This window comes from Mustela lutreola, chromosome 1, assembly GCF_030435805.1.
Source record: "Mustela lutreola isolate mMusLut2 chromosome 1, mMusLut2.pri, whole genome shotgun sequence".
In the NCBI taxonomy this organism is placed as follows: domain Eukaryota; kingdom Metazoa; phylum Chordata; class Mammalia; order Carnivora; family Mustelidae; genus Mustela; species Mustela lutreola.
The window spans coordinates 282,016,597-282,563,198 of record NC_081290.1 but is presented as its reverse complement, the minus strand read 5'-3'; the positions used below and the strand labels follow the sequence as shown (position 1 = coordinate 282,563,198).

The 546,602-nt window shown below is 56.3% G+C and overlaps 26 protein-coding genes, 6 long non-coding RNA genes and 1 pseudogene across 73 annotated transcripts in view; 10 read left to right on the top strand and 23 right to left on the bottom strand.

The window, feature by feature from the left end:
* Window positions 1-2,489: 2,489 nt before the first annotated feature.
* Window positions 2,490-75,360, bottom strand: LOC131814731 (uncharacterized). The gene is made up of 3 exons (XR_009347427.1): window positions 73,975-75,360; window positions 26,487-26,624; window positions 2,490-3,063 (listed from the first exon to the last, which is right to left on the bottom strand). It is a non-coding gene; the product is annotated as an uncharacterized LOC131814731 (long non-coding RNA).
* Window positions 75,361-92,845: 17,485 nt separating this feature from the next.
* Window positions 92,846-103,522, bottom strand: RPS6KA4 (ribosomal protein S6 kinase A4). 2 transcript variants are annotated; one of them, XM_059145953.1, is made up of 17 exons: window positions 103,371-103,522; window positions 103,192-103,263; window positions 102,245-102,463; window positions 102,032-102,147; window positions 101,343-101,450; window positions 101,038-101,118; window positions 100,847-100,950; window positions 100,601-100,751; window positions 98,202-98,366; window positions 96,232-96,363; window positions 95,919-96,052; window positions 95,730-95,823; window positions 95,136-95,309; window positions 94,861-95,055; window positions 94,380-94,539; window positions 93,996-94,159; window positions 92,846-93,725 (listed from the first exon to the last, which is right to left on the bottom strand). In XM_059145953.1, exons 1-17 carry the CDS (start codon window positions 103,423-103,425, stop codon window positions 93,531-93,533), a joined length of 2,319 nt encoding a protein of 772 aa, XP_059001936.1. In that variant the 5' UTR covers window positions 103,426-103,522; the 3' UTR covers window positions 92,846-93,530. The 2 variants fall into 2 exon arrangements, with proteins under 2 accessions (XP_059001936.1, XP_059001944.1); XM_059145961.1 differs by having other exon boundaries at window positions 103,238-103,263; window positions 103,371-103,456.
* Window positions 103,523-105,768: 2,246 nt separating this feature from the next.
* On the bottom strand, window positions 105,769-120,238 carry CCDC88B (coiled-coil domain containing 88B). Of its 2 annotated transcripts, XM_059145824.1 has the most exons (27): window positions 120,095-120,237; window positions 119,644-119,786; window positions 119,362-119,473; window positions 119,208-119,277; window positions 119,073-119,131; window positions 118,901-118,984; window positions 118,660-118,803; window positions 118,312-118,457; window positions 118,106-118,187; window positions 117,794-117,952; window positions 117,086-117,232; window positions 116,795-116,903; window positions 116,492-116,628; window positions 115,278-116,408; window positions 111,900-112,027; window positions 111,706-111,823; window positions 110,856-110,951; window positions 110,630-110,770; window positions 109,850-110,106; window positions 109,365-109,508; window positions 108,975-109,161; window positions 108,686-108,831; window positions 108,373-108,471; window positions 108,036-108,202; window positions 107,365-107,571; window positions 107,142-107,210; window positions 105,769-105,966 (listed from the first exon to the last, which is right to left on the bottom strand). In XM_059145824.1, the coding sequence occupies exons 1-27, from the start codon at window positions 120,152-120,154 to the stop codon at window positions 105,911-105,913; spliced, it is 4,398 nt and encodes a 1,465-aa protein (XP_059001807.1). In that variant the 5' UTR covers window positions 120,155-120,237; the 3' UTR covers window positions 105,769-105,910. The 2 variants fall into 2 exon arrangements, with proteins under 2 accessions (XP_059001807.1, XP_059001812.1); XM_059145829.1 differs by lacking the exons at window positions 105,769-105,966; window positions 107,142-107,210; window positions 108,036-108,202 and having other exon boundaries at window positions 107,371-107,571; window positions 120,095-120,238.
* Window positions 113,758-113,826, bottom strand: LOC131822816 (U4 spliceosomal RNA; annotated as a pseudogene).
* On the top strand, window positions 118,402-122,662 carry LOC131814717 (uncharacterized). The gene is made up of 2 exons (XR_009347424.1): window positions 118,402-118,487; window positions 120,521-122,662. It is a non-coding gene; the product is annotated as an uncharacterized LOC131814717 (long non-coding RNA).
* Window positions 122,663-132,590: 9,928 nt separating this feature from the next.
* Window positions 132,591-136,217, bottom strand: PRDX5 (peroxiredoxin 5). Of its 3 annotated transcripts, none has more exons than XM_059145915.1 (7): window positions 135,981-136,217; window positions 134,556-134,690; window positions 133,734-133,865; window positions 133,625-133,663; window positions 133,418-133,479; window positions 132,793-132,867; window positions 132,591-132,758 (listed from the first exon to the last, which is right to left on the bottom strand). In XM_059145915.1, exons 1-7 carry the CDS (start codon window positions 136,170-136,172, stop codon window positions 132,728-132,730), a joined length of 666 nt encoding a protein of 221 aa, XP_059001898.1. In that variant the 5' UTR covers window positions 136,173-136,217; the 3' UTR covers window positions 132,591-132,727. The 3 variants fall into 3 exon arrangements, with proteins under 3 accessions (XP_059001898.1, XP_059001889.1, XP_059001881.1); XM_059145906.1 differs by having other exon boundaries at window positions 132,591-132,726; window positions 132,761-132,867; window positions 135,981-136,216; XM_059145898.1 differs by having other exon boundaries at window positions 132,591-132,867.
* A 581-nt stretch (window positions 136,218-136,798) lies between these two features.
* TRMT112 (tRNA methyltransferase activator subunit 11-2) lies at window positions 136,799-137,733 on the top strand. Its single transcript, XM_059145925.1, has 4 exons — window positions 136,799-136,956; window positions 137,046-137,147; window positions 137,260-137,349; window positions 137,459-137,733. Exons 1-4 carry the CDS (start codon window positions 136,879-136,881, stop codon window positions 137,564-137,566), a joined length of 378 nt encoding a protein of 125 aa, XP_059001908.1. The 5' UTR covers window positions 136,799-136,878; the 3' UTR covers window positions 137,567-137,733.
* On the bottom strand, window positions 137,682-145,912 carry ESRRA (estrogen related receptor alpha). 3 transcript variants are annotated; one of them, XM_059145837.1, is made up of 7 exons: window positions 145,703-145,912; window positions 143,872-144,208; window positions 140,627-140,743; window positions 140,340-140,468; window positions 139,738-139,905; window positions 139,374-139,643; window positions 137,682-138,721 (listed from the first exon to the last, which is right to left on the bottom strand). In XM_059145837.1, exons 2-7 carry the CDS (start codon window positions 144,194-144,196, stop codon window positions 138,462-138,464), a joined length of 1,269 nt encoding a protein of 422 aa, XP_059001820.1. In that variant the 5' UTR covers window positions 144,197-144,208; window positions 145,703-145,912; the 3' UTR covers window positions 137,682-138,461. The 3 variants fall into 3 exon arrangements, with proteins under 3 accessions (XP_059001820.1, XP_059001829.1, XP_059001837.1); XM_059145846.1 differs by lacking the exon at window positions 145,703-145,912 and adding an exon at window positions 145,135-145,474; XM_059145854.1 differs by lacking the exon at window positions 145,703-145,912 and adding an exon at window positions 144,567-144,789.
* A 378-nt stretch (window positions 145,913-146,290) lies between these two features.
* Window positions 146,291-148,601, top strand: LOC131814719 (uncharacterized). The gene is made up of 3 exons (XR_009347425.1): window positions 146,291-146,539; window positions 147,078-148,004; window positions 148,148-148,601. It is a non-coding gene; the product is annotated as an uncharacterized LOC131814719 (long non-coding RNA).
* CATSPERZ (catsper channel auxiliary subunit zeta) lies at window positions 146,626-150,354 on the bottom strand. The gene is made up of 5 exons (XM_059145888.1): window positions 150,264-150,354; window positions 149,680-150,073; window positions 147,903-147,982; window positions 147,626-147,692; window positions 146,626-146,876 (listed from the first exon to the last, which is right to left on the bottom strand). Exons 1-5 carry the CDS (start codon window positions 150,282-150,284, stop codon window positions 146,767-146,769), a joined length of 672 nt encoding a protein of 223 aa, XP_059001871.1. The 5' UTR covers window positions 150,285-150,354; the 3' UTR covers window positions 146,626-146,766.
* Window positions 150,355-150,998: 644 nt separating this feature from the next.
* Window positions 150,999-159,361, bottom strand: KCNK4 (potassium two pore domain channel subfamily K member 4). Of its 2 annotated transcripts, none has more exons than XM_059145874.1 (7): window positions 158,727-159,361; window positions 156,968-157,233; window positions 153,470-153,593; window positions 153,190-153,350; window positions 152,801-152,987; window positions 152,151-152,290; window positions 150,999-151,400 (listed from the first exon to the last, which is right to left on the bottom strand). In XM_059145874.1, the coding sequence occupies exons 2-7, from the start codon at window positions 157,154-157,156 to the stop codon at window positions 150,999-151,001; spliced, it is 1,203 nt and encodes a 400-aa protein (XP_059001857.1). In that variant the 5' UTR covers window positions 157,157-157,233; window positions 158,727-159,361. The 2 variants fall into 2 exon arrangements, with proteins under 2 accessions (XP_059001857.1, XP_059001846.1); XM_059145863.1 differs by lacking the exon at window positions 158,727-159,361 and adding an exon at window positions 158,473-158,574.
* A 1,022-nt stretch (window positions 159,362-160,383) lies between these two features.
* Window positions 160,384-164,847, bottom strand: GPR137 (G protein-coupled receptor 137). Of its 4 annotated transcripts, none has more exons than XM_059145797.1 (8): window positions 164,710-164,847; window positions 163,207-163,578; window positions 163,075-163,124; window positions 161,911-162,136; window positions 161,657-161,806; window positions 161,393-161,521; window positions 161,159-161,277; window positions 160,384-160,845 (listed from the first exon to the last, which is right to left on the bottom strand). In XM_059145797.1, the coding sequence occupies exons 2-8, from the start codon at window positions 163,561-163,563 to the stop codon at window positions 160,686-160,688; spliced, it is 1,191 nt and encodes a 396-aa protein (XP_059001780.1). In that variant the 5' UTR covers window positions 163,564-163,578; window positions 164,710-164,847; the 3' UTR covers window positions 160,384-160,685. The 4 variants fall into 4 exon arrangements, with proteins under 4 accessions (XP_059001780.1, XP_059001764.1, XP_059001788.1 ...); XM_059145781.1 differs by lacking the exon at window positions 164,710-164,847 and adding an exon at window positions 163,763-164,506; XM_059145805.1 differs by lacking the exons at window positions 163,207-163,578; window positions 164,710-164,847 and adding an exon at window positions 163,763-164,506.
* Window positions 164,848-165,373: 526 nt separating this feature from the next.
* Window positions 165,374-177,423, top strand: BAD (BCL2 associated agonist of cell death). Its single transcript, XM_059145821.1, has 4 exons — window positions 165,374-165,477; window positions 165,761-165,955; window positions 176,167-176,360; window positions 176,902-177,423. The coding sequence occupies exons 2-4, from the start codon at window positions 165,769-165,771 to the stop codon at window positions 177,025-177,027; spliced, it is 507 nt and encodes a 168-aa protein (XP_059001804.1). The 5' UTR covers window positions 165,374-165,477; window positions 165,761-165,768; the 3' UTR covers window positions 177,028-177,423.
* A 2,143-nt stretch (window positions 177,424-179,566) lies between these two features.
* On the bottom strand, window positions 179,567-195,157 carry PLCB3 (phospholipase C beta 3). Its single transcript, XM_059145768.1, has 31 exons — window positions 194,927-195,157; window positions 192,394-192,471; window positions 192,063-192,131; window positions 191,834-191,974; window positions 191,530-191,609; window positions 191,393-191,446; window positions 191,228-191,303; window positions 191,011-191,111; window positions 190,328-190,494; window positions 190,089-190,235; window positions 188,887-189,127; window positions 188,601-188,685; window positions 188,328-188,517; window positions 187,357-187,562; window positions 186,431-186,527; window positions 186,265-186,349; window positions 185,848-185,972; window positions 185,374-185,528; window positions 185,123-185,284; window positions 184,410-184,509; window positions 184,214-184,318; window positions 183,906-183,997; window positions 182,453-182,606; window positions 182,330-182,365; window positions 182,048-182,240; window positions 181,472-181,613; window positions 181,304-181,380; window positions 181,099-181,188; window positions 180,934-180,991; window positions 180,267-180,353; window positions 179,567-180,181 (listed from the first exon to the last, which is right to left on the bottom strand). The coding sequence occupies exons 1-31, from the start codon at window positions 195,023-195,025 to the stop codon at window positions 179,978-179,980; spliced, it is 3,696 nt and encodes a 1,231-aa protein (XP_059001751.1). The 5' UTR covers window positions 195,026-195,157; the 3' UTR covers window positions 179,567-179,977.
* A 4,557-nt stretch (window positions 195,158-199,714) lies between these two features.
* On the top strand, window positions 199,715-202,215 carry PPP1R14B (protein phosphatase 1 regulatory inhibitor subunit 14B). Its single transcript, XM_059145755.1, is given in 6 exon segments — window positions 199,715-199,919; window positions 199,922-200,028; window positions 200,030-200,311; window positions 201,406-201,489; window positions 201,814-201,846; window positions 201,940-202,215. Coding segments are annotated over 6 exon segments (609 nt in total). The 5' UTR covers window positions 199,715-199,885; the 3' UTR covers window positions 202,009-202,215.
* Window positions 202,216-202,670: 455 nt separating this feature from the next.
* FKBP2 (FKBP prolyl isomerase 2) lies at window positions 202,671-205,513 on the bottom strand. Of its 7 annotated transcripts, none has more exons than XM_059145683.1 (6): window positions 205,356-205,513; window positions 203,931-204,099; window positions 203,479-203,591; window positions 203,311-203,357; window positions 202,914-202,949; window positions 202,671-202,823 (listed from the first exon to the last, which is right to left on the bottom strand). In XM_059145683.1, the coding sequence occupies exons 1-6, from the start codon at window positions 205,415-205,417 to the stop codon at window positions 202,762-202,764; spliced, it is 489 nt and encodes a 162-aa protein (XP_059001666.1). In that variant the 5' UTR covers window positions 205,418-205,513; the 3' UTR covers window positions 202,671-202,761. The 7 variants fall into 7 exon arrangements, with proteins under 7 accessions (XP_059001666.1, XP_059001681.1, XP_059001672.1 ...); XM_059145698.1 differs by lacking the exon at window positions 205,356-205,513 and adding an exon at window positions 204,953-205,060; XM_059145689.1 differs by lacking the exon at window positions 205,356-205,513 and adding an exon at window positions 204,826-204,940.
* Window positions 205,514-207,346: 1,833 nt separating this feature from the next.
* Window positions 207,347-211,348, bottom strand: VEGFB (vascular endothelial growth factor B). Of its 2 annotated transcripts, none has more exons than XM_059145662.1 (7): window positions 210,755-211,348; window positions 210,141-210,183; window positions 209,413-209,609; window positions 209,105-209,178; window positions 208,859-208,894; window positions 208,386-208,621; window positions 207,347-207,783 (listed from the first exon to the last, which is right to left on the bottom strand). In XM_059145662.1, the coding sequence occupies exons 1-6, from the start codon at window positions 210,812-210,814 to the stop codon at window positions 208,408-208,410; spliced, it is 624 nt and encodes a 207-aa protein (XP_059001645.1). In that variant the 5' UTR covers window positions 210,815-211,348; the 3' UTR covers window positions 207,347-207,783; window positions 208,386-208,407. The 2 variants fall into 2 exon arrangements, with proteins under 2 accessions (XP_059001645.1, XP_059001655.1); XM_059145672.1 differs by having other exon boundaries at window positions 208,386-208,520.
* A 20-nt stretch (window positions 211,349-211,368) lies between these two features.
* Window positions 211,369-215,405, bottom strand: DNAJC4 (DnaJ heat shock protein family (Hsp40) member C4). Of its 4 annotated transcripts, XM_059145648.1 has the most exons (7): window positions 215,179-215,405; window positions 214,634-214,726; window positions 213,631-213,724; window positions 212,942-213,141; window positions 212,690-212,854; window positions 211,667-211,753; window positions 211,369-211,571 (listed from the first exon to the last, which is right to left on the bottom strand). In XM_059145648.1, the coding sequence occupies exons 2-7, from the start codon at window positions 214,708-214,710 to the stop codon at window positions 211,469-211,471; spliced, it is 726 nt and encodes a 241-aa protein (XP_059001631.1). In that variant the 5' UTR covers window positions 214,711-214,726; window positions 215,179-215,405; the 3' UTR covers window positions 211,369-211,468. The 4 variants fall into 4 exon arrangements, with proteins under 4 accessions (XP_059001631.1, XP_059001609.1, XP_059001614.1 ...); XM_059145626.1 differs by lacking the exon at window positions 215,179-215,405 and having other exon boundaries at window positions 214,634-215,062; XM_059145631.1 differs by lacking the exons at window positions 214,634-214,726; window positions 215,179-215,405 and adding an exon at window positions 214,079-214,251.
* A 181-nt stretch (window positions 215,406-215,586) lies between these two features.
* On the bottom strand, window positions 215,587-218,538 carry NUDT22 (nudix hydrolase 22). Of its 4 annotated transcripts, none has more exons than XM_059145583.1 (6): window positions 218,393-218,538; window positions 217,555-218,052; window positions 217,149-217,247; window positions 216,345-216,442; window positions 216,127-216,220; window positions 215,587-215,750 (listed from the first exon to the last, which is right to left on the bottom strand). In XM_059145583.1, exons 2-6 carry the CDS (start codon window positions 218,032-218,034, stop codon window positions 215,649-215,651), a joined length of 873 nt encoding a protein of 290 aa, XP_059001566.1. In that variant the 5' UTR covers window positions 218,035-218,052; window positions 218,393-218,538; the 3' UTR covers window positions 215,587-215,648. The 4 variants fall into 4 exon arrangements, with proteins under 4 accessions (XP_059001566.1, XP_059001560.1, XP_059001575.1 ...); XM_059145577.1 differs by having other exon boundaries at window positions 218,335-218,404; XM_059145592.1 differs by lacking the exon at window positions 218,393-218,538 and adding an exon at window positions 218,351-218,391.
* Window positions 218,412-220,758, top strand: TRPT1 (tRNA phosphotransferase 1). Of its 2 annotated transcripts, none has more exons than XM_059145616.1 (8): window positions 218,412-218,520; window positions 218,870-218,953; window positions 219,082-219,163; window positions 219,607-219,776; window positions 219,870-220,044; window positions 220,245-220,301; window positions 220,378-220,488; window positions 220,610-220,758. In XM_059145616.1, exons 2-8 carry the CDS (start codon window positions 218,879-218,881, stop codon window positions 220,699-220,701), a joined length of 762 nt encoding a protein of 253 aa, XP_059001599.1. In that variant the 5' UTR covers window positions 218,412-218,520; window positions 218,870-218,878; the 3' UTR covers window positions 220,702-220,758. The 2 variants fall into 2 exon arrangements, with proteins under 2 accessions (XP_059001599.1, XP_059001589.1); XM_059145606.1 differs by having other exon boundaries at window positions 220,378-220,511.
* Window positions 220,688-238,160, bottom strand: FERMT3 (FERM domain containing kindlin 3). Of its 2 annotated transcripts, none has more exons than XM_059145556.1 (15): window positions 238,015-238,160; window positions 237,285-237,536; window positions 234,176-234,409; window positions 233,877-233,996; window positions 233,607-233,775; window positions 233,258-233,360; window positions 223,503-223,610; window positions 223,212-223,346; window positions 223,072-223,121; window positions 222,841-222,965; window positions 222,491-222,597; window positions 222,181-222,414; window positions 221,711-221,835; window positions 221,355-221,496; window positions 220,688-221,236 (listed from the first exon to the last, which is right to left on the bottom strand). In XM_059145556.1, exons 2-15 carry the CDS (start codon window positions 237,442-237,444, stop codon window positions 221,057-221,059), a joined length of 1,992 nt encoding a protein of 663 aa, XP_059001539.1. In that variant the 5' UTR covers window positions 237,445-237,536; window positions 238,015-238,160; the 3' UTR covers window positions 220,688-221,056. The 2 variants fall into 2 exon arrangements, with proteins under 2 accessions (XP_059001539.1, XP_059001547.1); XM_059145564.1 differs by having other exon boundaries at window positions 237,285-237,457; window positions 238,015-238,151.
* Window positions 238,161-240,670: 2,510 nt separating this feature from the next.
* On the bottom strand, window positions 240,671-254,444 carry STIP1 (stress induced phosphoprotein 1). 3 transcript variants are annotated; one of them, XM_059145532.1, is made up of 15 exons: window positions 254,304-254,400; window positions 252,707-252,781; window positions 250,425-250,634; window positions 249,821-249,962; window positions 249,338-249,479; window positions 248,267-248,435; window positions 246,879-247,005; window positions 246,687-246,789; window positions 246,284-246,404; window positions 244,978-245,074; window positions 244,725-244,825; window positions 242,122-242,137; window positions 241,838-241,941; window positions 241,530-241,702; window positions 240,671-241,158 (listed from the first exon to the last, which is right to left on the bottom strand). In XM_059145532.1, the coding sequence occupies exons 1-15, from the start codon at window positions 254,310-254,312 to the stop codon at window positions 241,086-241,088; spliced, it is 1,662 nt and encodes a 553-aa protein (XP_059001515.1). In that variant the 5' UTR covers window positions 254,313-254,400; the 3' UTR covers window positions 240,671-241,085. The 3 variants fall into 3 exon arrangements, with proteins under 3 accessions (XP_059001515.1, XP_059001504.1, XP_059001525.1); XM_059145521.1 differs by having other exon boundaries at window positions 242,122-242,158; window positions 244,701-244,825; window positions 254,304-254,398; XM_059145542.1 differs by lacking the exon at window positions 252,707-252,781 and having other exon boundaries at window positions 242,122-242,158; window positions 244,701-244,825; window positions 254,304-254,444.
* Window positions 254,445-263,107: 8,663 nt separating this feature from the next.
* Window positions 263,108-269,408, bottom strand: LOC131814538 (uncharacterized). Its single transcript, XR_009347321.1, has 4 exons — window positions 269,043-269,408; window positions 266,181-266,262; window positions 264,133-264,886; window positions 263,108-263,856 (listed from the first exon to the last, which is right to left on the bottom strand). It is a non-coding gene; the product is annotated as an uncharacterized LOC131814538 (long non-coding RNA).
* A 16-nt stretch (window positions 269,409-269,424) lies between these two features.
* Window positions 269,425-411,301, top strand: MACROD1 (mono-ADP ribosylhydrolase 1). Its single transcript, XM_059145489.1, is given in 12 exon segments — window positions 269,425-269,709; window positions 269,711-269,794; window positions 269,797-269,884; window positions 280,487-280,588; window positions 281,138-281,254; window positions 397,425-397,454; window positions 409,286-409,402; window positions 409,890-410,011; window positions 410,167-410,197; window positions 410,388-410,461; window positions 410,756-410,837; window positions 411,140-411,301. Coding segments are annotated over 12 exon segments (1,014 nt in total). The 5' UTR covers window positions 269,425-269,580; the 3' UTR covers window positions 411,178-411,301.
* Window positions 300,377-318,800, bottom strand: FLRT1 (fibronectin leucine rich transmembrane protein 1). 2 transcript variants are annotated; one of them, XM_059145476.1, is made up of 3 exons: window positions 318,284-318,800; window positions 315,297-315,375; window positions 300,377-310,666 (listed from the first exon to the last, which is right to left on the bottom strand). In XM_059145476.1, exon 3 carries the CDS (start codon window positions 310,618-310,620, stop codon window positions 308,596-308,598), a length of 2,025 nt encoding a protein of 674 aa, XP_059001459.1. In that variant the 5' UTR covers window positions 310,621-310,666; window positions 315,297-315,375; window positions 318,284-318,800; the 3' UTR covers window positions 300,377-308,595. The 2 variants fall into 2 exon arrangements, with proteins under 2 accessions (XP_059001459.1, XP_059001451.1); XM_059145468.1 differs by lacking the exon at window positions 315,297-315,375.
* A 134-nt stretch (window positions 411,302-411,435) lies between the features above and the next one.
* OTUB1 (OTU deubiquitinase, ubiquitin aldehyde binding 1) lies at window positions 411,436-419,058 on the bottom strand. Its single transcript, XM_059145503.1, has 7 exons — window positions 418,905-419,058; window positions 417,207-417,268; window positions 416,852-416,950; window positions 413,212-413,330; window positions 412,880-412,964; window positions 412,575-412,769; window positions 411,436-412,456 (listed from the first exon to the last, which is right to left on the bottom strand). The coding sequence occupies exons 1-7, from the start codon at window positions 418,960-418,962 to the stop codon at window positions 412,259-412,261; spliced, it is 816 nt and encodes a 271-aa protein (XP_059001486.1). The 5' UTR covers window positions 418,963-419,058; the 3' UTR covers window positions 411,436-412,258.
* A 6,623-nt stretch (window positions 419,059-425,681) lies between these two features.
* On the bottom strand, window positions 425,682-427,709 carry LOC131814508 (cytochrome c oxidase subunit 8A, mitochondrial). The gene is made up of 2 exons (XM_059145452.1): window positions 427,513-427,709; window positions 425,682-425,998 (listed from the first exon to the last, which is right to left on the bottom strand). Exons 1-2 carry the CDS (start codon window positions 427,624-427,626, stop codon window positions 425,903-425,905), a joined length of 210 nt encoding a protein of 69 aa, XP_059001435.1. The 5' UTR covers window positions 427,627-427,709; the 3' UTR covers window positions 425,682-425,902.
* An 8,291-nt stretch (window positions 427,710-436,000) lies between these two features.
* On the bottom strand, window positions 436,001-451,581 carry NAA40 (N-alpha-acetyltransferase 40, NatD catalytic subunit). Of its 2 annotated transcripts, XM_059145442.1 has the most exons (8): window positions 451,427-451,580; window positions 445,620-445,715; window positions 443,862-443,914; window positions 439,965-440,060; window positions 439,727-439,885; window positions 439,471-439,554; window positions 438,937-439,014; window positions 436,001-438,655 (listed from the first exon to the last, which is right to left on the bottom strand). In XM_059145442.1, the coding sequence occupies exons 1-8, from the start codon at window positions 451,430-451,432 to the stop codon at window positions 438,514-438,516; spliced, it is 714 nt and encodes a 237-aa protein (XP_059001425.1). In that variant the 5' UTR covers window positions 451,433-451,580; the 3' UTR covers window positions 436,001-438,513. The 2 variants fall into 2 exon arrangements, with proteins under 2 accessions (XP_059001425.1, XP_059001418.1); XM_059145435.1 differs by lacking the exon at window positions 443,862-443,914 and having other exon boundaries at window positions 451,427-451,581.
* Window positions 451,582-454,590: 3,009 nt separating this feature from the next.
* LOC131822730 (uncharacterized) lies at window positions 454,591-456,635 on the top strand. Its single transcript, XR_009350300.1, has 3 exons — window positions 454,591-454,923; window positions 455,270-455,360; window positions 456,283-456,635. It is a non-coding gene; the product is annotated as an uncharacterized LOC131822730 (long non-coding RNA).
* Window positions 456,636-468,972: 12,337 nt separating this feature from the next.
* RCOR2 (REST corepressor 2) lies at window positions 468,973-473,391 on the top strand. 3 transcript variants are annotated; one of them, XM_059145397.1, is made up of 12 exons: window positions 468,973-469,106; window positions 469,888-469,944; window positions 470,254-470,334; window positions 470,559-470,611; window positions 470,698-470,859; window positions 471,013-471,137; window positions 471,236-471,305; window positions 471,382-471,597; window positions 471,940-472,017; window positions 472,153-472,210; window positions 472,362-472,591; window positions 472,686-473,135. In XM_059145397.1, the coding sequence occupies exons 1-12, from the start codon at window positions 468,980-468,982 to the stop codon at window positions 472,998-473,000; spliced, it is 1,572 nt and encodes a 523-aa protein (XP_059001380.1). In that variant the 5' UTR covers window positions 468,973-468,979; the 3' UTR covers window positions 473,001-473,135. The 3 variants fall into 3 exon arrangements, with proteins under 3 accessions (XP_059001380.1, XP_059001391.1, XP_059001386.1); XM_059145403.1 differs by lacking the exon at window positions 468,973-469,106 and adding an exon at window positions 469,401-469,443; XM_059145408.1 differs by lacking the exon at window positions 472,362-472,591 and having other exon boundaries at window positions 472,686-473,391.
* A 761-nt stretch (window positions 473,392-474,152) lies between these two features.
* Window positions 474,153-531,854, bottom strand: MARK2 (microtubule affinity regulating kinase 2). 8 transcript variants are annotated; one of them, XM_059145353.1, is made up of 20 exons: window positions 531,253-531,851; window positions 506,776-506,872; window positions 490,361-490,540; window positions 490,144-490,197; window positions 487,302-487,350; window positions 486,934-486,999; window positions 486,753-486,823; window positions 486,471-486,527; window positions 485,594-485,830; window positions 484,803-484,922; window positions 484,594-484,693; window positions 484,406-484,518; window positions 483,012-483,144; window positions 482,559-482,737; window positions 482,178-482,275; window positions 480,961-481,122; window positions 480,054-480,311; window positions 479,017-479,043; window positions 476,868-476,912; window positions 474,153-476,170 (listed from the first exon to the last, which is right to left on the bottom strand). In XM_059145353.1, exons 2-20 carry the CDS (start codon window positions 506,809-506,811, stop codon window positions 475,810-475,812), a joined length of 2,346 nt encoding a protein of 781 aa, XP_059001336.1. In that variant the 5' UTR covers window positions 506,812-506,872; window positions 531,253-531,851; the 3' UTR covers window positions 474,153-475,809. The 8 variants fall into 8 exon arrangements, with proteins under 8 accessions (XP_059001336.1, XP_059001327.1, XP_059001354.1 ...); XM_059145396.1 differs by lacking the exon at window positions 506,776-506,872 and adding an exon at window positions 477,615-477,709 and having other exon boundaries at window positions 476,066-476,170; window positions 531,253-531,854; XM_059145344.1 differs by lacking the exon at window positions 506,776-506,872 and having other exon boundaries at window positions 531,253-531,850.
* On the top strand, window positions 497,206-500,587 carry LOC131814487 (uncharacterized). 4 transcript variants are annotated; one of them, XR_009347304.1, is made up of 5 exons: window positions 497,206-498,198; window positions 498,316-498,993; window positions 499,087-499,290; window positions 499,670-499,801; window positions 499,891-500,587. It is a non-coding gene; the product is annotated as an uncharacterized LOC131814487 (long non-coding RNA). The 4 variants fall into 4 exon arrangements; XR_009347305.1 differs by having other exon boundaries at window positions 497,206-498,429; window positions 498,756-498,993; window positions 499,891-500,585; XR_009347303.1 differs by having other exon boundaries at window positions 497,206-498,993; window positions 499,087-499,468; window positions 499,891-500,586.
* Window positions 531,855-543,158: 11,304 nt separating the features above from the next.
* Window positions 543,159-546,602, bottom strand: part of SPINDOC (spindlin interactor and repressor of chromatin binding) — an 11,769-nt gene continuing 8,325 nt past the window's right edge. The window contains exon 6 of the mRNA XM_059145321.1: window positions 543,159-543,943. Coding sequence (XP_059001304.1) covers window positions 543,732-543,943 — 212 coding nt within the window. The 3' untranslated portion in view covers window positions 543,159-543,731. The remainder of the gene's footprint in view (window positions 543,944-546,602) is intronic.

Sequence of the window (546,602 nt, the reverse complement as noted above, 5' to 3'; positions counted from 1 at the left end):
GCTTGTGAATCCCTTCGTTAAGTTGATGCAAGAGAAAATTCTATGTCACAGGCAATAACAATAAAATGAACCATAGCTGGAACTGGGTTTTGGAAATTTCAAAACAAATACACGCATCATTGTTGGCAGAGCTGAATTTAACCTCAGACTGCAGTGACGATCAACAAAATGGGGTCAGTGGGAGTAATCGTGACCATGTCAGCGGGGGGAAGGTGTCTCTGTCCAGACCCTGTGACTGTGGCGTTTCTGCAGAGTACATTTGTTCTTATCACAGAGTCACAGGACTCAGCTGTTAAGAAACTTGTGTAAGGCCTCAGAAATAGGGCAAGAGTTTGACCACCATTACCATTTGTCTCTCTCCAGATCAATGTCCTTTTATTTTATTTTTGATTTTCTTTAAATATTTTATATATTTTTCAAAGTCATCTCTACACCCAACGTGGGGCTCAAACTCACTATCCCGAGATCAAGAGTTAGATGCTCCACTGATTGAGCCAGCCAGTGCTGGGCCAAGAGCAATGTTTCATCTTTTTTTTTTTTTTAAAGATTTTATTTATTTATCTGACAGAAAGAGATCACAAGTAGGCAGAGAGGCAGGCAGAGAGAGAGGGGGAGGCAGGCTCCCCGCTGAGCAGAGAGCCGATGCGGGACTCACTCCCAGGACCCCGGGACCATGACCTTAGCCAAAGGCAGAGGCTTTAACCCGCTGAGCCACCCAGGCGCCCCACCTTCGGTCTTTTGGAACACACCTTTTTAAACACACGCTATTGTCTTTTCACTAATACACCAAGTTGTCTGACTATACGGTAGAAAGATCTCAAAAGTCTGCATAGAGAAAAGATAGAGCATCGATAAAAGAATGACAGGCTGAAAACAGACTTACCACCAACAACGCTGAGAGCCAGGAGGCCAAGTAAAAGCATCTTCAGAGTTCATGATTGTGTAATTAACTCACTACGGACATACAAAAATTTAGGGTTCACCAGCAATAGATCCCAAATAAAGGAGGTCCAAGAGAATGTGCTCCAAGAAGAGGGAAAACAATCCCCTAAGAAAAGTTCTGAGATGGGAGAAGGAATGACAGGCAAATAAATCAACAAACGTGCAATGTGGGTAGACCTAGTCCAGCATCAACTTTACACAATTGTAATGACACCATCTATTTTGAGGGACTAAAAAAACGAATTAAAGCTAAGATGCTGGGCGCCTGGGTGGCTCAGTGGGTTAGGCCGCTGCCTTCGGCTCAGGTCATGATCTCAGGGTCCTGGGATCGAGTCCCGCATCGGGCTCTCTGCTCAGCGGGGAGCCTGCTTCCTCCTCTCTCTCTCTGCCTGCCTCTCTGCCTACTTGTGATTTCTCTCTGTCAAATAAATAAATAAAATCTTTAAAAAAAAAAAAAATAAAGCTAAGATGCTTTTAGGTGGCTACTGTAATTGGCCAGTCCGGTGGAAGAGGGAAGAAGATGGCCAGAAGTGTGTACAAGTCACTGAAGCAAATGGATCAGTTGTTAAATTATCTGCTCGGCTCCAAACCGCCCTTCTCTATTTGGCATTTCTGTGTGGGCGGCAAGGTCCCTGTTAGGTTCCGCCAATAGGGGGCACTAAAGAGACCAACTGCAAAGCTAGAGAAGGAAGAAGGGATTTGCGCCTCCCTGTTTGCTTCCTGTGCAGTGAACAGTATGGCAGCAAAGCCTGGTCACCATGCTGGAATCCAGTTGCTTTTTCCAAAACTCGCAAAGCAACTTCACCGAGCCTTCACACGACTCCTCTGAGACACTCGCACAGCCAGCTGTGGCTCCTCAGAGCCTGCGTATGTCCCAGGCGCAGAAGCACAGAAGAGGGGACCCTTCCTCTAACTTTCTACTTGGTCATTCCAGCCTCTTCCATTTGATCCCGCAGCCCTGAGCCTGGCAGCTGCTTCCTGGGGTTGCCAGCCCCCTGAATATAGAGTTCTCTTTTTACCTTTTCTGTTCCTTAGTTAACAACTGAGTTCTTTATAGTAAATCCTCTCCATTCAAATACCCATGTTGTCTGTCTCCTGACTGCTCCAATGCGGCTTTAGAAATTAATACATTTCTAAGAATTTCTAAAAGTTGGTGTCATACAGACTATGTTGGAAATGTAAAAAACACACATCTTAAGTAAAAGCACTTGAGTAAACCATGCGAGAATTATTTTATAATATTGGAGGGAAAGAGATTTTCTAATTGTAATATAAAGTTAAAAGCCACAAAAGAAAAAAAATGAAAATTTGACTAAATTAAAACATTTCCGAATGGGAAAAAAAGTAAGTAAAATCAAAAGACAAATTCAAACTGGGGGAAATATGCATAATTCATATTATAATCAATGCCTAATATATAAAGAGCTTCTACAGATAAACAAGAGACTAACAACCAAAAAAACCTTGGCAAAAGAAATGACCAAACTATACATTTAAAAAAGAAGAAATACAAGTAACTTTTTAAAAATGAAACTTTTATTGAGGAATAATTTTAGATTTACAGAAAGTTGCAAAGATCATACAAAGTTGCCCTACATGCTTTTCCCAGTTTCCCTAATGTTAACACTCACATAACTTGTGGTATATTAATCAAAACCATGATAATAACAATAGTACATTACTATTAACTAAACTACAGGCTCTGTTCAGATTTTACCAGTTTTTCCACTAATGTCCTTTTTCTGTTCCAGGGTCCAAATCCAGGCCCCCACATTACATTTACATACCTCCTAGGCCATCTTTCCTTGTTTATCATAACCTCAACAGTTTGGAAGAGTCATGGTCAGGTATTTTGTAGAATGTCCTGAGTCTGAGATCATCTCACGTTTTGTTTGTTTGTTTGTTTGTTTGTTTCAGGATTCCACTGGAGTTACGAGTTTGGGGGAAGAGTACCACAGAAGTGAGTGCCCTTCTCCTCCTGTCAGATCAGAGAGTGCACCAGAGCCAAGCGACATCATGCACAATAGAAGCCTGGATCATTGGTTAAGGTGGTGTTGGCCAGGTTCCTCCAGACAGACTTCTATTTTCTCTTTCCATTCTCTATTCATAGGAAGCCATTCCCTAAGTCCAAGAGAAAGGGAATTAAACTTAACCTTTTGAAGAGGAGAGTGCCTACATAATGACTCAGAATTCCTTTATGAGAAAAATTTGTCTGTTTTCCCCTATTTATTTATTTATACAATCATTTATTTGTCAATGTGGGCACATGTATATTTAATTTATATTCTTGCCTATAGTGTGGTACTACATTATTTATTTTGCTGTTCGAATTGTTCCAGTTTGGGGCATTGGGAGCTTTTCCAGTTGGCTCCTACCACCCTTTAATGTACCCCTGCCACGGTGGTGGCTGGGTTGTTTTCATTTACTAGCACTTCCTTACTTCTTACACTACAAGATGCTCCAGGTCTATCTTGCATTTTCCCTGCCCCAGGGAATCAGCCATCTCTCCAAGAAGTCTTGGTTCCTTTTATGAGAAGAATGGCATTTAGAAACCGAGATCTACTTGAATGGCTTTAAAATATATGACAGATGCTCTACTTCATAATAAGGGAAATGCAAATTAAAGTTAAAATGATACCATCATCATTAGTAGAGCAACAGAGGACCAAAATTTTATAAGACACTCTGTTGGCAAAGCTGAGGGGTAAACAGAACCTTATACTATGCCTGGAAATGTAAAATGGCAGCATTGGAAGGCGTGGAAGGGATCTGTACAAGGCTTTCAGCAACAGCTATCAAAATCCAAATGCACATACACTTGACCTAGCAATTCCACATCTATGAAATGACATATTTCGAAATAAGTGTTTTTTTAACATTTTATTTACTTATTTTTTTGAGAGAGAGCACAAGCAGGGGGAGCAGGAGGCAGAGGGAGAGGGAGAAGCAGGCCCCCCTGAGCAGGGGACCCAATTCGGGACTCGATCCAAGGACCTGAGCTGAAGACAGTCGCTTGAGCCACCCAGGTGCCCTAAAAAAGGTTTTTATGACAACATTGTTTATAAACTTGAAAAACCATAGTCCACAGAAATGTTCTTCAATAGAAAACTTGGTATTTAGATTTGGTACATACATTTGATGGAACACTATGCAGTTATAAAAAAAAATGAAGCAGCCTTTTCCATATGGATGTAAAGGAATAGGATTTGTCTAAGGGGGAAAGGGATATATGCATATTTACATATGCGCATAATAACTGTTTATATGCTCATCTATATACATTTTGCCTTGTGCACATAAACAATGGGTGGGAGCACACTCAGTTAATGACCAGTATTTACTGCCTACAAATGGGTTCTTGGTGGATGGGGTAGAAGGATTAGTTTTCTGTGTTGACCCTTTAGGCATTTTGGATTTTGAAGCCTTTAAATGTATCCCTCACCGCCACTATCAAACTGTTTTAACCCTATGCCTCTAAATCATTCTTAAGTCAATTAAGAAATGATCTTGGATCCACAATAGCTAAACTATGGAAAGAACCTAGATGTCCATCAACAGATGAATGGATAAAGAAGATGTGGTATATATACACAATGGAATACTATGCAGCCATCAAAAGAAATGAAATCTTGCCATTTGCGACAACATGGATGGAACTAGAGCGTATCGTGCTTAGCGAAATAAGTCAAGCAGAGAAAGACAACTATCATATGATCTCCCTGATATGAGGAAGTGGTGATGCAACATGGGGGCTTAAGTGGGTAGGAGAAGAATCAATGAAACAAGATGGGATTGGGAGGGAGACAAACCATAAGTGACTCTTAATCTTACAAAACAAACTGAGGGTTGCTGGGGGGAGGGGGTTGGGAGAAGGGGGGGTGGGGTTATGGACATTGGGGAGGGTATGTGCTTTGGTGAGTGCTGTGAAGTGTGTAAACCTGGCGATTCACAGACCTGTACCCCTGGGGATAAAAATACATGTTTATAAAAAAAAATTTAAAAATAAATTAATTAATTAAAAAAAAAGAAATGATCTTGGAAATTTAAAAATAAATAGAACTGAATGGTAGTGAAAATACTATCAATATATGTAGGATACAGATAAAGCTGTCCGTACAGGGAAATTCATAGCCATATACAGATATATTAGCAAAGAACTAAGGCAGAAAATGGATGAACATTTCAAATGAGGTCACCAAAGAAAAAGATGTCTTGGATGTTTGCTAAATCTGTATAGAAACCACTGTTTTAAAAAATATACAAACAAACAAATCAAATTTTGATTCTATCCCCAAGTAGTTGGAAGAGCTTAAGGAATACAACTAGTACAAACCACTCATTTCCTGGTTGGAGAATTAAAGCCCAGAGATGTTTGGAGACTATCAGTTCTCATGGCGCTGCCTTCTCCTGACCATGTGTTGGATCTCCGAAGTCTCCCTTCCCCTTCTCTGATTGTCCCACTATCCCCCCCCCCCCAGTAGCTTGTGCTCAGCTGTGCCAATCAAGAAGTAACATCAGAATGATGTCCCAGGGAAGGGACTGGGATAATCAACATTTAGAAATACAGTTAACCAGGCGACAAGCTTTGCCAGACTCAAGGAAACTTTGTAGTCCAAGTATGGTGAACTGAAGCAAGCTAGAATGGAGAGGTTTCTGGCAAATGGTGAGGCTGCCCCAGAAGTCCGTTTCCTTGAGGAACAGGGAGTAGAAGCAGGTGACCAAGAATGATCCATCAACAAGAGGGGCACCACAGAAGCCCCAGATCACAGCCAGGGGTCTACCCTTCAGCCTGTCCCCTGCCCAGTCAGGGGCACATCTGGCTTCTAGAGACAAAGATCTCTTCTTGAGATCTGGGCACAGAGGGCTCAATCCCTACTTCCTTCTGCAGACTGGGCAGGGGGCCTTCTTCCCCACCTGCCCCCTGGAGCACTGGGAGGGCAGAAGCCAGGAGGCTGGGCTGAGGGAAGGGACAACCTGGCCCGGCAGAAGCAGGCACCTATGGGCTAAGCATCAGTGGTGCTGGTGCCTGGCAGATACCAGCTGGTAGCTAGTTGCCTGGGCTTGAGCACTGGGATGCCCAGGAATATTTTGGAGGAGGATTAGCAGAGCTTACAAGGGAGCTGAGACCCCTAAGAAAAATGGGACAAGAACTCGCCATAGTTGGTTTTTTTTTTTTAAGATTTATTTATTTGAGAGAGACAGAGATCATACATGTGAGTGGGGGAGGGGCACAGGGAGAGAATCTTCAAGCAGACTCCCAGGGGAGTTGGAAGCCTGACTCAGGGCTCTGTCCCACCACCCATCAGATCATGACTTGAGCCGAAACCAAGAATCAGATGCACAGCTCACTGCGGCCCCCCAGGTACCCCTCTCACCACAGGTTTTACCAGACTTGTGACCCCTGCCACCCCTACCTAGGCACCCACAGCTGTGGAGGTTTGGGGTAGGGCCAGCAGCAAATGCTCTGAACTTACAAGGTACAGGGAACAGCTTTTGAGCCGATCTCAACCCGGGTAAACAGCAATTCCAGTCTTGGGAAAACACAGGGCAATTGAGACACACTCGAAGAATAGAGAATAAAACACTTGATGATTTACGGGACAGACAAGATCGCACATAAACGGTTACTTTAATCCTGAATTTAAAATTTACACTGGTTCTAAAAAGTACACATTTGCAAGTATCTTCACTTTAGGATATTACAGAAACAATTTCCCGAGGACTTAAAGATCCCGATTTTGAATTACAGAAGTTAAAGTGGAAGGAGCCGCTACTTGAAAATTGGAATAAATGTCAGCTGAATGGCATCAACAGCAGAACCATGGTTTTATGGGCAAAACAGATTTCTTAAAGCAGTATCAAAAGGCCCGAGTTGAGTAGTTACTTTGAATATCCTAATTTCAAAGAAATTTGCCTCCTCTTTGCCAAAACACTTTGCATTGTCAGAGCACAAGAGCACAAAGACCCTTCACAACAAGTACATTATTAAGCAAATATTTTCTTTGGTTCGATGCCTGTAGATCTGCCAAGCCAACTGCTGGCGAATTGCCGGGGCAATTCTGGCCGGGGATCGGCCCAGGCACCGCAATTCTGGGGCGGAGCAGGGCTGGAGCAAGGCTCAGGGGGTCTCCTTCCCCAGGTCAGGTTCAAGTGCACATCCACGGACGGCCAACTGGACATCAGGGACTGAGTGGGTACAATTTGCTGGTCAGCCAATCTCCCGCTGCTGCTTTTATGCACAACTGAGACCCCCTACAGCAAAAACAAGGGGCTCCCCTCCAGAAACATCCTGGCTAAAAGACACTGACTCCATGGTGGAAAGAAGTGCTAGGAAACCACTGTCCCCCTCAAGCCAAAACCACACTCAGGACAGCAATCACTCCTGAGAGAAGGGTCGTGACCAAGCGGTGTCTGGTGTAGAAGTGAATTTGGGGGTTTCGAGTCAGTCCCCACAGGAATCCCTTCACCAGCTGCTTGGGGCGCAAATTGGCATCTCTGTTTGGAGAAGAGTCTGGGTGCCCCTGATACCTGAAGATGTACATACGCTTAGGTCCCTGCCTGGGTCCGTCCCCTGGAGATGGCCACACACAGCGCACATACACCACACACACACATTCATGTTTGAGTGAAAAGCATCTGGAAGGCCCAGTTCTAGGGGAATGGATGCATAAATCGTGGTATATTCGAACAATGGAATAGTAACCAGTCTGGTAAAATGAATGAACAAAATCTACAAGCTTTAAGCATCATGTTGAATGAGAAAAGACTATGATGCTGTTTCTCTAAATTGAAAAATGTGCAAGATAATACTATCAACTAGTTACAAGGACATTCGTATGGAATTAAAAGGTGCATTCCTGCCTGAGATGGAGAACACCGATGGAGCAGACAGAATCCCCCTGGGAAAGGGGAGACACAGGTAAGGCACATGGAGGATCCAGGGAAAGTCAGGGCAGGAGGTCATAGGTGGACATTCATTACTCTTGTTACTTCTTTTTGCATGCTTGACATATCTCGTGTTGAGAAAGAAAGAAACAAAGAAACAAAGAAACAAACAAAACCACCATAGCTGGGGTACCTGGGTGGCTCAGTCGGTTAAGTGTCTGCTTTGAGCTCAGGTCATGATCCTGGGGTCCTGGGATCAAGCCCTGCATCCGGCTTCCTGCTCAGTGGCAAGTCTGTTTCTCCCTCTCCTTTTGTGATCTCTCTCGCTTTCATTCTCTCTCAAATAATTAAAACCAAACTCAAAATGAAGAAAAACCAACAACTGCCAAAATATGGAAATCATCCAAATGTCCCCAAATGGTCCACTGACAGATGAATGGATGCCTACAACATGGTTGTGTTAAAATGTACCAAAGACACGCGAATTCGAAACCCATTGTCATGAAGGAGGAAGTTCACACTCACAGATCTCTGGGAACAGGAGGCAAGGCCATGCGGGGAAGTACAGTGTTGGTCAGGAAGCAGAGAGGCAGGAGCATGGCCCAGTGCCTTTACTGGGATTTTTTGTGGCAAGAAATGGAACAAGAGGGTAAGTCCCCAGGTAAGGTTAAGATTCGATGGTTTGAGTAATTTCGGTGGGCTCTGGGCCATAGCGGTGACCCCTAGTGGGCCGGAACCTGGCCCTGGGATGGTTTAAGTGAGGGGGAATATTGGCGTGGCGTGTGAGTTTGATAAAGAGGATGGTTGGAGCATGAGCTCTGGGTTGCTGGTTTGTGTATGAAAGGTGCAATTATGGGAAAGTCCTTTGCTCCCTCTATGCATTAGCTACCCCTGGGGGAGGCAGTCTCTCCAGGATCAAGGTCCCGAGTTTCAGAAAGACAGAAAATAAGAAAATATAGTCCAAAAGGGGACGATATATACAATGGAAAATGATTCTCCCCTAAAAAGGAAGGAAATTCTGCTGTGTTACAATATAGATAAAGCTTGAAGGCATCATACCAAGTGAAATAATCCTGTCACAGAAGGACAAAGACTGTATGATTCTACTCACATGCGACCCTTACAATCGTTAAGTTCAGAGACAGAAAATAGAATGGTAGTTGCCAGGGGCTGGGGGAGGAGAGAATGGAGAGTTAGTGTTTCATGAGACGGTTTCTGCTGGAGATGATGGGGATATGCTAGAGACAGATGGTGATGATGGCTGCACAAATACACGAATGGATTTAATGCCCCTCAATGGTTAAAGTGGTAAATTTCACTTTATGTATGTTTCACCGCACTGAATAGAACCACTACATGTTTAAAGACTCCTTTCATACACATAAGTGTACGTGATTCTTTTGGGTTATGCTCAGCTGACTCTCTTAAACATAACTGGGGTATTTTCTGAGATCACTGAAACTTTCGACACCTGCTAGATAAAACACACTGATAAAACAAAACAGAACAAAACACCCTAGTGATCTGTAGGATTTATTCCTGAGAGGGGGTGATCCATCTGGTCCAGGATCCTGGGAGCAGAGGCTGGGGTTTTTATACGGTTTTCTTATCAGAGAGACTGCTGGACACCAGGTGATGATGGGCTGTCTCTTTTCAAGGTCCGGGAACACACACACACACACACACACACACACACACAGAAGAGCCCAGCATCAGCTTGAGTCCATTCCACCCACACTGATCAGTGGACATCAGGGCTGGGCTCTGTTCCAGGATCCAAGCCTGCCTGGTTGCTGCCCTCAGAGAACAAAAAAGGCGAAGGTAGATTTGCCAAGTGTTCCAGAAGGGCTGAATGTGTTACGGACTTTATGGGCAGGTATACAGAGCAAGAAGAAAAGAAATACAGTCCTTGCAGGCAGGAGGGCTGGGGAGACCCACAGGGGCAGGCATGTGGAAGGACTCCTGAGATATGAATGCTGCCAGCGGTTAGCAATGGGGACAGGGAGGCCCGCTAACTGGGTCACACAGCATCTGGCAGAAAGGGAGGGTGAACCATTAAATCTGCATGAGGCAGAGAATATCTCCACCAGGGATACAGCTGGACAAATAGGTGGGTTCCGGGCAGCGGATCCAATCTCTAGCTAAGGCACATGGGCTTTGCTAGGGGAGCCATGGGGACCCAATGAACGAGCTTCAGTGTCAGGAAAGAATGAATCACAGCAGTGCCTTCAGGAGCTCCTTCCACTGCCAGGCAGGGAGGAAAGGGGCTGAGGGCCCACTGGTGGACCAAACCCACAAAATCACACAAATAGATAGAACCTGACAGCTGCGGTCATTGTTCCCAAGGAGAAGTACAAGTTCACAGGCAGGGTATACAGGGGGCTTCCGTGTGGCCATGAAGCTCAGAGACACCTCCCCGAGGAAGCCATGGGAGAGTCAAAGACTTCAATATAAATAGAAATCAACCAAGTGGGGAGGAGAAGCAAGAGATTCCCAGCAGAAGACGCAGCATATGCCAAGGCCCTGTGACAGCACAGAACACAGGGCATCCTGGGAGTCAAAGAAGGGGAGTAGAATGAGGGACAGGGTGGAGAGGGAAATGGGGTCCTTAAATAAAAGAGGCACCATCATCTATCTGACCAGTCACCTCCACGTGGGCCCATGGCTTCAGACACTAGCCATGCGCCCAGCCGATGGGATGACTCCCAGGTATGTCTCTAGGGCAGACCCCAAACCCACACCAACAGTCTGCCTGACGTAGCCACTGCTGACGGGCCTCTCCCACCCAGCAAGCCCCCTCCTTGATGCTCGGCCAGTCTTCCTCCATCTCGACGATGGCGGCATCACCCACCTGACTGCAGGCAGCTTAGGTGCTTTCCTTGCTTCCTGCTTTTCCTGTCCTACCAGCAGTGCTGTTGGCGCTCACCCAGATGCCCCCAGATCCTCTTTACTCGTCGTGTGTCTCTCTCTCGACTCTGTGCTCTCCCTTCCCAGGCTGGCACCTGCTACTATTTCCAGCTCCCAGAGCCAGAGCTGCCTGAACTGCATACCCTGAAACTATACCTTTGTTTAGCTTCATCACCCTGATCCTGCTTCCTCACTCTCCTTCCTGCTTCCCACTTCCTGCCTCTCGTGGGGGCACTTCCTTAATGAAGCTTTGCATTTAAGTCCCCATCTTACTGTCAGCATCTGCGAGAACCCCATCTAACCCTTCTCCCCATCTCCAGGGCCACCCTCTCATGCAGAGAACCATCAGCTCTCAGGTGAACAAGTGTAACAGCCTCCTAGCTGGCTTCTCTCTTGCCTGCCCTTCCCTTTCCATATTTTCCACCCAAACCCTGCCGCTGCCCGAGGAAAACCATCCTCTCCTCCTAGGTCAGCCAGGAGCATCTGCTTGGGTTGCTCTGGTACCCACAGGGCAGAGCCTGGCCTGTCATGGTCACTGCCCAGCGCCTGGCAAGAATGCTTTCACCCGGCACTGACATGTACTAGCTGTGTGATCTTTGACAAGTTCCTTAACCTCTCTGTGCCTACGGTGGCTTATTTGTAAAATGGGTTTATTAAAAACTTCCTTCAAGAGGTGTTGGAAGAACATAAAGTCCTTAGAACAGGGCCCATTCAATGAATATTGGCTACTCTTCATTCATTTAATTCATCAGACAAAACTGCATTGAGTGTCTGCCATGTGAGAGGCTCTTTTTTAAATGCTAGAGGCACTCCCATGAAGAAACAGTGAAAACCCCTCCCATGGGGCTGACAGTCTAGCAGGGGAGGCGGGTAATAAGAAATGAGTTTAACAAATAAAGAAGTTACTTAGAATGCTAGAAGGCAATGAGCAGCACAGAAAAAAGACAAAGCAGAGCAGAGCGAGGGAACCAGGGATGGGCAGCAACACAATTTAATTAAGGTGTTCAAGGTCAGCACCACCAAAAAGCTGGCATATGAGCAAAGACTTAGAAATGAGAGAATGAGGCATGCAGATGTCTGGAAAAAGGCATTCCAGGCAGAGGGGAGAGCCAGTACAAAGGTCCTGAGGTAGGAAAGGTGGTGACTGAGGAGTAAAAAGACAGGTAAGAGGTGGTGAATTCGTGGGGAGTGGTAGGAGATACACTCCAGTTCAAGAAGCATGATAAAATGGTGGGGGGGGGGGATAAGTGTCTGACTTATCCTAGCCAGGATAAGTGTCTGACTCTTGGTTTCAGCTCAAGTCATGATCTCAAGATCATGAGACTGAGCCCCGTGTTAGGCTCAAAGTTCAGTGTGGAGTCTGCTTGAAGACTCTCTCTCTCTCCCTCCGCCCCTCCCTGCTGTGTTCTCTCTCTCTCTAAAATAAATAAGTAAATCTTAAAAAAAAAAAAAAAGAAAAAGAAAGAAAGAAGAAGAAGAAGAAGCCCTAACTATAAAAAAAGAAACATGATACAGTGGAAACAAATATATAATCAGCTTTCCGCCTTTTTTTAGATTTTCAAAATTTCCTTAATGGGCTTCTCTAACCGGTTTTTAAAATCACACATTTCAAAACTTGCTAAAGCTTGGAAAAGGAAATCCTTTTACAGTAAAGAAAGCTCTGGGGTTGTGAGGAAGGAAGGAACAAACCTCGCAGCATCTCCAGACTTCCTGCAGGCTTTTAAGAATCTACTATTGGGGGAAAAAAAAAAAAATGTATCCTTGGGAGCTTGGGCCATTATGGCAGTGTGGTGGGGCCCCCCTACTGAACGGGCTCCTCTTCTCCCTCCCCCATTCACAAGCAGGTCCAGGCACCCCCTAGGGGCCATTTGGGGGCCTCACAATCCACAGGATCTGTCATTAAGGACCTGGTTGGGGGCAGTGAACCCAACTCCACCAGAGCGCTGGCCCCCAGGGGCCATTCTGAGCAGCTGATTCATCCCTTAACCATGGCAAGGCTGGGCTTGGTGGTCACAGTTTGGTGGGGTCAAGTGTTCATTTGAATGAGGTCATTGCATCTTGGGTCTAACTCAAAAGTTGGGAATTTCTTTACATTCTTCTTCTTTGGTTTGTCTTCATAATGATATCATCTGTCGCCAAACGGGAAGCCATCTGGGGGATTCCTTCCCCAAAAATGCTGTGTTTCGCTGGGATTTCAAAATACCTTTGGTAATTAACCAACTCACATTTCCCTTGCTCTGCGTTCTGGACCCCTCCGGCCTGGATCTCCCTCTTCTCATTCTGGTCCCAACCCTTTCCTCTTTGTGAAAAGGCTTTTAGGACCTTGGGCTCCAAGTAAATATTCCATCACCGTTAGTGTTGGCAGGACCCCAGCCACCTCGGGGCCCCAAGCCCCTGGTCCCTCCCTGCCCCTGAGAAGTGACAATGAGGAGGGACAGAGACCTCCCTATGTGGCAGCCCCCAACCTTCCCTTCGCAGCTTTCAGTGGCCACTGGATTCTTCTGCAGCGTTCCCTCACTGCCCAGCACCTGCTCTTCCCTTCCCTGTCAGTGTGCACATGCGTGTTTCGCTGTGGGCGGTCTGCCTACCCCACCCCCGGCCCAGTCAGCAGGTTTGCTCTGGGAGGACAGGACTCTGCCGGTCGCCCTACTGTGTGGCACAGTGTGGATCGTGGGAGGCACCTGCGAGGGATATTTTTATGAACAAATGGTCAAAGGGCGTCTTCTCTCCCAGGGGAACAGTGAGGAAGCAACTATTCCTCCCTTCACCAGCTCCTTCCCAGCCTTTCTTTCTTTCTTTTTATTAAAATTTAATTTAATTTTTTAAAGGATTGTATTTATTTATTTAACATAGAGAGAGCACAAGCAGGAGGAGCGGCAGGCAGAGGGAGAGGGAGACGCAGGCTTCCCACTAAGCAGGGAGCCCCATGCAGGGCTCGATCCCATGACCCTGGGATCATGACCCAAGCCCAAGGCAGACCCTTACCCGACTGAGACCCCCTTCCCAGGCGACCCTGGATTTCTTTTTTCTAACTCTAGCTTTTTCAGAACTGCGACTGTCATGAGAAATGAGAGAAAATTGCACTTTGCCATGTTCCGATGTTCAGTGAGAATGAGTCACCTTTCGGAAGGCCACGCAGAGGGGCCACAGCAGCACTTTTGGCATTTGAGTGGAACACTGTGCCCCCTGTGAGACTGAGTGTGAGCAGCCTCACAGGGCTCTGGCGACTTGTGGCAGCTCGATGGCAGACTGGGTACCTGGAAGAGATGGATGGAGCCAGGAAAAGAGCGAGGATACTGGAAAGCCCACTTCCTACTGCCGGAGAAGGGGGTTACAAATCCGGGAAAGGGAGAGAACAGGTGCACCACCCTGTGGGCTCCATGATCATTAGAGAGATGGATGGATGGTTTTCAATATTCATGGACACATACAGAAATGAGTAGAACTAAATGTGTGGGGACGCCTGGCTGGCTCAGTGGGTGAAGCAAATGCCCTGGGTTCAGGTCACGGTCCCAGGGTCCTGGGATTAAAAATGACATCGGGCTCCTTCCTCAGCGCGGAGCCTGCTTTCGCCTCTGTCTGCTGCTCCCCCTGCTTGTGCTTTCTCTCTCTCGAATAAATAAATAAATAAAATCTTATAAAAAAAAAAAAAAGATTCTCTCTCTCCCTCTCCCTCTGCCCCACTCATGGGTGTGTGCTCTCTCTCAAAAATAAAAATAAAACTCTCATATGAGTCTGAAGTAAAGCCAAGACTAAGGGGGGGGGGGAATGCTTTATTAAAAAAAAAAAATGAAATGTGTGTATACAAACCCTTACTTCTAGCTCCCCTCGACCCACCACCCCCCGGGAAGGCGTGGGAGCAACAGCAACCAGCACACCTCACAGAGGGACCCAGTTTCTCCCCTAAAACAAACCAGGAATTTGGGGGGAAATGGCCAGTTCCAGGTTGTAACATCCTTTGTGCCAGAAAGTAAGGATGCACTCAGAAACTGATGGGGACAAAACTGTAGGACAGAGGAGCCAGCTCTACAGGGCTCCCACTGACTCTGAGACAATTTGAACACCAAAATAAGTAACAACAATAACAGGTTACAGCCCAGTGAATGAAGAAAGAGAAACATTTACGTATAAATGAGTGGATACGCTGATGAGGGAAAGAAGAAACCTTTAAAAAAAAAAAAAAGATTTATTGGGCGCCTGGGTGGCTCAGTGGGTTAAGCCTCTGCCTTCGGCTCAGGTCATGATCTTGGGGTCCTGGGATCGAGCCCCACATCGGGCTCTCTGCTCAGTGGGGAGCCTGCTTCTCCCTCTCTCTGCCTGCCTCTCTGCCTGCTTGTGATCTCTTTCTGTCAAATAAATAAATAAAATCTTTAAAAAAATACTTATGTTGGGGGGAGGGGGGAGACAGAGGCCAAGGAAGAGAATCTCAAGCAGACTTGCTACTGAGAACGGGGCACAACACAGGGCTCGATCCCTCCACCTGGAGATCATGATCTGAGCCGAAATGAAGAATTGGATGCTTAACCCAGTGAGTCTCCCAGGCTCCCCAGAGAAGAATGTTTCTTACACTAAATGCCAACTCATAAATGTAGAAGGAGAGGGAATTAGGAAATTTATCATTTGATGACCACCGTGGTTACCAGCCACTTAGCCGAGAAACATACTGGCTACTAAATTAGGTCAGTGGAAGTGGAAGAGGTGGGATATTTATGTAATGTCAAAGTACTTCCCCATAGAACACCTTATCAATTGCAAAGGGAAAAACAATAACTTTGCAGTGGGGAGCCAGGCAGACATCACCTCAATCAAGTAGTCGAAGTCATGACGTCACAACCCCATGTGGACGGCATGGGACAAATTCAAATCCTGTTCTCTCTGATAGGGTATAATGAGACAGACCCGACATGTTCTGTGGGATTCCTGCCAAAAAGGCATCCTCTGAAGTGAATGAAAAGGAGACCTCCAACACACCCTAGCAAAGGACATTCTAGAAAACAGCTGACCTGTACTTTTCCAAAGTGTTAAGGTCATGAATGTCAGGGAGAGACTGAGAAATGGTCAGAGCTTGCAGGAGACTAGAGACATGACAGCTAAAGACAGCTTGTGACCCTGGATGGGTTCCTATGGCTGTTGATTAGGAGGTAATAATGCATGAGGGTTAATGCCCCGATTTTCATGTTGTGTTGTGGTTATGCAAAAGAATGTCTTTCTGTGTAGGAAACACACACTGAAGTACTTGAGATAATGGGGCATCAGATTGGCAATGTGTTCTCAAATGGTTCAGGGAGGGGGGAAAACCCACAAACTATTTGCAGCTTTCTTACAGTTTTGGATAAGTATGAAATCATCCCAAATTAAAATTATAGGGATGTCTGGCTGGCTCAGTCGGTAGAGCATGTGACTCTTAATCTCAGGGTTGTAAATTCAAGCCCCACGTTGGTTGTAGAAAGTACTCAAAAATAAAATCTTTGGAGTGCCTGGGTGACTCAGTCGGTTGGGCATCTGACTTTTGATCTCAGCTCAGGTCTTGATCTCAGAGTCATGAGTTCAAGCCCCGAGTTGGGCTCCTCTCTGGCCAAGGAGTCTACTTAAAATAAAATAGGGGCACCTGGGTGGCTCAGTCAGTTAAGCGTCTGCCTTAAGCTCTGGTCATGATCTTGGGTCCTAGGATGGAGCCCCGTGTTGGGGGGGGGGGGGTCCCTGCTCAGTGGCGTGTCTGCTTCTCCCTCTACCTCTCCACCCCCTCATTCATGTACATGAATTCATGTACACTCTTTCTCTCTCTCTCAAATAAATAAATACAATTTTTTAAAAATAAAATCTTTTAAAAAAGAAGAAATGATCGGGACGCCTGGGTTAAGGTTAAGCCGCTGCCTTAGGCTCAGGTCATGATCCCAGGGTCCTGAGATCAAGTCCCACATCGGGCTCCTTGCTTGGCAGGGAGGCTGCTTCTCTCTGCCTGCCTCTCTGCCTACTTGTGCTCTCTCTCTCTCTTTGACAAATAAATAAATAAAATCTTAAAAAAAAAAAAGAAGGAATGATGAGCAAGGAAATTGGGAAGTATATGGGCAAATCTAAATACTATAAAACAATAATAATAATGTCTAATTTTAGCAATTAAAAAATAAAAGCCCAGACAACAACAGCATACAAGTTGGATGAGTTATGATAGGAATGAAAGCATTCCAAGGCCCCTGATTACTAAGAAGCGTGGGAATATTTTTTAAATTTAGACTTTGTTAATTTCAGGATACACATGAAAAAAAATCTAGGGTTACCACAAAAAGAACAAACAAGAAATTAGTAAAAGAAAAAAGTAAAAATTAATCCAAAAGAAAGCAAGCAAAAGGAAGGATGAGAAGAGTAAAATCATGGAAAACCCAAAATAAGACTTACACAATCAACCCAGACAGAAATGAATGCAGACATGCATGGTCCTGTGAATAAATAGAAGGTGAACTTCAAGGCTAAAGCTACTGTTGTTGGGGGCCCCTGGGTGACTCAGTTGGTTAAGTGTCAGACTCTTGATCTCAGCTCAGGTCATGATCTCCGGGTCGTGAGGTCAAGCCCCTCATTGTGCTGGACATGGCACCTGCTTAAGATTCTCTTCTTTTCCCTCTTCCCCTCCTCCCTGTCTAAAAAAATAATAATAAATAAATTAAATGAATAAAAATGGCTCTGGCTGTTGGGCGAAGGCAGGTCTGTAGGGGGTGAGGCATGGACAGGGTACAAGAGGTTGCTCAGTGGCCCTGATCACGTGGATGGTGGCAGAGAGGCGGTGTCCGTGGGCAGCTGATGGACTGTGCCACCATTCTGAAGGGAGGTTCCCAGAGGATCAGATTCAAGTGGAGCCAGGTGGGATCCAGAGTTTGTAACTGTCAGCAAAATCCCCCAGATGATTCTCTCAAACAAGGCCTGTGGGTGCACCCACAAGCCCCCCAGGGGCTAACCTTAGGGAACCCCCGCTGGACTGTCCAGTGCCTCGGCTGAGACTGTGTCGGGCCATTCTTCCCCCCTTGATATCCTGCGGCTCTTGCCAAGACTGTGTTTCAGAGAAGTCTCTCAAAAGGCCGAAGGCGAGTTGATGGCCCCAAACCAGCACAGCCTCGGCCCTGACCCCCTGCTCGCGGCTGATAGCCACGAGTGTCCATAGTAACCACGGCTGACCACAGAAGAGGATGCGGACCTCCCTGGAACCAAGACCACATCAGAGTAAAACCAAGGGGATGTGGGTCCAGCTTGTGTGGGGCGCCCCCAAGTGGTCAATTATGGCAGAGGGGCCTGGGCATCCCAGAGGGTGTCCCAGAGATCAAGACTGAGGACTCCAGCCGAGGGGCCAAAGCAGGACTTTTCCTGTGCATGTGGCCTGGGGAAGTGAGTTTCCAGGCTGTGGGTCGCTCCCCCACCCACCTTGGCATCCCGGCATGAGCCACGCTAACCACGTGTTGCTTCATCCTTGCTTCCCCTGAGCTCATCTACTCATTGGGCCCACAAGACCCAGAGATGAGCCAGGCTCGTCAAGCCCCTTCCCTTGACAAAAGCGGGTGTGTCTACTTCACTGGGGTGAAACCATTGGGCGCATGATTTCAGATATATTTTTTTAAGATTTTATTTATTTATTTGACAGACAGAGATCACAAGTAGGCAGAGAGAAAGGAGGAAGCAGGCTCCCTGCCGAGCAGAGAGCCCGACACGGGGCTCGATCCCAGGACCCTGGGATCATGACCTGAGCCGAAGGCAGAGGCTTTAACCCACTGAGCCACCCAGGCGCCCCTAAGATAATATTTTTATAGCAACACCAAAACAGAGTTTATGGAGTAACATGAACAATGTCCAAGAATTTTGAAGGTAAAACAGGAGACTTTCAAGAAATTTTATACTTGGGTGGGTCATTTCCAGCCCCTCCTCTCTATTCCTGCGGACACATGTTACTCTTCTATGTGGAGGATGCTTCAGTGGAAACATCTGGTCAGTATAGCAAGAATTATGGAATCAAAAAAATCTGGGTTCAAGTTTCAGCTCAGCCTGTCATCAGAAATGGAACAGTCATGACGAGTTGCTTCATCTGAGCCGATTTCCGTATCTATAAAACGGAGACTGCTTCCCACAAGATAAAGGAATCTTGGACACATCCCTAACCCTCTAGGAATCTCAGATTACAGTCGATTCTCAGCATTTGAGCCAATATGTTCTACAAAGTCGCCTTGAACACTGGACTATCACTCTTAGGGGAAGTATAGGGTTGGGGTCCCGCCAGCCTCTAGTCCCAGCATTTTGTCCACACATCAGTTTTATGTGTGCTTCTGTTAAAAAAACACCTGATTTCACATATATTGTTGCTTTGTTAATATTGCTCTCACAGCGAACAGCTCATGACCGAGGCTTATTGAACGCAAATATTTTCTCCGTAAGGGACAGCCTTCTCATGCCTAGGAATGCTAGAGCACCTCAGCCTTACCAACCGAGACCATTTAACAATTAAATCACCAAGTAAAAGCACAAAAATGCAAAAACAAATAAACAAACAAAAAACGACAGTGACACCAAATAGACTTGAAGAGGACCCTTGTTTACAAGAGTGGAAAGAGATTAGAAGCTTCTTTGCAGCTGTTGGCTATCGGGTGGAGGCTGCCGGGGCTGGGAGCTGCTCACAGGGCTCACTTAGAAGCAGGCCTGCCCGAGGCTCAACCCAGCCCCACCAAAGCCGCACTGGAACACTGAAAACTTGATTTTTCTTTTCTCTGAAAGGAAGTTTCTACACGTGGATGATCTTCGATCCCGGGTCTTCACTGTTTGATTTTCTCTCTAACAAGAAAAGCAATAAAAGAGACCAAAGCTCACCTCCAGGGCCTGCGTTATCCACCTTCAAGAGAGAGACCAGTTGCGGGGCAGGGGGGTAGGGGGCCTGGGTGGCTCAGTTGATTAGTGTCTCCCTTTGGCTCAGATCATGGCCCCGGGGCCTGGGATTCAGCACTCATTGAGCTTCCTGCTCAGCAGGGAGTCAGCTTCTCCTTCTTCCCATCCCCCTGCTTGTGCTCTCTCTCTGCCTCTGTCTGTCTGTGTCTCTCTCTGACAAATAAATAAAATCTTTAAAAAGAGAGAGAGACAGGGGACACTGGGATCTCTCCCATCCAAGGCCCACGCACCCTTTCTCACTTGCTCATGGATGACTCGCCAGCCACCCTTCTCTTCCTCTCTTTAATTACCATTGGTTCCATCTCCCGTCAAGACCAGCAGTGATGTTCTCACGACTACACACCCAGAGGTTAGCCCTGGGATCCCAATCACCTGACTTTTCTGCAGCGCCTGGCAAGGTGGCAAACATTCCTTCCTGTTATCTCCTCTGGGCTCCCCTGATTGCACTGACGGGGGGCTCCCCCCGTCTCCCTGTTGGTCTTCCCTGGGCTGGGGGCCCAGCACCAAGGCTCTGCTCTTTCCACAGCCACCAGGTGTGTGTATCTGGGGGAGAGGGGTCTTGCCAGTCTCGCAGGTTTGCCAGACTCGCAATCCAGCCTTTCACTCCCTTATGTCCAGCTTGGAACATCTCCCCTTGAATGTCTAGCGGCCAACTCAACTCAACAGACCCAAAAACGAATCCTATCTTCTCCCCCAGGTCCTCTCCCACGTGAACGGTAACAGTAGCTGACTCAGACCAGAATCCCTTGGACTCATCCTTGGTTCTTCCCTTTCTCTCACATTCCACGTCCAGCCACCAGCAGATCCCGTCGGCTTCACCTTGAGCTAAATCCAGACTCCAGCCTTAAGTCCCGCTCTCCCTGTGTAGCTACCATTCTGGACCAGGTCCCCGGCACACAGTGCCATTCTACCGCCCCCGTCTCCACCCAGTAGTCCACTGGCCCCTTTAAAGTAGCTTTTCTCCACAAACGTCTGAGGCTGCATTTGGAAATCAGTAGGAGCCGCTGCTGGGCACATCATGGTGGGGCCGGAGCAGCCCCCAGGGCCTGGAATGGCGGCCACCGAGAAAACACGCCTACTTCCGGCCGCACTTCCGGTGTTCTGGCTGTCGTTAGTGCCAGTGCAAAATCTACTGGCCAATTCCGTGTACCTAAAACTCATCTCTATTTTACATTTAAAACCGAAATTTCTTTTGCTTGTGCCTCAAAGACGCTGGCTGGGCTGCAGCTACCACACAGTGCGAGTGGAGGGCGAGCTCTGCTGGCAGGAGACTTCTCCGAGAACCGCTCACCATGGGAGAGCCCCAGACACCGGGGGCCACATTGTGGGTGAGGGCAGCCTCTGTGGTGTCCCCTCAGACACGGGCCACAGGCTTGGCGACAGATTCTGGGAACAAGCATTATCAGATACCCAGGCGAGGGAAACGCAAAGACTTCACTGAATTTCATTACACAAGTTCATTCAATTTTTTACTCTCTCATAGCGCTGTGAAAACAAATCTATGTTGTGGGAAGTGACAAAATGAGATTATTTATCTGTTTTAGTTTGCCTGGTGGTTCCCCACCACCCGATGACTGTCTTCCCCACCACCTGATGACTGCCAACCCCCAGAAGCTCAGAGGGCACTGCTTCTCTCTCCAACCACCCACTCCCTGTGGTCACCAGCCAAAGTATTGTCCCCACCCTCCATGGTTTTCCTTGTTGTTGTTGTTAAGATTTCATTTATTTATTTGAGAGATAGTGAGCAAGAGAGAGAACATGAGTGGGGACAGAAGGAAAGGGAGAAGCAGACACCCTCCTAAGCAGGGAGCCTGACATGGGGCTCAGTCCCAGGACCCTGGGATCACGACCTCAGCAGAAGGCAGATACTTAATAGACTGAGCCACCCAGGAGCCCCCTGTTCATAGGTGGTGGTCGTTGTTGTTGTTGTTGTTATTGTTTAAATAAACCTCTTTTTTTTTTTAAGATTTTATTTATTTATTTGAGAGACAGAGCGTAAGAGGGAAGAGGTCAGAGGGAGAAACAGACTCCCCATTAAGCAAGGAACCCAATGTGGGACTCAGTACTAGGACTCCAAGATCATGACCTGAGCCAAAGGCAGTCACCCAACCAACTGAGCCACTCCGGTGTCCCATGGTTTTAAGTACAGATGTGGAAGTCTGCCTCACCAGCAGTGACATTCTGGGGCGTGGCAGGGTACAGGTTATGCTTCTGGGCTATTCCTCTAGGATCCCATCTCCATGGTGAGTAGAAGACCCAGCTCCTTTGCAAGAATGACAGGTTTCCTCATTTTCTGACCTCTGAGAATCTGTCATTGTCACAGCATCTTATCCTCTCATCCATTCCTTCCCAAACTACTATTCCACTGCACCCCAGCTCTCTCTCCCTCTTCTCCCCACTATGAGCATGTGGGTGGCTTCCAACTTCTTGTCTGAAATTCAGATTTATTTATTGTAAGTAGGAGCAAGCCACATGAAATGGCTCAAAGAGGGACTGAGCACTCGACTTCTTGGGTCATTGTGAGGCGCAGTTACATTTTGATAATTATGGTTTTATTGTAATTCACATTTCTTTCTTTTTAATATTATGTGCTTTAAAAAACTATTCATACAGGTAGAGTATATTATCTCTAAATTTCATTTCCAGGTAGCATAGAGGGTGTCACAAAACATCTATTGGGAAGGGAGCCTCTAGGTCTAAGATTGTCGAGGGCCTCTGTGACGGGAAGGGTCAGGTGACACCTCCTCAGCTCAGAGGACTTCCCGTTACCTCCCCATGCTGCTTCTTAGCTCTTCCTTCTTCTTATGCCCCGTCCCATGGGCTGGTTGCTGCTCCTCCAATGTGCCAGGCACACTCCTGCCTCAGGGCCTTTGCACCACTCTTCCTTCTTTCTGGATATTTCCTGCCCAGATATCCCAATATCTGGGCACACTCTCACTTTCTTGGATCTTTGCTCAGATACTTGCACAACCTTCCCCGACCCGGACCAGCCCAACACTGTCTGCTCCTCAGCCCTCCCTGCTCGTTCACCAGCATGTACTCCCAGCTGAGGAGCTATTCATGTCATTGCTGTGCCTTGCTTGTCCTCTGTCCTGCGTGGGGCACCCCACCACCCCCAGAACATAAGCTCTAAGTCAGCAGGGAGTTCTATGTGCTCTTTTTCACTGCTGAATCCCCGGTACTTAGATCCATAAACAAATCCCAAATGAACAAATGAATATTTGCTTCACAGAGTTGTTTTGAGGGTTGAATGAAAGTGTCCAGTCTGGTGCTGGACACAGGGCAACGATGAGATACCAGACCCATCCCTCTCCTCTGGAGTTCCTGACAGAATAAAGCCCGTAGTGGATCAGAAGGAGCTGGGGAACTATTTCCTTTGCCCCAAAATGGTAGATGTGGATCCAAAATGGGGAGTTTAGTGTACTGGACACCAGGGCCTCCAGGAGAAAGTGGGGGATAGGGTGGGGGTGAAGAGCAGGTCAGAAATGCCCAGGTCCCTCAGCTGAGCCCAGTGGTGGAGCTGCCACCTAGGTCACTGGGAGTCTGGGCAGCAAGTATCCCTCTGACTCTGCAGGATCTGGAATGGCCATGAGTGCCATGCTGGTGTCTGCCACTTACACCTGGGCACACCAGACACTGAGAAATAAAAGAACTACTTGCCCTTGAAGAGTTCTGTTTGTTTGCTTTCTGCAAATTTATTTCAACCTTCTAAGTAAGTATATGGAAGAAGGAGTTTTTAGAAAGTTGAATTCCATTTGGATTCCATAACAATAACCTGGGAGTGGGGAGCCTGTGGCACAGTCTTTAAGGAAACACTCATTCCTTTGCAAAGCCCACCTTGCATTTGTACTGGTGGGGGGCTCCCTTGAGTTTTAGAGGCCTTGGGGATCTCACATGCCTCACTCTTCTTTCTTGGAAGTTTGTCTTTGTTGAGTGAAATGGGATGGAATGGCTCTCTGGATGAATCTGGGATTATATTTACACCCACAACCCACCTAGGGGGCTATGTGCATTCAGTGTGCCCCAGGCTCGTCCTCTTTCGCTAAGAAGTTAGTTTAACAAAGTTGCAAGATACGAGGTCAATACGCAAAATCCATTGCCTCTCTTGATTCTAGCAATAATCCATTAGAAAATGAAATGTTTGGGGGCACCTGGGTGGCTCAGTGGGTTAAGCCACTGCCTTTGGCTCAGGTCATGATCTCAGGGCCCTGGGATCGAGTCCCACATCGGGCTCTCTGCTCAGCAGGGAGCCTGCTTCCCTCTCTCTCTCTCTCTCTGCCAGCCTCTCTACCTACCTGTGATCTCTCTCTGTCAAATAAATAAATAAAATCTTAAAAAAAAAAGAAAGAAAGAAAATGAAATGTTTGAAAACGCAATTTACAATGTATAACTTGTTAACCAATACCAACGCCTCCCTTCAACATGTCTTAGGACAATTTATTCATCAAAAATTTGAAGTACTTGGGGTTCCTGGATGGCTCAGCCTGTTAAGTGTCTATCTTTGACTGAAGCCATGATCCCAGGATCCTGGGATTGAGCCCCACATTGGGCTCCCTGCCTAGTGGGGAACCTGCTTCTCCCTCTCCCTCTGCTGCTCTCCCTGCTTGGGCTCTCTCGCTCTCTCTCAAGTAAATAAATGGAATCTTCAAACATATGATGTACTTTGGGATAAAGTTAACAAAATATATGTCAGGCCCGCACCCTAAAAACTGCACAGCATTGCAGAGGACAAAAATACATGGAAAGATCACCTGTGCTGCTGGATTGCAAGACTCAATATTGTTAAAATGCCAATTCAACTCAGATTGAGCTTAGGGTTAATGCAATCCCAATCAAAAGCCCAAGAGGCTTTCTGTAGAAACGTATAAGGTGATTCTGAAATTTACATGGAAATATAAATGTCCTAGAATAGCAAAAACAATTTTGAAAAAGAAGAAGAAGTTGGGAAAATGTATACTCCTGGATAATAGGACTTACTATAAAGCTATGGTAATCAAGGCAGGGTGATACTTGGCATAAGGGTAGACCAATCTCAGTGGGACAGAATAAGAAATCCAGAAAACAATTCAATAGGGAAAGGACAATCTACTGAGTAAAGTGCCAGAACAATTGGATATCTGTATGGAAATGACTCATCCTTACACTGCACACAAAACTGAACTTGAAATGACTCATAGATCTAAACATAAAAGCTAACACGATAAAGCTTCTAGAGGGAAACAGGAAAAAAATCTTCACAACCTTTGGGTAGCAAAGATTTCTTAGGGAGCCCAAAGCATGAGCCAATAAAAAAATTGATGAATCGAACTTCAAGGAAATTTTCAATTTCTGCTTTTCAGAGAACTTTGTTAAGAAAATAAAAAGGCAAACCACAGGCTAGGAAAAAATATTTGCAATACGTGTATGTGTCAAGAGACTCGTATCCACAATATACAAGGGACCCTTAAAATTCAATATGAAGACTACATGATTTTTCAGAATGAAGCAAAAGAGTCCAACAGACTTTTCTCAAAAAAGAGATGCAAATGGTCAATAAGTGCAAGAACAGAGGCTCAGTGTTAGTAGTTTTGGGGCAGATTCAGATTAAAAGCCCAATGAGACTCCAGGTCACACCGTTAGGATGGTTAAAATGGAAAAGACCGACAATCTCAAGTGTCGACAAGGAGGAGATGCAGAAGGAACAGCCACTGTGGAAGACCGCCCGGCAGTTTCTGACAAGGTCAAACACACACTCACTGGTAATCCCACCCCTAGGCATTTTTTACCCAAGAGAAATGGAAACATATGTCCACACAAGAATGTGTACGTTAAGTAGCAATCGTCTTCTTCATAGCCAAAACATGGATCAGTCTCACAGATACGACGCTGAGCAAAATGAACCAGACGTGAATGACTGCATAAAGTATGATTACATTTACACGAAATTCCAGGAAGAGTAAAAACCAGACTGTAGTGACAGAAAGTATGAACGGTCCCATGGGTCTGGATGCTGAGGGGGAAGGAAGGGCATTGCCTATAAAGCTTGGGGAGTGCTAAAAGTGATTGCAGCGGTGGTTACACGGACATACATGCTTGTCAAAACCCACACACTTAAGATAGATGCACGTCACGGGGGCGCCCAGTCGGTTAAGCGTCTGCCTTCTGCTCAGGTCATGCTCCTGGAGTCCCCTGATCGAGCCCCACACCGGGCTTCCCCATCGGGCTTCCTGCTCAGTGAGGAGTTTGCTGCTCCCTCTACCTGGCACCCCACTCGTGCTCTCTCTCTCTCACTCTCACTCTCTCAAATCAATCAATAAATAAATTTTAAAAAGGGACGCCTGGGTGGTGGCTCAATCTGTTAAGCGTCTGGTTTCAGGTCAGGTCATGATCTTGGGGTCCTGGGATCAAGAGCCCCTCGTGGGCTCCCTGCTCTGCGGAGAGCCTTCTTCTCCCTCCCCCTCTGCCCCTCCGCCTCTACTTGTGCTCTTTCTCTCTGTCTCTCTCAAATAGATAAATAAAATCTTAAAAAAAAAATAAGATGCACATCATCATAACAAATTGTACCTCCTGAAGTTTATTCTATAAAATCCTATATTCCTCATGTTCCTTGCTAAGAAGCCCAGACACCGTGCCTATCTGACGCTCACATTCCACAACTCTGAAGTGAGAATTTGGAAAAAAAAAAAAAAAAAGATAAAAACAAAACTCACTTGACTGGGTTGTAAAATGAGAAGAAGATAAAATGTGTGGAAAGGCCTTGAAAACCGTAACACAAAATGCAAATGTTAATTACAGTTCCTTTTTATAAATGAGAAACCGTATGAAAGAGTGTAGCCCGCCATCAGGAATGGCCTTACCTGGAAGATTCGGTGAGTGAAACAAGCAGGACATGTTAAAAGGAGGAGCCGGTGTCATGAACTGAACGAGCCTTCTGGAGAAGGTGGGATTGGAGAGTCAGCAAGTCGGAGACCGTGGAGGGGCTGGAGGTGGCTGGCCTGGGGGAAAGGAGCACCAGGGAGAAGGAGAGTGTGTGCCCCCCACCAGGAAGGCATCAGGGCGTGGAAGCAGCTGGTGCCTCCCCAGACCCTTGACCTGGAAAGACGTGCTCCGCCAAGGGCAGCCACCTCCCTGGAAGAGCCTGGGAGGTCACACCCCCCGCCAGGGTCACCGGGCCCCAGGGATGCTCTGCTTCTTCACCCAACTATAGGACAGCTCCGTGGTGCCCCCCATGCTCCAGGCTCCCGGGATCAGGCTGAGGCTGGGGGACCAGGGCAAACACATGGTCTCCTCCCTGCTCCCTGTGCCCCCGGCTCCCGAGAGCCCTCCCTCAGTGAGCCACCTGCTCAGGAAGCCCCATCTGAGGGATTCCACTTCTGGGGAGTCTGACCTAAGACACCAGGAAATAATGCGTGGAAGGGTAGGGAAAGATCCAAGAGAAAGCAGAAGTCTATGAGAAAGCAAGGGATGGGGCCACTCTTGGTCTCAGGGTCTGGGGCGGCTCCTCGGGAGAAGCTCTGAATCCACCGTGTCCGTCCTCGGCTCTCACACCATCCATACCCTTGTTCCTATGGGATAAGGCCTATCACCCTTGGCTCGGCCTTCAGGGCTCCTACTCACTCCTTCCCGACACAGGCTGCCCGATCTTCACGTGCCTGAATGTCACAGTCACCTCCCCTGCTCAAGCCTGAGCAGATCATTAGGAAGATCATTAGGTCTCTGAGTGTTCCCGGGCCCTCCCTGATGACCCCATGGGGTCCACACTGCCTCCTCCCCCTCCATCAAAGCCGCACCCCCAGGCAGGCCATGAGCCCTATGAGGGCGGGGTGGCCGAGAAGGGGTTTCACAACTCATCAATCCCAGAATCCAAAAAAGCTCTGAGTGGGGAGGTATTTATAAAAAGGATTTCTTTGGAGAAAACTGGAAGTCCCACCTTCCACCAAGTGTAATGAGGGAAGGGAAGAAAAAGGGGTGTCTGCCTCCCCCCTCAAGACTAGAGAGTCTGGGGCTTCCACAGAGCTTGATAGGGATGGACCCCACTGTTGGGGACACACAGTGAGGACGAGACCATGGTGCTCCCCTGGCCCACTGACAAGCGGGGTCCAGCCTGCCTCCCAGAGTTGGTCCAGGCAGAGGAGGACAAAGGTTACACTTGTGGGCATGCTGGCGTCCCACCGGTCAGTGGGGACAGCACATAGCCCTCTCAGAGGTGGGTTTCAGTCCAAGGACCTGAGAAGGGAAGTCAGCGTACAGGGCACTAGAAGATACCACCTCCCCCAGAGCACACAGACCTCTGCCCCGAGAGTCTCTGTCACTCACATCAGCCCAGGAGACAAAGTGGCTTTTCAATCCCAGCAGATCCCAGAGCACACACAAAGCTCTTGGGACCTGACAGTCGTGCCAGGCCTTTCCTGCCTCCTGGTCACTCCCTGGCCCACCGCCAGCTGCAGAGGGGAGAGGGCAAGGACACAGCTGAGACCTCCTCGCTGCTGCCCGCCATCAGCCTGCCGTCATGACATGTCGTGGCTGGGAGCAAAATAGGACAGATATGGGGACTAGAAACCTTGAATTTCCAAACTGAGACCTTGCTTTAGACTTTCAGAGACTATAGGACATTCCTTCTCTGTGAGTGATTGCCAAAGTCAGGGGATGACCCAAATTTTCATCTCCCACTGCACTGGGCTGAACAGGATCCCCCCAGAATCCACATCCACCCAGAACCTCAGAATGTGACTTTATTTGGAAATAGGGTCTTTACAGCTGAAAGCAAGTTAAGAGGAGTTAAAAAGGTTGGGACCTAAATCCACTGAGTGCTGCCCTTATACGGAGGTGGGGGGAGGAACTGGGTCACAGACACACACAGAGGGAAGGCAGGTGAGGACACAGAGATGCGGGGAAGAAGGCTCGTGCTGACGGAGGCAGAAATGGCAGAAACGGGAGAGATGGGTCTACAAGCCAAGTGATGCGGAGACCTCCTGCAGTCTGGAAGCTGGAAGGGACTGGGGAGATGCCTCCCTAGAGCCTTGGGAGGGAGTGCGGTCCTGCCGGCCCCCTGCTTTCAAATGTCAGCCTCCAGACCTGCAAGGGTAGAAATGACTGTCATTATGAGCCCCCAGTTTGGGGCACTGTTACAGCAGCCCTTGGGAACCAACATGCTCACCATCTAAAGTTAGTGTCCCGCTGGCTCCTTCCACAGCCCAGCCAATGGCAGGTGCCCTACGGCACCCTCTGAGGACTCGCTGGGCCCCCTCGACAGAGGAGAGCCCGAGTGCGGCTGCCCTTCCCGCGGTTAGGTGGCTGCTGGCCACACTGTCACGGAATCAGATGTGCCAACCCCATCCCTCCTGGGTGCCCCCGGTGAGGATTCGGAGACCATGTTGCCAAGCCCCGTTCCTCTCCGAGGGCCTCGCCCCAGATGCCCCATTCAGATCCAGTTTGTGGAGGGTATAAATCTACCATGTGGGGGCTTAAACAAGAGCCCTTGAATCTAATTAAAATCCCACAAACCCCATAGCTGCTCCCAGGAAGCGGCGTCCTCCACGGTGTTTCTAAGAGCACATTCCCCTTCTCATCTCGGTGGTAAGCATGTCTCTGGTTTCTCTTTGCTCATTCATTTGTGCTGGGCTCCCAGGTGCTTTGAACCCAGATCTAGTTTGCTTGAGGGAATCAGCCCACGGGGAGACTCTTCCAAATACCCAGGTGGACCTGGATTTTCCCAGGTGACACTTCATCGGCTCAAGGATGCCAATGATCACCAGATAACACCCAGAGCAGGAAAGCATCGCGGGCAGCCCGGCTCATCAGGGGCCTGGACATGGCCTCTTGTCAGCTCTGGGTACCAATTGCCTCCAAGGCAGAGGTGTGTCTTCTAATCAAATTAGTGCCTGGAGCAGGTGAAAATGAACTTGAATTTCACAACTAAGGGAGAAGGTCATACTTTTTCTATTTCAGAATGTACAGACTCTATTTCCCTTACGGATATCAATGACTCAGATTCTGTGTCTTTTTCTTTCTTGTCTATTTTATTTTTATTCTTAATGTTAATAACGCCTTTCGTGCAACTTACAAAGAGCTTTCCAAGAGTACAGGGCCATCCTGGTTTTGTAGGTGAGATCTGTGCTGCTAATGGTTGGGAAATTTCCCAAAACCCCTGGGCTCTCTTCTCCAAGTCAAAGCTACCCCCCCCCCCCGCTTTATTGCTTCCTCCTGAAGCTAATGAATGGAAATTTGGAGTGAAGGAAACTCAAGAGCCCATTTAATGGAATCACTTGGGAAACCAGTCAGAATCTACGAACTAGAAGATTCCTTGCACGGAAGGCTAGTAAAAAATCCAAGGAGAATTTCTCTGCCTCCCGAAAGAGTGGGACGCTGGGAGAGATTCCCTTGGTGACGTCGGTCCCTTCTCTGGAACTGAATTAACAGAAATACAGCCTGTGTTCATGGCTTGCCCACTCCTGGAAGATTCCTGGTGTGGACTACAGAGGAAGGCTGTGTCTACATCTAATCCCCCTCCCCAGCCCCACCCCACCGACAGAGTCCTGACTCCCTGGAGAGGTAGAGACTGGAGAAATCTGGAGACCCCAGTTCTACTGTTCACTCACTGTCACAGGCCGAATTGTGTCCCCCAAAGTCAGATGTTGAAGCCCTAACCCCCATCCCTCAGGATGTGACTGACTGCATTTGGACACCTTTGAGGAGATGACAAAGTTAAAATGAAACCATCAGAGTGGTCCCCAATCCAGTTTGAACTCTTGATTTCGGCTCAGGTCAAGGTCTCAGGGTCATGGGATGGAGCCCATGTCCTGGGCATGGAGCCTGCTTAGGATTCTCTTTCTCCCTCTCCCTCTGCCCCTCCCCACCCTACTTGTACACTCTCACTCAAACACACAGAAGATTTATTTAATGTATGTTAGAAGCAGTTTTGACTGCATATAAAAACTCAAAAAAAAAAAAAAAACAGTGGCTTAAATAAAATAATAGTACGTTTGTCTCACACACAAAAAGATGCAGATGAAGGTCAGCCAGAAATGGTACAACAGTTCCATTGTCAATAAGGACCCCACACTTTTCCTTCTTTCTGTTCCACGATTCCAGTACTTGGTGTCATTTTCAAGTCAACCTCACGTTCCAAAAGGGCTGCCAGAGTTCCAACCATCCAATCAGCATTCCAGGCAACAGAAAGGGGGGAGAGGGACAGAACAAAAGTGCATCCTCCCTACTGGATTGACACCCTGCAAGCAGCCCTTCTGTCCTGCCAACATCTCACATGCCACCCCATGCTGCGAGAGAGGCTCTTTAATGTAGTTTTAGCCAGGTGCATTTTCACCACAAATACCGTTTGGCTCTTTTACTTGGAAGGAATGGGAAAGTTAGTACTGGATGACAACTAGTAACTTCTGCCACAGTAGACAAATACTAACACAAAAGCTGGCCTGACAATACTAAAATAAGAATTTATGACAGAAAGCATTATTAGGCATACACAAATAAATATACAACATAATGATAAAGTATACTTTCATCCAAATCATGAATTTGCATGCACCTAACAATGTAACTTCATATGCACAAAGCTAAAACGGACTCATTTACAATGAGAAATCGCATGGAGGAAGGACTTTGATACTCATCTATCAGAAACTATAGATCAGGCAGATAAAAAATGTAATAATTTATAATGTCTGAACAACATAATTCACAAGCCTGATCTACCTTACATATTTGGTTGCAACACATAGACAATATTCATTATTTTCAAGCACACACTGAACATATGTAAAAATTGACCATTTGAGAGGTCACAGAGGAAGTCTTAAGAAATACCGAAAAATCTGTATCTTATAGGCTGCAATCTGTCAGCACAATGCAACTGAAAAATAACACTTTAAAAAACTTTTTCTTTAACCTCACTCATTTAGAAATAAGAAATAAGCCTTGGGTAAATCAAGATAATAAAGGAACCTACAGGGGTGCCTGGGTGGCTCAGTGGGTTAAGCCTCTGCCTTTGATAGGTCATGATTTCAGGGTCCTGGGATCAAGCCCTGTGTCGGGCTCTCTGCTCAGTGGGGAGCCTGCTTCCCCCTCTCTCTCTGCCTGCCTCTCTGCCTCCTTATGATGGCTGTCTGTCAAATAAATAAAATCTTTTAAAAAAAGGAACTTACAAATACATGACAAAGTATTGAGAATTGGGTGTTGAGAGAGGTACTGCTTTTCCAAAATTTGTGGGACACAGAAAAAGTGCACAGCTACTTAGTTCTAAATGTACACCCTTAACGGTGATACTTTTTTTAAAGATTTTATTTATTTATTTGACAGAGATCACAAGTAGGCAGAGAGGCAGGCAGAGAGAGCAGGAAGCAGCCCGATGCAGGGCTCGATCCCAGGACCCTGGGATCATAACCTGAGCTGAAGGCAGAGGCTTTACCCACTGAGCCACCCAGCCATCCCACGGTGATATATATTTTTAAAACAATCAAGATTGAAAACAATGACTGAAGCAGTCAACTAAGGAAGCTAGAGAAATATTAAAGAGAAAACCAAAGAAAGTAGAAGGAATGAAATAAAAATGGTAAAATAAAACCTAATGAAATAGGAACTTTTAAATACTGGAGATAATTAGTGTCAGGTGAGAGTGTGCATTCCCTGCCTCTGAGGCTTCCTTCCAAGGGGAAGGAGGAACCGGTCAGGCCTCTGTGCTCTTGCTCCCCCACCTTACACCTCCTAGGGGACAGGAGTGACTCCCCGGTTGGACGCAGAAGCTAAGCCTATATGAACCCACCTCTTCTCCTCTCTCAATCTCTCTTTGCCCTCTGTCCCCACTCGGGCCAAGAATGTGTTCACTGTAGTTCTTGGCCACAGACTAAGTGGAGCATAAAAGCCTGTCTCCATGGGACAAAGTGTGGGTGCCCGTTTCTCAACCCTGTGAATAGGTAGGCACATGAGTCCGTCTCACTCCAGGTTTCGGTCCTGGAAGGGCCTTTGCCCTCATCTATAAATTTCATTCCCCTGTACTGATGTTATCAATAATAAGGATGATAATTTGGTGCTTCCATTTCTGTCTTATTCTCAAATGATCTATAAATTCCATAGGAGAGATAATAGATATTAGATTTCCTAAAGCCTCACACTATCAATGGCACCAAAAACTGATTCCTTTAAAAGGCCAATAAAATAAACTCTGTGCAAATCCAATTAACTCAAAGGGTCAAGTCATAAGCATGAAGAAGAAAACAGAGATCATAACAATTATTATAATAGGGATGTTTTAAAATAGTATAAAGACAGTTCCCCCCTTATTTAGGAAGATATTATAGCTGACATGCCAGGTGGACAAAGATTGCACAAGAAAGGAAATTTATAAACTGATTTCACTGTTTGACATATATGTAAAAATCCTAAGTAAAATACAAGCAAAACAAATTCATAATGCGTTTTTTTGAAGTTGGGTTTAATTAATTAATAATTAACCTAGGCCTGTAATGGTCAATTTTTGAAAAATTCTTAGATAGAATTTCCCACACTAACAGAGTAAAGAAGAGATGACATCACCATCTCAGGAGATGCAGAAAAACATGTAATAAACTTCAACAGTTATTCATGATGCAAACTAAAAATAGAAAGAAATGCCTTCAGTATGATCAAAGAAATCTAAAAACTCAAAGCAGATAGCAGATTATTATACTTTAATGTGAAAACCTTAAAGTCATGGCCATTAAAATTCAGGAATAAAATAAGTATACCAGCAAGTTAGCGCATTGTGCTAGAGATCCTAGCCAATTCAGTAGGATAAGAAAAAGAAATAAGCAGTACAATAATAGGGAAAAAGAGCCAAAACATTGTAATTCTTTTTTTTTTAAAGATTTTATTTATTTATTTGACAGAGAGAAATCACAAGTAGATGGAGAGGCAGGCAGAGAGAGAGAGAGAGAGGGAAGCAGGCTCCCCGCTGAGCAGAGATCCTAATGCGGGGCTCGATCCCAGGACCCTGGGATCATGACCTGAGCCGAAGGCAGCGGCTTAACCCACTGAGCCACCCAGGTGCCCCCAAAACATTGTAATTCTTTACTGATAATATGATTGTCTACATAGAAAACTCAAGAGCTTCTACAATCGTTGAAAAGTAATTGAAGGGTTGCTAGATCACAAGAGCAACATAAGGGATCAATATTACTCTTTGACTGGCAATAACCAGTCAGAAAATATAATGTCAGAAGGCATTGCTTACAAAAGCAGTAAAAAGCACTAGGAATTGAGATTAGAAGAGAGAAAGTGATGCATAAGTTCTTTACAGAGGAAATTGCAAATTATTACTGCAGAACACAGGAGACATGAACAGATAAAAATATATAGCATGTTCATGAATTGAAGGCTCAGAATCATAAACATAACAATTCTCTCCCAGATTAATCTAAAAAGTGAATACAATTCCAATCAAATTCTGAATGGTCCTTTTCGGGGAACCTGACAATATAATCCTAAGATGTATTTGGGATAGTAAAGGGTCGAGGATAACCAAAACTAGGAGGAGAACAATAAACGAAGGTAAGGGGAGGGATTTGTCCCTACCAGGCAAGACTTAAAAGACTATGATAATTAAAGGGTCCTTGGGTGGCTCAGTTGGTTAGACGTCCGACTCTTGATTTCTATTCAGGTGGTGAAATCAAGCCCCATGTCAGGCTCTGTATTTGGTGCGAAGACTGCTTGAGATTCTCTCTCTCCATTTCCCTCTCCCCCTCCCCCACTCCCAAGCACTCTTTCTAGCTTCTAAATAAAAAAACCAACATGATCGTAATACAGAGATAGACAAATACACCCAGAATGTGAACCCAGAAATTTGATATAATAAAGTCAATAAGAAAATGGAAGGACTATTTAATAAATTGTACTAGACCAACTGGTTGGCCATGAAACAAACGTGGGTCCCAGCCTCACACTATAGTGAACACGGGTGCCGTGCCCCATTCCCTGCAGACTCTTTTTTTTTTTTTTTTAAGATTTTATTTATTTATTTGTCAGAGAAAGTGGGAGAGAAAGCACAAGCAGGGGGAGCAGCAAGCAAAGGGAGAAGCAGGCTCCCCGCTGAGCAAGGAACCTCACGTGGGACTCGATCCCAGAACCCTGGGATCATGACCTGAGCCGAAGGCAGAGGCTTTAACCCACTGAGCCACCCAGGCGCCCCTCCCCTGCACATTCCTGACGCAGACCTAGAAAGGGGTCCACCTGGAAGCACCTCTGAGACCCACAGGCTCCTACTCATCCTGCAAGAACAGCAGGCTGGAAGGGGAAGCTGAGTTTAGTCCAGGAATGGCGCTCAGGAGGTGCTCGGCAGAGTGGAAGAATGAACGCCACCACTTCCTTGCTCCTGAAGCAAGATAATTGTCAAGTGTGTTCTACACTGTCTCCCTGAGGTCCCCAGTAGGACTGAGTCTCAGTTGTCCTCCATGGTACATGGTCAGTAACACTCACTTCCTTGCCCTTCCCCCTCTCCCCATTGGCACCCAAGTCTTAGTCTCAAGTCAGCTCCTCAAGGAACCAAACCTAAGATAACAGCTTACAAAAAAAAAAAAAAAAACAAAAAAAAAAACAGATAGGGTCCACAGGAGTCTCAACTATGAAAAGATGAAAAGCAAAGTTTTAAAACATTTATTTTAAAACATTTACAAGAAGAAAATGTAGGAGAATCTGTTTATGATCTCTGCATAGAGGAAGCATTTCTTAAACAAGATGCGAAAAGCACATCCTAACAGAAAAGATTGATAAATGGGATGACAGCAGAATGCAGTGTTTCCGTTCAACAAAAGAAAACAAAGTGGAAAACCAACTAGAGATTAGGAAAAGATATTTGAACAGCACCAAAAGATCATGACCAGCATACGCATAAACGTCCTGGAATAAAATGAGACAAAATGAGAAAATGAACTAAGGACAGAAATTGGAAATCTACAAAATAAAAAATGCAAATGGCCAAGAAACATAAAAATATGTCTTACTGCAATAATGCTTAAGGAAATCCAAGGGAAAGCAATGAGATCATCATATTTAATCTACCAGATCAGTACCATTGCAGAAGACAGGCTCACACACCCGCAGCAAGCGGGCATCAGAACCTTTTGGGAGAACAATTTGGTGACATCCAAAAACAGACGAAATGCTTATACCCTATGACCCAGCCATCTCACCTTTAGAAATGTATCCTACGGAAGTAATAGCCAAGAGTGTATCAAAAATATGTTAAGAGGTACGTTTTTCTGCATTGCTAGTAAATAGAAAAATCACAAAGGAAACCTAAATGTCTCTCCATAAGGAATTTCAAAATAAACGAAACTCTTCAGTTCAGGCATTACACGTTAAGGGGCGAAGCGTGCTGTATCCATACAATGCAATATTATTCAGCCTTAAAGAGCAGAAAGGACAGTCTGACACATTGGTGATCCTGAAAGATGTTATGCCCAACGAAATAGTCCCATCATGGCAGGACAAATACGGTCTGGGTCCTTGTGCAAGGGGTCCCTAGAGTCTCCAGGTGCATAGAGACACGAAGTAGGATGCTGGCTGCCAGGGTCAGAGGGGAAGGGGGAATGGGAGTTCATGCTTCACAGGGACAGAGTCTCAGTACGAGACAATGAGAATGTTCTGGAGATGGATTGTGATGACGGTTGCATAAGAACGTGACGTACAGGGTACACTCAAGGGTACACTTAAAATGTTAGGACAGTGCATATATGTTCCATATGTAAGCTACGTATGTTGTTGTGTGGAGAAGAAGGGACGCTCTGAGCCACTCTGGCCACTGCCGAGGTCCATACCTCGCTGGCCAGAAGGTGACCTGGACGGGCTACACTGGGGTCCGCCACAGGCCACCCCTCGAGACACTCAGGCTCCCGTTTCCTGCATCAGGTCGCCTCCCCAGGACTCTGTCTCTCCTGTACGGTTGTCACAACTCCTGGGGAAACTCCAAGGGGTGGGTGAGTGGAGAAAACCAAGGCCTTGCCCTTGCACTTGACCGGGAGGCCCTCGCTGACTCTCACTGCTGCCTCCCCACTCCCTCATCTGAGGGCGCCCCAGACTTCCATCACCCTGGCCATGGTTGCTATCTGTGTCATTTCGGGCTGAAACTGGACACTCCGCAGACCACCTGAGTGCCACACATATTCCCTTCCTTGTCCCAGTATCCTGTCCCCACCTCTCGTCCCCATGACACAGCAGCACCCCTGCCCCTCATAGTGGCTGGGCTCTCCCCGCTGCTCATGTGGGGGCTCCTTTCTGCACCTGGGGCGCTACTGGCATGGGGCCCAGACAGACAGGTTACAGCAGCGCGAAGTTTAGTGGGACCGTTACCGCGTCCCCCGTGGAAACATGCGTACACACACACTCAGGCACACACGCCTACACGTGCTCACGCACACTCACATGTGGAACCAGGTCCTCTGGACATTCACATGAGGACCCAAGACACAAATTCCCTAAGTGCATCACAGGGGTCGGCGTCCCTGGAGCCACTCCCTTGGCCACCCTGAGCCCTCTAGAGTGGACACAGCTTCGTGGGGTGGCACAGACCACAGAGCCATTGAACCCTGAAAGATCCTAACAGGGCCGTTCCCCTGCTCTACCCAGGGGCGGGCCGGAGTAGGAGCACCCCTTCTTTTCCCATACGGTGAACCTGTTGGTCATGGGTGATGTTACTCAGGCTCCCAGGACAGTGAGGCAGCCAGTCTGTGAGCTGGTGGACCTCGGTGCTGGCCCTGGCCCTGAAAAGAAGGAAGGCAAGCCCCCCGCCGCAGAACCCAGCGCGTGGATCTGGGTCAATCACCGCCCTTTGCGGGATGAAATCAACCAGCCACCAAGTGGCCTGCTCACCACCTTGAGGGGATGGCTCCATCCTGGGAGCTCAGAGCCCGCCCCACTTGCTGATAGGACAGACACTGGGAGGTGGCAGTAACTGGAAGCTTCGGTGAGTAGCGACACGCTGTCCTGGGCCCGGGCCTGGCCTCCAGCTCTGCCACCATCACTGCTCCTCTTCACGAGCCCATGGCCCACGCACTGTGCCCGCCAAGGACCATGGCTGTCTGGGCCATATCATCCACTCACTTGTTCATTGTCTCTGCGGCACCAGATGCCCTCTGATTCTAATGTGAGACGAAGAGCGTCCCACTTTGTACCCTCCTCCAGGTCTCCTTGTTCCCAGCCTTCCCATCCTGCACTTTGCTGCCTCGACCAAGCGGTCTAGCCACTGTCCACGAGGGCATGCGCCTCCCCTGCAATCCTCCCTCCTTCCTTTCTCCCTCATCTCCTTTCCCAGGTACCCGCTGGCTTTTCCAAGGCACTCCTCCTCCTTCCCTGGGCCATTCACATGCGATGGCCCTACCGATCTCTTGCACCTCTAACTCCATCTGTTCATTCCCAGAGGATTGGAACCGGCACACACCCTTGCGTCAAGCATGGTTACTAGAATGAATGGCTAGAGCTTTCTGTTGTGGGTTGAACTGCATGGCCCCTCAAACTATGGTGAAGCTCTAGCCCCCCATCCCAGTACCTGTGAATATGACCTCATTTGCAAAGAGGGTCTTGATAGATGATCAAGCTAAGTTGAGGTCATTAGGGTGGGCCCTAGTCCCATAGGACTGTGTCCTTAAAAAAAAAGGAGAAACTGGGGCGCAGACACACGCACACAGGGAGAAGACCACATGACTGCTGACAGAGATCAGTGTGCTGCTTTCGCAAGATGAGGATGGCCATACATTGGCCAGCCACCCCCCAGCAGCAGGGGGAGAGGGGTGGCCAAGAGTCTTTCTCATGTCCTTCAAGAGAAATCAGCCCTGCCAACCCCTTGATTTCTGACTTCTGGCCTCAGAACTACGAGACAATGAGTTTCTGTTGTTGAAGCCTCCCTGTGTGTGGTATTTCGTTATAGCAGCCCTCGAAAACTCATATACAGCACCTTTGGGAAAAGGCTGGAAAAATCACTCTCTATATGCTGGCTGTGATATTTCAGGGTCCTTTCTTATGGGACCTTCCCTTCCTTTAATTGATGGATTCTGAGCTTGAGAACTTGTTCAAGTTTGGATGAAGGATCATTACCTTCCATTGAGGCAACCAACTTCCGCCCCCTGCTAATTCATTCTCGGTCTCTTTTTCTTTTATTTTTTTTAGAGAGAGAGAGAAAAAGAGTGCACATGAGGGTTTGGGGGAGGGACAGAGGGAGAGGGAGAGAGAGGATCCCAAACAGCCTCCATACCCAGTGTAGAGCCCAGCGCGGGGCTTGATCTCACCACCCTGAGATCATGGCCTGAGCTGAAATCAAGAGTCGGACACTTAACCCACCAAGCCATGCAGGCACCCCAGCATTTTTTTAAGATTCTATTTTTTTATGTTTTCTCTACACCCAACATGGGGCTCAAACTTACAAACCCGAAATCAAGAGTCCCATGCTCTACCCGCTGAGTCAGCCCGACACCCCACTCTTGACCACTTTTGATTAGATACATTAAAAAATGGCCTTGCTGGCTGTGTGTATAGCTTGACCCTGGAAATGTCATGTACTATTAGTCATCTCCATGGTCCTTGTAGGTCGGGCCCCTGGCTGCCATCTCAACCTTGTCGTCCTTTCTGGTAATTATATCCACCTTACTTGTGACAGTTAAGTGCTGGCGTTATGGGATCCTCCCATCCCCATCGCTACTAGGGAGCTCGGTTCCTTAGCAGCATGTCCGCTGTCAGCCCCAAGCTATAGAGGACAGCCCCCCTGGGCTTTTCAGTGATTCTGGTGTCTCGTCCCCAGTTCATTCCTTATCACCTTCATAAAGAAGTGAGTTCACCCAAAAAACTTAGTCAGCTAGTGGGTTTTTCAGTCTACCCTAGAAGGCCCAATCTAGCTTGCCCACTTCTCTGAACCTTTGCATACCTTCTTCTGTGGTCTGCCACCACTGTTCAGCACCTGCTTCCTTCAGTGGGGACTATCACGACTCCCGGTGTTCAGAGAACCATCTCTACAGAGCCTTTCCAAGGGTCCCATCTGAGTGTCTTTCCATGCAGCTAAATTCTTTGCTATTCTGCTATGTTCAACTTCCCTTGAGAAGACACCTTCAGAGTCCACTCCTGGGAATTTCTCCCAGTCTCTGCCTGTCCCTGTAGGCTTACTCCTGCAGCTCCTTTGGCGATTCATTCCTCTTGTCCCTTAATAGGCAAAACACTCCCCTGGTAGGTCATGTTGAGACGTGATTGCACTTTGGGGTCTGGTGGCCTAGAGAGGAGATGGGAGCAGATCCCAAAGAGGGTAAGCCTTGTCTTGAAGGAGCACTTAGGTAAGATTTCTGTATGGTCTTTAAGCAAGGCGGGGGGGGGGGGAATCTATCTTCCAAGGGGATGAGTGGGCTACTTCAGCAGGCCTGAGAGTACAGGAGGGTTTAACATTGTCAAGTACATCTCCCTGAGAGCTCCATCTCAGGACTCAGGTCCCCACCCTACCTCTCTAGGGCCCTGACTTTGGAGGAGAGATGTCCCCAGGCTGGGAACTCAGCCTTCTCTGAAATTCTATTACAGTTAAGTCCTGAGCCTGTCTCCAGCTGCCTGCCCTCTGGCTATAGGAAAGCTGCCTTAAAAACTGCCAAGGAATCCTCCTGACCTTGCTTTAAATTTGTGATCAATGCCCTGAGCTTGTCATTTTCCTTCTTCAGATCATCAGTGCTACCCAGCCACAGCCTCCCTGTTCCAAAGTCCTTAGGATTATTATTTCCCCAAGTCTCTCAAGTCCCAAGGATATTGCACAAGCCACAATATCCCCTGCCACCTGAGTCTTGTCCCAGGTGACCAAGGTAGAAGGGGGGGGTGTCTGGTCACCAGGGCTCTAGTCCCCACCAGGGGAGGGGAGGGGCCCTCATTACAACTGAAAAGGAAGGCATCCAGCGGCAAAACCCCATCCTTGGTGTTTGCTTCCTAGGACCACTTTCGACACTACCTGCCTTCGGTTGTCTAGAAGCAGAGCCTGAGACATGGTTTTTTGGGTTTTTGGAAGCAGGGATTTGCCAAGAGGAGCTTCTCAATACAAGCCCCGCAAGGAATGAAGGAAACAGGATAAGGAAGAGAGGAGGATGAGTAACAACACCATTTCAGACAAAACCCAGCCTTGACCTGACGCGCGGATTGTACCACGAACTTATCCTGGTCTGAGGTGAGGGAACAGCCTCTTACATCCTGAACCATGGGCTACGGGCTGTCCCGTGAACCTTCCAGGCACTGTGGCTCTGTCAGCCCAGAGCACTTCTTCAGAGAAGGCACATCAGCTGGAAAAGGGATCTGGTAGGATGCCACCGGGGGCTGCTGGAACTGCCCTCTCTTCTGCTACCTCAGGCCAAATCCTGGTCAATCACCATTTCATTGCGTCCCATAAGAGGATCAGTCCCCTGTCCAATGTGTCCCCCGAGCTGCAGGGAACACAGACCAAGCTCCAAATTCCCACGCCACTCGTGCCCTCTCTGACCTCTTTGACAGGTTGGAGGGGGTCATCTAGGAGTTCCAGAGTCGGTTCTCCATGACCAACCTTGCAAGGATGAGGGATTTGCATGTTCTTGTTTGCTTAAAGCCTCCATCAAAGAAAGCCAGAAAGTCTCAAGTTAACCCTCGGTTATCTTAACGTGTGAGCTGCATCTGATTCCAGCTTTCCACGCCCCACCCCGGATCCTCCAGCCCTGGGCGTACCCACCCTTACCACCCCTGCCCCAAATCAGCGGAAACCGGGGCCAGAATTCCATCCCCCCCCCCACCCCCTCTCCCCCCGCACACCCAAAGCCAAGCCGGGAGAAACACAGGGGGAGGGTGCGCCACCTAGTGGACGCCAAGGGCAGTGGAATCTGCCGGGGGTTGACGGGGGACCGCGACTCAGGGTGGGGTGGGGCCAAGAGGCTGCGTGGCCAAGGACACAAAGGAAGGAGACTCTTGGGAAAGTGGAGGGACCAAAGCACTCCCAAGGGACTTTCATGAACCCCACCCGAGCCTGCCCCTGCCCTACCGTAAGGGAGCATGTTGGCTCAACAGAGACACAACGTCCTCTCTGCCCCTCCCCTGACTCTTGGGAGAAATTCCTGAACATTCCAAAAAGTCACTTAAAATCCATATGGGTCTGATATTTGCTTTATCCCAAGAAAATGGGTAAGAGAAAATTCAGATAGTAGCTTGGGGGGGGGGTCATGGACCCACTCCCTCAACATGGTCTCTCAGGCAGCGAAGAGGATAAGCGAGCTGCCTGGCCTCCAGAGGCATACAAGGAAGGTCCATATTCCAACCTCCTCCTCTCCAGCCACCCCTTGCGGGGCAGAGAGGAGGGAGCCTCCACACGGGTAACACGCCTCTGCTATGTGTAGATACATGCCCTCGCCAGTGCATTAGAAGTCTGGAAAAAGCTGTACCCAAGTCAGTAGCTGCTCTCCTGGGGGGGTGGGGAGAGCTGTTGAGGGGGCAGAAGACAGAGCTTTCACTTCTTAATTTACACGCTTCCCCAAAAATGTGGTGGGATCATGGGTGGATTCTACTTCTAGTTTTGACCTCTTTTTGTATTTTTCAAGTTAAATAGCGTGTGTATCCTAAAGACGGAAGGTGTGGTGGTTGTCCGGGGCTGGGGGAGGGGAGGACCGGAGGTTAGTGTTTCATGGGGACAGAGTTTCTGTTTTACCAGCTGGACAGTCATGGTGGACTGTATAGCACCATGCATGAATTTAATACCCCTGGACACCTCACAGGGGTTAAAAAGGTAAATTTTGTTGCATTTTACCACCACCAAAAAAAGAAAAGAAAAGGAATTGACAATGATGGGACACGAGGTGTCTCCACACACAGGCAACACCACCAGTGAGACACCCAATCAGAGCTGAACCTTACCCAGCTCTAAATCTGGGGTCTGCAAACTACCACCCCAATTCCAATTCGACCAAAACACGCCCCTGCTCTTGTTTTCATACTGTCTACGACTGTTTCCACTCTACCTTTTACAAGAGCAGAGGAATTATGACAGAAACCATATGGCCCACAAAGCTGAAAATATTTACTATCCGGCTTTTGACAGAAAAACTTGACCAACGCCCGCCCTAGATCCAACCACGAAATTACAAGAAATACGGGAAGCAGAGGAACTTGTCCAGCAACACCAAGGTCATGAAACCAGCGAAGTTGCAAAACCAGAATACTATAGGAGAAAGCACCCCTGTGTTCAATATGTAATTTACAACAATAAAAATGGAGCACAGCTAAGATTCTAAAAGATTTTAAAAGGGCTGGGCAGGTCATACAAGTGTGGATGGTCAGAAAAGAAAAGCTCAAAATAAAAACTTGGAAAAAAAAAAAAGTTCATTTTCCACAGTAGCAAGTGGAGAGATGTAGCTAAAACTGAAAACTGAGAATTAAGGTATAAACAGTTTCATTTAGACATGGAAATTTAAAAGAAAGGAAGAAAGAAAGAAAGAAAGAAAGAAAGAAAGAAAGAAAGAAAGAAAGAAAGAAAGAAAGAAAGAAAGAAAGAAAGAAAGAAAGAAAGAGGAAACATCTATTAAAAGCTAAATGTGGTTGTCTCTGCAGAGGGGGTTTCAAGAATCCGGGAAATGGAGTAGAGTACTAATTTCTTTAAACCTAGTGGTAGTATTTGGCTTTTTAAGCTCTGTATATGTTTAAGCATAAAATATTTAAACGTAAATATTTGAGTGAAATAACTTAAAATTTTAAAAATTTAATACATGGGTGAATGGTTTTGTAATCTTTATAACATGACCTGAAAATCTGGAACAACTAAGGAAAGGGTCAACCTATCTGGTGGCCTAAGAATCCAAAACTTCTAGGGATCCTGACTGGCTCAGTCAGTAAGAGCATACGGCTCTCAGTGTCAGGGTCATATGCTCAAGCCCCTTATTGGGTGTGGAGACTGCTTTAAAAAAAAAAAAAAAAAAAATCCAGGAGCACCAGGGTGGCTCAGTGGTTAAGCATCTGTCCCTGGTTCAGGTCATGATCCCAGGGTCCTGGAATCGAGCCCTACATCGGGCTCTCTGCTCAGCGGGAAGCCTGCTTCTCCCTCTTCCACTCCCCCTGCTTGTGTTCCCTCTCTTGCTATGTCTCTGTCTATCAAATAAACAAATAAAATCTTTTTTAAAAATCTAAAACTTCTTTTTGCTTTTAAGATTTTATTTATTTATTTGAGAGAGAGAGAAAGAGAGAGAAAACATGCAGAGCAGGAAGGAGGATCAGAAGGAGAGGGAGAAGCAGACTCCCCACTGAGCAGGGAGTCCAATATGGGGCTCGATCCCAGGACCCTGAGATCATGACCTGAGCTGACTTAATGGACCAACTCACCCAGGTGCTCCGATCCAAAGCTTCTTTACAGGAAAAGCTATTGTACATACAAGGTTGCAGACAAATAACAACCGGACAAAGGATGTGTAACAAACAATGCAGACAAAGGTTACTATCACAGTTCTGTTCTTGCTCCAAGCAACTGAAACTGACCTTAGCTGATTTAAGCAGCAAAGGGATGGACACTGAGCTCCCAGCAGGCTCGGGGAGGGCTGGAGAAGTTGTCTTGAAGGCCTCCTAGACAGAAATGGCCATGGTGTTCTAGCTGTTCGGATAGAGACCTTGATGCTGTCCTCATGCTGGTCATCAATGCTGCCACTGGTTCCTCTCTCTCCAGAATAAAGTCCGTGCAGCACTCGCTACCTTTGATCATTAGCTTCCAGGAGCTTCTGAGGCAAGAGCATCTGCATGGCAGAGCCTTGGTCACAGGCCTGCACGCTTGCTGCAAGGGGGGGTTGGAAAGTGAGCCTGGCTTCCGTAGCAGAAATCAGGGGATACCTCCAAGGGAGGAAGGGAATTCAGATGCTGGGTGGGCAAAAATAACCACAGATGCACATTACAAGGCCTAACACAACAAAAGACCTTACCATCCATTAATAAAAGATGAAAACCTTGTTAGAAAAATAGGCAAAGGACCTAAAGGGACAATTGACAAAACAAGTGGAATGAGCCAGCAAGGATATAAAAAGCTGTTCAGCCGCACCAATATGGCGGCCATTGGTGGTAGCCTACTGCAACCAATTCCCAACTTCCTCCTTGCTGGTGAAACCCTGATGTTGTTTGGATCTCAAGGCCACCAGCAAACAAGTCGGGGGATGGCATGCAGTCTAGCTCTGGTCAATGAGCTGTGCCAACAAGTCTGCTAGGAGGTCTTCCAGGAAAAATTTCTGTATTAGTCATGAGCTGCTAGCTGCGTAACAAACACCCTCCAGATCCTTATACCTAACACAACAAAAGTTTCTCTCTTGCTCATGCAAAGCCTCACATAGGTATTCTTGGTTGGGAGCTCCTTCCTAGCCGTTCTCCTCCAGGCAATGACTCAGAAACCAAAGACCCTTCCACTGTGTTCTCCATCTCAAGATATGACCCCTCAACCCACCTCCCGCAGATCACTGCGCTTGGTGCCTTCTGCTCACGCTCCACTGGGCAGAACAGATCACATGGTCATATAGACAGATCTAGCCACCTGGGAAGCTGGAAACTCTAGTCTAGCTATGTGCCCAGAAGAAAATGAGCCAAATTTAGCAATCACCAAACACTGTCCTTGCCTCAGTTCCCCCTGGGGTCACCACACATCCATTCATCTCTTCCCCCAACAAAGAAGGCTCCCCTCATTTGGGCTCTGAATTTCCTCTCATAGCAAAACCCCCTTCTCATTGCTCTCCATGGCCTGAAGGCCCTTTTGCATTAACCTCCCTGTCCACATCTGGAGACCTACTGAGTACACGGTGGCCTCCCGTGGCATATCAGAGTGACAGCTCCCAGTTTGACCAGGATGGGGGCCACCAGCCCTCACTCTACCCACAGACTCTCTGCTGGGCCTGCGCAGCTCAAAGGAGCTGATGCTTTGGGCAAGCAGGGAAAAGTGCCAACCCCAGGGGGACCGAGGCTTCAACCACTATCAGATGCTGAAGGGACGAGTCCTCCGTGATTTGATGAGCACCCTTGGGGGCAGGGGTGGCGGTGCACACAGTGTATACAGACAAGGCTTTCCAGAACTCAAAACACAAACATACGCAGGACTTTCAGAATTAAAATTTAATAGAGGAAGCGAGAAAAAAGGAAAGGTCCTCTGAGAACAAAAGCCTCATTCCAGAAGATCGACGGAGGGGCTCACTCTCCCCATAAAGCCAAAATGCAAAGAAATGAAAGCATGAATAAAAAGATAAGAGGCTGTGAAATCAGACTGAGGACCCCAAATGGTGGCTAATAGCGTTTCTAGAAGGTAGAAAATGAACAGAAGAGATGTGGTGATTTAAGAAGTGAGTGGAAGAGAGAAAGAACTTTGAGATTTGAAAGGGCCGCGGGCAGAAGTGATAAATAAAGAACACCCACCTCCTAGCAGCCCAGCGAGGAGTCTGAGCTCCACAGATGAGAGAGGAGCTCTTCGGAGCTTCCAGAAAGAAAGGCCCCTGACAGGCAGAGAAGCAGACTTCTCATTTGCATCCCTGGAAGTGAGCAGGGAGGGAACCCATTTATAAACCCAAAAGGGATGGCAGCTCAGGACAGGAAAGGCTCCTTTGGAGTAACGAGGAAAACAGACCAGAGCTCTGACTGGTTGAAAATCAAATGGACAAAAGTCTTGCAAGAGCAGAAGACAGAGACAGAGTGGAGAGTCGTAAAGCCTGGCTAGTTGTATTTCTGGGGCTGCTAAGGTGCCTGAGAAATAGGGTATAGTTCTTTCAAAGGGATCGTTGGAAACGAGGAAACATCCTCTAAGAGAAAAGTTAATCACAAATAGCCTAAAAATGTAATTTAAATGTCTAAATGACATCAGCAAAACTCAAGACTTGAGATGGGGGCAGCGGCAAGGGAGCGAGAGAGGGGAAGTGTTCTAGAGTTCTCTGTTTGCCGGGGCGGGGGCAGGCTGGGCAAGAAAAATGTCGGGGGTTGGGTATTTATAACACTTAACTTGGATATGGTAAGAGGGAATTAGAGGTTTAAATAAGGTTATTTAGGGCTAGAAATTAGCCACTGGGAGAATCCAGGAGCCTGGTGGAACTTCTAAATTGGGAGCAGACCGGCTGGCCGAGGCCAGAAATAAAAATGAAGTTGTTCAAGCCAGTGAAAGTGAAGAAAGGCAAAAACAACAAAGGGAAATAATTGGAAAAGCCGTAGCATCCCACCTCCTTCTGAGCACCTTACTGTTTGTGGGAAGGTGGAAAACAAAATGCATTTCCCAGACATAGCCTATGACCTTGCAGCCACACCTGAGGGATATTCAAAGGCAAAAGGGAGGCCAGTCCTGCTTCTGCTTTCAGGGAAAAGTGGTGGTGAGGGGTGGGGCTGAGTTCTCTGGCGCAGAGACTCTGCTGGGGTGAATCATGGTCAGGTCATGCCGTCCTGGAACCCACAGTCATGGCAGCCATGTCCTAAGCCCTGTGTCTAGTGGAGACAGTGTGCCCCGGGACCAGCATCAAGGCAGTAGCAAACTGAGTCCCCAGCTTCCTGGTCATGCTGGGAATAGCAGCTGCCTGTCAGCTTCTCAGGCAGTCACTCCTGAAAGTTCTGCCAGCTATCCCAACCATTTTGTACGCACCTGATTCCTTGTATAAAACCTCCTCTGCTTAAACTAGATGATTTCTGTCACTTGCAACTGAACTGTGACAAATACAAAGAGTAAACATGAAATAAACATGAAATAAGATGATGGACCAAAAAGAAATGGTATCGATTATCACAATAAATGTGAATGGGCTAAATCCCCTAATTAAATTAAGTTCAAATTGGGGAAGAAAGAAGGAAAGAGGTAGAAAAAGGAGGAGAAGAGAGGATAAAGGCAGGGAGAGAGGAGGAAGGGGGGAGAGAGGAAAGAAGAAAGGGAGAGAGAAAATCCCATTAGACAACCACTTTGGAAAACCATTTGACACTCCCTACCTACTAAAGCTAAATGTAAAGCTGCCTATGCTGTGGGCCAGCAATTCCTCTCTTAGGTCAATACCCAAAAGAAAAGGGTGCATATTTCCACCGAAAGGCATGTACAAACATGTTCATCATAGATTCACTCAATATGGTCCCCAAACTAGCAACCACACAAATGTCTGTCAACAGCAGTATAGATAAATAATGGCATATTCATGCAGTGGATAACGCCAGAACAAAGGAGAAAGAACATGCCACTGACACACCCAATAACATGGATGAATCTTGCAACCATAATATTCGGAGGTGAAAAGCCAGACAGAGAAGAGTGCAGACCATAGAACACACACCAATAGTGGAAGTCAGAATAGCGGTGACTAATCTCTGGGAGGGGAAAGAGAGAGCCTGGGGAGGGGGGTGGCAGGGAACAAGAAATGTCCTGTCTCGATATGGGTGCTGGTTGCATGGGTATAGAACCACCTAAAATGTTAGCCAGTCAGCTATTTAAGATTAGTGCATTTTGCTCACTATATTAGATGTTTATTACACGTGAATAAATGTTTTAATCCCATCAGGCTACTGAAAAGAAGATAAATCTAAAACAAAGTGAAAAGAAACTAACTTGCTTGAGAAAAAAGGAAAATTCTAAAGAAATACATTTCAAGGGGTGCCTGGGTGGCTTAGTGGGTTGGGCCTCTAGGCCTTCAGCTCAGGTCATGATCCCAGGGTCCTAGGATTGAGCTCCACATCGGGCTCTCTGCTCAGCAGGGAGACTGCTTCCTCCTCCTCTCTCTGCCTGCCTCTCTGCCTACTTGCGATCTCTCTGTCAAATAAATAAATAAAATCTTTTAAAAAAGAAAGAAAGAAAGAAAGAGAAAGAAAATAAATACATTCTGCAGACTCCCATCATTGCCTGATGTTTTGAACAGTGCCTCTGCACTCTGGGGGGGGGGGGTGATCTGGAAGTCAGTAAGAAGGGGTGTTGCAGCCCCCCAAGTTCCCCTTCCATTCTGGTCTCCTTCCTGCCTCCACCCAAGGAAAATGTGCTTCCCTCGCTCCTGGACACCAAACACTGAGTAGTCACCTACTGCATGCACTTTGCCACCCAGGTATGTCTGTGTCCTTCCCTCCCCTGCCCATGGCTCAGCACAGAAAAGCTAGATCTAACTTTTTGCTAATACATTTCGCTTGAGCTGCTTGAGCCCCTCCCTCAGGCTCCCAGTGGGTCCCAGGGCCACCAAGAAAAGGTCCTGCCCCAAGGCGTCTGCCACACAAAGAGCATTGACCCAAAATAGACTGTGCCCATTCCACATGGCAGACTAAAGCATCAGCCCCAGTTCTACCTCCTATGTGTCCATACCCCTGGTGTGGTCTGGCCATGAGTGGGGGACCCTTTCCTGCTCCTTGACTTTGAGGGTGTCCTTGTGATTTCCTTTGACCAGTGCCAGCTGGTCAGGTCCCAAGAGGCTTAATATGTTCTGCTTGCCCTCTTGTGTTTCTGTAGTGAGGCACGTGCCTCAGCTAGTCCACTGGCCCAAGGAGGACGAGAGACACGTGGGACTGAGCTGCCTGGGCAACGGCAGCCTGGCTAGATCAGCAAGCCCCAACCAATCCACAAAGTCCTACGAAGAAATCATTATCATTCCAAGCCACTGGCTTTGGGGATGATTTGTTACCTGACATTTTGGTGGCAGTCACTAACATCCTGTCACTCAAGAACTGTGTGACGAGGACCAAGTGGGGGCATAATGAAGAGGCGAGATCATTGCAGAAGAAGGATCCAGAAGCTTCCCAGGGGTGCCTGGGTGGTTCAGTGGGTTAAAAGCCTCTGCCTTCGGCTCGGGTCAGTGATCCTGGGGTCCTGGGATCAAGCCCCGCATCGGGCTCTCTGCTCAGCAGGGAGCCTCCTTCCCCCTCTTTCTCTGCCTGCCTCTCTGCCTACTTGTGATCTCTGTCAAATAAATAAATAAAATCTTAAAAAAAAAAAAAAAAAAAAAAAAAGCTTCCCAGAGAGGGTGGCTCCATCAATGGGTTGCCGGTTGGCTGTCAGGTAGTGTGTATCTGGACCTCAGCAATATCCCTGCAAGGGAGAGTCTCCTATCCAATGACACCGAGCCTCTTCATTCCCCGAGGACAAGAGTCAGTGGAGCTGAGCTGTCCCTCGACCTCTCCATGGGGCACCCTCCATGCAGATCCCCACACCCCACTCCGGCTCCCGGTCACCTCACGCCTGGCCCAGACCACTCGTCTGCATTACCTGCCTGGCCCTTTCAGGCACTGGAGCTGGAGACACCCAGGAGAGAGACAGAATGTCCTCAAGGCTGAGAGAAGCCTTGTCTCCTGAGGGAGGGATGCCTGCAGGTGCTGTGGGACAACTAAGGAAGAAAACCAGGAAAGACCGGTCACCCCGCACCCCTGCACAGGCAGCAGGGGGCCATGCCTCCTGCAGCACAATAAGGCAGAAGCCAAGATGCAAAGGGATTTTTTTTCTTTTTTTTAAAGACAAGAAGGAGCTCCTGAGGGCTCAGAGCCAGGGGCCTGGAGTCGGTGTGGACGAGCTTCCAACGCCCACGGCGTTATTTGTGTAATGCCCAGAGATACAGGACAAAGCACAGGTTCTGCACCCCTCCCCAGAACTCTTCCTAAACTGGGTTGTTGCCTCCATTTTTCTCCAGGCCACTACATTCTGCTTTGCTCCACATTTTTTTGGTACAAAAGATACTGAAGTCCATGAATAGGGTTGGGAGATTTCCCAGAAAGAAAGAAAAAAAAAAAACCTACTTTGGTTTCCATAGCTGTGGAATCACTGTTCCCTAAATACCTGGTCCATCATTTCTTTTCTGGGCACATCCCAGGAGAATGAGCCAAAATGCTGCTCAGACTCCTCCAATCCCACCTCTGCCCCAGATCTCTGAGCGCCTCTGGAGGCAGGGACATCAGGGGAGGTAAGACAAGACTCTCCCCTCCCTTGACTGTCCAGGCCAGCCTACCCCAAATCCCTCAAGTGAAGTGAGGCTGCTCCCAGGCAGCTCCCACTCTCTCCTTGGCTCTCTTGTTCCCTCCCAGCTCTGCATCGAGGAGCCCAAGAACTGACCTTGCAAAAACAAAGTTCGTCTCAAAGGACAGGAAAGTTGGTCCACCCAGGGCAGAAGTCCCCTCAAGAGGCAAGAGAAGGAGGAATAACCAGCCAGCAACCACCGACCGAGGAATTTTGCCCTTGACTGAGAAATGAGCCCTACTTGCTCCACAGAAACCAGGGGGCTGAAGGTCCCGACCTGGGAATATCGCACCCCAGCTCCCAAGCTATATCATTTGGGGTACTCTCAAGAAAATGGGGGAAATATCACCTAAAAGTCTGGAGATGAGGCATGATGAGACAATGTCACCAGAAACTATGCTCTTTCTATGTCTCTGCCCTGTCTTCTGAAGCATTAGCTCCGTCCTGCCATCAGCCCCTCCCACGGTCATAGGATGGCAGCTGGGCTGCCTGGTTCCTTGATCACAATTAGTCTTTTTTTTTTTTTTTTTTTAAGATTTTATTTATTTGTCAGAGGGAGAGAGCACAAGCAAAGGAAGCCCAATGCGGGACTCAATCCCAGGACCCCCGGATCACGACCTGAGCCAAAGGCAGAGGCTCAACCGACTCAGCCACCCAAGCATTCCCCCTTGATCACAATTAGTGGGAGAGGGTCACTGGTGTGCTGGTAAGCTAGCTTGGGGTCGGAGGGACCCTTATTTGTAGGCTTTGCCAATTTCTGTGGTGCAAAGACCCCACATGCTGACTTCAAGCTACCAGCTTGACAACACGGTTGGAAAGCAATGGGCATGGTAGGTTCTCACGGGCCAGTTCTAACCGGCTCCAGCACCCTGCTGGGAGTAGGGTAGCATCCTTCTCCAGAGCAGGTGAAATCCCCACGGAGGGGAAGATGGGATCACATGGATGGGTTTAGACCTATCGGAGCTCCCCTCCCCTCCCCCTGGGAGCCGGGGCAAGGTCAGCTACATCCAAACCATCTGTCAGCTGCGTGGCAGGTGCAGGGAGCAGGGAGGCGCCCGTGCTGGGAGAGGCAGCCTTGACGGATACCTCCCATCTTGCCAGTGTTCTCTTTCCAACATTCCAGCCCAGCTGGCATCTCGAAGCTTCCAGAGGCGGCTGGGGTGGTGATGGGCAGTCTGAGGGACAGTGAAGTCATGACAGAAGGACCTTTGGGGGAACTGGAGGCAGCCAAAGCCGACATCCCTTACAAGGACCCGGTCATCAGGCCTTTGTGCCCGGCAGCCTGGCTGCCCGGGGGTCCTCAGCAGCCACCACGGCCCATTGCAAATACAGCTGGGACCCTTCCAGGCAAAAGGGGAGCAGCCAGGGTCCCTCACTCCCAGCCTGCAAGCTCTGGGTCTCGTAGTCCCTCTCTGAAGCCCCCTGAGAGTGGGAAGCAGGGGCAAAGCCAGTATCCCTGACCTTCCTCTCTGTCGCGGTTCACGACCCTGTGGTCGGGTGGCCCATTTTTCTGACAAGCTACAGCCAGGGCTTTGGGAAGCCAGACAGACAACTATGTAAGATGCTGACCTGGTCCCCGAAGTTGGAGGTTTCAGCACCTGCTCCTGGCCGAGACGGAGGGTCTGAAAGGCTTCCCTTTGCCGCGGGCTTCCTGGCCCAGAGCCATGTCTGGAGCTCAGAGCGAAGCTTCCCGCATCACCTGCGCAGAAACCTGCCTCTCCGGCTGCCAGCGAGCTAATTGGTGAGTTAATTGGCAATGCATTGTGAGGTGAAAAAGAGCGAGTTATAAAACTGTATTTGTAGAGTGACGTTATTCTTGAGGGAAAGGGAAGGTGTGTGTGCCTGTGTGCGTGTGTGACAGGGCGTCTCTCTGAGCGAACGTAAATGGACCCAGGAAATAAGGATAGAGCAGGGGTCCTCACCAGGGGCAGTGCTGCCCCCCCAGGGGTCATTCAGCAATGTCTGGAGACCTAGACCTGGAAGGTTCCACGGGCATCAAGTGGGAAGAGCGCAGAGGTGCTGCTAGCCACCCTATAGGGCACAGGGCGGGCCCCGCAACAGAGAACGACCTCCCTATGTCAACAGCTCGGAGGTCAAAAGACCATTCTCCAGAGCAGTGTCCCAGAGTGGGGTCCCCGGCTGAGCAGCACCAGCGTCTCCTGGGAACTCATTAGAAATAGAAATGCCTGCCTCCCTCCATCTACTGAGTCAGACACTCTGGGGGAGGGCCCAGGAGATCTCGGCTTTTCACAAGGCTTCCAGGGGATGCTAATGCGCCGTCCAGTTGGCGAACCACCAGCCTAAGGGCATACGGGGGCCCTTGGCAACACAGGTCTGAACAAGGCGGGTCCACCAACACTGACATATTTTCAATAAATACAGCACAGTACTGAAGATGTATTTTCTCTTCCTTATGATTTTCTCTTTTTTTTTTTTAAAGATTTTTATTTATTTATTTGAGAGAGAGAGCAGCAGCCGCAGAGGCAGAGGGAGAAGCAGATTCCCCCGCTGAGCAAGGAGTCCAACGCAGGGTTTGAGCCTCGTGTTCCAGGATCAGGACCTGAGCTGAAGGCAGACGTCCAATGGACTGAGCCACCTAGGGGCCCCTGTAAATTTAAGGTCTAAATCAGCAAGGCTGTGGTTTCCTTGTCGGTCAGAGGAAGGGGAGAGAAGAGGTTCCAGGACCGGAATGTAGACTGTGGCTCAACTGAACAAACAAGATGTGTGACCTTGAACGGACAAGGTTCCCTGAGCCTCAGCTTTCTCACCTGGGAAATGGGTGTGAGAATGGTCCCTCTGTCAGTTTATTGGGGGGCATGAGATGAAATATCTCAGCCCAGAGCCCCCAGAGCTGTTCTGGTTCGTGCCCTGGTGGTGGTGTGACCCGCAAGGGGCTGGGGACAGGGAGAGCCCAGGAAGAAGAGGGTAGCTCCCACAGCACCCCTCGAGGGCAGGGCTGCCAGTTGAAGATCTGCTGCGGTTTGTTCTCCTGTATTTCTGCTCCAAGTCCTGGAGGGAAACCAGGCATTAGCTCTTCTTACCTCTGGGAGGCCACAGTGATAGAGTCGAAGCTGAAGTCCCCCCAGATGGTCTCTTTCTGTCAAAACCCAGACATGCGGGGAGATGATGCTGCACGTCTCGGAGGGCCCACGCCTCCCAGTGATCTGGGGATTGAGCTCCCAGAGCCCCTGATTCGGAGAGCCCAAAGAAGGGGACAGTGTGTGTCCTCGAGAGAATGGATCCTGGTCCTAAGGGGCCACAGAAACCCCAGGACTCCAGGAGACCACGGGGCATGGCAAAGGGCACATCCATGGTAACTGTGTAGACCAGAGACTATCCCCAAAGCTGTGAACTGTACAGAATTTTTGTGGGAGGTTTGACGAGGAGCCACGGATGGCTGGTCCTGGCTTCAAGCTCCTCCCGGAGTCAGACTTCCCTAAATGTGAATAAAACCCTGTCAGGATTGACACCCACGTAAGTTTGTGAGATACGATCCTTCCCCATTACCGCACACACCCCATCCTCTGAGGGAGGGATCACTGTGCCCATTTTACAGGTGACAAAGTGAGACTCATAGAGGCAGCTCGCCCAAAGTCGGACACAGAGCCTGCCCTTGCCTGAGCCCATAATTCCCAGGCTGCGCTGTCTCCAGCCTCAAGAAGTCCATACCTGGGGTACTGCATCACACCTCGGGTCTCCTCACCCCACCTTCAGAAGCCCCTCGCCCACCCAGGGCCGCCCCCACCAGCAACACCCATGGAGCTCCCAGGCCCCCAGCCCCTCCCGAGAAGGGCCAATTTGCAGAGGTATAAAGACAAGTGAAAATGTCTCCTAAGCACGCCGTGCCCACATCACCAGGCCACTCTCAGGGTCATGCTTCCCAGAAGAGGAACATCTATGAAGGGGCAGATTTCCAGACACCAGAAGACATTTGTCTTTGGTTTGTAATGGGGGATAGGATCGGGAAGATGGTGGAAGCAGCAAGACTCTCCAAGTGGGGCGCCTGGGTGGCTCAGTGGGTTAAAGCCTCTGCCTTTGGCTCAGGTCTTGATCTCAGGGTCCTGGGATCAAACCCCGCATTGGACTCTCTGCTCAGCAGGGAGCCTGCTTCCTCCTCTCTCTCCACCTGCTTCTCTGCCTACTTGTGATCTCCATCTGTCAAATATATAAATAAAATATTTTTTAAAAAGACCCTCCAAGAAGCCAGCATAGTCAATCCAAGGGAAGACAGCCCTCAGCAGGCCCAGGATCCCCGTGTCCACAGTGGGTGGAGATGCCCCAGCCCCTAGGAACCTCCCTGGGCCACACAGGACCGCTGCCCCCATAATCGAAGAGCTAGGATGGCATAGTTGGTATGGACGGTGATGTTCCCTCCCTCATCCACCGGAGCCTGGTCTGCTCAAGCAGCACCACTTAAATGCTTGTGTGTTCTGCCATTCTTTTCGGGGGGGGGGGGAGGGACGTTGTGTTTAGGGGTGTTTCCTCCATGGATCCATTGCACCTAATGCTGTTGGATACTATTCTAGAACAAATGAAGTCTCTCTTGCACCAAGAAAAATGTCAAAGATTCAGGCCTGGCTCCACCACCAGACGTTATTTATGTGAACACACGGTCAGGACACGTGCCCAGCAGTCGGAACCCAGTGCCCTCACCCCACCAGCCTCCACACGCTTAGGATCATCAGAGCCACGGCAAGAACTCGGGCTCCGCCCTGGGGCACAACACGAGTGGATCCTTTCTACACATGATGGGTCACATGAGACAGTCAGAGATGCACACAGAGGTGAAGAATGAACCTGTCACCAGAACATCTCCCCTAGGAGGGGACCTTGGCTGGGACAGACCATCTGGGGCCATTTCTACAGGTAGACAGCAGGGGGGGCCCTTTGGGCGACGTGGGGCCAGTGACCCAGCTTTGCAGTGGGTGAAGACAACACCCACTCGCGAGTTCTTGTCAGGATCTGTGAGATTCTGTGCCTGCGGCTCTAAGCCCACCCCGGGTTGTGTCTGGCACGTGTGTGCTCGATAGAGGGTGGCTCCTGACAGCCCAGGGAAGCACCTGCCGAAGGCCTCCTCAGATCACTGCATCTGAGCCCTGGATGTAGGGTCATTGCTCATTTTCATTCCGGAGGATTCAAAGCTCAGGTCTGCCATCCCTCCCCCTGTTCCTTCCCCCCCCACCCCACTCCCCCCAGGGCCAAGCAGAGCCCTCAGTCTCAAATCCTCACAGATGAAGACCAGGGCAGACTCTGAGCAAAGACACCCTGTCCCTTGGGACTCCAGGAAAGGCAGCTTTCTGTGTATCCCCAAACTAGACTCTACTCGTGACCTAAGGAGATTGGAGGGTAAGGGTACATGTCTGAGAGTGAGGGAAGTCCTCTTGAAAAGAAGCCGGGACCCAGGGGAGGGAGCACCCACTCCTGTAAGCTTTCTAAGCCACTGTCTCCTCCCCCGGGGAACCATTTTGGTGCCTGCTCAAGCATCTGAGCTGGCTTAGAAGGTGACAGCATCTGGCTTTTAGCAGGACAAAGAAAAAATGATCCTCAGAGGACCTGATGATTACCTTGTGGTTTCCTTGGAAACCAAGTCCCCAGCTCACCTTCCTCAAGCTTCTTGTCTCTCCTGCCTTGATCTGGGCCTCACAACCAAGAAGGGCCAGGTCACTGCTGCAGGAGGGGGCCACCAATGGACAGGAAAGAACCCCACGACTTCCCTGTCTTTTATGTAGGGTCCGTACGTCAGGATCACCAAGGATGCCTAGCTGCTGATGGAAAGAATTCCCGCAAACAAATGTGGGAAGAGGGATAGAATTAGGTCAGCGCCATTCTGTAACTTTTAATCAAATAATTGGTTCCAGCAACGATCCCCATCAGTTGAAACATTTAGAGGGAAAGCCGATGGATGTTTGATCAATAGCAAGCCACGCCAAAGCATCATGGCCAACACTGTCACAGGATGTCCCCTTGTCAGTGAGCTTGTCTCACGGGGGCCTCTCAGACAGCTGAGGTCAAGCAGAGGCTGGGGCTGCAGCCATCCGAGCCTTATCTCCTCCATCATTCCTGTGTCCCATGCCTCAGGATGTCTAGAAGAGTGGGGACAGCCAGGGCCTCTCTCTGGCCATGTGGCCTCTCCACAAGGCTGGCACGGGCTTCCTCACAGCATGGCAGCTGGCTTTCCCCAGAGTGACTCTTCTGAAAGACAAACAGGGAAGCTACAGGTTTCTTGGGGCTCGGCCTCTGAAATCACAGAGTTCTTGTGCCACATTCTAGGGCAGAAAGCGAGCCCTAGAGCCGGCCAGATTCAAGGGGCCATGGGCGGCATGAGAGAGCAAATACGGGAAAGCATGGTTCATTGGAAGAACATCTGTGGAGACTAGCTACCAAATGAGGAACTGTACCAGGGAGGGGGCAGTCTGTCACCATTGGAACCCACAGATCATTTTTAGTGCCACCAAAAGTTCAGCAAACTGACTGTGTGCCTCCTGATATGGTGCAGTGGGAAGCCCAGGGCCATCGTCATCCATGGAGTGTTCTTGTTAAAAAAAAAAAAAAAAAATTAGGGGCACCCGGGTGGCTCAGTGGGTTAAGCCTCTACCTTCGGGGCTTGGGTCATGATCTCAGGGTCCTGGGATCGAGTCCCACATTGGGCTCTCTGCTCAGCGGGGTGCCTGCTTCCCCCCCCATCTCTGCCTGCCTGTCTACTTGTGATCTCTCTGTCAAATAAATAAATAAAATCGTTTTAAAAAAATTAACATCACTCTAATTGAGCCTCTGATGCTAAATTTCATTTCCGGGAAGCATGGGGGAAAGAGGTCGGCAATACTATGAGGGGGCAAACAGAGGAGTCCAGAATGTGCAGCAATCCTGGGGGAAAAGGACTCGGGGTCTACAAGAGGTCAAGAGAATTAAATCAAGAAAGAGAAGGAAGGGGATCAGCTCTAGTTAGGGAGCTCTTTAGGAGACCAACCTAAAGACAAAACCCCATGTGGACACCTTTTCTGGATCCAGGTTCCAGCAAACCAACCACAAAATAAAAAGACATTTTTGAGGCAAACAGGGACATTTGATTATGGACTGGATATTAGGTCCCAGTGGGGACCTAATATAATAATAATAACCCAATGTTATATACCCAACATTTTATATATATAACGCAATAATATAGTAATAACCCAATGGGTTATTATTTATTTTGTTAGGTGCGATCACGGCTTTGTGCTTATATAAGAAAATGGGGAGTGTGGAGTGTGTGCCCGTGTGTGTGTGTTCAGAGAAATACTTAGAAGCGAAGCATATTATGATCAAGATTTTATTTTATTTTATTTTAAATACTTCAATAGAAAAAGAAAAAAGCGCAGAATAGATGAAGCAAATGTGTCAAAGCTTCACTAATTATCAAAACTAGGTGGGTGAGGGGCATCTGGGCCTTTCTGATACTATTCTTTCCACTTGTGTTTATGTTGGAAATAGTTCATAATAAAAAGGAAAATTTTTTGAGGGGAGCCATTGAGAAGGAGCCTTTATCCCCCACCGCTCCTGGCTGGGCAGCCTCGCGCTGGAACCATCCATCACAGCAGAGCTCCACTGCCCAGAGCTCGTCAAGAACAAATGCAGCCTTTCAAAGTCACCTTTCACAGAGCCAGAGGCCGAGTTTCTACACAGCCGCCTCCCACCCCTCCTGTTGTTAAGTGGGGGCTCTGCTCAGCGAGACAGCAGGTTTTCGCTCCTGAAGAACAGCGGGCCCCCACCTCAGGATGGCCCATCCCCAGCATCGCGGCCCTTTTGATTGGGGGGGGGGGTGACATCGGCACCAAACAGATCCCAAAGACCACTCACTGCATCAGGGAAGGTTTGAAGCAGACAGAGAAAAGAAGGTCAGATACATGGCACGTACAAGCCCACGTGTGCACATCGCCCGCAACATGCAAGGGAGAGAGAGAGACAAAGAGACTCAGTGAGGACTCATTGGCCAGAGCCAGACCTTCTTCAGGCAGGATGATGTGATGCTGCTTCTCTGGAAAAAGAGAGGCTTAAATCAGCACTGGTCCCTCCTGACCCATTCTCCCCCCAAAGAGATGTCTCTTCCCTAGGTTTGGAACCTGCCTGTTTTTGAAATTCCATGCTAATTTCAAGGCCATGGTTCTCCAATCAATATCTGGGAGCCCCAAGGCCTGAATAGATGGTCCCGTGGGGTTTGGGTGGGCTGACCCAGCTCTCCTGGGAGGGAAAGGAGGGAAGATTGCTGGCCTGGGGGTCAGAAGCCCCGGTCTCAGCCCCAGACAGGCACCGCTGGGATAGTCCCTGCTTCTCTGGACCTCATTGGTGAGCCAGAGTGGGGCTTGATGCTGGACACCAACCTCCGAGATCCTGCAAAGTGCCAAAGGGCAGGGAGTAAAATACTGAGCTCACCTGCTCCTGCTCACCTGCTCACCTGCTCACCGGGTCAAGGCTGATGGGCTGTTTGACATACAGCAATGAACAGCAGTGGCCCATGGGGCTGATGTTTCACAGGCAGGCCTGAATTTCAGCATCCCACCTTTTCAGGGACAACCCAGGCCATCCCAGAATCTCCCTGGGGAGCTGTCCTCTGAACCCCTGGTCTCACCTGAGCACATGAGACATGGAGCTTTGTCAAGGAGACATGTGGTTCAAGGTGTGACAGCACCGAGGGGATGAGTGATATGTATTGGCCCCGAGTAAAGTCACATGTCCAGGCAAGGAAGCCGTCTGCCCCAGGAAAACCCTTTGGAACCATTACATAACCCAAGAATTCAACCCAAAGGAATATACTGAAGTTCACTCAAGTTTTGTTCTTTCCCATAATGAGCGAGGTCGTAACGTCTACCTTCTGGCCGAATGATGACATGAGAACATACTTGTGGGAACCCACTGGCACACACACACACACACTCAGACACACACGAAGTCAATTGAAAGACATCAGGCCACCCAGAGAATGAGTTTTTTGTAAGTACCACCTGCAGAGAAACATTCTTCCCTACCTTCACCCTCCAAGGACCACCCATGGATACTGGCCGTTTCCCTGCCCCTCTTACCAGGAAGGATGGGAGGGCACATCCCCAGGCTGGCCAGGTGGCACTAAACACATTATGTCACATAATTTAGGTAGACAGTGTAACTGGGAAAAATTCAAAAGAGTCAGAATATTTTTCTCCTACCAACGTTCTTATTTTTTAAAAAATATATATATTCTTTCCTAATGGAAGTTCTTTCAATGTGGCAGAATTATAGGGGAATTATTCTTTTGGGGTTGTGGTGGGGTATTTTTTTTTTTTTTTTTGGCTTATCTGTATTTTCAACTCTTTTTGCAATAATCGTGGAGAGCTGTTTCCATAGAAACCTCAGCACTATTGGCATTATTTGGGGCCAGATAATTCTGTGCTGCTGGGTGCTGTCCTGTGCAGTAAAGGACACTTAACAGCATCCCTGCTCTCTGCCCAGCAGCTGCCAGTAATATCCCCCCAGGTATAACAATCAAAAACGTCTCTAGATATGGCCAACTCTCCCCTGGTGGGCAAAACCACCCCCAGTGGAGAACCACTGCTGAAAAGTATGCCTGCTAAGACTGAGAATGGGTGGTCAGAGAATGGAAAGAAGACAAGGAAAGAGGAAGGAGAAAAATCACCAGGTATTCATGCTTCCCACGTGCCATCTTATCTATCCTCACAGGAACTCAGTGGGGGAGGCCCTATGATCATCCTCATTCTAGTGAGGCTGAATGGCTTGTCCCAACTCACATGGCTATTAAGAGAGTGGGTCATGAAAACCAAAAGGAAAGAGTTTCAAGAAGAAGCCATCAGCAGTCAGAGACCATAGATCACTCTTAAAAATGAGTACAAGTGAGGGCACCTAGCTGGCTCAGTCAGTGGAGCTTGCAACTCTTGATCACAGGGTCATGAGTTCAAGCCCCAAGTTGGTGTAGATCCTATGTAATAAAAAAATAAAATAACTAAAGTAGGGAAATTATTTTTTAAAAATAAATATATATGGTACACCAACAAACTATATAACTCAGGTGGCATGAAAAAAATTCCTAGAGAGATACAAACTACAAAACCAACTCTAGAAGTAGAAAATCTAAATACACCTATAACAAGTAAAGAGATTGAGTTAGCGTCAAAAAACTATCCTCCAAGAAAAGTCCAAGTCCAGTTGGCTCCATTGGTGAATTTCACCAAACATTTAAAGAATTAAAGCCAATTCTTCCAAAACATAGGAGAGGGGGAAACACTTACAAATTCTTTCTGGCCTGTATTACCTTGATACCAAAACCATACAAAAACATCACAAGAAAACAACAGACCAATGTCTCCTATAAATACAAACACAAAAACCCTTGACAAAATACTAACAAACCAAATCCAGCAACACATAAAAAGGGTTTTGCACCATGATCATGTGTATCTCATATGAATCTCACAGCCCAGGAATGCAAAGTTGTTTTAACATCTGAAAATCAATTAATGTAATGCACCTTATCAGTAGAATGGAGGGTAAAAACCATATGATCACTTACAGAGATGCAGAACGAGTCACTGACAAAATTCAATATCCCCTCATAACAAAAACATCCAACACACAAAGAATAAAAGGAGGTTCTCTCCACTTAACAAAGGCTATCGATGAAAACCCCACAGCTAACACCAATGTCAGTTGAAAAAGAATAGTTGCTTCCCCCTCTAAGATCAGGAACAAGATGATGATGTCTGCTCTTACCACTCCCAGGACCCTGAGATCATGACCTGAGCCCAAGGCAGCGGCTTAACCCACTGAGCCACCCAGGCGCCCAAACTCTTAAACTTAATCATAAAAAGACAAATAACCCAATTGAAAAATGGGCAAAGGGTCTCAATATACATTTCTCCAAAGAAGAAATACAAATGGCCAACAAATGTATAAAAAGATACTCAACACCTTTGTCCATTATGTAAAATCTACAGCTACTTCAAGAAAGAGTCTGGCAGTTCCTCAAAAGGTTAAACATAGAGTTACCATAAAAGCCAGCAATTTCACTACTAGATATAAACAGAAATGGAAACATATATCTACACTAATTGGCTTCTCTTCCAGCCGGCGGGGTACCCAGATTCTGAGATACCACCTCACGCTACCCAAACCCCTCAAAGGCAGAGATCCAGCAGGACTGATTTAAGGCTGCAACTGGGGAGTGATTGCCAATTCCAAGAACACAGCAGGTCCTTTCTCCTTGGTTTCCAGAGGAGAACATCGGTTCATGGAGGTACAGCTCCTCCCTTCCGGAGCCAGTCACCTTGCAGACCCTCCCCGAGACGGACCATGTTTCCTCTGTCAGTGCTCAGCCTCGACAGCTCCCGGTGCAGTGTTTCCCAAGTGCAGTGTCTGCACTTGGCACTTGGTATCTGTTTCCTGCTGTGCTCCTGCAGGAACCCTGGGAGATCAATGCTTTTGTAGACCCACCGGTCTTTCTCCAAAAGCCCTGAGGCCAGATGTGCTGCAGAAATCAGACTTCTTCAAACCGTAGAAAGGTAATGTGATGCATTCAACGGTATTACATAACACCCCCAATAGGCCTGGGGCAGCACCCTTTAATCAAACATATTAATATTTCCACAGTGAGGTATATGAATATTCACCCTGAGTGAAATAAACCTAAACTATAAATAGCTTCTCATCAGCTCAGGGCACGTTTTACAGAGTTGAGCTCTAACTAGCTCCGTCTGCTTTGACGCCTCCTGCCCTCACCCTTCCACTACCACACTCTCCTTCTTTCTGTACAAAAGCCTATTCTCACCACATTCTTTGGCCCCCAGCTTCTGTGTCCACCCCCAGTTTGGTGCTTGTCATCCATCCTAACCTTCTGGCAAACGCTCAGAGTTCTTTGTGTATATAAACACTTTTTAGGCTGAACTGTGGACACAAGGGCACCAATGGGTTATATTGAAAAAGGAAATACGCTCTTGCCCCCGACCGCACGGAAAAGGCTCAGATCCCCTGACCCGCACAGGGTTTCACCTTCTCTGGGAAAATAAAAAGCAAGATCTGGCAGAGCAGGCTGTGTTTTGAGTCTGAGACCTGCCCTCACATCCCTGCTCTAGAGCCCGCTATGCTTTCTGGTAGCCTGTTACTTTCAATGACCCTTTTCCTTGGACTGGCCTTAAGAGTTCTGGCTTCTGGCCCTAGTATGAACCTCATCTACCGAGATGCTAGGTGCCTCTGCAGAGGCCACTTCATTCATTCACTCAACCATTTTTGCCAGGGGCCATTCCAGATGCTAGGGTTTTAACAGTGAATAAAACAGACAAGTTCCCTTTCCACTTGAGCTTGTGCTCTAATGGGGTGACTGCTGATAAACAAATGACATGTAATATAACATCAGGCAGCAAAAAGGCACTGTGAAGAAAAAGAAAGCAGGATAAGGTTATAAAGAAAGAATGAGGGGCACCTGGGTGGCTCAGTGGGTTAAGCCTCTGCCTTCAGCTCAGGTCATCATCTCAGGGTCCTCGGATCGAGCCCCACATCGGGCTCTCTGCTTGGTGGGGAGCCTGCTTCCTCCTCTCTCTCTGCCTGCCTCTCTGTCTACTTGTGGTCTCTGTCTGTCAAATAAATAAATAAAATCTTTTAAAAAAGAAAGAAAGAGGGACGCCTGGGTGGCTCAGTTGGTTAAGCAGCTGCCTTCGGCTCAGGTCATGATCCCAGCATCCTGGGATCGAGTCCCATATCGGGCTCCTTGCTCGGCGGGGAGCCTGCTTCTCCCTCTGCCTCTGCCTGCCACGCTGTCTGCCTGTGCTTGCTCTCTCCACCTCTCTCTCTCTGATAAATAAATAAAAATAAAATCTTTAAAAAAAAAAAAAGAAAGAAAAAGAATGAGGATGCTATTTTTTTTTAAGTTTTTTTTAATTCATTTGAGAGAGAGAGCACAAGCAGGGGAAGAGGCAGAGGGAGAAGGAGAAGCAGACTCCCCACTGAGCTGGGAGCCCCATGTGAGGCTCAATCCCAGGGCCTGGAGATGATGACCTGAGCTGAAGGCAGACCCTTAACTGACTGAGCCACGCAGGCATCCCGGGGACGCTATTTTAGATGGAGTAGCACGCACAACCTCTCTAAAGAGGCAGCATTTCAGTGGTAATCTGAATTAAGCAAGAGAACGAGCCATGAGGCTATCTGGAAGAAGTACAGTATAGACTGAAAAGACAAATTCAAATGCTCTGTGTAGGAAATGGGTTGGCACTGAGGAAGGTGGGAAAATTGGGGGCACAAAGGAGTCATGACCCATAGCAACTCTGATATTCAGTCGGGAGCTTCAGCAGTTTGTTGGAGCCTGATGGCCTTGGAGGACTTAAAGGTCAGTACTTAAAGGACTTAAAGAAAAAGTAGAAAGATGTGATTGGAAACTGGATGAAAGGAGATTCTTGTTACATGATGTCCAAAAGTTTAGCAGCATTGTCACCTGTGGGAATTTGGAAAGTAGAAAATGTACTTAATGTGCTAGGTGATCGGGCCCACGAGATTTCCAAGCAGAGTTTTGGAGTTTTCACCTAGTTTCTTCTTGCCTGTTCTAGTAAGATGAGACAGAAGAGAAATGAGCCAGAAAGAGTAGCTGTGAAATGTAAAGGAATGAGAACTTTCTGGTTTTGAAAATCCCTGGCTTCTCTCTAGATGGCAAATGATGGTAAAATTAAGAGACCGTTTCTGGGAAAAGAGCCAATCCAGAGAAATAGCCAGAAAATGTGGGCTAAAGATGAAGCTGAGGAAGGGACTGTAAAATCTGTCATTGAGTATCAGAAAATGTAAGGGGTCAGTCGCTTTGGAGGACCGTTCACTTAATAAGGCTTCTAAGCAAGCTTAGAGGGGTCACTCCTCCGTAGTCTTAGCAGCATCCCAAAGTGGAAAAGGGTTTATCTCGAAGAGATTTGTCTGATGGAGCCAATCCCAATAAGATTCACAGGACATCCATAAAGGCTTTAGGAGAACTGTATTGGTAAAACCACTGCTCCCTTGAGCTGATAGAGACAAAGACAGTTCAAAATTAAAGAATGTCTTTGGGCTTCCAAACCTCTACAGGCAGGAAGAAGGCTGAGAAAATCGATCAACTGTAACATAAGCTGCCTTTCATGGAAAAGGAAATATGGCTCTGAAGGAAAAACCAAGATTCCATAGGGCAGAGCCAAGAGCCATGGAGAATTATTCCTAGCCATTAAGTTCCAAGAAAAGAACTCCCAACATTGAAGATTCTGATATATTTCACTATTGCTATTGGCCAGGGACTTCCCAATGTCTCCTTTTTTTGAATGGGGAGTGTCTCTGATGGTTAAGCCTCTCACAATATTGTACGCTGTGTGGGCGGGTGGGTGAGAAGAACAGATAACTGTCTTTTCAGTTCATGCATCTTCAGACCACGGGGAACTGTACCCAGAGAGAAATACTTGGGGAATCTCACCCAGGAAATGTCATAGGTTCCTGATTTAGATAATGATATTCTAAATTATGAGCTGTGATATGAGACTTTAGGGGACCCTGGAGGAGGTAAGAATATTTCCATGTAGGAGGGACATGACTGACTAGGGACCAGAGGGCAGGTTATGGTAAACGGCCCCATGGGATCCCCTCTCTTGGTGTTCACATTTCCTCCCATGGTGCACAGGAAGTCCTGTGTAACCGGTTAATAGGCTATTGTAGAAACGATGGTATATCACTTCTACTACTAAGTCATTAGAGGCTTTGTGGCTTCTGCCTTGCTCCCTCTTGCATCGCTCACTCTGGAGGAATCTAGCCACCATGTAAGGACATGCAAGCAGCCCTCTGGGTGAGTTTACATGGTGGGGAACTGAGGCCACCTACCAAAGTCAGCCCTAGTTCCCCAGCGACTGTTAATGACCCATCCTGGGAGCAGAGCCTCTAGCCAGTCAAGCCTACAGAGGACCTCAGCCCTCGCCAACAGCTTGGCTACAACATAATGAGAAACTTCATTTCTAAACCATTCAGGGAAGTCACTCCTGAATTCTTGAGCCACAGAAACTACGTGAGATAATAAATATTTATTGTTGCATGGAGCCCCTAACTTTGCGAACAATTTGTAATGCAGCAGTAGATAACAAATACGAATGGGCATCCATGCTTTGCTTAAATCCTTCCGGGATCAGAGAATCATTTATTCATTCATTCAGTGGTTATTGAGCATCTCCTCTGTGTCGCCAGCCCTCCGTGTGGGAGCGCCCCATCTCCCCACCCCCACAAGTGACGGACGTGGTCATGTGACTTGCTTTGACCAATGATGGTTGAGCAGAAGTGATTACACGTCACTCTAAGTAGAGGTTTCAGAGCCTTTACATGGTTCTACCACCACACTACCCCCCCAACCCCTGCCCCCCACCCAATACAGCACTTTCCTAGCTGATGCTCCAGCCTAACCCTGGAGTAAAGAGGATGTGGAGCACAGAACCGCAGCAACTTGTACCATTATCACGAATATACCTTTGTTATTACAACCACTAAGTTTTGGTGGCTGTTATGCAGCAGAACCCAGCAACAGCTGACTGATACAGTCCTCCTATGCCAGTGCCTCATGGGATGCTGTATTCTGGGATCTCTTCATCTTGGCTGTCCTCCTCAGAATGCTTCCTGGCTCATCACTACTCCTCCCAGGGCTCAGCATGGTGGAGTCTGAGCAGTCCAGAGAATAGTGAGCCTTGTCCCTCTCAGAATCGGTGTCACACAATCACTCCACAGCTGCCCAAAACATGGGAGATCTTGCTGTCTGGCAACCTCACAGTCTGGAGCACAGAAACCTCCCACATAGCTACAGAAGAATGTCTCTGGGGACCAAAAAGATGTCATGAGTCCACATTCTGAGGCTTGAGGACCTGACCCCTAGGACAGGCTTCTAACTTCCTCTGAGCCTAATTAAACTTCTTAACCTAAGCCTAACAAGTTTGGTGATATGGTGACCAAGCCCACAGCAGATTCAAAGGTGCAAACTTGAGGTAAACTGACATGTTAGATGCAATGGGGTGGGATCCAGGAAAGAAACAGGAGGATGGGTGCCCCTGACCCAACTCACAACTACTCTGCAGGATCGGTATTAAGATGCCCATTTTACAGGAGAGCAAACTGAGGCTCAGATAGGTTAATAAATTGCCAAGTCACAAGCTTGTTGTCAGAATTCAAGCAGGCATAAGTGGGTACTCCGTAACAGCTCCTGGTGCTGATTTTGACCTGAGGAGGGGCAGAAAATACCCCCAAGTGTTCCCTCATCCCATTCCCTTCAGGGAGGTACAGTGGATTCACAGGCGCCCTCAGAAGAGGTGATGCAAGGCTGAGCACTGCCAGTGGGCACAAACAGAGCCCAGAGGAGGAGCCTGGGGTCAGGCAGCATGCTCTCTTAGGAAACTCTGGCTAAGACCAGAACCACCCCAGAGTTTTGGAAGACCTGATGAACTCCTTCCTAGGGTTTTTAAATTTGTTTTTTATTTTATTGTGGTAAAATATACCTAACATAAAATTCACCATTTTAGCTACTTTGAAGTGTACATTTCCACGGCATGAAGTATGTTCCCGTCCCCACCACCCATCTCCAGAACTTTTTCATCTTCCCAAATGGAAACTTTGTACCCATGAAACGGTATCCCCCACTCTCCCTCCCCCAGCCCCTGGTGACCACCATTCCACATTCTGTCTTCCTTGACTTCTCTGGGGACTCCCTGTATGTGGAATTATATAGATTTGTCTTATCGTGATGGGCTATTTCACTTAGTAAAATACCTTCAAGCTTCATCCGCATTATAGCAGGTATCAGAATCTCCTTCTTTTGAAAACTGAAATTAATATTCCTTTGGATGTATATGCCACATTTTGTTTATCTGCTGATGGACACTTGGGCTGTTCTTACGTTTCGGCTGTTGTGAATAGCCAAACATGGGTGTACACATATCTCTTCGAGACACCTGCTTTCAGTTCTTTTGGGTCTATAAACAGAAGTGGAATTCCAAGCCTATATGGTAATTCTATGTTTAGTTTTTTGAGGAGCTATAAAACCATTTTCCACAGCTGTGGCACCATTTCACATCCCCACCAGCAGTGCACAAGGGGTCCAGTTTCTCCATGTCCTCGCCAACAGGTATTATTATTTTTTTAATAATAGACATCCTAATGAGTATGAACTCATATCTAATTGTGGTTTTGCTTTACATTTTCCTAATGATCAGTGACATTGGGCATCTTCTCATGCACCTAATAGCTATTTGTAAATCTTCTTCAGAGAAATGTCTGGTCAAGTTCATGCTCACACGGTGAGCATGAAACTACCCGGCAATGTGCACGCGTGGTCATCTCAGTGGCGCAGAATGGAGTGATTCAGTTGTTATTGACATGTTATTGACATTAAACCCCTAAATTTAAGAATTCTTCTTTTTTTTTTTTTATAAACATATATTTTTATCCCCAGGGGTACAGGTCTGTGAATCACCAGGTTTACACACTTCACAGCACTCACCAAAGCACATACCCTCCCCAATGTCCATAATCCCACCCCCTTCTCCCTAACCCCCTCCCCCCAGCAACCCTCAGTTTGTTTTGTGAGATTAAGAGTCACTTATGGTTTGTCTCCCTCCCTATCCCATCTTGTTTCATTTATTCTTCTCCTACCCACTTAAGCCCCCATGTTGCATCACCACTTCCTCATATCAGGGAGATCATATGATAGTTGTCTTTCTCTGCTTGACTTATTTCGCTAAGCATGATACGCTCTAGTTCCATCCATGTTGTCGCAAATGGCAAGATTTCATTTCTTTTGATGGCTGCATAGTATTCCATTGTGTATATATACCACATCTTCTTGATCCATTCATCTGTTGATGGACATCTAGGTTCTTTCCATAGTTTGGCTATTGTAGACATTGCTGCTATAAACATTCGGGTGCATGTGCCCCTTTGGATCACTACATTTGTATCTTTAGGGTAAATACCCAATAGTGCAATTGCTGGGTCATAGGGCAGTTCTATTTTCAACATTTTGAGGAACCTCCATGCTGTTTTCCAGAGAGGTTGCACCAGCTTGCATTCCCACCAACAGTGTAGGAGGGTTCCCCTTTCTCCGCATCCTCGCCAGCATCTGTCATTTCCTGACTTGTTGATTTTAGCCATTCTGACTGGTGTGAGGTGATATCTCATTGTGGTTTTGATTTGTATTTCCCTGATGCCAAGTGATATGGAGCACTTTTTCATGTGTCTGTTGGCCATCTGGATGTCTTCTTTGCAGAAATGTCTGTTCATGTCCTCTGCCCATTTCTTGATTGGATTATTTATTCTTTGGGTGTTGAGTTTGCTAAGTTCTTTATAGATTCTGGACACTAGTCCTTTATCTGATATGTCGTTTGCAAATATCTTCTCCCATTCTGTCAGTTGTCTTTTGATTTTGTTAACTGTTTCCTTTGCTGTGCAAAAGCTTTTGATCTTGATGAAATCCCAATAGTTCATTTTTTCCTTTGCTTCCCTTGCCTTTTGTGTTGTTCCTAGGAAGATGTTGCTGCGGCAGAGGTCGAAGAGGTTGCTGCCCGTGTTCTCCTTTCTAATTGGGTTGTTTGGGGTTTTTGTTGTTGCTGCTGCATTTTAGGAATTCTTGATACATTATGGATATTAACCCCTTATTAGATCTGTGGTTGACAAACATTATCTCCCATCCAATGAGTTCCCTTTTTGCTCTATGGATAATATCCTTTGACAGCAAAAGTTTTTTATTTCAAAGAAGACCCAATTTATCTATTTTTCCTTTTGTTGTCTATGCTTTTGGGGTCATATCCAAGAAATCTTTGCCAAGCCCAACAATGTGAAACTTTTCCCCCATGTTTCATCCTAAGGATTTCATAGTTCCAGCTCCTACATTTAGGTCTTGGATCCATTTTGAGTTAACATCGTGTGCGTTTCATGGTAAGGGTCAAACCTCGCCCTTTTGCATGGGGAGATCCCGTTTTCCTAGCACCACTTGTCAGACAAATTATTTTTTGCATGGACAAACACCAAAGCTATGTTCCTAGTTCTTACAGAACTAGAAGCCAAAATGAATACACAGATTAAACACAAACAAAACAAATGAGCAGTGAAAGTCAAGCAGCACTAAATGAACATAAAAATGATGTTATTTTGTTAAAATTAAATCACCCGCTGCTCAGTGGTAGCAAAGCGGGTTCTGCGGGTTGTCTCGCCACAGTTTTCCCCTGGAACCGCTGCCTGGATGCACCAGCCCCTTATTAATCTGCCTCTGTTCTGTTCCCATCAGCCAAGACATTGAATACTCCATCACGCTGTCTCTCTCTCTCTCACGCACACACACGCGCACACACCACACACGCATGCGCGCGCGTGCACGCACACACACGGTGAGCATGAAACTACCCGGAAATGTGCACGCGTGGTCATCTCAGTGGCGCAGAATGGAGTGATTCAGTTGTTATTGACATGTTATTGACATGAAACCCCTAAATTTAAGAATTCTTGTAAAGCACTCATGAATCTTGACAATATGTCTGAGGACTCCAGGGAGTCATGGACACCAAGTCAGAAACCCTGAGCTTTGCAATGCCATGGATGGAGCTAGAGAGCCGTAATAACAAATACGGTATGACCTCATTCATGTGCGGAATTTAAGAAACGAAACAAACAAGCCAAGGGAGTGGGAAGAGAGAGGGAGAAAGACAAGACAAGAAACAGACTCTTAGGGGTGCCTGAGTGGCTCAGTGCATTAAAGCCTCTGCCTTCGGCTCAGGTCATGGTCTCAGAGTCCTTGGATCAAGCCCCACATCCAGCTCTCTGCTCAGCAGGGAGCCTGCTTCTTCCTCTGCCTGCCCTCCACCTGCTTGTGTTTGTGCGCTCTCTCTCTGTCTCTCTGTCTCTCTCTCTCTCTCTCTCTCTGTCAAATAAATAAAATAAAAAGAAAGAAATAGACTTAACTCCAGAGAACAAACTGACAGTTACAGTGAGGGGGGGTGGGGCAGGTGCAACAGGAGATGAGGCCTGAGGAGGACCCTTGCGGTGATGAGCCCCTGGTGACGTATAGACCAGGTGAATTACTATACGGCACACCCAAAACTAATACAACACTGTGTGTTAGCGCTACTGGAAGTAAAATAAAAACTTAAAAAAAGAAAGAAAGGAAGTCTGAGTTTGGTAGCCATAGCACAAAAGCCGAGACTAGACTATATGGGTTAACAGGGCTTTAACAAGGAATTAAAATGCTCCGTTTGTAAATGTGAACAATGGGCTTCCCGGGGGCAAGGCCACATGCGTGCAGACGATGCTTGCTTACGGCATGTGTGCCTTTTACAGCTCTGGATCCCTCGGCCAACCTCAAGCAGGCCTCACACACCCCCACCCCACCCCACCCTCACCACCCCCAGGGAATACCCTCCCCTCCGCCCAACCCCTCTCCCCAGCGGCTACAGCATCACACACACCCCTTCCTCCTCCCTCTCGGCTGTTGTCCTCCCAGCGTTTTGCTCTGAGAACTTCCTCACCACCACCCCCAGCACACCTGCCCTGCTCCTTCTTTCCTGATCCCAGAGGCTCTGTCCTGGTTGCTTCCAGAGCCACCCCTCCAGGCCACACAGAGCAGAGCCTCTCAGGGTCAAGGACACATGTCCTTCCAGTAAATCTCCCCTCCTCCCGCATCTGAGCTCAGACATTCCTATCAGCTCTACATTCTCCTACCTGGGACTTCAGAAACTCACTCTTGGATCTCTCTCCCCCTTCAAATGCCGTCTTATTTCTCTCTTTCCCTTTGGAGCAAAACCCATAGCAGCCCCCTAGGTAGGGTGGCCTCCACCCTCTCCGATTTCACTCCCTTTGGCTCAGAAACCCTCGCCAGGCAGGCTTGCAAGCGAAACTGCTCTCATCCAAGGTCGCCTGGATCCCAGAGGCGCGTTAGCAAGTCCACTGTCAATGCCTCACAGCCAAATGCCAGGTCCATGGCTGTACCTGGCGGAGGGGACCAAAACTGTGTCAGACTGAGTGCCTTTCCCACCACCTTCCCCCTCGCATCCATAGACAGCTCCAGCCTCTTGTTGCCCTGGGTGAGCCCAGGGCAACCCAGCACGTGAAAAGATGCTCAAACACCATTACTCATCAGGGAAATGCAGATCAAGACCACGATGAGATACCACTCTACACCCAGGCGGGTGGCTGTCATTTAAAAAACAAAAAACAGACAATAACCAGGGTGGGAAATGTTGTGGAGAAGTTGGATCCTTCTTCCCACATTGCTGCTGGGAACTCAGGATATAGCCACCGTGAAAAACCATGTTGGAAATTCCTCAAAAAGGTGAACGTAGAGCTAGCCTAGGACCCAGCAATCCCACTCCTGGGCATACACCCCAAAGAACAGAAGATATCAAAAAAAAAAAAAAAAAAAAGAACCGAAGACATGTACATGTATGTCCAAAGACCTGTACATGTATGTTCACAGCAACCCTATTTACAAGAGTCGAAACAGCCCCCGTGCATCAGCAGATGAATGGATACACAACACGTGGTCTGTCCAGCAGAACCCCAAAAAACCAACATTTGGTTCCATTTACATAAAACATCCAGAACAGGTCAATGCACAGACACAGAAAGTAGGTCAGCCGTTGCTGGGGTCTGAGGGAGGGGGGCTTGGTCAGTGAAAGCTTACTGCATACGGGGCTCTCCTTTGGGGTGATGGAAATGTCTCAGACCTATAGAGATCTGGGTGACAGTTGCCCATCAATGTGAATGTACTAAAGTCCACTGGTTTGTACGCTTTAAAGTGGTTAATTTCACAGTATATGAATTCTACTCTAATAAATAAACCCACCAACCTCCACCAGCTCTACCATCAAAATCTGTCACTGACTACCCCTCGCTGCCGCTGCCCTGGTCCTAGCCACAGTCACCTCTATCCAGAGCCTCCTTAAGGGTCTCCAGGCTTCTATCCTTGCCTAGCTAAGCCAAGGCAGATCACATCTGCCTCTGCTCTAAAGCCTCCCATGACCTGCATGGTGTTCAGAGTCAAAGTCAAAGTCCTTCCCAGGACCCACCTGGCCAGGGTAGCATCCTGCTCCTTTCCTGCCTCAACCCTGCTACTCCTCAGCCACAGCTTGCCTCCGCCCCCACCCCAGGCCCCAGCCAGCCAGTTGCCTCCCTACCCAGCTCTCCGCTCTCCTGGCCTGGAAAGCTCCTCCTGCTATCCGCCCCACTCACACCTCCCTTCCCTCGGGTCTTCAGGCTCTCCTTGGTAGTCCCTTCCTAAAAATCTCAGCCCTCGCCCAGCACCCCAGACCACCTTCCCCAATGTCGTTTTACCTCTGTCACTCACTGGGGTTCACCTACTAGACAGTCCATCTCTTCACTTTCCTCCAGTGAAATTAAAGCTCCACGAGGGCAGGATTTTCCCCTTTTCCATTCCCCGCTAGACTCTCAACACGAGGGACCATGCTCGGCACAGAGGACACAATAAATATTTATCAAATGAATGGCTGGATTGGCTTGGAGTGGCACGTATGAGGTGGTGCTCAGAAGCAAAGAACTCAGACGCACGGAACATTCCACACCAGTCCCGTTCGCTTCCAGCATCCGCCTAGAAGGAAGGAGACATTCTCACAGCCGTCAGAGGCAGAGCCTGAGCAAGGAGGTGAGGGCCTCCATGAAGGGGGAAGCCCCTTGGAGGGGAGGGACACCTCGCTTGCCTCACCCCAGCCCCACCCCTATGAGATCAAAGCTCCCTTTTGACCAGTCCCCAGCGTGCCAGGCCTGTGAACCAAGCTCAGATGACAATCTTGCCTCAGAACCACAGCATGAGTCCCTGTAAAAGACGTCTTTGGGGAGACATACACCAAGGCAGCAGCTGGAGAAGGCTCAGCTGGTCCCCTTCTCTCACGGGAGCCTGCAGAGGTCAGGGTGTGAGTGGAGCCCAGACAGCTAACCGTGACCCGCACCAGTCTGAGGACAGGCACAACGGATTTCTTCCATCAAACCCCATGGTCAGAGAACGGCGTGTCTGGCGCCAGCCCACCTCACTCTGGATGGGATTTGAGTGGCTTAATAAGGATAGTAAAAACACAAGGGGTGCCTGGGTGGCTCAGTGGGTTAAAGCCTCAGCCTTTGGCTCAGGTCATGATCTCAGGGTCCGGGGATCGATCCCCGCATCGGGTTGTCTGCTTATCGGGGAGCCTGCTTCCTCCTTTCTCTCCCTGCCTGCCTCTCTGCCTACTTGTGATCTCTGTCTGTCAAGTAAATAAATAAGAGCTTTAAAAAACACACACACACAACAAGAGGACATTAGTTGCACAAGGGTGGGAAAAAAAAGATAAATGGGAACTGCACGGAATGATTGAGAGAAGAGGGGAGGCTGTGAGGGCAGAGAGAGGGATTTCAAACCAGCCCAGAAGGGGGGAAGGCTTCCCAGAGGATGTGACCAATGACCTATTGGGTCTTACCAATGAGCAGATGAAAAGGAACGGAAGGCTGTGTCAGGGGTCTGCAGGGCTCCCCTTGGGTTCGATGATTTGACGAAAGGACTCAGAGGATTCAGAAAAGCTGCCGTACTCACAATCATGGCAGATTCCAGAAAAAAAAAAAAAAAAAAGATACAGATTAAAATCAGCAAAGGGAAAGGTGCAGCAGATGGGGTTCAAGGTGAGACCCGCCGAGTCTCCAGCTGTCCTCTCACCCTGGAGTCCTGTGGACGATGTTTGCTCTCTCGGGGATAACGCGCATGGCCCCCGAGCCTGGGGGTCCAGGGTTGTACTGGGAGTCAGGCTTGAAGGCCAGGGGCGCTCGCATAACTGATCTTAACTGCTCTGTCTCTAGCCTCCCCAGAAGCTCAGACAGGCTGAAGCAGAGGCCAGAGGCCCAGGTGAACAGAAACAGGCATTCACCGTAAGTCCCACTTCGAGAGCACACCAGACTCCGGGGTCACCAAGACTCCCTATCGGGCAGGATATTTCGAGGGCCCAGAGGTTAGCTCCCAGGAGCCGGCCAAGGCCTCTGCAGGACTGGAGCAGCCTGGCTAACCCTCTCCTACTGAGTCCACCCCAGACCGCACAGGTCCCCCCAATGTGAGGCTAAATCATGTGTCATTGGTTACCCTTGGAAATCCTTCTGGAAGATGCTATTTTGGAGCTCTCTTCCCAGGGAGTCCAGAACAGCCAGCTTCTGTCCAGGGTTGTAGTGGGTTTACACTGAAGCCACACTGTGCGGAAATGCGGGTCTGAAGCCCTAGACTGGCTCTCAGCAGCTGCGTCCCCAGGGAGTGTGGAGGGTGCGGCAGGGGGACCACTCCCTCCCACCCAGGGCTCTTACTCCATGCCAGGCACACTTTGCCTTACACCTATTAGCCTGTTGGCTTCTCACACTACGCCTCAGAGCATTGGATAAGGTACTACCTGCATTTACAGAAGGGGAAACTGAGTCACGGAGCATGTCCATCGTACCCCAGATCACGCGGCTGGCTGTGGAAGGGGCAGTGGCTTTAACCTGGGCTGTCCAGCTTCAAGGTCTGCCTCCTACCACTGCCCTCCACCGCCTCTCACAAGGCAGACTGATGGAACCCTTCTAAGCCCCAAAGCCAAGCAGGCCGCGTCAGAGCCGCTCCCGCAGGATTCAGTTGCCAGCTACCCGCGGTGCATACTCACTAAAGGGGAAAGGGAACGGGCTCAGAAACCGATCTTACAGCCAGACCAGGATGGTGACAGAGAGACAGGAAGATAAAGAAATGCTACCCCAGCTGATTGGAGAAAGGGGTGTCCTCAGGAGAAAAGTAAAGACCCCTACAAACGGCGGCGTCAGTACTTTTCAGCCTCTGGAGGGCTCTGATAGGTGGGACAAGAAGAGGCGAGGCTCGCAGTGTCCCCGGATATGGGAGGGGACTTAGAGATTAGAAACAGACCAGGGCAAACTCCAAAGACAATGGGAGTGGCCTGCCTGCAGCCTGGGAGGGGGGTGGGGCAGATTTTCTCCCTTCCGGAAGCCGCTGTGAGGGATCCTCCCCCACGAGGAGCTGGAGGACCCACGGAGGGCTGACGGGTCTCAGAGGAAGCCAGGAAAATGGACACAGAAGGACGGGGCTGGGCTCTTGAGGGTTGTTTGTGGGTTTCATGGTGACCCTGTCACTGCAGGCGAGGAGATGGGTATGGCCTGAGCCCCAGGGCAATGCCCTTGGAGGTGGGGTCCGGAGGCTGGCAGGACCTCAGTGGGTGGATTCACCCCTGGCTCCCACGTTGGGCCGAGTCTGTTGAGGGCTTGTTGGGACAGCAGACCCTGGTGAATGCAGATGGCTCTCCATGGGGACCCCACGAGGCACAGTCTACAGGATCCTGGGTCTGTAACCAGCAGGGTTGCAGCAGGAGACAGAAACCACGTGTTACTTTAACAGGGGACCTGTCATATACAGAAGTATGAGCTAAGCATTGAAGAACTGGAAAGGCAGAAAGGAGAACTCTAAGGTGTCAGGGAGTCCGCGGTTTGGGGAACACACCCAGCCCTCAGCAAAGGGACAATACGAGACTGGAACAATTCAACCCAGAAGCTGGGCAGAGGGTTCCAGTGGGGCCTGGAAAGCAGACCTCAGAGGAACAGCCACTGCAGCTGGTGCTGGTGACACCCAGGGGGCCCAGGAGCTGCCGCCAGGATAATAGGGTTTTGTGGGCGGGATGCTCCCAGGGGCAGGAAGGGACAAGACCCCTCATGTTCCTCCAGCCTCGAACACCCCCTATTGTCAGACCCCACCCCCTATTGTCAGACCCCAGCAGGCAGACGGGGAACAAAGCAGAAATATCCCACTTCCAGCATCACAACATAAGAGAATTTGTGAGAACGGATTGCAAGCTGAAAGACAATAATTGGATAATGGTCCATTCTTCCCCTACTCGGCCACTGTCCACACCCTCTACAAAGGTTTGAATTTCTGCACAACAACAAAAAGAGCTCCGTTAACCTAACAAGGTGAAGGGCTCCTGGGTGGCTCAGTAGGTTAAGCCTCTGCCTTCGGCTCAGATCATGATCTCAGGGTCCTAGGATCGCGCCCTACATCTGGCTCTCTGCTCAGCAGGGAGCCTGCTCCCCCCACCCGCCTGCCTCTCTGCCTACTTGTGATTTCTGTCAAAAAAATAAAATCTTTAAAAAATAATAATAACAAAGTGAAACCATCCTCCATACACAGACTCTCACCTTCTCCCCAAAAGCAGCAGAAGCAAAGTCCCAAAGGTCATGGATGGCATCCATCCTAGGAGGCAAGCAGCCCACCCACCTCCGGGACATGGGAGCCATCCCCAAATTCAGTCCCATCCGAAACTTGCCGAAACTTGCGCTACCTAGGTAAGTTTCACCTCCAGCTTGCCTCAATAAAAGGAAAAGATCAGGGAAAGAGGAAGAGAGAAGACTGAAGAAAATGTGCATTACAGAGCAGGAAGTCCATTTCTCTTGATAACTAGGACCAGTAACTCCAACAATGAGTAACTTCCTTCTTTGCCTGTGGGCTCTGTGGCTGAACAACGGCGGCAGACTCAATTCAGTAAAAAAAAAAAAAAGTGTCCCCTGGAGAAACGGTCCCTCCTTGGGAACCAAAACCTCCAAACCAGCGGCGTCCAAAGCCGCTGGGAAGAGAAGCAGAAAATCTTCGAGTGGGGTATTAGGTGGAAGGAAAGAAGCCAGTCTTGTTCTGCCTCTTGGCTCCTGGACCCCCCCACCCCCCCCCCCGTATGTTCTGGTCATGGAGAAGCACACTATGAACAGGTCATGGGTTCAAAACATACACTGTATCCTACACAGAATGCCGTCCCTTCCAAGTGCTGCCTGCCCACGGGCATCCTAAGTAAGCCTTCAGTACATCATTCCACCATTCCGTTCAGCCAGCTGCTTGGGGCTAATAAGGTATTCATTAAGACCAGAAAATTGCAACAAGCAAAGGCCATCACCAAACTTCTTATGCTGTGAAATGAATTCCTTGATCAGAAGCGACGTGGAGCCGTGCCAGTGAATAAGGCCCCGAGAGCCCTCGGATAATGGTTCCTGGTCCCTCACGGGCCGCTGTCTTATTAGCATTATCCAACCAGCTCAGCCCTGATGGAAGGAAGAACACTCTGATCGCTTCACCCCCAGATGCCCTCCATCTGGGCCCCCACGACCACTTTAAACTTGAACTCATTGAGCAAGCACTGGGCTGGCTGGGCGGGCTGGGGAAAGCCAACCGACATCCACAGAGAAATTCTTTTCCTTCACGCCCTTGTCACTCTGTTCCCCTGACTCTGAAGAGCCCCCTCCGCCGGGGGGACACCCTTTGGGGAGCATTCCCATCAGAAACGAGCGTCTTGGCGGTGTACGTCCGTTCTGAGAATGCCCACCGATGTCTTCACCCACACCTCTTCACCCCCTCTGCCTCCCACCTCCCGATCCTGCTCTTTCCAAATCTCTGAGCCTTCAGCTAAAACTTGATTTATAAAATCAGGTTGTGGCGGGATCTGACCTGGGGCTCTCCTTTGCCAACCACCCCCCGCCCCAGCAAAACCGTGACCAGCTGCCCGTGAACTGTCGATGCCAGGTCTCTCGGCTGTCCAAACAAAGCAGAAAGCTCAGTGGTGTGTTTGAACCTTTGCCCACCAAAGGGTTTCCCTTCACCAGTGACCTCGCAGGCAGCCCTGGAAAGGGCCACCAGGCTGAAGTCATCACTTCCACTCAATGCCAGGAAACTGTGCCGAAGCACCTGTGACCCAGGCGCACGATGTCTTCTCCCCCATCAGGTGTGCTCAGGGCCGGGTGTCATCAGGGGAGGCTGCCCAGGGGTCAGGGTCAAAGCGACCCGAGCCGCCTGCTCATGTACCATCTCGGCCCAAGCCCATTCCCACGTGATGACAGATGCTACGTCCACTTCCGAGGATCTGGTAACACCCAATTTCTGATGGGATGCTCTCGAGGACCCGGAGGTGTTCAGTGAGGTAGTCACCTGCGGGAGCTGATACCCTCCTTCCCAGGTGCTGGGATGGTGCCTGTGATGGCTTATGGTAGTGGAGTGCCCCCCCCCAGGACTGGCCCTCAACAACTGGCCCCGGGCCCCGGGGTTTGAACCTCCGCTAGAGGACACCTGCAGCCGAGTGGGAGCTGTCCTGAGCTGCCTTGGCATTGGCAGAGCCCTCTCTGGCTGCATTTCCACATCTCCCTCCATCCAGTCCCATCTCCTTCACTCCTCTGCAGAAGGGATTCCCAGGGGCAGCCGGTCCAAGACACCTCCTGCCCGCAAATCCCCACCCCCAAGTCTGTTTCCGGACCACCTGACCAGAGACCAATGCGATGCACAGGCTGCAAGGTCATTGGCACCCAGGCTTCGGTGTCTACCAGGCTTGCCACCAACCAGGGGCTGCTTCTCAGAGATGCTCCGCGTAGCACTGGGTCTGTACATGCCCCGGGGAATCACTGGTTGGCTGAGTCTTAAGGCCCAAAGGCGGAGCACCTCGCTGTGCAGTCTGGGCTGGCTGGACCGGATCTGGTTCCCCTCCCCCACTCAAAAACTGGCACCTTCTGGAGGCGGGTGGGGGGGGGGGACCTGTGAGGTGCTTACAGGGAGCAGGTACCCCTATTGCTCTTTGCCCGTAGGTCATCATGAGTTTCTAGAAGATACCACATAAAGAAAGAGATGTAGGATAATCTCGCCACAAGAAGCCTATTTAGCTACCGCCTGGCTGGGGTAAAAACAGACTTCCTAGAGAATATCCACTCCTTTCTCCTCCTTGGGCTTCCCCAGTCAACTTCCAAGCCATTGCTGGCCTCCACATTTAATTCCCCGCTGGGAGGGACCGCCTCTGGCAAATTGCTGCCATCGATCGATTAGGCAGGCAGATATGGCTTTCCTGCAAATTAATGAATTGGTTCTCTAGCCCATAAATCACCTCCTGTAACAAGCCTGGCCTGCCTCCAAGAGAATGTCCAGCCCCAGAGCGGGCAGCATCCAGTGCAGTTTCCCAAACCACATTCAGGGAATCCTGGTACTTCACAGGTGTTCAAGGGCATGCAGCAGGAAACCCTGAGTCAGATAGGCTTTGTGCTGCAGGACTTCTCAGAGCCTTTAGAATACGGATGGGCTTTATGACCTTCCAAGAGGCAGCAAAGAAGAGAGCGGACCACAAAATCTTTTTACAAAGCACCTATCATACCTTACAAACACCTTGAGCTCCAAGGAACAGAGTTTACAAAATGCTCATTTAAGGCAGTTCCCTCCTATAGACACATAATTCCCACCTCCTATGGGGAGCTGCAGGGAGCTAACTAGCCTGTTCCCATCAACCTGGGCTCTCAGCAGTGGCATGGAATTTCTGAGTCCTCGGAGCAAAACTCAGACCTGCGCTGTGCGGTGGCTTAGTCTCTTGCCTCCTCCCCAGCGGGCCCTCTCCTTCATTCCTTTGCTACAAGGCACAGAACCCCAGGATCCATGGCCACCCACCAACATCCTTTCTCCTCCCAAGGAAGTCCACCCTCCTGTCCTTCCCCTGCCCCCTGCAGGCCACAGCAAGTCCCTCCGGCAGTGCCCACTGAAGGCAGAAAATGAAGATCCAGTCCCTCCCATGTCCCAGCACCCTCCCCCAGACCTGCCCCTCCCACCTAACAACGGCGGGGTGGTGGGGGGGCCCACAATGGAAGCACAGCCTGGCTCAAGCGGCCAGCTGCCTGCCAGAGCTGTGTCCAGGCCTCTAACCAGCTGGTGCCCGAATCTGATCCCGCAGCTGGGCCAGGCTTTCCCGGAAACTCGGCCATCACAGAGCACACTCCCTCTGCCCTCTAGCTCCATACCTGCCCGCACTGGGCTTGCTGTTAACTGACGTAACCCCAATCGTTGTAGACAACGGGAGGCTATCGGGAAGCAAGGAAGTGTGCACCCCACACCTTCCAGGGACTTTGGCCAAGGTTAAGCATCTGCCTCAGGTTCAGGTCATGATTTCCATGTCCTGGGATGGGGCGGGAATCTGCTTCTCCCTCTGCCCCTCCCCGAGCTCTTGCTCATGCGCTCTCTCTTGCTCTCGCTCAATAAATAAATCTTTTAAAAAAGAGAGAAAGCAAGAAAATCCAGCATTTTAAGAAGGTGTAAGTGGGAGAGAAGGATGCTCTGTTGTGCGTGTTGAGTGTAATCGCATAGGGAAGACACTTGGCTCCGGGCCAGACACAGAGTTGATGGTTGCCAGTCGGCTGGCACTTTTATTCTATTTAAACAAGTATTTTGGCTAATAAATGAGTCCATCTTCCTTCGATTCTAATAGCCTGGAAGGTGGTATGACCACATTCAAAGAATCTGGATCCTCCACCCATTAACCGTCCACATCACCGCAAGTAAGACCTTCCTTCTGATTCCCCATCTGCAAAAGGAAGGTTAAAATCTCTCTAAAAAAAAAAAAAATCTCTCTCCACCTAATCCTGAGGACAAGCTAAGCTTTATAGGCTGCAGACTCATTGGCCGTTATGCTTCTGATCCTTTCTACGTGTCTCTGATCTTTATTATGGGCACCGATTGGCAAAGGGATATTTCTCTTTTCTTTCTTTCTTTCTTTCCTTCTTTCTTTCTTTCTTTCTTTCTTTCTTTCTTTCTTTCTTTCCTTTTTTGGCAAAGGGATGTTTCTGAGGACGATGTCTTGGGCAGATGGTTGCAGACAGAGCTGTTTAGACAGAAGTGTTTTTGTTTTAAAAAAAAAATTGTGTATGCCTTTAAATCCATCTGGCTAAATTGCTGATTCAATAAACAAATACCGAACAGACAGAAAATTTGGGGTGAGCTCCAGGACAGCAAAGGGGACGGTGAACTTCAAGATTATTTATGGAGCAGTTGCTGAAACCAGGTTTGTGAAGGGGTGAGTCTCCCCGAGGTCAGGAGAAGGCTGCCGCCCTAGGAGCCCAGCAGGATTTATGATGTTAATTGAGTGCATCAGATTCCAACTCCCAGGATAACCAGCTCAGCTTCCTGGGGATACAGATGAGGTCTCTCCAGATCCACAAATTGCCAAGCCTCCCAGCGCCCAGCGGCCGCCCACAGGGCCAGCCCACCTCAGCCCCCTCGGGGTGTTGCACGCATGCTCAGGTAGGAGCCAAACCTGCCTTCCGCCCCAGCCTTATTTGCATCCCCTGCTTCCGCTGGCCCGCCCTGGGAAAGCAGCCCCCTGCCTCCCAACCCTTATCCCGTCCTCCCCCGCCCCTCCACCGCCAGTCCCCCCCCCACACCCCAGCTTTCAGAGCCGCCCCTGGTGTTCCTAGACTGCTGGTCCTACAGAGTCAGGATGGAGCTGGGATTGGGACAGAAATGCCAGGCTCTGTGCCCACCCCATAGTTGTGCTGTCCTGTGTCACCCAGGCCCCAAAGGGACACAGCCAGAGGCTCACCACCTCTCAGAGAAACAGCTCACAGGTCTCAGCCGCAGCCCTCTCTCCTGTCCAGCGTTCCTGCCTTCCCTTCCTCTCCCTGGGCACCGCCACACCAAACACTTCCATCCTCGTCCTCCAGTCCTAAGACGTGAAATTTCCACGTGTGTCCGCCCGTTCCTGCAAAGAGGGCCAGGCCAACTCAAGGTCCCTGGCTTGCAAACAGCAGGCTCCGCCTCCCGGTCTGGATACCCAGCAACAACCCGGGACATCCACACCAAACTCCGCTTTACTCACGAACAGAGCTGGGAAGGAAGCTTCCGCTGTGCTCGAAGCCTTTGGTGTCAGTTAAGAACTGCGCCTGACTACAAGTAACAGAGAACCAAAATCACAGAGGCTAGAATAAGATGGAGGTGAAATTTTCCTCTCTGGTAAAGAGAAGTCTCGCCCAGAGTGAAGACAGCAGCTCTGTAGCCATCAGTGACCCAGGTTCCTCTATCGTGCTGTCTGCCATGATTAACAGGAGGCTTCCGTCCTTAAGTCACCTCATGATCCCCAAATAGTTACTTCCGCTCCAGCTGTCATATCCACAACCCAGGCAGCAGAGAGGCAAAAGGGGCAAAGGTTAAAAGGACCTGCCTCCCTGCTGAGTCAGCCTCCTTTGAAGAGCTTTCCCAGAAACCCTGCCCAGTAACTTTTGCTTTCATATTACTGACCTCTTTCTGAAAGCCAATGAACGTGGGGTTGTAACCCCCAACCTCACAGGCCTTCTGTTGCTGTTGTCAAAGGAAGACAGGGGGGTGGCTATAGGGTAAGCAAATACAGCCTCTGATGCACTTTCTTGTGAGCTCAAGAAAGTAAGGGAATATAGCCTTAAACTAATTTCTCACCTGGTTTCTTGGGGGAGGGGAACCAGGGGCACAGATGAGAATGACACAAGTGCCTTAACAAGGATTATGGCAGAAAAAAAAAAAAAAAGAAGAAGCGGAGTGTCAGGTGTTCTCAGCCCATTCTACCCCTGAGATGTGATACTGTTTTGTGGTGTTCGCCTTAACAAGTCCACTATCATATGTCACGGTTAAGTGGTATTTAAAATAGCAGCCAGTTGACTAACGCTCAGCTGGTGGTCCACTGGGACCTCAGGATCCTTGTCTCCCAAGCTGCAGAGTTTGTTCCTCCTCATCCATCTTTTGTTTATGTAGTTTGCTTTTCTCCTTGGAAGAGTTTACTCTGTAACCCTTTCTTTGGTCTTTCTGATCAGAGTCTTCACGTTGTGGTGCTAAGCTGTTGATCAGAATGGAGAGCTGAACTGAGATGAGGGACACCGCAATGCCACCTGATGACTGACAGGACTTATTTCCAAAAAGGCCACTGGCATGTCTGCCTCCCATACAGAAAGCCCAGAGGCGGTATTCCCTGGCTCTGCAAGTTGAGGCGAGCCCGGGACCCTCAGTGCGAGGAAAGCTAACACTTACAGCAGAGGGAAGCAGATAACCCACAGCTGCTGGGGGGAAATGCCTTAAAGGTGGACGATAAAATGGTGATTAAGAGCCCAAGGTCTACAGGGGAGAGTCGTGGGGTCCAGGGCTGGCATCCCTGGAAGCCATCATGTGACCTTGGATGACTGCTGTCTAAGAGCCTTACTTCCCTCATCCATAAAATGGAACGACCATGGATAATAATAATAATAATGTAGAACCTGTTTGTGAAATGAAATAACCCCTAGACAGTGCTTGGCCCAGCACCTAGCTCCTGGCATGGGCCAAGTGCCCAACAGCACTAACAGTTACTAGTCTGATCTAGCGACAACAGTGGTGAGCACAGGGCCTCGTGCAGGTGATTGGATAGATGGGATCGACATCATTACTATTCTAGTTGCTGTTGAGGGAAATGTCCAGAAAGTCTTTCCTCTTTTCATAGGCAACTAGAGATCCTTGTTCTGGATCTGGCTCCCTCTTTTGAGAACCCTCCATTGTGAGTCTCCAAGCCTCAGCCAGGGGAGAAGCAGACTGGGGAGCCCTTGTATAGAGCTCTGAGCTGCAGGGTCAGCTTGGCGCCCTTGACCGCCTCTGGGAGAGAAATGTCTCCGCCCACGCTGACCCATCAGTGCCCACCTGGGTTCCCCGGGCTCAGAGACACTTTCTCCTCCCTCCTGTCTGGCTGTGTCCGGAGATTTCTCAGCAGTCGACCTTGTGACCGGTCTGCAGAGACATCTGTTGGCAAACGGGCCCTGCGGCACCTATTGGCCCCCGCTGGGCAGGAAAGGAATGTGCATAGGAGCTGGGTATGGGGGCGGGGGACACAGCAAACCCCCCTACTCCAAAGAATACCCTCCTTCCGGTAAAGCGGCGATGGCCTGAATTTCTGGCAGAAGACGCTGGTTTCTGAGATCTACCATAAAACTGGATCTGGGTCCCTATGGAAAATTCCACGCTACAAAAAACATGGCCCGATGAGGTAAACTCCAGCTGGAGCATCAGAAGGCCAGGCCTTGCCATTCCGCAGCCCTGCGACTGCTCCTTCCTCTCCATGTGCCTCAGCCTCCTCCCGCAGGAAAGTTCAGGAAGTTGATGAGATCCTTGGCTCTAAACGCCGAGCATGCAGCACAGAAGTTTGCAACAAGGCAGATTCCGAGCTCCACCCCCCAGAAATTCGGATTCAGCTGGACAGAGACAGCCCAGGGAGTCACCTAGTCCTCCTCCCCAAGGACATGGCACACCGGGCTGCCATTTGGCCAAGGTTTCAGGTGTCCCACAGCCTTACTCAAAGCATGACTGTCTCCCGCACCCCAGGGAAAGCCAGAGGGACGGGGGTCCAAGAAGGGAGCAAAAGAGAGGCGGGGGCTGCGAAGACACTGGCCTGGCGGCTGCACACCACCTCCACCCCCAGAACCCACCTGCCCCGGCTGGGTACCACCTGCCCATCAGCTAGCAAATGCAAGGCTGCTGGGACAGGCACCTTATGGAAGTTAACCTTCCATAAATCTGTTTTCCCTGCTGAAAAGTCCTTTTTTTAACCTTTAAGGTTTTCAGAAATCTGAAAGGAATTGCTGTCTGGACTCCATGCCTCTATCAGCAAGGAAGTGAGGGTTTCCTTTCTATAAAGATGTGGTGGGAGGCCAGTGCTCACGGTCATGGGGGAGCCAGCCCAGGTCCGCCAGTTTAGACGGCAGCAACCCCCTGCCTCACCCCAAGGGACACTTCCTCCCCCGCCACCTCCTCAACTGCCACTCTGCGCCATCACCAACATTTGGCGACACCTGGCCCGTGTTCCAAGTGCTCGGCATGTTTTAGTCCATCTATCCCTCACAAACCCCCAGGAGGTAGCAAGTATAATTCTCCCCATTTTACAGACAAGGTCACTGAGGCACAGAGAGGCTCGGTAACTTACCCGAGGTGACCCAGCTAAGAACTGGTGGAGGGAGCTTTGGACTCCGGCAGGAACGTTCCCAGAGGCTGAGCTCTGAGCCCCACGTCACCTTCTTACTCACCTTTGCAGCCCGAGGCATGCCTGGCCCCACTGGGCGGAGAGTCCCAATCTGATTCCCACAAATCCCCATGGTTAGTAAGGCGCAGCCAGCAGGGATAAAGTGAAAAAATAAAGCATTTGCTGCAAAGATTTTACCCCGGGCTCCATGCCTCCCACAGAGTGCCCAAGGAGAGTGTGCACACACACACGCGCGCACACACACATTCATGCACGCGTGCTCTCGTTCACATACACACACACTACACACATACTTTGCTCACACACACACACCCGCACACTCACACATCCATGATACACAACACACTCACGCACACACCCAGACATCTGCGCTGACACACTACACACATTCACAAGCTCAGTGCATACACACTCACACTCACACGGTTACACAATCATGTACTCACACACATCCTCACACATCTCACACGTGTACCTTCACATGCTCATGTGCTCTCACACATTCACACGCTCCCATGTTCACACGCATACGCACACCCGTCCACTTGCACACTCACTTGCTCACACATTTGTGTGCTCACACACACGAGAGTGTGTTCCCACCACCTCCCACTCCCAGCTGGTGGGTTCGTTCTCAAGCATCTGACACCACACCAGGTCAGGAGAGCTGAGAGATGACTCCCGTCCCGGCGCGGGGAGCAGCAGGGGAGGGTGCCCACGTGGGCCTCCTGCCACAGAGAGGGGACCACATCATCAGCTGAGGCACAAGCTGGAGGGGGCCCCTGCGGGCTCCCAGGCAAAGAGTCACGGATCACTAGAGGATGGGCGGATCATTCCGGATGTCTTGCCTGGACACGAGTCCCTGTCGATGGCATGCCTGAGCCGATTCTGAATTTTCCCTGGGTTCTCTTCATTTTCCTTTTTCGATTTAATCTGCATTTGTGGAGAGCTCATGGTATGCTGGGCATCTTGCCGCAGTCCTGCTGGACGCCCCCAGCTCTCCCAGGTGGGTCCTGCCCTATTCCCACTTCACTCAAGAGGCAACACTGACCCAGGCCCCCGCAGATTGTCAGAGTCGCAAGGCCACTTAGTGGCCAAGTGTTCCCACCGGCACCTCACCTGCCCTCACTGCATGCCAGCTCCCTGGTGGGGGCTCCCTCGGGCCCACCCTCCACCTTCTCTGTACAGACACCCCAACCCATGCAGGCATGAAAGGGAGAGAGGACGGGGCTTCCCATCACCCTGTTCATGGGTCACGTGCCCCCTCTTCCACCATCACAGCCCAGCCAGACTTTACGCAGGGGAAAACGGGCCCCCGGCAACTTCCAGGACCTCTGCCAACACAAACGTGGATGGCCAGGCAAGGACACACAGGGCTAGGAAGATGCGTCGTTTCATTTTCAAGGAGACAGCATATCTTGGATCTTGCCCATGCTGCTGCAAGTCATATAAAAGGATAAGATCTTTCTGAAGGGCAATACGGTCATATATACCAAAAGCCTTTAAAATGTGCATGCATGAGCAATCCTTTAGCCTATTAATTCACCTCTAGGAAATGTATCCTAAGGAAATACTTGGACAGGTGAGCAAAGATGTAGGCACAAGGATGTTCATTGCAGCACTGTTTAAAATAGCAAAAAATTGGAGCCTGGGGTGACTCAGTCCTTAAGCATCTGCCTTCAGCTCCCGTCATGATCCCAGGGTCCTGAGATCAAGCCCCAAACTGGGTTCCCTGCTCAGTGGGGAGCCTGCTTCTCCCTCTCTCTCTGCCTGCCTCTCTGCCTACTTGTGATCTCTCTCTGTGTCAAATAAATAAATAAAATATTTAAAAATAAATAAATAGGGCGCCTGGGTGGCTCAGTGGGTTATGTGTCTGCCTTCAGTTCAGGTCATGATCTCAGGGTGCTGTGATCGAGCCCTACATCGGGCTCTCGCTCTCTCTCCCCTTTCTCTCTGCCTGCTTCTCTGTCTACTTGTGATCTCTCTCTCTCTCTCTCTGTCAAATAAATAAATAAATATCTTTTTAAAAATAAATAATTAATTTCATCAAATCAAATAAATAAATAAAAATCTTTTAAAATAAATAAATAAAATAGCAAGAAATCAAAAACAGCCTGCTTCCTCCTCTCTCTGCCTGCTTCTCTGTCTATTTGTGATCTCTCTCTGTCAAATAAATAAAATCTTTATAAAAAAAAATAAGGTAAAGAAAAATCTGGTTGTGAATGCATTGAAATGTTAACAAGATTATCTATGAGTAATGCCACCAATGGTTTTTCCTTTTTGTATTTCCTGATTTTTTTCTTTCTTTTTTTTAAAGATTTCTTTTTAATTTATTATTTGACAGAGAGAGAGATCACAAGTAGGCAGAGAGGCAGGCAGAGAGAGACTGGAGGAAGCAGGTACCCCACCAAGCAAAGAGCCTGATGTGGGGTTCGATCCCAAGACCCTGAGACCACAACCCGAGCCGAAGGCAGAGGCTTAACCCACTGAGCCACCCAGAAGCCTTTTTCCCTAAAATTAACATTCAACAGGGGCACCTGGGTGGCTCAGTTGGGTAAGCCTCTGCCTTCGGCTCAGATCATCACGCCAGGGTCCTGGGATTGTGCCCTGTGTGGGGCTCCTTGATCAGGGGTATCCTGTTTCTCTCTCTGTCTCTGCCCCTTACCCCTGCCTGTGCTCTCTCTCTCAAATAAATAAATAAATTGGTTTTTTCTTTTAATAAATAAAAAGGGGCACCTGGCTGCTTCAGATGGTTGGGCATCTGCCTTCAGTTCAGGTCATTATCTCCAGGTCCTAGGATAGAGCCCCATGTCAGGCTCCCAGCTCATCGGGGAGCCTGCTGCTCCCTCTGCCTCTGCCTCTCCCCCTGCTTGTGCTCTCTCTGTCTCTCTCAAATGAATAAATGAAATATTTAAAGTTAAATAATTAATTAATTTAAAAAATTAACATTCAGGGGCACCTGGGTGGCTCAGTGAGTTAAGCGTCTGCCTTTGGCTCAGGTCATGGTCTCAGGGTCCTGGGATCGAGCCCTGCATCGGGCTCTCTGCTCAGCATGGAGACTGCTTCCCACCCCCCACAACCTCCTGCCTACTTGTGATCTTTCTGCCTATTTGTGATCTCTCAATCTTTGTCAAATAAATAAATAAAATCTTTAAAAAAAATTAACATTCAATGAAGGTGAACTTTTCTTGATCACCTATACATACTATGCTAGTCTGACTTGACATGAAATGTGTCCACACAGAAATACAGGAGAACTGGGAACATCAGTGCCCCCAGTAACACAGGACATGTGGAAGGGAATTTCGTTCACGATGTGCTCTATTGTATCCTTTGAATTTTGAATCATGGCTTTATATCTCATAACAAATATAAACTAAATTTAAATTTTGAAACAAACAAATTTTTTTTAAGGTCAAAGAGGTCCTTTGCCTCTTTGCCCTTTACAAGCCCCATTTTTGTGCAACAGTGAATGTGGAAGGACTTTGCAGAGTTGCAAACTCAAATACCTCGAAAGGCCAAGGAGATAAATGAGGGCCAGAGCTGGTGTGAGCAATAGGGAATGGTGGGGACTGTGGCAAACTAGAAAGCAGGGGCCCTCTCTGTGGTGGCAACACGATTCTGCACTGGCTGGTCCAGCAGAGCAGGAAGAGTGCCCCAGGGCTGCCAGCCCTTCCAGTTTTCAACAAAAGTCAAACATCCAGACTGTCACATGCATTTTCTCATTCAAACATGTGCTACAGGGGCACCTGGGTGGCTCAGTGGGTTAAAGACTCTGCCTTCGGCTCACGTCATGATCTCAGGGTCCTGGGATCGAGCCCCGCATCAGGCTCTCTGCTCAGCGGGAAGACTGCTTCCTCCTCTCTCTCTCTGCCTGCCTCTCTGCCTACTTGTGATCTCTCTCTCTCTCTCTCTCTCTCTCTGTCAAATAAATAAATAAAATCTTTTTAAAAAAATGTGCTACAGTCCCCACCCAAAAAAAAAAAAAAAAAAAAAAATCTCTACCTGTGCCTACAGGTAGCCAGTTTGCAATCCCTACTCCATTACTGTGAAATATTTGTTCTAAGCTCCCCACTGAGCAGAGAGCCCCACACAGGGCTTGATTCCAGGATGCTGGGATCATGACCTGAGCCAAAGGCAGATGCTTAACTGAATGAGCCACCCAGGTGCTCCTCTATGGAACATTCTTATTGAGAGACCCAGGGAATGTTAGGGAGGAGCAACTTGCCCAGAGTCAAACAGTGCTTGCACACAGCACGGACGAAAAGCTGGCGCCACAACTTCACTTCCAGCAGTAGTTAGTTAACAGTGACCTGTGGGGACGTGAATGTCTCAGGCCTTCTCCGGGACAACAGAGCCAGGGCCCCGAGTCTTCTCTCTGAGGCTACTTTTTTTTAAAAGATTTATTTATTTGAAAGAGAGAGAGAGCATGAGCGGGAGCAGCAGAGGGAGAAGGAGAGACTCTCTAGCAGACTCCGTGCTGAGCGTGAAGCCCAACGCAGGGCTCAATCTCACAACCCTGAGATCATAACCTGAACCAAAACCAAGAGTCAGGTGCTTAACCGACTGAGCCACTCAGATGGCCCCCCTCTGAGGCCATTTTCCGAGTGGGACAGAGGCCTGGTGTAGAAAGATGAGTCCCGGGGTGCCTGGGTGGCTCAGTGGGTTAAAGCCTCTGCCCCCGACTCAGGTCATGATCCCAGGGTCCTGGGATCGAGCTCCGCATAAGGCTCTATGCTCATCGGGGAGCCTGCTTCCTCCTCTCTCTCTCTCTCTGCCTGCCTCTCTGCCTACTTGTGATCTGTCAGATAAATAAATAAAATCTTTAAAAAAAAAAAAAAGATGAGTCCCCTCCACTCTCCTGATTCCACATCCACTAAGGCTGGCCTGCTCAGAGGCCAACGTCAAGGTGTAAAAGCAGGCTGCCAGATGGCAGGTTCTGATCACTTACCTCTGTCCTCCCCACCTCTCAGCCTGTGGCCAGCCTCTCCCCACCCATTCTGCTGGTTCACACCCTGCCCAGCCTATACCCAAGTCACAGCTGTCTCCCCTGATACGCAGTCAGGCCACACAGGGCAGAGGCGGGATTCAGATCAAGGCTGGCTCATTCCCCTGAACCCCAGCCCTTTCCACACACAACAGCCTTCCCCCCAAGAGGCCCAGTATCTTCACCCACAAAATGAGGCCAAGAAGACCTCTTTCTTGGGGTGAGTTACATAGGATAAAAGGGTAAGGAGACCAAAGACGAAAGACTTTCATCGATCATATTAGCAAAGTTTTGTTTTGTTTTGTTTTGTTTTTTAAAGATTCTATTTATTCATTTGACACACAGAGAGGCAGGAAGAGAGAGAGGAAGGGAAGCAGGCTCCCGCTGAGCAGAGAGCCCAACATGGGGCTCGATCCCAGGACCCTGGGGCCATGACCCGAGCCAAATGCAGAGGCTTTAACCCACTGAGCCACCCAGGTGCCCCAACAAATGTTTTTTAACAACAATGTTCAGTGCATAGAATGAAATGGGACATTTTCATATCCTGCTTCTGAGACTATATGCCCGTGCAGTATTTATGAAAGGTTATTTGAAAGTGTATTTCAAAATGTATATCAAAGTATGCTGGCAAACCTATAGAGACAGGACTCAGACAAGTGGTTGCCTTGGGCTGGAGAGTTGAGGGGCAATGGGGCGTGACTGCCAATGGGTAGTATTTCCCACGGAGGTGAAAAGTGTTCTAAAATTAGACCACGGTCATGGCTGCACAACTCTGAAAATACTAAAAATCACTCAACTGTAGTCTTAAATGGGCTCTTAAATAACACATTATATGAGTTATATCTCAATAAAGCTATTCTTAAATGCACAGATTTGTGTACAAACATGTTTGTCTCGGCATCATTCATGAGAGAAACCAAGTTCTGAACAATCGGAACATCCAGCATTGGGATAAAACTAAAGCCCATCTTTACAACGGAACTCCTGGGGTTGAAGGAATTCTGGAATCGGCCCACCGGGATCAAATGCACTTCTAGCTCCGTGACCTTGAGCAAGGTGCTGACCTTCCCTGAGGCTCACCTTTCTCATCTCTTAAATGAAGAAGATGCTTTTCTCATAAACTAGCGGCGAGGAGGCAGGGAGCTAATCCACGCGGAGTGCTTGGGTCCATCCCTGCGCATCGGAAGACCTGGTAAATCTCAGTAAATCCTTCATGACTGAATGACCACAGTGTCACATCTGTTCATTCACCAGTTGGTCTTAACAGTCATGTGACCCTCTTTTTTAAAAAATGGCGAAGCCTGAGGCTGTTTGGTGAGCTGCTCCTGCCACAGTCAGTAACGCAGGACTCTGAATTCTGGATGCTTTCCCCTTCTCCTCTTCTTCTAGCCCTTCCCTCCTCTCTCAGACCTTCAGGATGGGACACAGATGGATGTCACCACCCAACGACCCTCTATCCACAAGCACGGAACCCTCCCCACCAGCCCCAACCCCGAGCCTGTCTGCCTTTGCCCTGACTTCAGCATCTCTAAGCTCATGTCCTCTGGGGACCTCCTCCTGAATGAGGCAAACCTCAGGATGGGAAGGCAAGGTCCCCCGTGAGCTGCCCCCACAGGGTAATATGGGAAGAGAAGGCCTGGAGACAGACACGTAGCGTGTCACTATCCCGTCAACCCTGGGGTAGGGTTCTCTGCACTGTACAAATAGCTCTGACCCGGGGTGCCCACAAAGACGCTGGGGCAATGGCCCAGCTACCTAGCAGGGATCCCGGAGCGGAGGCCATCTCACTCTGCTGGGGCGGGCCACGCGGATGGGCGCCTCGAATGCAGGCGGCTCCCTTCTCACTCAAGCCCTCCGGGACCAGGACCAGAACCGAGTTCTGCGCAACTGACCTCTCTCAAGGGCCCACCCCTCCTCCTGCCCTTCACCCAATGAGCTTCCAAAGGGGAGGCCGTGATCCACATAGACAGCAAGCTACACCCCCATCCCTGAGCACAGTGATTGGTCCACCATGGACACATGACCCAAGTGTATCCAATCAGTGTACATCTTGGCATTTCCCTGGGGAATGCTGCCACGAAGACCGTCTTTCTCACCCTATTCCAGTCTGTAGCCCCTCGAGCACCCAGCACCCATCCTAGGGCCAAAAGGAAAATAAAGCAGAATAAAAAGTTCAGACTGAGAAACTGGGCCCTGATCATGTGTTTGTGTCCAGATCAGGCCTTGCCTGGGTCTCCCCAGGCACCGCATAGTTATGAGCCTAAAAATCCCGCCCCGCTAATGGAAATTTAGGATCTATTACTTAACCACTAAGAGAATTCTAAAGTATACTTGGCCAAGCTGTCTGAATATACAAGCCGAGATGACTGCTTGGACCTCCTGCCGCTCAGGCCAACGGTCAAGGACCAAGGGCTTGGTCTTGCCCAGAAGAAGGGTTTGCCCTATTCCTCTTCTCTGAGTCCCCAGGCCCGCTCGGCTGAACATGTATTTGCCCCAAGCCCTCTGCCCTGCACACCCTCCTCACACACACAGATGCCACACACGGCGCTGGATGGACTTTTATTTTAAAGTCAAAGGCACAGCCTGGATGGGCTGAGGCAGTGACTGCAGAGGCCCAGCCCAGACCCTCAAGGCCCTGCCCCAGCCAGAGGCAGCTGTGCCAAGGGGGAGCGGGGGAGTGGGGAGAAGGGGCCTCCTCTTTTAGGGGTTGCCTACCTCCTTCCTTAGCCCCAACAGGGGAGAAGCAGGTGACATAAAGTGAGGCAGAAATGCTTCAGGGGTCCCCCAGGGCCTCTCCTTGAACCCCCCCCAACACAGGTCTTTGGTGGACGTAATTGCACAGACAGTCCATAAAGTGACAGCTGGAGGGGAGCCCCCTCCCAAGAGCAGGGCCTGGGGGGGGAGGGCAGGGGAGCAGTCCCAGTTTCTCCCCCTGGCAACTCAGTGCGGAGAAATGGGGGAGGAGCCCTTCAGGGTGGAGCAGCCCCCTGGGGGAGAAGTGCCTTCGCGCCGGACTAGGGATGGTCTCAGCAGAGGCCCCTCCCTCCCTGCATCTCTAACTCTATCTGGTAAGACATAAAAAATTCTCTGCTTATAAAAATACTTCTGCTCTGTCTGGGATGGGGGGGGAGGGGAGGCAAGGGTAATCCCTGGGGATGGGGCGGAGCCGACACCTGAGGCTCCCAGGTCACAGACTCTATGGGGGAAGGAGGGGTCACTGTGGCAGGGGCTAGGAGGGCGGCAGAGGGCCGTTGGCTCGTCTGGGGGCTCCCTTGGCGGCGGGGGCCCTGCCCGCAGCGGCGGGTGCAGGGGAGACGCGGCGGGAGGTGGTGGCGCTCCGCAGCTTCTGTTTCCGCCTCTTCGCCAGCGGCGCGTTCTCCACACTCTTCAGGAAAAAGCCCTCGCGCTTGCCGCGGTTGAAGGCCTGGCAGTAAGGAGGGGGTGAGTGCGCCACCACCACCGGCCGGGCCTCAGACTTCCAGATCCTAGCTTTGACCGCATTCGGGACCCTCCCTCCCATTCCACCAGGTCAAGGCCAACAGGTCATTGGCCTCCAGCCTACCCAAAGGTCAGGGTGCCCACCAACCAGAGGCCGGGCCTTGGTTCACCTCACCTTTCTGGGCTTGGGGGCGTGGCCTCCCAGAGGCCCGCCCCCCGCCTCCCAGCCCCACCTCCCACAGACCCCGCCCCTCACCATGAAAGTGGCGTTGAGCCCGGAGCGCACAGCTGGCCCCGAGGACTCCAGCACGTCGGGTGTCCGGAGTGGGGGCGAGGAGCGCGCGCTGCCATCCTGTAGCCATGAGCTTCCCCGCAGCCCCTCAAGCTTCAGCCGCTTGGCAGGGTCCACCGTCAGGAGCCCTGGAGCAGGGCAGGGAAGGGTTGAGGAGGGGCCGTGTGTGGGGTCTGCACCCCAGAGAGATCCCAACAGCCCCACTCTTCTCCTTGACCAGTCCCCCAGATGAAACACCTAACCCACTGTCGATCCCTGCCCCAGCACGACCCCATGGCCGCCCCCTCCCCAAGGACACCTGTGTCTATGACACCTCCCACCCCCTCCTGCCCCTCCTCCCCTCCTCACCTCGGACCAGCTCCTTGGCTTCCTCAGACACGCCCTGCCAGGCCTCCCCATCAAGAGAGAAGCGCCCCTCACGAATCTTGCACATGATCTCGGCCGCCTGGCTCTGCCCACCCTGGCCCGAGGCCCCCTGGAAGGGGACCTGCCCCGACAGCATCATGTACTGGAGAGGTGGGGAGAGGGGGAGTTGAGAACCGCTCCTGGCTGCAAAGCCAAGAGGGGCCAGGGGGCTAACTTAGCCCATCCTCAGAACCATCCCCCCTCTCCAGGAGGGTGACTCCTGAGGCCCATGTGTGATGCTCAACCCTGACTTCTGATCCCTAAGACTCGGAGGCCCTGACCCCAGACTCTGAGCAACCCTGCCACCCCCACCAAGAGGACCCCTGTACTCTGCCTCGGGGGTGTCCCTGCTGGTCCACATCAGGAAGCCCTCTGACCTCAGGCTCCAGGCACCCTGAACCCTCCCAGGGACCCCGTCCCATACCAGAATGACGCCCAGGCTCCAGAGGTCGCAGGACTCGTCGTAGCCCTGCTGCGCCAGCAGCTCGGGAGCGGCGTACTGCAGCGTGAAGCACGGCGTCTGCATGGGCCCCGCGGGGCTCTGCGGGCGCAGCCGCGCAAACCCAAAGTCGATGATCTTCACGGGGGCTCCGGGCGTGTCATCGGCGTACAGAATGTTCTGGGAGGGCGGCAGGGCGGACGTCAGAGGCCAGGCCTCGGCGCCTCAGCCCTCCCCGGCGGCCCAGGCCCTGCGCCCACCTCGGGCTTGAGGTCCCGATGCACCACGCCTGCCTCCTCGTGCATGAAGCTCACGGCTGACACGAGGCTGCGCAAGATCTGGCTCGCCTCGGACTCGCTGAAGTGCCGCTTCTTGCGGATGTGCTCCAGCAGCTCCCCGCCCCGCAGCAGCTCCAGAACCAGGTACGTGTGCAGCTGCGGGCCGAGTGACAGGGCGAGGTCACCACCTGGGTCGAGGTCTGACCTACCAACCGACCTACCTACGGACCTCGCCACCCCATCCCCGCCGGGCCCACCCACTGGCCAGGCCTCCCCCGCAGCGTCAGTCCCTGCCCCCTATTCGAGCACAGAACTCAAGACCACCCCAAAACCACTGTTAGGCCCCAAATCCTAGCCCCTCCCCGTCTTCCTCAAATTCTGTTCCCTTGAGCATCCTCCGCTCCCCCTTCCTATCCTCAGCTCAAATCCCACCTCCCTGCCCTGCCACCTCGCTCAGCGCCCCCACCCACCCACCCAGTCCTCAGCCCTGGCCTCCTGCCTGCCTCCCCGCCCACCCGCCCTCCAAGAACAGCCCCGTGGGTCCCTGCGTTGTGCCCCAGCCCAAGAAAAGGTCACCTGGTCGTGATGCACGTCGTGCAACTTCACCACGTTTGGATGCAACTGGCAAAGCCGTAGGGCGGCCACTTCTCGCTGCGTGTTCCCCTCCAGTCTGGGGGTGAGGCAGGCGGGTTCAGTTGGGCCCACATCCCGCCCCGCCCCCTGGACGCGGCTTTGCCAGGCCCCGCCCTCCCCGGGCCAGCCCACCTGCGGCTGAGGATCTTGACCGCGAACTCTTGGCCGCTCTGGCGCTGGCGACAGCGGCGACACACGGAGAAGCTGCCCTGGCCCAGCGCCGGCTCCCGCAGGTCCAGCTCGTACTGCTGGAAGAAGGGCGAGTCCTGGCGGCGAAGGGGGCGCGTCAGAGACCCTACCTGGGAGCCCTGCGGCCACGCCACGCGCCACCCCAGAGAGGCCCCAAACCTCACCGAGGTGACACCGTGGGCTCCTGGGGAAGCCAGCTTTGGAATCCCCGAACCCAGACACCCCGAAATCAACTTCCCATCCTGGCCCCGCCCACCTGCATCATGGCACTCCTGGCCACTGCTGCCCGGCCAGGCCGGTCTCCAGCGCCAGATGCTTCCAGCACATCTGTCATCATCACCGCGTTGTTATGGTCAAACAGGATGGAGGGCGCCACGAAGGAGTATCCCTGTGGGGGTGGAGGGGGCTTATGGGCATAGGGGCTGGAGGTGCATATGCAGTCCCTGGAAGGCCCAGACCCAGAGAGGGGCAGGGCTCATGGGGAAGACCCTGGACAAGAGTGGGTGGTTGAGACCGTTGCTTTGGTATCCCGGTGCTCACAGGTGTGTGAACATTTCATTCCGCCTTGTTCTGTGATCACTTGGGTTCACATCCCCCACCAGTGTGTGACTCCACGGTTCCCATCACAGTAAACCCACCCCCCACCCCCGAGTGCCAAGGGCATTATTCAGCACAATGCAGTGACCCAGAAAATGATGGACCCGAGGCATGAAAGGGCCCCGGCCTGGCATCACACACACTTAGCTTATGAGAATTCAAATCCACCCACTGAATACAAAAAAGCTTTATGCCTTCCTCTCAAACCAAACATTGGCCTCCTCTGCAAGGGGGTGGGGGGGGGGGCTACTGAGGAAAGACAAAGAGGCAATTCAAGGAATTCTTAAGAGTAAGTTTAACAACGGATTGTTTTCTCCTAAAAACACAGCCCACTGTGCAGGAGAACGCAGGCTCCACACTTGTCCCTTAAGTTCACTGATCCATCCCCAGGGCCCAGATCAGTGCCTGCCACACTGTAGGCACTCAGTACATATTTCTGAATCATTGAATGAATGAATGAATGAATGAGGGGCGCCTGGGTAGCTCAGTCGGTTGGGAGTCCAATTCTTGGCTTTAGCTCAGGTCATGATCTCAGAGTGGTGGGATCGAGCTCCACATCCGGCTCCATGCTCAGTCGGCTGGAGACTCTCTCTCTCTCTCTGCGCCCCCCCCCCACCCACTCTCTCGCTCTCTAAAGTAAATACAGCTTAAAAAAAAAAACCTGCGAGACCATCGGTGGAGGCTTGTTCCAACACAGTCATCACTCAGGAGAGCCTCACAGGGGCGCTGACCCATCTACACTTGCTACTGGCCTGTTCTTATTTCATATTTAGGGGACCATGTCCTCCAGGCCAGGCCCCCACACCGGGCAAAGGGATACAGAAATTAAATGCAGTCGCTGCCTTCTGGGAGCTTCCAGACCAGGGGAGGCAGTCCCAGGAAGGCAGCTAGGATACAGCCTGACATGGTGCTCAGAAGGAGGTGCCGTCTCCAGAGGATGGGTGCACAAGGAGAGGGCAACACAGGACCAGAGCAGTAGGGAAAAATTCACACAGGAGCAGCGTCACACAAGGAAGCTTAAAAGGTGAATGGGAATGCCCGGGGGTAGGGGTGGTGCAGCCATGGAGAATTGCAAGTGCAAAGACAGGGACATGTGTTCTGTTCGTAGGTGCTAGTATACCAGGTGGGACCATAGTGAGCAGTGAGGCTAGGGCACTGAGCAAGGACTGCATCATGCAGGATCTTGAATGCCGAGCAAAGGAGTTTGACTTTGTACAAAAGGCCTAAGCTTCTAAAACTGAGTGGAGGAGGCCTGAGCTTCCACAAATGTGATGTGGTTTGCCAAGGAACATGCAAAGCCACAGTATAAACACAGCATGTCTTTCTAGTTGTCCACTTAAGCAACTGAACAGTTAAAACACTATCTTTACATAACAATAGATATATGGAGTAGAAGAGAAATTATCATGAAATTTAAAGATAACCATGTGACTCAAAGACGTGTCCTACCACGGCAGTGTGTATGACTGACAACTCCAGCTACCCCACCAGTGGACGGGGTCTGGGGAGGATGCTGAGTCCTGATCAGAACACAGGGCCTATGCAGGGCCAAGGGTCAGGCCCCATCCAGGGTGGAAAGAGTATCATCCTGTCTCTACAGCACCTGCGGTTCTGTGAGCTCTCACTCACCTGGAAGATGCGAGGGTCCCCAGGTGGGGGGCTGCCAGGGGGTGAGTAGACAGGTTCCAACCGAGTAAATTCTTCTGCAAAGTTGCCCACATCCAGCTCAGAGCGGATCTGGGGTTGGAAAGGGGCTGGAATTTTCCTGGCAGCTAGAGCAACCCAATCCAAACCCTGGGGAAGCAAAATGAGAGATTGGGGGTAAAGGGTAGGAAGTTAAAACCCCTGTCCCCTCAAGCCACCCTCCCTGGACTGCTCCTCAGTGAGGCAAGGGTCTCTGGGATTTGGGTGGAAAGCTGTTCTACCCACCACCCTGGCTTCTGTTTTTCTCGCTCTGATAAGAACACCCCTACTTCCCTTAGCAAATCATCCCTCCACCACACTCAGTCAATTTGGGGACTTTTGATAGTGTTGCCATGCAAAACAAATCTCTTTCTTCAACTGGACTTAAATCTGGGAAGACATGGGCCTGGAGCTTCTGAGGACCCCTCAGGGTCTAATGATGAAGTTCCCATGCAGAAAACTCAAAAGATAAAGAAAGAAATTCTTAATAACCATAAATCCAGCACCTGGATGCAGCCTTGCCTGAAGTCAAATCACTTTTCCTTAGACTTTTCAAATACAGGAGCTAAAACATGCCTTTTTATGTTTAAGCTAGGATGGCAGAGACTGTTCGTCGCCCACCCTACTTCCATATTCCCTGTCTTCCTTAGTACCATAGCCCTGATGTTATTATAGGAAGCAACGTACATAACTAAAACCCAGGATTTAACAAACTTTCTTGTACTCAGGGGTGACCCATAACCTGTAAGCAAAAAACGTAAGAATCCAGAGAAAGAACCTCAAGAGGAAGGTGAAAGTTGGCACATGCCCATTTTGCCCTTCTCCTTTTTCCCCCTGATTTCTGCCTAGATTAGAGCCTAAATGGCAAGTGCTCCAGCAGCCATTTTGGACCAAGAGGCAACCCTGGGGCTGGAGGCTGCATGCTAAGAATGGAGGAGCATTAAAAAAGGAAGAAAGGAGGTTGTATTTATGAAAACACCACAGCAGCCCTGGCCCGCCAACCTCTTACATGAGAACAGAAATAAATAAATAAACCTCTATTTTATTTAGACCACTGTCTCTTTTCTTGGCAGTCAAACTGTTCCAGGGATATCACCATTTTGAGTTGAACTTTTTATCACTTGCAGCCAAGAGGCCTGATTTGGTCTCGAAGGCCCCAGGTCTGGCACCAGGACCTCAGCATTGCTATCACCAAAGAGGCTATCTTGAGAGAAGGGGTACTGTGGGGAACACACCTTCTAAGCATCGGGCCTCAAAGACCTTAGTGCCTCTCCAGTCTGATTGCCAATCAACCCACTCCCAGAATCCAGGGGCTGGCATGTGCTCAGGGTGGGGCCTGAGGAGTCCACTTAAGGAAACTGACGCTGCTCAGCCCCTTCCCCCACGAAGGGACAACTTCACCACGAGGTCTGTCTCAGAAAGCATCTCCAATGGACCGTGGTGGGAAGACTGGAAACAGCATTCGTAGCAGGGATAACTGAGTGCCTGACCCGCAGTAAATCCCCAGAAAGGGACACTTCCATTAGGATGTCAGACAAGTGGCAAATCTGATGCCACAAGTAAACAGGACACAGCAAAGAAGCGTCTGGGCTTCAAATCACCCAGACCTGGGTTTGGATCTGAGCTCCATCACTTCCTGGCTGGGTGACCTTTGGGCAAATGACTTACCCTCTCTGAACTTCAGTTTCTCCATCTGGAAAGATGGGGATCATCAGAATGCTTCTGAAGGTTACATGAAATAATCAGCAAAGAGCCAACACACGGCAGGTGTTCACTGTTACAGGGCCCTGCTAGGCAAGGACACCAGCCACACACAGCGCCCGAGCCAGCAAGATCTCGCCAGGAAACAGAATTCATCTCACCCCACCCTCTAACCTGTGGGTGCTCTTAACAAGTAAACAAAACCCAAGTGGCTGACCAACTGCCCATCAGAATGACAGGCACACAGAGAGTAGAGGAACAAAGAACAGAATGCCTGGGTGGGTGCAGAGAACCCTAAGTGTGACTTGGACTGCTGATGACACCTGCAAGCTGTCCCCAGCTCTACACCATCTCCTGTGCCATCCGGAGCAGGTCGCCTCCCTTCTCTGAACCTGTCCGGTGGAAGGACCTGATGAAGCCATTCTCAAGCCCCTGCCAGCCCTGACGGTCAACAAACCTACAATCCTTTCCCCCAGAAACACGCCTTCCAAGTTGCACCAGAGATGGGAAAAACAAACCCACGTTATGGGGTGGTTTTTCTAAGTCAGGTGAAACCAGCTGGTCTCAGACCATCCCCCAACCCAGAGCAGTGGCCTGGCCTGGGTAGTGTGCAGAGAGGCGTGGGGGAGAGTCAGCAGCCTCACCTGGAAGAAGGGGTGGTTCTTGACTTCCTGGGCCCCCTGGGGCCCCGCACCCAGCCGCTTCTTGGGGTCCTTGCAAAGTAGCCTTCGCAGCAGGTCCTGTGCCACGGGCCCGATCCGGGGGGGGAAGGGAGGGGAGCACTTCAGGATCCGTCTGGGAGGATTGGGGGGGCGTCAGGGGCAGCGAGCCCCCTCCCCAACCGTGCCCAGGCCCCTCACCGCCTCCCCTTCTCGTCCAGCCCTGCTCACCGGGACACCTCTGCCTGCGTGTTCCTCTCACCCTCCAGGGTGAAGGGCGAGGCCCCGGTCAGCAGCTCGAAGAGCAGGATGCCCAGGCTCCACCAGTCCACAGCCTGCCGGGGGCAGAGCCAGGGTGAGGGCCTGTGGCCGCCCCTGCCTCCCCACCACCGCCGCTCCCACCCACTCCCACGCAAACCCACCTTGCCGTGCCCTGACTTGCTGCGGATGATTTCGGGAGCCATGTACTCGATGGTGCCACAGAAGGAGAAGGTTCGTTCTTTCTGGGAGGGCAAGAGGACCCATGTGGGCACCCAGCAGTGCTCAAGGCTCAGAGCAGGACTTGCTGGGCTTGGGAGGGTGAGAGCACAGGGAGCCTCCTGCAGGTGGGCCCCCCACCTGTTCACCTCGCCGCCATGACGCACGCAGAGCCAGGCACGGAGCAGGAGAAAGGAAGGCGAAGGCTTGAACAGAGGTGCGGGAGGCGGGAAGACTGCCCTTCGCTCACCTCCTCCGTCAGGAACTCCTTGCTAAGCCCGAAGTCCGTGAGGACGATGTGGCCCTCGGAGTCCAGCAGCACGTTCTCCAGCTTCAGATCCCGGTAGATGATACCCAGCTGGCAGGTGCAAGAGAAGCACTGACGTTTCTTCCTCCCCAACAGCCCCCCCTCCTATGGCTTGTGCCAGGGCACCAAAACCCAGCTCGGGATAAGGGGAGCCCCCCCTAGAGAAGGGATCTCCAGTGCAGGACTAGGCCCAGGCCTGGGCCATCAAATGGGAAAAGCCACTTCCCATCACATGGGAAAAGCAAGGAAGGAGGACCCCCTGGGAACAGGCCCGAAGGACCCAGAAGGAGGAGAGCTTGGGTGAAGAGACCCATTGCAAGGCCTTGGGAGCCAAGGCATGAGGTCTCCATTTGAGGAAGTTCTGTGGAGTGTGGCCCCGGGAGCAGCCCCAAGTTCCCTGTCAGAGGAAACCCCCTTTGAGGAGGTACTGGCTGGGGGGGGCGGGCAGAGAAGGGGAGAGGAAAGAGACCCCTCCCCAGGCAGCACTAAGGCCTTCCCTTCCAGAAGGCCTGGGGAAGCGACTCTGGCCCCCACCAAGACCACCCAAGAGAGAGCGCATCCAGGCTGCCCTGTGGGGCGGCCTGGCACCAGGCCCAGACCCAGAGCCACAGCGAGCCCAGGTCCTCACCCACCTTGTGCAGGTGCTCCAGGGCCAGCACGATCTCGCCCCCGTACACGCGCACCTCGGCCTCTTTGAAGTGCTGGCGCTGGTAGAGGTGGGTGAACATCTCGCCTCCACTCACGTAGTCTGGGGGTTGGAGTGGAGGGTGGGAAGCCGCCCTGATGGAGCGGAGCAGCCCCAGCTGCCGCTGTGGCCCCCAAGGTCAGCAGGGGCCCACCCTTACCCAGGATGAGGTGCAGCTTGGCGTCTGTCTGGAAGGCGTAGTGCAGCGTGACCAGGAAGGGCGCCTGGCGCACGAGTTCCAGCACCGAGCGCTCGGTGCGCGTGTGCTCCTGCGTCTTGGCGCGCTGCACCAGCGCGGCCTTGCGCAGCACCTTCATCGCGTACAGCTTCCCTGCATCGTGCCCGACGGCTTTCCGCACCAGGAACACCTTCCCGTAGGCTGTGGGAGCAGTGAGCCAGCGCAGGGCAGACCGTGAGCCGAAGGGTGGTGCGGACTGGTGGGGGCGGGGCGGGGGGGATGCCAACCCAGAGGGTGTGGAAACCGGGGGAAGGAGCTGGAGAGAGAGGCAAGGGTGCAAAAGGCTGATGGAGACTTGGGTGGGGGGAGCTGGGGTGCGGGAGGCGTATGCAGCCCCGGAGGGTCTGCAAAAGCGGGGAGGAGACTGTGCAAAACAGGCTAGAAGGCGTGCAACTCCGGGAGGCTTGCCGTGCAGGGTGGGGGCAGATCACAGGCAGAACTGGGCAGATGGGACAGATGCGGGGGGGATGCAAAGTGGACCAGGGAGGGATGTGCAAAAAACCCAGGCCGGGGACTGTGCAAAGCTGGGAGTGAGCAAAGCAGGAGACCAGGCTCCCATACCGCTCGGGGGAGGAGGTGTGCAAATCCCTCAGGAGGGCTGCAAAGCCTGGAGGGTGTTGGCAAATCCCCGAGGACCTCGCAGGGAGGAGCCACGAGAATGTGGAGCAGCGCTAGGAGTAGGCATGTCCCTGGGAGTGGGCATGCAAACCCTGGCAGGGCAGGGCGGGGCAGGCAAGGCGGGCCGAGCGGGAAAGGGTGGGGGGCATCGCTGGAGGCCTGGCCCAGGACCAGGCGCGGGTGTGCCGGTTGGGAGGCCCAGGGCACCAGTCCGGGGACACCTGCCCCCAGGGGGGTGTGGGGGTCCTCACCTCCCGTGCCCAGCACCTTGAGCAGCTCGAAGTTCTCCACGCTCACCTTCTCCTCGTGCCCGGTCAGGTTGGCTGTGGGCACAGGAGGCGAATGAGCCCGGCCGGTGCATGCCCCCTCCCCGGCCGGGTCCCTGCGGCCCTCACCCGGTCCCGCGCCCCCCGGCCACCCCACGGCCCACCTTCGGTGATCCGCAGCTCCACGGCGCAGCCCTCGTCCTCGTCCTCGTCCCCCATGGCGTGCGGGTCGCCGGGGGGGCCCCCGCGCGGCTCTGCTCCGGGCGGCGCCGGTTACATGGCGGCTCCGGCCGGGGCGGGCGCTTCCTGGTGCCGCCTCCGGGGGCCGAGGCGGGCGCCGGCACCGCCTCCCGCTCCCCGCCCCGCGCGGCCTGAGTCAGGCGGCTGGAACGTGACAGCGCCGGGCTGCCGGTGGGCGGGCGGGGGCGGCCCGGCTCCCTCGGGCGCGCGGGGCGGGCCGCAGGGCAGTGCGCTCCGGGACCGCGGGCGACCCTCCTGGGGTCCTGGGAACACCCTTTGCGAACCGCGTCTGCGGTCGGGGGAGATCCTGGAGCCTCTACTGGGTGGACGCTCCCGAGCCAGATGTCTGCCCCCGAGAGGGCCCGCTGAATCTGAGACACCCGGGCCGTGCCCGGTGGGGGGGGGGGGGGGGGCGGGTGGAGGTGGGGGGCACCCAGGCGCCTTTGAGCCGCCCCCTCCAGGGGACCGGACCTCCGGCAGTCAAGCGATTCTGTCCAGTTCTTAGCCACCAGGCCAGTGAGTTTTCATCAAGATCTCAGTTCACTCACTCGATTTTGATCACCCGACCAGCGCAAAGCGGGGAGGGGATGTGTATGTTCCCTTGACACCTGGAAGCCTCAGGTGTATCCTTGCCCAGGTGCTGCCCGAGGAACCTCGGTCCAGCGCCTCTCACTCTGTGTTGGACTTGCCTTTGCAGAGGAGGGCCTGGGCTCCTCCGGCTCCCTGAGGACCCCGTGTCCGGGCGGTGCCTGCCCAGGTGGCGCCTGCAGGGGGCGCTGACACGGTGGGGAGGGGGCGGTGCGGGCGAGTCTCCCGCTGTGGCAGGGAGGAGTGACTGATTTCCTGACCAAATCTCTTTAGAGTGGACAAGTGAAAGCACCTCAGGCCCTTGCCACCCTTCGCAGCCCAACCAGTGCCATGCGCCCCTCTTGTGCTTCTGTCTCCTGTGGTCCCCAAGCCCAGCACAGAGCCCAAAGTAACCTCAAAAAAGGTGTCAGAGGGGCACCTGGGTGGCTCAGTGGGTTAAAGCCTCTGTCTTCCGCTCAGGTCACGATCCCAGGGTCCTGGGATTGAGCCCCGTATGGGGCTCTCTGCTCAGCAGGGAGCCTGCTTCCTCCTCTCTCTCTCTGCCTGCCTCTCTGCCTACTTGTGATCTCTGTCAAATAAAATAAATAAAATCTTAAAAAAAAAAAAAAAAAAAAGGCGTCAGAGCCACACAGGCAGCCTCCTCTCATGGTCCCACCCAGGGCCCCCTGGCTGGCCTGTCCTCTGGAGCCTCCCTGACCACTGACAGGAACCACCAACAGAGCAGATGGCCACCAGAGCCCAGAGGCGGAGGGCTATGGGAAGGGCCTTTCAGCTCCTCAGCCCAGCTGGAGGCTGGGGTCCATTCCCACCTCACCAGACTCTGAAGCGTGGGCCACCCCTCCCAGCTCTACCCACCCCACCCCCACCCCCCCATTCAGGTTGCCTCACCTCAGCCCTGGCAGCCCCACCCTGCCCCGGGCGCCACCAGGTGCCTTGACTCACGTCCTGCCAGCTAGCCTAATTGCCCCTTTCCTGGGTGTCGTTCTGGAAGCCCAGGTCAGAGACCAATGTCTTTCTACCTCCTGTGTCCCTCCATGAAAGCCTGAGACACTAGGTGACATCCCACTGGGCTGAGAACCCACTGGGGAGGAGCTCAACCCTGGAGGGGTGGGGAAAGAGGATGAGGAGCCAGGAAGAAGTAAAAGTAGAGGAGGAGGAGGGGTTGGAGCATCTGGGGCTTCCCTGGAGCCCAGACCCCGCCTTCTCAGCAAAGACAGAGCCCAGACTTGGGCTGCCCCGAACCCTACCTCCCCAGCCCACTGGGACATCCAAGCAAGCCCGCCTAGCCCGTCTCTCGAAGAAAGCCCTTTGCCGCCCTGGGCAGGGTGAGGAAGCCCACGGGCACGGAGGAACCCAGCCCACACAGACTTCGGCTGTGTGCATCGCAGGTGCCCTGGGACTCCTGGATACGGCCAGCAGACACAGAACACAGATTCAGTTGGTCTTATCCCGGCTTTATTCTCATGACCCTTGCATCCCAGATACAGCTCAGAGAGGGGCCCAGGTCACCCTCCCCAGTGAACAGTCCTTGGCTCCCCGCCCAGACCAAGCAGCGGGCTCTCGTGCCCACCTCTGCCCATCTCCTTCAGCTGGGGGGTCACCCAGAGCCGGCCTCCTCAGCGAGGGCCGCAAGGCAGAGCCAGTACCCTGGCGAGGAGCTGCTCCTGGGGACCAGCTGTCCCCTCTGTCCACAGGCTTATCCCTGCTCCATCTCAGGGCCCCAGGGTAGGCATCGGAGGAGCTGGGGGCCCAGGCCTCCTTGTCCAAGGACTGGCTCCAGGTGGCCTGGATCCCTGAGTTCTTGGGCGACCAGAGGCCCGCACTGGGACTCCGGTAGTGAAAGGACCGCACTCCCAAGCCCCCAGTCCACAGGGCGTCACTGGCTGAGGGAAGGGGTGAGAGGGCGTTTCTCCGGTTCCTGCACCTCGAGGCCTGAAGGGGAAGGCTCAGCTCACACCCGCTCCCACAGGAGCTCCCAGCATTCCAGGCGGCCCCCCAGGACCCTCCACCTTCTGCCCCTCCCACTGCCCCTTGCAGCTCACCGCAGCTCCCCACCCCCCGCCCTCCCCACCCCCACTCCAGCTACACTGGCCACCTTGCCTGTCCTTGAACTTGCCAGACCTTTGCTTCAGCTGTTCCCTCTGCCTGAAATGCTTGTCCCTAGGCATGTTGACAGGAAAAACTCTCACCTCCTAGTCTTTGCTCCCACTTCACCTCCTCCCTCAGGACCACCCTGAGCACTATAGTCAAAACTGCCACCTGCCCCACCCAGCGCTCCTGACCTTCCCCCTGCTCTCCGTCCTTCCCAGAGCATGGCCATCTCCTAACATTCTGGGGCTGAGCTGCCCAGCGCGGGACCAAGCACGGGAGATGTGGCCCATCTGAACCTCCACGTGCCGGAGTGTAAAACGGCCACTGGGCTCAAGGTCGTAGCAAGAAAAAAATAATACAAACTCTCTCTTTAATAAAGGATAACTAATAATAATGAATTAATTAAAATAGCTCATTAATGAATTTCCACACTGATGACAGGTTGAAATGGTAACAGTTCAGGTATAATGGGATAAATAAAATATGTTATTCAAATTAATTTTACCTGAATAAATAAAGCCATTTAAAAAAAAAAGCCAGGGGAATGCCTGGGTGGCTCAGTCATTAAGTGTCTGCTTTCGGCTCAGGTCCCGATCCCAGGGTCCTGGGATGAAGTCCCACATCGGACGCCCTGCTGAGTGGGGAGCCGCTTCTCTCTCTCCTGCCTGCTCCCTCTCTCCTTGCTATCCCTGGCTTTTTCCCCATAAATAAATAAAATCTTTTTTAAAAATTAATTTTACCAGTCTTTTACTTTTCTGATGAGGCTACTAGAAAATTTTAAATTACACATGTAGCTCACGTCCTATTTCCACTGGACAGGGCCGTTGTAGATAATTATTATTTTTATGCACACTGTTTACTATCTCCCTCCTGCACCCGAATGCTCGCTGCTGTATCTCCAGCTGGATCCCCTGCTGTATCCCTAGCGTATATCACCTGGCACTCGGTAAAGGCTCACTGTCAAGTAGATGAGTGGATGCACCACGGGCCCCGGCAGGCCAGATACCCCCACTCACCCTCTCCGTCAGCATCGGCTTTGTGTTCCGACAGGGTCTCGATAGAGCCATCCCACCCCACGCTGGGTCCTGGGAGAGCACAAGGCAGCCAATGGGCCATGGGGACCAGAGCAGAGGTGGGCAGGGCTTGTGCGGAGACCCAAGGGACCGGAAGGAAAGCCAAGGGGCTGCTGGGTCCAAGGGAGCCAGAGAGCAAATGGGAGCAGGGACCCTGGTCTCTCACCTTTGCCATGGGAGGTGGGCGCGCCCAGGGGGCCCGGCCTGCGCTGTCGGAATCGCTGCCTGGGGGTGTCCCCGGGACTGAACGACTCAGAGCTTCGCCCCACCGGGAATCGCGAGCTGAGTTTCCGCCGCCGCCCCCCTGCCAGAGTCTCATCCCGAAGGCAGAGGGAGCTCTGGGCCCGGCGCATGGGTGCAGGGGAAAGGGATCCTGCAAAGGTATAGGGAGGCAGGGTGTAGAGCTGTGCAGGGAGGGGCTGGGCAGAGCGGAGGGGCGAGCGGGCTGATGCTGCTAAAGGGCAAGGAAAGGAGGCTGCAAGAGGCAGGGGTGAGGTCTGGGTGAAGGAGGGAGGTGACAGGAGGCTGGCCTGAGCTGGCTCTGACACTAACCCACTGTGTGACCTTGGGCAAGGCATGTCCCCTCCCTGGGCCTGGGATAAATGACCTCTTGCTAAAGTCCCCTGCTGCTCTGAGGTCCTAAACACCGCTGCGGGCCCGCAGGATGGGATGAGTGGCAGCGCTGGCAGGAGGGAGGCACGAGCTGAGGGGCTTGCAACAGGGAAGGCCAGCGGGGTACACAAGAGGAAGGGAGAGCCAAGGGCGTTGGCAAGCACCAGGGTGAGAATAGGAGACATGGGGTAGGGACCATCCTGGTCACCTGGCCCCCAGACCCACCTGTCCCATCTGCCTCCCTGCCCTCGGAGAGCTCCGTCTCTGGGGGGCCCCCCAGGCTCTCGGTGCTGCCAGCCCCATCGGCCCCCAGGCGTGGCCCCCCATGGGGGCCTCCCTCCCGCCGGGGCCGCATCAGCCTCTTCACCTTGTCTGCCAACCAGCTGCCCTTCCTGGGGGCAAGAGGGCACAAGAGGGGGTAAGGCCAGGGAGGAAGGAGGGACAAGAGGGCCACGTTGGGGATGGCAAAAGCCAGGCAAACCCTCATCGGGGCCTGGAGCGGGCAGGGCAGGGGCAGAGGTTGGGAGGATCCCCGGCTCCAGGGGGTGGACGGGCCCCTCACTTGATCCGGGGCAGAGGCCCGGGCTCCAGCACTCGGTACTGGTCCATGATCTTCTCCACCAGCTTCTGCTTCTCACGGCGCAACGCATTGAGCTGGTCCCTGTGAGCAGGAGGGAGGACACAGGCATGAGGCCAGGCAGGAGGGAGGCTCAGGACACTGGGGCTAATCCAGTGTTGGCGAACCGCTGCTGTCCTGAGTCCCAGGTGGTCAGCCCCAGCCCTTTCCCTGGGCATCACCCCACGAGCAGGCACGGGGTCTCCAGGACCCGCCCCCGCTCTGGGCAGCCAAGCTGGGCCCCCCATGGCCTGCTCACAGGTACTCGCGCTGCTCACGGTGCAGGTGGTCCCGGCTCTCCAGGCTGCGCTCCAGGAGCTCCCGGTTCTCCCGGCTCAGGGCCTGAACCTCGGCGAGCAGCTGCCGGTTCTCCTCTTCCTGCGCACTCCGAAGCTCTGTCAACAGCTGGGGGGGTGGGAGGCAGACAGTAGGGCAGGTGGGGGATTTAATGGGGCTCCAGGTGGCTACCTTCCATCCCCCCTCCCTGCCCAACCCTCCATGGACCACTCCCCAGCCCCCAGCAGGCCGCCGCCCACCCCTCTCCACACCTCGCACTGCGTGGTCAGCCGGCAGGCGCTGAGGTCTAGCTGCTGGTTGGACTCACGCAGACGCTGGCTCTGCACCTCCAGCTGGGCCCGCTCCAGCTCCAGCCGCGCCAGCCGGCCCCGCAGCTCCCCGCGTTCCCCCTGCAGCTCACCTCGCTCCCGTGACACCTCGGCCAGCAGCTTCTGAGCCCTGCAGAACCCGGTAGAGTTGCTCTCCCAGGGCACTCGGTCCCCATCCCAGGCCTCCCACGGGGGCCAGAAGAGCCCTGTTGGGGGAGAGGAACCAAAGCGGGATCCCACAGGGACAGTGTCTAACTCACCACCAACCCACTTCGCAGACAGGAACACAGAGACCTGGCCGGAGAGCAGCGGGGCCCGTGCCAGGGCTGGTACCTGTCATGCTCGCTCTGCAGCCTCCGCAGCTCCTCCTCCAGGCCGCGCTGCCGATGCCCGTCCTGCATCAGGCGTTCTCGCTCTGCCAGCAAGGCCATCTCCTGCGCCTCCACGCTAGCCCTCTGGGCCTGCAGCTGCTCGTGCCTGGGATGCACAGGGACCGAGAGGGCTGCAGAGACCTGGGGCCGGAGCAAGCGGGCGGCCAGACTCTCTGGGGTCTGCCCTCTCCTAAGCACCGGCCCCCAAACAAAGCCAAGGAGCAGAATGCTGGCGGGGTGCCCACCACTGCCCATGAAGAACGAGCCTTGGGGTGAGCTCAGCCCAGAGCCCAGCCACACGTGAGGCCATGGCAGCAGAGCTGGCTGTGTTGAGTGGTGGTGCTTCTGGGCAGGGGGAGCAGGGGGCGGTCAGACCCACCCAGGGAGTCTGCTCCACGCAGGTTGGGGGTGCTGGGGAGAGAAGCCGGGAGTCTGGGGGAGGCTCACCGGCCCTGCAGTTCCCGGTGGGCCAGCTCCAGGGCCCGCATGTTAGCCTTGAGGTCACGGTGCCGCACCAGCAGTCCCTCTAGCTCGGCCTCCTGCCGCCGCTGCAGCTGGGCCAGGGCCTCATGATCGCGAAGCAGAGCCTGCTGCTGCCCCCGGGTCTCCTCCTGGGACTGCCGCGCCACCCGCACCTCCTCCTCCAGCACCCCCAGCTTCCGGTGCAGCTCCTGCCCCTGCATCTCCAGCACAGACTTCTCAGCCTAGGCAGAGGAGTGGGTGTGATCCCAGTTCCGAAAGAGGTATGGGACTGGGCGCAAAAGGCGAGGGGCAGGGCAGAGGATCCAAGAGAGAACTACAGAGGCAGAGCACTGGAGCGGGGGCGACAGGGAACAGAAAGCAGAGGCAGGGTTAGAGGGCAAGGAGAGGGGAGCGGTATCACGGAGATGGGTGCTGGTGCCAGGCCGCGGAGGGGACAGGGCAGGGGTGGGGAAACCGGGGCGGGGTAAGGGCAGGGAAAGCAGTAGGGACTAAGGGCTGGCTGTTGAGAGGGATGGAGCTGAGCAAAACCACAGAGATGAGGGGAAGGGGGAAGACCGGGCCAGAGGGGGCAAGTACAAGGGAGCAGGAGCAGGGAAGAGGGGTGCCGATTAGCGTGTTCAGAGGTCAGGCACAAGGGAACGGGAAAGGCGGTAGGCTGGGAGCTAGGGCAGAGAAAACAGTGGGTGGCAGAGGAAAGGGGGCGTGAGCTAGGGCAGGGGACAGGGCACCCAGACCGCCACCCACCTGCAGGCGGCTGCTGTACTCCTGGGCGCGCTGGCTCTGCAGCAGGAGCTCCTGGGCGCGCCCCTGCAGACTCCCCAGCTGTCCCTCCAGGTGCTGCAGCTGCCCCTGCAGAGCCACCTTCTCGGCCACCAGCGTCGCATTCTGCCCAGAGAGGAGTGGGGGGTCAGCAGGGGCCAGGCCACTGGGCCAAACCCCTCTCCCCATGCCCGCCACGGGCGACACTCACGCTGCGCTCCACCTCGATGAGCCGCCCACTCTGGGCCCCCGGGGTCCTCGGCTCAGCGTATCTGTCCAACTGCAGCCCGTCGGGGCCCTGGCGCAGCTGCAAGGAGAGGCCCCGGGAGGTCACGCGGGAGCGTGGAGGAGGCCTGAGGATGGTGCAAGAACCTAACCCAGGGGACCCTCACCCCTTCGGCCGTGCCCCTCCCCCATCCATCATGGGTTCCCCCACCCCCACACTCCATCTGTCACTCTCCATCTGCCCTGCTCTGTGTCACTCAGTTCTACAGCATTTTCCAGCCTCTCTCCACCCTGCTTTTCCTCTGGGCCTCGGGTTTCAACGCCACTTCCCCCCCAGCCAAGCTACATGCACCCACCAGGGGCTCTGCTGGGGGCCCGCTGTCCCCTGACACCCCGTGTTATGGTGACCTGTGTCCTTGCCTGTTCTGGGGCCTCCCCACATCCCAGAGCTGAGCCCTGAGCTGGGAGCCTCAGAAACAATGGCCAGCCAAGAAAAAAGGGCCGTAACTGAGCTCACTCGGGAGCGGTGAGGCCCTGGAGAAACACAGCCGGCACCTCCAAGCTGAGCCACTGGGGTACGTCCGCCAGACGAATGAGGGAAACAAGGCTCCAGGACCCCGGAAGACTCCAGAGCCTGGGCAGGGTCCGCCTGACCCCCAAGCACGGGGCACTCTCCAAGATGCCCCCAAATGGGGCACAAGGCGAAAGACGGGCCAAAACTCAAGGGGCAAGACCAGCACGGGGCTAGAGGGACCGGAGCGTGCACAGCCCTGGATGTGCGCAGGCAGGATAGAGGGCGGGGTAGGACGAGGCTGCCAGCGCTCCGCGCGCCTCACCTGGACCAGCTCCTCTTCTAGCTGCAGAGCCCTGGTCTTGAGCTCCCTCAGGGCTTCCTCCTTGCTGGTGGCCGCCGCCTGCAGCTCAGCTTCCAGCCGCTGCTCCAGGCCCTGGTACCTGTCGGGAGAAGCCGTGGCACCGACCCCTCCCCCAGTCCCGGCTGCCCCCTCTCTGCCCTGGGGCCCCACCCCACCTCTGGTGCTGGAGCTCTTGCTCCCAGAGAAATTCCTGGCGCTCCAGGGCGGCTTGCTTCAGCTCACTCTGCAGATGCTCCAGCCGCGAGCCCAGCTCCCGGCCCCGCACCACGGCCTTCTCCAGCTCCTGAGGGCAGGCACAGCAGGCTCAGAGCGTTAGGGAAGACCACCACCCTCCCGCATCCTTCCCCAGGGAGGGCCAGATGGTATCTGGAGACCTAGCTTTCTGTCTTTCTTCCATCACCCTAGGAAAATATCTTTATAAGTAGGTTCTCATGACCCTGAGATCTAGAGTCGTGTATTCTACTGATGGAGCAAGCCAGGCGCCCCATCCTGGGCCAAGATCTTTAACCCTTTGGCCTTCTACTTCTCCATCTGTAAAATGGGAACAAAGCCTGGCCACCTCTCAGAGTGACTGCGGACGAGCTGGGAGGTAAGCTTGGCGGCGGAGGAAGGAGACCCATGGTCCAGGAGTCAGAGACGCTCGCCAGTCAAGTGTCTTTACCTCTCTGAGCCCACGGTTCCTCGTGCGCCCAGTGGCAGCGAGCCGTGTCCTCCGTGATGAGGCCATGCTGGCCACGTGAGGGAAAGAGGGATTTAGAAGAGGCAGACAGGAGGAGTGCCCTGGGCCACAGAGGGATGGGGACAGAGGACAGGAACTGGGTGAATGTCAGGCCCAACCTCAGAGGGGGCTGGTGGGTGGGGAGAGAGAAGCTGCGGGGGGGGGGGGGGGGGGGGGGGGCCGGAGTCCTATGGCGGTTGGGCTGCACCATTGCGGAAGGGGGCAGAGCGGGATGCAGAGATAGACCAAACCATTCTGAGATGCAGGGGCCCTGGCAGGATGAAACCACAAGCCAGGGCCAACTCGGACCAGCTGCCTACCAAAGCCTGTCTCTGGACACCAAGTCTACCGCTGCTGCTCTGACCTTCCTGGGTTTGCAACCCCACTGAGTCTCCCCTGGGGCGACTGTCCTTCTGGACACCCTTGGCCACTGCCTCTCACTGGAAAAACTACGAGTTCCATGAGGCCCTGCTGCCTGCTGGCCCACACCCAGGAGAACCCAAGGGCTAAGGGTAGAAAGAACAGTGGTACCCATGAAGAAACCTGAACCTCGGGCCAAACCCCAGAACTGGCCTCTTCCAGGTCCTCAGCACTCTGCCCCCACTGCACCTCCTGCCCTCCACCCAGCCCACAGGGACGGGCCGCCTGGCCTCAGGTTCCCTGACCTCCCCGGTCTAGCCACCTCCGCCTACACCACACCCAGTCATCACCAGAACCGCTCTGCCCAGGAAATCTCACAAAATTCCCCTTTGTCCTCAGGCTCTTCCAGCGCTCAGTCCTCAGTCCTCGGAGCACGCCTTACCCTCACCTGCCCTGCCCGCCTGCTGGCATCCCCACTCCCCAGCTGCCCCTAACTCTCCACGGTCACTGGGAAGGCAGGTCATCTGAATTCGAGCTTCCCAGGACACGAGACAGGTTAAGGACCATGCCCCTAACGGCACAGCCAGCTGGTCGGAGATCTGGGCCAGAAGCCGGGTGTGCCTGATGGTGTGGCTCAGTCACATCCTACAGAGTGAACCCCAGAGACCCCCTCTCCACCTACCTTCCCCCCGCACCCCCATTCCCCCACTCCCCTGCCCTGCTCTGCCTGACGCCTCACCCCGGGTCAACCCAACAGTGTGTTCCAGCTCCTCTCCGCCCGAGAGGGCTCTCAGCAAATGACCCCTTCTTTCTGAATCTCAGGGTCCTCATCTGGACAACAGGGATGAGACTGGAAATGGCTCAGCTGGAAGATTCGATTCCTAGTGTGCACACCCCACCCCTGCAGCATGGGGCCCCGGGCCTGAACACCCTTCCTTTTCAATTAGCAATAATCACGCCTCAGATAAACCTCATTGGCTACGATACTGCCACAGCACAAAGCTCTGAACACCCTTCCTATCGCCTCCTAGCCTCCTCCGCTTCCCCCGAGGGGCCTCGCAACTCGGGCCCCCCCTTCAACACCCTGCTGGGTTTAAAGGTCATGGCCCTCATGTAAAGGTCATTGAGATCATTTCCTTCCCAAGAACCACCACAACTCCTTCCTCGGCTTGAAAGGAAGATGAGGCCCTGCCCAGTACGAACCTGCTGGTGAACTGGTGAACCCCCCACCCATCAGGCACCTGAGCATCTGTAATGCCTTCAGGTCTCCGCACATGCTGTTCCCTCTAAAGTGCCCTTCCCACCTAGTGGGAGCCCGACCCTTCCTCACACCCTTCTCCGAAGCCTCCTTGCCTCCACCCCAGCACCAGCTCCCTCTCCCATGGCCTCCTGCATCCTTTGCAACAGGTCTTGGGGCACCTGAGTGGCTCAGCTGCTTGAGTGTCTGACTCTTGATTTCAGTCCAGGTCATAATCTTGGGGTCCTGGGATCGAGCCCCGGGTCAGGATCCCTGCTCAGTGGGTAGTCTGCTTGTCTCCCTCTTCCTCTGCCCCTCCCCCTGCACTCACACTCTCTCTCTCAAATAAATTTTAAAATCTTAAAAATAATATTAATAATAATCAACTTGTCTTGGGGCACCCGGATGGCTCAGTCAGTGAACAGTCCGACTCTTGATTTCGGCTCAGGTCATGATCTCAGGGTCGTGGGATCGAGCCCCATGTTGGAGTCTGCTTGACATTCACTCCTGCCCTCACCCTCACCCCCTGCCCCTTTCCCCCTTCTCTCAAAAATCAAAATAAATAAATAGGGCGCCTGGGTGTCTCAGTGGGTTGGGCCGCTGCCTTCGGCTCAGGTCATGATCTCGGGGTCCTGGGATCGAGTCCCACATCGGGCTCTCTGCTCAGCAGGGGCCTGCTTCCTTCCCTTCCCCTCTCTCTGCCTGCCTCTCTGCCTACTGTGATCTCTCTCTGTCAAATAAATAAATAAAATCTTTTTAAAAATAAATAAATAAATAAATAAATCTTTTTAAAATATAATTAACATGTCTTGAGCCTTTGTCTGGCATAAACTAGGCTCATCACACAGTTATCGCCCTTGGTTTCCCGAAAGACCCGAGACAGCGATGAAGAACGCCCCCGTTTTACAGAAGGAGAAATAGGGTGGAGGGGAGTCGGCTCCCACAGTCTGAGAGCCAGGACTGAACCTCCAGGCGGTCTGGCTCCGAACTCACACTCTTATCTCCTCCTACGGCCCGCCCCACCAGAGAGAGGGGACATCCATCAGTCCAGTGTCCTGGGCCCAGCACCTCTTGGAAGGCAGGGGTGGACTCTGCCTTTCTCTCTCCAGCCCCAGTAGGTGCCAAACACTCTGGGGCCACTGATGGAATTGATAACCCAAACCCCAGCAACCAGCCCAGAACCCTACTTCCTACCCCAGGCTGTGAGCCCGGACATACCTCCTGGAGGGCCTGCTTCTCCCTCTCAGCCTCCTGCAGGTGCCGGCGGCCATCGCTCTCCAGCATTTGCAGCCGCTCCTCCGCTGCCTCCGCCCGGGCCCTCAGTCTGGGCCCCTCGCGCTCCCACTGCCTCCGCTCTCGGCCTGCAGCTGCCAGGGCCTCCACCAGCGCCTCCCGTTCCCGCGACACGGCCTCCAGCTCCCGGCCAGCTGCCTCCACTGCCTCCCGCAGTCGAGCCTGCTCCCGGGCCTGGGCCTCCACCTCCCGATGGGCCTCCGTCTCTGCCCTCCGTGCCTGAGCCAGCTCCTCAGAGAGGCGGGCAGCCTCCATGCCTCGGGCCTCAAGCCTCCGGGCCTGAGCCTCTAGCTCCGCTCGAAGGGCCTCGGCCTCTCTCCTGAGTCTTGTCACCTCCTCCCTCATGGCCTCCTGCTCAGGGACATCACCAGCCAGGATCTCCCCTGGGATGGGCCCTTCCCAGGTCTGGGCCTCCAGGGCCCCTTCCGGCTTCTGCTGGGGATTTTGCTGGCCTGGGTCCCCAACCGTCCCCTCCAGTTTCTGTTCATGCTCTCTGGCCTCTCTCTGCCCTTGGGGTAGGTCCAGCCCTTGGCCTAGGGTCTCCTGCTCCTCCAGCTGCACACGGAGGCTGGGCTCTGAGGATCCAGGCTTGCTTGCAGGGCCCTCCTGTCTCAGCACCTGAGCTTTGGGCCCTGACTCTCCAGTCTCTCCTCCCAACAGCTCGGCCTGAGTTTCTACCCCTGGACCTTGAGGGTCCACCACAGTGCTGGGAGTCTGGAGAAGGGCTCCATGGCTGGCCTTCTCCAGGGGCTCCTGTATTGCTCCAACGTGGTCTGATTCCTGGAGGGTCAAGTCTGAAGTCTGGGGGGCCGTGGCAGCCATCGGGAGGGGCCTTTGTATCACCTGTGCGTCTGAGTCAGAAGCCTGGGGAAGCACAGCTACTCTCTCAAGGGCCGAGTCTGGTACTGGGGAAGCCAGGCCGGAGGCCTCAGAGCCTTCATCCCCGACCTGGCCAACCAAATCCCGGGGTCTCGCGTCTGAAGCCAGGCAAGCCTGGGGAGCCGCATGCAGCTCAGGAACCAAGGAGTCCTCGCTCTGCTCCTCCAGCAGGGGGTGCTGAGGGCACAGGAGAGGAAGGGTCAAGCCCCCAGGAGGAGGCAGGGAAGGACCAACTAAGATGGGTGGAGGAGGGGACTCACCCGGCCCTCAGGCTGCCCCCGGAGCCCCTGCAGCAGGGCCCGAAGCTCCTGATTCTCCCTCTCCAGGGTCTGCAACCGCCCAGCCTCTGCCTCTCTCACTTCATCATGAAGTGAGGGGACTGCTCCTGGCACAGGGGCTAGGACATGGGAGATGAGGTTAGGACCCCTCCACACCCTTTGCCAAGATCCCTGGTTCCCAACACCTTGGGATGAGAATGAAGTCAGAAGCCATCCCCACTGGAGTTGCAGGAAAACAGGCAGCCAGTCCCACAGTCTCAGCCCCTCCGCAGGGGCCCTACTCACCCTCCCCCGGAGACCCCAGAGGCGGCTCCAGGCTCCGCTGAAGCTCCAGCTCCAGCTCCACGTTCTCCTCTGCCAGCTGCTCCACCTGATGCCGCAGAGTGTCCAGCTCCTGGGGGCGGGTCAGGGTCAGACAAGCCTTGCCCACCACGGCCAGGCCAAACGTGTGGGCTAGATCACTAGGGGAAACAAGGAGTCAAGGGTCCTAGGGAGCACTAGAGAACTCTGGGGGAACCACTGGGGTCGCCAAGGGTCACAGATGACACTGACTGGGGGTCACTCGGGCCATCTCACCGCATGGGCCTCGCCCAAACGGGTCCGCAGCAGCAGATTCTCACGCTGAGCCTCGTGCAGCCTAGCGCAGCGCTCTTGAGAAACCTCCAGCTGCTCCTCCAGGAGCGCCTTGGAAGCTTCCAGAGTCCCGGAGAGAACCCGTTCCTCCTGGTGGGGGGAGCAGAAACAAGTGGCGATGTGATGCTAACCCCCCAAGCACTCCAGGGCCACAGACCCCGCCTTCCCTCCTTCATCCGACCCTGCGCCCGCTAGCTCTCCAGGCCCCGCCTCTCCCTCCCACGTGCTCTTCCCTCTCCAGGGTCCATCCAGGTACCACTTCCTTAGCATCTGGCCCCGCCCCCTCCGATGTAGGCCAGGCCCCTTCTTCCCCAAGAACCCCTCCCAAGGTGGCATCCCTCTAGGCTCCACTGCGAAGGGCGCTCTCCAGACAGTTCTTCGCCAGCACTCGGCCCCATCCTCCTCTCCAGGACCTACACTTACCTACCGCCCCCACCTCTCCTCTCCGTCTGCCCCATTCTGCAGACAGCCTCTCCCCAGACACCACCTCACCCCTTTCTCCTAGCCGCGACTGCTCTGCCCATTAGACCCCAACCTTTCTTCTCCCGGCCCCAAGTCGCTTCCCCTACTGGTCCACTGGGTCCCCAGCAAGCCCCGCCTCCAGGCCCCGCCCGGAGCCCCGCCCTCTTCAGGCCCCGCCTCCCGTCTCACCTCCAGCTGGCTTTTGCAAGCCTCGGCCACCTGCAGCCGCTCGCGACAGCGTCGCAGCTCCTCCTGCAGGCGGGGCAGGCGACCGGCCCGCTCCCGCAGCGCCTCTACCTCCTCGCGGTACAACTCGGCCCGCTTGGCCTGTCCTGACAGCGCCTGGGCCTGAGTCAGACGGTGCGGAGCTGGGGACGGCCAGCCGCGGGCCAGAGGGATTAGGGGAGGGGAAGGAGCCCGGGTGGGGGCAGGCGATGGGACAGAGGAGGCGTGAGGAGAGGGCTAGGGAATGCGGCAGCGGCAGGGAGCATCTGAGCGCACCTCCTGGCGGAGCCGTCGGATTTCGGCCTCCAGGCCCTGCACCTCTGCCTGGGAGTCTAAAAGCAGCTCCGCCTTCTCCTCCCTGGAGAAAAGGGACGCTGGAGGGTTCTGGGGACCCAGAACCCCCAGGCCTGATGCCACCACGTCTCTATCCACGTCTAATCGCCCCTCTCCCTCCAGGGCGCATCGGAGACTGGGGTACTCACAGCTCCTGCCTCAGGCGCCGCAGCTGGGCCTTGGCGTTGGCCAGCTGCAAAGCCAGGTGGTGGGAGGAGCCCTCTGGGGGAGCCCTGGCAGGAGCCTCTGGCAGCAAGGGGGCCGGCTCTCTCTCCAGCAGCAGTTCAGCCACCCGCTGTGGGAAGTCGAGGGTCAGAAGCCAGAGGTAACCCAACCCATGCCCCCCGGTCACCACAAGCCACATCTGGCACTTGCAGCTCTGCTCATTGAAGACCCTCAACTCCAACTCCATATCTGGGCCCCAACCCCCATCACCCTCCCCCCATATCTGGAGCGCCACAGTCCCATTCCTCCACCTGGGTCACAGTGCCTCCTACCTGGGCCCCCATGTCACGCTCCCGCGCCAGCCTTAACAAAGTCCCCAGCAGGCTCCTAGACAGCATCTCCAGTTCTGGAGGCTCCAGCTCCCCAGGCTCAGGCCCAGCCAGCGCCAGCACCACTCCTGCCCCAGGCTGGGTCACCTGGGCAGGTAGGGAGAGAAGTTCAGCAGAGGAAGGAGAGGGGCAGGGTGCCCCCAGGTGGCAGTACCAGTCCCAGGCTCTCGACCAGCCCAAGTACCTCCTGGATGGCAGCAGCCAGCTCACTCTGGATCTCAAGGCTGAGGCTCTGGATGTGTCGGATGAAGAGTTCCCGGTGCTCACACTGCGGGGAGACGCGATGGAAATGCTGGCACAGGAAGCCTCCACGTCTTCCTTCGGAGCTGGACCCTACCCTGCCCTGCCCTGCTCACCTGCACTGATGCCCCCAGCAACAGCCGAAGGATGCCTTCCAACTCCTCCACCGCCTCCTCTGCGGAGCACAAGCCACAGAAAGTTAGCGGTGGGGCCAGGGGATAGAAGCAGGCAGGGGTGGTAGGAGAGAGCACCTGAGAAGGGGTGAAACCCCAGCGTCTGGAGGTCTGGGGGTGGCGACAGGATCAGCAGCTGCAGCTCCTCCTGGGGTCAAAGGAGACAGGACCTAGGAGTGGGGCCTTCCCATGGGGGCCTCCCAGGCTCAGCCGCCCCTTCCCAGCCCCTCACCTGGTAGAAGTCCCGCAGCCTGCCCCATAGGTGGTTCAGGTTCCGCACCCGCCGGGGTGCAGGACCCTCTCGGCCACCGACTACTCGAGTTCCCCCTCGAGAACTCGGAGCGCTGTGGGCACAGGGAGCTAGGTGGGAGGGGGGACAATCAAGGCCCCACCTCCCCCAACCAGGCCCCTCCCACCAGTCCTCAGGCTCCTCCCACCAGTCCTCAGGCTCCTCCCAGCTGCTTGTTGTGGGAGGGGCCACCTCAGACTTCTAGGCTGGCCTGTGGTTTCTTACATGATGCCCAGCACCCGGAGGAGCAGGGCCCCATCGCTGAGATGCAAGAACTTCTTCTCCGGGCAGAGGGGCCCCTCTCCTTCCTCCTCTTCTTCCCCCTCCGGCTCCTCGGCCTCTCCTACCAGGCCAGCCAGTCCCAGCGCCTGTGGGGAACGAAGCCAGGTCAGCCGACTGGGTTAGGAACTCCCCTACCAGCAGAGTGACTCCCGAGCCCCTCTGACCAGCTCCTGAGCCTCCTCCTCACCTCTTCCCTGAATGCCCCTGGCCCCTGGGTCTGGACTCCTTTTCCAGCCCCACAGCTACCTCGACTTCTCCAGCCCCACCTCTGTGCCCACCGTTGCCCTCAGTCCCTACCCCCTCCCCACTCTGCTGGACCTTCCTCCAAACCCAGCACCAGCCCGTCCTGGCTGCTCACTTCTCTTTCCCGCTCGCCTCCCACCTGCCCCCTCACCCAGGTGGCCAGGCTCCCACTCAGGAAGTCTTTGAGTCTGGGCCCCTTGCCCCCATCCATGACACGGTCAGGGTGTGGGTCCCGCTGTGGCAGCTACACCTGCCCGGAGAGGAAGAGGAAGTTCCTCTGGTTGGGGATCCCGAGGCCCAGCCACAGACAGCCTTTGCAGCTTCCTCCTTCCGGGAGCAGGCGGGCCTCTGCACCCCCAGAGTCCTGCCTCAGCCCCCACCTCGCCACCCCACATCCTCTCAGCATCTCTGCAGGGCCACAGAACTGGCCCGGAGCTTAGCAGGGGAAGGTGGGCTCAGGGCCATCCCGGAGCGACTCCCGCAGCCCTCCTGGCACAGGGGACGATGGCGGGTGAGTCCCCCACCCCTCTGGAAACTTGAAACTAGAGGAGAGGGACCTCGGCCTCTTGTCTTCCAGGGCCTCTGCAAGGACGCTGGGCCTCCTGTGGTGAGTCGGGGCGTTCACACCTGCCTCTTCTGACATGGCCGGCTTCGCTTTCCCGTCGGTGTTTCTCAAGCTCACCCTAGCTCCGCTCCCAACCCAGAAGCCTGGGGAGGTCGGATGCTGCCACCCCGACAAACCTCCTCTGAACCCCAGCCAGGAGTGAGTCCCCCTCCTCCGCCCTACCCTCCCCCATCCTCTCTGCACACCAGATTGAGACAGGACATCTGACCTCACAGGCCTCCATTTCCCCTTCTGAACAAGAAGTGGCCTGGACTCTGGCCTCTGAAGGAAGGGGTATAGTGCAGAAGCCTTCAACATGTCTCCTCGTCACCCTCCCTACCCCACCCCTGCACTGCTGAGACTCCCAGCATGTCTTGTAGACAAACAGGCCAGGAGGACCTCCCAGTTCCCCGAGGGCGCCTCCATTCATTCTTTCATCTGCCGGCGCCTTGCCAGACACCGCTAGATACTGGGGTGTAATGAAAGCCCCCAAGTCCCTGCACCCACAAGGCTCAGTTCACTGGGGAGATGACCCCCCAAAATCACACCTGCGCTCAAATGTAATATTGCAGCTATACCATGTGCATGGACAGTGAAGGGACTGACTCCTGGGATGGTCGGGGAAGGCAGCCTGCAGGGGGCCACATGAGGAAGCTGAGACCGGGGATGATAGGGTGAAGCAGGCAAAGAGGGGAGGAAGAGAGAGAGCAGGAACAGCATATGCAAGGGCTCCTTCCGGAGGGATGGAAGCCCCCCACCCCCAGCACGAAGGTCAGAGATTATTCCTGTGTCATCAATTCCAAGACACTTCCTTGCTCCCACTGAAATCTCCCAAGTCAGGTTACACGGTAGAGTTGTCTCCCGGCTGGCCACAGTCCTAACAGAGTTGTCATTGCCTGCACACGCCCATGCGCTTCGAAGCAGCAAACCCTGCAGAAAGGGCATCAGCAGCTCCGAAGGAAGCCCTGGAGGCAAGAACCGAGCCGGCACTCCCTTAACCCCTAACCCCGGGACTCAAAGGGTGTGAGGCCCCAGGGAAGAGAACCAGACTTATCGGTACAGTTCCCCAAGCGGAAGTCCAGAGCGAAGCTGGCTTGCGACAGCTCTGGGGCTGCGGGCTTCAGAGTTGTCTGATGGATCGTTGGGGTGGGCTGCGCTGCAGGACTCACCAGGGCTCACAGGGGAGGTGGCGGCGAAACACAGAAACATCGCGCCTCCGTCTCTGTCGGAGTCTAAATGGGAAGGAGTTTTCCGAATACCGTAAACCAATTTATTTTGCTTCTATTTTCCCTTTTATGTATGCCTCTGAATTACATATGAGAATTTCTGTCTAAGTCATAAACAGCTCCTTCGGGAAGTATAAAATAAAAGTTCTAGTGATGAAAGAGACTTGAGACATAGTCAACCGGCAGCATTCTTTTTTTCCCTGAGTGGCATCTATTATTTTTCAATGGGTGACATCTTACATTTGATGAAATATGGGGTAACAACAACCGTGGCACACAGGCTTACTGGCAGCCAGTCATGGTTACAAGAACTTCACGCTGGGAACATCTGAGTGGCTCAGTCGATTAAACATCAGACTCTTGCTTTTGGCTCAAGTCATGATCTCAGGGTAGCGAGATCAAGCCTGGTGTCAGGCTCCGCTCTCAGCACAAAGTCTGCTTGAGATTCTCTCTCCCTCTCTTTCTAAAATAAATAAATAAAGGGGCATCTGGGTGGCTCAGTGGGTTAAGCATCTGCCTTCGGCTCGGGTCCTGATCCCAGAGTCCCGGGATCCAGCCCCACATCGAGCTCCCTGCTCTGCCGGGAGTCTGCTACTCCTTCTCCCATGCCTACTGCCCCCCTCCCTGCTTGTGCACCTTCTCTCTCTGCCCCTCTGTCAAATGAATAAAGTCTTTTTTTTAAAGATTTTATTTATTTATTCGACAGAAAGAGAGATCACAAGTAGGCAGAGAGGCAGGCAGAGAGACAGGGGGGAAGCAGGCTCCCTGCTGAGCAGAGAGCCCGATGTGGGGCTCGATCCCAGGACCCCGAGATCATGACCTGAGCCGAAGGCAGTGGCTTAACCCACTAAGCCACCCAGGTGCCCCTGAATAAAGTCTTTTTTAAAAATTGCGCTTACTGACTCATTTGTATTGGACTAACATGGGATGTAAGGACTCAGGGTCTCCAGTTTACAGAGGAGGAAACAGACCCAGAGAGTTCCGAACTTGCCCAAAGTCACACAGCTATTAAGTGGTAGAACCAACTAAAGGAAGGCAGTGGGGTCGGCATGTAAAGAGCAAGGAGTTCATGGCCACAGCGACCCAGGTCTTACCCGGCAATGGGAAGGTGTGCAGGCATGTTAGCAGAAGAGCTCAGCCACCGTTCCACCCTCCTGAGACACATCTAGAGACGCCGAGAATCCTCTAGGAGAGTTGTTAGGAGGATTCCATGAGCTGGGGCCCAGATGAAGCGCTCACTAAATGGTCCCCCGTGTGGTTGTTATCTTTAGTATTAATAAGATCAACGGTCCATCCAGATTTGACCCCCAGTGGATTTTAGCTTCTATTTGCAGCCCTGCCCGCCTAAGGACTCTGGCCCAGGAAGTCCTCCCAGAACGCCAGCTCACGGTTAGCCAAGCACGGTGACAGCGCCTAACCCCTCAGCGACCCAGGGCCCCTGCCTTGCTCAACACCTCCCCAGCACACCCTTCCTCAAGCCACAGGGTCCGGCGCTGTGTCACCCTATGGCTTTCATACCTGTCACTCCCCACACGCCCGGCTGCGCCTCAACCTTCTTCTCTGACTTGGTTCAGCCAAGTCAGGCCCGGGGAGGCTCTGGGGAGAGTGGAAGGGAGGGCCGGGCCTCCCCAGCAGATGACAAAGAGATACGGGGGTCAAGGCTCAGTTAGCCATTGAGGGATGTGTGTCGGGGTCTAACAGTGAGTGGCTCCTGGCCTGTGACGAGATTTTTCCCTTGAAAATTGTTCTCAGACACATGGTCGAAAGTGTCAAGAATGTGGAAGGAGGGGGTGGCTGCGTGGCTCAGTCAGTGGGGCACCCCTTGACTTTGGCTCAGGTCGTGGTCCCAGGGTCCTGAAATCGAGCCCTGCCTCAAGCTCCCTGCTCAGTGGGAAGTCTGCTTGAGGATTCTTTCTCTCCCTCCCCCTCTGCCCCCATCACCGCCCCCCAATAAATAAATAAATAAATAAAATCTTTTTTAAAAAAGAAAGAGTGGGGGTGCCTGGGTGACTCAGTGGGTTAAAGCCTCTGCCTTCGGCTCAGGTCATGATCTCAGGGTCCTGGGATCGAGTCCCGCATCAGGCTCTCTGCTCAGCAGGGAGCCTGCTTTCTTCTCTCTCTCTCTGCCTGCCTCTCTGCCTACTTGTGATCTCTGTCTGTCAAATAAATAAATAAAATCTTTAAAAATAAAAAAATAAAAGAAAGAGTGCATAAGGATAGAGAAGAAATCATTCTCTCCCTCATGACTCCCAACCCTTTTTTTTGCTCCCCGTGCTAGCATGTTCTGTGTCCTTTCGGAGATGCAGCTGCCCACGTCTGTCTCCACACACAGGGCTGTGCTCCTCCATCCTTCTCGAAATATTCTACAGGCTGCTTCTTTTCCGTTCAGAACCGCTGGCCTCAGCCTTTGTAATGGCTGTGTGGTACTCTACTGTGCTGCTAGCCCATCATCGTTTAAGCTGTGTCTCGCTGACGAATATTTTAAACGTTTGTGATGCTCTAGTGACTGCCTTTCTCAGGTATCCTTTTCTGACAGGTTTTTTTTTTTTTTAAAGGATTTTATCTATTTTTCTATTTTGAGAGAGAGAAAGAGAGTGCACACAAGTGTGTGAAGCGGGGGCAGAAGGGTTGGGAGAGGAACAAGCAGATCAGCACTGGGCGCTGGGCGCGGAGCGGGACACAGGGCTCGATCCCACAACCCTGATACCAGGACCTGAGCAGAAATCAAGAGTCTGACGCTTCACCAACTGAGCCCGCCCCCGCCCCCGGGCACTGTTCCGGTAGTTTTAAGGGAGTTCAGTTTCCACTATGGCCAGCATGGGGATCCAGGAGGCAGGCAAGAAGCGGAGAAAGACAGACAGACAAATGGACAACATAACCAACGGCAGTCTCCTCCCTTGGGGCTCAGTTTCCCCATCTGCACAGGTCAAGAGTGGGAGGGACACCATCTCCTAGTTCTCTTCTGGTTTTGAATTCTCTGGATAGCCCCAGTCTGACCTCAAAGGCCAGAAAGGTAGGAGGACCCTGGAGTCTGAGAAAGCAGAGCCCAGGGCGGCCAGGGCAAGGGGTGGCCAAATCCAGCCAGAGCCTGGGACCAACCAGGTCAGAGGGCAACTTCTGCCCTTTGCCTGCAGCAGGCCCAGACCCCCACAGGGCACCCCTGTAGTCTGGCCAGGGCCCAGTTCCCTAAACTTCTGGGCCCCAAGCTCAAGAATTAAAAACAGAAAGACAGCCTCCAAGAACTTCTGGGTACCTGGGCTTCTGGTGTCTTGTCTGGGGGACTCCTTCCTCCCCACCCAAGTGCTAAGAAGGGGTGGTTTGCTGCCCCACCATTTGGGGGTAGAAACAGCAGAGCCAGAGTTGGGCAGGAGCACAAATGCTCCGTGAGGTGGCTGGAACCAGCTGCCCAATGGAAGGAGGCAGCAGGAAGCCAGAGCCAGGGAGGGCAGGACCCAGGGCCACCTGCCCAGGGTTGAGCCAGGTCCCCAGGGACTCAGGGCACCACCTGCAAGACGTCCCAGCAGCTGAAGAGAGCATGACACCGCACAACCCCCCACATCTGACACCTGGCTTGCTCTCCCCAGGGCGCCCCCACACTCCCAGGGGGCACCCGCCCTCCCTCGCCCTGACACTCTTACCAAGGCCCAGTCCTCCAGGCAGCCTCCACCCACAGCCCAGAGTCTTTGCGAAATACTGACTCATGAACCCCTCCTGCTTAAAACCCTCCAAGGGCTTTCTCCCTGTGCTTTCAGTCAAGTTCCAACCTGGCCCTGCCGGGTGGGCCCAACTGCCCCCCCACCCCCAAGCTCAGCCCTGACTCCTCCTGGCCCTCCCTGCTTCCTCAGACTCCAACCCTGGACCCCTTCGAATTTGCTGTTCCTCCAACCTGGAACTCCCCCCCACACACACAACCTCTCTCTCCCCACTGTCTGGCTCCTTCTCACCCTGCTGGTCTTCCTGCATGGCCTGTTTTGGGGAAAAGATTTTCTCTTTTCTAAAGCAGACCCCAGGGGCACCTGGGTGGCTCAGTCGGTTAAGCGTCTGCCTTCAGCTCACGTCATGATCCAGAGGTCCTGGGATCGAGTCCCGCATCAGGCTCCCTGCCCGGCGGGGAGTCTGCTTCTCCCTCTCCTTCTGTCCCTTCCCCTGCTCGTTCTCGCTCTCAAATAAATAAATAAAATCTTTTTATAAAATAAAAAAATAAAGCAGACCCTCGTCGTAAAATCTTTTTATAAAATAAAATAATAAAGCAGACCCTCGTCGTAAAATCTTTTTATAAAATAAAAAACAAAGCAGACCCTCGTCGTAAAATCTTTTTATAAAATAAAAAATAAAGCAGACCCTCATCGTTTTCCCTCCTAGACTTACTCAGCTCTGCTCTGCATCTTCCCTCGTGCCCACAGTGCCGAGCCACGGAGACCACGACGATGAAGAAACTGACACACAGAGAGGTTACATCCCTTGCTTAAGGCCACACAGCCAGGAAGAGGCAGAGCCAAAAGACAGAAGTCAGCCAAAGTCCTGTTTTTAAGCAAATGAATCCCTATGTCAGACGTAAGGAGAGTGAGGCTCAGAGGGGTACAGGGGTCAGTAAAACGACGGGCAACCCCAAAAGCTGCATCACCTCCCCTGTTCCCCTGTGCTTTGTGGGGGGCCAGTGGGAGAGCGAGGCTGGAGCCCAGCACCCGGTTAGTGAGCGCAGGGAGAGCGGTGCCAAACCAGGCCGGTGCCAGCCTCCCTTGTAATTAAAGACACACGCATGAAAGACAGCGCCAAGATACCATTAAATGCCCATTAAGCTAGCAAAACTAAGTCCAGAGGGTGAAGCCCAGACTGGCACGTGGCGAGGAGACAAGCACACGTGTGCATCACTGACGGCTGTCACGATGGCCTCAGAGTCTCCAGAGACCAATAAAACCTCCGGAGCCCAGTGAGCCAACACTCCAGCATTGGGGAACACGCCCCGCGGAAGGTGCCCAGGAGGGAATGAAAATAGAAAGTCTCTGAAGCCGCCCCTGGCCAAATACCGGAGCCACCTGGATGTCTAACGAGAGAACCAGTTAAGACGGAGGCTTGTGGACAAAGTCCCCCAATCTCTGCCGCCAAGTGGGCCACTCAGCCCAGACCTGGCTCCCTCGCTCACCTTTAGTCTTTGGCAAGGCTGTTCCTGGCACGTAGAACACCCTTCCCACCTCTGTTCACCAAGCTGTCCTCTGGTCACCTTTCAGCCCGCACCTAGAAGCCATACCCCCTGCCGCACCCCACGGCAGGGCGGGCTAGTGGCCAGAGTCCTTCTGTCATTCCCCAAACACCCCAACCTGAGCTGCCCTGTCCCGGCTCCCCCTCACACACTGCAAGCGCTCATCGGGGGTCTGGCACCTGGAGTCCCGTCTAGTGGTGGTGTCCGCAGGGCCCGTGCCTGGCATGCTCATTGCTGGGCTTTGGGGACACCACTGGTTGCAAGACACTTGATGTGACCTCAGGGGCATGGGGGGTGGAGGGCAAGCAGAACCCTCCAGAAGTCCGAACACACCTTTCATAACTAGGATGAGCACATGTGTGTCACTCATCTCGAGAGAAGTCGCTGAGATTCAAGATCCGTCTTCGTGGCAGTGACAGTCGTACAACTCGGTGAGTAGACAAAACACCACTCAACTGTGCTTTTAAAGAGTGAATTTTATGATATGTGAATTACATGTCAAAAACCCCTCGGGGCGCCTGGGTGGCTCAGTGGGTTAAAGCCTCTGCCTTCGGCTCAGGTCATGATCCCAGGATCCTGGGCTCAAGCCCCACATCGGGCTCTCTGCTCAGCAGGGAGCCTGCTTCCTCCTCTCTCTCTGCCTGCCTCTCTGCCTACTTGTGATCTCTGTCAAATAAATAAATAAAATCTTAAAAAAAAAAAAAAAAAACCTCCATCCTTGATGAAGCTGAGGATGTGGCCCATGGGGACTCATTCAGGCAAGGGACAGGAATGGGGCAGTGGTCCTCAGCAAACAGGACTGACCTGCGACCTCAAAGGGTAGAGAGCTTTGGGCAGGGGCAGGAAAGGGAGGGGCATCCCAGGTGGTGAACATCGTTAGGAGATGCTGAAGAGGCCGGACAACCCACAAGCTGGGGAATCAGGGTGACTGTGGAGACCAAGGTTTGCAGGGAGCAAGAGAGAGGCTGGGCATTTCCCAGCCCCCTCTTTCAGCTGGTGTGACCATGCAACAAAGCTTTGGCCAGTTAGGTTTAAGTGGAAATGATACGTGAGAGCTTCCAGAAAACCTTCTTAAAAGACAGCTGGCATGGACTTTTTGCTGGCCGAACTACAGCTGTGGTAGCTGGAACTCAAGCAGCCACATTGGATTGTGAGGTAGAAGGCAGATATTTAAAATGGCAGAGCAGCAAGATAGGAGAAGCATGGGTCCCTTGTAATCACAGAGCTGCTGTACTAGCACTAGGCTATCAACCTTCCTACCGCATATTTGTGAGCCTCTGTTTCAAGTCACTGGAATTGTTATCACCCTCAAGCAAATCTAGTTCTCACTCAAATGTGCTATGGTCAAATTTATGCTGAAACAATGAGAACCAATATTCAGGAAACTGGAGAAAGGATAGCTTTCTCTCTCTCTTTCTCTCTCTCATCCTTCATTTCTTTACTGTTTCCCAAAACATGTCCTGAGCAGGGCACCTTACCTGTGTTCAATAAAAAACAAACAAGCAAACGAACAAACAAAAACCTTCCATCCCGGGGCGCCTGGGTGGCTCAGTGGGTTAAAGCCTCTGCCGTCAGCTCAGGTCGTGATCTCAGGGTCCTGGGATTGAGGCCCACATCAGGCTCTCTGCTCAGCAGGGAGCCTGCTTCCCCCCCCCTCTCTCTCTGCCTGCCTCCCCTCCAACATGTGATCTCTATCAAATAAATAAATAAAATCTTAAAAAAAAAAAAACCTTCCAGCTCAAGCGGGGAGAATCAACGCAAATATTAATAATATGACCAACTGGTGTGCATGTTTATTAGACCAAAAATCCATCCATCCACACAGATGTTATCCAAACTTCTGCCCAAGTTGTATAAACACGTGTGCACGTACACACACACCCACAACACACACACAATCTTCTCCCTGCACTGTTACTCCTCGACATTCGCGTGGCCAAACCCCAAGCATGGGTTCCCTCGGGGTCAATATCCTCGTGGTGGTGGGACCTGCATAACTACAGCCCAAGGTCTGGGCCAGGAATGATAGCACCTCTCCAACCCTCTCCTTCTCTCAAAAGCTCAGGTCTGACACCCTAGGGCCTGGCCAAGACTCCCCCCGGGGACACTTTCCCAGCTCCTTAACCTTCAAGGCCTCAGGTGCCAGACAATGTATGGAGAATCCTGGGGACCTACACACAGCGGATAAAAAGAGAGTCACTAGCCCATTATACTGATAAGGAAACTGAGGCCCAGGGAGGCATAGACATCGCAATCACAGAAAACAGGACTGAGGTTTGACTTCTCTCCTAACTCCTAGCTCTTTTTTTTTTCTTTCCTTCTCTTTTTTCAAGATTTTATGTATTTACTTACTTATGTGAGAGAAGGAGCACTCACAGAGAGGGGCAGAAGGAGAGGGAGAGAAAGGGAGAGAACCCCAGGTAGGCTCTGTGCCCAGTGGAGCTGGATGCCGGACTCGATCTAATGACCCCGAGATCACAACCTGAGCCAAAACCAAGAGTCAGACGCTCAACTGACTGAGTCATCCAGGCGCCCCTCTAGCTCTTTCTCTACCCACGCAGAGACTGCGTGGTGGAAAGCAAGGATTCTTTGTTTCTTTTTCTCTTTATAACCATGTTTTGGGTTCTTTCTGCGTGCTAGGCACTGTGCCCGGTGCTTTACATAAACTCTCATTGGTTCCCAGAAGCCCTATGAGGTGGGCTGGATTATTCCGACTTTAAAGATGAGGGAAGGGGCGCCTGGGTGGTTCAGTAGGTTAAAGCCTCTGCCTTTGTTCGGCTCAGGTCATGATCTCAGGGTCCTGGGATCGAGCCCCGCATCGGGCTCTCTGCTCAGCAGGGAGCCTGCTCCCCTTCTTCTCTCTCTGCCGGCCTCTCTGCCTACTTGTGATCTCTGCCTGCCAAATAAATAAATAAATAAAATAAAGATGAGGGAAGTCGGGGCAAGGGAAATGAAAGACTGCCCAAGGTCACCAGCTTCTTGGTAGCGGGTCAGGATTCACAGTCTAGTGGTCTGAGCCCAAAGCCTAGTGACCCCACTCTGATATGATGAGTGCCAGGCAGGAGTGGGGGGTTCACCTGGGATCTCTGGGAGGACTTCAGGGAACCCCCTGCAAACCCTTAAAAAGCATGGTATTCACATGTGCCACTGTGCATACGTATGTGCAAATGTGCGTTTCCTTTTTTAAGTGATTTTTTAAAAGATTTTTTCAATTTATTTATTTGATAGGGAGAGAGCAAGCAAGAACAAGCTGGGGGAGCGGCAGAGGGGGAAGCAGGCTCCTGCAGAGCGGGAGGCCGATGCAGGACTCCATCTCAGGACCCTGAGATCGTGACCTGAGCCCAAGGCAGCCGCTTCACTGACTGAGCCACCCAGGCGCCCAATGCATTTTCTAAGAAAATGGGCATGGCTCTCAGCTGCTCTTCAAAGGAACTCTGGACCCAGAAAAGGCCAGAACTGCTGATACTGAGTAAAACCCTTGGCCTTCCAGATCAGATCTGCTGTGCCCTTGGGAGGGTCAGGACAGGTGGGTGAGTTTTAGCTGGAGATGTGTTGCGTGACTGTCTCAGGGTCTGTTTTAACATCAGCGCACCAACAGCCCAGGAAGTTCATGCCCACGGCCCTGCCAGGTACAGCACCAGGCTTCCAGAACCCACTGCTCCAGGCCCCTTTGCCCTGCCCTTTCTCTACCAGCCTGAAACACAGTGTGTCCACCCAGGAGATGAAACTCTGCCAGATTCTTTTGCCACGTGATCATTGATCTCAGGCGATCGAGTATCCGGAGCAGCCCCAGACTAGTACTACCACTCACCCCACAGGCTGAGGTATATGGCCACCTCTGCTCACAGCTGACTCCCAATCGTGCTGACCCCGGGGGCCACCCAGGCCCTGGGAGCCCCCTCATGCCAAGAGGCCCAGTCAATGGCAACAGGACCCCGGAGGGGACACTTCCTCTCAGAGGCCTTCCTGGGCCTCAGTTGGAAGAGGCCAGGAGTAAAAGAAAGAGAGGCTGCTGGGTGGCAGCGTCCGGGACCCGGCTTGCGCTAGTTGCAAGGAGGTGCCGGGGGCACAGGTTCTGCAGGGAAGAAGAGGGCACACAGCCCATGGGGGAGCTGGCGGCCGCTGACTCCCGCACTCTCTCCCCCCAAGCCTCTCAGGCTCACACCCCACGGGATCATCATGAGGATTTTGACTGCACCTGAAGAGGCAGCTCCAAGCACCTGCCCTCCCTAAGACAGGGAGCTCCGTGGGGGGTCTGGGTGGCTTAGTTGGCTAAGCATCTGCCTTTGGCTCAGGTCATGGTCCCGGGGTCTTGGGATGGAGCCCCGCATTGGGCTCCCTGCTCAGCAGAGACCCTTCTTCTCCCTCTTCCTCTCCCCCTGCTTGTGCTCTCTGTCAAATAAAACTAAAAATTAAAAAAAGACTGTGAGCTCCTAAACACAGCAGGAGCCAGTAATCGCTGCCTGATGCCAAGTGCAAGGCTTCCCAGGGACAAAAGGCAGAGGCCAAGGGCAGGACCTGCAGATAGCAATGGCCTGCAGCCCGGACCATGCCGGCCGCTCTGACCCGCAGCCCTTACAGCACACCCAGCCCTGGTCAGGCCTCACCGGCATCTTCTCCCCCGACCCCCATCAACTCACCCTTCAGCCTGGCCCAGGTAGGGGGGCACCCAAAGCCAACAATCCTACCCTGAGGTTTATGGTCTATGTGAGGTCAGCCAGCACCCAGTGATCAATGCAGAAGTCCTAGCTGCAAGCCAAGCTCGCGTCTTCCTAGGGCCCACTCCCTCCGCACAGATGCTCCTTCCCTTGCTCCTCAGATCACTGGTCCTTCCCCAGCTTCTACGGGACGTTTCATTAACACTTCATTCAAAGGCCCTATGTCCTTAATGCAATCAGCATCCCCCATTAGTACCCCATCAGCCCCTGCCCACTACCCTCACAGTTCTGACTGTCCTAAGGCAACTCAAATCCAAGGAGGCTGGCTCAGTCAGTTAAGAGCCCGACTCTTGATTTTGACTCAGCTCATGACCTCAGGTTTATGAGATGGAGCCCTAGGTCCTGGCTCCAGCCTCGGCAGGGAGTCTGCTTCTTGTCCTCTGCCCCTACCCACCCCCAATGCATACACATGCTCTCTCTCTCTCAAATAAATCTTAAAAAATAAAAGAAAGAAAAATCAGGGGCGCCTGGGTGGCTCAGTGGGTTGAGCCTCTGCCTTCGGCTCTGGTCGTGGTCTCAGGGTCCTGGGATCGAGCCTCACATCTGACTCTCTGCTCGGCAGGGAGCCTGCTACCTCCTCTGTCTCTGTCTGCCTCTCTGCATACTTGTAATCTCTATCTGCCCAAAAAAAAAAAAAAAAAAAAGTCTAAAAAAAAAAAAGAAAGAAAAATCAGGGGCGCCTGGGTGGCTCAGTTGTTAAGTGTCTGCCTTTGGCTCAGGTTAGGGTCCTGGGACCCTAGGGTCCTGGGATTGAGGCCCACATCGGGCCCCCTGCTCAGCGGGGAGCCTGCTTCGCCCTCTCCCACTCCCCCTGCTTGTGTTCCCTCTTTCCATTCTCTGACAAATAAATAAATAAAATCTTTAAAAAAAAAAAAAAAAAAAAAAAGGCAACAACTAACTGTGATCCAGAAGTGTTTATTGCAGAAATTTGGTCACCATTCCTACTTGATAGCCCCCGCTGAGGCTGGACTGGGCCCTCTGTCCAGGGCTAGGCAGGTGAAATGGAAAAGGGTGGAAGGAGTTTGGGCCCAGGGCCTCAGAGCTGTGACAGGATGTTGGGGGCCAGGGCCTCAGAGCTGTGACAGGATGTTGGGGGCCAGGCTGCAGGTGAGGCCCGTACCATCTGGCTCCACATTCAAGGACTTCACTGTGCCATCCTCTATGACCATGGAGAACCTGCCAGAGAGACTGGGTCAAGGGCGCTGGGCGGTGCCCTTGGTTGGGGTTAAGTGTCCAGCTCTTGGTTTCCACTCAGATCGTGGTCTCAGGGTCATGAGATCAAGATCACGATCATGAGATCGGGCTCTGCACTCAGCGTGGGGTCTGCTTAGGACTCTCTCTCCCTCAGGGAACCTGGGTGGCTCAGTCGAGTAAACGTCTGCCTTCCACTCAGGTCATGATCCCAGGATCCTGGGACTGAGCCCCACTGCAGGGGGAGGCACTGGGGGGGGGGGCGGTCCCTGCTCAGCGGGGAGCCTGCTTGTCCCTCTGCCTCTGTCCCACCCCGTGCTTGTGCTCTATCAAATAAATAAATGGAATCTTTAAAAAAAAAAAAAAAAAAGGACTCTCTCCTCCCTCTGCACACTCACGCTCTCTCCAAAATAAATAGGAAAATCTTTAAAAGGAGAGCGAAACCAAGCCAATTACAATGGCCTGGGCCTGGAGACAAGGAATGGAGACTGAAGGGGTGGCAGGGGAACCCCACAGAGGACCCTCCTGCTTTTACCTCTTGAGCCGATGATTTCCAAAGAGAGACACCAATGAATCATCTAATAGCAAATCTGTCTCCTAAAAGGAAAACCAGAGACAAGGCTTAGAAACTTCCAGAACAGACCAAGCCCCGCCCCCACCAGCTGTTCCCTTCCAAGTTCCTGCATCCAAGGCCTGGCAAAGGGACCACCCTATAGGGTGGGGCTTGCAAGAGTGCACTCACCTTCCCAAAGGCCCCAGTGGGGTCAGCCAAGAGCCTAACCTAAGGAGAAAGTAAAGGTCAAAGAAAAATCCCAGGCTGGCCTGGATCCCCTGCAGGACCCATACCTCACCTTGCCTCTGGCGTTGTGAGCTCGTCCCCACTCTTCAGTCACGAAGACATCATTAACACTCAGACAGGCTACCACCTGGACCCCCCTGGCCTTCAGAGCCTCAGCCTGCTCCACAAATCCAGGCAGGTGGGTCTAGGAGGGGAAACAGAGGGTTAACAGAGAGATTAAATGCCTTGGCTCTGCAACGCCTTCCCTTTATCTCCAGGCCCTCCTCACTTCCCTCTCCAATATCTTTGATCAATTAGAAATGTCAGCCAGTTCCTTTTGGCCTTGGCGGCAAGGAAGCCCGGATCCAAATTTGAGCACTCTGTGGTCACCGTGAACTTCCCTTGGACGTGACTATACTTTATTTACCCAAGTATCTCCCACAGCGCCAATCAGCAACAGCAGCAATAACAGATGTTGGATTGAATGACAATACCCTTTTCTCCTACAGTCCTGGCCCCACGACCTTTTCACAGCCACCACATTTTTCTCAAAGCTCTTGTATGCTTTGTTTTGTTTTTTAAGATTTTATTTCCTTATTTGACAGAGAGCGGGGGAGCACAAGCAGGGGAAGCAGCCGGCAGAGGGAGAGGGAGAAGCAGGCTCCCCAACTGAGCAGGGAGCCTGATGCAGGACTCCATCCCAGCACCCTGGGATCATGACCTGAGCCAAAGGCAGCCACTTAATGGACCGAGCCACCCAGGCGTCCTGCTCTGATAGGCTTTGTAATTGTCACGAGAGCTACATGCTCTCATTGCAAGCCACCCTAGGATTCAGGAACAATACAGACACGCACACAAGATTCCAACTGCTGAGTCCCAGAAGGGCAGGTCTCACCTTGGAACAGCCGGGGGTAAAGGCCCCAGGGACTCCAAACAGCACCCCCTTCTTGCCCTTGAACAGCTCTGCCAGGTTCACCTTGTTCTTAGGCTCCCCTTCAAAGACCACCACGGAAGGGATGGTATCTCCCACCTAGAGAGAAGGACTTGGTAAGGAGTGACTTGGTTATTACTCTGGAACGAGCAAAGGGACTAGATAAGGAGATAAGGAGTAGAAGAATGAGGGAGTGGGTAAGGAGAAGCCAAGGTCAAGGTGTTAAACCAGACCAGGCACTTGCTCCTAGTGCAGCAGAGTGGACAGAGTTGTAATGTCCTAACCTGTCCAAGTTTCCAGAATTCCCTCCCGGCCGCCCTCCCCTCTCCTCGAACCACCTGGTTCCTCCACACCCTCAGGTTTTAAGGTGGCCCCAGTTCCTTTTACCAGTCTGTTGGTGACCACAGAAAATGGGAGAGGAGGCCTCTCTGGGTGTTACAAGAGGTTGCATAATCAAGGAGTCAACTTCTTACCAGAAAGAAGTGGGACAAATGGGCAGGGAAGGAGAGGCAGGGGATCGATCTATCTGGGGGCGAGGAGGAGACCCTGACAACAGGGAGGGAGAGAACCCTGGTCAAGTCTGGTGTCCAGCCCTCAGGAAGAGAAAAAGATAAGAGAGCAGAAGATGGAAAAGTTGGGGGGGAAGGGCATTAAATAAAAGGCAACTCTCAAAGGGATTGGATTAGTCTACCTGGGAGTGTGTGAGGGTTTCAGGGAGTCAGAGGACACACAAATCAGGGATTGGGAATTAGATTAAGCAGGAAGAGGAGCAGGTCTCAGAAGGGTGTGGAAGGGGAAGGGAGGTGGTTCCCAGAATCCGGGGGTCGTTCCAGATGAAGGGATGAAAGACTCAGCAGAAAAGTGGGAATTAGCCATGGGAGAAGTGGAACAGGGTAGACACAGTAGGGCTTTAGGAGAAAACACTTGCTTCAGACCATGGGGTGAAGAATGATGCCCAGGAATGTAACAAAAACGTACAGGACAGTATGGGGGGGTGGGGCGCAGGAGCTCGTATGGAGATTGAAAAGGGGTCCTGTGGTAAAGGAGATGGTTCCAGAAGGCAGAGGCCATGGTATTCAATCGCCTAAAAATGGTGGAGACGCATCACGCATAGCGGCAGTACAAAGGGTGAAGGCTCGAGAGCGCCTTGGGGGCTGTCCTGGAGATAAAATACGAGTCCCGAAGATTGGCGAAAACTAGGGAGGGAGCAGCCACGGGGGTGCGGGGGCTGCCGGGGGCATGAGGGACAACTGCGGGAAGAGTCCCTGGCAGGGTGAACAGAGGTCCGGAAGGGCAGGAAGGAGGATGATTCTCCCCAGACAAGTAGGACGGAGGGCACTGGGAAGACTGGCTGGATGGGAGCTCAGGCCGGTCCCGGCCAGCGGTCACCTTGATTGGGGCCATGGCTGAGGCGGCGCTTCTGAAACCGCAGGCCCCTCCAAGCGTCCACTCCCTGCCTGGTTGCCGGCACCCGCCTGCTCTCGACGCCGCCGCTGCTGCAGACTGGACGGGGGCTGCCGGGAAGGGCACCGAGCCTGCCCGACGACTCTGGACACGCAGCTGAAAAAGCCGCACGCCCATCCTGGACCGCGCAGCCGTTCCGCCCTAGCGGCGGGGCCGCGGCAGGGGGCGGGCCTGGTGGGAGGAACCCAAAGCGAGTCCCCTCTCCGAGAGGCGGAGCCACTGCCGGGCCCGCCCCCAGCGAGGCTCCTCTATTGCGCTGGCGTAGCGGTGCGTGCAGGGGCGGAACTTCTGGGGCGCTCGGCTTATTTGCATTTGGGGCTGGACCAAGGGCGCAGTTACGAATGGGCGGGGCATTCGGTAGCCGCACAACTTATTCACGTAGAAGGATGGGGTGTCGCTGTTGTGAAGCGGCTGGTTTACGGGTTCCTGCAATATTTCTTTTCCTTAGCCGGAAGCGAGGGGCGGGAGACGATAGTGTCGGGCGTCTGTGATGGAGAAAAACGTGTTTATTTTGCATACAGCGCAGGCCCCTGCACTGCGGCTGCTTTACGTATGATGTACAGTGTGCATGACTTGTAGCTAAAGGAAACCACTGGGCCTGCGCCGTAGCCATCTCCCGCCGGGACGCTTCCGGTAGGAGCGCGTGATCCGACCAAGCTCCTCAAATACCTCTACTCCGGCTAGCTCGAGAAGTTCCAGCATGTTCGCCAGTTCCGCTCCTCCGAGCCGTCCAATAGGACGAGAATGGAGCGGCCCCGGAAGTGACGCAGCGGGCTTTCTGCCTCCTTCCGGTTCCGGCTTGCGGCGAACGCGTTGCGGCGACATGAAGCTGCTCACCCACAACCTGCTGAGCTCGCATGTGCGGGGGGTGGGGCCCCGTGGCTTCCCACTGCGCCTCCAGGTATCGGCCGGGGGCAGTCTCGCGCCTGTCTCCTGGGCGGAATGGGGGAACCAGGCTCCTGTCCCTAACAAAACCCCTCCTCCCCGCAGGCCACCGAGGTCCGCATCAACCCGGTGGAGTTCAACCCCGACTTCGTGGCGCGTATGATACCCAAGGTGGAGTGGGCGGCGCTTCTGGAGGCGGCGGATACCGTGAGGACCCTCCCCCACGCCCGTGCTCCCCCGGGGCCTGGAGGGGGGTGGAGAACCTGGTTTCAGAGCAAGGGGCGGGGTGCCCAGAGCTGATTTAGGCCTTTGCCCACAGTTGCATCTGGTCGAGGTGCCCAAGGGGCCGATTGAAGGGTATGAGCATGATGAGAAATTCCTGAGGCAGATGCACCACGTGCTGCTGGAGGTGAGAACCAGCCCATCGCTTGCTTCTCTGGCCATCACAGCCACAGGCTGCCCGTGCTCAGCTCTGTTCCCCCTCTCCTTCCCCGCGCCCCCCCCCCCCCCCCCCGCAGGTGGATGTGCTGGAGGGCACTTTGCAGTGCCCAGAGTCCGGACGTCTGTTCCCCATCAGTCGCGGAATCCCTAACATGCTGCTGAGTGATGAGGAAACCGAGACTTAACCGCGCCAGGCATTAGTTTTTCAGTCTGTAACCAAATGGTTTTGTTTATGTATAATATGTTTGTTAGGTCTGTCTTGTATCCCCAAACCTTGACCCAGTGACACACGAAACACAGTGTTCTTGAGCTCGATATATTTCTTTTTCTCATTAAAGGTTCAAAACCAAAAGCGGTTTCTCTTTGCAGCAAATATACATTAAAATAGAGTCTCTGTACAGCCAAAGGCTCTGGGCCCTGGCTTGCCCTATGTCCCTGCACCTCCCTGGCCAAACCCAAAAATAAATATAGTGTTATTGCTCTGCAGGGCATAGAGGCAGTGCTCTCCCTAACCCCCCCAAGGAGGCTGGGTGGGAGCTGATGGGGGGCCCTGGCCACCCCAGGGGTCCAGGGGCTGGAGCCTGCTTGGAGTTATTGCTTCAAGGGGGGGCAGTAATGCCCAATGCAAATGATGAGGAGAGGAGCGAAGGGGGCAGGGGCCTTTGCTTTCCAAATCCCCCTCTGCTCTGGAGAGGGGGTTGGATTAAGCAGCAGCAAAAGCATCACCCACTGGGAGACTGTGGCCTCCACTCCCTTCCCTCCCTGAGATCAGGCTTCTGCCCCCCCACATGTCCCCTGCAGCCCCCTATGGCTTCCGCAAGGCCCCCTACACTCTGGGGGCACGTTATGGCTTGCAAGGGGCAGCACTGTGCCCAGAGCCTGGGCGCACACATTCCCAGCTTCTAAGACCCCCTGGGAGGGGGGAGGGGAGGGCGTAGGGCCTGCTCCCAGGGGCTGATGGTATTGCCCTGGCCCTGCCAGCAGGCTGTGGCACTGCCCGGACCCCAGTTCTGCCCCCTTGGGGCTGACCCCATACTGGGCGGGTCCTGCCAGCACCCCCACCCATGCCCACCCCTTGCCTCAGTCCATCATGGCCTCGAGCATCTCCAAGAACAGCTTGTGCATGGGCACCTTGCCCTCCAGCTTCACCCCATAGAAATGGGCCAGCACTTTGCCCGCTGTCTGGCGAAGGAGCGGTAGCGTGAGCAGCAGCCTGCCTGCCCGCCGCCGCTCAGCACCCCCTCCGGGGCCTGCCCGGCCTGCTTCGTACTCCAGCAGGGCCTCGTGTAGAGCTTCACGCAGCTGCTCCACAGCCTCGGCGTCCTCGATGTGCACAGAGTCTGCAAGGAGAGGAGAGAACGCTGTGGACACGGACGGTCTCCAGAAAAGGCAGAGCCCCCAGATGCTTGAGCTTTGCCGGATGTTGCTCGAGGAGGAGCCAGACGCAGACTGGAGGGGCTGACCGAGGCACCACTCCACTCTTGCGCATGAGCCAGGGCCCCCTGCTTTCTCCCTCAACGGTGGCCCCCGTGGCCCCCTTTGTTCTTCCCCCTCTTCCTTCCCACTGAGTGGTTCTCTTTTCCATGTAAGGATGGCCCTAGAGGGCGCCTGGGTGGCTCAGTGGGTTAAGCCGCTGCCTTCAGCTCGGGTCATGATCTCAGGGTCCTGGGATCGAGCCCCGCATCGGGCTCTCTGCTCAGCAGGGAGCCTTGCTTCCCTCTCTCTCTGCCTGCCTCTCTGTCTACTTATGATCTCTCTCTGTCAAATAAATAAATAAAATCTTGAAGAAAAAAAAAAAAAAGGATGGCCCTAGAGCTCAAAATCCTACTTTCGGTTCCCAGACCTGCCCTTGCCTTCTTTGAAACTTTGAACAAATCACTACTCTTCCCTAAGCCACAGTCTTCCTTGTCTGCCCAATGAGACTGGGCCATGGCCAGGGTGAGGACCTGGAGGGCCTCGAGGAGACTCCCGTCAGCGTCCACCCAGGCTCACCTGAATTGGCAAGGGCCAGGGCCTTCAGCAGGACGTACTCCTCACGTTCCAGCCTCAGGGCCTGCAGTCGCCGCACCAGCTGCAGCAGCGCGGCCCCCAGTTCCCCCAAGCCAGCGGCGCGTGCCCCCTCCTCATCCAGGACCAGGTCCTCCGCAAAGGCCAGCTCGTCCTGCAGTGGCAGTGAGCGCTGGGCGACACCCAACACCAAGACCTCCATCCATACGCTTTGCAGGACTGACATCTGGTCAGACAGTGACAGTGACGAGAAGCCTGGAGGGCAGTGGGAAGCAGACCTGGCTGAACAAGTTCACCAGAGCCGGGCCTGGCCTGCAGAGGGAAGCCCCAGATCACCTGGGCCCTTTACCTGGGATGCTCTTGGCCCAGCTGATGGTGACCACAATCTCTCGGTCAAAGAGGTCACAGAGGGTAGCCACAGCTGGGAGGTGTCCATCGGGGCCCGCCGGGTCGGGCATAGCATATAGCTTCTCAGGCTCAACCACCAGCAAGTGCGACACCAGTGCATTCACAGGGGCTGCCAGGACAGGTGGAGGATGCCCTTGAAGTCATCACCTTGAAGGCCCCTTCGGGGTCAAGCACCTTCCCTAAATTAGCCATCACCCCTGCCCCAACCCCATGGCCTTCTTAATAGCCACTGGGCAGCCAGGCTTGGACACTTCTCTCTGGAAAGGGCTCCTAAGATCTCCCCAGGAAAGCAAGTCCATGAACAGGTTCCGAGTGTGAGAAAAATCTTTCCCTGGTCCCAGGTGTACTACTCAGGGACTGGTTTAAAAAAAAAAAAAAAAAGGTATTTTCAAAAGTATGCTTTCAGGGAAATGTGTTGGGAACAGACGGGCAAACCGGGCTCCCGATGCCCACGCTATCCATTCGGGATGACTGACACCCAATGGACCTCTCGTGTCCCAGCCCCATCCCAACCCTAGAGCTCCCAGGGCCCACAGCACTCACCGGTTTTCCGAGGGCCTCCAGCTACTGCCAGGGGTCCAGCAGGGAAGGAGCCCGGGAAGGGCAGCGGGTCCACCTCTGGCCGCCGCTTGTACTTCTGTCGCCCGCCTCGCACGCGGTCCAGACGTACTCCTTGAATGGCAGGACAGGGCTGTGTCCCTGCAGCTGGGGGCTGCTTGCCCTGCGGAGCCCCACCCCCACCCCACCCAGTCCCCCATCGCTGCCTGCAGAAGGCCCCAGGCCTCGGCTACCCCCGCCCTGCGCTCCGTGAGCCCCTGCCCAGCGCTCACCCTCCTTGAGCATGCCCACCCGCAGGCACTTGGTGAAGCGACAGGCCTGGCAGGCCTTGCGTCTCCGCTTGGTGATCTCACACTCGTTGGAGGCCGGACAGCTGTACTCGATGCTCCCTGCCGACAAGAGACAGGGCTCCAGTGGCGGCCTCCCAGGGTCCAGAGGGGGCCCAGAGGACAGGAGGGCCCTCACTCGTCCCGGGCCAACACAGGTCTGGGAGAGTGGGAGTGCCCTGAGCCGGGCAGGAAAGCCCGAGACGGTGAAGAGAATGGCCTCTGGGCTGGAGGCTCCTGACTGCGCCCAGGGAGTCAGGCTGATCCTGGCCCCAAGCCCCTTGTCAAGCCACATCTCTGGGCTCTACTAACCCCATCTGCTCTCGTCAAGGCCACAGCAGCTTCCACAGCGGGAAGTACTTGGCCTGAAGGAGCATCTGATGCCGTGATCATGTCCTGCTCCCACACACACCTGGACACCTGTCATCCTTTGTCTCTAGGACACCACTCCTTCCACCTCACTGGCCACTCTCATTTCTGTGCATTCCCACCGACTCCTTCCATCGAAGGACCCACCCCAGGGCTGCCCGCGGACCTCGTCTCCTCCAGCTCACTTCCCCGGTGAGCTCATTGGGCGTGGGCCTTCCAGTTTCTCTCAGCAGGACTGCGTGAACTCGACTCACTTGCCACTGCCTCAGCATCGTGCGGGTCTAGAAGGCGTGGCAAACTTGACCTGTCCAAAATGGAGCCCACGACCTACCACTCCGAACCCTACGACTCCGTCTCTCCAGTGGCTCAAGCAGAAATCCAGAAAACATCTTGGATTCTTCTCTTATACCCAAATCCAGCCCATCAGCGTGGCCTGGCCAGCTTTACCTCTGCCCCTTGTCCAGATGCTGACCCACTGCGCCCCGAGTCACCATCACCCCACCTTCTCACTGACCTCCTCCTCTGTCCTTTTCTCCTTTGTTAATGACAACACAGGGGCCAAGACAACCCGTCCCGCCCAAGTCAGATCCCACCCGCCTCCCCTGCTCCAAATCTTCCAACGATGTCCCTTCTCAGAGTAAAAGCCCAGGCCTGGAAGGCCTGTGAGGCCTGTGAGGCCTCCAGCCCCCAGCTTTTCAACCTTTCTCCCCTCAGCCCCTCACACTCTGTTCCTCACACAGACGCCATGCTCAGGGCCCACTGCTCCCTTACCTCCCTCTGAACTCTGCTCCCCGTCACCTCAGGGAAACCCCCCTGGCCCCACTGTGAGAATGTCAGGGCTCCTCTGCAGACTTCTCCTGCCGCCTGCCCTGCCTGATCATTTCTCAGCACGCCTTGAGCCGCTACACACGTACTTACTTCTCTTACCATCTGTCTTCCCCCTTTAGCATCTGCTCCACGAGGGCCAGGACGGCCGAGTGCTAGGAACAGGGCCTGGTATGTAATGGCCGCTGAATGAACATGGGGTGGCCCTCCCAGCCTCACAGGGCTACCGCCAGAACCGAATGACACAACCAGCCAACATGCCCTTGACACACTCCTCCTATACCCTATGTATTCAGGGCTGTGCACGCAGCTCAAGACACCTCCTCCAAGAAGACCTCTCCAGAGCCTCCAACCCAGCCAGGTTCCTTGGCATGCATCCCACTCCTCCCTCTCCAGCACTTAAAACAGCTGTACTACAACAGAGTTCTGTACGAGTCATTGTTTCCTCTCTCCCCTCCGCTCGAGTATAAATGGCTTAGTCCCAGCTATGTCCACGGGCATAGTGGTCAGGACAGCAAAGCACAGGTCTGTAAAGAACAAGGGGTCTGGAGACTGCCTGGGGCCCACCCTGACACTACCTCTTAACCAACCGTGTGACCTTGGGCAAGTCCCATACCCAAGCCCCCCAACCCCTCAGTGTTCCCATCTATAAAAACAGGACTTCTGGGCACCTGGGTGGCTCAGATGGTTAAGCGTCTGCCTTCAGCTCTGGTCATGATCCTGGGGTCCTGGGATCAAGCCCCACATCAGGCTCCCGGCTCAGCGGGAAGTCAGCTTCTCCCTCTCCCTCTGCCTGCCACTCCCCCTGTTCATGCTCTCTCTCTCTCTCTCTGTATCTGTCTCAAATGAATAAATTCGATCTTTAAAAATATCAATAAATATAAACAAGCCTTCCTACAAAGATTCCTGGTAAGAATGAAAGGGAATGTCAAGGTAACATATTCCACATGGTTCACAGCCCCCAAAAGCTCAATAAATGATTACAATCTGTGGTTAGGGCTCAATAAAGATTTGTCAACAAAGCTGGCAGAGAAGGGGTCCAGGGCGGGTAGGAATGCCTGGGCCTGTTAGTTCCCTGGCCTTCGGAACCATTAGAGAGCACAAAGGGTTTTAGAGCAGTGGGTGTTGGTCAAATCAAAACCCACTGCAATGTCACAATCAGTTGGGAGCCATCTGTCCGAAGTTCAGTTGTAAGTAATAAGCAGAGGCAGCAATCAACCCAAGTTCAAGTCCGGCTTCTGCCACCTTCTGCCTGTGGGACTTGAACAAAGTTTTTAAAAACCTTCCTGGGCCTCAACTGTGGTCACAGCGCTGGCCACCTTATGGGCGGCTGGGGGAATAAGAGATCACGGACACAGGGGGCATCATGCCTGACACGGGATTAGCACTCAAGGAATGTTCTCCAAAAGTACACGTTATCGCCTCAAAGCAAGCAGTGTTTCCTATAAAAACACAAGTAATAGGAGCATCCCAAGTAATGCTGATTACATCTCCATCCTGCTTACTCAGGTTTTGGTATGTGTTCCTGAGAGAATTCAGTGAGTAATAGTCTTTTTAAAAGTCCGCTGCTGAAGTATGAGGCAGCCCCTCTCAGTTACCCATGAGAACCTGCCTTCTGCTGGAGTTGCTTTGGGGAAATCTACCCAAGGCGGGGTGGCAGGGGTTCCATGCTGCTAAGAGAGGTCAGGAACTACCAGAAGCAAGAACGAAGTTTAGAAGCAGACAGAGGCTGCCTCCAATTTTTCAGAGCCACTGTGGAAGGTGCTAGGCCTCCAGTACCCAGAAACCTAGGCTTCCCGAGCCCTCCCTCACATCCTACTCCCAAGCCATCAACACATCCTTTATTTAACTTTTCAGGGAAATGGCACTCCCATGTGGGAGGAGGAACTTGGGAACCCCAAGTGGTACCGCCACCGTCTACTTCCACCTGGCAGAGCACCCATTGGGTAGCAGTAGGCCCAGAGAGCAAAGGGTACAGGAGCGCGGTGGGGGCTCACCCTGGATGGTCCTCTTGAAGAAGGCTTTGCAGGCCTCACAGGATGCCACACCATAGTGGTAGCCGGAGGCCACATCCCCACAGACCAGGCAGAGGCGTTTGGGGAGGGAGCTGAGCACCAGCTTCCCACCACCCTGCTCGCCAGGCCCAGCCCCCTCCCCATCCTCCTCTTCCTTGTGGCCTGGGAGGCAGCGGGTGGGAGCTGGGCCAGGGGCCAGGGCCACGGGGGGCTCGGTCTCGGTCTCCGAGGAACCCTTTGGGCTGTCGGGGCTGGCTGGCTCTGCCTTGATGTAGAGAGGCTCAATGCCCACCACCTGGCTGGACATGGCGCTGGTCACCTGCAGGGAGAGACCTGTCGGGTCACAGGGAGACACTGGGATGGGGGATGGAGTCCCAGTGCCACCCTGGTTGCCCAACCCCGGGCCTAGGGCCAGGCTTCCAGGCTCATCAAGGGGGAGGGAAGGAGAGCAGAGTCCAAGGAAGGGCTGCCCATGAAGAAGGCTTCCCCCCAGCTGTTGCCATGGGAACAGAGTCTCCAAAGCCTCCAGGGCCAGTAACTGACGGCAAGGTCTTCCACTTGGGAACCTGGGGGAGGTCTGGAAACTTCCTACTCCCACCCGGGCCAAGGAAGATCATAGCCTTAGTCTCCAAGTGACCTTCAACCCCATCTGGAATGCCCAGCCCCTAGAGAGATACCTCTCAATTTTCTTCCAATGTTGGGGACCTCGATGATTGCCCCCTCACCTGGGCATCCTCCATTCAAAAGCCCAAAGCAGGCACACAAGGGCCGGTGGTGGCTTCACACACTCCCCCTCACCTGGGTCCTCAGGTGTCCTCACCGGCTCACACATGCTCACTCTCTACTGGGCGCTTGGCGGCTCTCACACAGGGCCTTCCCCAAGCCCAGGTTCTCCCTCATGCTCCCGTTCGTCTTCACACACTCCTGCCCAAGCGCACAGCCCATAAACAAAGTCACACTCGAGACTCACAATCACACACACTCACTCCCAAACACACCATGCCCCCACACTGACACACACACAGACACACACCGTTGTGGAAACACACTAAGAGCCTTTCACACCTGACACAGCGCCCCTCCTGCCCCACCATGCCAATCCCAGGCCCACCGGAGGACGCGGCCACCTCCTTACACCCCACCCCACCCCACCCCCGACCCCCGCCAGCACATTCACTCTTACACTCCAGCCGCCCGCAGAATCCTCCACCTCTGGGGCGCCCCGCCCCCCCAACCTGCGCACACCTACGGAAAGTTGCCTAAAGTTGCTGCGCCTCCCCTCCCCCTCCGCCCGCGGGGGACCTCTATCAGGTTATCAGGAAGTAAACGGGGAGCGCCAAGGAGGAGGAAGTTCTCCCCTGCCGGTGCGATGACCTTTGACCCAGAGAGGAGGGTGGCCCAAGGCCCCTTCGAGCGCCCCCACGTGGTCTTCAGAGCCCCTTCTCAGACAGGGAGCCCTCCCTATCTTCCACACAGGCCCGCCCCTGGGACTTCGACTTGCTCCAGGTGCCGGATTGAACCCTGCCCTGGGACTGGATCCGAGGCCCGAGCCTGACCCCGGCCGGGACCTGCAGCCCGAGCCAGAACCGGCCCCTGTCCCAGGCCGACGCACTGAGACCCCAACACGGGATCCCGCCCGGACCCTAGCCCCGTGTGGCCCTGGACCCAGCCCAACCGTGACCCGGGGTGGACCTGGAGCCGGACCCCGCCCGGAGCCCGCCCCACCCCCGCCCGCCTCCCAACCGCGCTCGCACATGGCCCCCGCGCCCCGCCCGTCCACCCCCCCCAGCGGCGCTCCCCTCCGCCCCCGGACCTGGGGCTCCGGCAGGGCTGGCGGGCAGGCATGGGGGCCGAGCGGCCCGGAGCGCCGGGGTGAGCCTGGGGCCGCAAACGGCCCCTCCTCCGCCGCCTCCTCGGGCCGCACCGCCCCGCCGCGCCGCGTCCCCTCACTCGGCGGCGCCGCCGGCGGCTTGTAGGACACAAAAGGACATCGCGGCCGCTTCCTACTCTGCTTCCTCCAGCTGACAGCGGGGGTGGGGCCGGCCGTGCGCATGCAAAGCAGGGGGCGGGTCTCGGCGCCCTATGCTAATCAGACAAGAGGGGCGGGGCAGCGCCTGCGTGCCCGGACCAGTCGGGGCGGAGCCGGCGATGCCAGGGGGCGGTCCTTCATGAAGGTCCCGCCCATCGCCGCCTAGTAGAAGCGGTGCACTAGCTGAGGGGGCGGGGCCAGAGGAGACTTGGAGAGGCTCCGAGAGGGTGTTGGAACCAGGAGCGCTCTTACGTAAAGAAGGAGGCGGGGAGCGCTGTGCGCGATCGAAGTGGGCGAGGTGGCTTGGTAGCCGCAGTTGCGGGACAGGGAGACGACTTACATATGTAAATGAGAGGGCGGGAGGAGCGGAGAGGTTAGTGTAACTGCATATGCATGAGGGGCGGGGCCCAGCATGCCCAAACTAGAGGGGAGGTGCTGCCCCTTTACCTTCTCACCCTTCCCCCAAGATTACACCACCGGGGCACTTGGACCGCAGATCCAGTATCCCCACACAGCTGCTGGACCCAGGGTGGGAGAAGCAGGCATAAAACATGCGAGAAGTCCTGGATTTCGAGTCCCGGGAAGGCGGAGCCAATAGAGCCAGGACGGAGAACGCTCAAGGTCACTGCGGTGACCGCGTGAAGGTCACGGGGAAAGGCGGAGCCATGTGCGTCCGCCTCACGCGGGCAGCCACGCACTGACTCACCGACCGTGCACAGAGTCTTTTATTTCTCTAGGACTCAAATTCCATGTGGACAGGGTCGGGCTTGTGTCTGGGCACGGGCCGGGGGCCCAGGGACTGGAGCCGGGCTGTCTTGTCACTCCAGCCCGAGCCCCAGGCGGTGTTCTCAGTGCATCAAGAGGCGCAGCCTCTTGTTCCGGCGCCTCCTGAGCCCCTCGATGTATCGCTGCAGCTGCTTGGTCAGGAAGTGGTCCCAGCCAATCCCTGACCGGTAGCCTGCAGAGCAGAGGGGCCGCTCAGGGCAGTGAGCAGGGGCATGGCGTCCCCAGCAGCAGTGCTGCACCTGAGATTTGAGGAACCGTGGGTGATCTGGGGTAGCAGGAGTGCTCGGCCCTCGGGTCTGTGTTAGTCTGGAAAACTGGATCTCCCAAGGTGCTGGGCCCTGACAGGTTTTTTTGTTTTGGTTTCTTTTTAAAGGTCAAGTCATACACTTGTACTCCAGATGGGGGACGTGGAGGAGGCTGAGAGTGTTGAGATGGATCATGGATGAGGGCAAGGTTAGAGTGCTGCAGGCCTGAACCAGGACAGTGGTAAAGGGCAGCTTCGTGGACACCCCTTGGACCACTCATCCTGACCCATTAGCTAGCATCCCTGTCTTATATTATAAGCAGGGCAAATGAGAGAACTTTGACCCAAATAATCCACTGTCCAGAGGTTCCTCACAGCACCAAGGGAGGGGACCAAAGCCACACAAAGACTGTCATCCCCACTGGGGAATGGAGAAAAGCCACATCAGCTAGAGAGAGGCTGCATGAAGGCCGGAGCCCAGGCCCCTGACTGTCACATCATGCTCTCCCCACTGGATATCCCTGTGTCCAGTCCAATTTTTTACTTTTGGTAGGGCTCCTGGAATATCGTGGGTGGTAAGGGAATCTGACAAGGCAAACACGGCCTGAATCCCCACTCCCAGAGGCCCAACCCCTGCAAAATCCCCCAGGGTCTGGGCGGTGGGGGTAGTAGCTCACTCCTGAGGGCTTTGGTGAGGATTTCCAGAGCTTCATTCTCCATGAGGTCCATCAGAGGCAGTGGCAGCTGGAGAGGCAGCAAGAGGCTCAGATGTCCCAGGGACCCCAGCCCTGCCCCAAGCTGAAATGCCCCACCTGCTCCCTCTAGCCTCAAGACCCCCAACCAAGCTGCCTGCCCCTCCCCTTTACAAACCACCCTTATCCCTTCACCTCTGCAACTCCCAACTTGCCCATCCCCACCCCACTAAAATCCCCAGTCTCCCTGGGTACTTCTAACCCTGTTCTGCTGCTCCATCCAGTAGGCTCGATGAGGTGTGTGCTTTGAGATATTGAGCGATGACTCTGAGGAAGTCATTTCTGGGAGAAGAGAAAAAGAGAGGTCAGTCATCTGTGGACTGCTGGGTCTTCCCTTGTAGGGGCAGGCTTGTGGTGGCAGGGGAGTGGCCTTCAGAGACCACCTTATTGGGAAACAGTATGGGATAGTAGCTTACTACCCTGGGTTTTATCGTCCCACCCACCCAGGTTCCAGTTCTGACTTCCCCATCAGACAAGGCTTAGGAGCAGTGACTGAAAATTCCTGACCCTCATGTTCTTCATGGTCAAATGGGGTAATAAGAATAACCCCTGGGGGGGGGGGCACCTGGGTGGCTCAGTGGGTTAAAGCCTCTGCCTTCGGCTCAAGTCATGATCCCAGAGTCCTGGGATCTAGCCCCGCATCAGGCTCTCTGGTCGGCGGGAAGCCTGCTTCCTCCTCTGTCTCTCTGCCTGCCTCTCTGCCTACTTGTGATATATGTCTGTCAAATAAATAATAAATTTAAAAAAAAAAAAAAGAATAACCCTTGGGGTGCCTGGGTGGCTCCGTGGGTTAAAGCCTCTGCCTTCAGCTCAGGTCATGATCCCGGGGTCCTTGGATCCAGCCCTGCATCAGGCTCTCTGCTCAGCCGGGAGCCTGCTTTCCCCTCTCCTTCTGCCTGGCTCTGCCTACTTGTGATCTCTGTCTGTCAAATAAATAAATTAAATTTTAAAAACAAAAACAAAAAAAAGTATGCGGTGACTGGGTGGCTCAGTACTCAATTGTCTGCCTTCAGCTAGATCATGATCCCTAGGTCCTGGGATCAAGCACTGTCCTTGATCAACAGGAAGCCTGCTTCTCCCTCTCCCAATCCCCCTGCTTGTGTTCCTTCTCTCGCTGTGTGTGTGTCAAATAAATAAATAAAATCTTAAAAAAAAAAAAAAAAAGAAAGAAAGAAAGAAAAGAAATAGACCCTTATGAAGGTTGTGAAGTTTAAGGTGATCATGCAAAGACAGCCCTGGCACACAGCAAGCACTCAAAATGCATTAAAATACTGTTATACATTCTTGAGGCGCCTGGGTGGCTCAGTGGGTTAAAGCCTCTGCCTTCCGCTCAGGTCATGATCCCAGGGTCCTGGGATCGAGCCCCATATCGGGCTCTCTGCTCAGCGGGGAGCCTGCTTCCTCCTCTCTGTCTGCCTCTCAGCCTACTTGTGATCTCTTGTCTATCAAATGAATAAAATCTTTAAAAAAAAATAAAATAAAATACTGTTATACGTTCTAATGCCCCTTGTAGGTAGGGGCCCGGGCGAGGGGGAGAGGGGAGTCCGAGACAGTGCTCAGCAAGAAGTAGGTACTTAAAAATTGTAGCCAATGACTGAGTGAATGAAAGACAGGCACCTCCTCAACGACAGCAAATCCATACACAAGGAAATAACTCCCTCCTCTCTACCGTCCCAGTGATTCCATGAGAAGCACGGGTCGTACCGCCCTGCCTTTGCGCATTTCCTCAGGTGTCTCCCGGACTTGGCGTGCTATGGCCACAGGACCCTGTACGACGCCTGTCCGGTAGGGGGCGCTCCAAGAATGTCTGGTTGATTTAAAGCGTAGAAGGCGAACACTGGCACCAGTCCCAGGAAGGGAATCCTGGAAAAGGATCCTACAGCTTCCCCCTCCACCCCCTATTTCACAGCAACAGATATTGAGGTCCTGGCCAGCCCCCTGCCCTGTGGATACCCACAGCCCTGTGAGGCCACACTGACCGGTGTCCGTCTTGGACTCCTTGGAATCGCCGTCCTGCTTCTCTAAATGGCTTCCCAGGGAGCGGGCCCGACTTAGCTCCAGCGCCAGCGCGGAGGGCTTGTCCAGATCCTCCTCTTTGAAACTGTCCTTGTCCTCTCTGATACCCCATTCTTCCCAAACACCGTCCGAGTCGCCTCTGGCCTGCTGGTTGTACCACGGGTGAGACTTGCTGCTGACGCTGCTGCCCTCCACGTCCGAGTCCTCGCAAACACTGGACCGCGGCATATTCAGCTTCGGCTGCGACAGCGTGGCCCTGGTCCACAGACTCCGGATGTCCTCTGGGCTCGACATGTCTGACAGATTCCGGATGTCCTCTGGGCTCGACATGTCTGAGGCTCGGCTGCCCAAAGACGCCTGTGGGCCACATACAACGAGGGAAGCCAAGGGCCTCCAGGAGTTGGGAAGGAGAGGAAGAGCCAGCTGGGACCGTGCCTGTCGAGTGGGCTCACAGCCGAGGCAGGGGGAGAGAAGAGCCAGGGACCCAGGACGGACCCTGGCTGGGGGCTCACAGGGGGGAGGAGGCCAGGGAAGGAAGGGTTCTTACTCCGAAAGGTTTTTCGTCCATGGTTCTGCCCCAACGGACCGGCTCGCCACAGGCCTCGGGGCGAGGAGCAAGGGGTCACGCTCCAGGAGCGGGGAGGGGCCGGATCGCGTTCCCGAATGGTGCTGCGGGTCTCGCGAGGGAGAGTTCAATCTGCAGCCCCCACCCCCACGCTAGATGCCATTCTCTCTTCCCCGTCCCCACCGCCCCGTATCTGCGCTGAGGTTGGAGACGCACAGAACACCATGGCAGATTCCTATTCCGGACCCTATACCCGGTAGCCTCCTGGCGGAGACACCGGCCCAAGCGTGGCCCTTTCGGGTGCAGGCGTGGGGAGGAGGGAGGAGGCCCCGGGAGGTGGGTAGAGGGTTGTCACAGGAGGCCTGGCTTGCCCGGGAGGTGGCCCGACGCAAGCACTCCCACACCCACTCGCGTCCCCGGAGCGCGCACGCCCGCAGCGGTGCAAACTGTTTTCATTTATTGATGCAGGCTTTTGAGGCACAGTCGTGAGGTGTGGTGAGGGACAGGCCCAGCCGAGACAGCGAGACAGAAAGCCTTGGGGGGGGTCTGCAAATGGATGAAGTGAGGAAAGGGCCAGGAGCGGAGTGTGGCAGCCCGTAGCCTCCTCCGCAGGCCTCGGTCCGGTCGAGAGAGGCCTCTTTGGTCAAACAAGCAGAGCATGCCGGGGAGAGCGCAAGAACGAAGCCCTTGGAGAGGCCCGGGCCGGGGGTCCTGCCCCTACGCCGGCACGCCTCTTTCCCGCGGGCGCACTGGGCCCCGCGGCCGCGCGGGCTTCCGGGGAGGGTTAGGGGGGCGGCGGCGACCCCGTGGCGCGCGGGGCAGCGCGCAGCCGCGCTCGCTCTGGGTGTCGGAGGACTCGTCGATGAAGGCCAGGTTCTCGCTGGGGTAATCCAGCGCCGAGGCCGTGGGCGGGGTGGACGGGGAGGACGGGGAGGGCGGCTCGGCCTTCACCGGGAGCGGGGACGGGGGCCTGCCGGCTGGCTGCGCCGGGCACGGCGGCGGAGGCAGGAAGGGCCGCTCCTTCTCCAGCGGCGGTGGTGCCGTGGGCCCGACTCGCTGGGTCACCCGCGCCGTCACCGTGCCGGTCCAGCTGGCGGCCTGCGCCGTGAGGCCGCCCATCTGCGCGAAAAGTAAAGGCAGTCCTCGACCGCGGGGTCCTCGACCGCCTCTGCGACCCCGGGAACCTACCCCATCAGGCGCGGCCACCCTTTTCCCCCGGTCCTCCTATCTCAGCGTGCCAGAGAGGGGGGGGGGGGGGGGAGGGGGGGGGAGGGACACTCATCACCCAGCGACACACTCTCCTCTCCTCCGTCCGAACCTAAGAGACCTTTCCTCCAGGGGCTTTTCTAGAAAGCCCTGGGTTGATTTCAGCTACCCTTCCCGTGCCCCTTAGAGACCTTTGCGCTTCTCTCGAGCTCCTTGGCCGGCGCGGCCAGCAGCGTGACATAACACACAGGTCGTCCAGTTAAATGTGAATTTCAGATAAACGACCAATAAAATTTTAATATATGCATGTCCCTCCCGTGCAACATTTGGGATATACTTGCACTAAAATGTTACTTGCTATTTATCTGAAAGTTACATTCAACTGGGCTTCCTGCTTTTTTTTGTTTTGGTTTTTTGTTTTTTCTCCCTAAATTTCTCAGCCCGGTTCTTGACAGCGGAGACAGAGTCCTCAGCAAACTAATCCAAGTTTAACCCTTTGCCCCCGGGCCGTGTGCACATGGCGGGGGCGGGGGGGGCGTGGCGGCGGCACTCAGTCCCTGCTTTGAGAAGCCCACACTGTGGAAGGGAGGCCGACTGATCAACCCGCTGCTAGGGTACCAGCGCATCAGCGGCACAGCGCAAGCGCCGACCCGGGGCGCCTACCTCTGCCCGAGTTCGTCGGGACACTACTCGCAGCCAGTTCCCGATGGTGGTGAGTACCGAGGCGAAGTAGGCCAGGCCGAGCAGGATCCAGAACCACACCAGCGGCTGGTAGGCTGCATTGCTCTGGTTGGGGCTGGCGCCTGGGATACCACCGGGGAGGCCAGAAAGATGTTGATTTGTGGGGCAGGCTTTAAGCCTGTGAGCTCCTGGTTTACCTCCCTTCTTCCCAGTTCAGTGAGAGCATCCGCCTCCCCCGGGGCAATCAATCGGTGTGTGTGAACGCATGCAAGACCAGTGTGCATTACTTGAAAGTGTGCCAGATAAAAATACGCGTGAGTGTGCTCGCGCGCCAAAATGTGGGCATATGGGAGGGGCGCACATATATAAGAATGTGACACATAGGAGGGGCGCACTTAATTTTATGTGTGAGCATGCATCGGGGTGCAGGCATGCCAGAATGTAAGGGCACATGAGCTGTTGCATCCGTGCAAAAACGTGAAGGTGCATTCCGCGAGGGCGCGTGGCGATTGGAGCAAGTGCCTGTGAGCGCCCACGCACCACAGGGAATTTGGAGGGAGACACAAGAGTGCAGGGTCCCTGGGCATGAATAAAGTGGATAGGGAAGTGCAGTGCAAGAAAGGTGGCCTCACCGGCCACATAGTCCCCGAAGCCCACCGTGGTGAGCGTCACCACGACGAAGTAGATGGCCTCCAGCTTGCTCCAGCCCTCCACGTAGCAGAACACGAACGTGGGCGTGAGGACAAAGAGCAGGCAGCCGATCAGCAGGAAGAGCACCGCCGATAGGATTCGCACCAACCCCGGTGGCACGTGCCACTTCTGCAGGGAGGGGCAACGGGTAGGAGGGACCCAAGACGTCGCCAAAACCTCCAGTCACACACACACCCCCACCGCCTCGTCGGGGCTCCAGTGCGCGAGGCTCCCGCGTCCTCGAGGCCCGCGCGTTCACGGGAAGGGCGGGGACATAGGCAAGGGTAACACGAGCTCAGCGCGAGGGCGCGCAGGGCAAGGAACAGCTCACCAGGAAGATGGCTTCGATGTGACCGATGCCACGGCGCAGAGAGGAGCCCAGCCGGTCCCCGACCCCTGCCAGCAGGATCCCGAATAGCGGGATCCCCACCAGCGCATAAAAGATGCAGAAGAGGCGACCCGCATCCGTGCGCAGGGCCGCGTTGCCGTAACCTGGGCAGAGGGGCCGTGCAGGAAGTCTAGGGGCTGCCTGGCCTCCACTTCCTCCCTCTGCACCTTCCCCCAGGAGAAAGCCCCTAGCCCCCCTCCACGTGCCCAGTCCCCTCCCCCACCGATGGTGGTGATGATGGTGCCCGAGAAAAAGAAGGCGCTGCCCAGGTCCCAGGCTGAGTGGTTGCTGTTACTGGAGGAGTTGATGTCAGGGTCCGCACCCCCTCCCAGAGCATCAGCCACATCCTGCAGGACAAGGCGCAGAAGGAGGAACCTCAGCCCTTCGTAACTGTCCTGGCCAAGCCCCTGACCCTCCAGTCTCCAGAGTGGCATCCTCCTTCCTCCCCCTCCCAGCTCTCCCCTTCCCTCCCGGCTTCCTGAGGATAGTCCCTTGGAGCAGACATTGCAAACTGGGGGGCCCAATTGTGTTTCAACTCCACATTGTTTTAGAAATATTTTAGCTGGGACGCCAGGGTGGGTCAGGCAGTTAAGCCAGTGGGTGGGACCCTTGATTTCAGCTCAGGTCTTGATCTCAGGGTCAGGATCTCAGAGTCCTGAGACTGAGCCCCCATTGAGCTCATGCTCAGCAGGGAGTCTGCTTGGGATTCTCTCCCTCTGCCCCTTCCCCCCACCCACTCCTCTTGCAAGAGTGTGTGTGTGCTAGAGCACTCTTTCTCTAAATAAATAACTAAATCTTAAAAAAAAAAAAAAAAAAGGGCGCCTGGGTGGCTCAGTGGGTTAAGCCGCTGCCTTCGGCTCGGGTCATGATCTCAGGGTCCTGGGGTCGAGTCCCGCGTCGGGCTCTCTGCTCAGCAGGGAGCCTGCTTCCCCTCTCTCTCTCTGTCTGCCTCTCCGTCTACTTGTGATTTCTCTCTATCAAATAAATAAAATCTTTAAGAAAAAAAAAAAAAAAAGACTTTCATTATCTGCCCCTTAATTTCACACAAAAGATTTCTAGTTTACAGAGATCAGGAGCAGACCTGGACCAGATTGCCTGGGTTCAAATCTCAGTGCTCTGTGACCCCAGAGGCAAGTTAACTCTCTGTGCCTCAGTTTCTGCCTCTGTCAGGAACAGACAATGCTGCTAGCGCCTACCTCAGGCAGTTGTGAAGAATTAAAATAACCCTTGTGCATTTAAGTTAGTCCCATGCCCAGTGATTTCCAACTTTCCACAGATTCCACCACTCCCATCGCCCCTAGGAAAGCTGAGTTTTAGTTCCTTGCCTTAGAAAAATCTGATGGAAGTTAGGGAACCTTTTTCCAGGAAGGCTCATATACCATCAAATTCTGTACCCAAGACCGGAAGGCTCATGGACACACAAACCCCCACCCAACCCAAACCCTGTGCTTACATAGTACGTGCTCAATAAACAGGAGTAAATTAATGAAATACCATGTGTCTGCCCCTCTTGCCACCTTGCAGGTCCCTTCAAGACAGAGTCTGTGTTGTCAGAGTGTCTGCCTTAAGTGACACAGATTTGAGAGCACAATGGGGGGTGGGGGGCAGAGGGGGCCATTCCCCAAGGGGCACAGAGCCAAGGCACAGAGACAGTGGGGAAGATCAAAACCACATTCTGACTGCAATCCTCATTAGCAAGACCCATTCCAAATTAATCTTCCTAAAGTGGCAGTCCCAAATCCTCCATAGCTCACCACTGTCTGCCCCAGAAGAGTGTCCAAATTCCCAGGCCAGCATCTCAGCTCCTTTTCATCTAGTCCCCACCTCCCCTTCCCCAGCCTTCTCTCCTGGGGCCCCATCTGAAACCCAAGCTGCAATGTGATCGTACCCCCAGATTTTCTGAGACATCCCACCTCCTGTAATAATAATTCTTAAATGAAGCCAAGAAGTGAAATGTATGATTAAGGTGATTTAAATTTTATTTTGCAAGACATTTCCAATAAATTTTCTGCTTGGGGGGAAAAAAATCTCTCGTCATCCTGTGTGTTCTAATTTTTGCTTCGAATGACTAGGCATCTGCTAAATCCGAGTTCTGCAAAACACTCTGTGCCTTTCCAACTTCCACGCCTTTGCCCAGGCTGTTTCTCTGCCTGCAGGTCTCTTGCAAACCAATCACACATCTCTAAATTCTACCTTTCTCTCTCACCTGCCTCATTTCAATTACCAGCTCCTCCCAAAACCCCCCACCCCCACCCCATCTCCCTCCTTGCCTCCAGCACCTAGCTCAGAGCCCAGCATACAACAGGTGTTTAACAAAGAAGGAAGCAAGGAATGCTTCCTTTCCACTGAATCCTACAGTGATCTGTCCGTGGAACTGTCCCCCTATCCCAAAGTGACATCCTCTAGTGTAGAGCCTGCCTCTGTTACACCCCATAGCAATTTCTCTGCTCATCCTCTGGTGTAGTAGCACAGCACCTAGCACACAGTAGGTGCATAATTGCTGCAGGACTGCCTAGCTGTGGGAGAGAAAGCAGCTGTCGCCCACACTTCTAATTTCTGCCCTTCCTTTTCTTCTTTTTTTATCCAGGAAAAAAGCCTTTACATCGTGAAGATAAAATAAGTCAGACTCCCTCCCTCCCCCACTCTGCCCTGTGGTCTGGCCAGACACATCCTCCTGCCCAGGCCTCTCTGGGCATTCTGGAAGTGTCAGAGTCAATGTCAAGCAGCCTAAGTCCCAGCCCCACCCCACACTCATCTCTGCTCCTGCTCCTACCCCCCACCTTGGGAATCAGCTGGAACACTGGGGCCTCCAGGCCCATGGTTCCTCCCTCCAAAAGAAGAGGCAGGGGAGAAGGGGTACTCTTCAATTACTCTTCAAAGTAATAAACATCCACTTATTAAAGTTAATCCTTGGGTTGTTTATATGAAAGTGACTCAGAAATCACAGAAGCAACAAAGGTGCTTACGTGCTAGCACCCCAGGAGGCTGAAGCCCAGAACTTTCTTTAGTTACTGAACCAAACCTGAACCCACCCCTTCCTCTAGCCTCATCATAAACATGTGTCCTGGGGGAAAAGGGGTGCCAAACCTGATATCCATGGTGGCAGGCTTAGGGCATCCTGGAACCCTCTGAAATGTGTTCTGACACCCTCTGAATCTAAGTGCATTTTTCCAGGGGGTAGGGGAGTATCCACAGTGTTCTTGGGCATCTCCAAGGCATCTGGGACTCCAAAGAAGTACAGAAACCAGTGTAAGGTGCCAGATTCAGTAAATAAAAATACTGCATGGGACACATGTATTTTTTAAAAGTATTCGTTGCTTACTGGCTAAAATTCACAATTACCCAGGCACCTTGGGTTTCATCTGGCAACCAGGAACCAGTGTGTTAGGCCTGTGACAAGGTAACATATTTGGTGTGTACCAGCCACGTTTTCATTTCTTCCTTCACTGGTTCCTTTGCTCAACCACCATCACACGGAAGGAACCAGTCCAGGAGCTCAGTGCAAGGCCAGGAAAAGCAAGGCAGCCAAATGTCCCCATGGACACCATATTGAAAACACAGAGACCTGGATGTCAGCCTCCGTCCAGGATCCCTTGGCTGCACTCTTCCCTCACTGGGTGCCCATTGGAGGCGGCAAGCCAGTGCAGGGCCCCACTGGCAGTCAGTTCCTTTTGGGGGGTCACGGATGACTCCTGAAGGGGGTTCCTGCCCACCCACGAACCTTGATGAGGATCCCCAGGTCCTGGTCGCTCACACACGGATGGGCCCTCAGGAACTTCTCTCGGACCTCCCCCAGCTCCCTCTGGGCCTGCTGCTCATGGGGCTGCTCCAGGGCCTGGAACACCAGGGCACCGGACACCAGGTAGAGCAGGACCAGTGCCAGCAGTGCCAGAAGCGTGGTGCTGCGCATGGCGCGCCCAGGGGCCCGTCCAATTCCGCTGCCCGCCTGGGGAGGCCGGGCAGGGGGCTCCTGGGGAGCTGCGGTCACTGTGGGTAGAACCAGGGATGCTGGGGTCAATCCCTCAGCCCGCCACCCCTCCGCCCTTTTCCTCCTCCAGCCCCCACACACCCAGAGGTCCTTGGAGCCCCCAGCCCTACTGCCCATAGATGACTTCTCTTCACGTCCCTCTGCCAGGACACTTGGTACCAGGGCACTCCCAGTCCCCACCTTTTCTGTCCGCCCCCCCCCCCCCTTACCTCCATTGCCCGGCCCTCAGCCCCTGTCCGGGAACTCCGGGACATGAGAAGAGAAGAGGGCGCCGGGAAGGGAAAGGAAGGAGAGTGGAAGGGGTAAGAGAGACTGAGCCTGCTGAGGGACCCCCGGGGAAGCAAAAAAATGCCAGGGGGCCTGGAGGGGGCGTGAGGAACCGGCTCCGGAGCTGGAGGCTGAGGGGGCGCGGAGGCGCGCACAGGGGGAGCGGGGGAGCGGGTGGAGAGGCCGGACCGCGCAGGGCGGGGACGGGGATGGCGGGTCCCGGCTCCTCCGCTGCGGCTGCTGCAGGATCTTCGCGCTTCTCTCCCTGCTCCCGCCTCTCCCCGCTGGGCCGCGAGCCGCGAGGGGCCCGGCAGGTAGCCTCCAGGGTCTCCCAGTGTCCTGCCGGGCTTTCGAGGAACCCAGGGGCGGGTCCCGGTCGCGGCGCAGAGGCGAGGCGGGACGGGGGTGGGGGCGCGGGGAGCGTGCCGGGTTCCGGGAAGGAACAGGGCGGGAGCGACCAGGGCCGGCCGCTGGGGTTAGCATCCTCCCGGACAGCACAGCACCCCCGGGAGAGCCGGCGGCGGCGCCCACGCGCACACCCGCAGGCACAAAGGCCCGCGCGCCCACGCTCCGCCCTGCCGCTCCCGCCCGCCCCGCCGCCCAGGCTGCACGCACACACTCCACCTGCACGCCCGGACCCCCCGGGGCCGTGCGCACCGGGCCGAGGCACCCGAGGTCCACGCGCACGTGTGCACACACTCCGGTCCACACACCCAAGCCGCCGGGCCACCGCGCAGCGCCCGACACCCAGACACACTGCACACCCGCCGTTGGCTCCCACCTCCTCCCGAGTCTTCAACGCTGACGCCCGGGAGCCTGCGGGCGGCGGGACGCGCTGCCGCACGACTCCCGGAGGCGCCCACGCGAGGGAGGTGCGCGCCCCGCCCGGCCGGTCGCCCCCCGCGCACCCCTCCCTGCCGGAGAGTCCCGCCCGCGCTCCGCACTCCCTCCCGCCTCAGCCCCGCACTCACTGTCGGCCCCGCTGCGGCTGCGGCTGCGGCTGCGGCTGCGGCTGCGGCTGCGGCCCGAGCTCCCGCGCGGCCTCGCCGGTGCCGGCTGGGCCGCGGAGGCGGCGGCGGCGGCAGGGGCGGAGCGGGCGGCCGCCGGGGCTGGGACCCCCCTCCCGCTGCCAGAAACCCCCTCCTTCCAAGCTTAACCCCTCCAGCGCCGCGCCTCCCTCCCTGCCGCGCCCTTGCCGCCAGCGCCGTGCCCCGCAGCCCCTTACCTGCGGCCGCCCAGCCCCCTAATTCCAGCGGGTCTCGGCAGGTGAGGGGCAGAGGAACCCGAGACGGGTCGCCGCTGGGTCCGGCCTGGAGTCTCAGACTGGAATCCTGGTATTGTCCCGCCGGCCATCCAGTGTGGCCCGCGGCACGGCCCCGGCCTGGACATCTGTCGGCTCACCTCTCCGGACAGGCGCCACGCTAATCTCCCAGCATCTCCCAGGCCCACTACGGATCGGAAGGGCCCTCAACTCCCCGCCCCTGGGGACACCCTGGCCCATGGGCTCAGCACTCCTGAGGGAGGCGGCCCTGCGGGACAAAGGGTTAGGGATCCACTGAAACAACCTGGAATTGGCCGAGGTAGGGCTGGGACCCAGTTCTGGAAAGTCATGCCGGGGCACCTCCTACCTCTACTCCTGCGCCATCCCTTGTCCTCACCTCCGTGGCCATCGCAGCATGGAACCATCCCTCCCCCACAGCCTGAACAGCCAGGGCCCAGGCAGGCCTTGGACCTGCTCCCCTCTGTGTTTCCACCCACTTCTTGAAACCCTGAACTCTCCTAAAATTCTCCGGCCTGGGGTCTTCAGCCCCCACGGTGGGTGGCTTTAAGCCTGGGCTCTAAGGCTGACCACCCCCTACCAGCAGAGGGCGCAGATGCGGTTCGCAAGCTCCCCAGAGTCTCCCTGTCCCTACTTACAGAAAAGGCATGATTAATTCTCGCCTCAGAGTGCTGTTCTGAGCATTAAGGAGGTCACTATTTGTAAATGCTCAAAACAGAGGCTGACACACACAATAAAGTGTCTTACAAAGATTAGCAATCTTCATTTCAACAGAGAGTGGCTGTTCAGCTTCAAGCTGATTGTCCGTGTCAGATGCCCCTGCTGGAAGGCCTGAAGGCCCAGTGCCCAGGAGCATCCCAAGCGGAGAGTTTCAAGACAGGATCTGTGCTGGGCCCAGAACTCCTATGAGCTGTGATGATCAGGCCCTCTGATAGGACAGGAGAGAGACCCTCTGATAAATGACTCCCAGCCACAGGACAGAGGTCAGCTTTGCCAATGCCATGGCAGTAGAAGGCAGTGACCGTGGTATTAGGGGGAGCCAGAGAAGGGGCCCTCGGGGCCATGAGGCAGGCACTGTGGGGGCAGCCCAACTCTTCGGCCAAATCCACACCTGGTGGAGGAGAGGGGAGGTGGAGGCTTCTCAGTCCCAGGCCAACTCCTCCATGGCCCTGGACCAATTCCTGGCCCAGAATGCCAGGTTAGGAGGATGACAGGGAAACAGGGTTTCCAGAAATCCCAACCCAGCAAGGGGAACAGGCCTAAGAGACCCATAATCACAGTGCCTCTGGACCCTGGAGTGGGGGCATAGCTCCCTGACCTGGAGACGAAAGGCTTCATAAAGGAAGTGACATCTGAAGCAGGATTTTGAGGCGAGAGTAGACATTTGTCAAGAGAAGAGGGCACTGGAGTGCGGACAGACTCTTCTGGCCTCCTTTCCCCTCTGACTGCAGGCTCCTCCCTCTCCCTGCCCACCAGCCTAGGTCAGGTAAGTGCCCCCGCCCCCCCCAGCCACACCCTGGGAGGGCCTGGGTCTGATCAGCCTTCAGCTGTACAGGCCACCGTGCGAAGAACACAAAGGCGACAATAGACAAGACAGCGAACGGACGAGGGGCACAGACACTGTTTATTGAGTGACAGGTGCAGGAGAGGTAGGTGGCTCCAGTGCAGAAGTGGAGACGGCAGGTCATGCCAAGGTGCTGTGGGCATCTGGCAGCCAGGCCACGCCCCCCCATCCTAGGGGACAGCACAAGCTCACTATGACAGGAGTAGCAAGGAGCCGGCCAGGGGCAGAGGCGGCCACAGCCTCTCATGATCCTGGGCAAGAAGCGGCAGATGAACTTGGCACAGGGACCTGGGACGGGAGAACTAGGGTCTGGGGGTTCTAGCGGGGACAGTGGGAGGGCATCACGTCTGTGGGGTGGAGTAGAGACTGTGGTGGTGGCCACCTGGTCCCAGCACCTGGGAGAAGAGCAGAGGAGTGGTCCGTGTCTGGCTGCCTCCGCACCAGCCCGGCTCCCGCCCGATGGCGCCGTACCAACTGCCGGAGCCCAGGCTGCCCGACATGCTGCAGGCAGAGAAACAAGGATCAGTCCCAAGGCAGGCACCGGGGCCACAATCCCAAGACTTGGCGGAGGGAGAGAGGCTTATGAGCACACGGCCCAGGGCCTCCGCCTTTGCAGTACCTAGGGCCTGAACCCTCTAGACTATGGCAAACTGCAACTTGGGGTGGGAAGCAGAAGAGACCTCACCCAGTACAGACAGGAAGCAGGGGCGGAGCAGGGGTGGGGCGAGGGGAGAAAGTGGCAGGACCAGGCTCTAGGTCCCCATGGCTCAATGGAGGGAGCTGGGAGGACCTGAAGCAGGGCCAGGGCTCCTACCTGGTGCTCTCGCTATGGCCGTGCTCCCAGGAGCAGCCCTCGTCCTCACAGTGCCCAGCCCGGTCAAAGAAGTAGGAACGGGAGCCAAAGACCTGCCCGTTGAGGATGCGGCTGGTGCTCTGGGGGAGGAAACCAGCATCGTGCTTTCTCCTGCCCCACCACTGGCTTCCCACGGCCCCGCCAAACCCTGGGCCAGGGATTCCCCGGCAACCACCCCTCTCTGCTGGCCCTTACCAGGTCCTGTGGGGGCCGGTGCACCCGGAAGAAGCCCACCAACAGGGTGGTGGGCAGCAGCTCCCACACAAAGAGGATGAGGCCAAACACCAGGTAGCCTTTGTTCCCCAGGTCATTCACCAGGTCCGCCTGTGGGAAGACAGTTTGTATCAATCCACAACTGTGCAGGGGGATGGGGGGGGGTGCGACCCAGACAGAGTCGAGGCCAACTGGGGGCCAAGAGCCATGGCCACTAGGGAGGCAGCTGCTGTGCTGAATGCCCACCTGGTCAGAGACGTTGTACCAGTCATAATCGAAGGCATCCAGCCGACTCCGGGGGGCCAAGGCCAAGGCCGCCAGGTTGTAGCAGGCCCGGCTAGCGTAGAGCAGGACCATGGCGCCACCCATCGCAGCTGCCTGGCACACACTGGTCCCCTGGCACAGATGAAAAAAGAGGACCCTCAGGGAGGGGAAGCTCCAGCTCCCTCTCTACCCAAAGTCCCCAAGGGACACCCGGGGATCAGGGCTTGTGGCCCTACCTTGGCCTCCAGGTAGATGCTGGTGGAGGGTGCCCGCCGGGCAACAAGGCAGAGGCAGGCAGCAAGAGAGAGTGCGCAGATAACAAAGAGGGAGTCGCTCACCAGGACTCGCACCAGCAGGAGGGCCCAGGGCTGTGCCCGGCGCCGGCGGGACAGCACAGCGCACAGCACGTTCACCAGCAGAAAGAGCAGCGAGGCCCCCACGAAGGCCCCTCGGACAGCCAGCCTGCAGCCCACAGCACAGTCAGCCCCAGGAAACCATCGCTCGCACTCACTGACACCCCCCCCAACTCCCTCAGAGTCAATCAGAATCAATCCAGACCAACCAATCTGAACCCTGGCTCTCCAGTTTCATAGATGGGGAAACCGAGGCCCACAGAGGTCAGACAGTGACTGACAGCTATGGTAGAGCAGAAAGAGCACAAGACTGAGAGTCAGAGACGTGGGGTCGGGGCTCTTGGGTGGTTCAGTCAGTTGAGGCTGAGTGTTTGCCTTTGGCTGCATTGTGATCCCAGGCTCCCTGCTCAGCGGGGAGTCTGTTTCTCCCTCTCTCTGCCCTTTTCCCCACTTGTGCACTCTCTCTCTCGATAATAAGTAAATAAAATCTTTAAAAAAAAAAAAAAAAAAAAAAGGAAAGGGAAGAAAAAAAAGAAAGAAACCTGTGTTTAAGCCCTGGTTCTGGCTTCCACCAGATCTATGACCTTGAACATGTGGCTTTACCTTACCAGGCCTCAGTTTCTTCATCTCTCAGATGGGGATAATAACAGCCTCCCAGGAAAGTTGTAATAGTGTTTGTGAAAGCTCTTAATAAACTGGAAGACGTTATACAAACGACAAGCTTATCACCGCCCAAGGTCAGCCGCAAATGCGGTCTGGGGCTTCTGAGGGCCGGAGCCTCCAGCTCTTCTTTCACTGGGGATGAGGCTGGGACCCTATCCCTTCACACTAGCATGGCTGTTTCCATCAATGCTGCCCTTCACAGGTGCAGTGCCTTTGCTGAGCTGTCTGTACCACGTGCCTAACTTTTCATGGCTCTATCACAAACATCTGCTAAATTGTCCCGGCCTTGGTACTGCACAGGGTCAGGGGGCAAGAAAGAAACAGACACCAGGCTGCTCCCTGCCCCTGGCCTGGGGGATTCGCCCATACATCCCATGTACTTACAAGCCTCGGCTCATCTCCGGCCGGCGCTTCGCCTTGGCCTTGAACACAACCTGGGAGCAGAGATGCCCATCATTCCTTTGGGCCCTTGGGCCTGCCACCCCACAGCCCACCCCCACCCGTTACCATGGTTACCTGGGCAAAGTAGAGATTCATAAGTGTCAGGGTGAAGAACTGCAGGCAGACAGGGCAGCAGTAGAGAAGCCAAAAGGGCAGGGGTCCCAGACGGTTGGCTCGGGGGGTATCTCGGAAGTAGAAGGAGAAGAGGGTGGTGCGCAAGGCAGCCCAGAGCAGACAGAGTGCCAGGAACACTGTCTGATAGCTCAGACGCTTGTGCCCATAGAGAAGTACCAGCCAGAGCTGGGCATATACCGAGAAGAAGAGCAGGGCATACAAAGTGGTGTAGGCCGCAGTCAGCCCCAGGGTCACGGCGGGAGGCAGCGCAGGAACCAGCCCAGCAGCAGGCACCAGGCCAGACAGGTTACTCTCCATGTCAGGACAGGAGGCCTGAATCCCAGAGAAAGAGATGGAGGGGCTGGCAGGGGGCCAGGGAAATAAATATGGAGGGGTGGGGGTTGCAGGGAGCAGCGACAGAGATGGGGAGCTCAGGAGAAAAGAAACTGGAGCTGGCCAGGCCCTTCCCCCTCAACAGAGAGACCCTGCCCTTGCAGCGCAGCCCCAGCCCCCTTACTCTGGGGCGTGGAAGGACAGATCCTCTGGAAGGTAGAGGCGGGAAGTGGGCAGGATATCCTCCCTGGGCCAGTCCCAGAGCCAGGATGAGGGGGTGCAGAGCCTGAAGGACAGGGGTCCCTGGCCTTGGTCGTCGGAGTCGTCCCGGCTGGAGGGGGAGAGCCGGCAGATATCCTTCGGCTGAAGGCAGCGGCCGCTGCGGGGGACGCTCAACGCCCAGCTCTCCCCCCACCCCACCAAACCGGGGGTCTCTCTCCCCTCCAATAATCCGGATTGGGGGTGGCCTCTGCCTTCCGTCCTCGGAATTCCGGACGACGCTGCCCCGCCCCCACCCCACCCCCCACAGCATCCACTCTCCAGCCTCGAGGGCCGGGAGGAGGCCAAAGCCGGGTGCTCAGGACGCCGCTGGGGGAGCCGGCTCTGGTCGCTGGGACCCGGGGCTCCGGCTCCCCAGCTCCCCGGCTCCCGCTGCTCCGCCCCCTCCTGCGCCTGCGCCTGCGCGGGCGCCGTTCGCTACGCTAAATGCGGAGGGTCTGGCCCCCACCAGCTCCGCAGGCCCGCGCCGCGCCCGGCGCGGAGCCGTTCGAGAATTGGCGCGAGGTGCGCCGGCGGCGGGCGCCAGGGGTTACTAGAAGCAGCGGGAGGCCGAGACGCTGGGGCGGAACCGCATCCGGCGGGCGCCCGGGTGGGCAGTGCCCGGAGCCACCTGCCCTCGTCTGTTTGGGGGGCCGCCAGTTCCCAGGTTTCTCCTCCCTATCCCCAAATCCAGATTGCGCCGCCCGGCCTGGGGGGCGGCAACAACTCCCCCTCACCCGCTCTCCGAAGGAAACTTCCGCCCACAGCCAAGATGGCCCCGGGGCCCCGCCCCCTGGGTTTAACCCGCAGGGCCCCGCAGTCCCGGGGAGGCACGCCCGCCCCACTCCCCGGCGGGCCGCCGTTCCCGCTCACCTGGCCGGCTGCCTGCTTCCGCGAGTCCTACGGCCGCCCTCAACGGGACCCCCTCTCCTGCGCCGGGGCAGTCATCCTGCCGGAGAGGAGGCTCCCTCGCTTATCTCGAGCTCTCCTGAGCTGGCGCGGAGTAGTGCCCCCGAGGCGGGCGGTGCGAGGTTTCCACCGTGGGGAAGAGGGAGCGGGACTTCCCGACCCGGCTACCCAGTCCACACGGAGCAGTGACAACAGCAACGACAATGTCATCCAGATGAAGCAGGGACAACAGCAACAACACCTGCATCGACGGCTGAGCTTCAACTGAAGCCTTTGCAAAGTGCTTTCACCCACAGTAATCACTCGGTTTACAAAGTTGTCTGGCTTCTAAGGGAGGTGTCATTATCTTCATTCTACAGGAGTGGAGACTAAGGCCCAGAGGGGCTGAAGGGCTTGTCAGCAGAAGCTGGTCTCCAGGTTCCAAATGGGGACCCAGAGAATCCCTCATCTGCTCCCACACATGGCTCGGGCACAAGGAAGTCGGGAACTGAGCGGCGGGAGGCGAGACAGGGACCTAGTGGAACGACGGTGGGCAGGGAGCCTGTCCGCCGGCGGGGGCGGAGGCTGGGCCGGGGCGGCCACGCCCCCTGGCCAGCCCTAGTGACATTTCAAGAGCTGATTGGGCCGGGTCGGTGACAGTTCCCGTTGCCCGGGCAACTAGGGCCGGGCTCCCTCGGTACTAGAGGGAGGCGGCAGGCCCGGGTCAGGGGCCTCCTCGAGATCGGGCTTGGGGTAAGACTCGTGTGCCGCCACCGAGGGCAGGTTGGGCCTGGGTCTGAGTAGGGGACTGGGACTGCTTCACAGCACCAGGGCTCCAAAAGAGGAGAGTTCGGTCCTGTTTGGACAGGCTGAACGACCTGCCCGGCTAGGCTCAGTGGACAGATCTGGGCCTGGGAAGCAGGGTGAACGTGGGGTTCTAAGGTGGGAGAGGGAACTACAGTCATCTGCTCCTCCCTTCACCAGTCACCATTTGCCCCAGCTTGTGCCCTAACTACCTGCCATCTTGCCCCCACAGCCCAGAGCATGTTCCAGATCCCAGAGTTTGAGCCCAGTGAGCAGGAAGACTCCAGCCCTGCAGATAGGGGCCTGGGCCCCAGCCCCACAGGGGATCAACCCCCAGGCCTTGGCAAGCACCTGCAGACGGCCCCAGGCCTCCTAGGGGAAGCTGGTCACCAGCAGGGGCAGCCGGCCAGCAGCAGCCACCATGGAGGTAGGTACCCACCCCCCAACCACCTGCCTGTCCACCTTGCCCAGCAGCTCCCCACATCCCAGCTGCATCCCCACTAACTGGCTGGCTTCGAGTAAGTGCCTAACCTGTCTGCTCCTCAGTTTCCTCTTCTGTAAAACAGAGCAATTAATCACCACTGTTGTAGGGCTGTTGGGATGATACCAGAAATATATAGGAAGCACTTAATTATAGTGCCAGTGCATAGTAAATGCTCAAAGAATGTAGCTGTTAGCCTAGGACCAGCACAGAAATCACCTGGAGACAGAGGCGCCTGGGTGGCTCAGTCCTGCCTTGGGCTCCGGTCACGATCCCAGGGTCCGGAGATGGAGCCCTGCATCAGGCTCCCTGCTCAGCGGGAAGCCTGCTTTTCCCTCTCCCACTCCCCCTGCTTGTGTTTCCACTCTCCCTGTGTCTCTGTCAAATAAGTAAATAAAATCTAAAATACGACAACACTACTTTTACATAACAAGAAAGACAGATGGAGGAGAAGGGGTCTGGACACACTCAGCGAGGGGACCCAGTGCTGAGCCGAAAGAAAGGATGTCCATCCAGTGTCCACTGGAGGAATGGCAGCCATTTCTCCCCAGTGTCCACCTCCCCAGTGCCCACCCCCGGTCTTGGCACCTAGAACAACCATAGAGATCTTCTGTAAACGAAACACCTATCCTTAACATCTTGAAGCCAGAAAGACCACTACCCCCAGGCTCAAGAACAAGAAGGCTTACGAAGTCCTCCTCCCCAGCCCGCGCGCACACACACTTTGTCAGACTGAACCCCAAAGACTTTCTTTAACTCCTTTAGCGTCCAGATCTTTGCACTTGGCTGCTCTCGGCTTTCTACCAGGCCTCGTGGTTCCTCTTCACCTTCAGTATCCAGGGCTTCACTTGGGCCACGTGCTGCCCCAGCCGCCAGGGGGTACATTAGTGAACAAAAGAGATAAAAGTCCTTGCTCTTTGTGGTGCCTCCAGGTTCTAGTTGAGTGGGAAGAGACAGGCCATCAACTAACAAACAAATGCTGCCGTGCGGTCCTGGCCGTGCCAGAAGCATTCTCTACTTTCTCTCTGGATCCCGAGTACCAGAAGGCTGGGGGAGTGACTCTGCCGGAGGTGGTCAGGGTCAGCCCAGCATGGTAGGAAGCAAGGTTAGAAGGGGGTGAGAGGTGAGCCCTGCCCCTGTCCCCAGAAAAACAGATCCTGACTGGAAGGAGGAGAAGGGGAAGGGCCCATGCAAACACCCTGAAGGCAGGACACAGTCTAGGTCACTGAGGTGGGGGGGAGAGGTCAAGATGCCTCAGGGAAGATGAATGGTGGGTGGAGCATGTGGGCGGGGCCTGGAAGGCCCGTGCCAGGACATTGGCTTTCACTTTGAGTGAAAACATGGGGGAGGACCGGGAGCAGAGGCAGGGCTGTCTGATACGGAATCAAGAACCTCACCAGGGCCTCTGTGTTGGGACTAGTATGCAGTGGGCAAAAGCAGCCCCGTGGGGGTGCTGCAGGGGAGGCTGCTGGGAGAGTCCCAGTGAGAGAGGATGATGACTTGTGCCTGTTGGAGGCAGAGGAAGTGGTACACATTTATTTTGTAGGTAGAACTGGCAGGATTTGCCAACAGACTGGGTGTGGGGGTGTGCAGGAGAGAGAGGAATCAGAGAGGGCCTCGAGGCGTCTGGGCTGGGCACCTGGAGGACCCTGCCCTTGACTCTGATGGAGCTACAGCCAAATCAGGAGCCTGGTGTGGGCCAAGTGAGGGTAGGGGGGCCTCCTGGGCAGCCGGTTGGATAGGCCCAAGAGGGATTTATACACCTGGGAGTTGTCAGTCCCAGAGGTAGTGTTCTCTGAGGCCTAGGCAGCCAGTGTAGAGGGGGGGGGGCGGCTGCTCTGAGCCTGGGGCCTTGACCTTCTGAGGGAGGCAGCAGGGAAGAAATTAGCAGGATAGGAGGGAAACCAGGAGCTGGCAGGGCCCACGCAGCAGGGGATTGCTTCTGGCTGGAGATCTGGGAGAGGGCCGTTGGAGTCGCCAACACACGCCGTTGCAGTTTGGGTGAGGAGATGGGGGGAAGGCTGACGTCAGTTCAGAAGGGAAGGATAATGGGAAGAGAGGTGGAGACAGGGGAGCCCCCTTTGGGCAGCGGTGCTCCAGGAAAGGGGTGCAGCGAAGACCCAAGGAGGGGGTGGTGTTTTTGTTGCCGTTGTTGTTTTGTGGTTTAAGGGGAAAGAAAATAGCTTGTCTAGAAGCTGAGGGGGGTAATCCAGGAGCCAAGGAACTACCATATGAGGTAGGAGAGAAGGGACACTAACTAGAGAGAAGTCCTCGAGTAGGACACTGGGGTCTGGCACCGGGGGAGGGCTGGCTCAGCTAAATGCGAGACAGTGGACAGGAGTGCGAGGTTGTGAGTAGATAGGAAGTAGAAGAAGTTTCTCTTTCTCTCTCTCTCCCTTTTTTAAAGATTTTATTTATTTGACAGATGTGAGAGAAGGAACACAAGCAGGGGGAGTGGGAGAGGGAGAAGCAGGCCTCCCACTCAGCTGGGGGCCTGATGCGGGGCTCCGTCCCAGGACCCTGGGATCAGGACTTGAGCCTCGAAGGCACACAGTTAACAACTGAGTCACTCAGGGGCCCCAGCAGAAGTTTCTCTTGGGGGTGCTGCCAGTTTCTCCAGGAAAGGGTGGGACGAGAGCGGATCAGTCTTGAAATGGCCATCCGTCCCCAAGCCCAGTATGCGGAGTGGGCGGGGCAATGTCAAGGGCGCCACGTGGCCAGTTTCTCTTTTTTTTAATTATAAACGTCTTTTTTTTAAGAATTATTTATTTATTTATTTGACAGAGAGAAATCACAAGTAGGCAGAGAGAGAGAGAGAGGGAAGCAGGCTCCCTGCTGAGCAGAGAGCCCGATGCGGGACTCGATCCCAGGACCCTGAGATCATGACCTGAGCCGAAGGCAGCGGCTTAACCCACTGAGCCACCCAGGCGCCCCTAATTATAAACTTTTTTTTCCCCCTAAAGATTTTGCTTGTTTATTCAAGAGTGAGTGAGGGAGAGAGAGAACATGAGTGGCCAGGAAGGGCAGAGGGACAGGGAGAAGAAGCAAGACTCCCTGCTGAACAAGGAGCCTGAGTGGTACGAGATCCCAGGACCTTGGGATCATGACCTGAGCCGAAGGCAGACGCTTTTTTTTTTTTTTTTTTTTAAGGTTTTATTTATTTATTTATTTTCTTATTTATTTGTCAGAGACAAAGAGAGACACAGCGAGAGAGGGAACACAAGCAGGCGGGGTGGGAGATGGAGAAGCAGGCTTCCCGCTGAACGGGGAGCCAGATGTGCAGCTGGATCCCAGGACCCTGGAATTATGACCTGAGATGCTTAACTGACTGAGCCACCCAGGCACCCATGCCATGAATTTCAGTGGAGGCAGCATGGCTATGCTTTTCTTCAGCCTGGGGGTCCAAGGAGCCAGCTGGGAGTTAGAGTTTAGCCAGAGCTGTGCCTGACTCAGCCCAGCTGCGGAGGGGTGCTGGAGGGTGTCTGCACAGAGAGGCAGTGGTCTCGGTGTGGGGTGTAGCCTGGCTCTGGGAGTTCTGGCATCATTAGAGTGGGCTTCTAGGGGAGGGAGCCAGCCAGGTAGAAGCTGTGAGGCTTAGGATGGAGTTCCTGAAGCTTCTCTCCCGGGGAAGGAGGGAGAGGCTGGAAAGCAGAAGGGCCACTTGGGTCCTGGGAGTGAACGGGGTTCGGGACTGGAGGAAGCTCCTGCACCAGTGAGTGTGTAGCCTGAGGGCGGGGGCGCCTCCCCAAGCTCCAGACCCTTCCTTGAGGAGGACAGCAAGGGAGAAAGTAGCCATTGATGGGAGTTCTTAAACTTTTGACTTAGTTTTATTTTTTTAATTTAAATTCAATTCATTAACATAGATTGTATTATAAGTTTCAGAGTTGGAGGTCAGTGACTCACCAGTTGCATATAACAGGGCTCATTCCCTCGCCCAGGTACCCACTCCCCCCACCCACCTCTGGACTTAGTTTTCCTTTTTCCTTAAAGATTTTATTTATTTATTTGACAGAGATCACAAGTAGGCAGAGAGGCAGGCAGAGGAGGGTGGGGGGGGGGAGCAGACTCCCTGCTGAGCAGAGAGCCAACACCGATGCCTGGCTGGATCCCTAGACCCTGAGATCATGACCTGAGCCGAAGGCAGAGGCTTTAACCCACTGAACCACCCAGGCGCCCCTGGACTTAGTTTTCAGTGCCTAAAAAGCAAATGATTTTCCCAGAAAAGATCAGCAAGGTTGGGGAGGGGGGGGATTGCTCTTTGGGAGCCACAGAGCCCCTGCCCCCTCCAGGCCCAATGAGTCCCGAGTCCCGTCACTCTGCACATTCCCTGACCCCTGGGCTCTGTGGGAATGGATGTGTGCATGTCCCCAGGGCAGAGACTGTGACACCTTTTGTGCTGTGACAGCCCCAGCGCATAGCCCAGGGCCCTGGACAGGTAGGTGCACTGGGAACAGGAACAACTGGGAGTGTGTATGGATGGTGGGGAGGGAGGCCAGACCACAGGGTTCAAACACCTCCTCACCCTCCCTTAGGGGGCTGAACTTGAGCAGGCGAGTTAACTGTGTGCCTCAGTTTTCTTACCTGTAAAGTGAGAATAGAAACTCATCTTCCCTTCTTATGGGGGGGATCTGATCAGTTAATATGGGAAACGCGCTGGGGCACCTGGGCGGTTCAGTCAGTTAAGTGTCTGCTTTCTGCTCAGGTCATGACCCTGGAGCCCCAGGATCTAGCCTCCGCATCCAGGCTCCCTGGTCAGGAGGGAGTCTGTTTCTCCCTCTACCCGTCACCCTGCTCGTGTTCTCTCTCACTCTCTCTGTCTCTCTCTCAAATAAATAAAATCTTCAAAAGAAAAAGAAAAAGCTTCGCAAAAAAAAAAAAAAGGAAAAGTGCTTAGAAACAGTGCCTGCGGGCGCCTGGGTGGCTCAGTGGGTTAAGCCTCTGCCTTTGGCTCGGGTCCTGATCCCGAGGTCCTAGGTTCCAGCCCCACATCGGCTCTCTGCTTAGCTGGGAGGCTCCTTCCCCCTCTCTGCTTGTAATCTCTCTCCTTCCTCTGTCAAATAAATAAATAAAAATCTTTGTTTTTAAAAAAAAAGAAAAAAGAAAAAAGAGACAGTGCCCGGCACAGAGGAGCCTTTGCTGTTCTTACGAGACTGCAACAGTTGTTGCCATTGTTGTTGTTAATTTTTATTTATTTGTTAGAGAGCATTCGGGCAGGGAGAGCCAGAGACAGGGAGAGAAGCAGGCTCTGCACTGAGCAAGGAGCCTGATATGGGACTTGACCCCAGGATGCTGGGATCATGACCTGAGCCGAAGGCAGTCACTTGACTGACTGAGCCGCCCAGGCGCCCCTGTTGCTCTTGTTGTTAATGTGAATTGTTGGCCCAAACCCTGAGCAGAGCTGAGGACTGCCATAGACATGGACAACCCATGCCTCCTGATAATGGACACAGAAAGGTTAAGTTAGAACCAGAATGTAAAGACCTTGAAAGCCACACTAAGGAGTTTGGACTTTATTTCCTTGGCAATGGGGAGCCGTTGAAGGTTTCAGGCAGAGGACAGACACAGTTGGATTTAGGGCAAGGGTTGGCAAACCACAGCCACAGGCTTTTAAATCCCTTTTTTTTTTTTTTTTTAAGATTTTATTTGTTTATTTATCGGAGAGAGAGCACAAGCAGAGGAAGAGGCAGGGTGGCAGGCAGAGGAAGAGAGAGAAGCAGGCTCTTTGCTGAGCAAGGAGCCCGATGCCGAACTCAATCCCAGGACCCTGGGATCATGACCTGAGTCGAAGGCAGCGGTTTAACTGACTGAGCCACCCAGGCGTCCCTAAATCCCAATTTTTTTTTGTCAGCCTGTGAGCTAAGAATGGTTTTGACATTATAAACATTTTAGTGGAATACAACAACGCAATTATATATTGTTCATGGCTTCTTTCAAGCAATGACCACAGAACTGAGTAGTTGTCACAGAGACCGTGTGGCGTGCAGTGGCCCAAAACATTTCCTCTCTGGCCCTTTACCGAAAACATTTGCCAGCTCCTGCTATAGAGTGTTTTTCTGATTCAGCAGCTCCGAGCAAGATGGGGTGTGTTCTTTGCAGGCCAGTAAGAGATTTCTGTACCCCAGATGGCTTTAGGGTAGACAAGGAGCCTGGGCTTCCTGCAGGTGCTGGAACCTGATGGGCGCCACGCACATGCTCAGCTTGGGCCACCAGCCTGGCTGCCTGCTGGGGGTGGGAGGCAAGCAGTGGGTGAGCCCCTGCAGGCAGGAGAGCAGGATTCAAACCCCGAGTTGCCCGATGACCAAGCTTCACTGCCTCCAGCTGCCTAGAACACCAGCATTTTGATCAAGTGTGTAAGGATGCTCTCGGAGTGTCAACTTAGGTGTGTTCGGCCCCCACCCACTTACCCAGAGGCCCCACGGTAAAGAATTTAAAATTTTGCTGGAGCTTGGGGCCCCTCCCACCGGAGGTCCCTCCCTCTCCCCACACCCCAGCCTCAGGCAACCTGAGAGGGTGGTGTGTGTAGGCAAGCCTGAGCACCCACCCTAGCTCTCGCCCAGGCAGGAGCTGCTCCCTCTCCCTCCCACCTCACTTCCCCAGAGTGGGGAGAGGCCCCTTCTGTCCAGCCCCGGGATGTGGGAATGTGCCAGGCGAGAGCTGATTGGAGAGTGAGATGGTTCAGAGTGAGCATGTCCACTGCCCCAGGGAGTTCACAGAAAATTCCTCAGGTTTTTTTTCCAGTACAAAGAAGGACACTTTTAAAAGCTCAGTTTACATGTATGGTTGTCATTCTGATGGTGGCTGGCTTGGCATCGCGAAATCCACCGCTTTGGCGGAAACAGCTTGCTCCAGAGGATAGGTTCCTGGTCGGGCTGACACTCACGGAGGGCCCAGAGATGCCTTCCCTGAGTGGCACCCCCAAGGTGGCCTGTGAGGAGGATGTTGGGAACTTGGGGCATGACCATTAAGGACACAGGCCCTGGAGCCAGACTGGTTGGGTTTGGATCCCAGCTCTGCCACCTACAAGCTGGGTGACATCAGGGAAGTGACTTAACCTCTCTGGGCCTTAGTCTTCTCCGTAAAATGGGGACAGTGAGGAACCTTCCTCTCAGGGTGTGGTGGGGACGTAATGAATTGATTCAGGTGAAGAACTGTGAGCCTGACTGACATGGCCAGTGCTCTTCTGATTTCCCGGCGGGGGGCATGGCATCCAGACCAAGTGGCCACCCACAAGTCACTTGCTTTCTGACTTTCTCGGACCTGGCGTCTGTCAAGTGTAGGGGTTGTGCGCTTTCTTAAAAGCTAGTGAAGGAGAATAGCTGACGTTCCTTGAGCCCTTAAATGGCCAGGAGGGTGTGCCCGCGACAGGACCTCTGGCAACTTCCTAACCTCTAGGTGCCTCCACTTCTTCCTCTGTAGCATGAGTAGGGGGGTGGGGGTTGGGACTTTGCCGCTGCCTCACTGGGAAGCTGGGAGGTTTCAGGATGTAAAAGGGGTCAGAACCTGGTTCTCTCCTTGTCTCATCTGTTATTGGGGTGGTCCTGGGAGACGGGGACTGCCCCCATTTATTTATTTTATTTTTTTATTCTTTAAGATTTATTTATTGGAGAAAGAGCATGAATGGGGGGAGGGGCAGAGGAAGAGGGAGCCTGGGATCATGACCTGAGCCAAAGGCAGACATTTAACCCCCTAACCGTGTGAGCCACCCAGGTGTCCCCCCCTTTTTTTTTTTTTATGTTTTTTTTTTTTAAGATTTTTTTTATTTATTTATCGGAGAGAGGGGGGGGGAGAGAGCAAGCACAGGCAGACAGAGAGGCAGGCAGAGGCAGAGGGAGATGCAGGCTCCCCGCTGAGCAAGGAGCCCGACGTGGGACTCGATCCCAGGACGCTGGGATCATGACCCGAGCCGAAGGCAGCTGCTTAACCAACTGAGCCACCCAGGCGTCCCCCCCCCTTTTTTTTTTTAAGATTTTATTTTATTAGAGTGTGAGCTGGTAAAGAGGCAGATGGAGAGGAAGAGGCAGACTCCACACTGAGCAGGGAGCCCCATGCAGGGCTAGAGCTGAAGGCAGAAGCCCAACTGACTGAGCCACCCCTGCCCCCATTTCATAGAGGAAGACACTGAGGCCCCAGTAGGAAGGGCCCAAGGTGGAGCATCTGGATGGCCCCCAGTGGGGCTCCTACTCAGCATGCCCCACCCCCTGCCCAAGAGCATGCACTCTCTTCCTCTTTCTCTCTCAAATAAATAAATAGAATCTTAAAATAAAGGAGTGGGGGCTAAAATCACAAAGCAGGAAATTAAAATGGTTGAGGTGGGGCCCTGCCTCTGCCCCGCCCCCACACCCCACAGAACTGGATAAGGGCTCAGTGGGTGGGCGTGTCCTTGTCAAGGGTGTTTCTGTTCCTGACTCTTCCAGCCTGTATCCCTAGTCCTGATTTCTGATTTAGCTTCCTGTTCCCCACTTCCACCTCACTCCTCAGAGGCCTCACGGTGTTCCTGCCCGACCTCGGGCCTGGACTTCCGTAAAGCTCAGAACAGCCAGGAACTCGGACCACCCTCTTAGCCTAGGCCTTTCTGGATCCCGTACCCTCTTTCCTTCTTAGCTTTCTTAGTCCCGTCTCTGGACATGGGCCCCTTGGAGGCCCTATGGCCCCTGAAAGTGACCCACAGGGCTTTGCATAAGGTCCTCTTGGGAGAGGCTGAGACACCGTTTTGCCATGGCTTCTGAGCCTAAATCTTACTTCCTCAATGCCTTTCCTAACAGATGGGCCTTGCTGGGGGCCCTGAGAACCTTCCCCTGCACCACTTCCCTGCTGGCTTTCACGGTACTAGGTAGCTCTGGGTTTTTGCTCCTGGGACTGGTTCTAGGTCTTTGTTGGTCTAGATTTGGGATGGGTGTTGATGGGAGCGGAGGAACGGCACACAGTACACAGGTCAGACTAAGAACACAGGAGAGGTGACCATGAAAGACAACTTGTCGTGTACTTCCAGTTTCCAGAGCACTTTCACGTTGTTTTATGTGACCTTTCCACTGCCACTGGTAGTCAGGGACAGGTCCACCCCTACACGGGTAAGCACACTGGCTCAGAGCTCAAGGGTGGTCTGATAAGGGAAGAGGTGTAGCTCATTTATTGATCACTGGGCTCCGGAAGTCTAGAGACTTCCAACCTGAGAACATCATACTGTGCGACTGTGGACAAGTCTCCACTCTCTAAGCCTCTGTCTTCTCGTCTGTAAAATGGAGGTCTTGTTAGGACTCCCTTCTTAGGCTGGTTGGGAGCATGAGGGAATTCCCAGGGCTGGCACATAGTAAGTGCTCCATAATCGTTACCTTAAAAAAAAGTCAACAGACCCTTCCAGACTCTTCAAAGCAGGTGTTTTGGGAGGTACAGACATGCTGCTGACAGGTCCTTGCTCTCCAGGGCCCAAGGTCTCCCTAGGCCACAACAGTGAAACAAATGGGTCCCAGCAGGTCACTTGAAGAGCTGGAGTTCAGCCCTGCCTAAGGCAGGAGATCTCATCCAAGTGATTGATTTCCTCCAAGGACTGCCCTGAGGCCCTGTGGCCTTGCGCTGATAGCTATGCGACTTATGCCCGTATTTTATGACTTACGCCCTTATTTTATGGCACGGACAGCAGCAGAGGTCATTTAATACACTAAGGGCCTGGCTCATTATTGGGGCTCAATTAAGATTTATGGGATTAGGGACGCCTGGGTGGCTCAGTTGGTTAAGCAGCTGCCTTCGGCTCAGGTCATGATCCCAGCATCCTGGGATCGAGTCCCACATCGGGCTCCTTGCTCCGCAGGGAGCCTGCTTCTCCTTCTGACTCTGTCTTCCACTCTGTCTGCTTGTGCTCCCTCTCGCTCTCTCTTTGACAAATAAATAAATAAAATCTTTAAAAAAAAAAAAAAAAAAAAAAAAAAAAAAAAGATTTATGGGATTAATGAGAAGTTAATGCGAATCTTCACAAAAGCCCCACGAGCTTCCCTCACTTTACGTATGAAGGAACTGAACTGGGTCTCAGAGGTACTTTGAGGCACCTGCCAAGCTACTGGGCACCCAGGGACATCAGCGGGCGGGGAGCTGGTGCCGAGGGCTTTGGCAAAGCTGGAGGCACAGAGGAGTGGGGACTCATGCCGCCTCCGTTCCCTGTGCAGGCGCTGGGGCTGTGGAGACGCGGAGTCGCCACAGCTCGTACCCCGCGGGGACCGAGGAAGATGAGGGGATGGAGGAAGAAGAGCTTAGCCCTTTCCGGGGGCGCTCGCGGTCAGCGCCCCCCAACCTCTGTGCGGCACTGCGTTATGGCCGCGAGCTCCGGAGGATGAGCGACGAGTTCCAGGGCTCCTTCAAGGTGAGCGCCGGCCCCAAAACATGTCGGGATCTGTAGTTCGGGGCACCCCACCCCACCCTGCCCCGGGCCACTCTTCCTGCGTCCTAGTGCCTGCCGGTATCTGTAGTCCGGACCGAGGGTCAGAAGGCCAAAGCGCCAGAGTTTCCGGGATGCTCGGGGCGCGAGGCATGCTGGTATTTGTGCTCGCGATCGGCCCCCTTCGGATATCTGGGTTCTTTGGTCTCAGGTTCAGAATTACTTAGTGCTTGAATTGCCGTTCGGGCTTCGAGGCTAGGTCTCGGGCTCTGATACTCGCAAGGTCCTAAGCGTTCTCCCCCAGCGCCCCTGGCAGGGTGCGTCTGGGATCTAACCAGTCCCATTTCTGAGGGCCCAAGCGACCCTTGGAGCTCCCGTAAGTGGTAAGGAGGCCACTCGTACAGGGCATGCGGGGAGCTATGGTTTAGGGCCCCGGGCATCTCAGCGGTGGATTTCAGAGGTGGAGGGCTCCGACTTGGGCTGCCACGACAGGCTAACTCATTTAACCCTCTCTTCCCACCCGAAGGGGCTTCCTCGCCCGAAGAGCGCAGGCACAGCCACGCAGATGCGACAGAGCCCCAGTTGGACGCGCGTCATCCAGTCCTGGTGGGATCGGAACTTGGGGAGAGGAGGCTCCGCCCCCTCCCAATGACCCGTCCCACAGCCCGAACCCCCCCCCCCTTTCCCGGCGCCGCCGGCGGCCATCTTGGGTGTGGGCGGAAGTCTTTTCCGCAGGCTTTATGCAAGAAAGAGGATCAGTCCTTTCCTTTTCGAAGGAGGTGATCTGACCCAAAGCCCGATTTCCTTCCGGTGTGTACGAAGAGCACGGAGGGGTTTGTCCTCGTCGGAAGTTTTGAAGTTTTATCGGCTCTTAGCCGCCGGAAGTGGCCCTGTGACCCCGCCCCCGGCGATGGGATACCCTCATCGTCTGCAAGTTGCAATTCGAAGAAGTCCTGACTTCTCACCAGAACCCTTTCCTCCGCGGTGTCGCTGGGGGCCATCGCTTGCAGCGACATGTGCTTAATAAAGCCCGCGTTTGTGCCGCCGAGTCTTCTCTTTCCGTCGCTTGGGGCTTCGCAGGCAGGGGCAGTGCTAGCACATGCAGTTTCAAAAGAAGTCTTCGCTTTACACATAAGAGAAAGTGAGGCTCTTTTTGAGCGACTTACCCTGGAACCGAGACCGGGAACGGGTCCAGGCGGCAACCAGAGAGCCAGGGCTTCTTGGCCTCCGGAAAGCAGAGCGCAGCGGGCCTTGGGACCTGCAGGTCCTTATCTCTAATATGGTAATTGGGAACTGCAGGCCGGCGGGCCGCCGGAATTCCGCGCTCTGCAAACCGTGCCGCCGGCCCCCAGGGAGGGTCATTTGTTCCTATTTGGGTCAGCCCTTTCAAACAGCTACTGTGTGGCCGGCCTGGGGCCAGCTCTGCTCAGGGAACTGGCAGGGACGCTCAGAGCGGGGGAGGGGGGCAACGGAAGGTTGGGCCCAGGGTTGTGACCGGACTGGTCACAGGAGAACTGGAGCTTCACCAGGGCTTGGGAGCGGAGCTCGGAGCTCAATTCCAGGAAGATTTACTGGCGCCCCCTATAGACCAGCTAGCGCTTGGTACAGGGTGTACAGAGCTGAATTACGCCACAGCTCCTCAAGCTTCCTGGCAGGGGGAGTACCAGGCTCTCAGAGTGGAGTTACCGCCAGCTGAGTGCTGTAATAGGAACTCAGAACCGGGGTGAGGGCGGCTCCCTCCCGCAAGGCAAAGTCCGGGAGGGCTTCAGGGAGGAGGTGAGTTAGCCCTGGGAATTGAAGAGCAATATGGAAGAGGGAACTGTCATTCCCTGTAAAGAGTGGACCCATGGAAGGATGGGAGGGGGGAGCAGCAGAGGCCAGGATTCTGAGGGGGCTGGAATGTCATCCCAGGAAGTTTGGAGTTGAGCTTGGACTTTGAGGACCCAGGGACTGACATGGAGTGTTTCTACAGGTGGCGGCCAGCCAAATTAGGAAGAGAAGCCTTGGTGGCTGAGTGGCCTGGCCACAGAATAGAGTAGGCCAGTTTGGAGACAAGACCAGGCCTGACCACAGAAGCAAGGAGGGTTTGGGCCGTGGTATTAACCCTGAGGGAACAGGGCAAAGGGGAGAGGCCCCCAGCCCAGAGCAGGGCTGGCCCTTTCTCTATCACCTCCCCACCCTGTCTGTTTGCCTGAAGCTGCAGCAAAAACAAAGAAAGAAAACACTCAATTGGCAGGAGATAAGCCCAGATAAGAGGCTGCCTTCCTCTGGAGGAGGGAGGCCGTGAGGCCGGGAAGCGAAGCGCCAGGAAGGCCAGGAAGCCGGGAGAGGCCTTGAAGAAGTGCCAGCCTGAGCTCCTGAGCCTGCAGCAGAACCTAGCCGCACCCTCACAGCAGGGTCTGTACCACTCCACGCAGGCTGTCCCAAGGCCAAGACAGTCTGCCACAGAGGGTCCAGGCCCGCCTTGCCTCTGGGTCAGGACATCCTGACTTAGCTGTGGCCTGGCACCTGTGACTTCTGCTCTGGGCCTCAGTTAACCTCATCTGTAAAACAGGCGTAACATCTACCTCACAGGGATGAGGGGGATGCTGGGTCTCCCAGTCCCTGTGAGCATCTGTGATGGCCAGCTCCCCTCCTCCCAAGGGTCACCACCAGGGCCCCCCATATGTATCACTGTGAGCCCGGGCAAGTTCTGAGCAGACCAGGTCCATCCCCAATTAGAGTCAACTGCCTGCGAGGGGCCCAGAGCAGCCTCGGCGGAAGATGCTGGGCGCTTGGGTCATTATCAGGCCACAGGAAGGGGGGGCAGGGAAGGCTTCCTGAAGCAGAGGCCTGAGCCTCTGTGAAGGGAGGACTAGAAGAGCCCAGGAGGGGAGAAAAGTAATGTAAGTGGAGGTTGGTGGGGGGGGCAAGAAGCAATGGGTCAGGGACAGAGGCCATAAAGGCAGGAAAGCCTGGGGGAGGCCACTGGATGTCAGGTCACTGGGAGAATCTGCAAGGACCCAAGCAAGGAGGTCTCAAGGTTGAAAGCTAGCAACCCTCCGCTGGGGGCCTAACCTCAACCCCACAATGCCCACCAGCCCATTTTATAGATGAGGAAACCAAAGCCCCCAGAAGAACAGCAGAGCCAGGCCCAGGGCCCAGGGTCCTCTCCAGAACTTCCCCCACCCCAAACCACATGGCACACAGGGTCCCTGAAATCCACTTTTATTCATGTAAAAAAAAAAAAAAAAAAAAAGATTCCCAAAGAATAGAGAAAGCATATGACCCCCTACTTCCCAGAGCTCAAAGTCTCTGCCAGTGTTCCCCGGGGAAGTGAGGGAGTCAGCTCCCACTCTGGGGCGTGGGTATCATGGGAGGGCAAAACCCGGGTGGCCCAGTGACCCAGCACCCTCCTTAGGACTGAAGGCAGGAAGGAGGGGCTGGGGACTAATGGGGCTCCAGGAGGGTGAAAGAAGGGAGTTAGTGTGGGGTGCTCGCCCCAGTTTAAAAAAATAAAATTTCTAAAGATAGAAAGTTAAAAAAAAAAAAAAAGGCATTAGTGTCTTAGCTTCCTGCCCTCCCAGCACCCCTCCTGCGGCCACCTCTCGAGCTCGTCCAGTTCAGAGCTTCGTATTCTCCTCTTGGCTCTCCGAGTCAGCGCCGGACAGGTGCCCGCTGCTTCCAGGTGCGTGACCGTTACTGGCACAGGCCACCAGATGCCCGTCCCCCAGCCCCTCCGGCGTCTCGCCCAGCAGGCTCCGGCGGATCTCCTGGGGCAGCCTTGCCCGCTGTTCCTGGCACTCCTGGGCCAGCTGGGCTAGCAGCTGAGGGAGGAGGGGTGTCACACAGGCGGGGCCCCGTCCCCCCGGCACTCTGGGTGCTCGCCACCCCGCCCCCCGCAGGCCTCACCTTGGGCTCCTCCTCTGCCAGCTGCTGTAGGACCTGCTGCTGCCCAGCCACAAGGCGCTCGTGCCGCTGCTTCTGGGCCTCCTCCAGCTGCAGGGGGAGTAGGGATGAGGGCTGGGCTCAACCAAGTGTCTCTAAGGGAGGGGCAAGGGTCAGGCAGGTACAGGATCCCAGGGCTGGGGGGCCGGGGTTCTGAGGTGACCCTTATAGCAAAGGTTCCAGACCCAAAGACTCCAAAGCCGTGGGACACCTTTGCAGACAGTTGGCTCTGGATGTATTGGGGCAAGACAGAGCCCGAGGAAAAGGTTCTAGAAGTCCCTCTAGGGCAATGTAGCCATAGGCCAGGCACTAAGGAGACAAGTTTGTTCTTTCCTTTTTTTTTTTTAAGATTTTTTTTAAGATTTTATTTTAAGATTTTTTAAGATTTTATTTATTTATTTGAGAGAGAGAGAGATAGCAAGCCCGTGTGCGAGACAGCACAAGCAGTAGAGGGAGAAGCTGGCTGCCCATCTAGCAGAGCCGGACGCAGGGCCCGATCCCAGGCCCTGGGGATCATGACCCAAGCGGAACGCAGCCGCCTAACCAAATGCACCACCCAGGAGCCCCAGGACACAAGCTTCAGGAAGAGAGGGGTGGGCTGGGGCCAAGGTGGGACCCGAGCCTCACTCACCCGACGGATAGAGTTGACCGACTCGGTGATGTGCCGGCGGTTAATCTCTGTCAGTTCCCTGCAGGGAGCGATGTAGAGGGGGCTTGGTGCCCGGCCCCCAGCCCTGCCTGCCCAGCCCCCAGCAGCTGCCAGCCCCCCAGCGGCTCCTGGCCCCAGGGCCCTTACGCCTCCTTCTTATGTTTCTCCCTTGTCTTGGCCTCTGAGATACTGTTATGACGCTTCCTGTCCAGAATCTTCTGCAGTTCCTTCTTCTCCCTGGAAGAGCAGGGCGGGGGGCGGAGAAAGGATCAACAGCAGGTCCGGGGGTCTCCTCTGCTCTCTGAGAACAAGGGAGGCCCCGCCCCACCCCGACAAGATCTTCGGCCTTCACCTCTCGTTCACCTCCTTCAGCCTCTTGATCTGAGTTGTGTGAGCCTCCAGGACAATCTCCCTGAGCCGCAGCTGAGCCTGCGGACACAGGCGGCCAACGGGTAACCCAGGCTGACGCCAGGTGTGTCCAGGAGGCGGGCCGTCCCCCGTGGCCACCGGCCCACCTCACCTGTCTCAGGTGCTCCAGCCGCCGCTCAGCCTCAGTATCAGCCTGGGCCTCCCTCAGCTCCAGGAGACTCTGCACCTGTCTCTTCTGGAATTCCTGATACTGCTTCGCCTCTTCCTCCTCCTCCTCCTCGTTCTCCCCACCTCTGTAGGAAGAACCCGACTGGGTGATCCTCAGGTTGTCACATGGACTTGGGCTGGGAGGGTAGCAGCGGGCAGGGCAGATCCCAACAGGCAACGGCAGACACCAGCCGGGGCGGGGTGGGGGTGGGGGGCAGGGTCTGTGATGCCAACGACAAGTCCATTAGCCCCATGCAAATGTGGGAGCCTGTAGGGCAACAGCTTCTGGAAAGAGAGGCTGTTCATGGGAGACTCCAGCAGAGGCCTGGCTCCCTGGCAGGGGGAGGGGGGGACCCACGTGGGATGGCTCCTCGATCTCCCTGGCACCACACCTTGACTCCTTGCGGGGGGTCAAGGGGCAGCCCTCGGCCATCCCACCATGCCCCCCCCACCCCGCCGAGCGAAAACCCCACATGCACACACACCCTCGTAGTCACACCAGGGCACACCGGACACTCACGGGACACCCGGCCGTGGGCGGCACCTGCCCTCCGTCCGGGCCTGGGCCAGGCCGCTGAGCAGCCGGCGCGTGAGGGCAACGGCCTTGCGCTGGTGCTTCTTGTGCAGCTCTCGAAGCTCTCGCTCCTGCCGGCCCCGGAGCTTCACCAGCACCTTGTGGCCTCGGAGCTCGTCCAGCGAGGCCGGGGCCACCTCTGAGCAACAGAGCACGGGTGGGCTGGGCGGGGGCTGGCGGGCCCCCCGGGAGCGCCCCACTCCCCTCCCGCACAGGCCTGCCCCGCACCTGAGAGGAGGCTGGCGATGAGGTCATCCCGCTGGCCTGCAGAGAGGAGGCGGGGCTGTGAGGAGGGGGGGGGCAGGGCGGGAGCACGGCGGGGCTACCCCCAAGGCCCAGGCCGCCCCTTACCTGGGCTGCTGAGGGAGGTGCTGCTAGAGGACGTGGCCGGGCCTGGGGCCCGGCGCGGGGAAGTGTCCAGTGGGCTGGGTGTGGGGTTTGGGGTCAGCTGGGACCCCAGCTGCTGAGACGGAGTCTCTTGGCAGGTCTCTGGGCTGGCCTGAGCCTGACAGGGAGAAAGCAGAAGGCTCTTTCCAGAAATGCTGTCCTAACCTCCCAGGGCTCCCCAGTGCCTCTGGTTGGCTTCCCTCAGCCGGTCTGGCCTGGGCTCCCCATCTATCAACATGGGGCCATTGAAACACCTACGAGAGAAATAAGAGGTCTCCAATAAACGTATCGAAACCCCTTTTCCCAGGGTGTGGGAAAGGTAATGAGAGATCATGTCTCTAGGATGCCAGGCCCTGTTGCGTGTGGTCAGGAACTTCCAGATTGTTCAGGAAAGCCTTGGCCCCACCCCAAATTTCCTCCTCTCTCCGAGTCCCCCTCCACCCTTGCCCACAGCTGCTCATCTTCCTCGTTGCTTGGCTCCTGATTAAATCAGCAAAGGAAGTGACCGCAGAGTGGGCACCAGCCTCTCCCGCTAACAGCTCCAAGCAGCCTCTCTCTGCCGGCCACAGGCCCCGTGGGACCGGGTCTGGACGTGCGGGTGAGCCTCTGCTCCCGACCCCTCCACGCAGACACCGCTGCCCAGCTCCTGTCTCCCAGGACCCCAGGTTTTAAAAGCTTCTGTGGCTTCCAATGGCTTTGGTGAAGCAGCTGAACTCGGCACTTCAACTCTGACCCTGCTGCTGGAGGAATGCCAGCCCAGGTCTGTCCTGAAGGCCTCTCACAGGCGAAAAGGGTAGTTCCCACCTCCTTAATGTGTGGACAGTAACCCAGGGCTGCTGAGCCCACTGAGTCAGAGAAGCCAGAAGCCCTGTCCCATGCCGCTGTCGGAGGCAGAGTCGAGGGCTGGAGGCCCAGCTGGAGAGCCTGGGCATTCCCATGCCTACACTGGGGTGGCAGGACCAAACTCGGGTGGTAGGGGAAGGGGGCGTTCTATGAGCTGAGGGCGTGAAAAGGGCTCCCACCCGGCCAGGCAGAGATCTGGAACTCAGCATTCACTTGGCTTTATGATCTGGTCTGGATGAGAGAAGCCAGAAAGGAGAATCAGCCCTCCAGACAGAGGCTGTGGGTAAATGCCTCAGGCTGGCATCCACAGTAAGGCAGTGAACAGAATCCAGCCCTACTTGGAGAGAGGGACCAGGCACCAGCTGGGGCTGGGGTGGGCTCAACAGAGTGGGGAAGGCTACAGGGTGCTTCGCCAGGACTAGCCCCAGAGATCAGCCCGCACTGCGTTCCCCACCCAGCCCCCTGCCACACGCCCCGCCACCACACCACCACCGCTCCCCCACCAGCAGTCTCCAGGGTCCAGGTCAGCCTGAGCCTGCTGCCTCCCACCCATCCCTGACCTGCCTTGGCTTACCTCGCTCTCCCCAATGAGGGCAGCCAGCTGCTTGGCCCTCTGGTCCATCAGGCTGACATGCTTGATGGGGTTGATAAGGGCCTCCGCGTAGTCTGGGTGCGGGGCAGAGGGCAGGCTCTTAGAGACATGCTCCCCGAGGCCACGCCTTCCCCGCTGTTCGGGTTCCGCGCAAGGACCCCAGAACCTGCTGTCAGGCCTGTTTAGCGCCCCCTTGATGGGGGCCATCTGGCTCAGCCACCAGCAGACCGTGTTGGCGCCCTGGCCCCTGCCTGGCCTGTGTCCCCCTAGGTCCCCCAGCTCCAGCTTACCCTGGTGGTCGTCAGGAATGTAGTCAGAGGCTTCAGTGTAGATGAGCAGGGCCGGCAGGCAGAGCGGCTGGTTGGCCTCGTTCCGCAGACAGATGTAGTGGTACCCTACGAGGGTGGGACAGTGAGGTGGCCAGGCCCCGCTAACCGCACCCCGCCCACACCGCCTCCATGCTTCCCGGAGCCCGGATGGCCTCACCTGAGCGGATGGCCGAGACGGGCAAGATTCGATGCCCCACAAACTTGCCGCCCTCCTCAAAGGCCGCGATGCGCAGGGAAGCCAGCGTGGGCAGCACCACCTGAGGACCCAGAGCGCCACCAAGCCTTGTAGTTGACCCGTGGCTGCTATGCCCACTGAGCCACAGCGCACCACCGCGACTGAGACCAACACCCCGAGCAGACCCTCCGACCACTGACCCAGCGACTGACCATCCGTCAGCCGTGCCACTCAGCGGGCAGACCCCTCCAGGCACCACTCTGATGGGACAGCTCTGGGCCTTGCCAGGTTAGACCTGGACTGGGAGTCCTGGGTCCTGGCCTGAGACCACACCCACTCCCACAGGCCACAGAGGATCCCAACCCTTCCAGGGGGCCGGGATGAGCCTGTGTGAGCTTGTGTCTGTGAGCCCAGATCGGTCCCTCCTGCCCGGGAGGCAGGGCAGCTGCACCCAGGCCTCACGGAGGCCCTCCTGCGGTCTCCCCTTCCTGTCCTCTTCTCAAAGCCTACGGAGGGCAAGGAGCCTGAGCCTGACCCTGGCACACACAGGGCCTACCTGGGGCCTAGAGGGGACAGGCCCAGGCTTGGGGTCCCTCGGCACCCCTGCCTTCTGATCCCTGCTATTACCATGTGCCTGTTTGCGGCTCCCCCTGCCAAGAGAGCCTGGCAGAGTGGGCACAGGCAGCAGGGCTCACCTTGGGGAAGTCAAAGGGCTCCTCGTCCCATACGGGATTGAAGGAATTCCCCTGAGAAGTCCGAGTGCGGTATTTGCGCCGCGTATCCACGGGGAGGCCGAACATGTCCACTTCCACATAGATGCCCACCTTCCTGTCCGACAGGAACTGCCCCGAGATCACCTGGTGGGGGGGCAGGAGAGTGAGGTCCCTGCTAAGAGGCCCACCCCAAGGACACCCCGCCAGAGCCATCCCTGGCTCCCCGGCCCCACCTTGACCCGCAAGGCATTGGCCACGATGCCGTCCACGATGGCTTCGGTGAAGGGATCGAAGGACTTGTCTGGCCGCCGCATGAACTCGGGCTTGAGCAGGTAGCCGCTGCGCCCGTTGTACTCGAACACGCCTGCGTTCAGCTGCATCGCCACGTCTGGGGGTGACAGGGGGAGGCCAAGGGCCACCAAGGCCCATGGGATGAAGAGGCAGGAAGGACAGCTGAGCGCAGCGGGATGATCAGGGAGTCTAGGGTCTGATCAAATGGGATCAGGGCTCCAGACTCTGGAAAGATCAGACAGGGGCTAAGGTCTAGGACCAGCCAAGGCCAGGAGGTGGGGTTTGCAGAGGTCTTGGTTCGGAGTAGAGATCTAGCACTATAGAGCCAGAGGACCCTACAAGACAATGAGAGCAGGATCCCTGAGCAGAAGTCAGTGAGGTCAGAGGCCAGGGGGTCGAGGCGGGCTAGTGCTCACCCAGGGTCTGGAAGTTGAGCGCGACAAGCTGGCAGCCGACATTCCAGAAGAGCTGGGGCATATAGTTGGATGAGTCCACGCGGGTGCCCTTGGGGTAGATGCGGCTGAGCTGCTGCTTGTTGTATCTGAGGTTGGCGGTCAGGGGCCATGCCGTGTACTGGCCCCCGCCTTCTGGCTGGCACGCCAGGCCTGTGCTCAGCTCCTGTGAAGCCACTGCCCGGCCTTGGCTCTAGCTGCCCCTCTGGCCCCCTGCCTCTCTGCCTCGCCCCCGAGCAGTTTCCGAGGCTAGCCCCAAACCCAGACCAGGGTGCTCGAGGGTCAGGACCCTGTGTGGGTGGCGTCAGTGGGTCAAAACATCTGAGCCGGCCTCTGAGCACCCCACCCTGGTTAGCCTGCCCTGGCAATGTGGAAGGATACTCCACAAACTCCATGGGGCTCTTGGTCAGTTGCTCCATGGCCTTGGTCTCCACGAAGGATGACATCTCGAAGCATTTGTTCCTTTCTGAGGGGTGAGGAGTGGGGGGCGATCAGGCCTGGCAAGGCTGGGCTGGCTCCTATTCCCACCGTCTCCTAACCCACTCACTTCGAGCAGCCTCAAAGGACTTGAACTTGACAGGCTCGATGTAGTTGACGAGTGTGGACATTTCCTCGGTGGCATTGACCTCACTGCTGGCAGTGCCCTGTGGCCCCCAAACGAAGGGTCAGCAGTGCCACGCACCCATCCCTCAGCCAGAAGTTCCCTCACCTGCCCCGTCAGGAAGGAGGGGCTGACTCTCCACCCACCTCTGCAATCACGCTACCCAGTGGCTCTCCGCAAGGGCCCTAGCCCCTTCTGGCTTATCAGTCCTGGTCCCATTCCCTCTGGGACCTTGCCCTGGCCCCCACCTTCCTCCTTTGCCTCCTGCCTCCCTGATCTTTGGAAGCTGACACTCCTCATCCAGCCCCAGGACTCAATGATTCCCATGTGGATGAACCATTATTTTCAGCCACTATGCTGCCATGTCCCTTCTGTGGCCCACCAAGAGCCCCGAACCCAACACTTGCAATACCGAACTTGGCCACCCCTGCCCGCACCCTTCCTCACTCTGGGCCCCTACCAAATCTGACCTCATGGACCCACCTTTTCTATCACCTCCATTCCTCAGAACTCCACACTCCCTTGTCTTATGTGGCCACTTCCTGTACTCTCCCGTCCTGCCACAGGGCCTTTGCACATGGTATCCCTCTTCCTTAGGTCCAATCGCCCCATTTCCCTGCCCAGGTCATTCTTCTCTTCTTTCCCCACAATGCTACCGCTTAACTCGCCTCTCCCCAGCCTAGTCGTGAGCACAATTTCACCTGCTCCCATGCCTGTTTACCTAAGACCCCTTCTCCCCCCTCTACACAGCCTCCCCACCATGGACTCCAGAACAGCAGGGCTAACACCGGACCGTGGCCAGACAGGGGCTCAGCAAATGCCTGGGTCCTTAATCCAGGCTCCCTCTGCCTCTTCCCACCTCCAGGGCTGACCTCATCTGTGGTTGGCTTTTTAGGATCTGTCTGTTCCTCTTCTTCCTCATCCTCCTCCTCATCCTCACGGTCTGCAGATCCAAGAGCATCAGTGCCCCGCTGTAGCCCGTCCTCGCCCAGAGACTTGCGAGGCTCCAGGCTGGGCTTCTCCAGGGCCACTTCTTCCCCGTTGCTCAGGCCTGGGCAGCTGTCAGAGCTGGGGGACCCTGCAGAGGATAGGGCCACAGGGAGTCAGGACGAACACAGACACTTGGGAGTCAGAAGGGGTTGTGGAGGTGACTCAGTGGGGAAGTCAGGGTCAAGGAGGGAGAGAGCAGAGGTCAGGAGTTGGATGGTATTCAACCCAGTAGTAGTGCACAGGGGTCATGGGTCAAAGGTCAAGGTTAGAGTTCTGTCCATTAGAGAGGCAGGTGGGGCAGCTCAGAGGGGTGAGAAACCAGGAACTGGGGTACAACTGCCTTGGCAGTGGGGGCGAAGGATGACACGGTGGGGTTCTGAGTCAGGTGTCAATCAGAGCCAGACCCAGTGAGGAGGCTTAGTGAGGCGAGCGGCCAGGGGTGGGTAGTACAAACGACCTTAACAAAGTAAGAGCTCAAGGGTTAGCTCAAAGTATCCCCGGCTGGGTGGACAGACTCAGAGGGGTCACAGGAAAAGGGTCAGAGCCGAAGCATGAGGATGTGGTTCACTGAGGCCAGAAGTCAGAATTCAGAGTTATACTGCGGCTGAGAGGAGGGCTGTGTGAGGCGGGGGGAGGCTGAGACTGATGGGTCAGGAACTCGATGGAACCCAATCCAGTCAGGCTATAGTCTGGGGAGGTCAGGGCCCGGGGTCGGGAGTCAGAGGTCCCAGCCTCGGCTGAGAGGCTTAGTGAGAAGGAAGGACAGGCTGGGAGCAGGAGGAGGACCGCCAGGGAAGTGGGGCTCAGTGAGGCGAGAGCTCAGGGTCGACAAAGGCTGGGCCCAGGGCTGTACCGAGCTGAGGGGAGGAGGGCTCAGTGGTGGCGGCCGAGCTCTCGCTCAGGGCCGAGTTGCTCTGTTCCAGGGGCCGCTTGCGCACAGAGCTGTTGGGGACACCGGTGCTGGGCTGGTGTCGCTTCTTGTTCTTCACCAGGATGCGGCCCATCAGATCCTGCGGGCTGGGCAGGGGGACGCCTGGGGCCAGCTGGTGGGCACAGACAGGTCAGGGCCCGCCGGGGAGTCCTCACCACCCACCCCATGCCCTGCCACAGCTCCAAGCCCTCCTACCGGGTACTTGTCCAGTGGGTCGATGAGCAGTGCGTCCCCAAAGATGGACCGGCAGTACTCGGCCATCTTGGCCTGTTGCTTTGCCCTGCGGGGCCAAGGTTAAAGGTCAGAGGTTCCGGGGACAGCGGGGGGAGTGGGGGGGTGGTGGCGTGCGAAGCTGACGTCCCCAGGGTAGACAAAGATCCTCAGGTCAGAGGTCACAGGAACAGTGCCATGGCAGAATGGCTGCCTCTGGACCGATGGGGGTGGTGGGGGGCGGTGGTCCTCAGGTCAGGGGCCCACTCACGAGTCCACGTGGTTCTCAAAAGAGAGGATGACAGGGTAAGGTGAGGTCTTGAAGGCAGTCTCCGCAATGGCCTCGAGCACGTCCCGCAGCGGCACCTCCGTGGTCATGGTGAAGCCATGGGTGATGAAGGGCTCCTCCTCGGGCGGCCGGCCTTTCCACACGTCCAGCTCCACGCAGCGGCAGCCCCACAGCAGCGCCTGCCGGTACATCTCCACCGACGAGGTCCCGGCCAGCTGCCCCGCTGGCGTCGACGCCCGGTCAGCACCGCCTGGCCCGCGGTCTCCTCACCCACTCACCACCACCCCTCCCCCGGCCTGCGCTGCCCCAGCCCCGCTGGAGACGCGGAGGCCCCAGTGGCAGCCCAGCCCGGCCCTGGCACGCCGTCTGGCCAGCCCTTGATCGCTCCTTAATTTGCTGTGGAACCAGCGCCATCTCTCCCGAAATCCCCCAGGGCAGGGCCTGTGTCCTGCCACCCAGCCCTTGGCTCACGTCCAAGCCGGGCAGAGTCAGCATCGAGCAGCACTGGCTGCTGATGGGTTCTTCCTCCAGGACTCACCCTCTTGTGGATAAACACCCGCCACCCCCGCCTCCAGCTACTGACCTGCAGCGGGGAGTCGTGCCCAACGCCCCCACGGCCCCCCACTTCCCTCTCCTTCCACCCACGGATGGCCTCTATTACCTTCTGCCTGGGGCCCCTCCCTGCCTCCCATCCCATCTCCGGGGAGCACCTGGCTTGTCACGCTTCCCAAAACATACCAGGGTCTCGTGACCTCCCCTGATTGACACCCTCCAGAAAGCCTTTCCCGCCCACTTAGGATCAATCCAAATTCCTTCCGTGCCCTGTGGTCTAGCCCTGCCTCCTTTTCTCACTCCTTCTCACTTCTACTTGCCCCAGCACCCGCCCTGCCTCTGGCCTCCTTCCCAGCTGAAGAGCACCCAGGAGTGTCCTGCTCCCGGCCTTCAGTGCTCCTTTACAGGCGACAGGTGCAGGCCTCAGCCCTTCCCCACGGAAGCCTTCCAGACCACCCAGGAGAGGCGTCCATGCAGAGAAGCCAAGGTCCACCCCCCAGGGTGGGCTGCCTGTTCCCGGCCTGCTTCCCCAGCACCGGCCACCCCGAAAAGGAGGGAGGCCACAGGAGGGGCCGTGGGCAGAGGGCACGGAGGCCACCGCCCCAGCTGCCCACAGTGGGGGGCTCGTTCACCTGTGAGATAGGTGTTGTGTGAGGAGTTGATGAAGTAGGCGCTCAGCGGCTGGGTCATGTCCGCACTGAGATCCAGGGCCTCCAGGGGCAGGATGCCGTTCTCCTCACCGCCCAGGTAGCGGCTGAAGCCCTCCATGGACATCTGGTCTGGGGGATGGGTGGGGTCAGCAGGCTCAGCCAGGGCGCCTCCTGATGCCCCCCCAAACCCTGCCCCTCCGATGGGCTCCTCACGGACTCACCTCGCTCTAGGAACTGCTGGTTGGGCTCATACTTCTCGATGAGCAGCCGGGCCTGGGACGGCCGCAGGGGTGGGTACAGCACCTCGTTGAGCCTCGGGTCCCGTTGCTTCTGGTTGATGAAGTCCATGAGCTGCTCCAGCGTCAGGTAAGGCTTGCCCTTGGCGCCTCTAGACAGGGCAGGAGGCTGACAGGGTCAGGCTGGACCGTCCCCATTCCCTGTACCATGCCCTTGCCCTCGGAGCAGGAGTTGGGAGGTTGGGGTCGGCTCTTGCACCTGCTGACTGGGACTTGGGCAAACGGCTGCCCACTCTGGTACTCAGTTTTCCCATCCACCCACTTTCCTAACCCGGAGGTGCTGGCATTGCCATTAGCAAGGGCTTCGGAAGCCACCAAGGGTTTGGCCTGCCAGGACTGCTTCCGGACGCTGGACCCAACCTCGGCTCCAGCAGCCACTTGCTCTATGAGCTCAGGCAAGTCCCACAGCTCATCAAAGCTGCTTGGTCCCCCCACCCCGGCGTAGGGTGATGCAAAGGGTCAGCACAGAGCAGTTCACAGCACCGCCCCAGCCCCGGCCCCCACGGGACCCCCGGAAGTTCTGCTTCCCCTCACTGTGCTGGAAGGAATGCCAGCAGAGGCCACACACAGAGCACTGGGGGCTCGGAGGGGGGCCCAGCCCTGCTCACATCTCCAGCAGGATCTTGTCAATGTCTGGCCGCAGACACAACTTATTCAGGAACCGCTCGAAGATCTCCAAGGAAAACTCGTCGGGCCGGATGGACTCACTCTGGGGTGGGGGTTGGGGGGAGCCCAGAAGTGTGGGGTGAGAACCCAGGGCAGCTGGCCCCCAAAGACCGGGCACCCATCCACCCCACTCTCCCTATGTTGCTTCGGCCTCCTCACCCGGTTGAAATTGAGGCCACAGGATTCCAGTGCAGTCTCTACCCGCTTCTTATCTGCTGAAAACATCTTCAGGATACTGGGCAGGTGAGAGGAGTCAGAGTCACGGGGGCGAAGATCACCCAGATGGGGACAGGAGAGAAGGTACTGAGGGCCAGGGGTACTCACTTCTTCACCGGAATCCGTCCGTCCTGGTTCACCTGCAGCTTCAGCTTTGTGTATCTGGGGAGGCAGAGGCCTCAGGGTCACACGCCAGCCATGGTCACCTGAGTCCTCGCCACCCTGCGGCCAGGCCCACGACTTACGCTTTTCGCAGGAACGTGTTCCGGGAGGCGTTCTGAGCCAGGATGTTCATAGCCAGCTTAAACAGCTCCTCGGTCCAGACCTGAGGGGTCAGGAGACGGAGTGAGGGTGGGAGGGGGTGATCTGGGAACAGAGGGGTGGGCCCAGCCCCAGCCAACACCCAGAATCAGGCACGAGCCACAGAATGTGGCTTAAATACTGCTTTGTCAGAGGATGATTAGAAACAGGGGCAGAGAACAGGCTCCCGTGCGACATACGCTAAGTGGTGGTGGCTCCCCTGGGGCTGACCCTTGGGCCCCAGCCCACCTTGGCTGTGTCATCCTGCACGGCCATGAAGTTCAAGAACGTCGTATTCACCGGGTCTGGCCCAGCTACCACCGTCATCAACTTCTCCTCCAGCCGGGCATCAGGGCCCCCAAAGCCCAGCACCTCCCGGATCTTGGGGTCCTGAGTAGTCGAAAGCCAAGGGTAAAGAGGGGTGTCCCCAGCCCCAAGGCCTCACTCCCTTTCTTAGTTCAGGGCCCCCACCACTTACCTTGGGCAGGCGGGCGTAGCGACCCGTCCGCGTGTCCCTGATGGAACTGATGTCCAGTGTGTCCACCTCCTGGGGAAACCAGATGCCAGGGTGGGTCTGAAAGGCTATGGGGCAAGAGCCAGGGGCCCCCAAGATCTCCACCCAAGCCAGGGAGTGGCCACCCCCTGCTGCAGCCCCAGCCTCAGCCTCCGCCCTGAGCACTTCCTGTCCAGGGAGCCGTGGGAGAGGTCAGCCGGCAGCTGGGCCCCACCCTCCTGGGTGGGTGTGGGGGGGGGGGTCTGGGCCAGGGGCCCTAGACCTAAGCAGGCAGTACCGCCGCCGCCCCCCTCACCATGTTGGGTCCGGTCCAATACAGAAAGAAGCCATTGGAGTCCACACGCAGGGTTACCAGGTTCCGACTGGAGGCCTCCTGGGGATGGGATGGAAGGGCAGGGGTCAGTGAGTGAGGGCTGGGGCTCGGGCTTGGGCCCTGGGCTCCCTCAGGCCATCCACTCAGTGCTTCTGCCGGTGAGTCGCGATGAAGCCTCATCCAGCCCACAGGTTCCCCTAGGGTCCTCAGGATGAAGCTTACACAATTGTCCCTGGCATAGCATCAGGGGTCCCAAGGCCCCTCCCGGCCTCACCTGTCTCTGACCCTAAGGTTCAGTCACAGGAACCACTACCTTTCCCCTCCTCCAGCTCTTGCATTTTTGTTCCTTTGCTAGGACAGCCTTTCTTTCCTTCCTTCTCGACCCATGAAATCTGACCCACCTTCTTGGGGAGGCCTCCCCAGAGTCGGAGCACCCTGAAGCCCCCTTGAGAATATTTATGGGATGAAAGCAGATGGTTTGGAAGTCTGACTTCTACACGTCTTGTGTCCCTCAGGGCCTCATGACAACCAGTCAGCCCTGACATCGGCCTCAAAGCCCATGACACCCCCCCCATGCCCTGCACCCGACAGGAGCCTCAGTCTTCTGCCTCACCCTGTCTTACAGAATACAGACTAAATCCCCCCAGAAGGGGACGCACCCTGCCCTTGGGACTGGACAGCGAATTCTGTCTTCTCTCCAACAGCCTTGCGGCTGGCAGGAGGACAGGGAAGAATATGCCAGCCCTATTTTCTGAGGAGGATCTGGTCTCTGGCACACTCCCAGGGCCACCCCTGTGTGACTCAGGACCAGCAGCCAAGGCGGGAGGGTGGGGGGGTCACCAGGGTCAGCGGCCCTCTAGGAGCTCACTTAGCCCTCCTAACAATCTTCCGAAGTACGTGCTACTGTTCTTCCCATTGAACAGATCAGGAGCCTGAGGAGCCTGAGGCACAGGGAGGCTACGTGGCTTGCTTAAGGTCAAGAAAGGCCCTAGGATTTGCTCGAGGGCAGTCTGGCTCCAGAATCCAGATGCCTGGGAAGGAAGGAAACAAGACCCCTGCTAGGCGCCCAGCTCCTGGCCTTAGCTGCAACCCCACAGTGGGGACTGGGATGAGTCTCCACTTTCCAGACTTGGTTTCTGTTTCTGGAGAATTGGGGACCGTACCAGCCCCGCCCATCTCTTTTCTTATAAAGGCCAGGAGGCCTTGGAACTTTGGGGGTGCCTGGGCCAACCCATCTCACTGTGCTCACACCCACCTTCAGCCCCTCCTTGGGATTCCCAACCCTGAGGCTCAGGTCCCCCAGCAATGTGAGGGGAGGGGAGGTCTATGAGTACAGACCCCAGGGCCTTCCTCTGCCACACTCCCAGTGTCTGGCCTTCAAAAACAGCCCAGGCCCCCTGCTCTTCAGCCCTAAGTCCCAGTCGGCAACCCCCACCCCACCCCCAGGGCCCTCTCCCAGTTCCCACTTCCTTATTTGGGTTTATCACACTGGAAGGAAAAGGAGAAACTTTTCCCCGCACGCAGGACTGGGGGGAGGGGTCTCCCCCGGTCCCCGGAGCTCCCAGGCACCCCTCTAAGGCACACCTGCTGCCTCAGGCCACGCCCCCAGCCCCTCCCCCCAGCTCCCACGCCTACCCGCCCCACCCAGCCGGAAAGGAACCCAGAGTCTTCCAGGCCTCCGGCCTGACTGGGAAGGAGCAGCGGGGAGGTTCAGGCGGGCCCGGTGGAGGCCCTGGGGAAGGAGAGGGCCCAAGGGGCAGAGGAGGGGGCGGTGTGAAAACGGGGGTGGGGCGCAGGATGGGTCGGAGAGCCGCAGGTGGGGACCCGGGCATCTGGGAAGCAGCAGGGGGCAGGGCAGGTAGAAAGGGGGGGGGGCAAGGATTTATTGGGGATCAAAGTCCCTGATGCTAAGAAATGGAGAGCAAAGTTCCCCAGGAACTTGTGGGGGCAAAGACTCCACTAGGGGGTGACTTGACTGCCCTCCTGAGCAGAGAGCTGGGATGGGCTCCTGAAGCAGGGCAAAGGGGTGCAGGAAGAACAGGCTGAAAAAGTGATGAATGGAGAACAATGTTCAGGGTAGGGCACTAGGAAGAATGGGGTGCGCTGAGCCCGATTGGAGCCAGGGTCCTCCAGACAGAGCCCAGTGCCAGGCAATGGTCTGAGGACCAGGCCAGGGTTGGGGGAATCAGAATTAGACCGGCAGGCGGGGAGGGTGGGAAGGACGAGTGAAAAGAGGTGGGGGGGAGGGGGATTCATCGGGGTTCCAAGTCTCCGGGCCAAAGAGTGGAAAGCCAAATTTTCCACAGCTGAATGGACTGGGGCTGGGAGTGGGGGACAAAGTCTTCATTACGGGCACGACTGGGGACTCAAGTTTCCGGAGCACAGCCAGAGTGGCTTCGGGGTGGGGGGGCGCCGTGGCCGGGCCAGGCTCGGGTGGGGGTCTCCGGGGTCTGACTGGGCTTGGGCGAGGGAGTCCCAGGAACTGGGTGGAACGTGGGGGGCCCCCCGCGCTTACCTCGTCCCATTTGATGAACTTACTCCCGCGCCGCAGGGTCTCTACCACGGTGGGCGGCTCCAGCTGCAGCGCGTGGACGCCGGGCCTGGCGCCGGCCATGGCCCGGCTAGGGGCGAGTCGGGGACCCCCGGAGCCCCGACGAGGACAGACGGCGCCGCTGCTCCCTCCGCGCGCTCCCGCGCGGCCCGCTCCGGCCCCGCGGCGTCAGCGCCCGCCCGCCCGCCAGTCTGTCCCGGACAGACCAGAGAATCGGCGGGGCCCGGGCGGGGCGGGGCGGGGGCGGGGCCGCAGCGGCACCGCCCCCTCCCACCAAGTCGGGCCCGCCCGCCCCGGGTCGGCGGCTCCCCCTAGCGGCTGGGGCGGCGACTGCAGCCAGAGGGGGGGATGGGGCAGGGGCATAACCTGGACCCCGACCCTTCGCGGGGGCTGCTCGCCGGGGCTGCTCGTCCGGACTTGCCTGGGGTCGGAGGGCAGAGCTTGAGGCCAGAGTGGTTGTTAGGGTGCAGCCAGAGGGAGTGGGTGTATAGGGAGCTGCTAAAGACTGGGAGGGGGTCAGCCGGCTTAGGTTTCCGAGGGACGGGGCTAGGGTACTATCGGAGGGCCAGGCATGGGCGGGGGGGGGGGGGGCGCAGAGCCTTGCCCCCACCACACTCCAGCAGCACTTAACTGAGTGCAGGAAAAGCCACTACCACCCCACCACCCCCGCCCTCACTTCCCCTCACCCCCCTCCTGCAGCAGCTCGGTCCCCCCTCCCGCGGAGCACTTAGCCAGCTAATGGGCCTCCTGCCGGCAGGCACCCCTCCCCCGTCCCTAGCCTGGGGAGGCCGGGCGCCTGCTGCCTTCTTTAAGGACCTAAGCATCCTGGTCTTCCCGTGTGAGCCCTAGAACATCCCACTTCCTGTTCTGTAGACCCCCATGACTCAACCTGGGCCCTGTCCCTGTGGGGCTTCCTAATGAACCCTGCGAAGGAGACAACTGCTCGTTTGCCCAGAGGGTTCAGAAGCCTCGCGGGTGTCCATGGACAAGGGAGGGTTGAGGAGGGGCTCTGTGGTGCCTGGCCTACAGCAGGTGCCCTGAAATCGGTGCTCCAGGGATGGGAGGGGGGAAGGCGCATGGGCACTGGAATAGGTAGGGGCTGCAGCCCCTCCCGCAGGGCTTGGCTGGGGGGGGCTCCTGCCTGGGGGCCCCTGTGGGAGCCCCCCCAATACAGAGACACTAGCAGCAGTAGGTTTAAAGTAGAACTCATCCAGAGGGGCCAGCCAAGTCACCTAGAAACCCAGAAAGAGACTAGAGCTGGTTCTGGGGGAGGAGGGGTCAGCCAAGGAGGAGCGGGCCCTGCAGGCCCCCTGGCCCCAGGCTTTCAGGTTCCTAAGGGGAGCCCAGCCTGGCGCTGGCCATCCTCAAAATCTCCACCTTGTTGGACACCAACTCTAACCTAAGGAATCTCCTTGCCTTTGGCAGAGATCCTGTGGGGTGGGATAAGTATTTCCCCTAGGGGCCAGGAGAGTTGAAGAGACTTGCCCAAGGTCACACAACTTTGCAGGAGGATTTTAGCCCTCTGACTTGAAGGCTGACTCATCCTGCCTCCACTCCTTGCCCTTGAGACAAAGAAAGGGGGACAGAATGTGTGATCCCCTAGTCCTCTCTCACAAGAACAGCAGAACCATAAGCTCAAAGATCCAGAGAACACCAGGTCTCATTGGGCAGAACCATGTAGGGTGGTGAGGGCTGGCCTTTGCTCCCCCAGGCATGGGTTCAAGTCTACCAGCAGAACTTAGCCCTTCTGTGCCTCAGTCAGACCTTGTCCAGAAACTGGAGATTGTGGGAGCATGAAATAAAAAAACGGGTACAAGATGCCCCCAGCTGCAGGCAGCTGGACACCTGAGTGTGCGAGCAGACTGGGGGACATCAGGGAGAAAGAGGAAAGGGCACAGGTCAGCTCTGAAGCAGGGGGCCTGCTAGCCAGTGCTGGGGCTAGTTGGGGCAGAGCTGGGGCTCTAGACCTTGGACAGGGATGCCTCATAGATACACTGGGCAGCAGCTCCTTGGAAAACAGGATGAGAGCCTGTTTCCTGAGCCTGAGCCTCTCCCTCCTACCACCCCCCATCTCCACCCCATGTCCCCTGAGGCCAGGGTAGCCCCCATTAAAGGGCTCCTTCCTCCTCGAACACTTTCTTCCAGTCTTGGTAATGGTAATAGGGTTTCTCGGCAAGCTGTAATAATGGTGGAAAGAACGCAGCCTTTCGGCCTCTACCCTCGATTAAGGGATTAAGAGAGCGGGTCTTGGCCCACGGGACCCTCCCTCTCCAGGGCCTGTGCTTCCAGAGAGGTGCTGAAAGCAACCTTGGCAGCACTCTGGTGGAGAGGGGGCTGGAACCTCAGGTCGGGTGGGGCTGGGGAGGCCACAGTCTGAGGCTGGCAGGATGAGGAGCCACGGCCGCCCCACACTCCAGTCCCAGGAGGGCTTAGGCAGGAGAGCAAGGGCTGGGATGTAGGCCCTCAGCACTGAGCTCTCGGGCCCCCAGACACCAGAGATTGGTAAAATCAGCCCCCCAGAAGAGGTTCAGAGCAGGTAAGTGACAGGTCCACGGCCTTGCAATGTGCTGAGCAGAGCGAGGATCTGAACCCAGTTCTTCCACTCCAGGGGGCTGTGCAGGACAGCCCAGCCTCCCACAAGGCTGCAAGCCAGCATGACCACCCTGTTCTCAGGGTGGGGTGGCCCTGGGAAGGGAGGGAGCAGGCACCAGAGCAGTGGGAATGGCATAGAAAGTGGAGAGAGGGAGTTTCAGGAAGAGCATCTCCAGCTCCTCCCCACCCTGCCCAGAGAAACCCCAGGGGTGCCCCTCTTAACTATGAGCACCCCTAAGGCCTGAAGCAATGCTGTGGTTGAGAGTGCAGACCTGCCCTGGTGGGTGAGGTGGGGTGTGGTAGGGAATTTGGACTCACCAGGCCAGGGATGGGGCTCCTGGTGAAAAGAATGGGTCTTGCCTGATATGCAAGAGCAAGGGTCAGCCCTCCACAGGCTGCCCCAGGTGGGTGGACAGGAAGGTAAGGCCAGGAGAAGGGCTGGGGAGGGAGGAGGCATGAGCCTGCTCAACGGGCCCTGGGATGAGCCCTGAGAGCCTGCCCCCAACCCAGGCCCTGCAGGCAGAAGCCCACTTTGCCGCTCCTGCAACACATACCATTCTCACCCTCTGCGTTCATCATCTCTTCTTCCCAGCGACAGGGTAAGCTCAAAGTTCTGGCTTCGAGTTTGACGGCAGCACTAGCTGTGTGACCCTGGGCCAGTCACAGCCTCTCTCTGAGCCCTTTCTACTGCAGTGGGCTTCTCTGACATCCAGAGAGAAGGTGTCTTCGAGAGGCTGGGACAGAACCACTCACTGGCCCTCAGATGCTGAGAATCAGCCTGGGTCTGGGGAGGGCGAGCCTGCCATCCATGGAAGCATCTCAGAGGGGCTGAGTTCACAAGCTCAGTTCACAAGCTGACCTCTGTGGTCCTGTCTTTGATCCTTCCACGTATTTTCTCACTGAATCTCGGCCACAGGCTTCTGAGGAAATGCCAGGCACAGAGAAAGCCATTCATTCTTTCATCCAGTCACGTGTTCAGCCAACAGTTACAAGTCTGACACCCGCGGCGCTGGGAGTTCTGCAAGAATCGGGTCATCTGCTCCATACGCGGGGGTCTGAAGCCCAGCCGGTCACTCCACGTTGGGCACCAGCAGTAAACAAGGGCCACACAGCTCTTGGCCCCACGGAGCACATAGACTAGAAGTGGGAGACAGAGATGCCATGAAGGAGAGAGACCATGCAGAGATAGGGGTGATCTCGCGGGGTGCGGAAATGACATGCACGTTCTGTCGGGAAAGGTGGGCCAGGTAAGGCGCCTGTGAGAGCTGAAGGACAGAGGTGCGGCAGGGCAACGATCTGTGGGAGAGCGAATGAGGTGGTCTCAAGCTGGAGCCAACTGTGTGAAACTGACCGGACGAAGGCTTTTTATGGGTCAGCTGTTATTATCATTTTTATTATCGGGGATACCGCCCCCCCATTTCCCGGCTCTTTACTCCTGAGTTAACTCTGTACACACAGCGGTTGCGGGGAGGGGGGTGCGGTGAGGAGCGGCTGGCCGCGCCCTGTGGAAGCCAGCCGAACGAGGGCGCCCCAAACAAGTCCTGCGCTTCCCCGCTCTGGCCCCGCTGAGGGGGAGGGGCGGCCAGGCCCGGCCAGACTCCGGGAACTACATTTCCCATAATTCCATTTCCGCCGCCATCTTGGCCAGTGGGCGGTGGCAGCTTAGGGTCTAGCCCTCCAGGCCGTTCAGCCGGTTCCGCTCGCCCCTAACCTGGGCCTCCACCATGGGGGCTGTGTGTCCTCGCCCAGTAGGGCCTCTGGGGACCTGCGCAGCTCCTGTCCACTTTCTCCGCCCCTCCACCCTTAGGAACCTGGTCCACGTGTCGGTCTACGGCGGAGGAGGCTTCTTGCCCTCCTCTGGCCAAGCAAGGACCGGAGGATCCAGACCGTGGGGGCTCCCACGTCTCCTCTCCAGACCCCCGCCCTGCACATACTGCCCACACCCCTCCATTCCCAGATGACCCCTCTTTTTGCGTCAGTAAGGACAGAACACTAGGATCCCGGCAGAAGCCTAAATCCCGGTACCGGGCACCTAAAACGCCAGGATTGAGGCGGGAAGGTTAAAAAGGATTATCAAACAGCCAGGCCCAAACCCCTGACTGCTAGACCCTCCCCTTTACCCTGCCCGGGGGCGGGTGGGAGTGAGGGACCTGCAGAGGGACTGGCCCTTTAAGGGGGTGTGGTCGGGGGGCGGGGGAAGCAAGCGAGACAGAGAAAGCGGCTTCGGCGGCGGCGGCGGCGGCGGCTCGGGCGGCGGCCGCGGGGGACAAAGGGCGGGCGGATCGGCAGGGAGGGGGCGGGGCGCGGCCAGGCCAGGCCCGGGGGCTCCGCATGCTGCAGCTGCCCCCGGGCGCCCCTGCCGCCGCCCTCGCCGCCGAGCCGCGCGGAGCCGAGCCCGCAAGCTAACCCGAGCCAGCGGCCCGGAGCCAGCCGGCGGGCGTCCCGGAGGCGGCGGCGCAGGGAGGGGCCCGACGCGCGCACGTGGCCCCGGCGGCCGCCATGGCGGACAGCGGCCCCGCGGGGGGCGCGGCGTTGGCGGCCCCGGCCCCCGGACCAGGCAGTGGTGGCCCAGGGCCCCGCGTCTACTTCCAGAGCCCCCCTGGGGCTGCAGGCGAGGGCCCGGGCGGCGCAGACGACGAGGGCCCAGTGAGGCGCCAAGGGAAGGTCACAGTCAAGTACGACCGCAAGGAGCTACGGAAGCGCCTCAACCTTGAGGAGTGGATCCTGGAGCAGCTCACTCGCCTCTACGACTGCCAGGTGTGTCCCCTATTCTGCGCTGACACCCTAAGATCGTTCCCTAGTCGGACTGCTTGGGAACCCCACCTTGCGCCTGCCTGTCACCCAGAGTCAATGGGCGCTCCGCTTCCGCGCGCTCCCCTCCCTTTCTATACTCCCCGCCCCCAGTGTGTGCTCTTTCTTGTCTGACCTTAAGTCACTCCAGTCTTCTCCCTCGTGACTCTCTCATGTCCCTACTGTGGTCAAGCTTAGGGGTCTTCTAGAAGCCTCAAGGGATAGCCTGAGGCATGGGCAGGAGGCTAGCCTGGGCGGGCAGTGCAAAGAGACCTACCTGGTGCTTGCTAACCGTATCTGGTTAAAAGGCACGAGCCTGGTGGGATCCTTCAGGGTCTGGGCTATTCTAATGGGCCAGCCTGCTGCTCCATTTTGGTGTAGGAGCAAGTAGCCTTCCTCTGGGTTCTGGTTCTCCACCCCATGACTCCTTCCTTGCTCAAACGGTGACTCAGGCCCCTGGGGGGCAGGGTGGAGGAGTGGTCTTGCCCTGTGCTGCTGCCTGCCCTAGGCCAGCCCTGGAATGCAGCTGGCTCAAGACTGGATAGAGGCTTCCTGGGGGGGAGGGTTGGCAGGCACCCCCCCCTCAGCAAAGTATAGGCTCTTTGTTTCCCCCTTACCAGCCCTGGGTCCTTCCCACTGACCCCTCACCCTTTACTTCCTCCCCACTCCTGGGAAGCTGTGACAGGTGTTTGGGGGAAGGGTAGGGGCTGTGAGGAGTTGAGACAGCTGGCCCCACCTGTGCGCTGACTTGGGTGGGGGGCGGGAAGTTGGGGCAACACATCTGCAGGGTTCTCAGCCCAGGGTCCGCCAGCCCTAGCTGTCTGGCCCTGTCTGGCACCCACGGTGCCCAACTGGCAGGGACAGGAAGCTCCCCCCCCTCCCCGTTGGGCATTTTGCCTTGGCACAGGCCTGATCTGTTTTCTTCCTCGGACAGCTGCCGCTGTCTACTGGGCGAAGAAGGCTGGCTCATCCCGCGGTTGGGCAGGGGCCCCAGCTAGAGCTCACACCCTCTCTCCCAACTCAGGCCCTTGTCTCTCCCTCCTTCCCCACCCCCACCCCAGGAGGAGGAGATCCCAGAGTTGGAGATTGATGTGGACGAACTCCTGGACATGGAGAGTGATGATACCCGGGCTGCCAGGGTCAAGGTGAGAGAGGGACTAGGAGAGACAGCAGGACTGTAGGTAGGGGAGATCAGGGAGGAAAGGGCTGCCTGGAGGCACTGCCCCTTGGGTAAGCAAGTCTCTAGATTTAGGCCTTCTTTGGTTGTAGTCATTCAGCTCTGTGATGGTGAGCCTCGGCTTCCGCCTCCGTCAAATGGGGCAAATGGTGCTTGCCCAGCTGTTGAATGGCTGTGACATCATCTGTGCCTTGGGAGTGGCCCCAGTCCCTTGGAAGTGGGTACAGGTGAACTTTAGGTCCCTGTGTCTTAGAACTCACAGCTGTACTTACCCCCTACCATGCCCTCCTAGGAGCTGCTGGTTGACTGTTACAAACCCACTGAGGTAAGTAAGTGGTTTCCCCAGAGGCTGGGGTGAGAGGTGCCTGGGTTTGTCATCATGCGGTCCGGTCTCCCTAATGCCCTCCCTTCTGTTCAGGCCTTCATCTCTGGCCTGCTGGACAAGATCCGGGGCATGCAGAAGCTGAGCACACCCCAGAAGAAATAAGGGTCCTTGACCCCGGTGAATGGTGGCTCCCACAGGACAATCGCTGCCCCCCGACCTCGTAGCAACAGCAATACCCGGGGGGGCCCTGCGGCCAGGCCTGGTGCCATGAGCAGGGCTCCTCGTGCCCCTGGCCCAGGGGCCTCTTCCCTGCCCCCTCAGTTTTCCATTTTTGGGGTTTTTTATTGTTATTAAACTGATGGGACTTTTTGTGTTTTTATATTGACTCTGCGGCGCGGCCCTTTAATAAAGCTAGGATATGCCTTTGGTGCAGCTCACAGGCTCAGCTGGTCTCTTTTAGGGGGGACACACTGCTCCATGACTGGACTGCTGCCAGCTCAGCGTCTTCCCAGGTGACCGCAGGCCTTCCTGAGGGCCATGTAGCCATGGCGATAGCCCAGTGCTGGCTCCCAGACCAAGAGCTGGAAGTGGCTGGGAACTGGGGGAAGTGGTGTTGCTGTTGGCAGGCAAGAACACTCCTTTTCCTCTGGGCCAGGGGCCGCCCACCATGCCACCTAGGGCCTGGCCACTGTGATCCCCATGCCAGTGAGCCTACACCCAAGGCAAGAAGATGGGTCAGTGGTGCCAAGGGGGAAGGGGTACTGGCTGAAGCTGTGGGTTCTCAGTCTCTTGGGGCCCACAAATACACACAGGCTCACTTCACAGACTTTAAGGGTTTTGTTTTTTGTATTTTTTTTTTTTTTTAAACAGTCTGGTCCCTGATGGGGGCCTCTCCACTGCCCCTTCCCAGTTTTGCTACAGTTCTGAGCGTCGCTCGATTTTGAGTAGCTCCACCTCGAACACGAGGGTTGCGCCGCCTGCAGGGGAGAAGAAGGGACAGAATGAGAATCAGGACCACAGGGAAACAAGATGGGTGCAGGACCCTGGGGGGCAGGGAGGTATATTACCTGGAATCTTTGGGGGAGCTCCCCGCTCTCCGTACCCTGTCAAAGATGCACAAAGAAACAGTGAGGTGTAACCAGGCCAAGGGAGAGGTGTACTGCAGACACCCAGCCTGAAGCCAGGCCTCTGCCCATCTCAACAAGAAAGCGAGAAATGGAGAACGTGTAATGGAGACGGCAAGGGGCTACAAAAGGTCAGGTAGGGGGCAGAGAGCGGGTTCCAGAATCAAGTGTCCCAGGGGTCTTGCCCTGTTCTCACTGCTGGGCATAGTTAGACTTGGAAGAGGCATGTGCCATAATGAATGGATGGGGTGGAGATCAATGCAGAGGCTGAGCCAGACTTCACCCTTCCCCAGACACACACCCTAAACTCCCCCATTCAGGCTCAGGAAGGGCCTCTTACCCAACTCTGATGGGATCACCAGCTTCCGTTTTTCTCCCTCACACATCCTGCAGGGCAACACACGATCTGCACAGGGCAAGCACCCAGGTTCCCTGCCCCCCACCCCATCCCCAGGGCTTGCCTCCCACAGTCAACCTCATGGACCACACCCACGGCCCCCTGACTCACCCCAGCAGCCCCTGGTCCCAGCCCTTGATGACCTGGCCTGTGCCCAGGGAGAAGACAAAGGGCTGGTTCTGGGGCAGGCTGCTGTCAAATTCCGTCCCATCTTCCAGCTTCCCCTGTGGGACCATGGAAAGGCCAGTGAAGAGGAGGGTCCACTCTGAGATACCTCCCCACCCAGCTGCTCTCCCCAAGCTGGCTCTCCATTTCCCCTTTGGCAGCCATAGCCCTAGAAGGGGACAGAGCCTTGGGTGGGCAGCTCATAGGACACTCACTGCTTGCTGGTGCCAACCTGGGGATCAGGCAGTGAACAGCAGGGGAGAACTATGGAAACTACATAAAAGGGAAAGGGGAGGTGCCCAAGGTCACCCACCTTGTAGGCTGAGAGATCTGGCTTCCAAGTCTCCTCAGGTCCCCAGAAGCCCCACCCACGCCAAATGACCCACTCCCTCACCCACCGTGTAGTGCATGTGCAGGACGTCCCCCTTGCGCGATTTGATGGGACAGTGGTCCACCCGCTTCTTGACCCCGATCTGCAGCTTCCGTTTGCCCTCCGCCCCCGCAGCAGTGGCCAGGGCGCTCAGGCAGATGGACAGTACTGTCAGGACCCAGCTCAGCCTCATGTCTCTGCGGGGACAGACCCCGACCAACCGACCAACCGACCGGAGGGTAGGGCGGGGAAGGCATGGAATAGGGGCAGGTTCCAGAAGAATTCCACCCCCACCGTAACTTGCCTGCCCCTGGGGATCCCCTTGTCCCGTGTCACCACCCCATCCCCCGGGGCTTCGCGGCCACACTTACCAGTCCAGTGAGAAGGGGGCTTGCCCGAGGACCCCAGCAGCGGGGGGAGGGGGTCAGGGGAGGCCACAGCAGCCAGGGCCCCGCCCCTTTGTTCACCCCCAGCCCTTCCTTCCCTCCCGGTCCCCAGCTCCACTCTTCAGTTCCCACCCGTACCTTTACGCAAAGTCCAGACCCTATCTGGCTGTCCAGCAGTTGCCTCGACAGGGCGACCCCATTCACGCCACACCCAATTGCCCCCCGCCCAGCACACCCACACTTCTGCGGCCGCTGCAGGGGGCCTGCCCCGAGGGACCCACACATCGCCGCTGGATGGCTCCGGGGAGCCCCGATCCTCCGGAGGAACCCCCCAGGCCGGGCCTGTGCCTCCGCCAGGGGCGCCGCCCCAGCTCTGAGCCCTCGGGGGCCTGCGGGGTACCCAGACTGGTCCCGTGTCGGGTGGCCGCCGAGCCCGCTCCACCCACACCACCTCTCCAGGGGGAGTTCTCGGCCTACCGCGTCCCCAGGCCCGGCCCCCACGGAGGCCGCCCCCGCGTGGACGCCCCGGGCCATTACCTGGGCCTACCCCTTCGCTTGACTCCTTGACCCCACCCTTTAGAGGACGTAGTTCCGCCCCCTGCTCTGGAGCCCCACCCTCGACAGAACCAGACCCCTTTTCCTGAACGGTAGCCACGCCACTCACCGGCTGAAGGCCCGCCCCCAGCGCCAGAGCTCCGTCCCTTTCGGTCTCTACACCCGAGGCTCCGCCTTCCGCCTGTTCCAGCTCCTCCTCCAAAGACCAGGCTCCGCCCCCCACCGATCCTAGCTCCGCCCCCAGCCCCGGAGTTCCGCCTTCTACTGGAACCAGACCAGAGGTTCCACCCGTCTCTGTTCCACGTCCCGCCCCGACTCCCGGGGCTCCGCCCCGTGCGGCGTGAGAACCCTCCCCCTGCGGCATCCCCAGACAGCTCCGACCCCAACTCCCAATTTCCTCCTAACCTATCCCTCGTTGATGCTCGGAGCCCCGGCCCGCTCCTGCCCGACCTGATCCAGCCTGCCCCCTTGCACCCCGGCTCCCCCCAGCCCGGGCTGTGGCCCCCGCTCACCTCCTCGCCGCGCCCCCGGAGTCAACCCCAGTCGTGCTGCTGCCTCTGCGCAGGCGCGTCATCGTCGCTACCCGGCCCGGCCACGCCGCCCGCCCTCATTGGACTGTGCGAAACCCGCTGCCACACGCCCGGTGGGGCGGCCTTTCCCCCAGCCCCGCCCTCGCGCCAACACGTGATGACGCGCTGCTTCCGGTGGCTGGGTAGTCGGTAAGGTTAGGTGAAAGTTACTTCCTAAAGTGCCTTCGGCACTTCCGGTCGAGGTGAAATTGAGGTCAGGCGGACGGGGCTTCCCGGAGGGGGTCTTGAGACGCCATTTTATTCATTCCCAGGTTCTCCCAAGCGTTCCGGTTTGTCCCTGGGCCACTTCGTGATCCCCAATCTCCAGTTCGTTGCAGTGGAAGGAGCCTGGGGTTCAGACTTGGGTTTGAATTTGCGATCTGCCGTTGACTGGCAATGTGACCTTGAGCGAGTTCCTGGGCCTGGTAGGATCTGGAGTCTCTGTACCCCGGGCTTGGCAGCACTCACCTGACAGGGCCACTGTGGGATTGCGGCCATGAGGGGATCCACCAGGCCCTGGCCAGCGGCTAATGCTCTCCCTTTGCTCCGCGCTGGCCTCCAGACCTGCCTCTGCCTGCCACGCACTGACCGGAGTCACGATGGCAGTGGTCTGGTTGGGCCGGTTCCCCAACCAGACTGGTATTTTCAGGTGCCCCAGCACCCAGCAGTGCGCGGTCAACATCTCTCAGTTGAAGTAATGAACGTGTAGTTGGGAGGCAATGAAACCTAAACCAGCTGTTAGAGACAACTAGCTGGAGGTCACACCCCGGGTCGATCAGCCTCTCTGATCCTGTTCGTCAATTAAAAAAGGAAGCTAATCAGTGGCGCCAACCTTAGAATTGAGGACTAAGGGAGGGGGCACATATGAAGCACTGTGTGTCTCCAGCACTGAGTGGGCTGGGAGGGAGCCGCTCTTGGGCCTCCAGCCTTCATCTGTCCCACTTCCGTTGAGCTATGGCATTTTCAGTGACAGCATAGCTGAGAAAAATGATTTGAAATTGGTAGTCACAGGAATTGTCTCTTCTGGTTGAACCCCACTCCTGCCTTCGGCCTAATAAGATCACTACCATGCCCTCCAATATCACACCTCAGAGAAGCTCTCCATTAGGGTAACCACTTAGGATTAACCTCTGCCCCTGAATGTCCTCTCTCAGCAAGGCAAAGCACTGGGTCCCCAAGGTTGGCCTTTGGTTCCCCGCACCACCCCACTCCCCACCCTGAGCTCCACCCCAGGAACACTAGAGGCCGCAGGAAGAGGGCCAGGCACTGAGCTTAGGCTGGGTCAGACAAAAGTCAGGAGAGTCCCGAGCAGGGGCTGGTGAGGGGAGCCCAAGGGGAAGGGAGGTGAAGGTGGAGAAAACCATGTGGTTGGGGTTGAGGGGATCTATCTCCCAAACCGAGCCCACCAGCCACAGCCCTTTGGTACTTCCCTTTCAGGGAGGTGGGGACAGGGCAGTGCGTGGCTTCAGAGTTAAGCTAGAGGAAGTAGGTTACATATAGAGGGTCCTGCCCAGCCGAGAGGATGGGTTTTTCTCTTAAGGGAAGACATACTCAGACTTTCCTGGAGCCCAAGGATGGGGGCCAGAGCACTCATCCATTCCCTCCAAGTGCACATGTGGAAGCTTAGGCTCGAGAGGGGACAGTGACAACCAAGATCATTTCGCAGATCTGGGTCCCACGTCAAGCTCACGGGCCACAGTAGGCCGTCTCCTTCCAGAAAGGAGCCTCTGTGTTGAGCAGGAGGGACAGGGCCCGGATGGGACAAGAGACTACAAAGAATACAAATTTCCGGCTCTGTGACCTGGTGAGGGACCTCAGGCCTCGCTTCCTCCATCACACAAGGGAGTCAGACAAGCTCTGGCTCCAGGAGGCGGTGTGACGCCAAATGTCTGAATGCCCCAGCCAGGACAGTGACAAACGGACACAGGCAGGGATAGCTCCTTCCATCTCTTTTATCAGGCTTGGGGGTCACAGTTCTCACACCGAAGCCCAATTCCCAGTATGTGCGGAGGATCGGTGTCTTCTTAGGGAGGGGACGGAGCCAGCTGTTAAGATGCTCACTCGTACATGGTGGTCGCACACTGAGACGGGACCCCTTCTCTCTTGAGTTAGTCCGGAACCCCTGGTGCTGCCTGCACCTCTCCTTGCCCAGCTGTCCACCCTGTTGGATGGCAGCCTTGGAGAGACCTGGGACAGCTGGGAAGTCCTCTGAGAGGCCCAGGGCCTGGAGCAGCTTCTGCCCACATAGAGATCTTGCGACTGGGCTCTTCTCAACATACTGCCCTCTTGTCCCCCTCTGGGAGGGGGGTGGCTGGTGAGGGCAAGTGGCTGAGTCTGAAAAGCAACGTGTCACCTTCGCAGCTTTCGGCACCTGAGGGAGGGGGGAAGGGGTCTGTTCACGCAGGCACGGCTCGGCCCCTGCTTCTCTACATTCACCCCTTTGTTACCTTTTGTGAACCCCATTCTCTACCACTCCTGGGGAGCCCCAACTGGCCTGCCCACGTGATGCCACCCCATGGCCTCACTGTGGAAAGGAGGAGTGGCTGAGATGCACCTCAGACAAGGGTGGACAAGGACTCCACAATGTCCTTTGGCCTCTCACAGAGACCCCAAGGTGGGACAGATGTCTCCCACGGAGGCTTTTAGGAGGGCCCAGAGCTTCACCAAGTGGAGAGCCATCTCTCTCGTCTTGACTGCAGGCTGAGGTTACCTTCGGGGCCTCTCTGACCTCTGGGAGACCATGTCGGGTGCCCCCTGACCTCAACCTTTGACCTCTGCTGGCCTCCCATATCCTCAAGTCTGCCTCCCCCATGAGAACGTGAACTCTGTTTACACTGATTGCGGTGCCTGCGGATGCTTGGTAAATGTTTGTTCGGCACATTCAGCAGCTTCCCGTTCCCTGGAGGGCTCACCCCGCACCCGCTCCCGGGGCCCCGTAGCCTTCCCAAACAGATGCCACCCGTAGCTCCTCACCTGCAGGTGTCTGGGTTGAGCTCTAGGCCCCGCCCTTGGCAACGGAGGAAGCTGCGGCGTCGGCAGCGACAGCGGCAGGTCCTGGGGTCAGGGCGCTGGCGGCGCTGGGTGCAGCGTGGGCAGTGGGGCCTGGGGCTGGAGTGGGATGGGTGATGTCAGCTGGGGAGGGTGCTCCGGGGGCAGAGTCCCAGCCCGGAATGGAGCGGGGCTGGGGGCGGTGGTGGGGAGTGGAAGCCCTAGGAGGAGAAGCAATGTGTCTGGGGTGGGCAAGAAAAGTCTTCCCAGGAGCTGGTGCTGGGCCGGAGCACACAGACTTGGGGAGCAGAGGAAAAGGGGGTGGGGGGGCACAGTGGGAGGAGAAAGAAGGGACAGGACTGCAGCTTCCTGACACACTCACACCCCTACCCACCCACACATTTCATCCTGGCTGCTGGGCCTGGGCTCCCCACCCAGTGAGAGCCCAAGAGACTCACCTGTCTGGCTTCAGAGCACTCTCTCTCTTTTTTGGTCTGAAAAGTAAGAGGGACAGACAGCGACGAGGAGGAGGAAGAGGATCAGAAAAGCCAAGCCTCCTACTCTTTTACCCCAGATCCCAGGCCTACCCCGGTCGGAGTCCTGGCAATCTGGTCCCCACTGTGGAGTACCACCATGTGCGCCACCACACCCCCCCAACCCCGGGAACCCGGTCTCTGAGCTCAGAAGAGGGGCCTGGCTGGCACCTGCATTCACACTGGCTGTGTTCTTCCAGGGACATCTCACCCAGCTGACTGCTCGGGTAACGGATCATGAGGATCTGTGTTCCAGAGATGGAGGAGAAGACAGTGTGAGAGACAATGAGAGAGAGAGAGAGAGAGACAGGGGAAGGGACTGCTCCACGGGCTGGAGAGAGAGGAGCTCGCCCACCAGCCGCAGCTCTGGCCATTGCCCCCCCCACCCCCTGTACCAACCCGGCCCCCCCCACCATTGCGCCACCACCCCCAGCACCAGACTCCACCCCCTGCTGGGCATACTGCACTGGCCCCAGCACCTGCATTCGGACTTGGTGCTGCCCAGTGGGCACGCACTCCAGGCCGTCGTCAGGGCAGCAGCCGCCGCAGCGCTGCACGGTCACACAGCTGGGCACCAGTTGCTTGGCCACGGTGCCCATGAGCTCCACGGTCAGGGGCACCACCACCTCCCGTGGCTGGCAGGTGGCACGGGTATACACATCTATCCAGGACACCACTGGGGGCAGATGCGCAAGGGTTAAGACCCCGCTGGGGTTCCTGCAGCCCCTCCCTGGTTCCTGTCTCCCCCCCAAACCCCCCGGCAGCTGTTCTCCCTAATTCCTGTGTCACGGCCCCCCTCCACTGGCCCTCTCTCTGCCCTCACAACCTGCCTTCCCCTGCCCAGGAACCTAGGAACCCCACTGCTTCCACTTTCTCTTATGGGCAGAAGAAGAGTTTGTGTCTTGGAGAGTGGCTGGGATCACACAACGTGATGGACAGACCTCCTCAGTGCAGGAGTTACTGTTTGTTTGTTTGTTTCTTTCTTAAGATTTTATTTATTTGACAGACAGAGATCCCAAGTAGGCAAAGAGGCAGGCAGAGAGAGAGAGAGAGAGAGAGAGAGAGAGAGGAGGAAGCAGGCTTCCCGCTAAGCAGACAGCCTGACGTGGGGCTCAATCCCAGGACCCTGGGATCACGACCTGAGCAGAAGGCAGAGGTTTTAACCCACTGAGCCACCCAGGCACCTCAGAGTTACTGTTTCTATTACCTTTCTTCTGGTGGCTGAGGGCATCAGGCTGGGACACAGGGCCCTGTAGGAGAGAAGGGACCTGGACCCAAGGTGCACTCAAGGAAGGGCTGGCCCTGTGGCTGTCCCCAGGGCTCTGCCCTTGCCATCAAAAGGCTTCAACTGCTCTGTGACATTTTTCCAGGATGCTCTGCTTCTGGGGTCACTCTAGCTTAACCTGTCCTCTCCTGGCCACCTGAGACCCTCCCCAGCCAGGCTAGGACAGTGGTGGCGGCAGCGGTGGCATCCAATCTCCAAGCCTGGTGGCCCCGCTGATTCGAAGGCGGCAGGTCCGAAGGGGGCACAGTGGGCACTGAACCAAGTCCTAAGGGTACCGAGCGGCTCCGCCCTCGGCCGAGCCCAGGGGACGGGGTGGGGCAGGGGAGTGGCCCGGGGTTGGGTTGGCGGGCCCGCGGCTCGGCGGGCCTGCGGGGAGGGATTCTTCCCGGGGGATGCCCTGGTCGGATCCCCGCCACGCCCCGGTCCGCAGCCCGACCCCGCGGGTCCCCCAGGCAGAGGCCGATCCGCGTCTCCCCATTTCCGCCAACCTTGAGAGAGGGCACGGCCGGCGGTTGGGATGTTGGGGACGCACGTACCTGGGCGGGGGCCAGTTGCAGGAGCGCAGCGAGCAGCAGGCGGCGGAGCAGAGGGCTCATGGTGCCCGCGGGGGCCGCGCGCCGGGGGCGCCCGCATCGCCCTAGCCCGGTGGCGCGGGGGGCGGCGGCAGCCAGAGCCCCATGGCGCGGGCCCGGGCGCGCCGGGCGGGGGCCGGGCGCGGGGGACCGCTCCTCCGCGGCCCCCTCCCGAGCCCTGAGCGCAGGCAGCGCAGCGCAGCGCCGCGGCGGCGGCCGGAGGAGCCGGGCGGGCGGGCGGCCGGTGGCGGCGGGCGGCGGCGGCGGCGGGGACAGCGGGGACGGTGGGGGCGGCGGGGGGCCGGGCCCGGGCTGGCGGGCGGGCGGCTCATGTGACCCAGACACGCGCTCCCCACCGGGCCGCGGGGCGGGGGCGGGGCGGGGGAGTGGGGGCGAGGCCGCCGCGGGGACCCGCCCCCTCCACACACCCCCTTCCCGCCGCAGCAGGGGAAAGGGGACGCACCGCCCAGGGGGCCGGGCTCCCGGGTCGCAGCCGCCAGGACCCGGAGGGCGGGGTGCGGTTCTCCCGGCGAGGCCCCGGGAGGGGGCCGCTGGGCCTGAAGCAAGGAGCCGGACTCGAGCTCTGAGAAGCACTTTATTGCACGCGTTTCGAGGGGTGGCAAGTCCCGCGGGGTAGCAAGGAGGGAACAACCGGCAGCCCGCGTCCAAGTGAGCGGCTCACGGCCGGGTGCCTGTGTTGGGAGGCGCGATCCCTGGGCCTCCAGGTGGGGGCTGCAGCTGCTGCCCCTGCAGTTTCTCCAGGAGCCTGGCTCTGTTGGCCCTGCAGGGGAGAGCACCTGGGTGGTCAGGACAGAGCACCCCAGAGAGTGGTGCCAGGACAGTGAAGGGAGAGGGCAGGACGGAGCTGGGACAGACCTGGCCCGCGCCCGTGTGTCATTGTAGATGGCTGTGATGACCCGATCCTTTTCATCCATGAAGCTCCGGTGTATCTGCTCCAGCTTCCTGCAAGGGGGTTACAATTAATCCCAATCCTTGCGGCCCCCCAAACACACCCCAACGCCATCCAGGCCGCTCTAGGGTCTCCTCATTCATGAGGACCTCAGGCCAACTGCCTGTGCTAGGTGGGGAGAGGGGCCCAGAAGGGCCGCGGCTTCTCCAGGGTCCACTGGTGACTCAGGTCCCTGGCTTCCCTGTTGAAGGGGGTGACCACAGCTCCGAACATCAGGGTGTTCCTCCTCACAGGAGACTAGAAAGGGTGTTCATGTCACTCTACCACTGAGCTAAGCAGGCTGCTGGCTGTGGGCATCAGCCCTTAGGTATCTTTGTTGTAGACCTCAGTACCCACGGCATGCATAAAGGAGTGGCAGGGAGACAGCCGATTGCCCAACAAGTGAGGACAGTTGCCAGTGAGGCCCAGTTACAACATATTTCCTTCTTTTTTTTTTTTTTTTTTTTTTTTTTTTTTTTTTTTAAAGATTTTATTTATTTATTTGACAGAGAGAAATTACAAGTACACTGAGAGGCAGGCAGAGAGAGAGAGAAGGAAGCAGGCTCCCCGCTGAGCAGAGAGCCCGACGCGGGACTCGATCCCAGGACCCCGAGATCATGACCTGAGCCGAAGGCAGCGGCTTAACCCACTGAGCCACCCAGGCGCCCCAACATATTTCCTTCTTGTGCGTGATCTTGCTTGACTCCAGCACGCCCTGGCAGCAGCACCAAAGATTTACCCTCAAATGCCAAAAAACCTGAAAATGACATTAGCCTTTAGTGGGAGCAGAGCTGCCTTTTCCCAGGAGATGATGCTCAGGAGACCTACTTCATTCTTAGCTGGAGAGACACAAAAGTGCAGGCCCCAGAGGCGGTGTGGATGTATGACTGACCACACTGAGCCCCCCCACCATCCTCCGCCCTCTGCCCAGGGGGAAGGCAGGGAGTCACCTGAAGGCGACATAGTGCAGACCCATGCCTGCCAGCATGATCAGGAGGCAGTATCCTAGAACCCGCTGGTTCTGTTTGTGCTGCTGCTTCCTCGACTCTGGTCCCTGAGGCCTCACACCGGGAAACTGGGCCCAATACTGGGCATTGGGGGGTTCCCAGGAGCCGCTGGGAGGGAGGAGAAAGGAAGTGTAGGATGAGGCTCCCTAGGGGACTTGGGGGTGGTGGGGCAAGCAAGGGGCAGGACGACTGTACCTGTGTGCCTGATACTTGTGTGCCTGATGAGCAGACCTGGCATGGGCCGCGGTTGCTGGAGGCTTTGGAGGACTTGCGGAGGATAGCTGGTGATCGTAGCTTCGGCGGCTCTGCTCTCGGCTGAGCACTTGGTATGCTTCACTGAGCTCCACAAAGCGGCTGTGCAGGGCTGGATTCCCAGGGTCCCGGTCGGGGTGCAGCTGGGGTGGGACAGGACTCCGGTCAGCTCTCTTTCCATTTCCCTTCACAGAACCCAGCCCAGTAACATCCACCCTCAAAGGCTCAAACCATCCCCAGAGGCCCTGCCTGGCCAGTAATCCTCCCTCTCAGGGAGGCCCACCCTTCTAGAAGGCCAGAGAGTAAGGAAGCACAGACTCCTGCCCCCTCCCCTGTTCAAGCCCTCCCCACCTGCTGCCTGGCTCTCACTATATTTCCTGGTCCAGGCTTTCTCAAGAGCAGGCAGTTCAAAAGAACCACATCCAGCCCATCACACAGAATCCTTGGCTCCTGGCCCAACCTTTCCTCCCAACTGGCCAGACCTCTGCCCTGGGGGCAACTCCCTCTCTCTGCATGCTGAGGGATGTGGCACCATCCAGACTGAGCCACTCAACTCCTCTCCCGGGAATCTGAAATGTACCTTATCCAGCTCAGACTGACTGTCCCTCCTCCCCATCTAGGACCACTGGTACCTCTTTGGACTTGGAGAAGAAAGCTCGTTTAACTTCTTCAGTGCTGGCACCAGGATGCACTCCTAACAGTTCATAGTAGTTCCTGGGGCCAGACCTGTGGAGATAGGCCAGAAACTGCAGGGGCTGTAGAAACACAGAGGATATTCCTCCCCTCCCCCTCCCAGCACCCCCCCCCCCCACCGACCGACCGCACTCCTCAATTCAGAAACCAGGAGGTTAAAAAAAAAAAAAAAGAAAGAAAGAAAGAGGAAGAAGGAAGGAAAGAGAGAGAAAGAAAAAGAAAGAAAGAAAGAAAGAAAGACTAAAAGGAAAAGAAAGAAAAAGAAGAAAGGACAGAAGAAAGAAAGAGGAGAAAGGAAGGAAAGAAGGAAGGAAAAGAAAAACAGAAAGAAAAAGAAAGGAAGGAAGGAACCAGGATGTAAGGAAGCTGAGGCCAAGGGAGCTCCACCTGCAAATCATCCCTCCCTTTTTGAGCATTTCAGGTATGGTGCAGATCAGAACATCTCAGTGTGTAGCCCTCAGACCCCTTGCATAAATACCCAGAAATCTTGTTTAAAAAAAACAAAAGCAAAAGCAAACACCCCCCCAAAACCAGATTCCTGAGCCCCACTTCATTCCTGCGCATCAGACTCTCCAGAACCAGGCCCGGGAATCTGCATATTTGTAAGCCACACCCCCACCCCACCCCACCCCCGCCCACAGAGTTGCACAGTGATGCCTGACAATCACTACAGTCATGAAAAGAGCACGGAGTTTGGCTTGGACTCAAACTCTACTTCTTCCACTTAACTCGCTGTATGATCTTGGGGGTCACCCCTTAATCTTTGATCTCGTGTCCTCAGTCGTGAAGGCGAGCGTTTCCTGAAACTAGCCTGTAAGGCACCTGACACAGAGTACAGAGATCACAACTATCATAGCGCCTAGATCCAGGCCTGGAGCTGGGCAGGCCCTCCTCAACGAAACCCACTGAATGATAGGGGCCTGCCCCCTGCCCCCGACTCACCGCTGCCCGGAGGCCGCTGAGAAGAGCCGGGTGGCAGGGCTGCGGTGCCACGACCGGCACAGGCACAGGGACAGCATGGCGACAGGCCGGCGGCTGGTGAAAGGAGGCCACAAAGAAGAGTGCATGGGGACCAGGATGGGACACTTCAAGCACTCCAGGGCCAACGGGAAGGGCCTGGCCCCGTTTACTTGCGAAGGCAAACTGAAGCTGCCCCGGGGAACCCAGGGGCGGCGGGTCCTCCTTTCTTCAGGACCAGACCCCGGTGTCCTGGACCTGCCCCTGCCTCTGACCGGGGCGTCCGGAGCCCCTCCCCACACTGGCCTCGGTGTCCGGGACCAGCTGTCCCGGACGCCGGGGACCCCCTCCCCACCCTGGAAGCCTTGGGATGGGCGGGTGAAGGAGGGGCCCGCCACGCCCCGCCTCCGCAGCGCTCACAGATTCCGCGGCCTCCTATTCCTGCCCCTATGCGGGGCGACCCCGCCCCCGCGTTCTCATTGGCTTAGACACCGAGTCCCCGCCCACAGAACCCGAAGGTCCGGACGTACGTCAAAGGCCACACCCCGCACACCCATTGGCTTTTGGCGCCTCGGGTCCACCCAACGAGGTCGAGGCCCGCGGACCTGCGGAAAGACAACCGGCGCGGGTTGGCGAAGCGGGAGGGACGTTGCCTGCCCTCGCTGAGGCCTCCGACCCCGCTTCCGTTGCTCTGTCCCGGGAATATGGATGTTACTCTGCTCTGCAGCAAGATGGCTTTCGTAAAGCAGCTTCCACCTCATAGGAGGCCCGGACCCTCACCACGGCCTGGCAAGGGGGCTTCGTCGTCATTCTAGTTTGCAGAGGGAGAACGGAGGCTGGGTTTTTGTTGTTTCTCAACGCTCGTCCTGCCTCGCAGCCACCCAGGTCTCTCCCAGCGGTCTATCTCTGTCTCACAGAAACAGCAGATGCCAATGGAATCCAAGAATAAAGCCCTTTATTGTCTTCCAAGTCGTGCTAGGGTTGGGGACCCTCGGGCGACTCAGGTGGGACTTCCCCGGACTTGGTTGTAGAGGAAGATAGCACCTTTAGCCGACGGGCAGAGCTCAGTCCACATTTCGGTCTCCTGCAACCTCCGTACCCTCTGTGGGGAGAGAGTAAGACCCCCAACATCCAGCCCTCAGGTCTCTTGTGGGAGCTGTGCCCCAGCATTCCTAAGCCTCAGAACCCTGTGCACTTCACCATCTCTAGGGAGACTTCACCATCTCTAGGGAGACATGTTAAGGAGCACTGCACTTCACCATCTCTAGGGAGACATGTTAAGGAGGCTGAAGAGGTTCCTGGCCCTCTCTTGGACTGAGGGCATCCCCAAAGAGGCCTTCTGGCTCTGGAGGAAAGCTCTAAGAGATTTCGCAGCCCCATCTGACCCAGCTCCAGGGAAACAGACATGTATCACCTGGCCTGTGCCAAGCCCAACACCAGCTCTTTGTCCAAGCAGGACACACTTTGCCATTTCACACCTGTGTCTCCACAAAGATGATTCCTGTAGACTCGTGGGCCTCAGCTCCCCCACCCATGTAGTACTTCTTCACCTGCTCAGAAGTCAGGCTGCACCTGGAAAAGGACAGGAGGGTGGCTTGGGGAGTGTCCAGGCCCTGTAAGGGAAACCCCAGCTGCCTCAGCCATTCCCCTGGACCACCCACCTACCCCAGAACCCTGAACCCCAGAGTCCACTCACTGGACATAGAACTCAGCACTGGCGCGGCCGGCACTGGTCTCATTGCGGGCAATGCCCAACAGCAGTGGCTGGCTCAGAGTGGACAGTGGCACGTTCACCTGGGACAGGGGGTCCACCCGTCAGTGCCCACTGCCCACATCCCTGCCCATCTCAATGAAGAACGTTATCCTTGTACAGCATTTTACGGTTAGTAGTTCAAGTGCCCAGAATCACAAAATGTCAGATCTTAGGCATGTTCATATTACAGATGGGAAAGGAGAACTCAAGAAACTAAACAGTTTGCCCAGGGTCACCCAAGGGAAGTCAGGAGCAACTGGGACTCTGATTAACTCCTCTTTTCAACACACGGCACAGGGGTGGGGTGGGGTGGGGGAGTGGAGTAAGCAAGACATTTATCATTGTTTCTTTTTTTTCCATTAAAAAAAAATTTTTTTAAAGGTTTTATTTACTTGAGAGAGAGCGAGAGCAGAAGAACGGCAGAGGGAGAAGCAGATTCCCCACTGGACAGGGAGCCCAGCACAGGGCTCGATCCCAGGACCCTGGGATCATGACCTGAGCCAAAGGCAGATGCTTAACCAACTACGCCACCCAAGCGCCCCTCTTGTTCCCATTTTAAAGAAGAGGAGCTTGAGGCACACAGATACGAGGGCTAGAATTCCACTCCACTTGTGCCTAACTGCAAAGCCAAGCTCTTCCCCCAAGGCCAGATGCCTGCAGACCCTCCTGCCAGCCCACACCTGGGGAATTCTGTCATGTTCTACCCCCTCCCTTCTTGCCCGCCTGTCTGGGCCACCCTCCACTCACCTCGTCACAGATCTCCTGGAGGACGCTGGAGAAGAGCTCATGCACCACCAGCTCCCCAGGGAGGTTCTTGTGCAGGGGACTGTCACCAGGGCACACGGCCTGGGAAAGGTCAGGCTCAGCCCCTGTTCTTCATCTCTTCCCTCCCTGCCTCCCCCATATTTGCTGGCCCTTAGGGCCTGGCTATGCACAGAGTAAGAATCTTGGTGATCCCTTGACCCAGGCTCACATTTCCATATGGATAACCAGAGATCCAGCTAGTCCTCTGTTCCCCACCCCTCACCCCACGCCCCCCATCAGCCCCTAGTTTCCCACCCAGATAAGCACCAGGTCACCCTCCCCGCTAAAGGGATGAGGAAAACAAAGCCTTTTGTGTCTTTGTGCCTTTGCACCTAGCCTGGCATCTCACCTGAGGCTCAGGGTGCCCCCCGGGCACATCCACCAGCCCAGGTGCCTCTGCCACCTGCCGAGAGCGACGCAGGAAGACAAAGAAGTCATCTGCTGTGATCAGCATGGCGCCAACCCCCAGCGGGTCTGCCAGGTAGGCTTGCTTGTCACCCCAGTCAGTGGCGCCCTGTTGTTGCAGCTGCCCCGCTGAGCCAGCCCAGTTAGTGCCCAGGAAGTCTCGGTAGGAAGTCAGGCCCAGGCGCAGGAGCAGTTGTGGTCCCTGTGAGCCAGTGGGGGCCAAGATGGCGGAGTGCAGACGGAATTTGGGGGCGTCAAAGAGCCAGGGCTGAGCCTGTAGCCGGCTCTCCCAGATGGCAGCGATGGCCTTGTCCCCTCCTGGCAGTGGGCGACGGTCATGGTCTGGGCTCAGCTCAGCCTGTACCTGCTCCTCTGGCAGCCCACCTGGGGGGCACCCCAGCAGCAAAGACACCTCAGGGTCCATGATCTGGACAGGGCCACTCTGGGGGAGGACACAGCCGGGACCGTCACCCCGACAGCCCCACAGCGATCCTTGAGCCAAGCAGCTGGCCCCCTGGGCCACAGACCTCCTTAGGGCTCCCCCAGCCCTTCTGATCCCCTCTGACCTCTCCCTGGGCAGGAGAGTGTCTTATCCCAGCAAGAGCCCCGAGATTCCTGCTGCCTGACATCCCCAGGACTCCCGTGCATCTCTACCACCCAGAGGTCCTGAGTCCAGTCACCCATCTATCCCCATTTCTCCCAATCCCAGGGTCCTCCCATCAACCCCTGGTGCGCCAGACCCCTCGCAGGATCCGGAAGCGCCAGCCTCCAGCAGCACTCACCGGACTGCGCGGCCCACAGGCTCCGCCCCTTTTCCCGAAGCGGAAGTGCCCTCCCCCTTCCTCCCCCGCTTCTCATTGGCGGGTTGCTGCGCCTAGGCGGGCGGGGTCGCTGCGATGCCTCGGAGTTGGTGAGGCGGAGCTGGCTTGTGTCTGTTCCCACCCGCTAATTCTGTCTGTCTTCGCCGGCCCTGACGCTTCCGCCCCATTAGCCTGGACGCCGGGCCGCCTCCTGAGGCCCACTTTAAGGGGCAGCCCGCGAGCCTGGAGGGCGGGGGGCTCGGCTTGTGACCTTGGGCAAATCTTGCTTGCTGGCCTCAGTTTCCCTATCTGCACCAGGAAGTTTGGGGTGGGAAGTGAATTTAATGAGCAGAATATCCCCCTCCCAGGTCTTACATCCTGAGGCTCTGTGACTTGCTGGGCAGGACGGGGGCATGAGAGGGTCCTTAACAGTCCCCATATTATCACTGTTCCTCGCAGGACTTTGCCATGAACTCCCGTGGAGGAAGGAGGCAGGAAACCACAGGATCCAGGGGTAGAAGGGCTCACAGACCCCGGGGACAGGTGCGCCCACGCCACCCTCACCCCCACTTTCTTGGTGGGAGGGTAGAGGAGGAGGACTTGGTGCCCTGGCTCCCCGGAATATGCTGGACGGGTGGGAGTGGAGCTGGGGCCACCTTTGGCTCTTACAGGACCAAGATGTGCAGCTGTCCAAGGCTCTCTCCTACGTGCTGCGACACGGGGCCCTGAAGCTGGGGCTTCCCATGAGGGCTGGTAAGTGAGTCTTGGGGACTGAGGTGAGTGGTTGGAAGTGAGGGAGCAGTGTGAGCTTATCTGTGACTGCCCTACCCTGTGGCCCTGTGGGGACAGCACAGAGGGCCCATCTCCTCCATGTACAGGGAGCACCGAGGCCCAGAGCCCAGGAGCCTGCCTGTTGAAGTAACTGGTGTTTACTGAGCATCCATTCTGGTCAGGGTACTGTGCTAAAACAGGGGTACCTTATCTTTGTGACCCTCCCGAAGGCAGGTCCTATTCCTATGGAAGTTGAGGAAACGGAGGCCCAGAAAGGGGAGACTCTCACAGATAAAACCCCTGTGACCTGCCCCCCACCACCCTGGCCCGAGCCCAGGCCCTATTCTGGTTTCCTCTGGCTCCCGCTCTTAACTCTGGCCCAGGCCAGGACTAGGTCAGCTCCCAAGCTCCCTGCCTGCCCACAGATGGCTTCGTGCCCCTGGGTACCCTCCTGCAGCTACCCCAGTTCCACGGCTTCTCGGCTGAAGATGTGCAGCGAGTCGTGGACACCAACGAGAAGCAGCGGTTTGCTCTGCAGCCAGGGGACCCCGGCACAGGCCCTCTCATCCGGGCCAATCAGGGTCACTCCCTGCAGGTGGGCGCTAAGGGGACCAGTGGGAGAGCCAGGTAGGACCCCTGCCCGTGTGGGGGGGGGGCTCACTGCCATGCATTCCCCCAACCATCCCAGGTACCGGAGTTGGAGCTGATGCCCCTGGAGACCCCACAGGCCCTGCCCCTGAGGCTCGTCCATGGCACATTCTGGCAGCACTGGCCATCCATCCTGCTCAACGGCCTATCCTGCCGGGGAAGGACACATATCCACCTGGCTCCGGGACTGCCTGGGGACCCTGGTGTCATCAGTGGTCAGTAGCCCTCCCCAGCTGTCTTTATCGGCTCTCTCTCCAAGGATCATAACTTCTCTTGTCCAAGGCCACTCCGTGCTCTGCATGCTGCGGTAGCCCCATCCCTGCCCCTGATCCCAGGACCTCCCCCCACTGAGCCTGCCCAGGTTTGATAACGGGCCCCCAAATGCTTCAGGCCCCAGCTCCAATTGTCTCTACAGGCATGCGGCCAAATTGTGAAGTGGCCGTGTTCATTGACGGACCCCGGGCCTTGGCAGGTGAGCCTGGACACAGCAGGGACTTCCCCAGGGCTTTCAGATAGAGCAGGAGTCACACCTCTGGCTTTGTCTGCAGATGGAATCCCCTTTTTCCGCTCTGCCAATGGAGTGATCCTCACCCCGGGGAATGCTGATGGCTTCCTGCTTCCCAAGTACTTCAAGGAGGCCCTGCAGCTTCGCCCCACCCGTGAGAACCACCACCATTCTCCTGTACATGGAGCCTGTGCCCTCTGCCTTCTACTCCCTCTCAGCTCCCAGCCCAGGCTGACTTCGGTCTCCCTTTCCCTAAGATCTTGTTTCTTTCTCAGGAAAGTCCCTTTCCTTGGTTGGTAATGAAGAGACAGAGTATCAGAGTGGCCCCAAGCACAGCTCCAGAGGAAGCAGGATGACTCAACAATAAAATATTTATTTTTTTTAAAATGTAAAAAGATTTAAAAAAAAAAGCTCCCGTTTGAAACCATGAATTATCATCACCCTGTAGCTACAGCCAGTCTTCCTCATGTGTTCGGATTGCCCAGCTGGGTCAGCGGTGCTGGTCCCGGCCACTCGGACAAGGGAAAGGTGGGTATTGTGTGAGCTCATAACCCACCCTTCTTAGCCTGGGGGATGGCAGAGTCTGGCCCGGTTAGGTCCCTGTCTGCGCAAAGCCAGTGACAGCAGGTGAATATGCCCAGCTCGGGGCATGTCTGGAGAGGGTGTGGGCTTAGGCGTGGCCAGAGCAGGTAGTGAGCAAAGTGGGGGCCATAAGACAGACCTCAGAAGGCCTCATGGCCTCCCGTGAGCTGTAAGAAGAGGTCCTCGTCCAGCTCTTCCCCGCGGGCCCGTTCCCGCGTGGACAGGAAAATGTAGCCCCCGATGTATTCGTGCACGATTCGGCAGCTGGCTGATACGCAGCTGAAGGCCACATTGATGTGCTCATCAAACTCGATGGCCACCTGCAGAATGGGCAGACGGATGGGCTGGTGGGGGAGGGGGAGGAGAGCAGCCCCTGTCCTGCCCTGGCTGGGCCTGCCCCTGCCCCTGGAGGCCCCCCTCCCCCCACCTTTGGCTCACCTGCCGGATGTCCCAGTTGACATTCCACTGGCGCATGTTGCTGAAGCGCCAGGTCTTGACGACGTCGCCCACGGCCAAGTCAATGCGGATCAGTCTGTTGTTGGCGATGCCCAGGATCTCATCCTTCCTGCTGCCCTTGAACCTAGTCTCCGGGGGCGGGAGAGAGTGTGAGCCAGAGGGGCGAGCTGGGGCTCCCACCCTCCTGGCTTGATCTCTCGCTCTAGCATTTGCTGCAGGGGCACAGGACGGCAGGGGCGCCCACACAGCACCCACAGAGGGCAGGAAGGAAGGGAGGCTTCGGGGTGCCACAGCAGGCAGCCGGGGAAGGCACGGGCGGGCAGGGGCGGGGCCCATACCTGACCACGATGTAGGAGATGCCGAAGTCGGGCAGGGACTGCCAGGCCTGGATGAAACGCAGCTGGGCCTCGGACAGTGAAAGCTGCGCCACGTTCTGGTGGGCTTCCAGGATCCGTGGGGTGAGCTGCGGGACCACACCAGTGAGTGGCCATCAACGTCCCTGAGACCCCCTGCATGTCCCCACTGGAGAGACTGGATGCTGAGCCCGGAGCAGGGGTGGGGCCACCGAGCACCCTCTCAGGGCTCAGCAGATAGGAGCTGAGCCAGGCCCTGGGGTGGATGTGGGCAGCTGCACCGCGACCCATCCCAGAGGGTGGGGACCGGCCTGTTCAATGTCAAGGACACGGGTAGGGGAAAGAATGAGTGAGCACGGGCCTTTTCAAAGGAAGGCTCTGAGAGGACTCAGGGGCCACGGGTGGCCAGGGAATTGCTGTGGTCATTCCCACCACCCACTTCCTCTGGCTGGCACCTGCTTGGCCTTGAACTTTCGCTGGAAGCGGGGGGCGACAAGGCCGTAGGGGTTGAGGCCCTCAGCAGCAGCGTCAGGGCCCTGCGGGTGGCCGCCCGAGCCCCCGCCGCCCGTCCGCTGCAGGCTGAGGAAGGCCAGGATGGCCTGTACTTCGCTGGGGTAGCTGCTGTCCGCCATGGTGCGGCCCTTGGACGCCAGTCGGCAGCCGGCCATCCAGTGGGCGTACTGCTTCTCCTGCGGTGTGAGGAACAGGCTGTGGTTCGGCCCCGGGCCCCCTCCCCGCACCAGCCTCAGCCCGGCCCGGACGTACATCCTGGCACCGCAGGTAGACCTCACTCATGCCCTCAGGGGAGGGGACGAGGAGTTTGATGCAGAACTTCTGGCCTGAGACATTGACGTCAGGGACCACCTCGCAGCCTAGAGGGAGATGAAGGGGCAGGTGGGAGCCTGGCCGGGGTGGGGGCAGTGGGGAGCCCTGCCTGAGAGGTCCCCGGGCAGACACCAGCCCAGCAGAACACGTGAGGGCGGACGGTGTCTTCTCCTGCCCCCAGGGAGAAACTGAGGTGAGAACTTTCAAGTCCCCAGTTCTCAGGTGGGCCAGGTGGCCCCTGAGCCAGCTCCTGCCCTTGTCTCCGTCCTGGCCAGGCCACCCTCACTCACCCTTGAGGTTGAGCTGCTGGATGGGGTCCCCCGGGGCCTCATCCTGGCTCTTGTAGTAGGACAGGGTGGTCTCCTTGAACACGACCCAGTGCTGGCGGTACCCCTTTAGGGTCAGCTTCCGGGGCCTGAGGGTGAGGCAGGAGGCTGGTGACGGCTGCCTCCCTCCCTCCTGGGCTCTCTCTCCACCCTGGGCCCCTCCGGCAGGGCTGCCGACTTTGGGCCCAAGCTCACCGGAAGATCCGGAGATAGTCCTTGAGTTCGGGGATGGTGGTAAGGTTGTCCTGCGGAGATGAAGAGTCAGAGGGGGATCATCAGGTCCTCACCCTTGACCCTGACCCCAAACCCAAGCCCTGACCAGAGCCCCTCCTCACCAGCACATCCGTGGCTGCCGACCCCTCCAGCTTCACCTCCAGGTTGTTCAGGGCCGCGTCCAGGTCGTCCAGCCCCGGGTCTGTGCCAGTCGGTTCACCCACCTCCCCGCTCTGGGACAGCTTGTTGATGTGGTACTGGGTGGGGCACGCAGCCAGGGAGGGCTGAGTGGGCGGCCCACAGTGCCCCAAGTGGGGCTTCCCAGAGATGGGTCCCCCACCTCGGAAGACCCTCCCTGCCCTGGGCCCAGCGAGCGCCCTACCCCGCCCCGGGTCCCCCCGCCCACCGGACACCTGCAGGGCTGCGAACACCATCATTTCTTCCTCAGTGCAGTCGGTCTCCTCCAGCAGCACGTCCCACCGAGCCTGCTCGTACAGCTGGGTCAGCCGCACCGGATCTGTCTGCAGCGGGGGTGGGGGAGGCTGGGTTCGATTGGGATCCAACTGCCCCGATCGCTGTGTACCTGGACCCTGTGAGCCTCAGCTACCAGCCCCGCCTTTGCACAGTGGCATGCTCAGCTCGTGGGCCCACGTGGGCAGCGGACCCCAATGCCAGCCTTAAGGCCTGACCAGGCAAGTGATACTTTTTTCCCTGTAAGACTTCTTGCACAGTTGACTGTGTGTTTACTGTGTGCGTGTGGGGGCAGAAGGGGGACTGAATAAACAAATCAACCTTATAAGTAAAATGATTCAAGATTGTGATAAGAGCAATAAAGGAAATAGCTTCCATGGCGCCATTCACTCGTGCTCTCAGGCAAGGACAACCCCAAGGAGGAGGGCGAAGAGAGAGAATGGAATTGGGGTACAGGGAACTACTCCACATGAAGAAGCATTCTAGGAAGTCTTCTTTGAGGAGGTGACAGACTGCCCTGAGACCTGAGGATGGCAATGGGCCACTTAATGGGAGAGTGATAGGAAGAACATTCCAGAAAGAAGGAACAGGGAGTGCAAAGCTCAAAGGGGGATCCCAGTTACCCACAGAAGTCCACGCCTATGCTCCCCCTGAAACCAACCACCACCGGTTTATGCAAAGGCATAAAAAGAGTAAATCCAAAAGGACAAAGAAAAGAGCTGAACGACCCGCTGACAACGTTTTGGCAAAGGGAAAGCAGAAACATGAATGGGAACTGAATTACAGTGCAAGAGAGTTGGGATCTCTTGGTCTTTCCCCTCTTTTGTTCTGTAGAAAAGGCATGAATGAGTTTTGAAAATAGGCAGGAAACAAACAGCAAGAAGAACATGGACATGGACAAAGGCATCCAGTGTGCGTGGTAGCCATTGGCAGGCTCCGGACAGAGCTCCTCTGGCTGAGGGATGAGGGCGGGCTGAAATGATTCTAGAAGGTGTATAAAAGGAGCAGGTGTTCTTCCCCCTCCAGTGTCCCCCACTTCTTGCAGCCAAGTGACAGCCAGGTATGGCAGAAGCCAGAGATTTACTCTCTGGAGATGGTGAGCCAGAGGCACCCCTGCATTTGGTTCTCTAGACCTGCCTGGGTGAGGGGCTGCTGTGCTTAAAACAGATGCACCAGGGTGCCTGGGTGGCTCAGTGGGTTGAAGCCTCTGCCCCCGGCTCAGGTCATGATCCCAGGGTCCTGGGATCAAGCCCTGCATCCAGCTCTCTGCTCAGCAGGGAACCTGCTTCCTCCGTCTCTCTCTGCCTGCTTCTCTGCCTACTTGTGATCTCTGTGTGTCAAATAAATAAATAAAATATTTTTTAAAAATCTCTCTGTCAAATAAATAAATAAATAAATAAAATCTTTTACAAAATGAAAGTAATGCATCAAACAAACAAACAAACAAACAAACAGATGTACCAAGAGAAAGGTTGACATCTTGAAAGGTGGGATATCCCCAACCCTTCCCTACTTGGCACCCAAGACTTTGACAATGAGCCTTCTATTCCCAGTCAGGAGATCAGAGGGTTCACTGCTGAGAAACTGATGACCCAAAGAGAAAACTCCCCCAACAAGTGGTGATGACAGGCCTACCCCAGCACCTCCAGGGAGCCCCCAAAGTGCTAAGCCCTTTTCATCCATTGGGGGGGCTTCTATGGGTTCCTACAGCCCTGCCTCTCAATATGAAAGGGCAGGCAGGGATCACCCCAGGGTAAGGACAACTATGGCAGGAACTACAGAGACAGGACAAGAGCTTGGAGGGAACCAAGACAGTAGGGAGAGGAAGAAAATTTCAACCAGGCAGAATCCTTAGAGAGACGAAATGCTGTACTCGGAGCACAAAAACGTGATGCTGTGTTAAAAAAAAAAAAAAAAAAAAGAACATAATTATAAAGATACAGAATTTTAGGTTGTGTGGCATTGGTAAAGAGAGACAAATTGATGAAGGGAACCAGAGAGTCAGGGACCCACTCTTACGTTCACCTGACCTACAACAAAGGTGACCCAGCAGTCACTGGGACAGGATTCCATTTTCAGTAAATGATACTGGGCCTATTGGATACCCGTATGTTTTTTTTTTAATTGTTTTGTTCCCCTACCTCACACCACATAAAAATATCAGCTCCAGCTGGGTTGCAGATCTAAACATGAAAGTTAAAACAACAAAGCTTTTAGAGAAAAGTAGGTCTACCTATTTGTGACCTTGGAACAAAAAAGATTTGTTTTTAAACAGGACCCAAAAGATATTCATCATAAAAGAAAAAAAAATATTTAAAAATAGAAGACAGATTGTATTACAATTACGAACTTCTTTTTATCAAAATAAACCATCAAGAGAATGAAAAGGCAAAGTACAGGGGGAAACTATCATCACATATTTCTCTGACAAAGTACTGCCCATATATAGAATATACAAAGAACTCCTACGAAGCAGTATGAAAGGCAAGCGACTCAATATTAAAAATTGGCAAAGAAGTTGAGCAAAAACGTCACCAAAGAGGATCTTCCAATGGCCAGTAGCCCAATGAGAAAGGGCTTAACTTGATTAGTCATTAGGGAACTGTGAAAGCCACATGGAAAGCATGTCAGTGATGTCTGGGGTGAGGTGTGGGAGGAGGAATGATTGCAAATGGGCAGTAGAGAACCTTCTGGGGGTGATGAAATGTTCTAAAACTTGATTGCGGTGATGGCTACCCAGTGTATAAATTTACCGAACGTAATCAAACTGAATGCTTATGATGAGTGATTTTTATGGTAGGCAAGTTATATCTAAGTAAAGCTGTTAAAAAAAAAAAAAAAAAAAAAAACAGGGGTGCCTGGGTGGCTCAGTGGGTTAAAGCCTCTGCCTTCGGCTCAGGTCATGATCTCAGGTCCTGGGATGGAGCCCCGCATAGGGCTCTCTGCTCCGCAGGGAGCCTGCTTCCTCCCCTCTCTCTCTCTGCTTCCCTCTCTGCCTATTTGTGATTTCTCTCTCTCTGTCAAATAAATAAAAATCTTAAAAACAACAACAACAACAACAAAATAAAAAACCATGTAAGACACCATTACACAACTACCAGAATGTCTACCATGGAAACGCCAGTGCCACACCAGTGAAATTGTGGAAAAAGCAAACTTTTTGGACCCTGCTGATGGGGGCTGTAACCTGGTACAACCACTTCAGAAAGCTGCTTAACAGCTGTCTGCTACAGTTAAACCAAAGCTGCCCCTTAATCTAGCAATTCCACCTCTGGGCACATATGCTACAGAAATGTGTACATATATTCACCAAAGACATTACTGGAATGTTCATAGCATCTTTATTCATAACAGTCCCAATCTGGAAACTGTGCAATGCCCATCAGTAGAATGGAAAATTAATTATGGTATATTGACATAAGGGAATGTCACATACCAATGAGAAGAAATAAGCTACAATAGTATGCACTGTGCATGAATCATATGAGCATAATGCCGAGTGAAAAAGGCCAGACGCAAGAGAGTACAGACTGTGTGATTTCACATATGTAGATTTCAAACACAGGCTCAAAGATCTATAGTGTTAGAATTAACATTAGTGCTTCCTCCCAGGGAGATACTGACCAGAAGGGGTATGAAAGGGGCTTCTGGGGGCAGGTGACATCTTGCTGCTTGAAGTATTGGATACATTTGTACATTTTTCTAAATGTATGTTACACTAACAAACAAAAAACCTTACAAAGGAATACTCCAAAAACAAGAGCTCTTAGAACTTGAAAAAAATACAGTTGCAGAAATTAAAAATTCAATAGATCATTTGAAAGATTAGTCAGGGCACCTGGGTGGCTCAGTCGTTAAATGTCTGCCTTTGGCTCAGGTCATGATCCCAGGGTCCTGGGATAGAGCCCTGCATCAGGCTCCCTAATTGGCAGGAAGCCTGCTTCTTCCCCTCCCACTCCCCCTGCTTGTGTTCCCTCTCTCCCTCTCTGTCAAATAAATAAATAAAATCTTAAAAAAAAAAAAAAAGATAAGTCAAAGCCCTCTCCAGAAAGTAAAACAAAAGACAACAAGCTTAGTAATGAGAAAGACAAGGGGCACCTGGATGGCTCAGTCAGTGGAGCATGGGACTCTTGTTCTTGGGATTGTGGGTTTGAGCTCCACACTGGGTATAGAGATTACTTAAAATTTTAAAAAATCTTAAAAAAAAAAAAGACATGAGAAAAACGAGATAAATGTCTATGTTTTTTTCTTTGAAGAAGCAATCTAGGGGGTCTAATATCTACAGAGTTCCATAAGAAAGGAACAGAAAAGTGGTGGGAGGAAATGATTTAAACAATTGTTTAAGGCATTTCTCCAGAACTGAAAGACTCAAGTTCCTCATCTAAAGGGCTCAGCAAGTGTGCACACCAATCAAGGAAGACCGATTCATACTAGGACATATTATCGAGAGATTTTAATACATCAGGAGATAAGAAGAACACTAAAAGCTTCTGGTATCTCCCCTCCCTCTCCAAGAAAAAATAAAAGGGTCTCACATGGAAGGATTGAAAACAAAATGGCATTAGATTCCTCAGTAGAACCACCGGGACCTAGAGCACCATGGGAAGGTGGCTTCAGATTTAGCAGGGAAATATCTCCAACCTAGAATTCTATACCTAGCCAAACTATCATGTGAGTGAGGGTAGAACAGGGGCCTTTTCAGACATGCAGGATTTCAAATCATTTACCATTTTACAGGAAGCTATTAAAATAAATGTTTCATCCAAACGAAGGCATTAGTCAATAGAGGAACACATGAGAGTCAGGAACCAAGGAGTCCAACAGAGGGATGCTCAGGAAATAGGGAAGAGTAGTCCAAGGACAACAGTTGTGCTGTGGGTCTAGAGTGCCAGCTTCGATGGTTCCATGACAAAGATAACACTGACTGATATCCTAAAGCCATCCACCACGGTGCCTGGGTGGCTCAGTGGGTTAAGCCTCTGCTTTCGGCTCCAGTCATGATCTCAGGGTCCTGGGATCAAGTCCAGCATCGGGCTCTCTGCTTGGGGGGGAGTCTGCTTACCCTTCTCTCTCTGCCTGCCTCTCTGCCTACTTGTGATCCCCCTCTCTCTGTCAAATAAATAAATAAAATCTTAAAAAAAAAATAAAGCAACCCACCAGTTTGAAAAGAGTATTGTGATTGGGATACAATGTTGGAGGGGCTTGGCAATGGAACTTCCCACTTCATCACTGTGAAGACCCCAGAGAAGCCATAGCTACATGGAAAGTATCTTACAAGAGAGACTCCCAAAAGAGAGCAACAATGACCCAGTAGATTGTAGATATTGGACAAGAGACCATACAGAACAGTGATCCCTGACAGAAGGGAAACAAACATGGTGTATCCTGATTGACCCAGCCCATTGCCTAGAGAGAGCTTCACAAAGAGGGGGACCCCAAATACAGTCCAGCATATTCCCCAAGTTGAAGAAATGTTGTTGAGCATTTGGTGAGTCCAAGGCAGCTAGAGTTCACAGGACAGAGTTCTGTGGAGGAGAGAGCTGCACAGAAAGAAGGCTCTGGAATCATTAGGGGGCTCCTCTTGAGTCTTTAAGCACTGATCAGTGTATGTGCGTAAGGAAACTACACAAGGCTGATGAAAAACAAAAACAAAAACAAAACAAACATGAAAGGAGCAGATGGAACATTCACCAGAGCTCACCTAAGAGTGGCAATGGTTCACACTCCCAAAAGCCAGATTAGAGAAGCCTCACGATGCATGGTACATTAGATAGAATTCTCTGAAGGCAATGCCTCAGTAATGAGGTAAATTAGCCCTAGATTAGAGGATGTTTTTGTCCCACCTCATTAACATTCAAGGCAAGCCTTGGAAGGATCAAACAGTCTCCAAGTGGTTTAACTTCATCCCTAAACAAGGTTTAAAAATACTTAAAGGACTACCAAAAAAACCCCAAAAATCTAGCACCCAAGAACATAAAATTTGTAGTGTCTGTCTGGCATTAAGTAAAAAATGATGAGGCACAAAAAGAAGAAAGAAAAAGAAAAAAAACAACAAGGGGCACCTGGGTGGCTCAGTCAGTTAAAAGTCTGCCTTCAGCTCAGGTCCTGATCCCAGGGTCCTGGGATTGAGCCCTGCATCAGGCTCCCTGCTCAGTAGAAAGCCTGCTTCTCCTTCTGCTCCTTACACTGCTCATAGTCTCTCTCAAACAAACAAACAAACAAATAAATAAAATTTTATCCCCCCCAAAAGAAAAATAAACAACAGCAACAAAAAAACACAATAAAATAAAACACCCCTCCCCAAATAAAGGAAAAATATGGTCAGGCATGAAAATAACAGAAAAATACAACTCATAACAAGGAGAGAGCCTATAGAAACAGATCTAGAAATGACACAAGTGGAAGAATTAGTAGATAAAAACATGCAGAGTTATTATAAAAGCATCATGGGTGTTCAAGGAGGTAGCAAGACAGGAGCATTTTAGGGAGAGTCATGGAAACTACTAAAAAAAAAGGTCACAATTAAACTTACAGGCATGATATCCATGGCAGATTCGACATGGAAGAAGAATGATTAGTAAACCTGAAGATAGGGCAAGAGACCTATTCAAGTGCAACATAGAAAAACAAGACTGGAGAAATCACCTAAAAAGAAACAGTGAACAGAGGAGCCTGGGTGGCTCAGTGGGTTAAAGCCTCTGCCTTCGGCCCAGTGCCCTGGGATCGAGCCCCACTTCAGGCTCTCTGCTCAGCAGGGAGCCTCCCCCCCCCAACCCAGGCCTGCCTCTCTGCCTACTTGTGATCTCTATCTGATAAATAAATAAAATCTTCAAAAAAAAAAAAAAACCCACAAAAAAGGGAACAGGGAACAGAGCATCAGTGGGCTGTGGGATGAAGTGAAGCAGTCTAGTAGTTCATATAACCGGAATCCTATCAAGGGAAGGAGCAGGGAAAAAAAAAATCCTGAAAAAACAATGACCCCAAATTTTCCAAATTTGATACAAATTATCAACTCACATATTCAAGAAGCTCACTGAACCCCAAGCACGAAAAACCTGAAGGGAACCAAGGCGTATGATAATCACACTGTTTAAAACCAGTGATGGGGCGCCTGGGTGGCTCAGTCAGTTAAGCAGTGAAGCCTCTGCCTTCAGCTCAGGTCATGATCCCAGGGGTCCTGGGATCGAGACCCCCGTCAGGCTCCCTGCTCAGTGGGGAGCCTGCTTCTCCCTTTCCCTTTGCCACTCTCTCCTGACTTGGGTACTCTCACTTGCATGCCTTCTCTCTCAAATAAATAAAATCTTAAAAATAAGTAAATAAATAAACAAATAAATAAAGTACTGTAAGAAACAAAACCATCGGGGCGCCTGGGTGGCTCAGTGGGTTAAAGCCTCTGCCTTTGGCTCGGGTCATGATCCCAGGGTCCTGGGATTGAGCCCCACATCGGGCTCTCTGCTCCGCGGGGAGCCTGCTTCCTCCTCTCTCTCTGCCTGCCTCTCTGCCTACTTGTGATTTCTCTCTGTCTGTCAAATAAATAAAATCTTTAAAAAAAGAAAGAAAGAAACAAAGAAACAAAACCATCACCCAAGAATTCTACACCGAGTTAAAATCTCTCTCAAAATCAGGGGCACCTGGGTGGTTCAGTCATTAAGCGTCTGCCCTTGGCTCAGGTCAAGATCCTAGGGTCCGGGATGGAGCCCATCCTGGGATTGGGCTCACTGCTCTGCAGGAAGTCTGCTTCTCCCTCCCCACTCCCCCTGCTTGCATTCCCTCTTTACCGTGTCTCTCTCTGTCAAACAAATAAAATCTTTAAAAATAAAAGTCTTAAAATCAAAGGCAAAATAATGACTTATTCAGACATACAAAAGCTGAATGGATCATCACCAGTAGAACAGCACCACAAGAAATGTTAAAGTCCCTCAGGCAGACGGAAAAAGAGAGCAGCTGGAAATGGGGATCTACCCCGGGGAATAAAGAGTACAGGAGACGGCAAGGGTGAGGGTCCTGTGCTCTGCCAGCTGAAGCAACCAGCCGCCTTCTGGGTATTATTTCTTACAATTGCCTGGGAATTTCCAGTTATCACAAAAGTTCCACCAAAAATTAAAAAAAAAAAGAGAGATTGAAGGGTTAAAGCATAAGTAATAGCGATAATGATTGGACAATTCTATTCCTCGGTCTACACCAAAAGAAATGAAAAGATAGGACCACCCCAAAACTTGTATCTGAATGAATAGTCATAGGATCCTTATTCATAATAGCCAACCTGTGGTTGGGTGGGTGGGGGGAGGGGTGAGCCAAATATCTATTAATCTCTGAATGGATCAATAAAATGTGGTCTGTTCCTACAATGAAATTCCACTTTGCAGTAAAAAGGAATGAAACGGAACCATGCTAAAACATGAAAACAGAAACCAGCCACCAAAAGCGACATACTGGCTGATCCCTTTTGTAGGAAATGTCCGGGATGGGCAAATCTATGGAGACAGAAAGGAGATTAGGAGTTGTCTGGGGCTCAGTGGGTGAGGGATAAATGGTGGGTGTGGTTTTCTTTTCGGGGTGATGAAAATATTTCAAAATGGTTGCCCAAGTCTGTGAATGTCTTAAAAACCATCAGGGTGTTCATTTAAATGGGCAGAAGATATGGTATATGAATGATTTCTCAATATAGCCGTTGTAAGAATAATGACAGCAGCAGGAATGACAGTGTCTTGAGGGCTTTGACAGCGGCAGAACTGAAGTGTGTGAGAACCAGCATGTACAGGCCGGGACGGGAAACGCAAGTGTCTTGTAAGTTTCTCCGGAAGAAGCCTTGAGTTTTTCCGGATGGTAATAGAGTCTGTGTACTAAATCCCTTCTAGCAACCACCAAAACCATTTTTTTAAGTATAGCTAATAAACTAAAATAAAAGAGATAAAATGGAATCAGGAAGACCACTCAAACCAAAGTAAGGCAGGAGAGCTGGGGAAGGGAACAACAAAGTCCCCAGGAGAGGAAGCGGCCGACCGTGAAAGGGAAGGAGCCAGCTCCAGAATGGCTCCAGAATGGCGTAAGTAACGAATCCATGAAAGCTTTTGCAAAGAACCTGCGAAAGGTGGAGGATGTGTGGGGCAGGCTGGGAATCACGACTTCCGGTTCAGGCAGAAGTCTGACATGCCTGTTAGGCCCGTGAACGGAGCGGAGCCACCTGGACACTCAAGTCTAGCGCTCCAGTGAGGGTCTCGGGAGAAGGTCTGCCCTGAGATCACACGCGTGGGAGCTATAACGGGCTAAGGGGTAAGGGTGGCTGGGGAGGGCGTTCTGGGTTTGCCAGGCTGTGGAAACAGGAGGAAGAGTGGGGGGGAGTCTGGACAGGGCATCTGGAACCCCCCCAAGTTCATGGGGGTCACAAGTGGCCTAGTAAGAAGCAGGAGGGAACGGAGCGGGGGACAGAGAGCATGCAGGGCAAACCTGCAGATCACAGCGTCACCCCTTCCTGGAAGCCTTCTCTGAGTCCAGGTGCCAGGCACCTCCCACCTGCACAGGCGTCCTAGGGACACCCGCCACTGTCTACACTGCCCAGACGGGGGTGTGGATGAGGCAGTGGATGGATGGACAGACACCCTGCTAGTCCCTCATGTTCCCAGAGCCCAGACCCTTGACCCTAAGTCCTCATGTCTCACTGCACCAGCCCCTGGCCCTGAGCCCCGGCCCAGCCCACCTTGGGATCCAGGTCGAAGAAGCTGTAGTACTTAAAGCGCAGCCAGAGCATGTCCCCAGCTGTGATCCCCTGCTGCATGAGGCACCTCGACGAGTCCAGCCACCTGGGCCACAGAGCAGGCAGAAGTCAGGGCCACGGCAGAGGCAGTGCTGGGTGGGGAGGGAGACCTGGGAGGGGGAGGGGGGCTGGGGGGGCGCTGTGGTGAAGGGAAAGCGGACTCATAAGACAGGCCTGGAAACTCGAGGTGGGGATCTGGGGTAAGGATCCAGGGGAGGGCAGGGGCCCTGGCAGTGGGAGCCCAGACCCATGGGGACCGAGCCCCAGGCCACAGAGCCGGCCGGCTGCACACCTGCTGTGGAGCTGGGTCTTGTCCAACAGGGAGCTGGGCCGAGGCAGGCGCTGGAGCAAGGTGGGGTCGGGCGGCGGCTGCGGCCGGCTCAGCATGTGGTAGCAGGCTTCCGTCTGGGCGCTGTCCGAGAAGTGGGCTGGCATCCCCCGGAACAAGGCAGGTGCCACGCCTGGAGTGCAGGACAGGGTTAGACAGGCCCCAGCCCCAGGCCCCGCCTCAGGACGCCAGCGCCCAGCCCCCACCCCACCCCACCTGCCCAGCCGTGCTCACCCCCAGCCAGGACGACTTTGGTCAAGTCATACAACTCCTCTTCCGGCTCCTTGTCCTTCTTCTTCTTCTCCTTCTTCTCAGGAGCCCGGAGCAGAGATAGCTCCTCGGGGTGCCGGATACCTGCAGGGGAGCTGGCCCCTTAGCAGGGGCTGGGGTCCTGCCCCAGAACCTCCCTGCCCACTCCCAGGACTCTGGGGCCGTGACAGGGGACAGGACTGTGAGGACCACATGACCATAGCCTGACTGGGAGGGCAGGACCCTCGCCGGGGCGCAAGAGCAGGGACCAGCAGGGGACTCACTGAGGAGGCGGCAGATGGCAGCCACGGCCTGGAAGAGGGGCTGGGAGAAGCTGGCTCGCAGGCGCAGGGCCCGGCGGTTCGGCAGCCGCAGGATGATGGGCCGGTGCTGGGGCCCGAAGAAGAGGCGGGCGTCGGCCAGGATGCCATACTTGTCCAGCGTCCAGTGCGTCTGCAGAAGCCACTGCTTTTTCTGCTCCCACCAAATAGCATGGTCTGACCAGTCCTGCTTGCGCTCTGTGGGGCCACAGGGAAGAAGGGGGGGGGCATTAGCCATGGAGGGCCCGGCCCCCCGGGGAGCTGAACACCAGCCCAGGCCAACACAGGGCCAGGCTGGGTTGGCTGGGGGTCTGGGACTGAGGTCACAGCAGGATGGCTCTTTGCCAGCTCACCCTGCTGGTTCTGTGGGGCTGAGTTGTGACATCACTTTCCAAGGGAGCCTCCCGCCCCCAGGATCCAGGTGTCCCCATCTTCCTGCCTCCGCCTCATGCACCCCGGCCCATCAAGCTGCCCTGGAACAGCAGCGCTTGGGACTCCTGGCTGGCGGGCCTCTCGCCGGCGCTCCAGGAGCCTGGGAGGCCGAGGCTCTGTTGGGGCCCTGGCACTGTGCCCGGCCCAGCAGGCCGTCCACGAACATTCCTGGGTTACACATTCTGTGCCCCTGGCCGAGGCCTCTCGCTCTCTGGGCCTCGGGTTTGTGGTTTGTGAGATGTGAGGAGTCACCCTCCCAAGCCCGTGGGCCCAGAAGCACGCCTGCCCCAGTGTGGGTGACACGCTCTTCAGGCCTGTGAATGCCCGCGAGGGAGGATCCAGTCTGAACCTCGAACTTTCCGTGTCCCGCAGCTAGTGACAGATGACAGGGCTCCGTCTAGGCGGGCTGGTGTGTGGCGATCACAAAGACAAAGGGTGGACGGAGGCAGCCCTCTGGGGTGTGCAAAGCCCCTCCCACCCAGTGCTCTGTCCCTGTCTCCACCTGCACTCCTCGTCCCTCCGGTCACCAGAGCGGCCAACGGCAAGACATTCTCTGGCTCAATCTGTCCCACCTCGCAGAGTCCGTGGAGCTGCCCGTCCTCACTGCTCTGGCCTGTGGCGCCTTCCCCATCTCCTCTGGACCTCTGGCTCTTGTCTTGTCCTCCTCGGCCCCTTTCCCGGGCTGTCCCTGTCCTTCTCTGGTTGGGAGTCCCTTCCTCCCCGACCCAGGCCTCTTCCCAGAGCTCCTGCCTCTACGGCCTCATCTTCCTGCTTCCATCCCCACACACCATACCTCGGGACCAGGCCCTTCCCTGGGCCAGAAACCCACAGGCCAGGGGCGAAAGGACACCCCCACTGGCTTCACTCGCTCCAGAAAAATGTTTACAGGCCCCGTGCCTGCCTGTGGGACAGAAATGCGGTAACTCCCACTTTCAGTCCCTGAAGCCTGCGTGAAACTCGGTCTTTCTGACACTGGTCCGGGGTTCTTCTCCCTCTGGCCCCTCCGCAGGGCATCTGGGGGCTAGGGCGACCCGACTTCCCCGCCAGGCCCGAGCAATCTCCCTTCCACTGTTAGCTCCCACATTTCATCGATGCCCATCTCACTTCCAAAAGCCACCCTCCGGTCTGTCCGCACCGCGCAGCATAGGAGGATTGTCTCCCTGCCTCCAGCTCACCCCTAAGCCGAGGGGCCTGACTAGAGTTGCTTAGGAGTTGCTTCTGCCTCCAGGAGTCTAAACTCCTAAAGGCAGCCATCCCATCCCCTGTTCTGGTCGTGCCCAGAAAAGCCCAGAGCACATGCCCTGCGCTCCAACTTCACACCTTGCCCCTGCCCCCTGTGCTGCAGCCCCTCTCGGGACTCTGCTAGGGAGTCTCCCCATCCTGGCTGCGTGCACCCCCTCTGGCTCCAGGCCCTGTGCTCTCGCCTCTGGTGCCAAGGCCTCCATTCAGCCCCGTGCTGGGAGCTGGACGGTCGGTCTCACCCACCTGGCCTTACTCCAGGAAGGCAGGGGCTGGCGTGGCGTGGGGTCTGGCCTGACGGAGCCTCAGTGGACATCTGATACACTCAGGAATGAGAGGGATTGGGAAGGGTGGGGGCAATGTCCTCACTGCAGGGGACAGGAGCTGAAGGGACTTACTGCCAGGGGGGACCCAGCAGCAGGTGTGGGGATCAGCTCTGCTCGCCCGCCCGCCTGACTCCTTATTTAGGCTTGTGCATGGCTCGTGTCCCCTGCCCTAGAGCCAACCAGATCTCCCCTTGGGGCCCTATCTCTTCAGCCCCTCTGCCCTGGCTCAGTCCATGCCTGTCTACAGCTTGGCCTGATGCCCCGGACCCTCTGTTTCCCGCTTCTGCTTTCACAGCCTCCTTGGGCCCTGCCTGTTGGAAGCCCCTTCACTACCTCGGCCTCATGGCTGGGTTGTCCCGGGACCTGTCCGTCCACAAGCCAGCCCACCGGGCTCGCAGGCCACACGTGGCGGGTTGGCCAGCCGTGAGGAAGCCTGTCTGCCCCTGCCTCCCGCAGGTGGCCCAGGACCCAGGAGCCAGGGACTAAAATGATCGTGGGCTTGCCTTCTGGCTCTGCCTACCAGGGTGGGCCTGCTGCCCTCCCAGGAAGGGGCAGCCCTGACCCCCGGGCAGGGAAAGGGGATGAGAAGCCCCTGTGTCACTAGCCCTGCTCTTCTCCACGCCTGATACCACAGGCTGCCCTGCTGTAACTTCCTGTGGGGGCAGGGCCTTCCCACCCAGGCTAGGCCCATCACCAGCCTGCGGAGGGCTTCCGCTCCGGGGAGAGGGTATGGGAGCCGGCCCCGCGTCCCCTGGTCTCCCCCGAGACCTCAAATGTAGCCTCTGCCCCCGCCCGGGGCCAGGCCCCTCCTGCCCGGGACATGGGTGAACAGCCCGTGGCTGCTCCCTGGGGACTTAGCAGAACCGGCAAGAGCAGGAGGGAGGGAGGGAAGATTGCGGGAGGGAGGGGAAGTTGGGGAAATGTCTTTTTTGGAACCAAATGATTAAGCGGGTGCCTGAGTCACTGTGGCGGGGTTATCGAGCACAGCACAGTCGGGTGGCCCGGAAGTGCCCACGGACCCAGTCACAGCGGCCCCGTGGCGCTGAGGTCAGCAGCGGGGGCCATGGGACACTCACTGATCTCCTCCACGATCTTCAGGAGCACCCCACCAATGTGCGACTCTCCCGTGACCCGCAGGGTGACAGACTCGGCCTCGGGGTCCTCCTCTCCCACAAACACCCGCAGCTCCCAGGACGAGTCGATGTAGTCCCCGGTGGCCGTCTTCATGCCCGCCATGGCTGCGGCAGCTCTGCAGAGGGTGGGGAAGGAGGCAGGGTGCTGGGGCCTCGGAGGCTGCCCACGTTTGAGTAGAAGTGGCGTTTGGTGACCTGGACAGGCAGGAAAGCAGAGAGCGCACCCACGGGCCAGGATGTCACGGCAGCCGCGAGACACAGGCCTCAGAGCCTCTCGCCGTTACCGGTGGTTTAGCCGCACGGCGCTTCCAGCCCACTCCCATCTTACAGGCAGGAAGACTGAGACCCGGAACGAGTAAGAAGAGCCTCGCTCAAGATCACCAGGCTTGATGCCAGAACCTGGCACAACCTCCATCTGCTTCCCCAGCCCACATGTCACCCCCGAGTCGATACTGGCAGCTGCCGAGGCCTGGAAATGGTGGGGGACCCAAGTCAGAAAATACTCCCACTCCTGGCCCAAAGCTCGGATCCTGACATCCCAAGCCAACCAAGGCCTCTCTGGGGCGCCGAGAAGTCTGGGCTGCCGCATGGGCAGAGGCGTGCTGAGCAGCAGGGCTCTGCAGGGGGGTGAGGAAACGGGGTCCTTGCGCCTTCAGCCGCCGCCCCAGCTTACCTTGCCTGTAAGGGTTTGGGGGCTGCGGGGTGGGGGGGCGGCTTGGAGTGTCAGCCACTCCCCGCCTCAGCCTGAACACCTGCGGCTCAGTGAGGGACTCTTCCCCCTTTGCTTTCTTTTTGAGGGAGGGCAGTCCTTATCGTGAGGGCGGGCTCAGCCCCTCCCCAGGGCGGGCAGGCCGGTGCAGGAAGCCAGTTGACAGCACGCCCCAAGGGCTCCTCTGCCCCAAGGGCTCCTGTTCGAGGCCCCACCTTTGTTCCTGGGGAGCACAGGAAGCAAGGGAAGAGCAGGCGAGGGGCCCACCACCGCACCGAGTGTCCCCTCTTCTGGAGGGAAGCAGCTCGGTTCAAACCAGGAAAGTCACCAACTCAGGTTCTCTACACCCATTGTCCCCTATAGGAAGTCATCTCCTAAATCCAGCCTGTCACAAAGTGGGAGGGTGGGGGGCTTTTGGTCACAGCACATCACTGTGCTGTAGAGAGGGAAAGTCACACAGGGAGGCATGGGATCCAGGTAATTTAGGAAGCTGGAAGTTTAAGCGAGCTCCAGTAGGGTAGGTCCCTTATCACCAAGAAGTAGATCCTTAAAGACCAGGAGGGAACAACTTCCTTAAGTCTTTCCTGTCCCCCGTGCTGGCCTCGGTTTCCAAACATGTAGAACTTCGAGCTGCCCAGGGCAACAGCTGAATAGGAATGGGGCCCTGGTCATCCACAACCTCTTGCCCTACCCCTCCAGGGTTCAAGGCTTCCAACCTGTCACCTCCTCTCGGCCCCTCCACGTGACATTCCGGCTCACCCCAAGTACCCCAAAGGTCACTCCCGTCAAGTCCCTACTCAAATGTGACTCTGGAGGGACCCACCACCGGCACTGGGAGGTCAGCTTTGGTAGAGCAGAGAGGACTGGTGCTCGCTGCTGGCCCCCGGCGGGAACGGGAGCCCTTCCAGAGAGAATCCGTTTGGGGCCCGAGGGAACAGAGCCAGAAGAGTGTCAGGAGAACCAGGGAGCAGCAGAACGCCCATGGAGACGAGGCTTTCTGTACTTGCCACCCAGAGGGAGGAAGGGGCCTGCTGGAGATTCCCAGGGGAAGGCCAGTGTATGCAAAGTCAAGGCGGCAGGAAGTGCCGCGGCTGCTGGCCTCAGCAGCTTCCCAGCTCAGAAAGCTGTGCTGTTGGAGCAAATGAGGAAGTCTCACTCCCACCCCAGTCCAGGGCTGTAGAAATCGCTTGCTGCAACCACATTCAAGTGTAATCAAAAACCTTTCAGTTGAGCAGGGAGGCATTTTTTTTCGATCCTTTATCGAAGTGGTTTCTTTGGTACTTCTCCACTGGCTGGGCACCACACACTGCAGCCCACGGACTGGGCAGTCTCTAGGACCTCTTCGATGGTTCCAGAGATTTCTCTAGCTGAAGACTGGGGCTGCATCTGTCGGGCAATGTTGACAGGATAAGTGAGGATTTGGACTGGGTTTAATGTTCTTCTGCCTCTCTCGGCGGTTCCTTGAGGGCTGTGATCATCCAGGCAGCAGCCCAAGGTCCCGCCAGGACCTGGGCCTGTCCTCAACAGCCTCACAGTCATTCTCGGGCCCTTCCAGTCACTGGCTGCCCTGGCCATGTCATCACTGACCTTTTTTGGGGACAGTGGGGCCAACAGACAGGGGCCCAGGGCAGACAGTAACCCCACCAGAGCATGTCAGGTACAGGACTTTGACCTCACCAGGGTTAAACTTCAGGCCGCCCGGCGGAGGCAGCCGGTGCAGGATGAACCAGGATTTGAGGACAGATGCAGAGGAGCCTCCTCTGAGCAAAGAGCTAAGAGTGAGAGCAGTGGTTTTTTAAAAAAAAGATTTATTTGAGAGAGAGAACCTGTGTGCACAGAGGGAGAGAATCCTCAAACGGGTTCCCCGCTGAGCACAGACCCCATCCAGGGCTTGATCCGAGGACCCTGTGATCATGAGCGGAGCTGAAACCGAGTCAGACGACCCAATGACTGAGCCTCTCCCAGGCGCCTCAGGAGCAGGGAGTTCTTTAAAAACTAAGACTGTTGGGGCGCCTGGGTGGCTCAGTGCGTTAAAGCCTCTGCCTTCAGCTTGGGTCATGATCCCAGGGTCCTGGGATCGAACCCCATGTCAGGTTCTCTGCTCAGCGGGGAGCCTGCTTCCCCCCACCCCCGCCTGCCTCTCTGCCTACTTGCGATCTCTGTCAAATAAATAAAATCTTAAAAAATAATAATAATAGTAAAATAAAAACTAAGACTGGAGCCGCTGGCAGATCTGGTCTCTGGAGACAGAGGTCTGAAGACTCTACCAATGGGAAAGTTTTGGTTCTGGGGTGGGACCCAGCGTTCCTGATCTAGCTGGTTTCTGGTTCTGAGAGCAGAGTGTGAAGCATGGACAGGGCGGGAAAGCACCTGAATGTGGACCTGGACCTCTGGAGCTGGCGCCACTCTGGGCAGGGAAGGCCCCAGGCTCCCTTTAAGCAGCTCGTTGGGCGACAGTGCCACCTAGTGACCGAGGCACGCCCAGACCCACAGACCCACCTCCCTGGAAAAGCAGCCAGGCAGCGGACACTCCCACCTCTCACACACTTCAGGCTCTAACCCCTGTGGGACAGGTACTTCAGGGTCACTTGGCAAAAAAAATCACAAGGACATGACAATGTATAACCACGCCCGACTGGCTTGTTTTATTGGAGAAGGGCACATGGAGTTAACAATGTGACGACAGCTGGGACCCGAGGTCGGGGAAGAACAGCCTCCCATCCCCACACAGGCCCACTGCCCCAAATAAAAAATAACCAACTATGGGAGAGCAGCTGAGACGGCGACGGAGGGCGGGGAAGGGAACAGGGAACCCAAGGGCAGCGGAAGAGACCATGCGTGTGCTGGGAGGGCCCAGAGGCAGCGGCGGTGAGAGTAACGCAAACACGAGTCTCTATCTTCCACGTAGGTCTATATAAATATATAGAGAGAAGCTGCTCACTCTCCTCTGCTCTCCCCTCTGCTCCGCGCTGCTTGCCGCGGTCCCAGCTCCTCTTTCCACAGGAGGGCGAAGGGAGGGGATGACGAGCGAGTCATCACCGAATTGCGATCAGACCCACGTCCATCAGCTTCTGGATCTTCTGTGCGATTACAGGATTCTTCAAGTGTCTGACGAACGAAAAGCGAAATCGTCAGAAACGAGACTTAACCTAAAAACGTCTTACTTGCTCTCGGAGACACCTGAATGCAAACCCCACGCAAGGCCCAATAGGAGGCGGCCGAATGGGAGGCCTGGCGAAGACCCCTCCGGGAAGGTCTTGGCCAGCCCGCAGGCAGCACCGTGCCAGGCCCGCTCCGCACAAACCCTCGGACACAGCTTGAAGCTGAGGCCGCTCTCCCAGCAAAGTGAGTCTTTCCGACGGAGCGCTCCGGCGATCATGGTGATCCGGCTGTGCGCAAGCCAGACACGGTAGCCCCCCACCAGCCTCGTGCCCCCTGCTGCTAGCCTTCCTGTCTTCATCTTCCCCAGCCTCACTTACTCGCTGAGCGCCTGGGGGTCCTTCTGCATCTGCTCCAGGATGAGCCGCATGGCCGGGTCGCTCATGATCTGCTGCACCTCGGGGTCAGCCATGGCGCGTCGCTTCACGTCTTCGGGGCTGTCGTGGCGGTTGTACTGGGCCATCACACAGCGCTGGTAACCGTCCGCCGCCTCCTGCACCCCAGCAAAGCCAGAGAGGGGGGCGTTAGCACCGACCGGTTCACTGCTTCCACCAGGCCAGCTAACAGGGAGCGGAGAAGGGGGGAGATGATAGGCCAGACAGGCGGAAGGAAGCAGGAGCGGCCCCACCTTACAGTTGGAGTCCAGATCTAAGGCCTTCTGGTAGACGTCCATGGCTTTCGTGTAGTCCTTCATGGCCTCCAGCGCGGCTGCCTTCCGGGTGTAGCCCTTGACTACAGAGAAGTGGGAAAAGTGGGGCGTCCTCAGAACGGGGCTCTGCAGGCTGCCACGTCCACCTTGCCCCGGGGAACCCCAGTCTCCATCAGGCCTGCGGATGCTAGCTCCCATCCCCCACCCCATCTCCATCTCCCGGCTGGGGTCATGGGCGGGGGCGGCAGTGGAAAAGCACTTACTGAAGGTCGGTTCCAGCTGGATACACTCCTCACAGTCCTGGAAGAGAGAGAAGAGGAGAAAGTGAGGCTTGCTCCTTCCTACGAGCTATCTGAAGGCAGAGGGATCCCTCGGAATGACCGGCGGCACACGCCGTCCAGACCCACGAGTTTGTCTCGCTTCCCGAGCTTCCGTTAACCCAGACACCCAGGCCCTTTCACAGAAGGTCCAGCAGAGGATAGAAAAGCAAATTAAGTGAAACCACGAGCGTTGACAAATCCCGACTACGGACCACCCCAAGGAAGACAAGGAGCCCAGACTCTTCAAAAGGGTGACTTTATGCAAAATCCTACCAACAGTGGGAAACTTCTGGTCTGAGAGAGAGAGAAAATACACGTGGAACCAGATGAAATCCATGGGCCTCGATCACGACAGCTTAAATGTGCAGTTTTGGCCAAGTGGGGAAATCTGAAGGGGCCCACAGCACCCAGCCTCCCGACCTTCGTCCCGCTATTATCAGGGGCTTTAAAGACGCCTCAGGAAAAGAGCACTCTAGAGCGGAGGCGTGGAGCGCCCAACGTTTCCCATTCCCTTTCACGAACGGTCTGGCAAAGACTCGTCCACCACTCAAGGAGGTGGAGGACGCACAGGTGCTTGGGTATTTTTGTTTGAAGTGCCTTTGAAATGGAAAATTCTGGGGAAAAAACTGCCATACACTATCGTTTCACACCCAGGCCCAGGTCCACCTTTTCTGGCATAAAGCTAGCCCAGAAATGGTCCGGTAGCTGGGGAAGTAGCGCTCTCCCTCACAGGTGGCCACCTGGCGAACCAACCTGGCTCTGATGTTGCCCTTATACCACAGCAGTGACATCTCTAAAAACCAGACAAGGGCCCAGAACATAGTGGCACCAATAACAAAAACTATCATGGACTCAGGTACTGGGGGTCTCCGCACAAGTCACATTTTGTCACCTTACGGTAGTAAGGTGCTCTAGACTTGGGGCACCTGGGTCCTGGTCTCCAGCACATACAGCTTCCCGCTCCACGGGGCGTCTGCTTCTCCCTCTGCCCCTCCTGCCACACATGTTCTCTCCCCACCCCCCCCATATAAATAAAATCTAATTTATTCATATATTTGAGAGGTAGGAAGAGAATGCAACCAGGGAGAGTCAGGGAGAGAGGGAGAAGCAAATACCCCGCTGAACTGGGACCCTGACATGGGGCTCGATCCCAACACCTGGGGATCATGACCTGAGCTGAAGGCAGATGCTTAACCATCTGAGCCACCTGGGCACTCAAATATATAAGCAAGATCTTTAACCCAAAAAGGAAAAAAAAAAAAAAAGTGCTCCAAGCTTGGACATTTTAAAAATCACCTGGGGAACAGTTTAAAAATCACCAACAGGCCCTGGACAGCCCGTGTTCAAGAGAGTGGGGACAAACCCCCTTCACGGTGCGGACAGAACCATACCTGACCACGCTCAGCGTGACTGAGAACAGCACACGGGCTAACTGACCTCATCAAGAAGTCAGAGCAGATGATAAAACCACTGTGGGAAACAATACTGCGGTCTCCCCAAAGAATATATAAATAAAAATAATTTAAAAAAAAAATCCAAACCTTGAACCACTCAGTGACACAGCACTTCACCCCCAAAGAACTGAAGCTGAGGCCCCAACAGGCACTGCACACCCCAGCCACGGCCACAGGACCCCAGTAGCCACAACGGGGAAACGGACACTGAGGCCGCCGACGGAGCAGAGGAGGGACAGGAGGGGGGCAGGTCCGTGCAACCGAACAGCTCTGAGCGCTCAGAAGGAAGACTACCTCGGCTACCGCAGGAGCCCCGCAGACACGGTGCTCGTAGAAGGAGCCTGATACGAAAGCACACGCACTGGACGGTCCCACTTTCAGAAGGTCCCTACAGGAGTCAGCTTCACAGAGACAGCAGAACGGTGGCTGCTCTGTCCCGGGAGCCGGGGGAGAGGGAACGGGGAGTTAGTGCAGAAAGGCTGCGGTTCCAGTTTGGGAAGATGACGAGGTTCCGGAGGTGCACAGTGCGGAGGGCTGTGCGCGGTGCGAACGTGCTGGGTACCACGGCCGCGCATGCTGAGCAGCTCAGGACAGAGAAGAGGTGGATCACGAAGGAAGAAGTAGCTAGCATCATAGAAGGTGGAAAAGGATCCAGTTTTCTTTCTCTTAAAGATTTTTTTTTGAGAGCGAGCGAGTGAAGGAGTGTACACACCCAGGGGAGGAGCGAGTGGGAAGGGCAGAGGGAGACGCAGACTCCATGCTGAGCAGGGAGCCCGCGTGGGGATTGTGACCTGAGTGAAGCCACAAGCTTATCTGATGGAGCCCCACAGGCTCCCCCTCAGGATCCATTTTTCCAAATGCTCCCAATCACTAATGTAGCTTGATGGGCCAGGACAGAGCACACTTCGATACCACATTTTACAAACATCGTACATACCCCACCACCCTGACTCTAAGATCAAGGAAGAGCCTCCAGCGGGTGTTGGTGACAACTCGGGAAGCGGGAAGCCCGCGCTTCTCACCCGCAGACCAATCAGACGCGGCCACTCTGCGTCCCCACCTGCCCACCTTGAGCGCCAGCTGGAACTCCAGAAGTTTGGTGTAGCAGGCGGCTCGATTGCTGTACAATTTGGCATCTTTTGGGTTCCGTTTGATGGCTTCTGTATAATGCTTCATGGCCTGGGGATAGTCCCCTGAATAAGAAACAGAAACTTGTTTAGAAAGCAAAAAGCAACCCCCCGCCCCCATCACACACACACCAGGGACTAGGGCGCACGGGCAGCCAGGGCACAGGGGACAGCCGCGCCACTCTCACGCAAGCGCCCCGGCCTGAGGCACACTGCACCTTTCTGAAAACATTCGTTGCCTTTGTTCTTCTCCTCCAAGGCCAGGTCGGGGTTTATGTAAGCCAGCCGCTCCTGCTCCTTCAGAATTTTCTCCGCCTAAGAAACGATAACCCTTTGGATGATCATTTTAAGTCTCCCGAATATAAATACTGCACTAAAAAAGTCCTGACTTGTACTCTGATTTCCAGAAAGTACCATGGGCAACATTTTAGTTTTTGTTCAAAGAGCATGCAAGTCTTATCTCGGGGCTGAGTTCAAGCCCCACACAGGGTGCGGACATTACTTAAAAAACGACACATTCTTCATTATCACTATGGAGTGCCTGGGTAGCTCACTGGGTTAAACATCCAACTGTTTTCGTTTTGGCTTAGACTGGGCGTGGAGCCTGAAGAGTCTCTCTACTCACCTCTGACCCTCCGTCAAAACAAAACAAAACAAAACAAGAAAACAACAGAAAAACAGAAACAAAATAAAACAAAACCAACCCCATACAAAACACAACAAAAAAGACAAGCAAGATAATAAAAATATTCCACGTGTCCATAACAAAATTTTCTGACTATTCTTGGGGCGCCTGGGTGGCTCAGTTGGTTAAGTATCTGACTTTGTTCAAGCCATGATCCCAGCGTTTGGGGACTGAGCCCTGCATGGGGCTGCTTCTCCCTCTTCCTCGGCCCCTTTTCCCATTCATGTGTGCAGAAGCACTCTCCCAAATAAATGATTTTTTTTTTTTTTTAAGATTTTTACTTACTTATTTGGGAGAGAGAGAGAGATCACACGTAGTCAGAGAGGCAGGCAGAGAGAGAGGAGGGGAAGCAGGCTCCCTGATGAGCAGAGCCCGATGCGGGGCTCAATCCCAGGACCCTGAGATCATGACCTGAGCCGAAGGCAGAGGCTTAACCCACTGAGTCAACCAGGCACCCCCCAAATAAATGATACTTAAAAAAAAAAAAAAAAACATTCTGACCCAATCTTTTCGTGAATATAATCACCCCTCCCACCACACTTTATGACAACTGGCACAACACACACTTTGGTTGTGTAAGGTTTAAAAAAAAAAAAAAAGTTCGAATAAGAACCATAATACTCAGTGCACTGACCCTCAGCGGAAGGTCAAAATCTTGGCCAGTAAAAAAGTACAGCAAACAACCCGCGTTATTCCTTACTGCTGTCAAATGACAAGGATGTTCTATAAAACTCTAGACCAAAAAACGCTACTTCCAAAAACTTAAGGTTTGCTAATAAGCACCTGCAACTACAAGTAGTAATAATTTAAGAGAACATCCCTGTTCTTTCTGTACCTACCTGTTGGCATTTCTTGAGCACATCTGGGGTTCTGTGCTCTGCCAAAGACTTGTTATAGAAATGAATGGCATCCTTGTACTTTTCTTCTTTGAAGTAGGAGTTGCCAATTCGAGCGTAAGCTCTGACAAAAACAAGCAAGAGAAGAGTTTGCTAAGGGCAGAGCAGGGACAGGGTCAGCTCCTGAAGAGCAAAGACAGCAGCAACTAGGAACAAGGCCCCCAACACTGCTAGGACACTACGCCCTCCAAACACCTTTTGTCTCGATGCCTGCGGCCTCCTCTCCAGGCCACTGTTAACAGAGCAGGTCGTGTGGCCAGCAACCCTCCTCCCCATGCAGGAACATATAAGTCTCGGCCATCGACCCCTCCACACCACGTGAGGCACAGCCGAAGGGCACGCGTACTTGGCAATCTGTCGGTAGTCTTCTCGGTTTTCGCGCCCCACTTCGATGGCCTTCTCACAAAGCTCCCGGCATTTACTGTAGTCGCCCTTCTCGAAGTACACAGCTGCCAGGCAGGACGGTTAAGGAAGAGTCAGTCCTGGTCTCTCCCCAGGACCGCCGGACGACACGCTTACCCCTTGGCCTCGGCCTCACCTGCTTGGTTGGTCATGTAAGTCATGTTGGTGGGGTCCAGGTCCTTGGCTCTGTCGTAGTGTTTCAGGGCTGTGTCAAAGTCTTTCTTCTTGTAGGCCTCATTCCCCAACTCCTTCTCTTTCAGCGCCTAGATGGAAGTGTGGAAGGAGTACTGAGCAAATCAAACCCAGATGGCAAAGAGAGCAAGAGCCTGGCACCTGTCCCCGATCCTGTACAGCACGTATGACAAACCAGTCTCCACATCTGCCGGCCTCTCCTCAACCAGCTATGGACTGAAAAGGGAAGGGCTAACTGCTGGAACAGAAAATTTAAAACTTTCATCTCCTGGGTGCCTGGGTGGCTCAGTGGGTTAAAGCCTCTGCCTTCGGCTCAGGTCATGATCCCAGAGTCCTGGGATCAAGCCCCACATCGGGCTCTCTGCTCCGTGGGGAGCCTGCTTCCTCCTCTCTTTCTCTGTCTGCCTCTCCGCCTACTTGTGATCTGTCAAATAAATAAATAAAATCTTTAAAAAAAAAAACCCTAAAAACAAAAAAACCTTTCATCTCCACTTCCTCTGGAACGCCCCCCCTTTCCATCTACTCTCCTTGAGGCTGTCGAAAAGCAGAGAGCTTCTCCAGGGGAGAGGAAACCCCTCCAGCCCGCACCAACCTCCAAGAGGACAGAAGTCCTGCACCCGGTTTTACTGCGAGAGGCTGCGCCTAATCAGTTCCTGCTGCGCAGTCACCTTGGGGTCTCAACTGTGAGGGGACAGTAGCAAAGGAGCGAGGAGGGGACAAGAAGGGGCCGCCCAGGGGCAGGGGTCTTCAGGAAACAGCAGTAGAGGGTTAGGGAGAGGAGGAGAAGGGGCTGCCCACCCAAGGGCACAGGTCTCCAGAGAAGAGCGCGCTACCACCCGCATCACGGGGCCCTTTTCCAGCTCTGAGACACCCTGAACAACGAACACGTACCCAACTGAAGGTGCTAAATCTGGAAACAATCTGCTGTTCCCATTTATAAGGAGGGAAATAAAATCGTGTAAGCACATGCCTCCCGCTCTGGGAGACTGTGTTGCTAACTGGACAACTTTCAACTACACGCCCATCCAACCAGAACACAGGAGCCTCAGTCAGATGCGTAGACATTCCTCTGGACCCCAGGGGGACAAGGGTCACACACGCAACTCCACCGGCCTGCCCTGACCAGCACCCGGGCCACTAGCCCAAGATCCACCATGCTTAGGAGATCGCTTGGCAAGTCAACCTTTTAACACACTGACCGTTCTCGTAACGACGGCAACCAGATGCTCAAAAACCGTTACAGCCGCCCCAACCCACAGTGCTCCCGCTGACAGGGACTGCCAGCTGACTGGCCTGTTTAGGAATGTTGACAGTAAGGAGAAAAAACGAGACCTGCTTCTTGTTCTCTGGGAGATCTTCTTCCATCGGTTCTGGCTTAGTGTCCTTCTTGGGAGGAGGAGGTGGGGGAGGCGTTCCCACTTCCTCCTCCTCATCCATACTGCCCAGGTCCACTCCCAGCAGGACGCTGAGAGTGGTCATGATCCGGGGATCTTGCAGTTTCCTAGTATTGATTTAAAAAAAAGATAAGAAAAGAAAAGAAAAGAAAAGAAAACCATAATTATTCTTCCCTGCAACTGATTTTAAACCCCCCACTGACTGCTAAGCTTCAGATCACCGTATACGAGCGTCTCCTCCACAGAAAAACTGCTAGGTTGTGCTCTGGCCACAAGCCACCCCTGGGGATACCCCACCCTCCAATAATCCGCCTAAGACGAGGTACGAGCCCTCAAACTTTTTTTTTTTTTAAGGTATTTTTTATTTAGAGAGAGAGAGGTCACACGTAGTCAGAGAGGCAGGCAGAGAGAGAGGAGGAAGCAGGCTCTCTGCTGAGCAGAGAGCCCGACGCGGGGCTCGATCCCAGGACCCTGAGATCATGACCCGAGTCGAAGGTAGAGGCTTAACCCACTGAGCGACCCAGGTGCCCTCAAACTTATTGCTTGGAGGCAGCAGATACACAGAGTACTGAACTACAGGTATACTCCATCTCATCTCAGGAGTCACAGACACCAGCGTGACTTAGGAAATAACAGCTTTTTACACCTGACGCTCATCTCAACCAGCAGTTCCTGCTCCAGTGTGCCGAGAGACAGCATCTGGTGCGCATGGGAAGGACAGAGTTGGTACCAGATCAGAATTACAGTAAAACAGTGAAGGCAGACGGAGGCTTAGAAAAGAAAATTCCAAATTATTCTGATACATGTACCACTTGACCCTTTCCAGAAATAAAAAACCAACCATCAAATACCCACCGTTTATTAGAGAAGAAACAACAACAGAAACCCTGCTGTCTGAAGGAGGGGCTCCCACCCCCTCCACGCCCTGCCATAACATTCCAGGGACAAAGCACAATGTTTACGTCCATTTCGTCCATTTCCAGAGGCAAACCGCGCTGCCTTGACTTACGTGCCCAGGTCGGACGGCTTATTTCGTAGCTGCTCTATCAGCTCCCTGTAGGTGGGATCAGCGAGCAGCGTCCTGGTCCTGGGATCATTCTCCAACTTCTGGTACAGATTAGGCATGTTGAAAGGGTTCATGAACTTCCGCTCTGTTCCAAACAAAGGAAAGCACGTTATAGAAATCGGTTTGAGCCACGACGCCCCTGTAGCCTCTGAGCCTGATACGTACGTGGGGAAACTCAAAGTTAACCCTGTTAAAAAAGAAAAAGAAGGGCATCTGGGTGACGCAGAGGGTTAAGCCTCTGCCTTTGGCTCAGGTCATGATCCCAGGGTCCTGGGATCGAGCCCCGCACTGGGCTCTCTGCTCAGCGAGGAGCCTGCTTCCTTCTCTCTCTCTGCCTGCCTCTCTGCCTACTTGTGATCTCTATCAAATAAATAAATAAAATCTTAAAAAAAAAAGAAAAAGAACCAGCAGTGCACTGGCGCCTACCTGCCAGCCGGGCCTCCATGTTCTGTAAGCCCTCTCTGAGCTGAGGATTATTTGGTTCATGTTTTAAACCCTCTTCATAGGTTCGCTTGGCTTCTTCAAATCGGTTTAAGAACTCAAGAGCTGCTGCTTTCCGCGAATAGCCCTTAAACCAGCAAAAAAAGACACAAAACAAAATAAAGGCCACCTAGGGACAAATCCAGTAGATGAACTCCGAAGAACGTGCTCTACATTTCACAAGACAAACAGGCGTCCGCGCCATGGCCGAAAAACAGCAGCAGCAGCAGCGCACGCCGCCGAGACTGAGAACGAGGACTCCAGCCACAGAGCAAAGACGCCCCCTCCCCACCGCCGCTTCTCTCAGGACCCTGGCCGGTGCTCACTTATCTCAGCAGCACTCGCGCTAAGGCCCGTCTCAACAACGGACTTGATCTCCGACTTGGCAGCCTGTGCCGTCAGCGTGAGGCCCCCGCGCAGACGGGGAGGATGCCGCCATCCATCCGCAGCGACACACAACGGGCCGGGTCAGGAGGGCCCCGTGTGTAGACCCAGCGCACCGGAGAGCATTTCTGCGAAGTCCGGAGAGCCCAGCGCGCCCACAGCTTACCTTGGCCCAGTCAGGCTTCAAGTCCACGGTCTTGCAGCCATCCTCATAGGCCTTCTGGTAGTCGCCCTTCTTGGCGTAGGCCGCCGAGCGGTTGCTGTAGAGCACGTGGTTCTTGGGGTCTAACTTAATGGCCTCCGAGTAGCACTGGAGCGCGTCTTCGATGTTGCCCGCACTCAGGGCCTTATTGCCCTTCTCCTTCAGCTCATTTACCTGAGGGGGAAGAACAGCCAGTGTAGTTCTTCTCTCCTTTAACACACTTGCTTGGTCCCAATTTTCTAAGTGAGTTCTACCTGTCTTCAGTTATCACGACAAAAGAGTTACTTTACACACCGAAAGAAAGAACCCATTAATGAATTCATTTACCATCTCCCACACCTTTTGGAACCAACCAGAAAACAGTAAGTAGCCAGGAAAAAAAGCCTGACTCTGCTCTCCACTAGCTCCAGTGTGAACTGGAATTCCAGCCACTCTCCCCAAATCTCTACTTAGGGCTGATGAAGGGCACACTCACAAGGTCCTTTCATGGGAAAACAAATTCATTTGCTTACACTGTCAAGAAGCCCAAATGATAAACCAAAACACAGGAGCCACACTGCTCCTCACAGAAGGATTCACGAAGGAATAGAAGGAAGCGTGTCCGGACACATGCTCCCAACCTACAGGCTTCCCGCCCGCTTCTCTGGGAGCACCAAGACGCTCACCCACCATCATGGAAGACTCTATTTCCATTCTCACGGCAGGGCAGAGCACTGCTCTGCTCCTTAGTGAGTAAACAGCTAGACCCTCAAATCGGTTTTTGCCCTGTTCAAATGTTATACAAAGTACGCAAGAAAATGAAACACTACTAGCAGTTTTATCTCTCATCCTTTCAAATATTCAAAACATGGTCTTAAATTAGAGGGCTTCTCCTAAGAAGGATGCCCTACAGGAGTGAAAGGGCCACATCTCAAATGCAAACACATTTGGTGAGATCAAGCATGCATTCTAGTTACTAATCATTCTCTATCATCCAGCTATGGCCCAATACATACAGATGCAAGCCATTCTGGAACCCTGAAGCACACGTTCCAGGAATGTTCCACCCATTAACCAGAGAGGTTAGATGACCTTGAGAAAAAAATGTCAGAAAAAGACCGCCAGGGGTGCCTGGGTGGCTCAGTGGGTTAAGCCTCGGCCTTCAGCTCAGATCCTGGGATGAGTATCACATCTGGCTCTCTGCTCCGCAGGGAGCCTGTTTCCCCCTCTCTCTCTGCCTGCCTGTCTGCCTATTTGTGATCTCTGTCCAATAAATAAAATCTTCAAAAAAATTTTTTACAATTTTAAAAATGGAAAAAATAAAGGAAAAGACCGCCAAATCTAGCAAAGGATAAAAATCTTAGAACCCAGGGGGCGCCTGGGTGACTCAGTGGGTTAAGCCTCCGCTTTTGGCTTTTTTCTGCTTTTCTGTCATGATCTCAGGGGTCCTGGGATGGAGCCCCGCATCAAGTTCCCTGCTCAGCAGGGAGCCTGCTTCTCCCTCTCTCTCTGCCTGCTGCTCTGCCTACTTGTGATATCTTTCTCTGTCAAATAAATAAATAAAATCTTAAAAAAAAAAAAAAAAATCTTAGAACCCAGGAAGGACACCACAAAGTAAAAAGTTAAAACTCCGCTAGCATTGTGATGCAGCTGAGAACAGCTCCATGAAATCCTTGCCTACCCTACAAAACATCATTTGCCAAACTGAGTGCTGACCCACAGTAGGTATGGAAATCAAGTCTGTAGGTCATGACCAGCACTTAAAGGTAGAATAGAAAATACCAGCCCAGGGGCACCTGGGTGGCTTAGTGGATTAAAGCCTCTGCCTTGAGCTCAGATCATGATCTCGGGGTCCTGGGATAGAGCCCCACATCGGGCTCTCTGCTCAGCGGGGAGCCTGCTTCTCCCTTTCTGCCTACTTGTGATCTCTGTCAGATAAATAAAATCTTAAAAAAAAAAAGGGGTGGGGGCATACCAGCCCAGAATGCACATAATAGCAAGCACTACTTTTTTTTTTTTTTTTTTAAGATTTTATTTATTGACAGAAAGAGACAGCAAGAGCAGAAACACAAGCATGGGGTGTCGGAGAGGGAGAAGCAGGCTTCCTTCAGAACAGGGAGCTTAAGGTGGGGCTCGATCTCAAGACCCTGGGATCATGACCTAAGCCAAAGGCAGACAGTTAACAACTGAGCCACCCAGGCACTATTTTGTTAAATATGTTACACAGCTGTATCTCTGCACTGGGTCTAAGATAAAAAGTACTTTACCTTGGGATTTATTTGAAAAGTACTAAGAAGAAATCGTGGACACTCCAATCTGTCCAACTTCAGTACTTCTGAAAACTGGAATACAGATGTCCCAATTGCAGATGAAAAGCAAAGGCAGAGGAATCACATGGTGAATGAGTTCTGGAGTAGGTTGGGACACACCCGGAGTTAAAATGCCAGTAGCTGGTGGTGGCAAACGTCGCAGCCCTGAGTTTAGTCATTCATTCACAGTGTACCTGCACATCTGCTCCATCTACAATGGGCACCTCAACTTTAAAAAAGTTTTTTTTTTTTCCTATTTTGATAAATGGAGAAGCAAACCCCTTTCTGAAGGTCCAAGAACTGTGTTTCTCACTTTAGAAGTCTTTTTTTCTTGTCTCTACCGTAGCCTATTTAATCCCAGCTGCAATTTAATTATCCAGAGTGAACAGAAAATTTATCATCCCTCCATTTCCACTGTTTTACTAAAGAGGCTCTAGATTTGATCAAAGCACCAATGGCTATACCTGAAGAAAGCCAACACTAGGCTTTGCAGATACACTGAAAAGAAGGGGCCGATTTTCTCCCCCCTGCTGAACCGCTACACTTCAATGACAGTGTCCGACTGCGGAAAAAATCTCTCCGGGCCATTCACAATCTCCAGGCCGCCGAGGATATAGAGAAGCGGCAGAAAGCAACCAGCAGCAGCTACAAACTCGGTCCCTAAAAACGCTGAGCCGAGACAAATAACTTACTTCTTGCTGCTTATCTACATAGCCTAGATCCTCTACAGCGACCGATTCCTCCTTGTGTAATCAGAAGCCAACCTTCCAGAAATATCAGTCTTCAGTTACTCTCCAATCACATACACACAAAACCGAAAAGAAAGGAGGGAGGGGCGGCACACACATCTGTAAAACCCTGGTAGAGATGGAAGCCGCTCCAAGGACTTTGGCGGCACCATCCCTTTCCTGCATCAGGCAGAGAGGCCGGCCCGCCGCTCACCAAACCTTCACTCTCCGCTCTTCCACCCCGGCCCTTCCAGATGGAGAAGAGTAGGATTTCCCCCAGCTGGCCACTTCCAGCGTATTCCCGTCCCCGCATTCCTTCTCAAGTTAACTGTGTCCAAGTCCCCGTGGCTTCTCCGTCGGCAGTGCCCACTCTCCCAGCCGGCGAGTACCCCGGTGTGGACGCGGTGCCCCTGACGCCTCTCCCGAGGCGTCTCGCCCACCTCCATCCCTCCCAGCGCCCCCAGCATGTCCCCCCCCGCCCCCTCCGCTGAGCCGAGAGCCACCTCCCGGGAGGCCTCCGGGCCCGGCCACGGCCTCTCTTCCCGCCGCGGGCCGGACGTAGGCCGAACTGTCGCCGGCTCGCCGGCCCTCCTCGCAGAGCCGGCAGGCGCGGAGTGGACCCGGCGCTGCCCGCGGCCCGCCTCGCTACACTGCTCACCTCCCGCCCGGTGGGCCGCGGCCCTCACGCCCTCGCCGCGGCCGCTGCTCGGCCGACCCCAGACCGCCGCCCCGACCGGCGCCCGCCCCGCCCCGCTCCTCCACCCGCGGCCCGGCCTCAGCCGGTGTCCGAGGAGCCCCGGGGCCTTGGGCCGCCCCTCCCCCTTCACCTGCTCCATAGCCCGGCCCGGAACCCCGTTGAATCGACTCCGTCCGCTCCGCGTTCCCAACCGCACGCGCCGCCTTCTGGAACCTACTAGAAGCTGCCGGGACCCCCGGATCCCGCCTCTTCCTCGCCTGCTCACTGGCTACGCTCCCCGAGGGGGCTTTCTCTGCTTCCCTACTATTGGCTGGAAGTCTAGCCCATCATCTTTGCTTCTCTGTCATTGGACAGTTGAGAGTAATCCCTCAGCCCTGCCTCCCCCGCGCCTCCGGATTGGACTCTTCCCGGAAGGCACCGCCCACCCCAGGTTCCACGATTGGAGGGAGGGGCGAGCTTCTGCGACAGGGATTGGCCGCTTGGTCCGTCAATCGTGGCTGCTCTGGCCGCGCCCATTGGTCCCGTTCTTTCTGGAAATTTCCACCTCTCCCATTGGGCTGACGGACTCCGTGACCGCACCACCCTCAGATTAAAAAAAGATGCCGATTGGGCGGAGAATCACTGCCACTTTTCGCTGATAGGTTTAAGTGGCAGCTCGTCTAACGGCAGTGGAAGGGATATCGTCTCTGCAGTGGTTTATGGGAGTTCACGGCCAGAGTCGCTCTCTGCCGCGGTGGCCGCGGTGGCCGTCGGTGACCCGGTCTACGGGCCGCTTCCTGCCTCCGTGGGCCGCGAGTCCTGCCCTGACGACTCGCTCCTCGGCGGCGGCGCAGAGCCGCTCGGGGGGTCCCAGCACGTGGGGGTGACGTCTGGGTGGACCTCGGGGGAGCGCCCTGCCCGGGACGGCCCCAGAGCCCGCTTTCAGGCGCCGCGTAGCCAGGAAGAGCGAAGGAGCTGGGGGTTGGGTGGGACAGCCCGGCTTCTCTCCCCGGGTCCCTTCGGTGGGGACGCATCCCTCAAGTTCTGTGTGACCCGCTCGTGTGACGGGTTTTGGTCGTTTAGGGCCGTGGGAGGTGTCCCTTCGTGCAGTCGCGTCTTTAGCGCTCGGTGAGCGGGAGCTGCCGCCCTTATTCGGAGGTGCAGGGGGACTGGGTCAAAGACGAGTGAGGTGCTTGCCCACCTGCTGGCGGCGGTGGCGGCGGCGGCCTGGGAGGGCCCCGCACGTGCGACAGCGCCCGGGGATGCGGAAGGGCTGAGGGCTTGGGAGAGGGAGGCTGCTTTTGCTCCTGGACCAATGGGTGCTTCATGGAACAAAGAAGCCGCATGCCAGGTCTGGAGAGGGTTTGGGTGAGGGTCTTGGGGCGTGCTGTCCTTGCCATCCTCCCATCTGGGTCGTGCCGTCCCTGCCCAGGGTTTTAAGTGCCCACTCCTTGGCAGTCTCCACAGCTTCCTCTTGTAGCCGCGCTGTCCCTGATCCTTTCTCAACACTGCCACCAGAGCTACTGCACGTCCACATCCCTTGCTTAAAGTTCTGGGAGGCTTTAGATTGGGGCTCAGGGCCCGTCTCCTCTGGCAGCCCCACTTAATATGGCCTTTCTCCCTGTCCTCCGTCTTCAGCACCGAATTCTAGCCCGCTGGCCTCTCTGTTCATTAAACTAGGTGGGCGCCTTCCCTTTGGGCCTGCCTACAAATTGGTCCCTCTGCTGGCGTCCACCTTCCACCAATTCTGCCAGGTTAATTCGGTCTTTGCAGGCTAAGATGAGCAGTCAGGGTTCCTTAACAGTCTCGGTCCAACAAGGACACTAAGTTGTGCCTGTTACTTGCTTTTACTGCACTGTGGGCTATGTGTGTGTCCAGTCGCAAATTAAACCAGCAACTTGGATGTCATTCCCACCTTTTGTTAGGACACAGGGGCCTCGTGTCTGTTTTCCTTTGTCAGTGCTTTCCAGGAGCCTTGCACAGCGTCTGGCACATAGTAGGTGTTCGTTAATCCATAGAGTATAACCGAATATGTCATGCGATTGTGGGCTTTGGAGAAAGTGCAGTGAACAAACCTGACAGAAGTCAATGGGTGCTCATTCTAGTGACAGACACGCCAAAAAAGCTTATAACATAGTATATCTGCCTAAGTGCAGTGGGGAAAAATGAAGCAGAGAAAGGATTAAGGAGTCTTGGACGAGGGGGATGGTGTTGCATTTTTAATAAGCTGGCTTGGGCAAATCTCAGTGAGAAGCTAAGATCTGAGCAAAGATTCGAGGAAGTAAGGGAGTGAGATGAATGGAAAATAATGGGGAAGAACCATGAACCTGGAACAGCACATGCAAAGGTCCTGGGGTGGGAGCAGCATTGGGGTGGCCAGGATAGTGGGAGCAGGGAGGGAGTGGGAGAGTGGGGCCAAGAGAAAGCAGGGGCGGGTTCAGAGCTGGGCCAGGTCCTTGGGCTGAGAGGCCATTGTGTTCATGCCAACACGATTTGAACAGAAAAGGGACATGATCTGACATAGTTTTATTAGGACTCCTCTGGCCGTAGTGTAGGTGACCTCTCAGGACACTGTTGCCATGCTCCAGGAGAATGGTAACAATGCTGTGGGCCAGAGTGGAACCGGAGGAGGGGTGAGAACAGTTGGGTTCCAACTTTTGGAGAAGCCAACAGGATCTATTGATGGGTTGAACTCAAGAAGGAAGGAAGGTGATACCCAGGCTTTTGGCATCTTACTGGTCTGCTGAATTCAGCCTGCTGACAAGACCTTTCATTTCTCTTTGGCTCTGTCTCCAGACCACCATGCTCTTGACTGCCCCCCAGAGGAGCTCCTTCGCCATCTCCCCACGCTTCTGTCCAGGCTTCTTTCCCATTCCCCCTTGTCTAACCTCATTTCATCATCACTGACATCTTTTATATAGTTCTGGTACGTGTGGCACCCTACTCTGGATGCAGGGGCTCGACAGAGAACAAAACAGCTCACAAAGGCAGTTTCTGCTTGTGTGGATCTTCTAGTGGGAGAGATGATGGTTAGACTCATCAGCTGTGTGACTCCAGGCAACCTGCTTAACATCTCTGTTTCTTTTGTTTCCATTTTAAAATGTGGGTGAAACAGTTTTGATGTCAGAGTAGTCGTGAGGATTAAATTGTTTGCTATTTGTAATGCTCGTAGAACACTGCCTACCTACAGAGAAAGCATTGTATGCATTTGTTAAATAAAAACATACAGAAATGAAAATAGTGGTGAGTGCTATTAAAAAAAAAAAAAAAAAGCAGAAGGTAAGGGGTAAAGGGGAAGCAGGGAAGGAAGGAGCTCCTGCAGGTGGGTGGTTAGTGAAGATCCCTGAGACCTGGAATGACAAGAAGCCAGCCAAGGACAGGGCTCCGGACAGAACAACAGAAAGTGCAAAGGCCCTGAGGTTAAAACAAGCTTGAAATTTTCAAGGAACACAAAGAAGGCTCTTCTATGCTCCGGGGTCCTTGCCAATAAATGGGGATGAAGTGCCAATGACTTCTCAAGGTTACTAGGAGACTTGAACAAAATCACCCATTTTCAAGTCTCTTCAGACCCAAAACATAACATTTGGAAAGTCCCCTCTGAGGAAAGAAAACTATAAGAGATGGGAATCAGGGACCCCTAAAGCTTATTCAGGGTCACAGTAAAGCCTCTCTGACATTCAGAAATGTTAACACTTTTCACCAACTTGGGCTTTCAAATCTCTTGGTGGACTCAGCCCTCTGGAATGGGATGGGGAGGAGATGACAGTAGCCGGCCAGGGTCCCTCTGCCCAGAGCCCTGGAACACCAGCAGAGGCGCTGCCACAGAAGGGTGCCCTGGCCTTGTATTACCCGACGGTTCCAGAATGATTCATGTTGCTATTTTGGGGCCGCTGCTCTCAAGGGTGGGGAGCAAGATGGCGGAGGCTGTATTCAGAGTCAGTCTGAGGTCGCAGATCTGGAGCGGATGAGAGACTGAAGGAGTAAATGTGTGTGTCCCCCACAGAGCAAACCCCAAGTTCCCCCTATATGAGAAGAAGGAAAACAGCTGGAGCTCAGGAGACTCAGGGCAGGAGTGGAGAATGGATTAGGAGGGAGTGGTGGCAGCTCAGAACTCGGGGGTCTGTGGAACATGGAATTTTGTGCCAGTAAGAATGTTCCCTTTTGGAGTGGGACTCTTAAGACAGCCTGATTTTCCTTCTGCAAGTGATCGCAAAGTTCCATCCCATCCATTCTGGAAAATGCCTAAAGAGTGTTTTCATTTTCATAGAGGGATTCTAACTGCCTGCTCTCCTGCTGCGGTAGACTCCAAATGCTGATTAGCAGGGAAAGCATGGGGGTTAGTACCGGGTCCTCGTGTTCTCTTCCATTCAGAGAACCTGTACGGAGGGCCAGGCACTGTGCCAGATGCTTCAAGAAATGAAATGATGGTAATTATTACCTGATAATCATTTGAGAGCTCCAGAGCCCGGCCTGGGACCTCGCTCTCCACACTCCTCCCAGGGTGATCTCAGTCTCGTTGCTATAAATAGCACCTCAGATGATTCCCACGTTTTCATCTCCAGCCCAGCTTTGCTCCTGGGTTCCAGACTTCTCTACCCAGCTGTCTCCTTGATGTCTCCACTTGGATCACTAGTGGACTTCCCAATAGTCTCCCCCCAGACTCTTCCTCCCCTGGCTTCCTTCCCACCAGTGGCCTTATTCCCGGACGGGTTCAGGCTGAAAACTCTCTTTCACAACCATGTCTAGTCTGCCAGCAAATTCTACCAGCTAGACACAGACACATGAACTCTCCAGCCATCTTCTAGCTTTGACCGGGAAACTTTGAGTTGGTAGGTGACCAGAGGCAGAGGGGACAAACTTCGCAAGATGCTTGTGAAGACTCTCAGGGTGTGCTCATAGGCCATATCCTATGAGAGGTGCAGGGTTGGGGTCTGGGTAGGAGGAGAGCATCTTTGGATTCAGGGGACCACTGAGCTGAGCCCGGTGAGGACCCTGACAACAGCTATGGTGGTGGATTGGAACCTTTCCTCAGGTTTAGGGCACCATATGTGCCCCCCCGCCCCGCCCCCATGATCTGAGATCACCTGGATGAGAATCCTAGTTGTAACCAGGGGAAGATAGGGGGTAGGATGGGGACTTGGAGTCCAGATGAGTTGATCCCAAGCTTCTGGGTCTCGATCTGGCTGATTCTGCCCCCAGAGGACATCTGACAGTGCCTGGAGACATCCCAGCCAAGGGGAGGGATGCTCTCTCGGGCCCCCCAGCCCTGCCTCATCTCCTGATACCACTGAGTGACCCGAGTCGAGGCTGCGTGGAACAAAATCACCCAGCTGAGCCCTGACCCACAAATCATGAGATTTAATCAAAGAGCTGTTGTCTTCAGCCGTCAAAACAAGGTAGTTTGTTGCACAGCAAGAGACAACAGACAACCAGAGGACTCACCCCAGGGCTGTTCCATGCTTTCCTCTTTCCTGCTGAGGCTAGAAATCCTGCTGGTACAGTGCTTGTCCCTCCCACTTTACTCCAGCTCTGTCCCCCATGCCCGTCCGAGTGCCATTGTGTCCAAGACTGCCAAGAAGCACCGTTTAAAACTCAGCTGGCGGGGGGCGCCTGGGTGGCTCAGTGGGTTAAAGCCTCTGCCTTCTACTCAGGTCGTGATTCCAGGGTCCTGGGATTGAGCCCCACATCGGGCTCTCTGCTCAGCAGGGAGCCTGCTTCCTCCTCTCTCTCTCTCTCTGCCTGCCTCTCTGCCTACTTGTGATTCCTGTCAAATAGATAAATAAAATCTTTAAAAAAATAATAATAAAATAAAATAAAAACTCAACTGGTGGGTGCTTGGGTGCCTGGGTGGCTCAGTGGGTTAGAACCCCTGTCTTCAGCTGAGGTCATGATCCCAGGACCCAGGACCCAGGACCCAAGTCCCGCATCGGGCTCTCTGCTCAGCCGGGGGGAGCCTGCTCCCCACCCCCAACCCCTGCCTGCCTCTCTGCCTACTTGTGATCTCTGTCAAATAAATAAATAAAATCTTTTAAAAAATAAAATAAAACTCAGCTGCCCCTCACCCTTGACCGACACCCTCCAGAAGCGTATGGAACCAAACCCCCCGTGGCCCTGGGTGCTGCCTCCCCCTTTCCCTCCGCCTCCCCATGCTTCTGCCTCTCCACCCCTTCGAATTCATTCTCTCCGTGGCTTTAGGCCCTGCCTGAAATGACATGTGCTTGCTGCCTTGTTTACCGTGTGTCTCTCACACCAGAAGTTTCCACAGAGGCAGGGCCGGTGCTCTGTTCACCGCTGAGCACAGTCTAGGCTGGGGACATTGCTCACGCTTGTAAGCACGTGGCAAATGAGCAAATAAAACCTGTGCCTCCTCTGCTCCCACTACAGGTCCCTCAGCCTCTCCCAGAGGGGCTCTCGGACCTTCTTTCTTTCCCCTGCACTTCTTCACCCTCGGTTCTGGTTTCCCTTCCCTGGGCCAGATGGTCAGATCCCCTCAGAGATAAATGTCACCAACCTCACCTTCTCCTTTCCATCACCTGTTTCTCGAAAACCACCACGTGGTGGAGAGGGTGAGCGTGGGGGAAACAGGCCTTCGCACATCGGGTTGGTGGGAAGGTATACTTAGCCACATCTGTCTAAAATGCAAAAAGCAACTCCGTTCTTCAGAATTTATCCCACAGGTTAACCCCAGCCTGGTGGCACAAGGATGTTTGTCACAGCAGAAGGAGTGGCAACCATGCACATCCGTGGAGGATGCTGGGAAACAAGACGCTGTCTCTACCTCTTGGACTGAATTGTGGGCCCCAGAGTCCTAAGCTGAAGCCCTCAGTCCTCAGTGTGATGGCACCGGAGGTGGAGACTTCGGAAGGCAGCTCGGGTTGAGACGTTGCCATGAGGGTGGGGCCCTTGTGATGGAGTTAGTGCCCTGAAGACACACAGAGAGCTTGCGTTCTCTCTCTCTGCCATGGAAAGACAGGCCAGTCCCCTGGGGATAAAAATATATGTTTATAAAAGAAAAAGAAAGAAAGACAAGCCAGCAAGCCAGGCAAGAAGGCAGCCATCTACAAGGCGGGTCAAATGCCCTCCCTAGAACCTGAGAATGCCAGCACCTTAATCTGGGACTCTCAGACTCCACAGAAAATAAATTTCTGCTGTTTAAGCCAAAAAGAAAAAAGAAAGGAAAGGAAACTATGAATGCTGTCACCATAGAATGGAAATTTGTGGCTTTTTTTTAGACTTTATTTATTTATTTTAGAGAGACAGGGAGAGAGAATGAGCAGGGGGAAGAACAGAGGGAGAAGCAGACCCCCCCCCCGCCACCCCTCGTGCAGGGAGCCAGATATGGGACTTGATCCCAGGACCCTAAGATCCTAAGATCCTAAGGCAGACAGACGCTTAACCAACTGAGCCACCCGGGCTCAGAATGGAATATTTGGGAACCTTAAAAAGAAGGCTAGGCCTGCCTTTGGCTCAGGTCATGATCCCAGGGTCCTGGGATCGAGCCCTGCATCAGGCTCCCTGCTCTGCAAGAAGCCTGCTTCTCCCTCTCCCACTCCCCCTGCTTGTGTTCCCTCTCTCACTGTGTCTCTCTCTGTCAAATAAATTAAATCTTTTTAAAAAATAAATAAATAAAAATAAAAAGAAGGCTCGGACTCTGGAAAACAGTACGGAGTTTCCTTAAAAAGTTAAAAATAGAGCCACTCTATGACCTAGCAATTGCACTACTGGGTATTTACCCAAAGGATACAAATGTAGTGATCCAAAGGGGCACGCGCACCCCAATGTTTATAGCAGCAATGTCCACAATGGTCAAACTGTGGAAAGAGCCCATGTGTCTGTCCATCAACAGATAAATGGATAAAAATATGGTCTACACACACACACACACATACACACACACACACACGCAGGAATATTACGCAACCATTAAAAATGAAATCTTGCCATTTGCACTGACGTGGATGAAACTAGAGCGTATTATGCTAAGCAACATAAGTCAGTCAGAGAAAGACAATGTCATATGGTTTCACTCATATGTGGAAATTTTTTTTAAGATTATTTATTTATTTATTTGACAGATAGAGATCACAAGTAAGCAGAGAGGGAGGCAGAGAGAGGAGGAAACAGGCTTCCTGCTGAGCAGAGAGCCCAATGCAGGGCTCGATCCCAGGACCCTGGGATCATGACCCGAGCCGAAGGCAGAGGCTTTAACCCACTGAGCCACCCAGGTGACCCATGTGGAATTATTTTTAAAGATTTTATAATTATTTACTTGACAGAGAGAGACACAGGGAGAGAGGAGCAAAAGCAGGGGGAGCGGCAGAGGGAGAGGGAGAAGCAGGCTTCCAGTGGAGCAGGGGGCCTGATGCGGGGCTCGATCCCAGGACCCTAGAACCATGACCTGAGCCGAAAGCAGATGCTCAACGACGCACCCTTCATATGTGGAATTTAAAAAACAAAATGGAGGATCATAGGGTAAGAGAGGGACAAAGAAATTAGACAAAAAGAGAGAGAGAGAAAGACCATAAGAGACTCTTAACTCTAGGAAACAAACCGTTGCTGGCGGTGAGGTGGGTGGGAGTTGGGTGGCTGGGGGATGGGCATTAGGGGGGGCATGTCTTGGCATGAGCACTGGGTATTGTATGCAACTGGTGAATCATTGACCTCTACCTCCGAAACTATACACTGCATGTTAATTAATTGAGTTTAAATGTAATTTAATTTAATTTGAAAGAAAAGAAGGCTTAGGTAGATAATGACAGGGAAACATGCCCATGGTGTCCTATGGAATGAAGAAAGTTAGCTGTGGAACAGTGTCTGTGGCCAAATCCTATTTTTGTAAAAAAGAAAGAAAGAAAGAAAGAAAGAAAGAAATTGTATGTGTATTTCTTCACTTATGATTATAAATGCTCGGGAAGAATCTAGAAGAATGCGCAGCCAGTACCAAAACCGATGCATACTTCCGCAGATTAGGGCTGGGGAGAGGGTGTTGTATGAGCTTGCCAGGACTGCTATACATAAATCCTATGGAATCGGTGGCTTAAACAACAGAGATTTATTTTCTCACAGTTCTGCAAGTCCAAAATCAGGGTGTTGGCAGATCTAGTTTTCTCCAGGGCCTCTGGCCTTGGCTTGCATATGGCCGCCTTCTTGCTGTGTCCTCACATGGTCTTTGTGTCTCTGCGTGTCCAACTTCCTTCTTACAAGGGCACCACTTAGACTGGTGAGGGCTCACCCTAACAGCCTCGTTTTTTTTATCAGTCACCTGTTCAGAGACCCTCTCTCTGAATGCAGTCAGATCCTGAGGACCCAAAGTTGGGACTTCCACCTAAGAATTGCAGGGGAAGAGGATTCTGCTCATAACCATGATTCATTGTGTCATTTGACTTTGTCCCAATCAGGGCACCCGGCTGGCTCAATCTGCGGAGCCAGCGACTCTTGATCTCGCGGGTTGTGGTCCAAGCCCTACCTTAGGTGTAGAGACCGCTTAAAAATAAATATAAACAAATAAAAATAAAATCTTGGAACAAAAACTTGTCAACGATACTATTCGAGGCTTTTTTTTTTTTTAATTTTACTTATTTTTTTGATACACAGAGAGAGATCACAAGTAGGCAGAGCAGCAGGCAGAGACAGAGGAGAAGCAGACTCCCTGCTGAGCAGAGAGCCCATGTGCGGCTTGATCCGGGGGACCCTGAGATCATGACCTGAGCTGAAGGTAGAGAGGCTTTAACCCACTGAGCCACCCAGGTGCCCCACTATTTGAGGCTTTTATATACTTCAAGCTAAGTATCCCCTGAACGTCCACCTTCTTCCAAGGCCTTCTCTGAAGTCGGAGGAGGGACAGCCAATGCCGGCCACGCCAGGGCCCTTTCTCTGGGGAGGCCCAGCAGTCCTCCCGGGATCCCCAACCTGGTCCTCAGACCCGCCCCGGGAGGAAGCAGGGAAAGGGGCGCCCTCTGCCGCCCAGGGCGGTGACTTACAGTTAGGCGCCACCGATGCTTAGGACCTCCTAAACCGCTCTTCCTTTCACGCTTCCCGTTATAATGACTGGACGATATTGGCCCATGACACAAACAGTAGAATGGAATACAGGCAGGTGATAAGGTCAAATATGAAGACTGCATTACAGCCTGGGTGGAGGGACGCTCAAAATGGCGATCGCATAGTGAAGACCTTCGGGGGACCTCGGAGGCACAGGGACTAGTGCACCTGCGTTGAAGCAACAAAAAGAAGGAAGGTGCCCTGGTACAATGGGGTCAGGTTGAACACTGAGAGATTCTCAGGAAACAGGGATGCGCTGGGCTCTGCAATTCGGCTCCTGGAGAGAGGAATGGGTTTGGGGGTTCCTCCCCTTTTTTTTTTTTTTTTTAAGATTTTATTTATTTATTTGACAGAGATCACAAGCAGGCAGAGAGGCAGGCAGAGAGAGAGAGGAGGAAGCAGGCTCCCTGCTGAGCTAATGATGCGGGGAGGGGCGGGGGCTCCATCCCAGGACCCTGGGATCATGACCTGAGCCCAAGGCAGACGCTTTAATCCACTGAGTCACGCAGGCGTCCCTGGGGGTTCCTTTAGACCTGGCAGAATTCTTCTGGGTCTCTCTCTGCTCTGAAAATCTCAGACCAGGAGCAGGAAACCCCTCACCATATTGTGGTCCCAAATCTCATCGCACCCCTGGCCCCGCTGTGATGGAATCTGCTCCTTTGGCGGTTTTGCAACCCTGAAAGGTGTGGAAACCTGCAAAGCAAACCCAGAATCTTGGTACTGGGGTAGGAATAAGTTTGTTTTTTTTTTTTAAAGATTTTATTTATTTATTTGACAGAGAGATCACAAGTAGGCAGAGAGGCAGGCAGAGAGAGAGAGGAGGAAGCAGGCTCCCTGCTCAGCAGAGTCCCGATATGGGACTCGATCCCAGGACCCTGAGATCATGACCTGAGCCGAAGGCAGTGGCTTAACCCACTGAGCCACCCAGGCGCCCTAGGAATAAGTTTTGTGACATTGTCCTAATAGTAGTGCTTGCTTAAGGTTTTGAGACATTTAAATCAATCTGTCCTATTTGATTTGTGTTTTTTTTTTTTAGAGTCATCTCACACCCAGTGTGGGATTCAAACTCACAACCCCAAGATTGAGAGTTGCACGCACTTCCAACTGAGCCAGACAGGCGCCCCCGATTTATGGATTTAATTAGATAAAATGGCTGTAATAATTCCTCCCACCCCTGCATGCTGCCTTTGCAATGAGATTTGGCTGCTTCTCCCATTAAGAGATCCAGTCTCTTTCTTCCCGCCCTCGAATCTGGGCTGACCTTGTGACCCCGTGTCAAACGACAGAATTTGGTGGTAGTGATGGATGACTTCGGAGTCAGGCCTCAGGAGGCAGAGCGGCAGCCTCTGGGGTCACTCTCTTGCAGCGGGTCCTTGAGACCAGCCTTCTGTGAAGCTGCCCCCGTCAAGCCTGGGGGAGGATGAGGGGCCTGTGGAGCAGAACCCAGGGGCCTGGCTGACAGCCAGCACCAACTGCCAGTCGTGGGACTGAGGCGATCCCAGGGCCCCCGGCCCCAGGCAGGGGGTCAGATGCCTGCAGCCACTGGAGTGACCCAGGCAAGACCAGCAGATGAAACTTCTAGCTTATCCCAGACCAAACGGCTGACTCCATGCCCGGTTATTATTCCAAGTCAGTAAGTAAGTCTTCAGTAGTTTATTATGCAGCAACAGACAACTGAGACAATGTAAAAGGATCTAAGTCTATAAACAGCCTGGGAACATTTAAGAGAATCGACTGATCATATTTACAAGTGTAACCCATTAGCATAGAAGAACTGCTTAGCTGGGGCGCCTGGGGGGCTCAGTTGGTTAAGTAGACACTGCCTTTGGCTCAGGTCATGATCCCAGGGTCCCCAGATGGAGCCCCGCATTGGGCTTCCTGCTGAGCCTGCTTCTCCCTCTCCCTCTGCCTGCTACTCCCCTTGCTTGTGTCCCCCCCGCCCCCGTCAAATACATAAATGACCAAGATCTTTTTAAAAATTGCTTACCTGATTAGGAAATAATATGCTTGGTTGGGGAGGACAGTACGGTGGGTGGCGAGAGCGTCCTCAGCGCTCCCCCACTTCCTCCCTGTTTGTAAAGAAAAAGGAACAAAAAAGAAAAAAATGCCTGTAGGATGTTGAGTTCAAGGTGTTTGAGAAGACCAGCTATCTCATCTCTGGAACATGTAGTTTAAAATCTATTAGGGAATTTAATTACCTAAGTTTGTAATTGGCATTCATTTTTAGAATTTAATTTGTTGAACCTATGAGTTAATTAAATATGCATCAAAGAATAAGTGAAAGTAATTGTTCTTATTTTTATACAAAAATTAGCAGATTTATAAATAGAAAACTAGATTTGCAAGTTGCACTTGGATGTTTAAGAAAAACTAGTTCTTCCTTTAATTTATAAGTTTAACAAATACAGTATTCATTTAAACACAAGCAGCAGTAGGTAGCTTTTCTCTGCACAAGAGCCCCTCTACAATATTAGAATTCCTCAGCTCACTGTCTCCGACGATGCTGTAGCCCTTGCTAGAAGATTTGGCACTCCTCAGGCCTTTGCTTCTGGGTGTCTCTCTGCCTGGAGTGTCTCTGACCCACTCACACACACACCTTTGGAACCTGGCAATATTTTACCTTTTTCAAAAGATCTGGCTCAAACTCTATGAGGAGGTTTTGCCTTGCCCAGTCAGAACTGTGCCTCCCTGCCCACATCCAACTGTGTGGGGGGCTCAGGCCTCTGTTAGTCTAGATAGCGGAAGGCTGTGAGCTGGAACCTTCTTTCTTCTGGCTGCCAGGTGAGAACAGAGCTGAATCCCAGCAAAAGAATCAGAAGGACTGGTACAGATGTCCAGAGTGTGCAAAGGGGTTTCAAAGGCCTGGCTCTGGGGGATGTGGATTTCAGCCTCTGTGCAGAAAGGCAGCCTCCTAATTGGCACCAAGACTTTCCATGGCGGGGCCCCCTGTCTCTCCCTGCATCTTCCTCCCCAGACCTTGGCAAGGAGGGGTACAGTAGGCAGAATAACCGCTCCCGACAGGTGTCTGCATCTTCATCCTGGGAGCCTGCGCATATGTTACATTGCATAGCAAAGAGGAATCAAGGTTCCAGATGGAGCTAATGTCACTCATCAGTAGACTTTAAACAGAGAGGCTGTCACGGATGATCCTGGCGGGGGCAGCATAATTACCAGGTCCTCGAAAATGGTCAGAGAAGCGGAGGAGAGTCAGAGGCAAGGGGCCACTAATGGAAGAACTGTTGGGGGAGATGCTACATTGCTGGTTTTGAAGATGGCAAAAGGGTGCCATGAACCAAGGAGCGTGGGTGTCTCTGGAAGCTGGAAAAGGCCAGAAAGAACCTCCAGAAGGGAACGGAGCCTTGTTGACCCCTTGATTTTAGCCCTGAGAGACCCCTGTCAGACATCTGTCCTACAGAACATCAAGGTAATGCATTTGTGGAGTGGAAGCCACCACATTTGCAGTAACTTGTTATAGCAACAAGAGAACACACACCGGGTCACCTACATGCTTCAGGCGCAGTGCTTTCCAGAACACAGATAAGAACCAAACTACCAGGCCTCAGTCTGGGCTCTGACCCTCATAGGTGCTGTTGTTGACCTCCGGCTGGTTCCTGCAGCCTCACCTGGCCGTTGGGAGCACACCACGAGCTCAAGGTACAGCAAATGCAAGCAGAGGGCTTAGTTCAGTGCCCCCTGGTACCCAGGGCCCTGCACACGGCTGCTGTCCCGGCTGTAGCTGGCAAGGCTGAGTACAGGAGAAGTGGCAAGTGCTGAGGGCACCCACAAGTTCGTTCATCCTGAGGGCCTGACTACCACATCCTGACCTAAACCCTGTCTTTTTATTTATTTATTTATTTTTAAATATCTTAATTTATAACTTGTTTGAGAGAGAGAGGGAGAGAGCACCATTATGGGCAGCTGCAGAGGGAGAAGCAGGCTCCCTGAGTAGGGAGCTGCACGGGGGCTTGCGGGGAGCTCAATCCCAGGACTCCTGGATCACCACTGGATAAAAGGACAGACGCTCAACCCACGGAGCCACCCAGACGCGCCCACCTTATTTTTAATTTACAGCTCAAGAAGTGCACCTCAAGCGGCCTATGTACCCCAGGGTGGCAAGCTGGTACTGGAATCTTCTCCGGGACCCTGGCTCCTCCTCAGATTATAAAAATATCCACTATTGGGGCGCCTGGGTGGCTCAGTGGGTTAAGCCGCTGCCTTCGGCTCGGGTCATGATCTCAGGGTCCTGGGATTGAGTCCCGCATCGGGCTCTGCTCAGCAGGGGGCCTGTTTCCCTTCCTCTCTCTGCCTGCCTCTCTTGTGATCTCTCTTTGTCAAATAAATAAATAAAATCTTTAAAAAAAAATATCCACTGGGCGCCTGGGTGGCTCAGTGGGTTAAGCCGCTGCCTTCAGCTCGGGTCATGATCTCAGGGTCCTGGGATCAAGTCCCGCATCGGGCTCTCTGCTCAGCAGGGAGCCTGCTTCCCTCTCTCTCTCTCTGCCTGCCTCTCCATCTACTTGTGATTTCTCTCTGTCAAATAAATAAATAAAATCTTAAAAAAAAAAAAAAAAAAAAAAAAAAAAAAAAAAAAAAAAAATATCCACTATTATATTTCTCAAATAATGTTGACAGTGTAGAAACACATAAGCAAACTTATACTTAAAAATCTACAGAGTCTCCATAAAAAATTAGAAAAAAGAAAAAAAAATGACGCCCGTCGTTCCACCCGAGAACGCCTCCGGGAACGCACATTTTCTGCCTTCCACGGTATGCATCCTTGCTTCCAGTCGCATCCCCGCCCACCCCCCGGGAATCAGCTCCCTGGGGAAAGTCGCCGAACCGGACGTACCCGTTCGCGCGGCTTGTCCCCTCCCGGGGGCCGGCCAGGCGGCCGGGAGGGACCGCGACTCGTGGGGACTGGGGGCGGGATCGGGTTGCGGGGTGGTGCGCGGCGCCCGGCTGTCCGAGTTCGGTACCGAGCGCCGAGCGCCGGGGACGGAGGGCAGAGGCGGGCCAGGGCCGCGCGGCGGGGAGGGCGGCTCTCCACACCCGGAGGTTGGCGGCAAGCCCCGAGCCGGCGCCTGGCGGCCGCGCGACCCTCGGAGAAGCAGGAGCCTCTCGCCCGACGCGATCCCGGCGCCGGGGAGCGGGCGGAGCCCGGCTGGGGCGCGCACGTGTGTATAGGAGTGCGGGGGCCCATCCGGCGGCCGGGACTACAAGTTCCAGGGTGCCCAGCGGCGCGCTCGGGGTTTCTGGCCGCGCGGCCCGCCGGCTCGGAGCCGGTCGCCGCCAGCACACGCCGCTCGGTCCCGAGCGGATCAGGGAGAGACTCCCAGCCCCGTAAATAGAGTCCAAGTGGGCGGGGAGCCGCCCCGCGCCGCCTGCTCATGTCCCTGAGGAGCCAAGTGTCCGGCCGCCTGGCACAGCTGCGCGCGGCGGGGCAGCTGCTCTGCGTCCCGCGCCCCTGGTCCGGCCCCTACGCGGGGGCCACGCGGACCCGCAGCACCGCGTGCGGTCCCCCCGGCGTCCCTGGGCGCGGACAGCCCCGGCGCGCGGACCCCAGCGGGAGTTGGGGCTTGGGGGGCGGCGGCAGTGGGGCGGAGAGGAGCGCCGGGGTGCGCACCTGGGCCCCCCTGGCCATGGCGGCGAAGGTGGACCTGAGCACCTCCACCGACTGGAAGGAGGCAAAATGTAAGTGTAAGCAGGAGGGGGGCGCGAGGGGGCGAGGGCGGCCCCACGTGGGCCTTGCCCGGCTGGACAGTACCGCCACCAGCACCGCCTTCCACCCGAGAGGCGCCCTGGGATGGACCCCTCCAGTGGCAGCCACGCCCCCCGTGTACCCAGCCCCGCAAACCACTTCACTCCGTCCGAGGGGACCGAGGGCAGGTCCCCTACGGGGCAGTGTGGGGAGGACGACCCGGGGCAGTGTGGGGAGGACGACCTTACCCCGCCCGCACGGGTCCCAGGGCACCCCCAGGGGTCATCCAGGATCTGCCACTTTACTCCCTTGCACGGGAGGGAAACTGAGCTGAGAAGCCAAGGTCACTGAGAGTTTTGGCAGAGCTGACGTTAGACTCCCGAATTCCCCATGCTTTGTGCACTGTGGTTTCTCAAGTGGTGGCATTTTAGGCAGAGTGGCGGGGAAATGGACTGAGGGGACAGTTCTGGGTCTGGTGTCTCCACCTGGTAGGATCAGACAGCCCCACAGAGCGGCCTCTCTCTGCAGGCTGCTCCCACCTCCACCTACCCTTACCCTGAAGGCCTGACTCTCTGAGCCGGTCATCCAACGCCCTTTTGCCCTCATCCCTGGCCTCTGGCCACTTGTGAAGAGTTTCTGCCCCATTCCTGGTGGACACAGGGCTGGGGGACAGGGCAGAGACGGGGCATTCTGTCTGTGAGAACGATGACACCCTGCGCCCCCAGGAATCAAGCCATTTCCTCCCACTCTGGGACTGGTCATGAGTCCTGGTCCCGCATGAGTCCCAGAGCCGGACTCTGGGCCCTCACACAGAACAGGGAATCCAGCCTGCTGCAGCGCCCCAAGTAGTCTGGCCCGAAGCTCAGCCAGCTGCCCCTGCCCTTCAGAGCCTGCTCCCAGAGCTCTTGTAACCATTGCTGGCTGGATCCCCTTTCAAAAGCACAGGGGAAAAGGCTCATTGGCTGGGCCTTTGTGGCCGAGTGGGTACAGCCAATGGAGCACGGAAGGTAGGTCTGGGGCTGCGGGGGGGGGGGGGGGGGGGGAGGGTGGGGCTAAAGGGAAGGCCTCCTCCGAACTAGAGGTGGAGTTCAAGATGACTTTCCTTCTGTCCTGAATTGTGTTCTTCCACCGGGATCTTCAAGTGCAGGCAGAAAGCCCTTGGCTTGGCTCAGCGCCCCCACAGAGTGTCTGTCATGGCCTCAGCCCTGGCCCTAGAACCCTGGTTAGGGCAGGGAGTGAGGGGGCTGGCTGAGATTCCTGGCAGGGGGACTGTCCCCGCAGGGAACCTGCCTCCCCTTCTCTCTCAGGGGCAGCAAGCCAGCTTGGTGGGAAAGAGAGCTAGGGAGGCAGGGGGCCCAGCCCCTGGCTCCTGGATCAGTCAGGTTTCTAGGATCAGCTTCCCACCCTCTCCCGTTCCTTGATGGCCCTGAAAACTTCCAAACCTTGTGAAGCTGACAGGCCAGGGATTCCCAGGCTGCTGGGGTGCCTCTCCTTGGAGCTGGGATTTCCATCCATTCATCCGTTTCTTTAAGTCTATTTATTTTGAAGTAATCCGTACAGGGGGCTCAAACTCACGACCCTGAGATCAAGCCAGCCGGGCGCCCCTTGTTCATCTACCAAGCGCCTTCGGTGTGGCCAGCACCATTCTGGTGCTGTGAGTGACAGGGTCCCTGCCCTCAAGGAGCTTCTTTGCTAGGGGTAGGAAACAGTTGAAAATGTGGTCAAGCCAGTCGGCCGGTGCCAGGCGAAGGCCAAAGCTGTGAAGAAACCGTGGCAGATGGGGCTACCTGAGCTCCAGGATCCAGTCAGGGACGGTGTGAGGAGCGGTGACCTTGGGTGTGAAGACCCCAGCAGGCTTGTCAGCGTGCTCTGTGTGTTTCAGTGACCTATTACTGAGTAACAGATTACCCCCAAATTCAAAGGCTTGGGACAGCAAACGTTTCTTACTTCCTAGTCTCTGAGGGTCAGGAACCTACGAGTAGCTTGGGGGGGTGGGTGTCTCTGTCGGTGTTGGCTGGGGGGTTCCCTCCCATGGAGTGACTGTGGGGAAAGGCCTCAGATCCACCACCCTGGGGGTCTCTCCACTGGGCTGCTTGACTGTCCTTACGACATGGCAGGCGGTTTCCCCCAGAGACCAACCCAGAAGCCACAGTGCCTTTTTGTGACCTAGTCTTTCAAGTCCCACGCCGACTCTTCTGCTTTATGCTGGGGCTTCGAAGGGTGTCATGGAGTCTGGCCCACATTCAAGGGGAGGAAAATGAGTCTCCACCTTTGGAAGGGAAAAAGATCAAGGAATTGGGGGCATTTTTTTCTTTAAAGATTTTATTTATTTACTTGACAGAGATCACAAGTAGGCAGAGAGGCAGGCGGTGGGGGTGAGGGGGAAGCAGGTTCCCCACTGAGCAGAGAGCCTGATGCGGGCCTAGATCCCAGGACTGTGGGATCATGACCTGAGCTGAAGGCAGAGGCTTTAAGCCTCTGAGCCACCCAGGCACCCCTGGGGGCATATTTTTAAAACTGCCATGCTGGGGAGCTGCGTCAGCTGGACCCTGCTTCTGACTGGGCTCTACGCTTTGGTCCTTGAAGACCCCGCATAGTTTTCTTCCTTCTTTTCGGTTTAAACTTTGAGCTTCCGGTCTAAGTGGAAGAGCTTCCGGTCTAAGTGGACAGACCTCAGGTGAACATATGGTCAGTGTATTTTTACCTAAATACCCAGTTGTGGTCAGTAGGTTGCCAACACCTTAGAAGGTTCCTTTAGCCCCTTTGCAATCAGTACCTTTTACTACTTCTCGACCTTCATACGAACAGAGGCATACAGTGTGTCCCGGTACACCTTCTGCTCATGGTTGGGCGGTGTACTGACAGTTTGCCGTCTTACGTCTGATATTCCATGGTACGGATACACCACGTTTTGTGTACCCGTTCTCCTGTTGATGGGCATTTTGCTTTCCAGTTTGAGGTTGTTGGGAATAAAGCTGCTGGGATTATTCCTCTCCATGTCTTTGATGGACATGTGCTCGCCTTTCTCTTGGGGATCTACCCAGGCCTCCAAATGCCTGTCTGTGCCTGGGATCATCGTGTCTCAAAGACTGGCACACAGGGGCGCCTGGGTGGCTCAGTGGGTTAAAGCCTCTGCCTTCAGCTCAGGTCGTGATCCCAGGGTCCTGGGATCGAGCCCCGCATCGGGCTCTCTGCTCAGCAGGGAGCCTGCTTCCTTCTCTCTCTCTCTCTCTCTCTCTCTCTGCCTACTTGTGATCTCTGTCAGATGAGTAAATAAAATCTTTAAAAAAAAAAAAAAAAGACTGGCACACAGTCACCAAACTCACAAGAGCCTGATGTAGGTGGGAAGGTTGATGGGCAGCTGTGGTGGGAAATATGGTGGTGGGTCTGGAAAGTGTGCGTGGGCAGGGCCCCCTCTCCTGGAAGCCAGATTATAGTCCCAAGTTCACTGGGCAGCATGTGTTTTCAGTTGGAGAGCTGGCTGAATGATTTTGGAAGCGGTTTCCACTACCCTGGGCAGGCTGGGCAAGCTTCCCTGCAGGGCGTGGACCCACCCACCCAGGATCCCCTTCCTTGGGTGTTTGCTCAGTAGTTCAGTCTCTATGCTGTTGAGTGCCTGCGCTGGGTTCTGGGTGCAGAGTGCCTCCGCTCCCGGCCCAGTGAGTCCTCTGGATACATGGCCCAGTTCTGCCAAGGGAAAGGCATTCCTTTTCTCCCTCTTAAGCAGACTGGCCACACCCATAGACCCATTCTCCCTCTGGATAAGTAAATACTACCAGGCTGGATCTTCCTGGGTAAGAGCCCGTCAGTCCTTTGGGGAGATCTCTGTAGTATCTGATTTTACTGGCCAGAGAATTCTATCTGCAGTTGTCTCAGTGATGGGAAGCCTCCCTATCCCCACAGGTGGTGCCTTTTTGTCACAAGGCTGCGGAAACCGTCACACTCTAAAGGCAGTTCGATGTGAGGGGACTTAAGGTTGGGCACTGGGGGCGTGTAGGGGCTGTGTCACTGCAGGGGAAACCATAGACCCTCCTTCTGACCTGCAGTGGGGGCAGAGCTGTCTGCTAAGAAGAGCACGGGCATTGGTGCCATCAGCCTTGGGCCAGCCCCACACCGCTGCTTCCCTGCTCCCTGAGCCTCAGTTTCCTCATCTGTGAAATGGGACGACCGGCACCTGATTTGCAGGTTGTGCTGGGATCACACTGGAAACCATTATGTATACAGTGGTGTATAAAAGGGTCCATGGTGTACCAAGGGTTCCCAGTGACCCCCTTTCTTGTCACCCCTTGGACCTCTGTCCTCTCTCTGCCCTGTTTTGGGCCACAGCAACACGGGGCTTGTATAAACTTGTCTCCCTCATGGTCTCAGATGCCGGAGCCCATGACCTGCATATCCTGAGCCACGTTTCCTCCCCCCAGTGCTACGGACTAGGTCTCCTGCATTCCAGCTTCCGTTTGCACCAGGCAGTGATAAGGACTCATTCCAGCCCCCGTGGGGTTTCATGGGGAGCGGATGATTTCTCTGATTTGATTACTGAACCGGGGAAACTTTCAGGCTCACCTGGGATCTGGTGGGGGGGGGGGGTCTTCTCCCACCTGAATTCTGGGGAAGCAGCCTTGGTGCGCCCCAGTGTGGGCGGAGGCAGGGGGCCTAGGGAGAGGAGAAAAGCTTCGAGGTGCTTCATGCTCTGTCTCCCCGTGGCTCGGGCCGTGCACTTGGATGAGACTCTGGTCTTGGGGGGTGCCATGAGCCCCGGTAATTAATGCCCCTGCTGCTGTGTTCCCAGAGCCCCACTGCTATCAGCCCAGTCCACCCAGCTGTCTCCGGGGGGGGGGGAGGGGCTCCTTCCGTGCCAGGCCGCTCTCACCTTTCTGAACACCGTCTAGCAAAGTGCCATAAAGACACTTCTTAAAACACATCATTGAATTCCCGTTCGCCCGGTGTGCTTTATGGTTCTGGCGCAGCCTGCTTCCTCCAGCTCGGCTTTCGTGCCCGGGAGCCGCTGGAAGCTTCGTCCAGGGTCAGGCCACCCCATCAAAATTTACTGCAAACATCTTTTTACAACACCTGTCTCACTGAGCTGTGAAATACTCTCGCCTTTCCAGAAAGGAAAGAAAATTAAAACGTATGTTTTACATCTTTTATAAGAAAAATAAAACTCGCCTGTGCACTCTACATCTGTCCTTCTGGCAAAAGGAGGGAGAAAATGTTGTAAACACGTGGGGCCTATCTGACAGATGGAGCCGAGGTGATGAGGATGGCCCTTGGTTCCTTGGAGCCAGGGAGAATCAGAATTGGCTTCTCCCGCCCCATAACTCAGAGACCCATGCAGTGTGTCGCTCCTCAGGGGTCAGTCGGGCCTCGACCTTGCTCTGGAGATAAGGTCATGGTGCCCCACATGCTGGCTTCAAGGGATGTGTGCCCGGGGACCATGAACTGGAAGGGACAAGCTGACAGATGTCCCCAAGGTCAGCGCCAGTCGGCTGGTAACAGAGCCAGAAGTTCTGGCTGTCTTCCCACTCGGGGAAGTGGAGCCGTCTTTTGGACTTTGCTGGAGAGAGGGGGCTGTGCGGGCTGTGGGCCACTCAGATCAGCCCTCGGATCTTAGGGAGGACAGGTCTCCTCTTGGCTTGCCTGTGGCCAGGACATACCTCTGTTTCTTCCGGAAGGCAGGGTGCTGCCCTCTGTCAGATGGCATCTGCTAGGGGACTCTAGCCATTTCCAGGACCCCTGGACTAGTCCCATGGGGTACCTGGGGCTTACTCAGCTGGAGGGACTCTGCACACGGGAGTCCTGTGGGGTTGGCCTGGGTGCGGACTGGCCAGCCCCTGCGGCGTCATGGCAGGCACGTTCACTTTCCCGCCCTGGGTTCGGACACATATCTTTGGTCTCAACTGTGCAAGATGACAAATATGGGCACCGAAACAATTCAAAAAGCTCCTCTACCTACTTATGCCTCCAGGTTGCAAAAGGCAAGTCCTCTGCCCCAGTTTGGTCTTGTTTCACTTTGCCCTCCGAGTCTTTGCTCACAGGAAGGACCGCGTATCCGCTCCATGCAGCTGCGAGATAACCTGGCAGTCCCTTCTCACTCAGGGCAGGCCTGCCTGGTCCCTCTTCTAGAGATGCGGAAACTGAGGCTCAGAGAGGGCAAGTGACCTGCCCAGGAATGTGATGTCAGGAGCTGGTGAGCCCAACCCTGGTGGGACCAAGGAGCAAGAGGGATCGAAACCACAGCAGGACGTTCCTTCCTCAGGCTCCGTTCCTCAGACAGGCCACAAGTCGAGGTGGCTGCCACAGCCTGCTTTTGCTCTCTGGTCTGGCCGTTCTTGATTCCTCTCCATTTCCCCACTCACATGCTCTCTCCTACCTCAGGGCTTCTGCATATGTTGTCTCCTCCCCCTGGACGACTCTGTTCTCTTGGCAGACATGCCCCCAACGCTTGGGTCTCAGCTCAGACATTCATTGATTGATCCTGCAGACACCCATGGATGCCCACACATGCCATGCGCTGTGCCAGATGGTGGGCATCCAACGTAAACACCCTGATCCCCAAGAGGCCAAGGTCAAGTGAGGAATAAAGTATAGCTGGTAGGGGAGGGACTACTCTGAGAGTGGGGAAGGCCTGTAAAGGAAGGTCAGGCCAGAGCAGTGGCAGGTACAAAGGCCCTGAGGCAGGGAATGGCCTGGCTGTGGGGACGATCTGAAAGGTGAGTGATGTGCCAGGGCTGCAGAGGTGTAGGAGGGAGAGCTAGTTTGAGGGGAGGCAAACAGAGGAGAGGAGGCAGAGCCGCAGGGATCCACATGGGCCTCTCTAAGGGCTTGGACTTTGAACTGAGCTTTCAACAGCTTTAAATAGAATTCTGCCCCAAAGATTCCTGGGCTGCTGAGTGAGGAACAGACTATTGGGTGGACATGGGGAGTCCACGGCGGGTAGAAGCCTTCTGGGTGGTGCTAGGGAGTCATCATGGCTTGGCCCCTATCCGGGAAGAGCAGAAGGCTTGGTTTTGGGGGTATCGTGGGGATAAATCCAACAGCCTACAGATGGATGGAACCAGGAGACTAAGAGAAAGGACTCCCCTCATTTTGGGGTTCTAGCAGAATCTGGGGCTGTTCATTGAGAAGCGGAAGAACGAAGGAGAGAAAAAAACACATTATGGGGAAAGGAGTTGGAAGTTCAGTTTTGCACACGAGGAAGTCTGAGGTTGAGAGCAGGCAGTGGGCCTTGAGGAGCCCATGCCTGATGCCTGGCTGAGAGCTGAGGGGCTGGTGGTGTAGCGCCCTGGACCATTAGCTGAAAGAGGGTTTAGAATGCTTGGGGTTGATGTCAGGATGACGGGGAGGGCACAGACTAAGGAAAGGGAGGCAGCAAGGAGACAGGAGGGCCAGTGAAGAGGGGGGATCCAGGAGAGGTAAGGTCTTGAGGGGGAAGATGGGGGGTGGGTTCCTGAGTGCACAAGGGAGGACAGAAGGGACACTACAGAGGGCCACGGGGCCCGTGTGGTGTCTCTGACCTTGGCCTTGGTGGAGAGCTGGGGCCAGGCTGGTGAGGGCTTGGGGGAGCATGGGAAGGAGGGAGGAAGTGGGGGCAGTGGGGGAGGGAGAGAGGAGGCCACAGCTGCGGGGTGCGGAATCCAGGGTTGAGGGAGGCTTTATGACCTTGAGACACAGAGGGGGCATGAGAGGGTGTTTGAGGGCAGACACGGAGGAGTGAGTCCCCTGGAAGGGAGCAGCCGCCTGGGCTGAGGGAGGGCGAGCCAGGCTTGGATTCCCAGTTGGCAGGAGGAGGTCGCATCTGGAAGACAGTTGGGGAGGCTTGGGAAAGGGGAGAAGGTCGAGGGGAAGAACTTCCCAAGCAGGGTCTGGAGCTGCCTGGCAGAGGGGGTGGCCAGGGGAGGGGATGGGGAATTCAGAGGGAGCCTGCTGTTTGGTGATGAGGCTCTTCTCCAGCGGTGTGCAGCCTCTGGGGGAGGGCAGAGAAGCTAGAGGTACCAACCGCCTCCAGCAAGCCGTCCCGCCACCCCCCTGCTTGGCCAGGCCCTGGCCAGGCAGGGGCTGCAGGGAGCCCGGCCTCCCCTCCCGAGTCTGTTCTTCGCCCGCCAGCTTCGCTAGGTACCCAGGGAAGCCTGTTCTGTTTCTCATTTAGAGCCAGAGGGAGGTCCCTTTACTCCCACTTTACAGAAGCGGGTAGTCAAGGCTTGGAGAAGCACTTGAGCTCTTTCCAGATACCAGCACCCTCCCCTAGCACACAAAGAGAAGAGCCTTTGGCCTGTTACTCAGAGTGTACGTGGGGTCACGTGTCCAGTGGGGAAGGTAGCCTCTTGAGAAAGGGGAGCAGGGAGATGGGCTGTGAGCCTCAGGACACACTAGTGACAGAGGGGACCATCCACACTGGGTACCTTGGCCTCTTAGAATGAAAGTGGCGCTGCTTGGGGTGGGGAGAGTTGTTTTTTTTTTTTTTTTTTTAAGGATTTATTTATTTGACCGAGAGAGATCACAAGTAGACAGAGAGGCAGGCAGAGAGAGAGAGAGAGAAGCAGGCTCTCTGCTTAGCAGGGAGCCTGATACGGTACTCTATCCCAGGACCCTGAGATCATGACCTGAGCCAAAGGCAGCGGCTTAACCCACTGAGCCACCCAGGCTCCCCATGGGTGGGGAGAGATTTTAATCTTAAAGATTTTTATTTATTTATTTGACAGAGAGAGCAAGAGAGCACAAGCAGGCAGAGCACTAGAGGGAGAGGGAGAAGCAGGCTCCCCGCTGAGCAGGGAGCCCAATGTGGGGCTCAACCCTAAGGTCCCAGGATCATGACCTGAGCTGAAGGCAGATGCTTAGCTGAGCCGCCCAGGCGCCCCTGTGAAAGCATCTTTGATCTGATTCAGGTGCCCCTGGGATGAAGTCAGGCCTCAACAGCCTTGGCGACTGCGCAGTGGGCCCCACCCCCTCACAGCATCACAGCCCCCAGTGCCCGCCCTCTGCCCCACGCCCTGAGTTTCACTCACCCACGACCTTGAACATACTGTTCAGGTGGTCAAGCACCTTTCCCTGCCCCGGCTACCTCCCATTTCTCTTCGGAGTCTCACTGAAGAAGCCCCAGGCCGGCCGTTGCTGCTGCCTCCTGTCCCGCCCCCTGCGCGTCCCCAGAGCTTGGCCGCTGGCCTGCTCAGCCTCCGTGTCCTCTGCTGGATGGTGGGTTCCCAGGGGCCAGGACCACGTCTGCCTCAGTGAGTGTTATGTCCTTGTACCGTATGCAGGACTCGCGCGTCGTAGGCGTTTGTGGAAGAGGGTCGGAAGCGGCTGCCAGAACGCGGAATTCTGGCCTGAGCCCCAGCTGAAGCAGATTTGGGATGCTGCGAGCTTTTTAGAATCATGCCAACCATAAATCTGAGCTGGACTGTGAGCTGGGCTCTTTCCCTGCTCCTCGTGCACCCTGAAGGGACAGAGGCTTTGGATGGACTGGCTTCTGCGAGCTGGAGGGCATGTGTGGAGGACCCACCGGTCTCGAACATCTGCCCTTTGAGGTCTTTTCCGCAGAAGGCTCCGGGAGGCAAACCCTTCCTCTTCCACTGATGCTTTCTGAGTTCCTTGAGTGTGGCCTTTGCTGTTTGTCACCCGCCCCCCAACAAGGGGTCAGTGAGGGCCGCTCTATCTGGGGGGCGCGTGGTCTAGGGTAGTCCAAGGCCAGGCTGAGAGCCCCGGTGCCTGGTGACGTCAGGCCGGCAGAGGGAGCCCGCGAGTCAGAAGCCTGGACCTCTGCACCTGGGAAACCTTGGAAGGCGTCCCTGGGCCACCCAAAAGGAAGACCAGGCCCAGGGAGCAGGGCTAGAGCAAGGACACCAGGTCTGGTGGACCCAGAGTCTGTGAGCAGATGGTGGGGGGCTGGCTCCCCACTCACCAGCTGTGTGACCATGTCCTCATCTGTAAGATGGAGACAATTCTCGCTGCTCCCTTGGCGCACACTGGGAGAAGCCAGCCGGGCATCTGTGGGGACCTCTCTGCCAGTGCTGAGGGGCGGTGGGGGAGGCTGTGAACAGGCACCAGATCTGCTTGGTTCTTTGGCTCTTTGAGGATGTTTGTCCTGTCCCACGTGTCCTGCTGCCTACAAATAACCATGGTGATGACGTCACCCATTGAGGATGTAACTGGGAATATAATTCGTCCAGTGCCACCAGCCTGTTTTCCTTATGTGCACTGAGTCAGCGCGAAGTTACTCCGTAAGGGGCCTCTTAATTCCCAGCCTGTAAACGAAGGAATCAGGGACCCAGAGGTGCGGACACATCCGGGAAGGGGCAGAGTTGCATTCTGAACTCAGGTCTGTGGTACCCGAGAGAGGCCCTCTGTCTCCCTGGGCCTCAGTTTCTCTCCTGAACAAAGAGGGCCGGGCCGGATGGTCTAGGGGCCTCCGAGCTCCAACCTCTCCCACCCTGTAATGTGCCTGCGGGAAGGGTGGACGTGGACGGCCGGCTCACATCCTCGGATGAGGAGAGAGTCCAGGTGAGGAGAGGAGGGACACGGGGGCAGGAGAGAAGCCCCCTGGACTGCCCTTCTCCCTGCCCGCCTTGACGCTCCTTCCTGCCTGCCCCATCCTACCCCTGCAGCGTTTCTGAAGGGCCTGAGTGACAAACAGCGGGAGGAACATTACTTCTGCAGGGACTTCATCAGGCTGAAGAAGATCCCGACCTGGAAAGAGACGGCGAAAGGTAGGCCCTGCGCCAGGGAGGGGCAGGTGGCCATTTGGTGGGTGGCCTCATCAGCCCCGTGTGGCGGGTGCCTCATACCGACCACGCCAAGAAGAATGGCAGCAGCACGCACGGGGCACTTGCTGTGGGGGGGGCACTTCAGTTACGAACCGGGTCTGAGGAGAGTTCAGTTTTTATCCCCATTGTACTGTTGGGTAAACTGAGTCTGGGAGCCACGACCTCACAGTTACAACTGTGAGGGGCTTCCTCACAGTTGTGGGAAGTCCTGCACACTGTAGGCCTGACAGCCCATCACCCAGAGCGAGTTACTTCATCTGCCTAGGCCTCAGTTTCCACGTCTGTAGAATGGGGATGGGTGACATTAATCCCTCCTCGGGAAGGTTCAAGGGGACCACGCGTGTGCCTCGAGCGAGAGGTGCATGATCATTGCGGATGGCCAGTGCCCGTGTCACCAGTCCCCTGCCTCTGGAGGTGGAGGGGGGCGGATGGAGGTCACTGTGCAGTGAGGGCCTCTCTCTGACCCCCGTCCCTCGGCCTCTGCTGGTCCAGGGGTGACCGCGAAGGTGGAGGAGCCCAAGTACAAGAAGGACAAGCAGCTCAACGAGAAGATTTCCCTGTTCCGAGGTGACATCACCAAGCTGGAGGTGGACGCCATCGTCAATGCTGGTGAGTGGGGGCATCTGGCTGGCTTAAGCCAGGGACCTGGGTGGCCGCCTTGTCACCTTTGCTCCAGTCTGCTGAGCCAGGCATGGGGGGACGCCACCTGGCTCCAGCGAGGCTCGGGCAGCTGGAGGTGGAGGGCGTGCTGGCGCCACAGGAGCCCAGCGTGTTGGCTGCACAGACTCCTTTCCCTTGAAACCCTGACCTGCTATGTCGGGGGCGCCTTGGCCGAGCTGCCTTGCTGCTCGGAGACCCATTAGCGGCCAGGAAGGAAGAGAGCGTGGCTGGAAGTGTGCCGGGCTGCCCTGCCAGGAAGGCGGAGGCCAGAACAGGGCGGTTTGACCTCAGGGGCTGCAGACGCCCCACCACCACTCCCCCTCCTCTGCCTCCTGCCTGCCATGCCTCCCTGCAGACCTGGCACAGACCAGGGGGTTTGTCAAGGGAAAGGTGGGGGCAGAGGCCCTGGTGCCCAAGGCTCAGCTTCCTGTCGGGGCTCCGGCTGAGTTGGCAGTTTACTGTGATGAGTGGACGAACCTCTTCTCTCCCCTCCTGGGGGGCAGAAGGAAGATGGGTGCTCTCTTCCCAGACTGTGGTTGTCTGGCCAAGGTCAAGAGTGGGTGTCAAGGGACAGTCAAGTCCACCCGGTACACAGGAGGTTCGTGGGACAAGGGCCCGTGGAGGCTGAACCCCAGCCCTTGCTCGCCTGCTTACCAAGCTTCACGGAGAGGAGCTTTCGTAGAGAAACGTCTGGAGACGTGGGCAGAGCCTCTTATTCTGGGAAACCTCATTTTGCTGCCACCTCCCCACCTGTGCAGTCTCAGCACCTGCCCCCTCTCCCCCAGGAGCATCTCAGATCTCCTCCTCCTTGTCCTTGTCCTGGTGACCATTGTGTCTGACCGCAGTGCTGGCTAGGGGAAGACCTGTCCTGTTGTTGTCGAGTGCCCCTGGGACCTGGCGGAGCTGATGTTCCTCCTGGTAAGGGGCTGGGTTTGTGGGACCTGGGGAGACAGAGCCGCTCGGCCTGCCCCAGGCCTGCTTGTCGTGATCCGGGTTGTGTTTCTGGCTGTGGCATTTGCTCTGCATGTCTCTGCCTGTTTGTGCGGTCACACAGGTGTCCCCTTCCCCCCACATTGCCCGTCTCGGCACACAGGTGACCAGTGACACAAAGGCAGGAGTCCCTACTTAGGGTTAGAGGGAGCTCGATCCTCTTTGGGTTTCTGCTCGTGCTCCTGCTGTGTTTCTCTTGGGGCCACTAGGATGGGGGTGGGAGGGAAGAGGGCTGTTAGCAGGCCTGTGCTTCCATCTGGGGAGATGTGAGGTTGAGACAAGCCACTTTGGGTTGGCAGATGGATTAGTGGCCCGGAGGAGAAGGGCCCTCTTGCTGTCTGGCCCCAGGAGGGCTGGTCTGGGGTGTGAGGACCAAGCCTTGGAGCAGTGGCTGAGGATTCCATCCTGCAGGCCTGTGGATCTGCTTTGCTGCATGCCCGTGGCTTTGAGGGTCAGGGGCGAGGGTAGGAGAGGATCCCCTGCCTATAGTTTACTTGATGAGCGGCAAAGTGGCTGCAGGGAAACGTGGGGCATCTTATCACCCCCTTCCCAGCCGGGTGGGTAGTTGACAGGCTGGAGGGAGGGATGGAGACCAAGGTCGTGTGTCGGTGGGATGCAGCAGGAGCAGGGGGGGGGCTCCGAAGGCTGCCTGTGGAGCTGTGGGTGTGATTCATGGCTCTTCTGAAGTGTCCTTGTGCCTGGCCAGGCTCCTGAGTGCCGTGGCTGTCAGCCCCTCTCGCTCTCCAAATAGCACTTTGGTCCTGGCTGCATTCGGCGGCACTGGGCTGGGGGTTGGAGCGGTCGCAGCATCTCTCTGGGGACCCATCTGTGTACGTGCCTGGGCTCCCGTCTCTCCTTCTGCAGGATGCGGATGGTGGACAGCCCCCTCGCTGGGTTGCCAGGGGCATTAGGGACCTCAGAGCCAGTGCGTAAATTGTGATGCTCGTGCACCCCCCCCACACCCCCCCCTGGCATGAACCGAGGCCTCTTCCCCTGCCTCTGTCATTCATTGCTGCGAGAATCCATGCCCCAGTCATCATCCTGGGTATCAACCCTGTCCCAGGAATGCCAAGGGAGCCTGGGTGCCTCCTGCCGAGAAGCAGCTTTCATCTCTCCCTGCTTGTCTCAGTTTATTCAGCACTTCTTGGAATGTTTTCCTGGGGTCTCCTTTTTTTCTAGAGTCTCATGGCAGGGGGTACCCAGAACCAGTGTGGAACCCCAGGGAATGTCTGAGGCAGGCTCCGCATGGGGGGCTCCTGCACACAGCCAGCCTCCCCTCTGGGTCCTCCCGAAGATCTTTTCCCGGCACCGGTGTTCCCCGGGGCCTTGCCGCTACTCAGACCCCAGGGGTCCTTGGTGGTCTTGGCCTGGAGCCCCTCCCCCCAACAGAGTCCTCTGGTTTCCTCCCCGGCCCCTCCCCCCCGCCACGGCCTTGGCTCAGCCCGGGCCTGCCGCCCACCAGGGGGCGGCAGAGATCGCGGTTTCCGCACCCGGCGGCGCCCGTAAATCAGCCTGTTTATTAGCAGAATAAAAGTCGCGGCAACGTGGGGCTTTTCGGGGCTGCATAAATCTGGTCTGTGCCTCGTGAAACCCATATGTGCTTAATTCATATGTAAAGTTTCAAGCAGGAAGAGAATACGTGTCCATTAAATTCTATTTGACTTGATTATAATCATTAGCCATGAATAATTGCTTCTCAGCGCCGACCGCGGAGCCACCACAATGGGGAAAAGGAGCGAGCAATTATAGCGGGGTGGGAGTTTTTACATTTTTATTTTTGAAGCTAAGGCCAGTGTTGGTCCCGTGGGGAGGACTGGGCTGGGGACTTGAGGTCAGCTTTGGACTTTCTGGATTTTGCGTGGGGGCGGTAGTGGGGAGGGTGTCTCTTTTTGTCGCTGTTCGCTGGTTGGGGGTGGGGGCTGGGCAGGGCAGGAAGGTGCTATCGCTGGCTGGGCCTCCCTCCAGCTGCAGGGACTGCAACAGTGGAGCAGGGAGGGACCTGCGAGGTAACGGGGCGGGGTGGGGGGGTGGGGGGGTGGTTGGGATCCCCAGAACTCCCACCATCCTGCAGAGCTGTGGGCTTGGGGTGTCTCCCGCCTCTCTGCAGGCTTCCTTCCCACCCACTGGGGTTGGCAGGGGCCTGCTTACTTCCTTCCCTGCCCACCGAGCCACTCTGCCCCCCCGGCCCCTGTCAGGACATGGGGCGACCAGGCTGTTTACCAGCCAGTCCTCTGGCTTTTGAAGTCCAGGCCTGCTTTTTACCGCACTCTGTTGGTATTTGAGACGCGATTGGAGCGTGTGTACTGTGGGTGGTGTCTGTGATGGTGGGTGTGTGTGTTGTGATGAGAAGTATGTTGTGTAGTATGTGGAGGGGCGCTGGGGCAGAGAGTGCTGTGGAGGGATGCCGGGCAGGTGGGTGGCAGGGCTGGAGGTCACATGGGTAGGACCACCCCCACCCCCCACCCCCCCGCCCAAGCATCCGGGTATGGCACAGGCTCAGGCCCACCTTGGCTGTGTTTTCACGGGCTGCTGCCCAGGCTGCTTGCTCGGGCAGTACCCAGAGAGTGTCAGGCTCCCGCCATCTGGTAGCCAGCCATGGCTCCTACCCATGGGGGCACGCTGCATCCATCTTAATTAAATTGGGCTGCCATGCTGGCAAGATAAACCGGGGAGCCCCCTGCAGCCCCTGGTTCTGGAGCAGAAGATTCTCAAGGGCTGTCCCTGCAGGTTGGCCTATGACACCTCCCCTCAGGCAGTGTCTGGGGCCAGCCGTGCCTGGCACCTCCTCCAGAGACAGCTCAGGTCTGGGATCTGTGGGTCTCTACCTGGGGAGGGGGGTGCCTCAGCTTGTGGAATGCTTCGATCTTCTCATTGCCATGGGCAGGGTGGGTGGGTGGGGATGACCTTGACTGGGCCACTTCCTTGCCCTTGAGGTTCCCAGCTCACCAGGCCTGTGCCTGTAGGTCCCTAGTTTTTGGCAGACTGCTGAGCCCCAGGCAGGAAATGTCTCAACACAAAGAAAGACCTCCATTCTTGGCCAGCCCCAGGGTCCCGCTGCTGACTGGCCTTCAGGGCATAACGGGACAGAGCAGGGATGGATGTGAGACTTTGTGAGGACAGAAGGAATCTTTCCCTTCGAAGCCATCTCTGGCCAGCGAGTCAGGGCTATGGCACAGAAACCAGGGGCCGATTGGAATCCCAGCATTCCGGATGGTGGCCTGGTGGCCTCCAGCCAAGCCGCTCCAAGCCTATTTCCTCATCTGAAAAAGGGAGCATCCTCGGCCCTACCCAGGGTGGGCGTGAGGAGGCCAGGAATTCAGGCCCATCCCGTGCTGGGCCCTGGGCCTGGCACACAGCGAGCCCCTAGTAAATTGTTATCAGGAAGTCAAGTGCGAGAGCAGCTAAGTAGAATATAATGTGACAAAGCCCTGGGAGCGAGGTCTGAACAAAGTGGCATGCGACGCCGCAGGGACCAATTAATTCTGCCAGGAGGTGGCGCGAGGCAAGGCAGGTCAGCGAGGCCTTTGAGGGGCCTAGGCGGGCATGCCAGGACGTGCAGAACGGGTGGGGAGCCATGTTTCACCGCGACAAGCTGGCCTCGCTGGGAGTTTTGAAGCCACTTATTTAAAATAAGGCGTGAAGTGGCACTCTGTTTCCCTAAGTCTTGGTCTTTGATTTGTGAAAATCTGCCCTCGCCCCCTCCTCCTCGGGAGCCAGCCCGGTGCTCGCCTCCTCCTTCCTCTGCTGCCTGCCCCCCCCCCCCCGGAGCCCAGCCCCAGCCGTCCCTGGGCCACCGCTGGGAGTCCATGATTTAGAGACTGCCTTGATGGACTAGCGAGCAGGAGGGGCTGAGGGACACTGGCTGCCTTGTGGGAAGTGAGCTGACGCTAAACTGTCGCCGTAAATCGCTTTATCTGTCACTTCGGATTTAAATGTGTTTGCTGAGGCTTGCCGGCTGCCTCCGAGGGCAGCAGCCTCTCTGCAGTTGGGGGGGGGGGCGGGTATGGGCCGCCCTCGGGCAGCTGGGCTTTTGCTGGGCCTGAGGCCCCTGGGGGCACACGGTGAGAACCCACCCCTCCCTCAGCACCCACCCTGTGACGCTGACCTCGAGGCATCCTTGAGGCAGGTAGCTTCTCAGTGATCAGACCAGGGCAGGTGACTGCGTCGGGATTTGAACCGGTATGCGGCCTCTCCTTCATTCGGCGAACCCGTGTGGCGGGCCTGTTTTGCACCAGGCATCAGGGTAGGCCCTGGGCTACAAAAGACACACTCTGGAATGCCAACTGTGAGGTGAGACCCGTGAATGGAGAAGAACAGCAAAGTACATGAGGGCTGGAAGTCCTGCCTGCAGAGTGGGGGAGACAGGAAGGCTGCCTGGAGGAGGCAAAATGGAGGCGGTGCTTGTGCTGAGAAGGGAGCGCTCACTCTCTCTCTCTCCCTCTACAATAAATGAATAAATCTTTAAAAAAAAAAAAAAAAAGGCGGGGTGGGGGCACTTGGGTGGTTCAGTCAGTTGGGTGGCCAACTCTTAGTTTCGGCTCAGGCCAAGATCTCGGGGGCCCTGCACCGGTCTCTGCACTCATCAGGGGTCAGCTTGAGATTCTCTTTCTCTCCCTCTGCCCCTCCCCCTGTTCATGTGCACACATACACACTCTCTCTCTCTCTTTCTCTCTCAAATAAGTAAATTAATCTTCAAAACAACAACAAAAGACGGGGGACGTTGAGTCAGAAGTTGGAAGAAGGCATTCCAGGGGCAGAGCGGGGGGAGCCCTTGCAGGGAAGGATGAAGCAGGGCCTGTGGGAGGCGCTTGGGGAAGCTCCGAGGGATTTGGAACAGGCCTTGGCCAGTCCTGGATGAGGGTCTCCTTCCAGGGCCAGGCTGTACGCACTCCCGTGCCACTTCTCCTGGCCTCCTGGTATTATTATATTAGCCCACAGTGCCAGTGGGGGAAACTGAGGCTCAGAGATGTGAAGTAATTTGCTTAATGCCACACAGCTAACCAGTAGTGGTGCTGCAAGGGGAGATTTGCCAGACCCTAGAGCTTCCAGGTAATCCTCTTTTTTTTTTTTTTTTTTAAGATTTTATCTATTTTTGTGAGAGAGGGGGGAGCATGAGCAGGGAGGAGAGGGAGAAGCAGGTTCCCTGCGAGCAGGAGCCCGATGCGGGGCTCGATCCCAGGACCCTGAGATCATGACCTGAGCTGAAGGCAGAGGCTTAACTGACTGAGCCACCCAGGTGCCCCAGAAATCCTTGTATTTTGGGGGTGTGTGGAAATACCTCATCTTTGTTCCCTTTTCTCTTCAGGTCAAAGAGGTGCATTGTCACCTGTGGGCTGTGGGCTCCTGAGGTCTGCTTGGTGGCACCCCTGGAGCCCCTGCTTCGAGGCTGGGGGCGACTTGTTATTCAGTGTCTGAGCCAGGGGCTGCCCCCCACATCGCCTCATTTCTGAGGCAGGAACTAGTATTTGCCCCATTTTACAGACTAGGAAATTGAGGCTCCGAAGGGGCCCTAGTGCTGGTAAAAGACCGAGCCAGGAACCAAACCCTCCCCTTTCAGACTTGGGGTTTCAGGGGGATGCTTAGAAGCTCCCTCTTTCTCAGAAGCTCCCTCTGCTTCTAGTCTGGGGTGAGGGGCAGAGCGGATCGGAAGGCCAGCAGGGAGGCCTGAGGTCCAGTTGGCCCCCTCCCCAGAACACGCGAGACAGTGCCAAGGCCTAATTTCCACCACTGGAGGAGGAGGGCGGCTTATCTCCACAAGGTCGAGAAGCGGTTACATAAATTCATAAATGATGGATCCCTCCTGAATTATTGAGATTCCCTTGAGGACTCACAGGGCCTGGTCCAGTGAGCTGAGCTTGGCCAGTGGGCAAGATTCGAGGACCCTGGAAAGCTCCTTCCACCCTAGGGTCTTCTGCCAAGTCTCCTGTGTATGAGCCAGGTCTTTCCTGTCCTTCCACAGGGAGCACGAAGGCAGGCCATGGACCCTCGACCCATTGACCCTTTGTCCTGAGTTTCAACGAAAGTGTGTTGAATAAATGACTATTTGAATGCCTTGGAGAATGGGTCAGACAGAGGGAGGAATTAGATGTGCCAGGGACCCCCCCCGCCCCGGGCCTCCTCCTCCTGCCCCAGCCCGGACACCACTCAGCCCCTTATGGCTGGTCACAGATGCCAGGGCTGGAAGGGAGGGGGGGTCTATTTTGCATATGAGTACACAGTGCAGCCTGCTTGTGAGGTTCCCGGCTCTGTGTGAGTCTCGGTATGACCTGGTGCCTGCCCTCAAGGCATTTGCAGGCTTGGACAGGAAAATGGGAGCGTATCTTAAGCCCAGAGGGGGACAGTGACCTGCTCAGAGTCACACAGCAGGAAAGTGGCAAAGCAGCCCTCCCTGACTCCCAGAGCTGGGCCCTTCCTCCCTGTCTTTTTTCTCCCCATCAGGACAGACACAAGGTCAGGAGACACATGTCAGGGCTCCATTGCCCACCCACTCTCTGCCGAGCGGCTCCTCCCTGTCCTTGAGGCTGGCTGGCCCCAGCGCCCGCACCTGTGTGCCTGCCTGTGTTCCCAGCGCGCTCGCGATCCTGAGCACTGAGCTGAGGAGGCCGGAGCTTGTGGGAATGTGTGTGTTTTGAAATTAATGGGGACCATTAAATTGGCCAAGCATGAAAAGGGCTGGATCTGCAGCCCTTGGCTTGCTCTACCAGAATGCTCCGCCAGCGCCTTGGCAAGAGGCTGCCCAGCCGGCTTCGGGCCTGTCCAGGAGGCTGTGGCTTGCCTGCCCGTTAGACGGATGGTCCCCTGTGTCCCTGAGGTGAAGGGGTCTGGATGCAGCCCGTGGAAGCCACGGACCCTCCCCAGGGACCGGGGCCCCTTCCCTTCCTCTCCACACCCAGCTCTGCAGCCCGAGCTGTTTGCAGGGGTGCTGGGTTGAAGCTGTTCTCTCCAGACCCCCCGGGGGGGCTCATACCTATTCCCAGCCCTGACCCTGGGGCCTCCTGGCTGAGGCCTGGCCCAGCCCCAGGTGGGCTGGAACGGGGCAGGTGGTCTCAGGACGTAACATGGCCTGAAAGAGAATCCACAGTTCAGCCAGTCTCCTTGCGCCCCACTTTCTAGACCGCCCCCCCCGACCCCGGCTCTTGTGGCCATCTCAGGGCCCTGCAGGGTACTTGCCGGCCTGGGTGTGGGTCTCGGCTCCATGGCATGCAAGCTCTGGGACCTTCGGCCTGCCATGTGACCTCCAAGCCTCAGTTTTCTTGTCTGTATCGTGGGAAGAAGAGCACAGTCAGTCCCAGCTCCTGGGGTTGTTGGGAGTTGGAAAGGAGACAACGCAACGTCCAGGATAAAGTAGAGTCTGGAAATGCCGGCTCCTGCGTCGGCTGCCGTTGTGGTGGTCTGGGAGGGAGGGCTGCTGTGACCCGTTGGATGGGGCCTGCCGGGCACCTGCTGCTCACCAGGGCTGGGGGCAGGGCATGGCTGAGGGTACCTCCTTCTTCTCCTTCCTGTGGAAACTGAGCCCCTCCAGGGCCCGGGGTGGCTGAGGCAGGGGTCGTTCCTGATTTGGGGTTTCCTGACCGTGGGGTACAGGGCAGAGGGGCCAGGCTTCCCCCGTCTTGTGGCAGAGCCATCAGCGGGGAAGGGTATATGTTCCATGGGAACCGCCGGTGCGGGACCGGGCCTGGGGATGTTTCTCCTGGAGCAGGCTGGTCCCCGAATTGCTCTCCCAGTAGGAGCTAAGTGGCCATGGCAGGCCCACGCTGGCAGGGCCGGAGCCTCCCCCAGGACCCCCGCAGCCTCTAGCCTTCCGTTCCTCTCCCTCCTCCATCCAAGCTCACCCTTGGGGCTCATTTCTTCATTTTGCACGTTGCTTGTCTGGATGCTTCCTGAGGCCCTGCTGGTGGGCGCGGACATACGTAGGGCCCTGTCCCGGGCTCCCGTTCCCTGCTGTCTGGATGGATTGCCCGTTGGGTGGCCAGGCTGGGGCCAGAGGCCACTTGTGAAATAGACCGGGGTAAAATCCAGTTCCACGGACAGCTTCTCTCAGCTTCCGTGCCCACAGGTGCGCCCTGCTGGAGGAGAGGGAAGGGGACCTAGGGGCCCTAGGGGCTTGGGGAAGGGTAGCTGCGGGTTCCAGGGTTCCCAGCTATACCCCTAGGTGGGGGGCCTTGGGGAGCCCCTGGGGGGCGGGCACCTGCTGTCCCCACATCTCCATCCCCAGACAGGGCTCTGCACGCAGCATTGCCCACCCATGGCAGTGGCGGCCGAGGTCCTCTAGGTGGAGGCAGGCTGCCCGGCGGGGGGGGGGGGACTCCTGCTCCCCACACGCCCCCCCAGGCCAGGGAGGTGACACAGCTCTTTCTGTCCCATGGGGTGTTAGGAGACGGAAGCCAGTGAGGACTCGGGTCCAGGGGTGTGGAGCGGGGTCCCGCAGGGGTCTGGGGGCGGCGGCCGGGGCGCTCGCTGGGCATTGCCCGCTCCTCCTCATTAAGACCCCATGCGCTGCACCCCGCTCCCGGCAGCAACAAGTGGTCCTTGTACGCGGTCCCCACCCTCCTCCTCTCCATCGCTGCTTCCTCTCCCTCGTCGGACATTGTAATTGCCATAAAAATAGGAGCTTAGCTGTGGAGTAGCATGTGGGGAGAGAGAGGCCCGGCTGTCAGCCATTCCCCTGCCAGCAGGGCTCGCGTCTGTTTTATTATTGCCGCCTGGCTGTATTTCACGTTCGGTTTAAACATCATCAAACACCACGTCCCTTTTGAAAAGCAAGAGCTACCTTGCTGAGGATGTTGAGGAGAAACAGGAACATTAAAATCTACGAAGCAAATGGCCCAGAATTGACATTTGCGACGGGAGCTTTGCAGCTTTGACTGTCAAAGGAGCTAAATCCCGTCTGGCAGCCGGCGGGGAACTTTCCCGGTGAGGGTCACGGGAAGGTGGGCCGGGCTGTGGCTGAAGCCTCGGGGCTTGGCAGAGAGGGGACCCGGGCGCCGTAGGCGGGGTCAGGGGACGATGGAATTCTGTGGTTCCCCCGGCTGTCTTTCCCGCCTTCCGGCCTTGATCTTGACTCAGCCTTGTCTCTCTGCTAACAGGGCATGCAGGCAGGAACCCACCCCTCCATCCCCACCCGCCCCACCCCCCTCCAGGTGCACAGAGCTGAGTGCTGGACTCTGGCGCTCAGGGGTGGGAATCGGGACATGCCAGGGGACAGACTGGATGGGGCTGCCGTGGCCACTTGTGAACTCTTGTGACCTTGACCAGAATACACCTCCCCTCTGAGCCTCAGTTTCCTCATCTAGAAACGCAGGAGAGCCCCATCCCCGCCCAAGGTGATGGAGAGGATGGAGTGGGATGTATGCAAATGTGACAAGTCGTTGGAACTCAATAAATGGTGGCTGTTATCACCGAGGAAGTGGGCGTTTGAGCTGCAATTGATTTTTAAAAAATGTTTAACCCACCTATTTCCACTGAAAAATAGGTATAATAAAACTAGGGAATCGTTAAAATAGGGATAAACAGAAACAAGGGACACGGGGGACACTGAGCCTGGGGCTCTTGGCCACACCTGAAAGCCTTAGGCCTGGATGACCTTGGTGTGTGCTTTCCACCCTGCCAGCCTATGGCCCCGTGCCTGGTTGTGGGCCCCTGCTCAGCCCTACCACCTGCCACTCGATGCCGGTGTCTGGTCTACCGAGAGACCCCGACTCGTGCCCACTGATCTATCTGATGTTCTTAGGGGCTGCTTGGGGCAACTTGGCTCCTGACATCTACCCTGGCCCTGCCTGGTTGACACCTCAAAACTAGGCTGAAAAGTCTATTGCTGCTGAATGTGAAAAGTGGCTTTGAGCTTCCTGGCAGCCAGGGCAAGATGGGGAACAAGGTTTTAGCTTCTATAACTTCGCACTTGGAATCAGTTTATACTTCAGCTTAATGCCCCTTTCTGCTCTCCCTTCTTCTCCATTCTCCCCTCTGTCACCCATACCAGTGGTTCTTTATTTCCCCCGCGGACACTGGGTACCTTGCTCCAGAGCCCAAACCTAACTTCGCTCTCCAGGTCTTTCCGGTACAGCTTTGCTTCAGACTCACGACGCCTGCCCCCCTGCCCTCTTGTTTGTCACTGTCTATTCCCATGTTAGCCAGCCTGGCCTCTGGGCCTTTCGCCTTGCCAGGGCCCACTGGGTCTGCCTCTGCGATTTCTCTCGGATGAGCCAGTGACTAATAAGGGTTGCCCCCAGGGGGCCAGAAAAATCTTTCCCTCCTTAATATCAGAGTTTAAAAATGTGTCACCATCGATTTGAGGAAAGACTTGTTCCCGCTGAGAAAAGCGGCCGGAGATTCGTCTCGCCTCCGGAATCACACGGGCAGCTGCATAAATTCCAAAGCCACCGAAACGCTCTCCATGCAAATGCCGCCTCTCAGCCCCACAGCCAGCCCCAGAGCCTCTTGGAGGCCGCCGCCACGCTCCCGTGGGCTGGCACCCCGGTTCCCCCAGTGCCCCGCAGAAACTCCGGGGCCCCTTTGCAGGGGGGCGTCCCTGGTTAGAAGAAGATCCTTGCTTCTCTCCACATCCTGTGGTTAAGCTGGAGGCTGAGCTAATTCCATGTCAGGATGTGTTTTTGATCCTGGAGGAGAAAGAGGGTGAGGGACTTCTGATGGGGGGGGGGTCCCCACAGGCCCCGGGGAGGGGGAGTCCCTCACTTCCCCCCGCCTGTGGATCTGTGGGTCGTACAATGGATCTTCCCTGAAGGTGGCCCTTTAATGCCTGAATGCCGTGTCTCCCGAACTTGCTTCATCCTCGCCTGGAAAGACCGCTGGGGTCATCTGGTCCTTCCTGCTGCCCGCGGGTGGGCCTTGTCCTCCGTGTCTGTCCCTCTGAGCTTTGCCCTCATCCCTGATCCAGCCTCCTGTCCTGTCGCCCCCAGCTTCAGACGGCGGTCCCACCCTCATCCGGCAACTCTCTGAGGGGGGGGTGTGTGATCATCATCCTCCCATCTGGGCTGGGGGAGGTGACGTTGATCGCTCAGGCTGGGGGAGGTGACGCTTGATCGCTCAGGCCTCGCACCAGGCCACTCTCGGCCGGGGATTCTCGCCCATTCTGACCACCGTACGGTGACCTTAACCGGCTCCAGATGGTGGCCCGAGAGGTCTGCAGTCTGGCCCTTCTGCCAGGTGCTTCATGGGGGATGAGCGAGCGGGTGGCATGGGGTGCCGCCGAGTCCTTCCTTCCGGGCTCTAGGGGAGCCAGTGCAGCCCCGGGCAGGGGCGTCAGAGAAGGGGTGAGCTGGCAGTTTGCAGCTTTCCCACCACCAGCTGCTGTGGGCCCCTCGGAACATGTGGCCAGTGGCCATTTACCACCTGGCTGGAGGAGGTGTGTGGGCTGGCCCCGAGCTGCACCGGCCCCAGCTGCGGAAGGGCCCACGGGGGCTCCAGGCAGCCACCACTCCAGGAGAGGAAGGGCCGGACTCTTCCTGGCTCCCTAAATGTTTTTGCCTTTATAGGCTTTGGAAATCAGTTTTACGGGCCGTGTCGTTCGTCCGCTGAGACACGGAAGGCACTGGGGACAAAAGAAACCGTGGGGTTGCTGGTCAGGTGACGGAGGGCGAGTGGGTAGAGCTCAGAGGTGTCTTCTCGGGCCTGGGTCATTCTTTAGGAACCGTCAGAGCTAGGAGGGGTGCAGGGATGGTGTGAGCCAGAGGGAGCCCTGGAATTCTGGTGGGAGGGCCGGCCAGAGGCTTCAGGACCTGCCCCTTTGGTGGGATGGCCTCCACTGAACAGCCCGGAATGGTGGCAGTCATCCCTCCCTCCTCCACGCCTGGCTACACCTGCTGGCTCCCCTCGGTGCCATTAGAAGCACCCTGCCAGCCGCTGGCAGTGTAGGCTTCTCAGTGTAAGTAAAGAATAAGCCCTTTGGGTTTTGCCAGCTGAGACGCGGGCCTGGCAGGGACTCCCACCTGCAGAAGGCGCTTCATCTTCTGACAAAGTTGGCCATTTGGGAGCTGGATGAGTGTACAGATTCAGCGGGAGCAGCCAGGAACCCAGGCAGATCTTTCTCCCTTTCCTGGGCCCGAGGACCCTGGAGGGAGGCCCTGAGGGTCTGCCCAGGGGAAGGCTCCTTTTCTGCTTCTCTCTTAATATGTGAAGAGCTCCTACAAATCAATAAGAAAAATGGGCAAAAGATGGAGACCGGTGATTCCCGGTAGGAGAGAAACAAATGGCCAGTAAACAAGCGAAAAGATGCAGAACTTCGCTAGTAATCAGGAAAAAGGCTAATTGAAATGAGAGACATCATTCTTCAGCGCCGGAGAGGCAGGGGCTGGGAGTCCTGAATCTCGCAGGTGCGGCGCTGCGTCGGCAAGAGCCGGGGGCCCCTCTGGGGCTCACCCCAGCGGCTTGCACCAAACCAGCGCAAGCTAGGAGTGTGGGAATACTTGCTTTAAGCCAGAAAACATGTACAGCTCTCCGATCCAGTCTCAGCGGGGTCCCCACCACTGCCTGAAATCCCTGGCTCACCCTCCCCGGGGGGGCTCCCCCCTTCACCACCCCCTCCAGCTCCCTTATCCCTGGTCTTTCTGGCCCCGCCCCTCACAGCTCCTTCCTGCTGCAACCTGTTGGACCTGGGTTACACCTCCTGCCCATGCGCCTTCTGTAGACAGTGGTTCCTTCAGTTCTGTGCTTCTTCATTCGTTCAGTGGGCCCTCGGTGCTGGGGCTGCAAGGGAGATGTGACTTAGGCATCTGGGATCCCCCAGGGAGCTGGAACAGCTTTGGGACCGGACCCTGGTGCCGATCTGTCCAGAGGGTTAGGACGGGGGAGCCAGCCGGAGCGCCCAGACTGGGGCCTAGGGGTGGCTCAGCTTCCTGCACTGGGAGCAGGGAGGCCAGGGGGAAGCTGGGGGTGGCCCAGATGCCCTTTCGCAGCCTGCCCTGTGAGGGCGGCTCTTATCTGTAGAGTGCAGTGGGGCCGGACCACAGCAGGGCTGCCTTTGATGCAGAGCTCAAGGGGGAGAGCACGAGTGGAGTGTACTTCAAACGGCTTTGGTCCCAGGAATCTGGGTCTCCGAGTCTTTGAAGCATCCTCCCCCTACCCACTTCTTGTGCACCTCCCTGGGCAAAGCCGGCCAGCAAGAGAACCCCGGGCTCCGGAGAGACACTAGCCTGGACCTTGTCTCCCGGGATCCTTCCCTTCCTCTGCTCTGGAGGCCCAGCCTCCTACTGGGCTTTTCTTTCTTGTCCCCAGACTGAGGTGGGCACAGCCCTTCTGCCTTCATTCAGAGAGTATGGGGGATGAAGACCCAGTCCCTGCCTCTATGAGGTGCTCAGTGTATAATAAGGGCAACAGAGTTACAGCACAGGCTGTCAGTCAGTGCCTTGATGGGGAATCCAGAGCGCTGTGGGCTGGTCAGGGAAGGCTTCCTGGAAGAGGCCTACATGGCGAGGCCTACTTCCCTGCCTCAATTTTCGGTGGCGGCTCACTTGTGCCTTTTCCTCCGGGCTCACAGACCCTCCCTGCTGCCACTCTTCAGGCCTCTTCAGGAAGCCCTGGGGGCCAGGATTTGGGGCAGTGGGAGGAGCCTGGACGGACCTGGTTCTAGTTATAACCTGTGCCACTGTGGCCTTGGGCCAACTCCTTTTATGTGGACCTTAGTTTGCTCACTTGAAAATGTGGATAAGCGAGGATGGGACACAGTGACAGATGTCTGGTCCCTGCCACCATTGGGCCGTGCTGCCTTACCTCTCACAGATGGGCACCCCTTTAGGAAATCCCCCCTAATTATGAAGTTCCAGATCTGGGCGGCCACCTGGGAAGGAAGCACATTCATTAGGAGACCCAGGCACACAGCCCGGCCGCGCCAAGCATCTTTCCGCGCCAGCTCCCGAGGACCAAGGCCTCGCCGAGAGCGCACACCCTGCATCTTCCTGGTGACAGCTTTCATCTGCGGCCCCCCCGGGGAGTCACTGACTGGGGAGGGCCTGCTCAGGGATCCGCCATCCCCGGTGACAGCCCCCCCCCCCCCCCCCGCAGCCCTTCACCCTAGGCTTGTAATCTCTGCTTGAAGGAGGACTCCAGTCCCTTTCTCCCAACCCACCACAGCTAATCCATTTGCCAGGGCCCCGATCCAAGAGAAAGCTAATTAAAGAATTTCTGCTCTTGGCTCAGCCTGGACTTTGAAGATTCCCCTTGGTCTTCCTGGAGTATCTGAAAACAGGTGGAGAAGGGGGAGTGGGTGTCAGAAAGGGCATCGGATAAGCCCCCAGTAGCCTCCTTAATAGGCTTAATCCCCCCAAAGCCAGCAGGCATCAAACAGCCCTCCACCCAGCACTGCAGAGAAGGGGCTCAGAGGATGATTCCGGGGTCCTTCCTGACCCTGTGAGCCCCAGACCACAGAGGGCTCCCCATCCTGGCTTCCTGGGAACGTGAGGTCATGCATTCCCCTGGGGGGATTCGGGAGGCCCGGGGAGGGGCAAGGCAGGGCATGGAGCCCTCACTGCTCGTGCTCCGGGAGCCTGTCCTGCCTGCAGGCTGCCGCCGCCGCTGGCCCGTAGCTCAGGAACGCTCAGGAACGTGGGCTTCCTCCCTCCTGCCCCTTCCCTCTGCTGCCCAGTGTGCCCCTGTCTTTCCTTTCAAGGCCTTGTTTCCCTCTCAGAGATTTTAATCAACCACCACAAATATTTATTCAGTCCTTACCAGTAGAACGAGAGCTCCATTGGGCCAGGATTTTGGGGGTCCCCCTGCAGTGCCCTAATTTGGGCAGGGCCTGGCCCACCGAAGGTGCTCAGTAAAGGCTCAGTCATGGGGTGGGCTGTTAGGTCCTGAGACAGAGGTGGTCTATACTGTCACAGAGCTTACACTATTGCTGCTGGCAGGGACTTTGGGGGGACCCCTGGGCTCCTGGATCTTAGAGCCTGTCTCCCTGTCACTCTGAGCTTTGGCCAAGCCTGATGTGACCCTGGGGAGAGTCAGGGCTGTCGGCTGGCCCTCCGGCCCTACACCCTCACCCCCTCCCCAGCTCCTGCTCCCCCAGTTTCCTCCACAGTGCTGGCGGGTGTGGGGGGCGACAGGGAGCATTCAGACCCGCAACTCCTTATGTAGGGACTTTGCGGGGCCCTCGTCTGCGTCACGGAAGTAAAAATGATAAAAACCTGCCACTGAATTCTGGGTGGCAGTAAATTACTTAACACCTGAAACAGGTTGAAATGTGGCCACTGTGGCTTTTAATAAGCCCGTCTCTGACGCAGCCGCTTCTGCGAGGAGCCGGCCGGGTCTCTTCTCGAGGCATAATTTCATCGCGGCCCAGGCTTGGCAGCAGTGCAAATAAGATTTCACTTCCCCTGTAAATCTCGGAGGGGGAGCGCCGGGATTTCATTTGTGCTGTCAGTTAGTAGCTCGAGAGAACCTATTTACCTTGCCGCGGGAGGAGAGGGTCCTTCAGAGGCGCCGGGTGGGGTGGTGGGCCGGCGGGCCGGCGGGGAGGCAGGTGTGGACAAGTGGGCCTGGGGCATGGCGGAGGGCGGGCGAGGCAGCCAGCGTCGGGGCCAGGCCGGGAGCCTGCCTGGTTTTGGGCGCCCAAGGGTCAATGAGCACGCACCGCCCAGACCCACTGAGGGGGTATTTTGGGGTTGGCTGGGTGTCCCCTGCTCCGTCTGGGACCTCCTAAGCGGGGTGCTGAGGACTGGCCACAGAACTTGGGCGTGGGGGTGTGGTTTGGGCTTTGATTGCTTTTTTTTTCCGGGATGCTTGGTAAGGCCCCAGGTACAGGGTGGGATCCAGGTACAGGAGTACTGGCCACCCTTTTCCTGTCCCATTTGAACTGGAACTTTTAGTCCTGCGTCTGACCAATCAAGTGGAATTGGCTGTACGAAGCCCCTTGGCCACAGGGCAGCCATCTGGGGTCTTTCCCCATACTTGCCGGTAACCTCAATGTATGTGAGTCCTGAGAGCTCTTCGGGGAGGAAAGGTCCAGAAGCTGCTTGGTTGGAGCAGAGCAAGGCAGGTGCTGAAGAGGGGGTGGTGGGGGTCCTGTCTCCCAGGGTCCATCTAGAGAGCTGACAGGGAGACAGGTGGATCCCCTCCAGCACCCAGAGCTCATAGCCCCTCGAGGGACTGGCGGCCAGCTCTGCCTGCTCTCCTGTGAGGACGAGGCTCACGGCCTCTCACCTACACCTCGTCAGAAAGGGTTAGTTAGTTAGTTAGGTCTTCTTTCCATTGGCCTGAAATACAGATCCTAGAGCCTCCGCAATGGGTCCCGGTGAGTCCCTCCTATGACCCAGCCCTGTCTGGATTTCCACCCTGGAGGGCACTCACTACAGCCTGAGGTGCCCTCATCCCCTTGCCCTGTCCCTCCTGAAACTGAACACTTGGGTCAGCCTGACATTGCCTCTAGCGGGTTTCCAAGAACATCCGCAGACGGTGGCTGTCTGTGGAACCCAGTCTGGGAACCCTCAGCTCCTACCCCGGCTTGGAAAGAGCCCTGTGGCTGTGCTGGGTTTTGGCATTGCCACTGCATATACAGAGTGGCAGGCCCATCTGGGCCTCAGCCCCAGGCCCCCACTCCCCTTGCCCTCCTGGGGCGGTGGGAAGGGCGGGGCGGGAAGAAGGAAAAAGTAACAAGTCAGATTACTGGGACATTGGGGCTGTGGCGAGCTGCCCCTCCTGGGACTCCGCATTGATCAATAGATCCGCCGGTTGATTGATTTACTGGTGTTTATTGACTCATTCCTTCACTTCACGTTTATGGATGCCTCCTGCGTACCCAGCAAGTGTGCTCGGGGAACCAGCCAGTGAGGGAGGTGCTGGAACCCGTCACCCGAGCGCTGTGGGCCTGGTGTGGGGCTGGAGGGGACAGCTTTTCCAGACACAGTGCCCGAGTGGAACTTTCCAGGGCCTTCAGGGGCACCTGAGCCCACAAATCAGCCAAGGCACAGACCAGGAGCCCAAGTCAGGGCAGGCCTACCAGGGAGATTATCAGGCATGGCTGGAGGCTGGGCCTTCCTAAGCTTACGGAGGAGCCACACAGAGCGTTCAAAGCGGGAGCTCCGGAACTGGACCTGTCTTCCTGCCCCCCTGCCCCAGGCCTTCTCTCTTGCTCTCTCTCCTGGTCCGGGAAAACACTCCCAGGGGAAACATGGCTCCCCAGAGAACGGGTCTCATGTCAGTAAGGGCTGGGTGGCTCTCCTGTGCCCCCACTGTGTACTGGGGCCTAGGCAGGGTCAGAAACACACTTGGCCCTTGCCCAAAGGCCACATCATGGGCTGCTCTTTGGAGTGGTCTCTCTTGGCTGGCTCCTACCACAGTGGGAGATGAGGACTAAGAGACACGAGGAGGGACAGGGATGCCTGTGTCACCCCGGCCCAGCCACCCGCCATCGAGGCATGTCGAGAAATAACTTTGCTTCCTTGGAATATGAGGAAAAAACTCATTAACCCACATCCAGACACACAATCAGATCTAAGGCAGAAGTAATGAGTTCTTATTTTATGTTAAATTTAGCAGAAACCGCTATTGTTCTCATGGAAAATAATTTTTTTCCTTTCTCCCCCATTGGGGTATGAGTTATCATAGAAGTCTTAGAGAGTTGTGAATGTGGGGGCGCATCTAGGCAGGGGTGACCCCCACCTAGGCCCCAGCGTATAGTGGGGGCGTCTGGGTGTCTGGGCAGTTGGGGACGAACCCAGGCTGGTGTGTGCCCAGTAGAGGAACAGCAAGGTGTCCCCAGCGCCCATCCGGTTCTAGCCTTAACCTAGCTGCCCACATGGAGGCCAGAGCTCTCATGGGATAACCCACAGCTCCCATTAACAGCCGGCTACTCTTGGAGTCGGCCTTCAGCTGGTAGTCTACCTTCCCAGGGCCCATGGGATGGGGTCTGAGGTCCCTTTGCCCTGCTACAGATTCATGATTCTGATCCTGATCGTGCCCCGGGAACTTACCCCAGGTTCTCTGTCCCCCCCGGCCACTGCTCTGTGCCAGGGCGTGGTGTGGGCTCCACAAGGCAGAGCTGAACCTGGGGGTAGGGGGCTTGGGGAGGGGCTGCAGACACCTGGCCCCTGGGACGCCGGACCCCAAGCCGAGTCAGCAGCCGAGATGACTGTAAAAGTTAAATCTTTCTATTTATTTCAAGAAAGGACAAGGAAAATGGACTTGGACATTTTATATGAAAACAGACAAACAGAAAAAAGGACCAAATAGTTAATCACATTCATCTCAACATTGAAGTTTCAAGGCACCTACAGGAAGGAGGCCAAAGGGCGGTTCGCAGTGCACTTTGGTTTGTGTTGTGGTCGTGGTGGGTGTTTGGGTGACTCGGTTTCCCGAAAACCCCCATCTGGGGGTGAGGTTGGGACTGAGGCAGGCGGGACCCCGGTCTCAGACGGCCGCAGGCCGCAGTGCGGGGAGACCCGTCACTCAGCCCTGGAGATTGCTTTACCCTTCCGAAGAGGAGGAGGAAGAGAGACCAGGAGCAGTGTCCGCCTGGCCTCCCAGGGCTGGCTCTGCAGGTGGGGAAGGTGGGGGCCCAGCGGCAGAAGCTCAGGGTGGTGGCAGGAAGGCAGAAGGGGCCTTGGTCACGGGCCCGCCCTCCCCGAGCCCTCGTGTGGCCGCGAACCCCGCCTTGTGTCCCATCCTCCAGGGTCGGCCAAGAATCCCTCCCTGGCCTCCTCCTCCTCCTCCTCCTGGACCGCTGGGAATGGATCCCACGGAGCGAAGGCCGAGTGGCTCCAGAAATCTTTACAATACCAAATGAGATACAACCTTTTAACGTCAGGAGAGGGAATTGTCATCGGTGGCTCTTAGCAAACAGTCACTCTGTGGTGCTGAGGCATGGGGTTTCTCTTAGTTTCCTTCCTGCCTTTACCTCCCTGTCCACACCTGCCTGGTGACATTCATAATTAGCGGGCGTCCGCTCCTGCCAGCCACACCGCACAAGGGCGCCAGAGCCCAGGCTCGCCTGTGTTCACAGCCCCGTGGCCTCCCCAAGCCTCCAACGCCGTCTCTCTCCCTCGCAGATGACAAACCTCCAAGGCTGGGCTATTTGGCTTCCTCCCCACGGCTCTCAGCATCTCTTTATCAGCTGGAAGGCACCAGGGTCCTCCAGCCAAAGAATTCCCCCCACCCCAGCCCCGTGCTGCAGCCTGGCGCTCGGCTCTGGACGCCAGAGTGGGTGTCTCAGCTGGGTTAGGTTAAAAAACAAAACAAAACAACACCTAAGGCCAGTTTCAGGGTGGTGTGTCTTCTTCATGGGTATCCAGAACCTTCCAAAAACTAGACCAGCCAGGGTTGGGTAGGACATTCTGCAAACACGCGCCCTGCAAGGGGCAGAGGAGAGGAGCCCGGTGGCCCGGCTCTGGGGAGGTAAGCCCGGCCGCCCCGTGTCTGCGTTAGCTGATTGTCGCCCAGTCGCGTTGGTTTTTCTGTCTTGAGGAGAAAGCCTGGTTAGTTCCTCCAGGTCGGTGGCTGGGGGGGCGGTGGGTACAGCAGGGAGTCTGGACGGGAGCATCAGGCAAGGGGAGACACCCAGGTGTCACCTATGTGAGGCCCTGCTCGGCGAGAGGAAACCGAGTCACAGTCAAGCTGGCTGTGAGAGATGGCACGGTGGCCGGATGCCCCCCTCAGGCTCACAGCTGGTGATCTGTGCGTCCCAGGGACGGCAGAGTGAGATGCTTCTGGGAGGAAAAGCCGCTGAGAGGGGCCCCTCCCCGTGCTGGCTGCCGGTGAGGCAGGTGCGGGATGGGAGGGAGGCCATTGCCAGCACATCCGCCTGGGACCTTTGCGCTGAGCCCGGGGCGGGCAGACAGCAAACCGGGCGGACAAGACGCGAAGGGAGGCTCTGAGAAGAGAGAATGGAGCGCCCCTGTGTGCCAGGCCCTGTGCTGGGCCTCAGTGACCGGGTGCAGAGGTGCATGGGGACCTGGCATCTCGCCAGCGCGGCCACTCACCCTGATGGCCCTATAAGTGATTTTGGAGTGATGACAGCCAACCCTCCTGCAGGGACTCTCCACAGACTCTGGCTTTTGGGTTTTCAGGTGGGAGCGGGAGTGGGGGGCAGTGTGGGTAGGTGTGGGAAAGAGGGCCCAGGGCACCGTGGTGGCCGCAGGTGTCTGAGGGGTTCGCTTTGCTAGGAAGTGGGGCCCCGGTCAGACCTCCGCAGGGTGCGGCATCTTAGTAATGGAGCGGGAGGGGCCATTCGGGGACAGTGGTCCCAAAAAGCCCAGGGCCTGCCAGGCTCTGTCTGGGGAGTAGGGTAGCTCACCGGCTCGGCCTCCTGCACAGTGTCTTTCGGGGGTGACATGGAGAAAGGGCTGGCTTGGCCCCCGCAGCACTGGGGGTTTGAGGCACACCTGCACCTCCACTTATGGTGAGAAGCGGCTGACCCCAGTGACGGGAGAATTTCCAAAAGCAGAGAGAAACAATACATTAAAAATGCAGAGGTGGAGGGGAGAGAAGGGAGGCAGGGGCCAGGGGTGTTTGGGGGGGATTCAGGAGCCAAGGGGATCCTTTTGTGAGTGTTTTTAAAGAAGCAGATGTGGATATTTCAGGCAACTACTTGGACCATTTCAAAAGAAATGGTAAATGCTTAAAAACACAGAGTGAAAAATGCCCCAGGCAGCCGTCAACCTGGCTGGGAAGGATGGATGAAGCCCACAGCGCCAGTGTGTCGGGAGGGGAAGGGAGCCGGGGGTGGGACATCAGAGGGCGCGCTGCAGGGTGGGGGTCCCAGCTTGGAGAACAGGGACCAGCCGCAGGGGGTGGTCACCCTCCGGCCTCCAGCTCCAGACTCCAAGATGGAGCGAGCGTGTCTGTGCTTCCTCTCCTGGTGCCCCTTGGACCCTGAGGATGGGGATTTTGAAGCATTTCTGTTGGCACAAGCAGCTCTTTGACAGGTCTGGGTGGCCCGGCTGCGGGCTTTTCGGGGATGCTGGTCATTTTGAACAGCACAGTAAACATCTCTTGATAGGTTCCATATAGGGTCTTGGGGAAATGATAAAATGAGGGTAGAAACCAGGGTCTTACAGTCAAAGGCCTTGACTTAGGGAGGAAAAGATCAGCCATATCCCCATCAAGTACTTGAATGCTCCCAGTGACAGAGAGCTCACTATCTTATTTCTGTGCTAGCAGGGGATTTCTCTTCCCTGACTTTGAGTTTTCCCTTTCTGGTTGCCACCGCACCCTTTCCTGGAGGAATGAATCACAGACCCACCCTGGGACAGAAAGGAAGCAAAAAAGTGCATGGCCCTAGAGTCTTACTCTCTAAATAACTAGACCAGCTCCTTCATCCCTGAAGGCAGGCAGAATCTGGAGGACAGGGGTGGAGTCTCTGCTGGGGCCTGGGACAGCTTCTGAATGACCTTTGTGGGCCGAGTAGCCCACCCTGTCCCAGAGGCCCAAGCACAAGGCAGGCGACCGGGGCAGAAGTACCTTCCCTGAGCAGTGCTTGAGTCCAGGCTCTGCCCAACACAGCCTGTTACTGTGCGCTCCCGCCTGTGTGGTATCAGCCCTCGCAGACCCCCAGCTCCTCCTGGGGCTGTTGGGGGGCAGCCCGGGAGCCAGCCTGGAAAAGCCCTGCTTTGCACACTGCCACTGGGGGCAGGTTCATAACATGCGAAAAATCCCCCTTTCCCCTCACCTCCAAGGACTTTAATCTCTTCTAATCAATTTAGCAGACTCGCTTGGTTGTAAACGGTAATGATTTGCATTTTTGAGCCTTTTTATCCCTCCTTAAGAAAAAAGATGCCTCCTCTGTCTGCCTTCTGGAAGGCCTGTGCAGGGCTGTGAATTGCTTGTTAGCACTCACCCTGGCGCCTAGCCAGCTCGAGGCCTCCGCCCGTCACCTGCACTGATCCGAGCACAGGGAAGGGACAGGGCACGCAGCGAGCCTACAGCTGCCCCCGGCTGTGTTCCTGGCCCTGAGAGCAGGTCCAGTTCTTGGGGACACGGGCCACTGTGCACCCCAGAGCCCTTCCTCCCAGCACATGCCCCAGCTCTCTCCTGGTCGCCTCCCCAGCTCCATTGCTCCCTGTCTGCCGCATCCAATTTTCCTTGTTGTATTTCTCATAAGCGCGAGGCTCAGAAGCCCCGTCTTCCTCCTTGGTGTGTTCGGCAAGAAGCAGATTTCCGGAGTGGAGTGGGTTTGCTTTGGGACTTGGGCTGCCCTTGGTGGGGTAAGGGGGGCAGGGACTGGCCTTTCCTCCTGCCTCAGCTCCAAGCAGGTGAAGGAGGGAGGCTCAGGGGCGTCCTGGGCACGCTGCCCGCCACTTCTCCAGGCCTGTCAGCCACCCCAGGCCCTGCAAGGAGCCTCACCTGACCGACCTGTCCCTCTCACTCTGGGCCTCTGTCACCTGCCATGGATCAACTAGAAACTTCCAGAATCGGTGCAAGGGAGGAGCCCTTACTTGGCCTTTAGAGCCCCCAGCTTTTTGGGGTGAAGCCCGACCCCTGCTTCAGCCCGCCCTCCACTTTGCAGAAGGGGAAACTGAGGCTGTGGATTTACAAAACATGCTTTTCCTCTACCTCTCTGGAGACCCTTCCTGGCCCCTCCTCACTTTCTGCTCCTGGTGGGCCTCCCTGGACCCCTAGAGGAAGGAGGAAGAGGGAGGGAGAAGAGGCACAGGGCAGGCAGGGGCCTTGGGCTCTGGGTGGGGAAGCCCAGTCCCCCCGCTGCCACCACGCAGCCACTGCCATCTCCCTAGCTGCTGTCCCCTCTCCTGCCGGCGTCCCTCAGAGCCGGAAGGGACCACTGCCCCACCTCCTGCCCCCAAACCTGGCCTTCCGGCCCTGGGTGGAGAGGCCCTCTAGTCAGCCATGCGGCCGCCATGTTCCTGTGGAGGCGGCCCAGGAAGCCGGAGCCAATTTGGAGAAGATGGAGGCTTCCTCGGGGAGACCGCAGGAAAAGGGAAGGAGAAAAGGGAAGAAAAGAAGCTTTTGATGCACATCATGTCTGCGGAATTGAGTATGACTAATTAATAGATTTTATTCTTAGTAATCTCTTAAGCATTCCATACGTTGGGCCCCACGCCTGAGCTGAGCTTACAAGAGGCCTCATTCGCAAAATGCAAATGACTCGCCTGGCCCGGCAGCCTCCTCTCCTGCCTCCCCTTTTCTCCCCCTGCACCCCCCACTTTTTTTTTTTTTTTAGGGGAAATTTAAAGGAAAATTGCCATGTAATAGAAAAGAGATTCTAATCACTACATCTAATTACCACGAAGGGTAAACCACTTAACCAAAGAAGTGTCATGGGCTCTTTTTTTTTTTTTTTTTAAACTTAAAACCTGCTATAAATGCCACAGAAAACACTCGTCGATGCTGAGGCCAACGAGGTTGTTCTGGCTAGTTAGAGGCTGTAAAGGTTCAGGTCGGCCGCCCGTGGAAGGGGCATTTTAGACAGCAGCAGTAGGTAGCCTGGGCCCTGGGCTTGTCTCCACGAGCCCTGTGTCCTCACATGCTGCCGCGGGCTGGGGAGGCTGGATAGCTCTGCGGCATCTCTCTCCTTATGAGGGCACTCAGAGCAGTTGGACCAGGAGGGGACAGGGGTTCAGCGTGGACCCGACTTCAGGCCCACTCCTTGGCTTGGGGGGCTGTGAGGCAGCTGACATTCGGGGGCTCGCTCTCAGAAAGACCTCCGTGTGGATGTCTGATGTTGAGCAGAGGAAAATTGAGAGCAGACCCCAGGGCCTGGATGGTGAGTCTCCATCCTCAGCACCTACAGGCAGGAGGATGCCTGCAGCGAGCCCTCGGTGAGCCCCTCTCTGAGCCCCCGGGGAGCGGGAGACCCCAGTGACCTCACCACAGGTGGGCCTGGCCTGATCTGTATTGTAGGGAAGGAAGCTGACCACCCAGGCCTGCAGGCCTTTTGGACCTCACTGGCTGACTCCAGGCTCACCTACTGTCCCCCAAATGCCTTCCTAACCTCTAAGGGGATAATTTGACCTCCTCCTGGTATGTTCAAGGGGAAAGGGGAGTAAGATTGGGGATCCAAGCATGTTAGCAGCAGGGACTTGGCCGTGAGGAGGCCAGGGCCTGGGACATCGGTAGAAGGCATGGGTGGTGCCGTGAGGGAGGAGACCTCACTTCAGAAACAGCAGGGACCTCAGGCTTCTGTCCCTTCCCCCTCTTCCTGAGCCAGTGCCCCAAGACCTCACATACCCTCTCTACTCCTCCCCTAGCTGCCATAACTGGCCTGTGTCGGCGCTTGAAGCCAAAGAGAGGGCGACCTTCACACAGACATGAAATTAAGGCTTGGAAAAATCTCTCTCCTGATCTCATTGTATGAGAAAATGATTCAAGTGGACCAAAGGGGAGGGGAAAGACTTAGTTTCGAGCGGAGTGTGTCCCCGCCCTGCGCCTCTCCCTGGGGCTGGGGAGCCGGCCTCCCTGTTGGGGGGCGAGACCCTCCCTCCGGCCTGGCGGGCGAGGGCCACGCCTCCCCCCCACCCTGCTCACACAGCTCTCTGGCCATTCCTTTCAACCCCTGCCTTTTCCCTGAAGGGACCAGTCACATCTTTCCATGACCAGTGAGTGGCCAGCCCTCGGGCCTGTCTGGACAGCATCCTCTTTCTGCCAGAGCCGGACACCTCCTCGACCTCCCCTGCCCTCAGGCCAGTGTCTCCCATCTGATGTGGCTCTTCCCTGGCACAGCACCTGGGCGCACTTTGACAGGTGGTGGCCCAAGCTCTCCAAGGGCCAGGGCGCAGGAGACCGCAGAACCCTGGGCACCATGCCTCCCTTCTCTCCATTATCATTTCAATCTCATGGCTCACCAAACCACACCGCCCGCTGATAAGTGATGGTAACCCAGTTCTGGGGTGGGGGTCTAGGAAATAAAACCTGAATTCTTCCGAGGGCCCTGGTCAGTACCCTTTTGGAGCTGGTATTTCTGGAAGTCTGGTCTTCCCTCTCCAGAGCAGAGTGCCGGGGGTGCGTACGGCTGAGGCTCTGCGTTCGGGGGGCTGCTGTCTCCCGGGGCTCTTCGGAGAACATTCATGTCTTTTTCTGGGCTTTGTTTGAGCAGCCATGGAAACCATTAGGTCTAATCAGCTGGATTAAAAAAAAAAAAAAAAAAGTCCCTGCGCCAATTACCTGTCCCAGGAGGAAGCATATGGCACAGAGGAAAGAGAAAGTCACTGTCGAGGTGACTGTGTCTGTGTGTTGGGGGTGGGTGGACAGTGGGGAGAGAGACGAGGACACTGGCCGTCAAAGAACGCTTTTGTCTGTACCAGAAAAGAGCACGGCTCAGGTCTCACCGACCTGAGATAGGGTTGAATCGCGGGCACCCCTTGCCCGGGGTCTCCCTGGCCACCCAACCAGGACAGATACACCTCCGCCTTTAGGAACAGCATTGTCCCCTCCCCACTCCCACCCCCAACACGCTTTGTCTACTTACTCAATGATTTCTAGGAGAGAGCAACATTTTCGTGACTCTATTGTCTCAGGAAACTGTACGAACTGACCCAAGAAGTAGTAAGGACCGTAAATGGGGCTCTATCTACCCATCTGTACTGAGAGACATGACAGAGAGATCGACAGGTAGATAGCCGCACGTCCGCGTGGCTGGGAAGCCACAGCTTCCCCGGGGGCCATCCACGGAGCGTGGTGCACGGAACTGAAGAGGGCTTCGGTATAGGAAAAAGAAAGTTTGCTTTTTAATTGACTACACCATTGTTCAGAGAATGCAGTGAAAGACGTGATCTTTCTGCAAATCTGTAAGGGAAATGATACGGAAAGAACCATGGAAGAGGTTTCAGGACAATATCTCCGTAGCAAAAAGATCTTTTCTTCCCCTTCTCCTTTGTGAGGAGCCTGAAAACCTTCCGTCATGTCGTTGTCACCCACAAGCAGCCGGCAGCGAGAGCTGTGTGGGGGCTTTGCGTGTTGGCTGTTCTCTCTGACGGTTCTTTTGTGACGGCCTTGAACAGAGCATGAGGCGTACACAGACGCTGTACAGGTAGTAGCTTTCCAGTTCAGGAAAAAACAAAAAAAACGAAAAACCCTGACCCAACCCTTCCTGCAATATTATTTTTAGTCCTTCCCTCCCCAACAGGCATAATTTGGTATAAATTATGTCTTCAGCAACGTCAAATCCCCCTCCTGCCTTCTATTCTTTAAAAAAAAAAAAAAAAAGAGAGAGAGAGATCTTGTTTCTGCTGTTGTGTTCTACAAAAGTGTCCACCCTTCCCAAACTTTGCTTTCTGCTAGGAAAGTCATCATGGCATTCCTTCTCCTTGCTCTATGGGATGGCAGCGGGCCGGGCGGAGCCGCACCGTGGCCAGGCCAGGAGGCGGCGGGAGCTGGGGCGGAGGCGGCCGGCGGCGCGGCAGGCATCATGTGTAGGTGTACTCTACGTCGGGGATGCCGCCGTCCCGGTAGCCCCGGGTGGTGCCGTAACCGATGGTGTGCGTGGCTTTGCAGAGGCTGCTGCCGTTGGAGGGGAAGATGGTGTGGACCACGTACTCCTCTTTGGCGCGGTAAGGGTTAATGGGCAACATCTGCAGCCCAGGGCCGCGGATTTCCAGGATGGAGTTATCCTTCTTGGTCCCGGACTCCATATAGTCGTCCTTTTTCCGGCTGCCCCGATTGTAGGCCCGGTCCCGGGTCAGCAGCTCCCCGGCCCGGTGCACGTACCAGCAGATGGCCCCCAGGACCAGGAAGAGGAAGACTAGGGCCACGGCCCCGCCGATGATGCCCGCCAGGGGCAGGCCCGCCATGGGGTCAGCGTTCTGCTCCTGGTTGAGCGTGGTGGTGGGGCCGTAGCTGTCTGCCGTCTCGGCCTTGGCGCACACCGGCGTCTCGTCGGCCACGTAGGTGTTGCCGGTCTCCATGGTGACCAGGCAGATGACATAGGTGGACTTGGGCTCCAGTGCCGTCAGCAGATACTCTGTCTTATCCCCCTGCACCAGGGTCTCCGTGATGGAGCCCACGGCGGGGCTGTGGCCCAGGCGTAGCCAGCTGAGCCGGAAGGAGGAGGCGGGGAGCGTGGCCTTCCACGTGATATGGATGGAGTCCGCCGTCAGGGGCTTCACATGGATGACCAGGGTCTTGGCGCCTTCGCCCGTGGCCACAGGGTAGTCAAGGTTGGAGTCAGGGAGGCGCAGCCCTGGCCTCTTGGCCTTGAGGGTGAAGAGGGAGCCCTGGGGTGTGGTGGCCAAGGCGCGGTCGCTGGCCGTGGTCTTGGCAGCCGCGTTGGCCGCGCCTCCCTGGGGCCCCGTCTCGAAGCACTCGTCCATCTCACTGGTGATGTCCTTGATGGCCATGCCCCGGACCTTCTCGGGGCCCTGGCACATGAGGCCCCGCACGTTGACCACGGCCGCCCGCGCCTTCACCCAGTCCCGCAGCCACAGGAGGTTACAGCCGCAGAACCAGGGGTTGTTCCGCAGCAGCAGCTGGGCCAGGCTCTCCAGGTCGTCGAAGAGGCCGCGGGGCAGCGTGGTGAGGTTGTTGTTGGACAGGTCCAGGCGCTCGAGTTGGTGCATCTTGGCCAGCGCATTGGAGGGGATGTGGCTGATGGCGTTGTCCTGGAGGTACAGCTTCTGCAGGTGCGCGCTGGGCAGGCTGAGCGGCGGGGCGGCCAGAGAGTTGCGCACCAGCGACAGCTCGGTGAGGTTCTGCAGGCGGCTGAAGGTGTCGTCGGCGATGCGCTGGTTGGCCAGCAGGTTGCCGTCGAGCACCAGGCGCCGGAGGCTGTGGAGGCCCTTGAAGGCGTGCAGCGGGATGGTGGAGATCCGGTTGTCGTCCAGCCGCAGCTCCTCCAGCGTGCGGGGCAGCCCCGAGGGGATGCTGCTCAGGTGGTTCCGGCTCAGGAACAGCAGCTTGAGCCGCTTGCTGTCGGCGAAGGCGTCCTCCTCGATGCTGACGGTGGACACGGAGTTGTCGTCCAGGTGCAGCTTCTCCAGCAGCGGGAGGCGGGCCAGGGAGTCCCGGGCGATGGCGCGCACGTTGTTGTCCTGCAGGTGCAGCTCCCGCAGCGAGCGCGGCAGGTTGATGGGGAACTCGTCCAGGTCATTCTCGTACAGGTAGATGACCTGCACGCTGACCTTGGTCTTGAGGTCCTGGGGGATGCCGGCGTTGTTGATCTGGTTGTTCTGCAGGTAGAGGGTGGTGGCATCGTCGGGGATGTCGGTGGGGATGGAGGTGAGGCCCCGGTCGTTGCAGTAGATGAAGCCGTTGTCACAGCGGCACACGGAGGGGCAGGTGGTGCTGTCGATGACCTCCGTCAGGAAGGCGATGAGTCCGTAGCAGAGGAAAAGCCAGTCCCGCAGGTCCATGGTGGCCGTGGTCATCACGACGGTGGCCGTGACAGTGGCAGCGGGTGTGGTGGTGGCGGTGGCGGTGGGTGGTGCCACCACCATGGTGGATGGCTGGGGGCGCCGGGCCCCGCCTGATCAGCCTCAACACCTGCAGGGAGCACAAGACACGGACGGTGAGAGTGAGTCTCGGCGCCCACCCGCCTGCTGCCGCAGGGGTCGCCGCGGGACAGAGGTCAAACCTCTAAGCGCTCGCCCTGCGACCCTTCCTGGACCAGCCTCACGTCCCGGGTGATCCCTCGGGCCGGGGTCAGACACTAACGACATCTGGCCAACGTGAAATCCCATCGAGGGCAAAGATGTCTGTGAATGATGCGGCCGCAGCCTCGGTCCGCCCGGGCGGTGATGTCCAGCCGCGGGTGAGATTAATTTAGTGAAAGCCGCTCCGCAGTGTCTGTTTCTTCTTTGGAGGCTTCATACTAAGCCAGTCTTTATGGCTAATGCTAAAAGTGGCTGGTCAATGTTGATGGGATGGATTTAAGGTGTGTTTTATGGATCTCGAGCCTGCATTTCTCACTGGAACGGAAACTCTCATCCCCGTCTGGCTCGTTCCCAGGGTCTGAGGGAAACGCTCGTTTCCGTGAGGCCCGTGAGCGCACAGGAAGGGGGTGTCAGTGGAATCCACAGAAAAGAGGCCGCTGAATCGCCACTGGTGAGCAGTGGAGAGCAAGGAGCTTCATTGTCTGGTTTTAAAACATGTCCTATTTGTCACCCACGGGTTTTACAGACAGAAGAACGAGGTGTCAGCGAGATCACTTTCTTGTGTATTTACGGGAAACCCTTTTTATCCGCAGCGCTCTAGCTCCTCGTCCCGTGTTGTATGGGAAATCAGTCCCCACCGTACCCCCTTCCCCAGTCACAAAGCTTGCAGCTATTTGGAAAAGAAAATTTTTTTATCTGTTTTCTTGCATTTGAAGAAATGACAGAAATAAAAGGGGGGAGAGGTCCACGCCGAGGGAATCAGCAGCAAGGTATAATTTCGGTTTTCACAAATGGAAAAATTGCAGCCTAGATTTTTTCTCCTATTGTTTTGCTGTTCATAGTGGTAAAAAATCAATTAAAGAGAAATGATCTTTCATTTCTCAGTTGGGGAGGGGTCTTCATGCCGCCGGCAAAGGTCTGCCACATAACTGTAGGCTCATGAAGGCTTTTCGGTGGTGGGACACAGTCATGGCCTCCTGCATCTGAGCCGAGGCCCCAGCCTGAATCCGGCCCAGCCCAGCATTCAGAGCAGAATCAGGACCTGGTCACCAAACGAGTCAGAGGGGACCTCACTCTCCTGCCCCAGGGACTGAATGTCTCCATTTCTCAACCAGTATCAAACCTTCTCCCTTGTCTGTCCCTCTCTATCCCGGAACCGCTCCCCTCCGTCTAGCAAACTGCTCTTCATACAACCCCTCCTCCCCTAGGTCTCGCACCCACCCACCCATCCATCCATCCATCCATCCTCCTACTTGTCTGTCTAGTGGTCCAGAAGATCCAGGAGCACCCCAACACCTGGACATGCCCACCTTCAGAGGACAGGGATATAAACCCAGGCCCTGGGGGACCAACCAGCCGGGTCTCACCCAACCCCCTTTACAGACGCATCCTCAGGAGGGTTGTAGAGCCTGGATGTCCCATCTTAAGATGCTTAGGAGCAAAGATGCAGGGCTGGAGCAGGTGCGGGGGACAGGAAGACCTAAGCCTGCTCAAAGGCTACCTTGCCTCACTCTCAGAGGTCAAGTCTGAATCCCTCTGTCCAGGGCCCCAGCATCTGGCTGGAGGACACACACCTTCTTTGACCTATCGGCTGCTGAGACCTGACACATGGGATGTAGGTGGCCCCGGCCCACTGGTGCCCTAAGCAGGGTGGGACAGCCTTGCTAAGGCCAAAGCCAAGGCCAGCCACCACATTCTCTGGCAGACATCAGTTCCCCGTGCCCGCTCAGCTCATGGCCACAGCCCTCAGCCTCCGGAAGCCCTGGCATCATAATAGAGTCTAAATTGCACCTTTCAGAGATGCCTGATGGATAACCAAGAAGCAGTTGGGAGGCAGGGACCCAAGGCCTTTCCCTTCCCCTGTCTGCAGGCCTCATCCATCTTGGCTCGAGCCTGCCCTTGCCACCCCTTCCCCAAGGCTGCAGCTCGGGGCAGGACCGGGGGGGGCGGGGGGTGAGAAGGAAGAGAGCATGCCTTCCCAGAGCAGCCTTTAATGCCCGGTGCCAGGTGGCCCTTTTATTCCTTTGCCGTGTATTTGACGGTTTATGTGGCCATCAAATTAAACCCGGTAGATCGCCCATCTTCCACGGGGTCACTTGCTGGGCAGATTCTGCAGACTTCAGCCTGATGGGAGTTATGACCCGCCGGCACCATGGTGGACAGCAGGATCCTTCCCTGGGGGCCAGGGAAGGGAGAAGGGAGGTGGCTCAGGCTGGATGGATCCAGACACCCATTCACCAAGGGGGAGCCCGGGCCATCATTCTTGGCACTCTCCCTCAGTCACTAGCTCCTGCCATCTTCCAGGACAGAGAAACCTGGCTTCGCATCCTGCCTGTGCCACCTCCAGGCTCCCGACAGGCTCCTTGCTGACTGCTGTGATGCTGGGTCCCCTCCACTCTCCCCTGTGCTTCCTTAGCCCCATGCCCCAGGCTATGGTGGAAACCCTGGTCCTATATCTGGGCCCTCCTGTTGTGACCCTGGGATGCTCCAGCCTCTCTGCCAGGGGACTGTCCAGGTCCAGGGAGGGGGTGTGAGTGGCCGGAGCCCACAGCGTACCACCCCCCACCCGCCACCAGTTGCTACAAGCCCTGACCTCCCTTGTGCAGCCCCTGGGCCTTTGCTCCACCCTGTTCCTGATCTGGGACACCAAGACATTCTTCCCTGCTCCTGCCTTGCCAGGCCAGCTTCTGCTCCTCTGGGACCTCAGCTTAGAGTCCCCTCTGGGAAGCTTTCCCTGACCTGCTACAAAGCCGGCTCCATGTGGGCTTTGCTCACCACCGCTTCACTGGTGGGAGACGTTTATCTGCTCGCTGGATGGCGGCGCGTCCCTGTTGGAGACCCCCAGCCTGGTGTCTTCCCCACATCCCAACAAGCTGGGGCTGCCAGAGGCCCAGGGACTTCTGGGGACTCCCCTTGGGAAGTGGGAGGTCGGAGGGAGGGCAACACGCAGGGGGTGGCTGCAGGACGCGAGGCCCAGCATAGACCCTGGCATGCAGGCTGGGAGCTGGTGGCTACTGCTGCAGGCTCCCGGGGCACAGTGAGCCGTGAGCACCCCACGGGGCCCGAGCATGTTTCTGAAAGGAGCTGGAGGTCCCAGGCAGCAGAGGGAAGGTAGGGCAGGCAGTGAAGGCAGCTTTCATGGGGGTGCCCTGATGCTGGGTCCCCCGAAGTGCTGGGCATGGTCTCAGCCCCCCACTTTGGGAATCTGAGAATTCCAGGTGGTGCTCACCCCAAGAAGGAGGCACGTGAACTAGAAGCAGGGAGGGGACAACACAGCTAGGTTTGAATCCTGCCTCACCAGTCCCTGACGGTGTGCCTGGCGGCGACCTGTCTCTGGGCCTCAGCTTCCTCATCTGCACCATCCTGCTGGAAGGACAAGAGCGGAGGGGCTGTGCAAAGCGCCTAGCACAGGACCAAGTGGTTTTAGAAAGAAGGGCTGCTTCACCCTGCCCCAGGGAGGGACCCCGAGGTGCTCCCATGACCCTCTCCGGGCAACTGCCCACCTGTCTTGGCAGGGCTCCCCAAACAGCTGAGCTAGGGAGCCCCTCGCCCTTCCCTTTCCTATGCCCCCCGCCACCAGGACTTTCCCAGAAAAGCCGGGCCCGAGGCAGAGGCAGGGTATGTAGGGCAGGCTGGGGACAGAAGCAGTTCCTCAGCCCAGAAGGGGTAAGGCAGGAGACCCTGGCCCCAAAAGGAGCTTCACCAAGACAAGTTCATTCCACACCCATGATGACTCCTAAATTAAACCTTTGCTTAAATTAGTGAGGGACCCTGCTTTCTTCCCCACCAGCCAGCACTACCCCTCCAGCTTAACTCGAAGCAATACCATAGGAGGTGGGCCACAAGGTGGGGGGCTGGAAGAGCTTGCCACCCCCCCGTCCCCATCCCTCCGACCTCCAGGAAGTCCCCCATCCCCACCCCTGTAAGGCCAGTAGCCCAGGGGGCCCGCCCGGGCTCAGTCCAGCATCTCCATCTACCTGAGGGGGGCCTTGGGTCTCAGGCCTTCCTCTGTAAAATGGGACTATTAGTGATCCGCCTATCCTGGGTCTTGGGAGGATAAGCGATGGCTGTTTTCAGGCCTGAGCAGAGGGCCTGCAGAGTGGCCTACACAACAGGGGACCATGCCCGTCTCTGCGGTAGGCAGCGCTTCCAGGCAGATCCAGATGGGAACTGCGAGCTGGAACTTCTGGGGAGCGGGCCTTTTCCAAGCCCTTGTTCAGGCCCAGGGGGCTCTAAGCCCACCACACATTTAAGGCACCGCCTTTGGGCAGGGGGTCGTCTGCCATGACCCTCCAGGCCCTTGCGAGCCCTGGGACTGCCCCAGTTCTCATCCACAGGTGCCGTTGAGAACTTGTAGAAAAAGGGGGAGCGGAGTGGGGTGGGGGCCGGGGTTAGTGGTAGGGGATTCTTTTAAAACCTAAAGTTAATTATTTTTCTAATTTCATGCTGTATGCATTATGCATCAGCTGTTATCACTGGCGGTAATTGCAGACAGGTATGCAAATCCCCTAAAAATGTACCTCGAGTTCACCTCGCTGCGTAGGCCGTCTGGGCGGTGCCGGGCGGCTGGATGTCCTGAACTTCAGAGAATGCAAATCCCTTTAAAAAAACAAGACTTTAAAACTGTGTCTTAGGAGGTTAATTATATTGATAACAGTGTTCGATATTAAACTATGCAGGGCCGGGAGGGGGTGGGGAGATGAAAGGAGACATGTGTAATTTTGTTTCTCCCTCTCTCCCCACGTTATTTAATAAGATATCCCGATTCCTGATATTTCTGTCTGTCTGCGCGCATTTTTAGTCAGGCTGCCTAGACGCAGGCTTTATTCCTTTGGGGAAGGTAAAAGGAAAGGGCAGGGGAGTTTCAGAAGCTAGAAGAGGGGCTTGATGTCTTTTCTCTGGGGCAGGGAACAGAAGGAAGGAAGAGAAGGGCAGTGGGGAGGGGACCCCGGGGTTTGTAGGGTCAGTTGCTGCTGGCCTTCCCAGCAGCCTGCAGGATCCAGGCAGCCAGGGGCCAAGAGAGAGGAGCAGGATCATGAAACAGAGGCTGGGAGCTGGCTGGTGGTGCTCTCCTCTGACCCTGGGAGCTGTGCGGCATCTTCCACACGCAGGCCCTGCTCCTGAAGAGATCCCCTTCTTATCCTGAGTTGATGGTCCAAACATTCCCACCAGAATGTAAATTCCTCTAAACCAAGATACGTTCTGTCCCGTTCACCAGCCTAGCCCAGAGCCTGGCAGGGGAGTGTTGATAAGCATCTGGTGAATGAATGAATGAGTCAATGAGTGAGTGAATTTATGAGTGAATGAAGATGCCAAGGGGAAGGCCGCCGCAATCTGAAACCTAGAAACAGGCAGTGGGAGAGAAGAGAGAGGCTGGCTCCACTTCGGCCCCAGCCCTGGAGGGGATAACCACCCAGGCACCCTCGGCCCAGTAGCCCAGAAAGGAAGAGGGACTGACTGGTCTGAACTGTGCCACCGGTGGTGGAGGAACTGGACACAGACCGAGGCCTTGGACTCGCTGTCCAGTGCTCTTCCCTGCGCTCTCAGCTGCCCAGGGGGCCCTGCTCAGCCCCGGAGGGAGAAACCTGGGGAAGACGTCTGGCTGCCTGCCCACCCGCCCCGCCCCGCTCATCTCTGGTAGCGGGGGGCTGGCCTGGCACTGCCTGACCATAGCTCTACCTTCAGGTCAGCCTCACGTTCTGGAAGGCCCCTTGCCTCCCACCTCACAGAGACGCCCAAGGGTGCCCCCCCCCCCAGCAACCAGAACTCTGGAATCGGGGAGTCACAGGACCTTGGAGATTGTCTGCCTTTCCCAGGGGAGGTAAAACTGAGGCCCAGAGGGCAGAAGGGATTGGTCCAGCAGCCGCAGACACTCCTCCCCCACGGCGCTCACCTTCTCTGACCGTGGCCCTGAACTCTCAAACCCTATCGGCAGAGGACTGGCACCAGGGCGGGGGGGGGGGCGGTGCACTGTGTCCAGCTCACACAGGGATTCATGGGGGCTGCCTCCCCCCATAAGCAGGTCTGCAGACCCCTCTGGCCAGATGGGGGGCCCCATTAGTGGCAATAGCTGGCCAGGGAGCGCCCGCGGCAGGCTAGGCCCTCCAGGACCTCCTCACCTCTCCAGCTGGCCTATGTACCGAGCGCACAAAGTGGGGGAGCGCGCTCCGGGAGGGGAAGGGATGTGCCCAAGGTCAAACTGCTCGTAACAAGAGGGACCCGGCACCAATCCATGTCTGCCTGGCCCCCCAGTTTGGTTCTCTTTGCTTTTCTGCCTCGGGATGAAAGGACACTCGCTCCACAGCTCACCATAGGCAGAGCCCCGCGCTGAGCAGACTCTCCATAAATATTAGGGGTGCAGGCCTGGGGAGCAGCTGTGGGCTCCAGGAATTGCACCCCAACCCCTCCTCGGGGCTGGGAGGTGAGCAGGGGCAAGTGATGGGACAGTGGGAGAGCCTGTGGTAGGGATGAGGGAGGGGAGTCCAGGTGGACAGGGCCAAGCGCAGACTCCCTGCGATGGTGACGCCCGTCGGCCCCGCTGCTGGGCTGGCACGCCTTCATAATAAATAACAGCAAATAGCCGATCCGCAGGGCATCCTTCACGCCGGTGGCTAATAACACGGCTATTAATGCCCCCGCAGACGGCGTGCGCGTCGCGCGGCGCTGACGAATGTCCGGGCCCTGGCGCAGTCATAAATCAGCCCCTCTCCTGGGGAAGCGTGCAGAGAAGTGTCATTTTCCATCTTGGTAATGAATTGGGGCTTCCCTGCCCTGCCCTGGGCGCCGCTACTGGAAGTGGCCTGGAATTTGTGTTTAGGGAGGCACAAGCCTTCCCTCCGGGCCTCTGGGGAGCCCAGAAGAGTGGAGCCACCCCCCTGCCCCCAGGCAGGACCCAGCTCTCCACCTGCCCCGCCCTGGCCGTTCGCTGCTCAAGTGAGGATGAGGGGTGCTCGGGCCTGCTGTGTGCCCATCCCGGGGCCCCCAGCAAGCCACTCTCCCCAGCAGCAGGGCTGACTGGAAGCCAGAGCAGTGAAGCCTGAGGACCAGTAGGTGTGAGGTCTCGGGTGGTGGCTTTGGCCCAACCCCAACCTGGGTCCTCCCAGCCAAGTGGGAGGGCAGCAGGTGCCCTGGCCAGTGTCACCCAAGGTCCTGCCTCCCCCAAGGCCTCACGACTGCCCGCTTTGGGCAGAACTCAGAGGGGCTCAAAGTAAGACACCAACCCCATCCCCCACCCCCCCACCCCAGCTCTGGAGCAGTGGTTTACTCCAGAAAACCCTTGTACCCACCCACCTGGGGGTACAGCATGCCGCCAGGTAGCAGAAGACCCCTCCCCTGGCAAGCAGAAACTGCTGGTTGCCCGATGGTCTGTATGGGGCTGTGGCACAGAGCTGCAGACCCGGGGAGCTCTGATGCCCCAGTGCAACCCAGCGGGAAAGAGAGCAGCCGTCTCCGGCACGAGGAGCCACTGGGCCTTCCCGGGCCACCCGCAGCCCATCTGCAGCCTTACCTCCTGAGCTGCTGGGCCTGTCTGGGATCTCTGTTCTGGATGCTTCCCGTTGAGGTGGGCCTGGACACACTCACATGCCGACCCTGCGGCCCTGGCACTCAGGTGCAGGCCGCAGGGCTGGGGTGCTGCGTGGAGCTAGGGGCGCCCCGGGGAGTGGAGAGGACGCCCCGCACTCTGCTCTGCGGGGCCCCTCACGCTCAGACGTGGTCGCGGGCCTGGGGTAGCACACTCTGTCCCTTGGGCTCCAGGCGGCGCTGGCCTCTCCCCCCGGAGCGAGGGGCATGCATGGGGGGCCTGCCGAGGCACCCCCTGCAGCCCCGGGACTCCCGTGCACAACCCGAGGGGGTTCTGGGCTCCTGCTCCCCAGGCATGCCCTAGAGCCCGGCGTCCATCCTGCCGAGGTGGCCTCTCGCTGTCCCCTTTCAACTTTTGCCCTTTTGTCTGTCGGCCTCGCCGCCTCCTCTGAAAGGCTTCCGCGTGGCTTTTACCCCCTTTTCTTCACCAAGTTTTTTTTTTTTTTTTTAATCCCTTTAAGTCACTTGGCAGAATGGGCTCCGGTGCCGAGAGCGTTCTTGCGTGGCAGAGCTGGGAGGGAGCCACTCTCCAAAGACTCGGTATTCCTGCCACTCAGGCTGCGTCTCCGGTGGGGCAGGCGGGGGTCCATTACCCCGCTGAGGAGTTCAGATGTTCACCGCGGGGCTGGAGCTGCGGACACGCGCCGCTGAGCCGTCAGGCCCCGCATCCCTCTCTTTGGAAGGATGTTGGGGGGGGGCGCGCAGCCCTGCTTGGCTTCTCCTGTTTGCCTCGGAGAAGGTTTCCTTGCCGGGGAGGCGGGGGGAGGGGCGAGTTATTCCTGCTTCAGCCCCTGGTCTTGTCTGTCCAAAAAGGAGTCCTGCTCACCCACTCCCTGCCTCCTCAACCTGCCAAAAAACAATACAAGCGATTAAACCCAGGGAGATCAGGAGCCACGCAGGGGCGGGCAGCCTGGGCCGCGGCCCCCTCTCCTCCCATCCCCCTGGACCCCGCATTCTTGAAACTGCTCTCCAGTGAGCCGGAGGGGGCGGGGAGGACTCCCCATCATCTCCCTGCCTGTCTCAAATCCAGACAACAAACAGGGGGCCGCGCAGAGCACCCTCCTCAAAGCTCCCCGGTTTCTTTTTGCTGGGGGCGGAGGGACCGGAAAGAGAAGAAAGTTCTGAGGGCTCCTGGCCGTGCAGGGGCTGCCTGCCCGGCCCAGCACTGGCTCCGCTTCCCCCCAGCACCTGCTCCTCTCGCAAAATGTCATTCAAAGGATCCAACTGGGCCACTGCGGCCTCGGCTTCCAGAAGCAGCACTGCCTTTCCTCGCCGTGGGAAGCAGGAGCAGCGGGGAAGCGGGGAAGTTGGGTCTCGGAGTCCCCAGCCTCCCTCCTGCAGCCGCCCCACTTCCGGGGTCAGGGCTCCACGCCCCCCAGTGCCCTCGAAGGCCATCCTCCCCTTCCACAGAGACCTGGGGGGTAGGGCTGGCCGGTCCTCAGAATCCAAAACAAAACCGAGCCCTCCGGATTGCCTCTCATTAGCGTGGCATGCCGAAGCCCTGCGGTGCCCCGGTGTCCGTATTCCCCCTGCAGGAGCCCCTCTTTGGAAAAGGGCTTTTATGACACATCTGAGAGTGTTAGCTCTGGTTTGAAATCGGATCCAGATGGGCTCAGCTGCATCTGGGCACTCGCCTTTGTCGGGCCGAAGGTGGCTGATTTGAGAAACGCTGGTTGTCTGGGACGGTTACACATAAAAACAGGGATCTTTAGGGGTGCATATTTTCATAAGCCCAGAGCCCGGACTGGGGCCGAGTGCACTGCCCCCTGGACGCCCGGCCTGGTGGGGTGCACAGGGGACGAGGGGTAGGGTGCAGGCAGAGGCTGACGGGGCTGACCAGGCTGACCGGGTACACGCCTCCCCAGGAGGAAGGGGGTCCAAGAAGCAGACAGCCCCATGGGTCCCGCATGGCCAGGGGCTGCTGCTAGCCGAGGTGCGAGCCAGGACACGGGGTGCGGCTCCTCCAAGGTGGGGGCTGTTGGGCAGGAGGGGAGGTCAGGACCGTCCCTGTATGAGGGGTGAGTACCAGGCTATGGCACGGGTTCTTACTGCTGTCACCCCCGCGTGATTTCATCTAATTAGAAAGCGTAATTTCTCTATGAAAGGGAGAGATGGAGACAGTCCAGTGAGGTCATCTGCCTCCCTGCCAGGCAGGGTGGGGAAACTGGTTTGTAGTGCTGCGGGTGGGAGCGGAGGGGCTGGGGCCCCCGTGTTTCGGGAGGATGGTGGCCGTGTCCTCGGAGCCCAGAGGCTCCAGCCGGCCAGAGCTGCTGATCCCCCACGACAGAAAGAAACTGCCAAAGAACTGCTAAGAACCGCTTTTGAAGTTAAGAATCAAGGAGGGCGGCTCCCCCCCCCCCCCAAGCGCTGGGCCCTTTTCCCAGTCCTCAGGATAAAGGCAAAGCTCCTCCGCAGCCTATGGAGCCCCTGCGGGTGTCCATCGGGAGTCCCCGGAATGCCCAAGCAGGGCTTGCTCCAGGCCTCTCCCCCACACCGTCCCCACTCCTGCAAGAGTCCGCCCAGCATCACCCCTCCACTCCTGCATTGGGCCGCCCTCCTCCTTGGGGGGCCGTGGTCCCATAAACCCACAGTGTCCTGAAAGGAGCGGTCTCCCTGCCCCCAGGAAGGGACTACCTCTGCTTCTCCAAGTCAGATCCCCCAGGACCTGGCTCAGCGCCTTCACAGATGCACCCTGTGACCCCCCCACTCTCCTTTCTCATTGAGAAAAATGGGGTCTGAGCAAGGCCCCTGGTGGAGCCATCCGACTTTGTCCATCTTGGGTCGGCCTGGCTGGCTGTGCCTGGGAGGGGAGAGCTCCTCCCGCGTGTGGGTATGTAGCGGCAACTGCTGGAAGCCACCCTTGCTCCCTGACAAGCCCAGGAATAAATACGTCAATGCGCCGTCCTGCAAATATCTCCCGTCCCCAGTGGGTGCGCGAGGGGGTCGAGAAGCCCAGGCTGCAGTGAGTGCGGCGTGTGGACCTTCTAGTGCTCAGATGAAGCGAGGACAGAACGAATCTGTGCAGTCCAAGGGTTCTGCCCCAGGAGCCCCGCTTCGGCCCCAGGGCCCTTGTGGCCAGCGCATAGGTACGCCCCCTACAGGACAGTCTGTGCTCGCCGCCCCTTGCTTCGGCTTTCCCTGCTCGGACAGGCTCCAGGTCTCAGCTCTGCCAAACAGACCATTTTTGGGGTCAACATAATAAAAGCTTGCATTCGTAAGTGCTTGAGATGCTTACAGTCTTACTTTTTGTTATACGTAATAGCATCATAACTGTATTAAAAGAAACTTGAGAGGGGGAAAGGGAGCCAAGTGCACGATCCCACTCGTCTGTGCCACTCCACTTGGGCCGGATCTGCCCCGCACAGAGACACTGTCTGCGGGGGACAAACTGCCTCCGCCTTTCCCAGGTCATTTCTGCTTTGCCATCTCCCTTGAGCCTGGGGACAGCCCAGTACAGCTGGCAGGGCAGGGAGGACCATGACACTGAGAAGGGGGCGCTTGTCCAAGGTCGCACAACCCATGTGACAGCCAGGGCCTTGACCTCGGGGCCAGTCCCCCTCTCTGCGTGACACGGAGTCTCGGTGCAACAGAAACATGCCATCAACCAAACCCACGGTGGCCCCTGGGCCCCCTGCCCTGAGCGAACTTGGGTTTCCTGAGGCCTTCTCATGCAATCATCCATCCGTCCGTCTGTCCGTCCGTCCATCCACACATCAGTCCCTCTCTCTCCCCGTCTCTCCATCCATTTGCCTGTCTCTTTCCATCTGTCCATCCATCCATGCATCTGTCACTGCCCTCTCCCTCCATCTCTCTATCCATCCATCTACCTGTCCATCTTTCTGTCTGTTCACCTATCTGTCCATCCATCCCTCCGTCCATCCTTCCCTCTCTCCCTCCATCCAGCAGACATGTACTGCATCGAGTCCTGCTCCTGGCACCATGCAAGATGTGGGATCCAGAGAGGAGCCCCTGTCCCCCAGGAGCCTGAAGTCCAGTGGGAAGGCCACTGGTTTTCGGAGGGCCACAGTGTGAGACCCACACAGAGCCCTATGGGAGCAAAAAGCCCACCTTGCCCAGCTTGGGAGGGTGCATCACTGGGAGCCCCATGGGGAAGGCAACACCGTGCTGTGGTTCTGGGGTTCCCCTGACTCCCATGTTGTGATAGTCACATGTGAACTCGGGCAAGCTAGAGAGGGGGCAGGTGTGGCTGGGTCTCCCCCAACCACCTACCTGTCCTGTCCATCTTCTAGGGCCTGGCCCTACCTTTGGACTTCAGGGCTCCCCCCACTACCTCTGGCCCTGAAGTGGAAACACTCTGGCTTTGCAGTCCCCCGCTGCCCTGAGGATCGGTTCTCACCGACATTAATTCCTGTTTCAGCAATTAGCCCTCCTGCTTCATTTCAACCTATGGCTCTTAGGGATGGATTATTATGTGTGTATCATTAATCAGATGCCTGGTACGTGCTGCTGGAGACCCAGGTGGGCTTTAAGCTGGTAACTTAGGTCGAGTGGTATTTTAAATGAACAACACGCCTGCTCCCCCCTTCCCGGGCAGAGCTGCCCCGTGGCATAGAGGGCAGAGTTTAGATCGTCGCAAGCAGGTCAAAGCTGGCGCAAGCGAGGAGACCCAGGGTTTCTTTTATTTGGGACTTCCAGGCTGAGGTCAGCATCTGTATCCGACCTGTATAGATGAAACGGCTCTTTGTGACTCAAACCCAGAGTTTGTTCTGTGGCTGCTGACTTCCTCCCACCAGGACGGCCATCCACGGGGCCTGTTGCTCTTCCCCCACAGTGACTGCAGTGTGTGGGTCACTCCTCTCTTGTGGCCGCATGGACCTGGGAGCTGTCACGGCCGTGTCCCTCCCTCCAGGGGGCAGTGGGCGGTGGTCTGGGGGCCACAGGGCAGGGAGAGCTTTTCCACTTGGGTGTATGGACTGTTCCCATAACAGAGACTTCACAGTAGGTATGGGGCAGGAAGGGCACTTCAGGGAGAGGGAACAGCATATGCAAAGGCTCAGAGTGGGAGGGCTGGGTGGTGGGAAGGCTGGTGTCTCAAAGCTCTGAGTTAGTGGAAGGCAGGGATCTGAGCCGACGGGAGATGGGATTCTGGCCTTGGGGGGAGTTTTGAATGTTCTGCTGAGGGGTCTGGTTTTCCTACCAAGGGCATTGGGGAGTCAGGGAATATATTAAGTCAAGGAGAAGCATGACTGGACATTCGTGGAGAACTGGAGGGTGCTGGGGTGCATGGGAGGGACCCAGTGAGAAGCTGGGACGGTGTCCCCAGGAACAGGGGTGGGGACCTGAGCTGGGGGCAGAGAACAGTGGGGTTCAGGGGAAAGGAATGGCTAGGCAGTCTCCCTGAAGGCAGGCCTGGAGGCCCAGTGGGTTCCCGCCCCGTTCCGCTCCTTGCTAGTGGGGGGTGGACTGAAACAACACCCCGCATAGCCCGCCTGTTGTGGGGCTCGGAGCCTGCCTGGAGGGGTGCGTCTGGGGGCCCTGGGGGGCGGGGACAGCAGAAGGTCTCTGCAGGGGGTGTGTACAGAGGCTCCAGCTCCTCCCTCTGCACTGAGAGATGGCCCACCCTGCCCCCTTCTCGCTTGCTCTGGCCCCCCGGCTTGGCACTGCAGCACGGCACCCCATCGCTGGTGAGAAGAGACGGAGGCGGGAGCTGCGTGCACAGCGCGAACCCCAAGCCTCCGCTCTGCTAATTAAACCGCTTCCTGACAAAACCCAGACTTCGGTGGATGGGTGGGGGAGCCACAGCCGCGGGATCCCTTGCTGCCTGCCAGGCCCACCCTCAGACACAGACCCCTGAGCAGGGGAGGCGGGTCATAGCGGGGCAGAGCAGCCGGCAGCTCTGGGGTCCCAAGGGGCTGCTCTTCTGGGTCAAGCTTCTCGGAGAAAAGACGCAGGACTTGGATGTCCCGGCCGCCCGCCCTCTCGCCCCTCTCCCCTCCTCTGTGTGTGAGCTGAAGCCAGGACCTGGGGGGGGGGCAGTTACGGACAGAGGTGGCCTTGAATCCACTCCCGTCTCCTGGTGCTGGGCTGGCAGAGCAGCCCAGGGCCCAAACAAGCCCAGACTGTTGTCCCCTGCTCACTGCCTGCCTGCCTTGCTAGGCCTGGCAGCCCTTCACCTGCCCCGTCTGGGTGGTCTGGAGGCCAGGTTTGACCAGGGCCCCATGGTGCCGCTGAGCAACAGGGACTCGAAAGATCACCATACAGGTGCTCTTGTCCCTGGGCGGCAACGGGACAGAAGAGCAGGCAGGCATCTAGAGTGGCTTCCTGCCCCTGGAATGCTTGTGTGCCTTGGAAATCTCCGGGCAGGGGCAGGTGGTGGAAACCCCCCCCCCCCCCAAAACAAGCCCAGGTGAGCTGCCAGGGTGATGGGGGGCGGCAAGGGGCAAGGCCAGCCTCCAGCACTAGGCTCAGTGGGCTCCGGACGGCTGCTCTCAGCCTCTCAAGCAGGGCAGAGGAGGGCTAGGAGCACAGCGCTGGCCACAGGCCTGCCCCTCTGCCTACAGGGAGCGGCACAGCGGCAGGAGCCTGCCTGCTCACGACAGGGGACAGGACTGGAAGCCCAGGCCTGCTCTAGGCTTGTGGCGCCCTGCCCACCGGCTCCCAGGAAGGAGGCTGCCTCCTGGCCTGGCCCTACTCCGCAGGCCTTGTTGTGACCCAGCCCTGGGGGATCCCAGGACGTGATGAGCTTAGTGCTGCCAGCAAATAGGCGTACTTCTATGCATTCCCCACACCGGGGCCCTCGGCTGTAGTGGGCGGTGGAGTCTGGAGGCAGAAGATCTGGTCCTGCCCCCTCCCCTGGGCCACCAGTGCCTCCTTGTGCTCTCAGTGGGGGCCCCCGGCCACCCTGGCTCTGAAACGGGTCCTACATGGTCTGCGTGTGGGTGCTCTGGGGCAGCTGTGTGGAGCCACGCTTTGTAGGGGTGTCTGGCAGGTGTGCGGCCTCTGGCGGAGGGGTGTCACAGGGGCCCCGGGGAAAAGGCCCAGGAGCTTTCAGAACCCAGGCTCCGCTCAAGGGCTTGTCGGCTCCCCTCCCCTGCCCCCTGCTTCCCTCAGCCTGCTCCCCCGTCTTGGGTTCCTTCAGGAGCTCTCCATCTTACAGAGGAAGGGGCTGTGGTCTGGTGTGTACCCTGGGGACCCTCCGCACCCACCCTCCAGATGCTGTGTTCAAATGCCCATCCTCCAGTGGTGCCTGGGTGGCTCAGTCAGTTGGGCATCTGCCTTCGGTCCAGGTCATGATCTCAGGGTCCTGGGGTCGAGTCCCGCATCAGGCTCCCTGCTGAACAGGGAGTCTGCTCCTCCCTCTGCCCCTCCCCTCTGCTCGTGCCCCACGCGCACTCGTGCCCTCTCTCAAATGAATAAATAAAATCTTTTTAAAAAATCTGCCAGTCCCATGAGGACCTCTACCCCTGACCATAGTGAAAGCCACAGGCTACGGATCCCAGGCCGTGCACGTGGACCGTCCAGGCTACCCGGGTGCAGCTGGTGGAAGCTGCCTTTTCTTCCAGAAGTCTCCACTTCCCTTCCGCCAGCCACGCCAGCCTCTGGCCCCCAGGGACGGGCGCCCTTTCGCCTGGCTCTCCCAGTTTTCCCGTTTCCCTGAACCACGGAAGCCCGTGCCAAGGGATTTTCATCTCCGCGTTCGAAATCTCCCACCCCCTCCCCTCCTTCCCGTAAACATGCTCTCGGGCCCAGAGCTGCTCGCCCCAGCCGCACGGCCAGACTTTGTTAATATTTACAGCGAGTGGCTCCGAAAGCTATTAGCTTCCTTTTCTTGTTAATTGAAAGAGGAGAAAATGGTTGTAACACTTCAAAAGGACTTAAAGCACAGTCTGAGAGACCCGCTGAATGAGGAGGAAGGGGAAAAAGAGAGCCCGTTTAAAATAAAGGAAGAAAGGGAGCCCACACTTCATGCCGACCTGCGAGGGTGGACTGGGGCTCCCTCTCTGCCCTGCAGACGCCTGGCTTTCCTCCGAGGCTGCTTCATTGCGGCTCATTGTGTACCTTCCTTTTCACTGGGGAGGCTGCCTTAAGGAGAGAAGGAGAAGGGTTCAAAGCACACTTTTGTAATAACGAGGCTCTTTGAAGCTGTCTCTAACGAAGCCCCTGGCCCTTTTGCTCCTGGAACCTACAGGGCCTGGCCTTGCCCAGGGGCTGCTGGGACCTGTGGCCACCAAAACCCAGGCCCTTACTGCCCAGGTAGCAGGCCCAGGTTGGGGGGCATTGGGCTAAAGTCATTCCCAGGCCCCTGCCCTGGGTGTACCCTGGGGGAGGAGGCACTTGGGCCCCAGCCCCCCTGGGGACCACAGGGACAGCCAAAGATGCCATGGTCATGGGAGGGTGGGCGACTTTCTGAATCCTGGTAAACGAGGAGCTGGCAGTCCAGCATTGCCAAGCCTCTGGCCTCTGGGTCAGCCTCCCTGGGCCACTTTTCCCAGAAATAAATGATCCTTCCCTCTGCACCTGCATGTTCAGCTGCTAGCATCGGCCCCACGAGGTTAGTAACCAAACAGTTTTGCCAGGCTCCCTGCACTCAGATGGGGGCAGACGGGGTGACTCAAGAGGTTTTCGCTCAGGAGCCTACCTTTCAGTTCAGGCTGACAGGTGTCCCCTCCATCAGGAAGTCCCTAGCCTCGCTGGCTCCCTGGGCACCCTGCTTTCCATCAGCCCGGCTTTCTCTGTGCCTGCAGAGCTAGGTGGCTGCCTGGAGCGGACAGGCTGTGTTAAAGGGAGGACAGACTGGGCACGGAAGGCGGTCACATGCACCCTGCTTCCTCCCTGGTTCCGCCCCATCAGACCAAACCGGAGCCCTGTTCAGTGCTGGGCCCCACCACAGGCACAGCCATGCTGCAGGACAGAGGACCCCCGGGGGGAGTGATGGGGGCCGGAGGCCCTGGGGCAGGGACTGAGGGGCTGTTTGAGGAAGGCAGCACCTCCTGTCCTTGGCTCTCTGGACAGCTGACCTATAGAAGTAAGACCAACCTGTTCCGGGAGGACCGGGATCTAGAAGGACCAGGAGAAACATACCAGGAGGGATTCCACTAAGGAAGAAATCAGTAACAGAGATGCCCAATGATGGCCCAGCCCACCACTGACAGGAGGTACCAGTCTGAGGCTGGAAGACCCCTCGAGGGCAGGGGGGCCGGATGGAGATGACACGTCCGGCAGGGCCTGGCCATCCAGGCCTCCTGCCCCGAGGCCTGCTCCCACAGCCACTCTGTCACCCCTCTGCTGAACCCCATGTCCATCTTCTGCGGGGCTCCCCCCACCCTGGCCCTGGCACTGTGCACCCTGGGTTCTTTTTTTTTTTTTTAAAGATTTTATTTATTTATTTGACAGAGAGAGATTACAAGTAGGCAGAGAGAGAGAGGAGGAAGCAGGCTCCCCGCTGAGCAGAGAGCCCGATGCGGGACTTGATCCCAGGACCCTGAGATCATGACCTGAGCCGAAGGCAGCGGCTTAACCCACTGAGCCACTCAGGCGCCCTGCACCCTGGGTTCTAATGGTCTTCCCCGCCTTGGGCTGTGAGCTCTTAAGGGCACAGACCGTGTCAGCCGCAGCAACAACAACCCGGCTAACTCGACAGAGTCCTGCAGATGCCCCATGTGGATGACACAGAGCCCGTATGAAGTCCGAGGCAGGTGAACCCCCCTCACTGAGCCCACGGGCCCTGTTATGACCATTTCGACTTCCCACCTGAGGAAACAGGGACGTTCCGGAGCCCGCCCAGGTCATCCAGTGGGTCCACTGTGGAGCCCGGGTATAAACCCACTCATCTTGGTGCTGTGCCCGTGCTCTGTGTCCACACCAGCATTTCCTGGGTGGCCAGGGGACAAGTGGGCTGTGCTCACACCAGTGGAAGCTGCGGGCTGTGCGCCCCTCCCCCCAGGTTCACAGGGCCATGAGCACGTCTAATTTATTTATTTAATTATTTGAGAGAGAGAGAGAGAGAGAGAGAGAGCGTGTGCACAAGCAGGCATGAGTGGGTGGGGCCCAGGAAGAGGGAGAAGGAGGAAGCGGATTCTGCACTGAGACCAGATCCTATCTCAGGGCTCCATCCCACACCCCAAGATCACAACCTGAGCCTAAACCGACAGTCAGACACTTAACCTACTGAGCCACCCAGGACCCCCTCCAATGAACATACATTAAAGGCCCTGAGAAGTCCTGCTGCAAAGATGGCACTTTAAATCTGCTCCAGCAGTTACCTGGTAACCTCCCAAGATTCACCTGTTCTTCAAAGCACACTCTGGAAGACCCCTCACATGTCCAGCGAACCAGTCTCTGGTGAGCGCCTGCTGTGTCCCCAGGGACATCTGGTGGCTGAGGACAGGTGTGTCCCTGGCTCCTGGCCTCCCAGCATCTGGCTCAGTGCCTGGCACGTAGTAGGCACACACATTCAGCACATGAGAGCCGAATGAGAGGGGGAATGGATGGGGTAGGGGAGCGGGGCTGGGGCCACATGTCCTGCCCAGTCTCTGCCCTAAGCTGTCCCAGTACTTCCTCCTCCTCCAGTCCTGGACTCGCTGCCAGCCCCACTGGCCACGCTCAGCCTCAGCCTTCCCCATGATCGGGACACTGGGGCAGGTTAGAAGCCGCCTGCTCCTGGAAGGCCCATCGTGCCTCCTGGGCAGGCCAGCACTCTCGGCCCCCACCCAGGGCCCCTGCCAGCCACAGCCCCTCTTCTCTTCCCTTACAGCTCCGTGGCTCCAGCCTTGACATTCTAATCACATCCCCCAGCCCTGCCTGGAATACTAATTCTCCCAAGATGAAACGATCCGTGTTTAATTTTTTTTTAAAGCCAGGCGGAAAGACAAGAGAAGGGGAGGCTTCTCTGAGTGGCTGGCCTTGAGGCTGTGCCATGCCACAGGCCACCCCGGAGGGCCACATGGCCCCTGACAGGGGCCAGGGCGGGGGCCAACCCTACTCAACCCACTAGCCACCCCCGGGACATCCCCTGCCCCTAATATAGGCCAAGGAGGAAGGTGGTCCCACTTTCTGGTGGGTGGGGAGTCGAGAAGGGGCCCTGGCGGGCCTTGTGAGTACAGCAAGGCGTGCTGTCGGCCCCGGTCCTCAGGAGGGGCCCCTTTAATTAAGGGTGGACAGCCACGTGACCTCTCCCCTGTCCACTCTCAGCAAGTGAGGTTTCTGCCCAGCTCCCGTCAGGAGATGGAGCCTGAGGCCTCCCCAGGTGTGGCTGGGGTCAGCCGGGGACAGAGAGAGGCCTCCGTCTGAGAGAAAGGCCAGAGGCCATGAGGCCCAGGAAAGGGGGGCTGGACAGCGGGGACAGGGACGGCGCTTCAGCCCTGGGTGACCTTGGACAAGCCCTCCACCATGCTGGGGCCCAGTGGCCACCCTACGGCACTGGGGTTAGGAGGGCTGTTACCGAAGGACTAGGTGGTCAGCGGCCTGGAGTCAGAGGGGGAGTCGGGCCCCTCAGGCAGCTCCAGCCCCTGTGTTACTGGGGGCCTGCGTGTGAGATCTTGGGGCATCAGTTCCCACACTCCCGAGGTGGAGTGGTGAGGGGCACGCCCTCAGGCCTGTGGTGAGGACTGCAGGCAGCACAGACGCCCGGCCCCGGCACTCCGCACACCTACAGGAGTTAGCTGTCATTACTGTCGCCCGCGAGACGAGCTCTCTTATAAGGCTGCTTCCCCCGCCTGCCCTGGGCCCTCGGCCCTCGCACGGGCCCGGCCCAGGGACCCAGGGAACCTTGGTGCTGCCGCCCCCACAGCATCCCAATTTCACGTCCAAATGTCCCCAGAGGGAAGAATGAAATTCTAACGGCGGGAGACATGACAGAACATGAAACATGGTGAAATCAGCCACATAAATGATGAACTCCGAATCCTAGCCCGGCTCCTTCCGCAGCAGGGTAAATGCTGCTCGATCGCCCTGCAGAGGGGGGGCTGTTCGCGGAGACCCCGGGACACCCTGCACCCCCTCCCCTGGGCGCTGCGAGTGTCAGCTGCCCCACCCGTACAGGGTCCCTCTCTCCTTCTCCCCCTCCTCCCGGCAGGGTCCCCGATACAGACCCCTAACTGGCCCAGAGGTCAGAGGCCAGGCCCTGCCTCCAGCAGATACTCCTCTGCTTTGCTTTCTACTCTGAGTGTCCCGTGGAGGTGACTCTGGCCAAGGCCACCGCTGGGCTGGTCCCCCATCACTTTCCCCCCTTAGGTTTTCCCTGGGAACTTGGGCATAGGACAACCGCCCAAACTGCATGGGGGCAAGACCCACTGCTTTCCCCGGCCCCATTTTTGTCCCCACGACGCCCCTGCCATGGACGGTGGTGGGCCTAATCGGTGGTCAGAGACCAGGCCTGAGGCTGCAGAGCGTCTCCCCTGGCTGGTGGCCGCCCTGCCCACGGCCTCCACGTCCTCCTCCTCCCCAGTCCCCACCCGTTCCTCCCAGCCTCCTGTGAGCACGCCGCTGGTACGGGCAGGGGGACTCCAAGCCCACGTAACCAGTTTGGGCCACCTCCCCTCTGCTGCGGGGGCTGCGACATAAATTATTATCGACCCGAAGCCGGCTGGGGCTGGAGACGGGATGGGGAAATAAAGCACTGGGCTCCATAATTGTGCCCTGCTGCCTGAATGCACTTATTTGTGGCTTTCCTACCCACCGGGAAACGCGACGGTGAATTACTGCCGACTATTAGGCCCCTGGATGGAAAAACACCCTTGGATCCATTTCCCGAGGACAGCCAGGGCCTGGAGGAGCCCCGCGCGCTCAGCCCACGAGCCCTGCTGGGTCTGGTTTGATTCTCCCAGGACCTCTCCTGGGTCGAATCCTGGTCCCACTCCACCCCCTGGAGGGCTGCTTTCCCGTGGTACAGGTGAGGAGACCGGCCCAGAGATGGAGGTCACCATAGGCCCTGGTTTGCCTGGGACCTTCCTGGTTTCCGCACAGACCCTGGGCACACGGGACAGTCAGCCCCCTCACCCCGATCTCGCAGTTGGTAAATAGCAGAGTCAAGGCGGCGCCCTGCTCATTCTGACCTAGAACCCATGGTTGCTCTCAGCTGACGGAAAAGGCCACCCCCTTCACTGTCACCCACCCAGCATCGTCTTGTTCTGAGGCCCACGGGACTTCAAAAGGCTGCGCCTGCTGTCCCTTCACATCACTCCCCAGCCTGCCGTGGGACCTCCTGGTCACCCGCGGACTCTCACACCCATGGCATCTGGCTGCCTCCGGCCACAGGGAGCCCCAGGAGCTCAGAGGAATGGACCCCGGGGTCCCTGGCCACATCTCTCTTTCTGGGTGACCCTCTCTCGACAGCCTCCGCTTCTCTCTCCGGGACTGTTGCCCACCAGGTGGGGCCGGCCTCACTCTCCCTCGCTGGTTTCCCCAATACCACCAGTGACTGTAAAGACACCACGATCTCGAGTAGTAACAGAACGGCTGTCTCCACCCACAGAGGGCCTACTGCGTGCGAAGGACTCATGTTCAGTCTCTTCCTGTCCGCACAGACTCGTTTCATACTCTTCGTGGCCTTCCGAGGAAGCATATTGTCCCCATTTCACAGTCAAGGCAACTGAAACTCAGAAAGTCCCAGTTTAAGGGCTGGAAGGCCTGAAGCCACAGGGACAGGTGGTGTTACCAGGCAGATGGTGTACAGCCCCTCTCTGGCGGCCCAGGGCGTGGGACACAGGGCTGGGCCCTGCAGGTAGCTGCCACACAGATGGGGACAGAGGCCCCGGGGCTGGCGTGGAGGTGCAGGGAGCACCCCCGGGGCAGGGAGGACCGTGTGCGGGTACCTGCTGAGGAGCCCCTGAGCTGGGAGCACAGGGACTCAGGCGTCCCACAGCTCGCAGCTCGCAGCCGAAGCCTTCTGCTGTCCTGGGTGAGCAGCGGAAGGAGAGGTGGGAGGTGGCTTGTCTCCCAAGAGAGGTGGGCTTATCCCCTCAGGCTCACGTCCCCGCCCCCCACCAGGAGCCTCTCTTCCCCCGCTGGTGGGTGATCGGCAGCTCCCAGAGCAGCCATGCCCATCCAAGGTCTCTCTGCCTTGGAGGAGCAGAGTGGAGGCTGGGTCCGGCCTCTCTGCCCCCGAGTCCCTGCTGCTCCTCCCTCCCCAGCCCTGCCTGCCCGCTGAGTCTCTTGACGCCCTTCCGTCTCCTGGCTACAGCTCCCCAGTGCCCTGGCCTGGTCCCTTCCCAGAGGAGGCAGCAACCGCTACCAACTCAACTTGGAGGAGTTCCCCAGGGGGCTCAACTTTATTTTTGCCGAGCACTTTGAGTAACAGAGCTCTTGGGACCCTGGGAGGGGGCTGGGGAGTCACTGAAGGCACAGGTGGCCATGGGAGGAGCAGAGTAGGAGGCCGGGGCAGGCAGGCGGCGATGGAGGCCATGGCAAATGATGGGCCTCCCCGGCAAGCAGAGCCCTCCCGCTGGCTGCCAGGGAGGCCTGGACTCCCCTGCCCACACGACCCGGCTTCCTCCCACCACTCCCTGGCACCAGAAATGAGGAGCTAAGCCTTCATCCGCCCTTGCCGGCCCTCTTTTGGCTTCCAGAACAGCCCAAGGAAAGTGTGCAGTGGATTGCCATAGTGCGGAGAAAGCCTTGCTGGGCCACGCGTCCAGCCTTCCTTCCAGCCGCCCACATCCAGGCTGGCTGGACACCGTGTCCATCCCACCAGCCACTGTCACCTCGGGGCATCCGTGGCAGCACCTGGCAGCCTGGGACCTGGGTCCCCCACGTCCCAGCCTGAGCTCCAGCAAGGGGTGGTGAAGGTTGGCGCAGGGGCGTGTGTGGCCGGCTTGACGCCGCCTGTCCTTGTTCCCGAGCACATGACCTGCTGGATGGGAGCCAGACACACCCCGAGGGCCCCTCCCTTGGCCTGGGCCCTTCCCCGTTGCCCTAAGTAGGAGCCCTGAAAAAAACAAGGGCGTAGGCTCTGGGGGTGCTGGGAGGCCTGGGTAGTGAGATCTGTAACGTGGCAACTCCCCACCCTGATCTCCCCCCATAGTCCCTCCCCAGGCAGCAGAAGCAGCATCCCCCATGTGGGAGGGGCAGCAGCAGGCTGAGTCCTCTTCTGTGTTCCTGGGGGCTCTGGGTATGGAGATGGGGTGGGGGCCCCAGGGAGTCAGGAGGGCGGGCTCCGTTGGTTTCCTGGCCCACAAGCCCTGTGCAGGTGCACTTCTGCGAGGCCCGCAAATCTCAGCCTCACTTAACGGCACCATCATTTATGTTAATGCCTTTGTGGTCCACATTTGGGTGCCGGTGAAATATGGCCCCGCATCGTTTACGGGTGGGAATGTTAATTGCGCGCCGCTGGCGGAGGACAGATATGCATTTGGGGGGTGTAGATCACCATGGCAGCCGCCCCGGGAGGTGGCGGAGTGGCCGCCGCGTGGACAGAGGCAGCCCAGGAGGGTGGTGGACCGACGGCGGGGCCCGGGATCGTGAAGGGCGAGGATGGGGTCCGGGGCGAGCCAGGCACCCTGCATTAGGACCGGATGTGTTCCAGAGAGAGGCGACAGCCAGGAGATGGGGGTGTGGGGACAGGAGCGGGGGGGGGGGGGCCCTGCCACGGAGGAGAGTGGATGGCGTCAGCACCCACAGGCTCAGGGAAGGGCTGGCAGGCTCCTTCCTGCTGCTGTCCCTCCTGGGGGCTGCAGAAGTCAGCAGGCAGGCAGGGGATGAGGTTGCAAGTCCCACCCGGGCTCCTTTGCTGCCTGGAGACCTGGACGTGTCATAGCGCTCTCAGTGCTGTCACCTGTACTATGGGGAGGATCTCCCTCCCTTTCTTTTTTCCCTAAACGTGGATTGAATGTGTACAGTCTGATTCCTAAAGCGTGAGCAGCAGTCGGTAGGCAGAGAAAGGGCTGACTCCGTGCAGGTGCCGGGAGAAGGCGACGTCAAAGCGGGGGTGCAGTCAGCTGGGGTCGCAAGAGAAAGGGGCCTGGACTTCATCCTAGGGCCATGGGGTTCCACAGGGGACATGGGGGGGGGGGCGTTTGGCTGGAGAGTAGAAAGCTGGGGGAGGGGAGGTTTGGGGCCACAACAGGAATGTTCTCTCCTCTGAGCGGGAGGTGGCCACAGGGCATGAAATTCCCCAAGCTGACCCCCGTACCTTATCCCTCCACAGAAGAGCAAATAACAAGGGAAGCTTCCCGCTGGCCCTGCCCGGGGGCCTGGGGCAGGATGACCAGCCCTTCATTCCCCAGCCCAGCCCTGGGGGCTCCCAGCCAGACCCATGTCCAAACGCATGCCCCCCAGTGCTCTGGGGGAAGGGGAGCAAAGAAAGGAGGCTGGTCCCGCAGACAAGGCCACTTCGCCATGGGGTGGGGGTACCCAGGCCACCTCCCTCGTGGGGCCGGGTGAGTGGCAGCCCCCCGAGGAGCCCACCTTCATTGGCCCCAGAGCTTTATCTACTTCACGCCCCTTATTCCTCCCCACATCCCTACCGACAAGGGGTGCAGTCATTCCCCCACTGAGCAAACGAAGGGCCCCGGATGTTCGGAAACTGACCTAAGCTGGTCGTGCCTGGCAAGATGCGGGGCTGTGTTTGGAATCTGGGCCTTTCTGCCAGCAGAGCCCACCGAACCCTAGCCCAGAACTAAGCTTCCACCTGCAACAGGCCCAGCCCAAGTGGCTGGTGGCCAGGGGAACCCTCAGGACGGTCTGTGCACTTCTGTCCCTTCTTCCCAAAGCAGCCACACAGCATCCAAGGAGGCTCCCCCAGGGCTCCCCCTGGGCTGTGGCTGGTGGTAGACCCGGCGGGGGTGGGGGTGGCAGGGGACCAACTTGAAGATTTATGAGCTGAGTTAAAATTTAATTTGGGTGGAAGAGCCCCACCGTCCGAACTAGCTGTCCCAGACAAAAATGGTCTAGGCCCTGATGGCTCCCACCCACAAGCCCCGTGGTTGGGCCTGGCCCTGGTGCCATCCTTCCCCTAAGGGTCCCTCCCCGGAAGGCAGGCCGCCGCCCGCAGAGAAATCATAGCGCCAAATTTGATCTGGGGTGGGAGCAGCGGGCGCTGGGCTTTGTTTGCACTTCAACTCGAAATTGAACAGGACAGAATTGGCTTTGGGCGAGAACTGCCTCCACCGGGTGTCCCTGAGTGCCCAGGGACAGCACTGCTTCCAGAAGAGTCTCACCGCGCCCACCAGCTCCCAGCTGCCCTGTCTCTGGGCCCCGGAACTACCCCCCGCCACCGTGGGCAACCCTGTGTCCTCCTGGCTGACTCCCTCCCTTCCGAGTGGCCCTGTCATGGTTCTTACCCCACCACCATATGTTGGGGCCCTCCTAGGTGCTCTCCTGAGTAAGCAATATGCACCCATTTTACAGATATGAAAAGTGAGGCTCAGACAGATGAGGAAACTGCCCAAGAGCTCTATAGAGGTCAGCAGGGCCGACCCCAGCACAGATGCTTTGAGCCGGAGCTCACAGCCCTCTCACTGCCGCCTGCAACTCCTGCCACCCACCCTCCAGCTCCTCCTGTCTAGGGTACGCGCGTGCGTACACACACACATACACACACACACAAAAACACATGCTGCCACTGGCATGAATCCAGGCTCAGAAATAGCCATGTCACCTTCGGAGGTGAGTCCCTTTGTCCCAGGGAGGAGGCTGAGGGCGCGGGAGGGAGGCTGCAGTCCTCTCCGGTTGTGGAAGGCACCTGTGCTCGTGCACACGCGTTCCTGTCCACGCCCACAGCCACCCCCAGCCACACGCACACACTCACATGTGCACGAACGCCAACAGGTACAGGCAGGATGGGGAGAGACAAGCACCAGATGCCCCCTCTGGAGGGTTTCCCCCCTCGCCCAGCCTCCTGAGGGAGCAGTAAAAGGCCCGAACCCAGCACCTCTGCCCTCCAGCTCTACAGTGAGACTCCTGCCAAGTGACCCACAGCAATGCCCCGGGGCCACTCTGCTCTGAAGAGTGGGTTGTTGCCAACCCCTGGCCAACAGTGGACCCTTAGCTGGGGCTGCCCAGCACCCTGGCACGGAGAACTAAAAGCACGGTGTCAGAGGGGGACCACATACCCCTGGGGGCCTCTTTTACCCTTGAGTCACCCTCACCCCGCCCCCAGCAATCTGGGCTCCTTTCGTCAGATCCCCTGGGACTGGGGAGCCTGGATTTGGCCTCCCTCCCAAGTGCTGCAGCCGTCCACACCCTCTTCTCCAGTCTGGGCTGGGTGACCCGGCGTCCCCTTGCTTGGAGACGCCACTCTGTCCCTTGCAAGGGCTGAGCTCATCCTCCCAGTGCTGAAGGCTTACGAGGGTGGAAGACTTCTTGTGTCAACATATTTGCATGATAACAGGGTCTGGGCTGGGGATGTGAGCAGCCCTGTGAGGAGCCAGGCTCTGCTTCTCCCAGCCCCCCACACTGTGCCCCTGCCCCTGGCGGGTGCCAATGAGCGTCTGACTCACCCTTGACCTTTGCAGCACCAGTCTTGGGGCTGGGGTGGGGAGGCCTGGGGAGCTCCCTGTCCCCCACACACACACTGGCAGAAGGGCCTAGAAATAGTCCTCCCCACAGTGCCTCCCGCTCCCGGCTGTGACCGGTGTGGGCATCTGGCGGCAACCTCTCATTATTTACTTATGTATTTATTTATTTATTCCCACCTCGTCCTAGAGGATTTGCGGCAGCTTACAGAAATACAACCTCATAAGAGGGGATCGAGAGAAGGGAATTTGGTGGGGTGGAAAATGCCAGGCTCTGAAGCAGGTAGGTTTGGGTTCAAATCCTACTCTTTATTTATTATTTTTTAAAGACTTTATTTACTTATTTGACTTAGACACAGCAAGACAAGGAACGCAAGCAGGGGGAGTGGGAGAGGGAGAAGCAGGCTTCCAGCTGAGCAGGGAGCCGGACGCGGGGCTCGATCCCAGAATCCTGGGATCGTGACTTGAGCCGAAGGCAGACACTTAACCGACTGAGCCACCCAGGCGCCCCTACTCTTTACTTACTTTTGATGCGAGGTCACTTCGCCTCTGGGCCTCGGCTCCCTCACCTGTCAGCTGGGATACCGATGCCTGTCCAGTGAGTTGTTAACAGGATAAGGTGGCAAAATGCCAGGGAAACAGACAGCACATGGGAGCTCTTGCGTCATGGAGAGAGGATAAAGGGAAAGAGGTTGGGGCAGGGACAGACGGGGGTGGTGGGCACGCGTGGCCTGTCTCTGAGTGCTTGTGCTTTCTGGGACCTGGTGAAGTCTGAGCTGAGGGAGGAAGGCCTGGCTGGGGGGGGGGGGGGGGTCTTCACCTTCTCCAGTGCCCAAGTCCAGGAATCTCCCCCGATTCCTCTCAAAGCAGAAGCCCCTGAGTGACACCCCAAGCCCCCAACCGCCCCACATGGGGTACCCAGAGCCACACGGTGGAGCAGAGCTGAGGTCTGGGGTTCCAGGCTGGGGACCTCACCGTTCCCTCTAGTGCCCACATCTAGAGGTGGGGCCTTTAGCCCCTGGCCCCTGAGTCTTACCTAAATCTGAACCTCACTTTGGCCTTGGGCTCTGATGTTCATGGGCTTCTTTAACTCCACAGGACCAGGCTCTTGGTCGCAGCCTGGCCTTTCAGTCACTTGGCCCCGCTCCCTACCATCCTCCGGCCTCAATTATCACCTCAGCCTGAGCTGAGCCTGGCCTGGCTTCCTCCAGCCATCACCTGCTCCCGGCCCTCCACGCTATTTTCCTAAATAATCTCCTTCCTGGGGTCAGGGAGGGCGTCCAGGCCTGGCAGCCAGGAGGGGCCTGGAGAGATAGGCCCGGCTCCCCTCCTCCACCACAGACTGGCCAGGCTCTGCTGGGGTGAACACTGCAAGCAGAGATCCCCAACCGATCCTGCCCAACCCCAGGCCCTCTGCTCCGGCCTGGGACACCTAGGAGCTCACACTTCATAATGCTTCTGGGAGGTGGGAATGGCTGTGTGTGGCCGGTTTGTTGACACAGCTGTGGGGACCACACGGCTGTTAGGACACACCACGAGGAAAGCTGTGCCCAGGAGAGAGTCTGGAGTCCAGGGAGATGCAGAACTCCCCACCACTGAGCCCCTAGCTCCTCTGAGTAGCTCCTAGAACTGTGGCCTCAGTCTTCCCGTCTGTGAGTTGGGGAGAATGGGCCCTGTGCCTCTTTCTGGCTTCTCAGCTGTTCGAGGAGGAGGCAGAGAGGGAGAGGCACAGGCCTGTTCAGCTTGGCTTGGGACCTTGAGATCAGGGGTGCCCAGCTGCCAACCCCCGCCTGGGAACGGGCTTTGGCCACTCCGTGTCCTGTTGCGCCTTCCAAGTGGCAAAGCAGGTGGGAGGCCCACACGAACACCAGGCACGGTCCAGCCTCCAGGACCACAGTGCTGTGATGTCCCTGAGCGTGCCCAAGAAGCAGGACACCCCAGACTCATGGATTCATGGCAGCTGATTGGAGAAGAATGACCAAGTGTAGGCCTTAAGTAGACAAAATAAGGTTGCTGCGGGGACAGGAGGAGTGTCGGGGAGCCGGCAAGGTCTCCCATGCAGCCTCTGTGCTGTGACCGGACTGGTGAGCCCACTGTGCTCCCCGACTGCCCTCCTCTGGGGGCTCTGCTTTCAGTCGGGGCCGTGGGGCCACACCCGGCACTGCAAGCCGGCCTGGAGTGCCCCTCCCCGATTCTGCTTCCTATTGGCCTGCTGCCGGTTTACGAATGTTCGTCACTAGTGTAGGTGTGACAGCCACACTCTGGGCCCCCCCCCCCCCGTCTTCTCATGCCTGACTGCCCCCCAGGCCTGGCCTCGATTTTGTCCCCTGCTCAGAACTCTCCCCTTCCTGCAGCCAGATGGATGAGCGCTTGTACCGATCTGTCTCCTCTCTTAAGCACAACCTCCCACAGGGCAGAGCCGGTCTGTCTGACCCGGAGGCCCCCACCAAAGCGGACAGAGCCCCTGTGATCACAAAGCGGCCAGAGCCCCTGTGATCACAAAGCGGCACGTGCGCTGGAGGGCTTTTCAGGTAGGAGCACGGAGAGGTTGGGGGGCCTGCCGACTCCCTCATCCCCAACACGGTCACCTGCAAATCCTTTCAGGACAACTTCTGTCCATGTGTGGCTCCCACCCTGCCCCAGGCACGCCCACCCCTGCTGTCACACCCCAGACCCATCCAGCTTCCCCCTGAGAACAGAGCTGGGCTCTGGTCCAGCCTGCAGGAGACCCCTGTCTCCCCCCGCCACCACTGCCCCCCGGCCACAGCTGACCTCAGCCTGTTGTCCCCTCCTCACAGGAGTCTTCCTCCCTGCCATCACCGATCTGAAACCATCTTTCGGCTTTACCCTCCATCTGTCTCCCCAGCTCCAGGGTGCTCTCCCTGAGGGCAGAGCCCCACTTGTCCCTTCACAGCCAGGTCCCCCTGTCCAGAAGATGCGGCCAGGGCACCTGGAAGCTCCCAGCTCGGGAAGCAGTTGTAGGATGATCAACTGAGGACTCTCCCAGCCGGCTGGGAGCCAAGAAGCAGCTGCACAGCCCAGTGGCTCTCCGGCCAGCAGGAACCACGTGCCCTGGCCGTGCCGCGGTGGGTCGGGCAGTCAGTCCTGCGGCCGCCCTGTGGGACCCCGTGGGGCGCCACTGCCCCCCCAGACAGCTGCCCCTCCTGGGCATCCCTGCGTGGCTGCCAAGGGAGGCCGGAGCGGAATAACCAGATTAGCCTAAGCGGCTCCTCTTGTTTCCTGGCATAATTGGATTGAGGCCATGTTTCAGCGCAGCTGCATTTAATATCGTAATTCCGAGGACGCGTCCCCCCCAGAGAGTATCGGCCAACACAAGCGGATGGGACAAGGAGGGGCTTTGGGATGGAGAAGGGGCCGAAGCCGGCGGGGGTGGGGAGTGTCCTCACGTCTCTGACCTGCGCCCATCTCCTGGGCAGCAGTGTCCTTCCGGCACGAGGCACAACCTGTTCTTCCAGCATCCGTGGGCTGGGCAGTGCCTGGGTCTTGAGGAGGGGAGGGAGGGACCATCACTGGGCACTGCCCGGAGGGTGCTAACGTGAGGACTGCAGGCAGGACTGGGGGGCAGGCCCCTCCCAGACGCAACATGGCATCACCCAGGCTTGGGATATGGGGGTGCGTCCCTGGGACCCCAGCAGAGGGCAGACTGGGGGAGGGAGGCCAGGTGCAGCCCACAGGGGCTCCTCCGGCTTTAGGCCACAGTCCTCCACACAGTCTAAACATGTATGCCGTTGCCATGATCGGGGCCAGAATGGTCTCGAAGCTTTACCCACCACCTTGGGGAGGCCTCAAGTCGGCTGAGCGGCAGCCTTCTGGGGTCCCTGGGCAGCTGGAGGCCCCAGCCAGCCCTGGGTTGTGGGGGTCCTGCCTCAGGAAGGTTGTCCCAGTGCTAGGTGACTGCAAATGACCAAGAGTGATACCAGCTGGAGCCCTGGCACCCAGTGTCTCTAGAGACCAAGGGAGTGAGGTGGGTGTGGGCATGTCCATGTGCCTGTCTGTGAACACATGCCCCCATCGGTGGCTGTGTCCGTCCCCGCCTGGGCTGAGCGTGTATGTGTGTGTGTTGAAAGCTAGAAGGCCAGGAGCCCCTGTGCCGCCCACCTTCCTATCTGCAGCCTGAACCCCGGCCGTGTCTCTGCAAATTCCCAACAACACCTGGATCCCAAGGCCGGGCGGTTGGGCCTTTAGAGACGAAGAAGGGAAAAGAAGGAACAGGGCCCAGCCGGGGAGGGGGGCTGGCAGGGCAGCCCCATCACAAGGTCCTCGGTTCCCAGGCATGGCCACAAGCCTGCCCGAATTTGGACGCTCACGGCTGCTCACGGGGGTTCCTGTTGGGCAGGTGAAGTGCTCGGTCCACTGCTGCTCGTGCTGTCCAGGTGCTCCTCCCAGAGGCTCACGCCCTGCTCCTAAGACCTCAAGCACATGGCAGCTTCTGCCCTGTCGGCCAAGGGCCCAGCAGGGCTGGAGAGTCACCCTGGGGTCAAGAGCCCTGGCCAGGGGTCTCTGGACCCCTCCTCCGGGCCCATCCCCCTCCCTCACTGCCGTGCCCTGCGGCTGGAGGGCCTGGCGACAGCTCCCATCCATCATTCAGCCCTATTTTTAGGAGGTGAGAACCCAACTGTGAAAATTCACGCAGCACGGATCCCTCCCATATGTGCGGAAGTCTTAGCCCCAGGCCGAGGAGATGAGCATGGGCGAAGCATGAGGATAGGGACCATGGAGGGAGAAGCTGAACAGGAGGGGCCCCGCCGGCTGGGTGGCTTGTGGCTGGCAGCGGGCACCTGGCAGAGGGGCGGGGGCAGCCCTGCTGAGCTGTGGGAGACAGTGGCACCAGGCCTGGCCCAACCCCCCCACCCTGGGCAGCCCACCATGGGAGTCCGGAGCCTGGCTCCTGCCTTAGCTCCATTGGTAACAAGCCTTGGCCAGCTCCTTGGGCTTCGGAGTGGGCTGAACCTCACAGTACATCTTGCCTCTTGCCTCCCAAGTTCTTTTCTACCTCTTAGAAGGGCTGGCAGATAAAATAAAGGGACGCACTTACTGGTATATTTCAGACAAGCAACAAATACTTTCTTGGTGTATAAGTAAGTCCTAAAGATCACATGGGTTATACTTATGCTACAAGAATGATTGGTTATTTCTCCCTGATATCCCAATGTAATCGGACATCCAGTCTTTTGTGCAAATTGGCCCCCCTCTTTCCTTGGAGCAAGTCTCTTGCCACCTCCCTGCCTCGGCCGGTGCGCCTGCAGGTGTTTGCTCTGTCAGAGCCTCTGCCCTGGGAGCCAAGCCACCCTCGTCACCTGAACACAGACAGGGAGGGCCCCGGACGCCTGGGTGGCTCAGTCGGGTAAGCGCCTGCCTTCAGCTCAGGTTGTGATCCCAGGGGCCTGGGATGGAGTCCCGCATCGGGCTCGCTGCTCTGCGGGGAGCCTGCCTCTCCCTCTGCTTCTACCTCCCTCTCTCTCTAGAGCTCTTCTCTCGTGAATAAATAAAGAAAATCCTTAAAAAAAAAAAAAAGAAGGTTCCCCTCCCCATCTTCCCAGCTGTATGACCTTGGGCGATTTCATTTGACTCTCAGCTGCCTCCTCTGGAAAATGCGGATAACAGTTGCGCTCACTGCACAAGGCCGTGTGGGAATTAAATGAGCTGATAGTGTCTGCAAGCTCAGAGTGACTCCAAAGACAGCGGTCTGTGGACGCTCAGTGCCAGCACAGGGCCCAGCACAGAGGAAATGCTCATTCATTCTTTCACCCGGAGCATATGGCCCACCTGTGCTCTGCCAGGCCCTACTCTGGGCCCTGGAGACAGATCGGGGATCAGAGTGCTCGGCCACTCGGGGCACCTGGGGAGCCTCTAGGCCTGTCCTGTCCTGTCCTGTCCCACCCTGGGAGCTGCTACAGCAGGCCGCAGTGGGGGGCATCTTTGGACGCTGGAGGTGGGAAGCCTGGAGGCCCTACTGCGGATGAAGGCATTTTGCAGAGGGGCCGCGGAGCCTTGCTGACAAAGTAGAAATCTGCAGGGTGGGTGGAGAAGGAAGCAAGCTGCATGAGCGTGGCTTATTCAAGAGGCACAGGGAGAGTGGGGGACAGGCGACTGTGTCAGGACCTGAGGAGGTCACTGAGGTCGGGGTGGAGGCCCTCTGTAGTCTCACCAGGGCCTCAGCTCCTCGGAGGTGACTGGTAGGATCTGTGCTTTAGGGAGATGCCTCTGTGGCCAGGAGACACCCGCGAGGAAGCAGGGAAAGGAGTGAGAACGGCGAGTAGGACCTCTGGGTGCAGCCTCCAGCTGCCTTGCTGCCCAGGGCTGGGTTCCAGGCCCCCCTTCCCCTCCTAGGGAACAGGGCTAAATTGCCCCTTCCAATCAGTGTGGAAGGGGGAGAGAATCCAGCGCCCCCCAGGGCAGGAGCCACAGGGGCAGAGGATCTAACCAGCCTCTGCTGAAGCCGGGGCTCTGGCGGCTTACTCAGCTTGAGCCTCACTTACACCATCTAGAAAGTGAGCACAATCGTGGATTGTGACTGGGGCCCTCCCAAATGAGGTCTTCAAAGTGCCAGACTTGGGACAGCAGCCTGGGACTGGTTCAGACCCAGGAGGGTCTCCAGGGGCAGGGCGGGTTCTGCCAGTGCCGGGGGTGGGGGCTCATCAGGAGGGTGGGGCCCAGCCCAGGACACAGAGTGGAGCACGATTTCTGGGGAGGGCCTCCTAAGCCACCCCGTGGGCCAGCCTCGCCTCCCATCATCTCTGAGTACAAGAATCCTAGAGAAATGTAAGTGCTTTCTGGGGCCATAGTGGAGACCAGGCTGCCCTAAGGTCAAGACCTTCCAGTCCTCGTGCCCTTTCTCACTCAGGCAAGTGGCTGGGGCAGTCTTGGACCCTATGCCTCCCTTTTCAGCTCTAGGGGACTCAGGAACCCAGCTGATTTGATGGGGTGGTAACCCCTGGGCCCCAGCATGGCATCTCCCTTGACCGTGCAGGAGGCTCCCAGGTGGGAAGGGGGATGTTCTGGATCCGAAAGTGAGGCCAGAGAGCACGGGGGCACCCACAGCCTTCCCCACCCCAAGTTCCGGGAACTTGGGAGTGATTTGATTCAGTACCCACAGGGCAATTTAATGATGTCTGGCTCCTGGGAGAAAGGGGGTCCAAGCATCTGGGTACACAGGGAGGGCAAAGGTCCTACCTTAAGGACAGCCCGGCACAGGAATGTGAGAAGGACTGCAGCGGCGTGCGTGCGGAGAAGCAGGCTGGGGCACAGAGGTGATGTTAAGAGTGGCTTGTCCACTCCTATTTGCTGTGTGACCCTGGCCAGAAACTCAGCTTCTCTGAGCTTATGTCCTCCTCTACAACATGAGGACAAGTCCTCTCTCCCAGGGATTGCTCTGAGAGTCACATGGGATCCTGCAGGGCAGGGACACACAGCTAGGGCTCAGCACAGAGAGCTGCCATTTACATGGGGCGCCCGGGTGGCTCGCTTAGTTGGGTGTGTGCCTTTGGTTCAGGTCATGATCTCAGGGTCCTGGGATTGAGCCCCGCGTCAGGCTCAGTGGGGAGTCTGCTTCTCCCTCTCCTTCTGCCTCTCCCCCCCGCCCCCGGCTTGTGCTCTCTCTCGATCTCTCTCTCTCTCAAATAAAAGAAAGCAAGGAAGGGAGGAGGGAAGGAACCTGCCCTTACAGACCTAGAGGTGAGAGCACAGGGATCAGGAAAGTTCTCCCAGCGCTGGAGCCTCAAAGGATGCATGGGAGTGGAGGAGGTAGAAGAGGTAAAGAATGGCCCTCGTTAACTTAACCCTCACCAACTCAGTTCTGGGGCCTTGGGAAAGTCCTTCCTGAGTGCCTCAGTTTCTCCGTCACAAAAGGAGACCGTTGCCCTATACTGGCTTCCTGTCTCCTTGTGAATTCTAGATGACTCTTCCTTGGGGTGAGGCAGGACTGGAGTGGGAGGGGGTATCCCCCCAATATCCCTCTGACTAGCTGGGCAGACAGGTCACCCCAAGTATAGTCATTATGGGAATGTGGGGCTCCCCTCTTTCTGGTGCCTGGACCTCCAAGACCCTCCCAGTGGTCAGAGCCCCAGCGCCCCTCCCCTCTCTGACTCTCAGTCCAGCCAGCCCTCCGACCCCAGAGCCCAGAGACGGCCTGACCAGACCCAGGTCCCCGCTGTGGCTCTGGCCCCTGCAAGGTTCGGGGGCCTTCAGGGGTTCCCCTCCCTGAGTCTCCTGGGCTTCCCCCACGGGAAGCTGCAGTGTTTACCCGGCCGAGGCCCAGATTTTACTCCCTGAGGAGTGTGTTTGGGAGGCGAGAACCCACGCGCACACACACACTCACACACCATCTGATGCGCCAGACCACACAGGCTCACAGCCCAGCCGCAGATGTGCACCCCCAATGCCGTCTTGGGGCTGCCTCGTATACCTGGGGCACGGCTGGCCGGGCACAGCTGCTAATTTAGAACTAATAAGTTAATAGGCACCCCATAGGACCTCGATTAATCCTCCCCAAGCTTCCCTGTTCTGTCCATCTGACAGATGCCCAAACTGAGGCTCTAGGCATCTGAATAACTCAGCCACAGTAGAAGCCAGGAAGTGGCAAGTAGGGTTTGAAGGTAGACCTCTGGAACCTCTGAGACCCCTGGCCCAGGTTGCCTCTGAAAGGAGTGAGGGTGGGTGGAGGGACAGTGGGCATCCGCAGAGACCACGAAACAGTGGCCCCACAGGTCCCAACCAGACGCCATCGGCAGACAACAGGTGCTCAACATCAGGTAGGCCAGGGGTCTGCACAAGGGACCCATGAACCCTCAGAAATCTGCAGTGAGGGGCGGGGGGAAGTCTCTGGCCCCCTCCCCAGACTCCCTATTGTGGCCGAGGATCCTGGAGCAGATAGAAGGGCTCAGAGTCAGCCACAGCCCGCCACCTCTGCCTCAGGCTGACCACAGGCGGCGTTCTAGCCCCTTCTGGGCCCTAAAACCCTTCATAAAATGGGGCAATTGGGACACATTGGGGGGGCTCGCCTTGAGAATCTGATCCACTTCCTGGAAAATATGAACTGTCCCAGACGTTTACACGGGAGTCCTGGGGTTCACAGACCCTACGAAGACCAGGTGAGAGAGCCCTGGGCCACACATGGGGTGAAGCTGTGACAGGAAGCAAGGAAGACACAAACCCCAAATTCTGGGAACAGTTACCTCTTCCTGTGCTCCCAAGGCTCGGGATCTTATTTCATCCTCAGAACAACCCTATAACCAGGGCAGGGTGAGGTACTCTCTATTACCCTCATCTTATGCCTGTGGAGACCTAGGCACAGAGAGGTTAAGTGACATGCCCACGGCCACACAGCAGGAAGTGACGCAGCTGGTATTTTGACCCAGCAGTCGGGGCATTTGACTGCTGGGCTTAATTTGCGTGGTGGAGTCAGTGCGCGTGGTTTCTCGTTCTGCTCTGTAACTTACAGGGACACCACGTATATGTTTTCACACTTGTCTGAAGTTTTGTGATTCTTTTCGTTAAAAACAAAAGAGCTGGATCAGCTGATTGGGATTTCTGCACTTTGGCTTCTAAAACCTGCATCCCCCATGGGCCCTGCTTGCATGCCCCCAACAGGCTGCTGTCCCTCTGCCTGACTCCTGGGGACCTGACCTGTGCCATGGCGGTAGGTCAGGATGTCAGAATGAAGCGAGGCCTCAACAAGCCCCAGCCCTGCCTCCTCTGGCTGCCGGCCGGGCAGGGCCGGGCGGGTTAGGAGTTCAGCCGTCGATCGGGCTCACATCATCTTGTCTGCCGGGAGGATTTAGTGCGAGGCAGTCGGTCAATAGCGCGTTTGTTTTGTTATTGACCCGTCCGTGCAGCACGGAAGCCGCCTGGCCCCCTTGGAAGCCCAGACCTGGAGGTGCCGCCAGGCAGGATGGGCAGCTTCTTGAGGGCCCCACCCAGGCCTCCTGCCGGTCCCAGCCCCTGCACACAGCCTGGCCTGGGGGAGTCCTTATTCAGGTCCCCCCCGAAAGATCTGTGTCCGCCAGAGTCTTAGGTCCCGCCTGATCCTTGGGCTCCCACTTGACAGAGGGCAGCACCACTCGTGAAAACACCACAGCCGCTTCACAAATGGGGAAACTGAGGCCCGGAGAGGGGAAGTGACGTGAGTCGTAGCGGGAAGAGCAGGTATTTCCAGGAGCAGACTCCCTGGCTGGGGATAGGCTCCAGGCTGGCCCCAGGCTGGCCCCAGGCCTGTCCCCGAGCAAGTGGCCGCCTGGGAACCTGGTGAGGGGACTCTTTCCTTGGCCTCAGCCCGGCCCCGGACCCTAGCCACAGGTTGTGGGGAAAGGTAAACACCCTTGACTGTCCCTCACTTGTTCACGCAGCACAGATTGCCAGAGAGCCACTCTGCGCCAGGCCCCGCGAATCCCGGTGTCTTGGGGGCACCGCCACAGCCCTGCACTGGGTGGAAAATGAAGGGGCGGCTCCCTGAGAGAGGCGGAGCTGATGGGGAGCTCAGAGGGGCTGCAGGGCTGCTTCGGCCTGGGGTCTGGATGAACAGAGTTTTGAGAGAGCAGAAAGGCTCTGCCAGCGGAGGGTCCAGCAGAGACAAAGACAGGTGCGCAGGGGAACGTGAAGAGATGAGCGTGGCCAGCGTGGCAAATGCAAAGGTTTGAGGGACTGGATGGACTGTGCCTTTGGAGCAATGAATAGAGCCAGCCCCCTCCGGTTCACTTAACCGAGCTCTGGAAGACGTGGACCCCTGAGCACCAGCTTCCCCAGCAGCGTCCCAGATGTCCCAGACGAGAGTGCACCAGGCGGTCCCGCCTCGCTCCTCCTTCCTCCTCTCCACCCCTCCCCCACCCCATTCCAAAATGAGAAAGAGCGAAAAAACTATTATTGTTCACGCCTCATCTCCCACCAAAGTTATTAAATTTCATTCCACGAACAAATAAATCCATTTTTATTGCAGCGGGAGGAGCGGGCAGCCGTTTGCTGTTTTACCTTTTTTATTTTTCAAAGTCCTGTTAAATCTGCCCGGATCAGCTGGGCGGCCCTCTGGGCCCCAGCAGGCCTGCCCGGGTTAGAACCCTGTTCGCTGCTCCTGAGGGGCAGCGGGTGCGGTGGGAACACACCCCACCTGCCGCGTGGGGCTCGCCTGGGGAAGGGGGGCTTCCCACTGCCTGCCGGGAGGGTGGGGGAAGCTGCCTGCCAGCCTCCTGTTTGTCTAGCGTTTCTAGTTTCCCAAACACTCCACGCACATCCCTTTCCCAGGCCCAGCACGGTGGTTGGTGGCGGTTGGTGGCGGCTGCACTTCACAGGAGAGCTGGCACGGGCTCTGGGAGGCTTGGGGACTTGCCGGAGGCCTGGAGAAGCCTCCCGCCCCTCTCCCCAGTGGCAGGGAACAGGCCTGGCCCCTCCTGTTGGGGGGTGGAGGGGCTCTGATCACCAGTCAGGGTCACCTTGCTGAGTCCTCCCCATGGGCTGTGTGACCCCAGCACACCGCCTGGCCTCTGAGGTCCTGAGCCGCCACATCTGTCCGAGGGATGGATGTGATGGTCACAGTGTCTGTCCTGGGAGGACCGAGATGCAGGCAGAGCTCAGCACCGAGCTTGCTGCCACCTTCCCCAGGCCCCCACCCCCAGCTTCCAGGAGGTGTCCAGGACCCCCTGGCCTTTCCCCCCTGCTGTGGACAGTGATCGGGCCCTGGGGGGTCGGGAAGTGCGCCAGCTTTTGCCTCTGAGGTCCACGTAAATCCTCCCCATGGCTCTTTTCTCCCTAAACCATTTGCTAAAGACTTAATGACTGTCGATAAGAAGCCTGTTGCGTCGTCTGGTGCCGCTGGCCTGCCTGTGGAGATGCCCCAGCGATGCGTTCAGGTAGACTATCTGCCCCGGCCAGGCCCAGGGTGTCACCTTGTCACCACACGCCCTCCCGCATGAGCGCGCTGCCTGGGACCCTGCAGGGAGGGGACTGCCTCCCCCAGGCCTGGGATGGGGTCAAGCCCTGGCCACCCCCATCCAGGGGAACTGCCAGGGCCTTCCAGGGGCTGTGCTCAGCCCGAATGCCGTCCCCTCCTCAAGCCGGCCTGGTGGACCCACCCCACTCCGACAGCTGACAGCCCGCGCCTCGGCCAGCCCTGGTGGTGCCATCCCCTCCCCATTCAGAGCTGTCTTGGGCATCAGATGGGCTCGTGGTTCCAGGTGAAGACGTCCATCGTGCCTCCAGCCACACACACACACACACACACACACACACACACACACATATACACACGCACATGCACACACTGCCTTTCTGCTCTCTCCATCACCCTGCAATCCCAGGCGGGGGGAGGGGCGGTTGCCTGCACCTTCACACTCCCCCCCCCCATCTCCACGGCTGCATCTCCTGCCCCATCCCCCCCTACCCCGCCCCGCCCCGCCTGCCACTGCTCCCTGGGGATTCCCTTTCCTTTTCTTTCCCAGACTGATTAGCACATGGCACTATCAAGAAAGGCAGCTTCAGATAATGTTCCCAGTGCTGTCTGTCAGCACCTGCGGCCACTCCAGCCCGGAGAAAAGTGGCTGGGGCCAGCCAGGGGAGGGGCGTAGGGTCACATGGGTACCCACCTCCTACCAAGCCCCCCTTCACTTCGGAGCGCCTTCCCTGAAGCGGAGAGGCTGGCCCTGTCTGGGGCGGGAGGGCTGCCTGGTAGCTAGGCCCGCCGGTGCGCACAGGGGCAGGGCATCCCTGTGAGACTAGAGCCGGATTCTGAGCCCATGATCTGGGCACCAGGCTGGCAGCCGGCCCAGCCCTGCCTTCTCTGCCCCTCAGCGGGGAGAGAAACAGAGACACAGACAGAAAAGTGACATCAGGGCGCCTGGGTGGCTCAGTGGGTTAAGCCGCTGCCTTCGGCTCAGGTCATGATCTCAGGGTCCTGGGATGGAGTCCCACATCGGGCTCTCTGCTCAGCAGGGAGCCTGTTTCCTCCTCTCTCTCTCTGCCTGCCTCTCTGCCTACTTGTGATCTCTCTCTGTCAAATAAATAAATAAAATCTTTAAAAAAAAAAAAAAAAAAAAAAAAAAAAAAAAAAAAAAAGAAAAGTGACATCAGGCTCCTCCTTGCTGTGTAGAAGATTCTAGGCAAAAGTCCTTCTGCAGGTGGAGCCCCTCTCCTCCTGCCCGTGCTCTCCTTGGCCAGTCAAATGGGACTGCAGGCCCAGCCAGAGGTGTGGGGCTGCTGGAAGGTTCGCTGAGCAGTAAGTGTGGGTGATAGCCGTCACCCGAGGACTTCACACTTGGTGATGGGTGGCTGGGAGACATGATCTTCCCAGAAAGCAGAACGGACGGGTGGGCCAGCTGGGCCCCGGCGCGGGGGGGGGGTGGGGGGTGGTGGTTGGCGCAGCCTCTCCCCACACCCCCATCTCCCCGATGCCTGGCACCGAAGGGGTTTCTGGCACTGCCTGGAGGCGCCACGTCACCTGAACAGAAGGCAGAGCCCTTGCCAATGCTCCCCGAGCGTGACTCTTGCCAATTCAAACGCTATATCTCAACGCCATTAATTTACATTTTGATTCGACTTTCTTAATTTTACTTCAACTTCGCACGACTCCAGTTTGAGAATCATTTTAATGTATTTATCTGTGAGGCAATTTGTTAAATAACCCCCAAGACTCGGCGGTTTTCCGTTCTGAGCTTTTATTGCAAGGCTGTTTTAAATTAAATTAGTTGTCAGGGTCCCTGAGTGCATTGTAACGGGGATGAGTTCACCGCCAGCCCACTCATAAAAGTGCAAGCCGCTGGTTAAATGGACAGGAGCAGGAAGTGGGCTGCCCAGCTCCTCCCAGACCCCCTCGGTGCTGGCAGAACCGCCCGCAGTCGGAGAAGCAACCAGCTCTATTGAGCCACCCGGGGTTCCCAAGCCGGGGCTGTGCCTGCCAGGTCCCCCACAAGGCATGTCCTCAATGGCCACGGGGTGGGGGGAGTGGGCCCTTTCATACCTGGGCACCCTAACCCTTCGCCACCTGCTCAGGGAAGGGGGGAGCGAGTGGTGTGTGTGAGCCATGGCATGTCTGTGCTGTCACCCCTCTGAAGGACAGCAGAGGGGCAGAGCCTGGTATCTGCTTTGGGTCCCTGTACCCCAGGGAGAATTGCTGGGAAGCTGGGGATGAGGTCTGTCCCCTGCCCCAACCTGTTATGTGAGCCAGCGTCCGAGCGGGGCACCTGGGCGGGAGGCACGATTTGTGAGCCGGAAGGCCCAGGTACTGAATCTGTGTTTCACGTTCACATCAGAGGCTCTGCTGTTTGCCCAGGAATGAGCAAGGTCTCCCCCACGCACCTCCTGGAGCTGGCCGGTCCACAGGTGGGCCTCCCAGCCCTCCCACAGCGCTCAGCAGAGCCAGCCTGGCCTTTCGTTCTGCCCTTCCAGCCTCGCGTCCCCTGGGAAGCTGCCCAGCCCCTGGCAAATGAACCAGGGGGCGCAGTCACTGGGAGTCTCTGGCCACCGTGCAGCCTCCCCGGGGACTGCCCGGCGTGCAGGAGGAGGGCTGGGATGCTGGGGGTCCTCTGGGAGCTCCTCTGCCACACCTGGCAGGGGCCTGGCACACAACACGGGTTCGGTGTAGACCTCCCCTGTGTCTCGGGGTGGCATGCATGAGGGTTCCCAGTGCAGGCTCTGGAGCTGGCTGCCTGGGTCCGAGTCCTGGGTCTGCGACTTTCCAGCTACGTGACCTTAGACCATCTCTATAAAATGGGGTCCTTGGAAGGGCACTTTGAGGATGACATAGGTTCTGAGTGTCCAGAAGCACCTGGAGGGTAATAAGCCTCCCCGTGTTCCCACCTTGGAGCCAGAGATCTCCTAAGGAGGGGAACTCTCAAATACACCTTTGTATCTATTTGGTGAGCTCCTATTCACCCAGTGAGGCCTTCCCAAAGGGCTGCCTCCTCCTCCGGGAAGCCTTCCTGAGGCAGGATTTCTTGTGTTCTCTTCTGCATTCCCGCGGCTGCGTCTTCTTCCTACCCAGCTCACTATGCACTGGTGGGGGTGGCAGGGGGAGCTCTGCTTTTCATCTTTTAAATCTTGTCTAGCCCAGAACGAGCACACACCCTGCCTGCCATGCTTTCTGCAGCCTTAGGGAACGCCTGGTTTCGGAGGGGAGGGTGGAGAGAGGGAGTGAACTCTTCGTGAGGCCCTGGCTTAAAGCCCTCCAAGACCCCCCCACGCATCCCTGAATCAAGCACCCTCTCCTGTGTGTGGCCTGCTGAACCTGGCACCCTCTGCATCACCCCCCTCCTGCTCAGTGCTGCTCCCACCCCTCCCCTCTGCACCTTACTTCCACGCCTCTCCAACCCCAGCCCTGCTCCCGAAACACTGGCCCGCACCCCTTCCTTGGCCACCAATGCCAGTGTCCAGCCCATTTCTGCTCTGGGAGTCTTCCAGGGCCCCCAAGCCTGGGAGAGGGGTCTGTCCCAGGCTCCTTCATCACAGCCCGTGTCCCCAGCACAGTCACTGCCCCATGTCTGGCTTATCCCCACCCCCACCAGACTGTGCTCACAGTGGAGGGCCAGGACCTGAGTCTGACTCGGTGACCAGGGTGTCCCTCCTGCCTAGCCTGTCCTCAGTGGGCTCTGCACTCAGAAAATAAGTGAAGAAACAAATGATTGAGCAAGGTCCTCGTGAAACTCTGGGCTCCTGGCCACGGGGTGCCCGAGGTGTTGGCAGGCAGCCCCCCTTCTGCCAGCCTCTGCTGGGTGGTAGGTGCCAGGCCTGGCTGCTTTTGGGGTGAGAGGGAACAGGGATGGGGAGAACTCAGAGAAAGCCCTCCTACTCCCCCCACCCAGACAGGGGGTTCCTGTCTGGCCAGAGGCCCCACCCGCTGCACGCTCTGGGTTTTTTTTTTTTTTTTTTTTTTTTTTTTAAGATTTTATTTATTTGACAGAGAGAGATCACAAGTAGGCAGAGAGGCAGGCAGAGAGAGAGAGAGAGGAGGAAGCAGGCTCCCCGCCGAGCAGAGAGCCCGACGCGGGACTCGATCCCAGGACCCCGAGATCATGACCTGAGCCAAAGGCAGCGGCCCAACCCACCGAGCCACCCAGGCGCCCCACGCTCTGGGTTTTAAAAGGGCCAGACAGGAGAAGCCGGGTTCCCAGCAGCCAGCGGGCAGGTCTCAGGGGAAGGTCGTGCGTCATGTATGCACCCACCAGGGCTGAGCCTGAGGCCTCCCACTCTTTGGCCAAGAGTAAAGAGAACCTGTCTGTCTCAAGAGTGTTGAGAAGCCAGGATCCTGGGACCCCAGGCCAAGCATCACCCTGCTCAGCCTCCCAGACCCCAGGGCCCCCCTCTCTACGGACCCAGAGGCATCCGATGGGCTCCCCCAGGTGGGACAACCACCCCAATGCAAACAGGCCTACACACAGAGCTGGCAACGGGGCTTGCTTGCTGTCTGTCCCCCAAGCCCGGCTATGCAGTTTGGGATTTTTCCCCCTTCACTGATGTCTTTTTCATGCAAACCCAGTCGGCCTCTGTCCTCAGGAAAAGGAGAGAGAAGATGCAGGACAGCAAGGAAGAGATAGAGGGTCTCCAGGAGCGGGGGGGGGGGGGGCTCAGAGAGAAGGAGACCTCACTTATGTATGGGTGTTGCCGTTCAAAGCCAGATAACCTAGAAAGATCCGCGGAAGATGTGCTCTCCCCACGGCTGCCTGCCGATAACCGGAGCCGCCAGTCATTCAGACGGGGTTCATGGCCACCTCTTAGTCTGTCACTGGGTCCTTTGCAGACCTCCCCACAGCTCACCAGGGAGGGCCCAAGCTCTGACTGTCCTTCTCCACCCTCTCTGGGGCCAAGGAGGAAGGGGAGGCTTTGTCTGTGCTAATTGCATTGTTAGACCAAAGGTGCTTACTTAGACTCGCTGTCTAATTTGGGGCCTTTATTAAACATGATTGCCGGCTGACAGCCGGTCGGGAGCCAGCCCTGGCTGCTGCGTGGGGGGGCCATGGAGGGGGAGCCGCCTGTCGCCACACACTGGGGCGTGTCCCCTGCTACCCAGCCCCCCACCCCATCCCCTCTGCTGTGCCCTGCACTGGCTGGCCTCCGCCCCCGCCTTCTTGCTCCTTCCAACACACACACCTCCGTCACCCAGAGCTCACTGCTCTGGAGGCCGTTTTATCCCCACTGGACCTTTAGTAAGCAGAAGGGGAAGAAGCTGCAGGAAGGGGTGCTAGCCAGCCGTGGAGGCTTCCAGAAGCCTCTCTCCACCCCTTGACAAACTCCTGTTCATCCTCCAAGAAAATTCCCACGTTACCTCCTCCGAATTCCTTTCCTCCCCCTCCTTCACGCCCTGGGTTTCCCTGGCATCTGGTAAACACGGTATATGGTATACACGTGGGCCCAGCTTGCAGTGGACACGGTCGGCCCCTCCCACACGCTAGGGCCTTTTTTACAACCTCGATCCCTAGTAACCGTAGGGGGAGCACACCGCTCTCGCTCTCTCTGCTGCTCAGATGTGGAACCTGAGAAAGAGAGGGTAAGTGGTCAGCCTGAGGGCGCACAGAGCCCAAGTTCACTGGTCTCTGTACCCGTGCCCTTGACTGCCCTGCCGTGGCCTCTCCACGGCCAGGTCCGCTGGAAGGCTTCATTCCTCTGCAGACTGTGCGGAGCGATGAAACCCTGACCCCCTACGATTCCCAGGCCACCCTGCTTTCCCTCCAGTTATCTCATTGAATCCCTCACAGCTGTGAGGCAGGGTAGGAGTCCATCCTGTGCAGCTTCGGGGTCCCAGCCCCAGGCCAGGCCAGAGCACAGGAGTGGTGCAGGAGCCCAGGGGCCCGGCCAGGAAGGGCTAGCCCAGGAGTTGGTGTCAGGGTGGAGGGCCCCCCTGCCTTCCCCAGCAGCCTCTGCTGCGTGGGACCTCCAGGAACACCAGCCCTCTGTGGCCGGGTTTCGGGGTGGCAGTCAGGGCCTCAGGCTGGGTCGGGCCCCAGAAGGCAGAGCAAGAGCACTAAGAGCCTTTAGCACAATGACTTCCCCGCAGGTGACACAGAGCAGGGCTCCTTCCCTGCCCCATGGCAATCTGACAGTCTTGTCCAAGGTCAGCATCTGTCAGTGCAGCTCCACACCAAGAGCCTAGAACAGTGCCTGCAACAGTGTGGCTATTCAGTAAATGCTAACCGAGTTGTTACGAGAACCTCACACTCACCCCACTCTGGGTGCCAGGGGACAAGACTAGGCTGGGCTGAACTGGCTGAAGCCCCTGTGTGTGCTCCCCCTCCATATCCACAATGCCCCATCTGACTTGGCAGATACAAGACCCTGGGATTTGGGAAGACCTCTGCCCGGCCCTGGTCAGCCCACAAACTTGGGGCTCCCTTGTGGGTGGGTAGAAGCAGTCAGGGCTCTTCATGTTTCCTGAGCACATACTGTGTGCCAGGCACCGTGCTGGGTGCAAAGAGCTGCTCAAAGAAATGCAGGGGAGGCGCAGCCCCTGTGTAAAAAGACAACTGGAGGTCCAGCCAGAGACACAAAAGAGGAGGGACTCTGGGTCTAGGGAAGTTCAGGAAGGCTTCCCAGAGGTGGGCACATTTGAGCAAGGCTGAGTGGACACCCCCCCCCCCCCCAGGCAGAGAAGGGGCCACAGTGTGCCTGGCAAAGGCCTGGACAAAATCGCGGAGGCACCAACAAGGCAATTATTTGGAAAAGTAGCCAAGGGCAGCACGTGGAAATGGTCGGGGAGCGGGGAAGGCTGCAAGTACGAGAGTGTCTCATGTTCTCCTTTGAAAAGTAAAGTTAGAACCTAATATTCCACAGAGAGCTTTCCTAGGATGCCTGCCTAACTTGGGGCCAGAAGGAGGCGTTTTCCAGCGCAGACAATCCAATCCAGCAAGTCAGTGGCTGTGGCACCTAGGACCTTGCATTTTGAATCAAGGCGTTCGGTGCGGACGGACACTGGGGTCAGAGGTGGGTGATGCTGTCCGGCTTAGGAGGGACCCGAAGGCTCCGGAGGCTGGCCTGGGGTCCGGGCAGGCCTGGCCGCTTCTCCCCTGACAGAAGGGCCCTTGCCTCCAGCCGGGGGCGGGGATGGCGGCGCAGCGTGAAGGAAGGGCAGACGGCGGCAAAGTCAGCGCGGCGCATCCGTCTGCCCTGACAGCCAGCAATTACACCGCGTGATCGCCAGATTACTCCAAATGCATTTATTACAGGGGTTAGAAGCGGGGGACTTATTTACTGGCAAATCCATACTCATTACAAGACTCAGCCTAGCCTGGACTGAAAACAGCTCAACTGAAACAAATAATTACCAAAGTCCTTCCAGTGCGAGGCTCTCAGGTGGCTGGGGTGCGGGGTTGGGGGTGCGGGGCGCAGGGCCCTTTCCGTGGAGGAAAGAGGAAGAGGCCGAGGGTGAGGATGCCAGGGTCGGGGAGGGAGACGCCGCCCGGCCGCCGCGGTGCGCATGCCCGCCTAGGGCATGAATATGCAAACGAGCCCCGCGGGGCGGGGCCGACACGCCCGGTCCTGAGGTTTCGGGCCACCGCCCGCACCCACCTGCTGGCACAGAAGCCAAGGGAAACGAGGGCGACGTGGGGCCTGCAGGGTTCCAAGATCAGGCCTTTGAGAGGCAGCACTAGTCCCGCATTTTCCAGGGAGAGAAACACTGGCACGGAGCACGAGCTCCCCAGTTGCTGAATGAATGAATCAAAGGGCCAGCGAACAGTAGTATAGCCCAGGCAGACCTTGCTCCAGGCCGGAGAAAGACCCACTCTCAGTCCTCAGGCTGGGGCGCTGGAGGGGCTCCCTCCCAGGGTATCGCCGGACACACAGGCACACACTACTGACCCTGTAGTCACAGAGCCGACAGACTCTGGGCATTCTAAGGGTGTAAAATTGGAGGACGCAGAGAGCACAGACTGGGCTTTCAGGTTCCAAATGTCCCCGCCAGGGACTCTGGGGTTCCAGAAACAAAATCAATCTTTGGGTTTTTTAGGACTGACAGAGCTGGCCGGGTCTCCTGCTCCCACTTTACAGATGAAGCAACTGAGTCCCTAACAGGGGTTTAGGAGCAGCCGCGGTCCGGTCCTCTTGTTCAGGATGGAGAGCTCCCACCCGCGCCCTGCGCTCTCAGGACTCCTGGACCGCGGTGGCGGCGATCAATGCCCGCGTGGGGAGCTGTCAGGACGATTGAAATGTGGGCTCGGCCTCTCTGCCCGCTGGGCAGATGCTGGCACCTCCACCCGCGCCTTAAATATTCATTCACTTGACAGAACACTAATTAAACAAAGTAAGGTGCATTATTACTTGATTAAATTTTTTATTGGCAGCTTAATTGGTCTGTTAGTTGCCCCTTAGGGAGTTGTTCGTCCGCCCCCTCCCCCCCCGCCGCGCCGTGTGGGAGAGGACCCCTAGCCGTCCCTGCGTCGCCCTTCCCCGCCAGCAGGGTACGCGGGCACTTTGCCCGCACCCCCTAGCCCAAGTTCTGGTCTGGGCGCCCGGCTCCCGAGCCCCGCCCCTAGGGCCGTCGAGGTTCCTCTCCTATTGGGTCAGGGTGAGCTACAGCCAATCAGCACCTAGGGGCGGGCCTCTCGAGGTCAAGAGGCTCCACCTCTAAGGCCCCAGCGGGCGGGAATGGACCTCGACTTGGAAAGTCTGGGGATTTGACTCCGCCTGGAGTAGGCTGGAAAATCTACCCTTTTCTGGGCCCGGGCCTCCGTTTCCCTCTCCGCACCGCCTCAGGACTGGCCCCGTAGACCTCTTATGGAGGCGCAGACACCGCCCGAGACCTCATGGTCTGGCCCCGCAAGGGCTCGGGGATGCCCCCTCAGAGCAGGTGAACCTTCCTGGTCCAGCTTCCCACCTTGGGGGGCACCTCCTCCCACCACCCCTACAGGTAGCAGAGCAGTCCCAGCTCTGCCGCTCACTCATCCCAGGTCGGAGGCTGGACCGGGCTGCCCTAAGGGGCGCTGCAGTTTCTCAGCCCTCCCTCCCCGCTATCCCTACGGCCCTTCTCCCCCTTCCCCACTGGGTGATGGGCGCCCAGAGGCGACATTTGCCCCAGGTTAGCTGGCCCCTTCCCCCAAGTCTGTCCTCTGGGGTTGCAGTGAAGAAAAGCCAGGCTCAAGTCATCCCCCCCGCACTAGCCAAACCCCCACCTGAGCCTCAGTCTCCCTAGTGCCAGATGGGTGCCTGTGCTCATCCAGTGGGCAGAATTTGAGTGTCCACACAGAAGGAGCAGCGTGTCCTTTCCCTGGGCGAGCTGCTCGCTCTGAGTGCCCAGCTGGTCCTCACACCTAAGCTGCGAGGGCACTGCCCCATCCCCCAGCTTTACAGAGGAGGCAGGGGGTCCCCAAGGGCTCAGTGACTTGTCCAGGGAGTCATATGGGATGGGGGAGGGGAGGGCCAGGCTGAGAAAACGGCTGGAAGACCAGGGGTGGCCAGAGCCCCGTTTGTCTGTTCTGTTCACATACCCGCTCGCCTTCTCAGCCCAGGAGCAGGAAGGGGCCTTCCCAGGGTGGCCTGGGTCCTTGTGTCACACCCCTGCCTCCAGCCATGCCCAGCGCGAGGTGGCCAGCGCGGGCAGGGGGTGGGGGTCGCTGGTCCTGCTGCCCTGTCCACACCCTCCCACCCTCCGGAGAGGATCCAGGCCCCGCCAATGACAGAGGAATGGTCTGGCCGCCCCAGAAGCCGCCTCTGGCGAGCAGGAGGCGAGGTAATTGGCATCGCCGGCCGAGGGAGCAGGAAATGAGCGGCCGCAGCCCTTGTGAAGCGGGAAGCTGTTCAGTGTCATCGGCCTTATCTGGGAACAGGCTGCCCAATTACGGGGCCGTGCCCGCTGCACTCAGCATCTGCTGGGCCTGCTGGCCCCCCTCCCCAGGGTCCTCACAGCGTCTCCAGGCCTGGGGCATCTGCTGCCCGTTCCAGAAGGCACAAGGCAGCTGCCCGGAGAGAGGCCTGCCCTGCTGCTCCCCTGTCCAGGTGTGCGGCTGCAGGTGTTCCCACCAGCCAGGCCTGGCATGCAGGGGAGCCACGGCTAGATCCCGGCCCCGCTCCCAGGCCCTCTCCCCACCAAAGGTGACTGTCCAGGCTGAGCCCTGCCCAGGGCTGCCTGTTCTAAGTATCCCTTCAGGGGATATGAGATGAGCTGAGATGAGCAGCGGGGAGCACCCAGTCGGGCTGGCGAGGGTCTCCAGCTGCCCCAGCCCTGGCCCCCGCTCAGGGCAGGAAGGGCAGGTCCCCCTGCTCTGAGGCTCTACCCCCTCTACCAGCCACTGAATGAGAGGGTTAATAATTCCGTGGGTGGACAATGCTCAGAAACCCAGTGCCACCAGGGGCTGTGATAAGGTGTCATAGATTAAGAAAATAGGACTATAATGGGTTTGCAATTGTATGTAACACAGCCAGATATTAGCAGATCACGCTGCGGCTCACAGATCCAAGAGGGGCTGGCGGCCCGGAAGGGCTAAGCAGAAGGTGGGGCTGGGCTGGCCTTCCAGACTAGAAATGGGGATGCATCCCGCAGTGCTGTCTGGGTGGCCACACCCCGGGGGTGACACAGGGCACAGATAACTGGCTTTGGGGTCAAACCCACCTGAGTTCCAAACCGGGGCTCCATTACCCCATCTGTAAAGTGGGGGTACAGCTGTCTGCTCAAGGGCCATGAGAATTCAGTGGGCTTGTGACCCTCATGCTCAGTAAATGCCCGGCCCCTCCTCTCCCTTATTCCTCCTTCCACGAGGCTCCAGCATTCCACAAGGAGAGGCTTCTTGGGGGCTGGGGGTAGGCAGAGGCCAAAAGGAAGGCCAGGGCGGGCCTTGGGCTGGGCAGGGATGCCAGGGAAGAAGGGAGGGGGCTATCTTTGTGGCAGTGAGCCTGGGGTGTAGACCAGCCCCAGGCCTGGAGCGTTGGGAAGTACAAATATGATTTCGAAGATGGGCTAGGCTTCTTCCCAGGGGAGTGGGACAGGCCCCTCACACCTCAGCTGGGGGTTCATCTCACCCCTGCCCACATCATGGAGACCCCAGGACTGGTCTAGCACCCGCACTGTGTTCTCAGCTATCCCTAGGGAGCACTGCTGGTGGGCAGAATCCCTTACTGACTCTCCCAACGTGTCAGCTCCTCACTTGTCCCACAAGCAGCCTGGCCTGCTGCCACCCAGACTCCGCGCTCACGAACCCGCACTCCCCAGGCTTTGAGGGCCCCCATTAGGCTGCGGTGGAGCTGGTGGCCTACCCATTGCCCCACGCCAACCCCGGCTCTCTGTCGGCTGTCACTTACAGATGGGCCCCATCTCTGTCTGTCCACTCTCTGGTGGAGCCTCCTGTTCCCACAGCTGCTCCCCCTTCCTCACCCCTCCTCCCTGCAGACAGCTTGGCTAGGCTGTGGGTGTGAATTTCCACCAGGAGGAAGGGCCTGTTCCTTCTGGCACTGGAGCAGAGCCTGTGGGGGGTAGGGGAGCAGGAAGCTGGGGTTGGGGGGAGGGTTGGAATGGGGGAATGGGCTGTGCCCTGCCACATAGCTCCTCTGGGAAAGCGTCCAGGCCGGGATGGCCCAGAAGACTGATAGCAAAGTGGGCTCTGGTCCCAAGTGCCTTGGCTCCGTATGGGGGCGGTGGGTGCGGTCAGAGTAACCTCCTGAGCCCCCTTTCCTCTTCTTCCTGTCTTAATACACCCTCCTGCCGGCAAGGACAAATGGATCCCATTTTGTGGATGGGAGGCCTGAGGCCAGGCCCTGGGGAACAGAGGGGAGATGAGGTTCCTGCCTCCACAGAGCTCACTGCCTGATGGGGACAGTACAGTAGAGAATGTCACATTGTGCTCTGGGCTGGGGAAGGACTCAGGTGAGATGCTCCCCAGCTCCTGCCTGGCCCTGTGGGAGGGAAGCCCCGTAGGATAGGGACGTAGGATGGGGACAGGTAGACTCCCAGCCCCAGCTCCACGGTGCTCCCCCGCCCCTGGCCTGTCTCCTGTGGTTCCTGCTGGAAGGGGGCAGCTCTGCCCACCCAGAACCTGGTCTGCTTCCTGCTGGTATTTAAAGAAGTGTGTCTGAGTTTGATGGTGGCGTTTGTTGTTCCCATTCCTGTCTTCCGCCTACCCTACAGTGTCCCTCTCAAGGTAAAACAGAGGCAGAGCTACTGGAGTGCGTCGCCCAGGCTGGGCTTCCTGCCATGCCCTGTGCTGGCCACAGTGGATTTAGAGACCCAGTGCAGTGAGGCCCAGCACTGCACTCAGGGCACATTGGTTGGCTGAGATAAAGGTCAACTTTTGGGGCTAGCCTGGGGCAGCAGGGAAGGCTTCCTGGAGGAGGCAATGTCAGCCCAGGAAAGGAAGGAAAAGGCAGGTGGGAGCCAGACTGCAGTGGGCTGGGGAGTACCAGATGGGAGAAATTCCACTGTGAAGGGGAGGAGTAGAAAACAGAACATAGTAGCTAGAGGGGAGAGGGAGGTTGGGGGGGGGGGCTGGTTTTTATAAGAAACACTAGAATGTCCTTAAAAGCTGAAGGGAAAGTACCACCTGGTGCGCCTCAAGAAGGCAGGATGCGGGACAGGGGGGTTCATCGAGGCAGAAGGGGGCTGGCCGGGTGGGGACGGAGCCCCAGAGCAGGAAAGTTCGTAGGTTAGACAGCCGGATGGAGGGGAATTTCTGTCTTCTCAAAGTGAGAGATGAGGGCATCTCTGTCTCTCCCCAGGAAGCACTCACTCATTTAGAAGATGAAACCGAGGCACAGGAAGGTGGCCTGGCCTGCCCTGGTATGTAGACCAGCGGCACCCCCTCCCCTCCCCTCCCCCACCACCGGGACTGAAACGGGTGAGGGCCCCGAGAGCACCTTAAGGAGAGCCAGCACCCACTGGGTTGCGATCCGCGGGCAAAGCCACCTTGAATTCATAGAGTGGTGTTCCTGAAGCTCTCCGGTCAGGCCCGCTGCCTGGCACGCTCAGTCTCCTGGGGAGGCAGCTCCTGCCTTCGGAAACTTGTTACTATTCCCCGCTGTCAGGCAGTCCTTCCGCTCCCCCGTGACGGCGGAGTCAACTACCACTGTGAGGCCCAGCCACCCCGGAGCAGGCTGCCATCTGTCCTCCAGCCCCGGGGAGGCCCTCCTCTCACCTATGCCCTGCGCTAGGCGCACTAAGGGCACAAGTGTGTTGTGCCCAGGACACCGGCGGGTCCCTGTCTCATAAAGATGTCTCCGGGGAGCTGGGGGCCTCCTCGGCCTCTCCCTGCAGGTCCTCTCGGAGTCTCTCCTTCTGGTTCCTCTCTCCAGCCAGGCAGGAGAAGCCTGGGGCCAGGCCACTCACAGGCTGGGACACCTCCTGCCCACCCAAGGCCAGGCCTCCCTTCCCGAACTGCGCTGGAGACCAGCAGAGCGTTCAGCACAGTGCCCAGCCCATAGGAAACGCTCGGTAAAGAAACCAGCACCAGGCCACGCAGGTGGCGGGCAGGACGGCACGCAGGGAACCCGGGCCCTGGCCTCACATTTGAGCCCCGCTGCTATCCCTGGGTGGCCCTCAGTAGATGGCTTCTCCTCTCCCCGAGGCTCTTTCCACATCAGCCCTGGGGCAGGTGGCCGTGCTGAGCCAGGGAGCCCCAGGGTCCTGCTCTTACGGGGGACACAGACATCCTGGCCCAGCCCCCTAGGACTGGAGGCTTGGCTGGGCAGCCACTTCCAAAATCCCAACCTGCAGGAAACCATGGGCTGCAACAGCCCCGTTTGCAGAGCCCGGCCTAGTTCATCTGCTTCATTAAAGGCACTAATTAATTGGCTTAATTAAAAGGGTAACCTGGAAGCCAGCAGAACCACCTCCTAACGAGGCATGAGGCTATGCCGAGGCAGCCCTGGAGCCGAGCAGAGGAGCCCCCTACCTGCCACCAGCTTGCCCATCCAAGGGCCCTGAGCCCAGCCCCCAGCTTCGGACAGGCCCCAGGCCACCACCGCTGACCCCCTCCCCAGCCCTCGTACCTCTCGTACCCCTCTGTCGGGCTCTGTGCGCTGGGGGGATCCAGAAGTCCCGCATTCACATGCACCGCCTGGCTGCGGTTAAAAGCCCAGAATGTAAGCAGCCATAATTAGACGAAGCACAGGCGGGCTGCAGCACGGAAAGGTTACCAGGCCAGGAGGGAGGGACAGTATAGTAAGGAGACCAAGCCTGGCCAGCCCGTGCCGGTCCCACAGGGAGCTGGCACCGTGGCAGAACCCCACCTGGGCAAGGAGCCCCCAAACCGCAAGCTTCCACGATCACGATGCACTAAGGTCAGGAGAAGGGGATTTAAACCCCACGTCCCCCTCTGGGGGGCCCGTGGGGGGCTCTGCTGGTGAAGTGGCCGACTCTGGGTTTCAGCTCAGGTCATGATCTCAGAGTCGTGGGATGGAGCCCTGCATCAGGCCTCGTGCGGGGGGCGTGGAACCTGCTTCAGATTCTCTCCCTCCCCCGCTCACTTGCTCCCTCACACACGCGCCCTCACTCTCTGTCTCTCTCAATAAAATCTTTAAAAAAATAAATTAAAAATCCCACCTCTACCTCTAGAGGCTGGTGGCTGTAACAAGCTACTTTGTCTCTCTGAGCCCTCTTCCTCATTTGTAAACCCCTTGCCAGGGGGACCCAGGCAGCTTCCCTTCCCAGGCCCGCCTTCCCGGGGCTGGGAAGGACCAGACGTGTCTGCCCAGGGCCCTGCAGGAGAAGCGGAGGCTTGTGTGCTACTCTGGTCCCACCCGTCCCGCCAGCCTCTGCAGAGGCGAAGGCTCCACGTCCTGTCAGGGTTTCAGTCCTTCCCCAGAGCGACAGGAAAATAATTCTCACAACTCCTCACGGCTCACAAAGGTGTTCTTCTAGACAATATTCATCTGAGCGTCCTGTCACCCTTCATTTGGAGCCCAGCATCCCTGGTTGGGAACCGAGGCATCCGTCAAGGAGGAATTCACGCAGTGTAGGGACGCGGCCGCCTCCTCCCCACACACTCCCCAGGATACCGGCCAAGTTCATGAGTAGCCCCCGTCTTTGACCTTGACAACCTCCTGCCTGAGCAGGAAAAGCATGAACAGAAAACACGGGCCCAGGGACCACGCAGCCTCAGAACATTCGCTCGCATTCCCTCTCAAAACCCCAAGAGAGGAAAGACAGGAGCCCAGAACAGGCGGAGGGTGGCCGCCAGGATCTGAAGGCACCCAGTGAGGCTCTGGTGTTCTGGGGGGTGCGGGGGCAGGCAGGGGGTGAGCTCAGACGTCCCGGGACACGCTATGGTTTAGGACACAGGAGTGTGGGAGACCCCCAGGAGGGTCCCGAGCCTCAGCCCCGCCGCCGTGATGGGGAAGGCCTCGGGGCCGCCCAGACAGCCTGGGGCTGGTGGACACGCAGCTGTCAGCTCGCGACCCACTCCCACGCTGAAACCGTGGTGGCGGTGGCGGCGGCGGCGGCGGCTGTCAGACGGACAGATTTAGTCTCCGCGCAAACAGCTGTTAGCCTGCTCGCGGCCGACAGCTCTGCTGCCGCCTGGGAGCCAGGAGTGAGGTCCCAGCAAGCGTGCCCCCGCCCCATAATCATGAGACTCATTCAGCACCAGGCCCCGGGGAGGGAAGGGGTGCCACACGGCTGTCCCACCCCTAGTGTCAGGCCATGCTGCTGGAGTCCCACACACCACCACCCCAGCTCCTCCCAGCCGCAAAGACCCACGCCCCCACGCCACTGCCCATCTGGGTGTCCTGAGGGCTGTCAGCGCTGTGTCTGCCCACAGCTGCCTCACCCGCAGGGACTAGCCCCTTCCGTCCTCCCACTGGGCATTTACGAGGGACGAACTCTGCCCACATCGTCCTATCTTGGCATCCCTGGCCCCTTGTTACAGATGAGGAAACTGAGGCCCCCAGAGGCGGCTAGGTGAGCGGCCAGGAGGACTAGAACCTAGGACTCCGGGGGCTGCAGCTAGAGGATGGCGTCCTTGGAGTCCACTCCCCCTTCCCCACCATGGGTGGGCAGAATACTTGGGACCCAACCCCTGGAGTGCCTGGTGGGGGCATCAGGCTGTCCCCCGGGCAAGGCTGAGTGAGAACTTAGAGGGGATGGACAGGGCCGCCGGCAACAAGAAGGCCCCACAAAGCAAGGCAGGGAACGTGGAAGGCCTGGCTCAGACGACGGGCCAAATGATGGTGGACCTCGGCGCTCAGGGCCCTTTGGGTCCCCCTATGGGTCAGAACCCACCTGGGCCCCTGCGCAGAGCCCCTAGGCCACCTGGACACCGAGCTGCAGCCCTGCCCTCAGCCCCACTCCAGCACGTATGTGTAGTGAACCCTGGGCCACACAAACCTGCTTGTCTTCCCCGGTTCGAATCCTCAGATGTGGTGGTGGAGGGAGTTAGGGGAGGGCAGGGGGCAGGGCGATGTTTTGCTCAGTGCAGCCCAGGAAGGAATGTGCTCAGAAAAGAGCTGTTGACTGTGGGGCTCTCCTGCGCTAGGCTTGTGCTTGCCAGGTAACCCCTGGAGGCCAGAGCACGGGGTGAGCATGCCATGGCATGGACGCCTCCACGGCCACGGCCACATGGTCAGGCAGCAGGAGAGCCGGCATCAGAGTCCAGACAGTCACGCTCTGGGCTGCGTCCTACCAGGTGGGCTGCACCAGGCTCTGCCCTCGGAGCTGCAGATACCCTAGGGAGGCCACCCTGGGGCAGACTGCCCATTTCTAGAAGAGCGAGTAGAGACAGCCCTGGACTCAGAGTCAGACCCTGGGACTGAGCCCTTGGAGAGCTGCTTAATGCCTCCAGGCCTCTGACCCCTCCCGCTAAATGAGGCAAACAGTCCCCGCCCACACCCCAAGCTGGTTCAAGGGCCCAGGGAGGGGACTGTCAAGGTTGGGGAAGGGCTGGGAGCCTGACACCTGGCTGCCCAGCAGGGGTCACCTGTGCCCTGGACAGGAGGCACTGCGGCCTGGGGCCAGAGGGAGGGCCTGATTTCCTGTCCACGGGAGAGAGCCCAAGGGAAGAGCAGATGATCACCCTCATCATTTCACCAGGCCGCTTGTTATGAATATTAATAGCATTAATTATTTCTAATCCGGCATCCAGGCCTGGGCTGGCCGTGAGCGATCCCCAGGCCACCAGGCTCTGAGGGAGGCTTTGACCTCCTCCCTGGGGCTGTGGGGTCTAGGTCTGGGACAGATCCTTTCAAGGGCAGAGCTGGGAGGGGGGCCAGAGTGGCTCTGTTGGTTGAGCGTCCCACTCTTGGTTTCAGCTCAGGTCATGGGGGTTAGTGGATCAAGACCCACATTGGGCTCTGTGCTCAGCAGGGAGTCCACTTGGGGTTCTCTTTTTCCTTCTGCTCCTTCCCCCTCTGCCCCCCCGCACGTAATTTCTCTCTCTCTCAAATAGATAATTGAAATCTTTGGGGAGGAATAAAAGGGGCAGAGCTGGGAGGGTGGGAGTCCAGCCCAGGGCAGCCGCAGCAGTTAGGGGATCTGCAGACAGGACTTCACCTGTGGTTCTCCTGGGAAGGGGTTTCACAAGATGGGCACCCATTTCACAGATGGAGAAGGGGCTCCAGCTCCAGAAGAGAAGGCAAGCTCCGCAGCAGGATTGCACCTGCCCTGCGGAAGATGACTGAGCAGCTGCTGGCCCCATCCCCCCATCCCCTGAGCCCCGCCCCCTCACTAGCTCCTCCCACCTTGAGCCATAAGGATGTCTGTACCAGTGGACAAGATCCTGCGGGGGAGGGGACAGCTGGTCAAAGCAGCTGAGCTAGGAGACCTAGATCGCTTGGGGAGTCTGACCTCAGAGCTGTGGCTGGGGGACAGGTGCCTCAGTTTCCTTATTAATAACACAGGGATAATAATGGTGCCCCTTTTATAGGATCCTTGCAAGCATCAGCTGCTAATGCAGGTAAATGCTTTGTACCCGGCCTGTGGCATACACCAGGCACTTACTTTCCTGATATACCCCTGCCCCATCCAGGACCAGTGGTCGACGGTGGACCATGGCTGGCAGCCCCATGGTCAGTCCCCAAGGCTGTGGCGCTGGGGCCAGGCCCCTTTCCCCATTCCATGCCTCAGGTCCCTGACCGCACACTGGGTGTATAACCCAGTGGTCTCTGACGCTCCTCCCATGCATGACTTTCGGAGTTGGGGGCTCAGCCCCTCTTCCTGGAGCTCCATGACTCCTCCACTGTTCCCCCTGCTGGGACCGCAGTCTGCCCAACACCACCCTGTGGCAGGCCCCCCATCATCTCTCAGGGTGTCAGCTTCCTTGGCTCCAAACGGGGGTGACGGGGCCCCTCATACAGGACTGCCATGCAGATCCAGGGAGGCAGGGGGTGGGGCACTCCGGTGGTCATTCAGGTCGGGGGGGCGGGCAGCTTATAAACAGGCTTTGGAGTGGGATCCGGGGCTCCCCTTAGAGTCATGTGATGGTGGGATGATGTCCTAACCCCCCAAGGCCTCAGTTGGGTCACCTGTAAAATGGGGCAAAGAACTGTCCACGACTTGTAGAGCTGCTTTGTGGCATCAGTGAGGTGACAGGCAAATGCCTCCTGCCCGCAGACACCCTGGAGTCACCACGTGGTCACTGTGTGTCCTGCCAACCCTCCAGCTGCCACACCCCCTCCCCAAGCCAGCCTCCACCCAGGGGCCCGCCCCCTCAGCGATGGGATCTGTGAGGTGGGAGGGGGCTCCTAGGGCCTGGCTCCACGGACCACACCCATCCTAGGCCGTGGGTGGGCCCAGGGCAGCCCCTCCCCAGGAAGGTCCCCGGCCCCCTTTAGACAAGAGCCTCTGTCCGGCTGACCCTGGGTCAGGGCAGGGCCAGTGCGCTGGCACAAAGGCTGGGCTCTGTCTGTGCCCGTAGCGGGGGCAGCTGCCCGTGAAGGGCCCTCCTGCCACAATGAAGCCTTTGAGCAGCTGCCGGCAGGAGCTGAGCTCCCCTTGAAGGCCTGGCTCTCATAAGCCCTGTCTGTCTGTGAGGCCACCCGGCCAGGCAGGCAGCTGCTGTGGGGGCAGGGCCCACACCCCCCAACCACTGCTGGGCACACCGCTTCCCCGGCCTCTCACCGGAGGATCCGTGGCTGGGGCGGGCCACAGGCCAGAAAGCCAGGTTGGGGACCTCGGGGGACAGTGCTTGCCCCCAACCCTGCTCCAAAGTGACAGTCCAGGCCCAGCACAGGGACGGAAAGCCCCAACTTCCCCCACCCCAGGCTCTCTGAAGCCGCTGTGGGCCTGGGGCTCTGCCCCCCTGCATCTCTCCCTCTCTTAGCCTCAGTTTCCTCATCTGTAAAACGGAGCCTCCGAGTACATCCCCGACCCCCGGCGTCTGTGTGAATCAAACAGGACCTGTGTTTCATGCTCTACTGGGGGCCAGGCAGGCGGCCAGGGCTCAGGGAGCGCCTGGCGATCCCTACCCCATCGGTGCTCCAGCCTGGCAGCCACTTCCTCCCCAGTTCAGCCTCTGACTTGGGGGGTGACCTTGGCCTGGTGACCAAACCTCCCTGAGTCTTAGCTTTCTCCTTCATAAAATGGGCTCAGGCCCGTTTTTGTGGGGTTGCTGTAAAGACCACGGCCATTTATCAATGTGCCTTGGGCTCAGGAAGCTTTGGTCGAATGAATTCCCTGAATGCCAGAAGCCACACCTGGTAGGGGTCCAGGGAGAGGAAGGAGGAAGAATAAAGGCGGGAGGAGGTGGGGCGACCTTGGGAACTACAGCCAGCTCCAGTGTCCTACAGGAGGCCTAACATGGGCTGGGCAGATGGGAGGCAGGCAGGGCTGGTTCCTCAGGTCAGTCTTGGAGGGCTTCCTGAGGGAGGGAGCATTCCTCCAATGTGGGGAGTGAGGGTGGCCTTCCCCACAGGAGAAGAGCAAAGGTGTGGAAGCCACATCAGCCACAGGCCTAACGGGGCAGGGAGCGGAAGAAAGGCAGGCAGGCTAACCTGGGCCAAGCTGAGAAGGTCTGAAAGGCCAGGCCAAGGGCTTTCGACTCACTTTTTCAGGAAATGGGGAGCCAATGATGATCTCCAAGTCAGTGACTTGATTAAGTGTGAGTTCATCAAACCTCTGGCAGTATCTGCATTAGACGGGCCGGGCCAGGGAGGCCGGGCAGCCCATCTGTCCCATCATGGCGGGTCAGAGAGCCAGCCAGCCAGGACTGTGCGCCGAAGGGGATTCGGGCCAAGGAAAGCCACCCAGGGCCTGACCCTCTGTGGGCTCCTCGTCCCAAAGCCAGCCCTGCCCGCGGCTGCCCCAACATCCTGGGGCACGGAGGGGCTCCCTCCCACCCCCCAGGCAGACTGGTGCCCAGCAGAGGGGACACTTCAAGAACCCAGAACCAGCCTGGGTTCAACTCCCGCTCGGGCCCCACTGCTTTGTGCAAATGGGATCACCCCTCTGAGCCTGTTTCCTCCTCTGTAAAAGGGGGGGTGGTTAAGGATGCCTGAGCCCTGCAGTGCCACTGTGATGATTAAGTTGGACACTCAAGAGTGTCTGCCAGGAGGGGACCCCGGTTCTCTGTCTGGCCTTCCTCGCCTTGGAAGAGGGGGACCGGGGAGCAAGGGGAAGCCAGGTCTCCGAGGAGCCCGTGCTGGACACAGTAACACTTGAGAGAGGCGAGCGTTCGAATCCGACCCCTGCTACTGAGAAGCTGTGTGACCGGGACCCTCTGTGCCTCAGTTTCCTCATGTGTAGGAAGGAAATAATAAAGCGGGGCCACATGAAGTGTGAGGACGGGGCCGCCGTCCGTGGAGCACTCGGCGCAAAGCGTATGCTGGTCATGGGAAGCTAGTGTTGTTGGCTCTGCGTTCCCTCCCAGCCCCCCGAGGAAACCAAGACCACTTCCTGACTGAGGGTATCTGGGGTGCTGGCCCATGCGGGCCATGTGGGGCCCCCCAGTCTCTCCTTTCTGGTGCCTGGCTCCCGTCTCCCAGCCTATAGACCCTGGAGCCATCTCTCCACTCTGCACCCTCAGGACCCAGCAAGGCTGCCACTGCCCCCAACTTGGGCCAAAGTCAGGGCAGCAAGAGGCCTCAGCCATACTCTTCCCCTAGCCCACACCAGAATCTGGGGCTGAACAGAGCTTTTGGGAGTACCCTCTCAGTTGTAGGTTCTCTGACTCTCAGAACTTCTACCGGCCCCCAGAGGACATGGCCTTCACCTCCCCAAGGCTTCCCCCACCCCCCCAACCTCCTGAACTGGGGAGGGATGGCGCACCCCCCCACTCCAGCTGCCCCATGGAAGGGCCATGCTGCAGAAAGCCGGCTAAGTAAATAATGACATTTCCTCCTCTCCCCTGTGCTCTTCGTCCCCTTCCCCTTCCACAAATAAATTATCAACTGCCCAGGTCCCGGCGGAGCGGAGCATATCGCGGGGAACAATGAAAAAGCTTTTAATAGGATTCCAGGAGCTGCAGCCACTCGCTCACGCTCACGGGCCCTAATGGAGATTGCTCCATGACCGCGGGCCGCTCATGCCCTCTGGGGCCCCTGGGGCCCTGCTCCTCCAGGGGGCACCGGGGGGTGCAAGGCCCAGCTGGGCCACCTGCTGACGTCACGGGCCAGCGTCTGGGCCCAGAGAGAAGCACTCGGTGATGGAGGGACAAAGCGCATGCCGGCCACCCAGACTGCTCGCCCTCGGCCCCAGTGGACCAGGCCCATCATAACAGCCCTGAGATAGACTCCTCCAGGAAGCCCCCCACCCGCCTCCCTCCAGGGTTCAGATGCACCTCTGCTGTGAGCCCTTCCCTGACCCCCTTACCCCAGGGATGCTGAATGACGTCACGTGTTGGCAAAGGCCTGCAGGTGCCTGCGCACGGTGGGGCCTCAGGGGTTGCAGGCAGAGTCCAGGGGCCGGTGGGGGGGGGGCGCTCCAGGAGGTCTGGGCTCTGAGGCCAGAGGGGGACAGCCCGCGTACCTGGGTAGGTCCCCAGCTCTGGGAGGGGCATGGTTGAAGGAGAAGCTTTGCGAGAGACAGAGCTAAGGCCCTGGAGACCTTGGGGTTACCTGCCACCTCTGTGCCTCAGTTTCCCATCTGTGAGAGCACGTGTAAGGACCCAGATGGAGCAGGACCACATCTGCCCCTATGGTCGCCGCCCTTCCTCCTTGTCACCTCGGCCAGGTCACTCCACCTGGGCCTCATTTTCCTAGGGGACAATCAGGATAATTGCAGAACCTCCCTCAGAGGCTTGTGGTGGGGGTTAATCCAGTGAATACTGACGGCACGCAGCCAGGCCCGACCGTGTCAACTCCGGCTAGGATGATGACCGCCATCTCCCAGGCAGTGGTGTGCCGGCGCGCTAACAGGGTGAGGTGCCGGGTCCTGGCTGTGCGACCTGGGTCCGATCACTTTATCCATCTGTGCCTGTTCTTCCTTCTGTGAAACGGCAGCTGTGAAGCCACAAGGAGATCCTGCATGGGTAGGGTCCTTAGTGTGGCTCTGCAACAGGCGGTGTAGACAGTAAACACTCAGGAGCCACAGTGGCTTCTCTGCTGCCCTCATGGGAGGCACTGAGGTCCGCTGGTCCCCAGCCTGGCTTCCACACTGAGGTCTGGCACACAGGGGCTACCCAGTAAATACCCAAGGGAGTTCCTGCCTGACCCCATCCAAGAGGATCCAGCCTGGGCACAAGGTGATATAGGAGACCTGACCTTTGCCCAGTGAGGGGCCAGTCAGGAGCTGAGCAGGTGCCCTGCGAGCCTGACCACCAGACCGGGTGGGTGCCCCTGAGTGCGGGAGGCGACCCCCTCCCCAGGCCCGGAGCTCCACAGAGCCCCGGACAGGGGCAGCACCCCAGCCCTGGACCGGCGGAGCCTGTCATAGCCGCTGAAACGTGAGAACCCCAGTTTCCCGAGAAGCCCTTCCACGGACACCTTCCCGCATCGCACTCGTACTGACCCCGAGATGCGCTCTGTGGTTCCATTTCACAGGTAGAAGTTTCACAGTAGAAGCTGAGGCACAGAAAGGGATGAGGTGTCCAGGGGTACCCGGCTGATAAGTTTCAGAAGCGGGATTCAAACCCAGTCCCCCAGACTCCAGAGCCCAGCACTTTGATTCCCCACAGCCCAGCTGCCTCGTGGTGGATCCTGACTTCCTCGTGGCCTCAGACAGGGCATTTCCCCACTCTGTGCCTAAGTCTCCCTACTCCGGCAGTGGGAAGAAGACAAGCCAGGCACAGCTGGCCGGGCAGAGGGCCTGGCACTGCCCAGCCCTCACGATAGCCAAGCCTGGTGGGACGGGAGGGTCTTGGGACTCAGAGTCCAGAGCCATGGTCTTGCTGGGCCCTTCAGGGCCTTGTGGTCCATCCCCTTGGCCAGCAGTAGTGGGGAAACTGAGGCACAGGCAGATCTACTGTGACCGGGAGGGTCGGGGAGTACGTGTGGTTTATCTCCCTGGACTGGTGGGCAGTCTACAGGGGGCGCAGCCTCTGTGAGGAGGGGAAGGGCTTCCGAGGCCCCCTCTGCCCTCCAAGGAGCCCTCTCTGTATCCACGGGCCGGGCCGGGACTGAGCATGGGACCCCCCGGGGGCAGAGGTGGGGTGTGCGGTTCATTCACCTCCCAGCCTGGCTCGGGTCGAGTAAGGGAAGGTGGGTTAGAAGGGTTAGGTGTGAGCCTCTGGGTGCAAGAATGTGTTTGTGAAAGCACATGTGATCCAGAAGTGTGAGCACGACACACACCTCCCTCTCCGTTCTGACATGGCCCTGGCAGGGCTGGGACCGGGGATGACTCCTCTGTGGCCAGCTCCAGGCCGGGGCCACCACGGGCAGCTTCTCTGAGAAAGTGAGTGAGACCCCCCGGTACCCCGCTAAGCCTACATCCCTCTCTCGGCAGAAGCAGCCCAGCCCCATCCAGAAGCCCAGTGGCTGACCAAAGGCCACCCTATGCCTTCACTGGGACAGGCCTCCCGGGGCCCATGCAAACGCCCAGGATCCAGGGAGTGGGACTGACCCACCAGCAGCCAGATCCCCTGAATTGGAACCAGGCCCCTCAAGTCTGACCGCAGAGGAATGTGTTTAAATCAAGGTCATCCCAAGAAGCCAGCAGGCAGCTGCTGGACAGGGTCTGCAGGGAACCTTGGTCGGCACTTGATCCGGGACCCAGGTGGGTGTGTCCCTTGTGGGCAGCTCCGTCCAGTGGCTTTTGTCCCTAGGACGCCCAGCTGGCAGGTTGGGCCCTCTGCAGCCCCCCATGCCATCTGAGGGGGGCACTCAGTCCCGGCTCACCATTCCTGTACCTGTTCACTGAGCCCACACTACACTTAGCACCTACTATGTGCCAGGCCCCGTAGCTGGCGCGGGGACACATGAGTAAACAAGATGGAGAGACACAGTCCCTACCCTCAACCATCCTGGCTGCCCACCTGGCCCCCGACTCCTCCTCCTCAGCCCTGCCGCCACTCAGGACCAGCCAACCATGGGGCTCCCCCCACTGCCCCCCTAGATTGGCCCTGGATGTCCGCCACAGCCTCCTGAAAACTCAGCTCTCCCCTCTGCTCACCGTACCCCCACCAGGCAGCAGTTGGCAGGCCACCCCCAGGAAAAGCCCATCCCGGCGCCAGCACCCACCCAGCGGCATTTTTGAGGACATTTTCCCCGGGGAAGAATTTCCCAGGCATCACCAGGGATGGGGAGCGGAGGGGCGATGGGGGAACAGGTTAGACAAGAGCAATTTGCTTCTGTAGATAAATGCCGGCTCCTCTCCGAAGCCAGGCTCCCCTTTCTTTTCTCTCTTCCTCGCTTGCTCTCTCTCTCTCTCCTTTTTTTTTTTTTTTTTTTTTTTTACAGTTTGCTAAATCTGTTGTAATCTGGTGCCAACGATTAATTCAGGCAGAAGGAGGGAACGGGGAGTGAAACACAGTGCCACCGAGCAGCTTCTCGAGAGCAAGGCAGGCGGGAACAGCCATGGCGAGTGCCTCAGCGACCCCAGTTTTAATCCAGGTTTTTATTAAGTACTAAGCCATCACCCCCTACCAACAGCCCAGCCAGGCCTGGGCAGGCACAGCCTTGCAGCCAGCGGGGGGTCCCCTGGGCTGCCGGATGCCTGGGTCCTGCGTTCTGCCTGGGAGGCAGTGTCCCCTAGTGGTTAGCCGGGCCCCATACAGCCGGGTCCCACTGCCTCCCTCCCGTCTTCCGGCAGCCGGCGCAGGCTGTGCCCAGTGCCCCAGCCCTGAGCAGGGGCACACTCAGAGCCAGGCGAGGGTTCCTAGAGAACCCCCTTTAGCACCTGCAGCCCTGTCTACACAGAGACTGCTGTCCTGTCACAAACAAGCCCAAATATCCTCCTTCCCAGTCCATCAGAGGCCGGGTCAGCTGGCCCATGTGGGAGGAAACGCAGCTGTCAGGAACAGGGACCTGGGCCCAGGAAGCCCACCCTTTCAGTGGCCCGTCCGGAAAGACTGGGCAGGCGGTCCGTAAGGCAGGCCCAGGAGTTGTGAGAGATGAAGGCGGACAGGGCACCAGGGACTCAGGAGACAGGCCACAGGCCTGAAGATGCTGCCTACCCAGCCCTCCCCGGCTCCCCACACCTGCCAGGGGGTCCGCAGGCACCCAGCCCCTCCTCTTCGTTCTGTCTGCCGGGCCCATGTTTCTTGTGCTTCTCCTCATTGACTTCTGTCCTCGCTTCGCATCCCCGGCTCAAGCGCCTCCTTCTGAGACCCCCAGCCCCAGCAGGCACCTCTGTCACCCGGCCTCACGGGGCTGAGTCCCCCGCTCCAGGGGGGGGAAAGTTTCTGATTTTTATCTGACCCCAACTCCCCAGCTGTACGCTCCCTGAAGGCAAGACGTCGGGTTGCTTCTTTTCTCCCCAGAGCCCAGCACGGTGCCTGGCCCATAACTTGTGCTCGGACACCTAGCTCATGAATAAATGAATGAATGAATGAATGAATGGACAAATGAACAAATGAAGAGGCAGGAGGGAGAGAGGGGAAGACAGGAGAGCCGGCTGCTGGCTCCTTGCCCCCACCTGCCCCAGCGATGCCACCCCGCCCCCCTGCAGTCCCCTCCCCACAGTCCCCAGCCCAGCTCTGGCCCCAACTCTGCGGGGTGGGAGGGGCACAGGCAAGGCCCCGGTGGGAATACAAAACCCAGGGCTGTGGGGAATCTGGCACACAACTTCCACCGGCGAATCGAGGCCCCCAGATGCTGACGTCATGCTCAGAGCCGCTGACCCCAGGGAGCAGCTGGGCTCCAGGGGCCCCGCAGGCGATGGTAAACAGGCATCCACCCGCCGCACGGGCAAACACAGGCCTGCACGAATGCAGCCCCTCTCTGTGGAACCCTCTCGGCTCCAGCTGCTGCTGGAGAATGCCGGGCTGGCTGGTGGGGGCGGACAGAGCTTGGCAGGGGCACCCTGGGTCTCCTCCTCGCCGTGCGGCCTGTGGCCCACCACCCCGGCCTCCCCAAGGTGACTGCACCCAGGCGGAGGACAGCATGCAGCTGCCTTGTGGCCTGGCACAAGCCAGAGCAGGCCTGAACTCTGTCTCGGGGACAAAAGTGCAGGTTCTGGGGAAGGGACCCCACCCCCACCCTCCCAGAGGGCCCAGCACCCAGGGCCTGAGGCCTTAGCCGGGCCCACCTTTCCACAGACACCGCCCCTAAGAATAAGCACCCATCCCACAGCAAGTGTTAAGGACCTCCAGCCCTGTCCACACCCCTCACACCTCCTCCTGTGACAGCCCCAAGGCAAAACCCCCCAGCCTCACCCTGTCCCTCCTGGACATCGTCACTGCCACTGGGGGCCAGGCACTGGGGCTAGAACCCCTGCCAGTGAGTGGGGGCCATCCCACTGGAAGTGGGCTTCAGTGGCTGGGATGGGGGCCGAGTCAGTCTTTCTTGTGACCCTAAGGCCAGAAGAAACCCTTCATGAACCCAGGGTAGAGACCACCAGGGTCCCACATTGCTAGGCATGAATTCTGGGCCAGGAGCTTCATGGGGACTACACCAGAGTGGGGCTCCCGAGGCGGGTACCGCTAGCACCCTGCCTTACAGAGGAGGACATCTGGAGCCCCACAAGATCCAGGCATTTGCTCTGGGTCAGCGGGCTGGGCGGAGTATCCCCGCCAGGAGCCCCACCTCCAGAGGACCCTCGGGCACAAGGGCTGGCCAGCTTAGCCAGCCCTGTGCACAGTCTCAGATGGGCCTTGTCTCTGGGATCAAGACGTTTCTCGGCCCTAACTCCAGGGCAGCCTGGCTGGCTGGGGACGTGGCCACCAACAGGTCCCCAGCTCCTCGAGGACACGCAGTGGGGCCAGCCACACTGAGGGCAGGGCATACGCCCCTTCCCTGGCCCCACCCCTGTCACACATGCCCCGCCCAGCACTGAACTTGGCACCGCCACCAATGCCCCCGTCCCAGCTGGGCGGGCAGAGAGGGCTGCGCCCTACGAAACCCAAGGGCCTCATCCTCCCTGCGCCAGGGCCCCTGCTTCCTGACAACTGCCACAGCGCAAGGGCCCCATGGGCGGTCAGCTGCTGCCAGGCCCACCTCCCTGTCCCTCAACACCCGCCGTTTTGGGTCCCGCCGGACCTCATGTCTTTCACTCCGCTAATTTGGAAGTAAGTACAGACACAACCTGCCCATCTTTTGTGCACGGCCCTACCCTCCTCTCCTGCACTCAGGGTGCTCCCCCCGCTCTCACGAAGTGGGACCGCCACTGTATCCCCCTCTGCAGGCAGGGAAGCGGGGTCCCCAGAGGTGAAGGCCTGGAGTCACCCAGCGGGCAACATGGCCTCAGCCACCAGGCCCCAAGCTGTGCGGAGCTGCATCTTGCTCCCCCTGGAGCCCTGGCAGCAGGTGACATGGGAAGGTGGCAGCACCCCTCCCCACCACCTTAGACACAGACTCGGTGCGCCTCCCAGGGGCTTTAGAGAGGAGGCCTCGGAGGAAACACAGGGGGGCCCCCGGCAGCGTGCTGTCGCTGCTGATGGTCTGAGTCAGCCTGCAGCCGCCCACAGTCTCCAGGCGGGGAGGGAACCTGACCCCCAAGCCCTCCAAGGCCTCCGCACGTGCCCTCAGTCTTCAGGGACCCCCTCCAGCCCAGGAGCGGGGACATCTGTCCATGTCCCCCCATTTTGTAATGTAGTCCCACTCCCCATCCCCCGCCAAGCTCAACCTCAGGTGGAGGGGACAGTTGACCCCACTGAGCGACAGGGGAAACTGAGTCTCAGAGAGGCAGAGGGACTTTCGCAAGCCGTAGGTGGTAAAGCAAGGGCGCACAGGCGCATGGTCTGGAGGAAGTTGCTATAGGCTGCCACAGCCCGGGGGCCCGCCTGGCTTACACTGGTGCTGGGGAGGCTTTGTATCGAAAGGTCTGGTCTCTGTCTCTGTGAGATCAGGCGGTGGGGCGGGGGGCGCCCCTGCGTTCCCCCCACAGCCACATGCTCCAGTCTGCCTTCCTCCCCTACTCGCATAACCTGCCCATGGCTGGCCCTTGAGCTAGGATGTGACAGTCCCTCGGCTCCTCATGCCCCTCGAGCCTACCGGGGCAGCCTCTCTGCCTGCCTGCCCAGCTGGGCACCATCCCCTCCCGCGCACTGGCCTTGGCAGCTCAGGCCATTTCCATTTTAAACCTCCGAGGAAGCCCCGAACAGTCGCCCACGGAGTCGGCACCAGCTGACAGGTGATGTTCGTGCCTCTCCTTCTGGGGCTGGCAGGAAGAGAGGCAGTTGGCTTTCACTCCAGAAACAGCCTGGAGCCCCCGAGTGTGGCCACCTTCTCCACGGCTACTGGGCAGAGAGGGGCTGCTCCAGCCAGCATCCCTCTGCCAGTGGCCTCCTGCATCCTGCGGGGCTCTGTGCCCCAGGCCGGCAGCCTGCTCCCCGATTCCTAAGCTACCTGGGGTGGGGGACCGGCCGGGCTGGCCTCTGTGCCTCCTGAGGAGGCAGGGGACAGGGTGGGGCAGGACAGGGAAGGACCCAGCCATCCCAGACCTCTGCCCCCGGCCTCGCTTATTTATTCACATCAGGACTCTGGCTTCCGCCCCTCAGGGGCCTGGCACACCTCAGCTGGGCTGTGTTCTCTTAAAACCATACACCCGGGAGAGCCTGGAAGCCCTCAGGCTTGGGAAGCCTGGGGCAGCCCCCTGATAGCCCAGCTCCACAACTTTCTCCACCTCCGAGAGCTCTGATCAGCCTGGTTCCCTGCAGCTGGGCAACAACACTCGCCAGCCTTCCGCCCCTGGGCCTCCAGCCCCGGAGAGGAGGGGCCGCGCCCGGCAACCAGCTTGAGGTGGTGGGGGACTCCTCTGCCCCCAGCCTCCAGCGCGGCTGCCCCCCACCCCGTTCCACCCGCCAGGTGCACCGCCCAGGCCCCCGGCCCCACACACGGTTGACAGTCTACAGCGCGCATAGGGAGGGAAGTTGGAGGCTGCTTATGCCCCCCTTGAAGTCGTTTTAAAAATAAAACCTCGCTCCAACCGTGACTCACGCGGATGGTGGGGGACAGGAGCGAGGCGCCCGGGCCGGCCGGCTGCCTCTCTCCGCGCGCCCCTAACCCTCGGGTTCTCGGGTGCGGGGCCAGGGCCGGAACCCGCCAGCCCAGCCTGGCGCCCCCACCCCTCGCTGCGAGCCGGGCCACCTCCCCGGGGGCGCAACGAGGGCTCGGGCTGGGGCTCCGATCGAGCCCCCGCCCTTTCCAGCCCCTGCTCAGGAGAGTGGAGCCGCCGGCCGTGCACCCCGCGCCTCCCCGCGGCGGGGCCAGCGCCGGGGGCGCTCGGCTGTCGACCCGGGTCCCCCCACCCCAAATCCCAAAGGCTGCGCGGCCCCCGCGGCGCTCGGGCAAAACAGGGTGGCCCGACCCCGCCGCGCCTCCGCGCACTCCCGGCCCCCGGCCCGCCGGCTCCGGAGCCCCGTCCCGCACGCGCGGACCCCGGCCCCCGCCCCATGCATCCTTCCTTACCTGCGCAGCGGCCGGGGAGGCGGGTCTCCTCGGGAAACTTTGCGGCGACGGCTGAAGCCTCAGGGGTTATTCCAAGGAGCGGGCGGGAACCCGAGCCGGAGGGCGCCCAGGGGGGCCCGCGAGAGGAGCCCCCGGCGCGCGGCGGAGCGCGGTGGCGGGCCCGGGGCGGGGGGCGCGCGGCGGCGCATCTGCCCAGCTCGGGCGCCCGGCGGAGCCGCGGGGGGCGTGCGCGAGGTGCGCCCGGCGGCCGGGGTGCGTGTGCCCGGGTGGGTGCGCTCGGCGGGGCGAGGGCCGGCAGCGGTGCTTGCGCGAGTGGCGGCGGCGAGCAGGGCGCGGGGAACCAGGCTGTGCGGCCGCCTCTCCCCTCGCGGCGGCGGCGGCGGCGGCGGCGGCGGCGCGGGCCGTGCGTGCGAGCGCGGAGCGGGGAGGGAGGGAGGGGAGGAGGGGGAGGCAGCAGGCGAGGGGGGTGGGGGGGAGGGCGGGGAAGAGGCGACGGGGGCGGGGGCGCCGCGCTGCGCACTGGCCGGCGGGACCCGGCGCGGGAGGCTACGCCGCCGCGCGGGGACTCGGGCCCAGCCGGGAAGAAACGGCCTCCGCGTCCTCCTCCCCCTGCCCTCGGCTAAAATGGCTGGGGGCGGGGAGGGGGGGGTAGGAGGAGGTTGGGGAGCTAACCCGCCGGGGGCGAAGAGGGAGGTTCCCAAAGCCAGCTTCCAGCTCCGGGGCTGGGGAGAAAGAAAGGGGTTCTCCCTCTCGTGCCGCCTCCCCTTACACAGCTCCTCTCTGCACCCACTCATTCATCCACCGTTCCAGCCATGCATTCATTCATTCATTCACTCATTCACGTCCACGGGTGCATTCATTCACAAACAGGTACCCACCACCTACTCCTTGAGCCAAGGTATCCGCTTCCTCCCTTCCCCTTCCCCATGGGGACCCCCTCACCTGCCTTGCTCTAAACATCTGATCCGTCCTGGGTGGGGTGCTCCACGCAGCTGCCCAGGTGGGGCACGCCCCCGTTCCACCCCAGCCCCGCCCTTCGCCTCACTGGCCGCTTGTGACCTTGAGCAAGTTTCTTAACCTCTCCCAGCCTCAGTGTCCTCTGTTGTAAAATGGGAGCATTAACAACCTACCTCCAAGACTTCCTGTGAGGCTTGAAGGAGCCCTGGAATGTGAAGCAGAGGAGGGCAGTGCCTGGCACTCATTAGGGGCTCTGGAAATGTCTGCGCCTGTTGTGTGCGGGAGTCTGATGTGGATGTGGGGTGGGGCACCAGACCTCCCTCCTCTTAGTCTAGAAGTCCCAGGGCTCTCCGCATTGTGTAGGATACCAAGGAACTCTTCATCACCAGCCTCAGGCCTGGTCAGACCTTGTCACCAAGCCCCACCACCCCATCCTGCCACCCATTTCCCTGGAGGGTTGCTGAGTGAGCCCCTGCCTCTGCCTAGACACCCCCTTCCTCAAGGCCCCACTGCTGGCAGGTCCCCCATGCCCAGATTCCCCACAGTCTGGCCTGGACCCCTCCCCCAACACCCATCACCCTGTCTCCCACCCACTGTGCCAGGCCCAGGCTGCTGTGAGATGCTTCTGTGAGATCACACTCTGCTGTCCTTCCAGGTCCAGTTCGGCCACCCCTCCTCTATGATGCCTTCCAGATTTTTCCGGGGGGGAAGGTCTCAGTAACGGACACAGCCCCCCCCACCCCACCTCCTGTGCTCTCCCCTCCCCCTCTCCCCACCCCAGCCCAGGAGCAGACTGAGGCCTTGCCTGAGGCCTCAGGTGAGCACCCCTGCCTTCTGGCCTCTCCCGCCTCACCTCTCCCTCCTAGTTTCCCTCCCCTTAACTCCCTCTCTCCCTTCTGTGGCTTTCTGCTCAATTCACCAAACAGCTATTTCTTTCGCCCAATTTTTATTTATTGCCCAAACAACATTAAACCAACAATAAAGGAAAGAAAAATCACCCACAATGCCACCGCCCTGTGGCGTCAACAGCCCCATTCCTCCGCTCCCTTCCAGGCCTGTCCAGGCACCTGCGGCTGTAATCTGTACAGAGCTGTGGTTCCTCCTCCGCCTCCCCAGACCCCAAGATGGACGTGGAGCCCCCCCCCGGGGGGGGGTCTCCCTTGTGCCTCCATCGGGGCGCGACGCATGTTGCTCAGGAAGTGGGTGCCGTGTCTTTACCCTCTTCTAAATGGAACCCTCTGTAGGAGGGGCCCCTTTCCACTCGGTGCCTCAGAGTAGAACGGATGGGCTGTCTCTAGCTCTGTCTGTTGCCTTTAGATATCCAAATACCTGCTTCATAATTGTGGTTTTAATGGCTGCATGGTATTCCACCCAGCCAACAGACCGGCTCGTGCCCAGTGATGAGCACGGTTCAGGGAATGCTCTTGGAGGTCCTCTGTGTGCTGGGCACTTCTGAGGCACTATAGACCAAAAGCCAGCGGCCCTGCTGGATCCTGTCCCCCACCCGCCCCGCCGAGCCCCTTCCCTGCCATGCCGGAAACACAGCAGGAGGGCTGGTTACCACCCCACAACACACACACCCAGAGTGATGGCTTAGGAGGATTTTGGAGAAACAGGCTTTGTGACCACATGACCCCACAACACGGGGCCAAGTCAGCCGGGACATCCAAGGACAGCTTCCCCTAGGAGGTGGCTCTTGACCTAGGTCTTGGAGGGTCAGGGGGAATGTTCTTATTCCACCTTTGTTCCCGGGGGCTGTGACATAAAAGGGCCCAGGGTTTGGCGATCAGGAGTTCTTGGTGGGAGCCGGGGAGAAGGCGCTGGGGGCTGGGGGGCGCTGGGGGGCGCTGGGGGCTATGGAAGATGACGGGAGTGATGTCATCCAGACGGTGGGGGGGTGCCGGGCTTTGAAGGAGTCTGTGGAGCCTGGCCTTGATCTTGAAAGGAATAGGGTGCCAGGGAGGGAGTGTGACTAGGATCCCTTGGATCCCTTGTGTGCATTCAGCAGATGCTTCCCAAGCACACACACCCCACACACACCCCTCTGCTCCCGTGAGTAGCGGGGCTCCCTGAGGGCACAGTGGGTGGTGCTGGGGATAGGGCCCTGGCCCCAGGGACTGAACTTGCTTAGAACTCTGAGCTCTCAGACATGCAGTGCTTAGTGGGAGGCAACACCAGTCACCCAGGGACGATTTGTGGCTTCAACCTTGGGCTCGCCAAGCCCCAGCTGCTCTGCTCCCAGGACGGCAATAACCCAGGCGCAGTCTGCAGCCAGGTGCAGCGGGCCCCACCACCGGACAGCCAAGGTCACCGCGGCCCTGCCACCTGCCTGTCCCCTCTGGAGTCCCGACATCAGCAGCCTGCTTGCCACCTCACCCCTTACCCACCGGCCACCCTGGGCCTTCCCCCTGTTGCTCACTTTTCTCGTCTTGGTGGGGTCCTCCCAGACCTTCCTGGGCTAGGGTGACAGGGGGTGAGGTCGCCCTCTACGCTGTGAAGCTGTGGCAACAGGACTCACCGTGGTTAGACCCTTGTCACCCAAGGATGTACTGCACTTGGCCCTGTTTGGGCCTCTTCTGGGCTGGGGGTGGGGGAAGGGTGGACCTGACTCTTGTGGGGGACAGAGTGGCCCCTCTGGTGGTCAGGGGCCATCACCAGGCACCCCTTCGCCCGAGGCTTTGTCCTGGCTGTCCAGGAATGACGGCCCACGGGGTGGTGGTCAGGGGACAGCGCACTCAGAGGGTGAGAACAGATGTTCAAAGGGCATGATCTTGGACGTCAGCCAGACACCTGAGAGACAGAAGTTCAGCTTCCCCCACAGGCCGCAACTTGGGTGGCATCTTCAGGGAGGGGAGGACCCCTCTGGCCCCAAACATGAGCAAGAGGGCCACCTACTGGAGTCCCCCCCCCCCCCGCCCCGTCTCAGACTGGAATCCACCCCCGACCCCACCCCCCCACCGCAACCATGTCCTGAGGACAGTTCTTGGTTTTAGAAATCACTACCCTCCAAGATCCCCACAGTCCTCTCGGTCTGGGGGCACCAGAGTGGGGTGGGGCAGAGAATCAGTCCCTGAAAACCTGTCCTCCCTGTCCCCCAGACCCTGGCCCCCCAGGTGACGCCCCATGAACCACAGGCACGTGGCCCGGGGACTGGCTGGCAGCACAGACCTGGCCGAACGGACCAGCCCTCACCAGAAAGTTCTGCCAGCTTCTTGGACTTCTGTGATCCATGTCCTGATGCCACTAGAATCCCTGTCACCACGTGTGCTAAACCTTCCCATCCTGCACTGCACAAAAGGTTGAGGCACACCCCCCCCCCACGTGTACAGGAGCCCCAGCCCAGAAACTCAGGTTGAGTAAGGAGGGGGCAAGGCCCCTAGCCCTTGGGGAGTCCCTGAGAGGGCGCCAGGGAGTGAGCACAGCGGAGACAAAGCCAGGGGGACAAAGCCTCCAATTCCCCAGGGTAGCAATGGGAGCAGGTGGGCCAAGGAAAGTTCTGGAAAAGCCAAGGTCAGGTCAGGAACTCCCCGCTCCCGGCCTCATTTCCCTGTGATTTGCTGCCATTCTGGGGCCAAGCCAGCGGCTCCTCACCCCTCAGTCCTGGGTCTGAGGGTCCTGTCCTGTGAGGGGCCTCCCTGAGCACCCTCTTCCCTGGTGAGGTCGCCTTGCTCTCTCCGGTGCCTCGATTTCTCCGTGGGGGCGCGTGGCCCCATTTGTGCTTACATGAGATGTGTGGGTCTGGGTGTCCTTGGACACTGACCACGGTGCAGGGGCCTGTGGGTGCGGGCTGGCGGCCTGTGCGCTTCTCAAAGAATGTGCGATAACACGAGCCCGCGTTCGGTGGTGCGGGTTTTATAAACATCTGCGCCCCCTCCCCAGCTGACCCGTGTGTGGAGACTAAGCCTCAGGCTAACCGAGAACTGCCCAGTAAGGCGATGGTGACAGAGCCACCGAAGGCCACCTGTGATCCCTCAAGCTGGCAACTGCCTCTGAGATGACAGTCCAGGGGTTACCGGAGGGGGCCAGACCACGTCCCTCTTCCGGCCCACTGGACGGAGGCGAGAAGGGGGGCGAGCTGGCCCGCCCTCCCCAGCCCTGGCAGGCGTAGGGAGGCTTGTCTCTGATGAGCTACTCTCCCTGGGGAGCCTCCTCTTCTCCCCACAGATGACATCACTGCCCCCCACCCCTCATCTGTGCCACACACCCGGGGAGGGGGGCTACCTCTTCTTCTTCCTCCCTCCCCCCACCCAGCCATTATTCCCAGCAGAGGTAACATTTTCTATGGTGATTTGAGCAATTCTTGACTCTGGCTATCATTCACCTGTTACATACATCCCAAGTTCGGGAAAGGGGACGCGGATTGTGTCTTGAATGACAGTCCAGGTGGAGAGAACGACATGCGCCAAGGCGTGGGGAGTAGATGGTGGCAGGGGTAGGGGGCAGAGGGTGTGGAGGGGGAGGCAGAGGTGAGGCTGGAAGGGCAGGAAGGCTGATGAGGAAGGAAGTTGTGAGAGCAAAGGCAAGGCCCATGCCCAAGACTCAGGGGAGCCAGAGGGCCTGAGGAGGGAGAGGGGGAGGGCAGGGTGGAGGCTGGAGGGGGGGGAGAGCCCCCAGCTAAGCTGATTGGAGCCTCAGACACTCCTGGGGGGATCCTTGCCTCCAGTGACACCCCTACCCCATCACTGCGTCTCTCCTGACTCCTTTTCTGGGGCTGCAGACTCTGTCTTCCTCGTCACCCCCCCTTCTCCCACCCCCTGGCTCAGTCCAAGTTTACTGCCTCTGTCTACCGCACAGCACAGGGGCTCCTGGGCCTGATGCCTCTGCAGGCCACCTCCCCAGGGACTCAGACAGCTCCTGACCCCTTCCTCTCGGGTCCCCTCCGTCCCTGCAGCGGGCTCCAGCACCTCAGAGCAACTCAAGCCACTAAAGATAGTGGGGGTGGGGGGAGTGCCAATGGGAGTGTGCACGTGGGGTGTCCTGAGCTCGGGGTCCCCCTCCCTGAGTCCTGATGGTCCAGGGCCCCCTCACCTGCTACGCAAAGGTGCAGCCAGGCCTGGCAGGTTCTGAGCTAAGTATACTGCTGAGATGGGGTGCTGGGAGGAGTCGGAGAGGGGAGAGGGGGGAGGGGGGAGGGGGGAGGGCACCGGCCATGGGCTAGGGGGGGGGAGGGGGGTCGTTGCTCAGCAACCACCAAGCGGCAAGGAGGGATTCTTAAAGAGCTGAGCAGAAAGGCTGAGCTTTGGAGGGGCTGAGGCGCAGTCTCGCATACCAATGGCTGCCGCTGCCAGCCTCCTCCCCTTCCCGCCTCCTCCCCTCCCTCCTAGGAGAGGAGCCCCAGCTGGGAGAGCAGGGGGGTGGAGAGAAGGGGCGCTTAGCTCAGGGCAGGCTTGGGGCAGCCAGGGCCAGAGCCAGGCTGGGGTCCTCTCTTGTCCCCACAGGGGCCTGGGGGTGGGGGAGAATGGCCACCACCCTGAGGCCCACAGGCCAGGGGGCACCCTGGGCTGCCCAACCCTCGGGGTCTGGGATGGGAGGGAGCTAGGACTCCTCACCCCCGCTCCGCCCGGCCCGCTGGTGGCTTCCTGGTGCCCCTGTATAAGGCGGAGACGTTCTAGAACCAGACAGAAGTGCGCCCTCAGGGGGCGCCTGGGTGGTTCAGTGGTTAAGCATCTGCCTTCAGCTCAGGTTGTGATCTCGGAGTCTTGGGATCGAGTCCCGCGTGGGGCTTCTTGCTCAGTGGGGAGCCTGCTTCTACCTCTGCCTTCCGCTTCCCCCTGCTTATGCGCGCTCTCTCTGACAAATAAATAAATTAAAAAAAAAAAAAAAAAGAAAGAACTACCTTCTCTTGGCTATGACCTTGAATGAGTTACCTCCCCGGCCTTGTGTCCTGGGAGTCACACGAGTCACACAGATAGCAGAGGCTGTGTCTGGTGGGTAGAGTTTCTGAGGAAGTCCCTCCTGGTGTCTAACTCGAATTCTCCACGCAGCTGCCTCTCTGCCTCTCTTCTGAGACGGGAATGTCTGTCTGGCCTCAGTCCAGCACCTGATATTCTAGAAGCAACAAGGGTAAGGACTCAGCTGTGAGATCTTCTGCCGGTTCCTTTCCTTCTAGGGTCCCAGTTTTCCATCTGTACCTGGAGGGGCTGGGCTAGGCCAGGATGCCTTGCCGGGGTCCAGGGAGGGGACCGGATTGCGCCACATTTGGAAGCCGATCCCATGCCGGATCCAATCCTGTCTCTCCTGGTCCTCTGAGTCCCTGAGTAGTCTCTGCAGGTCAGCAGTACCTCTCCTGTCCTCTGTCTACCCATCTTGGGCCACCACGGTCCTCTCTACTCCCTCCCTGCCCTTGTCTTCCAGCCCATCCTCTCCGGTCTTCTCCCCCTCAGCTCTGAGGAGGCTTTTTCTCAAGTGCAGTCCCGGCCCTGCTGCTTCCCGCTCCAGCACCTGCCAGGGCTCCCCACCCTGGGAGACGGACCCCAGCCCCCTGGGGTCGGGATGACCCTCTGCCCTCAGCTTGATCACACTCCCCTCCCCAGAACTGCCTCCCTCCCTAATACTCAGAGCTCATTCATCCCTCCAGACTTTGTGACCAGAGGGCAAATCAATGTCTGTCGGAGGAGGAGTGAACAGTATAGTAAGAGTAGGTCTTTGGTGCCAGGCCTGTGCTGGCTTCAGGGGCCCTGGAATGAACAGTGCATGCTAGGTCCTCTCCCATTGGCTAAAACCAGTAACCAAATTCCTAGACAAGATCCTGCTGATGGGACCAAGGTGTGGTCTTCAAAATAAACAAGGTGAGAAGAGGAACCGGGCAGGAGAAGCTCTCATTGGGTGGGTCAGAGGAGGCGCCGTTGTCATGGAGACCTGAAAGCTGAGGAGAAGCGGGTCTGGAAAGAGCTGGAAGGGTGTGCCAGGGAGAGGGAGCAGTATATGCAAAGGCCCTGGGTCATAAAAGAACCAGATCCATTCAAGGAAGAGAAGAGAGGAGGCCAGGACACTGGGGGAAGCAGAGCGTGGTATGCAGCCGTGCATTCATGGAGAGGAATATGGATTTTATTCTAAGTGTCATAGGAAGCTATTTGAGAGTTTTAAGCAGGAAAGTGACATGATCTAATTTATATTTTAAAGCGATCATCTGAACAACCACTTCGGAGAGCAATTTGGCAATAACTAGTAAAGATGTGCGTATCTCACAACCCCCACAACCCCCACCCCCAGTGTATGTGTACGGGAGACAGGCTGCAGCACGTGGGTTTGGGGGTGTACAAGATGCTCCCCGGGACAGGGGCGTCTGGGTGGTTCAGTGGGTTAAAGCCTCTGCCCTCGGCTCAGGTCATGATCCCAGGGTCTTGGGATCGAGCCCCGCATCAGGCTCTCTGCTCTGTAGGGAGCCTGCTTTCTCCTCTCTCTCTCTGCCTGCCTCTCTGCCTACTTGTGATCTGTCTGTCAAATAAATAAATAAAATATTTAAAAAAAAAAAAAAAGATGCTCCTCAGGAGCCTTCCTGGCTGATGGTCAGAGGGAGGACAGCTGGAGGAGGCGGGCCAGCCCCAGTCTGGCATATTACACAGCAGTGAAGACAGACCAAGCAGCCCTGGGAACTCGGGCAGCCCATCCCCTTTATAGCTAAAACGAACAGACCAAGGTCATAGCTTGCTGAGGGGCCTACAAAGGAAAACTCTAAAGAAAATACACACCAAATTCAAGGTAGCGGGTTCCTCCATAGGTGGGGGGAGGGTTTGCCCTCCTCTGTGAGGTCCTGTGTGTGGGGCTGGGGGTGGGGAGTAGGGGGTGGGCTGGGTGCACATCGGGGCAACCGTGCATGTGCTGCATAGCTTTCGTGCGCATGAGGTCAGTAGAAAAAGGGCGCCTGGGTGGCTCAGTTGGTTAAGCGTCTGACTCTTGGTTTCGGGCTTAGGTCATGATCTCAGGGGAGTTCAGAGTTTTAAGATTCTCCCTCCGCACCCCACCCCCTACAGGGCGCATGTGCTCCTGCGCTCCTGCTCCTGCTCATGCGCGCGCGCGCTCTCTCTCTCTCTCTCTCCCCCTAAAATAAATAAATACATCTTGAAAAAAGAAAAAAATAGAAAAGGATCATTTGCTGGAGGGGACAGACTGGACGGTGAGAGGCAGCGGACCAGTGGGCCAACACTCTCTTTTCTTCTCCAAGCCCATGGTTTTTTTTTTTTTTTTTTAAAGATTTTATTTATTTATTTGACAGAGAGAGATCACAAGTAGGCAGAGAGGCAGGCAGAGAGAGAGAGGAGGAAGCAGGCTCCCTGCTGAGCAGAGAGCCCGATGCGGGACTCGATCCCAGGACCCTGAGATCATGACCTGAGCCGAAGGCAACGGCTTAACCCACTGAGCCACCCAGGCGCCCCAAGCCCATGGTTTATGTTCTGCTCCAATACACCCGGGTTTTCTCCTCGAGGAAGAAAACTGACGCTCAGAGAGGGCAAGGGCCTGCCTGGGGTCACCCAGCAAGCTGGGGGTGAAGGAAGCTATGACCCTGAGGCCTCTTCCACTGGGGCTGAGCCAGGAGGTCAAGGCTGCCTTGGGGACCTCCTCACACCCCTCCCAGCTGCAGGAGGGGGGCCTCCTGCTTCCCCCCCACCCGGGACATTTTCTCTTGCTGTCCACTCGGCTCCCTCGGCCGCAGCCCCTCATTCCTGCGGAGAAGGAGACTGCACCCGGCTGGCTGGGGCCCAAGCCGTCTCCTGGTAATTGGGTTTCAGGGATGCTCATGGTTATGCTAATGGCGCGGCTGGGAGCGCCAGCCCCCTGGCTCCTGGGGGAGGGGAGGTCCTGTGCGGCTGGGGGTCCCCCAGCGCTGCAGCCTTCAGCAGCCCTTCCTTGGAAATCAGACCGATTCAAACCCCCGGCTCCCCCTACCCCCCAGCTCCGTGACCTTGGGCGAGGCCTGACACCTTGCCCTGACTCTCTTTCCTCATCTGTAAAGTGGGAAAAAGAACAGGGCCCTCTCTTTAGGCTCTGGGGGGGAGGGAAAGATGAAAGAATCCACTGGAAACACTTGGCCCAGTGCCTGGCCCAGAGAATTTGCTCAATAAATGCGTTATTAACTATTTTTTGTTTTCCTCTAAAGAGGTCCTGCAGGAGAGTATGGGCAGGGGCGAAAGCCCGCACTCTGCACGATGAGCTAATGGGTGACTCATTTTCTTTTGCTTTTTGTTTATGTGTATCCTCCAATTTGGGGCATTCGACATGAATTTCTTGTATAACAAAAATACCAATAAGTAGGAGTGGCCTGGGGACGGGGCATGGAGAAAGGGTGTTGAGGGACATTGAGGCTCCAAGGGCTTGGGGTCCAGCTTGGGGACGGATGTCTGGGAAGTCGGATCTCGGCGGAGGTGGAGCCAAAGAAACCCAGGCAGGAGGGGCCTCTCCCACAGCCAGGACACCCGCTTAGAGCTTAAATAACCAACTGGGTGCCTTTTTCTTTTCTTTTCTTTCTTTCTTTTTTTTTTTTTTTCTGGGTGGCTTTTGTAGGCAGAGGTCTCAGGGGAAGGCCCCCTGGGGTAGACCGGGGGCTCTGGAACCAAGGATGGGAGGCAGGAGGTGTGGGGCAGGACTGGGGAAGGCCCTTCCATGGCAAAGGGAGGCTGATACAGGGCCAGTGGGAAAGGGAAACCCTGGAAGGGGGATCCCAGCTGGGTACCGCTCCCAACAAATTTAAGGAATTCCAGCGCTCCCCTCAGAGAAGACGGAGTGGGGACTCAGTCCTGAGGGCAGACAGCCTAGATCTGGCTGAGTGGGATTCTTAGTAGCCCAGGTTCCTGGCAGGCCAAGAGGATTCAAACCCTCTCTCCGCCACCCTAACCTGTGTGGCCTTGGGCCCCAGACTTACCTGAGCCTCAGTTTCCCCATCTGTGAAAGGGAGCTGCAGAGACTGCAGGATCCCCACAGCTCTCCCTAGGAGGCTGGTGAGCAAACCTTGGTAGGAAGAAGCTGCTGTTAAGATTATTAATCCAGGGGCCCCTGGGCGGCTCAGTGGATTAAGCCTCTGCCCTTAGCTCAGGTCGCTCAGGCCATGATCTCAGGGTCCTGGGTTCAAGCCCCACATCAAGCTCTCTGGTCAGCAGGGAGTCTGCCCCGCCCCCGCCCTCTCTCTGTCAAATAAATAAATAAAATCTTTTAGAAAAAATTATTAATCCAGCCCATTAGCAGGCTGACCCCCTTCTCCCTGGCTGACCAGGGACCCCAGCCCCTCACACCCACTGCCACTGTGGAGGTCTGAGGACCTAACAATTTTATAGGCTTTTTTTTTTTTTAAGATTTCATTTTTAAGTAATCCCTCCACCCAATGTGGGACTCAAATTTACAACCCCGAGATCAAGAGTCGAGCGCTCTTCCAACTGAGCCGGCCAGGCACCCGGTTTTATAGTGATTTTAAACTATATCATCTCTGCCCCCAGGAGAGCTCAAGGCCCCAGGGGCCCAAGATCACAGCTGGGGGTTTCAGGACCAGAACTTGCAGAGCACAAGAATGGTGGCTCCTCCGACTAAGAGCAGGGACCTTGAGCAGCTCACTTTGCTGCTCTGTGCCTCAGTTTCCCCAACTGTCCACAGGGCGGGAAGGGGTGTGTGTGCACATGTCAGGCCCCTGCCTCCCAGCCTGAGGAAGGTCTAGGAAGCCTCACATTCCCCACCCCCAGTTAGCCCCACCTAAGAGGACAGTGACCTTGGCCTGGGGGACCGAGTCTGTCAAACACGGCAACTGCTTTCACAGCTTGAGATGCCTTTGAAGTCTCTTGTTTTATCTTCAAAAATTCAGCACATGTCACATTTTATTCCATCTGTGGGACATTTCTAATCTAAAGCGTGTTTTAAACAACTCACCCTCAAGTAACACGGATACCCAGCGCAGGCCTGCAGGAAGTGGAGGCGGGTGACTGCTCTGGTGTCCCAAGAACAAAGCCCGTTCCCCTAACCCTTCAGGTGGGGCTGGGGCTACTAGCGGTCTGGCCTGCCGGCACCAGGCACTGTGCCAGACTTTGGGGTGCTGGGGAGCCATGGGGGCTCACATCCAGGCATGGGGCGGCTACAACAGAACAGTAATGATGGGGCACACACAGGCATTGTGGGGTGCTCCAGGCCTGGGGGGGTCACTTCCATAATGCAGTCCCCAGCAGGTCCCCTTCATGTCCACTCTGAGCTGCTCTGGCCCCAGTTGGCTCTGACCTCCTCTCCCACTTCTCTCCCCCAACTCACTCTGCTTCAGCTACAAATGGTCTCCTCCCTCTGCCTCAGGACCTTTGCACAGGCCGCGCCCCCCGGGGGGGGTGCCCCTCACAGCTGGCTCCTTATGTTCAGCAGATCCTTGACTCCTTTTAGATCACCCCCACCCCACCCCACCCTCACTCACTGGCCAGCCATTCTCTCCTCACTTCCTAACCTCTGGCACAAATGGTAATCTTTGTTCGAGTTCATTCTTGTTCTGTTGTTTCTTTGCCTCCTGGATAATGAGCTCTGTGCCTGCAGCGCCTGGCCCAGCTGTGTCCCAGCGCCTGGCACAGAGTAGGGGCTGGATTTGTATTTGTCAAATGCTAGGAAGCTGAGATCTAGCCTTCTGAGGAAGGGGGAGGGGAGTGGGCCAGGCTGAGGGGCTGGGGTTTTGGGGGAGCAGCCTTCATTCCCCGAGGCTGGGGGGTGGCTGGCAGCCTTGCAGGCACTGAGGACCAGGACGAGGTATTTGGAGCAGCAGCGGCGGCAGCCTCCGCACACCAAGGGGCTGTGACCAGCTCAAAGTCACCGCTGTGCCTGCTCACCAGGGCTCTCCCCGGCCCAGTAACCTGCTCAGCGCTTTCCTCGGGTCACTGGATCTCCTCTCTGCGGCCCCCACCCCCACCCCCGCACAATAACTGCTCGCCTCTGCCTCCCACACCCTAGCCTGGAGGATGTGTCAGGGACGAGCTGGGCGGCTCCTCTGTGGCCTCCTGCCACTGCCCTTGGACCAGCCCCGTCACCTGCATGCTCCCCACCCCAGGTCCTTCCTCCAGAGGGCCCCTCCGTAGGCTCCTCCACAAGTCCTGATGGCTGCAGAGCTGGGCAGACAGGGTGGCCTCCCTGAGTGACTCTGGGCATAGACCTTAACCCAGTGTAAATGCTTGGCAGTCACCTGCTGTGTACCGAGCTCAGGGCTGGGAGTTGGGGACAAGTATGAATGGACACACACAGCACTGACCTGGGAGGTAAGGAGGCTGGAGGCAGTGATCTGTGGCCCTCAGGAGCGGAGGTGGGTAGCTGGGTGTGCCCCTCAACGCTGGCTCTCAGGGTCTCCTCTGAAGAGGCAGCAGCCCATGCAAAGGCCCTGGGGCTGGAGGAAATGGAGCCACTTTGAGGACCTGGAGTGTGGCCCATGGGGAGATGAGGGGAAGGGGAGGAGGAGAGAAACCAGTGGGCCCCAGGCTGGGCCCCGTTCTCTATCCTGAGAGCACAGGGGAGCTTTGGGAGGAAACCAGGATAAAACAGGAAACCAGGATAAAACAGGAGATGCCCAAATTTGCATTATGAGAACATAGTTCTCTATGGCTCGGCTCTCTCATCTGTAAAATGGGTTAGTAACATGCCTTCCACACAGGGTAAGGGTTAAAGAAGTCAGAGCAAGGGGTCACCTGGGTTGCTCAGTGGGTTAAAGCCTTTGCCTTTGGCTCAGGTCATGATCCCAGGACCCTGGGATTGAGCCCTGCATTGGGCTCTGTGCTCAGTGGGGAGCCTGCTTCCCCCCCTCTCTCTGCCTGCCTCTCTGCCTACTTGTGATCTAAATAAAATCTTTAAAAAAAAAAAAAAGAAGTCAGAGCAAGTACAAGTTTACCAGGCCTAGGCCCCAGCACTTCTGCCATTGTGGGCCCTTTTTCTAGCAAAATATATTAGAGGATCACTTAACCACATAAAACAATTAATAACAAACATTAAAAAAATGTATGTTAGAAGCTGATTTTATGAGTTTGTTGGCATAAAGACAAAATGTATTAACATTATATACTAAAAATAATTTCAGACTCAAAGTTCATTTACTCTTCTGATTTTGTTTTTAATATTTTTAAAGATTTATTTATTTATTAGAGAGAGAGAGTGTGAACTCACACAAGGGGCAGAAGTGGGAGAATCTGAGACAGACACACCAGTCAGCGGGGGCCGGACTTGGTCCCATGACCCTGAGATCCTGACCTGAGCAGACCCCAAGAGTTGGACATTGGATCAGCTGAGCCACCCAGGCACCCCTCACCCCTCCTCTTCTGATCTGAAAAGAAATTACATATTCATGGGTCCCTAAAAATATCATCGGCTCTGGCCCATGCCCACTATGCACTGCCCGGCCCTCAAAGTGGGGGCCATTCTTTTCACTAGGGGCTGCCTGGCAGGGGCAGGAGGGGTGGGTGGCCAGAAGGTGGTCAGAAGAGGAGGTGTCTGTGTGCCTCAGAGCCTCCCTCTGGCGCCCCCACCGGCCCCTCCCCAGCACCCAGGTCCAGTGCCCTGGCTCTGTCCCTGCCAGCCCGCCCTTCCTTCCAGCCTGCAGAGCTCCTTTCCCAACCCCTGTAGTTCCTCATTCTGCCCCAGGAAATGCTCAGACTCCTTAGGGCCCCTGCTCTGCCCCTCCCCTGCAGGCCTCTCCTTTTCTCTGAAGCTGTGCTGCTGCCTCCCTCCTCTAGCCTCAGCTCAAATACCACCTCCTCCAGGAAGCCCTCCCAGCTGCCAGGCCTCACCAGATCTTGTCCCTCCCTTGCCTACCCTTTAGGCCTGGGAGCTCCTGAGGCCCAGGGACTGGGTCTTCTTCATCTCTTTGTACTTGGTGGCTCGTGGCAAACGTCAGGAACCAATTAAAATGCTTCAGGTTGAGAATGAAGAAGGGGCCAGCCAGGTCTGTCTGCCTTCGCCCGGGGCCTCCTCTGACCTGTAAGGACAGTGGCCAAGCCCTCGGGGTCTGGCTTTCTCCCTTTCCAGGCTCAGTGACCACACGCCAGCCCCTGATGTGGTGGGCCAGATGCTGGGGCCCAAACTGGGGAGCAACTCCACCCTGCCCCCCCAGGGGGGCACAAGGGCTGGGGGGCAGGGGAAGGGGCTGGGGCCCTTGGGGGAGGTGCCCTGGGCCTGAGAAGGGTGGAATGACCGCCTGGGCAAGTGCCCTGCATGAGGGGCAGGTGGGGGGCAGGGAGGGGCAGGCAGAATATACCGGGGAGAGGGTGATGTCCCCGGGGACCCTCAGCCCCTACCCTGGTGGGCCCCTGTCAGGGGACAGAGCATTTGGCAGTGACTGGCATCAAGGGGTGTGGACCTCATTTCTACCCCAAGGTCACGGGCTCAGTGCCGAGGCTCAGAGCTAGTTAATGACGCCCCGTGGAGCACGGTGCACGCGTGTCTGTGAGTGGGGGATGAGGCAGGGCTGGGCCACCGCTCCTTGCCGTGGCGACCCGTAAGCAGACAGGGTGGCAGCCCTGGGGAAAGGCACCCCCAGCCCCCAGGGTGCATGCTGTGGCCTGGCAACCGCCCCCCTCTACCTCACCCTCACCAAAGCCGGAGCAGGCCTCATGCCCCTTCCCCAAGTCCCGGGCAATGCCGCTTAGGAGCTCAGAGACCCCTGCTTCGCTGGGCCATATTGGGGTCCCTGGGGTGGGGCCAGGTCACGACCCCTGGCTTCAGTTGGAAGCCCCGTGCTTGTCTCCGCAGCTCGCGGCTACTCGCCCGCCACCATGTCTCAGCAAGACGGTGTTGGGAACACACAGGGAGCGCGTGGGGTCAAGAAGGATGATGCTGGGGCGTCGGCGGCTCCGGCAGTGAAGCCTGCAGCTCTTGATCTCAGGGTTGTGAGTTCGAGTCCCACACTGGGTGTAGAGATTACTTTAAAAAATTAGTATTTAGGGACGCCTGGGTGGCTCAGTTGGTTAAGCAGCTGCCTTCGGCTCAGGTCATGATCCCGGCGTCCTGGGATCGAGTCCCACATCGGGCTCCTTGCTCCGCGGGGAGCCTGCTTCTCCCTCTGACTCTGCCTTCCACTCTGTCTGCCTGTGCTCGCTCTCACTCTCTCTCTCTCTTACAAATAAATAAATAAAATCTTTAAAAAAAAAATAAAAAATAAAAAATAAAAAATAAAAAATTAGTATTTAAAAAGAAACAGAAGGGGGGCACCTGGGTGGCTCAGTGGGTTAAGCCGCTGCCTTCAGCTCAGGTCATGATCTCAGGGGCCTGGGATCGAGTCCCGCATCGGGCTCTCTGCTCGGCGGGGAGCCTGCTTCCTCCCTCTCTCTCTCTCTGCCTGCCTCTGCCTCCTTGTGATCTTTCTCTGTCAAATAAATAAATAAAATCTAAAAAAAAAAAAAAAGAAAGAAACAGAAGGAGAAGAAGAAGGCACGCTGACAACCAGCCATCCTGGGTCAGAGGCCTCCCCTCCCTTCCCCATCCCTCTGTGAACCTGTTTTCTCATCTGAAAAATGGGCTCATGACCAGTTGTGATTTAGAACTGAAGGGAGCATGGTGGGGACAGCAGGAGGAGGAGGAGCCGGAGACTGTCAGCCTAGTGGGCTGGAGGAAGGGGACACGCAGACCAGCCTCATACGTGGGACACACAAGCTAGTGACCAGGTCCTCTGGGTAGCCCAAGACTGAGACCCAGCGCCTGCCTGTTCCCACCTGGGACAGGTGACACGACCTGGCCACCTGCTTGCCCTTCTTCGGGCTCAGCCCGGTGAAATCCTTTCCGCCCCGATCACGTCCCCCCACTCAGCCCTCCGGTGCTCCTGGCCTGGTGGACATCGGGGCAGCTCACCTCATCCCCGACCTGGGCAGACCAACATGGGGTGGGGTTCAAGGGAAACCAGACGGCGGTAGGGTAGGTCCCTTCCAACAGGGGCCTGCAGAACGGCAGGTCAGCGCCCCTTCCCCTCCCGCCCCTTCGAGGCTCGCTGCCAACACATTTGGCACCGAGTCCCCTGTGAGCGGGAGCCAGCTCGTTTGCGGCCGGTGTTAATTAAGAGAGAGAGGTGACGGGGGGGAGGTGGGGAGAGGCCCTGGAGGGCAGCTTCCGACAGCTGCCAGCACTGCTCTGGGCCAACCCCAGATGCCCAGGCCTCCCTTGCTGGCTCCAGGGCAGGGCTGTCCCCAGGTCCGGCCCCCTCTCACTACAGCCCGACCCTTGGGGTGGGGTTGGGGTTGGGGGGGGGGGCAAGTCCAGACTGCGTCTGAAGGGCCGCAGTGTGGAAGAGTCGGGCCCAGGCCCAGCTGGGGTTGGGGGCGGGGACGGCAGTGACCCTCCCTGAGCTGCCCTCGAAGTCGGCCTGCCTTACAGCTTGGCTACAGCCAGACCCGGTTCATGTCCTGCCACCCCCACGATGCCCCTCAGCCCCCAGCCTCAGGCTTCTCATCTGTAAAATGGGAGCCTCGCACCCCCGTGGCACCCTGCTGGGATTGTTAAATGGGATCATGTGTGCGAAGCACTCAATCTGTGCCCAGCCGAGGGTCCTCACCGCCCGCCGGGATGGAGCTTTCCGGGGGCCCCAGGGTCCTCCAGGGCCCTGTAGGAGCCCGCCTGCCCGCATCTGCCCGGCGGTCCCTGCCTGGTCCTCCTCTGGCGGGGGCTCTGGGTCCCACCCGCCTCCAGGCCTGCTCGGCCGGCCTTCCTCCCGCCTTCCCCGCAGCCCCCAGCCCTGCTGTGGGAGCACCCGGCCGCTCCTCGCCTCTCCATCTTAATTAGCTGCTTGTATTAATCTCGCAAGTAACGTGGCAACTTGCAGCCCTGGGTTTTCGGGCTGTGGAATTAATTATTCCCCAAGCGAAGAGCTGTCAGCTCTGGGAGACCAGGCGCTCAGAGCCGCCCGACACCACTTAGCAGGGTCCACGGTGTCTGCACGGAACCCCGGGCGGGAGGACGGGCCTGCCCCGAAGGGGCCCCCACCCCTGGCCCCAGGCTCTGCTCCCTGTGCTCCTCCCGCAGAGGGGTGGCACCGGGACCCCAGAAGGTAGTTGGGGTGCGGGGTCTGTGGAGGAGCAGCAGGCCCCACCTGGGAGCCTGGACTCCAGGGTCCAGAGGAGCTGAGGCACAGCGGGTCCCCCACCTGGGCAGCACCTGTCCTGTCTCGCCCATCACTTCCCCTCACTGGCCCCAGCAGTGAGCGCCGAGGCAGCTGCAAGGCCAGGAGCCAGAGCCCGGCTGGTGAGGGGCCCTGACTTGCGGGCCGAGCAGCTGCCAGCTTCGCTTTGCCCTCCCGTCAGCCCCATGGAGAAGCAGGAGGGGGCTGCAGGCCAAGCAGAGCGAGATGGACAGGTCAGCCCCAGCGCTCTGGCCCCGGGGAGGGGGCTGGAGCTGAGGACCCCTCTCTCTGCCTTGGCCTTCACGCCAACCCTGGGAGATTCCCCGGGGGGGAAACTGAGGCACAGAGCAAGGAGTCTCTAGTCGGCCATTTGCTGATCCAGCTTCGGTTCCAGTGCCAGGGCTCTGTGCCCTCTCCGTGCTGCCCCCGGGATGGGGTCCCTGCAGTCTGTTGGGTGCCCCAGCCCTGGTTCACGGGCTCATGTTCTTACACCCACCCCTACCCCCTCCCCACCCCCACACTCGTTCCCTGGGCAGTACTCAGTACAGGTGCACAGAGATTTCTAGTGGCTTCCAGCTGTGTCCTGCGAGCTCCAAAGCCAGGGACCAGGCCTGGCACAGATGGGCCTCGCGAGACACTGGGTCACCAGAGTGAATGAATGAAAGGATACACGTGGCCACAGGTCTGCGGCCGCTCCAGACCCCGCACAGGGCTGTTTCCGGGGTGAGCAGCTGGGCCCCCTCCACCCTGCAAACCCCGGGCCCAGCAGGAGAGGGAGACCCCGCCTCCCCCCTTCTCTGCCCCCCACCTCCCCTCTCTCTCCACGAGCTGCTGGCCCACCAGCTACTCCCCAGCTGACTGGCCTTTCTCTCTCTCTCTTGCAGCCAACAGCTCCCTGCTCGGAGGCGGCGGCGGTAAGTGGGCTCTTCTGTGGCTGGGGGGTGGTGGGGGTGGGGGTTGTAGAGGGGTACATGGGCCTGGGGGTTGGGTTCCTGAAATCTCTCCTTGCATGGCTGCTTCTCTCCTCTGGGCCTCCTTGCCCATCGTGCCCAGCCATGCGCCTGCCCCCCACAGCCCTCCCCATCACCCCTACTGTGCGCCCACCCCCATTTCTCCATCTCTGACCTTTTCTGACACCCACCCCCTCGGCCAAGCCTGGCCTGCCATTGCTGGGGACAACACCAGAGCCCTGGATGGTGGGCCTGGCCCCACTCGCTACCGGGGGACCCAGCAGGTCCCCAAGCTCTGAAGAAAGAGGCCTCCTGGTCTGCACCTGGGGGACTGGGGGTCGCAGCGTGGCCAGACATGTGAGGGTTAAAGAGACGAGGCCTAGGACTGGAGGCTGCAGTGTGGGAGGGAAAGCCCAGCCCTTCGGCTCCAGTTTTCCCACCTGGGCACGCAAGCCCATCTGCTCCACTCTGATGACCTCGGAGGGCGGCCCTACAGCCAGGAGAAGGCCTCTCGAAGTCAGGGAGCGCTCTGCGGGCTGTGAGGCCCCCCCAGAAGGCGCGTGTGTGTTCACTGTGGCTCCCCACCACCAAGCAGGGGCTCCAGCAGCACCAGGTGGGCAAGTTAGGAAGAGCAGGGTGGGCCCAGCCTGCAGGGGCGCGGCCAAGGTGGGCCCAGTCCCTGCTCCTGCCTCCCCCACCCCATGCCCGCCTCCCCTGGGGAGCCCTGCCCGGGCGGGCCACACCAGCCCCTGGTTCCCGGGCCCCTCAGCCCCCACCGGCTGGGCCGCCCGCTGTCGGCACAGGCGGCAGCATGATTGGTGAGCTGGGGGGCAAGGGTTAATGCGCCGTCGGATAAATCCCTGGGGCCGTGTTTACGGCAGCAGTGGCGGGGGCCCAGGCCAGGTTTTAAAAGGGGGAAAAATAAAAGGGCCATTGAGGTCAGGAATAAATAAGAACAGTGCTAAGAGCTGTCGGTGACCGGCCAGGATGCAGGACGCGTGGCGGGGGGTCTGTTTGTGGCTCGAGAGCTTTTTTCTCTCCCTCCCCCGCTTCTCCTCCACTGGCCCTGTGGAGGTCACAGCTATCCCGGAGGCCTCACGGAGTGCCGGGCTTCACTGGGGCTGGGGGTCCAGCCAGGACCTTTTGCTGAGGCCTGTCCCTTTTGCAGGACGCAGGGGCTGTGGCTGATTTGCCACCTGCTGTGCTCTGCCTTCAGACATTCCCCCAGGGACTGAGCACCTAGCACCCACCGCGTGCTGGGACCCGAGCAGGGTGCCAGACCAGAGGGGCCTGGTCCCTGCCCTCCCTGAGCTCACAGGTCAGATGAGACCCCCACCCCCACCCCCCGCGTGCTCTGTGCGATGGCGGAGCAGGGCTCTTGGAAGGAGGTGGCGCCTACACTGGGACCTGAGGGATGGCTGGAAGGCAGCCAGCAAAGAGCCACGGGAAGGGTGTGCTGTCCAGAGGGAAAAGCATGGGTGAAGCCCAGAGTGAGGGAAAACATGGGGCATTTGGGGAGACTCAGAAGATTGGAGCCATCGCAGCCCCCACAAGGGGAGAGGAGGCCGGAGCCTCCCGGTGCCCGTGGGGAGCTGGAGTTGTAGCCTTGCCCTTCTGGGAGACAAAAGACCACAAAAAGCTGTGGGCCTTTTAAATCCTAAGTCAGGTCATTATTACCCCTCTTCTGCTCAAAACTCTGCCAGGGCTCTCCCCTCACTCAGAGCCAAGGCCAAGTTCTTAGGGCCCCAGCCACCTGCCAGACTCCCTGCCACTGGCCAGCCCTCCCTCCCCGGGCACTAGCCTCCCTGCTGCCCCTGCCCCAGGCCTGCGCACCCGCTGTCCCCTCGCCTCAGAACCCTCTTCCCCAGCTGCGGCCCGCGGCCTCTCCCTTTGCCTCTGGCCCATGGGCTCGCCACCCTCTCGGGGCGGCCCTCCCTGACCCTCCTTGAAACCGCAGCTGCCTGTGCCTACCGCCGCTGCCGCCTGCCTTCCCTACCCCAGCCCTCCCCGGAGCTGCTGTCTCCCAGCGCCCCGCGTGCCCTGTAACTCACTTGTCGCCGTCACTGCTGATCGGCTCTTGCCCCTCTGAGAACAAAGCTCCGGAGGGCACTGCTGGGTCTCCAGCAGCTAGACCTGGGTCTGACGCCTGTGGCAGGTGCTCAGTGAAAGGGTTGTTGAGTGAATGAATGAACTGCAGACAGGCAGGGATGGCCCGCTTTCCGCGAAGGACTTGCTGGGGAGGGCAGTGGGAGCCACTGAGGGTTTCGGCAGGGCAGGGAGGGGCTCAGCTGTGGCCTGGCGACCTCCCTCTGAGAGGTCAAAGAGCACCTGTTCTGGCCAGACTGAGTGGGGAGGTACGGAGGGGTCCTCCAGCTCCCCTTCCGGCAGCGCTGGCCCCAGGGGCTGCCTGCCTGCGGCAGAGATGGATGGGGTGGGCCGGGACCCAGGAGGAAGTGGGCCTGGAGTCCAGCCTTTTAACGCCGGCCGAGATTTATGGAGCCGCCGCAAGAGCTCGCTGGGGCTGTCACTCTGCTAATGTGATTGGAACAAGGTGGAGGTGGCAGGGAGGGGACCGCGGGCGGGGCGAGGCTGGGGCTTGGGGGCCTGGAGCCTGCCTAGGGCTGGAGCCCAGATGGTCCCAGCCCTCTGAGATATCCTCTGCCCTTCGTGTCTGCCGCCTGTGCCCCCCGCTGCTCTATCCAGCCTTAACCTCCCCCTGACTGCCTGGGTGGGAGCCACCGGCAGCAGGAGCAAGGACTTGGTGGCCCAGGTTCCCACCTGGCTCTACCCAGACCCCGCATCTGTCTTCCCACGGGGTCACCTGAGGCTTCTCCCTCTCTTCCTGTGTCCAACCCCACGGGGGTTCAGCCTCTGCTCACTCCCCGCCCTCCTGTCCCCACCCCTCCACCTGCCCCCACCACCCACCAATCTACCCCCAACTCCTCTGTCTACCCCCACCACCCATCTGTCTTCCTTCCCCATCAACCACGTGCCTCCCGCCACCTGTCCACCCACCTACACCGTCAGCACCCCCATCCCCCTGCCCCCCCCATCCACGCAAGCATCAGGCAAGGGTGGCCTGCTCCAGCCACTCGGAGTTGGGCTGCAGGCCCCAGCCGACCCTCTCCCCCTGCTCTGTGGCTTTTTCCGGAGCACAGATTCCCCTTTTAGTGGAAAGGTTCGGTCTTATCGCTTATCTCCCCACTAGAGCGCACAAGAACGCGCTCTCCTCAGGACTGGTTCTAGGGGGTTCCAAGCCCATTTATGGGCGGGCTGTTGCACTCTCTGTATGTGGGGCCCTTCCCTGAGAGCCAGCAGCGAGCCGAGCTGGCACACAGGTCCCACAGCCCTGCCCTGGGGTGGTGGGGAAGAGAGGGACAGCAGGCAGGAATGGGGGGAGGTAGAGTTAGGGGGTGGGGACAGCAGTGACTCAGGAGGAGGCCTGGGGCCTGGCCTGCAGGGCGTTGGTGAAGGGAGCCCAGTGAGTCTCTGGGAAGCCCCTCGACTCCGCCCTCACCCTCATTCCTCTCCAGGGCTCTCTCTGAGTGTGGGTGGCGGTGGGGACTCAGGGCTCCTCGGCTTTGTCCTCAGAGAGACGCAGTGCAGTTCGGTAGGAGGCTGCCCAGCAGAGGGGGCATCTGATTCAGGCCCTGAAGGGTGAATAGGAGTTCGATGTGCAAGGAGGTGTGGCGAGGCCCCGCGGAGCGCTGGCAGGTGCACTGGGGAGACTGGGTGGGCTCGGCCCACCTACCCACTAGACCCTCAGTCCCCGGACCTCGGGAGGCCACGCCTGCTTCCCCGCCTCCTTCCTGAAGAGACTTTCACTGGCTCGAGTATATTTTTAAAAAACAGACCGCTCTCCTATTGTATGGTAAGAAGGGAGGCGGGCCCTAAATCAGGATGGGAATCGACAGGGCCCTGACGCGTGTCTCTCCTGTTTATTAGGACTGAAATGTTTACTTGGCGATAAGGAGCCGGCTTTCTCGCGGAGATTTGTGCGCTCTTTTTCAATTACCCCTCGTCTTTCTCTGCCACTTTTGCACTAAAGGGATAATAAATGTATCAGAGCGTTTCAATTATTCATCTAAATCATGACTGCGCCTGCCACGGCCAAGCTTTAGTGACAGATTAATTCAGGGCCGCCTTCTGCTCACGCGGCCGCCATCTCTGCTCTCGCCTGGCCGGCTCCCCGAAGGGCTGGTCCCCTCCGTGCCTGCTCACTGCCAACAAGAGCTCCGTGGCCTCAGCAAATCGGCAGCAGACAGCCCTGGCCCCACCGCGGCCCGGCTGCCCACCTTCCCGCCTGCTGGGCCCCCTGCAGCCCCGATTCCTGTGCCCACACCTGACCCTGGGCACACGGCTCCTTCAGCCCTCTGTCCTGGCACAGGGCCTTTGCATGTGCTGCTCCTGGACCTAAGGCTCCTCTGCCTCCCACCACAACCGTCCTGCCTCCTTACCTTGACGGCAGGGCAGCCCCTCCCACCACCACCCCCCTCTGTCCTACTCCATTTACTAATGCCCTGCCATCGTCCTGGGTGGCACCTCATGGGCTGGCATTCTGTTACCCGTGGTCATCAGACTCCCATTTTTGTGGTTATTTCAGTACCAAATACCTCCCTGTCCGACTCTGCTCCGACGGGACATGCACGGGGTGTCTGTCTATCCACCTCCTGGCCAAGGTTAGGTGCTCAGGGCTGACCTGTGTGCAGACCAGCTGTGCCCAAGGGCCCCGCTCACCCAGCCTGGGCACCTGGGCACGTGTTCACAGCCCAGCCCTGGCCCCCGGCGGCGGCTTGAGGAAAGCCCACCACCCCGGGGCCCACCTTCTCCTCACCACACTGAGGCCCTGGCCTGGGCTGTGGCCCCAGCCCCTTTCCTCTCTCCTATCTCTCCTATCTCTCACGTTTTCTTTCTGTCTCTGTCTCTCTGCTTCTGTCTCTGCCTATCTCTGCCTCTATCTTTCCCTGTCTCTGCCCCTGTCTCTCTTTCTGTCTTTGCCTCTGTCGCTGTGTCTCTGTGTCTCTCTGTCTCTGTCTCTCTGTCTCTCCCAGCCACAGGGCGTCTCTGGCCCGCTCCCCGTTTCTCTCGCTCGCCTGCCCGCTCCCCATTTCTCATCCTCTCGCTCTCTCTTCCTCCCTGCTCTCTCCCCGCTCCCGCTGGCTCCCTCTGCTCAGAGCCAGGCAGGCTCAGGGGATTAGCAAAGCCTCGGATGGGAGCTTCCAAGCATCATCAGGGCCTCCACTTCTGCCTAGTGGCTGCCCACGGCCTTAGTCACGGCGGGGCACAGTGGTCAGACGGGGTGGCCTCCGTACCCTGCCTGGAAGGGGCTGGACTCAGGGGAAGTAGGGGCCCCAAGGGCTGAGCACCCAGTCCCCAAACCAGTCTGGAGCCCCGCTGTGTGCCAGGTGGGGGTTGGGGGAGAGGCTGGTCTGTGGGGGGGGGGCTTCTGGCCTGAGCCCAGCAGACCCCGCAGGAGCATTCCATGGGGAACAGCAAACCCACCCCCCCACCCCCCCAGCCCCGCCGCAGCCCCACACCAGAGGCTGTCCCAGGCCACGCCCTGCCCCTGCTCAAATTTCTCAGGGCTGCCATGGAAGCAGTTCTAGCTCCTTCTATGAGTCCCACAGTTGCAGCCCTCCCTGCCCCCTTCCCCCACCTCCCACTCCCCCTCACCCCCAGCCCACCCTGGACTCTCCCTGTGGCCCACCCATGCCTCTGCCTGAGGCCGCCTCCTCCAGCTTTCCAAAGCCCATTCTTTCTCATCACTCAGGGCTCTGTTCAGATGCCACCTCCTCAGGGGAGCCCTCCCAACTGCACACAGGGCCTGCCTGCTCCCACCCCCCTTTCCCTCTTGTCCAGCTCCATCTTCTCCCGCTTCAGGGCTTGCAGTGAGGTAGACCACCCCCCCATCCCCTCCCTGCATGGGGCCAGCAGCTGGCAGCCCCCCCACCCCGCAGCTGGGCAGGTGGGAGAGATGCAGAGGCCAGTCCTCTCCGGGGGAGGCTGGAGGGGACCCCAGCTTCACTTGGGGTGGAAGACTTCATTTCATGGGCTTGTGGAGATTGTGGGAGGTTGTAGGTAGGGGTGAGGGAGTGACGTGTCCTTCCCCAAGAAAAGACCCCAGGCGTCTCTGCCCCAGCCCAGGTGGCAATGGCGTCGTGAGCAGCAGCATGCCTGGACTGAGCGCTCAGGGTGCGGACCGGGCCTCGTGGAGCCTCTCCTGCAGGATCCCGGGGACCCTCAGCACAGCGCCGGGGTTTGGGGGTACCACTAACTGCTCCACTTTGCAGATGACAACCCTGAGGCACTGGGTCCTTGGAGGGAACCGTGCTCCCCACTCCTAGCCCTCCAAAGGCCTCCTCCCTGGGTAGGAGGGACAGGAGGTCTCAGGCCCCCCCAACCCAGTGGGGACTCTAGCAGAGGCCTCCGGGGCTCGCACCCCACCCTCAGCGGGCAAGATGCTGCCAGGCCCCTTCCTGCAGCTGCCGTGGGGATTTTAATAACGGGAGTGATTTTTGCATGATGAATGAGACGCCGCCTTTGTGTATGTAATGAAGCCTAATGTTTCCAAATCCCCATTTAAGGAGTTGATCTCACCCGGTAATGAACTTCGCATCACATCTTGGAGCTCTTGTCCATCCATCTTCTCCCTGGGGTGCCCACCGGCCTTGGCACCACAAGGGTGGGGTCTGGCCAAGGTGGGCTCTGTCTCCCCCAATAGGCCAAGCCTCACAGAACAGGGGCCAGTGCAGGCTTGTGGATCCCGTGAGCGGGGCTGTGGGCAGAGGCCGGAGGTGGTTCTGGCAATGGGCATCCCATGGGTTCATGGCTCCCGAGGCTCAGCTGGGGCCCAGGACGAGGCTGGAGGCCGGGGATGGAGAGTGTAGGGTGGACAGAGGGAGGAGGGGGCTCCGTGCCCCTGGGCTAGGTCATTTCTCCGGGCTTTCTGGCTCGGCTTGTCTTCCTCAGGGTCTGGGGCTTGGAGACATCCCAGCGGCTTAGGCATCTGTCCCTGACCCCACTGGTACCCTCTCGGGGACTCAGTTTCCCCAGCCACTCAGTTCTCTCAGCCCTGGCCTTTGGGATCTCTCTGGAGGTGGTGGGGGCCTGGGGAGCCACTGAAGGCTAGACCCAGGCTGGTTGGTGGCAGGGGGCCTTTCCTCAGGCTGGGCTTCAGGGGGACCTTCAGGGGACCTTCAGGGGGAGGTGTCTGGGTTGGGAGTGGTCCCTAAGGCCCAGACCCAGGTGGCTTCCTGCGCTTAAGAGGCGGGCCCCTCCCCCAGCCCCCTCAGGCCTCAAGCTCATCCCCAGCGCCCCAGCCCTCTCTGCCCAGGGCTTTCTCAGTAACATCTCCCACCAGCAGCACATCTGTCCCTGGGGCAAAAGAGGCCCCCAAGAGCCTGCTGGGCAGAGCAGCCTTCTGCCTACAGGGTGGGTGACTGGGACTAGGTCTCCCCCGCCCCACCTGGAAGACAAGTGACCCAGGGGGACCATGTGAGAAAGTGCAGGGCATTTTGATGCGTCTCTCACTGAATCCTCAGCCGAATGGGGAAGGAGGTCCTGTTACCTGGTAGAGTGGAGACACACGGAGGGGAAGTGACTTGCCCAAAGCCATCAGCAGGCTTGTAGGTGGGATTTCTGGGAAAAGAAATCCCAGAAGGGGGCACTCAGGGGGCCAGACCCACAGGGCAGCGGGGGGGTGGGGGGGAATGGGGGATCCGACCCAGGGCCTGGGGTCTCTTGCCCCCTGGCAGGGACATAACTGCCCCCCCTCCCCCAGGCCACAGGCAGCCTCCTGTTCCTGTAAATAATTAATTAGCCCCTGCTTGCTTGTTTGTTTAGCGTGAGGAATGCTCCCCCACTGAGACGCATTTATTGCTGAATAAATTTAAATATCTAATCTTCCCTTCATGAATATTACAGCACCCTAATAGCGGCCAACCTCTCCTAAGCGCCTTGGCAAATGGCCCCCACAGGACCCTGCCTGCCGTCAGCCTCTGTGGGCTCTGGGGGGGTCTGGCTCTAGCCCCTGCCCACTCCCGGGGCCCTCCTGACCCCCTCCAACCTCCTAGGAAGGGGCAGGGTGTGAGCTGAGCAACCCCCAGGCCCCTTGCAGGTGCAGAGGCCACACAGCAGGGTGGAGGGGGGCGGGTTGGGGGAACCCAGGAGGGCTGTGGTGGGCTCTGCAGGGGCCTTCCGAAGGGCCAGGAAGGGCAGGGTCAGAGATGGGGAGGTGGTGTGGGGGACAGACAGGGCCCCCAGACCCCATCTGACGTGCACAGGCCAGGACAGAAGAGGTCCAGGAGGCAGGTGGACGATCTCCAAGGCAGCCTTGCTGGACAGAGGTGGCTGATGGTCAGCTGCGTGGGGGGCGCTGAGACCCCCAACCACGGGGCAACCAGAGCCCCAAAGTCTCTCCATTGGGAAGGTGATGTGTTACTGTGAAGAGGGGGACGGGGCCCCACTGCAGGAAAGAGCGGTGTGCAGACAGCAGACTGAGTTTGGGCGAAGAGGGATGGGGGAGCCAGGATGGGAGGGAGGTTGGGGGGTGCGTGGAGAAAGCCTTCTGCGTTCCTAGAGGAAGTAGAGCAGTCCAGCTGTGTGACCCTGGGCAAGTCTTTCATCTTCTCTGTGCCTCGTGTGGTCTTCTGTAAAGCAGGGAAAATAGTAACACTTCCTAGGGTGGCTGGCAGGACCGACAAGGGGGGATGTGACCCGCTGAGCCCCCAGAGGCGCTGTGGGAGAGGCTGTGTGGGCTGGGACTCAGGATCCAGAGCTTGGAGCCTGGAGTGGGAGCGGGGGCGGGGGGCGGCAGGGGGCGCTGGGGGAGGAGGCTGAGTGGCCCTTACAGCAGGCTGGTGGGGAAGGACCAGCAGAGACGACCGACACCCCCCCCACCCCCCCACCCCCCCCCACCCCCCCCACCCCCCGCTGCACATGGTTCTATCTCCCGGTGGGGGGGATGCAGGTTTTCTGCTGACTTGGGATGGAGCAGGAGTTGAGTTGGAGGATGGAGTTTTGTTAGGATGTGGCTGAAGGTCCCCGGGAAGGGATCAAGGGTAAACTGGTGTGAATTGGGGTCACCACCTTCCCACCAGGTCGCCCCCCGGGGTCAGGTGGCTGGCGATGGGAGAGGAGAACGTCTCCCTTGGAAGAGACCCCGGGAAGGCATGTCCTGCAGGTTCTAGGGTTCTGCTTCCCGCCATGCAAGAGTCAGGACAGGGCCTAGGAAGCAGAGCCCTGGGGGGCTACGGTTCACACGGGGAGACAGGTCGGGGCTACCCTTTGCGCCTGTGGCTAAGAACAGCAGGCTGTGGAGCTCTCTGGCCCTTGGAGACCGTGGATCGGTGGAGCCACCAGGCTGGTGTGTGGACAGGGAGGGGCCCAGGAGTGGGGGGGGGTGTCTGTGCTCCACCTTGTTGGGGAAGGGGAGGGTGGCAGGGCTGGGGCCCAGAGCCTGTCCCTCATCTCTGCCTGGGCTGGGGGGGGGGCGGAGGGGGCGGGGAACAGATCCCCTAGGCACTGGCATGGCAGTCCCGAGCCCTGCCCTTGGCCTGGACCGTGGTGCAGGGGGTGAGGGTGCTCTGGCCCAAGGCTTCCTCGAGCTTGGATTCCCTCCGCCCCTTCATGCTCCTAGGTCAGTCCCAAGGGCCTGTTTCCCTGCAGGAAACATTAAGTCCCTGCAACACAGAGGGCGCCGAGCTTCACTTCCGCACAGTGTCTACAGCAGGCCAAGGGCGCCTGCAGGGTGGACAGCACCAGGAGGTGGCAGGCAGCCCGGTGTCAAGTGGCTGACACAGCTGGGGCAGGGTGGGGAGGCCCCAGGGAGTGGAGGCTGAGACCCGTGCCTTTGCTTACCACCGCCCCAAGCCCTGGATGCCTGGACCCCACCTCCCCTCACTCCCAGGAATACACACCCGGAGCACATTCTCCTGCTATCACACTGCCCTAACAGCCAACACACACATGTCACCTTCACCCGTGCCCTAAGCCCCTTACAGAAATTAACTTGCTTAATCCTTCCCAAAGCCCTGGGAGATAGATGTCTACTATTAGCCCATTTTACAGATGGGGCCGCTGAGAACCAGAGAAGTTAAGTAATATGTTCTAGGCCACATATCTGTGACTGGCAGAGCCGGGGCTGGAACCCAGGCTGCCCAGCTCCCCAGGCCCCGCTGTTGGACGCGCAAGCCAGGAGTCACCTGGCGCCTCACCCAGAATGGGGCCCACCACGCAGGGACACTGTATAATGCAGGCTGAGCACCACCTGGACTCAGAGCTCAGGGGCCCTGCCTTGGTCCCACTCTCCGCCCCCTCAGACAGCTGGGGCTGCCTTTACCCATCCCTGCACAGGAGAGGAGGGGATAGGGTCCTACCCCAGACCCCTCCCAGGGCTCTCCCAACTCCGCTACCCTATCCATCCCCCACCCCACCCCCGCGGGATGCTCTGGGAAATCGCCTGGTGCGGCTCCAAGTGAAGTCACAAAATTAGGTTTAATTGGGCCCCACAGGGCACAAAAGAAAAGAGAAGAAAGAGGGGGTGGTCCAGCTGGTGTCCCTGGACCTGGGCCAAGACACTGGGGGTGGGGCTGGGATGAAGGAGGAAGGGCCTTGGTTTGCGCATCTGCAAAATGGAGAAATGGGGGTTCTATCCTGCCGCTGGGCATGGTGAGCGCAGGCAGCCAGAGCCCAAGGAGCTCCTGATAGGAGCCTGAGGTGCCCCGGGAGCTAGGGAGCCGCCGGAGGTGGGTCACGTTCTCCTGGCCAGGGTGCCAACCCCTCCCCGGAGGTGGGGTCGCTGTGGCTGTTTTCCAGATGAGGCGTGGACGCCCAGCGGAAAGGACTCGCCGGGGTGCCCCACTGGCACAGCGGACTCGAGCCTCGCCTGGCCTTGCCCGCCAGGGCTGCTCGGGCTGTGGCGCCTGAGTGAGATCGGGCTGAAGGAGCGTCTCCTCCGCGCCTCCCGCCGGGCCCGAGGTGTTTATCTGGGCCCGCGTCCCCAGGGTCGCTGCCTATTGAGGCTGCGGAGCCGCCCTCAGATAAACAAGCCCAGGCCCGCCGCAATTAAGCCGGATGCTCTAACGAGGCAACTCGCTAACGAGCAGGGGCGCGCTCCCGGATCCACCTGCGCTCCCCGGATCCGCGGCCCCGTCCACCTCCCCGCGTGGCGCACGGAAGGGGCTGGAAGACCCAGGCTCCAGGCCCCGACCGCATCTGCCATTTGTAACTGGGTGACCCCAGGTTCTTCATCTGTGAAGTGGGTCCTGGACGCGGCCCGGAGGGGTCGCCTTGCGATCGGGTGCGCGGTGCCTGTCGGCATCCCCGGGCTTCTTGGGCGGAGGCGGCCCCTGGTCGCGGGCCCCACGGTGGGGCATCCGGGCCAGAGCCGGAAGATCGGCCTTCCCCTTGGCCAGACACCCTAGCCTGCTGCCGCGGACCCGCCTAACGGAGCCACTCCGGCAGGGGGAGGCCCCCGCCCCGCGCGCGCACCTGCCGCGCGGCGGGGAATGAGCAGGGTGGGCCGGGCGCGCCCCCTGCCGGCCGCCCCGCGCCGCTTCCCTCCCGGATCCGCCGCCGCCTGCCTCGGCGCCTTGGCCTCTCCAGATGTGGAACAAGTGGGGGCGGCGGGTATTGCCGGCGGCTGGAGGCCGCGGGAGGAGGCGCGGGGCCCGGTGAGTCCTGGCACAGCCGAGAGGATTGGAGTATTCTGTGCTCGGGCCTCTGCCTTCTCTTCTGTAAAAGGGGCTCAGGCGTGATGCGGGGAGCCCCAGGGCTCACTGCCCCCTGCCCCACAGTGGACGGCTGCATCCACCGCGCCGCCGGACCCCTGCTCACTGACGAGTGCCGGACCCTGCAGAGCTGTGAGACCGGCAAGGCCAAGATCACCGGCGGCTACCGGCTGCCGGCCAAGTGTGAGTCCCTACCCCATCCCCCACTCCTGTAGGGCGTAGACAGGGCAGTTTTTGGAGTTGCGGGGTTAGGGGAGCAGCCCCCACAGAATTGCTGGAGGCCCCCTCAGGGGTCACTGATTAACCTTTAGTGCCAGGAGCCGGCCCCCGCTCAAACCCACCGGGAAGCGGGTGGCGGGAGAGGAATGCGTGGAGCCGGGGAGGGGACGAGCTGAGGGAGCAGTACCTTCGCTCGCCCACTCTGCCCCACGTCTCAGCCGGGTCCGTACAGACGTGGTGAGGGCAGGGCGGACCTGCCAGTCACTATAGAAGAGAGCACTTGAGCTCGAGGGCACACCTGAGTCCCCGCATGGGTGGGGTCCTCCCCGGGGATTCTCAGAATTTGGGGAGAGGTCCTGTTTCCTGTGTCCTCCAGGCCCAGGCCGGCAGGGGGACTAAGCCTCTGACCCCGTGGACACCCCGGCCGGTCTGATCCCGTCGCCTCTCCTAGATGTCATCCACACGGTGGGACCCATCGCCCACGGAGAGCCCAGCGCCAGCCAGGCGGCGGAGCTCCGCAGCTGCTACCTGAGCAGCCTCGACCTGCTGCTGGAGCATCGGCTCCGCTCCGCGGTGAGGGGGCGGGGCTCCAGGCGGTGGGTGGGGGCGGCCTGGACCCTGGGCCCCCGGGAGGAGCCCCGCGCCACCCCCCACCCCGGCGACCGGCGGGAGGTGGGCGGAGAGTGACGCTGTCTCCAATTCCCTCTCACCTCCCGCGCCCGCTCCAGGCATTCCCCTGCATCTCCACCGGCGTTTTTGGTGAGTTGGGGGCGGTGCGTGGAGGGGGGGGGAGGTGTGGAAGGGGGCGGAGCGGGGCTAGGAAGTGGGTGGGCCCAGACGCTGGAAGGGACCCCGGCCGACGGGGGAAAGGGGTGGAGTTGGGCGGGTCCCAAGAGGGTGAGGGGGCGGGCCAGACCCTGGACTCACTCCCGCCCGGCGGGGTCCCCAGGTTACCCCAGCGAGGCAGCGGCGGAGGTAGTGCTGGCCACGCTGCGCGAGTGGCTGGAGCAACACAAGGACAAGGTGAGTCCTGGGCCCGGTCCAGGGGATCAGACAGGGGTGAGGGGGGTGCACCCCGGCTCCGCTAACCAGCCCTCGATGCAGCCCCTCCCCTTCCCTCGGACCAGTTTGCTCTCCTGAGCCCGGGCGGGGGCGGTCAAGCGCGGTGAACCGCGAAGCTTCGGTGAAGGGTCTGTGGGCACCTCCCCCACCCCCAGGAGCAAGGCAGGTGAAAACCTGCAGCGGTGGGGGCAGCAGTGAGGCCAGGCAGCCTGGGTGCGGGTGGCCCCCGCCAAGGCTAAGCCGGTCCTGGCGCAGGTGGACCGGCTCATCATCTGCGTGTTCCTGGAGAAGGACGAGAGCATCTACCTGCAGCGGCTCCCCCACTACTTCCCCGTGGGTGAGTAGCGCCCCCCCCCCCCCGCTCCCCCGCGCCCTCGCTGGCTCCACCCCCCCCCCCAGCCACCCCAGGCAGGCTCTCACTGTCCTCTGCCTTCCAGCCTAACCACCGGCCGCCCACCCTGCCCAGGACCGGTAAGCAGGGCCTGGCCCACCACGTGGCTGCCCACTAACCTGACCACTAACACAGGGGCTCACTCCCTGCCCCCCACTCACCCCCACGCAGAAAAGCCAGGAGGGCAGCCTGGGAGGCTGGGGGAAGCCCAGGGCCCCCACTCCCTGACCATTCTGCTCTGCCCACAGACTCGCCGGGGCCTGCTGGACCTCGCTCCCAGCTCTAAGAGGTCCCTGAAGGCTGCAGCTGGGCCTGGGCCCCACCCCCCACCCTCTTCTTTCCCTCAGCACCTCCCCTTTCTCCCAGCAACCCCCACCCCCAGGCTTCTAATAAAGACCACCCCTGTTGCAGCAGGCCTCTGTCTGAGTGCTGGCTGGGGAAGGAGGCTGCAGCCCAGAGGTGCAGATGAGTGGCTCTGGCTTAACAGGGTGGCGAGAGTGCTTGGTGAGCCGGGCGGGCGGAGGGACGGGCTGGACGGCAGAGGTGGGCGGCAGCACTTGACATTTATTGAGGGCCTGCCCCCGAGGAGCTCACAGCCTGGGGGCCAAGAGCCCACATGTGCTGGGCTGGAGGAAGAGAGAGGTAAAGGCAAAAAGGCAGGCGATGCAGAGACACTGTGGCCCAAGCAAAGGGGGTGCAAAGCAGGCACAGGCAGGGGGAGAGGTGGGGAGGAACGGCGCCTGGCAAAGCCCTGCCTCGACCTCAGGACCACGGACCAAGCGCCGGCTTGAAGGCTGCCCCTCCCCAGCCAGGTGGGTACCATTTGCGGGGTCCATGGGGGTGCCCAACCCTCACAACCTGTCCTGAGGGGAGGGCGGCCCTGAGCAGGACAGCTTGGTGGAGTCAGGGCCTAGGAGGGAGCAGCCTGAAGCTTGGGCTAGCCCAAATCCTAGGTCCCTGGGCAAGGCCCCAAAGAACCTCCCAGATTCTCGTGGAAGCCCCTGAGCCAGCTAAGGAGAGGAAGGGAGGCCTGGGTGCCTGAAGGGAAGGAAGCAGGTAACCAGGAGGGGTCCCCAAGAGGCCTAGGCCCCTCAAAACTGCTCCTGGTGGGGGGGCTCGGGTGTGGACAGGGGGCGGCAGGGGGACAGCCAGAAACACAGCGGCCAGGCAGGCAGCAGCAGAGCAGGGACACGCACACACGCGGCTCACCACCAGCATCCCCTTTAATAAAACGTGGAAGGTTGCGTGATGGGGCGGGGGGAGGGGGGAGTGAAATATGACCATTTACAACCACAGAAGACCTCTGTACATGTCTAGTGCCTGGCAGAGGGGAGGGCAGGCAGGGCCGTGGCACGCCGGGGCCGGCCCTATTTGTAGAGGATATCGTAGTGTCCTGGCCGGTAGAGGAGGTACACCTTGGGCTCAGAGCCCTCGGGGAAGATGTGCGGGTTGGTGGTGCCGCCCTCGCCGCGGTCCATGTACTCCACCTGGATGGAGACGCTGAGGGCCTGCGCCAGCGCGATGATGTGGATGTGGTCGCTCTCCTTGCACATGGGCTCCACCTCCTGCAGCACAGGCAGGGCAGGGTGGGGTGGTCAGAGCCCAGTGGGGGGGGGGGGCACCCTGCCCCCCCCCCCGTGCCCCTCACCCACCCCACAGCCAGAGGGAAAGGGGGGGCGGCACCTGCTGGCAGAACTCCTTAACCGTCCGCCCGCCCTCGATGAAGTGCTCGAAGAACTTGCTCTCCCGCTGCAGGTAGCCAGACGTGAGCAGCCGCAAGTACACCACCAGGTAGTCTGACGTGCTCTGGTCGTTGAAGGAGGCCAGCAGGTCGGCCACGGAGGTCTGCTTCTCCACCTGCTCGATCAGGTCCATGAACTGCCGCCCGAGAGACAGAGGGCACAGTGGAGAAGGAGAGGGGTCAGCCCCGCCGCGGCCGGGTCACCCCACCCCCACCCGGAGGGCGATGGGGCTATGGCTGGGCTCACCGTGTTGTGGAAATCCTCGATTGTGAACTCAGTGAAGCCCTGGGACACCAGGTCTTCTTTGCTCTTGGCAGACACCGCCTTAAACCTAGGGGGAGGGGGCAAGGGAGGCCGGCATGGGCTCACGGGGCAGCAGCAAGGCTGGCCCAGAGCTGGGGCACCGGCCAAGGCTGGCAGGGGGGCACAGGGGTGCAGCTCAGCACGGAACACCAAAGCAGGAGCCCAGCCTTAGGGCCTTAGCTGGGGGCTGCACCTCCTAGGCCCCAAGAGTGGGAGGGAGCCCCGGGCGGCCCTTCCTGGAACTCCCACTGCGCCCAGGCGCCCACCCGCCTCACCGCTGCAATTCCTTGCTGTCGTCTAGCAGCGCCTCCAAGTGCGAGAATCCGAAAGCTCGGTAGAAGCAGTTTCCATCAGGCCTGGTCTTGCGGATGTAGGAGTACTTTTTGTGGAGATCCTGCAAAGAGGCAGCACCCCCACCCCACCCCCAGGCCCGTCAACACCAGGCCAGAACCAGGGTAGGCCAAGGGAACACCCCCCATCCTTGTCCTCGACAGAGGTCACACCATAGCAGGGCCAACGGAGCTCCCAGCAGCCACCTGCCATCCTTGGCCACTGACTCCGGCGATGGGAGTCGGATGGGAGACCCACTGGCTGGAGCCCCAGCAGCCTCAGGACCCCAGAACTTAGGCACACACTGACTGCTGGGCATCCGGGCGTCGTCACCAGCCCCCGGGCCTGCCGGGCAACTGGGCCCACGGGCCGTTTCTTCCTGAAAATGGCCAGATGAATTCGTGCTGGTCGAACACGGTTTTTCCAGAGAGCGGTCTTTCAAATCATGAGTCGAGGGCAAAAAAATTAGGATGCGGGTCCAGGGCTGGGCTCCACACGGCAATCCCCGCCTGGAGAACAGCATCCCTGGTCTCCTCCACCCGCTGCCTGATCACAGGCCCCTGCTCAGGGCCAGCTCTGCTTTCCTCCCGTCACGCGACGCCACTGCCTCCGTCTGACCGACCTCCCCACACACGTGGGCCACTGAGGCTGCCAGGCCTCCCTCCCCTGGGCCATCTCACGCCCGCTCCATTCACTCCATTCACTTTAACCCCCCCTCTTCCCAGTGACCTCGCTTTCTTCCTGAGGACTTTCACCGAGAACCCCTGAGCCCCGGGACACCTGCCGCAGCCTTCTCTCCTGCTCCCCGGAGGGGCTGAGGCTCCCCCAGCCGCCCCCCTGGTCCACCTCAGAGCCGGTCCCCTCCCTTGGGCTCAAGGACATTGTTCCAGGAAGCGCCCCCTCCCTCCTGCATCACGCATTTCCCTCTCCCTACTGGTTTAGACTCAACATACAAATATAAGGCTGGTTCTTGCTTAAAGAAAAAAAAATCCTCTGCTTCACGAGAACGAACTCCTCCCCAGCTACCACCCCATTTCTCTCCTTTACAGCGAAACTGCTCTGGACGTCGTTGGCGCCCACAGTCCCCACTGCTCTCCCGCAAACTTGATCCAAGCAGGCTTTCACTCTAGTCAAGGCCACACCTGCCCTTTCAATCCAAGGGCCAAGCCCGCTCCTCCCCAGACTGGCTGCTCACAGCCTTTGCCACGAGGGTGGGGGAAACGCCCCCGTCACGTGATCCATCCACCCACCGCCCCACCCCTCCTCGTCCAGCCTGTCCCGTGCACAGCACACAGGCCCTAGCCTCGCCGTGTCTTCCTTGTCTTTTCACCTTGTCAGGGCCGCTACCAAACTACACAAGACAGCACACAGCACGCGCCACCTGCACACACGCCCTCCCGCAGCAGTGGCTGCATGGGATGGCGGCGGGGGGGGTTGGGGGGGGCGCGGCACGCGTCACCCCACTAGGGCCTGGGACAGCGTCACTCATCCCTCACCATTGCTGCTCTCGGGATTCCAACAGCCACAAATGTAACTCCCCGCCTGCCCCGTCTCGGCCCTTGACTCCCAACCTCGTGCCTCACCTGCTTGTCCTGTCTGGGCTGCCCAACCCCATGGGCCCATCCTGACCCCCACGGGGCCCCTCACCTCAGAGCCCACCCCTCGGGGTGGGGGGCAAGTGCGAGGCGCGGCCCCTTGGCTGTTCTAGCCAAAACCTATCCCCACCGCCAGCGCCCCCCACCCCCAATCCAACACAGATCCAAAGGCTTCAATCCACCAAGTCTCCTGTCGGCAGCTTCTCGAGACCCTCGGGCACTCCTCCCACCCCCACTCCCACCTCCAGGCCTCCTCCCAGGTGTCCCTGCTCCAGCAGCCAGAGGAACCAGAGAAGCCTGGCCCCGGGCCGGCTCCCAGCCCTGTCCTGCTCCCCCGCCGCACCTCAGCCCGGCCCTGGCCTGCCCCACTCCGCCCAGCGCCCACAGCCTGCTCCCCGGCTGCTCCCCGGATATCACGCCAACGCCACCCTCTCGGCTCGGCCCTCCACCTGACCTCCCACTCCCTCTCTCCTTTCCCGGCTATACTTGTCTCCAGAGCCCTCACCGCCTTCTGCCATCGACACCCGAAGTCCCTCTGCCTGATTCCGTCTTCCCACTGGGACACACGAGCTTTGTGGGGGCAGGAGCGAGTCAGCTCCTCACTCTGCTGCCGGTACCCAGACCAGTGCCCGGCCCCCAGCACGTGCTCACAAACGGTCAGTTACAGCACACAATGCACACTTAGAGCCCAGATTGTTGTAGCTATTGGAAAAGCTACTACAATCATCCCAAGCACTTGCCCCGTGCCAGGCCCTTTGCGGCCAGCTAGTGTCCACTGCCCTAAACCCTCACAGAGGAGCAGAGGCGCCCACGTCTGCTTGGGTTCTGCTGTCCAGGCTGAGGACCCTCCCGGCACAGAGTAGGGGTGTCACCAGCACTAGGGCAGACCACCCGCACAGACCACGCACAGTGGACACTCAAACATTTGCTGAATGACTCAGCGGGAAGAACAACAGAGGCTCCAAGAAATTCAGTGCTGAAATTCACACAGCCAAAAGTGAAGCCAGAACTTGAATCCTGATCTATCAGGCCCCAAAGCCAGTGCCATCAGCTCTCCATAGTCCTCTTGGGTAAATCACACTCTGAGCCGGGGGTCAGAGTAGACCACAGGCCCCACACCACAGGATCTGGCCTGCAGGTGTGCTGTTTGGGCTACAGAACATTTTACATTTGAAGTAGGAGATTCACATCAAAATCGTTATTTCTGGATTGTTTTGGAAAAACAAATCCAGAAACAATAGAGTGATAGGCATGGACACTCTTATTTGCCCTGGGGGCTTCTGCTAGAGCTGCGGTACCGTCTACCACCTTCCCTGGCCACTTTCCATCACCAAGCTCCCTGGCCCCTGATGTGCATAACCCCAAAGGCCCCTCCCTTCAGGAGGAAGGCTTGAAGCATCTCTGATCTTGGGACGGCGATGGGGGTAGGGAGATTTACTAAACCCTCAAGCTGTGCCCACCGGATACTATTTACACACACTCACTGTGTGGGCTCCCAAGGAGAGCGAGTGGTTAAGGGTCTCACCTCAGGCTGTGAGAGAGCTGGGCCTTGCACAGGTCCGCAGGCCCCTGTGCCCCACTGCTGGCTAGCGCTCCACAAGATCCCAGAGACAGGCAGCAGGAAGTGCCTCTGCCAGGACCCGCCTCTCCCAGCCGCTCAGCCCCCTGGCGAGCAGCAGGAGACCGCAGCTCCTACCCAGCCTGCACCAGGCCCCACAGGCCTCAACAACCACCCCATGAGCAGATGCTTGCTTCATTCTGATCGCACAGCAGAGGATTCCACAGCTCAGAGACACTGAAGGACCTGCCGAGGACACAGCTGCTGCACGGCAGAGTCAGGCTGGCAATCGAGGTCTTTTTGATTCCTGAGCCCGCACACTTGAGAACAGGCAAGCAGAGGGCTCCCCCAACACGCAACCCTCTCTGAGGCCAGGCCAGCAAGGAGCGGGTCTGAAGCAGACACACTCCTACCCCTCAGCCAGGCTCCCACCTTGATCTTCTGTTGATAGATGTTGTCATCCTCAGCATATTCCTTGTACAGGACCGAAAGTTCCAGCCGCTCCGAGACCAGAGGGTTCTGCACAGCAATCTGCAGGGGGAAGGAAATCTATCACGCTCTGGCACGCAGATGGAGTGACCCACACCTAACGGCCAGAACACCTAAAGGAGGAGAGCTAAAGCAATCACCCCGTGCCACAATGACACCCCCCATCCTGTCCCTCCCCAAGACATCCAGAACCTAGCACAGCTTGGAGAGGAGGAGGCTTCCACAGCAGAGATAAGTAACAGGCCTCAGGCCCAGGCTATGCTTCCCCACAACAGGGCCAATGGCCACAGCCCCTCACCTCTTGCTGAATTCGGTCCTGCTGAGCCATGATGGCTTCATCATAAGCAAGACAGTTAACACCTGGAAGAAGGAAGCAAGCCAAGGATTACCGTGGGCCCTAGCTCTCTCCATGCCAGGCAGCTGGGCCAGTGACGAGCAGCCAGGACCAGGAAGGGCAGGCCTGGAATCTGCAAGTCTGCATTTCACACACTGCTCTACCCCGATGGTGTGATCTTGGCCAACTCCCTTCCCTCCCAGGCCCTCATTTTCTCATCTTTAAAATGAAAGGGCAAAGATGTGTTCTGCCCCAAGGTGTACTCATTCAGCTCTAAACACCCCCTCCCCTGACCCTCACTTTCTAACATCAATTCCCAGCAGCCCAAGAAGCAGGGTCTCTTGGGGAAAGTAAGATGAGGAGGCAGAGTTCCGGGCTGGAGGACAGCGTCCCATAAACCTGCACTTTAGTCCATCACACCCTTCCGCCTTCTGTTGTGCTGGGTTTTCTTAATGCCCCTTTTACAAATACCAAACGCAGACAGGCGAAATAACCTGTCCAAGGTCATAACTAGCAAAGGCCTGAGCGCAAACCCAGGTGTGCCTAATTCTAAAGTCTGAGCTCCTTACCACAGTATTTCCTCTGCTACCTCGCTGCAGAGGCCTTTCCTCGGCTGGAAAGCGGGGCTACCACCACCTTTCTCCCCTCATTGAAGTGTCAAGAGGGAGGGGGGGTACCCTGAAGGCACACTGGTAAGTGTTCATCAGTGAACCTGTGGACCCCACCCTCAACAGCCACTGGTGAGAAGCCAGAAGACCTGAACTCTGGTCCCTCTCTCGTGTGATCCCGAGAAAGTCCCTGCCGGGGGCCTGCGCCTCCCAGCATTCAGTCTCTCCAGTGTGCGGTTAGAAGTGGGTGTGTGTGCGCTAAATGATTTTTAAGACCAACCCTTTCGGGCCTGGGCATCCCGGATCCTCAGTGGGGCCCTGACCCGCCCCTTACGCTGCCCTGAAACACGGCAGTCTCTCCCACTCAACTGACCTACTCGGTCCCCGCGGCCTAACCGTGGGTGGAAAGGGAGAGGGCGGCACCGTTTTCGAAAGGTCCCCCTCCAGAGGTCTAAGAAAACAATGCCCAGGCAGGCGGAAAGGGGCTGCAAAGCCAGAAGAGGGGGCTCTACCGGAAACGAAGGCTGCAGTCCTCAGGGGCACGCACGGCGGCCGCCCGCAGCCCCCGGCCGCCCGCAGCATCCCGAGCGGCCCGCCCAGTCCTTTGTGCTCCGCGGCCTGGCGTAACTCGACGCCCTGCCGGGCGCGGGCTGCTCTGGAGAAGGCGGGCTGCCAGGGCCCGGCCTATAGGCCCGGGCCCGACTGCAAGGACTGGGACCGGAGGGCTGGGGACCCGGGAGCCGGGCGGCCGGCGCGGAGGGGCTGGGCGGGGGGCGGGGCGGCTCAGGCCCCGCCCCGGGAGCGCGCGGAGGGAAAGAGCCGCAGGCCTGGGCCCGCCCCGCTCGCTCGCTCGACCGCCGGCCCGGCCGGCCGAGGGTCGCGGCGGCGGCTCCTTCCATTGTGAGGGGGAGGGGAGGCGGTGGCAGTGGAAGAAAGGGCCGTCCGTGCGTTTCGCCTCCGGCCGCCGGCGGCCCTGTGCCCAGCCTCCTCGGGAACCGGCGACCCGGCATCGCCCCTGTTAGCCCGGGCCGGATGGTCCTCCCCGGGTCAGTACCTTCGGAGTCGCTGCCGAGCGACTCCTGCTTCTGCTGCTGAGGTTCCTCCGCCGCCATCTTTAAACAGCGCCGCACTGCCGACCGCTTCCGGGTTAGCAGTTGCCCTCCTCCCGGAAGGGAGCCCCTCCTCGTGGCCCCTCCTTGGCAACGCCCCTAGCGACGGGGTCCCCTCGGGCGCAGTCACCTGTGGGGCTCGCAGTCAGGTGCGGCTGCCGCCCCGCCCACCCTCCAGCCGCACTCCTGCTGGTCTCCATCTTCCCGTTGCCCGACGTTCCCGACGGCAAGAGCCTCCCGGAGGCAATTCAGGTTTCTTTGCACTGGAGTTCGAAGCGCGGATTGTGTTACCGAGATGAGTGGGAAGGTGAGGTTAAAATCACCGGAGGCAGCGGTGCTGCTGCGGACCCCGGAACTCCTGGCACCGCCTGCAGTGGGGAGAGCCTGGCGGAGGATGGTGCTAACGTGGGAGCCCCAGGGCATCACCGCCCGGTTCCACGGGGTCTCGCTTCTGAGCGGACGTCGGTGTCCTGTTCCGGCGGGGAGAACGTCCCTTACGGTCAAGGCCAAAGTCTTGGAACCTAACTTTGGACTCCGTGCCTCTCTGGTTAGGAGAAAAGCAGAGTCCCCCCTCCTCTTTTTGAGTTGATAAAAATGGAAAACATTAGTGGTTGTCAGAAGTTAAGGGAAGGGTTGGGAGGCCGGAGGGGAGTGGTTGTGATTGTAAAAAGGATGCAGGAGCGATGGAAATGGAAATGTTCTAGATTTTATTTTTAAATAATCTCTACACCCAATGTGGGGTTCAGACTCACAACCAGAGATTCAGAGACTCTACCCCCAAGACAGGTATTGAACTCTCCACCTGGAGATCAGGAGTTGCATGGTCTACCTACTGAGCCAACCAGGTGCCCCTGAAATGTTCTATATCCTGACAGTGTACGAATACTCTGGTATGTGCTGTCCAGTAGTTTTGCGGGATTTAGCAATGGCGGAAACTGGGTAAAGAGCACTCAGGATGTCTCTGTGTAGCCTATTAAAACTGCCTGTGAATTGGGGCACCTGGGTGGCTCAGTCGGTTGGGTGGCTGCCTTCCGCTCAGGTCATGATCCGAAGGGTCCTGGAATCGAGTCCCACATTGAGCTCCTTGCTCACCGGGGAGCCTGCTTCTCCCTCTCCCTCTGCCTGCCTCTCTGTCTTCTTGTACTATCTGTCAAATCAATAAATAAAATCTTTTTTTTAAATTGCCTGTGAATTACCCAAAAATAAGTTTAGGAGCAGCAAGGGCGGGGTGCCTGGCTGGCTTAATCTGTAGAACGTGCAGCTCTTGATTTTGGGGTCGTGAGCTCAAGCCCCATATTGGGGATAGAGTTTACTTTAAAAAAAAAAAAAAGGGCGCCTGGGTGGCTCAGTGGGTTGGGCCGCTGCCTTCGGCTCGGGTCATGATCTCAGGGTCCTGGGATCGAGTCCCGCATCGGGCTCTCTGCTCAGCAGGGAGCCTGCTTCCTCCTCTCTCTCTCTGCCTGCCTCTCTGCCTACTTGTAATCTCTCTGTGTCAAATAAATAAATAAATAAATCTTTAAAAAAAAAATAAAAAATAAAAAATAAAATAAAATAAAAAAAAGCGGCAGGTCTTAGATGCTAAAGATGCTATTGTTTAGAGAAATTAGTTTGTGGCTCAGTTTCCCAACTTCTTCGTGACATTTCAGCAGTGTCTGAGCGCCGGGAGGAGGCTGTGCCTGAGTCCCAAGCAGACCCCTCAGACTCCCCACTGGCTGTGCAGGAGTGGAATATGACCGAATATTCTCATGAGCTACACCCAGTCCTGGGGTAGGTGCAGCCAGATTTGTATTCCAGCAGCATTGCAAACTACTATTTATTGGATCATTGAGCCTTGGGGTTGCTTCAGAGCTCAAGAAAGCAAAGTGTCCACCCTGTTTGGACCGGTGCTTACCTAACTCTTCATTCCTTTTCCCCATTTTGACACTGAAATCTGGAACTGCCAGTGAGCTCTCCAGTTAGCAGAACTGGTATTCCCCAAGGAGGAGCTAAGAGAGTTGATGACAGCCACATGATTTCTATTTGGCTTTTCAAAATCTTGAAAACGAAAACTACGTTAAGACCACTCCGCCTCTACACCTTCATATTTTGACTAGGGCATCCGTGGGGCAGACAGGGACATGAGGGAGCTGGGGTTGGGACTAACGGCGAGGGCAGGAAACAGCTGCTCTGACAAGTGAGAAGGAGTGCGAGTTGTGACCCGGTGCTAGAGCCCAGCCAGGCTGCCAACACCAAGTAAACACCTCCCTCCCCGGGGGTGGGTGTCAGGCTTAAAAAACAGACCTGGGCGGCTCAGTCAGTTAAGCCTCTGCCTGTGGCCTGGGTGGTGATCCCAGGGTCCTGGGATCGAATCCCACTTGGGGTTCCTTGCTCAGCAGGGAGCCTGCTTCTCTCCCTGTATGTGCTCGCTGTCTCTCTGACAAATGCGTGGATTTAAATAAATAAATAAATAAATAAAACCCCCAGACTTGTCTCTTCAGTATACAAATGGACCTGTAAACAAGGGTCCTCTCAACCTGCTGCCCAGCCCTATCCCTCTTAGGCAGAATGGTTTGGAGGGGCACCTGGCTGGCTCAGTTGGTGGAGGGTAAGATTCTTAATCTCAGGGTAGAGGGTTTGAGCCCCACACTGGGTGTAATGATTATTAAAAAATAAAATCTTGGGGCGCTTGGGTGGCGCAGTAGCTTAAAGCCTCTGCCTTCGGCTCAGATCATGATTCCAGAGTTGGGATCCAGCCCGGCATCAGGCTGTCTGCTCAGCAGGGAGCCTTCTTCCCCATCTCTCTCTGCCTGCCTCTCTGCCTACTCATGTTCTCGGTCTGACAAATAAATAAAATCTTTAAAATAAAATAAAATCTTAAAAAAAAAGGACACCTGAGTGGCTCAGTCAGTTAAGTGTCTGCCTTCAGCTCACGTCACAATCGTGGGCCCTTGGGATCGAGCCCCACATTTGGGCTCTGTGCTCAGTGGGGAGTCGGCTTTTCCCTCTGCCTCTGCTCCTCCCCCCTGCTCATACTCTTTCTTGCTCTCTCTCAAAAAAATAAAATCTTAAAAAAAAAAATTAAAATATTTAAAAAACAAAGGGGGGGGGGGTAGGAAATGGCCAGAGGGAGGTTTTGGCTCTCAAATCGAGCCCAGGATGGCTAACTTTCACCCTGATCTTCTGTATGCTGATTTATGTGGCAGTTAATAACTGTTCTCTTACCCTCATTCTGCCTCTTCTATTACTTTTACCATTTTAGGGTTTTGATTCCCTATCCCAAAGCATCTAGAATCCCACTGCACATGCGCAGGGGTCACTGGTGGAGCTCTGGGCATATATCTCTCCCTCCCCATTTGCCTCTCAGAAATGGAGCAGCACCGCCGGCCATGACTAAATTTTGCAACAAAACAGGCAGCGCTGGCACTTGGGTTCCGACTGCTGTTGAAAACAGTCACAAAGGTGACAAGCAGCAGAGGACTTTATTTTCCACTGCACAGACACAACAGGTGCCTCTTCAGAGCCCCGCGGGTACCCCCCGCTTCCATGTCTCATGGGCGCTATCAGGGGCACAGAGAGGAGACTCCGTGCCAGGACCCAGACTAAAAGCTCAGCCCCAGAGACAGAGTTTACGAACAGCACAGAGGCTGTAGGAGACAGCTTTGCAGAAGAAAACCTTCAGGGTGGGCCGAAGATGAGGGCTTGGTGGCCCTTCCCAGGGCCAGCTTGGGAGTCGGGCATCTGTTGGAATGGGGGGACCCGGACCCCAGGTGGACCGTGGCAGCTCTCGCCCCAGGAACCCATGATGGTCCAAAGGCAGCCCGCTCCAAAGTCATGGTCTAGGAAGGCCTTGGTGCAGAGGCCGGGCCGGCGAGGCTGGGCAGGGGCTGTAGTTTCAGGCGGCTGGCTGGGCGGACACTCGCCGGCAGGATTCAGACCACCTAAGGCAAAAAGCAAGCAGAGGACGGGTGGAGATGGCAAAGAGAAAGCCCCCCACTGCCCTCCTCCCACACCCACAATAACCCTCACTCCTCACTGGGGCAAACCCCTCCAGTAATGCCTCACATCCCTGAGCACCTCTGTCCGTTCAGGATCCGATGCCCCAGAGCCGGCCCCTCCCCAGAGCTCCTCATAGCCCGAGAAGGCTGCAAGAGCTTCCCTGTTGCTGCCGTAAGAAATCACCACCAATTTAGTGGCTAAAAATGACACGAATGTTTAACTTCACATAAAGTTCCTGAGGTCAGAGCTCTGGTATGGGTCTCAGCAGATGGAAGTCAAGGAATCTGCAGGTGGCGTTTCCTTCTGGAAGCTCTGAGAACCTGCTTCTACTCAGGCAGGCAGAGCCAGTTCCCTGCGCCTGTACGACTGAGGTCCCCTGTTCTTGCTGGCTGTAACCTGAGGGCTGTCCCCAGCTCCCAGAGGCCCCTGCATCTCTGAACTCATGACCCACTTTCACTGTCTTCAAAGCCAACCACCATGGGCAGAGTCCTTCTGGGGGGCATCTCTTGAGATATCCACCATCTGCTGTTCTTCTTGTCCCACTTAAGGACTCCTGTGGTCACACTGGGCCTGCGGGATCATCTCCCATTTCAACAAGCTTACCAGGAATCACATCTGTCAAGTCCCAGGATGAGGACACGGACATCTCTGAAGGGGCATTATTCTGCCCGCCACATTGCTGTTCCTTTACAATCATGAAAACAGGCTCAGAGAGGCCAGATGACTTGCTCAAGGTCATATAAGAAATGGCCAAGCCAGGCCTCAAACCCAGGCCTGCTGACTCTCAATACACTTTTCTTGACTTTCTAGCATCTACGAGGGCAGCCTCCCTCAGCCCCACGTGCCCTCCAGGGCAGACACCTACACCTCCAGGCTTGGGATCTAACACACACCCACACCGACTAATTAAATGCTATTTGGGAGCACAAGGAGTCTTGTTTTCTCGGCAGGGAATGGACCCAGGGCCCCAATTTGGTTAGGAACAGTGAAAGGTGGCCAGATGTCAGACCTGGTGGCCACACTGAACACCAAGGGGAGGATGAGGTTCAAGCGTGACAGGTGATTTGCACCCCCACACTCTCCTCCAGCCCCACGTCTGCTGCAGGACTCAGCCAGCGGAGGAAGAACAGGAACCAGAGTTGTTGAAGGGCTCGCTGAGGACCTTCTCAGACGCAGACTCTGGAGGACGTGGCCCTGACCACTGGCTTCCCACCAACCTGAGCAGTGGCTTGAGATGCACAGCTTTGGGCTGAAGTTGTCGCTCCGCGTTCCACAGGCACAAAAATGGGGGGACACCCGGTAGGAAGTCTTGGCAGGCCGTGCGGTTACCATAGAAACACTCTTCTGGTGTCACATCGTTTTGCAGCAGCTTCATGGCCTCTTCTGTGCCCACAACAAACCCGAGCCAACCAAGACCCAAGTAGCTCGGAACCCTCTGCTCAGGAAGCGTGACCAGGAAAGCCTCCCAGAGTGAGGCGTGAGACGGAAGCCCCCCAGTTGTTCTGGAGGGGATCGCCATCCCCGCCCAGACAAGGGCTCCTGAGGTCCCCATGGGTGACCGTAGACGCCCCGCGCTCAGCTAATGGATCGTCCCCCTTCCCTGGTCAGTGGCCCAACACGCACAACCTCTGGGCCCTCTAACTCCAGACAACAAAGTCTGGTTTGTGTGGAGGGAAAGCCTTTTAGGAAGCAGGCAACCAACTCCCCACCCCTCAGGGAAGCAAGCATGGGCAGGAGTCGGGTGCTGGGTCCCGAGGGCGACACTCGGGCTCGTGAGCATCAGAGACCGAACGAAAAGGCCAGGAAAGACTAGGCCGAGTGAGGGGGGGGCAGGAGCCACACTCAGCTTCTGTTAGCAGATGCCAGGACACACAAGCCCCTCGGAAGAAGGGTCGGGGGGCTGTGTGCGGGCACCCGGGGCCTACAGTCAGCCACACACTCACACCTCAGATCCACAGGAGACACTGAACCTGTCTGTTGAGTCACTCAGCGCACCCCAACAGAGCTGCGGCGGCCTCCACAGGTCTGAGCGCTCTTTCCAGACGCATGCAGTCTTTATTCCGGCTCAGTGTGGAGCGCTTCTCAGGCCCCATCCCAGCAGGGAGACACCCACAGCCAGCACAGGGTCACCGAGGAAGGGCGCTGGGAATGGAGGAGCGGCAGAGGCCCCAAGCCGAGAAAGGGAAGAGACAGGGAAGCAGGCAGGGAACGAGGAAGCCAGTCAGCCCACGGGCATTTGTGGACAAGGGACTAAAAGGCGCCTTGGGGCTGACATGAAAAAGCAAGATACGACGCAACGCCTCCATCTACGAAGGACAAGCAGCTCCAGAGAAATGGCTGGAGCCTCTGGCCAGGAGCAAAGCGGAGGCTGGCCCCACGCGCAGGGCTTCCAGCTGCAGGGCCGGCCCCGGGGAGCAGGGCAGACACACAGATGGACGCACAGCACCGCCTTGAGCTTGGCACAAGCAAGAGAGCCAGAGGGGACAAGCAAGGCGGGCTGCCCCGTGACAACAGGAGCATGTGTCCTCCCCAGAAGCCAGAAAGCACTCAAACACAGGAAAGCAGGGAAAGGAAGCAGCACTCCCAGACAGCCGGAACGGCTGAGCACGCAGGACCTACCACAGGACTGCCGGCCAGCAGGGACAGCCGGCTGGCCGGGCCTCCTTCTCCACACCCCCGCCCAGCAGCAGCCTCAGCTGAAGTGTGGAGGCAGGAGCCCAGGCCAACCACACACTGAGTTTCGGAAGCAAGGTTTAAGTAGACTTTATTGTCACAAGGAGGGCCCTACCCAGAAGGGCCTCAAATCGATATACGTGGTCCCAGGATGTCACCATGGAGAAATGGAAAGGTCATGATTGAGGAAGAGGTCACTGTAATTGAAGGACATGATTCGGCCAGGAATGCAGCAGACATGATCAGGAGAGGCCGGGGTGGTCAGGTCACAGGGTGAGGGACAGGACAGCCCCCGTCACTCCCGCTTCTTGTAGCTCTCCAGATGCGACAGCACCCAACCCGATGGCAGGAGGCAACACAGGAAGCAGGCGGTGAGCCCAACAGCGACATCCTACAGAGCACAAGAAAGAAGGAACCCGCAGAATAAGGACTCCCCCAGGCTTCCCGTAGTCTGAGTAGTCTTCCCAGGCAGCAGAAAGCCCCTTTTAGGGGCGCCTGGGTGGCTCAGTTGTTAAGCATCTGCCTTCGGCTCAGGTCATGATCCCAGCATCGTGGGACCAAGCCCCATAGCAGGCTCCCTCTCCGACTCTCCCATACTTGTGTTCCCTCACTCGTTATCTCTGTCATAAATAAATAAAATCTTTAAATAAATAAATAAATAAATAAAGCCCCTTTCAGGGAGTCAGGATTCCGGCTCCAGAGGAGGGGCACAGCAGATCCAAGGCCTACTCTAGGCCTTGAGGTAAAGGGTCAGATATGGGGGTGGGGAGCAGCCTGGGTTAGGATCCACAGAACAATCAATCCACCATGAGATGATAAAGTGAAGGGACAGAAACAAGGATTTAAACCTGTTTGGTTTATTGGGATCCAGGAACCTTGCACAGGCTGATAAGGTAAAATGTACTTCCCCTTCTTTGCCTTAAAATAACCCCATCTCTTCTGGGTGCTTGGCTACCTCAGTCAGTGAAGCATGAAGTTCTTGATTTCAGGGTTAGAAGTTCAAGCCCCACACCGGGTGTAGAGATTACTTAAAAATAAAAAATAAAATCTTAAACAAAAAACCCCAAAAGAACCCCTCTCCTCCAATCTCCTTTCCAGGACTGCTATTCAACCTTTGAAGCTGGGGACAAAAGACTTTTCACAGCCACCTCCATATTCCCCACAGCAGTTAAGATCACAGCACAAGTTGGTGGTTAGACCTGAGTTCAAATTACTACTTTTGCTACTGGAGGTTTGACTTCTGACAACTGAAGACAGTGCTCCTAGATTTCCGATCCCTCAACCAGGAACTAGAAAGGCTGGCCCTTTGTTCTCAGGGTCCCAGGTTACGGGCGCAGCAGTCTTGCTAGTGCCCAGCACGCCCCAGGCGCTCAGCAGACGCCAGATGCAATTAGGGTCACTACCATTTCTTCAATCACAGAGCTCTTCGGCCTCTGATCCTCACAGGGGCCCGCCGCCTTGGATTCTCAAGACTGGCATTCAAGGTCGAGTTCCGCCGCGGAGGCAAATGCATAAAAGTGCCAAACAGGTGAAAGTCATTTAGGGTTAAACTCTCCCACATTTCTGGAAATTACCAAGACCCACCTTCCCTAATAATGAACAGCGGCAGCAACCATCATCGTCGCTGACAGTCATCAGGCTTAGAGAGAGGGCTAAGGGCTCGAGACTGCGCAGCGCGTAAGCGACAGGAATGTGACTGGCAGGATCTGACCCGAGATCCTGGGGTTGACTGATCCCCGACTGTTGCCGGGCACTGTCCCTCTCGTTCACGCCCTCCAGACACGCCCGAGCCAGCATTGCCGCCCCCCGCTAGGCTGCGGTACCAGACCCGCCAGCCCCGAACTCGCCGCAGGACCCCAGTCTGGCCCGCTCCGTCTCCCATGCCCTTCCCGCCCCACTCCTCACCATGGTCCCGAGCTCCTCCCGCGGCGGCTTGGAATGCATCTGGGCACGCTGCACCGGGAGCCTCCGGGTGAGACCCGTCAGGCCCCTCAGCAGCTGCACCGCGGGCAAAGACATAGCTGCACGGAACGACTACGGACAGCAGCCCGCAGTAGCCCAAGGTCGGGAAGTCAAAATGGCCGTGAGGGACGGAAATTCCGGCTGCGGGGAGGCCGGAAAAGAGCGGCCCGGAAGTCTCCCGGAAATGACGCGGGGACACACCTCCCGCCCCGCCCCCGTCATTTTTGGGCGCGTTCCTCGAAAGAGCCAATCGACGCCATCCCACCACCGATGGGCGGGGCACGGAGGGGCGTTTCTTTCAGTCATGTTCCCCCCGCCAATGTCAGTTGAGTGACACCAGAACCACCCAATCACATACCCAGAAATGAGGCGGCATTCCTGACTCCTCCCTCCATTCATACTCTTAAATCCCTCTATTCAGAAATTCTCCTCCGCCAGGCCTCCGTTATTTCTGGCTGGACCCCCGACACCAACTTTGTAACTGAATTCTGTTACCCTTTCCGATTCCAGTCTCCATGCAGTGGCAACCGGTCTCTCATCCCCTTCCTTTTTTCCTTCCTGGCTCCCTCCCTTCTCATCTTTTTTAAATATATATATTTTAAGATTTTATTTATTTGACAGACAGAGATCACAAGTAGGCAGAGAGGCAGGCAGAGAGAGAGGAGGAAGCAGGCTCCCCGCTGAGCAGAGAGCCCGATGCGCTGGGTTGGATCCCAGGAACCTGGGATCAGGACCTGAGACAAAGGCAGGGAGTTTAACCCACTGAGCCACCCAGGCGCCCCAATTTTTTTTTTTTTTTTTTTTTTTACAGAGAGAGAGAGAGATCACAAGTAGGCAGGCGGGGTGGGGGGAAGCAGGCTCCCCGCTGAACGGAGAGCCCAACATGGGTCTCGATCCTAGGACCCTGAGACCATGAAGGCAGAGGCACCCCCCTTCTTTTTTAAACATAAATCTAACCCAGTCATACACTTACTTAAAAAACCTTCAGTAGCTCCCCACTGCTAGACAAAATCCCAATTCCTGGATATCAATGTCCAGCCTCATTTCTACTTACTCTACACCTTCCTCCTTGCTCTCTGATCCTCTCCACCCCCAAGCCTTTGCTTCTTTGTATCTTAAGTTCTACTTAGAACACTTTTCACTTAGCTAGCCTTCCTCTTTCAAGTCAACTCCTACTTCCATGACTCTACTTACTGATACAGTTTATCATATGTTTTAGATTTTAGATTTCATTTATTTGACAGAGAGAGACCCCGCAAGAGAGGGAACACAAGCAGGGGGTGGGAGAGGGAGAAGCAGACTCCCCACAGAGTGGGAAGCCAGGTGTGGGACTCCGTCCCAGAACCCTGGGATCCCAACCCGAACTGAAGGCAGACGCTTAGCCACTGGGCCACCCAGGCGCCTCTATTTGCCATACATTTACTAGTCCCTACGTCTGCCAGGAACTGTTGCAGACAAGGTGGACAAGGACTCCTTTATCACAGAACTGACATTCCAGCGGGGAGAGACGGACAATAAACAAGCACTTAATGAGAAGCTATCCAAAGTGCTCTGATGTGTTAGGAAGTGGCAGGGAGGGTGGCACTGCATCAGGAAGCCTGTGCCACCTTTGTGCACAGCAGCCCCTATTAAGCACTACCCACAGAGTCAGTCTCCGTCCTTAGATTGGGGGCCACAAAAGCAGAACATGTGTCTGGTTTGCCACTGTTCCCAAAGAGGCTGGCACACGTCACGAGGGAATTGCTATTATTTCAAATTTAATTTTTGATTTTTTTTTTTTAACAAATGCGGAAATAAGCTTAGAGACCTGGGTGATCTGATCTGCTCAAGATAACACAGCTACAGGCTGCCTCGCCAGGATTCCAGGGCAGGTCTATCTGCTCCAAAACCCATGCTTTTAATGGTCACATAAGCTACTGCAGAGGGAGTTTCCAGAAGTTCCAGTTTGGACATCATGGGCAATGGCATCAGAGACTCTGGCAGGGGGTGGAGATGGGGTAGGGTGAGATGGCAAGATGAGGCAGGGAAACTGAGGGCTCCATTTTATTTTTATTTATTTATTAATTTTTATTAGAGAGAGAGAGAGATCACAAGTAGGCAGAGAGAGAGGAGGGGAAGCAGGCTCCCTGCTGAGCAGAGCTGGATTCCAGGACCCAGAGATAATGACCTGAGCTGAAGGCAGAGGTTCAACCCACTGAGCCACCCAGGTGCCCCTTATTTTATTTTTAATTAATTACCTCTATTTTTTACAAGGGACTTTATTTTATTTATTTAAGAGGAGAGTGACAGATGGGGGCACTTGGGTGGCTCAGTGGGTTAAAGCCTCTGCCTTCAGCTCAGGTCATGATCTCAGGGTCCTGGGATGGAGCCCCTCATCAGGCTCTCTGCTCAACAGGGAACCTGCTTCCCTTCCTCTCTCTGTGCCTGCCTCTCTGCCTGCTTGAGGTCTCTGTCTGTCAAACAAATAAAATCTTTAACAAAAAAAAAAGAGGAGAGCGACAGAGAGAACATGAGCATGTGCAAAGGGCAAGACAAGGGAGAAGCAAACTGTCTGCTGAGCAGGGAGCCCCACTCGGGGCTCTATCCCAGGATCCTGAAACCAGGACCTGAGCCAAAGGCAGACACTCAACTAACTGAGCCACCCAGGTGCCCCAAGCGACTTCATTTTAGAACAGCTGTGTCTTGGGTACTGGGCTGGGTTGGTCTGTAGAGCATGCAACTCTTGCTTTCAGGTATGTGAGTTCATGCCCCACATTGGGTGCAGAGTTTACTTAAAATCTATATATTAAAAAAAAAAAAAATTAGAATGGCTCTGTCTCTGCTGTTTTTCTTTTCCTCTAGGCCCCATTTCTGAATAAGCCAAAGAACCTGTTCCCACTTCAAGGGGGAAGCAAGGAAGTGAATCATCCTCTGAGTTTTGTCCTAGGTCCAAAACACCTGGTAACGCCTAAGAGCCAGATCCCAAACACGTTCCAGGCCATTAGCTTCCAACCAACCCTGGCTGACACTGGCATCAATACCCCCACCTTCAGTAATTTATGGATAATACCTACTATTCGCTCGACGCTAGCCTGTGATCGGAGCCTACCCCAGGTTCCTGGAGGGACGCGTACCCTAGACCCCTTCCCGGTACAAGTCCCTATCCCCAGCAATGCTGAAACTTACTCTCCTTTCCCTTCCAAGTTCTCCCGGACACTCCATCTGCCAGTCTCTAGCTGTCACTTACACTGCTCAATAAACTGTTTCCAGTTTCTCTGGCTCCTGTTTGATTTCTCTCCTGTGTGAAGCTGAGGCCCCTCTTGGCTGGTCATGGGCGACCCCTGCCCTGGGTCTTTGGACCCAGCCTGCCTGCATCAGAGGGACTGGGAAAACAAGGGCTGTGGAAGAGAAACTTCAGCCCCAGAGGGGCAAGGAGTGTGTGTCGGGGTGCGGGGGGGGGGGGGGAGGCTCACAGAAAGGTAGCAGCAGACCCAGAGTGCCCCCAACAGACTGTGCCTGAACTTCTGGAGGAACGGGCTCCCAGGCCCTGAGCTACCCAGCACCCTTCTCCACTCCTCCCCTCCTCCTCCCCTTCCTGACAATCGTTGACATCCCTGCGGTCTGGGCCCCGCCCCGCCCCCTAGCTACCAGGCCCCTTTCCCTCACCCTGCCCGGGCCTTGGCAAACAGTTTGCCCAAGACAGATGCTTCCAAACTGCGCCCCCCACCACCACCTCCATCCTAAGAGGCACAGCCTAGGGGCATCAGACACTGGTGACTGTCTGTCACTGAAAGGAAGGAAGGGCAGGGACCTCCCTGCTGCCCTCCTGACTTTGTCCTTCCGCCAAAGCAATAAGGCCCAGATTAGAGCACAGCCAGGCAGGAGGCCCAGAGATTTTAGGGCGGGCCTTTCTGGGGTTCCCTGGGTTACTCCCTGGGGAGCCACACATTCTCTGGCAGGAGGCAAAGGAGAGGTTTCTGTGCTCTGTTCCCCAGCTCTCCTGATCGCCCTGGTGATCCAGCTTCTCTCAGAAGTTGAGCAAGGAAGAGCCAGGTGGGGCGTGAGGGCCGCCCCTGAAGTCTACAAACCCCAGGGCAGGTTTGCACCTGGGTCTGCCTTTCGGATTCTTACCAACCGGACCTGTCCCCCAAGCCAGGGACAGCCCGGTGTGGTGCACCGATAGAGCAAAACAGCACCGAGCAGAACCCCGAGAGAGCACACTACAGCCACAGACAGCAGAGGAGTCCCACAGACGTGCTGGGGAGCAGAAGAGGCCGTGCTAGACACGCTGAGGGCTGCGTGGTCCCCCACAAACAAAGGGCAGCAGTGGGGGAGGGGAGCAGATGTCAGGTGGGGGGACTCCTGGGGGGAGGAGGGCGGGCACAGGATCCCCCAGAGGCGCGCAGGTGACAAAATCGTGTTCACTGCGATGATTCCATCACGAGTGTGGCTGTCTGTTCACATCTTATGCAAATTTCTGTTTGTCTGCAACACTTCAGTTTAAAAAGTTCAGAACAGATAAGAAAACGCAAGGAAAACAAATGTGTGATATGATCTCATCGTCATAAAACAAATATCTAGAGACGTAGGTGTCCAAGGATAAAAGGCTGAGAGGGGACACACACACACACACACACACACACACACACACTCAGATTCTTGGAAGGCTCTGGCTCTAGCTCTATGGGCATGAGGCCTAGAGGTCCCAGTCTGGGTCCTAGTTCTGATCCCAGGGCCCGGACTGTCTCCCCACTCCCCACTCCCTGAATGGGGCGGTAGGAATAGATCGCAAGCCTTGGGGCTGTATAGGGCCGCTGGTCCCCACTCCTGAGACCAGTGTCACCATCCAGGCCCCAAAGGTCCTGAGCGTCATATATGGGCTGAGGAGATACCAGGTACTGTGAGATACCATCTCACAGCTGCCCCCCACCGGCCCCACCAGCCATACAGGCAAGAGAAACACTGGGGACCCCCACCTCGGGCCTGGGACCTTATTCAAGGTGCTGGCCCCACAGCGGCTCTGTCCAAACATGGAACCCATGAGGCCTGGGGAGGGGCTGCCCCCTCAGATGCCCCCTCCCGCAGCACACACCCCTTCCGGAACTCACCACCTCCTGGAGCACCTAACCCCACCCTGGAGCTGCTAAGAACCTGGCCTAGACTCTCCTCCTGGCATGTGGAGTGGGTGCTAAGCACTGGACCCAGGCCAGGCAGAGGGGAGGGCTACAGGTGAGGGAGGCCCCCTCCCACCCCCCACCAGGGTTCTCACTGAGGACAGCCATAACCTGTCCATAGGCCTGGAAGGCACTGTCCCCCAGGGCTGGGGGGTGGCAGCAGAGGCCTATCCAGAAGGGGCTGTAGGTCTCAAACTAATTTGCTGGGTTACCTAGAGAATGGCCCTTTCCCTTCCTGGTTCCCAGGGGTTCCCCTATCTGCAAAATGGGGGCTTTCCTGCAAAGTCCAGGGGGAGAAAGAGGCAGGAGGTGCTGTCATCACCAGAAGGCAAAGGCTGACAGGGAAACCTAAGCTGGCACTGGTCCAGGCAGGGCAAGGAGTCACGGGGTGGGTGCAGGCAGAGGCCCAGAGGGGCATCTGCTCTTCCTGGGGCACAGCTGTCAGGGGGCTTGGGGAGGGAGGGAGGTGTAGAGCAACAAGGGGGTGCTGCTCTCCCCCGTGGAATGCAGCTGTCCTGCCCAGCACCCCAGGGGGTGGCAGCTGGTTGGAAAGTTTCAGCCACTGCCCCCCCCCCCCACACTCTCCAGGAGCCAAGCCGAGGTTAACCCCTTCCGGCACACAGCCCACAGCCAGCAACCATGTGTGACGGCACTCACGGGCTCCACGCTACAGGCACTCAGGCTTGGTGAAGCCCAGGGGCGCAGGCATGGCAGGGGCTGCCCACTCGCCACGGCTGACAGCCCACAGGCCTCCCAGGAGGACCTCGGCAGGTCCGCAAAGCTGCTCCCGGCTCCATGATATAGATGGGTACCTGGGACCAGAGGAGCCATGGAGTTGCCAGGCTGGACCACCCCCCAAGCACACCCAAGCCCCCCTCCCACCCCCAGCCCCATCTCCCCAGGGTGTGCTGGTGGGCCTGCGCCTAAAGGAGCATCCTGCGCTGCTGTGGAGGACTCAGTCAACCTCAAGGCCAAGAGGGAAAAGATGATCCAGGTCATGGTAGAGGCCTTGACCTTTCTTGCCAAGTCTGTGTGCTGCTGCCATCTGCCTCTGGCTGTAGCCCTGAGGACCAGTGGCACCCGTGGACCCATGGACCTGCGGACCCATGGCAGCATAGCCCCGAGGACCTGCGGACCCATGGCAAATGCTCACCTTCATAGGATGAAGATCGCGCCGCAGGGACTCCTAGAGCCAGTGGAGGTTTACAGGTTCATCTCTGCTTCCACACGGGCACCTCCAGGAAACGGAAGCCACGTGTGCACGTGTGCTGTGGGAGGGCTCGCTCAGGGGCTGCTCTCCAATCTGGGCGGGTGATGGGGTGCAGCGGGGACTAAGCGGGCTGCAGGTTCCGAAGCTGGGACATCCGGTGAGCTCTGGCACAGCCTGCCTCTCCTGGAACCCATCACTCCTTCCCCGTCCAGTTGATGGGGAGATCACATAGGACATCCAGGAAAAGCCAAGGTAGGGAGCCCTACGGTGAGGACCAGAGGGCTTCAGCTGCCTGCCCCGCTCTGGAGAAGAGCTACACAGCTGCCTGACAGATGAGTCATCACTACAGGCCACAGGCACTGCCCACCCGTGCCAACACCCTCCTCCAGGTCTCCTCTGCAGCAAGCCTGTCTCCTCCACCTTGGCCTTCTCAACAGGCCAGCTTTGTTTCTCTAGGCCAAGCCCTGAGAAGGAAGACAGGGCCTTAAGACCAACAGGAGCCTGGATCCACGAGGTGACCTAGAACTCCATCAGCAAGTGTGGCGCCGACGTCCACAGAGCCCTTGGAGGACCACATCCTGCCCAGGCGCCACCATATACTGGGGCACTGCGGACTGGGCACAGGAAATCACAGTCCCCCGCACCACGAACATCAAGGCAGTTGAACCAACACCTTCAAAACCTGGTAGCGGAAATCACCAGGCAATCATGGTTGCTTCCACTGGCAAAACACAGTCCTTTTCAGACCAGCTCATGCCCTGAGTGAAAGGGAAGACTTCTGCGGGGTTGGTGCCTTTTGCTCTGTCAGCTCGCCGGTGTGTCACCCCGTACCACTGGAGAAGCAGCTTCTGTTGCAGCCGCAGGGAGGGCTCCATCACTGGAGGACCAAAGAGGGGTCCAGGCCCCTCAAAGAGGTGGGCACAGACCCCAGGCAGCAGGGACCAAGGAGGGGTCCCATACTCTTCCAATCCTGCCCATTTGCCCTGTGACAAGCGGATGTCATTCCGAGGAATTCCTGGCTGGGATTAAAGCAGCCTGCAAGGAACAAAGAACTTGGGCCTGAGGATGGCGGGGACAGAATTTTGTCACATGGGAAATCTGTTGTATGATTAGCCCAGTGAAACGCTCTCTCCCTAAGGGTTGTGATGCCTCTCTTGCTGCTCCCAAGGTAAGACAATAGCACAAGCCATCCCCAGGAGGAAGGACACTTGGGGACGGCTGGTCTCACCCATAGGGACACCCACCAAACAGCTGTTAACCCTGCTCCCCCTTCCCCAGATCAGGGCCCTGCCTGAGCACAATACCCATGGCCTGGGGCTCCCCCAGCCTCCTCCTTCCCCCCCAACTCCTAGCAGATAGGATCACCAAGCAGAAGCCTGGGGAGGCAGGCCCCCCCAGTGTCCACAGTTAGCGCTTCTGAACCCCAGAAGCCCTGGCCTAGCTTACTTCCTGCCTCTCCTCCCCGCTCACCCAGGGCCAAGGACTAGCAAGAGTCTGCCCGGGAGAAGCTGCGTGGCCCCGTCTGTCACATGCCAGGGGCTGAGCCTCTCCCAGCTTCTAACTTTCCTGTCCTGTCAGGCCTGACCAGTTACCCTTCCTCTGAGCCTTTTTCTTTTGTGAGTGGAGGGAAGAGGGCTTTGGAATCTTTTTAAGAGAAGAGGAATATTCGGAATAAGCCGATAGTGTAAAAGGGAGGAAAGGAACACCGACACTCTCAATCTAGTGAACTCCCACACAAGTGCACACACATTTAGCCAAAGATGTCAAATGTTGCAAAGCCTGGTTTGGGACTCTGTCCAAGATGCAAAGCAGGCAACCCTTGTAAGACTTCTGACCCCCACCCAGGGCCAGTGGGAAGTGGCACAAACATTCCCCTCTCTGACCGTTCGCCGCAGACACCCTCAAGGTTCCTCAAGCCAAGGCTTCTTTCGCAGCAAGGGGCATGGGGCCTCACAGCTTCGTGCCTCCCAGGGTTTCGGCCCAACGATGGGACAGTGTGATGGCCCGGGGTGTCCCCTGAGACCACACTGGCCATGGCACCCCAGTATCAGGACACGATCCCAGCAGCTGAACAAAGTGTCTTTTATTTGTGACATACAAATACAACCAATGCAAAAAGAGATCACTTTTCCCTTTGATTCCAGTGATAAGAAATTGCTAAAGAAAAAAATATATATATCAAGGAGTTTATCTTCAATTTCCTCTAAAAAAAAAAACCAAACCCAGAAAGGGTTAAAAAGAACCATATACATGTCATACACACATTTGACATCAACAAAAATAACCTGAAATAGAGTCAATACAACTAAAAAAAAAAAAAAGAAAAAAATCTTAAAAAATATTTTAACATGCCCCAAACAAAACACACAAAACAGCCAGAGAACAAAAGGCCTGCTCTGTTTCTCAAAACCAAGACCTGGCGAAGTGGAGAAAGATGGTTGTCTGAGACGTGAATGGGTCCAACACCAAAACACAGGGAGCTGCTGGTCTCCTGCCCCCACAAAGGACCCGAGCCGCCCAGAAACGGGCGGCAGAGGCTGCAGGAGCAGGTGAGGCACTGAGCCCTCCATCTGCCGGTGGGCTTGCGGGCAGGTGTCCGACAAGCGCAGAGAAAGCAACATACACTGAACTCACCTTATGAGGAATTTACAGTGGGGTTCCTTTTGATCCCCTTGAGTGGGAGGTATCAGAAATCCATGATCTAAGACAATAAATATTTATCTGTTCTGTGTCAACAGACAGGGATCAAAGGAAAAAAAAAATTCCTAAACATGCTTCTGTCATTCCATGATTCTTGGAAGGAGCCCACCAATGCCCTCCCCGGCAATTTAAAATGCCCCCCACCCCTCCCCCCACAGAATCCCCTGGGAGGCGGAAGGCAGGGCAGAGACGGGCTCACTCCAGTGGAAAGCTGCCAGGCCTTCTGTGAGGGAGTGCCCTGTCGCATGCTGCCTGCGTGGTCAACAGCATCGCACAGGCACAGCACTCTGCGGAAGGCCGGGCTGGGCAGGGGAGGCCGAGCGCACAGGCCCCTGCACGAGCAGGAAAGTGGGGAAGATCAGCTCTGGGGAGACCTGCCAGCAGAGACCACCTGAGTCAGGGCGGAGTGTGGGGTCTGGGCTGACTCTGAAGTCGGGACAGACCTCCAAGAGCGCAACTCCACAAAGGCTAGAACCTTTAAGACACTCCCTAAAGCAGGGCTCAAGGATGTCCAAAGGGAGGCGGCAGGTACTTTTTCCTGGATAAGGATTTGGTCGTTTTCTTCCCTGGAAGGGACACAAGGCCCCGAGACCAGGGCAAGTGTAAGCTCTGACCGCCCCGTCTCCCCATCCCGGGAGAGAAGAGGAAGGCCTTCTCCCCCGCTCCAGTCCGCGGCCACAGGGGGACACTGGAGAGGGGAGAGCAGCGCAGTCTGGCCACCGAGAGGCATTCCTGCCGCAGCCGGGGGGCTGCCGGCCAGGGCGGTGGCACCAGGCCTCACTGAGGCAGCGAGGGGCAAGGCTGGGGAGTGCAGGCAGTGGGGCCTGCTGCTGGCTGGGGGCTCTCTGCAAAGGGAGGGCTGTGCCCCCTCAGAGAGCGATCAGCACCAAGATATGAGAGGCAACAGCACTGAAGAGGCTGGGAACCTGAGGGGTCCTTCTGGGGAAAGATGAAGGGCTCCCTAAAGTAATTCTTCCCCTTGAGAGTAAGAACAGAGGTACTGGGTGAGGTGAGTCGGGGGAGGACAAGTGGTAGGGGGGCGACAGAGAGGAACTGGCAGGACCTCTGGCTTGTTTCTGTGACAGGACAGCTCAAGTCACTGCCAGTTCAAGAGGTTCGGCTAGAATGCAGCAAAGTCCGGAAGCCCAGAGAAGCAACTCTCTTCCTCGGGGGGAACCCCCCGGCCCCCAGCCACACCTTGTTCCTGGTCCTCCCATCGACGACGAGGCAGAGATGGATGGAACCTACCGGGCCGGTCCCCTGGGATGCCTCCACACTAAGTGTCAGTCCACAGAAGCACAGCTACAAAGAGCTCCCTGGCCTCCCAGTGTCGTGGCACAGGAGACCTTCCCATGATCTCCATCAGAGCACTCGGCTACAAAACCGGACTCCCTCCGAAGCTGGTCTCAACATCCAGAGCCTGCATTCAGTCCAGTCCTCGTTGGGGACCAGCTAGACCCCGACCCGGGGCTCCTGGACTTTTCTAAAGATAGGTATAAAACAGCCCATTTGTCCAAGTGTGTGTGTGGCGGGGGGAGGGGACGGTCTGTCAGGAATCCACCTGCAGAGCAGCTGGGGCACCTCGTGCTCGAGGGCACAAGGGCCGAGCGAGAAGGCAGCCGCTGCGCGAGGGTCTGCGTCGTGCCCGGCCTCCGCCAGCCCCTCCCTCAGCCCGTCTCCTCTCTGCTCCTTCAGCGCACACTGTCCTTCCAGGAGGGCGGAGGGCGGGCGGCTCGGGCCGCTCCACCCCAGGGTTCTGTGCGCTCGGGCTGCAGCCGGGCACGCGCAGGGCTGAGGAGGCCACAGCTCTGAGGGCACCTGGCCAGTAACGTGAGCCCAGGGAGAAGACAGGCCTTGGAGAGAGCATTCTAGCTTGGGAGCTCAGTGGCAGCAGCCGCCACAGTGCCCGCCCGCATGGGAGTGCTGGCTGTCCCCAAACTTGGTCCTCCGGCTCAGGATCTCGTAGGAGCAGTCCTCTCCACAGCAACCAGACATGCTGGGGGAAGAGTCATCGATCTCGAATCTGCAAGGCAGGCAGGAGGAGAGGCTTGGCTGCAGGTAGTGGACGGCCTTCCTTCCCAGCCCAAAAACTTTTCTACCAGCCACACTCACGAGACCCCTAGGAGTGAGGGCACAGCCCCCGGGCATGCCTGCACCATCCCCCCAACCCCAAGGCCACTCCCCAGGACCACTGGACCAGGAGCTCAGCCCTCAGGATGAATGAGCGCCAGGACCAGGAGAAAGCCCCCGGGGCAGGCACCCCCCACCACCCAGAGGGCCCCACACCCTGGCCCAGCTCCTTACTGCAGCGCTTCTCGGAAGAACTGGTAGGCGCCATGATTGTGCTTAAATACAGTTAACATCACTTTCTTCATCTGTGTGCTGAGAAGAAAGCAGAGAACACCTTCCAGAAAGAGAAACACAGGCTAACTCATGCCTCCTCTTTCTGTCTCTACCTGCTGTCTCCCATTTGCTCCTGAGAAGCACACCCTGAGCCCCAATCTAGCCTCCGTGTTGGGCGCTCACAGCACCCGCTGCTTCTGTTCCGGGGCTGATCAGACCGCGCGGGCATTGGGCCCCCAATGAACTGGCTTCCTCGCCACGTTCTCTCTGCACCCCACTTTTCAGGCACAAGAGGCGCTCAGAAGCACCTGCTGCTTGGAGCCACGCATACAAAACCAGGAATCCCAGCAGGGAGGAGAGCAGCTTTACTGAGAGGGTTCTAGATGCTTCTCTTCTGAAACATTCCTATGAGCCTTGTCCTCCACCGAGGCTCAGAGAACAGTGTGGATGGCTCAGAAGACCGTTCCAACACAGCGACACACGGGGCACCCTTACCTGTTGGCCATGAGCTGCAGGATCTGGATGAGGAACTTCCCCAGGCCTTTCCGCCGCACCTTGCTTTCCAACTGCACTTCGTAGCTGGGTGAAGAAAGCAGCCAAGTGAGCCCGGGGAGGCAGGGCCCATCAGAGGACCCAGGGCCCCGGCAGCCCGCAGACCCGGACCGGCGCAGCGGACCCCGCCACGCGGCTGAGTGCCCAGACCAGCGCCAGTACGTCCTCCCCAAGGCCGACCACAGGCTGGGGCTCCTACCAGTACAGGACTTCATCCCCGCACTCCACGTCAAACCGGAAGTGAGAAAAGGCAACAGGGACCGAACTGCTTTCCCAAGCAATGAGGTACCAGGCTCGGTCATCCGTCATTTCCTCCCGTTTCTCCCGGTCCTTCCAGCCCCACTCGCTCTGCTCATACCTGGGACACACGGGGCAGTCAGGGCGGGGCGGGCCGGAAGGGGAGGAGCGAGGCCCCCCTCCCGTCAGGGCGCACTTACATGGTCTGCATGTTGGTCTTGGTCAGGTCGAAGGCCCAGGCCACGGTGGCCGGCTCCAGTCCGGACACTCGCTTACACTCGATGGAGACGTTTAACCTGAAGAAGACGGAAGGGTGGTGAGTGGAGCCGGTGACAGGCCTGAGGGCGGCCCGCTGCCCAGACGGCCTCCCAGCGCAGCGGGCCTGGTCTCGGCTCACCCACAGAGAGAAGCCGAGCTTGCGCCCTGCCTTCCCCGTAGTGACTAGAGAAGGTGCCGCTGAAGGAACGAAGCCTTTTCGGGCTGAGACTGACAACTCATGGCCGGCCCACGGCCCTGACCACAGTCCCATTTCCTGCCTGCCCTGCGAGGCCCTGAGCGGTGTCTGCACTCTGTAAACTTCCACCCCTCTCTGCTACCGCTTTGCTCTCTCCAGCCTCTGCCGTGCTTCGCCATGAATCCTGAAGTCTTCTCGGATCCTTCAGTTCCTGCCCATGGGTGTTTAGTCTCTGAACTGACTCCTCACTGGGCAGCCACAGCACCTTGAAAGTGGCTGGGTCACCTCAGGCTTTTTGAGAAGACCAAAGTCCCTAGGCCCCCGGAGGGGTCCTGCCTGCCATTTCCTCTGAGGACACAGCAGGTATTCTCAGCTGACCAACCCAGGTGGAGCAGGGTCCAACACCATGAGGTTTTCTTACACTCACAGATGCCGTAGACATTAAGGTCTCATCATTTATTTACTCCAAAAGAAACGTTAGTAAAGCACAGTTCAGCTCCGTGGCCGAACCGTGGAACCCCAATCTCCAGACAGTGCCACATTCTGACAGGACCAAAGTCAGTGACACGAAGTCCTTAAAGAGGTCCCAGATCAGGCCCTTCCAATGGCCCTTGACACGACCCCTCAGGGAATGTCTCCATTCAAAATGACTGTCGCCTCTGCTGTCTGGCCCGCCATATGAGCTGCACATGCGCGCAGTCTTGTAAATTTGGAACATCTTGGCTCTGAAGAGTCTTCCTTTCTTTCTAAGTGCTGGCCATGGCATAGTCAGAAACACCCCAACACGGCGTGCCCTCTGGCTCAGCCATCTATTTTCCAAAGGTTGGTCTAGAGGTAGGAATTCTCCACTAATCTGAGTTCTCTCTCTCTCTTTCACTTTAGTTCTTTAAGTACATTAAAGCAGGATCACAGCCACACAAATCACACAAAATTCCAGGCACCAAAGGAGTCCAGAGTTAGCTGGCAATGCGTGCTTCAGAACTGTTCCAGTATTTCTGAAAGTCAATAGGAATGTGGAATATGGAACACAGAAGACATCACAGTAAGGGATCTCTAAACTGTGCCAGAGGACTTCCCAGACACTGAAAGGTGAGGCTACTGGAGGAACTGTACTACGTCTGATCACAGGAAGGACACATTAACGTGGTACTACGAAATTCAGACAAAGCCGCGAAAAGCAGATATAGGATCGCCTACTAAAGTGTTCATTTCATGGGGCGCCTGGTGGCTTAGTCGTTAAGTGTCTGCCTTTGGCTCAGGTCATGATCACAGGGTCCTGGGATAGAGCCCCACATCAGGCTCCTTGCTCAGCGGGAAGCCTGCTTCTCCTTCGCCCACTCCCCCTGCTTGTGTCCCTCTCTCGCTGTGTCTCTGTCACATAAATAAAAATCTTTTTAAAAAACAAAGTGATGGGGTGCCTGGGTTAAAAAAATAAAGTGATGAGGCACTCAGTGGGTTAAAGCCTCTGCCTTCGGCTCGGGTCATGATCCCAGGGTCTTGGGATCGAGCCCCACATTGGGCTCTCCGCTCAGCGGGGAGCCTGCTTCCTCCTCTCTCTCTGTCTGCCTCTCTGCCTACTTGTGATCTCTGTCAAATAAAATCTTTTAAAAAAAATAAAGTGATCATTTCATAGTTCATATATTTACATTTATCTGTCTTGTTCACTGAAACACTCAAACCAGCTGCTACTTATAGAACTGGACATAATCCTCTTTCCTCCTTAAAACAACCTTACAAGTCTGGCTTCATCACTCCGTTCAACAGACCAAAAAATGGGGCTGTCTGGAGTGTGGCTTGCCTGAATACAATTAATCAGAAGAACAGTTTTATTTCAAACCCATAGCTGTGATTCTCTAAAACCATAACCCAGGGATGCCTGGGTGGCTCAGTTGGTTAAACAGCTGCCTTCAGCTCGGGTCATGATCCCAGCGTCCTGGGATCGAGTCCCACATCGGGCTCCTTGCTTGGCAGGGAGCCTGCTTCTCCCTCTGACCCTGCCTGCCACTCTGTCTGCCTGTGCTCGCTCTCATTCTCTCTCTGACAAATAAATAAAATAAAAACTTTAAAAAAATAAAATAAGGGGCACCTGGGTGGCTCAGTGGGTTAAAGCCTCTGCCTTCGGCTCGGGTCATGATCCCAGGGTCCTGGGATCGAGCCCCGCATCGGGCTCTCTGCTCATCAGGGAGCCTGCTTCCTCCTCTCTCTCTCTCTGCCTGCCTCTCTGCCTACTTGTAATCTCTGTCTGTCAAATAAATAAATAAATCTTTAAAAAAATAAAAATAAAAATAAAAATAAATAAATAAATAAATAAATAAAATAAAATAAAACCATAACCCATTTTTCCCTAAGCCAAGAGCGGCTCTGATAAGACAGATTATGCTTCCTATTTTATAAACCAGATGGACAGAAAGGGGAAGGGGGCTTTAACCCAGATCCTATGGCAGGAAACTGGTAGTAGTGATAACACTGACCTAGGTTTTGGTAAGCTCCAGGTATGAAGCACTTCATACCTAATCCTCCCCAAACCATCTATTGTCAGACCCACTGCTGATTAGAAAATGGAGGCACAGAGAGGTTAAGTCCAGGGTCAAGGGTCATACAGCCAGTTAAGTGGCTTTAAATATATATATATATATATGTTTTATTTATTTATTAGAGACACAGTGAGAGAGGGAACACAAGCAGAGGGAATGGGAGAGGGAAAAACAGGCTTCCCATCAAGCAGGGAGACAGAAGTGGGGCTCAATCCCAGGACCCTGGGATCATGACCTGAAATGCTTAACCAATGAGTCCTCCAGGCGCCCCAGTAAGTGGCTTTTAACAATTACACCATACACTCCCAGAAAGAGCCCTAGATTGGGAATTAAAAGCCCCCTCAGCAGCCAGGGAGAAACTACGTGGCTTAGGAATCTTATTCAGCTTCTCTGAGCCTTGGTTCCCCTCTGCACAAAAGGAGGAAGTCAGCCTAGATGATTTTAATTCTTTTTTTTTTTTTTTAAGATTTTATTTATTTTTTTGACAGAGAGACACAGCAAGAGAGGGAACACAAGCAGGGGGTGGTGGGAGAGGGAGAAGCAGCCTTCCTGCTGAGCAGGGAGCCGGACCTAGGGCTCGATCCCAGGACCCTGGGACCATAACCGGAGCGGAAGAGAGCCGCTTAACGGACTGAGCCACCCAGGCGCCCCCTAGATGAGTTTTCCAGTTTGTTTCAGCTCTATGATTATTATTATTTTTTTAAAGATTTTATTTATTTGACAGACAGAGATCACAAGTAGGCAGAGAGGCAGGCAGAGAGAGATGAGGAATGAGGAAGCAGGCTCCCTGCTGAGCAGAGAGTCCGATGTGGGGCTTGATCCCAAGACCCTGGGATCATGACCTGAGCTGAAGACAGTCAGCTCTATGATTCTACACCCGGAGAGAATATCAAATCCTAAGGAAAAGTCAGTCTAAGATGATGCAATCTTTGTTCATTTACAGATTTCTCTGTCACCTAATCAGGTGCTTTTGTATCAAGACACTCAACACAGCTTCTCCTTTTTTGTAACAAAAAATGAGAAAATGTGGGTCGGAGGAAGCACACTCCGGGAAAGTGAATTCCTTCAGACACTCAAGGAGACAACAATTAGGAGTGTTAAACACTTACCCATTTCGATCATATTTCTTGAACACTGGGAAAGCCTCTAGAGGGTCTCCAAGCTGCGGAGGGAAAGAAAAGAGTAGCACAAACGTGTGCGGTGCAGTCGCAGGCTCTCCCTGCGGTGAGACACTGTGCAGAGCCACGCTGCGGGGCCTGGCCCTCCATCCAGGAGCAGCCGCCAGACAGCGCTCGCCTGCCTCGGCTCTGAAAGCACACGCAGGCAGGGTCTAGTAAGGAGGCCCAAGACAGTTTAGTCAGCTTCATTTCACAAGGTAAGTAGAGACTCTGCTAGCCTAACACGAACACTGGCCTGTAGGTCACATGACCCCCAAACCGGAGGGTACATGATCCACCTGCAAACTTCCTTTCTGTGGGGCTAGGACCTCGTGATTCTAGATCAGGAGTTGCCTGCTCTACCAACTGAACCAACCCGGTGCCCCATCTGCCCGCATACTTTCTTTTTCTTTTTTCTTAAACTTTTTTTTTTTCAGATTTTACTTATTTATTTTCAGAAGGCTGTGCACGTGTGCAGGCTCAGGGGGAGGGGCAGAGGAGGAGAGAATCTCAGACTCCATGCTGAGTGCAGAGCCCAGCACAGCGCTGGGTCTCGAGACCCTGAGATCATGACCTGAGCCAAGATCAAAAGTTGGACACTTACCTGACTGAGCTGCCCAGACGCCCCTTACCTGCGTACTTCTAAGAAGCCCCCAACTAACCCCACCGTGTCAAAAACCCAAAATGGCATAATCATGTCCCTGAACCACCTCTTTATAAATGTGGACTGTTTACAGAGTCTGCTAAAAAGATAACAAAAAGGCACCTGGGTGGCTCAGTAGGTTAAAGTCTCTGCCTTCGGCTCAGGTCATGATCCCGGGGTTCAGGGATCAAGCCCCGCATCGGGCTCCCGGCTCAGCAGGGAGTCTACTTCTCCCTCTCCTTCTGCCTGCCGTTTCCCCTGCTTATGCTCTCTGTCAAATAAATAAAATCTTTAAAAAATAATAAAAGAGAGAAACAAAAATGGAATAGGATATGGAATGGGAGCAGGAAGAATGGCCAGAGCCTCTTCAGTCCTGTTTGAAAGCCAAGCCTGCTCTCAGCGGGGCTGCCTGGGTGAGCCGCTTCACCACTCCTCCCTCCTGGACTCTGGCCCCTGAACCAGGCTACTGCCCCTGCCCCCGGTGCCAGCACAGTCCTTTGTACTTCATAGTCAATAAATGTCTGAAGGAATGAATGAGAAAACTATACCATATGTTACCAGGGACGTTTCCTCTCCAAAATGCAAAATCCTAACAAAATTTTCTCTGTTCAGCAGGGAGCCTGCTTCCCGCCCCCCCTGCCTGCCTCTCTGCCTACTTGTGATATCTCGCTCTGTCAAATAAATAAATAAGATCTTTAAAAAAAAAATGTTTTTTTTTTCTCCAGACCCTCTTCCACTGCTATGGAAGGAGATCCACAGAGAGAAGCAGCCACTTCGTTGGGTTTTTTCTTTTTTTAAGTAGGCTGCCCTCCCAGGGTGGGGCCGGAACTCAAGACCCTGAGATGGAGAACCCCACGCTCCATACTCCACCCAGCCACTTCATCTGAATTCCCATTTCCCTGCACACCTAGGCCAATCCTTGGCCCTCCCCCGCAACTCTCAGGCTGGGCTCATTTTCCTCAGTCGGCCAGTAACAAAATTCTGCCACAGGGTGGCGCCAAAAGAAGTCAAATGAAAAACCAAGCTCAAGTTCTAGGAGGAAGGGACTTGGGAAGCAGGGGAGTCACCCTGTTGGCGGCGTCCACTTTGGCACAGACAGCATCCATGGCTGCTCGTTCCTCCAACCGCTTCTGCTTCTTCTCCTTCGCTTTGCTTGACTTCCTCTGCAGCAGGGAAAAGCAAAGTTGGTTGGAAGGGCTGTGGCCAACCAAAGACTCTTCTTTCCCTTTGAGGAACCTTAGAGTCAGGCCCCGAGCCCACAGGCCTGTCCTCAGTGGCAGGAACTGCCAACCCTGGCTGCTGCACACTTGCTGGGATGGGGAAGCCGCACGTGTTTTCTAGTCGTGAGAGCTCGGGAGTGTCACCAGACTTCTCAGCTTCCTTGTCAAAAAGGGCACTGACCCTTGGGAAGCAGGGAAGCAGGGTCACCGTGAGGACCCAGTGAGAGCACATGACAATGCCTGCAGTAGGGCCTGGCCCCCAGCAGGTGCCTAATAAATGTGCACTCATCCACTCACTCCTAAGGAAGGAACAACTAATTTTAGACACATTCAGGGCAGGTTTCAAGGAGGAGATGCCATCTGAGGTAGCCGCTGACAGCTGTTCCTAAGGACAAGTTTATTCACAGCCTTCTCAGTGTCTTCCAGCTTCAGAAGACAGAGATCCCGTCTGGGGGAGCCCCTCGGGGTGTTGGGTCCCCTTTATAAGCTGAGACCAGAGCACTCTAGCTTAAGGAGACAGAACTGTTCCCCAGAAGCACTGTTCGGCCAAGAGCCCTAAGTGGCAGGCACCCTGCACACCCAGTATCGACAAGGGCAGACAGGGGGCCTCAAGGGGTTCACCTGCGCAAAGAGGCCATGCTGACACATGGTCCGCAAGCCATGGTGCAGGGCACACAGGCAGCGGGGAGAGTGGAGGGGGGGGAGCAAAGGGAGCATGTCCTTGCACAGGGGCTCCAATGGCAAACCACCCTTAACCCCGTATAGAGCAAATCCTATTTTATGGCTCCCATGGGGGGTCTCTCAGGCCTACATGGATCCTGTCACCCTCCTGTAAAAAGCTAGTAACACAGGAGAAAGAGCCCATGCTCTGGAATCTGACAGACCTTACCCAGAGCCTCTTCCTGCTCTGCAGAGTGGTGTTCGGGCCCCAACCAGTCCTCCTCTGTGTCTGCTTCCCCGTCTGCAGGAGGTACATGAGGCTCATAAAACCTCCCTTGAGGTAGGAGGCTGGTGAGACTTACTCCGGCATCTCACACAACCAAGGAGAGTTCTCTCATTCTCGCTCCCTAGGAAGACCAGGGCAGCACATGCCCCCAGAGTTGCTCACCCCCCGGCCCAAATTCCAAAGGCACCTGAAGGCACTGGCGGGATGGCTTTGCTTTTTGACCCACTTCACTGCCTCTTCTGACTCCACCTCTGTTTCCTGAGCTCATCAGAGAGAGGCTGTACTCCCTCCAAATGCACCTGAGCCCTGACGCTGGCACCGGCTAAGGGGGAACCAATCGAAAAGCCAGATGCTGGAAAAGTTTCTCGGGATAAATTCTACCCTCAGCTCTCTGGGAATGACACTGTCTGTTATTTCCAGGGACCAGGAGGCAAGAGTCCAGACACAAAGAACTCACAGGGACTGCTCTTCTAGGTGTCCATTCGTCCTACAGCAGCTACTGTATGCTGCTGAGCCCCGGGCTCCCATCCCCTATGCCCTCAAGCAGGGAGCAGACAGAAGAGCAGGACTGGAGGGGACAGAACCAGGCCTCTTCGACCACACACAGGCTTTAGAGCACCCATCTTTTCCACTGGGGGTTTGAATTTCAAAACAACATCATGAAAGGCGCTCAGCTAGCAGAGTACTTCCGCACACGTCTGCTTCGGTTCTCAGGGCAACAACCAGCACCTCCATTCCCACATGAGAAAACTGAGGCTCAAAGGCACAGTGTTCCCCCAAGAACAAATGGGAGAGGGGGACTTACTCCCAGGGGTTGGGCCCCGGACCTAGTGTTTGTTCCTCCAGCCCCGCTGTCTCCAGTGGGAAGGCCGACATCAATGTCAACAGACCTTTCCTCTCAGTCTCACCCAGGTGTAGTCCAGACCTCCGCGGCTGTTAGGGCAGCCGCTGGGCAATTCACTTCTCATCAGCCTTCCAGTTCGGCGACGGTGGACGCACCCTGCCAGCTCGGTGCTGCCCCGGCCCTACCTCCGCGCTGAGGGAGGGGAACGGAAACCCGAGACAGCCGGCCTCCAGGAAAGAACATGAGCCCTGGCATCACTCCCGCCAGGCCAATGCTCCTCCTGCTGCCCCCGCATGACCTGGGAAAGCAAGTCTGTCTCCGGAAAAATGGGGACACGGATGCTGGCCTCACCGACTCCCTGAAAGGACAGGTCAGAAGTCACCTTAGGGTAGAGGCAAACCCCCTCCTCCACCCTGCGCCCTAGTTCTCTCTCCACACAACACAGAGCTAAGATCAAAGGTGCTGGAAGGCGAGTGTGACTCCCGGGACCCAGAAAGCACTGAAACGTGGGTTCGCTCCACAGCATCTCATTTCTAAGCACAAGCAGTAAGTAATTCCTAAGCACAAGCAGCAGGAGGGCCGCCCCCAGGCCTCCAGGAGATTTATGGGCTCATTCATGCAAGGGAACAGGCCAGCCAGACAATCCTCAGTGTGAGGCTCAGGGCTGCCATGGCCCGAGATGGCAGATGATGAGAGAGACCCCTACGTGCCTAGCTGCCCGCGCATGGTGTATGTGGCAGGCCGTAGCAGCCCAGGACAGACAGGCAGGGGCTCTCCCTCAAACCTAGCACACACTAGGAAAAGTGGTCTCCTGCTGTTCCAATTAGCTTTGCCCTGCCTCGTGTAGGTAAAGCTATCCTGCAGGGACACAGGAAAATTCTCCTAATTAAAATGGGAAATAAGCACAGTGAACAGTAAAGCTCATTGTGGTTAAGTGTCTTTCCCAAGGGAGCTCTATATAATAAAAAGAGTGTGGGATTTTTGAGTCAAGAGACTTGGATTTGATTCTCAGCTCCTCCACTTAGAAGCTGTGTGACTTTGGGCAAGTTACTTAATCTCTTTTCAGCAAGTCACTTAGTTTCTCTGGATCTCCATCTCCTTATCAGTAAAAGGGGCTAACAATGCCTTTACCTCACAGGACTGTTATGAAGACAAAATGATACAATGTACTAGATATAAAAAATAAGGATTTCTGGTTAGGAGGATCCACTAACATCACATACTCTGCTAATGCTTTAATAAACAGGTGTTATTTTAGCCTCTACAGTAACAAGCTATGTGTGCCCACTTCTTTGATGAGAGAACTGAGGCACAGAGAGGTCAGAGAACTTTTCAGGGTCACAGAGCCAGTGAACAGAATTCTCAGAGAGGTCTCTCCATGCCACCTTCTCCCTCCACTCACACCACATGGTAACACTCCACGAGCCAGAGGTCACACCGGCTTCATTAGCCAATGCACACCCACTCAGTGCTCAGCAAACAGCAGGTACTAAGTCCATACCTGTCGAATGGCTCAGCGAACATTCAAATCCAGGTCCGAATCCTAACATCCAAGCTTCTTCCACGACATCAACTGCACGTGTGCAGCATGCATTCTAAAGTGTGACGCAGGTGTTTTCACCTGCAGCTGGGAACCCCTCCCCCCTGCGAGCTCTCTCGAAGCAGTATCTCCACATGCAGTCAGGACTGCCAGGTCTCACAGAGACACTCAAAACCAAAACGCGCACAGATGGGGACAGAAGGCACCTTTCAGACAAGAGATTTGGCATCTCTTAGATTTCAGTGTCAAGCCTTCACCCCGCAAAGTATCCAGGATCCAGAAAAAACAAACAAAAAAACAAAACAAAAAAACCCTCCTTTTTTGGGAAGGGAGCCAGAGATCTACATTCCAATTCCTAAAAGACAACATGTCTGTGGCAGCAAGGGTGAAGGAACTTTGAAGAGAAGGGTGATCCAGCTGAGGCTACTGTCTCTTAGCCTGAAGTCGGCTGTCTAGTAGAGCAGGGCCCTCCCCGTCGATGGCGCCTGCCACAAACACCGACCTTCCTGACACAGAGGTGGGGAGTCTGCTGCCCCCACCCAGGAGGAAGGCGGATAATGACAGGGTTCCAGCACTGTTCCAGGGAGGAAGATTCAAGTCCCTCTTTTTTTGTAGTGAGTTTTACGCCAGAAGAGACTAGGCAGGGGCCGTTCTGAGAAACACATCTGTGGAGTATGAGGAACAGGAGGAAAGGAAGCAAGGGTCGCAGCATCGCTGAGTCTTGCTCTTTCAACTCAACCAACAAAGGAAGTGCTGAACCAGAATGGCATGTTCTGCTTCTTGTCTGCTGCCCCGTCTGCAGTGGCTTTGCTGGGTAGACACCGAGTGATCCCAGGGACACAGATTTTTACCTCATTTCAACAAGAGCTGGGCTTTGGGACCTTTCACCAAAACCTGGGTTAAATACACCTTGATTTTCTACACATGAAGTACACTGTACCCCAAATTCCTTGCTGAAACAAGACGACATGGATTACCTAAAGTGCTTGGACATTGATCGGAACTACCATTTTGGCCTAACAAGTTGACTTGTTCAATTATCACTGGAGAGAAAATCTAGGTTAACAACAGTAGGGACAAAGTAACGGGTTAAAAATAGCACAGATCTATTTTAGATAACTCCAATCAAGGTTGAGAATACAAGCAGAAACAACAGCCACAATTTCACGCATCCACTATCTCATTTAATCCTCTCCTCTCTGAGGAGGGCGGGTATCATCATCCACTTTACATAGAGGAGGAAATTCAAATTCAGAAAGGCCACGTCACAGGCCCAGTATCACGCTGCTAGCCAGGAAGATGGGGCTGGAACCAAGGCATCTCTGGGTCCCAAGTCAGGACTCCTTAAAGGTGGTAAAAATTCCAGGTAAAAACTATAAAGTACCAGGGAGTACCGGTTCCCTTCGCAGGAGAGTGACTGATACTACTCTAACTGGAACTTAGGAAGGTGAGTTCGCAGAAGTATTTGAACAATTTCTGCCCAGCCCTCTATCGGCACATGCCAGAGAAGGGCGCACCTCCAGGCTGCCACACACAGAACAGGTGGTCGCTATTCTTCTGGGTCTGGAGCCATCAGTGCCCCTCCCCACCCCCCATCAATTCCCTCCCTGCTCACCTTCCGCACAGCTTCCCCCTGCAAAGCCACCTGCAGCACTTAAGAGTACTAACGTCCCAAGTAATAATCAAGGCCGAGAGAGCAGGCCTCCGTTGGAGGGGAAGAGGGCGTTTCAGGAGCAGGAGGATCCTGGTGGAGAGGTTTGCAAAGGGTGTAGGGGACCCCGCTTCACCGAGTATCCGGGTAGCGGGAAGCAACAGCCAGTGGCTGAGGGCTGGGGAGGCCCGAGGCAGGGTCTGGTCCCTGCTCACTGTCTGTGTGACCTTGGCTGGGTGCCTCTTCTCTGGGCCTCAGTTCCCTGCAAGCCAGGGGGCGGCCTAGGAGGTGGGAAGACGCGAAGCCGGTGACAGCCAAGTGATGGGTGACCCCTGGGGGCGAGGGGTACCCCAGGGTCAGCCCCGGGGGTTAGGGGGTGGTCAAGAAGATAACAGGTCAGTCAGAAAGGTTGGGGGGGCGCGACGCGAGGGACGGGGGACACCCAAGGGGGTGGGGCCCGGAGAAGGGGGCTCCCCAAGGGATCCCCGGGCTGCGCCGAGTGTGGGGATGCTAAGAATGTGGGAGTCGGGTCATGTGGGGGTTGGGGGTCACGTGAGGCCAGAGGGGGTCGGGGTCACGTGAGAGGGGGTTCAAGGAACAATGGGGGCTCAGGGGGACGAACGGAACGGGGAGCGCTGCCGGCCCTCGCGTCTCCTCTCCCTGCCTCACTCACCCCCATGGCGGCAGCGGCGGCGGCGGCCCTCAGCTCCTCCTTCCCACACTTGCCGGTAGGGAGGCGGCAACGGCAGCGACCGCAGCGGCGGCGACACCAGAGCGGCGGCGGGCCCCGCACCGCGCATGCGCCTCGCGGGCTCTCCTGCGCGCCCCGGCGGGCACCGCGCCGGCGCAGAGCGGGGGAGGGCGTGAGCGGGGGAAGCGCGCAGGTGGAGAACCGGGGAGGCGGGCCGAGGGTCTCGCACCCGAAAGAGGCGGGAGGCGCGGAGCAGCGTCGCGCTAGGAATGACGTAGTGCCCGGGCCCGCCCCCTCGTCTCCCGGCTGTGTCTGTAGCTATGGCAACGGCCGCGCCTGGCCGGTGGAAGCGCGCGGGCTGGCGGCTGGGTGAGTGGCAGCGCTAACCCCTGCGCTCCTCCCCTCCGCGGCGGGCCGGCCGCCAGCGAAGCTGCCACCCTCGCACAGGACCAAACGCGTCCTCACCTCGGACGCCCCAGCCCCTCCTGCAAACCCTCGGGCACCGGGGGAGCTCTTTGGAAACGTTCCCACCCTCTAGATCTTGAACTCTTGAAATTCCTTTTCTAACTGGAGTCCCGTTATTCATTCATCCGTCTTCTATTCATTCACCCTCGGTCCGTTGGCTCTGAGTCTCAGCGAACATTTACCAGCGTCTACGCTGTGTTAACCCCGGGGGCCACAGAGAGGAGCAGTCCAAAACTTCACTGTTTAGAGAGGAAACGGGCGTGTAACAACTATTTAATGGAGAGGGGTTGGTGCTGTGGCAATGAGACCTCAGGCGTGCAGTTCTTCCCAGCAGGCCAGTGTGGCTCCTTGCATCCCAGTCCCACGGGGAGCTGTGTGCGCTCTACACACCCCTGCGCCCTACCCCAGGATCCATCTCCAGGGTTGGAGCCAGTCTCCTGAGAGCTCCCCGGGTAAGGTCATACTTGGGAAAGTGAGACAACCGCGGCCCAAGACTTAAGCTTCACAGACTTTGTCTGGCTCTGCTTCTGAGCCCATCTTCAGTGCCCAGCGCAGTGGTGGCCCCCAAACGGGTACTCAAGCAATATTTATCGGGTGCTCACCGTGGGCTAGGCACTGACCCTGCAGCGAAGAAAACAACCATAGCAAACAGAAAAGGTACTGCCTCGCAGACCTTGTAGGCTAAAAGGAGGAGGCAGATAATAAACTAAATAAACAGGTAAAATATGTGATAAGGTAGATGATATCGGTCCTATGGAGGAAAATCAGGGAAAGGGGATAAGAAAGGTCAGGATTTAGTGCTTTTTTTTTTTTTAAGATTTTATTTATTTGACAGAGATCACAAGTAGGCTGAGGCAGGCAGAGAGAGAAGCAGTCTCTCGGCCGAGCAGAGAGCAGGATGCAAGGCTTGATTCCAGGACCATGGGATCATGACCTGAGCTGAAGTCCCAGGCTTTAACCCACTGAGCCTCCCAGGCGCCCCAGGATTTAGTGCTTTAACTAGGATACTCGAGAAGGCAAACATGAGGTAACATTTGTATCAAGATCTAGAGGAGGGAGGGGAGCAAGTCATGGATACCCGAGGGCATTCCAGGCTGGGGGGTACAGCCAGTGCAAAACCCCCAAGCAGGAATATGATTGGAATGTTTGAGGAACTGCAAGAAGTTAAGTACTGTGTGGCCAGAGCAGAGCGAGCCAGTGGGAGGTAAGTAGGAGGTAAAATCTGACAGGTAGAGAGAGGATCATTTATAGCACTTGTACATTTTGTTTTGTTTTTTAAGTAAGCTCTGCCTGCCCCCCACCAACACACAGAGTTGAACTCACAACTCTGAGATCAAGTCACATGCTGTACCGACTGAGCCAGCCAGGTGCCCTAGGGCTTAGAGGTTTTGAAAGACTTTGGGATTAGAATGGGCTGGGACACCACTGGAGGGTCTGAGTGGAGGGGCCGAGGAGTGGCTTTTGTGCTCATGGAACCAGCTGGCTGCTGAGATGGGAAGAGAGTATAAGGGGAGGGTCACAGGAGGACCTATGCAGAGGCCACTGGTCCTGTCAAGGCAAGGGCAATGAAGCTTGTAGCAGGTGGACAGCAGTGGACATGGGAGAGGCAGTCAGGGCCTGGTGTGTATTGAAGGCAGCCGGATGCTGGACTAGATCCCAGGACCCTGGGATCAACACCTGAGCCAAAGGCAGATGCTTCACCGACTGAGCCACTCACACGCCCCTTTTGAGTTTTTTAGCTTGTGCGATGGGAAGGGTGGAGAGATCTCAACCGACACAGGAAAATTTGGAAGGAGCAAGATGAGGGCGGGCCTGGGGAAGATCAGGAACTGCGTTTGGACCACTTCAGGTTTGAGATGTCAGGCTTGAGATGTCTTTTTTTTTTTTTTAAGATTTTATTTATTTATTTGACAGAGAGAGAGACAGAGATCACAAGCAGGCAGAGAGGCAGGCAGAGGCAGAGAGAGAAGCAGGCTCCGCGCTGAGCATAGAGCCCGACGCGGGGCTGGATTTCAGGACCCTTAGATCATGACCTTAGCCGAAGGCAGGGGCTTAACCCACTGAGCCACCCAGGCGCCCCTTGAGATGTCTTTTGTTCATTCTCATAGAGACTTGGAGTGATCAGGTCCAGACAGGGGACACACATTTTCGTGCAGCCAGCGTGTGATGGTAGTTCAAGCTGGACGAGACTATGAAGAAATGTAGGTAGACTGGAATGAATGAATCTTTTAGTCTGAACCCTGTTCCTTGGTGAGAAAATCTGCTTGCCTGGAGTGCCTGGCTGACTCTCCGAAAAGCACGTGACTCTTGATCTCAAGGTCATGAGTTCCAGCCCTACCTTGGATGTAGAGATTACTAAAAATAAAAGTAGAAAGATGAAAGAGAGAAAGACAGGGGCCTGGGTGGCTCAGTGGGTTAAGCCTCTGCATGGGGCGCTCTGCTCGGCAGGGATCCTGCTTCCTCCCCACCTCTCTCTCTGCCTGCCTCTCTGTCTACTTGTGATCTCTCTCTGTCAGATAAATAAAATCTTTAAAAAGAGAGAGAGAGAAAGTGAGAAGGAAGGAAGGAAAGAGGAAGGGGGGGGGGGGAGGGAGGCCTGCTTGCCGCCACGCTGGGGACCAGAAGAGGGAGCTAAGGGAGGGAGGAGGGTGGAAAAGGTGCGAACAGGGGACCTGTGAACTTGCCCTTGAAGGAGGAGGCAAGGAGATTCCAGGGGAGGGAACAGTATTTGCAGAGCCAGGGAAGCATGAAGGAGTGGGCCAGGGTGTTTACCGAGGGAGGAGGGGCAAGGTGGGAATCAGGTTCAACCCCCACCCCAGAGCAGTCCCCACCCTGTTTCGACTTCCCTTGTCTCCGAACCCAGACTTCCCTGGTCGCCTTACCCACTTTTGTTTCGGGAAACAGATCCCTCCTTCATGACTGCCTCGTGCCCTGTCTCTTCTCTCCTTCCTCTTGAGTCCACCCTCCTCCTCCAGGCTCCTGGAATTTGCTGGACACCTGACAAAGCCTGGGAGGTGAGCCCAGCAGTCCCCTGGGGAGGTGACATCACCTGCGCCCCTGAGAGGCCTGAGAAAGTCCAATGCCCTATCCCTGCCCTCCATCAGTATCCTTCCCTGCTGATTGTGGGCTTTTCTCTCCTTGGGGCTTCCCTGGTCTCCTGTGGTGGAGGACTGAGCCTTCTTTGGGGTCAGACCAGCCTGGGTTTAAAATCTCTCTCTCTCTCTCTCTCGGAGAGAGAGAGGTTTGTGTAGAAGGTTTGTGACTTTAGGCAAAGTACTTCAAGAATCAGAGACTCAGTTGTCTTATTTCTAGAGTGAGACTACCCACAGCAATCATTTTCCTCCCCATCTCCTCTTCCAGGCAGGTTGGGAGAATTTCAGGAGATTAAATGTGATGGGATGCGGGAAGGCACCAGGCATGGCCTGAGGCTGCGAAGGAATTCCCTCCCGAGGTACAAGTACAAAAGTTCATCTCCCCACCCATTCCACCCCTTCCTGCCTCCCCTCCCTGACAAACCTCTGCCCCTTTAGACCAGGATGTCTACACTGCCTCATAAACCACTCCCGGGCAACAACTCCCCCACCCCCCACCCCTGCCCCGCCCCCTCTCACATCCCTGGGTACAGGGCCACTGTCTGCTCCTCTCTCCCAGGCCCGGTACCCCTCCCTCCTGCTTCCTAGACCCTTCTTCCTCCAGCTCCTCCCACGACAGCCCCTCGCCCAAACACTGTTTTGCCTCCCCTTACTTACCAGCCCTGAACTGCTCCCCACTAGTATTTCATTCCTTTACCCACCAAGGAGGCATGGAGGCTGCTTGTCTTCTGTTCTGGGGAACAGGCCAGGGAGACGATACCAAAGCACAACTGGGGTGAGGCCGACTTTATATCTATATCGTGCCATCAACAAGCAGAGTCCCAGGATTTCCCAAAAAGAATCTGAATGTGCCCCCACCCTCCCCTTCCCACCCCCTGGGTTGCTGAGCCTCCTCCTCCCGGCCTCCTCCGTTCAGGGTCCCTTCCTTCCCTCAACCTTTCCCTCCTGAAGCCCCTTCAGATGCTTCCCGCAGTTTGCCAGTGAACACGCTTCTGTCCTTATCTTTCTCGACCTCCTTGCAGGATCTGACCTATTCCTCACTCCTTCCAAACACCATTCTTTCCTTGGTCTTTGTGATACCCTGCAGGCCCCTGTTTCTAAAATGCACCTCTGATCAGGCCAGTGATGCATTCTGAGGTCCCAGCCTCTGTTAGGATTTCAGAGCCGGGGGGGTGCCTGCGTGCTTGGCCCCTGCACACCTGCCCAGGGGTCCCCCTCTCCTTGCAAAGACTCGCCTGGGTGTTTCCTTCACCAGAAACCCTCTTTGGTCCTCACCCCTAGGGTCCCAGCCTGGACACCAGAACCCTTTTCTCACTCTCACTGACATAGCCTGGGCCCGCTTTCTTGGGGGTCTCCCCATGGCTGTTCTTCTTCTCACAGCACCGAGGCCCCTCGCTGCCACCAGCTCCCCCATAAGACCATGGGCTTCCTGTAACTGGGGGCTGTGCCTCCCTCTTCCACCACCGTCGTGGTTGCCAACACCATTCGGGGAATAAACCTCAACTCACTCTCTGAGATACAGATTTCCCCGGGTGTCCTGTGTTTTTTGTTTTCTCCTCTCCCCCTGGGTGTCCCATAGTTTTGTGCACTAAATTTGGCAACACTAACTAACTGCCGTACCCCTGGGGCCCAGCTCAGCGTCAGACATGGCTTTCGTGCTCAGTAAATGTTAGCTGAAGGAATCATGGTGGCAGTGACGGTGGGGGGCACAGGTGTTGTGGGACACAAAGGACAGGCAGCAGGCTCCCTAGAGGTGATACCTGAGTCCTGGCAGATGGCGCCAGTAGGTCATGGCCTCAGCCAGCTCCTCCACAGAGGTGCCTCCTATAATGGGCTTGAATAGTGCCCCAGAAGATAGTTTTTTTAAAGATTTTACTTACTAGAGAGAGAGAGAGAGAGGAGACACGAGAAGGGGGAGGGGCAGAGGGAGAAGCAGGCTCCCCACTGAGCAGGGAGCCCAATGAGGGGCTCTGTCCCAGGACCCTAGGATCATGACCTGAGCCACAGGCGGACGCTCAACGACTGAGCCACCCAAGCGCCCAAAGGGCAGGTACCTTGTATGAGAAAAGAGAGAGATTGAGGTTTGAGACACACTCAGGGAACGTGGCCCTATGAGGACAGACAGGCAGAGACTGTAGGGATGCAGCTAGCAGCCGAGGAACGAGAGGATTTCCAGGAGCCTTCATGGGACAGATGCTCCCTGAGAGGCTCTAAAAGGAATCAACCCTCTCAACACCTTGTCTTTGGACTTCTGGCCTCCAGAGCTGTGAGAAGTTGACTTGCTATTGTTCTAAGCCACCCAGTATGGGGTACTTTGTTAGGACAGTCCTGGGAAACTAATATGCTCTTTGGGCTCCATCTTTCCTAAGCTCCCTCTGTCAGACTTTTCATGACTCTGGCCCCCAGAATCCTCTACGGGACCAGAGCTCTTGTCCAGCACATAGCAGTCGGCTAGCAAAATGGCCCCAGTGACTCTTACCTCCTGGCCTTTGTGCCCTTACCTTACCCAATTCCCTTCCACATTAACTCTGGGCTGACTTCTGTAATAATAAAATACTGTAGAAGTGATGGGTGGGGTTTCCAAGATCTCTAAGATGAGATCAAACTTCTGCCTGAGGCTCTGGGATTGGTCCCTTGGGGGCAGAGGCTGGGGTGGGGAGTAGGAGGAGAGAGGGAAGATGGGGTGGGAAGCCAGAAGCACAAGCAGCACCATGGAGAAGTCCCTATGGGGGAGAACTGAGGTTTTGCGCCAACAGCTGACCCCAACTTGCTAACCAAGTGAGTGAGCACACTGGAAGAGGTTGGTCCCACACCAGCCAAGAGTTCAGATGACTGAAGCCCCAGCCAACATCTTGATGGCAAACCCACGGGAGACCCCAAGGCAGAATTGCCCAACTTCACTGCTGAGATTCTGACCCACAGAAGTGGTCGTCTTCATGTTCACATGGCATTCTCCCTATATGGCTTTCTGCGTCCAGATGTCCCCTCCTTACAAGGACATCAGTCATATTGAACCAAGACTCACCCTAATGACCACAGTTTAATTTGGTTGCCTCTATAAAGACCCTATCTCCAAATAGGGTCGCATTCTGAGGGCCTAGGGATTAGGGCTTCAACACATGAATTTTGGGGAAGGACAATTCAGCCTCTAACAACACCCCAGGATCCTGTATATAGGATCAAGGTCTTTCTACCCCTAATTCACTCTGTTTCCTTCTCTCTGCCTCACCCCCTCCCATTTTGCACTCAGGACAGACATTACTAATCCCTCCTGGCACTGTTTCTGCTGAAGCAAAGTGTGGACACAGAGTCCCCTCATCAGCCATCACCAGGTAGCCCGCCCACTAATGCAGACTTGGCAGAGGAGGAGACAATGGCCAGTAAACTCATGTTGAATGAATAACTGGATACCTCTAACTATAAGAGTTCATAAACCACTGCTTGTCTGCCTGTTCTGGGTTATCTGTCCCTGCAGGCTCACCATTGGGCCCCATGAGCCTGCTTTCCATCAGGAGCTGTAGCTCTCTTTTGTGGTTCTCATCTTAGGAAAGGTGGGTACCTGGGAGCCATGACTTCAGGTCCAAAGTCCATGTCTGCCAGGAAAGAAACTCCACTCCCCCCCTTCCTTTTGTTTGGAGATCAGCCAGAGTACCAACACAATTGGTCCAATCCAGCCATTGGAATCCTTGGCCAGAGATTGGTTTAAGAATGGACTTGCTCGGGGTGCCTGGGAGGCTCAGTGGGTTAAAGCCTCTGCCTTTTGGCTCAGGTCACGATCCCAGGGTGCCTTAGATCACACAAGTTGTGATGATCACACAAGTTGTGTGATCTAAGGCAGGACATCTTCAGAAGCCTCAGGTCCTCACTTATAAAATGAAGATTTCTAGGGGCATCTGGGTGGCTCAGTCAGTTGGGAGTCTGCTTTGGCTCAGGTCATGATCCCAGGGTCTAGGGATGGAGCCCCACATTGGGGGTCCTTGCTTAGTGGGGGGCCTGCTTCTCTCTCTCCCTCTGAAACTCCTCTTGCTGTGCTCTCTTTCTGTCAAATAAATAAATAAAATCTTAAACAACAACAACAACAAAAAGATTCCTAGAATACCTACCTCGTGGGGCTACTGTGGAGGGGCTACTGTGGAGGATGTGAGAAAAACCAGGTAAGGCATTTTGCACACAGTGGTTGATGCCTATAAACATTCATTTGTTTATTTGCCAATTTATTCAACCAATAGTTATCAGACCTTCTACTATGCACTTGTATTAATCTAGGATCTGGGCATGTGGCTGTGAACAAATAATTGGTCATCAAATAAGTTGGCTGTTACATGATTATACGAAGTTGGCTCTTGGGGCGCCTGGGTGGCTCAGTCGGTTAAGCAACAGCCTTTGGCTCAGGTCATGATCCCAAGGTCCGGTGATCGAGCCCCACATTGGGATCCCTGCTCAGTGGGGAGCCTGCTTCTCCCTCTGCCTCTGCCTCTCCCCCTGCTTGTGTGCTTCTGCCCTCTCTCTGTCAAATACATAAATAAAATCTTAAAAAAAAAAAAAAAAAAAGAAGTTGGATCTTGCTCCTACTGTTTTGTAAGTCTTTGCCTTCCCTAAGGAGCTCCCAACATGGCAGTGTGAATCAGGGGAGATCTGGCAGAAGTGATTTCCCGGAACCTCTGGAGTGAGAGGGGCTGGGGCAGTCAGAAGGGCTTCCCTTTGCTCAAATGGAGAATTGGCCAACAAGGAAAAGGAGAACAGCGTTCCAGGTATAAGGAATGACACAAAGGAATTGCAGGTTGTTGGGGAACCTGGGTGGCTCAGTGGGTTAAGCCTCTGGCTTCAGCTCGGGTCATGGTCTTGGGGTCTTGGGGTCTTGGGATTGAGCCCGCATCAGGCTCTCTGCTCAGCAGGGAGCCTGCTTCCCCGTTTCTCTCTGCCTGCCTCTCTGCCTACTTGTGATCTCTCTGTCTGTCAAATCAATAAATAAAATCTTAAAAAAAAAAAAAAAGCATAATTCCAGTGGGATGGTGTTGACAGATGTGCTGCTTTAGAGGCTATGGTTGCAAGTGACAGAAAACTGAAATCAACAAGGCTTGATCAAGGGAATGTATTGGCTCATATGACTAAAACTTCAGGGGATCAGTGGCTTCAGGTAAGTTGATCCAGCAGCTCAACGATGCCACTGAGAAATCAGTACCCCCCCACCACTCTCTTCATGGTGACATCCACAGTGTTGGCTTTCCTTGATGATCAAAGATGGCAGCCAGCACTCCTGGCTCAGCTCCCTGGCCTTTGTTCCATATTTGCAACGTGCTAATTGGGTTGCTAGTCTTCTTTCTCAACCAATCATGCTGTCCAGGGCCTTGGGAAAGGCTGACATTGGGGTTCAATGGCACCATACGGATTCTCAGAAGAGAAAGGCAAAGTGGGAACGGATGTCAGCAGGTCAGACTTTCCGTTTTTTAAGGTTTTATTTGTAAGTAATCTTTATACCCAACGTGGGACTCGTACTTAAAACCCTGAGATCAAGAGTTGCGGGCTCCACCGACTGAGCCAGCCACGCACCCGAGGAGGTCAGATTTTGAAGGAGATAGGTCATGATCAGGAGCTAGAACTTCAGCCAAGGGTAATCAGCAGTGGAGGACTGACTTGATCAGATTGGATTTGAGAAAGATCACCTTGGCTGCTGAATAAAGGACAGATTAGAAGGGAGCAGGAGAGGAGGCAAGGAAGCCAGCTGGGAGGCCGGCTCAGTGATGGGATGGGGACAGCCCAGGGCGAGGGGATTGACAGAAATTGGAAACTGATGTACTTGGAAGTGAAGCAGAGAGAGGTGTGCAGGGCAATATCTCTGTCTCTACTTTGGGTAAGGATAGGAAGGGGAAGTGGGAATGCAAATGGCTGGTCAAGAGGCTGAGGTCTGTTTTGGACAGGATGAGCACAAGGTCCCTGAGATAACCGCCAGCAGATATCCAGAAGGCAGTCGGTTGGATATGGCGGTCCAGAGCCTGGGAAGGGAGTCTGGGCTAGAGGTGGAGGCTGGAGAGTCCACAGTCCAGGAGTTAAGGATGTGGGCTGGACCTGAAGCATCAAGGGTGAGCATCAGGAGGCAGGCAGGAGGGGTGACTGGGGCGGGGGGGCGGGGGGGACTCACATCTGGAGTGGGACGGCCCTCTCCGTCCAGTCCTGCTCAGACAAGGAGGGAGACCCGTGCCTGCCAAAAGTCCTTTGCATTTAGAGAAAACAGCCACTGGTGACCTTGGCAAGAAAATTCTCTGCGGAGTGGCAGAGGGTGAATCCGCACTGCAGTGGGCTGGGGAGTGAGTAGGAGGTGAAGACAAGGATAAAGGGTGTGAACAACTCTTTTAAGATGCCCAGCTTGAGAGAGAGAGAGAGAGAGAGAGAGAGAGAGAGAGGAGAAGGCAGCAGTAGCTTAGCTGAAAGGGACAGCCGGGGGATGGTGAACATGAGACCGAGGGGTGCGTGTGTGTTGGTGTGCTGGTGTGTGTGTGGGGGTTACCTGTGGGCCCGTCAGTGGAGGGGGAGACCCAGGAGCCTGGGAGTGAGTTGGTCTTGAAGAGAGAAGATGCAGTTTTATCTGGGAGAGGGAAAGAGCTGAAGCTCTGGGTGTGCGGGCAGGCCTTGGAGGGGGCTCCTCCCAGTGTCCTCAATTCTTTCTGGAAGTGGGAGGCGAGGTCGTGTGCTAAGAGCCATGCAGCAGATGGGGCAGTCGGGGAGGTGTGAGAGGGGGCAGGAAGGGTGCTGGCTGCCGGGTCAGGAGCCCTGCACGTGCCAGGTTGGAGCCGACTTGTTCTCCGGAGCCAGCGGTCCCAAGGGAGGGGCCGGGCGTAGGGCATGCAAATAGGTGGGCTGGGCCAGCATCCAGGGCAGATGGGGCACCTGGGGCACCAGGTGGGGCTCAGCAGATGGTGAACAGACCTGCTTGGCTGGATCAGAAACAGGCTAGAGGGGCGCCTGGGTGGCTCAGTGGGTTAAAGCCTCTGCCTTCGGCTCAGGTCATGATCCCAGGGTTCTATGATCGAGCCCCACATCAGGCTTTCTGCTCGGCAGGGAGCCTGCTTCCCTTCCTCTCTCTCTCTGCCTGCCTCTCTGCCTACTTGTGATCTTTGTCAAATAAATAAATTAAAAACAAAACAAAACAAAAACACCCCAGGCTAGAAGGCCCTTGAGTCGCTGGGCTGGGAGAGAAGTTCAACTGTGCCTGGAAGGCAACTGGAAGGTTATTGAGCAGGAGTGAGCCATGGTACAAGCAGTACTGAAGAATCTGTATCCAGAGGGGTGCCTGGCTGCCTCATTTGGAAGAAGATGGGACTCTTGATCTCCGGATTGTGGGTTCCAGCCCTCTAGATTGGGCATAGGGATTACTTAAAAAAAAAAAAAGAATCCGGGGGCACTGGCTGGCTCAGTTGCTAGAGCATGTGACGCTTGACCTTGGGGATTTGGGTTTGAGCGGTTAAGAATCCCACTCTTGATTTCGGCTCAGGTCATGATCTTGGGGTTGTGAGATCAGGCCCCGTGTTGGGGCTCCGTTCTGGGCATGGAGCCTACTCAGGATTCTTTCTCTCCCTGTATTCCCCACCCCACTCATTCTAAAAAAATAAATAAAAATGAATTTTATTTTTTTTATTTTTATTTTTTTTTTAAATATTTTATTTATTTATTTGAGAGAGAGACAGTGAGAGAGAGCATGAGCGAGGAGAAGGTCAGAGAGAGAAGCAGACTCCCCATGGAGCTGGGAGCCTGATGCGGGACTCGATCCCAGGAATCCAGGATCATGACCTGAGCTGAAGGCAGTCATCCAACCAACTGAGCCACCCAGGCGTCCCAATAAAAATGAATTTTAAATCTTCAAAATAAAATCCGTATCCAGCTGTGTGTGCATGATGAATTAGAGAGATCAGACTGAAGGCGGGAATCTGAAGTGGTTGGTGGATGGTTCTGAAGGGTGTCAGGTGTCAGAGGTCACAGAGGAAGAGTTTTTAGCACTAGAGGTCAGACCCAGGAACCCTGGGGGGGCAATGGCCTTCAGGCAGTCCACAGAGCCTGGGCCCCTTCAGAGAGCAGAGAGGGTATTTCCAGTCCTGCTGGTGGGTGCTCCAGAGGACCCTTAATTTCAAGGGAAACCAGCACTGATAGAGGTTCTAATTACAGTCCATCCGAGATGATGTGGGACCTCCCAATAATCAGGTATCAGCATTATCATTCTCTTTGAGAGAGGGACACACTGAGGCTCAGAGAGGCCAAGTGTCTCCCCTCAGGCCACACAGCAAGCAAGAAACAGAGCCAGGACTCACCCCAGATCTGCGCTCAGTAGCCCACACTGCCCCTGCACTTTCCCTGTTTCCTTGTTTGTTTGTTTGTTTTAAGGTTTTATTTATTCATTTGAAACAGAGATTCAGAGAGAGAGAGAGAGAGAGAGCATGAGCAGGGGGGCAGGCAGAGGGAGAGGGAGAAGCAGACCGATGTGGAACTTGGTCCCAGGACCCCAGGATCATGACCTGAGCCCAAGGCAGATGCTTCACCATCTGAGCCCCCACGTGCTCCACTTTCCCTGTTCTTGTCTCCTCTGCCATTTCTGTAAGGGTTCCTGCCCCACCTGACTGTGTTCTGGGAGGTTCTGGTGGCCCTGGGCCAAGGATCCTTGCTGGGGATTGGATCTAAAGCTCAGTAACTCTAAATGGCCCAGCGTGGGGGTGGGGAGACCTAGATCCCATACACTTAGCCCAAGAGAATGGGCCCCTCGGGCGCCAGGTTCACTCTCCCTGGGAGGACATTTGTGGCCAGGCTAAGGCCGGACCCCTCGGTCTGCGCTGTCACCGCCAGAGGGCGCCAGCTGTCACCCAGGTGAGGGCAAGGGGAGGCCCCCTTCCTGGCTTCCGGAGAAACGGAGCTGGCTCCTGGGTCTGGAAGCGCTCCCCACCCCCCCATCCTCCCCACCCGCTGGCAGGGTCCAGGGAGCTCCTGTCGCCTTCTGTGTCTTCTTCTGGGCTCTCGGAATGAAGGTCTTGCTGACCCTTCCTCCCCAGTTCCTGCTTTGCCCAGGGAGTCAGATTTCCTCAGCGTGGGTGTCAGGAAGCCTGGGGTCTCCTTGCTGACCTCCTGCCTCCTGCTCTGCCCTCCCCCCAGCACCACTCCAGATGCTTCGAGGGCCTCACCTCCCTCCTCTTGCAGCCAAAGCGCAGAGGCGGTGCCAAGCACCGGATCGTCACCTCTGTCACCTTCTCTCAGCTCTTCACAGCCCTGGGTGGGAGTGTGGGCTAGTGTGGGGGACCCTGAGCTGGACCCAGACAGGGGGAGGACAGCGCCCTGGGCCCCAGGGGTCTTGGGGAGCCGGAGGAATGGGATTCCTGTCTGGGCAGGATTGAGGGGTGGGCGTCCTGGGGGGAGCTCCCCCCTCACCCCCACCGCTTCCATGCAGGAGGCCATCCTGTCCACTTCCCCTACTCCATCTCCCCGCCCCAGGCCTCCAGTCCAGGGAGGCACCTCCCCTCAGGTCCCCCGCAGTGGCCCAGCCAGGTTTCACCTTAGATTCGGCCAACCTCCCTCCCCCACCCCAGGGCCTGCCCGCCTGCCTTCCTCCTTCCCCGAGCTTAGCCCCTTGGCTGTGGCTACTGAGGGCCTGGCCGGGGTCCCAGGCACCACACCACAGCGGCCAGCCTTGCAGGGCCAGAGCTCGGGACAGTCCCAGTCTGTCTGGCAGGGCTGCGGGTTCAGGATTGGCTGGAGCTGCCCCCGCCTTTGGGAGGAGGGAGATGCAAGGGGAGGCCCCGGTAGCTCTCTCAAGGTCACCCTGCTTTTCTCTCCCAGCATCCCTGTTCAACCTTTGTCCCTTCTGTCTCACCTTGCCGAGAGGAGGCAAGATGCCCCACGGGCAGAGGACAGAGGAGCCCAGGGAAGAGGACTTTTTGGGGCGGGGGGTGGGGGACGCTTCTGGCACTTATTCCTTTTGCAAATATTGAGTGCCTACTGTATGCGAGGCACTGAGGACACAGGGAACACAGTGGACACAATCCCTGCCCACAGCCCAGCAGGGAGACAGACAGGAAATAAACAATCACACAAATAATGTAAACTCATGTCCCTTAGCAGTGCAGCAGAAGCCCCAAGCTGGGATTCGGTCTGGCTTCCCTGGGGAATCTCAGGGGTGAGGGGTCTTATCTGGCCTAGGAGAGGAAGGCAGGCCTCAGACAGGGTGGGTGGCTTTTTGGAGGCCTGCAGGTTGCGGCGGGGGTGCTCCCCCCACCCCCACCCCGCCCGGGGCTGAGCAAAGCCTCAGTTTCCTCCACCGGGAAATTCAGGAAATAAAGGTGCCCAGATCGCCGGTTTGCTGCAAGGCGATGGGCTGCGTCCTGGCCTATAGCCCTCAAAAAGAAGGCACTGTCATCCTCCCCGAAGAAGGGTGAGTGGGAGCTCACCAGTGAAGATGGCGGGGAGGTGATTCCCAGAGACCAGCGGCTCTCACAAAGCTCAGAGGTGAGGGACCCCAGTTCCAGGACCGCGCAATCGAGCTTTGCTGGCCCCTCCGCCGCCTAAGGCTGGAGGAGAGGAGGGGCTGGTCCCTGGGCTGCCTCTCTGTCTCTCCCCTCCCACACCCTCATGTTCCTGGCCACGTGGCACCTCTGCGCCCTGGGCCTGGGCTGGGGGAAGATGATTCCTGACCTGGATGCTGGGGGAGCCAGGAAAAAGTGGGTGGGATTTGGGGTTCCACTGAGATCAGGTCTTATGGAGGAGTGGCTCCCCCTGTCCCTCGCCCCACAGCCCCCCGGGCGGCAGGGAGGGGGTGCTGTCTCTTTAAGAGCCTTCAGGCTGCTGGGAGCAGATGGCCAGGCCGGCCGGGGCCCCTTGTCCTTTGTGTGGCTTTGCACAAAAGAGGGGGCCAGCTGGGGAGGGGGCAGAGGCAGCAGGTGGGAGGGTGGGGCCTTGCCCCTCCCCCTCTTAACTCCCTGCCTTTGCCCCTGGGAGGGGGCTGTTCATTAGGAATAAGCCTCCTCTCTGGACGCCTTGGCCCCCACAGTTGCCCCCAAACTCCTCAGATACCTCTCCCTTGTCCCTGTCCCACCTCCTGGGTAGAAGCTTCATTGCACCAGGGCCTAGGGACTACCCCACCCCCACCAACTCCAAGGAATAAGCCTCCTCTCCTTGTCCCTAGCCTCCATAGCAGAATCTTCCTGGGGCCCTGAGCTCCAGACTCTAGGGAGAAGTGGGAGCAGAAAGAGATTTTTAACAGGGGCCAGGGTGGAGGGGAGGGTGGGGGGAGAGGGGCACTTGAGATGGGGGGATGCCAGTGACTGGGGGTACCTGGGGTAGCCCTAGAGGAGGAAGGAGGCCAAAATAAGTATGATGCTGAGGCCTGGGGGTGAGGTCTGGGCCCCGTACCCTCGCTAGGTATTAGCCCAGAAGGAAGGCAAAGGTGGGGGGCAGGGGTCCAACTGAGGCCCAGCCTAACTGGAGGCCCCGGGGTGGGCAAGACGGAAGACTCCATCGTATGGGAGAGGGCAGCCCTCCCAGCCAGGAGGGGGTTGGAGGTGCAGGGCACCAGGAGGTGGCACCTTGCCGCTCAGGAGGGGTCAGGCTGGGAGCCTCTTTTCATCTTGGAGCAGACCCCCTGAAGTCAGACCTGCCCTTGGCCCATTTATTCTCCTCCTTTTTTTTTTTTTTTTTTTTAAAGATTTTATTTATTTATTTGACAGACAGAGATCACAAGTAGGCAGAGAGGTAGGCAGAGACAGAGAGAGAGGAGGAGGAAGCAGGCTCCCCGCAGAGCAGAGAGCCCAATGTGGGGCTCGATCCCAGGACCCTGGGATCATGACCTGAGCCGAAGGCAGAGGCTTTAACCCACTGAGCCACCCAGGCGCCCCTATTCTCCTCCTTTGACCAGACCTCCCTCCCCACCCTGGGGCTTGGTGCCCAATCCATGATTTAAGAGGAGGAAAAAGGCTCCCTAGGTCTGGGCCGAGGTGTGGCGGGCTACGTGGCCCGACAGCGCCGCAGCCGGGTGGGGTGGTGCCTGACTTGCCTGGACTCCTCCCAGGAGCCCCCAGGACCAGGCGGCCCCAGCCGGGTCGTGGCCCGACCGCAGGACCCCGGCCGGCTGGCCGCAGGCTGCGGGTGGGGGCGGGGATCCCTGGCTGGGCCCCGGGTTGCTTCTAAATTTAGGAATCTGATTACAGAGTGGCCGAGAAAGGGAAGGGAGAGGAGGGTGCTAGCGCAGGATCGGCTCGGTCTGGGCACAGCGGGGTGTGCCCGGTGGAGGTGTGTCTAGGAATCTGGGGCTCCGGGTGGGAGGGGCGGCAGGCGGGGGCTTCGGCCTGTGTGAGCTGCAGCACGTGCCCTGGGCGGCAGGGACCGGCACGGGCGCAGCTCGCAGGCTCCGAGCCGCCGCCGGTGTGTGCGCTGGCTCTTTGTGTGCCTGGCAGGGTGGCTGGGTCTGGCTTTGAAAGTCTCTGCCCACCCCCTCCCCCATCTCCGTCTGTGCCGCTCTACCCGCTTCCCGGTCTGTCACTCTGCCCGCGATGGTCCTGGGGGAGGGGGGATGCTGCTCCCAGCTGGGGTGACAGTGAACCCAGTGGGGAGAAGACCCGGCTCCTCCCACTCCCTGCGGTCCAGACCTTCCCCTACACCTCCCACTCCCCAGTCCTCGGCCCCTTATGCCACTGTTTTGGGGTGCATTCTGCAGCAGTTAAAGGGAACTGAGGTGACCCCTGGGAACCCACAGATGCACCAGAAGCTAGGCTTGGGCCCAGTAGCTCTTGGAGGAATTCATTCCTCGCCTGTCCGGCCTCCCATCCGCTCTGGCCCCCAAGGGCGCAAGAGGGAGGGGGTCCCCCTTGCGGAAGGGGGGGCGGGGAGTTCCTTGGCAGGAAGGGGAATGGAAGGAAAAGCTGGGCTCCACCCGGGCGGGCGGGCAGGCGGCCTCAGGGCCCCGGGGGCAGGCGGCAGTAACCCGAGCCCACTGGTGTGCGGGACTGGTGTGCGCGTGGGTGGAGCTGACCCCCGGCTACTCCTGGGGGGCAGTCGGGGTCTCCCCCCGGGGGCAAGTCCGGGAGCCCCGGGGCCCCGCGGAGGGAAGCGCTCTCCACCCCGGCCCTGACCCCACCCCCTGGAGGTCTAGCCCCGGCCCCCAGGCCCCGCCCCCCGGGCCCTCCCTCCCACCCCAGGGCCAGATGTTCAGCTGGCGGAGGCATCGGCTGGGGGAGGGGTGCTGAGGCCGCAGCCGGCACTACTTCCCTGCCAGCAGCTTCATTGTGTGCGCGAGGAGCGAGCGGCGGCGGAGAGCGGGCGGGCGAGCAGCAGCCCGAGCGCGGCGGGGAGAGCGAGCGCGCCGGGGAGGGTGCGAGGCGGCGCCCGCGGCTGCGCTCCGCCCGCCTCCCGGCAACTCTGCCCAGCGCGGCGCGCCGTGCGCGCCGTCCCGCCGCCACCGCCGCCGCCGCCACCGCCGCCGCCGCCGCCACCGCCGCCGGGACCCCGCCGTCTGCCGTCGCAGGCAGGGGTCTGGTCGGGACAGGGGTCCCCGCCCGGGGACGGGGGCATCCCGGTGCAGTCGAGAGGCGTGCAGCCCGCGGGGGGCGCCACTTGCGCCGCAGCGCCTGCCCGCTCAACTGCGTGGGCGTGAGGGCGTTGGGGCCCCGGGGCGCCCCGAAGGCAGGGTGCCCCGACTTCTCCGGGGGAGCCCCAATCCCGTGGAGCGTCCGGAGCGAGCGCGTCCCAGCCGCACCGGACCTTGCGCTCATCCCCCGCGTACCCCACTTCTGCACAAACTTTTCTGACGCCCTCGCCCGTGGGGGTCGCGGAGAGCGCGGAGCTGTCCGCAGGGCTCCTGCCCCGCGGGACCCCGGCCACGCTGACCTCCTGCCTCTCGTAGCCTCAGTGGCGACCTCTCCAGGCCGGGCCGGGCACGGCACTCGAGGCGAGCGCGGCAACCACCGCGGCTCTCCGAAGGCTCCCGCGCCCCCCGGGGCAGCTGGGCGGGGTAATGCCCTCGGTGATGGAGAAGCCGAGCGCGGGCTCCGGGATCCTGTCCCGCAGCCGGGCCAAGACGGCGCCCAACGGCGGACAGCCCCACTCGGAGGATGACAGCAGCGAGGAGGAGCACTCGCACGGTGAGCCCGGCGGCCTAGGGTTAAAGGTGCACCAGCACCGGGGACGCGAGTGGGGCGGGGGGAGAGTTGCCGACAACGGGCGTTTGCGACTCGTGTCTCCTGCCTCCTAGGACTGGAGCCTCTGGCTGGCTTCTTCCCCAAGCCCCGGGGTCTGCCGGCTCGGGGAGTCTGGAGGCTGGGCCCCTAGCTGCCGAGGAGGCGGCCCTGCCCACCCCCGCCCTGCCCGCCCTGCCTGCCCTGCCCTGCCCTGCCCTGCCCTCAATCTCTGAAGGACTCAGGCAGGCCTCCTTGGCGCAGTTTGGGCCGCTCATACCTTGCCACCTTACGGGGGACTGAGGTCTGGCTGGGGCAGGGGCTGGAAAGACACTTCCACACCGAGCTGTGAGGCTCATGTGGGGAGGAGCCTTGGCTTCCCTGCAGGGCTATGGTCCAGGTCTAGGGGCAGCAGACCCCCCTCCCCACCCCTCCACCCCCCGCCAGAACAAAGGGCTCTACTTGGCCTGGGCTCTAAACTGGCCCCTTGTCCCCGCCACCACCCCGCCCCCCAACCACCTCCACTATGGGCTATGACTAGGCGGGGTCTCTCATCTTCCAGTTTCTTCTGTGGCTGAGGGTAACTGAGGGGAAAGATCAGGGAAAAGTGAGCCTTCTAGAAGGTGAGGGCCCTGGGTGGTCAGGAAGGAGAGCCCCGGGCCAGCGCCCCCCACCCCTTCCCCGCCACATCCTCCTGCCCTCCCCGCTCCCTCCCTGGAGTCCTGACTGCCTCCCCCTGGCTCCACAGACAGCATGATCCGCGTTGGAACCAATTACCAGGCCGTAATTCCGGAGTGCAAGCCTGGTGAGTGGCAGGACAGGCTGCGAAGGGAGGGGAGCGGAGGGCCCCTGGCTTGGCCCTGAGCCCCACCTGGGGGAGCCCTTGGCTGGTGCCCACTGGGAGGACAGGCAGGCAGGCGGGCGGGCGGGGGTGGGTAGCCCGTGGCATGGGCTTAGCTTTCCTGCGCTGCCTTCCTGTCTGGGTCTCTGCCCCTTCTTCCCTTCTGGGCCTCACCTCACAAGCCCCACTTCTCTGCCACCCTCTGGCCACGGGTCCAGACCAGCGCTGCTAGGCTGAGCCGAAGGTCTTCCCCTTTCTGGTCTTGTGTTTCAGAGAGCCCAGCCCGCTACAGTAACAAGGAGCTGAAGGGGATGTTGGTGTGGTCGCCCAACCACTGTGTGTCAGATGCCAAGCGTGAGTGGGCAAGATCCCGGTTCGGTCACATCCTTGGGAGCTGGGGGTTTGGGTTCATGCCAGTCAGTTACTGGGCTGGAGGCTTAGGTATGTGGGTTCAGCCCCTGCCCTGGGACTCAGGCTTGGGGGCCCAGCCCCTGGGGGCCTCCCTCCATCTGGGCAAGCAGGCTTGGGTCGGGAGTGGTAACCCCTTCTCCAATACCGGGCCCCTCCCATCCCTGCAGTTGACAAGTACATTGCGATGGCCAAGGAGAAGCATGGCTACAACATTGAGCAGGTGAGCCTTGGCCCCATGGGCATCCGGGGTGGGGATGGGACAGTGCTGGGGGCAGCCGAGCTGAGTTGTTCCCTCTCCCGGACCAGGCGCTGGGCATGCTCTTGTGGCATAAGCACGATGTGGAGAAGTCGCTGGCCGACTTGGCCAACTTCACCCCGTTCCCTGACGAGTGGACCGTGGAGGACAAGGTGCTGTTTGAACAGGCCTTTGGCTTCCATGGCAAGTGCTTCCAGCGGATCCAGCAGATGGTAAAGCCCCTTCGCCCCAGCCAAGTGTTCCTTAGCCCTTCTGGTTGTGATGAGGCTGCCCCGGCGGGTGGGTGCAGGGTGTGGGGTGGGCCCCGGGTGTGGTGTGGGCCCTGGGTGTGGGGTGGGCCCCAGCCTCTGGCATTGTCCTTCCAGCTCCCTGACAAGCTGATCCCCAGCCTGGTGAAGTATTACTACTCATGGAAGAAGACCCGCAGCCGGACCAGCGTGATGGACAGACAGGCTCGGCGGCTGGGGGGCCGAAAGGACAAAGAAGACAGGTGGGGGTCTTGGGGGCCCCGGGGGGGGCACACTGACCCCTGGGGAGGGGGTGGCCCTGGCCTCTGCCTCACTCCCTTCCGGGCCCCTGTGTCAACAGCGATGAGCTTGAAGAGGGCCGGGGAGCCGTTAGTGAGGGAGAGCCGGATGCTGGAGACCCTAAGAGAGAGGTGAGGTCTGGCCCTGCCTACCCGCCTGCCCTGTCGCTGGGCTCCACACCACCCACCCCTGTCCTTTCCCTTGCAGCCTCTGCCCTCTCGGCCCCTGAATACCCGGCCAGGCCCCGGGAAGAAGGAGGCCCAGGGGTCTCAGTACCGTCACCACCCGCTGCGAACCCGACGTCGCCCACCCAAGGGCATGTACCTGAGCCCCGAGGGCCTCACGGCTGTGTCAGGAAGCCCAGACCTTGCCAACCTCACTCTTCGAGGCCTTGACTCGCAGCTCATCTCCCTCAAGCGCCAGGTGGGGGCCTGAGAGAGGAAGGGGCCGTGTGGAGGGGGTGGCGGGCAGCCCAGGGAGCTACAATTTTGGGGACAGCTGGGGTGCAAGGGGAGAAGTCCAGATGCCCCGACTGCCTCTGCCGCATCATCTAGGCTTCTGGGTAACTGGGTCTTCTTTTCTGGGCCTTTTGAGGAAACTCCTCTGGTCCGTAAGAGGGGGACAAACCGCGTGGGGCGGGAGGGGTGAGCTGGGTGGTGGGTGGGTGGCCATGAGCCGTGTTGGTGTAGTCCAGCTGTGGCCAGAGTTGGTCTTGGTGGCCTCTCTGGCAGGAGAGCTTGATGGGTCATTGCTCGGCCTTCTCAGGTACAAAGCATGAAGCAGACCAACAGCAGCCTCCGCCAAGCGCTGGAGGGGGGCATCGATCCACTGCGCCCCCCGGAGGTGAGGGGGCTCCAGGCCTGGGTGCAGCCGGGGCTACTCCTGTGCTGCCCACGGGAGCCGAAAGGGGAGCTCTGGGGGGCAGGGCCCTCTGTTTGCATAGTTTTGAGTTCAAAGGATAAATCCTCTGCTCTCCAGGCCAACACCAAGTTCAACTCCCGCTGGACCACCGATGAGCAGCTTTTGGCCGTACAAGGTGGGTTAGACTGCGGGGGGGTGCGTTATGGAGAGCCCCAGGAATCTTTCCCCACCCTCCAAGGACCTGGGGCAGAAGGGAAGGGAGGGGTCAGGGAAGGAAATATTTCTCATGGGGTGTTCACACTTGGCTGCGCTCTGGACCCTTGTAGCCATCCGGAGGTACGGCAAAGACTTCGGGGCTATTGCCGAGGTCATTGGAAACAAGACCCTGACCCAGGTGAAGACCTTCTTCGTGAGCTATCGGCGCCGCTTCAACCTGGAGGAGGTGCTGCAGGAATGGGAGGCCGAGCAGGATGGGGCCCCCGGAGCCCCAGTCCCAATGGAGGAGGCTAGGAGAGGGGCCCCCTTGCCGGCCCCAGCCCTCGAGGAAGACGATGAGGTGAGGGGCTGAGAGTGAGGGTTGGGACCGGCTGTGGTCTTAGGTGGGGGCGAGGCTGTGCTGGAACCTGGTCTCCCCTTCTCTCACCTCTCAGGTGCAGATCACCTCCGTCTCAACGTCTGTGCCCCGATCGCTGCCCACCGTGCCGCCGCCGCCGCCGCCTCCCGCCTCGCTGTCCCAGCCGCCGCCGCTGCTGAGGCCGCCTCTGCCCACGGCGCCCACCCTGCTCCGCCAGCCACCCCCACTCCAGCAGGGCCGGTTCCTCCAGCCCCGCCTGGCCCCCAACCAGCCCCCACCACCTCTCATCCGCCCTGCTCTGGCTGCCTCCCGCCACGGTGCCCGGCCTGGCCCTCAACCCCCACCCACCCTGATTGGAGCCCCCCTGGAGCCTCCGGCACCCTCACTCTGAGCCCTGAGGCCCTCTACCCTCCAGAGGCTCCAGAACGCCGTTGCTGGCCATCCTTGGACACCTCTGGCTTCACTGAGGACGGAAGGGACTCGAGCTCTTGGGCAGGTCTTTCAAAGTCCCAGAGCTGCCAGTGGGCACAGTCTGGACCTGTGGGCTCTGCAGGATTCTGGCAGTGGAGTCTTTCGGCGCCCACCCCAGCCAGGGGCTGGGGCTCAGGGGTCTTCTGAGCTGGCCTGAGGGTCCTTGCTCTTCCTGGCTGGGGCTGGAATGGCTGCCTCCTAGTCTGCTGGGGCTTGGCCTTTGGGTCTGGCCCTTTGTGTAGAGGGGGTAGTGATCTTAGCTTGGGGGATGGGGGAGAGGACAGCCTTGGCTGTTCTTCCTCTTTCCTTTCTTTTAGCAATAAAGTCTGGGTGAGGTGGGGAGGGGGCTGGAGGGGGGAGGTGGGCAGAGAGGTTCCTTCGGGGCCTGAGTGTGGCAGAACTGGATGGGCAGCTCTCCTGTATTCTGGAGTCTGCTGAGAAGTGCTGAGCTCTGAGGGTGCCCACTGGACCCGCGGCCTGAAAGCTTAGAGAAAGGAGGGCTGGGAACATATGCAGACATGGGTTTATTTTTCAATGTTTTTTAAAAATAAATAAAATCTTCCACGTTCACCGAGTGCTCTCTCTTCCTTCAGTGTGGACTGCCCTGGGCTTTGCTTCCTGTCTGTGCCCTGAGGATGGGAGGGAGCAGCCACCCAGCACTGGCCTCCCCCAGGCCCCAGACAGGAATCCATTCTCTCCTGCAAGGCTGGCGGGCTGGGCTGAGCTGAGCCACATCTTGCCCAGGGGGACTGGGTCCCTGCCCGGCTGGGAGAAGAAACAGGAGGAGGCAGCTCAGATTCCAAACATTCTCTTTATTACGTGTTTGATCCAGAGGAGAAACTAAGTGCGGGTGTGGGAGGGTGGGTGGGGAGGGGCCACCTTGCCTGGGAGCCCCTCCATGGGCCACCACCCCCTCTGGGAGCCAAGCCATGCCCTCCCGGCCCCTCAGAGCACCCGGGCTGTTCCACTGGGCAGGAGGGGTGGGGAGGGAGGAGGAGGGAAAGGGAGGGAGGGACGGAAGGAGGGGGAGCCCTTGGTCGGAGCCTGAGCCCGGAGCCCGGAGCCCGGAGCCCGGAGCCCGGAGCCCGGAGCCCGGAGCCCGAAGCCGGGGCTTGGGGCAGGAGGGCTGAGGTTGGCTATGCCCCTTCCTGGGACCCTAAGGGCTTGACTTGCCACGGAGCCTGGGCTTGGGGGGGTGGGGTGGGTGATGAATAGGAGTGGAGTCATCATAAATCAAAAAAAAAAATAAAAATAAAAATAAAAATAAAATAAAAAATAAAACCCATCACAAAAAAATGTACAACTCAGGTGAGGGCAGGGGCAGCCTCTGTGCAGGACCCCCCTCCCCCAGTTTCTCAGGAACAGAAACAGCAGAGAAATAAATTAAGGGTTGCAGCGGCCGCCACCAGCCAAGCGCCCATAACCAGCCACTCCCACGCTGGCTGAGGAGGTTAGCAAGCTGGGAGTCACTAGGCCGATCTGTCCCCCCACCCCCGGGGGAGGGCAGAGGCTCCCGGCACCCCGCTGCCCTATCCAGCCCCCCACCAGGCGGCTGTGGAGGCCCTGGGCAGTGTCTCCTGAGAGGAGGGGCGACAGTGTCAGGAAGAAAAGGCAAGGCCGGGAGATGAGTGGTGAGGGGAGTCACTGCTAGGGAACTAGCTGGTGCCCAGATTAATGCCAATGAAGGGGGCAGGGGAGAGGAATGGCGAGGGGCTGTGCTTTCAGACAAAGGCTCTCCCATAACGGAGCGCCCAGCATCCCTGTTCCGGAGACTAGCAGCCCAGGCGGCCCCCTGGGGGCCGAGGAGCCTATCTGCCCTGCAGTCCCCTCCCCTCTCCCAGCGGGGGGGGGGGGGTCAGCCCCCCCGCCTTCTGCCCAGGAGGGGTGGGAGAAGATGGCACAGACTTTTGAGGAGGGGAACAAAAGTCCCCACAGCAGCTTGTGGAAGGAAATGCCCAGCTCTGGGGAAGGAGGGGCGGAGGGTACAGTGTGGGGGGGGCGGAGCCCCGAGCCTCGCCTGCCAGCCCAGGGCAGCCGCCAGCACCCCCCCACCCCCGACCCCCCCACCTCAGGGCTGGGCAGCGCCCCGCCCCTGGCCCCTGGCCCGGCCATCCAGGCCTCCAGCCCTGGGGCCTGAGGTCAGGGGAAGGCCACCTCTGGTGGTTTGCTTGGAGGGGAAGGGGGGAAGGAGAGGGGAGAAGCCCAAAGTGGGCCTGGCGGAGGGCCTGACAGGGAACTCCACCACTCTTGCCTGAGTGTCCCAGCCCTGAGCCGCCCTCCCGGGAAACCCCACAGATCCAGTCTCGACTGTCCCAATGGGGCAGGGAGGAAAGGTGGCCGCTGGGATTTTTTTTTTTTTCTTTTTTCTTTTTGGTAATAAAAAATTTCTTGGTTTAGGCGAAATACTCTGTGCAACCGCAGTACCGAGGGGGAGCCCTGCCCCCCCGCCCCCCTCCCCTTCCTTTGCCTCCTGTGGGGGAGAAGGGGGAAGGGGGACTTTCCGGGCAGGGGTCAATGTTGGGGGGAAAGGACCGTCTCCTGTCCCCCCCAAACATGGAAGAAAAAAACCAAGAAGGGCAGGAGGGGAGAAGTGCCAGCAGGGGGAGACACGGCAATCCCGACCGCAGTCTCGCCCGGGTGGGTGGGAGCCCGGCCCCAGCAGCTCCGTCCGGCCGGCCCGCCTCCGGCGCCCCCCCCCCCCCCCCCCCCCCCCGGCTCCCAGCAGCCCGTTAAAGCTTGAGCTCGTTGGCTATTTTGGAGGCAATGTTTTTGAAGGCCATGGAGGTGCCCGATATCCGCTTGAATCGGACCCCGTTGAGAGAGAGCCGCGGCAGTTTGCACACCTCCATCTCCCACTGCACGAAGTTCTCGTGGCCCGGCGCCCCGTGCATGCACAGCAGCATGTACTTCTCGTGCAGCTCGCTCTGGCAGCTGTTCGCGTCCAGCACCTTGCGGATCTCCCGCATCATCTCGTTGGGCTCCATGGAGCTGGTGGTCTTCATGCTCCACGTGAAGCGCAGAGAGCGCGGCTTGGCCTCCCGGAACTCCTCTTTGTCCTTGTCATTGCCTCCGCCGCCCACCACGTGAGGTCTGCAGAGAGGCCAGAGGCAGGGGGTCAGGGCGTGGCCCGGGGCACCCTACCCACGGGAGAGCCACCCTGGCAGCCGGCCCCCCAACCAAGACCAGAGAAGAGCACGGAGGGTGCCCCGGAGGCGACAGCGCCGAGGGAGGGAGCATCAGACCTGGTGTGGGGGGGAAGCAGAGGGAGGGTGACAGGGGTGGCTAGTTTTGTGACCTCCGTCTCTCAGGGAGGGCAGAGAAGGGGAGGAGAAGCCAGGCCCTGGCAGGGGAGAGGAGGGGAGGGTGACATTTCCATGCTTTTCTCTGAGGAGCAGAGGGTCGGGGAGGAAAGGAGAGCACGTGCTCAACAGCCCTGAGCAGTTCACAGACGGGACAGAAAGCAGCGGCTGAGGTGCGGAAAGAGAGCTGGTCGATGGGGAGCAATCTGTAGCCCCAACCACCCAGCCTAGGGCTCCTGCTTCCAGAAGGCACCGGAGCTGAGGAGAAGGGCCCACAGCTACTGCAGCTGGGGCGTGGGGCTTCTCTGAGGAAAGGGAGGCCCCGGGACGGTGGGGACAGGGCAGAGCCACCAGAGAAGAGCGGGGGTGGGGTGGGGTGGGGGTGGGGGTGGGGTGGGGGGTGGGGCAGAGAAGGCGGAGAGGTGCGGGAGGCTCGTGGCAAGCCCAGTGGCCCCGGGCGGGGCTGGTGCCGGCTCCAGCCCTCTCACCTGAGCGTCTCCACTCGGTCTTTGCTTTCAGGTTCATTCAGGTTCCTCAAAAAACAGAGCGAGGGAGAGTTTAGTGCTGGGACCTCTCGCTCCTTCCACCGCCGCAGACCCAGGCGAGGGTGGGTCTGGTGAGGGGCCGCCGGTGGGTGAGCGGGACCCTAGCTCTGGGGCCACTTGCCCGTCACCTGGCAGGCCACCACGGCCCTGCAGCACCTCACACCAGCAGCCGGACTGTCCCTCTGCAGCAGGGAGCCCAGCGCCTGGGGCCTGTCCCTCCCCACGCTCCCAGAGACAAGTGCTGGGGAGGCGGAGCCTCTGGTCCCGGGGAGGAGGGGGGCGCGGGTGTGCAGGCGCGCTGCGAGCACGCAGCCATGGCACGAGGCCGCTCCCCCGCCAGCCCACGGCCAGGGCCTCACACCGTGGATGGGTCTTCTTCAACACCGGTACCCGCGGGCCCTAGGGCCGCAGTCCTCTTGAGGGGAAGGGGCTGGGCTGGGGGGCGGGGAGACGTGGTGTGTGTGGGGGTCAGAAGGAGGCCTCTCTCAGGAGGCTCAAAGGGCTGAGAGCTGGAACAGTGAGCAAGCCTGGGGGCGGGTGCCTGGAGATGGGGTGGGGGGGGGAAGAGACGCGAGGCCGTCCGTGGACAAGCCCGCCTCCCCCATTCTTTCAGAACTCCCCCTGCCTGCCAGGCCGCTAGGCCATCTGCTTGTGCAGAAGGGAGGACAGAGGGCAGGGCAGGGCCAGCACCTTGGGACGGTGGGTGGGGAAGAGGTCTGGCCCCGCTGAGCGGCTTCTCCAGCTCCTGGCTGGAAGACGGATGCCTGGAGCCGGGACATTGGGGGCTGCAGAGGAGGGCAGGGATGTGCGGATGAGAGAGAGCAGCGGCAGCACATGGAAAAGGAACACAAAGACACAACAGACACACGAATGCACACAAGCGCGCTGCAAGCAGGGAGCCCGGGCTGTGCCGGGGAAGGAGCCTGCTGCTCTCCCCAGCCCCACCTGGTCCCTGCCCTGTGGGTGGAGGCGCCCAGCAAGGCAGGCCCCCACCAGGGCCTGTGAGTCAACAGCCAGCCATGCAGTGAAGAGCTGGGTGGGGAGCAGTGGGTGGGAAGGGGAAAGCCTAGGGACCCTGGCTTGGCCGTTAGTCAGTTGGGTCACCGACATGTCTGCCAGGTGTCCTAGCCCCAGCACAGAGCCGGGGCTGACAGTCTTGGGGAACCAGTGCTCCCAACCCGGCCCTTGGTCTTCAGCTTGGTATTCGTTCGGCCCACCCAGGCTTCCAGAGAGGGTGAGGATAAGGCCGGAGGTGGCAGAGCCAGGTTCTGGCCTAAGAAGGGAGATGCCTGAGCTGGGGTGAGGGGGATCTCCCACTGTTGCCAGGGCTAGGAGGTAGACGGCCCCAGCCCTAGAACATCCCGGCCCCTGGCTCTCTGGAGGCCACAGTCCCTATCCAGAGAACATGGGCCCAGAGAAGCGGCATGGCTTGATTTGTCCTGATCCTGCGGGAGGCAGGAGGTGTGCTGGGTGGGGGTGGGGGCAGGCCTAGTTCTGCAGGAGCTGCCAGAAGGGGGTGCTATGCCCACTCCTGAGGCAAAGGCTCCTGAGGGCCTGGAAGCGTCAGACTGAAAAGCCTTGGGACCCCGGCGTCCCTGTAGCACCTCCAAAGTCCTGCTGTCCCTAGGACAGGGGCGAGCTCACATGGCCCTGAAGTGTTCAGGGGACCAGAGAAGGGAAAGACCCAAAGACCCAAAAGGAGAGCCCGTCCCAGATGCACTTGCAACCCTCCTGGAGCTCCTTCACAGCGCATGCACAGATGGGGGAAAGGGCCAGGGAAGAAACCCAGGGCTACGACCAAAACCCAAACCTGGGGTGGGGGTGACGAGACAATCTTAAAGGGAGAATTCCCTGAGAAGGTCCCCTGTGCCTCGGGACTGGCCCCTCATTTTCAAAGTCACCTGCCCTGAGTGGCCGCCCAGTCAGAGGCAGTCTTCATCCCTTTAAGATGGCAGAGAGAGGGCCACACAGACGTGGTTAGCAGATGGAGGCGGGAGCAAGAGCCAGAAAAGGGGAGTTAATGACGGAGGTAGGACAACAGGACACAGACACACACACACACACACACACACACAGAGGGCTGAACGCCTACCTTCTGGCAAACCTGAAAGACAGATTTCTAAAAAAACAAACAAAAAAAGACAAAATAAAAAAAGAAATAAAAAAAAAAAACCAACAAGACAGTATGTGGATAAGCAGGTGGGGAGTGGGCTTTATAGGTTCGAGGGTCACCCCACGTGGAAGAGCCGCTCAGCGAGACTAGAGTCCTAGACGCCCCGCCCTGCCCCGCAGCCCTGCGCTCTGGGACTGGAAGGGCCAGGGCTTTGGCTCTCCGTCTGAGTTAAGAGCAGCGGGAAGGGCGGCGAGCCTGCTGCTGCTTCCCGAGCTCCGCTGAGGTGGGGACATAGGGAGCATCCTGCCAGGCGCGATGGCTTGGGTGCATCCTAGGAATCAAAGCTGTCTCTTCGGGGTGGCTGGGGCCCAGGTGTGAGAAACCTCATGAAGAGAACCCCCACCCTGCTCGCCACCTCGGAAAGCGTCCACCCACGGGGCTGGCTGCGAGGGAAGAGGCCAGGCTGGCCCCCAGCGGCTACTTCATTTATGACAGGCCTTCATCGTGGCGAGCCCTGGGGAGGACGACGCGGCTGACGCCGAGGGAGCAGCCGCAGCTGGACCTAGCCCACCGGGTCGGGGGCGGGGGGAAGGAGGTCAGAGGGGCGAGCCAGAGGACCAGGAAAACTCTCCTTGCCGGCCCAGGCTGGCTCAGGCCTCATGACTTTGCAGCTGCGTCACCAAATATAAGTTTCCATGGGAACCCAGGAGAGAAGAGGGGGGGCTTTTATTTTAGCATCTGAGTTCACACTCTCCTAGAGAGGAGGCGGCACTGGCCATCTGCTCTCGGGCCGGAGAACGAGGGCTGCGTACAGGAGCTAGGGAGAGCCTGGGAGGGACACACGGGTCTCGGATCATGAGATGCTGACAAGCACCAGTTCCTTAGGCTTCCCAAGGCCTCTTCCAACCCCAAGACCCAAGCCTCGTGTCGGCAGTCCCCACCCCCACTCCCAGGCAGGTAGGAGGGCCTGGCCCTATTCTCTCTGCCGCCCTAAGCGCCTCCCCACCCCCACTCACCTGCGTACAAACTTGGAAGTGAATTTGCTGAAGATGCTCCCCGAGGCCCCCCGCCGGCCCTGGCTATTGCCAGAGGGAGAGGCTGGGGTCACACCGTAGGGCAAATTCTGCTGGTCCCGCACCTGCCGGAGCTGTCCAGCGTGGAAGGTGCTTCGACTGGACACACCCCGGGGGAAATTAGTTCGGTCTGGGGCTCCACCACTGCTGCTGATGTTGTGGGCGGAGGGGGAGGCGACAGGGACACGCTGGGGGGCTGTGCTGTGGGAAAAGAGGTGGGGGCGGAGGAGAGGTGTCAGGGCACAAGCATGCCATTACCACGGAGCACCTGCAGCGCCCCGGGCGGGGGAAGGGGATGCTAGGGCAGAGGCAGCCATCACGGAGGACACAGAAGGAAGGGGTGTGACCACCGAGGACACGGGCAAGGAGGACATCTAGGCGGAGGTGGAAGGAGATGGTTCGGGGGAGGGAGGGAGGCAACGGAGGATGCGTGTGTGGAGAGCAGTACAGGCCGGAGAGAAGTGGCTCCTGGGGAGCTAGGCGCACTGGAACCTCAAGGGGACAATGCTGACCAACCCTCAAGGATTGAGTCCCTTTGGTGCTGACTGTCCCTGGGGTCCTAAGGAAGTCCAGGAAGGCTCAGAACAAAAAGGCTTCCTTCTGGAGCCTCAGGGCGGCTTCTTGCATATCTGTTCTGAGAGGGAGAACTGGAGGAAAAGAGGGGCATTAAGCTCTTTTTTTGTTCTCTCTACTTCCTGACTGTAGGGGACAGAGCCATTTCTTGTGGCTAAGATGCCAAGAGCAGAGCAGCACCCTGGGGCCGGGGCGGGGTGGGGGGGAGGATTTTTGGGGCGCAGGGGGTGGGGCAGGCTGAGGGCACCCGCCGCGCCAGCTGCCCCAGCACACTTGCCTAGGCCGCGGCACCTCACAGTTACTGTCCGTGGGGGGCAGCCCAGTGGCCTTGTTGGGGTGCACGGAGGCCGACATGGATTTCTGGTGCTGGCGGGGCCGGGCCGCAGAGACCGCGGCGGAAGCAGAAGCCGTGGAGGCCCGGGACCCTGGCATGGTTAGGCTAGGAGACAAAAGCAGCGAAGAGGCCTGGGTTAGGGGTGGGTGGGAGGGGGGCAGGAGGTTAAGGTTAGGAAGCAAGGGCAGGGCAGAACGGTTGGGGGTGAGGGGTGGGGAGCGAGCTGCGGCAGGTGCAGGGCAGGTCGGGTCAGGTCAGGTCTGGGGAGCAGCCACGGGACTCCAGTCAGAGCGGAGGAAGGCAGGACTGGGAAGTGGAGGGCGGGTGAGGAGAGTGAGGCAGGCCAAAACCGGGGGAGGAAACCGAAAGTGCAGGAAAGCCGACAGGAGGTAACTGCCTCCGGGTTGCGCTGGTCTCCTAGGAATTCTAAGAACAAGGATGTTTTGCCGACAGAAAGAGCAGGGTGTTGCTAAGGGGAATTTTCAGTAAGCTCAGAAAAGGAGGAGCCAGGAAGGCAACACACCAAGAGATGCTGGTGGTCGAGGCTAAGGGGGGATCTGTTTGGCTAGGCCCAGCCAGGGTCACCCTCAACACGTACACCCTTCAGGTGGGCAGCTCAGGGTTCTGCTCTGAGCTGGGGACCCCCAAGCAAAGCCTCAGGCGCTGACGCCGAGAGGAGCACGGCTGCCATGCCCTGGCTGCAGTCAGGAACCAAGAAGGCAGGGGCGCCCCCGGGCTCAGTCAGAAGGGGTGTGACTCAACCTCGGGGTTGTAAGTTTGAGTCCCAAACCCACTCACGGGGTGTGGACATTGCGTAGATAAGTAAGTAAACAACAACAGCAGCAACAAAAAAGAGAAAGAAATAAAGAAATAAAGAAAGAAGCCAGAAGGCAGCCGAGATGACCATGGAGTCTCCCTTGGTCTGCCCACTGCAAGAAGCAGTCCCAGGAACACAGGGGAGAGGACACGGTGGCAGGGGTAGGGGGGAGTGGGAGTGGGGGAAGAGCAGGGGGAGGTGCTGGCGTGTGGACAAGCTGGACTGGACAGAGCCAGGACGGAACTCCAGAGAGCAGGGCGGGGAGGCGGGGCTGCCGACGGACGTCACTGCTGTGAGAGAGGGCTCAGGGGCAGCGTGGTGGGCAGGGCCTGGGCCAGCTCACCTGTCTTTGCCGTTCTGGATGGAGGCCTGCCCAAGGCTGGCCCTCTCCAAAAGCGGGGAATTCCTACTTCGATTTGTGCTGGTGGAGAGGACGCTGTTCTGTGGGGAATAAAGGGCAGAGCTGTATCACAGAAAACCAAAGTGTTCTTCTGTTCACAGAACCGGCTTCCCCTCCGCCTTCCAGCAGGAACAGAAGAGTAGAGAAAGGAAAGGATTCTGCTTTTCCTCTTGGGGGTAGGCTTTCCACAGTAAGCAAAAGTGGCCTGGGAGCTAAGACCTGGTGGGTGGCCAGAGGGAGCTGCCGGGAGGGCAGACCCCACCGTAGGAGGGGGGCGGGGAAGGGAGCAGGGCTGGGTGGTGGCGGGCCCTGAGGGACGCTCACCGTGGAAGGGGTGGGGGTGGTCTTCTTCCTCTCCAGGCCGGGCAGGGGGCTGGCAGGCACTTTGGCTGTGCTGCTGGCCTTCCGCCCTGCCTCCCGGTCTTCCTCAGGCCGCTTATTCTCTGCGTTATTACTCTGCGTCTTCTTAGAGTAGGAATTAGATGTGGGAATGGCAGGACCAGCTGTGGGCCAGAGGGGTGATGGGAACAGGTAAGGGCGAGTGGCTCACCGAGTGGCGGCCGCGCACACGAACGCACGGCGCTCTCCTAAAAAGTCTTGCCAGCAACCTGGCAAACCCCAGGTCCCAGAGGGTGAGGGAAGTTCCATGGCTCGGCCTAAGGCTAACAAGTGGCTCAACTGGGACTGAAACTCAGCGGTGTCATCCCCAGCCCCCAGAATCTGTGCCCCTTCAGGAGAGGGGTGAGCCCCCACCTGCAAGTCCTCCGAAGCACTCACCCTGGTCACTGAAGCGCCGCTGCTTGGGGTTGGCCGAGACACTACGCTGTACCTTGTGGGAGGGGGAAGGGGCACTGCTGTTGGTCAGATCGGCCGAAGGCCGGGGCTTCAAGGTGATGGTGTCGCCCTCCAACTGCAAGCAGAGGCAAAGGGGGGCACAAGTCATCGGAGATGCGTGCGGATGGACCCAAGGACACACCACCCTGCCCAACACAAAGCCACCCCACACTCACATGATAGGCCCCTGCAGGACCCAGGTGTACCTGAACACTCCAGGAGACACGCCCTGACACAGATCCTGACAGAGCCTAAGACCTCCCCCACCCAACACCGGCCCCCAGCACACAAAGGACCCCCCTACCACCATAGAAGGATAAGCCTGTGTGAAAGTGTGAACACACTTTCACACTCGGAGACCACACCCTCCTGCCCCTGGCTAGTTACCTCCCAAGCAGGCTAAGGTGAGAACCGAGAGTCCAACACTACCAGGCGGAGAGCAGGGAGACGAGAGTGCATGTGGGGACACGCAGATGGTGAGCGAGACCCCACTCCCACACACACCCACAGACTCACACACAGGCATGGTTACCCAGACGGGCAGAAGAGCAAAGACGAGCCTCCAGATGAGGAGATGGAAGGACGGACATGCGCGCGCGCAGATATACACAGCCAGACAGAAGCACTAAGTAGAAGGACGGACATATGCGCGCACAGATATACACAGCCAGACAGAAGCACTAAGTAGAAGCGACACAATGACTCAAGATTCTTATAAAAAAGGCACAGAGACCCACACACCCGAACACCCAGAGGTGGACAGTTCCAGATGCCGAGGGACACAAACACACGGAAACAGACAGAAAGATTTCTAAATCAACAAAGAACTGATCCTGGGGCGCCTGGGTGGCTCAGCCGTTTAAGCGTCTGCCTTCAGCTCAGATCATGATCCCCGTGTCCTGGGATCGAGCCCCATGTTGGGCTCCCTGCTCAGCGGGGAGCCTGCTTCTCCCTCTTCCTCTGCCCCTTCCTCCCCACACTCGTGCTTGCTCTCTCTCACTCTCTCTCAAATAAAATCTTTAAAAACCCAACCATGCCAAACCAAAAAAGACAAAGAACTGATCCAGCCTAATCAACACAGACAGGGCCAGATCTACTCACCCACACGGGAACCCAGGCCCAGGCCTAGACCCCACCAGCTTTCTTAGTCATTCTGTGACAGAGACCAGTGCAAGCAAAGGCCAGCGAGTCTCATCCACCAGTGCTGAGGCTTAAAATTCATCCATGGAGAGCACACCTACTCAGAGAGGAGCTGCTGCCCTCCACGGCTGCCAGAAGCCTGGGGGTGCTGGTGACAGCAGAGCTGGCCAGCAGGGGACAAAGCAGGGGACACACACCTCGGAGCTCTTGTAGCCCAGGAGCAGGTAGGTGGCCATCACCTCGTTGTACCTCTGGCCCACCAGCGAGTCCTGGATCTCCTCCCGTGTGTAACCCATGGACACCATCAATTCTGCAAGGGGGGACATACGGTTACAGGTGGTCCCGGGTCTGAGGGAGTTCAAGTTCACAGCTTGCAGAGCCTCACCTGTCCGCCGGGGGTCCTTGTAGTCAGGGAGCGGTTCCACGTAAGGCTTTAATTCATCATCTTCGTGACCCACATTCATCCATCGATCTTTCATGATTTGCTGGGGAGCAAAAGAAAGGGTATGGACAGGGAGGAAGGGGACTGAGCTTGGAGGTGTCCCTGGGAACGTTCCCTGGACTTTCCAGCCACCTGGGCTCCAGGCTGCTCACCTCTAAAGTGCCTCTCTTGCTGGGGTTGAGAATGAGAAATTTCTTAAGCAGGTTTTCACAGTCCGTGGACATGTAGAACGGAATGCGGTATTTTCCCCTCAGTACCCGCTCCCGTAGCTCCTGGGTAGGAGGCAATTTTATTATTTTATTATTTTTAAAGTAAGCTCTATGCCCAACATGGAGCCTGAACTCACCACCCTGAGATCAAGAGTTGCCTGCTCTGCCAAATGAGCCAGCCAGGCGCCCCAGCAGGAGGGAAATTCAAATCACCCCAGGGCCCAGGGAAGAAAGCTAATATCCAGGCTCCTGAGAGCTGAAGGCTGACCAGGCAGACATACCTGAGACACGGCAGGAGGCAAGAGTCTGAACAAGGCAGCCCACTAGAGAAGCATTGGGGTCAAACACCCTGTGCCCATTAGCCTGACCAGCCCGAGGCCTGCCATCCCCGCGCCTTGCAGGAGAGAACGGACACACAATTTATCCCATCCCTTGAGGAAAGAATGGAGGCCATGACACTGGGCACAGAAGGCCCCGTGTCTGCTGCTACCTTTAGCAAGCCCTTCTCTGAAGCTCTGGCTTAGGGAAAATGTAGCGGCAGCAAGGGTTAGAGAGGTCAGGGGGTAAGACCAGAGGCTGAGAGGGGACAATATAAATGATCTAAGTCCCAGGCACCCGGCTGTCTCAGTTGGCGCAGTGTGTGACTCCTGATCTCGGGGCTTGTTCGGTGTCGAGGTTACCCACAAATAAAATCTTACAAACAAACGAACAACCGAGTGTGCACTTCACTCCACCTTGAGGTTCTGTCCGTCAAAAGGCAGGGATCCGCTGACCAGTGTATACAGGATGACTCCCAGGCTCCACACATCTACCTCGGGTCCATCGTATTTTTTGCCCTGGAAGAGCTCTGGGGCAGCATAGGGGGGACTGCCACAGAAGGTGTCCAGCTTGTTCCCAAAAGTGAATTCGTTGCTGAAGCCAAAGTCTGCAATCTTGATGTTCATATCAGCATCCAAGAGCAGGTTTTCTGCCTGGGAGGTAAGATGGAAAATGTCAGGACCGAGCGGACGACAGTAAGCCAGGGACCCAGAAGGACCTGACGGGTAAGGGAGCACAAACAGGAAGCCATCCTCAGTCTCAGGACTTTCTCCATCAACTCCAGGGCAGGCCCCCAGTGTAGGGAGGCTGGGCTGGAGGAGGGCAGAGCGGGCTGGAGGGGCTCTGGGGGCTCCGCTGTATCAGGCTCGGGTTGATCGCAGCCACGTCTGCCTGGACTCGGGCGGCCAGGAGCCTCTGAGGCATTTCACACTCGAGCATCTCAGGGAGAGAGCTGAGCGAGCACGCGCCCGCTGTGGGTCAGTCACCGTTCTGCCCTCGGTCAGCGGCCAGGCCGCCTGAAGGGCCAGCAGAGCCTGCCGCGCTCCCTGCATGCCTGGCAGCCCCGGAAGGTGACGTGCCTGGCAACGACGGGGCAGCGGCCCTCTGTCTGCCCGTCGGAATGAGATCTAAGGCCAGTCGTGAGGCCTGTGGCAGAAGCAGCCCAAGGGGCTTCCTCATCATCTCTGAAAAATTAAAAGCTCGTGTTTCCTTGAACACGCAGGGCCCGATGGTTACATCCTTGCCGACCCCCACTCCGACTCAAGAGACATGGGGGACAGGAGCGAGCCTTACCTTTAAGTCTCTGTGAACAATGAACTTCTGGTGGCAGTACTGCACAGCAGACACTATCTGAAAGGAAGGAAGGACGGTCAGCCCAGCGGCACCCAAGGCTGGCGGACATGGGACCCGGGAGCTAGTTCTGCACTGCCACAGCAACAGGCAAAGCCCGAGGGACCCTCCACAGGCCACTCAGAGAGTGGCAGCTCCTTCCTACGTGCCGAAGCCCAAGGCACAGAGGCGCAGAGGTTGGGCGCAGAGGTCGGGCCCATATTCCGCAGCAGGAGCCGCACCCACCTGGCGGAATTTGGCTCGAGCCTCTTTTTCTTTCATCCTGCCGTGGGCCACCAGGTAGTCAAACACCTCTCCTGCAAGACACAGGGTGGGGTCCAGGTCGGAGCCTACTGGGGCTGAGGGACGGGGACAGGGATGGGGGATGGGGGTGTGTGCCCACAGGAAGGGGCAGTTCCACACCTACCTCCGCTGGCGTACTCCATGACAAGGTACAGAGTTTTCTCAGTCTCGATCACTTCAAATAACTTAACTACAAAAGAAAAGGCCAAGTCACAAGTCAGAGAAGAAGCAGAGGACACAGTTAGGACCCCAATCTGAGCAGAGGCAGCCTGGGACCAAAGCCCTCACCCTATCCCCCACGAGAGAAAGTTCCTCTCGGAGCAGCCACACTACTCATCTGGACAGCCCAGTGCACCAGAGGCACAGCTGGATTTTGAGCTGGGCTTCCCCAGAGTCATTCACAAGGACTCCAGAAAGCAGCATGCCCTCGGGCAGGAAGAGAGGCTGTGCTGTGGGGGAAGGAAGGAGGGAAGGAAGACATCTTGTTCTCACCTATGTTGGGGTGATTCAAAACCTTCATTATTCTTACTTCGCGGAATAGCTAGGAAAGAAAATACCAAGGGTCATGCTTGCTTAACTTGCTTCCCTTGGGTTCCCTCCAAACAGAGCCACTGTTAGGATTCTTCTCCCCAAAGAGAAAACAGGCAGAGAATAGAAAGAGGGCAGCTGTCCCGGTCATTCAGGCCTGTCCCTGGAGGCTCAGAAGCAGGGGAACGAGAGCAGAAGCAGCCGCAGGAGGAAAGCGGGGTTCCAGTGACTGGTAGCCTGGGTTCAGCATCTGGATAGACCAGCCACGTGCCCTGTTGCAGTCTCCCCAAATCCAACCCCCAAACAGCAGACGGGTTTGGCCGGGCGCCTTTGAAGGAGGGAGTGTGAGCCCCTGTACATGAATATTCAGGACCGGGACTGTCACTGAAGTTGTGACAAAACAGACTCTAGCTTGGTCTCTGTGTGTGTGTGTTGGAGGGGGGTTGTTTCTGAAGGGGACCCCCTTCATCTTCTGATTTATAGAAGTCAGAGGGCTCTGCACTAGTGGGCAGGCCCTTCTCCCCAGGCCTCTGGGGCGGTGACAGAAGCCGCCGCTCCTATATATAGCTGATGCCAATTTTAATCAAACCCACCTCCACACACTCACGCTCTCTTTGTGAAACAAAATCAGGGACTCCAAACCATGTATTTCCATAAAGAAAGATGACAGAAACGAACTCCATCCCCCCCTGCGGGGGCCAGAGGACTGGAGGTGGGGTTTTGGTAACTTCCAGGCCTCACCATTTGCACAAAGAGCAGAATTAGTTGTTTATATTTTGTTTGGTTTGGTTTTTTTGCAGGAAGGAGAGGTCTGGAGACCTAATTCAGGATACAGTTTATGGAATCAAATGAGCATGGTTTTTCCCCTTAATGAGATCCGAGAGCTTCTGTGAGGTGGACATGAAAGGGAGAAGAGACATGTTTTCCAGTCTTTGGGAACTGGATTCTGAACCTGGCTCCCTTTTCTTATTAGAGCCCAGGTTTCTCTTGCCTTCTATCCTGGTCCAGCAGCTGTTTTGGATGAAGAGGCAAAAAATCCTGGACACCACCTCACGGGTGGTAAGCAGCAGTGAAGTAACACTGAAATGGGGCCAGAGGCAGTGGCCAGGGTTGCCCCCAATCCCATGCAGTACAGACACCCCCACCCCCACCCCGCTGGGGTCCTACTGGCCTGGGAGGGGCATTCTCCTGGGAGAACGATAGAGTTTTCTGGGCTCACTGAGAACCCTGGGGGGATAGATTCTTCACTATTGTCCTCTTTACGGATCACTGCTGGGATCAAATTTAAACAGAGTGATTTGGCCAGCGTCAGACTGGCCTTGGTAACAGTGTGTGTTAAAAGGCTTTTAAAATGGCTACATTTGTCTGGCATTGGTGCCTTCCAGCCGGCTGGTCAGGAAGAGGCAAGGAGAGAAAAGACACAGGAAGTAAGACGGCCTGGCCGACTGTGGCAGTGACCATATGGCAGGGTGGCCTGCACCGGAGACCGGACGGCTCACACCAAGCTGGCTTCCATCCCGCACGGGCTGAGCCAACATGTCGAGGAGCCCTCTTTCCCTTCCTTCTGGAAAGCTCTAAGCAGGAAAGCCCTGGTGATGACAGTAGTGTTTCCTGTGAACCAAAGAACCTTGAGGGGATCCCAGGGCTAAGAGAAAACAGGAACCACTCTGGTTTTGGCTGCCAGCATGTCAAGGCACCTGAACCTCCACCCTGCTAGTCCAAGTGTGCCTCTTCCCCAATATCAGCCCCTAGTCCCAAGCTCCTAAATCCCACTGCAGCGGTCAGCATGAGCCTATGGCCTCTCCTAACTCAAATAACACAATGCGGTCGTGGAAAGAAAAATTCAGTCCGCCTCCTGATAGAACTAGGTGAATCAAGGTCAAGAAATCTGAGCCACGGTCAGGGGAGTATGAGGGCACCAGGAAATCCGACTGACCTGGACGGGGGCAGCTAACTCTTCGGGAGCCAGATGGGAGACCTTCTCCTTCCCCTAACTGCCAGAGCCCAGGATGAGGGGAGAGGACAGAGTTTCCAGTTCGACATCAACCTGTCACTGGCAAGCGGTCCCATTCTGCGACCGAAGCCTCCTTTTTGTGTCCCCACCAGTTCTTCATAGCTTCCCAACCAGGGGGTATGTGTGCCCATCCGAGCAGCTAGCTCAGACAGACCTCAGTTTCTCACTGTAAGTCAAGGAGGGAAGAAAAAGTTCAACCTCACCTACATGCAAATGGCTTAGACTTTTAGCCAAGAGGAGCCTAGAAATGAGAAGGCAGATTGGGAGTACCTGTCCTTCACCTATACGAACTGTCAGGCTCGAAACTGTGGATTTAGCTTCTAAAAACCCTCATCTTCTAGACTCACATCCCTAAAGTGTAGCTGGCACAAATCTGGTGGCAGGGCTCCCTGCCTCCTATCCTTGTACGTCTAGGTCTAAAGCCACTACTCTGGGTCATTCCAAATCTTGGGAGTCACCAAACACATGTTTCTAGTAATGGTTACCAACCCAGGGCTGGCCACAGGCCAGAAGATAACAAGATGAAGGAAGTAGGTCAGATAGATAGGCCAAATGGTGGGGAAGGGCAGAAAGACTAAAAAGAGCCAGTGCCTGGGGCCAGGAAGCCCACTCAGAGGGGTCAACATGTGGATCTGATCAGAGCCCCACAGGGAGCCCCACAGAGCAGCAGGGACAGTGAAATGACCTGAAATTTTTTAAATTAAGGATCCAAGGAGAGGCCCACCTGGGTTCAGTAAGTCACTGACCCCTACAGAGAGGTTTAGAAAAGAACAGAAGATGCCATGTGCTTACCTTCTGGAGGCTGGAGGAGTTGAGCTGAGTCTTGTCAATGATCTTCACAGCTACCTGCAAAGGAGACAAAAGGCCCGGACTCGGTCTTCGAGCAGGCTGAAGCCGGGGCTCAGCTCTCCCTCCCTTTGCCTCCTCCCTCTCAGCACTTCCATTCAACCGGGATGGCATCTCCGCCTGGGACAGGCGTCCCACCGCGCCTCACGCCCCCGAAGCTCACCTCTTTCCCGGTCAGGATGTGGCGGGCCAGCTTCACCTTGGCAAAGTTGCCCTTGCCGATGGTCTTAAGAAGTCGGTAGTTGCCGATGTGGGGCTGCTCGTCAGCAGAGGCGGCTGAGTTGCGGCCCCGCAGCATGTTGGACTTACTGCTGGGCTTGGGGTCGAGGTGTCCCAGGGTGGGCTGCAGGGTGGAGACAGGCACACGGTCCCGGATCCCGCCCTCTCTGTGCCCGCACCCTTGCCCTTAGCTCTCCACAAAAAACGCCAGAGTGCTGAGAAGAAGGGGTGGACTGCAGGGGGCTGGCAGGCAGGCAGAGGATCAGGAGGAGGAGGGGGAGGAGAGGAGAAATGAGCCAGTCTTCACTCCAAGAGAGCAGAGTGTCTGGTCCAGGGCCAGCGTCCTATGGGCGCGGGAGCTCAGGACCTGTGCTGTCCCACCACCGCCGGCAATAACCCACCAGGCCCTGCGCCTCCTGCTGGCCGCCCGCTGCCGGCTCACACTGGGGAAAGGGGGGCGCGGCCAAGTCCCAGGAGCCCAACAATTAGGAAGACTTCAAAGCCACTCATCAGCACCCAACACTTCACCGTTACTTTTACTATCTATCGCTTTACATTCATGAGTGGTCGATCCCGGTGAGAAGGGAGGCTCACGAGGGCAGGCGTCCGTCATTTATTCACGGACATCCCCGCACCTACACGATCGGAGCTACGGCCAATGCTCATGAAACCTGTGCCGCGAACAAACTGGGCGACAGGGTCTGAGCAAGGCGATCGTCTGCCCTCAGGCCGTGGCTCGAACGAGAGTGTGACAAAGCAGAAAGAATGGACGCGGTACTGAACAGATGCAGAAACAGAAAACACAAAAAACCGTCCGACCCAGGTGAAAACACACGTTCCCACGAAGACATGTGTGTTCCTGAGAGGGCTACACAGAGTGGCTATGCGAGCCGGCAGCGCTGCTCCTCGGGGCACACCTGAGAGAAATGGAGCGGACATCCGACTCGAGGTGGTAGCAACACCCCACGCTCGCCAGAGCCCCAGAGTAGAAACCATGTGAGTGGCCATGAGTTGACAAATAGAGAAACACACTGTGGAAAAGCCACACAGCGGAATCGTCGTCGGCAATAAAATGCAGTGACAACCTGCTACGACAGGGAAGGATCTTGAAAACGGGACGCTAAGTGAACAAAGCTGGTCACAAAGGACCATATATTGTATGATTCCATTTATTTGAAATGTTCAGAATAGGCAAATCCATAGAGACAGATTAGTCTGGGGCTGAGGAGGGTGGGGATTTAGGGGTGACGACTAAGGGGTGTGGGGTTCCCTTCCGTGCTAACGAACGTTTCCTAATGAGCTGCTGGTTGTGGTGACAGCTACATCGCTCCGTGAATTTACTCAAAGCCCCTTAATCGCACACTTTAAATGGGTGAATTGGGGCGCCTGGGTGGCTCAGTGGGTTAAAGCCTCTGCCTTTGGCTCAGGTCATGATCCCAGGGTCCCGGAATCAAGCCCCACATCAGGATCTCTGCTCAGCCGAGAGCCTGCTTCTTTCTCTCTCTCTGCCTGTGATCTCTGTCAAATAAATAAAATCTTTAAAAAAAAGATAAATAAACGGTGAATTATATGGCATATGAATTATATTTGAATAAAAGTGTTAAGAGTTTGGTCTCAGTCTCCTTTGGAGCCCGGCTTTACCTCTCCAAGGGAAATGATGCCTGATGCCATCACTCCCACATACCAGGGCAAAGCACTGCCAGAGCCACATCCCAGAACCATCCAGAGCTACCCTGTTAACTTCAGGGACACAGTGTGGAGGAGAGCAGGGTGACCAGAAGAGTGTGAGTCCACGCTCTTCCTATCACGGCCCCTTTGGGCTGGGCTGTCATAAAGCCCTCCACAAGCTGGGCTTAAAGGACTTGCTACGGCACCCAAGGAACTGTCCAGGGTTCCTTGTGAGAAGCTTCCCTCTCTCACCATACGCTTTCCAGGCAGAAAAACAAGAACACAAAGCAAACAGAGCCCACTAGGGATGTTTCCCTTTTCTTCCTTGTGTCAACGCAGGACCTTTCTTTCTCTTTGCGCAGTAGCTGCTGGCTGGTTTGGGATAAGCGGTCTGACTCAGATCCCAAAAGCTCATGGATTTAGGCATTCGAGGGAAAAAAAAAAAAAAAGATCCCGTGCATATGGTTGATTTTGAAGGAAGAGCTTCCTGACTTCTCAGCTGAGTCTCTTTCAACCTCTTCTCGCCCTTTAGGAAACGCTCTCTCTCCTGCGAGTCCTTACCAACCCTCTCAGGTCCACCTCGTCCCCAGGGCCTTTGTAGTCGGCTGGCCGCAGGCCACACAGTTTTCTTGCCCTCTCTGCTTCAGACACCCTGTTGCTCACTTACCTCTGGTTGGCCCTCAGCGTTTGCTAGATCAGCAGATTTTTCAAACACCTGCTTTTTCACCCTTCCAAGCAACCCGAGGGTTCACACCCCTTTGCAGAGAAGGGCTTTCCTAGGCCCTGCTAGTGCCTGCCCCGAAGGGTACCCTGAGTCCCTCCATCAGGGTCCCGAAGGCTGGGCCTCCACGGCCCACGTCTTCTCAGCCCCACCCACCCAGCAAGTGCGGCCAGACCGCCCACCGTCCTACCTGGCCTGCCTCAGAGGCCATGAACAGGGGCCCCAGCTCTCATGAGAGGAAGATGGGTGGCAAAGTGTCCCTGGCAACCTCCAATTCACCCCTTAAGTTTCTTGTCATGCCCCTCTTTAAGGAGGATATGAGCCAACGGCAGCAGGAGCTTGGCAGTCTCAAGTCCTCAAAAGTGGTAATAGGAATTTAGTGCTGACTTGAGGATTCAGGCCCTCTGCCCCTCTGAAGCTAAATCTGGGAATCCCACTGTCCTTCCCGACCTCGCTCTGCCTCCTGGGGTTTCTGGCCTCCGGGCTGGTCTGTCTGTGCAGCACAACAGGACAGCACCGCCCGCCAGGCTCAACACACACACACACACACACACACACACACACACACACACACACGGGACGTCAGGCACATCAATAACCACAGAGAAGCTCTGCCATCCCCCTCCCTCCTCACAGGGGCAGAGGGGGTTGCTGAGAGCGCAAATGCCAGAGACGAACTGCTAGTGTCCAAATCCTAAATCTGCCAATGCCTCCACACAAGCTAACTTTATTATTATCAACACCATCCTTAAGAGGGAGATGGGATTATTACAAAGAGGGCAGGAAACCATCCAAAAGAGGACACATCTGCGTCAGGAGATGGTCTGGTGGGGGCCGAGGAGCTCTGTCCGGCAGAACTAGGTTTGGGTCGTGGCTCCCCCACTTACCGCCATTAGTTTCCTCATCTGTAAAGTGGCAGCACATCCGGTGAGAGAACACACGTTAAGATGCTGCATCCAGGGCTCAAGGGAGAGCAACCACTACTGCTATCATTTTTTAGATCCCAAATACTACCGTCTGCAAAGTCAAAGGTCTCTGGCAACAAGACCTCCATCTCTGACCGGAGCCCTCCTAAGCCAGTGGTCGCTCAACGGAGGTCAAGACACCAAGAGATGCTCTGGCCCTCCCCGCTGGAGAGGGGTCCAGGCTGGGCGGCGGATGGCCTGCCTCCCGGGCCGCGCGGCTAGCCTGCACCAGCGCTTCTAGCCTCCACGGGAGGCGACCAGACGGGGACCAGACCCGTGCTCTTTGATCCCCTGCTCCCAAATTCACCCACTCCTCTTTCAGAGGACTGAAATCACCCAACTGTCAGGACTCAAAGACCAAAGACCTCTCCTTCCTTTTCTCTTCTCTGAGACAATTTCCGTAGCAGGGATGTGGGCCAAGGTGAGGAGAGCCCAGGGAAGGAAGCAGAGGAAGGGAGCGGAGAAAGGAAAAAGTCTCCAGTAGGAAATGTTTCTTGGAGCACGGCCCCTCCCTGGATCCAGATCTCACCACCAGGTGGGGGGCTGCGGACTGGCCGCCCTTCTGGGTGGAAGAAACAGGGTCTGGCTAAAGCCACACTCTTTCCTCTACGTCTGCCCTCCCTGCTCACAGTAAGGTAGGAACACCCGACATTCCCAAGGCCCTGGCCCACAGAACACCACCGCCAGGCCCTCAGAATCTGGAAAACTCTGTTGCGAGTTGCCAGCGTGAGTCTCAGGCAGCCTTCAGAAAGAACCCTGCGAGGCGGCATCTGGAACTGACGGCTAGACCACACAGGTGACTTAGCAGGCCTGACTCAGAAGCAGGACATGAACAGCAGGGAGGTGGAATACAGGACCCGGGGAGAAAAGAAAGAACCTTCTATCTAGCAGGCCCTTCAACCTGGGATCTCCAAACTCAGCCTGAGGCGTGTTGCCAGATTCACCCGGAAGACAGCCTCCACCCCAGAGGCCCAGTGGTGACTCAGGTAGGCAGGGCCCCTTCCCTGACACTGGGGGCTCCTACCAACAGTTCTCGCCCAGCAAAGCTCACACTGTGGGGCTCTGCATTCAGGCCCGGCCTCAAGTGTCCTGAGACTTCCCCGGGGCTGGGAGGGGTGAGAGACAGGTATGCCCTGGCCAGAGGGAAAGTAAATGCAGGCACTGTGGGGGAAAAAAGGGTCCCTTGGGCGCCAGCCCAGCACACCTGCCCCAGATCCCAGTCTCCCCTCACTGGAACACCGGAGCACCCTCCCTGGGCCTCACCTGTCACCCGCCCCCTCCTCTCACTCGGGGTGCGCCTGCTGACTCAACCTCTGTGGCCTCTCTTCCTTTCCCAGCCGGCGCCTCTTTCCAGGGATTTTCCTACCTGTGCTACCGCCTGGCTCCATTCAGCAATTCTTTAAAGATCCTGTGTCTGGGATGGGAAGGAGAGAGAAGGGGGCAATCCCACAGCAGAGAGGGGGAAAACATACCCGGCTGGAGAAAGGGACAAGGACTACCAGCAACTTCCATTCAGCAGAGCCCACAGCAGAACCTGTCAGGCAGCGAGGGCAAAGTACAGAGGCCGGGAAGAGCCAGGCCCAGGGCGGGGGCTGCCGGCTCTGCCAGCCACCCTTACTCAGCCGAAGCAGGCGACACCTTCCACCACCTCCTCAGTGAAAAACAGTGAAGCAGCCAGGCCCCAGCGGCTCCTGCCTGGGAACCTGGACTGTGTCGCAACCGAAACCACCACTAGCAGAGAGAGACCCGGCTTGGCAAGGAGAGCAACAGGGACGCACAGCCCCACGGCTTCCCGCAGGCCAGGGCCTGGTGGCCAGAAGATGCATGCAGTCCCAGGACAGGACACCGACGCTGGGGAGCAAGGTGGGAGGAAAGGGGCAGGCGGGCGACGGGGCGACGGGAAGGAAGGGAGACAGAGAGAGGGGCGGGTTTAGATCAACTTCCTTCTCCCTTCCCCTCCCCCTCCCCGGAAGTGGGCTGCCCCACCCTCCCCACGGTGCTTTGCTGGGTAACAGCTGGGAGAGGGCGAGGAGGCTCCCTCCAGTCGGGGCTGCCATAAAGTCTTATCTCACCTGCAGCAGGTGGGACCTGGGTAGGGGCTCCCACTAGCTGGGAGGAGTACGCGTGAATCAGGCCGGCTGACCCGCAGAGCAGCAGCCTTGCCAAAGCCCAGTAAACCACCCATGGGAGAACAGGATGGGGCTTAAGCAGAAACCAGTCAAGCAACAGTGGCAGACGGACCTCCTGCTTCACGAAAAGCAGTATTTAACTTAGAAAACTGCATATTCCACTTACATGCAAAATATTTTGGACATAATTTCAGGGAGTTCAGGGACCCTGTGAAGCCCCTTTAGATGTCAATGAGTTCTAGACTAAAAACCTTTGTCACTGACTGAATAAGACATTTGATCCTAAATCTCGCTCCAAAGATGGGGAACCAACCAAATGCCCCTAAGTCCCTTCTGGCCCCCATTCTGGGAGTCCATCCCTAGATTCCTACCCAGCCTCCACAAGTCCCCACCAGCACACCCTCCAACAGCACTGCTTTAAGAACTCTGAGGGCCGGGGACAGCCGGGATGCTGGTCTTCACACCTTCCTACTACAGAGCTCTCCTGTCTGGGCATCTGCTAACGTGGGGTGACTGGAGCCTTCCCTTGTTCTGGTCACGCCTTCCTTCTGGCTCCCAGAACTACTTCGAATTCATCCCATATCTCTAGGCTAGGATCTTTCCCACTAAGCAGCTTTTGAAAGATCTCCTGCCGGTAGGCCATAAAGCCCCCTAGGGAAGGGCAAAACCTCCTCTGTGCCCTCCGAGCACCTGAGCACAGATCCCAGAAGGACCATGCCACTCAGTGTTTGCCTGACACAGGAGCCCAGATTACCACATTCAACGTTCCTGAGGCCACACACTCCCTATGTCCTTCGCACCCACACTGTTGCATCCTCACGTTAAAGATGAGAAATTAAAGCACAGAAGTTACGAGACTTGCCCAAGGTCCCACAGCCCCCCAGCACTGAGCTGGGACTGGAGCTCAGGCCTTTGGTGTCCAGGTCAGCACTCTGCTGTTCCTCATGGCCCCCTTTGCTGGCTTCCCCCAAAAGACGTTAAGGAAGCGGAGAGGTGGGTTGGGGGGAGATACCCAGGGCAACAGGAATGCCAGTGTCTGGCTCAGGCCAGTGCGTAGGGCTGTTGCAAGGACACACCCATAGGGTCCCACAGCACACCCTACTCCTCACCCTTCTCCAAAGTGGGCCCCGGTCTCAGTGCAAGAGCTTAGGGTTTATTCTGGACCCTGGGCTCAGGCTGGCCTGCGACCACCTGCCTCTTCACTCAGAGGTCAGAGTACGATCAAATGGCTTCATTTTTCCAGTCCCTAGGGTTCTGCAATGCGACAGAGGACTGTTTCCTCAATCCTGTTGGTGGGAAGCAGTAAGGGGTTTTGTAAACTGAGGAAGTACCGAGCACTGACCTCAAACAGAGGCTGGGGAGAAATGGGTATGACTGAGCTGACAAGTCACAGGGCCGTGGCAAATGGCTAGCTCTTTAACCCTTCCTCCTTCGCCGCATCCAGAAACCCTCTCTGTACCCTTTAATCCTGAGCAACTGTCACTCTCAACTGCCAAGAGTCAAGAAACCCAAGGGGAATTGTGGGTAGGAGAGATCTCATAAGGCTGCAGGAAGCACTGACCAGTGGAGAGGTCGGGTGTCACCTCCCCGCCCCCAAAATTAACTGTGATGGCTCCGCCGGGGGGGGGGGGGGCTCACCTTCCCTTAATAGCCTGGTGAAGGAGGGAGGTGGGGCTGTGTGTGTCAGACGGCTGCTCCCTCCTTCTAGCAGCGGCAGGTGTCCCCCTGACGGAGGGGACCTGCAGAGCCAGCAAGCAAATGAAGCCCAAAGCCCAAAGCACGGAGGGTCACTGCCTGCTGGCTCTCTGAGCTGCCAGCCTCGCCCTAGCACTGCAGCCTGAGCCCAGGGTGAGCAGCCAGTAGGCCTCCGAGCAGCCACGGCAGGAGCAAGCACGTGCCTGGGAGGACCAGCAGGCAAGAACCGACCAGAACGGGTCCGGCACCTCCAGCTCGCCCCCTGGCATGCGTGGACACCACCGTACAGTGCTCATCCCCCAAATCTCCTGCCTTCGAAGCCACTGGAAATGCCGGGCTCTTCCTCAAACAGGGCGGATCCTACGGAGCAGCCAGAGCTTTGGCAGCTTCCAGTCCCACTTCGTCCCTGAGAATCTGCTCGTTGGGGTCTGGTCTCTATCTCAATCCCCAATTACTGTTGCTAATTCAGTAAACCTTTGTTGCGGGCCTACCTCTGGAGCCAGGGCTAGTTACAAAGTTCAGAAAGATCTGGTTCCTGCTTTCCAGAAACAGAGGAGGGAACTGAGTGTTACATTAGACTCACCGCAGTATCTCTGCTCGCTTGGTAAGGGAGGCAGGATACCATAACAGACCTCTGGAGGCCGAGGGGCCTGGGGCGGGAGGCTTGCCTTTGCTCCTTACTAGTTCACTGAGCACAACCAAGATTCCTTGACTTTGTTAGATCCCCGTTTCCTCACTGGGGACATGTGGACAGCAGCTGTCCCCACTTCACAAGATCGGCGTGAAGACAAAATGAAAAATGCACACCAGGGTGGACCGCAGGGCCCGGCGCTCGGTAAGTCTGGACAATGTTTCCTATGATCTTGCTTCTCTTTTGGATAGGAACCTGCTTCCCATCTCAAGGGGTCCTCTGAGCCCAGAAGAGCTATCATCTCTAAGAACTTGACCAAAAGCACCAGTGGAATAAAGCTGGTATTGCTCCTGGAACACAGAGAAGTCCGATGTCCACCATGGCTAGGCTGTCAGGCAAAAAGGACCCTCTTTCCTAACCTAAAACCGCTCTCGCCAAGAGAAGTGGGTGAATGAGAAGGCAGCCACGCCTCTGGCCTCTAGGTAGCCCAGAGGAGGAGGAAGGTGTGCCTGCTTTTCCTTTCCTCACAGGCTCCTTAACTCCTTCCTCCCAGAAGAGGCCCAAGAAACAGCCGACATACCAGTACCACATGGTGCCAAGGGCTGGGGGAAGCTCACACTGCCAGCCTCGCGCTCCACTCGGCGCCGCCCGTACCAGTGGGTTACTGTAACCATGGAGACCAACAAGTTCCTCCATATCACAGGAGAGCGTCCGCCTGCCAGCAGCCCAGGGCTCTGGGGGAGGCAGAAGGCAGCCTGCAGCAGAAAGGTTTGGCTCACTCCACAGAGGATTGTGGGGGGCTGATGGGAGTCTAACCAGTGCAGCTGAGGTGCCTGGGCCTCCCTCTTCCTTCCTTTGTAGCTTACATTTTTATTCAGCACTGTCTGGCTGTACATGGTGGAGCAAAGGGCTGGAGTCCCAGGTCTGCAGTGGGACCCCAGCTCCGCCACTCTGGCTGCGGGGGAGGAAACGGCTCGGAAGTGTGGTACGAAGAGTCACACACACCCACACACACTGAAAGCAAGGCTCCCGCTCTCATGTGACATCTTCTTTTAAGGGATCCAGGTCAGTAAACACGCTTATCCCTAGTTTATCCCAAATCCTTTTGTTTGAGGAATTATCCAGACACCTTCCGAGCAGAGTGCGATCGGTCTCTTCTCTGGCTCTCACGGCACCCCGTCTGTACCCGTTCATCTCATCGGACCCTGTGTCGCCACACCTTAGCCTCCTCGAGCTCTGAGAGGTCAGATGCGGTGTCTTGCTCACCCTCATATGCCCTTAGTTAGACACTCAGTACCTGCACCCGGCTGGCCCGTGGTAAAATACTTGAGGAATAAAAGTGATACAAGTTATCGATCTTTCCAGTCCCCCTCCTGGAAGGTGCCACAAGGGCAGGAGAAAGATCAAGACCTTTTGCCACAAGACCCCTTTCTCCTCTTTCAAGGTAGTTGTTGGTTCCCCATCCGGCCTTCCCACAACACAGAGCTTTCGGGAGGGACCCAGGTCGGATTCACTGCCACACCAAGGCCTCTACTGCAGAGCAGGGGTCGGCGATAGGTACTGAATGCATAAATGGGTATGGAGGAATAAGTAAGAAAACATGTAGGGTCATCTTAATGAGTCTCTGGGCCCGGCATCAGTAACCCGCATCTCTGTCCTCTGCAGACACAGCCGAGTGGGCAGGAAGCCACAAGATCCCCTCGCCCAAGCAGGGAGGGCATCTAGAAAGCATTAGTTCCACGAACTAACTTCCTCAGGTGGTGACAAGGCCCTTGGTGCTCTCTCCTGACACAATGATGTTGGCAAATGTCATCAAGAGGTGGACTGGAGACAGACTGAGAACACAGACACAGCCAGGGATGGGGGGCCTACGCCCCACACTCCCGTCCCTGACCCCCCTCAAACAAGCCCAAGGCCTCTCCTTTCATCATGGCGGTGGGGGGCTCTGCTCTGAACTTCCTGATGCCCAAAAACCACTGGGCGCAACTTAAGACCGCTCTCTGCCTCTCCATAGCCAATTTCACACCTGCTTTGCTATCCAAAACCACTGTGTCTTGCTGGGACGGGCCATTCTAAGATTTGGGGAAGTGACAGTGACTTACTTGTAGGAGACATTTATTCTCTGGCACACTGAGAGCTCGGCTTTCGTATTTCCTCCCTGAACCGATGTAATGACTGTAAGGCCCTGTCACCCCTGGAACGCCAATAAAATTCACCCATACACACCTTCCTCCTGTCCTGCTGCAAAAATTGGCATTCCCACCCTGCCCCCAGCCCTCCCCAGGCTGCCTCCTGTTACAGAAAAGCAAAGGAACTAAAAACGGCAGCTGGGGAGCTCAGTTGACTCACCCAGCATAATCATCTCCTCCCAGAATCTCCCATCTTCTCCTGGGGTTTTTGCCAACACAAAGTAAAAAAGAAGCACGAGATCTTAAAAAAAAAAAAAAAAAAACAAAACACACACACACACACACACAAAAACCCCCACAAAAAACCTCTCTCGGCATTTATGCAACAGCCTCTCTACCTGAGTTCAGATTTAACCCCTTGTATTTGCCCCTTCCCAAGTGGTTTCCTTAGAACGACTTCACGCCGAGGAGCAGCTCCAGCTCCAGGCTGGGAAACAGGCCTTCTGGGTCCTATCCAGTTCCAGCTCCCCACTGGAAGGTGCTGAATAAGACAGCACTGTGCCTCTTTCCACTGCACCTTCCTCTGGAAGTGGAAAAAAGACTGTCTCCCTGCTCCTCCAGCCTCAAGGAGGGTGTTGAAGGAGCAGAAGGAAATACGGGAAGAACACTGGACAGCCCTTGCCCCAGGAGTCCCCACGACCAGAGGTTGGAGCTCGAGCTGGGGAATAAGGAAGAGAAACCACCTAAGGTCATCACTGCCATGTCACCTCAGGATGGTCCCCACCTGGTGGGGCCGCAGTGAGGCTGCTCTGCTTCTGTGACCATTAAAAACCCAACTGGCTGTGCCTGGCCTCAGCAAACCCCCAGAGGGCTGCTTGGCTCACAGGTGGAAGCGTCCTCTGAGTGGTGGGACTGGTCGGGGAAGGGGAGTGGGGGCTGTTTCCAGTGCCTCCTGACAATAAGCCCAATCAGCTAAAATTGAGAATTTGGTCTCCCCCATCCCTTAGAGCGATCGCGGGAGGGAGTGTAGCTCTCAGACGACCTTTCTGGGTGTGAAGTGGTACCTCTGTATGTTTCTGGTTTTGTTTTTTTTTTTAAAGTAGGGATGATTTAAACGATTTGTTTATTTATTTATTTATTAGACAGATCACAAGTAGGCAGAGAGGCAGGCAGAGAGAGAGGGGAGGAAGCAGGCTCCCTGCAGAGCAGAGAGCCCAATGCGGGGCTCGATCCCAGAACCCTGGGATCATGACCGGAGCCGAAGGCAGAGGCTTTAACCCACTGAGCCACCCAGGCGCCCCTGTATGTTTCTGTTTGTCTTTGTCATGTGGCATCCAGAAGGCCAACAGACTAATGAGAACACTTATACAAAGCATATACAAATAGGCTGGGCACATTGGTCAAGAAATCCCCAACTTCCCAAGAGTTCGATTCGGAGAAGAACAAATGGTGACTGTCTCAGGCCAGCTCCCAAGGGCCGGCCATTGAACTTGAAGTGGTATGTCAACCGTACCGAAGATTTAAACCACAGCCCAGAACGGGAAAGCTAACTCAAGAGTTCTGCCTTGGGTCCTAGGAACACGTCTTTGCTCCCTAAGCAGCACGGGTAGCAGTAACTGAGTCTCTACAGCCTTCCAACCTTGGGTGAGGGCTTAGAACAAAAGGACTGGAGTTGGGGGACAAGGCTTCAAAGCACTTGGGGTGTTCAGGTAGGAGGCAGGGTCTGAGGAGAAATGAACCCAGGCAGAGGTGAGAAATGAGGCTGGAGTTTCAAAAGGAATTTTGAGTAGGTACTGCCTTCCAGGAAAGAAGGGCTCATCATGGAAGACCTCTCTGGCTTTCTCTCTTCCAGCTAGAGAGAGAAGAAAAGGGAGCCTGGGACTGTCCCCCAACAGATCAGGGGCATATGCTCCTTAGAATGGTCTCCCTGCTTGGCACCTGAAGCCTGGGATGTGCTTCCCATCTATCTCACTGGGCCCACTGTGGCCTCATCCCTGGACTGAGGATGGAGACTTGTTGGACCTTGTTACTAAGTGGCCACGACCTGGGCAGGTGCCTTTGCTAGCCGGCCAGATGTTTGGGAAAAGGCTCATTCATTAGAAGTTAGGTGGGAAAGACTGGAAAGCTTCTCAGCGAGACTGTGTCTATGTCAGCTTCTGCCAGTAGGCCTCGGTGTCCCCGAAAGCCAAACCCTGGTCATTTTCTGGTGGCAATGGCCACTCTACTCAGGGCGCCCTAGTGATTGTGCAGTTGACCTAGGGAGCAGAAGAGATGGTACATGAGAAGACAGCCATTATCCATGGCTTTCTTAACAAGCACTTTTAACAGTTAATTCATCTTTTCAAAGAAAGTCCTAGGAAGAGAGTCTTTTTTTTTTTTTTTTTTTAAAGATTAATTTATTTGAGAGAGCCCAAGTGGGAGGAGCAGAGGGAGAGGCAATCTCAAGCAGGCTCCACACTGAGCGCAGAGCCCAACTAGGAGCTTGATTTCAGGACCCTGAGATCGTGACATGAGCCGAAACCAAGAGTCAGACACTCAACCGACTTAGCCACCCAGGTGTCCCTGTGAGTCGGAGTTTTCCGACCTCTGAAATGGAACTGGGAGCAGGGATCTTTGGTACAGACTGGCTCAGTGCTGGTGGAAGCCCTCTGGAACGACACCACCATCTGACAGTGGAGCTGGGGTAAGAGGGGGCCACTGTCGGGCACTGTTAAATGCACTATTATGCAGGCTGCAGACAGCAGAATGCTGGTTATTTTGAAGGAGGCAAGCAGCCTAGTCTCTAGCTCATCACCTCTGAATTCACCTAGAGAGTGCAAGGAAGAAAGGGTACCTACAGAGGCAAACAGACCCTCCCCAACACATCCCAAAGGGCAGCTCTAATTACTAACAGGCGTGGTGGCTTAAATAAAGATCTGAAGACTGAGAGGAAAAAAACCCACCCAGGATAACTCTGATCAGAAGAATCTAGCTGGGTAGCAGGAGGCCACTACTACCCATTGTACTGTTCTACCTAGTCCGAGCAACCACCACAAAGACCCCAGAGGCACAGAAGGAACTAAGATCCCTGAGGTGCATGCATCTTTTCAAACTGGCCTGGGAGAGCTCCGGAGATGAAGACCAGGTTCTGCTCATCTCTTGGCACAGCTTGGACTTGGACTTGGGTTTCTGGTAGAGCCAGCAAAGGCTCCAGCGGCTCAACTGTTTTATCCCTTCCAGAAAAGGCCACTCTACCCTGCCCTGATTGAAAACATATTAAACCTACACATCCTACCCTAGGAAAATCTAGCGTGCACCCCACAGCTCCCATGATATACAATGTCGGCAATATTTTCTAGATATACGGACCTGGAAGCTTGCAAATCAACAGTCACAACGGGACATGTGCCTAGTCGTTAAGAAACCGACACACACAACTCACACACAGTGTGGCTAGAATCCCTGGCACGTCCTGAAGAGTACTGCCTCTTCAGTAAGACAGGGAAGCCGGCATGTGGGGAGCAGGGGTGGTGGTGATGGAAACCACGCGGCACTCCGAGCTCCGGGGTGGCTCGGGCTCTGAGACTCAGCAGCGGCAGCCGGGCTCCTGCCACCAGCTGTCCATCACACAACACAAGATCACTGTTTGGGAAGATGGGATATTTGGTGTTGGGTTTTGTATCCATGAACTAGCAGGCATCTGTCTCAGGGGCAGTTTCCCGAAACAGCTGCAGGTCCTGGGCCCCGAAGCCAGGATTTGAGATAGAGGAGAAAGAGAAACGAGACACCGGAAGTAGGAATTCAGGAAGAGTAAAAGCAGGAGGAATGAAACTGCCTTCCTTCTTGCCCCTGTCCCACAGGCGCTGACTTTCGCCGCCAAGTCCCCACTAAGGAGTCACATATACCCACACTTAACAGCAGTCCCTGTTTATTCATGGGGGATATTCTCCAGGACCCCCTCAGCGGATGTCCGAAGCCACAGATGATACCAAATCCTGTATATGGCTGACCCATAAGCAACACGGGTTTGAACTGTGCGGATCCACTTATACACCGATTTTTTTCCATACAGAACAGTACTGTAAATGTATTTTCTCTTCCTTGTGACTTTCTTAGTAACATTTTCTTTTCTCCAGCTTATTTTAAGACTACAGTATATAACACACATAACATACAAAATCTGGGTTAATCAACTGTTCACGCGATCAGTAAGGTCAACATTAGGCTATGGGTAGTTAAGTTTGGGGGAGTCTAAAGTTATACACGGATTTTCGACTGTGTGGGGGTCGGCACCTTGAACCCCTATGTTGTTGAGGATCGACTATATACTACGTATCTTCCTATAGATGCATACCAGTGACAAAGTCTGATTATAAATTAGGCGCAGTAAGAGACTGACAACAAAAACTAATAATAAAATGGAACGGGGCACCTGGGTGGCTCAGCGGGTTAAAGCCTCTGCCTTTGGCTCGGGTCATGATCCCAGGGTCCTGGGATCGAGCCCTGCATCGGGCTCTCTGCTCCACGGGGAGTCTGCTTCCTTTTCTCCCTCTGCCTGCCTCTCTGCCTACTTGTGATCTCTGTCTGTCAAATAAATAAATAAAATCTTAAAAAAATAATAATAATAAAATGGAACAATTTTACAGTATACCGTAATAAAAGCTATGTCAACGCGCTCTCTCAAAGTATCTTCCTGTACTGTATTCCCCCTTCTCGTCCGGATGGGAGAGGACACCATGCCTGCGTGCTGAGATGAAGTGCCATGAGGGACGTAGCGTCAGGTGACTACTGACCTTCCGACGCTATGTCAGAAAGAGGGCCATCTGCTTCTGGACTGCGGGTGACCGCGGAAAGTGACACTGGGTAAGAGGGGACCACGGTACCGTCCTTGGCAGACCCAGGCTTCCTCCTGGTGTCTCTACCTCTTCACCCTGACAGCTCTGCCACGTCAAGTGACCGTGGTATCTAAAACTGATGCTGGTTACCCCGTGAAGAGATAACCAAGGTCATGTGAGCTGGCCGGACACGTTCTGCTGCACTTGTTTATAGGCAAGAGGATTAAAACAACCTGTCAGGGGAGGGAAGGGGGCAAACCCTGTACACAGGGCAAGCACTGGCAACACGGCTCAGAGGCCTCCTGTCAAGAAATCTTTTGCTCAAATATAAAGCAGAAATCTCCAACACCAAACCAGCTAACTAAGCCAAATGCACTTATGATCCCGTGACCTTGAGGCACTGCTCAATTCTTTCAATGTTCTTTGTACGAAAGGTTAATGTTAGGGTTTTTTGGGGGTGGGGCGAGACTAAGGGCAACATAGTCCCCCACGAAGAGCCCCAAACTAAATTCATACCCAAGCAAAGCCTTTCTGGCCCTCCAAGAAATGTCTCAGGTGTAGGGTCTACGCAGGGAGGTTTACACAGGGTTTACGTAGGTTTATGTAGGGGTTTACGCAGGGAGGGTCCGAGGGGGTCTTTGGATGAAACAAGCACTCCATTCTCAGAGGTCTACAGGCCAACCGGAAGTCAAACTACCCAAACAGAACTTCCTAAACCACTTCTTGCCTCCTCAAAGCCAGAACAGGGAGGCAATCAGGGACAGCTCCAGGGCAGAGGGACTCAGGTGGCAGGGAGTCTGGGGACCCAATGAGGATCATCCTCTCTAACCAGCAAGTCAAGTTGACAATGGCAGCACTGGTCACAAGACACAGGGAGGAGGAGGGGAGAGAGGTCAGCCCCTGAGTCCGTGGCTCCAGGCAGCCTAAGCTCTTAAGAGCAAAGTTGCAGAGAAGCTGGCCCCTGGCTCTGCGAAATGAGATTCTCCCCCACCTTGTTCCACCACAAAGCCATTTGTCACAGCCCCTAAGTAACCAACCGGCCCCTCTCTGGGCAAGCCTGGGCTACTCTGGTCTGGTCACTGCCCCAGGCGCTTGAGCCTTAGCAGCAAGGTGTTTCCACTTGGGTGTTCCCTGGCTGGCTGGAAAGGTGGGCAGAAGAGGGCCGGTCAAACACCTGCTGGCAACCTGCGCTCCCTCCCTCAATTTCCCCTTCTAGCAAAGGGGAGCAGCTACCACTTCCCTAACCCTCTACTCAGTCTAGCTGAGACCAGGGAAGATAGACCCCTACTATGAAAACAGAGGGTAGCAGTCCGGCTTAGGAACCAGAGAGCCTGGCTTAGGGAAAAGAGGGGTACCACACTGCAAGGGATTCCAAGAACAACCTCCCCAAACCACCCACCGAGCTCTTTCGAAGAGCAGGGCTGTTTGGGGGGGCCTCCACTTCCCCATGCCTCAGAGAAGCAGGGGGCGGGCCTTGGGCAGACACACACCTGGCTGGGTCACCATCTCCTCTAAGCAGCCCTGGTCTCCCTGACAGCACGTGCGTCCACACCTGCCACACAGAACCAGCCCGAGACGGGAATGTGCTCCGGCGCTCACATACTCACGCGTGCATTCATCTTCCTCCAGAGAGCTGCTGTCATGCGGGGCAGTGAGGCGGGCTGAGTCCCCGCTTGGAGCCTCTGAGCCGGTCACTCCAGTTTGCTTGGCAGTTTGGGGGGTGGGACGGGGCGGGAGGGGGGAGGAAGGGGAGGAGGGGGATAAAGGGGGGGGAGGAGGAGGAGGAGGAAGAGGAGGAAGGGAGATTATGATTCTCTATTTTCAAGCTCCGCCCCTAAAACCAGGGAGGGCAGCAGCTGAGTTCCCGTGGCGCGCGCTCCAATCTCGGCCCTACAGAGCCAACCAGCCACAGAAGGAACTCTGGGGAACGCGCACATCAGACACACTGGGAGAAGGAGGGGAAACCAACATGGATAGAAGTGAGTTGGTCCCCTGCCAAGAACTCTGAATGGTACTCCTATCAGAACGAGAACATAAGAGGAGGTGGGCAGGTTTACGGTCCCTGGGGAAAGGCAGAAGGGGAAACAGTAAAAGCCAGGCGAGCACAGGAACAAAACTCACTCCCTGGCAGGGGAGGGGACAGCCCAGCCATGTGCAGGGCAGCATCCGTATGCAGTCTGAACCGAAACATGGTCCCATGACGCCTTCCTTTTTTTTTTTTTTTTTTTTTAAAGAAGATTTTGTTTATTTGACAGAGATCACAAGTAGGCAGAGAGGCAGACAGAGAGAGAGAGGGAAGCTGACTCCCTGCCGAGCAGAGAGCCCAATGTGGGACCCAATCCCAGGACCCCAAGATCATGACCTGAGCCGAAGGCAGAGGCTTTAACCCACTGAGCCACCCAGCCTCCCATGACGCCTTTCTGAGGTGGACAGTCCATGCTCTAACCTTGGGTCACTCTTCACATGCTTTGGCAGCTGTGCCCTGAACCCTGCAGTCTGGAGCGTGGTCACCTCTCCAGCCTTGGAAGTTAAGGTCTGCCACTCAAGCAGCTGAGGACAGGCCGGCAGGGGGACTCTCACTGGCTGTGTTGCGCAAGTGACTCTGTGACCAAGGGCAGAGCAGAAGCCACAGATGACGGCCCCTCCCACGGGGAGGAGAGAACGCCTCCTTCGCCAGAGCAGAGCCCAAGGCTGCCACAGAGAGGTGCTGTTGAGCGACAGAACTGTCTGTCCAGAGTGGCAAGAGGGACAGCCACCAGATCCTTCCTCTTTCTCACCCAATGCTACCAGGGGCCTTCCACAGGCTGCCTTTGAAAAGCCGGCCAGGACCTCAGGTGGCAGCAGTGGCCTGAGAGTCACTCCTCTAGGAGAAGAGGGAAATCGGTTCTGAGCGTCCTTAGTCAGCCCGCCCCAAAGCTAAAGCCACAGTCCCCTGACCAGGACGGTAGCCTCAGCTTCCTCTCCACCCAAACCAGCAGGTAAAAAACCAGTCCCGCCCCTCACTCTGCAACATGGGGTGGGGGGCACCAACAGTCACGTCAGCAGGGCGCTGGGCACTGGCAAGAGGAAGAGACGGCTTCACAGGCTCAGCGCTCCTCCAACGCATTTATGTATCTGTGTGCACGTGTGTACGTGTGTAAATGTCTATGTAGAGACATATATGTTTACATATCCATAAAATACCAACGCAATCCATAAAATGGATTTTCAGTCCAGACCCACATGGCTTCTGGATTCTTCCTTCAGCTGCGTAATGAGCTGGCTGGTTCCCTTTCCCTGCCTGCAGTTCCAGCCTGGCCCCTGGCCCTTCCTAGAGTCTCACTCTGGGCTCCAGCCAACAGTGTTCCAATGTAGAATGTTCTCCCCGACCTCCAGGCCTTTGCTACTGCCTCCCACTGCCTGGAACACTTCTCCTCCACCATGCACTCCCATTTTCCTTCCTGGTTAGCCTCGGCTCAGACATCACTTCCAGGAAGCTTTCCCTGCTCCACTCCTCTGACTTCACAAGGTCCCTGACACATATCACTTCAAGCCTCTTGAACAAGGACTTCGTGGCTTGCTGAAGGGCCTACTTCACAACTCTTGGTGGCTGTCTTGTTCAAGACTGAGAGCAGCCTGAGGGAAATTTCCAGGACTTGGGTCATCTCTGTGTCCTCAGTGCCTGGGTACAGTATCCGGCACCTAGCAGGCTCTCTATAAATGTCTTCCTAATTCACGAGGGAAAGTCAGGGTCAGGGTCTTCCTGCTTCTCCCAGAGTCTCCTCACCTGACAGCTCTCAGCACAACTCTGCCTCACGTGAGCCCTCCAACCAGGTCAGGGCTAGAACGCTAGTGCCCGTTGCTCTCAATCCATTCCCCAAGGCCTTCTGGCACCTCTACGGATGGAGTGCCTGGCAGGACTTCAGAATGCATATCCGGTGTGTGGAGCTGGGGCCTGCTGCCCTTCCACTTGTCCTTTCCCAGCCTCCCTTCTGCCATGAGGTCTGTGGGTCAGCGCCTATGCAGGCCTCCTAAGCAGTAGGACTGCCTCTGAAGTGGAAGTGAGGGGGTGTATAGTGCCAAGGTCCCCGAGAGAGATAGAGTGATTCCAGACCTGGTCCCATTCAAACAAGTTCTATGACCTTGAGCAAGCCATTCACCCTCCTGCGCGCCCTGTGTCTCCCCACCTATAAAATGAAGTCTGTCCTGTGTGGGCATGAGGGTTTTCAGGGCCTCTGTGCTCATAAGCCTTCCAGGCTGCCCCTGAGACAGCAGCAGGAAGTGGGCATGGTCTATACATCCTCAAGACCACATCCTGACCTTCCTTGGCTTATATAGGGTCAACCTGCCTGAAAGTCTGGTTCCATACATAATATGCCTCGGACACCAGGCTCACACGTTGAAATATCTCCTCTGCCAAGGGCTGAAAAAATTAAAGTTTACTCAGCTGACTACCCCAGACTTAGAAACATTACAACCCTGAACTCAGGGTGCCCTAGGGAAGGATCCTCTCCCTCCCTAGACTTCATTTAGGCACAATTTATAAGCTCCTCAACCCTCCCAGACTCTCTGCCTACCATAAGCGTGGCTCTAAGGCACAAGGGACAGTTACGGGGACACAGAGTCTATTTCCAGCAGGCCCCAGGGCTCTGCACACTGAGTGTCAGCCGCACCCAGGAGGTGCTCCTCAGCACATGGGCACCTCCTGGCACACTGGCACACCCCGTGACCAAGCCCACCCGCAGCAGGACTCCCCAGCAGCCTAGCTCCTTGGGGAGCTCCTGAGTCTGGAGCTGCCCACCTGACTGCCCTGGGCAGGTGACCCACGAGGACAGACTGGCTTGGCAGAGCCCCAAGGAGCAGTTTCAGTCTCCCTGCCCCGTGCCAGGGAGGGGGGAAGGCGGGTCCCAGCAGACCAGTCCAACAGGTCCTTTTGCCACCACCCTAACACAACTAGCACCTTCTGCACCAGTTCAAAAGCAGGAGATTCAAAAGTCAGGTGGAGCTGTCACACCCTGAGTCACAAGGACCAGGGAATCAAGAAGAAAGGAGAAAATGGTCATCCTCTCATTCCTGCCCTACCCACAACAGTCCTGGAAAACATGGTCCCTGATCTCATAGTTCTTGGGTCAATTCAGAAAAGCAACTCATCATCCCCCGAGATGCTCAAAGAAAAATCTGGGTTCTCATCATCACCAGGCACTGAGGTGGTGTGAAATTAGTTCTTCCTGTGCCATGCTCCTGAGCTTTTCGCCCACTATAAATAACTCCAGTTTCTGATGCAGACCACATGATCTCGCCACCTCTGGACAAAATCCCCAACACTCAGTGTGCCTCTGTTCACCCATCCAAGAGAGAGAAGGATGAGGCCAGCCTAACCAGAAGCAACGACGTAGCCAGAGATGCTGTGTGTCCGAGGCAAGAAGAAAACTCCGCAAAAGGAGGAGGGCTTGCTTTCCGGCCCCGGTCCCTACTTCAGGAAGCCAGACAAGGCTTCCTCGGCAGTGTGTTCTCCCCCTAGGGTTTCCTCTCTGGGTGCTTAACAAAATCCAGTAACGTTAACCTTTCTCCTTACCCTCTCATCCTGAAAAAGTTGTCTCTTTAGTCATCACTACACCTGTTAAAAGACACAAATTAAGACTCATATGTCCAAAAACTGGATAGAGAGGTGTCTGATTTACAAATCAACATGGACACACTCCCTCAAGGCTGGCTATCCGTAAAGAATGCCTATTTCAAAATTTTTCTGCCTTTTTATTTCACGAATAATTGAGACATGCCCATGCATAAAGCACTCCAAAAGACTCTGGGGGAGGAAGGGATACAGAAAAAGATAAAAACAGCCCAGACTTCAAAAGAACTGATTATCTAGCAGGAGAGATAAATAAGCACAAATCATGCAGCCCAATGTGGGACCAAATCGGAACTAGAGTTAACAGTCCACTTATTCCCCCCAATTTACGTCTATGGCTTTTGTTCTTTTTCAGAAGAACCATGGGTGAAGAGATCTGAAAGTCGCAGGTCCCGCTTTCAGCTAGGACCACAGAGTTCTGCCAGGATCTGTATAAACCCTGGGCCTTCAGCGAATGGGAATGCCTGCCCACTGAGTCAACAGTGCTGAGTCGTGGATGACAGCCCGAGATGAAGCCAATCCAGGGAGAACCACTGAAGAGCCAAGCACTGAGCCTTCCTGGTCTCCTCCCCATCTGGAAACTAGGGACAGGCCTAACAGACAAGCAAAGATGGGAAAGAGCTTAAACACAAAGTCAGAACAGGTACTCAGGTCACGGAAATGAAGTCAGAGTAAACTAAGAGAACAAAACTTCTTGGGGAAGTTTGCAAGGGATTCTTAAAGCTCGGCATCTGGAACCCCCACCACAGTGCTGACCCTGCAGAGGGAGCCACATTTATATATTTTTCCTTTTATGTCCCAACTGTTGGTCGTCAAGCCCCATCTCCCCCTTTAACTCCCACTCAATCAGTGCCAGGGCTCAGTGCACACTGATCCCAGTTTTTAAACAGGACCCTTACCTATCGGGCTACCAGCAGTGGCAGAGCTGGCAGTACCAGAGTGGCAGAGCTCTTCTGGAAGGTAGTAGGGAGGAACAAATACTCATTTCTGAAAGTACCTGGAAAGAAATAAAATTCCCTAGACAAACGGAGAAAATTCTATGCCATTAAAAAAGAAAGAAAGAAAGAAAGAAAGAAAGAAAAGAAAAGAAAGAAAGAAAGATGGGGCGCCTGGGTAGCTCAGTGGGTTAAAGCCACTGCCTTCGGCTCAGGTCATGATCCCAGGGTCCTGAGATCAAGCCCCGCATCGGGCTCTCTGCTTAGCAGGGAGCCTGCTTCCTCCTCTCTCTCTCTGCCTGCTTCTCTGCCTACTTGTGATCTCTGTCAAATAAATAAATAAATAAAATCTTAAAAAAAAGAAAAAGGAAAAAGAAAGAAAAAAAAGTCATTTCAGGACCTGGGGATAAGATCAAGGCCCACGTTCTCTTCCATTGTGGAGGAAAACAATTCTGAAGCCAGTTCTAACTTTAAGGTAAAAATAAAAAATTAAGGTAAATGGGAAAAGCTGGTAAGAGGCTTGGTCCAAATCACCTCAAAAGAAAATCACTTCCTGAAATTAAAATTAAAAAAAAAAAAAAAAAAAAAAGTGAGGGGGAATGGGAATTGGGTTTGTTGTTTAAAACCTTTCCTATAGAGTAGGTAGCAGATTAGCTACACAAGACTCTTCTGGAACGGTTTACTGGGAAAAGGGTTATAATGCGGGCATCCTGGAGGCAAAGCCGGGAGCTCAGCACCTACACTCGTATTACTGAGAAAATCCTCACGCCACTGTCAGGACTACGGGGCGCCGCCGGGGTCTGACATGTGTTACTGGGGTGGGTTAAGAGCACAGGTCTGGCAGCTTGCCCTGGCGGCTGTTTCACAAGCAGTTTCTGTGGTTTCAAGAAAGGCAGGGTGTTTGCTTTTAAACACTATCTTAAAAATACACTTCAGAATAGAGTTCAGCCATTCCAAGATAGGAGGGAACGAACAGCAAACCAAATAAAGGAATCTGGTTCTACCAGACAGAGAGGGAGCACACAGAGCGGCAGGGAGGGGAAAGACACATTCACGGCGCACACCAGGACGGCAGGGGAGCCGATGCAGTGCATACCGCCAAGCTAGGAAAGGACACTGAAGTGGCGCTAAAGACAGGAGATTCACCCCCTACTCGGCTCTTCAGCCCTCCAAAATAAACTTACCTGGCTCAAATCTATTTGTTTATTTAGAAACGAAATAAAGCAAAACCACCCCAACAGTTCCGCATCAATGCAAAGGACTGTGGTCTAATCAATTAGCAGCCACACCTCTCCGCCAGCGCAACGTGGTAATTAAGGTAGAGATTCTGCTCCCTGGGAATACAAGTATAGAAGGGCCGAGCCCCTATGGGCCTAACCCATTACGACAGCCTTTTTATTATTAAGAAAACACTGCCATGCACTCTCGAAGGACGCGGTGGCCTGCGTCACTAAAAGACACCTGTGTGCGAACAGCGGCTACCTCCGCTAGCAGATAAAAGTGAACTGGAGGTGGGTGTGGAGAGGGGTGACCCCTCTCCAGGGGGCCCACAGGCTTTGCTTCTCCAGGTAACCTACCTGGAGTTTGGTTTCACCCGGTAACAAAAAGACGGGTTCTACAGTAATTTAGAAATGCACATAACCATGATCTTGGAAAAGTGAAATCGGGTTTGAACGCCAAGTACGACTCTTCCTCTGCAAGGACAATGAGAGGAGCACAGGTGGATAAATGAGGCTTGAAATAAGGGCAGCAGCTTACTGCTTCACCTCGCTCCATGCTGGCATCTTACAACAGCCTTACAATTTTAGAACTTTGCTAATAAAACTCCAAATGCCGAACGGGATCAAGAAAAGGGCACTATTGCGCAGGTAAGACAAGCAAGTAAATCCAATCATAAACTCCTAAACTCAAGTTAATTAAAATTCCATAGAGGGACACAGAACAATGAGTCTTAGACACAACAGCAGAGGTCTGGGAGAGCCGTAAGCATGGCTGTGGGGGGCTGGCTTCGGGAGAGAGCAGGGAACCAAAAGAAAGACTGAACAAAAGCAAACAGGAAGTAGTGGCACATAAAACAAGCAACGGGAGAGAGAGGCCCAGCAGGACGGCCAGAGCTCAGCTCCCAGGACTGAACTGGCAAGAACCGAATGCACACAGTGGCCTGGCACTACCAGCTGCGGTGCTTAGCGCCCTTGGCAGTCACGGCCAAAAGCAAGCAGCTCTGGGCCTCTGTGTCAGTGGCACGTAGAGGGTTGTAAAGGGAGAACGTTATTTTTGTGATAAAACATACAGTTAAGATCCACGCACAAAAGCTTTTTTTTTTTCCTTTTTGGGGGGAAGGGAGGTGTGGGGGAATACCTACAAAAAGAGTTCTAGAATCCCAGCAATTCCCGGGCACTACAGGGTAAGACAGTCAAATCTAGGAATCTAAGCGGTCCCATGCTATGAGGTACTTACTGCTGGTTACCAATTTTAGGTCTCGGGACTCTGGCTTTTTTGAAATGGTCCTTAAAAATCCAGAAGATGAGAAGACACAGAGAGGACAATCAGAAGCCAGGATTAAATAACAAAGTTTTTTAAAAAAGTTTTCCGTAGCTCTTATACGAGCGGTCAAGACCACAAAGGTAAGCCCAGAGAGCCGCATCTCACCCTTGGGCCACAAAGAACAGAAACAATCTGGGGCCAAGGAGGCCATGACCACTCAGAAGCCAACCTGGGAGACAGGTTTTACTCCCCACAGACTAGAAGCAAATCCTAAGGGATCTACCTACCTCCTACTGCGTGGATACAACTGAAGCAGAACCAAAGGGTTCACCACAGTCAAGAAAGTTTTGCTCTTGACACCGACACACACTGGACCGCTCAGGTTTGTAACCTTAAGCAAGCTACTCAACATTTCTGGACCTCTCGTTTCCTCATCTGTAAAACAGGAGGACCTACCATCTCACAAAGATTAAATGAGTTAATCATCGTAAGACAGCTAAACAAGTGTCTGGGATCCATATTGGTTAAGTGTTCAATCCGTATTGGCTATTATGATGTCTATAGCTAAAGCCAGTGGCCTCAGCGGAAACTATGCCCTGTGAGCGAGGATGGGAAGGGGTAGTCAACCCTTCAAGCCCTCAACCGGTTGGTCCCTTCTAGAGCTCCCTAACCACGTGGAAAAGTAATGTACTATAGGGCCATCCAGGAGGCACTGTTACGGAGTCTGGCTTAGCTAACAGAATGAACAAATCTCCTTTGATAGCAAAAGTCTATCTTCCGTACCGACCAGTGGCCGAAGAGAGAGAGAAAAGCACATCAAATTCAATTCTGGAATTGAAATGAAAGCCACATGTGAATCTGAAAAGAAGCAAGCTTTGTGTAAAAAGCAGAGGATTATGGGACTGCTGAGTGATGGGAAATGGAGCTATAATTCTGCAAGTCCATATGCAGACTCAAATTGATATAAGTTGAGCACTTGATTAAACACTGTTTTTTAATGACCCGATGAGAAGTGATTCTGAGCAAATGGGATGAATTTTAAAAGATCCGCCTCAAGCTGGTACAAGTGACAATTAGAGGAGACCCCAAGGTCTACTCCTAGCTGCCCCAAGGGAAGCCTTCCAAAGTCAGGGGGGTCATGGGAATTGGAGAATGAGTACGAGCCAAAGAACAAGGCGGAGAATGCTAAAATACTTCCGAAACTTTGTTATCTACCGCTATTTTACCTGTCCCTTAAAGACTCATCAAGCAAAGATAGTTCGCACCCTGTTACCAAATCTGCTTACCTCTTACAGTAGAAAATAAAGTGTTTCTCCATCAAGTATGGGATTTGGCGGGCATGTTTCATTCAGAAACAGGGCCACCAAAGAGTTAAGCATGGAAGAAATAGGAACAAAGACTGTGGGCTCCGCAGAGGCAGGGGGAACAGACTGCTGGTGCTAGGGCCGCAGTGAGCGACTGCAGCCCACTGGCCTTCAGCTATTATGGGCACCAAGGTTCTTCAAGGATAGAAGCTAAGCAAGCTTTGCTGTTTTCAAATTTGGAATTGACCAATAGCCAACGCAGAAGCTTAAAAAAAAATCTGTCATGATGAAATCCAAGTAAGCCAAATGATCCTTTTAATGGGGAAAAAAAAAGGGCCAATGCTCCGTATTAGAAGGAGGAAAAGAGCCAACTTTGGTCAAAGTCCCTCGGGTCACTAAGAACCAGCTTCCTCAGCTAGAATAACTGCAAACCCAGGCAGCGAGGACCTTCCAGCAGCCCAGCCAGCACTCAGGGAATTGCAAAACAAAGGCTCAGTGTGAGGTCATATCAAGTAGCCAACCAATGGAGGACAGAGATGATCAACCCCATGCTTGTCTACAAAAGATTCTCACACTTCTAGAAACCCTTTACACTCTCTTTACACTCTTAATTACCAAGGACCTCAAAGAGCTTTTGTTTATGTGGGTTATAATGACTGTATTATAATAAAAACTGAGAAAATGTTACACTATTAATTCATTTAAAATATTACTAAGCTCACTACAACTACATGTCCCAATAATTAGATTTTCTAACATCAACTCAAGACATGTCATCAGAGTAAAACCCGTGTTCACATTTTTTTTTAAAGATTTATGTATTTATTTGAGAGCATGCACGCACCCAAGGGGGGGAGGGGCAGAGGGAGGAGGAGAGAATCTCAAGGAGGCTCCCTGCTGAGTAGGTGGGGCTCAATCTCCTGAGGTCAGGAACCGAGCCAAACCAAGACTGAAAACCAAGACTGAAGCGACTGAGCCACCCAGGCACCTCCTGAGTTAACTTTTTAAAGTGGAATTAAAGAGCACCGGGGAGGATCAGTGGGTTAAAGCCTCTGCCTTCGGCTCAGGTCATGATCTCAGGGTCCTAGGATCAAGCCCCACATTGGGCTCTCTGCTCAGCGGGGAGCCTGCCTCCCCCCCTCTCTGCCTGCCTCTCTTCCTACTTGTGATTTCTGTCTGTTAATAAATACATTAAAATCTTAAAAAAAAAAAAAATGGAATTAAAGCTACAACATGGGGCACCTGGGTGGCTCAGTGGGTTAAAGCCTCTGCCTTCGGCTCAGGTCATGATCCCAGGGTCCTAGGAGCCCCGCATCAGGCTCTCTGCTCAGCAGGGAGCCTGCTTCCTCCATATCTCTCTGCCTGCCTCTCAGCCTACTTGTGATCTCCATCTATCAAATAAATAAATAGAATCTAAAAAAAAAAAAAAAAAAAAAAGCTACAACATGCATGAACCTTGAAAGCATTATGTTAAGTGTAAGGAGCCAGACTCAAAAAGACAAATACTGTAGGATTCCACTTACGTGTGGTCCCTAGAGTAGTCAAATTCATAGAGAGTAAAACAGAGGTTGCGAGAGGCTAGGGGAGAGGGAGATGAGAGTTCTTGTTTAATTGATACGGAATTTGTTTGAGATGACAAAAAATTTCTCGAAATGATAAAGACAGTTACATAACACTGTGGATGTACTTAATGCCACTCGACTTAAAAATGATTAAAATGTGAATTTTTTTTAAAGATTTTATTTATTTATTTGACAGAGATTACAAGCAGGCAGAGAGAGAGGAGAAAGCAGGTTCCCCGCGGAGCAGAGAGCCCGATGTGGGGCTCGATCCCAGGACCCTGGGATCATGACCCGAGCCGAAGGCAGAGGCTTTAAACCACTGAGCCACCCAGGCACCCCTAAAAATGATTAAAATGTGAATTTTATGTGTGTCTCACCACGACGAAAAAATGGAATTAGAACATAAGGCCCCGAGAAAATTTCAGGTTACCATAATTGGGGAACATTCTATAAACTAACCAGTATTTTTCAAAATGGTCAATGTCATAAAAGACCTGGCAAGACTAAGAAATGGTCACAGATCTGAGTGGACTACGGAGACATAACAATCAAAACGCAATGTGGGATCCTGAAGTGGGTCCTAGGACAGAAAAAGCACATCAGTGGAAAAACTGATGAAATCTGAACAAGTTCTGCACTGTGGTTAATAGTATTACACCAAGTTATTAATTCTTAGTTTTGATACACGTTCTGTGGTTATCTAAGATGTTAACACAAGGGGACGCAGAGTGAAGAATGTATAGGAACTCTCTTAAATTTAGAAAAGTTTTGCAACTTTTCTAAATTTAACATTATCTCAAAATTTAAAAATAAAAATTACCTGTTTAAAAAACCTCACACGGCCAATGCTCTGTATCTGAAGAAGAAGAAAAAGAACTAACTTTGGTCAAAGTCCTGGATCAGGTCGCTGAGAACCAGTTTCCTCCGCCAGAGTGACAGCAAACCAAGCCGGCAAGCGCCTCTTTGAGGCACAGCCAGGACTAAACAGGGGCTAGGAATTGCAAAATGTTTTTTTATGAAATTACCAAGACACTGACCAACCAAAACCAGGGAGAATTAATCCAAATTTTGTCTACATCTGTGCTTCTTATACTTTTTGGTTTCAGAAATTCTTTGCAACTATTAAAAATAACGGGAGTCCCCCAAAAGTTTTTGTTTATATGCACTATATTAATAGTTACTATATAAGAAATAAAAAAGACTTAACTATGTATCCATCCATTTAAAAGAACATAATACACCACTGCATGTAAACATGAGTTACTTTAAAAAATATATATATATTTATTTATTTGAGAGAGAGAGAGAGAGAGCGCGCCCGTGTGAGTGCACATGCACAGAAAGAGAGGGAGAGAAAGAATTTCAAGCTGACTCTGCACTGAGCGTGGAGCCCAATGTGGGATTTGATCTCACAACCCTGAGATCATGACCTGAGCTGAAACCAAAAGTCAGAAGCTTAACCGACTGAGGCACCCAGGCGCCCCTTAAGTTACTTATTTTAATGAAAAACAGGGCAAAACAAAACAAAACAAAAAAACAAGAGAAAAAAAACATCCAAAAATACCTGTATTTGCCAAATCACAATTTCACACATGCCAAAGGAAGTCCTCCCCATGAACTTATCTCATAATTCAATCAAAACACAATACCAGACAAAAACTCGAAAAACTCCACACTAAAAAACTAGGGGGAAAAATGAGGAACACTTAAAAGAATAAAGAGAATGGGAAAATGGGGAAAAGAAAAAATTTTAAGGAAAAAGAGGGAGGGGGAATAAACCAAAAAGCCACAGATAAAACAACGAAAAACCTTAAGGGGCCAATGCTGTCCGTATTATAAGGAGGAAATAAGTTAGCTTGGGTCAAAGTCTCTGGGGCCCAGACAGGACAATATAGCAGCACGAACTGTAAACAGGGGCTCCTCATGAAGTCACTGCAAGTAACCAACCCAAGACAATCAGCTCAAGTTTTGTCTACAAAGGTTTTTTTCACGTTTTGATCTCCAGAACTCTCTATACTCTTTAATAAATTACTGAGGACTGCAGAAATATTTTGTTTATGGGGGTTACAGCTATCAATAGCTACCCTGTTAGAAACTGAAATGGTAACTTAAAAAATATTTTCATTAATTCACTCAAAACACTAAGCCCACTAGATGTTTATATGGAAAACCTACATTTTTGTGTGAAAAAACTGTGTTTTCTAAAACAAAATTAAATTCATGGCAAAGATTGCATTGTTTCACATTGTTGTACATCTCTTTAATGTCTGGCTTAATGGACGAGAGCCGACTTCTTATATCTGCTTCTGTATTCGATGTGCTTCGATCTGTTGTTCTGGTTTTAAGATATAAAGAGAATCTCCTTTCATACAGACCTGTAGTTGGAAAACGATGTTTAACAGCCTTTCAAAGGCTGAGAATTTATCTTCTTCGACACTAGACCAAAACTCAAAAGCAGTAGTTTGTAAAAGCTAGTTGCGATGTGCAATCTGAAAATTTATCAATGAATTTTTTGTGTCCTTTTATGTTAAAATCCACTGGTTATCTTGTACTTTGTGAGGGGCTGTTTTACCTACTGACAATCTGGGAAATGTTCCTTTGTTGAATTATAAAGAATTTCCAAATATTGACATTTCATACAGTATCAAAAAATCATATTCCATTCATTTTACCACTGATCTCATCAAAAAGCTCTTTGACAAACACAAGTTTTTGAAAAGTCTCATTTTCGCCTGAAAGCTTGGATGTTATCACTGGCAATGGTGACAGACTCACTCCGTTCAACGTCAAGAAAATGTCCACTAAACACTCGAGTATGAATAACCAGAGTTTATCCGCCAGTTGTTCTTTCAAGTAAAAACGATGACCCATGCAGCTGGTTCAGCTCCAACACACTAGTGCATTTTCTCAGGACAGTCACTGTACCACACTATCCAGCAGCGAGGCTCCAAGGACACTTGGCATTTCATCACTCAAAATATTAAAGAGACTTTTATTAGAGGATTGAGATTTAATAAAAATTAATAATTTTTAGTGCTTCATCTAAGACATTCTTAAGTAAAATGGCTTTAAAAAAAAAAAAAAAACAAAAAACGACAAGCACAGAGCAGGAAAGAAGTCCCCGACTACCACCACTAGTAGAATCCAGTGCCACTCACTGCCTTGATTCACGCTATGATGCCAGCATTTTTCTCTGTCACTGCTTCTGCACCAATAGTGCAAATGGAAACAAAGTTGTTCCAGCATGAACCCTGAAAGTTAAGAGCGTTACTGAGCCCCTAGCATCTTTATTACTACTTGCGTTAGCTGCTGAGCATTCACAGAAAACAAAATTCTCTGAGGTGTAGTTGGTGCAGACACAGGTTGAGCCATGTCTGTAAGTCTGTACATTGGTAAGGCAAAAGAACAATTCTGCAAACAAGATATGAACTCAGTCTTCGTATTTGTAGCTAGATCTTTAATTCGACGAGTCAGAGTAACACATGAAGTGCTCCTGCCCTGGATTTTTACTGACTTTTCAGCCAGTGGGCAGTCAGCAATGCCCGCTGCTCAAGACTTTATTAGTCTCTCGGCTACTGGGCGGGCTTTTCCAGCCAAAGCGATGTCAAAAAGTTATCCGGTAAGAAAAATGATTTTTTCCATTTCTAGGCTGGAAAGCTGGAGCAAATTCTGGCTTTTAAAGAGCTCATAGTATGTATGCTTAAAATACTCAAATTCCTTTTTCTTTAAGCTTTGAATGATTGGTCTTGACACGATGTTGCAACTTAACCAGCACTGTAATACTACACAGACGTGTTCTGTTGCATAAGACCTGATAAAGTACATTGTTAACAACTATACTGCTGAGAAGACAGCTTTCGTTATAGTATCATCTCCTTTAATAACTTTTCATTTCTTTTCTTTTTTTTTTTTTTTTAAAGATTTTATTTATTTATTTGACAGAGAGAAATCACAAGCAGGCAGAGAGGCAGGCAGAGAGAGAGGAGGAAGCAGGCTCCCTGCTGAGCAGAGAGCCCGATGCGGGCCTCGATCCCAGGACCCTGAGATCATGACCTGAGCCGAAGGCAGCGGCCTAACCCACTGAGCCACCCAGGCGCCCATAACTTTTCATTTCTTATTTACAGTCCTGCCTAGGTTCTTCAGATTCCTCCCTTTCACTTGTTGATGTGTCCTGATGTGTCCCTTTCAGTAAAGAGAGACGGCAAATCTTCTAATCTCCCTTTTTAAAAGCCAACAATCCATTCTTAAATATAAGAGAAATAGGATAAATTTTCCTGTTTTAGAATAGAGTGCAAAAATAAGTTGTAAGTGAAATTTTAAATATTCTAGCCTTTCCCCCAAAGCTTTTACAAGTAAGTTTTGCAAATTGTACTTACTTGTTTCCTCGAAGGTGCCAGGAAAATGCTGGCATTTCAAAATAATGATTTATAGGACAATAATGAGGTTTACAGGGATTACAGCAGGCACAACTGAAGACAGCTGCTAAGAGTATAGGAGAAGTACTGAGAACAAACTGAATTCATCCTTGCAAACTTTCATATTTATACCTTAAAGGACTACCTTAAACATTCCAGAAAACACAAGAATACAGAAGCACACATTTCATTAATCAGAGTGATGATGTCAGCACACATCACTCAGCCTCTGGAAAACTCCACTGTACACCAACAGAATGAGAGTGAAAAAAGGCAAATACTGCATTAATGTTGGGATGAAACTCATTTTGATTTCATGTACCACCAAACAGGTCTTAGGGAGCCCCAGGGTCCTCAAATCACACTTCAGGGACCACATTCAATATTGCATTACCAGAATTAACAACTCTCTCCTTGGATCTCTTTCAGGACAGGGTCCAGTGTTGTAGCATTCCGGGCAGGCCACGGGAAAACAGCCGAGAACTAACTTAGACCCTGTCACCAGGGAAACCGGGATGCCGCCCCTAATAAGTTGTCAGATTGCCAAGCCCGGCTTTACTAAAGAAGGTGGCTCCAGAGACATAAAAAGAAAATGTTTTCTAAAGCAGCAAATCCTTAACTTTATAGAAATCAGACGAATAGGAGAAAGGACTGGGTGGTTCTGGGATTCTATACATGAAGGAGCTCTCAGACTATCAGAATCCCTCTCCTGAGCCAGGCCACAAAAGAGGCACAGAAACAGGTCAGGCAGAGTGGGCCATGGAGATGAAAACCCGAGATGGACAGTGATAATGAAGCAACAGAGTTCAAAGAAACCAAACAGAAAAAAAAAAAAAAAAAAGGAAGTGAGAGAAGTCAGCAGAGGGGTCAAAAGGAAGAGGAAAATACAGTGAAAGAAATATTCCCTGATGAGCTCTGAGGCGACACTGTTACCTTTCTCCTTGGCAGCTGCAATGTGAGAAAAGGAAGCAACTTACTTGCTGTACTGGCCAGGCATTCAGGCTCTAGAAGCTGGAGAGATAAAGATAAACAAGGAACGGACTGAGACCAAAATCTCAGCCCAAGATTCAAAGTCCGCAAACTCCTAGGAGCAGCCGCTGAGAAATGGCCGAGACCCTTCCAGGCCTCACGAAGGGGAGGCTCTCTTCTCACTTCAGAGAAGCCAGCAGAGATAACAAGGACCTGCCCCTGAAGGCCCCCTTGCTAGTGAAAAAGGAACCTAAAATCATTAGCTGCTAAGTTCCCATGTGGTCTTTAAGAGAAACAGGGAGCTTTCTCCTGTTGCCAAAGGGTAAATACTGCACTTGAGAAGAAAGGAACGTGAAAGAAATCCCCTGGGCTCACTCAGCAGGCCTCTTGTAACACCGGATCCCAACACTCAGAAAAACCCATGCTCTGGTGACTTTGGACTTGGCCTTCTAGGCCCTGATGAGGCTGCATATACACCACCACCAACACCACCACTCATAACACCGAAATATGGGCAAGCAGAAGGTAATGTTTTGGGGTGTTTCTTTTTCTTTTTAAAATTGATAAGATCACCCAATACTGATATCCTGTAAAAAAAAGTAAAATCCATTTTTTAAAGTGATCTCAATAGTATCTAAACCTCTCCAATAGCATTTCTACTCAGATAGGGGGTTGGCTCAAAAACAAAAACAAGGGGTGCCTGGGTGGCTCAGTGGGTTAAGCCTCTGCCTTAGGCTCAGGTCATGATCTCAGGGTCCTGGGATCCAGCCCCGCATCAGGCTCTCTGATCAGCGGGGAGCCTGTTTCCCCACCCCCCACCCCTGCCTGCCTCTCTGAGTACTTTGTGATCTCTCTCTGTGTCAAATAAATAAAATCTTAAACACACACACAAAACACCCACAAAAATCAAAACAAAAAAGACCAAAAAAACCCTAAAATAAGCAATTTTTTTTTTTTTAAGATTTTACTCATTTGAGAGACAGAGCTGGAGAACACAAGCAGGGGGAGAGGCAGAGGGAGAGAGAGAAGCAGGCTCCCCGCTGACCAAGAAGCCTGATGGTGGTGGACCCCAGGACCCTGGGATCATGACCTGAACCAAAAGCAGATGCTCAACTGAGCCACCCAGGCGCCCAAAATAAACAAATTAAAAAAAAAAAAAATGCTGGAAACAGCACCTAAGGGACCCTAATGACTAAAAGAAACCAAGATTCTTTTAATCAATTCAGAGAAATTCCAACATACATTGACCCGGAGCTGTTGGTGCTCAGAAAAACCCACTGAGTTGCTTCACTAAATGGTGAGGACAGTGATTACGATGTCCTGCCAGCCATTATTCTAAGTGCCTTATATTCAGTACCCCTTTTAATGCCCCCAGTAACTATATCTACAAGATAGCATTACCCCATTTTTACAGATGAGCAAACATGCCTGGAGCAATTAAGTAAGCCCGAGGTCAGAGTAGAGACTGACCAAGACTCCAGTCCAGGGTATGGAATCTGGAGAACCTGCTGTAATCACAACACACCACTTATTGGAAGTCTCCAAGTGCTGGGATCTCTTTGCAACTCTGCCATAAGCTCAACTCAATTAGAATGCTACTGCTAGACCAAGCAGGCCTAAGGGGCCCCACTTCCTGTGACTAGAGAACCAGTAATTCAAACTCTTGTGGGCAAAAACAAAGCAACAAGCCACAAGTGCATCCAACACCACATGCAAAGACACTCAGATGATGGCCATCTGTGGTGGGGAGGCGGGGAGATGACGGGGGGGGGGGGGGTAGGGGAAGGCCAGCAGACCCTCGGATCTGAAGACGGTGGAGGGTGATAAAACAAAACCTTCACCGAAATGGTGCTCAGGAGGAGCAATGAGTACATTCATCGTAGTATCGACAGGAGCATCCCGCCCCCAAGGACAAGGGCAAGAGCAAGGGCAAGGGCAGGAATGATGTTTGCAGGTGGTTTCACTCATTAATCAGCGAACTTTCGGGTGTGGGAGTTTTCCGTTTAGTGGGGGACTGGGAAAACAATCCTGCTAGATGGGCATAGGTGCCTTATAATCCCGTCTTTTCCCGGAGAAGACTTCCCTTTCGCTGTTCAGGAAGTGCCAGCACACGGTGACTGAGGACTCCCACCTTTCCTACAGGTACAGACCGGCAACAGACTCACTGTCCCCATGGCTGAAGTACCTGCTGAACTGCCAAAGACCAAAAAGTTTTCTTTCTCCTTTTTCTTCCCCAACAGGCCTGGACAGATAGTCCCACCGCATCAAGCCGAAAGGTGGGGGAGCGAGGGGGGGTGTCTTACTGGATTTAGCCAGCAGATCACAACAGCCAGGAATCCGTTCCCATCCCAAGCCACAGACCCAGTGTCTTCTCCTCCCGGGCCAGGCTGGAGGGCCTTCTGCCAAGCCGTGACTAGCGGTGGTGGCGGCAGGGGGGGGCAAGAACAGAAATCGTATCTTAGAGTGTCCGGTGAAAGGTGTGTAAGACAAAGTTGCCCTGAGCATCCCTGGGTGTAGAGAGAGCCTGCTCCTGCAGAGACGCCCGGCTCAGAGACCCATTCAGTACTGGGAGAGGATGGGGATGTTTACAGATCTCATCTAAACTCCTATCTCAATGAGCAGAGCCCCAGAGGAGGCAGACCTTTCTATTGCCAACTTCCCAAAGAGCACACAAGAAAAATAGGCCGAGGCTGCTCAAAACCAGCTTGACTGGTTCTACAGAGAAGCCTCAGGTCTGCTCCGCCTTCCTTATGTTATAAAGAAAAAGGTGGCTTGGAGCCAATCATTGAACACACCCCTCCTTTTCTCCTCTCTCCCTCCCCCCACCCCCCGCCTCTCCCCTCCTATCTGCTGTCCCTCTGGACTCAAGCAGCCATCAATATCAGTGTCTACCTTGCCCTCGCCTACCAAACCTGTGCCTACCCGGCTTCATAAGCCTAACATTAACCGTCTGAGGAGCAAAAGGAAATGCATTTGTTTCTGGCGCTTCTGCCCTCATTTTCTACTGGTAAATGTAGGGATACATGGAAGTAGGGAGAAAGAGTGCCTAGGGACCAAGAAACTTCAAACCCTCTAGCCAAAGCAGACAGACAGGTGAAAGGATTATTTGTAGCCCCTAAAGCCCCGAGCAGGGTTAGTGGGCAAGAGAAAGAACTGGGATCCCTCTTTCTTTCTTTCTTTCTTTTTTTTTAAAGATTTTATCTATTTGAGAGAGAGATCACGAGTAGGCAGAGAAGCAGGCAGAGAGAGTGGGGGAGGCAGGCTCCCTGCTGAGCAGAGAGCCGATGCGGAACTCCATCCCGGGACCCTGAGATCATGACCCAAGCCGAAGGCAGGCACTTAACCCACTGAGCCTCCCAGGCCCCCCTGGGATCCTTCTTTCAGTGGAGGATCAGTGGAAACCAAGAGGCCACCAGGTTCTCTCCTGGTATGGTCTCAGAATCAGATGCACCGACAGCCCAGAAGACAGCAATGGCACTTAGCGGCGGCCAACACCAAAAGGGCTGTGGTGGGATGGTGACATTCTGCTCCAAGAGCTAGAGCTTTCAGAGTTAACGTCGGGAGAGATGGCCTCTTCTCATGCCAGAAGTGGAAATGGGTGGCTTCCTCCCCCACAAAGTTTGTAAAGGCTTACTCTTCCCTCTGCTGAGACAGAAGGGGGAAATGCACAGATAACACTGCAGTGACTCACTCGTGTTTGATGAAGGCTGCGAGAAAGCCTGGAGAATCCAAGCGAGAAGTGCAAAAAGGTACAAATGCTGGCATCTCCATCAAGAGAAGGAAACCCAGCCACCTATCTGGTTTGTCACTTTGCTGAACTTCCGCTGGAGGAGGAAGCCTAGGTTTCAAGCTCCACCCACCCTTTCCCCATCACTCTCGGTTTTTGCTTTGCTAGGCAAGTGGCAAACCTGGCAGCACCACCAGCTCTGACAGAATCAAACCCTTTCTCCATCTCCTCTCCCGGAGGCGGCCCAGGAGCCAGTCTGCAGCTTAACCAGGCGGCGGGGGGCTGCGGCGGGACCCGCTTACTGCAGGAAAGCCTCATCAGGCAGTCTTGGGAAAGGAAGGACAACCACCCTCCTTGCCCTTTCCATCTGCTGAGGTTACTTCATCCCGATCCATTAATAGGCTTCAAAGTGCTGCTGGGGGGAGGTGGGGTGGCGGAGAGTCCATTTAGCAGAGTTATCATGGGGCCAAAGGTGGCGCCCATCCCCCACCCCGCTTGTCGATAATGGGCCACAAAGTCTGAGGCTTGGCTGCACTCTAGGCATAAAATATTCATTCCAGCCGACATAATACATATGTAGGAAAGTCAGGGAAGCTCCTGGGAGAAGAGAAAGGCCAGCCAGGTGGCTAAGTGCGCAATGGGAAAGAGTTCATGGAGGAATGGGTTAGTCCTGGTCAAATGCCCACTGAGAACTGGGTTGTTCTGTCCAAAGGGGAAAGTGTATAGTCGGAGAAGTTTTTGCCTTCCCAGAGCTCTAACCATGCAAACCTCTCAGGCATATTCTCAATTTTTTCCTATCTCACCGGCATCAGTTAAGACACTGACAGTGAAAAAAATCTTAGGCCCAATCTCTGGTCACCATCTGAAAGATGCAGTCATTCCCCGTGCAAACTTGATGTTAATCTAAAGCAGGCCAAGTTTCAACGACTCTCTTGCATCCATCTGTTTAGCTACTTCTCAAAGTCCACAGATTAGAGAAATTATTACAATTCACTCGGTGGTTACCTTTACTGGGTTCAAAGATAATGGTTTGGTGAGCAACTCCTCGAGCTCCCGACTCCTACAGCCCTTGCTCTTACAGGGCCTCATTCTAATTTCTAGGGCCATGCAGGAAGTGAGAATGTCATCCAACCACACCCCTGACCAGAAGGCAGCACCACTAAGGAGCCCTTGGCCAGAGTCAGAGGGCAGAAGTCAGAGTCTGCCCCCAGAGCACAGCGCCGCACAGCCCCCAGGACACGTCAGGGAAATGAGAGCCAACCCAGCTCTCTGCTAGAGTCGACGCTAAAACCAAATTATTCGATGCAGTGTTCAGCCAGAATCAACACTGGCATCCAAGGGATGTGTGTCTAGAGCGGCTCAGTTGTTCGTTACAGGATTCTCTGAGTTAGGTTTGCTCGCCTCAGCCAGACTTCCACAATCCTCTTCCTAGAACCACCCAAAAGAATCAACACCACCGCTCACTCCCCAACAGAATGACAGCGACCCCCTCCCTTGCCCACTGCGGCCGAAGCAGGGCTGGTACTGAAAGGCTCCTGCTTTCTGTCAGAAGGCCTCCCTCCTGGTTCCTGAGGCCCAGGGGTGGGGCAGGTCTGAAGCCAGTAGGCCCTCTACCAGGTGTAGCTACGGGAAGCTCTGGCCAGCAGCAGAACTCTGGAAGCTGGACCCCCTCCACACTGGCCCATTACTGCTGCCCCGGCTGGAAGACAAACAGTCATCTTGCTGATTGCTTTCACCACTGCCAAGCCTCCGGGCCAGCAGAGCCATTTGGAAAAGTGGACAGAAGGCTCCGCTCGCAGACTGAGAATCAAAACTACCAGCCCCAGGTCACAACCCTTCTTCTGCAAATGAAAGAAGAGTTTATGGCTGAGAGAAAGCACATCTGCAACCAGGTGTCACAGAATCATCTCGGGACTACGGGGCTTGACTTTCTTTTATCTCCCACTTTCCCTGCGAGAAGCAGAGTCGACAGCAAACAGGCACTCTCCCTGCAACACAAGGTTTATTTTTATGCTTCCACATTTTCTGTGTGTGTGTGTGATGTGTGTTTAATTCAGATGTGATCAAAGAGCTCCTGGAAACAGCTTCTCATCAGCCACATGTTTTAATAAAGAAAGGGAGAGAGGAAGAGCAACAAGGGGTGGGAGCTTAAAGACAACCAGGAGAGTTTGTTTACCTACTTCCTGGTGAAACCAGTGTAAGTAATTTAAACCTAAATACAGCGATAGAGCATCTTTGTGGGGAAGCAATCAGCCCAACCAAATTCCTCGCTTTTTATTTTACAACATTATGGCTTACTGCAACGACTGAACTTCCGGGACCAGAATCGCAACCGGACCAGAGGCTTTTTTGCTTTCTACCTGGTGGCACCATCTACTCTAAAGGAGGCCAATGCTTCTGGCATCCCTGGCCTCGTGACCAGGAGGGCTGCTACTCATCCTTTTCCTTGTTTTGTGAAAAATACAGGCATCTGCCTGGGGTAGGTGTATCCAAGCTTTTCCAAAGGCTGCGCTTTTGCTGGGGCGAGACTTAACGTCAAGTAGACAGCATCATCGGCCACCTTGAGAACGCCAGGAGAAGCGGTGAAGCGGCTGGGGGCACTTTAGTCCATAAAGTGCAAACGGGATGAGTAATTCGTAAATTTGGAACAGGATGACAAAGTATGCAGCCACTGCTCCAGACTCCGTTATCAAAGCGCAGCTTGCATTCCCAAATGGTTCACCCGATTCCTGCTCTCACAAAATCAATGGGTGTGCACCGACTTCCTACTACGCGCTCAGCAGTCTGCGAGCCATGCGGGGAAGAGAGGAAATCAATGCACACATCATAAGAAAAAGACCACGGCGAGAATACATTTACATTTAGTAAACAGCACAAAGAAACCACATTGAGGCGGTCCGTGCTCTACTTTGCTGAACACAATACCCCCCACAGCCTTGGCCAGCGAGCAGGCACGGCGCCGCCACTCCCCACATGCCTGAGGGTGTCAGTCAGTCACTTGGCCTCCTCCTACCCGCTCGTAATCAACAGTCTGGGAAAGTTCTCCGGTTTAGCAGGGTTTACCTGCTAAGACAAAGGTGGTGATAGGAAAAGGAATGGAACAGGCCACCTCAGGAGGGCGTAGAAAAAGCGGTTCCCAGCAAGGAGACTAGCAGCTGGCAAACGGGGGCGAGGCTGGGAGATACAGACCACACTCCGGTTTCCAAAGACCTCAGTCCCATGCACAGCCAGTTGCAAAACCCAGTGATGAAACAGAAATCCACCGGGCCCCCCTCTCAACTCGTTTCACCCCCAGAAGCAATGAGTCCATCAGCAACAAAAGGGTCAACCGGTGCAGAGAAAAACTCGGACCAGAACTCCCCCTGAGTTCCTGACTGCCCAGGTGACAGAGCGAGGGCGGGGGACACGAGAGAAAAATGCAGGAAAACGCAACAAGGGCAGATTTTCCAGGGAAGGATGTGAACACGCAAGAGAATAGAAAAACATTCTACCGAGCTACGAAGAAAGAGCGCAACAAGAGGAAAACATAAAGGATGTCGTAAGGGAGAGGATGCAGAAAGGCAGCTGCAGCCCCGGGGGAGAAGAGCTCCTTTTTCAAGTCAAGTTTTTCTGGGCCTAGTAAAGTTCTCCACCAACAAGGGTGAGAAGGAGGCAGGGGACTCTCCCCGGGGCAGTTAGCAGTCAGCAAGGGACGGGGTGAAAGCAAGGGGAGGGGTGGAAAGTGGATGCCTCTGAGCTCACAGGTGAGGTGACACAGAAAACGCTAAAGCTTGGGTGACAGATGATAGCAGTGATTGCCAGGTGGGGGCCGGCGGGGGGGGGGGGCGGGGGGGGGCAGTGTAGCTCAAGAAACTAGTATACTGAGTGCCTGCCCCGGGAGTTATAAACACAAGCCAATCGGGAAAGACGGGACGGGGGCATGTGTGGGGCCAAGAAATATGATGTGGAAAAGGCAAGAGACTAATCCGGAGATGAAAGGCAACGCTGGGTAAAAGGCAGAGCAAGACCGGGTGAGGGTAGAGAGACCGGAAGGCATCGAGCAAGGAGGAAGAAACTAAAAAGTGACAGAACCAGGAGTGAAGACACAGGAAGGCATCATGGTTTGTGTGGCAGTGTGAGAAGGCAGAAGGGCAAGGATGGTGAGGGAGCGTGGCCAGAGAAAGGACTCAGCAACAGGTTGTACTGGCAGAGTGGGGCTGGGAGAATGTTCTCCCTCCGCCGGGAGCGTCCAGGGAGCAGGTCGGTAAAGCGCTCCGGGAGAAAACCGGAAACCCGGAGACTGAGAGCAAACCTGGGGGAACAGAACCCGAGGGATCCAGGCTCTGAAGGGAACCCTCCGGACTGGAACCCCAAAGACAACCTGTGGGAAAACTATGCGCATGACAGCAGTCTGGGAAACACGGAAGCAACAAATGCCAGCGCGAGGCACCAGGGAGCTCCTGGAGAAAAGAAGGGAAAGTGATGAGCAAAGAGTAGGCGAACCATTTGGAAAGGTGATGAGGGTGGAGCTGGTGGGTTGCAAGCATGAGGGAGAGCACAATTCGGAGAAGGAAGGGGGAAAAGGCTGGGGGAACTGGAAGAGGACAGGGATCGAGAACACTCCGGGGCAGGGACCCTGAGGGTGATAAGCAGGGACTGGGAGAACCGGTGCGGGAGGAGGAGAAGCAACACTAGAGAGACGGAGCAAGGGGTGGACGACGATCTGGGGCAAATCGCGGGGTGCTCTTCGAGGAGCGGGAGGGTGGCGGCTTTAAGCGTGGGTGGAGGAAGACCAGAAAGGCCCCTGAGAGAAAAAGGGAAGAGGAGGGAAAGCTAGGGAGGTAACACGGAAGAGCGCAGGAAGGCGGTGAGGGGAGAGGGGGGTCAGCAGAAAAGACAAGTGTGCAGCTTGGAGTCAGGACGAGGTGGGTCCCAGGACAGGACTCCGAGGGGGATGTGCGAGGCCGAGAGCCAGATGACAGGGCAGCCGAGGCTTGCAGGGTGGCAGCAGGGACACGAGGAGAGCAGAGGAGGGAGGAGGCTCTGCAAGGTGCAGGGGCCCAGCCAGAGAATTCCGGGAGCCCTCGGGGCTCCTTACCTGCTCCGTGTCCCTCTCGTTCAGCGTGGGTAGGGGGGTCCGGGCGCTGGACATGGCGCCGGTATCTCAGGGGAGGGAACCGAGAAGCTTGGAGGAAGGGAGGGAAGGGAAGGCGCGGAGCCCGGCCGGGCGGGGCTTCTCACAGCAGGGGCACCCGCCGCATGGGCCCCGGCCGGGGGTGCGGGGAGGCCGGGCAGCCGCTCACGCCAGCCCGGGGATGCGCCGCTCGGGCTAGGCCGCGCCGGCTCCGAGCGGCTCCGGACCGCACCCCCCCGACCCCCGGCTGGGCTGTGCCGCCTTTCGGCCGGGCCGCGCCGCTCCGCCTACTCTCTGCCGCCGCAGCCGGCCGCCTGCCTCGCTCCTCCCCTGCCCTCAGCGGCACTGCTCCGCGCCCGGCACACAGGCAGCCGCCGCCGGACCTGCTGCTCCCAACATGGCCGCCACCACCGCCGGCCCTCGGCTCTTTCCGCCGGCAGCAGCCGGAAACATCCGAAGCGGCGAGGAACGGGAGGGGGGCGCGCCTCCTCCTCTCGGCCGCGGGCTACGGGTGAATTCCGGAAACACCCGAAGAAGGTAACCCCCGGGGACGCGCGCACCGCCTCGATTCCGAAGCCCAAGCTTCGGCTCTGTTTACGGAAACCCACGAAGCCACTCGGAAGACTCCAGCCACGCCCATAGGCCTTTCCCCGCCCACTTCAGGCAGGCTCGCTATGGTTTCCGGAAACACCCGAAGTGGCGCCGCGTGCAGCGAGCCGGCCACGCCCCCGTCCCGCCCCACAGCGCAAGGCAGTCGTCGGCCATTTCCGGCAACACCCGAGGCCCTGCGAACCCCGAGTTCCCTCCGGTAGTGCCCAGAGCCTGACTCTTCGTTTCTTTCCGTCAGTTTCCGGGCCTTTTCAAACCTCCAACCCGGAGCGCGGATCACCTGCGCACGTTATTATTTGACTAAATAGAAAATAAGGCTGTTAGCATCCCAACGATTGGCATCCTTTGGTTCTAAAGCAACTTCCCTGTCTGCGTGTCTGCTCATCAGTCTGCCAGTCCCTCATAAAATCCGTCTCCTTTATCATCCAGCCTATCAACATGTGTGTCACCTGTCAAGTGCAGCGTTATGACCTACCTAGCTGTCTTCACCTGCCATCGTCTCTCTGGGCTTCTGTTTATCCATACACCCCACATCTAGTCCACAGTGTCCCCTAAGGTCCGGGGCGGGCACCAGGTCAGCGTCCTTGGCTCCCGGCTGTGGAAGGCTGCGGGGGTCTCCCCCAGCCCTGCATTCCAGCCCCAGCTCGGTGCTATGAAAAATACGACGTGATCTTGGAAAGATTACATAACATCTCTGAGTTTAGGCTTCTTGACGTCCTTATATTAAGAGAATTCATGCCTTTGTTCCAGGGATGACATTCCAAATAACGTCTTTGAATTCCACTTACCTCTTTTTTTAAATTGTTCAAAATAGCACAAAACGACATTGCACTATGGTAATACTGAGTCACGCCGGTTACCTTTTAAAATACCCCTGTAAGGTAAGGCAGAGGAGACAGTCGCATCTTAATTCATTTTTCATTTCATTTCTAAGACCAGAAAACTCACACACACAAAAAAGAAACTGGTTGAAAATGAGGATTCCTCAGGATTGAGAAGTTCTCTTCCTTTCCTGGACTTCAGTTTCATCAATAAAGTGAGGTCTCCTATCTTTTGAGAGCCCCCACCTCCAACAGGAAGTTCACTCCTCACTTCCCCCCTAGTCTGTCTCACCAGGGCAAGGCAGTAGGATGATTTCATTCCTCTGGCTCTGAGCTGCCCCCAACCCATTATACCCTGGACCTATGGGAACTTGCCCCACCCCACCCCAGGGCTCAACAGCAGTTTAAGGTGGACAGAAACCAGAGTTCCCGCAGGAGCCCGAGACCAGGCTCTAGCAGCAAGTCCCCAAAGGTACAGGGGGAGATAGGCCCCAGGAATTGTGGGGAAAGGTGCTAGATGGACTTCTGACACTTGACTTTCAACTCCCATCTTGGCCAAGTCACCCAGAGAAATAGGCAGCTGGACAGATGCAACAAACTGCAGTATGGAGTACTTTCTAAGGCAACAGGTGACACCTACGGTGCTCCAGGACACCTCCTCATGGACCATTCTGGGTCCAGTCAGGCGCCCCGTCATTGAGGAAGAAGGAGCACAGAAGGAGGTGCGAGGGAAAGAGAGGAAGAGGTGAGGCGGGAGGATAGTCCAATACCCCCCACCCCAAATTCATCTGGAAAATCCATGAGAATCATCTGCCCTCTGGTGGCCAAAGGGAGACACACCACTGATTCCTGTGCCCCATACCACTCCAAGGCTTGGGTCTGGAAAGTAGGGAAAAGGGGCAAGGGGTTTGCAAGAGCAATGGAGGGTGCCCTGGGGTCTTTCCTGGCCATGTTCTTGTCTAAGCAAACTCTACCTCCTCCATGCTTCTAACTCACTCCAGTTCTCACCCCTGCCTTCTGTCCTTGAGTGCCCACGCCTACTTCACCCATCCCCTCCTCTTCCTCACAAGGCTGCCCAACTGGTCTCCATGCCCAGACTCCCTCCAAGCTAATCTCACCAGACGTGCCAGAATAATCTGCTCCAAATCCAGCTCCAATGACATCTCTGCCCTACTGGAAGGCTCTCACCGGCTCCCATGCGAGATCTGCAGAGCTGGCTTCCTGGGCCTGGGAACCATGCGGTCCCACAGATCACTACTCTTAGAAGGGCCTTGAGTTTGATTTAATACTCTGCTATCACCCTCTTGAAATTTTACCAAGGGGCCCTGCGTTTCCATTTTGCACTGGGCCCCACAAATTTGGGAGCCGGTCCCGGTGGTAAGAAAAGTGTTAGCTTGCATTCAGAGCTTTGCACAGTCTAGCCTCAACTTAACCTTGCTTGGTATCACTGGTTGACACCATCCCCCCAAGTTCTTGCCCTGCCACCAAGCTCTCTCACGGTGTTCTGCGCCACCGTGGGCTCCCAGATGGACTTCAAGATTCAATTCAAGCGTCACTTTCTCAAATCCCCTAACTTACCTAGTTCCCCTCAAAGATTAGTTATTGCCACACAGCTACCCCCTTCAATCTGCAAACCCATCCATTCACGAATCTCTATGGCACCCCTACTATGTGCCAGACATTGTTCTAGGTTCCTCACTTAGGTCAGTGAACAAAATAGACAAAGATCTCTGCCCTTAGGGAACTTAAATCTCAATTACAGGAAGACAGACACCAAGCATAACAGTAAGGATTAAGGGCTATGGGAAATAAAAATGGTCAGCTAAGGATGATCGGGATTGCAGGGGTGAGTGGGGAGAGTATGAGTTGCATTATTAAGGTCGTCAATGTTGGCCTCACCCAGAAGGTGACACTAGACACGTACAAGAGGTGAGGGAGTGAGTATCTATGGGTATCTGGGGGAAGAGAATTCTAGGCAAGAAGGGAAAGCCAGTGCAAAGGTCCTGGGGCAAGAGAACAAGAAGGCTACTGGGACTGGAGTAGAGAGGGAGTGCGTAGTAGGAGAAGAGGACAGAAAGACGTCATGGAGTCTGGCCTGGTGGACCGTGCTCTGGCTTTCCCTTGGCATGGTTGGAGAGCCGCTGCGGGGACATGATCAGACCATCTGCTGAGTCGAGAAGAAGGTAAAGCAGAAGGGCAGGTGCAGAAGAAGCCTGGAGACCAAGAAGAAGACTTTTAGGATAATTTAGGGATGAGATAACAGTGGCTTGGAGAGGAACAGCAGCAGTGGACGTAAGTGAGACGTGGTTGGTTTGGGGATGTATTTAGAAAATAGGGTTGTGGGGGTTTCTGGATGGACTGGCTTAGGGGGTGTGTGAGAGAGGAATTCAGGGTACTTCCAAGTTTTCTAACCTGACCAAAACAAAACAAACACAAAAAAAGACATCTACCACAGTCCTCAGACCAGGTAGAAATCGACCAACAGGACCAGGGTCCCAGAGAAGTCATGAGGCTCTTTGGAATCAGGGAAGGCAGGGGTTGTGGGATTCCCAGCCCCAGTGGGCACAAAGGGGTTAGGGTAGCGCTCCCACGGGGCAGTGGGTCAGTGGACAGTGAAGAAAGAAGTCAAGGGGAGGGAACGATGCTCAAATGGAAGACATCCTTGTTCTCACTGCTCTGAAATAAGACACTTCATCTTTCTCCTCCCAAACACCAGAGCCAGAGCACGTTCATTCCCGGTAGGCCACTCTCCGCGCTGGGAGGCAGGGACCAGAATTACTCTCTGGTCAAGAGTCCAGTGTTTGCGGTGAGGCAAGACCCACGCGTGCCCTCTGACTCACCACAGACCCTCCCATCTCGCAGAGCATTATCCTGTTTTTCTTGGTGTCTCTGAATTTCCATCATGCATTTTATCACCACGCCCAGACGCCACACTGAAGTCGGGGCATTTCAGAGATGTTGGCGTGTGAGAACCAAATGCCCCTCTGAGCACCCCTGGACTAGAATGTTCGTTATCAGTGCCCCTGCCCAAACGCGCCCAGGGCTGGCCCTACCCTTTGCATTCCCCTTTCTTTCTTGGTTTTGCTAACACGCATGGAGAGCTGGGTACCCTGTGGACGCTCTCTCAGTCAGGATGAGAGAAGTTCCCTGTTGCGGAACTGTTGTGGGACCAGAGGAGTCAAGTTCAGGTGTCCTCGCCAGAGGGGCTTCTTAGTACTTCTGTCATCTTAGGCAAGACTCCTAACCTCTCTCTACCTTAATTTTCCCATCTTTTCAATGGGGAGAATAAAAGTACCTACTTTACGAGGTTGATGGGTGAGGATATGAGTTAGTATAGGAAACGTGCTTAGACAGAGCCCGGTGGATGGCCAACGCATTGTGTGGGCTGCTGTTATTATAAGACATCATCTAACCAGCCTCCCTGAGTCTCCTTTTAATTCTCTCTGCCGTAACCTCCCTGCTTCTCTGGAGAACAACACGCGACTAGAAGTAAGAGAGCCCATTCTGGTAGCAGCTCTGTTGCTAATGGATCACGTGAGCCATTAGGAAACTCCCTTCCTCCTTTGAGGTCTCAGGCTCCTTGTCTGTACGGTGAGGGGGAGCTGGACTGGCTGCTGTCTATGGGGTCATCTATAATGGTATCATCTGAATGTCTGTGCCCCCCCCCACCCAATCAGGATTCCTATGTTGCAGTCCTAACCGCCAAGGTCATGGTGATGGCCTTGGGAGGTGATGAGGTCTTGAGGGTTGAGCATGACCTCCTGGGCAGAATGGGGTTGGTGCCCTCCTAAAAGGGGCCCTACAGGCCTCCCCAGTGCCTTCATCCAAGTGAGGGCACAGCAAGAAGACTGCCTTCTGTGAGCTGGGAAGCAGGCTCTGAATCTGCCAGCGCCTTGATCTTGGACTTCCAGCTTCCAGAACGGTGAGTAATGGATTTGCTGTTTCTAAGGCACGCGTCTATGGTATTTTGTTACCACAGCTCGAGGTCTATGACAGTCTCCAAAACCCCAACCCAGCAACCATATCCCTCTCACCCTTCCTCAGCTGCGGCCAGGGACCGCGGCCTGGGGAGGAGGGGATGGTGTCCCTGTCAGCCTTGCTCGGTGTGGTCCCACTGAGATGGCACGACCAGTGCCAACCACCCTGGGGCAAGGGCGGGAGGGGAAGGGACATCAGGCAGAGAACCCACCTGTGGAGTCTGTTCTCCTGGGAGGAGTTACCCTTTAAACCAAGCCCTGTTTCCACACTGGGTCACTGTCCCTGGGCAGCATCGTTCTGCCACTGTCGCTGTCACTGAAAAGTCTGGGCATCCTGGATGGGGAGCTGAGCGGCCACGTTGGCAGATGTCCTGGGAGAAGCCAAGGAGAAAATGGCAGTGGGTGGTTTTTCATAGGGCTCAGAGGGAGCATGGGACCTGAAGGGAGTAGCACGGAAGGCTTCTCAGGGGAGGTGACCCTGAGTCTGACTCCAGGGATAAGCAAGCTCTGCAAGGAAGGACTGGCAGAAATCAGAGCAGCCTGGGGCGGCATGAAGAAGACGGGTCCTTAAGGAGTTCCCATCTCAGAAGGATGTCCGATGGGCCTTGGACTTGCTGACTTGGAGTTGGCAGAGGGAGTTGGTACCAGCTGGTGTCCAGTGCTCTAATTGGCTTCCTGGAGGAGGCGGGTAGCAGGCTGAGCCAGACTTATCCGTGTGCCGAGATGATTTCCCTGAGCATCCACGGCTGCAGAGTCACAGCCAGAGCCATCACACAGGGTGTCTGTAGTTGAAATTCCCACTTTCCTCTCCTGCCGCCCTCCCTGGGAAGAAGAGCCCAAGCTCCAAGGAGAGCAGGGACATTCTGTGGTTCCTGGGAATGTACTTGGTGCCTCCTGCGGGGCTTGGATGTAGCAGGCATCTGTGAACCCCCGGGAATGAAAGCCACAGAGCTTTGGCTTGCCTTGTCCCCCTCTGCCCAGAATGCCCTTTCTCCATTGAACTGCATGGCTCCCTACTTAAATGTCCCCTCCCGAGGAAGAGGAAGGCTTCCGAGCATGTCAAATGGTGTTATAGGGGTGCATTCCGAACGGAGCCAAATTCCAAATGGAGGAAATTCTATTCACAGAACCTAGAGACACAAGGCACCGTATTCTTAAACAAGAAAAAAGAAACAAGACAAAAAAAAAAAAAAAGGAAAGAAAGGTTGTCATAGGTTGAAATGCAATGTATGGACCTGACTTAGCGTCTGATTCAAACAGATCAGCTGTGAAAAGAGGCTCGTGGAAGACTTCCAGAGAGGGGCTGCACACCTGTGTGAGCGCACGTAGCCGCTGCCCATGTGATACCATCAGATGGCAGATGTCATGGCGTGAGTATTTTTACCGCAGTTAGAAAATTAAAAACAGAGACGTTCATGGACCTATTGGGAAATATGAACACTGACTGGATATTAGATGGCATTAAGGGACTATAAATTTTGTTCAGTGATTTTATTTATTCATCTGAGAGATGGCACGAATGAGGGGAGGGGCAGAGAGAGGAGGGGGAAGCAGACTCCCTGCTGAGCGGGGAGCCCAATGAGGGACTCGATTCCAGGACCCGGAGATGCTGACCTGAGCCAAAGGCAGATGCTCAATCCACTGAGCACCCTGGGTGCCCCGGAATTATGAGTTTTTAAAAGAAGATTTAGGGGCGCCTGGGTGGCTCAGTGGGTTAAGCCGCTGCCTTCGGCTCAGGTCATGATCTCAGGATCCTGGGATCGAGTCCCGCATCGGGCTCTCTGCTCGGCAGGGAGCCTGCTTCCTCCTCTCTCTCTCTCTGCCTGCCTCTCCATCTACTTGTGATTTCTCTCTGTCAAATAAATAAATAAAAAATCTTAAAAAAAAAAAAAAACTCTTTAAAAGAAGATTTATATATTTATTTTAGAGAGAGAAAGAGAGAGAGATTGGGGGGAGGGGCAGAGAGAGAGGGAGAGAGAAAATCTCCAGCAGACTGGCTGCTGAGCATGAAGTTTGATGGACTTGGGGCTCAGTCCTGGGACCCTGAGATCATGACCTGAGCTGAAATCAAGAGTTGGATGCTCAACCAACTGAGCCACCCAGATGCCCCGTTTTTTTGTTTGTTTTTGTTTTTGTTTTTGTTTTTAATGTGGGCTCCATGCCCAGGGTGGGGCTTGAACTCATGACCCATGTTCTACTGATGGAGCCAGTCAGGTGATTATTAATTTTTATTTATTAATTTTTATTGAATTTTAAAGTATTTTTACTTATTTTAATTTTAATTTCATTTATTTAAAATTTTTTTTTACTTATTTATGACAGAGAGAGAGAGTGAGACAGGGAACACTGGCATGCAGGAGCTGGAGAGGGAGAAGCAGGCTCCCCACCGACCAGGGAGCCTGATATGGGGCCTGATCCCAGGACTTTGGCAGATGCTCAAAGTCTGAGCCACCAGGCGCCCCTTTATGTTTTTTTAAACTTTTTTTTAAAGATTTGTTTATTTATTTGACAGACAGAGATCACAAGTAGGCAGAGAGGCAGGCAGAGAGAGAGGGGGAAGCAGGCTCCCCGCTGAGCAAAGAGCCGGATGCGGGGCTCGATCTCAAGACCCTGAGATCATGACCTGAGCCGAAGGCAGAAGCCTTAACCCACTGAGCCACCCAGGAGCCCCCCCCCTTTTTTAAAGATTTTATTTATTTATTTGACAGAAATCACAAGTAGGCAGAGAGGCAGGCAGAGAGAGAGGAAGGAAAACAGGCTCCTCACTGAACAGAGAGCCTGACTCGGGGCTTGATCCCAGGATCCCAGGATCATGACCTGAGCCGAAGGCGGAGGCTTTAACCCACTGAGCCACCCAGGCACCCCCCTTTTTAAAATATATATATATATATATATATATATATATATATATATATATATATAATTTATTTGCCAGAGAGAGACAGAGCGAGAGAGTGTGAAAGTACAAGCAGGGGAGTGGCAGACTCACTGCTGAGCAGGGATCCTGATGTGGGACTCGATCTCAGGACCTTAGGATCATGACCTGAGCCGAAGGCAGACGCTGAATAACTGAGCCACCCAGGCATCCTGGGATAATCAATTTTTAAAGTGTGATATTGATGTGTTTCACTGAAGATTGCCTCTTAGAGATACAAGCAAACCTATTTACAGATGAAATGACAACCTGTCTGGGATTTGCTTTAAAATAATCCAGAAGGGAGGGTGTCTGGGTGGCATTTCCTGGAAGGCATTTTCTGGAAAAGGGACAAGGAAGGAGCAGGACTCCCTCCTCCTCAAAGCCCTCAGCTTGGTGCCCAGATACAGTCACCTGGGATGCTGAGATGAGCACCCTTCGGCGTCTGCTTGAAGCCCCTTCAGTTGGCACTGTCGGCTGCAAGGTAGGATCGCAGCAGGAGCTAGGCCCGGGGGAAGGGCAGTGCTGTGGGCATCGGCATGGCGAGGGCACTGGGCACCCCCGTCTGAGTGCAGAAGAGGTGTTGAGCAGTCGTCATCGTGAACGACCGTCCCCACTCTCACCTGACGCCGTTCTTGCCTCTTACCCTCACCAACCGACTGCAGGTCCCCAGGCTCTCAGGGGAAGAGGTCTCAGTCCTCCTGAAGCCGAAACAGGCCATGCAGCTCAGGACGAGAGCCCAGGGGTCAGACAGATCCGGGCTTGGCCTGGCTCTGCTCCTCCATCAGCTCTGGAACGGCGGGCAAGTCATCTCGTTCGTCCTGCTGGGCCTGACCCCTCACCTGTGTAATGGGCACAGTGTGGGGGTGACCCACAATGGAGACGGGCCGGTGTCCTGTCTGTGCTCAGTTCTTAGCTTGCTGCCTGCCCCCAGGGGCCTTCAGTCCTGTCTGAGGAATCCGAGCCCTGCAGGGTGCTCGCCCAGCCCCTGGGGCTCCTGCCTCCTCAGGCCGCCCAGATGTGGGGTCTTTGGAGACCTAAGGTGCTGACAGGGCTGCTGGGGAGACCGGAAGTCCTGTGTTGCTGCCTCCTGTCAAGGCTGGTGCGTTTTTTGGGGTGGGATGAGGAGCTGACCAGATTTGGTGTGAAGGCTCTGGGCCAATGCACGTGGTTCCAGGAGGGCTGGAAGATAGACACGCTTACCTGTCGCTGTGCCCGCCAGCAGCAGACCCAATGAGTGGGTGGCCCAGGCAGGTCAGCTGGGCCTCCTTCAAGGGACACAGAGAGGCTGCGGTCCCATCACAGATGCTCTCTCCCACTCCAGCTCCCCAACCTTCTACCACACTTCAAGGGTGTGAGGGCTCTGTGGTCTCACCAGCTACCCAGCTGTGTGCGGGCAATGGGGGGGGGGCGAGGGCCAGATCTGGGGCGGGGGAGAGGGAGGGAGGTTGGACTGTGGGAGCTGCAGAGGCTGGCCTGGACGGGCAAAGCAGCTGGGGTGCCCCGCAGGGCCCAGCGAGTGTCTTCTCTTCCCATCCACCCCCTCACACACACCAGTTTCTCTTCGAGGACGGAAGAGGCTGCTTCCTCTTTGGTCTTGGACCAGTTTGAGCTATACAGCTCAAAAAGGTCGCCCCATCCTGGACCCTGAGGAGGGCAGCTGGGAAGAGCAGGAGGCAGCCTGTTTCAGAGAGCAAAGGGGACGAGAGGCAAGGGTGTCAGGAACTGGGGATAGTGGCCCCTTCATGCCTGACCCCTTCACTCAACGTCCTGATGGGGCTGAGCATCACACCTGGAGAAAGTTGCCACCAGCAGCTCCTGGGCACTGAGAGCGCTCGAGGCTTCCTTGTTGTCTGGGGAGAGCCGCAGCAGCATCTGGCCTGGGGTTGGGGGAGACGGCGAGGGCGGCAGGGGGACACACTCCTCTCCCCACCACTCCCCGGAAACCCAGAGATGCCCACTGGGAGCTCCCAGCCCCCCACACTCACAGTCCCTACGGTCCTGGCCGAGGCTGGGCAGACCCTCGGCAACCAAGATGTGGGGATGAAGTCACCGGAAAGTCGTGCCCTCCACAGCCACTGCGGCCGCCACCCCTGTGCGGGGAGCTGTGTGCACTCTGGGGGCCGGGTGCACAGGAAGACACACCAAGAGGGCACTTGACAAACATTTATTGAGCAACTACGATGTGCCAGGCCCCAAGCAGGGTCCTAGGAAAATGAGGTCAAGGCAGCCTGGTCCTTGCCCGAAAGGAGCTCGCAGTCTAGCGGGCTGGCCATCGATCACATGAACAGCAGCGAAGGGGCATTGGACGTCACGATTTTACAGCGCGCTTGAGACATTTTCTCAATTGTAAACACCCCGCGACACAGCCACAGTGAGTTAAAAGCACACTGGCATCAATGTAAACACAGTCACACGATTGCGAGGACGGAAAGACATCACCTGCGATGATTCACATTTGTTATTTCAAAGCCCGATTTGCAGCCTTAGTTATTCCTTCCTGTTAAGTGGGACAGAAGTTCTACCCATTTGCAGAAACAGGAGAGTTGGGGGCCCTCCTGTCACACACTGGGGAAGCCACCCCACACTCGTCTACTGCCTGTTCTCCACGAGCCTTTTAATCCCGACTAGGGCCCCACAGCCTCTCGCTCCTTCTCCCAAGCTGGTCAGATGGGGAGCGGGACCAAGTACCCAGAAGCAACCCCGCGGAGATCGCCCACACGTGGCCCACACCAGCTCAGAGAAGCACACAGCACCGTGTAGTGGCTCATACCCGGATACTCCTGGAGTTAAAGAGGAGCTTTCCGGTTAATCTCAAAACCTGGCTGGGTCAGTGTGGCAGGCGAACTCCCCCTCTGGAGTCCTTCCCTTCTCCCTGGATGCACAGAATTGCACGTGGATGCACATGAAGCCGCCCAGAGCAGGGGCCGGACTGTCCCAATGCTCCACGTGCCTCTGGATTCTAAAGGCGACAGTGGGGTCTGGGGTCTGACAGGGAGCTCCCCATGCCCCTCTCGCCAATGAGAGAGAAACAGAATCCCACAGAGATCTGGGCTGGGACACTGGTTTAGAGGGTAAGGGGTCTGGTGAAGAAACCCAAAGTGGGCCACCTCTCAGTCCAGGGAACGGGGCAGAGGGCATCTAATGAAGCCACGGAGAGGGCGGCTTGGAGCAGGGTGCCGGGTGCCACCTCATCCGGGGGCCAGGCCACCCCCTGCAGGCTGGCCACGAACATTTCAGCTTAGAAGGGTCAGCGACTAGGGTGGGCATGGCGTCCCCCCACCCCCAACAGTCTCTCTTGCACAGAGACTTACCAAGGGAGTTAGAAGGTCCAAAATGTTAAAGAAGAGCTGTTTGTGACCCCATTTCAAGGCCTCGGGGAAGGGGCGAGGCGTCGCCCTGTGACCGGCACCGACTGGGCGCCGGTCCTCCAGCCAATGGCGCCCTCTCGCCTGGCCCTGGTCTGCTCTCCCTCCCCTCAAGGTCGCTCTGGGAGACCAGATATCCTGCTAGCAAGTTCCTTCCCCAATGATGGCCCAGACGGAACGCTCTTAATAAAAAAAAATAATTTATTGTCAACAAAGGAGATATATACAACAGGAAAATAGGTGAAAAGGAGGGAGTGAGTGAACAAAACCCCCAGGTGGGCTGCTCGGGCCTCCTGGTTTAGAAGCCTGAACAGGTGGGGGAGGAGAGGCATCCCCCGAGGTAGTGGGACTCAGTTCAAACCCCATCGTGACCACCTCTTGTGTAAGGCACTGTGCCAAGGGAGAATGGTGGGGGGTTTAGAGGGGGAAAGGAAGGGGGACAGAGAGGTCAGGGTCAGTGAAAGGGTGGGGGTAGGTGTTCTCCACAGGCCCAATGCCGCACCACACGACAGCCCTGAGGCCGGCCTCGCCCAGATCTCAGGGCCTGGCCTTGCGCCTTGCCAGGGGTAGACACCTTCCAGTGCCCCCAAGTAGCAGTAAATGCTGCCCCCCCCCCACCCCCGTCCTCTCCTCCATCCTGCCTTGGCACCTGGTTTAACTCTCTCCATCAGGTGGCCGAGCCGGGCAGCTCTGAGTGATAAGCCAAAGGGGGACCCTGCCTCCTCCCTCCCTCCCTCCCCGGGAAAGTGAGAGCCTACACACCTCCCCCTGCCCCTGGCTGGGCCCCCACAGTGGTGCTGGAGTCTGACAGAACCGCCGGCCAGTTTGGGGGGTCACCTGCTCCCACACTCTTGGCGCCTTGGGGGTGCTTGGACCAGTCTTGCAGGAGGCTGACTGCCGGGGGCTCCTCCATCCGTACGCGGATAACCTGCAGATCCAGTGTCCCGCGGAGCCCCGGAGGGGGAGCTGGGCAGGGATGGGAGCAGAGAGCAGAAGTCAGGGCCCTCCGGACCCCCACTGCAAGGATGCCCCCCAAAGGCCTCTGCAAATCGCACCTCCACTCCCAGGCCTTCACTTCCACAGTCCGGGGCCCGGTACGAGGGAGGCCCAAGGCAGGAAGCCGCACTCCTGGTTCATCTGAGGACCATGACCAACCAGAAGACGAGGTCACGGGCTCTCAGGTGTTAAGTCAGACGCAGCCCGTGGGCTTCCTTCCCCACGTACTTTGGTGCACGGATGCTCAGTGTGTCTACTCGCCTCGGCTCCTGCCTTCAGCTCACTCTGCTTCATCTAAAACTTCCTGGGCGCCCTAGCCTGAAGGCTTCTGCCCTGTGTGGGCAGAGGGGGTGGGTGTGGGGAACCGCCTAGCCAAGTAAGATGCAGCTGTGCCTGTCATGGGGCTCACGGATAGATCCGGAAGCTAAGGCGAGAGCCCCGCATGGCATGCCCTGGGCTAGCATCCCAGTTCTGCTCTGAGAGCTTCCCTGGGCTCTTCCCTCCCATCAGGACCCACGCCACGGGGATCAGACGTCCACCCCAGCAGTGGGGAGCAGCTGTTCTGAAAAGGCAAAACCAGGCCTTAGAGGAGAGAGCAGACTCTCCATGGCTTTCAAGCAGCCACAAAAAATGTCCCCCGCCACACGGGCACGTGCTGAAGTACTTCACACTGAAAAGCAAAACCGAACATGGTGACTGCAACTGTCGGGATGTCTGTTTCGAGAAGGATCCACTTGTGGCATTTGGCCTACACTGTCTTTAGAGACGCGCTCTAACAGGTGGCTGGGAAACTGGGCACAGCTTTGCTGTACAGTTTGCTGACATTCCAAACTCCATACCAGTGGCCATCGCCAAATTCTGCTCTGGGTAAGTCGGTCTGTGTCTGACAAACTCCAAGCTCTGTGAGGACAGGCCGGATCCCAAGTTCAACAGCAAGTCAGTGGGCGCCCAGCCTGTGCCCAGCACGGCTCTGACCACTGGGGTCCCAGCAGCGCAGGGAGCAGACCACGAGGCCCTCCTGGAACTTCTGATCCCGTGGCGGGAGCCGATATGATCAATGAACGCAATGTGTTCCATTCAGACACATCGGAAAGAAAGGGAAGCAAGAAGAGACACCGGGGAAGGGGACAGGAGAGCGTGGAGGGCCTCGTGGGGCGGGTATGTGAACAAAGATGTACAGAGAGAGTCCGCTATGTGGGTGGCCAGGGAACAGCATTCCAGCCAGAAGGAAGGGTGACCGCGAACGCCCCGGGGGTCGCCTGCCTGACGTTGTAGGAACAGCAGGCTGGCTTGCTTAGGAGAGTCGGGATCCTGCGGTGAGCATCCCTGGTCGCCATGGACTCTGGCTTTTTATCGGGAGTGTGACGCGAACAGCAGGGACAGCATCTAACTTGGTTTGCACCGGGGACCCTGGCTTCCGTAGGAGAGGAGACCAGAGTGGGCAAAGACCAGAAGCTGGCAGGCCAGGGGCAGGCCATTAAGGAACCAGGCAAGAGATGGCTTGGACCAGGGTGGCCGCAGCGGAGGGGGTGACAGGGTGACAGAATCCAGAATTCTGAACCCAGTTCGGAGGTGGGGCTAACACGATTTGCCCAGGGCTTGATGGAAACGGGAAGAGGATGATCCTGAGGGTTTAGCCTGAGCCAAGTGCGGAATGCAAAAGGGGAGGGGAGGCTGGGGAGGACGAGAGAGGCTGGGGGCAGGGGGTGCAGGGGGAGATTCAGTTTGGATAAGGCAGTTCCATAGATCTTCTGGACAACCACAGGCATGTCACCAGGGGAATCTGGGTGGGAAGCTGGAAACACATGAGCTTGGACTGAGTCCCTCCAGGAGTGAGGCAGGCCCTGCCCCAAGGTTGAGGCATCCAGTCCGTCACTTAACCACTCACTCACAGAACACGTAAGCGGCACCTGGACCCCGTGCCAGGCTCTGGGGAGATCACAGGAAATGAAACAGATACATGTCCTGACCTGAAGCTACTTACACTCAAGAAAGAGGAGGAGAGAGAACCGTCAGATCGGACTCGGGGAGCCGCGTGTGAAAGGACAGGCTGGGGAAACAGAACGTCTGGTGAAGCTGGAGGGAGACCCGGCCAGTGGTCCGGGGAGCCCCAAGACCAGAGCAGATCTGGGAAGGAGGGAGGGACGGTATCGTGATTACGGTCGCACTGGGGAAAGGCCGGCACTGAGAAGTGACCGCTGGATTTTCATTTTAGCCAAGTCAGTGGGGACCTTGCCGAAAAAAGCGATTTTAGCAGGAGATGGGAAGATTGGAAGAGGGCGGGAGCGGCTCCGAGAGAGGAGGGCCGGTTAGTGTGGGAAATGCTCCCCAGCCTCGCTGAAAAGGTTTGGGAACAAATGAGACAGTGGCTAGGGAGGGATGAGGGGTCACGAAGGGAGAAATCACAGCTTTGCGTAGGCTGCCGGGTGAGATCTGGAGGGAAACACGGACCCTGGACAAAGAGGAGAGAGGGAGGGACAGAGCGGCCAGCAGGGAGGGGACGGGCTCTAGCCAGGCATTAGGGGCCCCGGGCTTCCCCAGCAGCAGAGAGAAGGCTTGGAGGCTGCAGGGGGCTGGGTACAGGTGGAAACACAGGCTGCCACTTACTAGGTGAGGGGCCCTGAGACAG

Bases quoted from the DNA above. Each gene is read 5' to 3' on its own strand.
- OTUB1 (XM_059145503.1), bottom strand. From the start codon at position 418,962: ATGGCGGCGGAGGAACCTCAGCAGCAGAAGCAGGAGTCGCTCGGCAGC. The intron at 416,951-417,206 runs GTGAGGGGCTGT...TTCCCCCTGCAG, and splicing joins AGGACCGAATTCAGCAAGAG to ATTGCTGTGCAGAACCCTCT. The intron at 412,457-412,574 runs GTGCCGCCCCCC...CCTGTGCTGCAG, and splicing joins TTAAGGAGTTCTGCCAGCAG to GAGGTGGAGCCCATGTGCAA.
- PRDX5 (XM_059145898.1), bottom strand. From the start codon at position 136,172: ATGGGCGTGCGGCTTTTTCAGCTGCGTGTCCAGAGTCGTCGGGCAGGC. The intron at 133,866-134,555 runs GTGAGACCTGCC...TTCCCCTCCTAG, and splicing joins TTACCCCCGGCTGTTCCAAG to ACCCACCTGCCTGGATTTGT. The intron at 133,664-133,733 runs GTGAGGTATGGG...CTTTCTCCTTAG, and splicing joins CTCACAACGCCAGAGGCAAG to GTTAGGCTCTTGGCTGACCC.
- MARK2 (XM_059145344.1), bottom strand. From the start codon at position 531,306: ATGTCCAGCGCCCGGACCCCCCTACCCACGCTGAACGAGAGGGACACG. The intron at 490,541-531,252 runs GTAAGGAGCCCC...TCCACCCTGCAG, and splicing joins ACGAGAGGGACACGGAGCAG to CCCACCCTGGGACACCTCGA. The intron at 490,198-490,360 runs GTGAGCTTCGGG...TCTCCTTTGCAG, and splicing joins ACATCCTGACCGGGAAAGAG to GTAGCTGTGAAGATCATTGA.
- VEGFB (XM_059145662.1), bottom strand. From the start codon at position 210,814: ATGAGCCCTCTGCTCCGCCGCCTGCTGCTCGCTGCGCTCCTGCAACTG. The intron at 208,895-209,104 runs GTGCCAGCCAGG...CTTACTTTTCAG, and splicing joins CACAGCCAGTGTGAATGCAG to ACCAAAAAAGAGAGAGAGTG. The intron at 208,622-208,858 runs GTGAGTCTCTTG...TTCTCCTCCTAG, and splicing joins AGTGCTCTGAAGCCAGACAG to GGCTTCCACTCCCCACCACC.
- RCOR2 (XM_059145397.1), top strand. From the start codon at position 468,980: ATGCCCTCGGTGATGGAGAAGCCGAGCGCGGGCTCCGGGATCCTGTCC. The intron at 469,107-469,887 runs GTGAGCCCGGCG...CTGGCTCCACAG, and splicing joins CGAGGAGGAGCACTCGCACG to ACAGCATGATCCGCGTTGGA. The intron at 471,138-471,235 runs GTGGGGGTCTTG...CTGTGTCAACAG, and splicing joins CGAAAGGACAAAGAAGACAG to CGATGAGCTTGAAGAGGGCC.
- FERMT3 (XM_059145556.1), bottom strand. From the start codon at position 237,444: ATGGCGGGCATGAAGACGGCCACCGGGGACTACATCGACTCGTCCTGG. The intron at 222,966-223,071 runs GTGAGCTTGGGC...CCTCACCCTCAG, and splicing joins GACTATCTCCGGATCTTCCG to GCCCCGGAAGCTGACCCTAA. The intron at 221,237-221,354 runs GTGAGCCAAAGG...CCCATTCTGCAG, and splicing joins TCAACTGGGACATCCGGCAG to GTGGCCATCGAGTTTGATGA.
- TRMT112 (XM_059145925.1), top strand. From the start codon at position 136,879: ATGAAGCTGCTCACCCACAACCTGCTGAGCTCGCATGTGCGGGGGGTG. The intron at 137,148-137,259 runs GTGAGGACCCTC...CTTTGCCCACAG, and splicing joins TTCTGGAGGCGGCGGATACC to TTGCATCTGGTCGAGGTGCC. The intron at 137,350-137,458 runs GTGAGAACCAGC...CCCCCCCCGCAG, and splicing joins TGCACCACGTGCTGCTGGAG to GTGGATGTGCTGGAGGGCAC.
- TRPT1 (XM_059145606.1), top strand. From the start codon at position 218,879: ATGAACTCCCGTGGAGGAAGGAGGCAGGAAACCACAGGATCCAGGGGT. The intron at 218,954-219,081 runs GTGCGCCCACGC...TGGCTCTTACAG, and splicing joins CTCACAGACCCCGGGGACAG to GACCAAGATGTGCAGCTGTC. The intron at 219,777-219,869 runs GTGGGCGCTAAG...CAACCATCCCAG, and splicing joins ATCAGGGTCACTCCCTGCAG to GTACCGGAGTTGGAGCTGAT.
- DNAJC4 (XM_059145626.1), bottom strand. From the start codon at position 214,758: ATGCACTCTTCTTTGTGGCCTCCTTTCACCAGCCGCCGGCCTGTCGCC. The intron at 211,754-212,689 runs GTGACTCCCTGC...ACCCCCTTGCAG, and splicing joins CTGCACTATGTCGCCTTCAG to GAAGCTGGAGCAGATACACC. The intron at 211,572-211,666 runs GTCTGTCCCAGC...TCTCCCCTGCAG, and splicing joins GACACACGGGCGCGGGCCAG to GGCCAACAGAGCCAGGCTCC.
- STIP1 (XM_059145521.1), bottom strand. The intron at 247,006-248,266 runs GTCTCGTTTTTT...ACTTCCATCTAG, and splicing joins TCCCAGAGAACAAGAAGCAG to GCGCTGAAAGAGAAGGAGTT. The intron at 245,075-246,283 runs GTAGGTACAGAA...ATCGTTTCTTAG, and splicing joins TGCTCAAGAAATGCCAACAG to GCGGAGAAAATTCTGAAGGA.
- ESRRA (XM_059145837.1), bottom strand. From the start codon at position 144,196: ATGTCCAGCCAGGTGGTGGGCATTGAGCCTCTCTACATCAAGGCAGAG. The intron at 140,469-140,626 runs GTGAGCGCTGGG...CTGCCATTCAAG, and splicing joins GGTGGGCATGCTCAAGGAGG to GAGTACGTCTGGACCGCGTG. The intron at 138,722-139,373 runs GTGAGCCTGGGT...CTCTCCTTGCAG, and splicing joins CCTGGCCCTTGCCAATTCAG to ACTCTGTGCACATCGAGGAC.
- KCNK4 (XM_059145863.1), bottom strand. The intron at 153,351-153,469 runs GTGGGGGAGGGG...CCCTCTGCCCAG, and splicing joins CACCATCATCACCACCATCG to GTTACGGCAACGCGGCCCTG. The intron at 152,988-153,189 runs GTGAGCTGTTCC...CCCTCCCTGCAG, and splicing joins ACATCGAAGCCATCTTCCTG to AAGTGGCACGTGCCACCGGG.
- CATSPERZ (XM_059145888.1), bottom strand. From the start codon at position 150,284: ATGGACGAAAAACCTTTCGGA. The intron at 147,983-149,679 runs GTCAGTGTGGCC...CTCTTCTCCCAG, and splicing joins GGAGTCCAAGACGGACACCG to AAATGACTTCCTCAGAGTCA. The intron at 147,693-147,902 runs GTTAGAAGTACC...CTGCCTCTCCAG, and splicing joins GGATGGAGCAGCAGAACAGG to CTGCCACTGCCTCTGATGGA.
- RPS6KA4 (XM_059145953.1), bottom strand. From the start codon at position 103,425: ATGGGGGACGAGGACGAGGACGAGGGCTGCGCCGTGGAGCTGCGGATC. The intron at 102,464-103,191 runs GTGAGGACCCCC...CTGCTCCCACAG, and splicing joins CAAGGTGCTGGGCACGGGAG to CCTACGGGAAGGTGTTCCTG. The intron at 100,752-100,846 runs GTGAGCAGGGCT...CAATCCTCCCAG, and splicing joins ACGCAGGCAGAGGTGTCCCG to ACGGATCCTGAAGTGCTCCC.
- FLRT1 (XM_059145476.1), bottom strand. From the start codon at position 310,620: ATGGTGGTGGCACCACCCACCGCCACCGCCACCACCACACCCGCTGCC.
- NUDT22 (XM_059145583.1), bottom strand. From the start codon at position 218,034: ATGGACCCTGAGGTGTCTTTGCTGCTGGGGTGCCCCCCAGGTGGGCTG. The intron at 217,248-217,554 runs GTGAGATGCCAG...GACCTTTCCCAG, and splicing joins GGGGGCACCCTGAGCCTCAG to GCCGTGTGCCCTGGTGACAG. The intron at 216,443-217,148 runs GTGAGTGGAGGG...CCCCTGTCCCAG, and splicing joins TCCAGGAGATCTGTGACGAG to GTGAACGTGCCACTGTCCAC.
- GPR137 (XM_059145781.1), bottom strand. From the start codon at position 164,110: ATGCTGTGGGGGGTGGGGTGGGGGCGGGGCAGCGTCGTCCGGAATTCC. The intron at 163,125-163,206 runs GTAACCATGGTA...CTCTGCTCCCAG, and splicing joins TGAATCTCTACTTTGCCCAG to GTTGTGTTCAAGGCCAAGGC. The intron at 160,846-161,158 runs GTAGGAGCCCTG...CTCTGCCTGCAG, and splicing joins GGCCATAGCGAGAGCACCAG to CATGTCGGGCAGCCTGGGCT.
- LOC131814508 (XM_059145452.1), bottom strand. From the start codon at position 427,626: ATGTCTTTGCCCGCGGTGCAGCTGCTGAGGGGCCTGACGGGTCTCACC. The intron at 425,999-427,512 runs GTGAGGAGTGGG...TGTGCTCTGTAG, and splicing joins GGGAGGAGCTCGGGACCATG to GATGTCGCTGTTGGGCTCAC.
- BAD (XM_059145821.1), top strand. From the start codon at position 165,769: ATGTTCCAGATCCCAGAGTTTGAGCCCAGTGAGCAGGAAGACTCCAGC. The intron at 165,956-176,166 runs GTAGGTACCCAC...TTCCCTGTGCAG, and splicing joins CAGCAGCAGCCACCATGGAG to GCGCTGGGGCTGTGGAGACG. The intron at 176,361-176,901 runs GTGAGCGCCGGC...TCCCACCCGAAG, and splicing joins AGTTCCAGGGCTCCTTCAAG to GGGCTTCCTCGCCCGAAGAG.
- NAA40 (XM_059145442.1), bottom strand. The intron at 439,886-439,964 runs GTAAGTGCGCCC...CGTGTGTCCCAG, and splicing joins AAGACCAACATGCAGACCAT to GTATGAGCAGAGCGAGTGGG. The intron at 439,555-439,726 runs GTAGGAGCCCCA...TTCTTCACCCAG, and splicing joins GGGGATGAAGTCCTGTACTG to CTACGAAGTGCAGTTGGAAA.
- CCDC88B (XM_059145824.1), bottom strand. From the start codon at position 120,154: ATGGATGGGGGCAAGGGGCCCAGACTCAAAGACTTCCTGAGTGGGAGC. The intron at 110,952-111,705 runs GTGAGGCGCGCG...CTCTCCTTGCAG, and splicing joins TAGAAGAGGAGCTGGTCCAG to CTGCGCCAGGGCCCCGACGG. The intron at 109,162-109,364 runs GTACCAGCCCTG...CGGGTTCTGCAG, and splicing joins CTGCAGAGCGAGCATGACAG to GGCTCAGAAGCTGCTGGCCG.
- FKBP2 (XM_059145740.1), bottom strand. From the start codon at position 204,822: ATGGCCCGGGGCGTCCACGCGGGGGCGGCCTCCGTGGGGGCCGGGCCT. The intron at 203,358-203,478 runs GTGAGTCAGGGG...GTTGCCCTGCAG, and splicing joins TGGGACCAGGGGCTGCTGGG to GATGTGTGAGGGAGAAAAAC. The intron at 202,950-203,310 runs GTAAGAGGCCCT...CATCTTTGACAG, and splicing joins GGTGATCCCATCAGAGTTGG to GGTACGGAGAGCGGGGAGCT.
- PLCB3 (XM_059145768.1), bottom strand. From the start codon at position 195,025: ATGGCCGGCGCCAGGCCCGGCGTCCACGCGCTGCAGCTGGAGCCGCCC. The intron at 191,975-192,062 runs GTAAGTGGTGGG...TCGACTACTCAG, and splicing joins GCTACGCCCGCCTGCCCAAG to GACCCCAAGATCCGGGAGGT. The intron at 191,112-191,227 runs GTGAGGAGGCCG...CCCCCACCCCAG, and splicing joins GTGGCCTCAATTTCAACCGG to AGTGAGTCCATCCGGCCCGA.